Below are 576,716 nucleotides of genomic sequence, written 5' to 3'. Positions count from 1 at the left end.
AAGGCAGGGCCGGCGTTAAGGGGGGGAGCCAAACAGGGCAGCTGCCCTGGGCCCCACAGCTCCAGGAGGCCCCCGTGGGCCAGCATGTCTTCCCCCTTTCTCCACCCCTGTCCGGCAACTCCCTCACCTTCCTGGTTTAACGTAAAAATGTTTTTTCTAAGCAGAGGGTTTCCAGCGTGGTAGGAATTTAAACATACTGCCTTCGGCCAGTGGCGTTCCTAGGCTGCCTGACACCCGGGGCGGATCGCTGATGCGCCCCCTCCCCGGGTGCAGCGCAGCCCCCCCACCAGCAAAATTACCCCCCCCCCCCCCCCACTGGCGAAATGACACCCTCCCCCCCCGGGTGCAGCGCAGCCCCCCATGCACCGACGAAATTACACCCTCTCTCCCCCCCGGGTGCATTTTTACCTGCTGGGGGGGTGCCGCGCGCCTGTTGGCTGAGTCCGCTCGTTCCCTCCCTGCTGCTCCCTCTGCCCCAGAACAGGAAGTAAACTGTTCCGCGCAGAGGGAGCAGCAGGGAGGGAACGAACGGACTCAGCCAACAGGCGCGCGGCACCCCCCCAGCGGCGTGCACCCGGGGCGGACCGCCCCCACCGCCCCCCTTGGTACGCCACTGCCTTCGGCCTCCTCGGCACTCTCCCTCTACCGCCACAGTCTGCTAAGGCAGAAACAGGAAGTTGCATCAGAGGTAGGGCGGACTGCAGCAGAGGAAGAGTGCTGAGGAGGACAAAGGCAGCATATTTGAATTCCTACCAAGCTGGAGACCCTCTGCTTAGAAAAAAATATTTTTAAGTTAGACCGGAAAGGGTTGGAGAGAATGGGAAGGCCTGCTGGCCCACGGGGTCACCCTGGAGCAGCTGCTTTTGTACTAATCGGGGAGGGGGAGAAAGGATTCAAAGAGGGGGGGGATGCCAAATGAGAGTGGGAGGAGAAGTGAACGGGAAGAAATAATGGGTTTGCAAACAGAAGAGAGGGAGAGTTAGTGGACAGTAGGATGGAGGGAAGCAAGAGAAAGGGATAGAAGTTGGACCCAGGGTGTTGAGTGAGGGGGATAGGGATACTGGATGAGAGGGCAGGTGGGAAGAGAAGAGATGGTGGACCTGGAGGTGGTGCAGAGGGAAGGAGAGAGAGATACTGGATGGGAGGGCAGTTGCAAAGAGAAAGGGAGAGATGGTGGACCCAGGGTGGTGGGGAAGGCGGGAGAGACACTGGGTGAGAGGGCATTCTGGAAGAAAGAGAAAGAATCTGGAACTAGGGATTGGAGGGAGGGAGGGAGGGAAGAGAGGGATAAATGTTGACTCTGAGGGTAGAAGAGAGGGATAGATGCTGAACAATGGGATGGAGAGAGGAAAGAGAAGCTACATCAAGGGAGGAGGGAAGAAAAATAGAAAATAGAGGGAGTAATGTTGGACCAGAAAGATGTTGGAGAGAAAGATGCTAGGGGTGGAGGGAAAGGGACAGGGAGATGTAGCCTACTCCAATCTCATTGACTGACAACAGTGGAGAGAGAGACAGGAGATTCTTGAAATGGTAGAACCATGTGGGAGAAGTCAAAGGGCGGAGGCAAGAAGATGAGTGAAAAGTGAATAGTCAGTACAGAGGTAGAAATATGGTAATGGGGAGTAGATGGAAGGAAATAGAAGGCTGGGAAAGGAGTGAGATGGGAATGGATGAGCTAGGGATTGAGAGGAGATGGAAAATTGATAGGTAGCTGAAAATTAAAAAGAAAGGAGAGAGAGAGAGTGAAATTTGAGTGGACAGATGCAGAAAATGAAAAAAAAAAAGAGGAAGGAAATAGCTGAAAGGGAAAAATCAATATATTAGAGACAGGTGTAGTGAAGGAATGGAACAAGAGAGAAGAGAAGGGAAAATAAAAACGGACAGCAGACACTGGAAAGAGAATTAGCAGCAGACAGACAAGAAAACAGAAAAAGAGAAACTGGAACCAAGATGATGGAAAAACAATTGTCCAGACAACAAAGGTAGAAAAAAGTGTTTTATTTTGAATTTATTAATTGAAATATGTTAGTTTTGGGATATGTGCATCATAGATGGCTTTTGTATTCTGTGGCATAGCCAGATGGCTGATTTGTGGGGGGGGGGGGGGGGCTTGAGCCCAAAATAGGTGGGCACCAAATTTTCTCTCCACTGCAATGCAAAATATAAATACTTGAGCTGGCAGGGATCCACCAAGCCCCACCAAATGAAGACCTCCTCTTCCAGTCTGGCAACCAGAAATTTCCAAGCTCTGCAGCTACTAGCAGTATCCCCAAATTGTCATTTCCCCCACCCCATCACCACATATGTTCAAATTTCATGAATGTGTGAAGCATGAGCAGGTGTGGGGGGGGGGGGGGCGGCGGCAATAGGAGCAGCTCTGAAATACTGCTGCTAGCTACAGAGTTTGGACAGTTCTGGTTGCTGGACCTGAGGAGGAGAAGGAGGTGGTCATCAGCTTGTGAGGCTTGGGGAGCCCCAGCAGCCACAGCAAGGAAGATGTTAATTTTGGGGGGTCTTAGTCCTCTCCTCCCTTCCCCCTTTGTGGTTATGCCACTGATTGTGCTTGGTACAAAATGAGGTGCATTTCTATTTTTATTTCTCCACTGTTGCAATATTTGCCAAATTTAACTTCTTGGGGTTCCCAGTTCCATTTTGGTGTTCATATTTCTAATCTGTGATCCCTAGTTCTGTATTTGGTGAAGGTCTCTTTGTGTTTTGTGTGTGAAGAAGTCATTTAAGGTTGTTTTATGTGTGGTAGTAATGATGGGTGGGGAAATCGAGGGAGGGGGCTGGGAGGAGATGGGATTGGGGGTCCTTCTCCTTAATTTCTGCCCTGGGCCCCAGCATGCCTAACACCGGCCCTGCACAAAGGATCCCTAAATAGAACAAGGATAGTATCAAAATAAATCTTAACAACTAAACAGCTATGAGTTCATTTATAATGAGCAAGAGTGGTGCTTAGACAGCAACTGCAGCAGTAGGATATTGAGGCCAGTGCCAGACAGACTTCGATGGCCTGTGTCCTGTATATGGCAAGACAAATCAGGATGGGTTGGAGTAGACTCTGACGGCAGCTCCAGCAGTTAGGAAGTAGTGCCAGTGGCATGCAAAATTTTACAGTCTGAGCCTTGAATATGGCAAAGTTGGATCAGGATCAAGTATGCATATTTTATACCACATTCATATCAAGGGCATAGCTATGGATGGGCCTGGGTAGGCCCAGGCCCACCCACTTTTTCCCTGCTTGTTCCAGTCCTACCTGTCCTCAGCTTCAGTTCCAGTCCTGATTGTTCTTGTCCTGCCAGTCCTCAGCTCCAGTTCCACTCCTGCTTGTTCCAGTCCTGCCTGTGTTCAGCCTCAGTTCCAGCCCTGCTTGTTCCAGTCCTGCCTGTCTTCAGCCTCAGTTCCAGTCCTGCTTGTTCCAGTTCTGCCGGACTTCAGCTATAGTTTCAGTCCTGCCTGTCATCAGCCTCAGTTCCAGTCCTGCCTTTCTTCAGCTTCAGTTCCAGTCCTTTCAGTTCAGTTCCAGTCCTGCTTGTACCAGTCCTGTCTGTTTTCAGCTTCAATCCTTGGTCGGGTGGTTCGCCTGCTGCTGCCCTTCGCCGGCAGCGGCCCAAGGGCTCACTATCCTTGAATCCGTGACATATTGCAAAGGCCATGAGCTTGGTAGAACCATCTGCTTTGTAGAAGTTTCAGGATCACTCTCATCAGCTTTCACATCATCACAAAGCCACCCAAGGTTTGAACCTACGCATAGACCATCTCCAGCAACGCACGGACCAGCTCCAGCAATGCATAGAGGCACTCCAGGAGCACTACTAGAACAAGAGCTTCCCAAGCTCCGGTTCCGTTGAGCTCAGATCCAGTACTGGCAGTAGCTCCCATAATGCCAGGTATCCGTCTTAAGTCACCACTAGATATGACGGTAATCCCAAAGACTGTAGACGATTTCTCAATAAGTGCAAAATAATCCACAATTTCGGGAATAACATGTATAGAATGTTTGTATGTTTGGGAAGCTGCCAGGTGCCCTTGACCTGGATTGGCCGCTGTCAGGGACAGAATGCTGGGCTTGATGGGCCTTTGGTCTTTTCCCAGTATGGCATTACTTATGTACTTATGTAATCTTTGAGCTCCAAACCCAAGATTTTCCTTCTGACAGAACCCAGGTGGCTTATATTATTTCTCTGCTCTGGTCAAGCCTTAGCATGGGTGTCTCCTCTTTGGGAAAAGGATGACCTGGTGCTTCATAATCTCCACAGTTTCTTAGAACAATTTAAATGGGTCTTTGAAGAGCCTGGGAAGGTCACATCTGCAGCTTCTGCTCTCCTGAGATTAAAGCAGGTAACATGGACTCTGGGCGACTATGCTATTAGATTCCACACTCTGGCTTCTGAATTGACGTGGAACAACGAGAGTCTTGTTACGACCTTCTGGCAGGGGTTGGCACCCCAAATTAAGGATGAATTGGCCAGACGTGAGCTTCCAACCAGATTAGACGACCTTATTGGACTCTGCAATATGATAGATATTCAATTTTAGGAGCGTAGCCGAGAACGTCGCACCTCAGAAAAGATAGGCATAAGGACATCGGGTTATCAGTACAAGTCACAGGCTCCTAGTCTGAAGGAGACCCCTCCTTTAGATCCTGTAGAACCCATGCAAGTGGGTCATACTCACTCTCGGTGCAAGAGAGACAGAGGCGTCGGACCCTTAATTTATGTCTATATTACAGCGACAGTGGACACTATGCAGCCTGATGCCCAAATAAACCTGGGTCCTTGAATCAAAGTCTGACCGCAGGAACCACATTGGGTTTATCCTCGGGTTCTCTTTGCACTCAATTCCTAATTCCAGCAGTGCTCGATGTAGGTCGAGGAAATTAGCATACTGAAGTTTTCCTGGATTCCAGGGCTGGTGGAAATTTTATAGATGAAGCCCTGGTCCATCAATTTAACATTCCCACACAAGAGTTACCTAAGACCATTCCGGTCTCTTCAGTCTATGGTCACATTCAAGGACCATAAGCACACAAACAGTCCCAGTGTGCTTGTGTATTGGCGACCTCAAGGAAGACTTCACTTTATATGTCCTCCAAACAGCAGTGCAACCCATTGTATTGGGTCTACCCTGGCTACAAAGAAACAATCCGACCTTAAACTGGGGAAGATGTGAGATCACAGCTTGGAGCAATTCTTGTAGAAAACATTGCCTCACCTCTGATGCTTGCAGTGTTGTCGGTGAACAACAGTACCAGGATTCTGATGCTTGCATGATATCAGCAATCAACAGTCCCTGGACTCTGATGCTTCTGCGGTCATTCTAGCCACTGCCTGCGTAACTGGCGTTCCACCCCAGACCAGTGAGTTCCTGGCCGAAAACTGTACTACATCCAAGATTCAGAAGACTCCTCAAGACTTGATGTTTTATACCATGCCCAAAGAACCGGACCCTAGATATAGGGTTCAGGACATCCCTGTTACTAGGGGGGCTTATGGTCTTGAGGACAGCCTATGGCAGTCTGTGGGCTCTAATAGTACTACTACTACTACGACTTATCATTTCTATAGCACTACTGGACGTACGCAGCGCTGTACACTTGAACATGAAGAGACAGTCCCTGCTCGACAAAGCTTACAATCTAATTAGGACAGACAAACAGGACAAACAAAAGATAAGGGAATATTAAAGTGAGGATGATAAAATAAGGGTTCTGAACAAGTGAACAAGGGTTAGGAGTTAAAAGCAGCATCAAAAAGGTGGGCTTTTAGCTTAGATTTGAAGACGGTCAGAGATGGAGCTTGACGTACTGGCTCAGGAAGTCTATTCCAGGCATATGGTGCAGCAAGATAAAAGGAACGAAGTCTGGAGTTAGCAGTGGAGGAGAAGGGTGCAGATAAGAGAGATTTACCCAGTGAACGGAGTTCCCGGGGAGGAATGTAGGGAGAGATGAGAGTGGAGAGGTACTGAGGAGCTGCAGAGTGAATGCACTTATAAGTCAATAAGAGGAGTTTGAACTGTATGCGGAAACGGATAGGAAGCCAGTGAAGTGACTTGAGGAGAGGGCTAATATGAGCATAACGACCCTGGCAGAATATTAGTCATGCAGCAGAATTTTGAACAGATTGAAGAGGAGAGAGATGGCTAAGTGGGAGACCTGTGAGAAGCAAGTTGCAATAGTCTAAGCGAGAGGTGATAAGAGCATGGATGAGGGTTCTGGTAGTGTGCTCAGAAAGGAATGGGCGAATTTTGCTGATATTATAGAGAAAGAAACGACAGGTTTTAGCAGTCTGTTGAATATGTGCAGAGAAGGAGAGGGAGGAGTCGAAGATGACCCCAAGTACTCTAGCTTAGTTCTCAAGGTCCAGCCCTATTGACAAGATCCAGCCTTGTCTTCAATCTGCAGACTTGCTTTCAACTTCTAGTCCTCTAGTCCATGTTCATGCTCCTAAGCTCACCATCAGGTTCCACCAAAGATATCCATGGAAACCCAGATCTCCCGTGGGGACCACGGGAGCCTTGAGGGGGAGGTACTGTCATGGTTGTGGCCATGCCCCGTGTCTATACTCACCACTCTTTCCAGTGGCCAGGCCCTGTGGCTGCTGTGGACTGCTTTTTCCCTGTTTCCTGGTCATGTTCCAGAGATCATTCCAGTCCTAATTGGGTGTTCCAGAATTCCAGCCTTGCTCTAGTGTTCCTGTGGCCAAGCCTCACTCTGCTGTTCCTGCAGCCAAGCCTCATTTTTAGTTGTAACATCATCAGTAAATTCCTTTATAAAGCGCCTTGGAAACTTCCTGCTTTGCCTTTGCAATGAAGGTCTTCACATGTGGTCTTATCTATATGTGTTTGTTGCACTTTCAGCCTGCTTCTGCTTTGTCTCTGCTCTGTAATCTTGCTTCTGTTCCAGCCCTGCTTGCTTCAGCTTTGGTCCCTGCCCTGCTTGTATTCTGTCCTGCCTGTTCCAGCCCTGCCTGTCTTCAGCTTCAGTTCCAGTCCTACTTGTTCCAGTCCTTACCCGTCTTCAGCCTCAGGTCCTGTCCTTTCAGCTTCAGTTCCAGTCCTGCTTGTACCAGTCCTGTCTGTTTTCAGCTTCAATCCTTGGTTGGGTGGTTCACTTGCTGCTGCCGTTTGCTAGCAGCGGCCCAAGGGCTCACTATCTTTGAATCCATGACACTCATGAGCTTAGTTTCTGCAAATCCTCTAAGCATGTTGAACTAAAAAAATGTTGTAGCGCAATAGAGTCTCCACTGGCTTCGACAGCAAACCGGGAGCCTGATCGGTATACAATTTAAATACGCTGGTGCAACTCCACGGACACGTTGCAGCCGAATAAATTATGATGTCAATGACACAGCAGTGAAACTGCAGTTAAACAGGGAAATAAAATTATGGACTCAACAAAATGACAGTTATTTCTGATCTAAATATAATGTAAATGTGGATCAATAGTTGTTAAAAATAACATGATCATCCATCCAACATTAGTGTTTGGTGCAAATGAAAGAATGAAATGAATAATGGTGAATTTATGGTGAATGACTTGAAAGAACAGACACCCCTGTCCCATGTATAGTGATGATACATAATAATGTGATGATGCATAGTAATGAAAAATGAAGCAAAATTAAATCCATAATGTGATAACTAAATGTCTAAATAAAACCATAACTATAAATCAGTTTAAAACTGTCACGACTGTGGTCGTGATCCCTCTCTGACTCACCTTTTGACCCAATGGTCAGCTGCTGTGCTGGCTACTGTCTGCATTGTTTCTTTGCTGTGTGTTTCAAGCATCACTTTGGGTCCAGTGTATTTCCTGCCTCTGTCCTGTTTATAAGGAAGTGGAGCACTTTCATTCTGTGCCTTTGCAATGCCAAAGGTCTCCAGGTTAGTCCGTGTGCAGTGTAGCACTTCTGCCTTGTTCTAGTCTGTGTGCCTTTGGGCACTTCTGCCTTGATTTCTTATTGCTTTGCTCATAGCCTGTGCCTGTAGGCACTTCTGTCTTGATTCCTTGTTTAGGGTGCCTGTGTGCACTTCTGCTTCTGTTCCTCTCGGTCTGTTTGTTTGCTAGGTTCAGCCTTCAGCCATAGTTCTGTTGTTTGTCTGTGTGGGTCAGCTTTGTGTCCTGCCTTGTCTGCCTTGCTTGTTCTAGTCCCCTCTACCTTAGCTTCAGCCATAGCTCTGTTGGTTGGTTGGTTGGTTGGTTGGTTGGTTGGTTGTCTGTGTGGGTCAGCTTTGTATCCTGCTTGTGTCTGCCCTGTTTGTCTTCAGCTCCGGTCCCCTTCCTGCTTGTCTCTGCTCTGTTTGCTTTCAGCTTCTGTTCCTGCCAAGCTTGTTTGATTATCCTGAATCCTGTTCCAGTATCCTGAATCCTGTTCCTGCCAAGCTTGTTTGAAAATCCTGAATCCTGCTTGAGTATCCTGAGTCCTGTTCCTGCCAAGCTTGTTCCAGCATCCTGAATCCTCCAGTCAAGCCAAGTCCATCCCAGCATCCGGTTCCAGCCAAGCCAAGCTTGTTAGTCCAGTCCTGCTTGGGAGGTTTTGCCTCCTGCTGCCGCTCAACGACAGTAGGCCAAGGGCTCATGTTGTTCCAGAGTTCGTGACTGTTGTTTAAAGCCTGGGGACTTGACAAAAATATTATAAGACACCCTAAGATACACCAAGGGGCCCTTTTACAAAGGTGCATAGGTGCCTATCAGGCTTGTTTTCGAAAGAGAAAGACGCCCATATTTCAACCCAAATCGGGAGATGGGTGCCTTTCTCCCATGGGCGCCCAAATCGGTCGAAAGCCAATTTTGGGCGCCTCCAACTGCAGTCTGTCATGGGAACAAAGTTGACGGGGGCATGTCGGAGGCGTGGTGAAGGCGGGACTGGGGCGTGTTTATCGGCCGAGGGGAGATGGGCGCGCTTGGCCGATAATCGAAAAAAGAAGGGCGGCAGAAGCGAGAATTTGGGTCACTTTTTTTGGACCCTTTTTTTTTCACGAACAAGTCCACAAAAAGTGCCCCAACTGCCCAGATGACCACCCGAGGGAATCAGGATGACCTCCCCTGACTCCCCCAGTGGTCACTAACCCCCTCCCACCAAAAAAAAGAACTTTTAAAACCTTTTTTTTCCAGCTTGTATGCCAGTCTCAAATGTCATACCCAGCTCCATCACAGCAGTATGTGGGTGCAGTGGACTTCAGGCAGGTGGACCCAGGCCCATCCCCCCCCTACCTGTTACAATTGTGCTGGTAAATGGGAGCCCTCCAACCCCCCCCCCCAAACCCACTGTACCCACATCTAGGTGCCCCCCTTCACCCATAAGTGCTATGGTAATGGTGTAGAGTTGTGGGGAGTGGGTTTTGGGGGGATTTGGGGGGCTCAGCACCCAAGGTAAGGGAGCTATGGACTTGGGAGGTATTTAAATTTTTTATTTTACTTTTAACAAGTGCCCCCTAGGGTGCCCGGTTGGTGTCCTGGCATGTGAGGAGGACCAGTGCACTATGAATCCTAGCCCCTCCTACGGCCAAATGCCTTGGATGTGTTCATTTTTGAGCTGGGCGCCTTCGGTTTCCATTATCGCTGAAAACCGAAACCGCCCAGCTCAAATCCGCCCAAATCCGATGAATTTGCCCGGCACCAACCGTATTATTGAAACAAAAGATGGACGCCCATCTTTTTCGAAAATATGGTCTGTCCTGCCGCTTCACGTACCCATCCTCGGAGATAGTCGCCCATGGAGATGGGCGTTCGCGTTCGATTATGCCCCTCTATGTGTGTCCAACGAGCATCAAATTGGCACTACCGCCCAGCTACCACGTGCCCTGGGCAGTAATTCTATTTTCTACTGCGGGGCCCTTACCCAGTGGTAATTGGCAGTTGGCGTGCGCTGCATGTTTACCGCTGTCACCTTTCGAGGGGCCGCCCACCTCTCTCGACTCCTGTGGTGCTCCTCTGAGGCCTCCGACCCCGGCCTCCACTTTCTCCGACTCACTGACAATCCCACACCTCACTCACTCCGGTGGGGCCGGATAGGCGCCTCAAAGGGGGTTTCCACTAGGCTACCCTGGGCCCCTCCCCCCTTTTCCTTGTGCTGGGTTTTGCAGTCCCTTCCGGCATGCTCTTTCCCAAAGCAGAAGAAAGTCACAGCCCAACTGTGGCAAAGTCCACGATTTATTTCTCATCAAACAAAAAACATAACAGTCTGTGGCCAGTTTATATCCTATCAGGCCTCTTCCCCCCCCCCCCCCCCCCCCCCCCCTTGTTAGCTCTAGTTCAGTTATTCCTTGCCCTTTTTCCTCCTGTCCAAAAAAAATAAAAAAGAAAAAAAAAGGACCATGTTCCCCTCCCCCAGTCCACAGGAAAGAAGCAATAGGGCTCAAGCAAAAACCTTTCCCTCTGCTGTGCCCCAGAGACCCCTTACACCCCTCCTTCCCTCCTTAGTGATACCACACGCACCAATTTTCTCCAGGGCTCTCTGAAAGGCTCTAGAAAGGCAGCCCACAAACCTTTTAGGGTCCCTCCCCTTTGTACTAGGGCAGAAAGGTCCATCCACTCTCCTTCCCCTCTTTCCTCTTCGGTTCCTTCCTCCTCCCTTTTGCCTGCTTCCCAGTCCATCAGCTCCTCACCACCTGTGTTTTCCACCTGTTCATCTTTCCCCTGATTAGTTTCCATGCAGCAATCTTCCCTCTCCTCCTTGGCCCCTTGGGACTTGTAGTCTTTCAGTTCCCTTCTCTCTGGATCCTCCCTCCTTCGCCGGGGCACTTGGGAATCGTGGTCCTCCCTTATCCCCCTAGACCTGGCGTGGCTCCTCCTCCCCTGGATCCTAACTGGTCGGTCTGAGGCATCCTGGGTCTTGTAGTTGTAAGCACCAGGAGAACGCAGGCTGCTGCCAGTTTGCTTCTTCTTCACCTGTTCCCCTCCCAGGGACCCCTCACACTGCCCGGTTAGTGCATGAGACCTTACCGCTAAGTCAATGGGTGGTGTTAAGGTCTCAGGCCGAAAATGGACACACAGTGATTTTTACTTTGCTGCAGGAGTGGAGGAGTAGCCTAGTGGTTAGTGCAGTGGACTTAGATCCTGCGGAACTGAGTTCAATTCCCACTACAGCTCTTTGTGACTCTGGATAAGTCATTTAACTCTCCATTGCCCCTCGTACAAAATAAGTACCTGAATATACATAAACCACTTTGAATGTAGTTGCAAAAACCTCAGAAAAGCAGTATATGAAGTCCCATTTCCCTTTTCTGGCACATTAAAAAATCCCCTTTTTTCCAGGCACGCTCAGGAAATGGACTAGTGTGCATCCAAAACATGTGCCTACACCAGTGCAGGCCACTTTTGGGCACACCTTAGTAAAAGGGACCCTTAGTGCTAACAAATAAATTCTGAGGGTGTCTTTTACTAAGCGGCAGTAAGCTCAACACAGGCTTACCTCTCACTAATCCGGATCTACCACTGGCCCAACACGGCCACCGGTGGTAGTTCCAGCTGGAGAGTGCACCATTTCCGGTTCTTCAGGAATTTTTTTTCCCTAGCACAGCACTAACCTGGCAGTAATCAGGTATCACTGTGTGCTGGATTACCACAGGAGACCTTGGCAAGTGTTCCCCACCACATGGCCTTGCGGTAAGGGTTATCTTACCACGTGGCCATTTTTTGGGGGTGCTTTTTACCCACTGCGGAAATAAGGGCCCTGGCACATGGGAAAAACGGCCCCCACTGCTACTGCAGGGCCCCTTTTCCCGCAGCTTAGTAATTTACATAGTAAAACTTGTATCTGTTACTGTTAAAAATAAAATGAAATTGTCCATACTAGTTACATGACAAACCTGTTATTCAAAACAGTATGCCATAAAAGAATTTTTAAAAACTAATCTAAACCAATGGTATTAGATAAAAAAACATTAAAAATATATCATTTCTATATTTATTTCTATATGCATTTCAAAATTACTGACACTGCATATTTAGACTTGCTATGCTATTAAATAAGATGTATGCTATTAAGAAACCAACTAAAATGGGCTCAATCAAAGATTAAGGCCCCTGTTTACAAAGCCATGCTAACAGCTGGTGGTGAGGTAATGGGCTGTGTCGGCATTGCCACACGACTTTGTAAACAGGGGGATAAATAAATAGATACTTAAATAATCTATTAAAAAGACAAATTGAATAAAATAAAATAAATACATTCAAACATAAATAACCAATAAAAATGAGTCAAATTTAAATGAGTAACATCATAAATACATGAGAAATGCTGAAACTAATAAAACCAAAATACAAAAATATGTTTTAAAATATGTTTGATCATAACATCATTAATAAAAGAAATACAAATGTAAACTGTGTCCCATAGTTCATAGAAATAATGACATATCAATCTCTCTTGGTTGAATAGAATCTAGTTCAAACATAAGCCTTTGTTCAACATGTTGAAGAGATAAGTCTAGATCACACCCTCTCCATTTTGGCTTCACAATTTTGATTGCAGAAAACTTTAAATCTTCAACTGTATGCTGGAGCTGTATCAAGTGTTCTATTATTGGGGCTGATTCTATTTTCCTAGCTATACAGCTGCAGTGTTCTATTATTCTAGTTTTCAACAAACGCTTTGTCTTTCCAATATAAAGTAAGTTGCATGGACAAATGATTACATATATCACATAACTGTATGCACAGGTGCTGGAAAATTACGATTTTATTTCTTACCACTGCAAGGATCAACAAAATTGGACAATTGAAGTGAATGTTTAAAGACAGAGAAGGATCTGCATGGCTGATGGCCTGAGGAAGGGGGACTCTCTCTGGGGTTAACAGGGAGCACAGACAGAACTAATTTTTTTTTTAACTGGAATTGCAAGACTATGCTATAACTGGTTGCTTTTCTTTGGAACAATCATGTAGTTGCAAAATGTGCCAACATTTTCTAATAATATCTTTGATGCTGTAGGCCAAATGAGAGAATCTCAATGCCTAGATGACATCTGATGTTGATTTATTATTTTGGCCTATTTTCAACAAATCTTTACAGCACTTAGATTTTGCCTTAAAATACCCTGCTGCAACATGTTTCTTCGGGTAGCCTCTCTGTTGGAATCTATTAACCATAAAAGTGGCCTGATTGTCAAACTCTGCTGGTCTTGAACATAATCTATGGAGTCTGAGGCTGTATGGCAAGTTTGTTTTCAATTGACGTGTGTGAAAACTAGTGAAATGTAAGAAATTATTGTGATCAGTGGGTTTTCCATACAAAGAAGTAACACAAATGTACCTGTCCTTGGTTATTTGAATATCCAAAAATGGGATGGTGTCCTTATTATATTGCATTTTAAATTTGAGATTGACGTCTCTGCTGTTCATCCATACAAAAAATTCCTGTAGTCATCCCTTTTGTATATTTTAACCTCAGTAGGAAAGGGAAATCAGTACGATGTAATTTTTCAAATTCTTCTACGTACAGATTGGCTATATTGGGCACCAATGGAGGCGCCCATTTCAGTACCCTTGACTTGTTGGTAAAATCTCCCATCGAAACAAAAATAATTGTTGGTGAGTGCTATCATAGCAAGGGTTAAAATCAGATGATTAGTGATCCTGCAGTGTGATTGCCTGTTAAGTGTTTTTTCTATGATTGTGAGTGCTACCATTTGGGGAATATTCGTATACCAAGCACCTAAATCTATTGTAGCTAGGTATGTATCAGATAAATCTCCATCATATTGATCCAGCAGTGTAATCATGTGTGATGAGTCTCTCATTTATGATTTGATTCGCGATATATATGGCCTCAGAAAAAAATCTATGAAGTCTGACAAAGGCTCTAAGACTGAGCCATTGCCAGAGAGTATGAGGCGTCAAGGAGGATTTGTTAGTGGTTTGTGGATTTTCGGAATCATATAAATCGTGGGAATGACAGTAGGTCAACTATGAGAAATACTTTTTCTTTGAGAGTAAAATAATTACGACTATGTGCATATTCCACTACTTCCTTGACATCCAATTTTAATGTTTCCATGGGATCAGAGTCTAAGAGAGCATAAAATTTTCTATCTGTAATTTGTCTTTTGACTTCTTGTTTATATTTACACGTCTTGTATCACAATACATCCGCCTTTGTCCACTGGCTTTATAATGATATTGTGATTCATCGATAAAGTACAAATGGCATTACTTTTCTCTTTGTTGATGTTAAAAAGAGGTTTCTTCTTATGATTTTGCTCCAGTGCTTTAATGTCATTAAGCACAAGTTGTGAAAAGGTGGCTATAACAGGGTTATTTGGAATTCTTGTGACCACCGATTGATCTGGTACACTTTGTTCTTGTTTCAAAAAGAAATGTTTAATCTGAAGCTTTCAATTAAATTTAAGCAAATCAATCCACATCTGAAATGAGTCATAGTGTGTTGTTGGTACAAAGGATAATCCTTTTTTCAAAACCTCTATTTCAACCTTGCTGAGAGGAATGGAAGATAAATATAAGAATGTCATTTACCATGGTCTGGGTGGTTGATAGACTTCCCTCTCCGTCTGCTCTTGCCCCTGCCTCTGTTCTTGAATTGATATCTGGTGTTCTGATATGACTGTTCCTTCACTTGTCCCCTGGTAATCGATCTCTCAGTTTCCTGCAACCAAAATTGATCTAAAAGATCTCTTGAAGTACCTGGTGCTGGTGACTGGAAAGGACTGGTTGGAGGAGATGTAAAACAGTAGTCAGATTCACTTCTTATTCTCTTTCTGCTTCCCATCTATTACAGGGCTCTATTTTATTTTGATTTTGATTTGATGTTATATGTGGTCTAAATCTTGTTATGGAACATGAGGGCCTTGAATTGCGATATGGGACTCTTGAGTTTGCCCAGGGATATATTGGGCCTCTCTTGTAATCCTCTATATCTTTTTTGAATTTATCCATTTTGTTCCTTCTAACATCTTTCCTAAAGTCATCCATCTTATTATTCACATCCCTAATGACTGTATCAAAATTACTATCTTCAGTTTTAAGTATCTCTGTACTACTTTGTATTTCTAATCTTGATGCATCCACTCTACTCTTGGATGTTTCTATTAACAAGATCATTAGGTCTAGTGAGCATTTATTTAGTATAGCACACCATTTATCTAGGAAAGATTGATCATCTTGATACATTGTAGGGCCTTTCATAATTCTGAGATCTCTAGGTATTCTTTGATATTGGCAATACTTTTACAAATAAGTAAGTGCAATTCATTTTTAATTTTTTTTTATATTAACTAAATCAGTCCATTTATCCAACAGGGATCTAGGTGCTTCTTCTTCCTCTCCTATGGGGTATTGTTCATGTAATAGCATCTGCAAGCAATCCTCTGGGTAGCTCAAAATGTTGTCCCAGTTTTTAAAGCTTTACCACCAAAAACAGGCAAGTGAGAGATCACACCAAAATGCAGACACAAAAAAAATCTCTCAGTAAGTTACAAAGAAAATGTCAAAATTTATTCAGAAGGCACACATCCATAATAGATGACTCAAAACCAGTCCTCATTTCAGTATCAAGCATCTGTCTTTAAAGCACCTGCGGTTGTGCAAATTGAAGCAGCGTTATAAATGCTGCTGTATATCAACCAACGGGACCCATTTCACCAAAAAAACAGGCAACCAATCCAAAAAGATTAAACATATCGATGTTACTTCAAATGGAAATTTATATTTTAGAATTTACACAAATGGTATATTGCAGACATAGGAGCCAACTTTTCAAAATTATTGGGGGTGCTAAGCCCAATGGAAATAACCCCTCCCTGGACACATACAAGGAATTTTCTTAATATTGGGGGTGCTCAAGCACCCACAGTACCCACAGAGACAAACTCACATCTCGGAGATATGAGTTTGTCTCTGCCACATACACAGCAACCTCAAAGTAAGTGTTTTTTGAATTTGTGTAAATTCTAAAATATAAATTTCCATTTGAAGTAACCGATATGTTTGATCTTTTTAGATTGGTTGCCAGTTTTTAAAGGCCATAACAGGTCTTCAAGGAAATGAAGTCCAGAAAAAAGGAAAACCAAAAGTTCCACAGTAAAGCACAGGCAAACAACAGGGGTGAACGAAATGAAGCATCAAGATGATCCAAACTATTAAAAAACAGTTCTTTATTGACAATTATGTATACAAGTCTCAAGTAGATGTACTCATATACAAGTCCCTAAAATACATACTCAACACAGGCCTTGTTTCAGCTAAATAGCCTTCTTCAGGAGTTACCTTCTGGGACCACCTGGAGAAGAAATTACTCCAGGGACTGCAGAATGATGTTATACAAGAATCCTGAGTAATCCGCCGAACATCTGGTATTAAGTACTCTATATGCTTGTCAAAGAGTGAGAGAAAAGCTTTTGTCCTCTAAGCTCAGGAGCTTAGTTTCTGCAAATCCTCTAAGCGTGTTAAACTAAAGAAAAGTGTAGTAGTGCAATAGCATCTCTGCTGGCTTCTACTGTCTGTCTTGTATGTGACTGAGGTGTGCTATTTGTTTGCATATAATTTGTGTTGAGATCTGTAGAAGTCCCACTTCTTCTGTTTTACTTGTAGTAGATGTTTTGGGGTTTTAAGGTCCAGTGTAATATTTGTAATGCTGCCAGGGGGAATTCTGCGCTACTGTACAATACAGAATTTGTGCAGAATACTGTACTTGCCTTGCAGTACAGAAGGCAGAAAGTTTGTCAGGTTTCTGATGCCCCTCCCCTTGCAGCACAGCCCCACAGACTGCTCATACAAATATCCCCTCTCCCAGGGCTTTTTTTGAGTGGTTACTTGGGGGGGGGGGGGTACCGAGTACCGGCACCTTTTCCATTGTCTGCTAAAATTGATCCATTTTTTCCAAGTTTTAATGGAAGAGGTCAGGCCCTACACACCAATTCTGCCTTGTCACAGATTCTGTGACTGTTTGTAGGGGGCCTGGCTACTGTGGGGTGGGTCCCTCAATGATCCCTGAAGGGTGGCCTGGCATTTGAATACCGGCACCTTTTTCGCTAGAAAAAACGCACTGCCCTCCCCTACCCGGCATACCATGTCCTCCTGGAGTATGTGGCATTACAAACAAACAAGCGGCTGTGCATCAGACCACTTCCTCCTCCTCTGCTGGCCTGGGCCCAACTACAGTATAAAGTCCAGTGTGGTTCAAATAAGCAGTGGGCCCAAGCCAGCAGAGGAGAAGGAAGTGGTCTGATGTGCCGACACTTGTTTCTTCCTTATGCTACATTATCCAGGAGGAAAACATGATAATGTGGCGGCAAGGAGAGAGAGAATACAGAGAGGTAGGGGTTGTGGACTAAGCGGAGATAAAGAACTAGGGGGCAGAGAAAGCTGTGAAAAGGGAAAGGTTCAAGCTAAATCAGGGTGAGAAGGGTGGAACCTGAATCTAAGCTGGAGTGAGAGAGCTGGGCAAGCTGGAATCTGGAGAACGATATTACTGCTGAAGGAAGAAGATGAGGGTGGGGGATAAGTAGGCCTTAGGATTGAAGAAATTCTGCACAAAAAAATTACAAATAAAGATGCAGAATTTTAAAATACAGTGCACATAATTTTTCACTTTGCGCCAGTGCCCCCTAGAGTCTTGCTGTTTGAGTCATGGCATTGGTGATACTGTCTATGACATGTTTGCTAAATGTATGTTGAGTTTAGATTTTCTTTAGGTTTTGCATTTCATAATGTGCCTGGTAGAGAGATTTATGTTGCTATTATTCCAATGACATGAGAGTCAGAATAATTGTAGTGTGACTTCCATGGAGAAATATCCTAGTTATGATCTACACTTGTTGGGAGGAGGTTGGACTTTTGTGGATTCAGAGCATGTTTACATTTAACTCATAAGAACTGCTATATTATGTTGGACCAAATCTCCCTGAGGGTCATATATGCAATGTGTCACATATATAAACATTGTCCATCTGGTGAAGAAAAGATAGAGAATCATTGCCCTAGATTCTCTGCAGCATTTAGAAAGCAAAACATGCAAATCTTTCCAAATTTATACTCCAAATGCATCACTAGAAAATCTCACTTTTTGCCTTCAATCTCAATCATAGTAGTGGTGAATGTCACTCTTTAGGATGGGCTACCTTTTTCATATTGTTGTGGTACACCAGCCTCTTTTGGTTCCACCAAAACTTGCACCACTAAATCAGCCCCTTTCTTTGCTCCAGCTGCTCTGGCTGCCGGCGCCGCACAGCTGCTAAATCAGAGAGAATCTACTTTCTGTTTCACGTGCAGTACAGGAAGTATTCGTTCTCTACTTTCAATTCCTGCACGGTGCTGGCGGCTAGAGTGGTTTGAACTAAGAAAGGAGCTCCCTTCTTTGCAGTGGATTTAGTGGTGCTGGGTAAAGGAGGCTGGGGGCTAACAAATGGGTAGGTGGGAGCTGGAGCTTGGAGATGAGTCTGAAAAAGGGGATGGGAGGAGGGCATTGGTGGTGGGAGAAGGAGGAGAAGGATAGATATTGTTGGGGGGAAGAAACGGGCATATGCAGGGGAAGGTGAAGATGAAGAGGCACAGAGATTGATGCTGGGATTAAGGTGGAAGAAAGAAAGACAGAATAGAAAAATATTGGAAAAGGAAGTGAGTGGATGCTAGGGAAGTAGAGAAGGAAATATGGGAGAAGAAGTAGGGACAGTGGTTGCTGGGGAAAGGGGAAAGAGGGCTACAAAGAGTGTTTGAGTGATAAAATGTGACAGGTGAGAGGGGGTGGAAATAGGGGAGGTAAAAGGGGGAATAGGAACCTAAATAAGGGGGTAAGACATAAGAAAGAGACTAGATGTGGGGGGAAGATGAATAACAGGAAGGAGATGAGAAGCAGAGATTGATGAGACCTGGGAGAATAAGGGGCTGGAAATGGGGAACTGAAAAGTGAGTGAAATTCAGGGAATAGGACTTTACTTTACCAGGTGCTTATATTCTGCTCACACCTCGAGAGGTCAGAGCAGATTACAGAATAAAGAGAATTCAACAAGATTGCATTGGGAAGATAAGTTTCATAGCAGATTACAGAGCGGGTTAGCAGGTAGATAAGTCAATCTAATAGACAGATGCAATGAAAAGGACTTCAGTTTGACGTTAGATGTATTGAAAAAAGTTGATTTACGAGGATTTTGGGAAGACGTATTTCTTGAATAGAACGGATTTTAATGCTTTATGGAATTGAGTATAGCAGTTTATGTTGAACATTGGTGTCAGTAGGGCAATCCAGAATTTGGCAGCTTGGTAAGAGAATAGGTTTAAGAAAAGTCTCTTGAGTTAAAATTCCTTTAAAGATGGGAAGGATAATTTTAGAGAGTTTCTTATTCTGTAGTTCGAAGGCAGAGTTGTAATTAGAGAGATAAGGAATGAGAGAGGGGTGGGGATGGGAGGAGAAGGAAGGAAAGTGTAGGAAGTAGAAATCTGATAAGTAGGTGAAACAGGAGACCGAAAATTGTGGGGAGAAGGACGGCTGAAATCTAGTTACAGGTTCATAAAAAGGCAGATGAGAGAAATGAAGACAAAAATGAAACAGCAGGATCAGTGTCAGAGTTAGGCATAAGGAAGAAGACAGGACAGTGAAGAAACAGAAAATGGAAATAAGATCCTGGAAAGGAACTTGGAGAAAAGCAACAAAAGGAAGAAGTAAAGCAAGACCAGGGCCAGCCCAATTCAAAAAATAAAATGGACAGAAAACCAGGATACAAATACATTTATTGTTGATATTTAGAGAAAGATAATGTCAGCTTCTTGTATTTCGTTCTGTACAAGGAAATGCATCTCTGTTTCTCTGGGGTTATACTGCTCACAGTTTGATTTCTTTTATTTTCTTTTTCACCGTTTCCCCTAGATTCTACATAAGGCATGGTGGGTGGCGCACGTTAAATTGTACATGCGGCCATTCAGTAATGATAATTGCCTGAAAACAACAAATTAGCATCACTAATTGGCAATAAATGGAATTTACACACGCTTCTTTTTAGGTGTACTCTAAAAAGAGGGATGTGCAAATTCTAATGTGCGGAACTAAAAAGGGGGCACAGCCATGGGAGGAGTGTGGGCATGTTGGGAGCATTACTTGAATTTATACACATTGTAATAGAATTTAGGGGAATGTACCTACATTTAGGCGTGGGTATTTACACCATGTTTTCAGTGGTGTAAATGGCGACCCCAAAATGTAGGCGCATTCCCCGGTCCTATGCACTATTCTATACACCATGCCTAACGTTAGGCATGTTATATAGAATACTGCTAGGCATGTTAATCGGACGCATCTAGATTTTAGACACCATTTACAAAATCTGGCCCTTTCTGTCTACATTATGTTTCTAGTTTATAATCTCATATTTATTTGCTATGTGATGGCCTGTGTTTCCCTTGTGTAACAGGCATGAGGGAATCTATAGCAGTCCGTCTTTCCCATCGTCCCCTATGCTTAATAAAAGACCCACACCCCTGATCCCTGGAGGTGTGCTGGTGTTGTAGAACATTTGCAGTGCTAACTTTTCATGGGTAGGGTTGTTGTAGTTTGAGTTCTTAACTTTGTGCTGGTAAGGCACGGTAAGCTTCTGAATGTCTATTTGTAAGGTTTTGTCTTACATTACACGGTGTCTGGTACTAGAGGGAGATTGTGTTGCTATCACTGGTTTGACACCAGAATTTGTATGTTGAGTTGTACAGTGAAACATTCTATTTCTGCTCTGTACCTTTTGTTGGTAGAGTTTTATTGCTGATCTGTGAATGCTTTCAGAATGAATAATTATACTCTAATAATTTACATACAATTTATTTTTTATTCATTTATACATTATACAGCTCTAAAAGAGATGATACAGAAACTGGAAAATAACAACTTAAATCAATTATCCATATTAGCATTAAACAAATATTTCACAGTCGACCATTATAACTAGGCAAATTTGACCCAAGAAAATTAAAATGAAAATACATTTAATCATATAATGACTTAGGAAATGATATATTAGTTACTGCTATCCATCCTACCTCCTCCAGCCTATCATACAGTGTGCTATCTGTTAGTTAACAGTTACATTAACCTCTTCTTTAGATGACAAAAATTCTTCTGTTTAGGATCAAAGAATTGAAATTGCTTAGACTGAAACAATAATCGACATATACAAGGAAATTTAAGTACAAAATTAGCCCCTAGAGCTTAAGTCCTCGGGCACATGGCCAAAAAAGCCTTCCGCCTTTTCTGCGTTTCTCTAAACAAATCAGGATAAATTCTTATTTTAGATCCTAAAAACAGAGAATCCAAGTGTCTAAAAGAAAGTTTCAGAACAGCATCTCGATCCATCTTCAGGGCAAAAGAAACCACCACAGTAGTTGTCTGAGTGATAACTTCAAATAAAGATTCTAAAAAAGATGTCAGGTTCATACCATCTCCTGTTTGTGGTTGAAAAATTCCACCATCCAATTTTCTATTCCTTTGTAAATATTGTACCCGCACTATAGGAGGCAGTGAATCACTTGGCATCCCTAAAATGTCAACCAAGTATTTCTTTACCATATCAATTGGTGATATTAAAGGAGATCTAGGAAAGTTGGTTAGTCTCAAATTAAGTTTTCTAGATTGATTCTCCAAGTATTCTAAACAACGAAAGGTAAAATTTCTTTCCCTAATTGAGACTTGACCCAAAGTTTCCAGTGTTTGTAATTTTTCGCCTAATTGTTTCACCTCAGAGGATTGTTGGGCAGTTGTCTGTGCCTGAATAAGGACTGCTTCAGACAATACCTTAATTTCAGCAGAATTTTTAGCAGTTATTAATTGCAAAGAAGAGTATAAAGTAAAAGTCAAGTCCCAGAGTGACTCCATTGTCACTATGGCAGGTTTTAAGTTTAGTTTCTTTTATTGATTTTCAATACTAAGTTAAAACAAGAGCTTGCAGCCTAATGACAAGTAACAGTTTACAATACACGGCAAAATAGAAGCTCACATTCATGAAACAGGAAACAGTACCAAAATTAGAGTAAAGAAAGGAGGGAGGGAAAAGGAGAAGAAGGGGGGGGGGGGGAGGAGGATATACAACAAGACATGAAGCATGCATATGCCATAAGATACATCAAGTTTAGTAATCATCACTTTACATCATTAAAATATGATACAAGTGGAAGCCATTTTTCCTATACAGGATAAAATGAAAATATTTGTTTGCAAGGTATGTTTCGTATTTATAAGTTTGAAACAATAACTAAAGCCCCCGAAGAAAGAACAGGAGGGGAGCATTAAGAATCTGGTTCAGCGTACTCATAGTCTGTGTAGGCAAAATCTGTGCAAGAATTCATTCTTCCACCAAGCCTGACCTAACCACTTCTCTCAGCATGGGCAGGTTCCCTCCCTGCATGTTCGGTTCCTTTCCACTTGGAATCCGAACTGCAGGACTTGCTTCCATGTCTTTCCCTCCTGGCTGTGGGGGAGCCGCACACTGGATGGGTCGCAAGGAGACCCCATCTACTTCTGGCCAACTCAGAAACGTCAGCGCCAATAGAAGGGAAGGAGGCTTGTCTGGGTCCAGTCGTCAGCCCGAACTGCTCCAACGTCGGTTGCTGCAACAGATGGGTCCCGGTAGGGGTAGAAAGAGAACCCCACACTTTACCTCTCCTTTTCCCCATTACACAGGGGATTCAGAGACCTTTCACAGCGATTGTTTGGAGTAAGTTTGTGGGAGTCTGTAGCAGTGACTCACTATGTGGCCATCTTGGATCTCCTTTCTGTCCTCTAATTTACATACAATTGACTTCTCTGTGAGTTGTGCTCTTCACCACAGACCTCAGAGGTGTGCAGCTAAGACCTGGCAGCCGCCAGCACCAGAGGGCTCAACCCTGGTGGATGAACAAGACATTTTTCTTTTGTGTGTGGTTTGACTTCATTAGGTTCTTCAACTTTGGTTTTATGTGCATATAATATATGAATATATATGGTTTATGTATTTTCATGATTTTGTAATAAACTTAATTGCTTGGATCCTGTCAGTTTATAGTTTTCTATCACTTCCAACCACCTTACTCCCTGATTGCAGCTCTGAGGAGGGAGTTGGGGGAGGTGCAGTGGTTTTTGTCCCCCATGAAAGCCACACTGGCAAGGAATACCAGTCTCTGTAACAGCGTCAGAAAATACACATTTATATTTCTAAACTGGCAAACTAGCTACTATAACCTGGCAGAGGTAAGCCAACCTTTCCGACTGGATACTTGTGAACCTGGTTCTGAGGCCTGGCTGGCCCAGAAAGAGTGAGAAAGAACTTTACAGACGGCGTTTAGGGCATGGCAGTCACAGGCCATGGACTGTGTTTGGGCCTTCTTAACCACAAGCCCTTATCAAGACTTGTCCTCTCTGAATTTAAGAGACTTTACCTTTTTGTTCCTGACCCTGTGAAGCAAACAGGCCTCACGCTTAGCGAATAAAGCATTTACCTTATTTCCCCAACCTTAGAAGCTTGTGTTATTTGAAGGCCTACCCTCAACTCTCGCTCACAGTATCACATGTTGTGGTCGTGGTCAGGTCTCTGAGCCTGTTACAGATACCACGCCAGAATAATGGGCAAAATGGCTTAGCCCTGTTCTACTTAGGGGAGGGGGAGTATAGCTAGTGCCGGACAGGAAGGTTTTCTTTTTGCTACCCATGCACTGTGCACTTCGGGACGCTAATGCTACAGCAAACATATATGGAAAGGCTACTCCAGGCCTTAGTGGAGAACCAGCAACAACAACAAGAGCTCCTGCAAAAGCAACAACAGCAGTTTTTGCAGGCACATTTTGAGCAGCAACAACAGGAGCAACAAGTGCAGCAGCAGGTATTGCAGAAGCTGTAGAGCTACAACAGGGCTCTCAAGCCCAAGCAGGAATGGCTCTCCAAGCACCCAGCTTGCAAACAACCCCTCTGGTTCCAGTATTAAAGAAGATGGTGCCGGAGGATGATCCAGACTATTTCCCAACAAACTTTGAGCAGACTGCCTGCCTTGTTGGTTGGACAGAAGCATCATGGACAACTTATTTAGGGAATCTTTTGATTGGTAGTAGCCAGACTGCCTTCCAGGACATTAACCCTAGTGGTATGACCACCTATTTTGAAGAGGGCAAGCTGTACCCAAAGGCCTACCAGCAGCATTTCTGTAAAGGGTCTCTGCAAGTTAAAGAAAATCCCCGGTGTTTCTTCTACCAACTCAAAGAAGTGGCCTGGAAATGGCTGCAACTGGAAGGCAAGATGGGGCCAGAGATTGCAAGAGTTATCCTCCTGGAGTAGTTCCTTGAAGGATTACCACTGTCTATGAAACAGTGAGTGAGGCGGCACCCTAAATTGACCCCAGAGGGTGCTTTAGAGGCGGACAAAGTTTTCTATCAAACACAACCAGAGTCAGAACTTTGCAAAGAGAAGAAGTAGGTTGGAAGTCCTAGGAGGAATACAGAAAGGGTGGATTGAACAACCCAAGAGATCAGAAATCACCCTCCAGCCCAAGGTCTCCAAGGAAGGGGTCATAGTGATGGAAGCCCTCATCCCCATGAACGCACCGCACACCCTTGGCCCAGTTGCGGGATCCTTACTCCCCCACCTGTTTCAGGAGTGAGGGAAGAGGTCATATAGCCAGAGACTGTCAGGATTTAACAGAAGATGCCATGGATGTGAATATAGTAATAGCCACCAATTGTTGCAATGTTGTGGAAGCCTTCTGTCCCAAGAGCCGTAACTGTATGTTACAAGTTGAGTTGGAAGGATGCCTATATCAGGCACTGGTAGACTCTGGCAGTGTCAAGGTCCTTGTTCAGAGGCAGTGGCGTACCAAGGGCGGGGCAGTGGGGGCGGTCCGCCCCGGGTGCAAATCAATGGGGGAGTGCTCCAGTCCCTCCGTTTGGGCCATCGTCCCTGCCTCTCTTCTGGCTGGTTCTGCACCTTCCTTTTGCTCCACCCCTGCCAGACTGCCACCGCTATTGCCTCTCCTCTGGCTGGATGGTCCCGCACGTCCCGCACCTTCCTCCAGCCCTGTCAAGCTGTCACCACCACTACTGCTGCTGCTGCTTTTCATCCACCAGACTAGCAGCGGTAGCGGTAAGCAAAAGCAGGAAGATTGCAGGGTCTCTTAGATACCCGTGGCTGCCGATCCTGCCCCTTTGATGTCACTTCCAGTTCTGGAGCAGAGTCGGCAGCCACGAGTAGGTAAGGCCCCGTGATTTGGTTTATTATTATTTTTTCTTCTGATAGTTTGAAGCGGGAGGAGAAGGAGCAGCATTGGGGGGGGGGGGGGGCGAATGGATCCGGTAAAAAGGATAGAGAGGGCAGACAGTGGATTAAAGAAAGGGCAGAGGTAGAGGGGGCAAAGAGAGGAGGAGAGAGGGAGGGCAGACCCTGGATGGAATGGAGAAAAAGGGCAGATGGTGGATGGAAGGGGCAGAGAGAGAGAGAAAGAGAGGTAGAGAGGGAAGACCCTGGATGGAAGGGGGAGGAAAGGCAGATGGTGGATGGAAGGGGCAGAGACAGAGAGAGGACAGATCCTGGATGGAAGGGAGAGGGCGGGATGGCAGACCATGGATGGATGAGAGAGAGAAAGGGCAGATAGTTGATGGATTGGGCAGAGACAAATGGCAGACCCTTGATGGAAGGGAGAGAAATGGCAGAGGATGGAAGGGCAGAGACAAAGAGGGCAGATCCAGGATGGAAGCGAAAGAGAGGGCATACAATGATTGGAAGGGGGAGAGAGAGGACAGACAGGGGCATACGGTGGATGGAATGGGCAGAGACAGAGAGAGCAGACACTGGATGGAAGGAAAAGAGGCAGCAGATAGTGGTTGGAAGGGGCAGACACTGGATGGAAGGGAAAGAGGGCAGACAGTGGATGGAGGGGGCAGAAAGAGAGAGGGCAGACACTGGATTGCAGGGGCAGGGAGAGAGAGAGAAGGCAGGCACTGGATGGAAGGGGCAGATGGTGGATAGAAGGGAGAGAGTGAAGAGAAGATGAGGAAAGCAGAAACCAGTGACAGCAAAGGTAGATCAAATATTTTTTATTTTTTCTGCTTTAGGTTAAAGTACTATTGTAGCTGTGTTAATACATGTTTATAAATAGAAAATGGAAATAAGGTAATTTTTTATTGGATTAATTTTAATACATTTTGACTAATGTTCAGAGACCAAAACCCCCTTCCTCAGGTCAGGTCAGGACAGGATACTGTAATAGCAGTATACTGTATTGACCTGCGGAAGGAGGTTTTGGCCTCTGAAAGCTAAATGTATTAGTCCAATAAAATGGTATTGTCTTGTTTTCCTTATTTGTTTTATTTCTATTTGTTAATTTGTAAAGTGGGGATTGGTATTTGCTAGTTTTTTCACATTTACATCTGCTATCTTTATATTTTGCACAGTACTAGGGGACATACATCACTATCACGGTTTCTGTTTCTGTGGTGTTGCATTGTATGCAGACTCTGGCTTCTTGGGGATTCAGTTTAATTTTTGTCTAAATATTTCTATTGTTAGTTTATATTTTATTTAAAATTTGCTATACTAATGCTCACTAACAGGTCTCAGTGTTCACAATGATTAAAACCAGTTTGTGGTTACTTATTCTATAGTGGATTAGGGTGTATCTGTGTTTGTGAAAAAGACAAAGTCAGCACGGATTTAGTGAAGGGAAGTCTTGCCTCACCAATCTAATGCATTTTTTTGAGGGGGTAAGCAAACATGTGGACAATGGGGAGCCGGTTGATATTGTATATCTGGATTTTCAGAAGGCGTTTGACAAAGTGCCGCACGAAAGACTCCTGAAGAAATTGCAGAGTCATGGAATCGGAGGTAGGGTATTATTATGGATTAAGAACTGGTTGAAAGATAGGAAGCAGAGAGTAGGATTGCGTGGCCAGTATTCTCAGTGGAGGAGGGTAGTTAGTGGGGTCCCGCAGGGGTCTGTGCTGGGTCCGTTGCTTTTTAATGTATTTATAAATGACCTAGAGATGGGAATAACTAGTGAGGTAATTAAATTCGCCGATGACACAAAATTATTCAGGGTCGTCAAGTCGCAGGAGGAATGTGAACGATTACAGGAGGACCTTGCGAGACTGGGAGAATGGGCGTGCAAGTGGCAGATGAAGTTCAATGTTGACAAGTGCAAAGTGATGCATGTGGGTAAGAGGAACCCGAATTATAGCTACGTCTTGCAAGGTTCCGCGTTAGGAGTTACGGATCAAGAAAGGGATCTGGGTGTCGTCGTCGATGATACGCTGAAACCTTCTGCTCAGTGTGCTGCTGCGGCTAGGAAAGCGAATAGAATGTTGGGTGTTATTAGGAAGGGTATGGAGTCCAGGTGTGCGGATGTTATAATGCCGTTGTATCGCTCCATGGTGCGACCGCACCTGGAGTATTGTGTTCAGTACTGGTCTCCGTATCTCAAAAAAGATATAGTAGAATTGGAAAAGGTACAGCGAAGGGCGACGAAAATGATAGTGGGGATGGGACGACTTTCCTATGAAGAGAGGCTGAGAAGGCTAGGGCTTTTCAGCTTGGAGAAGAGACGGCTGAGGGGAGATATGATAGAAGTGTATAAAATAATGAGTGGAATGGATCGGGTGGATGTGAAGCGACTGTTCACGCTATCCAAAAATACTAGGACTAGAGGGCATGAGTTGAAGCTACAGTGTGGTAAATTTAAAACGAATCGGAGAAAATTTTTCTTCACCCAACGTGTAATTAGACTCTGGAATTCGTTGCCGGAGAACGTGGTACGGGCGGTTAGCTTGACGGAGTTTAAAAAGGGGTTAGATAGATTCCTAAAGGACAAGTCCATAGACCGCTATTAAATGGACTTGGAAAAATTCCGCATTTTTAGGTATAACTTGTCTGGAATGTTTTTACGTTTGGGGAGCGTGCCAGGTGCCCTTGACCTGGATTGGCCACTGTCGGTGACAGGATGCTGGGCTAGATGGACCTTTGGTCTTTCCCAGTATGGCACTACTTATGTACTTATGTACTTATGACATGGTTTTATGTTGGCATTGACTATGCAGGATTGACGATCTGTACTATTCTAGCTGGTTTAGTTTTACAATAGATATTTGATGTTCTACTGCTCACTGCAATATTTAGGATGCTACGTTTTCCTAGGTACACTCTTGTGTGACTCATAGAAGTTACTGCTTAAGATATGGTAGTATTGCTCTGTAGGTCCTGAATGACATTTGTTGTGTTTTGTATTCTCAGTATGTATAATACTGGATTTTGGAGGGGGGTATTAAAAAATGATCAGCCCCGGGTGTCAAATACCCTAGGTACGCCACTGTTCAGAGGGAAATACTCAGACTGCAGTTGAATTATGAGTGGACTGTTATCTTGGCATGCGTTTATGGTGACCAGAGGCAGTATCCTACAACTCAAGTATCCTTTAGAACACCCATGGGGCAAGCTCAGCTGGAAGTAGCCATCTTGCTTTGGCTCCCTTACCCAGTAGTCCTGGGCCAGGATTTTCCATATTATGGTGCTATCTGTTCCCAACTGACAGCTGGCACAAAAAAAAGAGAAGGAGTCTTTTCCTGAGATCTTCCCACTAGAGGACTCTGACTTACAGTGGTGGAAATAAGTATTTGATCCCTTGCTGATTTTGTAAGTTTGCCCACTGACAAAGACATGAGCAGCCCATAATTGAAGGGTAGGTTATTGGTAACAGTGAGAGATAGCACATCACAAATTAAATCCGGAAAATCACATTGTGGAAAGTATATGAATTTATTTGCATTCTGCAGAGGGAAATAAGTATTTGATCCCTCTGGCAAACAAGACCTAATACTTGGTGGCAAAACCCTTGTTGGTAAGCACAGCGGTCAGACGTCTTCTGTAGTTGATGATGAGGTTTGCACACATGTCAGGAGGAATTTTGGTCCACTCCTCTTTGCAGATCATATCTAAATCATTAAGAGTTCTGGGCTGTCGCTTGGCAACTCGCAGCTTCAGCTCCCTCCATAAGTTTTCAATGGGATTAAGGTCTGGTGACTGGCTAGGCCACTCCATGACCCTAATGTGCTTCTTCCTGAGCCACTCCTTTGTTGCCTTGGCTGTATGTTTTGGGTCATTGTCGTGCTGGAAGACCCAGCCACGACCCATTTTTAAGGCCCTGGCGGAGGGAAGGAGGTTGTCACTCAGAATTGTACGGTACATGGCCCCATCCATTCTCCCATTGATGCGGTGAAGTAGTCCTGTGCCCTTAGCAGAGAAACACCCCCAAAACATAACATTTCCACCTCCATGCTTGACAGTGGGGACGGTGTTCTTTGGGTCATAGGCAGCATTTCTCTTCCTCCAAACACGGCGAGTTGAGTTCATGCCAAAGAGCTCAATTTTGTCTCATCTGACCACAGCACCTTCTCCCAATCACTCTCGGCATCATCCAGGTGTTCACTGGCAAACTTCAGACGGGCCGTCACATGTGCCTTCCGGAGCAGGGGGACCTTGCGGGCACTGCAGGATTGCAATCCGTTATGTCGTAATGTGTTACCAATGGTTTTCGTGGTGACAGTGGTCCCAGCTGCCTTGAGATCATTGACAAGTTCCCCCCTTGTAGTTGTAGGCTGATTTCTAACCTTCCTCATGATCAAGGATACCCCACGAGGTGAGATTTTGCGTGGAGCCCCAGATCTTTGTCGATTGACAGTCATTTTGTACTTCTTCCATTTTCTTACTATGGCACCAACAGTTGTCTCCTTCTCACCCAGCGTCTTACTGATGGTTTTGTAGCCCATTCCAGCCTTGTGCAGGTGTATGATCTTGTCCCTGACATCCTTAGACAGCTCCTTGCTCTTGGCCATTTTGTAGAGGTTAGAGTCTGACTGATTCACTGAGTCTGTGGACAGGTGTCTTTCATACAGGTGACCATTGCCGACAGCTGTCTGTCATGCAGGTAACGAGTTGATTTGGAGCATCTACCTGGTCTGTAGGGGCCAGATCTCTTACTGGTTGGTGGGGGATCAAATACTTATTTCCCTCTGCAGAATGCAAATAAATTCATATACTTTCCACAATGTGATTTTCCGGATTTAATTTGTGATGTGCTATCTCTCACTGTTACCAATAACCTACCCTTCAATTATGGGCTGCTCATGTCTTTGTCAGTGGGCAAACTTACAAAATCAGCAAGGGATCAAATACTTATTTCCACCACTGTATATACTGAAAGCCCAAAATTGCCTAAACCCTGCCATCAGCGGCAGCTAGAGAAGCTGTGTTGCTCTCTGAATTTAGGAGCTGCAGTAGATGGAGAACTGGAGTTGGGGGAAGATGGCAGCCCGGATCTCCAAGACACTTTAGATAGTTTACCCAAATGGAGTAGTGAAGGTACTACAGGGAATTTCAAAAGGGCTCAGTCAGAGGATGAGTCCCTTAGAGCATCATGAGCTAGAGTTGTTATAGTAAATGGAAATCCCATGGGCAACCGGGACCCCTCTAAAGTAGCACTCCCATATTTCATAATAAAAAGTGATTTGTTGTACAGGGTGGCCAAGGGAACCATGGAGGGGGAAGAAGTAGAGCAACTGTTAGTCCCTCAACCCTAGCATTGGCAGGCCATACAGTTAGTCCACAGTCACATGTTAGGAGGTCACTTGAAGGAGGAGAAGACCAGGGAACAAATTTTGGCTTGGTTTTTCTGGCCAGGTGTATTCAAGCAAGTTGAGCTCTTTTGACAGTACTGACCAACCTGCCAGCTAAATAATCCTGCAAGGGTTCAAACTGCCCCTCTTGTGCCCATGCCCATTGTCAATATCCCATTCAAAAGAGTGGCACTGGACTTTGTAGGACCCCTTGAATGTACCACCCATAGCAACAAGTATATTCTGGTTATTTTGGACTACTCCACTCACTACCCAGAGGCCGTTACCTGGCGTAATATAAAAATTACCACAGTGGCCAATGCTCTGTGAGAAGCCTTTTCCTGGATGGGGATTCCCACCAAAATACTGACTTACCAAGGTACCACCTTTATGTCCAGGGTCATGAAGCAAGTGTGTGCCCTGCTTAAAGTAAAGCCCTTGTAGACATCCATTTATTACCCACAGATAGCCTAGTGGAACGCTTCAGTAAGACTCTGAAGCAAATGCTGAAGAAGTTTGTGGCCAAAGATAGGAAAAACTGGGATTCTCTACTCCCATATGTGTTGTTTGCTATCTGGGAGGTGCCCTAGAGTTCAATAGGACCTAGGGGAATCCTGGATGTGATTCGAGAAACTTGGGAAGAGGAACCCAGTGGTTAGAGAAACTTGGGAAGAGGAACCCAGCCTGGAAAGGAACTTGGCTGAATATGCGCTCACCATGCAGGAGAAGCTGAAGAAAGTCGGCAGGGCAGCCAAACTCTGCTTGGAAAAGGCTCATGTGGGTCAAGTTCAAGCTTATAATCAGAAATCAGTACAGATAACCTTCCAGTGAAGTGGCAAGTCCATACAAAGTTGTGGAGAAGACAGGACCTGTCAGTTATAAGGTGGCCCAACCAGACAAGAGGAACAAGGCAAAGAGCTTCCATATTAATTTGTTAAATAAGTGGGTCCCCATGACTACAGCCCTGGTCCAAAAAGATAACTTTGGGCCAGAGATTCCGATAGAGACTGGGCCCCTACAAGTTCCATGTGGTGACCATCTTTCCATCTCACAAAAGGCTGACCTAGAGCAGTTGGCACGCCAGAATCAAGATTCTAGAAACACCCTCAGGCAGATTCAAAGACGCAAACTCTACACTCTCAACATCCAGGCTGTGAGGGCCAGGGACTGGAGGCTGGAATGCAGAAGGGCTGGAAAACATTCCAATCTCCACAGTTCTTCAAAGGACAACTCCAAAAGAAGAGGAAAACAGATCTGCTTTGGCCAATAAGGGGCAAACAGAATCATAGTTCCCTGATCTTGCTTGAGTTTCAGCAATGTTTTCTCTATGAGAGGTATTGGAGGACACGCATACAGAAGGTCTGTCTCCCAGTGTAGGAGAAAGGTATCTGACATGAGCCTAGAACAGAACTTGGGGACTGTGGTCGAGATGAGTGCCAAAAAGAACCACCAAGGGGGAGCTCCATTCTCAGAAGATCTTGCAGGCTACGCCTACATTGAGAGACCACTCATGAGGTTGATTTACCCTACTCAGTCTGTCAGACTGTTGTTCTTTCCCACTAGGTACATGGCTTGCAGGACCATCCCATGGAGGAGGGCCCACTGCCACATCCCTATCGCTTACTGACATAAGGGGTAGGAGCCTGTACTCCCCTGCTTGTTCACATAGTACATTGCAATCTGATTGCCCATTTGGATGAGAAAAAATTGGTTCTGCAGCCAATCTCTGAAAGCCTTTAGAGTGTTCCAAATGGCCCTCAGCTCAAGGAGGTTGATATAGAAATTTGTTTCCTGAGTAGACCATGTCCCTTTAGTGTGAAGCCCATCGACATGAGCTCCCCATCCTAGGTTGGATTCATCCGTTGTCAGCACCTTCTGAGGTGGCGGAATATGGCAGTCCCAAAGTCGAATTTGACCAAAATGTTCACCAGAGAAGAGAGTGATTTAACTCTGGAAGGACCTAGATGACATCCGCTAGATTTCCAGCTGCCTTAGACCACTCAGAAGATAGGGTCCACTGGGCATTTCTCAAATGGAGGCAAGCCATGGGAGTGACATGCACTGTGAAGGACATGTGGCCAACAATCTCAACATCTGTCAAGCTGTGATCTGCTTGCTGCTACGGACTTGGGAGGCAACTGCTACCAAGGCATCTGCTCTCGCTTGGGGCAGAAAAGCCTGAGCTTGCACTGTATCTAGCAGAGCTCCTATCTACTCCAATTGCTGTGCTGGAAGAAGGTGGGACTTAGGGTAGTTTATGACGAACACTAGGAGCTGCAGCACCCAAATAGTTCTCCACATTAACTATTGCGCACTTGACCAGCCAATCGTCCAGATAGGAAAACACATAAACTCCCAGTCTGCTCAGCGATGCTGTAACTACTGCTAGACATTTGGTGAGTACCCTGGGAACTGATGCAAGGCCAAAAGGCAGAACATGATACTGGTAGTGATGTTTTCCTACTCAAATTGGAACAGGTAGAAGTGAATTGTTTGTTTATTCTTTCCAAAAATACTAGGACTAGGGGGTATGCAAAGAAGCTACTAAGTAGTAAATTTAAAATGAATTGGAGAAAATATTTCTTCACTCAATGAGTAATTAAACTCTGGAATTTGTTGCCAGAGAATGTGGTCAAAGCACTTAGAAAATACTTCATGGGGGGGAGACAGTGCAGAGAGTGAGAAAAGAGACAGAGCAATGTTGAATGCATGCAGGTGGGAGGGGGAGGAGACAGACAGGGCAATGCTGAATTGTGGGTGCAGGGGGGAGAGAAATAGGAGATACTAGATGAGGACGCGGGAAACAAGAGATGGGATGCTTACTAGCAGGGGAGAGAGACAGGAGGGGATGCTGGCTAGTGAGGGGGGGGGGGTAGAAAGAGACAAAAGAGAGATCCTGGATGACAGGGAGGAGAGAGCAAGACAAGAGAAGATATGCTGGATGGCAGGGGGGAGGGAGAGGAGATGCTGGATAGTCGTAGGGGGAGGGAGAGACAGAGAAGATGCTGGATTGCAGAAGGAGACAGAGAAGATGCTGGATGGAAGGGGGAGAGAGGAAAGATATAGTGAAAGATTGGGGAATAAGAGGAAAGAGAATGGGAGAGCCAGAGTGGGGGAAAGAAATGGAAAGCTGTAGGTAGACGCATTAAAAAGAGAGTAATTAAAATCTGGATAACATGAATGAAATCAGAATGGATATGCAGCAAAAAAAATGGAAGAAAGGTGAAAGCAACAGATCAGTGCTGGAGCTGGATGTAGTGGAGCAGGTGAAGAAGACAGAAGAGAAAAAAGGAGACCCTTGGAAAGAGTTAAAAGAAGCTAGGAAAGCAGTAACCAGAGACTGGGGACAACACAATTTTAAAAAATTAAATGGCCAGACAGCAAAGGTAAAAAAACAAAATTTTACTTTTAACTTAGGATGAAGTAATGTGGTGCTGTGTTAGTCCACTTAAAAAAGTTAATAAACATAAATGAAAGACAAAAAGGAAAATAAGGTGACACCTTTTTATTGGACTAAATTATTTTTTGACTAGCTTTCAGAGGCCAAAACTACCTCTTTTAGGTTAGGACCGTATACTGCTGTTATAAGTATGCTAGCCCTAAATTAAGGAAGGATGTTTTGGCTTCTGAAAACTAGTGAAAAACTGTAATAAATTAGTCCAAAAAAAGGTATTACCTTATTTTCTGTTTTCATTTTATGTGTTAATTTATAATTAGCAATTGGACTATGCCAGTTTTTGAAATTTACATCTGCTCTTTTTATATTTGCACAGAGCAAAGGGACATACATCACTTTTTCTGTTTCTCTGGCGTTGCACCATATGCAGAGTATAGCTTCTTTCGGGGGTTCAGTTTAATTTTTGTTTACATATTTTTATTTTTAGTTTGTGGTTACTTATTCTATACTTGAGGATTTACCTGTGTTTGAAAAAGGCTGGGTATTCTGTTAGCACTGAGTCTGTGTAAGATTGATCTGTACTAATCCAGCATGTTTAGTTTTCCATTAGGTGTATGGATGTTCTATTGCCCACTGTAATTCTTATGGGGCTGTCTTTTCCTAGGAAAACCCTTGTGTGACTCCTGGAAGTTAATATTGTTATGGTATGGTAGAATTGCTTTATAGGTCCTGAGTAATTTTATTTATTTATTTGGATTTTGCTTACACCTTTTTCAGTAGTAGCTCAAGGTGAGTTACATTCAGGTACAGTGGGTATGCTCTGTCCCAGGAGGGCTCATAATCTAAGCTTGTAGCTGAGGCAATGGAGGGTTAAGTGACTTGGCCAGGATCACAAGGAGCAGTAGTGGGATTTGAACCGGCCACCACTGGATTGCAAGACCGGTGCTCTAACCACTAGGCCACTCCTCCACTGTAAGTATCTTTATTATTATTATTATTATTACTTCACAGTATGCCAGTACCAGATTGTGGATTTGAATTTAGCTCATGCCTTTTTCAGCTGTAGCTCAATGCAAGCAAGTTACATTCAGGTACAGTAGCTACTTTCCTTTCTCTGGGGTGCTTACAATCTGTTTATACACAAGGCCAAGGAAGGTTAAGTGACTTGTCCATGATCTCAAAGAGTGACAGTGGGATTTAACCCTGGCTTCCCTGGTTCTCAGACTAAATCTGATAAAACATATTACATATTCCAAACATGTTTGTTAACTCAATAATAAACTAAAGCCTGGAAGATCTGAATCCTAGTGGCCATTTGGCAACCTGCCAAAAAAACAAACTGACAGGCAAATCATTTTATGGTTGCCATTTACCACAAGATTTCTGTTAGTGTTGCTGAACATCACTGATCACTTAATGAACAGGAAGATGCTAGACTAGAGAGCCTGGTATGTCTAGGAGCCAAGTGTTAAAGTACTTGCATATACTTCCAGAATACTGCTAAATTTGTTCTGTTTAATATGTTGTATTAATTTGGTGCCTTATTTTTATTTTTTGGCATATAATTTCTGTAGTATATTGTGTGCACATTGCCTTCAGTAACATAAATATTGGGGAGACAGCTAATACAGCTGCACCAGAGTCATATAGTGAAGGACTCGTTCCGTGCTGTTCAAACATGTTCCACTGTCCTTTTCCTGTTGACATAGGTGTTGTCCTCCACTCCAAGAATTTTAACTTGCTCCATCATTCAATTCTACTCCGCCCCATATACCACCCTAGTCACACCCATACCCTGACTCTACCCCACCCATTTTAGCCTCCCCAAACAGCTAAGTCACCGACCACCTATGTCGATGCTCTTTTTTCCATCCCAGACCCTGAAGGACCATCTTGTCTTAGGAGCATGTGCTCCTCCGCTGCTCCCTAAAGTGAACTTGCTTTTCACCTACTAAGCACCATACTTCTAAAAGGTTTCTTTAACATTGTTGTTCTTAATGTATGACAATTTAGACTAGAAGACACACAAAAAAGTTGTTTTTCAAAAGGCATTTGACAAAGTACCTCATGAAAGACTCCCGAGGAAATTAGAAAGTCATGGATTAGGAGGCAATGTCCTAGAGTGGATAAAAACTGGTTAAAAGATAGAAAACAGTGAGTAGAGTTAAATGGTCAGTATCCTCAATGGAGAAGGGTAGATAGTGGGGTTCCCCAGGGGTCTGTGTGTGCTGGACTGCTGCTTTTTAACATATTTATAAATGATCTCGAGATGGGAATAACTAGTGAGGTAATTAAATTTGCTGATGACACAGTTATTCAGTTATTAAATCACAAGAGGATTGTGAAAAATTGCAAAAGGATTTTATGAGACTGGGAGATTGGGCATCCAAATGGCAGATGACTTTTAATGTGAGCAAGTGCAAAGTGATGACATGGGAAAGAGTTATGTGATGCAAGGTTCCACATTAGGAATCACCGCCCAGGTAAAGGATCTAGGTGCCATCGTTGATGATACGTTGAAAGCCTCTGCTCAATATGCAGCAGTGGCTAAGAAAGCAAATAGAATGTTAGGAATTATTAGGGAAGGAATGGAAAACAAAACTGAAAATGTTATAATATCTTTGTATCGCTCCATGATGTGACCACACCTTGAATACTATATGCAATTCTGGTCACCACTTCTCAAAAAAGATATAGTGAAATTAGAAAAGTTACAGAGAAGGGTGACGAAAATGAAAAAAGGGAATGTGATGACTTCCCTATGAGGAAAGGCTAAAGCAGCTAGGGCTCTTCAGCTTGGAGAAATGACAGCTGAGGGGAGATATGATAGAGGCCTATAAAATACTGAGTTGTGTGGAACAGATAGATGTGAATCTCTTGTTTACTCTTTCCAAAAATACTAGGTAGTAAATTTAAAGATTTTCCATCACATCTGCATCAGAACTAATTCAATATTGAACTCCTTAATTTGATTACTTTAATCACATTGTTATTATTTACACTATACTTTGTATTACTTTATGCATATCTGATATGTTCTATTTCTTTACTCCCAATTCCCTTGGCAACTAATGTACCTTAATTGTAACAATATTCTATTATTCTCTTACCGTTAATGACAGCTGTTATTGTGGCATAATGTAAGCCACATTGAGCCTGCAAAGAGGTGAGAAAATGTGGGATACAAATGCAGCAAATAAATAAATAAAACAAATAGGAGTAAATATTTCACTCAACAAGTAATTAAATTTTGGAATTCGTTGTCAGAGAATGTGGTAAAAGCAGCTAGCTTAGCAGTATTTAAAAAAGGTTTGGATAATTTCCTAAAAGAAAAGTTCATAAGCCATTATTAAGATGGGCTTGGGAAAATCCATTGCATGTTCTAGGATAAGCAGCATAAAATCTGTTTTACTGTTCTGGGATCTTGCCAGGTGCTTGTGACCTTGATTGGCCACTGTTGGAAACAAGATACTGGCTTTGATGGACCTTTGGTCTGTCCCAGTATGGCAATGCTTATGTTCTTATGTGCTGTTGAAAGAACTGAAGGGCATTGTGTCCTTTATGAAACAACTGAAGTGCTCTTTGTTTCTCCTGGCTATTGTGGATAGAGGGAGTAGTTGGTAACTTTTTATGCATAACAAGGTCATAATATGTTTTGTGACCTGATATTATCGTACAGTGGAACCCCGATACAACCCTATGATTAGGATCCATAAAATATCATTGCTTTAAATGCGGGGTCGTATTATAACGGGGTCAATAGAACATGGACACAATTGAACCAAAAAAATGTATCTGTTGCAAAAGGGGTTGTATATAAAAAAAGGAGAGCCAAGACATGATCGCATTATATGTGGATTCATGTTATTGTGGGGCGTGTTATATTGGGGTGTCACTGTATTTCAGCTATTTCTTTTGAAAGCCTGTTGTCATTTTAATATATGTTTGTTTTTATGATTATGTATGTTTTTATTGGATTAAGGCGGAAGAAATAATAAGCTAAATTACCTCAATTCATTTACCAACTTCTCCTTCTCTGCCATAAGAACTCCACCTTTCCACTCAGCAGGTGCAATGTTTAGAACTCTTAAGGCAATAAACTGATTTTTCTGCTACAAACTGTAAGTAAATTAGATACGTTATTTGCAATAAAGTGAAATCACAAAGGGAACAGAGTCCTTTTGTGTGGGCTGATGTGCAAGGTTATACTGTCTGGATATTAGAGCATATATATATTGAGAGGCCCAACTTCACTGTCTGGTAGTAGAGGACTTGAATTGTTTCTATAAATTTGGTGGGTTAGGATTAAAGCATAGATTAGGCAAGTTTCTAGGGCCCAAATGTTTAGGAGGGCCCTGTCAGGTATGCTAATTCAAGCAGTTCACAACTAGCAGGATCAGGTATGTTGGCAGATGTTTGCCCCTGCTACCTGGCAGATAGAATAATGGGTCAGAACCAATACCACCGGCAGAAGTTTGTGTGTCCTCCCTGCCCTCTGTGCATCATCCTTCACCTGACAGGAGATGTCAGTGAGCAAAGCTTCTTATTTACAGCTACTGTCTCCCCCTGTGTAGTTAGAACCTTGTGGGGTTCTGTAGTTTTGTGAGGCCCACTGGACCCATACAGTTATAACTGCAGAGCAAGAAGCAGAAACCAGTAGGAAGCAATGGTATATTAAAACCAGGTGTGTCAGTGGCATACGCACCCCCTGTCAGACCCAGCCCCCTCCCCACCTTAAAATCCTCTCTGCTGCAGTCTTCACCCAGGTAACGACAGCAGCCATCATAGGCTGTCTGTGGCCTGCACTGGGACTTCCTCCCTGAACTGTCCTATCCCTTCTGACACAACTTCCTGTGTTATGAAGGGTAGGACAGTTGAGGTAGGGTTACCATATTTTGTCCTCTCAAAAAGAGGACACATGTCTCGCCCCCTGCCCCACCCAAGCCCCACCCCTTTCAAATTCTCACCCCGCCCCTGTCACATATTCCGCTCCCCCGGGTCACATATACCCCTCCTCTCCCCTGGGTCACCTCTCCTCCCCTGGGTCACCTCCCCTCCCCTTACTTACTATCTACTGCCCTGGTGGTCTAGTGACCTCTTCAGGGCAGGAAAGAGCCCCCTCTTTCCTGCCCGGAGCGCTGCCCTTGCCCTGCATTCTGTTGCTGTGACAGTCTCAGGATTCAAAATGGCCACCGAGATTTGAAGTCTCGCGAGGCCGCTTCAACTGTCGGCGGCCATTTTGAATCCCGAGACCGTCACAGCAACGGGATGCAGGGCAAGGGCAGCGCTCCGGGCAGGAAAGAGGGGGCTCTTTCCTGCCCCAAAGAGGTCACTAGACCACCAGGGCAGTAGATAGTAAGGAAGGGGAGGCTAAGATAGGCCCGCCACCTGCCCGCCCGTTTGTCCAGAAATCCGGACAAACGGGCGAACTGGCAAAACCCATCCGGACGCCCGGACATGTCCTCAAAAAGAGGAGATGTCCGGGTAAATCTGGACATTTAGGGGCTCATTTTCAAAGCACTTAGCCTCCCAAAGTTCCATAGAAACCTATGGAACTTAGCCTCCCAAAGTGCTTTGAAAATATGCCTCATGGTAACCCTAGGTTGAGGGAGGAATCCCGGTGCAGGCCGCAGGCAGCCTATGAGCGCCACTGCCGCTGTCTGGGTGAAGACTGTAGCAGAGAGGATTTTAAGGAATGGGGGGGCACGGGGGGGAGATGCAACCCCTGAAAAAAAATCCTGGCTACCCTACTGGTAGGGCGCTACTTTATTAAGCAGGGATGATGAAGGTAACTATGCCAGGGGATGAGCAAATAAGGAGGTTTACAAATGTATTTGCATTATGGTGGGGTGCCCAATGTGCTTGTTTGCCTAGGGCTCACCAAAAGCTTAATCCTGCCCTAAGTGTATATGTGGTTTAGCACTGCTAAGAACTTCAAAAAGCTAAGTTCAAAATATCTTAAGTGTCACACATAATCCATGACAGCTGTTGCAGACTGCTTATGCAGAAATCCATTTTTAGATGCACACAAAGACATTAGTTGTTAATAGAGGTAAATATTCAGCAGGTGGCGGTCAGAGTTTTGCTAACTGTTGTTTTGCTACTGTTTTGTTTGACCTCGTTTTCGTCCTCCTTGGGCTATTCCATATGGAGGATTGAACGTACTAAGTTCATCCAGAAGATTCTGAATTGTTTTTCTTACTTCCATTGTCACCCAGTCCCATGGGGGTCTGGTCTGGGCAGGCATCAACAGCCGCAATTCGAAACTAATTCCCATAACTACTGCTTTCTGTCTTTCTGGATCTAGATATATTCTGGGCCATTTATGTTCCCACATATAGTCTGTTAGAATCTATCAGTATTTTATGCACCAAATGAGTGTCTGGTGCGTGTATAGTTTTGGTTAGTTAGTAAAATAAGGAATACTTGAAAATGAAGACAGAAATAGATTTCAGATAGAAAGATATTTATTCTTACCAATGTTTCAGTTCAGTACAGACATCGGACAGATTCTGGGTTCAATAACACAGCGCTCCGCCGTCTGAGAAGTGCTGAGGACGACTTCTCAAATTAAGCCAAATCTCTCTTCTTTTATACACTTGCCTCTCCATAGAAGTCTATGGAGGGGTACAATTTTTGTCAGTTATTTCTCAATTTCTGCGGTTATTCTTTCACATCCTGCCATCTGTGCATTTGTACCCAGCTCCTTCCGTTCCATCTATTTCAACAGGTTGCCACATTTTTCCGGTTATGTCAACATGTTTTTAGAACAAACTGTTTTTGCGGTTACTAACATAATTTTCTGTTGAGATACCAGTTTCACATACTGTTTTTGCAACACCTCTCATCACATCTTCTGATCTCTGTATCATTTTACACATTAATATAAAAAACAAGCCCCATTTTGAGAGCCACATTTTTTTCCATTTTATCCATCCTTCTCTCATTACAGGTGCTATATTTTATTTGAACATTGTACCTGTTTGTGTAATTGAGTCATTGTTCAGACCTGCTTTCTGCAGATTCTCAAATATTAATTCATTTGTTACTTGCTTGGCCTAATCAGTACTTTTTCAGGTGTTTTTGGCTCTGTGGCTTTGTCCATCATAATTCCAGTGATAGATCTAAAACCAGGCCATATATTAACATTCCCCTCTTCACCCTATCCCATAGGGTGACACCAGGGTTAATGTACCATGGTACCATCCATTCCAGAAGGTATCCTACAAGGCCATCAAATTTTCTGTGTCTCAATGCAAACCGGTACAGTCTGAATTATTTGGTTTCAGATTACCATCCGGGCACCACTTCAATTATTTCTATCCTTCCTACTTATCTATATCTATGGTTATACAAAAACTTATAGTTACTATGCTTCTACCCTTTAATATGCAGATTCTATCTTATTCTTACCTATTTTATCATTAATTCTTTGGTTATATACTGATTATATCTTATCTTATAAAGCTTTATATGGTTATATTGTATCCCTGTGTGTGCTATTACCTGATTATACAGATGCAGACATCTCTCTAGTGTCTCTAGCAGTTGCATAGCGATTGGTCCTTCTCAGAGGGAGATAGTCCAATGTGTCATCTCCTGTGGTGTTGGGAAGGAGATTTTCGTACAGGACATATTGTCCTGCTGTTGTCTTTTTCGTGATTGCGGTTTCAATTAAGCGTTCTACTAAGCCTCTAGCACAAGGGATTATGCAACACCCTATTAGCACAAAAATTGCTACCACTATGATTATAGTTGTGGCTGCTGAAATGATAAATGTCTTCCATTTACCAAAAGCTTTATCCATCCAACCAGTCCAGGATGTATCAACGCCAGAGTTTTCTGCCAATTCTTGTGACAGTGAGGTTAAGCCTTCCAAAGCTCTGGTGATTGATCCATCTGGAGCTGTATTGTTGGGGATAAAGGTGCAACACTGCGTACCTATCTTTTGGCACACCCCGCCATCCGCTGCTAGAAGTTGGTCAAGAACTAATCTATTTTCCAACGTCATCCTGCTGGTGGCGTCTAATTGTGTTGCAATTCCTTTAACTGCGTCCCTAGTGTAGTTCACAAATCTCTGCTGGTTGTAATATATATAATTAATCCAATCTACGTTCTTATTGATAGTAGCCCACCAAAAGAAGGTAGATTCGAATCCCGCAGCTATCTGGTTTCTGGCTTTGAACTCATCAGGGACCCCTCTTGGAACACCAATTGCATCTATATAGACCCGATCATCAAAAGATCCAGGCATTGCACTTCTCTTCACTCGTGAGGAAGAGCTGCTGTGAGGAGGGAGTAAGGATGCTATTATGATTGGAATTACCAATTTTACTAAGGCACATCTGCCTGTCCAACTGTTAGGAAGTGTATGGCGAATAGTACGGGTTCCACAGTACCACCATATGTCTGCTCTACCTTGTGAGAACTGGGTTAGGTTCAGATTTTTCAGAGTCCCATTTCCTAAGGTTGTATTACAATTGGTTAAGTTTCCTAAAAACCGTGTCTTTTTCACCCCATATCGTTCCAGACATGTATGATATCTGGTAGCAGGATTTGGAATCCTGAATACAGGTGGAACCCTCATCCGAGGGGGTAAGTAGGGGTGGTGCTCGTCAAGATATTGACAAGACTGATTTATGTCCTCTTTAACCTGCAATAACTGCAACATACACCAAAATCCATCTGGATCATTTTGGAGATCTAAGGGGAAAGGAACTACCGTTGGTTCTGCTCTTGCATGGGAACAAAAATAACAATTAGAGACATTCAAACTCTTTGTAGTATAATGTGCCCATTCGAGCCATAGGTTTGTTTCTCCAAATCCTGTTTCTAAGGCTATTAAATCTTTGGAATTATTAATTGGCACGATCTGGTAAGGAATTTTTACTTCTGGGATCTTTGTTGGCACCAAAGGATTGGTCGCTGTAGGTTGGGCTGGGGGTGGAATAATCTTGAACGTTCCAACTGGATCTCTACCTGTGGCATCAATTCCTATGGAATAAGTTCTGTATGTGGTGGCTGTTACTCCTCTGAAAGTGATAGCCACTTGATTACATCTGGTCATTGGACAAAGGCCATTCACTCGCACTTTCATGATAGAAATGCTCTTCTTGAGATCTGGAATCTCACTACCTGAGTAGGGAACCCACGAACCTGTGTACCACCATACTTGTACCCAACTTCCGCAATTGGAGAAGGGACACAGGTATACCTCAAAAGCTGACAAATACTGCTGTACCGGATGTTCCCCACACATAGTATAAGAACATACATCAAGGGTTATTGCGGTTGTGTCCTTGGTAGTGGGTAATGTTATTTCGTAAGTGGTCGTGAATTGTTGCAGAAAACTTGCTAGATATTGTGTTCCTTGTATCATGGGCATGGTGAGCATACATAACAGGAGGAAGACTAAGGACTTCATGTTGGTAGTTTTCATGGTTAAATGTAAGATCTGAATTGTACCAAAGGTAATTGGCGGTTAATGAAAATGAGTAACACAATAAATCCTAGGGTCTTAACCAAAACTGTAATTGCTATAATTAATATTCCTAGGTATACCAAAGATTGATATATCATTAGGAAGAATTTGGGTTGGGTTGGTAAATTCTAATGACTGGGTAGGGTGGGTAAATTCTAACAGCTCCTCTTTCAGGAGTGTCGGGGATAACAAAAAGACTGTATACTTCCAAAGGTCCCAATCCAACCTCTCTAATGAACACAAAGGGTATCCAATCAGTGCCCAGTACGGCGTATGTGATAATCCAAAAATCTACAACGTCACCAGTTTCTGGTCTTATTAGGAGGTCGTCGGTTTGTTCTATTTGTAAACCTAAAGTTCCTCCAAACAGTATCACAGTGTCTGTAACCGTTCGGCTAGGACCTAGTGTCCAATTCTCAAACAAAGGTTCACACAATGTCAGATATCGGGTGAAGGGGTCCCAATTGGGATCGTCTTCTGGAGCTGGGTCCCAATGAGGATGTATTAACTCTCTTAAATCAAAAAGGTACTCTGGGGGTTCAGGGATTAAGTGTACACCTATACTAAAAGGCGATGGTGGGGGAGAATCAGGTGGAGAGGGCGGGTTATCTGGTAAATTCTGGGACATATATTGATGGTTACTTAAGGATGATGAGCTATCTGGGAGGTCGAGTGGCTGGGATGGTGATGTTTGGAGTGGCTAAAGTAGTATTCGTGGGAGGAGGAGCGTCACTAGGAGGAACCAGAGAATAAGGAGGAGGGGTGGGTCGTAATTCAAGCAAGGTAATATTATCCTCAAAAGTAGTTGTAAGATTGGGGACAATATGGACCGAGCTACTGATATTATTGGGAACAGTTGTAGGATGCAAAACAGGAGAATCAGTGAGGACAGGAGTAGTCGCAGAGGTTTCAATAGGCTCTGGAGGATAGCCAGTTGAAAAGTCTGTCGTGGCAGATGTGTCTGCCCAGGGGGTGGGATGACTGGTGGCAATGGGACCTATCTTTGAGGTCGTCGGGGGGGATCTGTATCCAAACAGGCGGGTAAATGCGGTGTATTGTTGGGGCTCTGTGTAGACTGCTGTAGTAGGTGATGAAGCAGGAGTAGATGTAAGTACCGAAGTAGTTACAAGTACTGCTGGAGTAGTTGCAAGCACAGAAGTAGTTGCAAGTACTGTGGCGTTTCCGGCTGGCAAGGTAACGTTGCCAGTGGGAAAGGCAGTAAGTGTGATCCAAAGATCCAGGAGGTTACTGTCAGCAGTATAGGTAAACAGGGTGGTGAAAAACAAAACCAAACCTATACAAAGTAGGATGATGCACACGAGTCCAACAGCAAACAATCGAGCAGATGGAAAGCAGAAGAAGAGGGTGTATTGATGTAACACCGTCACTGCTGCTGAGACAACGCTCGGACGGGTGCTGGTTCCGTCCGTGTCGTCAGGATTGGTGTCGCCTTCCAAATAAGTGTCGTCGAAGTCGTTCGACCAATGGGAATTGGTTTCAGATACCTGCTCAGAGTGACACTTATCAACAGGGTAAAGTCCAATGTCCAGTGGGTCTGGTGGATCAGGTTCCTTGATATTGTCGAGGGCAGCAAGGTTCTCAGCAGTTGGTTCCCTGCGGAGACTCTTACCAGCGGGGGAGGGTGGTGGTATCAACACTTTCACAGGAGTGGTTGGAAAGGGTGGTATTGGAATAGGAACTTTATGTAGAGAAATAGTCTGTAAGGGAATGAGTTCTTCTGGAGTGAAAATCGGTGGGAATTGCTGTGGCATTTATCTGACTTGATTGGGGAAGTACAAATGTAGAATGTCAAGCAGCTCACAGATGTTGCTGTGCAGATTCTGTACTGTGGAAACCGCAACAGACTCTTGTTCTTCCGGATTCAATTGTCCTGCTAAGTTGCGGATTTGGGTGAGATCTTCTGCAAGGTTACGGATTCGGATGAGACGGATGTGAAGATCAACGTATGGAAGTGGGAGTGCTGGAACAGTTGGAGGAAGAGGTGAGGACGGCAACTCAAAAGCAGGTTGCAATACAGGTGGTTGTTCAGATGGTGACTCTGGAGAATCAGCGAAGGTTTGAATGACAATGTCAGCCAGATCAAGGAGGTGGGATTCAGGAGATGGATGGTCTAAGTTGATTAAGTGGTTAAGTCTTTGGTCGAGTTGGTCCAGTTCACAGTTTTATGCCCGTATATTCATGTCTGGGCTCCAGCAGTGAATATCCAGGCATACACGGCCAGCTAAAGCACTTAACCGGCTAAGAACCACATATAGACAGAACTGTGTTTTATGTGGTCCTATCTATGCAGTTATCTTAGCTGGCTAAGTGTTGGCTCAGCCCCCAGAATACTCACAAAATAGCCAGTTTTGGTTTGGGCACTAACCAGGCATTTTCAGTAACACTATTCAGTTATGTGCCACTGAATAGGCACCTTTAGCGCCAGACAACAGCCTTAAATAGTCACGACCATTTCTGCCTGTTTGAATCACTTTGAATATCTACCCCATAATTAATATGCCCTCAGACCTGTTTGCCTAGTGTCCCACCTAAGAGGTACAGAAATCAGCTACAAGCCTATTGTTCTGTTAAGCACTTTTATTTCTTTTTCTTTAAGCAGCATGTGTGGTAGCAGTGAAGTTTTAACTGCCATAAAAGACTGCAGCTATCACAGCCTATTTCCTTAACAGCCTTGAGATGGACAGGGAGGGGCTTTGAATGGACTTGGCTGACAGCAATGTTTTATTTTGCAGAGTGTGAGCTTCATTGTGCTCTGGTCTGCTACGGAGATTTGCAAGATGATTTGTGAAGAAGGACCGCTTTGGATTGGACTGTATTTTGAGATGAAATAAGAAGGAGGCTATTATTGAAAAACTTAAGATAAAAACTATTTATTGTGCCAAGTCAGCCTGTCAGGGAATTATGTCCACTGTAGCTGGAAGCAAGCAATGCTGCATTCATCTCAGCTTGGTATTATAAGTGTGAGGATAGATAGCCCTATTAGAATTTTTGTAATGTACATGTTTTCCCTTTGGAATGAGGGTATGTGTGTGTGTGTGTGTGTGTGTGTATATATATATATATATATATATGAGGATGAGGGAGTTTGTGATTTTTCTTTTTTTTCTTGGACTGGTGATTCCTTATATAGGGAGTTGTAGCATGTGTGGAAGTTATCTCTTGTATGGGTCTTTAGTCACCTTCTCCCAGAGATAGTCACATACGAGCAGGATAATTGAAATAGTTTCAGAGTTTATGGTTGGAGAATTCATCTAGATTCCTCATGCATCGTAGAATTCCTGGAGTGTCGTTTAAAGAATTCCCTTCATGCTGTGGAATGGAGGTATTTGAATAGCACATGAAAATAGTATTTTGGGATGGCAGGGAAAAGAAAATAGTCTTACTACTGCTTCAGTGAATGTGCACAAGCAATAATTTCCCCCTGGGAGTTCAATGCTAGTCTTATGTCAATATACTGAGTGAAATTTAGCATCTTTAGATTGTAAGCTCTTCTCTTTAGATTGTAAGCTCTTCTGAGCAGGGACCGTCCTTATTCGTTAATTTGTACAGCGCTGCATAACCCTAGTAGCGCTCTAGAAATGTTAAGTAGTAGTAGTAGTAGTCATTTTTACCATTGAGCTGCTACAACAAAACAGTGAGCATATACTCAATACAGAAAACCTATTCTTAATATTCTCATAGACATAACTGCAGAACAATATCATCTATGTTAAGTGAATTCCCTCTGCACTAAAATAGAGAATAATAAACTGCATGGTTTTAGTGGACCCTAGGTATGTCCTGCTGTTATATTGGCTTAGGAATCAAAAGAGTGTCTAGGCAGGATAACTTCCAAGCATGTGAGGATGAAGTGTCCAAAAAACAATGTTGGTGAAGTGTCTGTATTTATGAATGCAAATCGGTGAGCATACAAATCAGTGAGCATACACTCTCAATATAGAAAACCTATTCTCAATATTCTCATGAACATAACTACAAGTCTGGTGATAGACATTAAGAGGCCCAGGGCAGAAGCCAGGGAGGGGGCCCCAAAGCTGGTCTTCAACCTTTGCCTCCTTTAGCTTGAGGCAGGTTTGGCCCCACTATGGTATGAAGGCCCAAGGCAATTGCCCTGTTTGCCACCCCCTAACGCCAGCCCTGGATAAGTACCAAAAATTGGCCTTAACAAGCACTAATTGGTACTAATTAGCAGTTGTGCACATTTCTGACTTACAACACTATTCTGTAAACTGAGCGCCTAACTTCTCTCAAGCGCCCCTCCAAAGGGGGCGTGGACATGAGACTTCTAACAGTTATACTAAAGTACTGAATTATGACTTGTGAATACCTCCACAATTTCTAGAAAAAACAGAGGGCTCTCCTGGCCAGTGAGGTAATGGTAAAAGGAGACCCCTTTTGAAGGGAAACTGTCATTTCTATAAACCCTCAGTCCTGTTTGAATTCTTTATCTTTGGCTCTTGCTTCCCCAGCCATTTTACTGCACAGTAAGGGAAGTATTTGGCTCTGAATCCCTGGCCATGGTACCAAGTTACTGGAGAGGATCAAGGACTTTGGCTGATCCTCTGATGAAGTCATGCGAGGCCGCCGCTGGAAGTCTCAGCAACCATTTTAAAGAAGATGCTGCAGTAAAAGGGTCAGACCACCAGGGTCACTTGAGGTATGTGCCAGGAAGCACCCTGCGGCTCGGTGGAGGAGGTCTGGAATATGTGGGAGGGAGGGAGGGAAGGTACTGTAAAAAAAACAAAAAACAAGGTTATCTGTTTTCCGTTCCTCGAGCAGCTGGATACCTGCGCACTCAAAACAAAGCAAGCAAACCTATGAGCTGCTGCATCCACGTTGTCTTTTTTATATTGTTGGTGAAATTTTTATTTAATCTCACTTAGATTTTCAAACATGCCAGCTTGTGTATACGGATTGTACACAGAGGACGTATAATAACAGAATAATGTTTTATAGGTAGAGTAGTAATTTGTTATAAATCATAATCAGTGTGTCATTTGGAGGGGCACTCATATTTTTCTCAGTGTTGTGCTTTAGGGCTCTGTTCTGATTTTGGAGCTGATTGACTTCTTTATTAAGTCCTGCTATCTTGCCTGTTATACAGGGTTTTTGTGACATTGCCTCTGGAGACAAAACTGGTTCTTCCCTTGGCATTCCACCACCTCTTTTTAAAATTTCCTTCTCTTCTTGTTTGAGTAGGGGATGCTCCTCAGAATGGAACATTTGGGGGGGAGGGGTGGGCTAAGGTGGTGGATTAGGACCTCATGATCCTCGCAGTGCTATACTGATTAATATTTGACTTGCCTGGGAAAGGGTGGGAGGATAAAGTTGGTCACAGTTTGAATGGGCTTATATTTATAAAAACTAAACATTGGCTTATGTTATAACTTTTGTGAGGTTCTTTGTTTCTTTTTGTCTACGAAGAATATTATTTTGTACTGTTTGTTCTTTCATGTTTTTGCCTCAATAAAAAGCCCTCTATAAATTGAAAAAATATATATTGTAATGTGTATGCAAGAAAAGATCTGAGTGCTGAATTGCAAATGGGCATGGCATGAATGAGGCATGGGAGTTAGATATGTTTGCAGTAGGTTGTGTAGTACTTTACTGGTGGAGTGGCCTAGTGGTTAGAGCACCAGTCTTGACATCCAGAGGTGACTAGTTCAAATCCCACTGCTGCTTCTTGTGATCTTGGGCAAGTAATTGCCTAAATTGCCTCAGGTACAGACTTAAATTGTGAGCCCATCAGGGACAGGGAAATACCCAGTGTGCCTGACTGTAACTTACCTTGAGCTACTACTGAAAAAGATGTGAGCAAAATCCAAATAAATACTCAAAACAATTTAACTGGCCAGAAACAGCAGCTGGCTGGTTAAATTGCTAGTTCAGGGCTATCTGCTAATTTTTAGTGGGACTTAACTGGTTATCGCTGCTGAAAATTAGCAGTTAGCGCCTAAGTGAAAGCTGGCTGTTTTGGGAGCGTTCCAGGGGCACAGTCAGCACTTGGCCGGTTAGTGCCGATATTCAGCTCTTAACTGTCCAGGGTAATCGCATAAATGGAACCACATAAAACAAAGCGGCCATGTGTTAGCCTGCACTGAATACTCTCAGATACGGCCTGGCATTGAATATCCAGGAATAACACCAGCGGCAATCAACATAACGCTCATTGCTGCCAGCTGTAAATTGACCCCATAGCTTTTAGCTCCATAGCAGTAGCATGTGCCACCTTTAAGGCTTCTCTATGGGAATTCTAGACACCAGCTTTTGCCCTTTGAGTTGGTAGGCACTGAGGGGCCCATTTACAGAGCAGAGGTAAACCCAACGCGTACTTACCACACGCTAATCTGGAACTACTGCCGGCCGAACTTGGGTGCTGGCGGTAGTTCCAGCCCTGGTGCGCCATTTGTGGCACTCCAGAAATTAGCTAGATATTTGCCAACACAGTGCTAACTCGGCGGTAATCAGGCAGCACCACGTGTTACCCAGTTACAGTCGGGTTAGCACAAAGCCCTTAACGCCATCTCAGTGGGTGGTGTTAAGGGCTCCCCCCGCATGGCCACGCAGTAAGTGAAATCTTACCGCACGGCCATGCCATATTTTGGCCTTTTTACCCACAGCGCATGGCAAAAAGGGCACCGCTGCTAGCACAGGGCCCTTTTTACTGCAGCTTGGTAAAAGGACCCCCTCAGGATGCTGTGAAGAGGGGCTTTTCTTCTGCTGGGAAAGTGAATGCATTATTAGGGATAAATGAGATTTTATCTACTTTATACCAGATACACCAACTGCACAGTAAGCACAATTTCAGATACCTGCAAATTATAAAGTATGGTACACAGGACTGATAATATGCACGTAATTACAGTACTGCAATGTAATTATTGTTTGCATACTCTGAAAAACTGATAAACATGCACTGTATCTTTCCTTATCATGAATGGAAATTTGCATTTTAGAGCAGACACATTCAGTTGATTTCTGTTCTAATTAGATATTACTTCTAGACCAACCGTAGACTCACAGGAGACAGGAACAGTCTGAAGTACTAATTGCTTATGATGTACAGTGAGTAGATGTAACCTGGAGATCAGCATGACCAAGCACAATTCTAGCAGGAGAATTCTAAAAATGAAGGATAAGCTCATTGTATAACAGTGGGAAATCAAGATATAAAGATTTTCATACTGAACTTTCAGGTGTGTATGGCGAGCAGCAGACAGTAGCATTTAAGCATACTGATTATTCTGAACAGACAAGACACTGTTTGTTTTTTTCCTTGGGTATGTAGGGGCTCCATGCTCATATCTAACATTATTCCTACTGTATATAAGGTAAGAGAAAGACTACAATCATAGGTATAGATTGGGCTAGGCAGTGCCCCATACATATTTTGTGAACTAATGTAAAATTGGACCCCTTACTCCCTTACTTACCCTTTGCCTCCCTCTCTATAGTAAGCAGGCAAACTACGCCTATGACTGGAAAACTGGAAACATAGACTGGTTGATAATCAAAAGGATTTAACCAGCCAAAAACACTTGCTGACCAGTTAAATCGCTTGTTTGAGACTATCTGCTAATTTTCAACAGCACTTAACCAGTTATAATTGCTGAAAATTAGCAGTTAACACCTAAGTGAAAGCCAGCCATTTTGGGGGCATTCCAGGGGCTGAGTTGGCACTTGGCCAGTTAAGTGCCGATATTCAGCTCTTAGCCAGCCAGGGTAACCATATAAACAGGACAGCATAAAACACAGTTTTATCTTTATGCGGCAACCCATGGCCGGTAATTCAAAGTTGTTAAATCGCAAGAGATGTGAAAAATTACAAGAAGCCCTTACGAGACTGGGCATCCAAATGGCAGATGACATTTAAAGTGAGCAAGTGCAAAGTGATGCATGTGGAAAAGAGGAACCCAAACTATAGCTATGTGAGGCAAGGTTCCACATTAGGAATCACCAACCAGGAAAGAGATCTAGGTGTCATTGTTGATGATACCTTGAAACCCTCTGCTCAGTTTGCAGCAGCAGCAGCTAAGAAAGCAAATAGAATGTTAGGTATTATTAGGAAAGGAATGGAAAACAAAAATGAGGACTTTATAATGCCTTTGCAGACCTGTCAAGTCTCCTGCATTTAGCGGGACACTCCCGCTTTGGCAGGTCATCTCCTGCACTCCCGCCAAAGCGGGAAAGTCTCCCGCTGAGACACGGCATCGGCAACTCCCCCTTCCACCCGGTATTAATTTCCTAGCCACTGCTGCTTCCCCTCTTCAGCAGCAGCGGCCACGACCAAAAAAAACATTAAAAAAGCAAGCGTGGGGCCGCAGCAGCCTTCAAGCATGGGCTGTCGGCTCTACAGCCGCTCCTCTCTTCTCTCTCTCTCTCTCTCTCTCTCTCTGCCCCCGGAGGAACAGGAAGTTGACATCGACTTCCTGCTCCGCTCCAGGGACAGAGAGAGGAGAGAGGAGCGGCTGCAGCGCCGACAGCCCATGCTTGAAGGCTGCTGCGGCCCCACGCTTGCTTTTTTAATTTTTTTGTTAGCTCTTTTTATTTTGTCACGGCTGCTGCTGCTCAACAGGAGAAGCAGCAGTGGCCAGGAAATGATTATCGGGTGGCAGGGGGAGCAGGAGGCAGGTAGAATGGAGAGAGTGGGAAGATGCGGAGAGGAGGGGACACGGAGAAGGGCTGGAGAAAGAGAGAAGCTGATGAAGATGGAGAGAAGGGGGGGATCCTGGCTGAGAGCAGAAAGAGGGAAGACACTGGAAGGAAGGGTAGGGAGAGAAACAGGAGAGACATTGAAGGATGGGGAGAGAGAGGGCGGGACATGATGAATGGAAAAGGGTAGAGAGAGAGAGAGACACTGGATGGAAAGAAGGGGATAGAGAGAGAGAGAGAGAGAGAGAGACACTGGATGGAAGGATCGGGAGAGGGGGTAGACGGATGGAAGGATAAGGAGAGATAGAGGGAGGATGGAAAGATAAGGAGAGAAAGAGGGAAGACAAGGGATAGAAGGATAGGGAGAGAAAGAGGGGAGATGGATGAAAGGATGCAGAGAGAAAGGGGAGAAACTGAAAGGATGTGGAGAGAGAGAGGGGGGGGGTCACTGAACAGCCTTCCGGAAGTTATTGAAGACGCACCTGTTCGAAAAGACTTACAATAAGAATCCTTCTTAATGACTTGATCCCATTCTATATCTAAACCAACTAATACTGATCCCTCTAAATTGATTATGTTAATCATATTATCACTATTGGTCATTATATCTTACTTGTTTTTATTTTGTGCTATGTAAATCATTCTACAGACCTATCTACCTAATTTCTTACACACTAATATGTTAAATTAGAACAAACCTCTTACTCTGTTTATAATTATACCTTTTGTAACATAATGTAAGCCACATTGAGCCTGCAAATAGGTGGGAAAATGTGAGGTACAAATGCAGCAAATAAATAAATAAACAAACAAACAAACAGAAAAGAGTAGAGAGATAGAGAGACACTGGATAGAATGAGGGGGAGAGAGAGAGACACCAGGGCAATTCTATAAGCTGGCACCTAGACCCACTGACAGGCACCTATGTGTACTAAGGTGCTACTTTATAGAACAGTGCCAAGAAACATAGTAAATGACGGCAGATAAAGACCTGTACGGTCCATCCAGTCTGCCCAACAAGATAAACTCATTTTACATGGTATGTGATACTTTATATGTATACCCGAGTATACATATATGTATATGCCTTTCTCACGGCACAGACCGTAGAAGTCTGCCCACTTGTATTAAGTTCTGAAGCTAACATCGAAGCCCGTTAAAAATTACACTCCAGCCCATCTATTCAGTCACGATCAGGGCGTAGACTGTAGAAGTCTGCCCAGCTCCCGTTTTGTTTCCAATTACCGGCGTCACCACCCAATCTCCGCTAAGATTCCACGGAACCGTTCCTTCTAAACAGGATTCCTTTGTGTTTATCCCACGCATGTTTGAATTCCATTACCGTTTTCATCTCCACTTAGATGTACACATCACTTATGCACGTCAAAGACTCCATTAATTGACAGTTGCCTTTGTGCACTAGGCACTATTCTATAAGGTAGTAGTAGTAGTGCCTAAGTGTCATAATGCCTAACTGCAAAGGGGGTGTACACATTGACAGAGCATGGGCGGGCCTCAGTAACATGCATAGTTTAAAGAACACTATTATGTATGATACTTTGCACACTTAGGCATGCCATACCTTATGCCTGCTAGTAACATGATATAAGAGAGACACACCTAAACATGGGTACCCCAATGCCAATATATGTTAGTATTCTATAAATGGAATTTTGGTGCCAAGGTGTCATCATACAATTGATACTATGCACATGGCATTGGGGCACCTAAACGAAGACACCAATTTATAGAATTGCCTCGAACGTATCGCTGCCTTATCAGAGTGTGGAACTTCCTCTTTCTGGTCAGATTAAGGGAACCTTTTACTAAGCCGTGTAAGGCTCCATACACGCCCAATGCGTGCCAAAACGGCTACCGCACGGCTCTTGAGGTAATTTCATTTTTGCCACACGCCCGATACGCGTGGATGAAAATGTTTTCAGATGTGTGTATCGGATGCACGCCAAGTGGCATTTGGCATGCGTAGGTCATCACCACCCGGTTACCGCGTGAGACCCCACTGCTAGGTCAATGGCTGACAGCAAGAGCGCAGGCCCAAAATGGATGCACAGCAATTTTCATTTTGCCGCACGTCCATTTTCGTCAAAAATTTTTAAAAAGGCATTTTTTTACAGGTGCGCTGAAAAATGATTCTGCGTGAACTTAAAACCCGCGCCTACACTACTGCAAGCCATTTTTCAGCGCACCTTAGTAAAAGGACCCCAAAGAGACTGTAATCAAAACGATGCTATGAACCAGGCAGTACAAAAGAAGAGAAAGGAATGACTCAGCCTGTCACTGCTACCAATTATTGGCTAATTTTGAACTTCAGGGAATTACAGTACAAAAAGAAAGGTTCTGTTGGAAGGAACCAAGGAGCAGTTGCGAGAGCCCAGGGAATTGCTGGAACCCAGAGGAGTTGGAACAACAAGGAATTGGGAGCTGATTTCAGAAAGTAAGCAAAGAAAAGCTTGTGGCTTTTAAAGCTCCAGAGTTCCAGGAGTAAATTCTTCAAAGGCTGAGTTTTCACAGAACTCAAATCTCCAGACACAGATTCTGGTCTGTAGCCTGTGGACAACCTACATGCAAACAGCATGAGTTTAATATTTTAAGATTACAGCGAAACAGGACTTCTGGAAAGAACTTGCCTGGTTTGCCAAGTGCCAGAGCACCTAACTGCAAGGAGGCATATGTATGGGTAGAGCATAGATTTCTTTAGCAAAGGTAGCAACCGTTTTTATTTTCCGAGTCCTCTCTTTTTGTCTTCACAAATATGGTAACCCTATCAGTACAACACCTCCTTTCTTCTGCTGGTTATGCCTCTCTAGTCAGGGAGCATCCTTCTGGCTACAGCCTTGAGATCCTTAGGCATTATTACCCCAAGGTCCCTATCAGCCTGTCACCCTTGGATTTACTATGTAAAGACAGGTATTGTCTTATTTCCTCCTCACCAGGCTGTTTTGTAAGGATAAAACCGTCTCTCTCTCCACCCCACCCCCCCCCACCCCACCCCCATTCTCAGCCAGCAGATAGCCACAAATTTTTACCACACCACCATCTCAAACATTGAAACTGAAACATCTCCACTTTTTTCGCTCTCAACAAAGGCCAGAAGAACTACTATACACAATGACAGGGTGCAGGCCACGCCCACAAACTAGCCGAGCATCTCCCGGGCCGCGCCCCCTTCGCCGCACGCCGGTTCTGGAAGACCACGAAAAGTCAGGAGAGAGCCGCGCGCGCACGCCGGTTTGTGACGTCACGGGCCGCCGGGGTCGGAGAAGAAGCAGAGTGTGTGTGCCCTTCAGCCTGTGCTGTCATTGATAGCTGTTGGTTCTCTGACGTCACTGGCAGGCAATCAGCGGATCAGGAAGGGGGGGATGGAAATCGAGGATGGATAGCAGTGGAATTGTATGAGGAGCAAAGCCGTGGACTTGGTTCTTTCTTTCTGGCATCTCGTCCCCGCCCTTCCTCCATCTCGAGCGTTTGTTGCTGCCGCCGCGGATGTGACCTCAGCACCGGTGTCCCCCCCCACCCCACACACACATAGTGGCGCGCGGAGGGGCGCCCCCCTAGCCGCCGGGCTGTGTGTGTCTTAGTGCCTCGCGGGCTCTGCGTTTGGGTTGGTGTCGGAGGCGCATTTGCTACAACCTGAGCCGGGAACAGAGTGACGGCGAGCGCAGGTAAGAGTGGTTCCTCTAGTGATTCCTTTTCCCCCTTTAGTAAATGAGTGTCTCCTGTTGCTGCGAGCACTAGGGGCGTGTTTAATGCTTCGGTGGAAATAAATAAATACGGAGCCCTCGGCGTTATCTCGCTCTTGCTCGGGCGGGCGGTGGTTGAATTAGTGGCCCCTCGGGAGCTTCAGGAAGGGAGGCTGGGAGGAAGCTATCTACTGGCAAATATACTGTATACAGTTCTGATTGCAAAGAGCGGGGAGAGTGGGCCGCAGTTTCCAGTGCTCTTAACTGCAAAGTGATTTTTCACAGCTGCAGATCCGCATAGCAGGCTGGGTTCTATCTTTCTATCTCTTTCTCTTGCTGGTCATGGCCGCTTTTTTCAATGAGTATATATTTTTTTTAATTGTACAACAAAGGGCTTTAAGGTTTTAGAAGGCAGTTTATTGAGGAAGGAGGGGATATTCTTCCCTCACACCGGCAATATTAGTGAGTTGAGAGAACTGGATTTCTAGGGTTGCATGCCACACCCCAGCTGTCAGAGCCACTGGAAAGCCCCAAGGCTGGCCCGGTTACTTCACTCCTCCAGGCAGATATAGCTGCCAGTATCATTCTCTGTTCTCTAGAAAAAAAAAATTACAATTTTGTTTTTGTGTGTGTTGCTATAATATGATTATGAGAACGTGGTTGTCCGTGTGTAAAACTTTTTACAAGCTGCAAATATAATTTTCTGTCAAGATTGTAATCGTTAAAGCGGTAAATACTGGTCTAGATTTTCACTGATCAGTATGGCATGGTTGTGGTTTTTGTCACTTTTATTTCATGTTAAAAAAAAAAAAAAGTAAAATGAACTGCGTTCCCGTTTTTTACAGAATGCCCTGTTTTCATCTTTGCATGTGTCCTAGAATGTCTAACTTGTATTTGTGACCACCGTTTGTAAAAGTGCATTTTCCATATATTAAGTTAATTAATATTTGGTGTTCACTTAAAAGCATTGTCATGCATTCAGGCACAGTATTAGGCCATTGAAAGACACATCATCACTATAATTTTTCTGTAAGAGAAGAGCTCATATAAGAGAATATACTCATATTCTTCAGAACTAGAAGAAAAAGAATTAATGTTGGTCCTCATTTAGATTTGGCTTCTAATCTGTTTTTCCTGATAAGAATTCAGTCAGTAGCACTGAATGAGATACTTAACCCATCTGACTTTGGCCCCCATATTTCCTAACACCCTGCCTCCTTTGATCATGGTTTGCTGTTCATTGATTTGTTCTACTTAGTTTATGCTGTGGAAACAGCAGTTAATGGTAAACTGTTTACAGTGCAGAATATGATAGTATTTGTTTTATGAACTTATTTAATCAGTATTTCAAATACTACAATGTTCCTGGGTCTCTGAAATTTAAAGGCATGTGTACCTCCCCCCCAAGCCCATGTAGATGATCTACTCACATGGGGTTCTCCCTTCAAGAGAGACATACTCTGGGCCTCTGTTCCCATGACCTTTTCTTGAAGGAAAAAGTTATGCATAATTCTTGTGACTCCCTCTTTTGATTACTTTTGCATAATCAGTAACTACAGTGGAAAACAAATCAATAACAATCCATAGCATAGAAACAGTATCATATCCTTCTCCAGTTTCTTAAGAGATTAACATGTTAGTGATCGTACCAGTATGAATGAGATGGGCAAGAAGGTTCAGAACCCTCCTAATGTGTTTCACACTGGTAGGAAACCAGAAATGTTATTCTTGTGAACTCTGAAGGTCTTCTAGTATGGTTTTGTCCTTCCACTACTCCTAGACTTATTCTTCTGACTTTTCCTGACATGTCAAAAGATGAGAGATGAAGTTATTGACCTTTGAATTTCTTATCCTCTTACTTAGACATCAGCAAGTCCTTTGTTCCCTTCCATTCCCGTCTCATCCTGGATTGGAAACAGAAGATCCTACTCGTATCATCCCTTAAGTGAGTAATCTTCCTCTAAGAATAGTCTCCAGTCCTTTTCATAATATAAAACGTTGCCATCTTCTGGCTAAATGAAATTATTACTTCTACATCTTTTCTTTCACCAAATCTGTTACTCTGTGGTGGAAAATAGTCTCTTTTAGGGGAAACAAACTATTCTTGGACATAAGACATACAGAAGGAGATATTAGCATAATAACTTATTTTACTGCAATTCCCATTGCATCCTAGTTACTTTTAACATAGCGCTTTAAAGGCATTTTGTACATGTTAGTAACCCATGTTGATAGTATTTGATGTGTCCTTGTAAAAAAACAAAAGATACATTTTTATTACTGTATCTGTATTCCAGTTATATTTTACCATAGTGTGCTTTCTTCCGGCAGTTATGAAATCTTTTCGATACTGTAAGAGCTGAAAAATTCCTGATATTTGGCTACTAGCATGGCCTATGAAATTTGCTGAATAGAACCTTTGCAGATATGTGCATTAGAAAGTATTGGTTACCCTTAATTGGAAGCCTTGTTTGTTTCATGGAAGATGATTAGTGGAAAAAGTTATATCATAGAAGGTGGCTGACTTAAAATATATTAGCTGCAGTCTGTATGATGTTTGCCCTACGTTTTCATAAGACAGTGTGTATTCAATGTAGTCTTTGACATGTACAATAATGCACCGTGATAATTTATGGAACACCCAAATTAGAGGCCGACTGAATTTCTGTTTCAGCAGCAAAACTGACCCAAAATTTGGGTTTGGGTTATGGCCGAAGATTCCAGTGCCAGCACTGAAACTTTCCACCCCCTAGAAACCTTGAATCACTCTCGAGTCAGTTTTGGTGCTGAAACTGATATTCGGTCGGCCTCTGATTTGTACATTTTGAAGACTACATTGAATACAGAGTATTTTATGAAAATGGGCAACCATTTACCCTGCAGATTGGGCAAAGAGTTTCCAGCTAGTCCTCCTGTCTCCAGGTGTCCTCACACAAGCCTGCACCAGAGATTCCTCCCAGGTCAAGATGCTGAACAAAGCATTCAATTGTGACTCCAGGTGGCAAGGGAAAAAAAAACCTTATCTTGCTCTTCATTTTTACCATTCCAACAAAATTATTTAGGAATGTTCACAAGCGCATCTGATCAAGCGCATGTTGTGACAGCCATCTTGACTCCCTTCACTAACGATCAATTCTTGACATAATTGGCACCATTTAGGATTTGCGCATGCATATGTCTGCGTGCTTTCCTATAACATGTGGAGGGACATTTTCGATATGACCTCTAAGTCAGACAAAAAAACGCACAAAATCAAGCCATTGGGATGGAGGAGTTGCCAGCATTTTTAGTAGACTGGTCCACCTGACGTCCCAGGACAGCAATAGGGCACCCTAGGGGGCACTGTAGTGGACTTCATAAACTGTTCCCAGGTACACATCTCACCATTGCTCCCTTACTTCGTGTGCTGAGCCCTCCAGTAACATAGTAGATGACGACAGAAAAAGACCTACGTGGTCCATCCAGTCTGCCCAACAAGATAAACTCATATGTGCTACTTTTTCTGTATATGTTACCTTGATTTGTATCTGCCATTTTCAGGGCACAGACCGTAGAAGTCTGCCCAGCACTAGCCCTGCCTCCCAACCACCAGCCCCGCCTCCCCCACCGGCTCTGCCACCCAATCTCGGCTAAGCTTCTGAGGATCCATTCCTTCTGAACAGGATTCCTTTATGTTTATCCCACGCATGTTTGAATTCCGTTACCATTTTCATCTCCACCACCTCCCGCGGGAGGGCATTCCAAGTATCCACCACTCTCTCCATGAAAAAATACTTCCTGACATTTTTCTTGTCTGCCCCCCTTCAATCTCATTTCATGTCCTCTAGTTCTACCGCCTTCCCATCTCCGGAAAAGGTTTGTTTGCGGATTAATACCTTTCAAATATTTGAACGTCGAGTGGAGGAGTGGCCTAGTGGTTAGCGTGGTGGACTTTGGTCCTGGGGAACTGGGTTCGATTCCCACTGCAGGCACAGGCAGCTCCTTGTGACTCTGGGCAAATCACTTAACCCTCCATTGCCCCAGGTACAAATAAGTACCTGTATATAATATGTAAGCCGCATTGAACATGCTATCAGTGGGAAAGCGCGGGTACAAATGTAACAAAAAAAAATATCACCCCTGTTTCTCTTTTCCTCCAGGGTATACATGTTCAGGTCAGCAATACTCCTAAACCCACTACCCCCAACTGTACACCACTATCATAGCCCTTACAGGTGAAGGGGGCACCTATATGTGGGTACAGTGGGTTTCTGGTGAGTTTTGGAGGGCTCGCAGTTTCCTCCACAAGTGTAACAGGTAGGGGGAGGTAGGAGCCTGGGTCCACCTGTCTGCAGTTCACCCAACAATAGACTACTCCAGGGAGCTGCATGCTGGTCTAATAGACCTGAGTATAACATCTGAGGCTGACATAGAGGTTGGTAAGTAATGTTTTTCATCGCATTTTTTTGGGGGGTGGGAGGGGGTTAGTGCCCACTGGGGGAATAAGGGGAGGTCATTCCCACTAGTCATCTGGTTATTCGTAATAAAAACAGGTCTAGTCTAAGTCTTAGGAATGGCCAAGTTCTGCCCTGAACATGCCCCTGGCACTCCACCTTGAGATTTGGACACACTTCTGGTCGACATAAGAGAAAAACGTCTCAAAATAAGTTTCAAAAATACTGATTTGGACATTTTTTTTGTGAGAAGAACGTCCAAATGCAGACTTATTCCACTTTTTTGGACGTTTTTCTCTTTTGAAAATGAGCCCGTTAGTGTCCAAATCCTATAGCACACAACTCAACTCAAAAGGGGGTGTAGCCATGTAAGGGGTGTTCTGAAAATTTGTGCATGTTACAGAACAATGGGTCAGTGTGTCCAACTTGGGCACTAGCTTTTACACCAGATTTCAGTAGGCATTAAGTCTGGCGCTCTAAATTAGGTCGTGGGAATCGGTGCTAATTGAAGTTCTAGAAAGGGTGTGAGCCCTTTGTAGAATCGTGCTTAGCGCTGATTTTTTCCATCACCCATTTTTGAGCTCCACTTATAGAATCTGGCCCTAAATGGGAAGGGATTGTAAGTAGTTAGCATTTTAATGCAGACAGGTAAGCTAAATAGCATTGCTCTTAACCTTTTAATCTGTTAGACCAGACATAGTGAAATTTAGTAATTTTCCACCAGCTGGTAACTTTGCTCCTGATGCAGCCATTTCCAGATGAAACATGGCCATGACTGGCACAGATGTTTAAATCTCTGGGAGCTTCTGGATTTTAAATAGGGACTGTTTGCCTTCTTATAATGTCTCTCTTGCTCTTCTCAATAACACATACAGGGCATCCTTAAGTTAGACTGGATTGGTCTTATTTAAGGGCAAAAAACACAGGATTTGACTACGGAGGACTTCAGCAGTTCAGAGGAGTGCTCGGAGTCAATCAACGCAAAGCTTTTAAATGACGGGTCTAGAATAGGGGTTCTTAACCTTTTTTTATTCTTGCACCCCTTTAACAATGAAACCCTTTCACACCCTTCCTAAACCATATGTCCACAAGTAATTACTGAAAGCTACATACAGTGGTGGAAATAAGTATTTGATCCCTTGCTGATTTTGTAAGTTTGCCCACTGACAAAGACATGAGCAGCCCATAATTGAAGGGTAGGTTATTGGTAACAGTGAGAGATAGCACATCACAAATTAAATCCGTAAAATCACATTGTGGAAAGTATATGAATTTATTTGCATTCTGCAGAGGGAAATAAGTATTTGATCCCCCACCAACCAGTAAGAGATCTGGCCCCTACAGACCAGGTAGATGCTCCAAATCAACTCGTTACCTGCATGACAGACAGCTGTCGGCAATGGTCACCTGTATGAAAGACACCTGTCCACAGACTCAGTGAATCAGTCAGACTCTAACCTCTACAAAATGGCCAAGAGCAAGGAGCTGTCTAAGGATGTCAGGGACAAGATCATACACCTGCACAAGGCTGGAATGGGCTACAAAACCATCAGTAAGACGCTGGGCGAGAAGGAGACAACTGTTGGTGCCATAGTAAGAAAATGGAAGAAGTACAAAATGACTGTCAATCGACAAAGATCTGGGGCTCCACACAAAATCTCACCTCGTGGGGTATCCTTGATCATGAGGAAGGTTAGAAATCAGCCTACAACTACAAGGGGGGAACTTGTCAATGATCTCAAGGCAGCTGGGACCACTGTCACCACGAAAACCATTGGTAACACATTACGACATAACGGATTGCAATCCTGCAGTGCCCGCAAGGTCCCCCTGCTCCGGAAGGCACATGTGACGGCCCGTCTGAAGTTTGCCAGTGAACACCTGGATGATGCCGAGAGTGATTGGGAGAAGGTGCTGTGGTCAGATGAGACAAAAATTGAGCTCTTTGGCATGAACTCAACTCGCCGTGTTTGGAGGAAGAGAAATGCTGCCTATGACCCAAAGAACACCGTCCCCACTGTCAAGCATGGAGGTGGAAATGTTATGTTTTGGGGGTGTTTCTCTGCTAAGGGCACAGGACTACTTCACCGCATCAATGGGAGAATGGATGGGGCCATGTACCGTACAATTCTGAGTGACAACCTCCTTCCCTCCGCCAGGGCCTTAAAAATGGGTCGTGGCTGGGTCTTCCAGCACGACAATGACCCAAAACATACAGCCAAGGCAACAAAGGAGTGGCTCAGGAAGAAGCACATTAGGGTCATGGAGTGGCCTAGCCAGTCACCAGACCTTAATCCCATTGAAAACTTATGGAGGGAGCTGAAGCTGCGAGTTGCCAAGCGACAGCCCAGAACTCTTAATGATTTAGAGATGATCTGCAAAGAGGAGTGGACCAAAATTCCTCCTGACATGTGTGCAAACCTCATCATCAACTACAGAAGACGTCTGACCGCTGTGCTTGCCAACAAGGGTTTTGCCACCAAGTATTAGGTCTTGTTTGCCAGAGGGATTAAATACTTATTTCCCTCTGCAGAATGCAAATAAATTCATATACTTTCCACAATGTGATTTTCCGGATTTAATTTGTGATGTGCTATCTCTCACTGTTACCAATAACCTACCCTTCAATTATGGGCTGCTCATGTCTTTGTCAGTGGGCAAACTTACAAAATCAGCAAGGGATCAAATACTTATTTCCACCACTGTATGTTGCTGTTAGCCGCTAACTGCTAATATGTCACTAAAATTACAATAGTTCATAGTTATACTGTGAATAAATAACTGTCTAGACCTGGGATGGGCATCCTCTGTCCTCGAGGGCTGCAACCCTGTTGGGCTTTCAGGATTTTCTCAGTGAGTATGCATGAGATCTCTTAGTATACAAATGGTGGTGGTGCATTCAAAGAAATTTCATGTATATTCATTGAGAAATCCTGAAAACCTGACTGGGACCAAGGTTTCCCACCCCTGCTCTAGAAAGATCCAATAAATTGCCTCAAAATTTAAGACCCTTTTTTGCACCCCATTGACCTCTTCCCAGCACCACTGGTTAAAAACCCCTGAGCTATAATAATTTCCCATCCAAGGAGGAGACAGTAGAGAGAGGAGGTGCAAAAGAACAGCCGCTAAGCCATATAGCCTGACATTCTTAGCATTAAGGGCCAGCTGATTTAGAAAGAGCCAGTCAGCCACCTGATATATACACATACATGGAGTAAGGTCCAAGGCCGTTGCATCAACATAGTTTAGCAGCTGGATGTCATTGGGAGTGAGCTGATGCCTAGAGACTGCATGAGTGTGGGAAGGGCTAATAAATTGAAAAGTACTGGGGATAATGCAGATTTTTGTGGAACTCTGATAAGGCAAAGGATTGCATAGAGATATGGTATTTACTTGAAATGTATATGCAGGTAGGAGCTGAACCAGCGACTTGCACTGCCAAAAGTAGGGATTTTTCCTGTGCTAGAGGTGCACACCCAGTGTAAAAAGGAGTTTATAGTTGCAAGCTCACATTTTGAAATGTGATGTCATGTTGATTAATTCATCAGCCAGAATTATTCACCAGTAGCTGAGTTTCCAGGTATTTGCTCAAGAAATCTAGTACCTAATGGGTGACATAGTAGAAAATAGACACAGGAGGAAATGATGTCACTGCCAGAAATGGCTAAATAGAGAGCTCTGAGTGAAATCCCCCTCCCCCCACAAAAAAAGCTATAAGTCTATAGCCCCCAGCAGTACTAATGGCAGGAATGGTGTCCTTACTGGTTGGTGATTGCGCGTATCATGGAATTAGCGGTCGCTGTACAGCAATCAATTTATCAAGCTTTGTGTACTCTGGTGCAGCAGGGCCTGGCGCCACGAGGTCAGCACAGGAACGTGGCATGGAGCCACCTGTGTCACAGAATCTGAACTGGCAGTCCCCTGAGTGGTGGAGACAGAGGTGATCTCTCAGCTGGAGAGCCCTTACAAGAAATTCGGGAGTGGCTCCAGGAAATAAAAATGGGCATAAAAGCAGTCCAAGTGGAGCTGGCTACGCTGGGAGCAGACTTGCGCGCCGTTATTACTGAACTTGGACACCAGGTAGAAGATGCGGAAGAGCGCGTTGAGGAACGTTCTGACCCTCCTAACTGGATACCCAATTGCAGGACCTCAAAACTGCTTGTGAGTTGTTTCTAGATAAGATGGATGATATGGAAAGCAGAAGTTGGTGCTGCAATTTACACTTTCATGGAGTGCCTGAAACCTCCACCTATATAGACTGCGAATAGGTAGTGCAAAGTATATCAGGTGCTTTACTTGGCACAGAGGGGTCCACAAGTCAGTTAGGGCCAGAAGAACTCTGGGGACACCTCGCAACAACAAGCGAGAGGACATAGTACCTTGTTTAACAACTACAAGATTAAGGAACAGGTTTTACAGGCTGCCAGGAAAGTGGATAATTTCAAATGGGACTCGTACCAGATAGAGGTATACCAGGACCTTGCGAGCGCCACTTTGAAATGTCGAATGGAGTTGAGGCCTGTAACTCTACAATTGCAAGCAAGAAGGCATACAATAGAAATACCACCACCCCTTTGCCCTGATATTCTACAAAGATGGTAATTTACAACAGATCAGCACGATGGCAAAGGCCCAGCAACTTTTTCCAGAGACCAGCGCTTCTACTAAGGCAAAACAACCATCTGAGTGCAAACTCTCTCTTGGACTGTCGGGTCCACCAAAATGGCAGAGGGTGGCTGCCTGAAAAGACAATTGTCTGCAAGAAATATGTCTAAGACTGCAGCCACTTGAGTGACCTGTTAGCGGAGGCCAATTTGGCTGGGAGTTTACTGGAATGACTCCAGGGCAGCGAATGATCTGCTTAGTTACAATGTGCTTGTTTTAGCATTTTGTGTATACTGGGGGTTATTACACTATGGCATTCTTATTTTCATGTGGGCCCTCCCTGTCATATGCACTTCCTCCACTCAGTGCCTTCTCTGTATAGCGGGGTGGACTGCTTTATATTTGCATGGTGTGGAAGGGTGAGAGGGGAGAGGGATGGGGTGGGAGATGTGGGGTTCCATTGGGGGGAAAGTTGGAGGTTGGCAGGGCGGGAGGGGTCTGTCGGGGAACGTTTGTTAAGGGTTCCTAGTTTTCAAGTTTAATTGGGTACATGCTCTTTTGAAGAATTTATCATATGGATAGGATAACTTTGATTAGTTACAATGTTAGAGACTTAATTCACCAATTAAGTGACAGCTCTTATTTAAAGAACTTGAATGGACAAATGCCACAATAGCATTAGTGCTGGAGACTCTCTATTTGCTTCCTAGTATGAAAAACTTTGTAGGAACTATCCCACCATATACTATGCTTAAGTACATAAGCATCGCCATGCCGGGACAGACCAAGGGTCCATCAAGCCCAGCACCTCTGTCTTTGATATCTTTATCTCATAAATATTCATGGGTGGTTCAGGAGGTGGTGAGGGATAAAGAGGGACGATATCGTCTCCTCCTTGTACAGTTAGGTTCCATGACTTATACTTTGTTTAATATATATACTTCTAATGAAGATCAGGGGGAGTTTCTGTAGGGATTAAGTTTAGTACTTTTAAAACATGCTGAAGGCAATCAAGCAATGAACGGCCAGAGAATCCTATCTTATCCAAAAGTTCAAACATGAAAGCCCAGTGAACCCTATCAAACGCAAGTTCAGTCTTACATTAAATCTGTTTCTGGACAGTTCCTCGTGAATAGTTTATGCCTGAACAGATGGGGTTTGGTTAATTGTGTGGAGAGAGCCTTCTTAACTAGAGAGAAAATATACGTTTTACTCAGTTGGGCATCAAACTCACTCTCATATTGATTTGGGGAATTAATCAATAAAGTGGCAAGCTCAGGCCTCATGTATCTGGCCTCCTATGTAATCTGATTTCTCTCTAGTGCAGCTGAAGTTTAGTGGGGGTGGATCATGGGGTCTTCAGTATTGGCATCTTAATGTCGCTCTCTTGCAAGACCCAGCCAATGTCACTCAGGTGAAGAGGGATCTTTTAGACTTCATCAAACATAATGATCCTGGGGAGATTAGCCCACTTATACTTTGGGAGGGGCATAAAGCGGTCATGCAGGGGAAACTTATTGCCTTGCAGGCTTATCTTTTTTTTTTTTTAATTTATATTTATTAAGTTTCCATTTTACAAAGAAACCATCTTTGATAGGATACACCAATATCTGAATATATTACAAAGGAAAAAGAACCATTTAAATAAGAGAGAGAATTTTTCCCTCTTATGTTACTACATAATCGGATATAATAGTCCACAAATAAAGGAGATTGAATACCAAGCAATTAACTATAATACCATTGGCAGTTGGCATAACTGGAAATAGTCCAAAGAATATAAGCAGGAGGTAACCCCTCTTATTTAGACTGCTTTATATCTTAGGCTGTTCCTTGTTACTCTGCATATTAAGAAAATTACATAATTGTTCTGGTTCAAAAAAGACATATCTCTTATCATTAAATGATAACAAACATTTGCAAGGAAATCTCAGCTGAAAACATGCTTTTAACTCATTGGATTCTTGTTACATGTCCAAAAATCTCTTTTTTTTTTTTTCTTTGTTGTGTCCATCTAGATATATCAGGAAATATTGAAACTTTACTTCCTTTAAATTCAGGATGAATGTTCTTAAAATATAATCTTAGTAAAGCTTCCTTATCTTGAAGAAATACAAATGACACAAGTAGAGGTGACCTGGTTTCAATGTTCTCAATAGATTGTTCCAGAAGATCTGTGACATTTAATGTTCCCCACAAGATTATCTTGCTGTGTTGAAACCATTTGTTGTTGCTTTAATTTCGAATCCAAGTAATATAGTCTCTGCAAAGGTGGAAGGGACTGTTCTGGATATTTGTATACCTATCTTAGGAATTTTGTAAACATATTTCTCGGAGTAACACATTGAGATTGTGGAAAGTTCGGTATACAAAGATTCAGATTTCTAGATAAGTTCTCTAAATGTTCAGTCTTTCCATTCAGTGGTTATTCTTCTCCTTGTCTTTCTACCATATAGTGCCTTGGGGAGGGGATCTTGGGGAAGGGTGGGCTCTAGAGAGTTTGTTTCTGTATACCTGCTATCTGGTTGGTTTTCTCTGTTTTTGAAGATTTTTTTAATAAAATAAAAATAACTTCAAAATAGACATAGACCTGATAAAGTATATACATTGAAGCAAATTTTTTTGTTAAACATTGACATATACAGTGGGGGAAATAAGTATTTGATCCCTTGCTGATTTTGTAAGTTTGCCCACTGACAAAGACATGAGCAGCCCATAATTGAAGGGTAGGTTATTGGTAACAGTGAGAGATAGCACATCACAAATTAAATCCGGAAAATCACATTGTGGAAAGTATATGAATTTATTTGCATTCTGCAGAGGGAAATAAGTATTTGATCCCCCACCAACCAGTAAGAGATCTGGCCCCTACAGACCAGGTAGATGCTCCAAATCAACTCGTTACCTGCATGACAGACAGCTGTCGGCAATGGTCACCTGTATGAAAGACACCTGTCCACAGACTCAGTGAATCAGTCAGACTCTAACCTCTACAAAATGGCCAAGAGCAAGGAGCTGTCTAAGGATGTCAGGGACAAGATCATACACCTGCACAAGGCTGGAATGGGCTACAAAACCATCAGTAAGACGCTGGGCGAGAAGGAGACAACTGTTGGTGCCATAGTAAGAAAATGGAAGAAGTACAAAATGACTGTCAATCGACAAAGATCTGGGGCTCCACGCAAAATCTCACCTCGTGGGGTATCCTTGATCATGAGGAAGGTTAGAAATCAGCCTACAACTACAAGGGGGGAACTTGTCAATGATCTCAAGGCAGCTGGGACCACTGTCACCACGAAAACCATTGGTAACACATTACGACATAACGGATTGCAATCCTGCAGTGCCCGCAAGGTCCCCCTGCTCCGGAAGGCACATGTGACGGCCCGTCTGAAGTTTGCCAGTGAACACCTGGATGATGCCGAGAGTGATTGGGAGAAGGTGCTGTGGTCAGATGAGACAAAAATTGAGCTCTTTGGCATGAACTCAACTCGCCGTGTTTGGAGGAAGAGAAATGCTGCCTATGACCCAAAGAACACCGTCCCCACTGTCAAGCATGGAGGTGGAAATGTTATGTTTTGGGGGTGTTTCTCTGCTAAGGGCACAGGACTACTTCACCGCATCAATGGGAGAATGGATGGGGCCATGTACCGTACAATTCTGAGTGACAACCTCCTTCCCTCCGCCAGGGCCTTAAAAATGGGTCGTGGCTGGGTCTTCCAGCACGACAATGACCCAAAACATACAGCCAAGGCAACAAAGGAGTGGCTCAGGAAGAAGCACATTAGGGTCATGGAGTGGCCTAGCCAGTCACCAGACCTTAATCCCATTGAAAACTTATGGAGGGAGCTGAAGCTGCGAGTTGCCAAGCGACAGCCCAGAACTCTTAATGATTTAGAGATGATCTGCAAAGAGGAGTGGACCAAAATTCCTCCTGACATGTGTGCAAACCTCATCATCAACTACAGAAGACGTCTGACCGCTGTGCTTGCCAACAAGGGTTTTGCCACCAAGTATTAGGTCTTGTTTGCCAGAGGGATTAAATACTTATTTCCCTCTGCAGAATGCAAATAAATTCATATACTTTCCACAATGTGATTTTCCGGATTTAATTTGTGATGTGCTATCTCTCACTGTTACCAATAACCTACCCTTCAATTATGGGCTGCTCATGTCTTTGTCAGTGGGCAAACTTACAAAATCAGCAAGGGATCAAATACTTATTTCCCCCACTGTACAGTGTCTGTGGCAAACATGCAAATTTTTTTTCTAGGTCCAGGTCTGTTGGTTGAGAAAAGCAGTGAGTTCCTAAATTAATACCTGGTATGTTTGAGTGATTGTCCTGAGCATTGATGGAGATTGAGAATGTGTATGTTCCTCAGGGAGTGGCGCTCACTTTGAACCCTCTAGCTTGGAGAAGGTAGGACAGGTTGAGGTCAAAATTAGCCTATAATCTTTCTCTGAAGAAAAAGATATCCCCTTCCAAGTTTAGTTGCATTGACTCAGTGTCCAAATGCATAAATAAACACTTTAAAAAATCTGTATATAGATAAGGCTGACAGCTATTTAGCTTACATAATCCACTCGTCACATGTTGATTTGCTATGCTGCCTAGTTCCTGAGACATTAAGTCTTATATATTAATATCCTGTCTGAGATATTAAGTTGTAGGACTCCATATTGACAAGTGTTCCTCGTGTCTGTGAAGAGTACTGAGTAAACATGGTTGAGTAGGCTCAAAGATAACTGGGATACCTGCAAAAGCTTTTTTGCTTAGACAAATGTTAGCTTTTTAATAAGGTTATTGAAATGCTTCTTAACTTTTTACTGTGATAACTTTATTTGTAGTGGCTTGTTCAGGATTACAGAGAAATATGTTGAGCTAATTTGAAAAGCTCGGGGTTATGGTTGCCAATTACAGCGTGAAACATTTTATTCATGGTGATTGAAGATCCTTGGATTTTGTTATTTTTAAGAAATACAGGGTTGCATTATTTTGCATAAACCTGTGGTTATTAGTGCTTCAGTTTAAAACAGCATATTTCTTTTTTCAGAGACAAAAAAAAATATTCTGTCTTGAAATATGCTATTTTGACAAGCTCGGCTTCAGGTGTCGTCCGATATATAGCTGTTTTACCAGAGCACTGTAGGCAGCTCACACTTTTTTCAGTAGTAGTTCAAGGTGAGTTATGTTCAGGTATATTAGGTATTCCTTCTCTCTGAAGGACTCACAATCTATTTTTTTTGTACCTGAGGCAACGGAGGGTTAAGTGGCTTGCCCAAAATCACAAGGAGCAACAATGGAACGTGAGTTTAGGCACCTCTGGATGCCAAGCCTAGTATTGTAACCCCAAGGCTACTTCACTCCATTTTTGATAAACTAATCTGTGCTACCTAGTTCTCCAGTCCTACCACTCATACACCCGCCTCCTTCTGTTTGTTTTTTTTTTTTTTTATACATAGCTTGTCCCCCTTAATTTCAATAAAATTGTCTAATGTATCATAATTGGAATCTTGGTTGATAATGGTTGGGTGCACTGCAACCATCGACCACTGCAACACATGCATGAGGAATGGAGCATAGAGAATCCCATTACCCAGGACCTGTGCAATCGGTTCTTGGTAAAGTAATTGAATCCAACACAAAATTGCCTCTCTAAGCCCAAAACATCTCAATATCTCCTAAAGATAAATCCATGAGACTGTGTCAAATGCTTTTTTGATATCAAAGTTCACCAGTAGAGTCTCTAAATCCCTACTATGCACTTAGTCTATAGCATACATCAGCAACTATATTCCAGGCTTTTACACAGCCAACTTGATGAGGGCCCACTAACTTTGGTACAATATGCAATAATCTATTTTCTAATATTTTTGCTTGTAGCTTTATATCCATGTTAAGAAGTGAGATCGGCCTGTATGAGCTAGTAAGTTGAGGGCCCTGTCCTGGGTTTTAGAATAGTAGTGACAGTTGCCAAACACATGGAATGGGGGAATATGCCTCTTTTCAAAGGCCTTTTCATAAACTACCAGTAGGGTGGGTATCGCTCTTTGTCCCAAAATCTTATACAATTCTAGTGACAACCCTGTCAGGGCCTGGGTTTTATTACTCACTGATGTCTTAATAGTGTACTACAGCTTTCCTGGTTTTAAAGGGATATTAGAGAATCCAGATTTTCCAACGTCAAAGTGGGCAAGTCAAGGTCAGCGAAAAAGGATTTACAATGTCCCTAGATGTTTGTGCTGTATTCAATGTTTTATTATATTGTCATATATTCCATAATTATCTCTGTTTTTAGTATGGTCACCCCGTGCACCAAGCAATATGGGAATAAACCTAGGTCCAGAGGTCACATGCACCAATTTAGCAAGACGGGTGCCCAGTTTATCATCTTATTGAAAGAAACAGTGACAGCCTCTCTGTCAGGTATTAAGTGTATGCTGATGCAGCAAATCATTTAAATGACGCTGCAATTAAATATGTTCTTTATCTTTAGTCATATTGTGTGTAAGTTCTTGTTTTTTATTTATTTGTGCTTATAGTACAAAAGTCTGTTGATTCATACACTCGCAGCGAAATTTCAAATATGAAATAATTTCACCCCTTAACGCTGCCTTCCCTCTTTCCCAGAGCAACCCTGGGGTAACAGCCTGGTGGTGTTCAGTAATGATGAACTCCTCCCATTTATCATTCAAAAATTTATGAAAGTTTTCATATTCCAAAATTTCCCTAGCCAGCCATTATAAAGTTGGCTGGTCATGTCTATCAAAATAATAATCCATCTTAATGGACATGCGGTCTGAGATACCACAATGTATTATGTCAATAGATTCCACTCAACCAAGAGAGCACTCTGGAATTTAAGATAATCCAGTCGACTCTATGAGGTGTGCTCGAGACATGGGTTTAGATTCACTCTCCAGGATGCAACACTTGCTATACTTCTATTAAATCTAAGCCTGGGCAAAGTAAGTGCCCCCCCCCCCCCCCCTCCACTGAGAAGGTCAGGCTCCTGGCAAAGAACTCCAGTTCTATCTAAGTTAGGTCTGCTACTACATTAATCAACTTCCACCATAATTGTACTCTGTAAAAGCCCAACCAAATACTCAACAAGGCGGGAAAAAAGGTTGTAATTGAGTTTTGATGCATGTAGGGAAGCCAATACATAACGCTTGCCATAAAGCAAGCGGTGCACCACCACCACGCTCTGTTCTTCAAATGGGATGTTTTTATTAATTAAAATTTCTGTTCCTGCTCTCCTATTTACTGGGGTGGTAGAATAGTAGAAATGCCCTACCCGTTCCTGCACTAATTTGTGGTGTTGTACATCACTTAAGTACGTCTCCTGTATTCTGGCCTGTTATGGCAGAGTGCATTAGAAATTTCTTTCTTTTAATTGGGGAGTTGATGCTACAAGTATTCCAAGTTAAACCTCTGAAGATTCCTTCGGTGAAACACAGTGACCGTGTTGGGTTTGACGCCAGTCTTGAAAGATCTGAGACAGAAGCAGAGAAAGGAATAGCGGTTGTGAAAGATTCATTTATATTATTGTATATGAGACCTTTGGCTCTACAACTGAAGAATTTAATGATTACTGGGTGACTATTATATGGACAAGGATGGTGATATGATCATTTGATACCATCACAGAACTTAAGATGCTTGATAGTTATATCAATTACTGGTTAAGATTGGTTATAGGTGGTGGATTAATTTTACAAAGGGCTTAGAGTGTTGAAGGTGTATAATATGGGATAGAATGATTTTAGTATCCATGTAAGCATCATTACTTCTTGTAGAGGAGGTGATGGTGGTGACATTTTTTTAGTGGTAAGAATGAACGAGTATGTATGATGAGAGTGAATGAGAGTGTAAAAATAGCATAGGAAGATGTATTTAAATTTATATGCTGATATATTCATAAGATGCATTCCAACTAAAACTTAATGCAGAAAAAACACGTCTTGTTCTCACCTCGCAGCATAACACAAAAAACGTCTCCACCATAAACACACCATACTGCTATCTTCCTGTTTCACAAAACTTGAAAATTCTTGGAGTCACCTTAGATCGAAACCTCACTCTTGACAGCCACGTGAAAAACACGACGAAAAAGATGTTCTACACCATGTGGAAACTCAAAAGAATAAAACCATTCTTCCCGAGATACATCTTCTGCACCCTGGTACAGTCAATGGTAATAAGTCATCTAGATTACTGCAATGCATTATACGCCGGATGCAAAGAACAGACAATCAAAAAACTCCAAACTGCCCAGAACACGGTCGCCAGACTCATATTTGGAAAAACTAAATATGAAAGTGCAAAACCCCTAAGGGAGAAACTTCATTGGCTCCCACTCAAGGAACGCATCGCGTTCAAGATCTGCACAATAGTACACAAAATCATTCACACAGACGCCCCAATCTGCATGCTAAACCTCGTAGACCTACCTCCCAGAAATGCCACAAGATCATCCCGCAAATTTCTCAACCTGCACTACCCCAGCTGCAAAGGTCTTAAATACAAGCAGATGCATGCCACTACCTTCTCCTACATGAGCACGCAGATATGGAATGCATTACCTACAGACCTGAAAGCAATCAGCGAAACAACAGTCTTTCGAAAATCCCTGAAGACATTCTTCTTCAACAAGGCCTACAATGAGAACTTACAGCCTCACTAAATTAATCAATGAAAACATTTATCCTTCGAAAAGCCTTGAAGACATTCTTCTTTTTCTACTAGTCCCACAATGAAAACCTATAGCCTTACTAAGTCACCCCACTAACCCAATCAATTAAGAATGCCTACCTGCTACAACTATCCTAATCACTCTCTTCCTTCTTCTCTTACCTCTCGTAATCATTACACATTAATAATTGTATCTGATATCCTGTAATGACAATGTTTCAAATCTGTGTAAGCCACATTGAGCCTGCAAATAGGTGGGGGAATGTGGGATACAAATGCAATAAATAATAATAAGATATTTTAAGAATTGTTTTGTAATAAAGTTAATGGAGATTAAAGTAAATTTGGGGGTAGTTACTTTGTAACTACCCTCTAATTAATACTTGTAACTAGATTGGAATCAGGATACACGATAGGAAGAAATTATGCATATTCATTGGGGATATCGTGAAAACCTGGGTGGATTGTGGCCCAAGACCATGGTTTGGACACCCTTGCAATACATGGAGTCTGCCGCCTTTGAAACAATCTGCACAATGAGTGGGGGTCTCCCAGTTCTTCGTCTGTGCAGTCTTAAGGTTGTATAAATGCCAGAAGGCTCTAAGATTTGAGAAGCCGCAACTTCTGCACCACTCCATGGTGGCCGAATCCAATCTCAAGAGCCAGAAGCTTGAGGAATCATGCCTCAGCTCCCCCAGTTCAAGATGCTCGCACTCTGGAGTCTTTAGGAGAAAAGTGTTTCAATGCTCAGTGCTCATTTTCCGCATCCAGTCGTACCCATCGCTACATGAGCATCTACTTGAAGAACATGGCGCAGTTTGCTGTAGTTTGTGGACACTCTACCTCCAGAGAAGGCTGCAGAACTCTGCCAGCTCACAAGCACACAGCACGGGCAACTTTTGATGTTTTTTTACATGGCAACAAGACTTTTTGCCATAGGTCTGGGCATCCATAGACTCACCTGGCTGTGTGTTTTCAGACCTGGAACCAGAGGTGGTTCCTGGTGGTGGAGGAGGTGGCAGACCTTATCAAGAAGAGAACCGATAACATCAAGTCCCTGTCTCAGCCCAATCCTACAATGGCCTCTACTTGGAGGTTTTTGGGTGGAAGTCAGGGGAGTTCCCATTACTGTCAAAGGTGTAGGTTCAGTCTCTGAACTCGTAATCAATACCCAAAGTTCCACCTGCTCCCAGTGCAGCAGTTGGAGTACACTGGAGACTATAGACACGGTTCAAGCTCAAGCCTGCCATCCAAGTGTGAGTGGATGCACTCATTTGCATTGTTTGTTAGGTTCATATTAGCCAGCAGGTCACAGCTCGGCAGATGTTGAGGTCGTTAGGCCACATGGCCTCCAGTGTCCATGGCACATCTCCATTTGTGAGGTGCACAATAGACTCTGGCTTTCCAGTGGTTACAGGCTACAGGGAATCTGACAGTTGTCATTTTGGTCACCCCAGAATAATGACAGTCCCTTCTCTGGTGGACAGTTCCATCAATTTGACTCGGGTTTTCATTCCAAATTCTTCCTCTACAAAAAAATTGACCACAGATACATCCAACCTAGGGTGGGATGCTCAAGTACAGTACACAATCAGCACAAAATAAGATTAAATAAACTAATAACACAAACCTATAAAACTGTAAGGAACCCACAACCAAGATCATTGATCCACTCAGGAGTCCCAGCTTCATATCAATCTGCTAGAGCTGTGGGCTATCATGAATACTCTAAAGACTTTTGGAGATCAACTGTTGAACCAGGTAGTACATGACAACCTGGTTGTCTGTTTGGATTAGAACTATCTCAACAAGCAGGGTGTGGGAAGTGTATTGGGATTCTACTCCTTGTGTCAGGAAGTAGCCCAGATGTGACAATGGGCCAACAACCACAGGATAGCACTCAGAGCTACAGTGGTGGAAATAAGTATTTGATCCCTTGCTGATTTTGTAAGTTTGCCCACTGACAAAGACATGAGCAGCCCATAATTGAAGGGTAGGTTATTGGTAACAGTGAGAGATAGCACATCACAAATTAAATCCGTAAAATCACATTGTGGAAAGTATATGAATTTATTTGCATTCTGCAGAGGGAAATAAGTATTTGATCCCCCACCAACCAGTAAGAGATCTGGCCCCTACAGACCAGGTAGATGCTCCAAATCAACTCGTTACCTGCATGACAGACAGCTGTCGGCAATGGTCACCTGTATGAAAGACACCTGTCCACAGACTCAGTGAATCAGTCAGACTCTAACCTCTACAAAATGGCCAAGAGCAAGGAGCTGTCTAAGGATGTCAGGGACAAGATCATACACCTGCACAAGGCTGGAATGGGCTACAAAACCATCAGTAAGACGCTGGGCGAGAAGGAGACAACTGTTGGTGCCATAGTAAGAAAATGGAAGAAGTACAAAATGACTGTCAATCGACAAAGATCTGGGGCTCCACGCAAAATCTCACCTCGTGGGGTATCCTTGATCATGAGGAAGGTTAGAAATCAGCCTACAACTACAAGGGGGGAACTTGTCAATGATCTCAAGGCAGCTGGGACCACTGTCACCACGAAAACCATTGGTAACACATTACGACATAACGGATTGCAATCCTGCAGTGCCCGCAAGGTCCCCCTGCTCCGGAAGGCACATGTGACGGCCCGTCTGAAGTTTGCCAGTGAACACCTGGATGATGCCGAGAGTGATTGGGAGAAGGTGCTGTGGTCAGATGAGACAAAAATTGAGCTCTTTGGCATGAACTCAACTCGCCGTGTTTGGAGGAAGAGAAATGCTGCCTATGACCCAAAGAACACCGTCCCCACTGTCAAGCATGGAGGTGGAAATGTTATGTTTTGGGGGTGTTTCTCTGCTAAGGGCACAGGACTACTTCACCGCATCAATGGGAGAATGGATGGGGCCATGTACCGTACAATTCTGAGTGACAACCTCCTTCCCTCCGCCAGGGCCTTAAAAATGGGTCGTGGCTGGGTCTTCCAGCACGACAATGACCCAAAACATACAGCCAAGGCAACAAAGGAGTGGCTCAGGAAGAAGCACATTAGGGTCATGGAGTGGCCTAGCCAGTCACCAGACCTTAATCCCATTGAAAACTTATGGAGGGAGCTGAAGCTGCGAGTTGCCAAGCGACAGCCCAGAACTCTTAATGATTTAGAGATGATCTGCAAAGAGGAGTGGACCAAAATTCCTCCTGACATGTGTGCAAACCTCATCATCAACTACAGAAGACGTCTGACCGCTGTGCTTGCCAACAAGGGTTTTGCCACCAAGTATTAGGTCTTGTTTGCCAGAGGGATTAAATACTTATTTCCCTCTGCAGAATGCAAATAAATTCATATACTTTCCACAATGTGATTTTCCGGATTTAATTTGTGATGTGCTATCTCTCACTGTTACTAATAACCTACCCTTCAATTATGGGCTGCTCATGTCTTTGTCAGTGGGCAAACTTACAAAATCAGCAAGGGATCAAATACTTATTTCCACCACTGTACATGCTGGGCAAGGACAACAGTCTGGTGGACAGACTGAGCAGGGTAATGTTACCATACGAATGATATCTCAGTATGGGCATTTCCCACAAGGTGTATCTCTTTTCCACTCATCTCAACAACAAAGTCTCAGTACTGCTCCAGACTCAGATCACATGGCAGGCTAGCATTAGATGCTTTCCTCCTCGATTGGGGAGAGGGCCTTCTATATGAGAACAGTAGAACACCGAGTATCTCTCCTATACCCGCTCAGTATAGACATCTAATTCTTCTATTGCATTTCCACCTTAGTGTAGTTCCTTCTTTCCTTCACCCCAATGCAGCTCCCTATCCTTCACCCAACCTTCTTTTCCTCATTACGTCTGTATCTGTGAGAATGCTGTTTCTGCCTCCTGTTCACCAGCCCTTAGTTAAGGTTAAGACATTTGTTCTGCTCCACCACAAACACAGTTTAATGGGCTTGGCTTGAACACATTTGATATCTCTCAAGCCCCAAAATGTACTCAAACCAGATGAATGGCATAATTTTGAGATTGCATAGTGATGGCATACCCCAGGGCTTCAGCTTGTGTTGCTCATATTAGAGCATCAAACCTTGATGTAATTTATTTCTTTGTCAACTGAATGAATGGATCGACTTTTGGGAATGTGCGACTACCTTAATATTATTTTTGCCAATCCAACAATCGAACAAATGTTGTAAATTATACTTAAGAGGTCAAGAATGTCTGGGGCAAAGCAACTCTCGAAAAATTTAATAAAATGGGTTCAATTTTGTCATGGGGTGGGGCAGGAGAAATGGTTAAAGGGCTCACAGTGTGAAAGTAGGGCAGACTGGAGCAGGTGTTTCAGAAAAATTCCCCCCAAAAAATTGCCCAGTGGATTTCTGTGGGAGAAGCAATTCCAGCTTTTGCAGCATAGAAATGAATATGGATGAAACATGACTGTTCAAACTCGCATACACAAGAAATAATTTCATAATTGCAAGAGACATGCGCCCCCTTAGTAGTATTCCCTTTTTCTGCTGGGATTGCTCTTATTTCTTCGTATGTTTCATGTTCTTTTTTTGTGAATTCTGGTATGAAATCTAGTGACACAGATGTAGAGTTTTCTTAATGGTTGCTATATATGGTGACACCTAGTGACTGAACCATTTAATTTGCTGCTGTATCCTATGTTTACTGTCTGCCAGTGGTGGAGGAGCACTGCAATTGTTTTTGCCCTTGCACAGTGACACCTGTGGTTAAATTGTAATTATTTTTTCTTTGAATTCTGGCAGTGATATCTAATGGTTAGGAATCACAGTTGGATTCTTTATTGGATTTATTATTCTTTCCAAACCCACGGAATGTTTGGGTACTGCTCCATTCAAACTATCCGTTTCTTCAAGGACACAGACAGCACACTGACGTGCACACACAGATGCTAGATAGGATTCCGTGAGCTGTGCTAAGTGGCCTTTTTCAATTTAGTCTACACTTTGTTCAAGAAAAGGAAGTAAGGCAAGGAACAGCAGGATAATCTAGGAAGCCATCATAACATGCCCTAGCACACTAGCATTCTCATATCTCACATCAGGATAACATCATGGAGGGTCAGATAACCTAAAACATTTGACCTGAATTAGATTTCTTCTGTTTGCATGATTTTTTAATTTATTTGATGTGTTGCTATTGGAAGTACATTGCATTACACTTTAAATCCAGGAATTTTATAAAGATTTGCTTAAAAGCACAGTGAATGATGGTTGTGGGGTCTTAGCTTTTCAAATTTCACAGCTCTGAGCTCTATTAATGTGCAGTGAATCCTAATAATTCTTGAAGTGTTCTGCTCATGTGGAGCTAACAGTTTTGTAGAGAGAAAATAGGGAACACCTTCACATGTTTAACAAGCTTCTTTCTCCTACTGCCCCCGCTCGGCCCCTTGTTTCCATCATGTGATGAGAAATTTTGCTGCATATCCTCCAGAAGTATGGCACACAGGTTGGGGAAGACACCCTGCTGCACTGGACCATATGTTCTGTCAACTCTGGTGAAAATCCCTTTCACAGTGCCTAAGGAAAATGGATTCTCTGAGAGCAAGCAGGACATAATACATGTGGGTGACGTCCCTGCCAGAGCCCAGTGTGGATACTGCCTAGCATTCCTTAACTTTTAGAAGCCCTCGGCAGGCCCCCACTGTGCATCCTCCCACCTGCCCAAGTCACACGGCACCCATAGTTTCACTTTCCCCACTGAGCTGAGAAGATGCGTCTTCTATCGCTGGAGCAAGTTATTTTTCTCTGGTGGAGATTTTGCCTTCCTGCCTTGCAGTTCTAGTAGTGAGTGTGGGACTTTTTTTTTTTCTTTTTTGTTCTCCCCTCCTGTGTTTTGTCTGGTTATCTTTGAAACATGCTGTAACTGATCATAGGAGCCAACTTTTCAAAATTATTGGGGGTGCTAAGCCCAATGGAAATGACCCCTCCCAGGACACATACAAGGAATTTTCTCAATATTGGGGGTGCTCAAGCACCCACAGCACCCTCAGAGTTGGCTCTAATGTAACTGATATTAAATGGCGAATCATTGATTGCATCCAAGTAGGGAGGGAGAGTGGATCATTAGATTCATTACTTAACTATAAGGACAACAGTGGATCTTTAAACACGGTGGTGCCCAAAGGGTTAATTTTAGTATTAGAGTGGAGATCGCTGCTATAAGCCAATCAGGAGTCTGAGGTTGGGTAACGTCAGTGGGTAGGAAGTAGTATATCAGGTTCGAAATAAAACGCTCTCGCCATCTTGCCAGAGAATTTCTGATAAACAGGAGCTGAGCTGGCGCTAAAGAACTTTTGAGGTCAAATGTGGGTGGGTGGTTGCCCTCAGGGGAGAAAGCTTTGGGAGAGTATTCCTCTCATGGGCACTGCTCTGAAAATGTTGATCCATTCGGTTTGGTTGATTTAGATAATGTTCTATGGACAGATGAGTCAAAAGTAGAACTCTTTGGACAACAAAGGTCCCATTATGCCTGGCATAAAAGCAAATACAGGATTTCACAGTAAGAACATGGTGGTGGTAGTGTGATGGTGTCGGACTGCTTTGCTGTCTCAGAACCTGGGAAACTTGCTGTTATTGAAGGAACCTTCAATAGCAGCACTGCGTACATCTAGTAGCGCTGTAGAAATGATAAGAAGTAGTAGTAGAACCTTGAATTCTGCACTACAAGAAATTCTTAAGGAGAATGTCCAGTCATTTGCCTTTGAGCTGAAGCATAATTGAGTTATTCAGCAAGACGATGATCCAAAGCACAAAAACCAAGTCTACATCTAAATGGCTTAAGAGAAACCAAATTAAACCTTTGGAATGGCCTAGTCCAGAGTCCTGACTTGAACCCAGTAGAGATGCTGTGGCAGGACATGAAAAGAGCAGTTCATGCATGAACAACCACAACTAAATTAAAGCAGTTCTGCAAAGAAGAATGGGCTAATATTCCTTAACAGTGATGTGAAAAGTGAAAGGCTGATTGCAACCAGATGCTTCCTATAATTAGTTATTTGCTGCTAATTGTGGTGCAACCAGTTATTAAGTTTAGGGGACAGTTACTTTTTCACATGAGTAGTATAGGTGTTGGAAAACTTTGTTCCATATATAAGTGCAGTAATAATTTTAAAATGTGTTGTGTTTACTCAGGCTCCTTTTGTCTAATATTATATTTTGTTTTAAAGATGGCAATTATTCAATGTGGCATATATGCAATAATAGGGGAAATCGGAAGTGGGGGGGAAACATTTTTCACATCGCTTTAAAATGATTTAAAATGCAGTACATCACGAATACTGATTTATGGTTCCTATATGCGTTAATATATCTGTTGTGTGTGTGCTGATCCATCTGTTATATTGGGGAGGAGAAGGCACTTTGGAATGTGCAGGAGAGCAAACAAGGAGAGGCAATTCGAAAAGAGAAATTCCTTAAATGCTATGTGTCGATCCGATCAGCTCACATTTTCAAATTCTCTCTCTCTACTGTTCTCTCCCTTCCCCCCCCCCCCCCCAAAAAAAAAAACATGCCAGGTTTCATCCCATTGTGTTACATTTTCCAAGCATTATTATGCTCCCAGGCATTCTTGCCTCATTGTTATATAATCCTTTCCAACTTCATTGGGGGAGAAAGAAAAAATAAAATCATAAAGCAGTTTTCCAGTAATGGTAGGTATTACTGGAAAGCTAAAGGGGAGGTTTAATCTCTGAGAAAGAGGTAGTGCCCTTTTCAAATTCTTGTCGATTTCTTCCTTGGTGGTTAGTAAAGCTGCTTAGCTGTATTATCTTTGAAGCTGCTGGTAGGTGTTAAGCATACTGACATGTAAGATACTTCTACTACTACTTAACATTTCTAGAGCGCTACTAGGGTTACGCAGCGCTGTACAGTTTAACAAAGAAGGACAGTCCCTGCTCAAAGGAGCTTACAATCTAAAGGATGAAATGTCAAGTTGGGGGGGGGGGGGGGGATAAGTAAAGCAGTTGTAAAATTGTTGCTAAGATATGCAGTTGTGGAGCTTCTTTGTATTCTTCGTCCATTAAAAGATAGCTGGACAAGGGTAGCAACTAAGCCACTTAATTTTATCCTGCAGTTCTGGCATTTCTTTGATAGCATTGTAGAGAAGTGATGCTGATTAGAAATTCAGAGATCTCAATCTCTCACCTAAAGGACACTTTTTTTTTTTTTTCAGGGGTGTAGTAGTTGTGAAAGCGGCTTGGTTCTCATACTAGTCTGCAGATTAAACAAGGTGGTGTGGGAGAATCAAAGAGAGAAAAAGAAATTGCAGTGATCTCCAGGAAACAGTGCAGTATACCTGTGACAATCAACTTACTCAGTTTGGAACCATTTTCGAAGAGACTAATTGCACCAACTTCTGTGGTGAATAGGTGTGACTGCCATCTGCATTGTGGGGAACCCAATTTTGGATTTAAGTAACCTCTTATGCATGGGCGCTTCATGGTACAGGATGAGTTTAGCATACATCTTAATTTGAGGAGTAATTACATTTTCTGTGGCAGGTTTGACACCGAGTGGTTAGAGCCACCTTTTTTTGTAAAATTTAGTGCTTATGCTCGCTTCTGCAGCATCTGTCCAAGTATGGCACATAGGACAGAACCTTCCTAGGTGATGTTCTGAAAAGCATTTTAAAAAGACCAACTGCACTGGGTACATACCAAAAGGGAAAATCTGTTCCTTTTTTAAACTTGCTGGTATGACTCTTACCAAGTGACCCACGTACATACTATATAATTAGTGTTAGAAAGTCAAAGGTAATCTTGCAGTAACTTTTTTGTTATCTCTTCCAGATTGCTTGAGTTTCTTGTGTGATCTACAGTTCAGAGATGGCAGCAAATAAGCCAAAAGGCCAAAATTCTTTAGCATTGCATAAAGTGATCATGGTAGGCAGTGGTGGAGTAGGCAAATCTGCTTTAACACTGCAATTCATGTATGATGAGGTAAGTACTTGGTTCAAAGAATTTAAAATGCAATTTCTGTGGTGATCTTTTTTTTCCCCAAACACACCCCCATATACTCATGAATGTACTGTAATAAAATAGAGTTAGAGTCAAGTCATATGAGGTGCTATGATATAGAACATGTAATGTTCGTACTAAGTCAATTAATAAAAATTGAGCTGGCTTGAAACTTCTGATTTTTCTGGGAATTGCATGGGTTGTGTGACCTGTCTCTTGGCACCGTGGGTAGTTTCCCATACTGAACTCCAGAAACTAGAACTCTGTACATCACCATCAGCTGTGAACCACATGCATCAATCATAATTAGACAATAGTTTATTATTGTAAATCTAATGTATAGATCAGCCCGACACAGGCCGTGTTTCGCCCAACAGGGCTAAAAAACAAATAACAACATTTAATTTCTAATATAAAAATCTATATAAAACAATGTTTGGTCTATAGGTGAAAGCATGAATAAAAAACATAGATAAAAACATATATATTGCAAAAATATCCCACAGAAGGAAACAATGTGAACAATTGAATATATAAAATAGAATAAAATAATGCTGCTATATATATATATCAACTTAATGGCAATGTTTTGATTTGCTGATAGATACATATATATAACAAAAATTTCCTTGTCATTAAGCAGATGAAGCCATTACGTATGGGTTGTGTCCATCAACCAGCAGGGTGAGATAGAGAGCACTCAACTTTTCTTAGTGCCTCATGGCCAGCTAGCTCCACTGTCTCTTCAGTATTCTCTATCTCCCCTAGCAGGGTGGCTGCAGCTTCTTCGAGCTCCATCAAAAATCTGCCTGGGGGTGGCTCCTGGCTTGCCAGTTGTTAGCCGGGGTGTTAGAGGCTATAGCAGCTTCACTTTGAAGGCACATAGGTCAGTCCTTTCCCACTCAGTGGATGCAGGCACATTGGTTCGCCTTTCCCACTTATCTGAGCCTCCGGAGTGTTTTTATTTACCTCTTTTGCCTCTGGTTTCCTCACAGCGTAATAAATAAATAAATAAATAAAGTCGCGTCGCGCTTTAGCGCAGCGATCTTGGAAAAGGTTTTTTTCTTGAGATTCTTCTGCAGGACCGGAGCTGTGATACTCGGTCTAGTGAGGTAAGAGTGTTTTCTGACTCCTCCGGGGTGGGCCTGCGATCGGGACGTTTTTGGCGCGAACCGCCATTTTTGAATTTTACCGCCGTTTTCGGCTATGGCTGCAGAGACTGTAAAGCGCTGTTCTAAATGTGGCAAGCGCAAATCAGCAGCGGGGCTCTGTAATTCGTGCTATACAGACGGTAGAGCCGGCCCAAGCATGGCGAGCGGCGATCTTTCGCGCTCTGAGCTGGCAGCGGACACCATTTTGGATTTTCCATATGGCACGGCCTCCGTTGCGACGGAGAGCCCTGAATCCTGGGGGGGGGGGGGGGGTCCTCTGAGTGAGGCTAATAATAGAGCTGATAGCCCTGGGCAGGATCCGGGTGGTCAGGGAGCGGTTTTCTCCCCTGGTTTTGTTTTAATGCTGCATAGGGCATACATGCTTAAAAGAGCTCTTCCACAGGGATCTTCGGACCCTCTGCCTGCCCCCCCCCCGGTGGATCCTGGCCTTTTAGAGTTGGCTTTGCCTGTTTCTTATCCTCCTGATAAATGCAGAAGGGCTAATTCCCCTTCTGAGTGTGGCGCACCCCCCGTGGTCAGGCTATGAGGTTCTGAGGGGTCTGGCAGAACTTCTTGGGTTGAGGAGCCAGAGTCGGGTGCAGAATTGCCACAGGAGCTTGATGATCCGTCTGCGGTGAGGATTTTCCACCGCGAGGAGCTGCCAGCGCTTATTTCAGATGCCTTACAAGCCCTCTCGATTGAAGATCCTGGGAGTGGCACAGCCTCCTTGGTTAATCCAAGGATGGCTAGTACCAGAAAGCCTGCTCGAGCCTTTCCTTTGCATGACTCCATCCAAGAGCTTATTTCGGCTCAATGGGCTGACCCCGAGGGACCTTTGAAGGTTGCCAGGGCTATGGGGCAATTATATCCTCTGAGTGAGGAACATTTGGCTCGCTTTGCAATGCCTAAAGTGGATGCCCTGGTCACGGCTGTGACAAAGAGAACTACCCTCCCTGTTGAAGGAGGTGTTGCCCTGAAGGATATTCAAGACCGCAGGCTTGATTCAGCTCTGACAGACCTCGCTTCCGTGAAGCTAGAAGGTACCGCCAGGGGCGTGCTGCTGGGTTCACTTCGCGTGCCCGCTTTCAGCAGAGAAACTCCTTTCGCTCGGACAAACGTTCCACAGCTGCTGGTTCAAGGCCTGGAGTTCAGGGGCGACCCTCACAATGATGGTGCGCCGGCCCCCTCCTCGTTTCCTGTCATCGGAGGAAGACTTTCCCTCTTTTTCGAGGAGTGGGCCAAAATCTCCGCAGATCAGTGGGTCTTGGACCTGATCAGAGACGGATACTGAATAGAATTCGATGCCCCGGTGAGAGACGTGTTTGTGGAGTCCCGATGCGGTTCTGCCGCCAAACGGGCGGCGGTAGAGGAGACTCTGCACAGTCTGTGCCAGGTAGGGGCTGTGACCCCAGTGCCTCCCGCCGAACAAGGTCTAGGCCGCTACTCCATTTACTTTGTGGTGCCACGAAAAGGCGGGTCTTTTTGCCCGATCCTGGACTTACAAGAGCTAAACAAGTCCTTAAGAGTGCGGCATTTTCACATGGAAACCCTGCGCTCCGTCATTGCGGCGGTACAGCCAGGAGAGTTTCTCACGTCTCTGGACCTGAAAGAAGCTTACTTGCACATAACAATTTGGCCCCCACACCAGAAGTTTCTGCGGTTTGCGGTGTTGGGAAAACATTTCCAGTTTCGGCCCTTGCCTTTTGGCCTCGCCACAGCTCCCCGAACCTTCTCCAAGGTAATGGTGGTAGTAGCTGCCTTTCTCAGGCGAGAGGGTATCCATGTTCACCCGTACCTAGACGACTGGCTCATCAGAGCAGACTCAGAAAAAGAGAGTCATCTAGCTACAGCCAGAGTGGTTTTAGTCCTTCAATCTCTGGGCTGGGTCGTCAATATGGCCAAAAGTTACCTGACCCCCTCGCAATCTCTAGAATATTTGGGGGCCAGCTTCGACATTGCCTCGGGCTATGTGTTTCTTCCCGAGCAAAGGTGATGCAAGCTTCAGAATCAGGTCCGTCTGCTCCTGAGGATGCCCTGCCTGCGAGCTTGGGACATTGTCCAGCTGTTGGGATCGATGACGGCCACCTTGGAAGTGGTGCCATGGGCGAGAGCGCACCTGAGACCTCTACAGTATTCTCTACTTCAACGATGGTCTCCAGTATCTCAGGATTATCAGTGCAGACTTTCTTGGCTCCTTGCGCCTCAGTATGGAGTGGTGGCTCTCGGACAGCATGTTGCGGCGGGGAATGCCGCTGGCGCTCCCAGATTGGTGCCTACTGGTGACAGATGCCAGCCTGAAGGGCTGGGGCGCACATTGCCAGGGGAAGCATGCCCAGGGTCTGTGGACGCCCGACGAGTCGGAGTGGTCTATCAACCGCCTGGAGTTGAAAGCGGTGTTTCTGGCTCTTCTGGCCTTTCAAGTGACCCTGGAAGGATTGGCTGTCCGAGTGATGTCGGACAACACGACAGCAGTGGCCTACATAAATCGACAAGGCGGCACTCAGTGCAGAGCTCTAGCCGCGCAGGCCGAACAAATTTGCCACTGGGCCGAGCTGCATCTACAGTCCCTGTCAGCAGCTCACATTGCAGGTCAGAGCAATGTGCAAGCCGACTAAGCAGGCATCAGATCGATCCAGCGGAGTGGGAACTAGCAGACGATGTATTCCTGCAGATATGTTCCAAATGGGGCAAGCCAGTGATGGATCTTATGGTGACGAGTTTCAATGCCAAAGTCCCGTGCTTCTTCAGCAGACGGAGGGATCCTCGCTCTGCCGGGTTGGATGCCTTGCCTCAACCCTGGCCCCTGGGCTTGCTGTATGTCTTCCCTCCGTGGCCCTTGATAGGGCGAGTGCTCCTGCGGATTCGGCTGCATCCAGGAGAAGTGGTGCTTGTTGCCCCGGATTGGCCCAGGAGGCCTTAGTATGCGGACTTCCGACAGATGCTGTTGGAGGCTCCCTTTCCGTTACCTCTGGTTCCACACCTGTTGTCACAGGGTCCGGTGGCCATGGAGGACGCCTGCTGCTTTGGTCTTATGGCATGGCGACTGAGAGGGCGCAATTGAGAGATAAAGGCTACTCAAATAAGGTTATTTCCACTCTCCTGCAGGCCCGTAAACGCTCCATTTCCGTGGCTTATGCCAGGATTTGGTGCCAGTTTGAAGTCTGGTGTTTCAAGAGCGCTTTCTCCGTTGCGGGCTCCTGTCTCGCCGATTCTGGACTTTTTGCAGGATGATGTACACAAAGGCTTGGCCTATAATTCCCTGCGGGTGCAAGTGGCAGCATTGGCCTCCCTGCGTGGCAAGGTTGAAGGCGTGTCCTTAGCTGCTCATCCAGATGTGGCACGGTTTCTTAGAGGGGTGCTTCGGCTCCGTCCTCCCGTGCGGGCACCTTGTCCAGCTTGGAACCTGGGGTTAGTATTGAAGGCCCTTCAGGGGGCTCCCTTTGAACCGCTTTGGCGTGCTTCAGAGAAAGATGTGACACTGAAGGCCGTCTTTTTAGTGGCCATTACCTCGGCAAGACGGGTGTCAGAGCTCCAGGCGCTGTCCTGTAGAGACCCTTTTCTGCAATTCTCAGAGTCAGGGGTCACGGTTCGGACCGTGCCTTCCTTCATGCCTAAGGTGGTTTCAGTGTTTCACCTAAACCAGCCTGTTTTTCTTCCCTCCTTTGTTGAGGAGGAGTTTCCAGGTTCATTTGGGCAGTTGCACCTTTTGAATGTGCACAGGACTCTGTTGCAGTATCTGCGAATTACAAATTCTTTCAGGACCTTTGATCATCTTTTTGTGTTGTTTGCAGGTCCTCGCAGAGGGTCTTAAGCGTCTAAAGCCACTATTGCCCGTTGGCTCAAAGAAGCTATCTTTTCAGCATATCTGCTGTCTGGCCGGGCTCCGCCTGAAGCCTTTAAGGCACATTCCACAAGAGCGATTTCCTCTTCCTGGGCGGAAACTGGAGCACTATCTCTTCATGAGATTTGCAGTGCTGCAACATGGGCTTCTAAGCTCTCTTTCGCCCGACATTACAGGCTGGATATGGCTGCCAGGAGGGATGCGCGTTTTGGAGCACAGGTGCTAGCGCGTGGTGTGGCTTGTTCCCACCCTATTTAGGGATTGCTTTGTTACATCCCATACGTAATGGCTTCATCTGCTTGATGACAAGGAAGGGAAAATTAGGTTCTTACCATGATAATTTTCTTTCCCTTAGTCATAGCAGATGAAGCCATGAGCCCTCCCTGTATGATTGTCTGTATTGCAGTGATTCTGATTTCAGGTGCTGTTCTTGTTTCCTGAAGTTATATTCCTTCCTTGGGGAGTCGGAAAACAGTCTTCAGGATTCTTGTTACAGTTATAGGAGGATGAGTTCATTCCCTCCAGTTCATGTTTTGGGAGGATGAGTTTATTCCCTCCAGGAGGATGCAAGTATTCCCTCCATTTATACAAAGTGGAGGACGAGTTTATTCCCTCCAGGAGGATGAGTTCATTCCCTCCTTTTTTGAGTTCATGCCCTTGTTAAGGGGCCATCGTTCGCTGTGAGGAAAGTTCATGTTATTCCCATTGTGGTTTGCCATACTGCTTTGGAAGCTTCAAATACTGAAGCTGCAGCCACCCTGCTAGGGGAGATAGAGAATACTGAAGAGGCAGTGGAGCTAGCTGGCCATGAGGCACTGAGAAAAGTTGAGTGCTCTCTATCTCCCCCTGCTAGTTGATGGACACAACCCATACGTAATGGCTTCATCTGCTATGACTAAAGGAAAGAAAATTATCATGGTAAGAACCTAATTTTCCCATCTCGCAATAAAGAAATTATTACAAAATATATCAAATGCATCTACTGTATATATCACCTTAAAATATTTGGAATAAGAATATACACAGATTAGACATATAAACTTAATGTGACATATATATCATATATAAAAACTATGATTGAAAACAAATAGGACACCTACCTACACAATGATCTTTTACTGCCAAAATATGGTGTATATGTATTGATGAAAACATTTAAAAAAATGATTGAAAATATGGATAAAAAATAATAATAAGACAATATATATAAATATATATAAGTAGTATATGGAACGATTTAAGAAAAAATAAAAAATAGAAAAATCAACTCACATGTACAGAAAACTGCAACCATTGGTCTTCTAAAATATGTTGAAAAAAACAGCTCAATTGAATAAACGAAAAGGAGTGGTAACCTAGATAAAATATAAAATGATCAAAATATATCATGGTGCAAAATGGAATAATGGTTTGTTTGGTGTATGTTGTAAACTACCAAATTGTGCTAAGTCTTACAAAAGCCCCATAGCTTGAAAAAAAGGTTTTGTATCAATCAATCAAGTGCTGTTTGAGAGTGCTACATAGTTGCCAGTTCAAATGTCACTATTATGGTGCAATAAAGATACCGATCTCTACAAATAACTAAAAAGTAACAAACAGTTAGAAAATATTGAGATTTGCATGAGATCGCTCAGACACTCACTTTAACCCCATAGAGCCAAAGAAAACGATGTGACTAGAGCAGAGAATTAAATACAGTATGGAGACGGTCAAATTCAACAAGCATTATAGATCATATTGTTAAAAGACATGTGTTAATGTGCTGTTTGATAGTACTCCGTAATTACCGATATTGCTGAGTAGAGTGTACCACTGTTATGGTGCGACCTTGATGCCTATCTCTACAAGTGAGTAAAAAGTATACAAATATCGAGACTTACATGAATGCCGTTCAGACACTCTCTTCACTCTGATAGTGCTGAAAAAATGATGAGGCCAGAATAGGAAGTTAAATACAGGAAGTAGAGGGTCAAGGACCAAAATTAAACAAGCATTATGGATCACATTGTTGAAGGACATTATGACAAAACGTGCAACCAAACTAAATAAATAGCGTCATTGGTGGTGTTTAAAGTTGAACAAGCCGAGAAATAAATAAATGACGTCTGTATATAATTATTTTAAAAAAGGGGGGGGAACTAATTATGTTTAAATATAAAATAGATTGCACAAACGCTACTAAAAAGTAGCAAGGAATGAATACAATATTAGGTAGCCAATCTTTAATAAAAATATAAAATGTAATGAATCATAATAAAAACCTTGAATGAAATAAAATGGTATGAGAATAATTCCATGAAATATTAGTCAGTAGTAAATGAGGCCCGTTTCGGACACAAATGAAATGGGTGCTAGCAAGGTTTTTGTCGGAGTGTGTATGTTTGAGAGTGACTATGTGTGTGAGAGAGAGTGAATGTGTTTTTGACAGAGTGAGACTGCTGGGTGCGAGTGTGTCTGGTCTTTCCCCTGCTCCCCCTGCAGCCACCCAGCGATTATCCTTTTTTCTTGCCCCCCCCCCCCCCGTATCCACCCAGGGATGCTCTTCTGTCCCCTGCCCCCCCACCACCCAGCGAGTCTCCTCTGTCCCCTGTTCCCCCTCCAGCCACACAGTGATTCTCCTCTCCCCTCTCCAGCCACCCTGCGATTGTCCTCTGTCCCCTGCCCCCCTCCAGCTACCCACCAATTGTCCTGTCTCCCCTGCCCCCCCTCCAGACACCCAGTGATTCTCCGTTTTCCCTTGCCCCCACCGATGCTCTTCTCTCCCTGGGCCGTGCCCCCCCTTCCAGGCACCCGGCGAATCTCCTGTCTCCCCTGCCCCATCGATTCGCCGCTATGCACCTGCCCTCCCACCTGTGGTTGGTCAGCTGTTGCGTGTGACGTGCGTAGGATGAGCAATGTGATTCGGTGAGTGTCAGTGCTCTGCCCTCGACGTCATCACGTTGTGACGCGAGGGCGGGGCAGACACTCATGGGCAAACAGCGATCTACACAACTACACACTTAGAACTTGGAGACTTCCGGTTCCGGCTTCATTAGAATGTTGGAGGTGCGTTTTATATAGAGAGATAATTATTGTGATTGTATTAAATGAGCAAAATGCAAAAATATGTACATTAAAGAATAAAAATAAAAATGGAGCAATGAAAAATGAGAATATAGAGATAAAACTGTACATGGAGTGATGGCAACGGAAGATACCGTATTGCAAAAAAAAATTTTTTAAGGGGGTAATTAAATGCAGTTGATTATGATAATGACATGTACATGAAATAATTGATAATTGTATTAAATATATGTGATATTGATATATATCAACCAGTTTAAGATAAATGTGAAGGGAGGATGTCCTATGTGTTTGTACATGAGTTAGAACACATTATCTTACATAACGAGATGTAATATTCTAAAGGAAAACAGAAAGATCAATTTCAGCATTCAGACCATTTGGGTGAAGTATATTTAGCTCATAAATTAATTGTTGCTCTTTTCTCAATAAATGAATATCTATTGGTCCACCTCTCCATTTCTGTCTATGTGCGTAAATAACACAAAACTTATAATCCTCAAATGTATGGCCTAATGTTAGTGAGTGTTCTACCATAGGTTTCTCTGGTGACTTACGTTTCAAAGCACTTCTGTGCTCAATAATTCTGGTATTTAGTTTCCTTTTAGTTTTTCCTATATAGACTAGTTTGCAAGGGCATAAAGCAGCATATACTACATTGCTTGTTTTGCAATTAGAGAATTGTTGTAAATGAATTTCTTTATTTAATGATGGTATATGAAAGCTCTTAGTTTTCATATTGACATTGCACACTGAGCAGGTGCCACATGGAAAATGACCTATAGGTAGTTTATTTGATGATATAATTGAACTGGGTAGTGTAGATGGAACTAATAGGTCTTTAAGGTTCCTTTCTCGTTTGTATGCAACAATTGTTTTTTCTTATCAAATACTTCAAGATTTTGTAATAGATGCCAATGTTTTTTTAATAATGTTAACTATAGAACTGGACATGTTAGTGAATGGTAAAGAGCAAACTATCTTTTTTATATTTGTCTTCTATGCTGGTTTGAGTAATGTTTCTCTAGGAAAACTGGAGGCCCTCTGGAAATCTTTTTGTATGCATTTGAATGGATATCCTTTTTCTCTAAACCGTCTGGACATATCTTTGGATCTAGATGTATATGTTTGAGAATCAGAGCAGAGATGTCTCAACCGTAAGAACTGGCTGTATGCTAGATTCGCTTTGAGACTTTTGCTATGATAACTTTCATAATGTAGATATTAACATCCGTCGGTTTACGGTATATGTCAGTGGTAAACTTATTCCGATTTAATGCTGATATTGATATCTAGAAATGGAATGGTTCTTTTATTGTAATTCATTTGGAACTTCAAATTGACGTCTAAGGTGTTTATCAAATTGTGAAAATCTTTTAGATCACTTTCTGTTCCTTTCCAAATCATAAAAACGTAGCTAATAATTCATATATAGACAATATATACCTCTGGAAAAGATATATAGACAGCGTTTTTACTGCTATTATGGTATGGTAGAATTGCTCTGTAGGTCCTGAGTGACATTTGTAGTGTTTTGTATTACTTCAGACTATGCCTAGTACTGGCTTTTGAATTTATATTTAGACCACACCTTTCTGAGGAATAGATCAAGGCAAGCTGTATTCAGGTACAGTAGATGTTTTCCTGTCCCTGGAGGGCTTACAATTTAAGTTTTATATCTGAGGCAGTGGAGGGTAAGTGACTTGTCCAAGGTCTCAAGGAGTATCAGCGAGATTTGAACCCTGTCTTCCCTGGTTCTCAGCTTGCTGCTCTAGCCATTATGTACAGCTAATACAGAGACCGATGCTCAAAGCCTAATGCCAGCGGTAGAAGGGGTTAGTACCTAATTTATTCACACGTTATTGTGCACAGAATGCTCAATGGACTGGAGTGCAAGTGTAATGGTGTGCGCAAAACATTGCCACAAATTGTATTGAAATGGATTTAAATGAGGTAAGTTAGTATTCCTTCTCAATGTTCAGTCAGCAGCACTGCAATGCTCAGAAACAAATGATGGCCTTTTAATGCCTAAAACTTACCGCTAGCTCAGGAGTAGCATTGGAGATTTTCAGGAGACAATTTCTTGTCAGTTTGTCATATTAAACGTGGGGTTTTTTCATATTTTTCAAGTGGAAGGCACATGCAGGTTTTAAGTTCTGAAAGTGAGAAGCAAGCATAAAATCCGAGCAAAACCAAAAGTGAGAGCACACATTGGTGTCTGTTCTGCGCTTATGAGCCTTTCAAAATTTTAAGTGCAAATTAGTTTTTCATTTTTCACATACAAACTGTATAATACCAGGTAGGCAACAACATCCAACATATGTTCCTTAGCGCAGGCAGCAGATGAATCCATCAACTGGTGGGTTGTATCCTGTAAACGGGCCCCGCTGTTCCAGTATGTGGGGGGAGGAAGCCGCCTCCCACAAGTAGACAGATCTCCACAAATTGCCACCAGTGGATACTTTAAAATATTCTTTTATTTTTCAAGTTAATGACAAACACTTCAGTCCAGAGCCCTGGGTTAGGGCTTTCCCTGCAGGGCTGTTCTGCCTCTCTTAGTATACCAGCCAGCAAACACAAAGGCTCTGCCCCTTTCTTGAAGGGCTGCAATAGTCCTTTGAAAATCCATCCTTTTCAAAGTCAGTAGCAAAATCAGTACTTGCCTCCAAGCAGGGTTTCCCCCTCTTGCCCAAACAAGTCTTTCAGACTCCACATAGTCCTTCCAAATAATCAAGGTGCAGCTTGGGGGGAACCAGGCTTGTAACTCTTCCAGCAACCTCCCCCAACAGGGTTTCCCCACAGCAAACAGGTCTCCCAAAGGAAAACAGGCTTCATTCTTTAAGCAGGGTTTAACTCAAAATACCTTCCAAAACAATATAGTTTCAAACCTTCAGGTGCTCTCCTCAGGCTCTCAAGCTCCCATTCCCTTCTGGTTTCTTCTCCCTGCTCAGCCTGATTAACCCCCCTCTTCCATCCAATCCTCCTCCTGCTTCTCACCCACCCCTCCCTATTACAGGTGGGCAGCATGATGTACTGATTGCGGGTCCAGGGGAACTGGGCTCCTTCATTCTCCCTCCCTCTTGTGGTCAGAGACGGTATATGGCCAGCTTGCCTATCCCCTGGGCTCTCACTGCTGGGACTGGAAATGCATTCTGGGAGATGTAGTTTAGGGTTTTGCTGCTTCATTCTATACATCTGAGATATAGCCTTGTCACAATCCGTCTACCAGCAGGTGGAGTTAGAGATCACTGACTTCAGTGAGTGGCATTGGACTACCAGCCCCTCTGTAAGCTAGTATAGCTCTATCTCCAGCAGGTGGTGGACGTCTCCTTACCAGCTCCTGAATTTTCTGCTTTGGGACTCCTCCTGGGCTGCTGTTTGCTAGCCAGTTGAGTGTGGGGGCGGTTGGCACTGGTGTCATCCTTGGCGGCATACCTCTTTGGGGGGGGGGTCCCTGCCTCACCCCGTGTCCCATGTCGGTCTCTCTTCCTGGTCTGTTTGCTTTCCTCTGTAACCTTCCTCACCTTAATAAAAAAAAAAAAAAAAAGAGATAATGGAGAAACAGCTGCAGGACCTGTGTTTAAAAAAAAAAAAAAAGAGAGATAGAGACAGTTTTTAGCGTGGCTGGACAGAGTGGGAATTCAGGCTCTCTGTTTGAGCTGTTCTGTCAGTGTTGGTGGGAGGGAGGCTCGTGTTCAGCGCAGAGTGAGTGCTTTGATTTTTTTCTCTCTCCTCTGCCTCGTGCTGTGATTCGCAGTAGCCACCGAAGTTGTCAAGCGCTGCTCCCGCTGCGGTAAAAAGAGATCTGCAGTGGGGCTTTGTGTAGCGGGTTGCTCCAAGCCTGTGCCGGCTGATACTGCGGCCATAGGAGAGTCGTCGGCTTCCTGCGCTGTGAGCACGGCTCCACACGCCATTTTGTGTCTCCCCTCTGACGCGACTCCCGCCTGTCAGCTGATGGCGGTTTCGGAGCCATTCTTGGCGGATGAGTCAGAGACTCTTCCTTCAGCTTCAGCATGCTGTTCGGATTCCGGTTTCATGCCTGGGGGCTCTGGAGATCCGTTTTCGCCAGAGTTTGTACTATTGTTACACCAAGCTTTCCTGTTAAAGAAAGCTGCCTCTCAGCCTGTTTTTCGGGTTCCTGTGCTCCCTGTTCATTCCTCAGAGGCAGGATTTGAGCATTTATTTGCTCAGGATTCTCTCCCTTCTAAGAGGAGGAGAACTGCTTTTATTTCTGAGGGAGTTTCTTTGGGACCTGGGTCCTCTTATCCTTCCTTGGCTGCTCTGTCAGGGGACTCCTCCGTCGTCCTAGGACAGAAGATTTTGAGGAAGGGGAATTGAAACAAGAAAAGCCTGATGACCCTACTGCGGTCCGTGTTTTTCATAAGGATGAACTCGCTTCACTGATTTCTAATGCGTTGGCGGCTTTGGACATTGCTGATCCAGAGTCTACTTCCTCCTCTTCGGTCATTCTTAAGATGACCAGTACCCGTATACCTTCTAAAGCATTTCCAGCTCATGAGGCTATTCAGGAGCTCATTTCTGCTGAATGGTCTGATCCTGAGGGAAGTTTTAAGGTGGCCAAGGCAATGTCTCCCCTTTATCCGGTGGTTTCGGATCAGGCGGACAAGTATGTTCTTCCGACTGTGGATGCTTTAGTGACGGCAGTCACCAAAAAGACAACTCTTCCAGTTGAAGGAGGGGTTGCGTTGAAGGATACGCAGGATCGTCGCCTAGAGGCTTCTTTAAGGTGTCTGCTTTGGCCCTTCAAGCATCTATTTGTAGTTCATATTCAGCCAGGGCATGCCTTAGTTGGCTTCATCAGGCGCAAGAGCCAGACCTGGAGGTAGGTTCTCGTTTGGAATCTGTTTCGGCCTTTTTGGAATCTGGGTTGGCTTATCTAGCTGACTCCCTTTATGATTTGGCTCGTTCTTCAGCTAAGCTTATGGCTCTGGCGGTGTCTTCTCGCCGCTTGCTGTGGCTGCACCATTGGTCGGCGGATTTGGCCTCTAAGCAGAGATTTACTCGGCTTCCTTCCCAAGGTAGACTTCTCTTCTGAGAAGATTTAGAGAAGATTGTCAAGGATTTGGGTGACTCTAAGGGTCAATGCCTTCCAGAGGATAGAGCTCGGTCCGCTGCGAGACCTTTTTCTATTTCTTCTGCTTGATCTCGGTTCAGAGAGGTACGCCATTATCGTGCTGGTCGGCCAGCTCCTCACTTTCAGCGGAACCATTTCCAGCAGCGTTCTTCCTTTCGCAATGATAAATGCTCTGCAGCTTCCTCTTCACGTCCTGGACCTGCGGGACGTCCTTCATAATGATGGGGCGCAGGTTCACTCTTCCATTCCAAAGATTGGATGTTGGCTGACCTTCTTCGAAGCGTGGGCCAACATTATCAACATTATCTCAGATCTTTGGGTTCTAGATATTATCAGAGATGGTTACAAACTAGAGTTTTCTTCTCCCATAGGCGACATTTTCTTGGAATCCCGTTGTGTTTCTTTGGCCAAGCGGGTAGCTCTGCTAGACTATCCGTTCCCTGAAGGATCTCAGGGCGATTGTTCCTGTTCCACCTTCCGAGATTCGGACTGGTTGGTATTCCATTTATTTCATGGTGCCTCGAAAGGGAGGTTTCTTTCGGCCCATTCTCGATCTCTGCAAGCTAAATCAGTTCTTGAGGGTGCGTCATTTTCGCATGGAAACTTTGCGGTCCATGATAACAGCGGTTCAGCCAGGAGAGTTTCTCACGGCTTTGGACCTCGAGGAGGCCTATCTTCACATTCCTATTTGGCAGCCACATCAACGGTTTCTTCGATTTGCCGTCCTGGGACATCATTTCCAGTTCAGGGTGCTTCCCTTTGGTCTTGCTACAGCTCCTCGGACTTTCTCCAAGGTTATGGTGGTTGTGGCAGCGTTTTTAAGAAAGGAAGGGATCAGAGTGCATCCCTACTTGGACGACTGATTGATTCGGGCCGACTCGGCTCGGGAAAGTCTCAGGGCTACCGACAGTCATTTGTCTGCTGCAGTCGTTGGGCTGGGTGATCAATCTGCCCAAGAGTCAGCTGGTGTCTTCTCAGCAGCTGGAATACCTCGGGGTTCGTTTTGACATGGCGTTGGGATGGGTTTTCCTTCTGGAGGAGCGTGTTCTCAAGCTCCGTTCTCAGATATCCGGTCTTCTCTGGTTGTCCAGTCCTCGAGTGTGGGATTATGTTCAACTTCTCGGTTCCATGGCAGCGACCTTGGAGGTGGTCCCTTGGGCCAGAGCTCACATGAGACCACTTCAGTCTTTCCTTCTGTGCAGGTGGTTTTTGATTTCTCAGGATTATCAGCGCAGTCTCCCTTAGCTTGCCAGGGCGAAGCGCAGCATGACGTGGTGGTGCCACGGTCCTCACTTGCGGAAGGATGTTTCTCTGGCAATTCCTCAGTGGATTGTAGTGGTCACAGATGCCAGCCTCGTGGGTTGAGGAGCTCATTGTCTGCAACAGTGTGCCCAGGGGACATGGTCGTCGACCAAGGCTGGTTGGCCGATCAATCGCCTGAAACTCAGAGCAGTTTTCTATGCCCTCCTGCAGTTTCAGTCCCTCGTGGAAGGAAATAGATCCGAGTTTTGTCAGACAATACGACGGCAGTAGCCTATATCAATCAGGGCGGCACCCGGAGTTCGGCTCTGGTGACAGAAGCGGCTCAACTTCTTTGATGGGTCAAGGCTCATCTGGAGTGCCTGTCGGCGGCTCACATTGCAGGGAGCAGCAATGTTCAGGCAGATTTTCTCAGTCGACACATCCTGGATCCGGCAGAGTGGGAGTTGTTGGAGGAAGTGTTTCAGTTGATATGTCAGACATGGGAACGCCGACGATAGATCTCATGGCGACCCAGAGCAATGCCAAGGTAGCCCTGTTTTTCAGCAGAAAGAAGGAGCCCAAATCAGCAGGTCTGGACGCTCTTCTTCAACAGTGGCCGGTCAGCGGTCTGATATATGTGTTTCCTCCTTGGCCCTTAATTGGGCAAGTTCTTTTTGTTCTTTTTTTTTTTTTATTTATAACAACTTAATTTTACAAGCACTAAAATAACTTGCCAGAAATACAGAAAAAATAACACACAAGAATTATTTCAGTCAGGTAATTCTATACTCTTCCTTAGACCACAAAATAGGGAGAGTGAAGCAAGACAAGGAGATCAATTAAACAACAGTAAACAAAGAAAGCATGGTATTAACCTGATTATCCCCAGTTATTATTTATCTGCATCATTATTCCACATTGATCGTCTGGTTGGCTTCTTCAAACCCAAAATGGTATATAGTCAATTTATTTCGTTGGAAACATACTTATTGTCCAATATTAGTGGAAATAATACACCTGATTTCATTTTTTTCTCTTTTAAAACCAGAAATTATTTAACAATACAAATACTTGAGTCTCTAATCCAATTCCCACTGATTAAGGTAATCCCAGTTTCACAGGCTTCACTCCTTTTGAATTAATATACTAAGAGGAATCATTTCAGAGGAAAAAACTTCAGGAGTCATACCCGGAACTCTGGGAAAACAACAATCTCGATATTAATCATCTGCAATAATATTCATTTTGTTCAAATTTTTCTGGTCTATTACATTTTCTTAACCATTTCCTACTCCTGTAGAACTTCATTTGCTGTATCAATTTTTCATTCTCAAAGGATTCGATTAGATTATCCATGTGGCTCACTAATAAGATTATATAAGTACATAAGTAGTGCCATACTGGGAAAGACCAAAGGTCCATCTAGCCCAGCATCCTGTCACCGACAGTGGCCAATCCAGGTCAAGGGCACCTGGCATGCTCCCCAAACGTAAAAACATTCCAGACAAGTTATACCTAAAAATGCGGAATTTTTCCAAGTCCATTTAATAGCGGTCTATGGACTTGTCCTTTAGGAATCTATCTAACCCCTTTTTAAACTCCGTCAAGCTAACCGCCCATACCACGTTCTCCGGAAACGAATTCCAGAGTCTAATTACACGTTGGGTGAAGAAAAATTTTCTCCGATTCGTTTTAAATTTACCACACTGTAGCTTCAACTCATGCCCTCTAGTCCTAGTATTTTTGGATAGCGTGAACAGTCGCTTCACATCCACCCGATCCATTCCACTCATTATTTTATACACTTCTATCATATCTCCCCTCAGCCGTCTCTTCTCCAAGCTGAAAAGCCCTAGCCTTCTCAGCCTCTCTTCATAGGAAAGTCGTCCCATCCCCACTATCATTTTCGTCGCCCTTCGCTGTACCTTTTCCAATTCTACTATATCTTTTTTGAGATACGGAGACCAGTACTGAACACAATACTCCAGGTGCGGTCGCTCCATGGAGCGATACAACGGCATTATAACATCCGCACACCTGGACTCCATACCCTTCCTAATAACACCCAACATTCTATTCGCTTTCCTAGCCGCAGCAGCACACTGAGCAGAAGGTTTCAGCGTATCATCGACGACGACACCCAGATCCCTTTCTTGATCCGTAACTCCTAACGCGGAACCTTGCAAGACGTAGCTATAATTCGGGTTCCTCTTACCCACATGCATCACTTTGCACTTGTCAACATTGAACTTCATCTGCCACTTGCACGCCCATTCTCCCAGTCTCGCAAGGTCCTCCTGTAATCGTTCACATTCCTCCTGCGACTTGACGACCCTGAATAATTTTGTGTCATCGGCGAATTTAATTACCTCACTAGTTATTCCCATCTCTAGGTCATTTATAAATACATTAAAAAGCAACGGACCCAGCACAGACCCCTGCGGGACCCCACTAACTACCCTCCTCCACTGAGAATACTGGCCACGCAATCCTACTCTCTGCTTCCTATCTTTCAACCAGTTCTTAATCCATAATAATACCCTACCTCCGATTCCATGACTCTGCAATTTCTTCAGGAGTCTTTCGTGCGGCACTTTGTCAAACGCCTTCTGAAAATCCAGATATACAATATCAACCGGCTCCCCATTGTCCACATGTTTGCTTACCCCCTCAAAAAAAATGCATTAGATTGGTGAGGCAAGACTTCCCTTCACTAAATCCGTGCTGACTTTGTCTCATCAGTCCATGTTTTTGTATATGCTCTGCAATTTTATTCTTAATAATAGCCTCCACCATCTTGCCCGGCACCGACGTCAGACTCACCGGTCTATAATTTCTCGGATCTCCTCTGGAACCCTTCTTAAAAATCGGAGTAACATTGGCTACCCTCCAGTCTTCCGGTACTACACTCGATTTTAGGGACAGATTGCATATTTCTAACAGTAGCTCCGCAAGTTCATTTTTAGTTCTATTAATACTCTGGGATGAATACCATCAGGTCCCGGTGATTTACTACTCTTCAGCTTGCTGAACTGACCCATTACATCCTCCAAGGTTACAGAGAATTTGTTTAGTTTCTCCGACTCCCCCGCTTCAAATATTCTTTCCGGCACCGGTGTCCCCCCCAAATCCTCCTCGGTGAAGACCGAAGCAAAGAATTCATTTAATTTCTCCGCTACGGCTTTGTCCTCCTTGATCGCCCCTTTAACACCATTTTCGTCCAGCGGCCCAACCGACTCTTTGGCCGGTTTCCTGCTTTTAATGTATCTAAAAAAATTTTTACTATGTATTTTTGCTTCCAACGCTAATTTCTTCTCAAAGTCCTTTTTTGCCCTCCTTATCTCCGCTTTGCATTTGGCTTGGCATTCCTTATGATCTATCCTGTTACTTTCAGTTGGTTCTCTTCTCCACTTTCTGAAGGATTGTTTTTTGGCTCTAATGATTTCCTTTATCTTACTGTTTAGCCACGCCGGCTGACGTTTAGTCTTTTTTCCCTTTTTTCTAATACTTGGAATATATTTGTCCTGAACCTCCAGGATGGTGTTTTTAAACAGCATCCACGCCTGATGCAAGTTTTTTACTCTGCGAGCTGCTCCTTTCAGTCTTTTTTTCACCATTTTTCTAATTTTGTCGTAATCACCTTTTCTATAGTTAAACGCTAGCGTACTTGATTTCCTAGTTTCACTTCCTTCAATGCCAATATCAAAACCGATCATATTATGATCACTGTTATCAAGCGGCCCTCGTATCGTTACCCCCTGCACTAGATCATGAGCACCACTAAGGACTAAGTCTAGTATTTTTCCTTCTCTTGTCGGCTCCTGAACTAGCTGTTCCATGAAGCTGTCCTTGATTTCATCAAGAAATCTTATGTCCCTTGCGTGTACAGATGTTACATTAACCCAGTCTATATGCGGGTAATTGAAATCCCACCATTAGGTCCTGGAGCGCCTTCCAGATGATATTCAATGTAACCTCCACGGGAGCCAAAAACTCCAAGCTGATAGTTCTTACGGGTTTAGGAGTGGCACCGCTGACACAGTTCAGCTGTAAACGACTTCCGTTTCAGCATACATTCCTAACTCACTCCTCCACTCCTTTGGACATGGTGGTTAAATGATTCGGGAGCGATGAAGTTGTTTCCATGTCCAAGAGCATCGACGCTCCTTCGCTGGTGCTAATCAAAGGACTCACCAATCCAGTCATCTGTGGGCAACTCGTCACGCAGCAGTCCCACACTTGCTGCACAGGGGACAAAACGCTGGCCATCGGCGGCTGACCCCCCATTGTTCCCTTCCTCTCAGTTAAGGTAATTGCAAATGCAGAGAGGAAATTTCAAGTAAACAAAAACAGAACTTCAGAGGACAGCTGGGCTGTTGAGTGTATGAGCTTCAGGTCGCCATTTTTCCACTCTTCCTAGTTTGGGACACTCTTTGTCTGGTTTCTCCTCAGAGGCCTGTCTGATATGGGTAACCCTTCAGCATAGCCCTCTGAGTCACTGAAACACAGAAGCCCCTTCACCACTACAAGGTGGTGTCCCTTCAGAGGGGTAATCGGGCGAGTTCTTCTGCGGACTGCTATGCACCCGGGTTGGGTCGTTCTAGTGGCGCCAGATTGGCCTTGGCGTCCTTGGTATGTGGATCTAGTTCATCTTCTGGAGGAACCGCCTTTGAGGATTCCAGTCATTCCCGACCTCCTTAATCAGGGTCTAGTAAACATGGAGGATCCCTACCTCTTTGGTCTTACGGCCTGGCTATTGAGAGGTCACATTTGAGAAAAAAGGGCTATTCTGATGTGGTTATAGCTACTCTTTTACAGGTTCGTAAGCGATCCACTTCCTCGGCATACGCCCGTGTTTGGCGCACCTTCGTGGCCTGGTGTAATGAGCGCGTGTGGTCTCCTTTTCAGGCTTTGGTGCCTCAGTTCTTGGCTTTTTTGCAGGACGGATTACAGAAAGGTCTAGCCTATAATTTGCTCCGGGTGCAGGTTGCAGCCCTGGCGTGTTTTCGGGGTAGAGTGTCAGGCTCCCCTTTGGCGGTGCATCCAGACGTGGTTCGTTTTTTTGCGGGGGGCTCTTCATCTCTGCCCTCCCTTATGTCTCCTTGTCCGGCTTGGAACCTTAATTTAGTCCTAAAGGCGTTGCAGAATTCTCCCTTTGAGCCTTTACGTACGGTTTCTGATAAAGATCTCACCTTTAAAGGCAGTATTTTTAGTAGCTATTGCTTCGGCGCATAGGATTTCAGAGAGTCAAGCCCTCTCTTGTTGAGACCCGTTTCTACAGTTCTCGGAAGCGGGAGTCACGTTGTGTACTGTGCCTTCTTTTTTGCCGAAGGTTATCTTGTTTTTTCATCTGTCAGCCTCTTTTTCTGCCTTCCTTTCGGGAGGAGGATTTTTCAGGGACATTTCAGAAGCTTCATTGTTTGGATATGCGTCGCATCCGCCTACGATACTTTTAAACGCACAGACCATTTGTTCTTTCTGGGACTCGTCGCGGCCTAGCAGCATCCAAGCCAACTATTGCTAGATGGCTTAAAGAGGCTATTTCCTCAGCATACTTGTTAGCTGGTTGGATTGCGTCCACGCCTTTGCGGGCGCATTCCACTAGGTCACAAGCAGCTTCGTGGGTGGAGTCATCAGTTTTTTCTTTGCAAGAGATTTGTCGGGCGGCTACTTGGTCGTCTGTTCATTCTTTTTCCAAGCATTATAGAGTGGATGTGGCAGCCAGATCCGATGCTGCTTTTGGGTCGGCAGTTTTGACTAGGGGGGCGATGGGTAGACACTGCTTTGGTACATCCCACCAGTTGATGGATTCATCTGCTGCCTGCGCTAATGAAGGTAAAATTATGTCTTACCTGATAATTTTCTTTCCTTTAGCTGCAGCAGATGAATCCAGCATCCCTCCCTAGCTTACCGTCGCATTTTTTGATCTGTTCACTCGGGGACGTTGTTGTTCCTCTCTGTTCCACTTGTTTTCTGTTTTCCAGTTAACATACCAGTTATATGTTTGGAAGCAATTTTTCTTCAATTTGTTATGAGGTGTTCTGATGTTTCTCTTCTGGTGAGGAAGGTTTTCTGGTTGTCTGGAGCTACTGTTGCTTTGTGATGAGACATATACTAGCTTACAGAGGGCTGGTAGTCCAATGCCACTCACTGAAGTCAGTGATCTCTATCTTCACCTGCTGGTAGACGGATACAACCCACCAGTTGATGGATTCGTCTGCTGCAGCTAAAGGAAAGAAAATTATCAGGTAAGGCATAATTTTACTATTCCCACTCCATTAATATAACAAGTAACAGCACTATTCCTGCAACACATCCTCAGACAGTAATAAGTGATCTAATCCTTCCCAATGTGGCAACTTAGAGAACCCATCTCCACAATCCATCCTGCCCCCTTAGTGCAATCTCTGGTACAAATGCTTCTCTGCCCTCCCCCTTCTGCCAAGAATCCACCTACAACATGATCAGAAAGAAGTGCTAGAAGAAGATCACCAGGAGCATAGTAAGGTAGAGAGAATTGAGGACAATGGCAAGAGAAATAGAAAGGAACTTTGAGCAGAGTAAGCAACTGGTAAGGCCATCTGACAAAAGTGAGGAAAAGGGAAATCCACCACCCCTCAATCAACTATGTTTTGCCACAGGATCCAATATTCATACTCCTTACTCCTTGGCTCTTTTGTGATCTAACATATATTTTAATTTCCCTCATAGCGCACTGCCTCTCAGACTCTATTGGGCCCCCTGGTGTCTCCAAGTTCTCGCAATACCCATCTTGGCCACTAAGATCAGCAAATGAGCGACCCCTTTCAGGGAGCCATCCTCAGGAGACCATTGAGGTACCAGACTTAATAAACATTCTTGCTTATTGTTCGCTCAATTTTCCCCTGTACACATGAAAAAAACCCTATCCCAAACCAGATTCCTATACTTCTACACCGTTGGGCACTCCCACCACAAATGTTCCAGATACCCTCTTTGCCCACATTGCCTGTAACAAAGGACTGAAGAACTTTCCTCTGTTTTCTAGCCTTTAACCGGCATCCAATGAGCTCTGTATATTATCTGAAATTGAAACTGTTTATACTTTGTAATAGCTGTACATTTGTGGACATACCAAAATACCACCCTCTGATTTTCTTCCCCCTAGTAGGCTCCCTACCCAACTGTCCCACTTTCTTTCAACTTCAAATATGAGTAGAGTGTCAGTAGTTCTGCATATAACCTACAGAGGAGCTTTTTTTCAGTGTCCAGATTTAAACAGAACAACTTCTATCATTATTGGGTCTCTGTGTAAGTTGTCCTTCATGTCCCTTCTGAGAAGAAAGTCTCTACCTTGAAAATATTTATAAAAGAATTCTATAACCCAAGCGGTCCTGTAATTGCTCATGTGACAGAAGAGTACCTTGGAAAAATAAGTCCCTACAGGAGGAGAACCCTGCTTCGCCAAGCTTGGTGCATAAGAAAGAGAAGTACCCTGTAGACCAAGGGCTATAATCTTTAAGCAGACTAAAAGGGTGCGTATTCCCCCTCAGGCAATTTACTGCCCTCACCTCTCTCCACATATCCACCAAAGGAGCCAGAAAAACATGCAGCTGCAGGTCTAAACCTCTCCCCCTGCCTTTGTCCGATCCTACCCTCTCCAGGTCAAATGCAAAATAAGGATATAAGAAATCCTTCTCCAGTGGCACCACCTCAGTGTTCCACATTGTGGTCCTTGAGGGGCCTTAAGTACTGCTGCCTTATATCTTTTTAGGTTGGGCATCCCCCCACCAAAAAAAAAGTCCTTGAGAGTTCTATAGTATTTTCCACTTGACTGTGTCTTCCATTTCCCTATACAAGACCTCATTAGCCTATTCCATTTTTTAAACTGTCGACTTAGGATCTTAAGGGGCAGCTAAGCAAACAAATATGAATTTTAGTTAATATTGTCATGCACAGCGTGGCCACCATGCCCCTCCAGGTTAACCAATGCGATTTCCAAGAGTCTTAAGTCCTGTTGAATCTGCTTTGTAAGTCTGTCATAGTTGAGCTTGTACAGATCAGAGCATTTATTGGAAATAAAAATCCCCAGATATCGAAAGCCCGTTTCTGCCACTTTAAAGGGAAACTGCTGTAGCTCCGTTGTGCGCACATTAAAAAGCAACATCTACTTTGTCAACATTAGTTTTAAACCCTGATATTTTACCAAATTGATCAAGTTCTGCTAACAAAGGTGGTAAGGACTTCTAGGGGGTTGGACATAAAAGCATGTCATCAGCATACAGAAGTATCTTCTGGTCTCCTCAAACAGTAATGGGAGCAATTGAAGTCTGCCTAATCCGAGCCACAAAGGGCTTTATGACAATTGCAAATAGCAGGTGGGACAGCGGGCATCCCTGCTGGCTGCCTTTCTGTAGGGCAAATTCTTTCACCAAAATGACACTTTTGGGTTGGTCTGTGCATACAGTGCATGGACCCAGGCACTGTATTTCCTCCCAATCCCATACAATCCATCACTGCAAATAGGACCATTCCACCCTCTCAAATGCTTTTTTTAGCGTCAATAGCTACCCAGACTGCTTTCTCATTCCTATGTTCAATAACATCTATTAGATTAATGGCCCTCCTGACTTGGAAAGGCATTTTTGATATGATGTCTAAGGCCAACTTTATTTAAGTGGGGAACATAGCCATTTTCAAAACAGAAAGGTCTGTCTTCTCCCCCCCCCCCCCCCCCCCCGAAAATACCAAAAATGGCTATTTGCTAGATAAGTTTGTGCTCTGTGCATTTATCTTTTTAGTCTATTTTGCGGGGGGGGGGGGGGGGGGAATCCAAGTGAAAAATGCACAAAAACAAGCCATTGGGAAGCAGGAGGTGCCAGCATTGTTAGTAGACTGGCTACACAGACATCCCAGGTGAGCAGTGGGGCACCCTAGGGGGCACTGCTGTGGACTTCATATAAAAGCTCCCAGGTACACATCTCACCATTGCTCCCTTACCTTGTCTGCTGAGCCACTCAAAACCCACTACCCCAACTGTACACCACTACAATAGCCCCTGTAGGTGAAAGGGGCATCTCTATGTGGGTACAGTGGGTTTCTGGTGAGTTTTAAAGGGCTCACAGTTTCTACCACAAGTGCAATAGGTAGAAGGAGGTATGGGCCTGGATCCACCTGTCTGCACTACTACTACTCCAGAGACCTTCATGCTGCTGTAATGGATCTGAGTATTACATCTGAGGCTGGCAAGTAATGTTTTTAATCACATTTTTGTCGGGTAGGAGGGGGGGGTCAGTGACCACTGGGTGTGTAAGAGGAGGTCATCCCCGATTCCCTCCAATGGTCATGTGGTCGTTTAGGGCACCTTTTTGTGCTGCCTTCATTATAAAAACAGGTCTAGCTCAAAGCATCTTAGTTTTAGTCCTGGATTGTTTTGTTTTATTCCATTATGGCTGAAAAACATCCTAGGAACGCCCCGATCCCACCCCTGACACGCTCCTTTGTGATCTGAATGCACTTCTGATGAACTTCATAGAAAAAGTTTAAAAATTGATTTTGAAAATACCAATTTTGACGTTTTTACGAAGATTTTCATATTATTAAGTAAGGCGATAGGCTTATACCTAGCGCATTTAAAGGGGTCAGGACTACAACATTGGTCTTGTACATAGAGTTTAGGAGAATAGCTCCATCCACCAGCTCGTTAAAAAAGGAGGCCAACAAAGGAGACATAATGTGATTAAGGATTTTATAATAATCTATGGGGAATCCATCTTCCCTTGGAGATTTACCCCTTGGCAATCTGTCAGTCACCCTACTGATCTTGGCTCCAATAATAGAGTTTGTCGTCTATTTTAGGAAGCTCCAATCCCTGAAGATATTGATTTAGCTCTGTCTAGGATCCAAACAATTCTGAAGAGTATAACTTTTGATAAAATAATTTAAACTCGTGGGTAATATCTTCATGAGTAAATTTACTCTCCCCAGATCCTGTTATAATTTTAGTCACCCACTTCTCACTTTGTTGTTTTGTTTTGGGTTTTTTTTAATTGCCACGCTAGTACCTTTCCCATCCTGTTGCCCCCTTCTAGATGATCTCTCCTGGTCCTGCGCATCAGGTATTCAATATGGCCAGTGTCCAACTCAGCTGCATCTTAAGTTTCTTTATCCTCTCTTTTAACAAAAAGGAGGGGTGCCGCTCATGTACTTTTTGTAAAGCGGCCAATTGTTCTTCAGTACTGTGCCTTTTGCTTGTTTGCTCCTGACAAATTCAAGCCCCATCTTGAATAAGAATCCCTCTAATATAAGCTTTCCCTGCATCCCACACAGCTTAGCCACCTCCCCAGTATCATTCAAGGAAAATATTCCCTACACTTCTCCAGAAGCAGAGCATTGGTGTTAGGTCTTTTTAATTAGCCCCATGTTGGCCCTCCATAGGTTCTCCTGATGCCTCCTTCCCAGAACACATCGCCTGTCCAGTTACCAGAGCATGGTCTGATATACTAATAGAATGAATGAGAACATCCCTCCACCTGCCTGCCATACATTTGTCCACCCAGAAAAATAGTCAAGCCTAGAGTGAGACCCATGTCTACCAGAGTAACCAGAGCAACATGTATACTGTCTCTCCGAGGGGTTAAAAAGCATCCACACATCTTCTAAGGCATTGTGCAAAAGTCCCCTTTTAAGAGCTCTTCCCTTCATCATCTCATCCCTACTCTTCCTCCGAGTCCTATCCAACTTCCCCAGGGCTATGTTCATAGCGCCCCACCACCACTATGGGTATCGTGTCCATTTAGGTCAAATGTTACTTACCAATTCAGAGAGGAAAATTCCCATCAGGTCCACAGGAGCATAAACATTGAGCAAGGTAGTCAGTCCCATTGGTTAATCCTCCCGGACACCCAAACATCTCCCCCACCCCCGGCCTGTACCCTACAAAGGGTACATGCCCCCCCTCCATTTTTTTGAACCACCAGAAGAAGAATAAAGTGTACTCCAATGGCCGCCAGCTTCAACATTTCAACAGGGTCTAATTTTACTACTTGCAGCAATACAATGTCAACTTTTTTTTTTTTTTTTTTTTAACATTTGTACCCCGCGCTATCCCACTCATGGCAGGCTCAATGCGGCTTACATGGGGCAATGGAGGGTTAAGTGACTTGCCCAGAGTACAAGGAGCTGCCTGGGCCGAGAATCGAACTCAGTTCCTCAGTTCCCCAGGACCAAAGTCCACCACCCTAACCACTAGGCCACTCCTCCACTTCTAGATCCTTCATTTGCTTCAAAATCCTTTTCCTTTTGATTGGATGGTTCAACCTGCCCACATTCCATGTGGCCAGTTTAATCCTTCCCTCCACTGTAATAAAGGTATCCAGTACTGCTCATGCCTTCCATGCCCCCATACCAACCAAACTCTCCAACTGTCATACCCACCCTTCCCCCTCCCCCACTGAGAGAACAAACCCCATCTTCTCTTCCACTAACAAACGACTTCCCCTCCCTCCCCCAAATAAATACTCCAACAACCCCACACATCGCACTAGTAAGCCACTGTATTCACACTCACACTCCTACTGAAACACAATCCATATACACAGAGTCTTTACTGAGAGCGCCCACACGGGACCTATGCACCAAATTCTCACTGATGAGTCTGTTTTGGTCCAACCAAGCTAGTGACTGTAACCAGTCTACAACCAGCTCCTGTCTTCTACTATGGCATTTCTTCTGAGGCCTCCATTGCCACTGGTTCCGAATCTTCTAGCCACTGTGAGGAGCCATTCATGATCTCTTCTTCAACCGCATTAGCACTCTGGAGGTTGAAAACTGTGGAAATATCCAACGCCTTATCTGCACCATGCTTTGCTGCGACTGTACTCCATGTGGAAGCTTTTTTATGAATTGCAGAAGTTTTGGCTCTCTGGAGAAGTTGGGACGACTTAGATTTTCTCTAAATATGTTGCCCCGATCCTTTTGCTTGCTTAAGAGGAGAGGACCCCAGCCCTATTCACCTGACCCTTGTCCCATATGGGGTTCCCACTCTGTTTAGTATAATCCAGAGTCGACTTAAAGTTTTCAATATCCTTTGTTCTCAAAAAAGCACATTTTGAAAAATCACCAGTTTCGCAGGATGCCATACACTGGCCTGAATCCCTCTGGTCACTAGTGCTTGCTTTTATAGTTCACTTTTTTTCACCTCCGCATAGTTTCGGTACTTAAATCTGGATAGATTCTCAATTCCCAGTTTTCATACTTGCACACATTCTGTTGCCTTGCCATTTGCAGCACATATTCAACCTCCAGATAGCACAGAAGTTTGGTGATAAAGGCACGTGGAAGGAGATTCAGATTGGGCTTAGGGCATAACTCCCTATGTGCCCTTTCCACCTTGAACACTGGTTGTGCCAGAGATTCAGGAAAACAGGGTTTTTAAAATCTTCTGAATAAATTGTATAGACTGTATACCTTCCATACCCTCCAATATCCCATGAACACGTAGGTTGGACATTTGGTTACTATTTTCCAAGTCCTCCATCTTTTCACTCAATATTTGCACCTGTTTAGTGTTCGACATGACAAGGTCAGCTTCTTGCTCTTGTTGGGCTTCCACCTCATGGATTCTCCCCACTAGACACTCAAACTCTCTCTGCTAGTTCCACCAGTCTCGCCTCCAGTTTGCTGACTACCTTGTCAGTGACTTCCAGCTTTGCCACATATAATTCTTGCAACTCTAGCGTTAATGCATCATCAGCATGTTTCTTGGCAGGTGTGGGCTGCTTGAGGATCTCCATTGGAGTTGCATTTCCAGTCAGGCTACTGCCACCAACAGCCCCCGGCTTAGGGGCCTTACTAGCGTACATCTCCTTTATAGAGGGAGTGCTCTTGCCTTTCAAAAGTTGTGGCATATCGGTTCACTGTTCTGGCTTCCAAACAAAGCTGTCAGCACTGTCTCAGTCCGAATCACAGCAGCTCAAATTGAGAGGGCAGATCAAAGGAGCTGTGGAGCGACTTTACTCGCCTCCTCCTTGCATAGATGCTCCACCGGAAGTCCAAACAGTTTTTGAAAGGCTCATTTAAAGGTTCAGAAGATACACTAATCTTATGAACCTTGCGCTTGCACTTCGTTTTGTCTGGACATGCACACAAGGGCCGTGCTTACCGCAAAGCCCTTGTGCACATGGGCAAGACAAGGTCCTTCCCTTTCGGTTTACTAGTGCAATTTAAATGCATATATCATTTGATTCCTTTGAGCATCCCTGAGATTTTTTGGCAGTGATGTTGCTTTGTGGGCTTTAGTGCCCATCTTTGAGAATCAACCTCACATGTAATAACATATTTTATGTTCAATATTGTTGCATTTTGCCATGCATTATTTTGAATTTTTTTGTAAAATCAATTCCCTGGAGTGCATACAGTGTGTATAATACCATCAGGAGACAGTGAAGGGATTATTCCTTGCTGTGCTCAAAAGTGCCTCTATGGTCCCTTTTAAAAACTCACTTTCAGGCTGCATGAAACTTCCAGTACCTGAATAAAATTCAGAGTAACTATAAACTATAATGAAACAAGTAGGGAAAGCATGCATGCAGACCATTGGTCATGGAATTCTTTCCAACCTCCCTGAGAGTGTTTGTATCTGTAAGAAATGCTCACAAGGTAATGTAACAGAAAATCTTTGCTCACGTCAACTGTCCTTAGAGGGAATGTTGGCAAGTGGCAGAAGCAGGATTTGAACCCAGGTGTTAAATATTCTTGTTAGCTTCACATGTTGCAATTATATTTTACTGGATCAAATATTTAACAAGGCCACAGTGGTTGGGTGTGTGGTTTAAGCTATGTTTCTCTCCCAGTATGTCCTATTTCTATGCCTTCCTAGATTATGCTGCCAATTTCTAATGTAGCTGTATTTCATGATCCTAGTGCAGACAGATCTGGTATGGCCAGCTTTCAGAAATTTTGTCAAATTCCTGCGAGTAGCTCAAGCTTACATTCTCGCATGAGTTGCTAAGTCAGTTGTGCAGCCTGTCTATTACCAATCTGTGGTACTACAGGGTTCAGGCGTTCCACAGCAAATACTGCTCCCAAGACCAGCTAGTTAATTTTTTTCATTTACTCTTGTTACATTCATCTTGTATATGGCGTTCCCCTCTCTTGGTCCCTATGAAAGTGCCTCCTCTTCACCATAGCTCAAGAGCCAGAGACTGCCCTATGCTGCTGCAAATCCCCATCCTCCCCTCCAGTTGCCCAGTGGTAAGGGTCCCCCCCCCTGTATTTATTTGCAATAACTTTCTATACCACTCTAGGAGTAGTAGGATCAAGCGAGGGCTTTTTAAAAAAATGGGACAGACTACTGCTTGCTTCCACGGATCAGGGACTTGGCCTGAAGAGAGGCTGAGATTAATCAAGGAAAGTAGAATGGGCAATAAATCTAACTCCAGTACCTTAAGCCAGGAAGAGGGAAAAGGATCACAAGGGCAGTAGGTAGATTTCGTGGAAGACATGATTTCTTTAGAGAAAAGAGTATGAATTTCAAAAGAGGACCAAGTAAGGAGCCTGTGTGTGAATCTGTTAAAGAAGGTTCAAGATAGGGTCCAGGTAGAGATTTCACTAGGGAATCTATGTTAATTTAAAAAAAAAACAAGAAGAGGGTTTCAGTTGAGGTGGGCTTGAACTCAGTATTTGCAGATTTGGGTGTGACTTCCTGCCGATAGATGGAGAAGAGGTCCCTAGAGAGATGAGATTTCAAGAGCTTCCTAGTGATGTAAGCTTTCTTTTCCTCCTTTAATTGGAAGTTTTAATCACGATGAAGGAGGTGGCATTTTATGAAGGTAGATGAGGACTTAAGACCTCTTCCAGGCCCTTTTGGCTTAGTTGCCACTTTCAGCTGAAGCATCACCTAGGTATACCTTTTTGTTTTGTGTTATTTTTTTTTAAATCAAAATCATTTTGCTGCTTTAATTCACACCACACTAACCACCCAGCTTGATTACTATATCAGGTTTCATTTGTATCTTCCAAAGTAGATGTTAAGAAAATTGCAGTTCCTTATCCTGCTAGTAAGTCCGGATGAGTGGGTTGTAGCCCTCAACCAGCAGATGATGCAAAGACGTGCTGAACGCTTCAGTGGCATCATTTGTATAGTGGTGCAGCATTTGGAACTTGTCAGTATTTCTTTGCCTCCAGCAAATGGTGCAACAGGATGGTTTTTCAGCCCTCACTCCCAGGGCTACAGGCTAGATGGAGCAGGAGATAGGTCTTTCAAGACCAAAGCTTCAGCCTACAGGTTTAATTTATGAAACTGGATTCCAAGCACAGTAACTATTACAGGGGGTGCCCCACATTCCCACCTTCTTCCTGTCTCACCAAAGGCTTCCCGATCTTTGAGAAGTCTGTGCAGCAGCTGGCTTATGGCTTCAGGCAGCAGGAGGAAGTCCTGGGGTTTCCCTGACTCTTTAGAGCATTGGAAGTTCCAGATAGGGAGATCAGCTTGTCAGGGAGATTCAGGAGAGTTCAGTGCTTCTAATTCTGGAGCTGCAGGAGGCCAGAACTCAGGTCTACTACTACTACTTATCATTTCTAAAGTGCTACTGACTTTCATTCGTTCCTTAGTCTTTCTCAGTGCCACAGCTGCAGTGAGCCTGTGGTTAGTTTCCCACCAGCATGAACTATGGCCATTCTGGGCCAGCTTTGTCTCTTCAGGCACATTTTGCTTCAGTGCAGGGAGGTGAGGAAGCTGGAGGAGGGTCCCTGGTTAGGATCACCATATTTGCAGAGACAAAAAAAAGACACAAAAATAAAATGCCGCCCAGCCTGTCCCTTGCCCTGCTCCTGTCGCGCAGTCACCTTGATACCCCAAGATTCTATAAGCAGTGAAAATACTGGTAAAAATAACAGAAATGCATTTTCTTCCGTAATCTAAATGCAAAGTTAGAAAAGATGCACATTTCCAAAGAAATACAAACATCCATGAGCAGCATGTTCCCTTTTCCTTTCCCTCCCATCCATGAGCCAGCATGTCCCCCTTTTCTCTTCCCTTCCCTCCCCTCCACGTACAGCATTTCCCCCTCTCTTGTCCCTTACCTCCCATCCATGAGCAGCTTGCCCCCTTCTCTCCCTCCCATCCACGTGCAGCTTGCCTCCTTTACCTCCATGAGCAGCTTGATCCCTGGTGGTGTAGTGACCACTTCAGGGCAAGAAAGAACCCCACTCTTTCCTGCCTGCTGCTGCCACTTCTTGAAAATATCTGTTGAAACTTCAAGCAATGGCCTCGCAAGAATAATGTGACCCCCCCCCTACCTTTCAGATTTTTCAGCCCTTTTCAGGTGGTGGTTTGGTTTTTTGTTTTTTTAGTTTTTTTGCGATTCATGGCCATCTTAGGCCTGAGCTCCCAGCCAGGACTTTGAGGTTTTTTATTTTTTTTTAATGATTGTTTCATTTGATTTCACTGCAGTATTTTTCCTGTGATGTCCCAGAAACCCACCAGTGGATTTTTGAGGTGCACACTGTTAGGACCAGGGCTGTGACTGATCCACATGATGTGTCTGGACCCTAATCATAAGTCCTCTAATTGTTCTCTTTGTGTTCAAATGCAGAAGAGAACCCAAAAAAGGTCGAGAGGATCTGCATGAAAGACTTGGGCACAAAGAAGTCTGGTCCATCAGCATTGAAGGCATCAGTCCCATGACTTCTGGAGCTACACTGGAGACCACATCAAGACCTGACACAGATGATCTGCATGGATTCCACATTGTCATCAGCACCGAAGAACTCTGATGCTGGGCACTGAGCGAAGGCAAAGAAGCACCGGCATCCGGTGGTTCTTGAAGCACAGTGCCAGGAGCTCCAGGACACCAGCCTCACTGGTACCTGAGAACTGTTGGCGCTGTGAGGACAGCTCCCTCTCCGTGGAAGTAGTACCGATGTGCCAGTATCCCCAAAGCCAGGACATCACGTCTGTTTTGGCACTGACGTCTTCACAGGTTGTCTCCACACCAGTGCTGGCCCTGCCTTTGCTGATGCCTGCCCTTGAAGAGTGCTTCAGGGTCTTGTTACAGGAAGAGCTAGAGCACATCCTAGCTTGGTGTAACTCTGAGGCATCGAGGGTGCAGACACTGTCTATGGTGCTGCTCAAGACCATCCTAGAGATCCGTGTCTGCCTGGTGGCCGGTCATGGCATTGGATTTGACACCAACTGATGTGGTGCTCCTTTCCAGCCCATCGGGAGAGGAAGCGAGCCCCAGAGTCCAGGAGAGGACTTGAACCTAGGCACACTCGCCCATAGCCTGGCAGCAAGTCCAGTGGGCCAAGGCAGGTGCAGACTAAAGCATCCCATGAGGAGTATTTTGCTAAGTTGGAGCGCTCCTGGGAATCTGAGGAAGAGCCAGAGGAGGACTTCTCAGAGAAGAGATCCCTTGGCCTGACTTCACACTCTTAACTTCAGAAAAGGAGAAAGTCTTCCCCAGATGAACTCTTTTGTAGGTTTTTTTTTTTTAGGGAGATTATGGCCATTTCATTTAAGTTGGCAGTCAATGACAAGCCCAGGGCTCAGATGTTGAATATCATTGATTATGACTCTCCTCCTAAGGAAACTGTGACAAGTGCCCGTTCACAACATCCTTAAGAACACACAGATAAAGAATTGAGACCCCACTTTCTGTGTAAGTTGTTCGAAAGAAGGCGAACTCTATGTACAGAGTCTAGAAGGCTCCCAGATTCCAGAAGCCACAGCTTCTTCACCATTCCATGGCAGACAAAGGCAGGGATACTTGCATTCTGGAATCTTTTGGGAAGAAAGTGTTTCAAGGCCCTGTGCTTATTTTCCACATACCAGCTCTACATGAGCACTTATTGAAGAACTTGGTAGGCAGTGTGCTTGTTAGTGAACACTCTTCCACCAGAGCAAGCTCTGGAACTTCACCAGATATCCTCAAATCACATGGAGTGTCACAAGCATGTTGCTAGGACCACTTTTAATACTTGTGGTGTGGTGTCAGACTTTCTGCCATAGGTATCGGAAGCGCAAACTCTCATGGCAGTGTGTCTTGGACCTGGACCCAGCAGTTCATGAAAAGTTGGTGATTGTCCCATGTCTCTCTTTTGGGGGGACAAGGTGGAGGAGGATGTGGCAGACCTCATAAAAAAAAAAAAAGAGAGCCAATACCATCAAATCCCTTTCCTGGCCCTCTTCTTCTGCGGCCTCTACTTGTCAAAGGTTTTCAGGTGGGAATAGATGGACTGCCTACTACTCACAAAGGCATAGGTTCACTCCTTTGTCCTGTCACAGCAACAGACCCTGCTTACACGCTCCTGTCCTAGGCAGCAGAGGCTGCAAAAATCCCTTCCAGCTCCCAGTATAAGCAAGGGATGAGCTTCTGACTGGCTCCAGCAGAGCATATCCCATTCCAGATGGTATACCAGCAGGAGGAAGGCTGAATTGTTTCCAAGAGTAGTGGCCCTTTGTAACCTCTGGTGGGTTGTTCAAATAGTCTGGGAGGGTTATACATTCAATTGGCATCAACCACCTCATTGCCCACTGAGTGCAGTAAAATTCAGCTCTCAACACCAGGAAGTGCTTGCAGAGGAACTCTTCTCCTTTCTAAGGGCCCAAGCAGTCAAACCTGTTCCACCAGGGTAACAAGGGAAGGTATTCTTTTCCAAGTACTTCCTTGTGTCCAAAACGATTGATGTGCAGGTGTCCCATCCTAGTCTAAGGGCCCTGAACAAATATCTGGTTAAAGGAAAGTTCAGGACGATTTCCTTAGGAACCCTTCTTCCCATGATTCGAGAAAATGATTGGCTATGCTGTCTGGACTTAAAGGTTGCTTATACCCACATCCACATACTAGGGATCATGCAATGAAAGCTACAAAGCAGTAAATTCAAAACAAATCAGGGAAAATATTTCTTCACTTAACATGTAATTAAACTCTGGAATTCGTTGCCAGAGAATGTGGTAAAAGCAATTAGCTTAGCGGGGTTTTAAAAAGGATTTTAAAAAGGTTTGGATAGCTTCCTAAAAGAAAAGTTCATAAGCCATTATTAAAGTGGACTTGGGGAATGTCCATTGTTTATTTCTAGGATAAACAAACAGCATATAATGTATTGTTTTGGGGTCTTGCCAGGTACTTGTAACCTGGTTTGGCCACTGTTGGAAACAGGATGCTGGGCTTGATGGACCTTCAGTCTGTCAAAGTATGGCAACGCTTATGTACTTATCCAAGCCTCCCAGTATGGCAACTCTTATGTACTTATCCAAGCCTCCCAGTATGGCAACTCTTATGTACTTATCCAAGCCACAGGAGGTATCTCAGATTTTGAGTAACACTACTAAAAGTATTGCGTCCTGCTGTTTGGCCTCCTGTCTGCACCCAGAGTATTCACAAAATGCCTTGCAGTAGTTGCAGTTTCACTACACAGACTGGGAGTTCTGTTTTTCTCTACCTCGACAATTGGCTGATACGGAGCACAACAAAGGAAGGTGCTCATGAATCAATGACGAGAACTCTTTGGGTATTAGAGCTACTACGGTTCGTGATCAACTACCCCAAGTCCCACGTGCTCCTGGTACAGCAAGTGGAATACATTGTTGCCCTGCTAGATATGGTTCAGGCTCCAAGCCTACTTGCCTCGGGCACTCGTGGATGCTGTCATGTGCATCATGTAAATAATTGTCACAAATTGAATGCAGTGAAAAACAGGTTCAGGCTTCCTAAAGCAAACTAGGCCTGTAAAATCATAGCATCTTTCAGTCCTGATACTTCACTGAAGAAATGTGACAGCCTGATTAAGCTTGGCAGAGTTACAAAGCTGGCAAGGGATGTGTACAGCTGGACATAGGCATGCTGAGAAACTATAAGAAATAATTGGGCAAAGAAGAAAAGTTAAATTTAAGGATGAGCGAAGCTTGGAGAGATAAAGTTGAAACTTGGTCCTAATTGGATGAGAGATAAGCAAACTCTCTGAAGTTGAAACTTGGTCATAATTGGATGTATGTGCCAGTTATGACGAAAGTGCAGGTGGGAAAGTAAAATGTTCATAGGGATCTATGGGACCAAAAAAGTATAAAAGGTCTGCTACCTAAGCAGTGCCTCGGAGAAGAAGCCAGTAACCTGTGAAGGCACATGTCATCTGTCATGAAGTGCCGTTCTACCATGTGAATACCTGATTGCCTGTGAGATGCTTATGCTAATAAACTATCTTACTGTATCTTTTGAAATCTGGGTTCCTTTCTAATTACAGAGTTTGCTACTGCCCAGACTGTGTAAATCTGTCATGATTAGATACAAGGTTGGGGTGATTAAGTATTTAGAGGGAACATGCAATCCTTTTCAGGATAGTAGAAAGCCCTTGGCTTCTGCTGCCCAAACGGAGGTGGCAGACCTAATTATATTCAATCACCATTCATGTCCTCCAGAGTTCATGTCGCACCCATGGCTGACCTCCATTTGTGAGATGCCCAGTGGACCCTAGCTTCGCAGTGTTGTCGAATCACAGGGAATCTAGCAGATGTCATCACTCCTGAGCTGGCTGCTCTAGTGGAAAATTTGAAAAAATTTGGGACTCAGACTTCATTTCATATTCCTTCTCAGAAAAATCTGAGCACAGATGCATCCAACCTTGGTTGGGATGTTCATGTACATGAGGTTCACACCCGAGGGCGCTGGTCTGCTAAAAATACTCAGCTACACATCAATCCCTCTGAGCTAAGGACAATTTGGAACACTCTAAAGGCTTTGGCTATTGAGCTGAATTGTTCTAATAGAAATAGGTTACTATGTGCTATGTCAGCATCAACAAGCAGGGGGATATGGGATCCTATCTAAACCCTCCATTGCCCCAGGTACAAAACAGATTGTGAACTCACTAGTGACAGAAAAAGTACCTGCATATAATATATGTAAATATGTCACTTTGGATGTACACACAGAAAGGCGGTATATCCATGACCCTTTACCCCTTGTGGCAGTGGGCCTAAGGGATGGTACTCGGGATATCTGGCAGGCAAGAACAGTCTAGCTGACAGATTGATCAGAATATAGGAGCCAACTTTTCAAAATGATTGACTGAATTTTTTTTTTTTTACAGGCAGTGCGTTCTCTCCCCCCCCCCCCCCCCCCCCCCCCCCACCACCACCACCACCTTAAAATCCTGTCTGCTGCAGTCTTCACCTGGGCAGTGGCAGTGCCACTCATAGGCTGCCTGCAACCTGCACCAGGACTTCTTCCCTTAACAGTCCTACCCCTCAGCCCCCCTATACTGTGCAAATATAAAGAGATGCAAATTTCAAAAACTGACACATTTCAATCACTATACTATAGGTTAACAAATACAAATTAAAAAAATGGAAAATATGATATCATTTTTATTGGACTAAATACGTTTTTCAATTAGCTTTCAAAGGCCAAAACCTCTTTCCTCAGGACAGTATACTGCTGTTATGGTATTCTGTTCTGACACGAGAAAGGAGGGTTTGGTCTCCAAACATTAGTCAAAAATGTATTAAAATTAGTCCAACAAAGATATCACTGTACTTCCATTTTCTGTATTTATTAACACAGCTACCACACTACTTTATCGTAAACTAAAATAAAATTCATTTTTTCCTACCTTTGTGGTCTGGCTGTTTACTGTTTCTAAATGTGTTGGTCCCAGTCTCTTGTTTCTTCTTCTTTCCTTGATTTTAACTCCCCCCCCCACCCCTTTCCCTTCCATCCATGAGCAGCATGTCCCCCTCTCCTCTCTATCCCCTTTTATCCTTGTGCTGCATTCTCCCTTTTCTCTTCCTCTCTCTCCCCTCTATGTACAGCATATCCCCCTCTCCTCTCCCTTACCTCCCATGAGGAGCTTGCCTTCTTCTTTCCCTCCCATCCACATGCAGCTTGCCACCTCCTCTCCCTCCCGTCCATGAGCAGCTTGCCGCCTCCCCTCGCAGGCCTACCTTGCAGCCCTGGTGGTCTAGTGGCCAAGGCAGGAAAGAACCCCACTCTTTCCTGCCTGCTGCTGCTGCTTCTTGAAAATGGCTGCCAAGACTTCAAGCAGTGGCCTCGTAAGACTTTCTCTACTTTTTTTATTTTCACCCTTAGGATTTCAGCCCTTTTTCAGTTTTTTTTCAATTCATGGCTGTTTTAGACCTGAGCTCCCAGCCAGGACTTTGAGAATTTTTTTTAATGATTGAGCCATTTGACTTCACTGCAGTTATTTTTCCTGTGATGTCCCGGAAACCTACCAATGGGTTTAAGCGGTGCACAGACTGTTAGGACCAGATCTGCTTTCTCAGTAGTATACTGACAAGTTTAGTGCTGCACCATTCCTTATACAAGCCACTCTTTATACAGCATAAGGAATGTCAAGTCGTATGCAAAGCGCTTATAAGAAAGGCAAAGAGAGACTTTGAAAGTTTTGGGGGCAAAAACATAGTAAAAACCTTTTTAAGAATATTAGAAGCAATAAGCCAATAAAAGAATCAGTTGGAATGCTAGATGACTGAGGGATAAAAGGGTCACTCAGGGAAGACAATGCCATAATGGAGAGATTAAATTATTTGCTTTGCTTTTCAACAAGGAAGATGTGGAAGAGATACCAGTGCCAGAAATGGTATTCAATGCTGATGAGTCAGAGAAACTGAAGCCATCTCTGTAAACCTGGAAGATGTAATGGGGCAATTTGACAAACTGAAGAGTAGCAAATCACCTGGACCGGATGGTATATCCCAGAGAACTGATAGAATTGAAAAATTAACTTGCGGAGCTATTGTTAGTAATATGTAATTTATCTTTAAAATCAAGCAAGTTACTGGAAGATTGGAGGAGGGTGGCCAATATAACACCATTTTTATAAAGGATTTCAGAGGTGATCCAGGAAATTATAGACCAGTGAGCCTGACGTCTGTGCTGGGCTAGATGGTAGAGAATATTATAAAGAACAAAATTACAGAGCATATACATAAGCATGGATTAATGAGACCAAGCCAACATGAATTTAGTCATGGAAAATCTTGCCTTGCCAATCTACTACATTTCTTTGAAGGGGTGAATAAATGTGGAGAAAGGCGAGCCATCAATATTGTGTATCTGGATTTTTAAAAGACATTTGACAAAATACCTCATGAAAGACTTCTGAGGAAATTGGAAGGTCATGAGATAGGAGGTAATGTCCTATTGTGGATTAAAAACTGGTTAAAATATTTTTTAAAATAGTAGGGTTAAATGGTCAGTATTCTCAATGGAGAAGAGTAGGTTGTGGGATTCCCCGATGTCTGTGCTGGGACTGCTGCTTTTTAACATTTATAAATAATCTTGAGGTGGGCATAACTAGTGACGTAATTAAACTTGATGACACAAAATTATTCAGAGTTGTTAAATTGCATATGGATTGGAAAAAATTGCATAAGGACCTTATGAGACTAGGCATCCAAATTGCAAATGATATTTAATGTGAGCAAGAGCAAAGTGATGCTTGTGGGAAAGAGGGACCCAAGCTATAGCTATGTGATGCAAGGTTCCACATTAGGAGTCGCCACACCAGGAAAAGGATCTAGGTGTCTTTGTTGATATGTTGAAACCTTTTGCTCAGTGTGCAGTGGCAGCTAAAAAAGCAAATAAAATGTTAGAAATTATTAGGAAAGGAATGGAAGTAAAAAATGAAAATGTTGTTATGCCTTTGTATCACTCCACGGTGTGACCGCAACTCGAATACTATGAGCAGTTCTGGTCACCACATCTCAAAAAAGATATAGCAGAATTTAAAGTATAGAGAAGGGTGATGAAAGGGGATGGCACGGCTTCCCTATGAGGAAAGGCTAAAGCAGCTTGGGCTTTTCAGCTTGGAGAAGAGAGGGCTGAAGGGAAAACTTTTGCTTTATTGGTGGATTGCTGTTAATTTAGTTTTATTTCTTCTAGGATTTTACCTTTCACTGCTGGTTGCTTTACAAGACACTATCCCTCTGTTCATCCTGCTCAGCTTGCCCATGTGACTCTGTAAGACTTCCATTTCTGGGCTTCCTGTTCTCTGTACTATTTTAAGTGCACAGACATCTCTGTCTCACTGGCTGAAAAATATATTATTAGTCCCTTTACCTCTTATTGCTCATCCTGCACATACCGACAGTGACCATCACATGTGACTTTATTTTGGTGACTTTGCTACGCATTATGTGGTATGTCCGTATGTGCTCATCAGCTGACTATCATCACCGCCATTCTGGGATACCCAACCCCGTGTTTTGGGGGCCTTGTCTGCCCTCTAATTGGGTTAAACAACGCCTCCCTCCGATGTTCCCACTAAATCGCTATACATTTGATCAGGTTCTGCAGCCTATCCCACTGTGTGTAAACATTCCCAGTGGTCTCTGTAGATCTGTACAATCTAAATCATTCCTCAACCGTGATCAGATAACTAGTACAAACTGCTCCTTATTTTGTCTTATGGAGACTTGGATTAAAACTAGTGAAGAGTCCCATCTTTATGCTTGCCTCCCCCCAAACTGTGACATCCATTTTGCTTCCTGGGCCTCCAAGTCTGGCGGCGCTCTGGCCATCATTTACAAAACTGACTTGAAAGTCAAGGAGGTTCCTTCTTCTTTTTCCTATCCAGAATTGCTAATCGTCAGAATTGACATCCTCACCATTATTTGTTCTTCTCTTTTACTATCTCCCCCCCCCCCCCCCCTTCTCTGTCTTTAGCAGGTTGGGAATCCTGTCAATCTGCTGTATCGGAAGCTACTTTACGCTTCTCTAATCTGCTCATTCTGGGTGATTTTAACATCCATGTAGACGATTCTACAAATACCAGAACTAAAGCTTTCCTTGAATTCTTGTCCGATTTATCTTTGTACCAATGTGTCTCCCTTTAGATCCTTGCAGGAATCCTGAATAACCCTATCAGCTGTCTGTTCCTCTCCTCTCTCATGGTCTGATCACTATCTCATTCTCTTCCACTCTTCTCTACCACCACCCCTTCCAACACCACCGGTACCCACTTGGCTACTGGTCTAGGACACTTTCCAAGATTGATGTGACCTCAGTTTCTCCCCCTCATTTTCTCGTGCTGCCTCCCTGCCTGATTTCTCTGCTAAATCACTTAATGATCAGACTGAGTCATGGCATTCCATTCTGGTACAGGGCCTTGATACAATTGCCCCAAAGATACTTATTAACTCCTAAGAGACATAGTTGCTAAACCCCTGCACTTTGCTTACTTAAGCACCAGGCCAAAAGGCACTGAAAAAAAATCCAAAACCCCTGAGACTCCTCAAATGCTGTTAACTCCACCGCAATTTCAATTAGCGACTAAAAAAAAAAAAAAAAGTGAAAGGGGAATTACTAAGAAACTTCAGCATCCGCTAATCCCTCCAAGGATCTCTTCTCTATATATAAACAGAACACAACACACAAGCACATACTACTACGTACATCCCGCCCTCAGCTGAAGCGCTGGCTTTGGGTTTGCTTTTTTTTTTTTTTTTCAACAAGATAAATTCTTTAGCTACTCCTTTTCCAGTACTGCCCAGTCTGTCTGTTCCTATTTCACCACCTTCTCAGGCTGGTTCCTTTCAGTGGTCCTCGTTTGAAACCCCAACCCTTTTTTGCCTACAAAAAAACTCTATGAAGACTACATACTGTCTAAGTGACCCTCTTCCTTGTTCCTTTCTAAACTACTACTACTACTTCTTGACATTTCTAAAGCACTACTAGGGTTACGCAGCGCTGTACAATTTAACATAGAAGGACAGTCCCTGCTCAAAGGAGCTTACAATCTAAAGGACAAATGTACAGTCAGTCAAATAGGGGCAGTCCTGAAAGGTATAAAGGTTAGGTGCCGAAGGCAACATTGAAGATGCCAGAGCTGAATCTACTACCAACATTATTATCATTGATCACCCCAAAGCTCGTCATCAGGACAAATTCCTAATCTTTGGAAATGCGCTATTAAAAAAAAAACCCCACTTGATTCATCTATACCTGGTAACTATCGTCCTGTTTCCAATATTTCTAAAGTGTTAGAGACAATCATGTTTAATCAACTGATGTCCTTTTCAGAAACAATACTAGCTCTCCATCCCCATCAGTCAGGGTTTAGACCTCACCATGGCACTGAAACTGTTATAACTGTACTTATCAGTGAACTTCACTCCCATTTTGATTAGCACAACACTGTCTTAGCTGTTTCTCTTGATCTTTCTGTGGCTTTCGATCTGGTCAGTCACTCCCTCCTGCTCATCCATTTGTCGTCTTTAGGTATGTCGGGTGTAGCCCTATCTTGGTTCACTTTCTTTTTTGTCACACCGCTCTTTTCAGGTTATAATTGCTAATAATGTTTCTTAGCACAGGGTTCTCAGTCAGCGGGGAACCCCAAAGCTCCATTCTCTCCCCTCTTCAAGCACTTTTTGAGTCTGCTTGCTGCTCTTATTCAGTCCTTTGGCATTTCAGCGCACTGAACTGGAAAGCAGAGTCCCTCTTAAAGTTTGTGCTGTTTACTGCCTGCTAGCTAGGATGAGGTGCTGCAACTGCGCGTTTGCGATGCAAGGGGCAAGCGGAGCATGGAGTTTGAGTTCTGGAGGATTTTGGTACTCTGCTTGTAAACTTTAATACTGGCTGTCTGAGAGACTGCACAAAGTACATATAGGCTCACTCCAGAGTCACGAGTTCAGTCTCCACCTGCTGTTGGGAGTTCATCAGTCTACTCTGGTTCTGAGTGTTGGCCCATAGGTTCTTACCTGCTAATTTGCTTTCCTTTAGTTCCCTCCTGCCCTGCCAGGAAAACACAATCCTCAATAAAAACCAAACAACCAATACAGCAGGACACAGAAGCAGGGAAGGATCTGGGCTGGTCAGGAGAGACTAAAGGAAAGCAAATTAGCAGGTAAGAACCTATGGGCAAATGCTCAGAACCAAACACGGATGCTAGAGGCGATTAGCACCAGACTAGTACCAACATTGAGCACAGAATGCTTAGAGGCTCCAGCGTGGAAGACAATGTGCATGCCAAAGATTAGTGCAGTTAGTATGCTAATGTAGTCAACCAGATGTTATTGAGGTCATTTCCTATTCCCTCCCAATACTTAGAGAACAGCACACAAAACAAAGCCACCTTAATGCTGAAAAAATGTCAGGTCAGAGAATTTCTCATGATTATTTCATTAAAATCTTCTTTTTGTATAATTTGAAAGCAAAAGGAAGCCCATGCAAGCTCCCAAGCCTTACTATGAGAGACAAATGTGTGCGAGTCAGAGCAAATGCAAAAGTGAAAGCACACATTGTCGCCTGTTTTCTATATTTAAATATAAACATTCCAAGTAAAAAAAAAAATGAAACGCTTATATTTAAAGGAGCATAAAACAGGTACCAATGGGTGCTTCACTTTCGGGTTTACGTGGTGCATGTGCACAGGGTTGAACTTACTGCAAAACTCTTCTGCGCATGCACCAAGCACGCCCCCTCCCCCCTACTTTCGCTTTTACAGCGTGTATATAATTTGAACGCCGTTTCCTTTGAGCATTGGTGAGCTAAGTTGCTGCGTTGTTACAGCGGTATGGTTTCTGCGCTGTTGGCTTACCGCAGGAGTTCTGAGCATTGGCCCACTAATGTCTCCTTATGCATCACCTTCTTTTGAAAGCTTAGCAAAATAAAATTGCAGTAACCAATAGGTCCATTGCAATAGCAGGTGTTAAGTTTTTAAAATGAAATATAGAAGTAGATGCATCTGACATACTAATAATTTCCAAAAGGCTTTTTGCTACAGTTGGTATCTGAGGTCCTAAATCAAAATCAGACAGTAATTCCCAGGTCTCTTAACTATCTAATGGAGGCACAAACCATTTAACACATCCAAAAATATCAGTTTACATTACTTGGGTTTTATTTGTGTTAGGTTTAATGTAATCTTTCATTTTATAATGTGAATTTGAGCAGTCTCAACAATTTTGTGAGTAGGACAAGAACCAATCAAGCCACACTGAAAACGGAATTACTGTAGTTCAGGACAGCTGCTAAGCCACTTATAAAATGATGGTGCTAGTGCTGCTGCCTCCTGCTTTTGGATCACTGTGAACAGAGAAGCATAACTGTGGAAAAGATGAATGACTTGGGGAAAAGCTGGAAATAAAGAAGGGGAATAAATGGGAAAAGAAGTGCAAATGAGATGAAAAGAGCAAAAACCCAGAGGGAGGTGGGAGAAGAAACTATAGGAAATAAAAAGGGATGGAAAAAAATGAACAATTGGAACAATTGAAAGAAACAAGCTTGTGGTGGGAGCAGTATTTGATCTCCAGTTCTGCAGAGGTCAAAAAGCTGTAAAAGAGTTGGTGTGTCAACACAATAGCACAGACGTCTCAAGCTAGTAAAAGCTGAACCGTCAGAAAAATGTTTGGCAGCATTCCAGAAATTTTCTAGCTGATGAAAGTTTTTCACAGAGCTAGCTGTGTTAGGCTGGAGTAGCAAAATTGTCAAAGGCTAGTAGCGCTTAGTGAGGCATGAACTTTAGAGGACAAGAACCCACTTTGTCAAATGTCTCATTTGTCATCAGCAAAGGCACCAGATTCAACCACATGAAGTGAAAATCCATCAACTTCATTAAGAAATTTGCACTGCATCTGACAAAGTAAACTCTGGTCTTTACAGACCATAGTAGATGATGGCAGAAAAAGACCTGCACGATCCATCTAGTCTGTCCACGATAAACTCATATGTGTATACCTTACCTTGATTTGTACCTGTCTTTTTCAGGGCACAGACCGTATTTCCCGCCTCCCAACCACCAGTCCCGCCTCCCATCACCGGCTCCGGCACAGACCCCGTGTAAGTCTGCCCTCCCCCATCCTAGCCTCTCAACCACCAACCCCTCTTCCCCCCGCCACCCAATTTCAGCTAAGCTTCTGTGGATCCATTCCTTCTGCACAGGATTCCTTTATGCCTGTCCCACTCATGTTTGAATTCCGTTACCGTTTTCATCTCCACCACCTCCCGCGGGAGGGCATTCCAAGCGTTCACCACCCTCTCCGTGAAGAAATACTTCCTGACATCTTTCCTGAGTCTGCCCCCCTTCAATCTCATTTCATGTCCTCTCATTCTACCGCCTTCCCATCTCCGGAAAAGATTCGTTTGCGGATTAATACTTTTCAAATATTTGAACGTCTGTATCATATCACCCCTGTTCCTCCTTTCCTCCAGAGCATACATGTTCAGGTCAGCAAGTCTCTCTTCATACGTCTTGGAACGCAACTCCCATACCATCCTCGTAGCTTTTCTTTGCACCGCTTCCATTTTTTTAACATCCTTCGCAAGGTACGGCCTCCAAAACTGAACACAATACTCCAGGTGGGGCCTCACCAATGTCTTAAACAGGGGCATTAAAACCTCCTTTTTTCTGCTGGTCACACCTCTCTCTATACAGCCTAGCAACCTTCTCGCTACGGCCACCACCTTGTCGCACTGTTTCATCGCCTTCAGGTCCTCAGATACTATCACCCCAAGATCCCTCTCCCCATCCGTGTCTATCAGGCTCTCCCCACCTAACACATACGCCTCCCTTGGATTTCTACTCCCTAAGTGCATCACTTTGCATTTCTTCGCATTGAATTTTAATTGCCAAATGTTAGACCATTTTTCCAGCTTCTTCAGATCTTTTTTCATGTTTTCCACTCCCTCCGGGGTGTCCACTCTGTTGCAAATCTTGGTGTCATCCACAAAAAGGCAAACTTTACCTTGTAACCCTTCGGCAATGTCACTCACAAATATATTGAACAGAATGGGCCCCAGCACCGATCCCTGAGGCACTCCACTACTCACCTTTCCCTCCTCCGAGTGAACTCCATTCACTACCACCCTCTGGCGTCTGCCCGTCAACCAGTTCCTAATCCAGTTCACCACTTCGGGTCCTATCTTCAGCCATTCTAGTTTATTCAAGAGCCTCCTGTGGGGAACCGTGTCAAAAGCCTTGCTGAAATCTAAGTAGATGACGTCCATAGCATGTCCTTGATTTAATTCTCCCGTCACCCAGTCAAAGAATTCAATGAGATTCGTTTGGCACGACTTCCCTTTGGTGAAACCATGTTGTCTCGGATCTTGCAACTTATTGGCTTCCAGGAAATTCACTATCCTTTCCTTCACCATGGCTTCCATTACTTTTCCAATAACCGAAGTGAGGCTTACCGGCCTGTAGTTTCCAGCTTCTTCCCTATCACCACTTTTGTGAAGAGGGACCACCTCCGCCATTCTCCAATCCCTCGGAACCTCTCCCGTCTCCAAGGATTTATTAAACAAATCTTTAAGAGGACCCGCCAGAACCTCTCTGAGTTCCCTCAGTATTCTGGGGTGGATCCCGTCCGGCCCCATGGCTTTGTCCACCTTTAGCTTTCCAAGTTGTTCATACACACTCTCTTCCGTGAACGGCGCTCTGTCCACTTCGTTTTCAGGTGTACTTTTGCCAGTCCCTCTTGGTCCTTCCCCAGGATTTTCTTCAGTAAAAACAGAACAAAAGTATCTATTTAGCAAATTGGCTTTTTCTTCATCATTTTCTACATAGCGTTTTGCTGTATCTTTTAGTCTCACAATCCCCTTTTTAGTCTTTCTCCTTTTACTAATATACCTGAAGAAGTTTTTGTCTCCCCTTCGTACATTTCTAGCCATTTGTTCTTCCGCTTGCGCCTTCGCCAGACGTACCTCTCTCTTGGCTTCTTTCAGTTTCATCCGGTATTCCTCCCCGTGTTCCTCTACTTGAGATTTTTTGTATTTCTGGAACGCTAACTCTTTAGCCTTTATTTTCTCAGCCACTTGCTTTGAAAACCATATCGGTTTCCTTTTTCTCTTGCTTTTATTTACCCTCCTTACATAAAGGTCTGTGGCCCTGTTTATTACTTCTTTCAGCTTGGACCACTGTCCTTCCATGTGTTGTGCGTTCTCGCAGCCCATCAGCTCCTTCCTCAGACCAACTTATTTAAGGCATGACCTTCTAAAGTGCCACCATCTTCTCCTCTGCTGGTGTGTTTATTGTTGGATCTCTAACATTAATGTCTCATGGTGACTCCACAGGTCATATAATCTATTAGTGTGATTACAGGAAACAACAACCTTTTGGAGAACACTTATTGGTATTTATGTTTTTGTGTAAAATGAACTTAATTTGTTCAGTTCATTTAAATAATTGCATATGTTGAGTTGAAAGTGTTGGGGGTAAGGCTGCTCTTAAGTTGACTCAAGAATTCTAGGATTGTCGTGAGGCATCTACTCTGATAGGAAGATGGATGCTGCCTACTGACCTTAACACCTATTTAAGATCCTTTTAGTCTTGTTTGTGTCGTTTGGGAACTGTTGCAATTAAAATACCCTATTGATTAAACACAAGATTGAAGAAGTTTGCAGCTGTTCAAAATGTCTCTGCTTAGACTATAGTTCTAAATGTTATCAATTTGTACATGATTCAGTCCCCAGTAAAAACTGGCCATGGAAGCTTTGGTACCCAGACCTCATCTGCCTAATAATAACATAATAGATGACGGCAGAAAAAGACCTGCATGGTCCATCCAGTCTGCCCAACAAGATAACTTATATGTGCTACTTTTTATGTATACCCTAGTTTGATTTGTACCTGTGCTCTTCAGGGCACAGACTGTATAAGTCTGCCCAGCACTATCCCCGCCTCCCAACCACCAGCTGGCTCTGGCACAGACCGTATAAGTCTGCCCAGCACTATCCCCGCCTCCCAACAACCAGCCCCACCTCCTGCCACCGGCTCTGTCACAGACCGTATAAGTCTGCCCAGCACTATCCCCGCCTCCCAACCACCAGCCCCACCTCCTGCCACAGGCTCTGTCACAGACCGTATAAGTCTGCCCAGCACTATCCCCGCCTCCCAACCACCAGCCCCACCTTTTGCCACCGGCTCTGTCACAGACCGTATAAGTCTGCCCAGCACTATCCCCGCCTCCCAACCACCAGCCCCATCTCCTGCCACAGGCTCTGTCACAGACCGTATAAGTCTGCCCAGCACTAACCCCGCCTCCCAACCACCAGCCCCGCCTCCCGATCTTGACTAAGCTCCTGAGGATCCATTCCTTCAGACAGGGATTAAAAGAAGCAAGGTGACTGAATTGACTTTCTATGGTCTTTAAAGCTGACCACAAACTATAGACAACAACTCATCCAATTCAGCAAGTGAAGTTCAGTTTCTATTATGAACAAATAGGGAGGAAAGAATACTGGGAGGATCAGTGTTAAAGTTTGGTAGTACCCCAGAAAAGAACTTTGGATGGTTATGGATCACCATATTCTAACAGCACCAAGATAAGCAAGGCAATAAGGAGAGGGGTTCACTGACCATTTGTAGTAGTGGTAATGTCCGTGTACAAATTTCCAAATCATGTACTTGATTTCACAAAAGTTAGATGTTTGAAGGGATCTTAATCCAGCTGGTGTTCCAGCACCAAATCAAGAGGTTTGACAAAAGCTTTAAGTAAAAAAGAGACCCCATATAAATCTCACAACCAGAATAAGCAAAAACTGGGCTCTCTTCTACAAAAAAAAAAAAAGGGTTGATGTGCACCAACTGCACTAAAAGCTTCTGACAGAGTTGATTTTCTTACAGCGTGGGACAAAAAGGATTTGGGATAATTTCCCTCACTCCAGACAGCAAACTCCCTCTATTTGAGAACACATGACCTACTAGAAGACTGTATGTAGAAACCAATTCAACATTTGAGAAATCTCCGCTGATAAGCCAAGGCTACCAATTTCACTCTCAACATCCAATCTGTAAGGCTATAGATATGATGTTGGGATGCAGTAAAGACTTAGATATTCATTATTGGGCTTGGAGAGAACCTTAAGCTAATTGGAGATGTCCTTTGCTTAACCTATCAGAGAAAGAATCAAATCCCTATGTGAACTGCAGATCCTTTGACTAAAGTTTTCGCTACCAGGTATAGGAGGATTAGGTATCTGCTGCTACTTTCCATTCTAATCTATTCCTGCAACAGAAAACTAACATCTTCCTGTACAGAACTGTTGAAAATAACATTTTACTTGAATAGGCCTACACAAATAATTTTAATCTTTCACATACAAATCCAGACATTATTCACAAGGGTCCACCTGATAAAAACAAAAGCCAGTCCAATATATTGAATGCTTTCAGAAACAATAGGAGATCCCATCACTCTCAGCTTGTTCAAAAATACTGCCTACATACTTGGTTGTTACTTTGAACCAAGGTCATATGTTGCACATTCATCAAAAGGTTCACTGAACCCAACATCCTGTCTCAGTGGTCAATCCAGGTAACACATATCCAGCAGCTCACAAAGAGTAGATCCAATCTCTTGTTGAGATTAAGCGGTGGCTTTCACAAGTCTACATGTCTAAGTAACAAATCAAGATCAAGTATGCATATGTAGCATCGCATCATAACGGCCACACTGCAGCACTGGCTTAAGTTTTTCCCAGTTTACTTTTTCTACTTGCACACCAGTATTTTCCTGCCACAATGCAGTACATAACTGACTTTCACATAAACATTTCTGTGGTGCTCTCATTTTGGCACCATTTTTATGTTTGTTAACCGGTTATAGTGTTTTTAGCCAGATTTTTACATTGTTAACTGGCCACGGTGTCTTAACCAGTTTTTTATAATGTTAACCGATCATAATGCCATAACCGGTTATTCTTAATAACCAGCTATCCATTACATTAAAAAACAGCTTTTATGTAATGTTAACCGGTCTTCTTTTATTTATTTATATTTTTATGTGGTAATTAGTAACTTTGTCTTCTGTACCAGGCATTGCTCTTAGTTGTCTCAGGGCCCCATTTACTAAGACACACTAGCATTTTTAGTATGCGCCTAAAATTAGCACGCACTAAATGTTATGGACCCCCATATATTCTTATAGGTGTCTTTAGCGTGCCCTTAACACTGCTTAGTAAACAGGGCCCTCAGTGTCTTAAGGTACCTCATTTTTATTTATCGGTTTATTTATTATTTACCACCCTAGTAATGCTGTTCTGTTGTTTTTAGTAGTGTCTAGATAATTTGTCTATTCATCTCTTACTATTGTGATGTTTACCTCCTTTAATATGCTTTTATTATATGGTTACAGTTACATTCTTTTCATAAGTTTTTTTTTTTTTTTTTTTGAATGGTGGTGAGCCTCTCCTGTTGCCCAGGAGTCGAGGCTGCCTCCAGCAAGGGCTAGCAGAGACAGAAGATCTGGATCCCTTCTGGCTTACAGACTGGCCATTGGGAGGCTGAGCTCTTCTTCACAATGGTTTCTACACTGCTCCACTCACGGAAGTCTTCCATCTCCCTGGCTTACATCAGGGTTTGGAGGGTTTTTGATACCTGATGTGTGGGATGGTCGCTGTCCTCTTGGAAGGCTCAGATCCCTGATGTTTTGGGATTTCTGCAGCAGAGCCTGGAAAAGGTCTAGCATTACGATCCTTTGAAGTTGCAGGTGGCTGAACTTTTCCAACTTTTGGGGTAAGGTTAAGGGCATCTCCCTGGCATTCCACAGGGCAGTGGTCTAGTTCCTGAAAAGGGTGGTGCACGTGTGCCCTCCACTGCCTCCATCTATTCCTTCTTGGGACCTGAAACTGGGCCGTGATTCTGTTTGAACTGCTGCGATCAGCTTCCATCAAGGACCTTGCGCTCAAGAAGGATTTTCTGGTGGCTTACTTCAGCCCAGAGGATCTCTGAACTGCAGGCTCTGTCTTGTCTGGCCTTTTGAGAAGAATTTGGTCTCCCTTCACACAGTTCCGTCTTTTCTTCCTAAGGTAGTGTCTCCTTTCCATGTGAATCAGGAGGCTTATTTGCCTTCCTTTTTGGTGGAAGACTGATCCTGTAGCTCATAGGCTGCACAAGCTGAATGTATGTCGGGTGTTGCTGCAGTACCTGAAGAAGACAAACGCTAGGAAGGGTCAGGCAGCATAAAAGGCTTCAATTGCAATGTGGATCAATGGCCGCCTGTATTTGCAGAAACCATCTAGTTCCTCAGGGCCTGAGGACCCACTCAACTAGGGTTCAGGCCAAGTCTATGGCTCCAGAGGAATTTGTAAAGCAGTGACATGGTCATCGCATTATTCCTCTGTGAAACACTGTAGGTTGGATGTGCTGGCCAGGGCCCATTCGGACTTTGGCAGAGCCGTCATTCAGATGGCTTTGTTTTCCCCCACCTGGTAGATGTGCTTCTGTACATCCTACTTGTGCAGAATGATACAGCCTAGATGACGAGAGAGGTGAAATTGTCTCGATAATTTCCTTTCCTTTAGTCAGCCGGGCCATTCTACAACCTGTCTTCAAAAGACTAAGGCCCAGGGATCTCGGGGTGCTCTGCGCTTTCCTTACCATTCAAATAAATAAAACACACCAAAAAAGAATTTAATTCTAACATTCCTGGTGTGTACATGGTATCAAGTTGCCACTCTGGTGTTTTGCTTTCTTGATGATCATTGCAGCTGAAGTGGTTGATGGTTCATGAGTGGGCATTACAAGGAAACCTTCTGCTACTTTGGGAAATGTATACTGGATTTTTCCACTCAACACTACTAGGCTGTACTGGTAAGGTCACTGGTGTGCTTCTACAATAAAATTTTCAGACCTGACTTTGTCAGCTGGATGTCTGTGGCCCACCCCTACTTCTTTTGTATATTGCTCTTTATATAGGGGTTTTCTTCTGATTTTTCTTTGTGCTGCATAAGAACATAAGGGTAGCCATACTGGGTCAAATCAGTGGTCCATCTAGCTCAGTATCCTGTTTCCAACAGCTAGGTCACAAGTACCTGTTAGAACCCCAAATCGTGGCAACATTCTATGCTACCAATCTCAGCGCAGGCAGTTGTTTTCCCATGTCTGTCTCAATAGCAGACTATGGACATTTCCTCCAAGAACTTGTACAAACACAAACCTTTTTTTTAAACCAGATACGCTGACTGCTGCCACCGCAACCTTGCCACCACTTATAAGCCCTCCCCAGACGTACCTAAGAAGCCATTGTGGTCTAGTGGCCTCTTTGGGGCAGGAGCTCTTGCTCCTCGGCTCCACATTCAAAATGGCTGGTGGGGCCTCTCACAGCAATCTCATGGTAGCCATTATATGGGTGAAACCAGCACAGGCAGGAGCGACTAGCGATTGCTCCTGTCCTAAAGAGGCCACTAGACCATCAGAGTCTCTAAGATAAGCCTGGAGAGGGCCTACAGAGTAGTGGAAGTGTGGCGGTTTTCGGGGGGGGGGGGGGAACAGACATGATGCTATGAGAATTAGGTGCTCAACATTCAGAGTTTCTATCTATTTTATTTACTTTTCCTTAGCATCAGCACTCAGCAGTAGTTGAATCCAGAGATTTGTGGGTGGTGTCCATCTACCAGCAGTTGGGGGTAGAGAGCACTGAATTGCACTGCCTTATAGAACTGAATGCTCCCTGGCCATTCGGTATTCTCCATCTCCAGCAGGCGGATGGATGGTTCCTCACCAGCTCCTGGCCTCATCTGGCTTCAGTTTCTATCCTGGATCTCTCAGTTTAGTAGAGCTCTGGGGTGAGTGGCTGAGTGGTGCTGCCTTTGTGGGTAACACCTGGTCACCCCAGGTCCTTTCCCCACCCTTGACCACCTCTCTAGCCATCTTCTTCCATGCTTCTTCCTCACAAAAAAAAAGCCACAACTGGGCAGAAAACTGGTAATTCAGTAGCCTTTGTGGCAGTGACTATTGCTGGGAGAGAGTGTGGATGCTGCATCAGGTGACTGAGTGATACCTCGGCAGCAGCTGGCTGTTTCTTCTCTGCTGTGGAGTGTGCATTTTATATTGCTGTTGTCTCTGGTTTGAGTCTCTCCCATCTGCAGCAAGGGCTGTTAAGCCTGTTTGTGGTGGCTGTGCAGCAGGGCATCTTTGGACGTGGTATCTATGGGTTCTCCCAGCACTGGGCTCTCCTTTTTGTTACACCCGTTCCCCAGGTGTGATTCCATGTGCCCCAATGAAAGGAGAGTTTAATTTTATTTCCAATCTTTATAACACCAGGCTGCCCAAGATAGATTATAATAACAGTTAAGATGAACCCATCAGTAAACAAGATGTCCTTACTGAATTTTTTATCCGTGTATTACTGTATTGTATAGAACAATGTAGAAAAATGAGCTCAAATACAGCCATTATTAATGCTATTTATTAATTTCCACCAGCTACAATAATTTTTGAAGCTGTTTTAGTGATTTTCAATTTTATTTCATGATATTTATATTTACATATGGAAACTTTTCAAATCAAAAAGCTGTCAAATAAGTTTAAAAAAAAAAATGTTGTCCTCTACCTTTTAATGCACTGCCTATCCAATTGAAACAGCTTTTGACTTTTTACAGATGGACCACAAAAAGGCAGTCCATCATTTCTAATAATCGTTTACTATTGCTTTCAATAACATTTGCTATTGTTTTGGATGAACTAATCGCTCTGCCTACTGCCAGCAAGCTCCGCCTACTGGCTTCAACCCATATAGTGGGCTAGATAGCCTCGTTCTGTCTGCTGTTCTCAATCTAACCTCCTTGGAACTGGCTGTAGGCCATCTGGAGGTGGGGCAGAGCAGAGTAAGGCTGTAGAGCTTCTTGTTTGGACTGCAGAGAGCAGCTGCTGTATCCTGATGTTGCTTACTGGTCTGGTTTAAGGGAGAAAGAGGGAATTGTCTTGCCTGGAGGATGGAGTGATGAGTGGGAGGATTTTATTAGGACTGACAAGATACTGTTGTCTTTCTGTGCTCTTGTGTGTAAGGAAGAAAGGTCTTGTGTTGGTCACTGAGATGAACAATGAAATATAAGAGGAAAGATAGTTGTTTCCCTGTCTTCAGTGTTGCACAGCATGGAGTCTGATTCTTTGAGTTCCTAGTTGGAATTTTGCCTGCACATTTCTATTTCATATTACTAGCCAAATCTATTTTTGTCCCACAATTAACAGAATATATTGCATTTGAGACTAGGGATTTGTACTGCTCTAGGCAGTATATAACACTGTAGAGGGAAGATAAAAACCACATGTACTTTTCTGTGTACACACAATAGGTCCAAGCCTAAAGCACAAATACCAGAGCATATATGATGAATAGGAACAGAAGAGAGGTATACTAAGCATCTGGTAGATCAACTAGGGATCAACTGCATGCACCTTTGAAATATAGACAGCAATGAGAGCAAAAATTGAGTATAGTTTTTACTCCAACTGAATGAGAGAAAATGGAACAATCATTGGCAAAAATTGCAGTCGCTTCTAGTGTTTCAGAAAATAATGTTAAGATTTTGTATTGTTATTTGATGCTAGATCGTCTGTCACCAGTACCCTCAGGCTAATTCAGCTTGTTGGTGTGGCTGTGAACATAAGGATACTTTGGGGAACATCTGGTGGATTCAGCCGAAAGCGTGAGCATTTTGGAAGTGTCAGATTTTAGATTCTTTGAATCATAGATCTGAAGGTTCCTTGGGATATGTATGCTTAATAGAGATGGCTCATGGTTTTGTAAACCTCACATTGTTCTGATTAGGTGTCTTTTGAACGCCTCTAAATTGACTTTGGCTGTGGTCTGGAAAGACCTGGGAGTCTCCTCCCTGTCTAAGTGGTGGATTAAATTGCACTGCATATATCAAATGGAGAAATTAACAGTCATAAGGTGTAATGCAGTTGCCCATTGGAAGAAAGTTTGGGGTTCTCTAAATTTGCACCCTTTAGGAAGCGAGGGGGTTTATTTTCTTTCAGAGCTATAGTTGAATGACTTTGGTACATGGGACACTCCTCTCTGTGTTCTCCCCCTTTTCTTGTTTCTTTTTTATTTTTACTGAGTGGCTCAAAAAAACTTGTTCAAAGAGAAGTTTTGCAAGGATTACTTTATTATTTTCTAACTAGTAAAACAGGCCTGTTTCTGACACAAATGAAACGGGCGCTAGCAAGGTTTTCCTCGGAGTGTGTGTGTGAGTGAGAGAGAAAGTGTGCGTGAGAGATGGAGTGTGTGTGAGTGAGAGACAGAGTGTGTGTGTGTTTGTGTCAGAGAGAGAGTGTGTGAGACAGTGTGTGTGTGTGAGAGTGACAGAGTGTGTGTGTGAGTGAGAGAGAAAGTGTGCGTGAGAGATGGAGTGTGTGTGAGTGAGAGACAGAGTGTGTGTGTGTTTGTGTCAGAGAGAGAGTGTGTGAGACAGTGTGTGTGTGTGAGAGTGACAGAGTGTGTGTGTGAGAGTGACAGAGTGTGTGTGTGAGAGAGAGAGAGAGTGTGTGTGAGACAGTGTTATGTGTGGGGCTCTGAGTTCTATGACCCCCTCCTTCCCTCCCTCTTCTCCGAGTTCCAGGCCCCCCTTCCGTCTGAGGTGCAAGCCCCCCTCCCTCCCTCTCCTCTCCTCCCTCCCTCTCCTCCCCTCCGAGTTCCATGCCCCCTCCCTCTCCTCCCCAGCATGTTCCATGCCCCCCTTTCCTCGGAGTGTGTATGTTTGAGAGAGAGTGTGTGGGTGAGAGATGGAGTGTGTATGTGAGGGAGAATGAGAGAGAGACAGAGTGTGTGTGTGAGTCTGTGTGTGAGAGAGTGTATGTAAGAGAGAGAGAGTGAGTGTGTGTGTGTGAGGCTCCATCTCCTCAATTGACGACACATAGTTCCGGAATGTTGCAGGAATGCTTCAAGGCTTGAAGGCTTCACTTTCTCGGCTTCAGAATGTTGGAGGTGCGTTTTATTATATAGGATAGTGTTCCTGTTGTAATGCTTATTTTTTTAATGCAGTTGTACTGTACAGTCCTTGAACAGTTCAATAAAGATTTCTTAAATTTACAGAAAGGAGGAGGCAGTGTTGCACTAAAGCATATTCAAGACTAAAGAATATAGCATGTGTCACATTAACATACAGAGATCCAGCATTTACAAAGATGCATATTACTCTATAATATACAATGATGTACATGTACTGACAGGTAATCATGATGTGCATCACCTCTGCCTGCCAGTAGTGATGCTCTGGGCCATCATAGTATTACTGCTACTTTTGTAGCACTACTAGACCTAGTAGTGTTGTATACGTACACATGTGGACAGTCCTCACAGTCCATTCAAAACCAACAGGACAATTAAGGAGTTTCATTTGTTATTGGAAATAGTTTTTTTTTTAAACAGGTATGACCAGAAGAATAAGGGATTAAGATTGGAAAGCAAATTCAGAAGTGGGCTTTTTAGCTAGGGAGCATAACACAAGAATACAGGAAGTCTGTTCAGGTGTCGGACGCAACAAGGTGGAAAGAACAAACTTTGAAGTTAGTGGTGGAGGAGGATAGAAGAGTGTCTTACCCTGTGAATGGAATTCCAAAGATAGGAAGGGGGGCAGGTAGAAGAGGAGTAATGAGGAGCTGCAGAATGAATTTACTAATAGGGGAAGAGAGGAATCCAGAACTGTTTGTGGTAACTGTTAGGGAGACAAGAGGATTTTGGATTTGGATTTCAGTTTACTTGATTTTTCTAAATCTGAGCTCATGGCGCATTACATTCAGGTATATGAGCTGTATTTTCCTGACTAAATGGGTTCACAAATCAGTTTTATATGAGGCAGTGGTTAAGTGACCTACCAAAGGAGCCATAGTATCAGTAGGAGAAGCAGAACTCAAACCCTGGCTTCACTGGTTCATAATGTTTTTCTAACCATTAAGCTGTTACTCCATCTATTTTCTACCAATGGAGCAACATTAGTGGAAGATAAGTTGTACAACTGAATTTTTAATTTATTTTATTATTTGTAAGTTGCTGTGATGTCTGAATGGTGGTATATTAAACATAAAACAATGTGAGGGGGAGAGCATTCAAGGGGAGACTTGGAAGTGGGAGATGATGAGAGTGTAAGTAAATTTCAAAGTATGTTCAGAAAAGGGATGGATTTTAGTGACAGACAATGGATTTTAGAAATGTGTTCAATCCATTTAGAGAGAGCAGTCAAGAACAACCAAATGATTTGGGTTGAGGGAACTGGGAGGATAACTACAGAAATAGAGGAAGGAGTACAGTGGAACACCGTTTGTATGTGCACCGTTGTTGCATGGTCCAGATTATATGTGATGGTAACATGCCTTCCAATGACACCGGGTTCCTACGCAGTACTCGTATGAGATCTTGTCCTTGTTGCATAGGTTTTTTGTGTTTTGTGGGTTTTTTTTTTTTTTTTTTACTGAATCTCCCGTCTGCCTCCCGAGTTCCTGAGGGAGATTTGCTTATAGGTGCTTATAGGTCTTTGCCTCCCATCTACCCCATACTATTGGTGCTCCACTGTAGATGGGCTTAGGCGAAAGATAAGAAGCTCTGTCTTGGTGGTGGTAAGTTTCAGATGGTGGTGAAACATTCAGATGTCAAATCTCAGCCTGCTTGACACTAGGGCTGGATTTTGATGAAATTTCTGGTATAGTGGGCAACCGAAAATACCCAAAACTGTCTGAAAGCTTTTGGCCGAAACTCATCACCTGGTTTCAGCCGAATTGAAAAACAAAAACCTGAGGTTCATTGTGTGAATGTGAACCAGTGAGGGCCATTGTGCATTGTCCGTTTGCAGTCTGCATCCTTTTACTAAACCCACAGTATCCAAGCCAGAATATAATTTAAATAATGAAAGACTATATTTTACCTCCATGCAAAATAGTCTATATACACACAGACCATAGCTAATGAAAAACTGTCAGTGCTTTTAATGTGGTTGGCTTTGTGCCACACTCGGTGACAGCTGATGTCATAACTCCACAGAGAGGCTAATTCTTATGGAGCTTATCCCAAATTTGTGAACTTAAATTCCTGCTAAAATTTTGTACCAAAAGCATTTATTTGGAGCACTATATTTACCATGTAAACTAGTATACAAAATCATAACTGAATTACTTGCAATCTCAGTACAAATAAAAATGAAAATAAGAGTAGCCCCACCCCAGCACTACCTTACAATCCCTGGTGGTCTAGAGTTGTAGTCAGGGCAGGCGTGATGTGCCAGTCATGTCAGCCATTTTGAGAGCAGAGCCAGAATGGGCAGGAGTAAATGAATTGCCCTTGCCTCAACTACAACCCTAGACCACCAGGTATTGTAATATAGGCCCAGGGGGGCCTACGAGTGGGGAGAGGCACTCGGGGAAAGTCCAGGAGGAGGGACAACTCTTGTGTAGGGGAGAGGGGGAGACAAATGGGACAAATCACAACTTTTCAGCTTCCACCGAAAACAGTCATTTTCATCCAAAACTGAAAACATGGCCAAAAATTAAATTAATCTTTGGGCCAAAACCAGGCAGCAAAACAATTTTGGGTCAGTTTCAATACCATAACTGAAATTCAATCAGCCTCTATTCTGGTGTAGTGAGGTAGATAACAGCATTACCATAAATATGGTTCTAAAAGCAATGGGAGTAAATATGAGCATCAAGGGAGCAAGGCAAGCCCCCAGGTACATAAATAGCAGGGTAGTGGTGAAGCAGGCTCCACCAGTCTATGTACTATAAGTTTGGTGGGAGTTGAGACAATCAAAACAGAACAGTATCCTGAAAACCAAGTGAGGACAGTGTTGGAGAGCAAGTAGTAATCAAACGTCTTGAAAGTGAAGAAGGATAGGTAAAGGCCCTTGGAGAAAAAGAAGGTGAAAGCCAGATTGGAGTGGATCAAGAATGACTTGATGAAAGTCAGAGGTGGGCATGAAAAATATTTGGGTAGGTTGGATATGAAAGGGAGGAAGGCAGTTGAACTTTACCTTTCCTGTTAACTGTTGCCTTGTGAAGGTTTTGGTTTTGATTGTGGGCCTTTTTTGAGTGGTGTGATCGGTGTGTTTTCAAGGCAGCAGGAACACTTGCAATGGAAAACACCTCGTACCACTGAAGATTGTCAACTAAGCCTACCAGGGCAGCTGTATCCCTTTCTGTTTTTGTTTTCTGGTGTACTGTTAGTCACATTATGCCAGCCTTCTGCATCAGATGTAGGCATCTCATAGGATCCACATCCCCTTAAAAAAAAAAATAGTAATAATAAAAAGCACCGTGTGATCCAGTCCAACAAGTGTGAAGCATTCATTTAGAGAAGATTCAGTTGAACTAATCAATGTGTACAAACTCTAACCTAATATAGGCAGGAAGAAAGGTGACAGAATTGAGAGGAGGACTTGACTAGAAGTAATCATCTTCATCCATGTAATGGTCCCAGGGCTGTAGAGGGTGAATATATAAGCAGGCAATGCTTGGGGGTTATAAGATAAATGATGTCCATGATGTGATGCTTGTATGTTTCTACTGTCTCCATGATAGCTTTGAAAGGGCCTGGTTATGTTTTGTGATGCCTAATTACAGCTGAGAAGCATTTTGTGCTCTTTGGTGATGCCAAATAAGGATTTTAGAGAAGAGGCAAGAACAGTGAGGTGGCCAAATCCAGAAGGATGCTAGACTGCATAGTGAGGCATTGCCTGCAACAAAGAGGAGGTGATAATATCCCTGTACAAGTCACTGGTGAGGTCTCACTTGGAACATTTGTGTTTTAGTTTTGTAGGATCTATCTCAGTAAGGAGAGAGAGGCTAGAGGTAGGCCAGAGGAAAGTGCCCAAAAGGGTAGGCGATCTGCATTAGAAGTTGTAATGAACATAATTCATTAGAAGTCATAGCAAATGACCATTTTCCAAAGGAAGGGGACACTGTAGAACTAGAGGACATGACATGAAGCTACAAGAAGATAGACACAAAATATCAGGAAATATTTTTTTTCTCAAAGAGGTTGTTTATTGCCTGAAGTGCCCTTCTAGAAGAGGTATTGAAGGCAAAAACAGTGGTAAAAATTAAAAAGTAGTGATATAAAAGCAGATCTTTAAAGAGCAAGAGAATATAAGCAGAGCACAAAACAGAGGTGGCGGTCATGGAGACGAGGACTATGTCAGAATTAAGAAAACGGACAGGCATGTGGGAGCCCTTAGGAAAAGAAGAGTTAGTGGTTACTGAGAATGGGCAGACTTATCTGTCATCATGTTTCTATGTTTCTAAGAAGGCATGGAGGAAATAACTGTACAGCTGCTGTTACAACCCTAACCACTTTATCGGGCAGACTGAATGAGCCACATTGGTCTTTATCTAATGTCATTTATTGTGTTACTAGGTAAGTCACACAACCTTACTCAGAGCAGTGATAGTGTAAATAGCATCCTAACTTCAAAGACAACTTCAGCTTGACTGCTAGGGTACAAGATAAATGATGCCCTGATTTATTTATTTATTTGGTTCACTTGTATGATGGAGCTTTTTTGTGACAATTGAGGCTTTAGTGGCCATTGCTGCTGTCTTGTTCTGAATGGACGGGGGTTATGAGACTAAGGTTATGAGAGCAGTTTAAGGATTACTTGGTGTGACTAGCTTCTTTTAAATGTTTTCCATTCCTGAAGAAGGCAACTGCAAATAAGGGATGCATGATAGATGGGAGTATTGGGGAGGGGGGAGGGAGTTCTATTTTTCTCATGTATGTCAAAATATACTGATGTTGTATGCTAGTTCTTCCCTCATAATGTGCTACTTGCTAACGTATTGGTAGTTTATCCTACTGTTTCCCAAGTCAGTCCTGGAGTACCCCCCTTGCCAATCAGGTTTTCATTAATATGCATATTCATTGTGGGTATCCTGAAAACCTGACTGGCAAGGGGGGGGGGGGGTACTTGGGAAACACTTATCTATTTTTCCCACATAATATGTTGGGGTTTCCATATACAAAAGAGGAAATATGGAGCTTGAAGTGCAGGCAAGTGTTTGATAACATAGCCTTATCATGTTCAGGGATCCAATATGACCTGATTCCCTTTATCCTTTTTTTCAGTCATGTAATGAGGTTTTGGGGGGAATGAAACAGCTAACATTGTGTGTTCGTAGCAAGATGGGCCCAATGTACTACGTTGCATGCCCATTTTGGTCCTGTTTGGTTTCCTGTGCATTTTGAACAGCAAATAGCTATTCAAGGAGGCCAGCGAATTAAAAAAAAAATTACCTCTGTCTCCTTTCCAGCCATAAAATAAGCAGCTGAAGCCATTTGTATATATTAGATCATCAGTCTACAATTTCTGTTGCCAGTTTGTGGAAGACTATGAGCCTACCAAGGCAGACAGCTACAGAAAGAAAGTTGTATTGGATGGTGAAGAAGTCCAAATTGATATTCTGGACACAGCAGGACAGGAAGACTATGCAGCTATTAGAGACAACTACTTCCGAAGTGGGGAAGGATTTCTTTGTGTCTTCTCTATTACAGAGCAGGAATCTTTTGCAGCTACTGCAGATTTCAGGTAATTCAGTCTATGGTGGGCTGGGGGAAGAAAAATGTTAATAGTTGCTGTGATAACTGTTCAGGTTGCCTCATCACATTATCCAACAAACTGCCTTCAGTAAGAAGGGGATGCTAATATCAGGGCTGGCCCAACCATTTGGCAGCAGCTTCTAGGGCAGGCAGCAAAAAGCAGCTGCAGTCAAAGTGAAATAAGTCCTAGCAGCCACAAGTACTCAAAAGAGCCACCAGTGCCTACTTTTAGCTACAAAACAAAAGCATGATGATCAGTTATGCATTTGTATAGAATAATTGTAGGGTAATTATGATTGTAGAGTTCAATTATCAAAATACTGGAGGGGTGAGCTGATGGGCTAGGCACCTGAAAATTAATTGAGGAAGGGGGTAAGGCCAAAGGTTCACCTAGAACACACAGAACTCTTCAGGCACTGGCTGACATGCATATTGATGAAGCCTAAACTAGGAAAAGTTGTCTGTGTTTACTTAAACCTGCCACTCAGTGTTGGGTCCAGCCCTTTGTTATGAGCGACCCTGCTTCTCAATGTAACCAGGCTTGATCAAATCCATTTTATTTCTGTACCACTTTACTCCATCATATTGGGTGATTAATGACCTTTGCTTAGGTGGGAGTTATTCTGTTTGCAATGTGTGTAGCTATCAGCTATAGATCAATGCTATTTAAATGCATATTTTTATAAACTACCAGAGTACTTGATTAGGATTAATTTAAAACAGAGGATCAGATGGCAAAAATTGAACAAGGCCTTATTAGATAATAAGACTAGAAGCAAAGGCCTGAGTTTACACTGAGAGACAGAATGCACTGTAAGAAAACATCTGTGCATATAATAACTTGCATTAGGTGTTGGGAAGCATATCTGGCTGCTGGCATTGAATAGCTGGGTTCTTTTGGCTGTTAAATTAACGTTAAGCTGATATTAAGCGCTGACCAGTTAAGTTGTTAGCAGTTAAAGATAGTACTGCAATTTATGTGGTCAGACTTGAGCACTAAACTTCTCCAGTTAAGCACTGAATATCGGCGCCTAACTGGATAAGTCCCCCAATTTAACCAGTTGTACGGTAGGTGCTAACTGCTAATATTGAGCAAAAATAGCTGGTTAAATCCCTTGGGCGCTAATGAGCCATTTAATTGGTCAGTGGCTGTTTCTGGCCAGTTAAATAGTTTTGATTATCGGCCAGTTTAATTCGAAGTAAACTGATCAAGGCTATTATGTTTTTTTAAATCTCTTATGCATGTGGAATGTAAAAAATAGTATCTGGCTCTCCACCATATAACAAGATATAAGATTAGCTATTAGAATTCTAGTTCCAAGTTTGTCACCTTGTCTTGGGTTTCAGCACCTGCAGGGCTGTCTGATCTTTTTTTTTCTCACTCATCACCCACCCCGAACACCCGTCTTGGTTTTACAGGGAACAGATTTTAAGAGTAAAGGAAGATGAGAATGTTCCTTTTCTCCTGGTTGGCAATAAATCAGACTTGGAAGATAAAAGGCAAGTGTCTGTAGAAGAAGCGAAAAGCAGAGCTGAACAGTGGAACGTTAATTATGTGGAGACATCTGCTAAGACGCGAGCCAACGTTGACAAGGTACCAGAGCACATAACAGTTTACTTTGAGATGTTTTGGTTCTGTTTAGTTTCTATTCTGAATGCTAGGCTGCTAAGATAATGCTTCTCTATTTTTCTCTGGTCATGCTTTTCATAAGTACTGTATATAATGAACCTAACTAGGCCCTTCCAAAAACAGGTCTAGAGGCCTGAAGCTGTCAGCCAGACCTAAAAATCATGTCCTCTGTGTGACCCAGAGGCTCATGAGCTCTTGTGATAGACTTGGTGACAGGCTTGCAGAAAGAAGAACATGAAGCAATTTTCCATGCAAGGTGTTTACTAAAGAATGTGGTTAGGGGCTTTTTGCAGATATAATGACTGGAACATAGATAAATGGTTGCTGGCGAAATGGACCATGCTACTGGACCATAGATAAATGATGGCTGGCGAAATGGAACATGCTAATCAGTATGATGTTGCTTTAGCCCTTACCAATAATCTTGATCAACGCAGTCTGAACTAATAATTATCTACAAGGTGGTTGAAGATAATGATAACGAAATGTTTGAGCTGTGTAATCAAACATATAAATGGCAAGTGACCGACTCACTTGCAAATGCGCAGTAGAGACTTCCCTCTCTGTCCCGCCCCCGCGTCAAGATGTGATGACGGAACAGAGAGGGAAACTGCGCTGAGGAGGGAACCGCTGAGGTCGCTAGCGCCCCCCCCGGGGTCGCCGCCGGACCCCCTCCACCCGGGCCAAGCCCTCTCTTCTCCATTGAACTTACAGCGCCGAAACCGGCAGATCAGCTCCCATTGGCCTTCCTTCCCTGCCTGTGTCCCGCCCTCGCCAACGTTACGTCACACGAGGGCGGGACACAGGCAGGGATGGAAGGCCGATGGGAGCTGATCTGCCTGCTGCGGTTTCGGCGCTGTAAGTTCAATGGAGAACAGAGGGCCCGGCCTGGGTGGAGGGGGGGGGGGGGGGGCGGCGACCCCGGGGGGGGGGGTAGTGGTAGCGGGGACTTTGAGGGGGGGAAGGGGCAGCGGCGGCGATGACTTTGGGGGGGGGAGGGCAGGAGAAATGGTGGACATGGGAGATCTCAGAAGGAGGGGGCCTTGGAGCTGGGAGGGATGGACGGAGGGGAGCCTTGGAGCTGGCTGGGAGGGGGCCTTGGAGCTGGGAGGGGGAGGGGAGGGGGCCTTGGAGCTGGGAAGGAAGCAGGGAGGATGCTGGACATGGGAGGTCAGAAGGAGGGGGGCCTTGGAGCTGGGAGAGATGGACAGAGGGGGGCCTTCGAGCTGGCTGGGAGGGAGGGACGGATGGGAGCCCTTGGAACTTGGAGGGAGGAGAGGGGGGCCTTGGAGCTGGGAGGGGAGGGAGGGACGGAGGGGGGCCTTGGAGCTGGGAGGAGGGGGAACCTTGGAGCTGGGAGGGAGGGACAGAGGGCCTTGGAGCTGGCAGGGAAGGAGGGAGGGCGCCTTGCAGCTGGGAGGGGAGGGGGAGGGAATGGGGCCTTGGAGCTGGGAGGGAGGGAGTTACACATCAAAATAAAACATACCAATACTCGCCCGTTTTAACAGGCTTAACGGCTAGTCATAGAATATAAAATGTGAAAGATGACAAAATTGGAGAAGTACTCAGAGATAGCACCCATGTGCAGCTTTGTTGTAATTCTTCATGAGAAAGAAACAGTCTATTTTCTAGCTTGGTAAGTAATAAAAAAGAATATTTTCTCATCTCTGCGTGGCCTTCACTTCTTCTGTCCCTAACTGTATGAGTGTGTGGAACATTCTATTGGGTTGGGGAGGGCAGAAGAATTAACATTACTCTTTTAGTTTTATTTTCCTTAACAACTGTAACATTTCTGGTGTTTTTTCTTCTGTAGATGAAAGTAAATTGTAGCATTTCTGGACTTCTTGCTGTAATAATAAATGGAGCATCAAGGATGTTTATGCTATTTCTGTGATCTGTTTTTAGAAACTTTCAAATTTTTTTGTAACATTTTTGTAATTGTCTAATTTCTATGCCCCACTCCCAAAAAGTGTTCATTTCTTTTTTTTTTAATTTTATAAATCTTGTTTATTGAAGATACATAGGAAAGAGATTAGACATCTCTTAAACAGATATTATCTGACAAATTCAAACATTATTTATATGCATAGAAATTTTATATTTCCCCCCAAGAAATCTTACCCCTCCCCCCACTACAGCCAATTCTCCCACCCCTCCCTTCCTTTACTCTACCCGTATCTTTATTCTAGGTCCAACTAAGAATTCAAAATCTTGCTGCGTGTTGTTGGAGTGAGTGAATCCCAAAAAGGAGCCCATGTTGAACAAAATAAGTCTCCTTTCTTGGAGGCGAAGTCAGATATTCTGTACCATTTGAAAGAGCAGAGCTGTATCATAGAAGAACGCCAGTGAGTTAGTGTAGGTCCATTGGAGTCGAGCGACAATTGGGGAACCACTTTTTTTGCCATCAACATTGATCTTTTAAGAAAAGTCCTCATACCTCATGGAATAGGGCCCGAGATATGGAAAATATCAAACAGCTGAGTTGGTGATGGGCACCATGTAACGTTCCAAAGTTTCAAAACATGATGAGAGAGAGCTTTCCAGAATGTCATAGTCGAAGAGCAGGACCAGAACATGTGTCCCAAATGAGCTCCCTCATTAGAACAACGTGGGCATAGACTATTGTCTCATAAGGTAGCTCGAAAAGCTTTATGGGGCGATATGTGTAACCGCAGCACAAATTTTATAATGTAGCTCCCACCAATTCGCATTTTCTGTCAGATGAAAGATGGATAACAGACACGCTTCCAGTTGTTCTGGCCTAAGCTTCAAACCCAACTCTGAATTTCATTGCTACGTTACTTTTGAAAAGTCATATTTTGCAATAGAGTCTCTCAAGTAAGCATGATAATATTTCAGTGGAGTCCACTGCTGAGCTTCAAGATCTAACATATCATTTAAACGCTCCCATACCCCTGATGATAATGCTTGAGGAGTTAAAGAATTTACATAGTGACGATGTTGGAAATAGGCAAACATATCCGAGTCATCCAAACCAAATTCTTCACACAGATTCACAAAAGGTTTTATGGCTCCCCACTCTGTAACCACCTGGAAAAGGTAACGTAACCTTTGGAAGACCATCTACGAAAAGCCAGTGAAGAGTCACCGGTGGGAAAAGCCCTAAAAACCATGACCAATCTAACCAGCTTTCGCAAAGCTTTGAAAACACATCTCTTCAACAGAGCCTACAAAAGTCACCCTCAATGAAACAAATCATTCCTTAAACCACCCAAGTACACCAAAACACCTCTCGCACGACCTTACCTAACACCTTCTACCTAAATTCCTCTTTCACCTCAGTTATGATCGACTGTTCTCTTAAATCATGTAATGACGTTCTCATTTCCATACTCTGTAAGCCACATTGAGCCTGCAAAAAGGTGGGAAAATGTGGTGTACAAATACAATAAATAAATAAATAAAGTTAGCTTGAATCGGGAGTAATGGAGACATTTCAGGGTTTATTATAGAGTGGAACTTGCACATCCACCTCCAAGCTTGGCACAGGAGGCGCAAAATTAGCGGCAAAATATCCCAAGTGTGAAGCCCTCCCCACCGGGGCATGAAGCCAATAAGAAAAATGTAAAGGTTTAAGACATGACGTCTCTGTCAGAGTACAGGAAAAAAAAGCTGAGTGGATCTAAACCAATCAGAAAGGTGACGAGCACAACTGACTACAGAAAAAAGACGTAAATTTAGGAGTCTCAATCCCCCTTTAGTGTGAGGTAGCATGATTCTCAAGAGAGGGGCACGTGCCCGCTTTCCTTGCCAGACAAAGTTAGTCAATTTCTTATATAGCCACCTATCATTTTTATAACTAAAGAAAAGTGGGATTGTTTGGAATATATAAATCCATTTGGGAAAAAGAACCATATTATACAATGCTATTCGTCCCAGTAAGGATAGAGGTAATCCCTGCCATCCCCTTAAAACCTCTTCTATTTGAACCTTCAGGGTCTCTAAATGTATAGTAGAAAGTTGTGTTAGATCCGCAGGAATAAAAACACCGAAATATTTCATTGCTGTGAGTTCCCAGCGGAGTGGAAAGGGGCCAACCCACTGCTCTCTCACCTCTGGTTGAACTGGAAGGGCTACTGACTTTTGATAATTTAGGGTGAACCCTGAAAAGAAACTAAACTCATCAAGGACTGATAACAATTGGGGTAAGGCTTGGTTTGGCTGAGTAAGTGTAAAAATAGATCGTCCGCAAAGGCAAGAATTTTCACTGATTGCCCCGGTAAAGAGACCCCAGAAATATCTGGATCTGTTAGTATTGTGTGCAGTAAAGGCTCTAAATAAATCAGAAATAAAAGAGGTGAAAGAGGGCAGCCCTGCCTTGTACCCCGCTGAACTGCAAAAGCAGGAGACTTACATCCATTTATTAAGAGACGAGCTGACGGGTTAGCATATAAAGATTTTACAGCTTGAAAAAGCCAACCTTCCATCCCAACATAAGTTAGAACTTGAAATAAATAATCCCAGTGAACTTTATCAAAAGCTTTTTCTGCATCTAGACTGACTAGTAAGAGCTGCTCTTTAGTGGATTTACAGTGGGCAATGGAGAGAAGCACCTTCCGCACATTTAAGACAGCATGTCGTCCCTTGACAAATCCTACCTGATGATCTCCTATTACCGCCGGGATATGAAGAGCTAAACAGTTAATAGTCGAGCTAAAATTTTTAAGTCTACATTTAATAATGAAATCGATCAGTAGGACTCAACTTTATCTTGAGGTTTATCTGGTTTGGGAATGAGCGTAACCAAGGCTTCGTTCTCCCCTGCTGAGAAAACCCCCCGATTCATAGTATGCTAAAAGGGGTCCGCAAATTTGCAACTCTAACATTTTGTAATATTCGTGGGAAAAGCCATCTGGGTCTGGCGCGGATCCCAGTGGAAGTGATTTTATTACCTTTTGAATTTTGGGATCTCATATGGGCTGTGATAGTTGAGATCGGATCCCAGAAGAGAGGCGCGGCAAACCTGCGTCCTCCAAGTAGTCCGATATGGAAGGACCCAAATCTCGCTGCTCTGCCAAGAACAGATTCTTAAAATATGAATGAAAGCAGAAATTATGCCCTCTGCGGTTCCCTTGCTTTGTAGTAATTGTAGGGATAAACTGGTGGGGTATCCAAGAACGAGCCACTCGGGCTAACAGCCTACCAGATTTATTCCCAAAACTTTGAAAGTCATGTCTACGCGCCAATAAACGCAATTTGGTTTTTTCGTGTATAAATGAATTCAGGGCAACCAGTGCAGCTGTCAAGTTCTCTCTATTTACGACCGATGGGGTCTGGATATATGTTTTTTTTTTGCTATCCGATAGTCCTTTTCCAGTTTCACTATACCTGCCGACAAACGTCTGGCCTTTGCACTCATATAAGATATCACCTCGCCCCAAAGTACAGCCTTAGAGGCTTCCCAGAAAAGTATTGGGGAGGTGCAAGATTCTGCATTCGTTTCTTCATAAAATTCCCACTAAGATTTTAAATGTACTAAAAATTTACTATCTTGCTTCAAAAAAGAAGGGAATCTCCAAATATGAGGCATATGACCTCCCCCATCCACCGCAAGATCTATCCAAATAGGAAAGTGATCAGAGACTGCTAACGGTCCTATGATAGCTTGCTGTACCCAAAAGAACCAGCTCTGTGATATCAAAATATAATCTATTCGAGACCATGATTGGGTGGACCTTGGACTGATGTGAATAGTCTCTTACAGTTGGATTTAACAAGCGCCATGGATCCACCAATTGTAGAGATGAGCAAAGGAAGGGCAGGCCCCCTCCCCTCCCCACTCCGTGACAGGCCCTTGGGGAAGATCTATCTATTGAGGGGTCCATTACCTGATTAAAATCTCCAGCCCAAATCCAGGGGGCATCTTGATATTTATGCCCCAAAGTCACAAGTGATTGAAAAAAAGGCAGTGAGTAGACATTTGGGCCATATACTGTACAAAGGTAAAATTTCTGGCCTTCCCACCCATTGTTGTTTAAGTTTCGCATGTTCAACATCTGATAGCTTGGTTTCCTGTAGGCGTGCAATAAGCTACCCGATGACGTTTCAGTTGCGACAAAATCTTGGAACGTTTTACTGGCGACGAAATGCCCGAAACGTTCCAAGAGGCTATACGAAGTGCTAAGTCACCTTTTGATGTCTCTAGTCAATTTGGAACCCATAAATTATCCCGCTCAATTTTAGAACCGTGGGGCGCCCAGCCTCTCCCAGAGGTCCATCCTATCCACGATTCAGAGCCAAGAGCCACCCCCTCACTCACACAGCTCCTCTTGTCGCAGCCCATACATACTCTTTCAACCACTGTCCCCTTGTCAGAGAGGGGTCATTCAAGTTAACATAGAAACTTAGTCCGGGCAAAAAAATGGCTTGTAAAACCTCATATTGATCAACACAAACCACATTCACTCTTTCAGCCTTTTGTACGTTCAAAATCAAGTAAAAAACATTTTCCCTTCCCCTCCCCAACTCTACACCCTTATTTCCCATGAACATGTCCCAAGCCTTAAGTATAAGGATAAGGACAATGGTCAGTATTGATGCTTAAATGGGGATACCCCCTCCTTCTCTAAACAGAATCCATTCATATCTCTATTTCGCTTTTCCACGGAGCCATAGACTATTGACTCTAACATACTCATTACATTTAACATATCTAGCGAATATAACAAATGATCCAGTCAACTGAGAGAGAAAATTTTACATATACCAGTCATGACCCCTTGTCCAAGGCTTGTATCCACAAAGTAGCAAGCTCTGGTGTAGCAAATGAATGCCATTGGTTCTCATGCTGGACTTTCAAAATAGCTGGATATTGTAAAGAAAACCTCAAATGTTTAGTGATCAAAAGTGAACAGATTGGCGAAAATGAGCGTTGTTTCATGGAAAGAGCAACTGAATAATCTTGGAATATCTTAATCGAATGTCCTTCAAATTGCAGATCTTCAGGCTTGTTTTTATAGAGTCGTAGAATCTGTGCTTTTTGTAAATAATGATGGAATTTCACAATAACTACTCTGGGCCTATTATCCGAAGTGTGAATAGGCCCCAAATGATGCGCTCGATGCAGGGTAATAACACTTGTGTCAAGACATTGTTTGGGAAGACATTACATGAGAGAGGACTCTTTTTTTTTGGATCCACTGTGTGTACCTAGTGTTCCTCCTTCAGGAGACCCATTTAATGGAAGTGGAACATCAAAAATTACAGAGGGATTGTGTGGGTCACTGTTACTATTCTACTGCGCCGGTGTTCAAATGTCATATGGATGAGCAGGGACACTGGGTGATTTTACACTGTTATTTATACTGGACCCCTTACATGTTGGTCTCCCTGTATGTGTCTAATATCCCAGATAGTAGATTCTTCCCACAGCTTCTGCAATTATTGTTGGCCTTGCCACATTATACAGTGGTGACTAGTGGAGACTTCAGTGCTGTGGCAGACTGAAGCTGGGATAGGAAATCTGTTAGTACTAGACACTGTGCTCCCTTTAATTGCGGGGGTGGGTAGAGTGACTTAACTCTTTCCCAGTTTGGATCTTTTGAATATCTGGCGGATGCTTTATCCAGGGGAACGTGCATTTACGCACGTCTCCAGGTTATATTTTGATATCGGCGGCAGCATTCTCGGAGGTGGATGCAGTGAAGATTGCACAGGTGGGGGGGTCTCGGATCACGCTGTGATACGTTAACTTTGTGTACCTTGAGAAAAGAGTGTTGTCCCATCTGGTACATGTCTCATTTTTTGAAAAAGGACCCAAACTTTTTTCAGTTTTTTTCTTATCCCAAAAATGGGCAGACTACTCTGCCAGTAATACTGCCCATGGTACGACACTGGGGTTATTTTGGTAGGCGAGGAAGGCAGTAATAAGAGGAGAAATTATATTGTACCTAGCATCACGCTGAAAGCAACTAAACAGACTAATTTTATTGTTGCAGACCCAATTGGTTCGGGTGCAGGAGGATTTAGTGTGTAATTTGACCCCGCAAAACAGGGAGGCATTTCATCAGCTTCAAACCTCTTTGACTAGTTTGACACATCAGCACACTTTAAATAGTCTTCGTTATAGCCACCACTGGTTTTTCCGTAATGGGAATTGTATGTGTACCTGTTTGGCCCACTTGGTCCACAGGACCGCATTTTGTGCCAGTTTTGTGTGATCCAGCGGAATCTGCTTTGAAGGATAATCCTGCGATTACCAAGCTTTTTAAGTAATACCTGGTGCACAACTTCCTCTGCCCTAGTACTTTTAGATTTTTGTTGTTTGGATAATCTTCCCATTTTACGGGTGACGGCGGAGGACCTGGAAGCCTTAAATGCACCCTTCCACTTGGGAGAAGTGCAATATGCCATCAAAACATCTTCTATAAAAAAAAAAACAACTCTTGGTCCAGATGGGCTGCTGTCAGAGTTCTTCAAGAGTTTGAGTCCTGCACTCTCAATGAGGCTCTGCAGACGGGACATTTTCCACAGACTCTGAGGGGGTGGTGATTCTCCCTATTTTGAAATTGTGATGGGACCCATAGCTTACCAGCTCGTACAAACACATCTCCCTCTTGAATGTGGATGTCAAGCTTTACACAAAATTGGTAGCTAATCGTCTAGCCCAGCTATTGCCAAAATTAGTCGTTTCTCATTTGATGGGTTTTGTGAAACAGCGAAATGTGGTGGCCAGAGTCCAGAAGCAACATCCCTTCTTGAGACCTTTGTGCCGGCCTTGGACTTTGTATTGTAGACACTTCCACTTGCCTGTAAGTATCTTCCTGTTGTTGGTAATGTGGATTTCCCTCCAGACCAGCAGAACCCCACGTTTCCGATTGTGGCGGATGAGATTGACCCACATTTACCAACTAGTTGAGGAGGATGAAGCTTTGTTACTGACTTATGATGGGGTGTGTACTGTATATGCTTTTCAACCTCAAGACTGGTGTGTCTACCTGCAAGTTCATCATTGTCTCGACCATGTTGAGGGATCATCGTACAGCTTTTGAGGAATCGCCCTTTGATGATGCCTGGCCCTTAGCTGTGGTCACGAAAGGCCTGGTGGGTCGCTTTTATGAAATCTTGAAATGATTCGGTGAGTCCCATGAAATCTTGAAATGATCTCTTGGACTCCAGCTATTATATCAAGTGCTATCATGTTGGATTACAGATTTTGGATACCAGGACATTGACAAATTCTTGGCTAGTTTTCATTATGCACCGTTGATCGTTGAGAGCAAGCAATTGCAATAACTTCATTACAAATTCTTGATGCGTATGTATATCCATCCCTTTCGGGCTAGGAAAATGGGATTCCCATCTGATGGTACCTGTGTGAAGTGTGGCAACCCAGATGTCACGTATAAATACTGTATCTGGGACTGTGCACTGATCCAGTGTTTCTGGCAGATTGGCATACTGTGGCCCATATGTATTGCTGTGCATGGCCTCCCACCCCACGAACAGCTTTGCTGGATAATGTGACAGTGATTAAAGAAAGTACCAGACTTAAGGGATTATTCCTGAGAAAAGCATTTCTAATTTTCTCCTTCTGGATATCTCCAGACCCACCAAAGTTGATGCAATGGAAGTGCTATATATATAAGCTCTTGCGTATGGAGAGATTCTCAATGGATGCAAGAGGCACAATTTCACCGTGTGTGTGTTCCATCATGCTTAATGACTTGGATGGTTAGGATTTTGCTCTGCCTTGTTAACATAAAGAGGGAGTTGATTGAGGGGAAGGTAGCATGAGTCAGGAGGGGATGTGTAGTAGTTGAAGATTGGTTGACTTGCATGATAATTGTGTGCATATGGTTTTTTTTTTCGACAGCCACTTACTGTATCTCATGCAATGGTATTCAAAACTCAGTAAAAGATACTTTGACATAAAAACAAACTTTAAAGCAATCTCATCATATTTTCTGCATGCTTCAACCTAAGTACCCCAGGTGTTCAGATACGCTTCTCCAATTTTAAAACTGTATCTCCTACAGGGCATCTTTACCTCAGTTCCCTAATATGTATGTAACCTCTTTCAGGGTCCCTCCGTTGCTGAAATAGGGTTACTTTTGTACTGAGTTTGTGAATGTATTGCAGTCGAGAGTCCTTCCATATTGGAGGGAGTAGAGTGAGGAACTGGCTCCTAGGCCCAAAGGGATGGCGGTCATTCCAATAACTGTTCTCATACTAAAATATTCATTTAAAAGAAGAAATTACTATTACCAGAAAAGGTGTTAAGGCATAGAAATCAAAGTTTATGGCCACTCGGTACACAGGAATTTCAGTACTGAGAAATAAGAACTTAAAAATAACCATTTTTACACATGACCACCTTGAATACATACACTTGCAGATCTTTGGACTGGTGCTCCTTGGCTTTGACCATGGATTGATAACATCAATACAGATACATTTTTCTCCACAATTCACAACACTAATGCAGTAGACTTCTACTCTAGTCCTACTTTCCAACTTAGATGAGGAAGGCAATTTTCCCTTTCTTTCGCCTTAGAGCTAGCTGCCTTCCTCCACAATATTGCATTCTTCTCAGGATGGATAATGGATATATCTCTCCTTTCCTTTCATTTGATAAGGTTCTGATAGGCTGGTTGTATAATTTTTTTTAATTTAACTATAAATGTAAATTATATAACAAGATGTAATATGAATCTCTTTTTTCCATTATTGAATCCAGTTCAGTTACATGTGTATCTCAATAAAGGTATAATCAATGCATTGTTAGTGTTCAGTGAACTGTTGGTTATTCTACAGTGCACAATGGCACTCTGGTTTCTCTGGCATTTTATCAACTAGTTTGTGTGTATCATTTTGTTTAAGTATTACTTCTTTCCCTTATCCTGTTACTTTTGGGGACTCCTAGAGTCTACAGAAACAGTTTTAGAACCCACCAGGCAGCTGAGTTTCAAATGTGAAACTGTGTTGACTGTCAGAGTGTTGGATCTGTTGCACATACAGCATCGCCATTTGAATTAGCCAATCGCTGATGAGCAGATTTGGGGGTGGGTTTTTTTTCTGTTTATTTTTCTCTCTTAAGATAGGTTGTTATGTGGTTTGACATTCATATACTTCGGTTTCTGTTGGTCCTTAGTAGGTATTTCACCTGGGTTGTAATAACTATATATGAATTCTTCCAATGGTATGATCAACAGTAGAATGTTGTGCTGAGTTTTTATAAATTCTAGCAGGCAGGACTAAAATTGCTGTCCACATAATTGGTACATCTTGATTATTTACTTTTTTTAAAATCCAAAGCCATGTTTTGTACACTACATAAATCTAAGTCACTCCCCCTGCTTTGAGAGGTAACCATTTTTTGAAAGCTGTCACTTGTTACACATTTTATATCCTTTCAAGTATACTACACAAATATTGAATACTACTATAGTAAACGGATACATTTTTCATTAATTTTAGATTTTTATTTAGATGCATTTCTATTTGACATTTACGCATTCTTTGGATTAGAAAGAATTATTGAACTTGAACTTTTTGATCAAATCCCCATCATTTTCATCTTACACTATTGAAGTATAAGGGAACATTCTACAAAGCTTCAAAGCCATTCAATTGGCATTTGATGTATCTAAATAAAATGTTGGGAAAAACTATTTTCTTTACATAAGTACATAAGTAATGCCACACTGGGAAAAGACCAAGGGTCCATCGAACCCAGCATCCTATCCACGACAGCGGCCAATCCAGGCCAAGGGCACCTGGCAAGCTTCCCAAACGTACAAACATTCTATACGTGTTATTCCTGGAATTGTGGATTTTTCCCAAGTCCATTTAGTAGCGGTTTATGGACTTGTCCTTTAAGAAACCGTCTAACCCCTTTTTAAACTCTGCCAAGCTAACGGCCTTCACCACGTTCTCCAGCAACGAATTCCAGAGTTTAATTACATGTTGGGTGAAGAAAAATTTCTCTGATTTGTTTTAAATTTACTACACTGTAGTTTCATCGCATGCCCCCTAGTCCTAGTATTTTTGGAAAGCGTAAACAGACGCTTCACATCCACCTGTTCCACTCCACTCATTATTTTATATACCTCTATCATGTCTCCCCTCAGCCATCTCTTCTCCAAGCTGAAAAGCCCTAGCCTCCTTAGTCTTTTTTCATGGGGAAGTCGTCCCATCCCCGCTATCATTTTTGTCGCCCTTCGTTGCACCTTTTCCAGTTCTACTATATCTTTCTTGAGATGCGGCGACCAGAATTGAACACAATACTCAAGGTGCGGTCGCACCATGGAGCGAAATAATGGCATTATAACATCCTCACACCTGTTTTCCATACCTTTCCTAATAATACCCAACATTCTATTCGCTTTCCGAGCCACAGCAGCACACTGAGCAGAAGGTTTCAGTGTATTATCGACGACGACACCCAGATCCCTTTCTTGGTCCTTAACTCCTAACGTGGAACCTTGCATGACATAGCTATAATTCGGGTTCTTTTTTCCCCACATGCATCACCTTGCGCTTGCTCACATTAAACGTCATCTGCCATCTAGCAGCCCAGTCTCCCAGTCTCGTAAGGTCTTTCTGTAATTTTTCACAATCCTGTCGCGAGTTAACGACTTTGAATAACTTTGATACATTTTGTAAAGTTTAATAGAAGAAAGGAACTGGTCTTCAGTTGTACAGACTTTTTCTTTTTTAACTGTTACATCCAATTGTAGAGTTTGTGGGGGAGTCTAGTTCCTTTTTCACTTGGAAGGCAAGGTAGTCTGTTGAATTATCTTCTCTTATAAGCAGTGTTTGATACATGTGAATTGCCTTTAAAACCTAATACTATAGATTCTTTGCTCTTTTTAGGTATTTTTTGACTTAATGCGAGAAATTCGTGCCCGAAAGATGGAAGATAGTAAAGAGAAGAACGGGAAGAAAAAGCGAAAAAGCCTGGCTAAGAGAATCAGAGAAAGATGTTGCATTTTATAATTATAGCTAAGCTTGCTCTCATTATCCAAACCAGTAACCTTAATTTGCAAACATGTCCTTTTGAAGACTCAAGTGACTGCAGCTAATTGAACATTATGGAAGATGCTCTACGACGCTGAACACATGAATTGGCGCTGCAGTGGGATTCAAATTCACAGAGAAAAGTAAGGTGACTTTATCTGGAAACAAAATTCAACCTATTTTATGACTGCTTAGATCATCAGCGGTTGTAAATGAATGTAAAGTAGAAAGCTCCATAAGCGGCTGCATATCTTGAACTGTCAAATGAGGATTATTACTGTGTGCAGTTTCTTGGAAAGCATAAATTTTATTAATACTAAGTTTCACCATTTGTTCTTATTCTGCTACTGTTGCCACTCTTCCAAAATTATGAAGGTGAATATTCAAAGCATAGTTCTACATAAATTAAGCTCTCTGCAGCTGCCAATTACAGCTGTGAATTATATGCAAATGAGAAGAACAGGAAATTAAATGTGGTCTTGTACATTTCACATTTGAGAATCATTTATATATGGATTACTGTCACATGATAGCATAATCAGAATGATAATTTAATTAGGGAAAAGTGTAAATTTTTGCCTAGAAATATTTGAATATGCCTTAATTTAGAAGCAAAACAAAAACCTAGGGTTCAGAGTTAGTGTGACGTGCAGATTATTTGGAAGGTAGTACTGGTAAGTATCTGTCTGCTCTTTTTCTCTTAAAAATGTGTGCCATACTCTCCGTCTTGAAAACAAGTCTGGAGCACATCATTTTGCCTGTGAAGTTAGCTGATATGCTAGCTGAAAGGAAAGTTCATGAGCCACTATCTAGATGTTAGAGATAATCAAGGTTCTGGGTTTAGTGTATTGTACAGTTTACATTGTAAAAAAAACCCTTTTTCTCTTTATTTGCTGACACTTAGAAATGTTCCTTTTGGAAATGGTTTGTATGTGTGGTATATTTGTGCTTAAACTCCATTGGGCTGAGGAGGGTGTATCAAAGTCCTAGTATCTAGAAAGTTATATTGTCACGTTTTGCATCACTCTGCCTAGGAATTTTTTGGGAGTAGGATGGGTAAAGCTATTGATATGATTTAAGTGTGTTCGGTTTAGTTTATGTTCCAGTTGTGAATGTGCTTCAGCTCCTGTTTTTCTTTTCATCTGATATGTGGAACAAATTAATTCTTTGCAACACAAAATGTAGATGTTTCTAATTTGCATATGGAATCTCTGAACCTTCAGAGCTGACAATGTACTGCCTCATTCTTTTTCCAGGCATGAACGGGTACTGGGTGCACTGTTAACCTTTTAGTTCTTAGGGTAGGAGAAAGGGGGTAGCTTCAATTGTACACAAACTTTTTTTTTTCTGTTAAATTAAATATTTCAAATATTTGTTCATCCTATGTATATTTACAACATGCAAACAATTACAAAGCTAGATAGCATCTAGCACTTAGTATGTTTTATGTACATATAGAAACTCATTTTCAAAGCACATAGGCTTACAAAGTTATATAGGTTAGTATGTAACTTTATGTGCTTTGAAAATGAGCACCATAGTATTTTTTTTCTGTAAGAACATCTAACTAAACTTTCTACCATATGCAGCATTATACTTGATTTTTTGTAGCAACTTGTTTGGTTAGGTCAACCTCTGTTTCTCATTCTGTAATGAATTTGTGTAACCAGGGTATCTAACCACTATGATTTTGACTTGCTTTTAAGACCCATTTGCTGGGTACTGAGGAGTTATGAAGCCTGCAGACAGTAACATCATATGTATGAGGCTGATGCCCCAACCCAGTTTTTATTTGCTATTTGAGCCATTTCACAATTAAAAAAAAACTTCCATTTTGTAGCTGTTTTGTGTAGATTCTTGACTTTTAGTATTTCAATGAATGTACCCTTTAGCTGCTGCTGCTGCACACTCAGATCCTTCAGTCAGGTATCTGTTTTTACAAGTCTTCCACTTCAGTTATACATATAGCTGAAACATGTTAGTAACTAAGTGGGGGCAATGTCATCACAATGTTCTGACACAAGTAGGAGCAGATGGATATCGTAATCCCATGTTTGAAATGTGTGAATAGTATTGTAATACATCAAGCTTTTAAATGCAAAAAAAAGACTCCATGTACATATTTCTAATAATTTTCTTAAATTCTAAAATTAGACCTTCATTTTATTCATCTATAGTTAGACATATGAATTCCTTAAGGGTCTACATTAAAAATAGCCAAGTGTATTTTATATAGGCTTGGGATTAGAGTATAACATTAGTAATTATATGAATGTTTCTGATGGTTTTTTGTGTTATACTCCCCAAGTAAACCTGTTTTTTTGCCAAAAATGTAATTATGCCCTTGTCCAAATTTACCGTTATTCCTTGATTCTAACCCCGATCTCCAAAGCCGTCAGATAATACCAGTTAACATTATATTTCTAACAGCAGTGTGCTCAAGTTGCTCTGCACTGGCAACCTTCAGCCAGCAAACATTCATTAAAATTAGATAGTTACTAAGCTATGTTAAGTGAGTCGCTTTAAGATGATGCAAGTATTGCTGCAATGTGTTTTGTTAATGCTTTGTGGCATTTGACTTTAGTGCAAATGAGATGGAAGTTTTATGAAAGTTTGAGAATAATGTGGGGTTGGAGGCTAATGTAGCATATTAATGACAAAACTGTGCATTTGCACTATAGCTCAAAAGGTGCAGTTTATTGTACATTTGATCTTTCCATCCATTTCTAAACCAAATGTGACCCAAGGCAGAGGTTACATCCAGTGCGCTGAAAAGCCTGCATTTCCAAACGACATCTAAGGGTTGCAAGATTAATGTTTTGGTAATACAGGCAAACTAGTTGAGACAAAATCAGCATTGGCTATCCCTAGCACTTCAGCCATCTATCCAGCAGCTACCTGGCCAAGGCCACTGAAAGGCAGAGATGAGAGCATCTCTCCCTCCCTCCCCACCAATCCTGAGTCCAATGTCTTTCCCTCTCTCTTCCTTCCCTTCACCCCATTTCCATCTCTCTCTCTCCTCCTCTCCTTTTCCCAGGCCCATCATTTCTTTCTCCACCATCCCCTCCTCCTGGTCTATTATAGCTCCAGGGGGCCCCCACAGTCCCCTATCTCTTCCCCCTTTTTGCCACTCCGATCTGAGGTCTCCCTTCCTTTCATGTCTCCCTTACATCATGTTTTGTTGAAAGAGATCAGCGGCAGCTTTCGTGCAGCAGTGATTCTGATACGCTGTCTGTGATTGTTCCGGCGCTGTTCCTCTGCTGCCGCCATGTTCCAAATGGGAAGTTGCATCAGAAGGGGATGGAATGCAGCAGAGGAACAGCACCGGGACAGTCACAGGCAGTGTATCAGAATTGCTGCCGCACTAATGATCTCTCAACAAGAACACGATGTAAGGTAGTCAGGGAAAGGAGAGAGACCTCAGATCGGAGTGACAGAGCTGCCCAAGGGGTTTCAGTTTTTGAGAGGGAGATTTTAGTACATGCCCCACCCCATTCTGCCTTGGCTCTTCCCATTCTACTTTATGGTTCCACCCGCTGGCACACCTAATTTCCTCAGCCATTAGAGAAAATATTTTATTTACACCAGTGACAGCAGGAATGGGTAAGAGAGAGTGTTTCAGGTCACTTTATTACACCCCCTATCCAGCATCTATTCCTCTCACTTTGAGCTTAAGCCCACTCCAAAATTGTGGCACTGGTTTATTATCAACCAGATAGAGATAAGAGTTTCAGTTTGGCACAGTATAACTTATCACAAGAACAAATATAAGAAAACTAATTGACACAAAATACCTAGCCACCTACTTGGGGTTACCCCGCGGCCACTTAGAGTGTCTATCCCCAGCACAGCTCAGGTCTGCCTGCATCTGCCTTGTGTGCTCTACACTACCACACTCCTCCCAATGACTGGGTCATAACCACATCTGGGCAAGTCTCCCGCTCTCAAGTTACCCCCCAGTGATTTCTAGGTTACTGTAGACCACCCTCCCAGTAGTCCCACAGTTCCTAGAAAGCACTCACAGACCCAACACACAAACCACCAGATTTTGTTATTAATCCAGACAAAGAGGCAGTAAACTAAATTGTTTTTGTCTTTAAAAATTGAACAGTGTACAAAAAAAATGTACAATTAACAAACAATAACAGGTAATTGAAATATGGAGCAATTATAACACTAACTAAACATTTGTTTACTTTCTAAAACGTACCTGGGAAGATCAGGACATATAGCTGCTCACAAGTTATCAAAATGTAAATGTTTACAGGGCCTTAGCAATAAGATTTGTCTCTCTCTTCTTCCTGGCTAAGAGTGGAGCAAAAGCCAGTACTATCCCAATGAAAATGTTCTCCTAGGCCAAACAGAGCTGAGAACAAGAAAATTTCAAACATATACTGCTTCTTGCTCCCTGTTTGTGTGTTAAAACTAAAGAAAGAACATTCTTTTCTCTGTAACAGCTTTACAACAGAGAAACACCACATGCTGACCAAATAGGAGAAATACACTTCAAGACATAATTAATGCAGGAAAATATCCAATACATTCTATAGGCTTAAAATACGCTGTTTCTTCACACCAATGGACTGCATTAGGGGCTTATAGCCCATTTACTTATGTTTGAGCATAAGAGATCTACATGAAACAAAATATTTAGTTTTATTTTGACTTATAAAACCACTTGTCCCTGAAATATGTTCAAAACAGAATAATCAATTTGTGCATCTAAAATGTAAACTTCTACAAAACAGATGCAGATGTAATTCCATGTGCCCCAATGAAAGGAGAGTTTATTTCAGTATATTCCATCTTTATAACAACAGACTTCCCAAGGCAGATTACAACAACAGTTAAGATGAACCCGTCAAGAAACAGGATATCCTCACTGATTTGGCCATCTGTATTATATAGAACAGTGTAGAAAACTGAGCACAAAATACAGAGTTTATAACTGTTGTTTCTCTGCTAGCTACAATAATTTTTTAAGCTGTTTTAGTGACATTCAGTTGTTGTTTTCATGATATTTATATTTACATATGGGAAGCTTTCAGATAAATTAAAAAGATGTCAAATAATTAAAAAAAATAAAATATTTTGTCCTCCACCTTTTAAGGCATTGCCTATCCAACTAGAACAGCTTTAGACTTTTTACAGTTGGACCATACATAGGCAGTACATTATTTCTAATAATCTTTTTACTATTGTTTCGGGTGAACCAGTGTGGTGGCAATCTCCACCTATACTGGATTTAGTCCATATTGTAGTTCATTTTCACTAATGTGTGTATAAGAAGCAAACTGATAAGAGTACTTGTACATTATGGAAGTACACATCCAAGATCATTGAAGGACAGTCTACCAAATTCACAATTTTTAAGGTACATGAGGATTTGTACAACACAAGAAGAATTTAAAAATCAAATCTAAAGAACTGCCTAAGAAGCTGGAGCAATGAAGTTTTCATTAATTTCATACAAATGGACGTTGTTCAAAAATAGAAGTTAGAGGCCAACGAAATTTCAGTTTTGGTTATGGTACCGAAACTAGCACAAAATCTCTTTCTGCCCGGTTTCAGCTGAAAGATTATTTTGATTTTTGGTAAATATAAGGTAACAAAGGAGAGGATCAAAAGTACATAAACAGAAGCAGCAAAAAAAAAAAAAAAAGCACAAAAGGGCCTCCAAGACTGGAACAAAAAAAAGAGTTCATTAATAAGTCAATAACCTGACACGGTCCGTGTTTCAGCGTGTCAAACTCTGTTGGATTTTTTGAAACATAAGCACAGTCCGGGTCCTTAAAGGCACCACAGTGCAAAAATGAAGACTCATCTGAATTTTTGCACTTGAATCAGTCTTCATTAGTGTGCTGTGGCACCTTTAAAGACCAGAATGTGTTTGTTGGATTTTTTAAAACAGAGTTCATTTTTTGGCCCTCCAGTGCAGGTGTAGACACGCCAAAACACAGCCCGTGTTGGGTCAACTTATTAAAGAACTCTTATTTGTGTCCATCTTGGAAGCCCGTTTGTGCTTTTCTTCTGTTGCTTTATTTTGATTTTTGGCCATGGTTTTGGTTTTGACCCAAAATGAACACGTTTTCAGTAGAAGCTGAAAATTTTTTGCTTTGTCATGTTTGTCTCTCTCCATCTCCCCCCCCCCCCCCCCTCCCCTCCATAGGCCTCCCTGGGCAGGAGCAGTCCCCAGTTACTCCTTCCAATTTTAGTTCTGCTCTCAAAATGGCTGCTGCAACTGGAGCATTGCTTTTGCCCACCACCAGCGGATTGTAAGATAGTGCTGGGTGGGGGAAGGTTGACATTCTTTGTATTTAGTTTTCTTTTTTGTACTGCGATTGCAAATACTAATGCAGTTATAATCTTGCACAGTAGTTTATTTGTAGTTTATATGGTAAATAGAGCACTCCAAATAAATGCTTTAGGTATAAAATTTTTGCAGAAATTTTAGTCTGTAAATTTGGGACGATAAGCTCCTTGAGAAATTAGCCTTTCTGTGGAATTATGACATCAGCTGTCACTCCAAATATGGTGCGAAGTCATCCACTGTAAAAGCACCATAGTTTTTCGTTTCAGTTTTCATTAAACTGTAGTCCATATGTGTGGAGGATTTTTTGCTTGGAGGACAAATATGATCTTTAATTATTTGATTTATTATATTCTGGCTTGAATACTGTAGCTTTAGCAGAGGGATGCAGACTACAAGCTCTGACAATCCCCAGTGACCTTCACTGGTTCACATTCACACAACAAAACTTGAGTTTTCAGTTTCAGACAAAACCAGGTGATGAGTTCTGGTGGCAGTTCTGGTTTCAGCTAAAACGGAAAAAAGCAGTTTTGGCCAGTCTCTAAATCCATGTATGCCTGCCCTCTGTAACTGTCTGGATATACAAGTGCTCTGGAATAAAGTAGTGTGGCGGGGTTTATAGGACATTGCCCCTCACCCTTAAGAAAAGTCCCTCTTTAAGTAGCCTGGGCCACCTTAAGAGAGCAGATCCCGGGAGGAAGTAAGCTGGGTGGGGCAAAATCACTACTAGGCAGTTCAGAAGACAGGACCATGGAGAAGGTAAGAAGCCCAAGGGGAGAGAGAGGAGAAGCCCTAGCGTATGCCCTGAATGAATACATCTAACTTCTGTGATTTGGCTGAGGGTAAGCCAACCTCTTTTTGTTTTTGTTAAGACTTACAAGCTTGCTGAGGTCTACTTGAACTTTGACAAAGACTTAACTTATGGCTGTGTTTGGGGTGTGGCAACCCTGGCAGCCACAAACTGTGGTAGGCCTGTTTAATAACTGAATTTCTGAACTACAGTGGTTTACCCATGCTATGACCCTGGCCCTGTGACGCAAAAGACCCGGGAATCCTGTAAATAAGTACTTATTTTCATTCATACCCATTGTCCGCCTGTGTTATTTCACTGACCCGCGCCCTGCTCTCACTCGGGGTCTCACAGTAGGCTGCACTATAACCAAGCTGTGCACTGTGTGGTGTGTCTGACATCTTAGATGTACATAGCTGAAGTATGGATGTCTCCATCGTGCCGCTGTAATCACCTATAAAAGGCTGTGTGAGCCACAAGCTTGTTGGCAGTGCTGACCTTGCTGAGCTAATTTTTATTTATTTATTTATTTATTGGGATTTATTAACCGCCTTTATGAAGAGATTCACCCAAGGTGGCTATGCACTGGTTGGAGTTTGTGAAAGCAATATTTTGTGTTCAGCTGGATGGCTCTAACATGGGAAATTACCTCTGATACCTATACCCCAGGTCATGATATCACCAAGGGGCACAACTTCTGGGTATACCTAAGCATCGATGGATTGCAGCATAATGTTGCAATAGGTGTATTGGGATGTGTGGGACCAGTGGTTGATACAAACCTGTTGGTTTGATTTGGTCGTCATGGAGGTTTTTCTTGTTTGCTGATAAAATAAACACCACACTGTTTCCAAAACTAACATTTTTCTGTATTAAACAAAATACTATATATATCTAGCAACTATACTATGTCAGTAACCTGAACATGTGGGCTATGTCCCACAAAGTATACAGCTATGTGCTCCAAGTTACCTTACAGCATATGTGAGGACGCAAAGCTGTGCCCTCCTTCCATTTGGGTCATCATGAGTCCAGGGCATCACAAATGTCGTGAAGTTCTGCTGCATGTCATGTTTCAAGGACTGCCACAGGACTTCAGGGTGGCTGAACTTCTCAGTGACGTCTTGGTTACCCATCTGGTCTACAGCTTCTGCTGTTGCCACAAAATCTGTGGCCAGCAGCTGCAGGGAGTCCTTTGTGTCCACCTGACCCTTCTCATGAAGCTGCAGGTGCGCAGGGCAGTCTCCCTCTTCCAGTGGAAGCACTTCCTCCTCCTACTTTAGCTCTTTCTCCAGTGGGACTTGTCCCAGAGCTGAGTTGTCTTTCCCCCTGCTGCTCCTCCTGTGACAAATGCTGGACTTTCAGCCCTGGGGGAAGCAGCCTGGGATAAACAGAGGGGTTGTGGATGTGGTTGTACTGTGATTTAATGTGGTGGCAACAGATACTTAGAGGCATGTTCTGGGTATGGATACAATATATTGGGCATGAGGTTCTGACATTGGCACCTATATGGAGGGTATAGGGATAGATATTCAGAGCACCTGTAGGGTGGAGCATTTCTTTTGGGGGCAGAGTCTATACATTAACAGTTACAGCTGGTATACAGTTTCAGTTCCACACTTCCTATGTTGACGTGTCAGGCTGTTGTTAAGTGCACATCTCTCTGGAGCATCTTTGGCTATAAGGAGGGGGGCTTTGTATGGCTTACAAGGGGAACAATAGATAATTGGCAGCTGTAGATTTGATAGCATGGTTTCCATATACAGGTACAGTAAAGAGGAACATATCAGTGTTATGCCAATGGATGCAGGTATGTAGCAAGACAGAAGTGTGGCCAAGATAAAGCATTGTAATGTTGGTTCTGATTCCTATGCGCTATCCATGAAGGGATAAAAAAAAAAGTGGATGTGTACCATCACTCGTGTGGTTTAGTTTGTGCTTCAGCACTTCCCACTCCATTTTCCGTATTCATACAGTGCTACATTGGTGACTGTGTGCAGAACATTGATGGGATTAGTGGCCATGCATCTTATGTTGTAGCCCTGTACAGGGCTTTGAATCATGCAGCACTGCCAGCAATAAATGAAACTTCACATGGGGTAGCCTGCTGTCAGGAATCACTGCAATGGCATTGGCAGATGGCACCTTACTAACCAATCGCATCAGATACAGGTCAGTATTGTGCACTCCGTGCCTGTAAAGGTTATTCCTTGCCATACAGGTTGGTGTATGAGGTGTGTCCTCTGCCTTTGTCCTTTCTACATGATCTGTGTAGCAGCCAAATCGTTGCAATGATGCAGCCCAGGGCTGGTGTTAGACATTCAGGGGCCCAAGGCAGAAACTGGGGAGGAAGCCTTAAAGCTGATCTTCAGCCTATGCCTTCTTCAGCTTGAGGCAGGATTGGGTCTCCCTGTAGTAAGGGGGCCTAGGGCGATTGCCCTGTTTGTCACCCACTAATGCCGGCCCTGATGCAGCCACACCTACTAAATATACAGCAGCAAGTCCAGCTGGGTCCTTCTGATGACATGGAATCTGGTCTTGAGTACCTCTGTGTCACACTGAAGCATCCGAAGAACAAAAGTCCTTCGCACAAGTGTTCTGCTTTAGGTTCTTTCGAGTATCTCTCTCTCTGACATAGACTATAGATGCGGTCAAAGGTTATTACATAAACTTTTTTTCAAGTAAGTAAATCATACATCACTGCTTGAGTTGCAGACACCATCTCCTGTCAGCGACTGGGAGGTTCTGGTGGAGCCAAACAGAGATTCTCAGCAGGCACAAGGGGCCTAGGCAACACGTCTGCTCCTGGGCTGAAACCTCTGTTTGTCCGCCCTTAACGCCCAGCTTTTATACTGACCAATAAACATCTCATTTAATTGAGTAAGGCTGATGTGTAGTTAAGGATGTGACAGTTTCTTAATGCATCCCCAGGAATTAGCCAGGTTTCCAGAGATTCATGTGAAACATCATCCTTAGCCCTAAGTATGTTGTCATTCCATTTAGTACAAATGACTTTCATCATTTAATATGATAATGCTATCAATTCCTGTCCTGAGAGTCCATTATGTACTTTCAAGAGAGCATTAACTGTGATAGCATTACTTCATTATGTACGTTCAAGAAACATTAAATATGATAGGCAGAACTCACGTACTTTCAAGGAAACATTAAATATGATAACAATACTTAGGCAGAACTCAATGTCAAGCACAAACTTTTCCATTACAACAAGCAAGTCCAGGCAAACAAATACAGCCAGGGGTGACACGAAGGATGATGCAGAGCAAAAACAATAAAATGGACTCGACACAAAATCGTTAGCCACGATACTGTTCTACAGCACTCCTGCATTTGTTTCACGTTTTATTGGCTTTTCACCTTAGATACTGGACAGAGCGCTGTTTAGTCACAATATCACAGCATACAGGGACTCCTGAAATAGGCCCCTGTGGCTGAAACATGATTTTGTGTCAAGTCCATTTTATTGTGAAATAAAACTTCTGATGTGAACGTGAGTCCATTGGATGTTTTTGCTCTGCATCTTCCTTCGTGTCATCCCCGCTGTGTTTGTTTGCCTACACTCTGTAGTGCCGTCTACAGCAAAAGTGGGATATTGGGCGTGTACTTCTGTTCACCACTCTGGATAAAAGGTGGGTTGTAAGTAATAAATCCAATCAAATCCAATGTTTAATAGGCAACTATCTCCCAAGTATATCTCCCAGCCTTCCTCAGAGCAGATATGGTTGTAAAACGTCATAGCAAAAGAACAATACTGGTGTTGATGTAGTTGTCAGGATGAGAGCTGTGGCATGTGGATGGCCTGTATTCAAATCCTGTTCCTCCTACTGACAGCCCATGTGATACTAGTTAGTGTCATTGGTGCCCTCCACACCAGAGCCTAACTTTAGCATGTGCTATTTAGATGTGGCAGTGGTGAGCATTTTTTTTAAACACTGCTATTGTTATGCCCAAATAGTCAGTGCTGGGCCATGTCCAGGTACTGGCATTGAGGCCCTCATGAACCAAAGCCCCACGCTGTTCCAAACAGTGCTCTAAAAATAGAGCTGGAACAGCGCAGGGCTTTTCTGCATAAATGATCAAAGATAATGCATGCAAATCTAAGCAGTGCAATTATCTTTGATTATCATGTAGAAATGCGGGAGAATTGTGCCCGAGCATGCGCTCAGCACAATCCTCCCGCACTTGTTTGACAGGTCTGGCCTGTCAAAAGCCCAAACCTGTCAAACAGCCTGCCCCGAGGCCCGAACAACGGGGGCTGGAGGTCCGGTGGGTCTCCAGCCCCCCCCCCCAAAACCCGCAGAAAACGTTGTGGCCGCCGCCGGCCAAACCCTCTCCCACCCAGCGATGGGGGGGGGGGGGGCTGGAGGTCTGGTGGACCTCCGGTCCCCCTGACGATCCCACCCCCTCCATGTTCAGGGAGGGCTGGAGATCCGGTGGGTCTCCAGCCCCCCAAACCCCCAGAAATTGTGAAGTGGCTGCCTCCGGCCAAACGCTGTCCCACCCTCCCACCCAGCGATGGGGGGATGGGGGCTGGAGGTCTGTAGCCCTGCCCAGCGCATCCCAGGATGCAATGGACGGGGCTGGACGCCGCCATTTTGCAGCGGCGTCGACTGGAAGAGGAGGGAGGCAGGCTGCGTCCCTCCTCCAACGAAAGGTAGGGGGGGCGGGAGGGGGGTTGTCGCCACGGACCACCAGGGATTGAAAGGAGAACGTTGGGGTGGGCTGGAGGTCGCTGGGTGGGAGAGCATTTGGCCGGAGGCGGCCACTTAACAATTTCTGGGGGTTTGGGGGGCTGGAGACCCACAGGACCTCCAGCCCTCCCCCCCCCCCCGTCGCTGGGTGGGAGGGTGGGAGATCGTTTGGCCGGAGGCGGCCACGTCACAATTTCTGGGGGTTTGTGGGGGGGGGGCTGGAGACCCACCAAATCTCCAGCCCTCTGTGAACATGGGGGGGGGGGATCGTCGTGGGCACCGGAGGTCCACCGGACCTCCAGCCCCTTGTTGGCGTTTGCCTTGGGGGGGAACAACGCTGGACAGGGCTCACCATTCTTCCCCAATGATCTGCAAAGTCTAACGCCAGCTTGGAGCTGGCGTTGATTTTGCCGCAGCCAGAGACTCAATCTTTGGCATGCTGGACGCTGATCATTGGGGATGAATGTGTTAAGCGCTTAGCATGCATTTGCAAGCTAATTGCGCTGAGCCCTGTTTAGCATGCATTTGCATGCTACTTGCGCTAAGAGCCCTCGAGTGCGTTGTTTCAGGCGTTCAAGGGGTGTGATCATGGGTCGGCAGCAAACTCCGGCGCTAGTATGGCGTTAACAGCCTCTAGCGCCGGAGTTTGCTTTTGATCATGAGGGCCTGAATATCCAGGTTTCTGCAGCTAGCTCTCACTTATGCGCTTAAGTGTGATGTTCAGCCCTTAACTGCCTAAGCAACACCATATAACAACTAAACTTAGGTGATTAAGTGCTGAATATCCACACTTAACCACATAAGTGCCAACTCCTTCCCCAAATTGCCCACAAAATAACTGGCTTTCAGTTTAGTAGTCTGTGATCATATTCAGCGGCACTAAGCTATGAAGTGCCACTGAATATCAACAGCCTCAAAAATGCAATTTAACTGGCCAGGAGCTCTTTTTGGACAATATTCAAAGTTAAATTGGTAGAGGATCTTTAAAATCATATAAAGAGCATAGGCATAAGAGATCGTCATGAAAGAGGTTGGGTCTCCGGAAGAAGCCATAGCGAAATGGGTCCCCGTTGGGACCTCTACCTAGGAGTTGACAGCGTTTCACAGAAAGAATTCTTTGACAATGATTGAAGCCATTTATGAGCAAGCTAAGTAATAATTTTCTTATATACAGTTGTTGAATGAAAATTATGGTGAATTAAATCATACATAATTTTTTTGTCTATTAAACAACGATGAACAGGAGGTTTTTTTAGACCAATGATGACTTGTTTGACCAACCACAAACACAGGAAACAATAAGTTCCAAGAGTGTGGTTTAAGATCCAAATGAGGTCTTTTCCTCCTAATTTTTAATCATCAAAACATTGAGAAAAATAAGAGACTTCATTTTAAATATTTAATTAAGCTACCATACAGTGTTTATAGAGGTATTCTACTGCTTGGATGTATGGTATAAGATCCATATTATCATTGGCTGTTGAAACTTTCTCAATCTCTAAGTGGTGTCCAACTTGCCACTTACACTGGCATTCTACATGTGTATCTGTTGCAAAATGGTGACCCATACATGCAACTTACTGGCCAAGCCTATAGAATTTACATATGCAAAGTGTGGCATGCCAGCAGGGATACATATATCTCCATTTTGACATAACTTGCATGTCTTTTCTCCCTCTGCAATACACAGGCCTTTTACACATGAAAGTCTCCCTATTTTGGGACACTTTCACACCTATCTTCTGCAAGTGGTTTTGTTTATTTGTTTGGGTATTCCTGAAAGCAAGAATGTGTTGATTTTACATCAGACCTATGCAAGCAAGCCCGCTCTTTTAAAATCATGACACCAATCTACATGTTGCCACTTCCACGTGTATTTTCTTATATACAAGCAAACTAAAATGGGCCTGCACAAGAACCAAGGTACTGTTAAAGCTGTTCAAGAGTAATTTTATAACTGCATATGGAGTTTATGTACTTACACTGACATGCACTCTTTGTCATGCATAGATTATTTAGGGTTAATTTGTGCATATGCAATTGAATTTAATGTATGGGTGTAAATACAATCTTGCTCAAGAACACTTCTATCCTATCAAGCTAAAGTTATACGTGGAGAAGTTGCTATGCAATTGCTGCACACAAAGTGTGCACCCAGGAATGCATTTGGACATTTCCCTCAAAGTCAAAAGAGGTCCATTTTAGAAGGCATTTCACCAAATAAACTGATGTGCAACATGCAGACATATCCTGTTAAAACATTGCTTGGGTTATATATGGAAATAAGCATATACTGACAGCCTCTAAGCATGAGCTTTTACTTAGAATGAGTGTAAACATTCCTGGAGTGAATTAGAAGGATTACGAACTTGATAAACTACAAAAGTAGTAGTAGTAAAGACAGAATTTCTTTTCTTTGTGGCCCTGGTCTTGGGTGGCCCCAGACCCATGACAAGCTAGCTGCTGCCCTGGAACTGTGTGTGTGGTGAGGTCAGGTCAGGGTTACACATATGTTATATAAAATATGTGTAAATGCATGCATAAATGTCCCAGCAAATTGTATGTGCATCAGAGCAAGTGTAAATGTCTACAGTTGTTTTCCAGGAGGTATTGTATAAGTGCCTTTATAAAATTAAGATCCCTACTGAAAACAGGAATAAATGACTTATGTGATAGACATAGTATCGGTTCTAAAGTTGGCCTTCACTTTGGATAATGTCTCCAGCTAGGGTAATTTCTCATGTTCCATGATAGAAATGGACATCACTCCTATGCCTTGGGATGCTGGAGATGATCAGTCTCTCAGATTCACTGCTAATGCTTGAATCAACATTTCTACTGTTCCAAAGAATACCTCCTTCTAGAGTTCATAAGGTGTACTATTTATAGACAACCAGAGCCACCCAAAGTCAAAGCTGGGTCCAGAGCACACAATTTTTATGGCACCGCTGCCGCAGGCCCCCACCCCCCCCCCCCCCAATCAGAATCAAGAGAGACTGCTCTGCCACATCCTGCCTCCTGTGAAGTAACTTCCTTTTTCGGCATAGACAGGATGTGGCAGAAAGGACCTTTGGCCAGCAGAGCAGTCTCTCTTGATCAGTGGTACCGGGCCCTCCTTGGAGGCCAGGCCAGGGAAATCTTCCCCCGCCCCCCCTAGCGGCCCTGCGGACAACATATCAAGCTGGGCTTGAAAGTATTTATAATCAAGCTCATGGCACCCAATACAATTGGGATAATTTGGTAATTTACAGTTAAGGCAGCAAAAGCAAAGCATTAAGATCAGCTTTTCTATCCCAGCTGTGCATACACAGTGTAGAACTCTATACAGTAGAATCTGATTGAAAGGAAGGTCTTGAAACTAACAGTACAGACCCAGAGGGGGGGGGGGGGGGGGGGGGGAAATCACCATCTCAGGAGTATCCTCTGTAAGAAATGTTCACCTTACACTAGAAAAATAAGTAACGGCTGCTGGTGCCATCACAGCAACAGTCATCAATAGAAACCACACCAGTAAATAGGCAGCTATTTTTAAAAGCTATGGTGCTGCCTTTGAAACACATTGAGGGGCATTTTCGAAAGAAACGTCCAAGTTGGGATTTGGACGTCTTTATAAAACGTCCAAATCCGGGGGCAGGGAAAACCGTATTTAAAAAAAAAAGATGGACGTCCATCTTTCATTTCAAAAATACCAAGGACATCCTTGGATTTGGACATCCTTAGACATGGACATATTTGACTTTTGGCGATTTTCAAAACCAAAGACGTCCATGTCTAAAACGTCCAAATGCAAGCCATTTGGACATGGGAAGAACCAACATTTGTGGAGCACTGGTCCCCCTGACATGCCAGGACACCAACCGGGCACTGCAGTGGACTTCATACATTGCTCCCAGGTACATAGCTCCTTTACCGTGTGTGCTGAGCCCCCCAACCCCCCCAAACCCACTACCCCCAACTGTACACCACTACCATAGCCCTTACGGGTGAAAGGGGGCACCTAGATGTGGGTACAGTGGGATTTGGAGGGCTCGCTGTTTCCTCCACAAATGTAACAGGTAGGGGGGTATGGGCCTAGGTCAACCTGTCTGAAGTGCACTGCACCCACTAAAACTGCTCCAGGGACCTGCATGCGCGGTCAGGGACCTGAGTATGACATCTGAAGCTGGCATGAAATATTTTTAAAGATGTTTTTTGAGGATGGGAGGGGGTTAGTGACCACTGGGGGAGTAACGAGAGGTCATCCCCAATTCCCTCCAGTGGTCATCTGGTCATTTCAGGCACCTTTTTGTGCCTTATTCGTAAAAAAAACCATGTCTGGGTAAAAATGTCCAAGTTTTACTTTAAGACGTCCCTGCTTTTTTCGATTATGGCTCAAAGACGTCCAAATGTTAGGCACACCCAAGTCTCGCCTTCACCACGCCTCTGACCCGCCCCCTTGAAATTTGGACGTCCTTGCGACGGATTTCAGTTAGAGATGTCCAAAATCGGGTTTCGATTATACCGATTTGGACGTCTCTGGGAGATGGACGTCCATGTTCCGATTTATGTTGGAAGAAAGACGTCCATCTCTTTCGAAAATGAGCCTATCTTCTATGTGCCAGGAAAAAAATAAAATCAATCACTAAGCAGCACTAAAACACGCCTAATGCAGCCTAAAATGATGCACTCAGGCATCCTGTAGTAAGTGCCAATGTAGCATGTGCTAATCCACATGCTAGAAAAAGTTTGGTTTTTTAGAGGGTACATGTCAAGGAGCAGAGAATGTGTATTCCTGCTCTAATCAGCACAGCTAACTGGTTAGCACAGGATTGGCACATCAGCCCTTAGCACCTACAAAATGAGTGGCAGTAAGTGCTCATGCAGTCTTTTTTTTTTTTTTTAATTGGGATTTATTAACCACCTTTATGAAGAGATTCACTCAAGGCAGTGTACAGCAGGTACAGTTTAACCAAATAGGCATAGAGGATGGATAATAGACAGTCCAACACAGGAATTAGTGCTTAAAAGAGGCTTTATTCAATGCTTATAGAGCAGGTACAGTTTAACATAAAACTTACAATTTTCTTAACAACATAACACTAATAAAATGACTAAATATAAATACAATAAATGAGAAATTGGAGAACAGCAAATAAAAACCTAATAATAGGACTGTAATGAAACAGTATAAAAAATGTACACACTTAGCAATGAAAATCAAACAGATATAAGAGGTCAGCATAACACTAATGAAACATCTAATAAGCATGTATAAGAAAATTCAAATAACACAGATATGATACTAATGCTTTTCTACAATACAGCTTACCATGTAGCTGAGGGACCAAGTGCAGATATACAGATGGGGACAAAATATGTGGTACACAGTCAGTTGGGATAAATAGATGTATGACTAAACTCAAGGCAAGTTCTTTGTACAGTTAAACAAGATATAAAGAACTAGTCTAAGTTACAGTTTGTGTAGCAAACTAGTCTAGGTGCAGAGTGGTGTTATAGTCAGTCACCATGTGTTTTAAAGGCTTGGGAGATCTTTTTCTAGATCTTTTCCTTGGATGGTGACTCCTAACGTAGATCCTTTCCAATGCACACCACATAAGAACATAAGTATTACCATACTGGAACAGACCAAAGGTCCATCAAGCCTAGCATCCTATTTCCAACAGTGGTCAATCCAGGTTACAAGTACCTGGCAAGTACAATACATTTTATGCTGCTTATCCTAGAAATAAGCAGTGAATTTTCCCCAAGTCCATTTTAATAATGGCTTATGAACTTTTATTTTAGGAAATTATCCAAGCCTTTTTAAAACCCTGGTAAGTTAACTGCTCTTACTACATTCTCTGGCAACGAATTCCAGAGTTTAATTACACGTGGAGTGAAGAAATATTTTCTCTTGTTTTAAATTTACTACTTTGTAGCTTCATTGCATGCCCCCTAGTCCTAGTATTTTTGGAAAGAGTAAACAAGCGATTCATGTCTACCCATTCCACTCCACTCATTATTTTATAGACCTCTATCATATCTCCCCTCAGCCGTCTTTTCTCTAAGCTGAAGAGCCCTAGCCGCTTTAGCCTTTCCTCATAGGGAAGTCGTCCCATCCCCTTTGTCATTTTTGCTGCCCTTCTCTGGATCTTTACATGTGTCCATATTAAAATTCATCTTTCATTTGGATGCATAGTCTTCTAGTCTCATAAGATACTCCTACAATATCTCAAAGTCCACATGTGATTTAACAACTTCAGTTTTGTGACACCTGCAAATTTGATCATCTGACTTCTTGTTCCCATTTCCAGATCATTTACAAATATGTTAAAAAGCACCAGTCCCAGTATAGATCCCTTTAGCACACCCCTGTTCACCTTTCTCCACTGAGAGAACTGGCCATTTAACTCTACTCTCTATTTTCTATTAATGGCAACATTAGTGCATGGCTATTAATATAAAAAATAGAAAATTGTCCATTTTATGGCTTTGGTAAAAATGGCCTTAGGACACAGGGAAAAGCCTAAATAGAAGCGCACCAAGTCCACTTTTTGCCACAGCTTAGTAAAAAGGACCCCCCCCCTAAACTCCTTTCTTTTGTACAATACTGATCTCTAGATCAAAATTGACGTTTCCGCAATACAACTGGTGTTTCGCCTAAAGGGGGATTCATTATAGCTGCTCTGCAAGTGGAGAATCTGATGAAAAGAGGTTTAGTTGTTATATTAAATGTATGGCCTGCATACATGCCGTATCACATTTCTGATCACAGGAAAACCTGTGGGTTTTGTGTTTGTCTGGAAGCTATAGTACAAAGAATAATTTGAAATGCCTCTGTTTAATTGGTCAAGAAAGAAAGTAAAGCTAGAACCTGATCCTCAAGTGTGCAAACAAGCTAGTGCATTGCAGAAAGTACTCCATGCCGTTGGTCTGTGTCCTGTCACAGAACAATTTTCTGCTAATTGCAGAACAATCTGAAACATATCTAAAACAGTATAGAAACAAGAATAAAGACAAGCACCTTATTATGTAGTTCTGTCTTAATACTATAAAGGGTATGAGTCAGAAGATGGAGTTAATGCAAAATGAATTGGACAAATATGTGATCGACCTGAGAGGACTGACAGAGTCCGAAATCTTGTCCAGTGTTAATTTATGCCTTAGATTAGAAACCCAAATGCTAAATTAGTGAAGGAAGTGAAGAAACAGGCAGTGTTGCTTGCTCAAAATAGAGTTGGCAGCAGAGAGCTTGCACAAGGAGGATGAGAAGATACTAGGCCTCTTGGCAATTATTCTAGAGTTCAACAGTAAAGATAAGGATAGCCGCTTTGCAGAGAAAAGGTCTGAAAAAAGTGTGGGCACACTGCCAAGACAGGCTGCTGTACAGGAAAAAAAAGATTGGAATAAGACTTGATTTTATTAGAGAGAGAGATACAGAGAAAATAATGGGAAATAATAGACATAGCAGCAGTACAGAGATTAAGCAAACCAGGAGTAGATGCAAATACAACAATCACCACAGTACCAATAAATACCAGTGAGATGAAAGCACTGATTGTATCTCTGCCAACATGGGAAACTTTTGAAGACACAGGTGACAGCCCTATTCTTATCCTCCCTGGCTGCTGTAGCCCAGGCTCAGGACCTAATAGAGAGTGAGGTTATCCACATTATGCGAATAGCATGCCCGGAAAAGCTCTGTTACAGTGTTATCATAGCTATTGATCTATCTTTGAGTGAAGATGAATTGGAGGGTAAAGATTGGTCCTTGTTCTACTTAGTACAGCAACTGGGCTCAGAGTTAGGCCTTGGTGTAGGGGGCAAATAGTAATGATTAGGCAAGAAGATTTAGATCCTGAAAGATACTTGAAGACTGCTACCCTTTGGGGATTGATGAGAAGAGTTATTAATTCTAGAACAGTGGTTAGAAATGAGGAAGAAGAGACTGAACATTATGAGTATGCCAGATGTGACGGAGATTTGACAGCTTCTTATGAACAGTGGAGAGACAGAGAGAGCAAAAGGGTTAAATCCAGACATATTGAATCCTTTACTCCCTTGGGGAGCAGGAGAGCCAGAAGAATTGGAGGAATTGTTGGAAAAGCAAGGATTTTTTTTTTTTTTTTAAATACAGGGGAAAATGTAGTATTACAAAAAGGGAAGGCTAGCGCTGCAACAGTGACACCTGGTGGTAAAAATGTAGTACCAAGATCAGTGAGATTTTCTTTTTATTCATCCACTAGTGCAGAGTGTTGGACAGGATACAGCACTCACACGATCAGAGAAAGGATAAGGATAAAATCGGGTAGACAGAGAAATCAGGTGTGGCAAACATTGAGGATGATGGGAGAAACGATGGGTCAGTGGGATAGGAAGCCTACTTATGTTTTGATAAAATGAGCTATGCAGCTTAAGAGGGAGCAAAAAGAAACCAAGAAAGAATGGCAGTGGTGATAGTGAGCAAATTGTTAGATAAAGGGGAGCTTAATCAGATTCAGCAGCAGGAAGCAAGTGTTTCCTGCAAAAGCAAGAAACAGGATTCCCTAAGTCAGTGAAAGTCAGATTAGGAAACAGGCGGCAAAGTAGATAAGGAATGAAAAAAACACCAATTTATTTTGATCATGGAAGCAGACCTGGTCTTCCACTTTGCACTGGCCCTCATTAAATCTATGTCTTCATGGATACTGGTGCATGTATGTGCAATCTCATTTGTACCTCATGGAGCTATTGTAGGTAAAGAAGTACGTCTTCAAGGGTTTAAGGGATCCCAGAAAAAGGGACTGCAGTTGAACATGGTGACTATAACCTTACAGTCACAAGCTGTGGTATGTGCCCAATTGTATTCCTACATTAATTTTGGGAATGGATACTCTAAGAAAACAGCACTGGCTGTTAGATTTAGGAAATTGATGCTTGTGGTCTCATGGCCTTCCTCTACACGTTGCGGCAGAGATCCAGAGTTACATGTGACAATATTGACTAAGCCTGACATAGAGGTAGATTCTGAGCCCTGGAAGCATTTGCATTAGAGAAAGTTTGTCCCTGTGGGTCCTGTCTCCATCCCCATCCTGTCCCTGCAGGTTTTGTCCCTATCCCCGCAGATATTGTCCTCATCCCTGCGGGCTCTGCCTCATCTTAAGAAGCCTCGAACACTTTATGATTTTATATAGTTAAAAAGGAACAACATACTGTGCAACTGTTTATAAATCACAAATAGAAAATTATAATGAGCAATTATAATAACCTACCACCACCCTTCTACCCTTCTAGCTGACTTCTACTACTCCAAGGAACCCTAATCCACCCTGTTAAAATGTCCAGGGGTACAAAATACAACCCATTCTGTATGCCCTAGCAGGGTCAGTGTTAGGCAGGGGCAACAGGGGCAGTCACACAGGGTCTCGTGCTTCCAAGGGCCCTGTGGTGGCTTTGGCATCTCCCTCCCACTCCCTGTGCCCTTGCCATCTCCCTTATGCAGGGCAATCTGACTGCTTTGCATCTCCTCCCCCAAGCCACAGGGTGCCTTCTCAGCACATACCTGAAGCCACTCTGGTGGTCTAGTAGATACTTCGGGGCAGGAAAGATCCCCAGCCTTTCCTGCCCATTGTCACTGACCCTCTTGCTGCCACATCGCCTTTTAAAAATGGCTGCCGAGACTTTCACTGAAGTTTTGCATTGGAAGTCTCGACAGCCATTTGAAAGAAGATGTGGCGGCAAAAGAGTCAGCGGCAGTGGGCAGGAAAGACTGGGGATCTTTCCTGCCCCCCAAAATCCACTAGACCACCAAGTTGGCTTCAGGTTTGTGCCGGGAGGCACCCTGTGGCTGGGGGGAGCGGGTAGGAGGTCTGGAATATGTGGGTGGGTGGGTGGGATGGAAGGGGAGGATACTGTAAAAATAAAAAAAAACCCAAGGCGGTAGTATCTGTTTCCCCCTCCTCTCGCAGCCGGATCCCTGTGCACTCAAACAGGCTGCTGCATCCACGTTGTCTCTTTATTGTTGGTGGAATTTTTATTTAATCTTACTTAGGTTTTCAAACATGCTGGCTTGTGCATACAGGTTGTACACAGAGCAAGCATAATAAGTAGAAAAGTAATTTGTTATAAATCTTAATCGGTGTGTCATTTATTTATTATTTATTTGTTGCATTTGTATCCCACATTTTCCCACCTATTTGCAGGCTCAATGTGGCTTACATTGTTCTGCCATGGCTAACGCCATACCAGAGTAAAAGATACAATTAGTAATTACATAAGAATATGGGTAACATATTCGGAGGGGCTAGTTAAAGATGCACCCTAGTACAGTTATATTCGTGCAGTCTGTGCAGAGATTATTTTCTCCTGGTAAAGGGCCACTAAACAGACATCATGTTATGAGAATCAGGCTCTGTCCCCGTTCCCATGTCATTCTCTAATTTGCATACTGAAACCCAGCAGAAAAGAATAATACAGTTTGGGCAAAATCACCATATGATGCTGGGGAATTAAAATTTCAGGAACCAATTGACTTTCCATTGAAGCCAGGAACTAAGCCTATATACACAGCACAGTATAAGTATTATCCAGCTGCAGAAAGGGGTGTAGCTCCTATAATAAAAGAATTACTGGAGGCAGGAGTTTAAAGGGAATACTGCTTCCCTAATAATTAGCCTATCCATCCCATAATGAAGGCTAATGGTATAAATTTTAGGCTAGTTACTGCAGGGGCGTAGCCAGACCTTGGTGGAAGGGGGGCCAGAGCCCAAGGTGGGGGGCACATTTTAACCCGTTTCCCCCAGCCGCCACTGACCCTCACCCACCACTTTCGACCCGCTGCCACAAGGTACCCTTGCTGGCGGGGGTCCCCAACCCCCGCTAGCCTTAGTCTTCTTCAGCACTGGTCTCCGGCATGTTCGCTGATCTGTGCTGTGAGTCCTGACGTCCAGCACATCCTGCACGTGCAGGACATCAGGACTCGCAGCACAGATCAGTGAACGTGCCAGAGACCGGTGCTGAAGAAGACTAAGGCTGGTGGAGATTGGTGACGACGGCGGGTTGAAAGTGGCGGGGGAGGGTCAAAAGTAGAGGGGGCCAGGACTAAATATGTGGGGGCCCGTGGCCCCACTTAGCTACGCCCGAGTTATTGATTTTAGAAAGATAAATGGAGCACTGAAGAAAGCGGCTCCTTAGAGCAACAGCACAGGATATGTGCTCACAGTTGAGATCAGAGCATTCTGTGCCTACAGTCACAGATATTTCCAATTGTTTACTTACCATTAGGATTTCTGGGGGGGGGGGGGGGGGGGGGGGGGGGGGAAACAAACTAAAGAAATCACAGCATTTTTTAAATATAATTCCAGACAGTATGCTTTCACATGTCTCCCATAGGGATGGAAAACACATGTCATCAAATATTATTATTATTTATTGTATCCCACATTTTCCCACCTATTAGGAAAAGCTCTAGGAGGACTGGACAGTAAAAAGAGACACATGTCCTCCACTATGAGGATGATACTTGATTGCACAATCTACAGAACAGGAAGTGATTGAAAAGTCCACGGAGACTCTACAACATCCTGATAGTGAGGTTGCAAAAGAGACCGAAGTAGATCAGGTGTCCCTAAATAAAAATAAAAATCAGACAAAAGACTGCAAATTAGTACTGTCAAGTACTAAGCATGATGTAAATAGGAGCAACAAACACAGTTTGAAATGTCTATATACGAATGCCAGGAGCCTAAGAAATAAGATGGGAGAGTTAGAATATATTGCACTAAATGAAAAATTAGATATAATAGGCATCTCTGAGACCTGGTGGAAGGAGGCTAACCAGTGGGACACTGTCATACCGGGGTACAAATTATATCATAGTGATAGGGTGGATCGAATTGGTGGAGGGGTAGCACTGTATATTAACGAGAACCTTGAATCTCAAATGCAAAGCTCTGACAAGGAAAGCTAAGAGGGACTTCGAAAAAAAGATTGCGTTGGAGGCAAAAATCACATAGTAAAAGTTTTTTTAGGTATATTAAAAGCAGGAAGCCGGCAAAAGAATCGGTTGGACCGCTAGATGACCGAGGAGTAAAAGGGGCAATCAGGGAAGACAAAGTCGTAGCGGAGAGATTAAATTAATTCTTTGCTTCGGTCTTCACCAAGGAAGATTTGGGTGGGATACCGGTGCTGGAAATGGTATTCAAAGCTGACGAGTCGGAGAAACTTAATGAATTCTCTGTAAACCTGGAGGATGTAATGGGGCAGTTCTACAAACTGAAGAGTAGCAAATCTCCTGGACCGGGTGGTATTCATCCCAGAGTACTGATAGAACTGAAAAATGAGCTTACGGAGCTATTGTTAGAAATATGTAAATTTATCCTTAAAATCGAGCGTGGTACCTGTCACTGTCTGTCACTAGATCCTGGATCGTGAGCCCTTGAGCCCAGGCCACACACAGGAAGGCAAACTAGGGAAGGCCTGGGGTGGACCGAACCACCACTAACACTGTACCAGACTACAGGGTACTCACCCCGGACTCCAAACACCCGAGCAGATATGCAGAACCCCTCAAAGGATAGGAAACTTCCAGACACGTATGGCCTGCACCCACAGACCCGGCTGCACCCAGCTACCGGATGCGGAGCCACCGGAACGGCTGGCCCCCACAGGTACCACACGCTGAGGCAGGGATGCAGATACCGGAACAGCTTCACCAGTCTTCACCTGCACATAGCCACCGTCCCCCAGAAGTTGAGCCTCTGGGTTCTAGCGGCCGGCAGGACTTAGGTTAGCAGCAGCAGCAGCAGCAGCAGTAATATCCGGCAAAGCTGCACCAGACTGATGGTGGGGCAGATCCAGCAGGACCCAGCCCTACCGGGCAAGGAGTCCTGAGCTAAAAGGAATACAAGCAAGAACACAGACTACCAAGCACAGAAACCCACATACAGCAGACACAGAGACCGAGGGGTTAACACAGCCCAATCACTCCAGAGCAAGCGGTGAAATCTCAACAAGCAGGACTAAAACAAAAACATAACTAAGCAGACAAATTGAGATAACACAGAAGGCAGGCACTAACCTCCACCAGAGAACACCACCCAGCTGCAGGAGGAAGACAATTAACCCCAGGCTGACAAATACAAACAATGAACACAGAATAAATGCCGAAAGCCAGCACTTCAAGACACAGAGAGGGAGGGAACAGCTCCCTCCCACACACAAAGCCAACAGGGAAAAAGGCAGGTGAGAAGCTAAGTAGGAGATTCCTAACGCTAAGCAGCGTTTACCTGAAAGTGCAAGTAAAAATAGCCCGGGGGGGGGGGGGGGGATACTGAAGTCAGTAGCTGCAGACTTCAGCTACCACCCAGCTGCTGACCAATAGCAGGCAAGTCCCACCCAGCTACCCTAGCAGAGAGATCCCTAGCCCCCCACTCGCCCTAGCAGAGTGGAACAGCCTCTCTCAGCCTGCTAGCAAAACATAACAAAAACATAACAGTACCGGAAGATTGGAGGGTGGCCAATGTAACACTGATTTTTTTAAAAGGTTCCAGAGGAGATCCGGGAAATTATAGACCGGTGAGTCTGACGTCGGTGCCGGGCAAAATGGTAGAGACTATTATTAAGAAGAAAATTACAGAGCATATTCAAAAGCATGGATTAATGAGACAAAGTCAACATGGATTTATTGAAGAGAAATCTTGCCTCACCAATCTACTACATTTCTTTGAAGGGGTGAACAAACATGTGGATAAAGGTGAGCCGGTTGATATTGTGTATCTGGATTTTCAGATGGCGTTTGACAAAGTACCTCATGAAAGACTTCAGAGGAAATTGGAGAGTCATGGGATAGGAGGTAGTGTTCTATTGTGGATTAATAACTGGTTAAAAGATAGAAAACAGAGAGTAGGGTTAAATGGTCAGTATTCTCAATGGAGAAGGTTAGTGGGGTTCCCCAGGGCTCTGTGCTGGGACCGCTGCTTTTTAACATATTTATAAATGACCTAGAGATGGGAGTAACTAGTGAGGTAACAAAGTTATTCAAAGTCGTTAAATCGCGGGAGGATTGTGAAAAATTACAAGCGGACCTTACGAGATTGGGAGACTGGGCGTCTAAATGGCAGATGTTTAATGTGAGCAAGTGCAAAGTGATGAATGTGGGAAAGAGGAACCCAAATTATAGCTACTACATGAAAGGTTCCACGTTAGGAGTCAAGGACCAAGAAAGGGATCTAGGTGTCGTCGTTGATGATACGTTGAAACTCTCTGCTCAGTGTGCTGCTGCGGCTAAGAAAGCAAATAGAATGTTAGGTATTATTAGGAAAGGAATGGAAAACAAAAATGAGGCTGTTATAATGCCTTTGAATCACTCCATGGTGCGACCGCACCTCAAATATTGTGTTCAATTCTGGTCGCCGTATCTCAAAAAAGATATAGTGGAATTAGAAAAGGTGCAGAGAAGGGCGATGAAAATGATAAAGGGGATGGGACTACTTCCTTATGAGATAAGGCTAAAGCAGCTAGGGCTCTCCAGCTTGGAGAAAAGGCGGCTGAGGGGAGATATAAGAGGACTATAAAATAATGAGTGGAGTTGAACGGGTAGATGTGAAGCGTCTGTTCGCAGTTTCCAAAAATACTAGGACTAGGGGGCATGTGATGAAGCTACAATGTAGTAAATTTAAAATGAATCGGAGAAACATTTTCTTCACTCAATGTGTAATTAAAGTCTGGAATTCGTTGCCAGAGAATGTGGTAAAGGCGGTTAGCTTAGCAGAGTTTAAAAAAGGTTTTGATGGCTTCCTAAAGGAAAAGTCCATAGACCGTTATTAAATGGACTTGGGGAAAATCCACTATTTCTGGGATAAGCAGTATAAAATGTTTTGTACATTTTTGGGATCTTACTGGGTATTTGTGACCTGGATTGGCCACTGTTGGAAACAGGATGCTGGGCTCGATGGACCTTTGGTCTTTCCCAGTTTGGCAATACTTATGTACTTATGTAACATTTGCAAGAATCAGGATATAAGGTAAACCCTGAAAGGTACAGGTACCCTGAAAGGTACAGGTAATCTTCTTAGGGCATAAGATTACTCAGAATGGGAGAAGTTTGGTATCTAGCCTAACTGCTTCATTACTAGTTTCCACATCCTGTGGATATGAAATCCTTAAGATCTGGTTGGGAGCATTTTGATTCAGCATTTGGATTCATCTGATCACATATAAGTGATTATGCAAAGATTGCTAAAAACCATTAAGAACATAAGAGTAGCCATACTGGGTCAGACCAATGGTCCATCTCAGAGACGTAGCCAGGTTTTGACATCAGGTGGAGCAAACATTTGTAAAATAGGCACCAGTGCAAGGCTGAAGGGCCAGGAGAGAGGGAAGGGTTAAAATCCTCATAGGCATATGTGTGATCAGTGACTAAGGCTAAGGTGGGGTGAGGTGGGCCTAGAGTGGGGTTGGGGCAGGGCTAGATAAAATCCTTAGGGTGAGGGTAGCACCTGTGTCAGCAGAAAAGGAACAGTGAGAGTACTTTTGAACAGAGCAGTGAAGGACCCCTTCACTGTGTCTCTGGCGCAACTGCACCAGTCATTTCCCCCTAGTATCTCTATTACTGATGGTATTATGTACAATGAATACACTCCAGGGAATTATGTGCTGAAAATATCCATATACTGTACCAAAATAATTCCAATTATTAAACAGAATAGTATTTGCAGTATTCTGGAAATATATGCAGTTACTTTGAACACTTGGCTCCCAGTCAGTCCTAGCTCTCCAGTCCAGTATCTTCCTGTTGGCCATGTGAACAGAAATCCTGTGGTAACTAGCAACCATAAGATGATTTGGCTATCACATTTTTGGTAAATTGCCATATGGCCACCAAGTTTACTGTAGAGTTATATATAAAGACAAAAACTGAACTGGGAAATCCAAGAAGTCAAACTAAGTATATACTAAACAAAAGAATATAAAGACATCCATGATGCACATTTCCCAAAGCTAACGTATTCCACCAAATAAATTCAAATAAAACACTTTTTTTCTACCTTTGTTGTCTGGGTACAGCGAAGTTACTTACCTGTAGCAGGTATTCTCCGAGGACAGCAGGCTGATTGTTCTTGTGTACTTTCATCTCCTGTGAGTCCAGTATCTATCCCCTTCTCTTACTCACGCTCTCCATCCCCCTACCATCTTCTTCTTCTCTCCCTGGTCCCTCATAGTCTGGCATTTCTCCTATCCCCCTACCCCTGCAGATCTAGTACCTGTCCCCTTCCCTCCCTCTTTCTTCCCCCTCCCATGGGTTCAGCACATTCCCCTTCTCCCCAGTGAGTCCAGGACCTCTCTCTCTTCTTCCTTAAGTCCCCCTGGAGTCCAGAACCTCTCCTGCCCTCAGCCCCCCCCCCCCATGAGTCCAGCAACTCTTCTTCTCGTTCCCTCAACCCCCACCCCCCCAGAGTCCAACAACTTCTTCCTCCCCAAGGAAGTTAGATTGAGAACAGGAGATGACTTGATGTCAAAAAGCGGAAGCCAAATAGGGTTAGTCTCCCTTTCCTTCTCCTCCTCACCCAAAACAAACAAACCTACAAGCTACTCTATCCACATTGTCATTCTTTATTGTCGGTAGCATTTTTATTTGATCTCACTTATATTTTCAAACATGCCGGCTTGTGCAGCATATGGATGTACACAGGGGAAGTACTGGTTCCATCAGTTAGAGTACTAATTAGTTCTAAATTGTAAATCATTGTGCCATTTGGAGGGGCTGGTTATAAGGACTCTCTGTATTCATGCACAGATGTTCTCACCTAGTAAAGGGACACCAAAACAGAAGAATCAGGTGCTTAACAATCAGAAATCCTGATTTTATTTTTAATTATACATATAAATACATTAATTAGGTTGAAACCTGGGAGCATTTAACATCTTTTTTTCCTCAAAAGCACAGAATCAGTTTAAATGTACCAACAATGTCCAGTTCAGCACACTATTAGCTTCCAAGTTCACACAAAGTTAATTACGTTCAGTGGAAAATAAATCTGTTGGCTCAGGCTGCTTGCTATGTGAATATTTCATCACCGTTTCATGACTGCTACCAAGTTTTACATATTAAGGGCCTTTGCTTTAGGTGAATCCTAAAGGTGATAACCTGAGTTCTTTTGGGATAATGTGAGATATAAATGTAAAAGAAAATTAATAATAATCCTTTATCCTCCACATTTTAAGACACTGCCTACTCAGCAGGAACCGGTGATGGCACAAGGAAAGCAAGTTTGGTCCAGTGAAGACCAACTCATAATAACCTGTTCCTTAGCTAGACAGTATGTTGAAAATGCAACCATACCATGCCTTTATGGTTATGTTCCACTAATAAATTATTAACTGGCTTTCTTGAAAGGTTTATATAACATTTGGATGCATGACTAGGAACAAAAACAAACTTATGTATTCAGTATCACAATTACTCATGTACAACCAAAAAACAACCTTTTAGGGTGGATAGTGTTCACAATGAGCTCCTTTTACTATCGACCAGCTAGAAGAGATAAAGATTTTTCAGTTTTGGCACAGTATAAGTCATCACAAGAACAAAATATAAGAAAACAAATGGGCTGAATTAGGGGTTTAAAGCTCATTTAGTTATGTTAAAAGAAATCTGCAAAACATGAAGTGAAGATGTTGATTCCATAAGCCCCAATGAAAGGATAGTTTAAATTTACTTCCATTTAGTTTCAATATATTCCATCATCTTTGTAACACCAGGCTTCCTAAGGCAGATTACAACAACAGTTAAGATTAACCCATTAAGAAACAAGATATCCTCTCTGAAATCTCATCTGTATTGTATAGAACAGTGTAGAAAAATGAACACAAAATGCAAAGTTTTTAACTGCTGTTTCTATCAGCTATACCTTTTTTTTTTTTAAAGCTGTTGTAGTGATATGCTGAAACCGCTGGAGTTGTTCCCATTCTGTCCCTCTGACTCTGTGAAGAAACAGGCCCGAGGGTACATGAAAATAAATAGTAATAACTGTGTTCCTGAACCGCAGAGGTTTACCCTTGCTATGACTTGGGCCCAGTGAAGAAACAGGCCCAGGAATTCCTGTTCCTGTAAATAAATACTTATTTTTAGCATTCCACCCTTTTGTCTGGCTGTATTATTTTCTCAGCCCATGCCCAACACCCGCTTGGGGGACTCACAGGTACAAATAGACCCAGACTGCTGACCAGATTCCATTAGTGAGCTTACCTGTCTGTGATTCATTTCATGGTAAGGTGGAATCTCTCTTTATATTACCTGTGTTATCTCTAAAAGAGACAAATGAGAAGGTAAAAGAATTTTCTCCTTCCCAGATTGAGGCACTGATGGTACATCGGTGGTACATTTGGGAACCAGAAAAGCAGCTTCTGCAGCAGTTTCAGCACAAAGAAAATGTCTCACTTATACAGATTTGCCAGCAAGCACTTTTGGTCTGAAAGTAGAGTTAGAAGCTTTGCTGTTGGTGTTAAAGTACATGAAAGAAAAATGATTTATTTTCAGAACATTCACTGATTATCACTGACTTCAGTTATTTGGAAACTGTGGTAAGTGGAGGTCTGCATTTGTTGGTGCGAAAACAGTTATTACCCCCACTGGGAAAAAAGCTCTGTTCACTCAATAGTGTCATGAGAGTTGGAAAAAAGTGGCAGAAGTCCAATATTCAAAAGGTATTTTCCTATTTAATTTTTTAATTAAAAAAATGTATATTCTGCATAATCTTCAATCCTAAACAGATTACAATAAAAGATATACAATATCAATATGACATAAAAACAAAACCACCACCACCACAATGACTAGTATATGAACCACATCTGTTTAAAATATCCTTATTAGACTCAAAATCCTTCAATTTCAACACAGCACAATCTTAAGGTATCTACTCAAAGCCCATTGACTCAGACTTCAATATCAAATGCTCACTGAAATAACAATATTCAATGCTTTTTCGATTTGATTTTTCATGGATATTAAAGAAAGCATTAAGTTCCACACTTTTAGGCCAGCAATATAAAATATAGAATTTCTGTATTCATTTCAGTGAATCAAAAGAAAGGACGGAACATCTAATAAATTGGAAGAAATTACTGAAGGAACCCTATTTGTTAAAAACTAACAAAATTTTATATTGCACCCTATAATCAATTGGTAACCAGTGCAAATACATCAGGGCTGGGGTGATATGGTCAAATTTTGACAGTCCATGTAACACTAGAGTAGTAGCATTTTGCACAACCTGTAATGATTTCAAAACATTTTGTTAATAACCTCAAAAGTAAACTATTACAATAATCGCATTGTAGGATGATCATACTCTGACAACATAAGTACATAAGTATTGCCATACTGGGACAGGCCAAAGGTCCATCAAGCCCAGCATCCCGTTTTCAACAGTGGCCAATCCAGGTCACAAATACCTGGCAAGATCCCAAAAAAGTACAAAACATTTTATACTGCTTATCCCAGAAATAATGGATTTTCCCCAAGTCCAATTTAATAATGGTCCATGGAATTTTTCTTTAGGAAGCCGGCCAAACCTTTTTAAAACTCCGCTAAGCTAACCGCCTTTACCACATTCTCTTGCAATGAATTCCAGAGTTTACTACACGTTGAGTGAAAAAACATTTTCACCGATTCGTTTTAAATTTACTACTTTGTTTACATTTTCCAAAAATACTAGTACTAGGGGGCATGCGGTGAAACTACAGACACTTCACGCCTACCCATTCCACTCCACTCATTATTTTATAGACCTCTATCATATCCCCCCTCAGCCGTCTTTTCTCGAAGCTGAAGAGCCCTAGCCATTTAGCCTTTCCTAATAGGGAAATCATCCCATCCCCTTTATCGTTTTCGTCACCCTTCTCTGCACCTTTTCTAATTCCACTATATCTTTTTTGACATGTGGTGACCAGAACTGGACACAATATTTGAGGTGCGGTCGCACCATGGAGCAATACAAAGGCAATATAACGTCCTCATTTTTGTTTTCCATTCCTTTCCTAATAATACCTAACATTGTATTTGCTTTCTTAGCCGCAGCAGCACACTGAGCATAAGGTTTCAATGTATAATCAGCGACGACACCTAGATCCCTTTCTTGGTCGGTGACTCCTAACATGGAACCTTGCAAGATGTAGCTATAACTCTGGTTCCTCTTTCCCACATGCATCACTTTTGCACTTGCTCACATTAAATGTCATCTGCCATTTAGATGCCCAGTCTCCCAGTCTCATAAGGTCCTCTTGTAATTTTTCACAATCCTCTTGCGATTTAACAACTTTGAATTACTTTGTGTTGTCAGCAAATTTAATTACCTCACCAGTTACTCTCATCTCTAGGTCATTTATAAATATGTTAAAAAGCAGCGGGGGAACCCCACTAACTACCCCTCTCTATTGACAATACTGACCATTTAACCCTACTCTCTGTTTTCTATATTTTAACCAGTTTTTAATCCACAATAGGACACTACCGTCTATCCTATGACTCTCTAATTTCCTCTGGAGTCTTTCATGAGGTACTTTGTCAAATGCCTTCTGAAAATCCAGATACACAATATCAACCAGCTGACCTTTATCCACATATTTGTTCACCCCTTTCGAAGAAATGTAAAAAATTGGTGAGGCAAGATTTCCCTTCACTAAATCCATATTGGCTTTGTCTCATTAATCCATGCTTTTGAATATGCTCTGTAATTTTGTTCTTCATAATAGTTTCTACCATTTTGCCTGGCACCGACTCACTGGTCTATAATTTCCCGGATCTCCCCTGGAACCTTTTTAAAAAATTGGCGTTACATTGGCCACCCTCCAATCTTCCGGTACCACGCTCAATTTTAAGGATAAATTACATATTACAATCAATAGTTCTGCAAGTTAATTTTTAAGTTCTATCAGTACTCTGGGATGAATACCATCCAGTCCAGGAGATTTGCTGCTCTTTAATTTGTCAAATTGCCCCCTTACATCCTTTAGGTCTATAGAGATTTCATTCAGTTTCTCCGATTCGTCAGCTTTGAATACCATTTCTGGCACTGGTATCTCTCCGCTACGGCTTTCTCTTCCCTAATCGCCCCTTTTACCCCTTAGTCATCTAGTGGTCCAACCAATTCTTTTGCCAACTTCCTGCTTTTAATATACCTAAAAGAATTTTTACTATCAGGCTTATTTTCGAAAGAGAAGGGCACCCATCTTTCGACACAAATCGGGAGATGGGCGTCCTTCTCCCAGGGTCACCCAAATCGGCATAATCGAAAGCTGATTTTGGGCATCCCCAACTGCTTTCCATCGAGGGGACGACCAAAGTTCCCGGGGGCGTGTCAGAAGCATAGCGAAGGCGGGACTGGGGCGTGCTTAACACATGGGCGTCCTCGGCCGATAATGGAAAAAAGAAGGGCATCCCTGACGAGCACTTGGGCGACTTTACTTGGTCCATTTTTTCTTGCAAACAAGCCTCAAAAAGGTGCCCGAAATGACCAGATGACCAGCGGAGGGAATCGGGGATGACCTCCCCTTACTCCCCAAGTGGTCACTAACCCCCTTCCACCCTCAAAAAAACCCAAACCTATAAAATATTTTTTGCCAGCCTCAAATGTTATACCCAACTCCCTGACAGCAGTATACAGGTCCCTGGAGCGGTTTTAGTGGGTGCAGTGCACTTTAGGCAGGTAGACCCAGGCCCATCCCCCCTACCTGTTACACTTCTGGTGGTAAATGTGAGCCCTTCAAAACCCACCACAAACCCACTGTACCCACATGTAGGTGCCCCCCTTCACCTGTAAGGGCTATGGTAGTGTTGTACAGTTGTGGGGAGTGGGTTTTGGGGGGCTCAGCACACAAGGTAAGGGAGCTATGCACCTGGGAGCTATTTCTAAAGTCCACTGCAGTGCCCCCTAGGGTGTCCGGTTGGTGTCCTGGCATGTCAGGGGGACCAGTGCACTACGAATGCTGGCTCCTCCCATGACCAAATGGCTTGCATTTGGTCGTTTCTGAGATGGGCGTCCTTGGTTTCCATTATCGCTGAAAATCGGGGACGACCATCTCCAAGGTTGACCTAAATTTCACGATTTGGGCGTCATCGACCGTATTATCAAAACGAAAGATGGATGCCCATCTTGTTTTGATAATACGGGTTTCCTCGCCCCTTCACCGGGACGTCCTCAGGAAAACTTGGGCGCCCCTTTCGATTATGCCCCTCTTTGTCTAATCCAAGCTTTTGAATATGCTCTGAAATTTTGTTCTTCATAATAGTCTCTACTATTTTGCCCGGCACCGGCATCAGGCTCACCGGTCTATAATTTCCTGGATCAACTCTGGAACCTTTTTAAAAACCGGCGTTACACTGGCCACCCTCCAATCTTCCAGTACCATGCTTGATTTTAACGATAAATTGCATAGTACTAATTGCATAGTACTAATTTCAAGACCAAGCTTCTGGAGACTTAAAGCTTGTCCTATCTGTCTTCAGCTTGCTAGTTTAAAACAGGAGCTCAGCAAAGTAAAGCAGGAATTGAATGCACTTAAAGCAACTTCTAGGACTGCACAAAATCATACTGCACAGAATCATACCAAATTCTCACCATTGCCTCAAAGGATAATACCACCTAAGAATAGATGGTTCACAGTAGGCTCAGGCAGGCTTCGTTATGTGACACAGAAGCATCCGCCCTCACAAGTTTTGCCCCTACAGAATTCCTTTGCTCCACTACAGCACTGTGATGCTCCTGAAAATAAAACTGAGGCGGAAGAGAGAGAAAAAGCAAAGAAGGTGGAACAAAAAGATATGAAGGTACCCAAAGAGAAAAGACACCCCCAAATCACTAAAACCAAAACACATACTTGGAAATGTAGATGGAAAGTGATGACCACAAATGCTCACAGTCTAAGCAATAAAGTTCATGACCTTCATGCCCTAATCTTGGAGGCAGACTTGGACATAGTTGCAATCACAGAGACATGGCTCAATGGTTCTCATGAATGGGATGTAAACATACCAGGCTATAATCTTTTTAGGAAGGATAGAGAGGGGCGTAAAGGTGGAGGAGTAGCTCTGTATGTGAGAAATGATATCACAGCGACTGAAATGACAGGGAACTGGGGAAAGGAAGAAGCGATATGGATCACCTTAAAAAGAAAGGATAAAACCTCTGTCCATGTGGGTGTTGTCTACAGACCTCCGACACATTTGGAGGACCTAGATAAAGATCTGATCGCTGATATTCAAAAGTTGGGGAAGAAAAGAGAGGTGCTGTTGTTGGGAGATTTCAATCTGCCGGATGTAGATTGGATGGTTCCGTCTGCGAAATCGGAAAGAAGCAGAGAGATCGTGGATGCTTTTCAAAGTGCTTTGTTCAGACAAATGGTGTCAGAACCCACGAGGGAGGGAGCGACGCTAGATCTGGTACTCACAAATGGGGATAATGTGTCAAATGTCCGAGTGGGTGCCCATCTGGGCAGCAGTGACCATAAAACGGTTTGGTTTGATATGACGGCTGAAGAGGAGGGTGGCCACTCAAAACTCAAAGTCCTGGATTTCGAACATGCTGACTTTAGTAAAATGGGAGAATACCTGAGGAAGGAGCTGATGGGATGGGAGGAAATACAAGAAGTGGAAGGACAGTGGTCCAGACTGAAAGAAGCTATAAATAGGGCCACGAACCTTTATGTAAGGAAAGTAAATAAAAGCAAGAGAAAAAGGAAACCGATATGGTTCTTCAAGCAAGTGGCTGAGAAAATAAAGGCTAAAGAGTTGGCGTTCCAGAAATACAAAAAAACTCATGAAAAGGGACACGAGGAGGAATACCGGATGAAACTGAAAGTAGCCAAGAGAGAGATACGTCTGGCGAAAGCGCAAACGGAAGAACAAATGGCTAGAAATGTAAGGAGGGGTGGCAAAATTTTCTTCAGGTATATTAGTGAAAGGAAAATGACTAAAAAGGGAATTGTGAGACTAAAAGATACTGCGAACCGCTATGTGGATAATGATGAAGAAAAAGCAAATTTGCTAAATAGATACTTCTGTTCTGTTTTCACAGAAGAAAATCCTGGAGAAGGACCGTGATGGACTGCAAAAAGTACAAATGAGATTGAAGTGGACAGAGCACTGTTCAAGGAAGAGAGTGTGTATGAACAACTTGAAAAGCTAAAGGTGGACAAAGCCATGGGGCCGGATGGGATCCACCCTAGGATATTGAGGGAGCTCAGAGAGGTTCTGGCGGGTCCTCTTAAAGATTTGTTTAATAAATCCTTGGAGACGGGAGAGGTTCCGAGGGATTGGAGATCGGCGGATGTGGTCCCACTTCACAAAAGTGGTGATAGGGAAGAAGCTGGAAACTACAGGCTGGTAAGCCTCACTTCGGTTATTGAAAAAGTAATGGCAGCGATGCTGAAGGAAAGGATAGTGAATTTCCTGGAAGCTAATAAGTTGCAAGATCCGAGACAGCATGGATTTACCAAAGGGAAATCGTGCCAAACGAACCTCATTGAGTTCTTTGATTGGGTGACAGGAGAATTGAATCAGGGACGAGCTATGGACGTAATCTACTTAGATTTCAGCAAAGCTTTTGACACGGTTCCCCACAGGAGGCTCTTAAATAAACTGGAGGGGCTGAAGATAGGACCCGAAGTGGTGAACTGGATTAGGAACTGGTTGACGGACAGACGCCAGAGGATGGTGGTGAATGGAATTCGCTCGGAGCGAAAGGTAAGTAGTGGAGTGCCTCAAGGATCGGTGCTGGGGCCGATTCTGTTCAATATATTTGTGAGTGACATTGCTGAAGGGTTAGAAGGTAAAGTTTGCCTATTTGCGGATGATACTAAGATCTGTAACAGAGTGGACATCCCGGAGGGAGTGGAAAACATGAAAAAGGACATACGGAAGCTAGAAGAATGGTCTAAGGTTTGGCAATTAAAATTCAATGCGAAGAAATGCAAAGTGAAAGGAAGTAGAAATCCATGGGAGATGTATGTGTTAGGCGGGGAGAGTCTGATAGGTACGGGCGGAGAGAGGGATCTTGGGGTGATAGTATCTGAGGATTTGAAGGCGACGAAACAGTGTGACAAGGCGGTGGCAGTAGCTAGAAGGTTGTTAGGCTGTATAAAGAGAGGTGTGACCAGCAGAAGAAAGGGGGTGTTGATGCCCCTGTATAAGTCGTTGGTGAGGCCCCACCTGGAGTATTGTGTTCAGTTTTGGAGGCCGTATCTTGTTAAGGATGTAAAAAGAATTGAAGCGGTGCAAAGAAAAGCTACGAGAATGGTATGGGATTTGCGTTACAAGACGTATGAGGAGAGACTTGCTGAACTAAACATGTATACTCTGGAGGAAAGGAGAAACAGGGGTGATATGATACAGACGTTCAAATATTTGAAAGGTATTAATCCGCAAACTAATCTTTTCCGGAGATGGGAAGGTGGTAGAACGAGAGGACATGAAATGAGATTGAAGGGGGGGCAGACTCAAGAAAAATGTCAGGAAGTATTTTTTCACGGAGAGAGTAGTGGATGCTTGGAATGCCCTCCCGCGGGAGGTGGTGGAAATGAAAACGGTAACGGAATTCAAACATGCGTGGGATAAGCATAAAGGAATCCTGTGCCAAAGGAATGGATCCTCAGGAGCTTAGTCAAGATCGGGAGGCGGGGCTGGTGGTTGGGAGGCGGGGATAGGGTTGGGCAGACTTATACGGTCTGTGCCAGAGCCGGTGGTGGGAAGCGGGACTGGTGGTTGGGAGGCGGGGATAGTGCTGGACAGACTTGTACGGTCTGTGCCAGAGCCGGGGTTGGGAGGCAGGGCTGGGGAGGTGAGGATAGTGCTGGGCAGACTTATACGGTCTGTGCCTGTGCCAGAGCTGGTGGTTGGGAGGTGGGGCTGGTGGTTGGGAGGCGGGGATAGTGCGGGGCAGACTTATACGGTCTGTGCCCTGAAGAGCATAGGTACAAATCAAAGTAGGGTATACACAAAAAGCAGCAAATATGAGTTATCTTGTTGGGCAGACTGGATGGACCGTGCAGGTCTTTTTCTGCCGTCATCTACTATGTTACTATGTAACAATAGTTCTGCAAGTTCATTTTTCAATTCTATCAGTACTCTGGAATGAATACCATCGGATCCAGGCAATTTGCTACTCTTCAATTTGTCAAATTACGCCATTACATCTTCAAGGTTTATAGAGATTTAATTCAATTTCTCTGACTTGTCAGCTTTGAATATCATTTCCAGCACAGGTGTCTCTCCCAAATCTTCCTCTGTGAAGAGCGAAGCAAAGAATTAATTTAATCTCTCTGCTATGGCTTTGTCTTCCCTGAGTGTCCCTTTTACCCCTTGTTCTTCTAGCGGTTCAACTGATTCTTTTGCCAGCTTCTTGCTTTCTTTAATATACCTAAAAAAAAGTTTTACTATGTATTTTTGCCTCCAACACAATCTTTTTTTCAAAGTCCCTCTTTGCCTCCCTTCTTAGCGCTTCGCATTTGACTTGCCATTCCTTATGCTGGTTCATATTATTTTCAGTCAGATCCTGCTTCCATTTTCTAAAGGATTTCTTTTAGCTCTAATAGTTTCCTTCACCTCACTTTTTAACCATGCCGGCTGTCACTTGTCCTGCCTTCCTCCTTTTTTAACACATGGAATATAATTGATCTGTGCTTCAAGGATGGTATTTTTGAACAGCATCCACGACTGATGTAAATTTTTGACCTTCGCAGTTGCTCCTCTACTTTTTTTTGTCACCATTCTTCTAATTTTATCATAGCCTCCTTTAAATGTTAAATGCTAATGTATTGGATTTCCTGTATTTACTCCAGAGCTTATATCAAATCTGATCATATTATGATAACTGTTATCAAGCGGTCCCAGCACCATTACCTCCTGCATCAGATCATGTTCTCCACTAAGGACTACGTCTAGATTTTTTTCTCCTCTTGTTGGTTCCTGTACCAGCTGCTCCATAAAGCAGTCCTTCATTTCGTCAAGGAATTTTACCTCCCTAGCATGCCCTGATGTTACATTTACCCAGTCAATATCAGAATAATTGAAAATCACCCATTATTATTGTGTTCCCCAGTTTGTTAGCCTCCCTAATTTCTGATGGCATTTCTACATCTGTCAGTTCATCCTGGCCAGGTGGATGGTACACTCCTATCACTATCCTTTTCCCCTTTACGCATAGAATTTCAATCCATAGGGATTCCAAGATGTGCTTTGTGTCCTGCAGAATTTTCAATCTATTTGATTCAAGGCCCCCTTAACATATAGTGCTACCCCTCCACCAATCCAATCAACCCTATCACTACGATATAATTTGTACTCTGGTATGACAGTGTCCCACTGGTTATCCTCCTTCCACCAGGTCTCAGAGATGCCTATTATATCTAATTTTTCATTTAGTGCAATATATTCTAACTCTACCATCTTATTTCTTAGGCTTCTGACATTCGGATATAAACATTTCACTCTTGGGGGAATGTTTAATAAGGTACGTTAGCTTTTTTAGCTTGTGCCTAAAATTAGCACACGGTAAACGAGTAGGTGCCCATAGGAATAGTATGGGCACCTACACCGTTAGTGAGTGCTAATGGTTAGAGCACAATAAAAATGCTAGTGCGCCCTTAGCACTGCTTAGTAAACAGGGACATATGTTTGTTGTTCCTGTGTACATCTTGCTCAGCAGTTGCCAGTAATAATTTGCAATCTTTTGTCTGCTTTTTATTTAAAGACACCTGGTCTACTATGGTCTCTATTGCAACCTCGCTATCGAGATATCCTATCTTCCCTGTTTTGGTGATATCTTTGAAAGATACCTTGTTCCGAACCATGTGCTATTGAATGACTGTCGGCCTTCCCCCAGTTTCTAGTTTAAAAGCTGCTCTGTCTCCCAATGCCAGCAGCCTGGTCCCACCCTGGTTAAGGTGGAGCCCATCAATCCTGAATAGGCTCCCCCTTCCCCAGACTGTTGCCCAGTTCCTCACAAATCTAAAACCCTCTATCTCTGCACCATCGCCTGATCCACTATGCATATAAGGCCAGATTTTATAAATGGTGTTCCAAATTAGGCCCCCATTTGTCATCTCAAGTCACCTTCTCTTAGCCCCTAAATCATGGCCATTACCAAGCCTCTGTCCCTTTTCCCCCCTCTGCCTTCTCTTCTGATATGTGCCAGCCGCATGGTCCAGCTTCGGAGTCACAGCAGAACCATAACAGTATCCCCTCCTCTAGGACCTCTCCTTCTTCAAATGCAAGACTTCGGTTTATGAGGGAAGAGGCAATGGAAACGCCTTATCAATACTGGAGCATGGACTTGGGTGACAAGCTCCTAAGAATTGTCCACAGGTCCATATCCTTTCAAGGAAATGAGGTACTGTAACTGTTCTTGTAGTCTCCAGGCATCCAATATTTATTTATTTATTAGGATTTATTTAATGCCTTTTTGAAAGAATTCACTCAAGGTGGTGTACAGTAAGAATAAATCAAACATAAGCAATAGACTGTTCTGTACCTCATACTCCTTATCAGAAGTAGGCACCGTTGGATGTGGTGATAGTGAAGACAAGTCAGCTTTCCTTAGAACTACCGGCTTCAAGAGGGACATATGAAAGATGTTATGGATACATAAGCTGGCTAGAAGCTTGAGTTGATAAGTGACAGAATTTATCTGCCAAAGTGCAGGGTAGGGAACCACACATCGAGGAGCAAAGTGAGCAGAAGGAAGCTTTAACTGAAAATGTTGGGTAGACAACCAAACTAAGTCTCCAGGTTGGAAGTGGGGACCTGGATGTCTGTTCTTATCCGCTTGATGTTTCATTCGGCCAGGGACCTGTCGAAGAGTGTTTTGGGCCATCTGCCAGATCTGCTCAAAGGAGGTAAGAGCTCTGGAGGCAGCCGGGACCTCATTGTTTGATGACAATGGTAGATGCATGGTTGTTGTCCATAGACAATCCAAAAAGGTGATGCTCCAGTAGCAGAACTGACTCTATTGTTATGGGCAAATTCAGCCAAAGGTAGCAATTGTTCCCAATCATCCTGAACAGCAGACACATACATTCGTAGAAATTACTTTAAATTTTGGTTGGCTCGTTCTGTCTGTCCATTCATTTGGGGATGGTATCCAGAGGAGAAATTCAATTTTTTTCCCAGGGTTCGATTAAAGGCACTCCAAAACTTGGAGACAAACTACTCCCCGGTCAGATGTAATAGTCTCAGACAATCTATGGAGATGGAATATGTCAGAAAAATGAAGATACATACCTGTAGCAGGTATTCTCCGAGGACAGCAGGCTCAATATTCTTATGTGTGGGTCGTTGTCCGCAACGGCCCAGGAGACCAGAACTTTTCTTCAGAAAAGCCTAGAAGTTTGTAGAATGCTCGGTCAAGCGGGCCCAAGCGCACCGCGCAAGCTGCTTCCCGCCCGCGACGCAAGCCTGACTAAATCAGTTAAATAGAAAGTAAACAAGGTAAATGAAGTCAACTCCAAAAAGGAGGAGGCAGGGTTGTAAGAATATTGAACCTGCTGTCCTCGGAGAATACCTGCTACAGGTATGTATCTTCACTTTCTCCGAGTACAAGCAGGCTCTAATATTCTTAGGTGTGGGGTATCCCTAGCCCCCAGGCTCACTCAAAACAAAGAACATTGGTCAATTGGGCCTCCCAACGGCGAGGACATAGCATAAATTGACCTGAAAATAAATTCAGCTAGGTGAGAGTGTAGCCCATCCCTCATTCTTGGAGACTTTAACATACACACTGATAACCCATCCGACTCATACGCTTCTCAGTTCCTCACTCTAACCTCCTCCCTCAACCTCCGAGCTCCACCACCCCTACTCACCAATCTGGCCACTGTCTTGACCTCGTCCTCTCCTCTACCTGCTCACCCTCCAATTTCTGCACCTCAGCTCTTCCTCTCTCTGACCATCACCTGATCACCTTCACACTTAATCACCCTCCCCCTCAGTCCCGCCCAACACTAACCACTACTTCCAGGAATCTCCAGGCTGTCGACCCTCCCACCTTATCCTCTAGTATCTCTAATCTCCTCCCTTCCATCATGTCCTCCAAATCTGTCGACAAGGCTGTCTCCACTTACAATGCCACTCTCTCCTCTGCTCTGGACACCCTTGCACCATCCATCTCTCGTCCCACAAGGCGTACTAATCCCCAGCCCTGGCTGACCCCTTGCACCCGATACCTTCGCTCCTGCGCCCGATCGGCTGAACGCCTCTGGAGGAAATCTCACACCCATACTGATTTCATCCATTACAAATTCATGCTATCCTCCTTCCAGTCCTCCCTATTCCTCGCCAAACAGGACTATTACACCCAATTGACTAATTCCCTCAGCTCTAACCCTCGTCGTCTCTTCGCCACCCTTAACTCCCTCCTCAAAGTGTCCTCCGCTCCCACCCCCCCTCACTCTCTCCTCAATCACTGGCTGACTACTTCCGCGACAAGGCGCAGAAGATCAACCTCGAATTCACCACCAAACCATCACCTCCTCTTCACCCTATAACCCACTCCCTCAACCAACCAACCCAGGCCTCCATCTCCTCTTTTCCTGATATCACCGAAGAGGAAATCGCCCATCTTCTTTCCTCCTCGAAATGCACCACCTGTTCCTCTGACCCCCATCCCCACCAACTTACTTAACACCATCTCTCCTACCATCACCCCCCCATCTGTCATATCCTCAACCTTTCTCTCTCCACTCAACTGTCCTTGACACCTTCAAGCATGCTGTAGTCACACCACTCCTCAAAAAAACATCACTTGACCCTACCTGTCCCTCCAACTACCGCCCCATTTCCCTCCTACCCTTCCTCTCCAAGATACTTGAAGCCGTTGGCTTGATTTTCTCTCCTCTCATGCCATCCTCGATCCGCTTCAATCCAGCTTTCGCCCCCTACACTCAACAGAAACGGCACTATCTAAAGTCTGCAATGACCTGTTCCATGCCAAATCCAAAGGTCACTACTCCATCCTCATCGACCTATCCACTGCTTTTGAAACTGTCAATCACAATTTACTTCTTGCCACACTGTCCTCATTTGGGTTCCAGGGCTCTGTCCTCTCCTGGATCTCCTCTTATCTGTCCCACCGTACCTTCAGAGTACACTCACATGGTTCTTCCTCCACCCCCATCCCGCTCTCTGTTGGAGTTCCTCAGGGATCTGTCCTTGGACCCCTTCTTTTTTCAATCTACACCTCTTCCCTGGGCTCCCTGACCTCATCTCATGGTTTCCAATATCATCTTTATGCTGACAACACCCAGCTTTATCTCTCCACACCAGACATCACTGCCGAAACCCAGGCCAAAGTATCGGTTGCTTATCCGACATTGCTGCCTGGATGTCCAACCGCCACCTGAAACTGAACATGGCCAAGACCGAGCTTATTGTCTTCCCACCCAAACCCACTTGCCCTCTCCCTCCAAACTCTATCTCAGTTGATAACACCCTCATCGTCCCCGTCTCATCTGCCCGTAACCTCGGAGTCATCTTCGACTCCTCCCTCTCCTTCTCTGCGCATATCCAGCAGTTAGCCAAGACCTGTCGCTTCTTCCTCTATAACATTAGCAAAATTTGCCCTTTCCTCTCTGAGCACACCACCTGAACTCTCGTCCACTCTCTCATTACCTCTCGCTTTGACTACTGCAACCTACTCCTCACTGGCCTCCCACTTAGCCATCTATCCCTCCTTCAGTCCGTTCAGAACTCGGCTGCACATCTTATCTTTCGCCTGGACCGATATACTCATATCACCCCTCTCCTCAAGTCACTTCACTGGCTTCCGATCAGGTACCGCATACAGTTCAAGCTTCTCCTACTAACCTACAAATGCACTCGATCTGCAGCCCCTCCTTACCTCTCTACCCTCATTTCCCCTTACATTCCTACCCATAACCTCAGTTCTCAAGACAAATCCCTCCTCTCAGTATGCTTCTCCACCACTGCCAACTCCAGGCTCCGCCCTTTCTGCCTCGCCTCACCCCATGCTTGGAATAAACTCCCTGAGCCCATACGCCAGGCCCCCTCCATGCCCATCTTCAAATCCTTGCTCAAAGCCCACCTCTTCAATGTCGCCTTCGGCACCTAATCACTACACCTCTATTCAGGAAATCTTGACTGCCCCAACTTGACATTTCATCCTTTAGATTGTAAGCTCCTTCGAGCAGGGACTGTCCTTCTTTGTTAAACTGTAAAGCACTGCGTAACCCTAGTAGCGCTCTAGAAATGTTAAGTAGTAGTAGTAGTAGCCTGGAACAAAACAGAAATGAGCCTAGGAGGGTGGAGTTGGATTCTAAACCCCGAACAGATTCTGCAGCACCGACTGCCCAAACCGACTGTTGTGTCGGGTATCCTGCTGAAGGCAGTAGTGAGATGTGAATGTGTGGACCGATGACCACGTTGCAGCCTTGCAAATCTCTTCAATAGAAGCTGACTTCAAGTGAGTCACTGACGCAGCCATGGCTCTAACATTGTGAGCCGTGACATGGCCCTCCAGAGTCAGCCCAGCTTGGGCGTAAGTGAAGGAAATGTAATCTGCTAGCCAATTTGAAATTGTGCGTTTTCTGATGGCAACTCCCATCCTGTTGGGATTAAAAGAAACAAACAGCTGGGTGGACTGTCGATAGGGCTTTGTCCGCTCCACGTAAAAGGTGAATGCTCTCTTACAGTCCAAGGTGTGCAACTTGTCCTCACCAGGGCGGGTGTGTGGACGGGGAAAAAATGTTGGCAAGACAACTGACTGGTTCAGATGGAACTCCGACACCACCTTTGGTAAGAACTTAGGGTGAGTGCGGAGGACTACTCTGTTATGATGAAATTTAAGATAAGGAGCATGGACTAGCAAGGCTTGGAGCTCACTGACCCTACGAGCTGATGTAACAGCCATGAAGAAAATGACCTTCCAGGTCAAGATCTTCAGATGGCAGGAATTCAGTGGCTCAAAAGGAGCTTTCATCAGCTGGCTGAGAACGACTTTGAGATCCCGTGACACTGATGGAGGTTTGAGAGGGAGCTTTGACAAAATCAAACCTCTCATGAAGAGAACTAAAGACTGTCCAGAGATAGGCTGACCTTCTACACATTGATGATAAGCACTAATTGCACTAAGGTGAACCCTTAGGGAGTTGGTCTTAAGACCAGACTCTGATAAGTGTAGAAGGTATTCAAGCAGGGTCCGTGTAGGACAAGAAAAAGTATCTAGGGCCTTGCTGTCACACCAGACGGCAAACCTCTTCCATTTAAAAGAATAACACTTTTTTGTGGAATCTATCCTGGAATCAAGCAAGACTTGGGAGACACCCTCTGAAAGACCCAAAGAGGCAACCTCTAAGTTCTCAACATCAAGGCCGTGAGAGCCAGAGACTGGAGGTTGGGATGTAGAAGTGACACCTTGTTCTGAGTGATGAGGGTTGGAAAACACTCCAATCTCCACGGTTCTTCGGAAGACAACTCCAGAAGAAGAGGAAACCAGATCTGACGGGGCCAGAAAGGCGCTATCAAAATCATGGTTCCGTGATTTTGCCTGATTTTCAGCAGAGTTTTCCTTACTAGAGGTATGGGAGGATACGCATACAGAAGGCCTGTCCCCCAATGGAGGAGAAAGGCATCTGACGCTAGTCTGTCGTGGGCCTGGAGTCTGGAACAGAATTGAGTGACTTTGTGATTGACCTGAGTGGCAAAAAGATCCACCGAGGGGGTGCCCCACGCTCGGAAGATCTTGCGGACGTCCATGTTCAGAGACCACTCGTGGGGTTGCATTATCCTGCTCAACCTGTCGGCCAGATTGTTGTTTACGCCTGCCAGATACATGGCTTGGAGAAACATGCCGTAACGACAAGCCCAGAGCCACATCTTGACGGATTCCTGACATAAAGGGCGAGATCCGGTACCCCCCTGCTTGTCGGTGTAATACATAGCAACCTGATTGTCTGTCTGAATTAGGATGATCCGGTTGGACAGCCAATCTTAAAGCCTTGAGAGCGTTCCAGATCGCTCGTAATTCCAGGAAGTTGATCTAAAAATCCTTCTCCTGAAAGGACCAAGCTCCCTGAGTGTGAAGCCCATCTACATGAGCTCCCCACCCTAAGAGGGATGCATCCGTGGTCAGCACTTTCTGTGGCTGAGGAATTTGAAATGGATGTCCCAAGGTCAGATTGGTCAGATTGGATTGAAGGGAACTGCAAAAATCAGTGGAGGATGACATCCCCTAGATCCCCTGTGGCCTGGCACCACTGGAAAGCTAGGGTCCATTGAGCTGATCTCATATGTAGGCGTGCCATGGAAGTTACATGAACTGTGGAGGCCATGTGCCCTAAAAGTCTCAACATCTGCCAAGCTGTGATCTGTTGAGACGCCCGAGCCAAGGACACTAAGGCCAGAAGATTGTCTGCCCTTGCCTGGGGAAGATAAGCTCGGGACGTCCATGTGTCCAACAGAGCTCCAATGAACTCCAATTTCTGTACTGGAAAAAGATGGGACTTTGGATAATTTACTACAAACCCGAGTAGCTGCAAGAGTTGAATAGTCATCTGCATGGACTGTAGAGCTCCTGCCTTTGAGGTGCTCTTCACCAGCCAATTGTCGAGATAAGGGAACACATGCACTCCCAGTCTGCGTAGCGATGCTGCGACACTGACAAGCATTTTGTAAAGACCCTGGGCGCAGATGCAAGACCAAAGGTAGTACACAGTACTGAAAGTGCTGCGTTCCCAGTCGAAATCGAAGGTACTTCCTGTGAGCTGGGAGTACCGAGATGCGAGTATAGGCATCCTTTAAGTCCAGAGAGCATAGCCAATCGTTTTCTTGAATCATGGAAAGAAGGGTGCCTAGGGAAACCATCCTGAACTTTTCTCAGACTAGGAATTTCTTCAGAGCCCTTAGGTTTAGGATGGGACGCATCCCCTCTGTTTTCTTTTGCACAAGAAAGTACCTGAAATAGAATCCCAGCCCTTCTTCCCCTGGTGGAACGGGTTCGACCACATTGGACTTTAGAAGGGCGGAGAGTTCCTCTGCAAGTACCTGCTTGTACCGAGAGCTGAAGGACTGAGCTCCCGGTGGGCAATTTGGAGGTTTGGAGGCCAGATTGAGTATGTAGCCGAACTGGACTATTTGAAGAACCCACCTGTCGGAGATTATAAGAGGCCAAATTTGGTGAAAAAATATCAACCTCCCCCCGACAGGCAAGTCGCCCGGTACAGACACTTTGACTGCGGCTATGCTGTACCGGAGCCAGTCAAAAGCCCGTCCTTTGCTTTTGCTGGGGAGCCGTATTGGCCTTGGGCGCATGGCGTTGATGAAAACGCGCATGCTGGGGCTGAGCCTGAACCGGCTGCAGAGAGGCAGGAGTGTACCTATGCATATTATAGGAATACGGAGCACTCCTCCTCCCTCCAAAAAACCTCCTGGATGAGGAGGCAGTAGCAGAAGACGTCCGGCGGGAGAGAGAATCCATGGCGTCATGATGCTTTTTTATCTGATCAACCACGTCCTCCAAAAAGATGATCCCCTGGCAAGGAACATCTGCCATTCGCTGCTGGGTCTTCTGATCCAGGTCAGAGACATGCAGCCATGAGAGTCTGCGCATCACTATACCTTGAGCAGTTACTTGGGATGCCTCATCAAGAGTATCGTAAGCCCCCCTGGCCAGGAATTTACGACACGCCTTCTGCTGCCTGACCACCTGGTGAAAAAGTTCAGCAAGCTCCGGAGGAAGAGCTTCAACTAAACTGTTGCCTCACCGAGTTCCGTAAGTGAATGCTCGTGTAAAGCTGGTATGATTGGATCTTGGCGGCGAGCATTCCGGCCTGATACGTTCTCCTCCCAAAAGAGTCCAAGGACCTAGACTCTCTGCCTGGGGGCGCCAAGGCATAGTCTCTAGTACTCTTGGCTTTTCTGAGAGCAGAGTCCACCACCATGGAATCGTGAGGAAGTTGGGCCTTCACCATCACAGGCTCTCCATGGACTCTGTACTGGGACTCGGGACTTCTTGTGAACAACTGAATTAGAGCGAGGGCAAGACCAATTCCGCATCGGCACTTCCCTGAGTGTATTGTGCAGGGGGGCCGTTGCAACCTCTGCAGATGGAGAAGGATAATCCAGGACCTCGAGCATCTCAGCCCTGGGTTCATCCACAACCTCCATAGGGAATGGAATGTCCTTAGACATTTCCCGTACAAAGGATGAGAAAGACTCTCAGGTGGAAACTTTCTTACTTCAATAGGTGGAGTAGGATCAGAGGGAAGCCCACAGGACTCTTCCTCCGAAAAATACCTGGGGTCTTCCTCTTCTCCCCATGAGTGCTCCTCGTTGGTATTGGACAGAAGCTCCCTAAGAGCAGCCCAAACCCGAGCCTGTCTCAACTTCGAGGATCGACGACCTCGTGGGGGATGCCGAGAAGTCGACTCCTGTCTGGACTACGGCGAAGCTTCCTCTGCCGATGTCGAGTCGACCCGGGTGGTAAGCGGCACTGAGGGTGGGGACCTCCTCACAGGTGATGGCCCAGATGCCGTCTCTGCAGTAGGTACGGGAGGCGCAAGCACCCCCGGCACTGAGGCAGTCTGACGAAGCAATCCTTCCAGAAGTTCTGGAAGAAGGGCCCGGATACTCTCATTGAGAGCTGCCATCGGAAAAGACTGTGGGGCCGATACAGGAGTCGGTGCCAGAATCTGAGGGGTTTCAAGAGCCAATACCAGGCTGCCGGACGACTGACACATCGGCACCTCCTGAATGGAGGGTGAGCGGTCCTCCCAGCGCCGACGCTTCTCGGGTGCCAACTCCCTCGGCTCCCCAGAGCTCTTGGTACCGTGTCTGGAAGGAGATCGATGACGGTGCGTCTTCACCTTCGCTCGACGCCCGCCATCGACACTCCTTGGCACCGATGAGGACGTGGAATCCTCATGCCTCCTTGGGGCCGGGTCCGACTCAGGTCTTCCGGGTATCTACGTCGCACAGCTTCAGTGCCTGTTGCTGCTGCCACCGTACTGGTCACTCAGGCCGCGAGATGCTGTCGGCCGGGGCCTCGGTGGCGCTGCGACCCCAGCGAGGACACCCTAGCACCTCCCATTTACTTGGGCAGTCCCACCGGGCACTGCACCTCTCCCTTCGCTGCTGTCCAGGGAACCGGTGGGTGGGTGGCGAGGTGGGGCCGGGCGCACGGCTGCTACTACCCGGTTTTGTGCAGTCCCCCTTGGGTTCAGTTGCCTCTTTGCTCCGGATGGATGGGTGGGTGGGCCGGACGCGCGAGTCAGCGCCATGAGCTTTATGCTGTTCCCTGTGGGGAGAGGTTTGATTGTCTCTCCCAGCTCCGGGGATGGCAACGATGTGGCTCCCCGACTCCTTGCGGGTTTAATTCGGTCACTCGTTGTGGCGGCCTCGATCGTCTTGTGCTTCTCCCAGTGCTCGGCTCCGCTTCCAACAGAGCCCAAAGCCCAGAGCTCGTGAGGGTGCGATTTATTCAGTCGCCGTCTTGCAGTTCTAATGAAGAGAGAGGTGTGGTAACCGTGTTAGTCCACTTTTAAAGGTAATAGAAATAAAAGAAAATAAAACATGGAAAAGAAAATAAGATACCTTTTTTATTGGACATAACAATACATTTCTTGATTAGCTTTCGAAGGCTGCCCTTCTTCGTCAGATCGAAAATAAGCAAATGTTGGTATATGATAGTATATATAAGTACTATTTGTATTTTACCTTAGTTGGTCCAGCTTGTACTACTGCTTTGGTTTGACCTAGTTTGGCAGATTTTATGTTTTGTGACGTCATATCTTCAGCTACAAGAATGGGAGCCACTCCAAACCCCGAAGTCCACAGGAAACACTTTTTACTTCAGCGGACTCACACAGCGTGTCGCAGCAGCAGTACACCCAGAGACTTTTCTCTGCAAAGTAGAGTTAGACAACGCTGAAAGTCACATGATAAGCCAATTCATGCAGAGTATAATTAGAACTCAGTCAACCCACTCTATATCAGGTAGGTACATGTATAACCTTAAAGAGAAACGAAAGACGAGCTCGCAAAATAACTAAACTACGAGCTCTGAGTACCGCTGCTGCCATATTGACAACCGAAATCTCGTGGCGCGGCAAGTTGATTTAAGATCCGCGCGGCTTAGGATAAGGCGTTCCGGAGTCGGTCACGTGGCCTTTCCGCTCATTCCCCCCCCCACTGGCCCCTCCCTCAGGGTACCGAAAGCGGAAGTTGTCACGGTTGGCAAGGGAGGAGGGTGGTCACTGGTCATGATGCTAGCTCCTGTGTCTGTGTCCAGACCAGGTCCAGCGCAGAAGGAGAACGCAGCGCAGCAACGGCGAGTGACTGTGGAGATCTTTGGCAGTCCCACAGTACGCGTCAGTTCAACTGGGAAAGAGTGACGCGGTCCCACAATCTTGAGAGGGTCGGGCGGAAAAGGAGTTTGAATGTTAACAAAATGATCCCACATATATATTTATAAATAAAGAAAAGAAAACACACTGAGTGAATAAAACGGTCACAGGGAGTGCGACAGGCTTCGGCCCGCGGAGAAGAGAAAGTACGTCTGCACTGGCGGACCTGACGTCACTGAGCGACGGGCAGGCAGTGACCCCCCCTCACCCCCCGGTGGCGAAGAGAGAACAGGTCCACCAGGACCGGTGGGACAAAAGTCACAAGATTGGGCCTGAGGCGGCTCGTTGGAATTTTTTTTTTAGACACAAAGCTACATTCCTCTTAAAGCACCAGCACTGAGGCCTTGCTTCTGTCTTTCTAAGGAGTCAAGTCGACGGCATTTCCGCGTAATACTTGGTCGCCGCTGGTCTCAGGCCTAGAGACGCTTTCTGCTGCTGGTGGAAGTCAAGGCGGACTGTTCCTGGCGTTGCTCTCTTGAGGGTGAGGGAAGGATAAACAGGCCCAATTGCTGCTGGATTATTTCGCCACTTTGAGGACTTTCATTTTATTCTCCTGGTGGTTTCTCGTGTCGCCCGATGCCTGGATCCGAGAAAGACTAACACGGACACATTCGGATTAACCTTTTTTTAATTATTTTTTTTTCTTGCTGCTTTTGCCGCTTCCTCCCGGCGCTGGCTTAGACTTTTTCAAAATATCTCTCCATGTTGACCGGCTCCGAGTCGCAGCCGCCTGGGTCCGGAGGAGGAGGCGGTGGGGGCCGGGGTCCCGGGGAAAGGAGGAAACGAAATGACAGGAAGAAACGGCGGAAGAGGGGTGGAGGGGGTGGTGGAGGCCGCGGGCGCCTGGGCAGATTTTCACCGCCGCTGCTTGGTGCGGATGCCGCGGCGGCTGTCAGGAAGCGCTTTTTCTCCACCAGTCGCTACGGCCGACGCCGGCAGCGACAGCGGCTCCTTCTATTGCAGCAGCAGAGGGAGCGGGAACGGGCGCTGGCGGCCTGCGGCCTAGGCCACCCGCTGCCTCCGCCGTCCCTACTCCAACCCCCACTACCACCTCTCCTCCAGCCTCCGCTGCCTCTCCTGCTGCTTCCGCCGCCCTCGTCGCTGCCGCCGCTCGGTTTGAGACGAGGCGGTTACCCCGGAGAGGGTGGACTCGGGGCCAGCGCCTTGGCAGCGGTGGAATACGACGACGTGAGCTCGCAGTCGGAGGGGCTTTCTGGAGCCCGCAGCCCGTCCCCTGGCTCCTCTTCGCCGGCCTCCTCCACTGCTTCTGCCCGCCGCCTCTCTCGTTTGAGCGGTGCAAGAGGGAGCCAGACCGGCGGAGGTCGCCGCAACCGCTCGGCCAGCCGGGCTAAGGAAAAGCCGCGGGAGCGGCACCGGCGCCGCCGCCGGGAGGAAGCACAGTCGGCGGCTGGGGATAGGGAAAGCCGAGCCCGCAGCGAGCGTAAAAAGAAAGAGACTGGCAGGAAGGAGCGAGAGACGCGGAGAAGTCGGGACACCCCTGGTGCCTACAAACAGCCGCCCAAGGCATACCGCGAGGAGAAGGACTCCAAGACTTACTGGCGGAGCCCGAGCGGGGGACGGGAGGAGGGTGGAGGAGGCACCCCCCAGCTGTATGGCGGAACCAGCGTCGCCGCCACCTCCACCGCCTCCTCCCACCACAGCCCCTCCAGATACGGGGCTGTTCGGGACTGCAGCCCTTATCGCCAGCGCTCCCCCAGCCCGGCCTACAACCGCCGGCTCTCGCCTAGCTACAGCCGCCACAGCTCGAATGAGCGCGGTGAGTCCTCGCCCGCACCTTACAATCGCCGGCGCTCCAGGAGCCCCTACAGCCCCGCCACTGCCCGGTAAGTGTCTGCTGCAAGGAGGGTTCTGCTTTCCTTTGGCTGGTGCTTTTAGACTTTTGCCACATTTTTCTTGTATGACTTTCTTTTTGATCCGCAAAACACAACTTTGTGAGCTTGCGGAATGACATTTTTTTTTTTGTTTGTTTAAATGAGGTAGGGTCAGATGTGTGTTGAAAACTCCTACTCTGCAGGTTCTTTGTTTATTCATTCAGTAGTATTATCTTAATGATCTTTTTCTTTCCAGGATCAGCATTTCTGTTTTACTGCTTACTCTGTTTGGTTTACTTCTGAATATTTTTTGTTTGTTTTTTTTGTCTACTAACGGTAACAAGGCCTGTTGTCACCCGGACACGAGCTTTGGTAATAACTGAATAATTGAAAAGATTCTTGGCATCCATGTTGTGTGTCTTAATTGGGCTGCCTGATAGGATATAGTGTGTTCAGATAAGTGTTAGCTTTCTTAAGTTAGGCAGCTATGTGGAGTATTCATGGCTAAAATGTATTTTTAATGCTTGCTTCTTGGTTTTTTTTTTTTGCATTATGCTGAAGAACTTCTGGATTTCCTATTGTGTGGCGTGCTTTGGCGTTATATTTTTAGTAGTTTTCTGTGAAAGCACAGCAAATGTCCCATGCAAGTATGGATGCAAGAGGTGCAAAGAATCTAGTTTTTTGTTTTATTTCTACTATTTTAGCTTTCAAGCAGTATTGAAGATATTTAAATCTATGTAGAAACATACTGCTGGATTCTATATTTACCATTCTGTGCCAAAAGCTAAGCTATTCCATAACAATGCATGTCAGTTAATTGGCTTAAGCCAATCAGCATTGTTAACAGCATTTGAGCAATAATGAGCACTGATTGGCAATAATTAGAATTTACGTGCATAACTCGCTATGCGCATTCTGTAACTCACTGCGCCTAAATTCTAATGTGCATATCCAAAAAGGGGTGTGGTTATGTGTTCCCAAACTTATGCACATTGTTATAGAAAAGGGCCCATTCTGCGTAAATCTACACACAGGGCTTTATGCCATGTTTTCATTGGTATAACTGGATGCTTGTTTTAGGCTTTGGGATATCGACTAAGCGTAGTACACGAATACGCTTGGGCGAAAATTATTTCCATGTGGCTTTTCCAGGCATCATATATAGAATCCCCCCACTCCCCCAATAATGTCTCTTTATGGAGCTCCAGCTTTCTGGCTGAGAGTAAAATGGGAACTGTGTGATGGGTTCAGTAGACATCTGATAAAATTGTGGTTTTAAGGTTTTGGTAAAATAACTTTGGTGTGAGGAAATAGCTGAATTTGTTAAATGTAGTAAGTTAATGAAGTGATGATTTCTTAGGTTTGCAGCAGTGGAGGAGATGCACTCATGTTTTAATGGCTTGCATTGCAGGATATAATCTAGAATGATGTAGACAAATGTAGCTTGCAATTGGTCAACAAGTAATCAGATTGAATTCTAGTTTGCAGTATTTTTTTTTTTGAGACGCATAAGATGTACATGATGGGTGTCTTCATTATGGTTGCAGTTTTCTTGATTCTTAGGGCCCTGTTTACTAAGGCGCGTTAGTGTTTTTCACTCACCTACAATTAGCGTGTGTGCTAACCGTGTAGGCGCCTATAGGGATACTGTAGGCGCATACACTGTTAAGGCGCTTTAAAAATGCTAATGCGCTTTTCCTTAGTATATGCAGCAGATGAATCCAGGAACTGGTGGGTTGTATCCATCTACCAGAAGCTTCTGGATTCGTCTCTTGGCCCAGCTCCTGGGCCTTTTGGTCATTTGAGCTTTAGGGGCGGACTTGGTGGCTTGGGTCTCTGCCTCACCCCGTGGTCCCTTTCCTCCCAGAGTTTGAACTGTAGCCTTCCTCACTAAAAACAAACAAAAAACCTCTAGTTGACAACAGACGTTTGCTGCTGTTATCAGCTGTTAAAAAAAATTAAAGCAATTCCAGACACAGGCTCTGCAGCTGCAACAGGCAGTAGGTTGCTAAGAGGAGCCTTTTGTGGCAGCGTGTCTGGAGTTGTGTGTGTAGCCTGCTGAGCTGATTTGGTGACAGGCTTGCCTGGGAGGTTCCGCTGTTGGCGGGAAGTCTGGCTGCACGCCTCTGGTGAGTGCATTTTTTTTCTGCTATTGAGGGACACGCGGTATTGGCTATAGGAGGCTTGTGTTCTGAGTAATAATTGGCGGCAGCGGGGACGTGTGTTGCCGGGTGCACAGAGGCACAGGTAGGCACCAGGGATTTCATTCTCTCAAACGGGCTTCCCGTTCTGAGGTGTCTGCTGCACGTGCCATTCTTTTGGCACCGCCCAGTTTGGCTCCTGCTTTCCGGCTGTTTGCCTGCATTGGCGGCTTCTCCTCTGCTATGGGGACCCCTTCAAGCTTTGTACTGACCTCTACTGATTCAGGGGAATTGTTTTGTGCCCAGATTTCTTCATCCTTTTTCTACACGACCACTGGTCGAAGTGGCTTTTGTCCCTTCAACATTTATTTATTATTTATTTAGATTTTGCTCACACCTTTTTCAGTAGTAGCTCAAGGTGAGTTACTTTCAGGTACTCTGGATATTTCTCTGTCCCAGGAGGGCTCACAATCTAAGTTTGTACCTGAGGCAATGGAGGGTTAGGTGACTTGCCCAAGATCCAAAGGAGCAGCAGTGGGATTTGAACCGGCCACCTCTGGATTGCAAGACTGGTGCTCTAATCACTAGGTTGCCACTCCACTCTGTAGCCCTCCCCTTTTGAGGGTTTCTTAAGGTACAGTAATGGGTTTGCTATCCTCTGTGGTAGATCCAGTGTTCCAGGAGAGGTGGGGTCATTGGGACCCCTTTCAGGTTCACCCTTGATTAGCTTCAAGCTCGGGGGAGTTCTTATGGCCATCTCGGGCGGATGGGTTCTAGACGGCAAGGTTTTCCAGAAGGAATTTGATGGTCCTTCCGCGGTACGCTTTGTTTTTCGGGATGCACATCAGCCAGCCAATCTGGGGGCTCCCCCCCCCCCCCCCCTGACTTCATTCTGCTCCATATGCCTATATGTTGCAGAAGTCTGGTAGGGGAACTGACAGTTCCTTTTTAGTTCAGCCTTTAGAGATTTCTGGCTTGTTCCCTTTCTCAGTCTCCACTGGTGGACCCTGCCCCGAAGAGGGGATGTTTACTCTCCAGCTCAGCAGTAGGTTTTATTGCTCTCCTGTCTTCCTTTTTTTGAAGGGATTCTTTTCAGGGGAGTCTCTTCCTGCACAGAGGCAGCAAGAATCACCTGAGCTGGAAAGCCATGTTTGCCTAAGTGGGTGCATTGATGGCAACAGTCTCCAGCAGGCCTCACTGTGGTGAGTTAACATTTTTTTTATATACTTCCTGCGATGGCTAAAAGCTGTTCTTGGTGTCGGAAACTGTGAACAGCATCAGAGCAGGGCTCCTTGTGTGTTGGCCCTCTGAAAGGGCCTATTTCGTATTTTTATTTATAGACTTTTCGGTCCCCTCGGTTTTTTCTCTGAGGGCAGTTGCTTAAACGCCCAGAAAGCTTCCCTCACTTCCTTTGTGGAACTCTTTATATTGGCAGTATAGGTACGATCATATATTTGAAAGGTATTAATCCGCAAACAAATCTTTTCCGGAGATGGGAAGGCGGTAGAACGAGAGGACATGAAATGAGATTGAAGGGGGGCAGACTCAGGAAAGGTGTCAGGAAGTATTTTTTCACGGAGAGTGTGGTGGACGCTTGGAATGCCCTCCCGCGGGAGGTGGTGGACATGAAAACGGTAACGGAGTTCAAACATGCGTGGGATATGCATAAAGGAATCCTGTGCATAAGGAATGGATCCTCAGAAGTTTAGCTGAAATTGGGTGGTGGAGCAGGTGAGGGGAAGAGGGGTTGGTGGTTGGGAGGCTAGGATAGGGGAGGGCAGACTTATACGGTCTTTACCAGAGCCGATGATGGGAGGCGGGAAATACTGCTGGGCAGACTTATACGGTCTGTGCCCTGAAAAGGACAGGTACAAATTCAAGGTAAGGTATACACATATGAGTTTGTCTTGGGCAGACTGGATGGACCATGCAGGTCTTTTTCTGCCGTCATCTACTATGTTACTATGTTATGTCTATGGGTACACTGCCCTGATCCTAGCTCAGCAGGGTTGGGCCTGGTTTCTATTTGGTTGGGACACTGCCATACCAGGTGCTGTAGGTTTTCTTTTTTTTTCTGCACCTTTAGAAGGGAGATTCTAGGCTTAGTGCCTTTGGCTCCAGTTTCTGTGGGAAATGTTACATGTTATTTTTTGGGGTGAGTGTTCTGGTCTCCATGGTAACCATGGAACCTCAGTGCTGCCATGGGGGCATTATCTCTAGGTGCAGTAGTTTCAGCAGATAGTTTTTTTGTTTTTTTTCTGGAAGATGGCTGGCTTTCAACCTGAAGGTCACAGGTTAAGGCTGGTTTGTGCATCATATTAGAAGCTGTTGCCCTCTCCTCCTTTTCATATGTGGTATATTTTACTTCTTTTCCATATTGCTTGCCTTGACAAGTAGTTCATTGCATAGCTGGGACAGCTTACACTATGCTACAGTGCCAAAGGTTAGCTGTGGTGGTTTCCCACAGCAGCTCTGCTCTTCTAGTATTGCACTCTGACACTGGTCAAACTTGCATACCAGTTCCATCTTCCACTGTATCTTTGGCACCTCTAGCTAGCTGTATGTTGCAGTGTCTCTAAGACTTTTATTGCACTTTTGCGTTTTTTTTTCTTTGTATTGGACAGCTAGCTATGTTGCAGAGCTACTTCAATTTAGCATTCTTTCCTGCATTTCTCCTCTAGGAAGTGTTTTTGCTCTTTCCTCTTTGGCCCCCTCATCTGCGGTTTCTCTGGTTGGCCGTTCTGGACCCTCATGTTCAGTTCCAGGCTTAGCCTTTCGGCATGGCTTTGGCTCCATTCACCTTTTCCTAGGTTTGGGAATGTTGCGGCATTTTCCGCAAGGATGGCATCAGAGTGCACCCTTCTCTAGACGAGTACCGAGCGTTATTCTTCCCGGGTCGCACTGTTGGAATCCTTGGGCTGGGTGGTCACCCTTCAAATGAACCACCTCATCTCTTCCCAGACAGCTCTGGTATGATTTTTTTTCTTGACAGAGGACTGGAGGATCTATCTTCATACTCGGGTGTGCAATCTGCTCGGGGCGCCGAGTCCTCGGGCCTGGCAGTACATTCATGTCTTGGGCTCTGTGACAGCTACTTACTTCTCAGCAGGTGGTCTCCTGTGTCCCAGGAGTGTTGGCTCCGTCTTCTGTGGCTGTTCTCGGCACAGCTGCGCATGAACTGATGGCTCTGCAATTCCTCCCTGTGGAGGGGATGCCTTGGCGCCTCCGCAGTGGATGGTGGTGGTCACGGATACAAGTCTTTTGGGGCTGGAGAGCCCTTTGCCTCCTATCACCGGGGCGGTGGATGACACGGGAGACGGTGTGGCCGATCTCCCACCTGGACCTGTTTTTGGTGGTGTTCGTCTTCTAGCCTTTCAAGACTTGTTGCGGGCCAGGCGGTGCTTGTGCCATCGGAGAACATGACGGCGATGGCTTCTTCGACAGAGTGGGACTCAGTCGGGCCCTGGCCACCAGGGCGTTTTGCACCCATGGAGTGGGGAGAGGACTTTGTGTTCCGTTTCTCCTGGGCCCACTTTGTGGGCTTTTGCTACGGTGAGCTCTCTCTTCCTGCTGTCTTCTGGTCTCGGTGGAATGGTTATTCCGCAGCAGTGGTTCTTCAGTTTGGCCTCAAGTACAGAGCTCCGGAGGTAGATCTGATGGTGTCCCAACTAGATGCCGAGGTACCTTCTTTCTTGTGTCATTGGAGAGAGGGCGATTTGGCAGGGCTGGTAGTTCAGCTGCTTCTTTAGCCGGAGGACATTCTTTGATATTGTTTCCTCCATGGCCTCTCTGCAGCCAAGTTCTTTTCAGATCGCTCTCCACCAGGGTCGAGTCATTCTGGTAGCTCCATATTGGCCACAGCGCCCTTGGTTTGTGGATCTGGTGCGGCTCCTGGTGGCGCCTCCATTTCAAATTCCGGGCTCTTCCTTCATGTGTCCACTTTGATCGTGTATTCGTGGGAGTAGAGGATTTTTTGAGCCATGATTGCAGCCCACACTTGGTCTCCATTGCGGGCATCTGTTCCTCAGCAATTGATTTCTTTCTGCAGGATGGGTTGCAGAAGGACCTGGCCTCTAATTCGATTTGGGGTCAGGTGGAGGTAGCCTGCTTCTGGGAGAGAGTGTTGGGCTCTTCTCTGGCTTCGCACGTGGATGTGGTGCATTTCTTGCAGAGTGCTTTGCTCCTCTGCTGCTGCGACCTTGTTCTCCCTGAAACCTCGTTCTTGTTCTCCGAGCCTAGCTTAGGGCTCCTTGTCCAGTTTCTTCGGACTCCTTTTCATCCTTTGTAGAATGCTTCGTTTAGGAAATTACTCGAAAGCGGTGTTCTTGGTTGCCAATTCTTCAGCACGCAGTGTGTCTGAATTTTTAGTGCTGCCATTCCGAGCTGCTTTTCTGCAATTTGCTGACTCTGGAGTGACCTTGTATACGGTTCCACCCCTTCTTACTGGCTGTGTTTTGGCCTTTCTTCTTTATCAGCCTCTCTCTCTTCCCTCCTTTCGGAAGGGGGATTTTCACGCAGAGTATGTGGAGCTTTGTCTTCTGGATGTTTGGAGGGTTATCCGGCATTCGCAGATGTCACATTTTTTTCAACGTTCTGATCTTCTCCTTCTTCTCGCTGGTTCTTGCCGTGGGACGGCAGCCTCTGATCTGGCTATTTCTCGTTGGATTGCAGATACTTTTTTTTCCATGGATTTTTTGGAAGGTCTTGTCCTGTTGATGGTGTTGCAGGCTTGTTCCATGAGGTTGGTATCTATCTCTTGGGCGGAATGGGTGTGCTTTTGCTATTCTGATGCTGCCTTTGCAGCAGCTGTTCTGTCTTAGGGAGCGGCGACTTCCCAACCTAATTAGGGATTGCTTTGGTACATCTCACCGGTTCCTGGATTCATCTGCTGCATACGCTATGGAAGGTAAATTATGTATTAACCTGCTGATAATTTTCTTTTTTAGTAGCAGTAGATGAATACAGGATCCCGCCCTCTGTCAGCCGCGTTTGTTTTGCCTGTCTGTTCTTGTCTTGATCTTTAGTTTAAAAAAAAAAAACCCAAAGAAAAAGAAAAGAGAGAGAACAGAAACCACTGAAGAGGAGTCCATCGTGGTCATGGTTTCTCTAAGTTGGACTGATGAGTTTCTGTTTTGTTTGGTTGGTGAGGAAGGCTTCCTGGTTTCTTGTCTGATTCTGTTTGGTGATGAGATGTACTGAACTGAAGGAGGAGCTGACGTCTGGTATTACTGCCTTCAGCTTTGTAATCTTTATCTCCACCTGCTGGTAGATGTACACAACCCACCAGTTCCTGGATTCATCTGCTGCTACTAAAGGAAAGAAAATGTATCATCGGGTAAGGCATAATTTTACCATAATGTGGCTTAGTAAACAGGGACCCTAGTCTTTTGGTAAATCTTTTCTGTTGCTGTCATGAGAGTAGGCACTTTGAATATGCTTATCCACAGGTTCTCATGGCATGATGCATTAGGGCAAAGACACTGACTAGAGATTTTGTAAGATGTAAATGTACATGGGCATTATCAAATACTCCTTCTCTTGCTCTTCAACCTATGGTTGTTTAATTTTCTGCCCTCTCCAACCCAATAGAATGTTTCACACACTCATACAGTTAGGGAGAGAAGAAGTGAAGGCCATACAGAGATGAGAAAATATTCCCTTTATTACTTACCAACTTGCAGCGCTATAGAAATGCTAAGTAGTAGTAGTACCAAGCAAGAAAACAGACTATGATTCTTTTCTCATGAGAGAGTTACAATAAAGCTCCACAGGAGTGCTATCTCTGAGTACTTCTCTAATTTTGTCTTGTCATCTATCACATTTTATACTCTTCTACCATTATACAGCTCTAACAGTTTGTTAGCATTAATTTCGACCACAATGTAGATAATTATTAGTTCAGACCACACTGATCAAGATTATCGGTAAGGGCTAAAGCAACATCATACTGATTAGCATGTTCCATTTCACCAGCAACCATTTATCTATGTTCCACATTCTTTAGTAAACACCTGGCATGGAAAATTGCTTCATGCTCTTCTTTCTGCAAGCCTGTCACGAAAGCTCATGAGCCTCTGGGTCACACAGAGGCCATAATTATTAGGTCTGACAGTTTCAGGCCTCTGGACCTGGTTTTGGAAAGGCCTAGGTAGGTTCATTATTAACATGGTGGTGGTGGTGGGAATGAAGATTAAATTAATATATTCAGCAGACAATAAGATATGTTAATAGAGGTACTTCCTTCTGAAGGTGCAGTTTGTAGCTGTTGGATTGCCTTCAGTCTTTCAGGTCAAGATTCCAAAAAGCAAAGTATTTAGTGGTGGCAAGTGAAGATTGATTAGAAGTCCCTGAGACAAATGATCACTGAAAACCTTTTGTATAGAAGAAGCCTGCCTAATTAATAATTTGTAAAATTCTAATTATAGCTTTTGAAATTTTAGTAGGACTTTTATTGAGGTTGACAAAAAGGTTAAGTCTTAGGTGGCTGTGCCTTCTCTGAGTTCCTGAAGCTAATGGAAAATTGGCTTACGTAGATCTTGACAACTTATGTATTTTGAGTGGTGTAGCAAGTTCTAGATTAACACTGGTCAGGTTCAGTTTTTAAATGTTGAATTCATATGTCTTAGCACCACAGAGCTAATGATTATTGAATGATCCTGATGATTGTGTGACAGAGTGCAGAGAGAGAATCTGGTGAGATGGCAAATGCCCAAAGGTAAAAGTACATAAGTATTGCCATACTGGGACAGACCGAAGGTCCATCAAACCTATAAACACTAGCATCCTGTTTCCAACAGTGGCCAATCCAGGTCACAAGTACCTGGCAAGAGCCCAAAAAAGTACAATACATGTTATGCTGCTTATCCTAGAAATATACACAACAAAAATTGAACAAAACTTGATATGTGATAATGTGTATCTAATTGGCTATAGAGGTTATCTCATATCTTTCTTGACGACTATGTGCATTGACAAATCATGTCGCTCACATGTCTGTGTATAGTTATAATCACAGAATACCTCCAGCCAACCAGTAGTAACACGTTGTGTTTGAATATTTAATTTAAATCGTACTACTGATTCAAAAAATAAACATTATTGCACATATGAAAGCAAATAATGCACAAAAGTAACTTAGCTTAGCTACAGGGATCCAAACTTTGTCTGTTGTCTTCTGTGACTGAAGCTCAACAACTAGCGTCTTAGACTAATGGAACCCTCATTGGCAACTCCAGTGTTGTGGTAAGTGGATCCCTGTAGCTAAGCTAAGTTACTTTTGTGCATTATTTGCTTTCATATGTGCAATAATGTTTATTTTTTGAATCAGTAGTACGATTTAAATTAAATATTCAAACACAACGTGTTACTACTGGTTGGCTGGAGGTATTCTGTGATTATAACTATACACAGACATGTGAGCGACATGATTTGTCAATGCACATAGTCGTCAAGAAAGATATGAGATAACCTCTATAGCCAATTAGATACACATTATCACATATCAAGTTTTGTTCAATTTTTGTTGTGTATATTTACAAGGTTTATCCAGGGAACAAAACAGAGCCATTTATTTTTGTATTTGTATCCTAGAAATAAGCAGTGGATTTTCCCCAAGCCCATTTTAATAATAGTCTATGGACTTTTCCTTTAGGAAGCCATCCAAACCTTTTTAAAACCCCACTACATTCTCTGACAATGAATTCGAGTTTAATTACACATTGAGTGAAGAAATATTTTCTCAGATTTGTTTTAAATGTACTACTTTGTAGCTTCATTACGTGCCCCCTAGTCATAGTATTTTTGAAAGAATAAACAAGCAATTCACGTCTGCCCATTCCATTCCACTCATTTTATAGACCTCTATCATATCACCCCTCAACCATCTTTTCTCCAAGCTGAAGAGCCCTAGCTGCTTTAGCCTTTCCTAATAGGGAAGTCATCCCATCCCCTTTATCATTTTCATCACCTTTCTCTGTACTTTTTCTAATTCCACTATATATTTTTTGAGATGCGGTGACCAGAATTGAACACAATATTTTACTACTACTACTTATTACTTCTATAGCACTACAAGACGTACGTAGCACTGTACACTTGAACATGAAGAGGTAGTCCCTGCTCGACAGAGCTTACAATCTAATTAGGACAGACAAACAGGACAAGACCTAAGGGAATAACAAAGTTGGAAATGATAAAATACGGGTACTTAACAAGTGAGTGAGGGTTAGGAGTTAAAAGCAGCATCAAAAAGGCGGGCCTTTAGTCTAGATTTGAAGACGGCCAGAGATGGAGCTTGATGTACCGTCTCAGGGAGCCTATTCCAGGCATATGGTGCAGCAAGATAAAAGGAACAGAGTCTGGAGTTAGAGGTGGAGGAGAAGGGTGCATATAAGAGACTTACCCAGTGAACATAGGCCAACTTAGTTGTCAATAGAAAATGCCCCTCCACATAACTTTGTAACTTTGCGCTTTGAAAATACGCCTCATGGTAACTTATGGAACTTTGTATGTCTAAATGCTTTGAAAATGAGCCCTTTGTGAAATACTCATTTTATTTTGTTTAAAACCTATGCTCCGATAATACAAGAAGTTAGGGGTACTTCATGAATAATTATGTTATTAATATAGGTTTTAGTTGTGTTAATTCTTTTTTGGACTTTTTATTTCTCTCGTTGGTTGTCTTGTTTTCACAAATTGAAAAATCTCGGTATTTTGTCTCCTTTTTGTGGAAGTTTATGCCTAGAAGAGAGAGAAAACGCACAGGTATAAGTGCCCTTTTGGATAGATTGTAATATCTAGGCACTTTGTGTGCATTGTGGATTTGTATAATGGTGAACCAGAAACAGTATAGAAGAAAAGGTGGGAGAACCAAAGAGCTCAAAAACTCAGACACACCCAGCATGGCCATTTTGTTTTTTAAAATTTTCATCAGGGGTAAAACTGTAATACATACAAAACGATATACAAAGAAAAATATACAAATGAAAAAAATGAAGGTACATAGAGTACTACATATACCAAAGGAGAAAGAAGCGCTCTTTGGCACAAAACAAGTACTACAGTGAGCATTAGTAGTAAATTTGAGAGACTGAGATCATACTTCACATTCACTGGCTTGGGAGAGGTTCATTCGTGTCATGGTATGTGCAGAACTAACCCATTTGGAAAAATTACCTCCAAAGGAAATATACAGTATAGTCTTGATTATCTGATCTTCGTTAATCTGACCATCCGGCATATCTGACAGACCCCACCCCGGTGACGACATCACATTTATTTCAATTCAAGGTTTATCAATTTTTTTTTTTAATCGCAATTAAAATAAAATATACCCAACATCAAGCAACTAAGCAACAAGTCCAAGCAATAACATCAAAGTGCAAGAAAATGAGCAAGCAAAACAGAATAATAAGCAAAAACATGTTACAGCAACAACTGGATAACACATGATCCTCTTTTTGTTATAATAAACCTCCCACTACCCTCCAACCTCGCAACCCTGTGTACCTTTCAACTTTATCCAATATTTTCAAAATTGCCTCCTATCCCACCTTACTCCTTACCAGAACAAACAACAGAAATGACCAGCGTCTGGATTCTTATGACCCCTGGCCATGTTTAAAAAATAAAAAATAATAATAATCCCAATCCCCCCTTCCCCTACATTTATTTCAATTTTTAAAATATCCTCTGTTTTAGAAACATTTTTTGAAAATCAGGAACTCTATGCCTTTATGCATTTTTTTTTAAAAAGGGTTTTATGCAATGTTTTCTGTATTCAACTCTTTTACTTATCTGATAACAGGTCGGCTCTATTTTACATCGGATAATTGAGACTGCATATATTTTTGCAGTATTCTGTGAAATGTACAACCATGCTGTCCAGCTCCTAGATAAGTACTGTACTGGATAGGAATAACTACATGTAACTCATAATAATGCTGCTGGTATGCTCTTGTACTCCTGCTTTAGGAATATGTTCTTGTCCTCAAACTTTTTGTGGCGATCCTGTTCCCCCAGTATGACATTTTGATTTATACGTGTATAGTTTGCCAATGTGCGGTATAACACTGTGATTTGCCAGTTTCAGCAGCTTGATCATTATATTTTGAGAAGTACAGCAGTATCTGATCTTCATTAAAAATGGTAATTCCCCCCTCCCATCAGCTTTTATTAAGATACTTAGGGGTATGTTTACTAAGGTGCGTTAGCGTTTTTAACGCACTTTTAAAGTTAAGGCATGTTAAACGCTCGCTTGCCAATACATTCCTGTTGGCGTTTGATGCGCATTAGCATTTATCGCACGTTAAAAACACTAATGTGCCTGTAGTGCGCCTTTGTAAACGCAGGCGTTGGTAATAGTGTTGGCCTGTTTTGCTGCATCATAAGCTATTTTTTTGCATGGTGGTTTTACTTTTCTCAACTATTAGTGATGTTTTGTATATAGTTATTTGACAAAATAATCATATATCTTACAACTACCTAATAGTTTGAGACTACTAATTTGATGCTTCTTTATTTGATTTATATGGAAACTGCACAGTTGATGATGTGGGTGGATTCTCGATATTATATGTTGCTAATCCAGTTTTGTTTTGTCTTTTTGAAAGGATAGCTTGGGAGTAAAGTTAGCAATGTAGGCTACAGTTAAGCTGGATTATTTTAGCACAGGGTCTCATTGCATAAATTGGGACCTTCTGCTAAAATAACACAACAGTAGCCCACATTGATAAACTCTCTTTTTAGTGTCTTAAGACTGGTATACGAACTATATTTTTGATTTTTCATTTATAGCTGCCTTTTTTTTTAAATAAAATTTGATCTAATCCATATACATCAATTCAGAGTTAATTAAAGATATATATATTTAATATAATTATCCCCTATTTACAAAGCAGCGTGGCAATACTGACACAGCCCATTCAAAATGAATGGACTGTGTCAACATTACCGCACTGGCAGCTGCTAGTGCAGCTTTGTAAACGGAAGGGGGAGGGTTTGTTGCATTTGGTAACCAGCAAGCTCTACAGTCTTTTACAAGTGGCAAATAGCATTTGTACTGATTTCACTATTTTATATGATATATGAGATCCATTGCAGCTCATTGTTGGCTACGTATATCTTCATTGTCTTAAATGGTTTTATGTAAATTTATTTATTTATATATATATATATATATATATATATATATATATATATATATATATAGTGCATATATAAGTATACTTTCTTTCATTTTCAGATGGTTTATGCTTAGTTGAAGTACCCAATTGCATTTAGTGACTCCTATCCAGTACAGTACTGATAAAGGATTTGGGAAACATTGTTTTTGTACATTGCTCTGTGTACACTTACACGTGCTATGTGCAGTACTCTAGCTATATGTCTTTCCATTTTTATTTGTATATATTTTCATTTTGTTTTGATATTATAGTTTTACCCCTGATTTTTGAAAACCTGGACATGTTGGGTTATCTACTTTTGTGAATCTTTGTCCACCTTCTCTTATATTGCTTTCTGGTACATCTTTGGTGTGTTCATCTTCTGCCTGTTATATCTACTTTGTATAACAGTGTGAATTTTTTTAAATTTATAATCCTTCATTAATATCTAACACCTGTTCTTTTTAATATATTTTGGTTTGATCATCTGTATAAACATTAATATCTGTATGTTATTGTAGTGATAGGGTCTATACCAGACATTTCAAGTACCTAATAACCTTTGAAAAAAGTGCCTGTGACTTAGTCTCATAATTTTATCATTTTGGCCATGCAATAATTTGCTTTCTTTTGCCAATATTTGGTTCTACAATAGATATTCAAAGGGGGTCATAGAATATATACTTTCCATAAAGTTATATTTTGAATACAGATCACCATGTGAAATATTTGCCATGGCAGAAGTCACGTTTTGGTCTTGTACAATTGTACAATGTTTCTGGATTGACCTTTTGTGCACACTGTTTCCGTGTGTTGGGTCCAAAATCAGAAATCCTTTTTGATCTGTAGTTACTTTTGCACCCAAAGCCAAGAAAAAATTTTTGAGAAAAGTTTCTTATAGTTTATAAATGGACTATATTGAACCTCAGTCATGCCTTCTACTGTGTCTTTGTGGAGAATACAGATGACATCCTTACTTGCTATGGTAAGAGTGAGTCTGGATGCTACAAAAGAATTGTTTTGGCAATCTTATCTGGGAACATTACTGGATAAAGCTGTCAGCTACAACTTGCAATTGTTCTCTAAATAGGCAACATTTTTTTTTGGACTCTACTTGTTAATAGTTGAGGTTGGAGTCCTCTGTATTTGTTTTGAGTAAAGGGGGGGGGGGGGGGGGGATTTTGTTCTGGATGAGTAATAGGTGTATGGTTACACAGGAGCCCAAAGATCTCTAGAGGATGTTTCATCTGATAGTTTGAATATAACAGATACTGTTAGTTCTGCAGAAATCATTGAGAGACCTACTATTCTAGTCTTCTTTTGTCTTTTTATAAGACGGAGGCTTTAAGAGCATTTTTTTTTCATTCCTCCAATTCCATCGCTTTGAGGGATAAAATCTCAGTATTCATAGATGTTTGTAAAGTGACACGACAGAAAGAAAGTTTACTGTTGGCAGGTTTTGTCTTAAGGAGCAAAATATTACTCAATTAGACCACATAAAGGAGAGGGGAAGAACACACTACCAAAGGAAGTTGGCCAAAGAAGAAATAAATTCGGAAGAAACAGTAAGAAAGCCGAGTGTTCAAATGTTATAAAGGGCAGTACTAAATCAACTGAGGATTTGAAGGTGAAGGTGTTTGCTAGCACAGCCATATCAAGGAAAGATTGCAGCTGTGCTGTATTGTCTAAATGAACAAGACATTTGCGGGGAAATTTTAAGTTGAAATGGCTTTTTATAGACCTATATTGGTTAAAGATTGTTCTTGTTCTTTCCCCTTGTTTTTATTTGCTGACTTACCTTTTCAGAGTTGTTCTTTGTAATATATGAAAATGCAATAACTAAAAAATACAAAAGAACTTTTTAACACTGTTGTTCTGGATTAGTGGGTGTAAGACTCCCTGCCCAACATTTCTTTCCATATCATCATGCTGATCAATCCATAGACTGGTGGGTTGTGTCCATCTACCAGCAGGTGGAGATAGAGAGCAAACTTTTGCCTCCCTATATGTGGTCATGTGCTGCCGGAAACTCCCCAGTATGTTCTCTATCTCAGCAGGTGGTGGTCACACACAGCAGCAGCTCTGGCTAGGCCTCCAAGCCTAATTTTTAGGTTTTGTTGAGTGCCTGGGGTTGAGGGCTCTTTTGAGCAAGTGCAAACCTGGTGGTGCCAGGTCCCTCCTTTTCTCCCCCCTCCCGCTGGCTCCGTTAAAAAAAAAAAAAAAAAATTTTTGAACGTCCTTAAAGGCATTTATTTCGACGTTTATTTAAACGTTCATTGCAGCTACTCACTGGGACACCAGGTCGTTACAGCTCGGAGCGGAAAGCAGGTAATTTTTACCTTTTTATAGCGGGCAGGGGATTCCCCGATTTATCTCCACGTGGCATATGGCGTCGGAGGGCGAGGGCGTAAAGAGTCGCTCCCCGGGTCGCTTGAGCGCTTCTAGAGGGGATGCGGGGGTCTTAAAGCCTGATTCGCCCTTGTTGGGTGACAGTTTTGTGACAGATGAATGTCCCGGTCCTTCATCCGGCGTGGCGGTTTTTCCCGCCATAAACGCCCATCCCCCGCTCCTCGCCTCCGCCATCTTGGCCGGCCACGCGGCTCGGACGGCTTCTTCTTGGGCCGCCCTTGAGGTTGGAGACATTAATGCCATGAACGCCCTTAATTTGGGCGACGGCACCAAAGCGGCTAAAGTTGTGCCGCTCTTCCCGCGCGGCTCCTTCGCGGAGTGTCGCGCCGGACGCCATTTTGGATGCGCAGCATGTCTCTCCCCCGCTCTTGCGAGCGCCGGTTGAGGGTGCGTCTAGGGCTGTTGCCCAGGCTGCGGAAGTGCACAGTCTGGGGGGTTTCTCCCCCGAGTTTGTTTTGCTGCTGCATCAGGCCTTCCTTATGCAAAACGCTGCCCCTGCTCCCTCGTCTGGTAAAGAGGTTGAGGTTCCCAGAGGTAAACGCCCTCGGGTTGATTCCCAGACCTTGGAGGACTTTGTCTCCTCCGATGTAGATGAGGGCAGCGTATCTGAGTTCTCCCAACGGTCCTTTGCGGATTCCTTGGAGGAGACGGATCCCCGCTCGGATGGAGCGGATGACCCCTCTGCAGCGCGGCTCTTTAGCTCAGAGGATTTGCCCAACCTGTTAGTGCAGGCCATGGGCATTTTGAAGATTTCCTCTCCGGAGGACGTCTCTCCCTCAGCCCCTGTTGGCTCTGCCATTATGCTGGGGACGAAACGCCCGCCTAGAACCTTCCACGTGCATGATGCCATGCACACCTTAATTTCGGCTCAATGGGATGTCCCGGAAGCGAGCCTTAAAGTGGCTAGGGCTATGTCCCGCCTCTATCCTTTGCCTGAAAGTGAACGTGAGGCCTTTCTGTGGCCTACCGTGGATTCTTTAATCACTGCGGTGACTAAGAAAACGGCGTTGCCAGTGGAAGGTGGCACGGCCCTAAAGGACGCCCAAGACAGAAGATTGGAGGCGGCCTTAAGGTCGTCCTTTGAGGCGGCTGCTTTAAGTTTGCAGGCCTCAGTTTGCGGCTCCTATGTGGCCAGGGCGTGCCTGACTATGGTGCAGCGGGCTTCCCCCTCGGATCATTCCTTGAGGGCTGATTGGCCGGCCCTGGAATCGGGCTTAGCCTATTTGGCAGACTTGCTGTATGATGTCTTGAGAGCCTCAGCTAAAGGCATGGCTCAGACAATCTCTGCGCGGCGGTGGCATTGGCTGAAGCATTGTTCTGCTGACCACGCCTCTAAATCCCGCATGGCTAGATTGCCTTTTAAAGGCAAGCTGCTCTTTGGGGTCGAGCTGGACAAGATCGTGACCGATCTCGGCACGTCTAAGGGCAAGAAGTTACCAGAGGTCAGGGCTCGGGCTAGTACTCGCCCTGGTACCTCCAGAGGACGGTTTCAGGAAGACCGTCGGTACCGCCCGGGCAGGTCGGGCTCCTCTGCCCCCTCTTCCTTCAAGAGGAACTTCTCCCCCAAGCAGCATTCCTTTCGCAGAGACCGCCGTCCCGGAGGTGCTCCCTCCGGTCCTCCCCCAGGGTCTCGTACCCAATGACGGGGCCTTGGTCCACGCCCCAGTGCAGATTGGAGGACGGCTGTCCTCATTTATGGGCGAGTGGACCACAATAACTTCAGACGCTTGGGTGCTGGAAGTCATCAGAGACGGCTACAAGCTAGAGTTCTGCCGACCCTTAAAAGACGGGTTTGTACTCTCTCCCTGCAAGTCTCCGGTCAAAGCTGTGGCAGTGCAGCAGACCTTGGACAATCTGATCCGCCTGGGGGCGGTCGTTCCGGTGCCAGAAAATCAGCTTGGCAAGGGACGTTACTCCATTTTCTTTGTGATTCCAAAGAAAGGAGGTTCTGTACGGCCTATCCTCGACCTCAAGGGGTCCATTGCGCCTTGAAAGTTCGGCACTTTCGCATGGAGACCATCCGCTCTGTTATAGCGGCAGTGAAGGCAGGAGAGTTCCTGGCATCCTTGGTCATCAAGGAAGCGTACTTGCATATTCCCATCTGGCCTCCTCATCAACGCTTTCTGCGTTTTGCAGTACTGGGCCGACACTTCCAGTTCAGAGCCCTCCCGTTCGGGTTGGCTACTGCTCCGCGGACCTTCTCCAAAGTAATGGTGGTCATCGCGGCCTTCCTGAGGAAGGAAGGAGTTCAAGTCCATCCTTATCTGGACGACTGGTTGATCCAAGCCCCCTCTTATGCAGAGTGCGGCAAAGCTGTGAACCGGGTGGTTGCTCTTTTGAGCTCCCTGAGGTGGATCATCAACTGGGAGAAAAGCCAGCTGCGCCCGACTCAGTCCCTGGAGTATCTGGGAGTTCGATTCGACACCCATGTGGGCAGAGTGTTCCTGCCAGACAATCGGATTGTCAAGCTTCAGGCTCAGGTGGACTAGTTCCTAGTAGCCTCTCCTCTTCGGGCTTGGGACTATGTGCAGCTGTTGGGCTCTATGACGGCCACGATGGATGTAGTGCCCTGGGCCAGGGCTCATATGAGACCACTACAACAATCTCTGCTGCAGCGCTGGACTCCGATGTCGGAGGATTATGCTGTGCGCCTTCCTTTGGACCCAGCAGTGCGCAAGGCGCTGAGCTGGTGGACGCAGACAGACAAGTTGTCTGCGGGAATGCCTCTGGTGACCCCGGAGTGGATTGTCGTCACGACAGACGCCTCTTTGATGGGCTGGGGAGCCCACTGCTTGGGAAGGACAGCGCAGGGGCTCTGGTCTCCTGCAGAGGCAAAGTGGTCTATCAACCTCCTGGAACTCAGAGCCATTCGGTTGGTGCTGTTGAAGTTCATCCCGGTACTGGCGTTGAAGCCTGTACGGTTCCTGTCGGACAATGCCACGGCTGTGGCCTATGTCAACCGCCAGGGAGGTACCAAGAGCGCCCCTCTAGCCAAGGAGGCCATGAATCTATGCCAGTGGGCGGAAGGGAACCTGGCACAGCTGTCAGCGGCTCTCTTTGCCGGAGTCATGAATGTCAAGGCGGACTTTCTCAGTCTCCATACCTTGGAGCCCGGAGAGTGGCAGCTATTTGCTCAGGCGTTCTTGGGCATCACGAAGCGCTGGGGCCAGCCGAGCCTAGTCCTGATGGCGTCATCGGCCTATTGCCAAGTGCCGCGCTTTTTCAGCAGAGGACGGGACCCTCGCTCCTTGGGAGTAGATGCTCTTCTCCAACAGTGGCCGGCACAAGAGCTTCTCTATGTGTTCCCGCCCTGACTCATGTTGGGCAGGGTGCTAGGCCAGGTGGCAAAGCATCCAGGCCGGATAATCCTGGTGGGTCCAGACTGGCCCAGACGTCCCTGGTATGCGGACTTGATCAGGCTCTCAGTGGACCATCCTCTGCGGCTGCCAGTGGAGCAGGGCCTGTTGCATAAGGGTCTCGTGGTGATGGAGGATCCTCCCCCTTTGGTCTTGCGGCCTGGCTATTGAGCGGCAGCGTCTGAGGAAGACTGCTTACGCCAGGGTTTGGTGTACCTTTGCAGCGCGGTGAAGCAGGCTCATTTTCTCCATTCACTGCTCCAATTTCTTCAGTGTTGGCATTCCTGCAAGAAGGTCTGGAGAAAGGCCTGTCGCTCAGTTCCCTTAAAGTCCAGGTAGCGGCCCTGGCTTGCTTCAGGGGCCGCCTGAAGGGTGCTTCCCTGGCTTCGCAGCCAGATGTGGTGCGTTTTCTCAAGGGAGTTAAGCACCTGCGCCCTCCTCTGCACTCAGTGGTGCCTGCGTGGAATTTCAACCTGGTGCTAAGAGCATTACAGAAGCCGCCTTTTGAACCCTTGTTGAGGGCATCTCTGAAAGACCTGACGTTGAAAGCAGTCTTTTTGGTGGCTATCACTTCAGCCAGAAGAGTTTCCGAGCTCCAGGCACTCTCATGTCGAGAGCCCTTTCTACAGTTTACTGAGGCAGGAGTGTCTATTCGCACAGTGCCTTCCTTCCTGCCCAAGATTGTTTCTCGCTTCCATGTGAATCAGCAGCTCTGTCTCCCTTCCTTTCGTAGGGAGGACTACCCAGAGGAGTACTCTGCTCTTAAATATCTGGATGTGAGACGAGTCATCATCAGACACTTGGAAGTCACCAATGATTTCCGGAAATCGGATCATCTGTTTGTCCTGTTTGCAGGTCCTCGTAAGGGTCTGCAGGCTGCTAAGCCTACAGTGGCAAGATGGGTCAAGGAAGCCATTGCAGCGGCTTATGTGGCCGCGGGGAAGGTGCCGCCTATACAGCTGAAGGCTCACTCCACTAGAGCTCAGGCGGCCTCGATGGCAGAGGCCGGGTCCGTCTCTTTTTGGAAGAGATATGCAAGGCGGCAACGTGGGCATCGGCCCATACATTCTCCAAGCATTACCGCTTGACTGTGGCGGCACGGGCGGAGGCCCGGTTTGGAGATTCAGTGTTGAGTTCAGGGATTTCAATGTCCCGCCCTGGGTGAGTACTGCTTCGGGACATTCCACCAGTCTATGGATTGATCAGCATGATGATATGGAAGGTAAAATTATGTATCATACCTGATAATTTTCTTTCCATTAATCATAGCTGATCAATCCATAGCCCCTCCCAGATATCTGTACTGTTTTTATTCTGGTTGCATTTCAGGTTCAAGTTTAGTCTTCAGTTACTTCAGAAAGACTTTGTGTTCAAGTTTTTTCACTTGGATTCTTCAAGAGTTGAGACGACTTTGTGTTACAGTGAGCTGCTGCATTCCTCTCCCCTCCGTTTTACGGGGCTGGATTGAGACTTAAAATTCTGCCGGCACTCCCTCCCGCTTCGTGCGGCTGTAGGGCAGCTTTGTACCCTTCCCGCTTCGGCGGTGTTAGGGTCAGTCAGCTCCTCCCGCGGTTTGCGGTTTGCAGGATAAGCCAGATCCCCCCGCATCGGCGGGTGTGGTGTCCCTCCCCCGCTCCGCGGGGATGAGCTGGACGGATTCCCCTCCCCCACTTGTGTGGGGATGAGCTGGGTTAATTCCCCTCCCCCGTTTCGGCGGTGGTGAGCTGGGCAGAGTGTCCCTTCGTGGGTGTAATTCTCTAAGTGCTGAGTCCTGCGGATGGAGCTTTGATATCGACATACTGAGGAGTTTCCGGCAGCACATGACCACATATAGGGAGGCAAAAGTTTGCTCTCTATCTCCACCTGCTGGTAGATGGACACAACCCACCAGTCTATGGATTGATCAGCTATGATTAATGGAAAGAAAATTATCAGGTATGATACATAATTTTACCATTTATTCCATTTAAAGAAATATTAAATGAAAAGGAAATTATATGTCAAGCAGTTGTCTTCATGATATTAAAATCTGCTTGTAAATTATTTTATGCAGTAATGTAATTTTTATGGGTTCAGCTGAGTTTCTGGCACATGAGTTAGTATGACCTCTCTGATGTCCTTGTATAATTCTCAGCCAGGTAATTAAAACCGTATATAATGGAATTAACCTTTGATATTAAGACAGCCAGGAAAATACGGCCATGTCTTCATTACCAGAGTGCTTCAAAACTTTCAAACAAATACTGCATAATGACCTTATTTGAGATAGTATTGTGTGGTTTGCCAACCAAGCTTTGGGTTGAAAGGTGATGTAATTTTGAGAGAGATGTCGGATCAGGTTTTATGATCAGCAGGTCACGGCCTTCATTTCATTTAGCTAACTTATGGCAGGTCACTTTTGGTGGGAAAAGAGGAAAACCATTGTGAGCCTTTGGGGAAAAATCATCAATTTCTTTTATACTACTCATTCACAAGGGTATGTTGGTTTGGAGCAATCCCTCTCCTTGTTACTCTCAAATTCTGAATCCCTTCTTCATACCAATATATGGACAACCACAGCACAAGGGAATGAAAGGTCAAAAATCCATTCCAATAAAGAAACGACAACTGACAAAAATCCACATAACACCGAACACAGTAGACCCCCACCATAAAATTCAAGTGGGTTACATTAATGCCAGATCTGTAGTAAATAAAGCTACAATAATAACGGACTGGATCACATCAGAAAACCTCAACCTGCTTTTTATCAATGAAACTTGGATCCATGATCATAAAGACCCAATAATCCTAGACCTTTGCCTCCCAGGATACAAAATCAAGCATTGGACCAGAAAGGAAAAGAGAGGCGGAGGCATAGCATTAATCCACCGATCACACTTCACCGCCGTCACCATTGCCAAGTCCATAACTTCTGAACTCGAAATAGCATCTATTAGAATACACCCCACCTCCCTACTCGACCATCTAAACTGCGTCCTTTTTTTATAGACCTCCAGGCAACTGGAACGAATGCCAATCACACTTTATGGACTTCGTATCAAACACATTCGTATGTAATCCCAATATACTAATACTGGGAGATATCAACCTGCACCTAGAAGACCTAAATTCTACCAACTCACGCAAATGCAAGGAATTACTTCAACTATGGGACCTTAAATTGCCACACATCCAAGCAACCCATATCCAAGGGCACACACTCGACCGTATCTCACACAAACTGTCCACAGACCAAAACCTAATAATATCAGAAATCAAATGGACAAACACACCATGGTCAGACCACTACAAATTATACCTATCTCTACTATGGCAGAAAAAGAGGTCACACCATATACATGAACACACAACATACGATACAAGGGGCCAAATAGACCCGGAAACATTCTGGCACCAAATGTACAATAATGAATGGACAGCACAAACGGACTCTGCATACTATCTTTCAGATTGGGACAAAAGATGCAAAAACATTCTAGACGAAATAGCACCCTTAAAAATTCAATACCAGGGTACAACGAAGAACTAAAAAAACTAAACACACAATCCAGGAAGCTTGAACGAGCATGGAAAAAATTAAAAGATGAACAATCGGTCAACGCATGGAAACAAATTCAAAGAAGATACAAATATGCAACAAGACAAGCCAAAAGGTTATATTACAAAACCAAAATAGGGCCTGACTACAAAGACACGAAAAAACTATACCAACTCGTGAACAAATTACTAGACACCACCGTGGTCACCACAACTAACACAAACATCCCATCTGCAGACGCACTTGCCAAATATTTAAACGAAAAAAATTGTAATTCTACGCAACATGCTGCCTCAGAACACCACCGACATCGATAACTTCGAGTGTATGGACCCAATCCCTGGTGAATAACCAGCGGACAGACTGTGGACAACCTTCGCTCTGCTCACCACTGAAACAGTCAACCAAGCGATTAATAGGTTCTCCAAGACTCACTGTAAATTTGATGTCTGCCTCAGTTACCTATTAAAACCTGCTCCCCACTGCTTCATAGTAGACCTCACATCCCACTTTTACAGGCTTCAACATGGTCTCTTCCCAAAGGAAAATGGCAACATCCTACAGTGCCAAAAGATACCAAGAAAAAAACAGACGATATCACCAACGACCGACCAGTAGCATCAATCCCACTGGTAGTCAAACTGATGGAAAGCATAGTAACCAAACAACTTACTGACTACAAAAACAAATTCACAATACTACATGAATCACAGGATTCCGCTCCAACCACAGTACCGAAACAGTACTAATCACTCTATTAGCCAAATTCAAACAACAAATAGCAACAGGCAAAGCATACTTCTCCTACAATTCGACATGTCTAGTGCATTCGATATGGTAAAACACAATATATTACTAAGCATCCTAGAATACTTCGGGATTGGTGGAAATGTACTTAGCTGGATCAAGGGTTTCCTAACAACTAGAACATATCAAGTGAAATCAAACTTGAATGTATCATCACCATGGAAAACAGACTATGGAGTACCTCAAGCATCCCCACTCTCTCCGTTCCTTTTCAACCTAATGATGATCCCACTAGCCAACATTATACATCCCTTACAGACATGACCTAACAGAAATCACCAAAGAAATCATACTCAGCTTGAACATCATGAACGCATTTCAACTAAAACTAAACACCGAAAAAAAACCACACTGTCTAATCCTCTCATCCCAATATAACATGAACAAACCCTCCAACATAACCACCCCAGACTACACCCTCTCTATCTCAGCCTGAAAATACTCGGAGTTACAATCGATCGAAATCTCACACTTGAAAGGCAAGCGAAAGCTACAACAAAGAAAATGTTCCACTCTATGTGGAAACTCAAACGATTTTGCAAATTGGTACAATCAATGGTACTAAGCCACCTAGACTACTGCAATGGAATCTATGCAGGATGCAAGGAACAAATCATAAACTCCAAACTGCCCAAAACACAGCAGCCAAACTCATATAAGGAAAAACAAGATTCGAAAGTGCAAAACCCCTACGAGAAAAACTACACTGGCTCCCAATCAAAGAACGTATTGCGTTCAAGATCTGTACCCTCGTTCACAAAATCATCGCTGAAGCCCCAGGATACAGGTCAGATCTCATTGACCTTCCAGTCAGAAACACATCAAGATGAACAAGAAATTACCTAAATCTCCACTACCGAAGCTGCAGAGGACTCAAATACAAATCAACCTACGCATCCGGCTTCTCCTATATAAGCACACAACTATGGAACGCACTACCAAACGCAGTGAAAACAACATATGACCACTTAAACTTCCGGAAACTACTAAAAACTTAGCTATTTTATTTGTTGCATTTGTATCCCACATTTTCCCACCTTTTTGCAGGCTCAGTGTGGCTTACAGTATGCCGTAGTGGCGATCGCCATTTCCGGAATGAGAAATACAAAGTGGTGTTGCATTAAGTACATAAATGGTAGAGTAAATTATAGATTAAATTAGATAATCAGTTCATTTCGGCGTGAGAAATAAGGTGGTGGTGTGTTAACGTTCGATAGTGACAGAGTTACTGAAGCAGTCAGGTAAAGAGAGTTCGGTTTTGTCTAGTTCTGGAAGAGTTTCGTTATCTGATATTTAAGGATGGATCATTGTGGTATGCCTTTTTGAACAGCTTGGTTTTTAGTAATTTTCGGAAGATTGTTAGGTCGTGCGTTTTTATGGCATTTGGTAATGCATTCCATAGTTGCGTGCTAATGTAGGAAAAGCTGGATGCATATGTTGATTTATATTTAAGTCCTTTGCAACTGGGGTAGTGGAGATTCAGGAATGTGCGTGCTGACCTTTTTGTGTTCCTGGTTGGTAAGTCTATGAGGTCTGAGATATATACCGGGGCCTCACCATGAATGATTTTATGGACCAGGGTACAGATTTTGAACGCAATTCATTCTTTTAGTGGGAGACAGTGCAGTTTTTCTCTTAGGGGTTTGGCGCTTTCATATTTTGCTTTTCCAAATATGAGTCTGGCTGCTGTGTTTTGGGCAGTTTGGAGTTTCTTAATGATTTGTTCTTTGCAGCTGGCGTAGATGGCATTACAGTAATCTAGGTGGCTTAGTACCATTGATTGTACCAGGCTGCGGAATATTTCTCTTGAGAAGAAAGGTTTTACTCTTTTGAGTTTCCACATTGAGTGGAACATTTTCTTTGTTGTATTTTTCGTGTGGTTTTCTAGTGTGAGATTTCGGTCAGTTGTAACTCAGAATTTTCAGGCTATCCGAAACAGGAAGGGAGTAGTCCGGGGTATTTATAGTGGTGGGTTTGTTCGTATTATATTGTGATGAGAGGATGGGACATTGTGTTTTTCTGTGTTGAGTTTTAGCTGGAATGCATCCGCCCATGAGTTCATTATTTGGAGGCTGGGTTTGATTTCATTTGTGATTTCAGTTAGGCTGTGTTTGAACGGGCTGTAGATCGTGACATTGTCTGCGTAGATGTAAGGATTAAGGCCTTGGTTGAATAGCGATTTGGCCAGTGTTGTCATCAGATTGAAAAGGGTTGGTGAGAGCGGCGATCCCTGGGGTACTCCACATTCAGGTTTCCATGGTGATGAGGTATTCGAATTAGGTAACGCTTGGTATGTTCTTGCGGTTAGGAAGCCATTGAGCCATCTCAGTACGCTTCCTCCAATCCCGAAATATTCTAGGATGTTCAATTTTATGGCTAACCATGTCGAACGCGCTAGACATGTCGAATTGTAGTACACTGTTGCCAGTTGCAATTGTTTGAATTTTGTTAGGAGAGTGATTAGTACTGTTTCGGTGCTGTGGTTGGATCGAAATCCTGATTGTGATTTGTGTAGTATTGAAAATTTGTTTAAGTAGTCAGTAAGTTGCTTGGTTACCATACTTTCCATCAGTTTTACTGCCAGAGGGATGGATGCTACCGGACGGTAGTTGGTTATGTCATTTGCTTTTTTTCTTTCTTTCTTTTTTTCTTTTCTGCTCAAAAAGGCATACCCGAACATCCCAACTTAAATGCCTCAACTCTGCAACACAATAAAACCAAAACTCGTTTGGACATAAATTACCTCTTCCTCCTTATGATTCCTAAATCTGTCACGCATGAACTTTTACTCTACCACAACTTCACTTTGTATTTGTTCATACCGATATTGGTGATCGCCTTAACGGTACTACTATGTAAGCCACATTGAGCCTGCAAATAGGTGGGAAAATGTGGGATACAAGTGTTACAAATAAAATAAATAAATATACGTGATCCTGTCTCTTCCTCCATTCACTCTTGTCCTTCCCCCATCCCTCAAATTCCCCACCTATAAAACTCCCAAAAGAGCAAATTAAATTCTACAAAGAGTAAGGTTGGGAACTACTTAGTGTTTTTATTATGCCAAATAAATGATCTAATATGCAAAATGATTCCAACTTATGAAAGCATGTATGCCTCTCCCCGGCAAAGATGTCTAACCTAAACACCCTACCACTGCACAATGCAATAAAGAACGTGAGAACATACCTAACTCTCTATTTCCTAAGTTGTCAAGGCCTGAAATACAAATGCATATGTACAATGAACTTTGCCTACGTCTGCACCAAAATCTGGAATTTCTTACCAAAAAACATAAAACTAATAACCCAACTATGTTCAGAAAACACCCCTATTCAAATTTCTCCTCTCAGATGACATCACCTAGCACAACAGCATACAGGACACCACTTCCAACTCAAACATGAATGATCTAACTGGACTTTTCTGATTGAACAATACTGTTCACACCACATCGGTTCTATTATGTAAACTGTTGTCTATTAAGCTAATTGCAAGCCACATTCAACCAACCACCAGGTTGGAAAATGTGGGGTATAAATGCAATCAATCAATCAATCAATACCTCAGAACTTTTTCTTTATGGAGCTACGGTAGGAAGAAGGCATCCCACATGCAATTTTATCACACAAGTGTTCTTTCCAGACTATGAAAGGGGAGAGATTTTATCGATGGGAGTACATCTACAAATTCATAGTTTGGATCTTACTGGAGTTGTGAAAATCTTTTGAATCTCCTTAAAGGTTTCAGATTAAATGAAAAATCATGTCTACATCTAGTATTTCAAACTTACTTGTTTTTGCCGTGCAGAACTCATAGCTAGACAAAAAGGAACAGCCGAAACCAAGCTGACCAAGACTGCCCACACAAGACCGAGACTATGCAAGACTGCGCAGATAAAGGCGGAGCTAGGCAAGACCGCCCAGCCCTAGTGTCTGAGATATGCAAGACTGCCGGAAAGCAGACAGCCTGGCAAGAACCAGGCTAAAACCAGTTCAGACAAGCGTGCTGCGTGCCAGCATATTAAGCCGGTCCCCCTGGAAAAGAACTGAGCCAGTCAAGATTCTATGGTACTAGCCGAGGACTGACAGGTTCCATAGCTGGAGCCGATTGTCGTAAAACCAAAAGAACCCAAACCGCAAGAGCCGATGCCCGTGAGCTGTTCACAGCCAGAGTGCCGGCTGGGTCAGGACCCACGTCCGGTGACGAAGCCAGACAAAGAGAAACCACCCCTGTCAAGACTTGGCCAGGAGGGACATCAATACGGTGGAGCAAGGCTCGGCACCTCGAGATGGAGCCAAGCCCGGAGGAAGGCTCGGCGCCTCTGAAAGAGAGCAAGGCTCGCCTTCCATAGATGACACTGGGTATGTCGTCCGTAGACGTACTAGGGCTCGGCTTCCGAAAAGGAGCAAAACCCAAAGAAGACTTGACATCCCAAGACAGAACAGGGTCTGATGTCCGGAGACGAAGCAGGTCCAGCAGCCGAAGAGCAGGGCTCAATATCCGGACACGGAGCAGGGCCCCGACACCCGGAGGCGAAGCAGCGCCTGATGACCGGAGGAGTTGGGCCAACGTCCGGATGCGAAGAAGGCCCAATGTCCAGCAACGGAGCAGTGCCCGATGTCTGGAGGGAGAGTACATCCTGACATCCGGAGACGCAGCCGGGCCAAAGAGACGCAACCACACCCACGTCCAGAGACGGAGCCAGGTGAGGCTCGACGTCTGGAGACGGAGCCAGGTGAGGCTCGACGTCTGGAGACGGAGCCAGGTGAGGCTCGACGTCTGGAGACGGAGCCAGGTGAGGCTCGACGTCTGGAGACGGAGCCAGGTCAGGCTCGACGTCTGGAGACGGAGCCAGGTCAGGCTCGACGTCCGGAGACGGAGCAAGGTCTGCACCGAAAGCCCAAGAGACCTGTCAGTCCAACTGCCTGCAGCACTGCCAACAAACAATCCTGCAGGAAAAGGATGGGCAGAACTCAAAAACCTGGAGAGCAGGAGAGACAAGAGATGCATTCCCAAGGGTTAACCCCAACTCACAGAATGCCAGAACCGGCAGTACTCCGCTAGGCCACTGCAAAGGTAGCAGAGGTGGAGAGGCTACCCCTGAAAACGGAAAGCAAAGCTAATGCTGAGCAGACTCGCAGTCTGCACCTCGACAAAACAAGGCAAATAAGGTTAAACAAGGAAATGCAGTACCTTTAAACAAGGAGCTGAACTGTAGAGCAGTCTTGATGGACCGCACAGGTCCTATCTGCTGGCATCAACCCAGAAACTCCGATACGGGCCCCCAGGAAAAAATTTCCGAATAAGGGCCACCCCCCATAGGAGAAGTGAAAGAGTAGGTCAGCGGTCAGTGCAGTGGACATTGATCCAACTCCCACTGCAGCTTCCCGTGACCCCAACGTCACACAACCCTCTACTGCCTTAGAAACCAAAACATAGAAAGTACCTGCAAATAAAGAGTGTACAGCGCCATGTACAATAGCAGCGCAAAGGAAAGCTTTGTAGCAGTAGGGAAAAGGGAACTGAGTATCCTCGGGCCAAGAGCCAGAACAAACAAGGAAGCAGAGGAGAGGAAACTTACAGCGCTAGAAGAAACGGCCGTGAAAACCGCTCAGCCGGGGGCGCGTGCTGAACTGAAGAAAATAAGGAAACATGGGGTCAGAGAAAAAAGGCTGTCCGAACCAACGAGAAACAGAGGCTCCTCTAACTAGGCAGCGGCACTAGAAAAATAATCTGCGCACGAAGCGATCTAGCTTGAACCTCCCTAAAAATTCGAGGACTGGGGAAGCAAACCATCACAGCCCAGGAAACCAACGGCACCACAAGAGCACGAGCTGAAGGGGAGCGTTGGACAAACCGGGAAACAAGAGGATGGCACTCCTGCCTGAAATCAAATATCCTGCGTCTGTTGGCCCTGCCGAAGTGACTCCTCCAAATGGCGGCTGCCTGCGAACAAATGCCCCCCAAGCCCCAGCAAAGAATACAAGCCGGAGGGGAGCGTTGGCAAACGAGGAAGGCGCACCGTCTGAAAAACAAGTATCTCGTGCCTGTTGTCACCACCAAAGGGAATCCACAAAATGGCGGCTGCCGGCAAACAACGTCCACCAAGCCCGCGCTCCCCCCTCAAACTATGACGGAGTAGAGAATACCGGCACAAATAAGATTCCAGCCCAAGAGCCCCAAGCTCAACTAAACCTGAGGGAACAGGACAGAAGCTAGCTCAATCGGAGCAGCACAGGATATGTCCATCCACCTGCTGAGATAGAGAGAATACTGAGGCTAAGATGGAGGCACAGGTCCATATATGGCAAACCTTTGAGGTTCTCTCTATCTCCACCTGCTGGTAGAGGAACATAACCCGCTCGTCTCTGGATTGATTTGTGGGATGCTATGGAATTACTTGTTGAGTAAAGAAATATTTTCTACAATTCATTTTAAATTTACTACTTAGTAACTTCTTTGCGTGCCCCCTAGTCCTAGTATTTTTGGAAAAAGTAAATAAGTGATTCACGTCTACCCATTCCATTTCACTCATTATTTATATGACTACCATATCTCCCCTCAGCCGTCTTTTCTCCAAGCTGAAGAGCCCTAGCTGCTTCAGCCTTTCCTCATAGAGAAGTTGTCCCATCCCCTTTATCATTTTTGTCGCCCTTCTCTGTACCTTTACTCATTCCACTATATCTTTTTTTAGATGCGGTGACCACAACTGCACACAGTATTCGGGGTGCGGTCATACTATGGAGCAATACACAGGCAATATAACATTCTTAGTTTTGTTTTCCATTCCTTTCCTAATAATTCCTAACATTCTATTTGCTTTCTTAGCCGATTTGCTGTCCCCTTGCTATCTTATCCCCTTCCCTGTTCTCGAAAGTGAAACAGGAAAGGGAAAACCAAGCTCTGTCAGATGAAGGTATTATGGCCATTCTGAACAAAGCAGTAAGCAGGTCAGAGAAGTAGCCTAATGGTTAGTGCAGTGGTCTGTAACCCAGGTTCAAGCACCACTTACTGTACCTAAATATATGACACCTGCAAGACTGAAGACTATTGAAATGGTGTACATTCAGGTACAGTAGGCATTTTTCAGGTCCTGGAGGGATGAGGTTTAAAAAAAAAAAGTGTTATAGTGGGGCTTGAACCTGTCTCTCTTGGTTTATAGTCCACTGCACTAACCACTAGGCCACTCCACTGTTCTGCAGAGATGTCTGTGTGGAAGATAACTATCACCGGTGTTCCAAGATGAAAGTGAAAGTTAAAATAAAGTTCAGAAGTCCACGGCTTCTTTAAAAACTATATTCTTCAAAATATGTAAGATGCACGGACATTCTTGACCCAACACAAGATGTGTTTCAGCTATGAGCCATCCTCAGGGGTCTCTGTTAGCACTTTAAAGTTATGGAGAAAGATGTGTCAAAAAAAGCACACAAAGGTCATCTAATAAACTTCTGCAGAGTTTCTAAGACACCAGCGTCAAAAATTGTGTTCTCACTTGAGCCACCTAGCATAGAGAAATTTAGCAATAATGTCACTATTATAACTTTCATCTTGGAACACCGGTGATTGTTACCTTCCACCCTCTTGTTTTGTTTAGTTTTGACTTTCTCTGGAAGTACTGTTTTCCTCCTTTCCTGGTGAGATGTCTATGTGGCCATATTTTTGAAAATTATGCCAGACAGACATTTGTCACCTTTTTTGTTTGTTTTTTTTACTGTTCAAAAGTTGGATGTTTCCCTTTGGAAAATGGCTATTCATTTTGGGATGTTTTCAGTGCAAAATCATCCATATCACAACCATAATCTAATAGGAAATCTAGACACTTTTCCTGTCTGATTATGGCTGTGAGATGGCGGGGGATGGGGGTGAACTTAGCTTCACCACCTCCACCAGGAGCCTGTTCCACATATTCAGCACTCTTACCATGAAGAAATATGTCCTCAGGTTCAGGTTACTTCTGAGTCTTTCACCTTCATCCTATGCCCCCTCATTCCAGAGCTTCCTTTAAACTGAAAAAGACTTGCCAGCTGTGAATTTATGCCACATAGGTATTTAAACATCTAGCATAACTAAATTTGCTGATGACACAAAGTTATTCAAAGTCGTTAAATTGCAGGAGGAGTGTGAAAAATTACAAGAGGTCCTTATGAGACTGGGAGACTGGGCGTCTAAATGGCAGATGACGTTTAATGTGAACAAGTGCAAAGTGATGCATGTGGGAAAGAGGAACCTGAATTATAGCTACGTTGTGCATGGTTCCATGTTAGGAGTCACAGACCAAGAAAGGGATCTAGGTGTCGTCGTTGATGATACGTTGAAACCTTCTGCTCAGTGTGCTGCTACGGCTAAGAAAGCAAATAGAATGTTAGATATTATTAGGAAAGGAATGGAAAACAAAAATGAGGATGTTATAATGCCTTTGTATCGCTCCATGGTGTGACCGCACCTCGAATATTGTGTTCAATTCTGGTCGACGCTTCTCAAAAAAGATATAGTGGAATTAGAAAAGGTACAGAGGAGGGCGACGAAAATGATAAAGGGGATGGGACGACTTCCCTATGAGAAAAGGCTAAAGTGGCTAGGGCTGTTCAGCTTGGAGAAAAGGTGACTGAGGGGAGATATGATAGAAGTCCATAAAATAATGAGTGGAGTTGAATGGGTAGATGTGAAGTGTCTGTTTACGCTTTCCAAAAAGACTGGGACTAGGGGGCATGCGATGAACCTACAATGTAGTAACTTTAAAATGAATTGGAGAAAATGTTTTTTCACTCAATGTGTAATTAAACTCTGGAATTCATTGCCAGAGAGTGTGGTAAAGGTGGATAGCTTAGCGAAGTTTAAAAAAAAGATTTGGACAGCTTCCTAAAGGAAAAGTCCATAGACCATTATTAAATGGACTTGGGGAAAATCCACTATTTCTGGGATAAGCAGTATAAAATGTTTTGTACTTTTTTTGGGATCTTGCCAGGTATTTGTTTATATATCTTTGTGTGGTCTCCAGAACTGTATATAACATTCTAAATGAGGTCTCTCTAGATTCTTATACGGGGGCATTACCACTTTTTTCCTACTGGCCATTCTTCTCCTTATGCAGATACACCAATGTTAGACATCTTTGAAAATTAGAAATTATTACACAAGCTTTGGTTCCTACACATGAGAAGGGAAATACTTTGGATTTGATAGTCTCTTGTTCAGCAAAATTAACATTTTGTAAATGGGTTCCAATCCCGTGGTCTGATTTTTTTTTTTCTTGCTGTGATTTTATTTTAAATCTCATTTTAGGGAAACCTTTACTTCATTAAAATAAAAATCTTTCCTCTATGGGGAAGATTTGTAAAATTTCTTTCTGGGAATTGGTGGTTTCTGAATTTAAGAACAGAATTATGGAGCCTAGTTTATCTGATTGGAAAGATACTGTTACAAACATTTCAAAAACACAATAGCCCCTTTAAACTACTAAAATGTACATCTAGGAGTCAACATTCTCCTTGGTTTGCTCAAGAGTTATTAGAATTAAAATGAGAATACCATGAATTAGAAAGACTAGCAAAAAATCAAAATAGCTACCTAAGAAACAGTTATGGAAAACAGATACATTTTTATAAACAAATCTTGGATTCAAAAAAGACCTATTATTCAAATAAGATAGATCTTGCACAACCTGATTCACTCTTAAGATATTACCTAGTGACAGACAAGAAGCTGGAAACCACAGGACAATAATCCTGACTTCAGTTAGTGGAAAAGTAATGGAAACAATGCTGAAGGAAAGGATAGCGAGTTTCCTGAAATCCAATAGGTTACAAGATCCGAGACAACATGGTTTTACCAAAGGTAAATCGTGCCAAACAAATCTGATTGAATTCTTTGACTGGGTGACCAGAGAACTGGATCAAGGACGTGCGCTAGATGTAATCTACTTAGATTTCAGCAAAGCCTTTCACATGTTTCTTCATAAGAGGTTCTTGAATAAACTTGACAGGCTGAAGTTAAGACCCAAAGTGGTAAACTGGATTAGGAACTGTCTTTTTGTGGATGATACCAAGATTTGTACTCCTTTAGCGTAAACACTACCCCCCTGCACGTCGCAAAGTGAACTCCCAGAACCTGAGTTGGACACAGCTCTTGGGACAATTCATAACCCACCCAGAGACTCCAGAAGGTAGATGACTTGATTGGTAGCCCAACAGGGCTCTGCTGAGGCCCGCCCAAATAAGCCAGTTGTCCAGGTATGGGCAAACCTGAATTTCTTGGCACAAAAGATGCACTGCCACCACCACGGAAAACGTGCATGAGGCTGCCCAACACAAAAAAGTGCAGATATCTCCTGTGATGCACCACAATAGGGATATAGAGTCAAGTCTCTGTGAAGATCAGGGAAGTCAGGAAGTAACAACCCCGGCCACACCAAGGCTATAATTGAATGAAATGTCTCCATCTGAAAGTGTTGGGCCCAGAGGCAAGCGTCGACCCCTTTGAAGTCCAAGATGGGACAGAAAGAGTCGCCGTTCATCGAGGTGATTAAATCAACAGAGTACTGTCGCCGGCCACGCTCTGCCTGAGGCACAGGCGCCACCATCCTGAGGGTACACAGGTGCTGTAGAGTGGACATGAACTGTAGGGTGAGGGCATGGAGTCAGACAACAGGTGGTCTAACTCCAGAGAATACCCCCATTGACAACATCCAGGACCCACTGATTTGAGGCGATACGGGCCCACTTCCCAGAACATAGCCTGCCTCCCACCAACACTGGCGCAAGGCCTGGTCACCCTTATTGGGCAGAACGGGGGACCGTGGCTCCACGGGCTATTTTGTGGCCTCGAAAGGAACCCTGCCTGAAGGATCTGCCCTGGCCAACCCCCCTGAGAACTAGAGTGGTGGCAAGGAGGTGGTGAACTATCCAGGTCCTCTCCAAAGAGCAACCACCCCCTAAAGAACAGCTGACTCGACAGCTTTTTGGAAAACGAATCCACCACCCAGTGGCAAAGCCACAAGCACTGGCATCCAACCACCAAAGTTGCCCAAATCATATACAACGTCTGCCAAAAAGGCTGTTCCTGACTCCAAACAAGTCATCACTATGGACTCTGGGAGCTGCTGCAACCAGCGCGGCATGGCCCTTGCCATATAACCACCACAAATGGAAGCCTGAATATTGGACGTCACCACAGAAAAGGCAGGTGGAGCTGCTGCTCCAACTTGTCATCGAGCTCCTTCAGAGTCAAGCCCTCTGGACCGGCACAGAAGTTGCCTTGGTGACTGCCGTGACCAGAGCTTCCACCTTAGGAAAAGACTAATACCTTTCAACCTCATCCGGAGCAAAGGTATAAAGCTGATCCACAGTCCTGGCACCTCTAAGGGGACCATCTGGATTTTCCCACTCCACCATTATGTGGTTAAGAGCCTTGTGAGGGGAAAATGCTTAGGGGGCTGAACGAGCCGCTTCAGCAGCGGATCCCCGTCAACGGGGTCCGCAGCTGAAGTGTGCAGCATATAAAGGACCTTAGTAAACTTGTCAATAAGATGAGACATTTCCAGTATCCGAAACAAAGATCACATGAGACCATTTCTCCTCAGCTTCCAGAGACAGGAGAGCCTCTAACTCAGAGTCCCCTATGCACTTAGAGTCCGAACAGACCTCAGAGTCCTCCCCTGCCTCCTCTGAGAGAATCAACACGTCAGGCAGGCACCATTCCTTTGGTCCTATGCCACTTAAAACCCAAACTGGGACCCCAACTGGGCCCCACCAAAGCTCTCAGGGTCATTAACTTCAGGCCCTAGTAGCAGATCCACCTTACACTAAATTTCATCATAACAGTAGTTCTCCGTACACACCCTAAGTTCCTGCCTAAGGTTGTGTTAGAGTCCATTTAAACCAGTCATTCTTTCTTCCAGCATTATTTCCCCAAACCTTATTCCCATCCTGGCGAAAGCACACCTTGGTCTGCAAAAGAGCATTGGTCTTTTACTTGGAGTGGACTGGGCCCTACAGACAGTCCACCCAGCTTTTTGTTTCTTTTCATCTGCACAGGATGGGGGTTGCCATCGGGGAAACATGCAATTTCCAATTGGCTGGCAGATTGCATTTCTTTCACTTAAGCCTGAGCTGTGCTGACTCTTGAGGATCATGTCGAGGCTTATAATATTAGAGCCATGGCTGCATCAGTAGCCCATTTGTGGTCAGCTTCTACAGAAGAAATTTGCAAGTCTGTGACATGGTCTTCAGTTCACACATTCACATCCCATTTATTGCCTAGAGCAAGATACCCAACGTGATGGCCAGTTTGGACAGACAGTTCTGCAGAATTTGTTTGGGGTCTAGAATTTAACTCCACCTCCCCAGACTCATTTTGTTTTGTTCCAGTCTGCACTCCCGCACAGAATAGTTTTGTGTTAATTTGTTTTTTGACCTAGCCATTGAGAGAGGTCCTATTGTCCTACTGTTGTTTTCAGTGAGTCTGGTAGCTAGAGATTTCCACGTGTGAGAATATGGCCTGCTTGTCCTCAGAGAAAGCAGGGATAATTTACCTGTAGCAGATATTCTCAGAGGAGAGCAGGCCATTCAATCTCACATACCTGCCCACTTCCCCTTGGAGTTGTCTCCTGATACCTATACTATTGTACTGCTGGTCCTGCTGTGTCATGGCAGGCGGGAAGGCAGGAGTGGTAGGATTTAAAGCTATTAACACTTTTTAAGTAGTCTGCGCCAGACAATATGGATGACATCACCCATAAGTGAGAATGAATGGCCTGCTGTCCTCGGAGAATACCTGCTACAGGGAAGTATCCTTGCTTTTCAGACCCTTCCTAAAGGAAATGTTGCCATTTCCTGTAATTTTACAGGCAGTTTATTCAAGTAGCAAGGACCTAACACACTAAAAGGTTTATTGCTGCACTTCATCCTTGGGCAAAATTTCAAAGTTGAGATTTTGAATAACTCGAATTGACAATCATACAAGCATACAAGAAGGTTCAAACTAGTGTTTGAAAGTAAAATAAATGAAATATCAGAACTATAAATTTAAACAAAGTGTTCCTGAATCTGTAACGAATGAAGTTCTTTAAGGATAGGATGCACACTTTCCCATCTGCATTTTCCTAAGAGGAATCTAGCTGCTGTATTTTGTATTTCTCCAAAACTTCTCAATATAGCATATTACATTGATCAAGCAATCTTTTCAAATGAGCATATCCAATCATTCCCCCCCCCCCCCCCCCCCAAAAAAAAAAATAATAATTTGTAACCACCTTACCAATTTTAGCTTCCAAAATGCCACTTAATAATATTTGATATCTGCCTTTGACCTACTCCATCTTTTTCTATAATGACACATAGCATTTTAATCTCTTCTACCCATGGTACTCGTGCAATTTTCACCCCTCTTCCAAACTGACTTGGATCTGAAGATGGAGCAGCATACTGCTAGTCAATCACAATGAACTCTGAGGTTCAGTATACTGTTTCATCAGCTCTACAGAAGTCTGTTCTGTTGTAGTAGCAGGATGGCTCAACTAAAATTAGTCACCAGATTGCATGCAATATTGGACCACTAATGACTAATTGGAGGGGGCATGATTAACAGCTAGTTGAAGTAGGACTACTTTGACACTTTGTCCTTGTCTTTTGAAAAATTTTATATATATATTTCCATATCATCAAGCTGATCAATCCATAGACTGGTGGGTTGTGTCCATCTACCAGCAGGTGGAGATAGAGAGCAAACTTTTGCCTCCCTATATGTGGTCATGTGCTGCCGGAAACTCCTCAGTATGTTCTCTATCTCAGCAGGTGGTGGTCACACACAGCAGCAGCTCTGGCTAGGCCTCCAAGCCTAATCCTTAGGTTTTGTTGAGGCCTGGGGTTGAGGGCTCTTTTGAGCAAGTGCAAACCTGGTGGTGCCAGGTCCCTCCTTTTCTCCCCCCTCCCGCTGGCTCCGTTTAAAAAAAAAAAAATTTTAAACGTCTTTAATGGCGTTTAATTCGACGTTTCTTTAAACGTTCATTGCAGCTACTCACTGGGACACCAGTTCGTTACAGCTCGGAGCGGCAAGCAGGTAATTTTACCTTTTTATAGCGGGCAGGGGGTTCCCCGATTCTTCTCCTCGTGGCAATGGCGTCGGAGGGCGAGGGCGCAAAGGGTCGCTCCCCGGATCGCTGGAGCGCTTCTAGAGGGGATGCGGGGGTTTTACAACCGGATTCGCCCTTGATGGGTGATAGTTTAGTGACCGATGAATGTCCCGGTCGTTCCTCCGGCGTGGCAGTTTTTTCCCGCCATAAACGCCCATCCCCCGCTCCTCGCCTCCGCCATCTTGGCCGGCCACGCGGCTCGGACGGCTTCTTCGGGGCCGCCCTTGAGGTTGGAGACATGAATGCCATGAACGCCCTTAATTTGGGCGACGGCACAAAAGCGGCTAAAGTTAAGCGCCGTTCTTCCCGCGCGGCTCCTTCACGGAGTTTCGCGCCGGACGCCATTTTGGATGCGCAGCATGTCTCTCCCCCGCTATTGCGAGCGCCGGTTGAGAGTGCGTCTAGGGCTGTTGCCCAGGCTGCGGAAGTGCACAGTCTGGGGGGTTTCTTCCCCGAGTTTGTTTTGCTGCTGCATCAGGCTTTCCTCATGCAAAACGCTGCCCCTGCTCCCTCTTCTGATAAAGAGGTTGAGGTTCCCAGAGGTAAACGCCCTCGGGTTGATTTCCAGGCCTTGGAGGACTTTTGTCTCCTCCGATGTAGATGAGGGCAGCGTGTCTGAGGTCTCCCAACGATCCTTTGCGGATTCCTTGGAGGAGATAGATCCCCGCTCGGATGGAGCGGATGACCCCTCTGCAGCGCGGCTTTTTAGCCCAGAGGATTTGCCCAACCTGTTGTTACAGGCCATGGACACTTTGAAGATTTCCTCTCCGGAGGACGTCTCTCCCTCAGCCCCTGTTGGCTCTGCCATTATGCTGGGGACGAAGCGCCCGCCTAGAACCTTCCACGTGCATGATGCCATGCACACCTTAATTGCGGCTCAATGGGATGTCCCGGAAACGAGCCTTAAAGTGGCTAGGGCTATGTCCCGCCTCTATCCTTTGGCTGTGAGTGAACGTGAGGCCTATCTGTGGCCTACCGTGGATTCTTTAATCACTGCGGTGACTAAGAAAACGGCGTTGCCGGTGGAAGGTGGCACGGCCCTAAAGGACGCCCAAGACAGAAGATTGGAGGCGGCCTTAAGGTCGTCCTTGGAGGCAGCTGCTTTAAGTTTGCAGGCCTCAGTTTGCGGCTCCTATGTGGCCAGGGCGTGCCGGACTATGGTGCAGCGGGCTTCCCCCTCGGATCATTCCTTGAGGGCTGATTGGCCGGCCCTGGAATCGGGCTTAGCCTATTTGGCAGACTTGCTGTATGATGTCTGGAGAACCTCAGCTAAAGGCATGGCTCAGACAGTCTCTGCGCGACGGTGGCTTTGGCTGAAACATTGGTCTGCTGACCACGCCTCTAAATCCCGCCTGGCTAGATTGCCTTTTAAAGGCAAGCTGCTCTTTGGGGTCGAGCTGGACAAAATCGTGACCGATCTCGGCACGTCTAAGAGCAAGAAATTACCAGAGGTCAGGGCTCGGGTTAGTACTCGTCCCGATACCTCCATACCGCCCGGGCAAGTCGGGTTCCTCTGCCCCCTCTTCCTTCAAGAGGAATTTCTCCCCCAAGCAGCATTCCTTTCGCAGAGACCGCCGTCCCGGAGGTGCTCCCTCCGGTCCTCCCCCAGGGTCTCGTACCCAATGACGGGGCCTTGGTCCACGCCCCAGTGCAGATTGGAGGACGGCTGTCCTCGTTTCTGGGCGAGTGGACCACTATAACTTCAGACGCGTGGGTGCTGGAAGTCATCAGAGACGGCTACAAGCTAGAGTTCTGCCAACCCTTAAGAGACGGGTTTGTACTCTCTCCCTGCAAGTCTCCGGTCAAGCTGTGGTAGTGCAGCAGACCTTGGACAACCTGATCCGCCTGGGTGCGGTCGTTCCGGTGCCAAAAAATCAGATTGGCAAGGGACGTTACTCCATTTCCTTTGTGGTTCCAAAGAAAGGAGGTTCTGTCCGGCCTATCCTCGACCTCAAAGGGGTCAATCGGGCCTGGAAAGTGAGGCACTTTCGCATGGAGACTCTCCGCTCTGTTATAGCGGCAGTGAAGGCAGGAGAGTTCTTGGCTTCCTTGGACATCAAGGAAGCGTACCTGCATATTCCCATCTGGCCTCCTCTCCAACGCTTTCTGCGTTTTACAGTCCTGAGACGACACTTCCAGTTCAGAGCCCTCCCTTTCGGGTTGGCTACTGCTCCGCGGACCTTTTCCAAAGTAATGGGGGTCATAGCGGCCTTCCTGCTAAAGGAAGGAGTACAAGTCCATCCTTATCTGGACGACTGGTTGATCCGAGCCCCCTCTTATGCAGAGTGCGGCAAAGCTATGGACCGGGTAGTTGCTCTTTTGAGCTCCCTGGGATGGATCATCAACTGGAAGAAGAGCCAGCTGCGCCCGACTCAGTCCCTGGTGTATCTGGGAGTTCGATTCGACACCCAAGTGGGCAGAGTGTTCCTGCCAGACAATCGGATTGTCAAGCTTCAGGCTCAGGTGGACTAGTTCCTAGTAGCCTCTCCTATTCGGGCTTGGGACTACGTGCAGCTGTTGGGCTCTATGACGGCCACGATGGAAGTAGTGCCCTGGGCCAGGGCTCATATGAGACCACTACAGCTATCTCTGCTGCTGCGCTGGACTCCGATGTCGGAGGATTATGCTGTGCGCCTTCCCGTGGACCCAGCAGTGCGCAAGGCGCTGAGCTGGTGGACGCAGACAGACAAGTTGTCTGCAGGATTGCCTCTGGTGACCCCGGAGTGGATTGTCGTCACGACAGACGCCTCTTTGATGGGCTGGGGAGCCCACTGCTTGGGAAGGACAGCGCAGGGGCTCTGGTCTCCTGCAGAGGCAAGTGGTCTATCAACCTCCTGGAACTCAGAGCCATTCGGTTGGTGTTATTGGAGTTCATCCCGGTACTGGTGTTGAAGCCTGTACGGGTCCTGTCGGACAATGCCATGGCTGTGGCCTATATCAACCGCCAGGGAGGTACCAGAGCGCCCCTCTAGCCAAGGAGGCTATGAGTCTTTGCCAGTGGGCGGAAGCGAACCTGGAGCAGCTTTCAGCGGCCCACATTGCCGGAGTCATGAATGTCAAGGCGGACTTTCTCAGTCGCCATACCTTGGAGCCCGGAGAGTGGCAACTATCTGCTCAGGCGTTCTTGGACATCACGAAGCGCTGGGGCCAGCCGAGCCTAGATCTGATGGCGTCATCGGCCAATGGCCAAGTGCCGCGCTTTTTCAGCAGAGGACGGGACCCTCGATCCCTGGGAGTAGATGCTCTTCTCCAACAGTGGCCGACACAAGAGCTCCTCTATGTGTTCCCGCCCTGGCCCATGTTGGGCAGGGTGCTAGACCGGGTGGCAAAGCATCCCGGCAGGGTAATCCTGGTGGGTCCGGATTGGCCCAGACGTCCCTGGTATGCGGACTTGTTCAGGCTCTCAGTCGACGATCCTCTGCGGCTGTCAGTGGAGCAGGGCCTGTTACATCAGGGTCCCGTGGTGATGGAGGATCCCTCTCCCTTTGGTCTTACGGCCTGGCTATTGAGCGGCAGCGTCTGAGGAAGAAGGGCTTCTCAGACAAGGTCATCGCCACTATGCTGAGAGCGAGGAAGCGCTCTACTTCTACTGCTTACGCCAGGGTTTGGCGTATCTTTGCAGCATGGTGTGAAGCAGGCTCACTTTCTCCCTTCACTGCTCCAATTTCTTCAGTGTTGGCGTTCCTGCAAGAAGGTCTGGAGAAAGGCCTGTCGCTCAGTTCCCTTAAAGTCCAGGTAGCGGCTCTGGCTTGCTTCAGGGGCCGCCTGAAGGGTGCTTCCCTGGCTTCGCAGCCAGATGTGGTGCGCTTTCTCAAGGGAGTTAATCACCTGCGCCCTCCTCTGCACTCAGTGGTGCCTGCGTGGAATCTCAACCTGGTGCTAAGAGCATTGCAGAAGCCGCCTTTGGAACCCTTGTCGAGGGCATCTCTGAAAGACCTGACGTTGAAAGCAGTCTTTTTGGTGGCTATCACTTCAGACAGAAGAGTTTCCGAGCTCCAGGCGCTCTCATGTCGAGAGCCTTTTCTGCAGTTCACTGAGGCAGGAGTGACTATTCGCACAGTGCCTTCCTTCCTGCCCAAGATTGGTTCTCGCTTCCATGTGAATCAGCAGCTCTGTCTCCCTTCCTTTCGTAGGGAGGACTACCCAGAGGAGTACTCCGCTCTTGAATATCTGGATGTGAGACGAGTCATCATCAGATACTTGGAAGTGACCAATGATTTCCGGAAATCGGATCATCTGTTTGTCCTGTTTGCAGGTCCTCGTAAGGGTCTGCAGGCTGCTAAGCCTACAGTGGCAAGATGGGTCAAGGAAGCCATTGCAGCGGCTTATGTGGCCGCGGGGAAGGTGCCGCCTATCCAGCTGAAGGCTCACTCCACGAGAGCTCAGGCGGCCTCGATGGCAGAGGCCGGATCCGTCTCCTTGGAAGAGATATGCAAGGCGGCAACGTGGGCTTCGGCTCATACATTCTCCAAGCATTACCGTTTGACTGTGGCTGCATGGGCGGAGGCCCGGTTTGGAGCTTCAGTGTTGAGGTCAGGGATTTTTATGTCCCGCCCTGGGTGAGTACTGCTTCGGTACATCCCACCAGTCTATGGATTGATCAGCTTGATGATATGGAAGGTAAAATTATGTATAATCATACCTGATAATTTTCTTTCCATTAATCATAGCTGATCAATCCATAGCCCCTCCCAGATATCTGTACTGTTTATATTCTGGTTGAATTTTAGGTTCAAGTTTAGCCTTCAGTTACTTCAGGAGGACTTCGTGTTCAAGTTCTTCTTTCACTTGGATTCTTCAAGAGTTGAGACGACTTTGTGTTACAGTGAGCTGCTGCATTCCTCTCCCCTCCGTTTTACGGGGCTGGATTGAGACATAAATTCTGCCGGCACTCCCTCCCGCTTCGTGTGGCTGTAGGGCAGCTTTGTACCCCTCCCGCTTCGGCGGTGCTAGGGTCAGTCAGCTCCTCCCGCGGTTGCGGTTGCAGGATAAGCCAGATCCCCCCGCATCGGCGGGTGTGGTGTCCCTCCCCCGCTCCGCGGGGATGAGCTGGACGGATTCCCCTCCCCCACTTGTGTGGGGATGAGCTGGGTTAATTCCCCTCCCCCGTTTCGGCGGTGGTGAGCTGGGCAGAGTGTCCCTTCGTGGGTGTAATTCTCTAAGTGCTGAGTCCTGCGGATGGAGCTTTGATATCGACATACTGAGGAGTTTCCGGCAGCACATGACCACATATAGGGAGGCAAAAGTTTGCTCTCTATCTCCACCTGCTGGTAGATGGACACAACCCACCAGTCTATGGATTGATCAGCTATGATTAATGGAAAGAAAATTATCAGGTATGATTATACATAATTTTACCATATATATATATATATATATATATATATGTATATATATAGCCGTTGGGGCGAAATTTGTGTTTTGCAAAATGTAATAATTCTCACCTCCATCCATCCATGTCCAGCAACCCTGCTCTCTCCCCTGCCCTCCCCCAATCCATGTCCAGCAGCCCTCCTGTATCCCCTGCCCTCCCCTCCATCGATCCATGTTCAGCAACCCTGCTCTCCCCCCTGCCCTTCCCCCCCCCATGTCCAGCAGCCCTCCTGTCTCCCCTGGCCTCACCTCGTCCACCGACCCTCCTCTCTCCCCTACCCTCCCCCCATATCCAGCAACCCTCCTCTTTCCCTTGGCCTCCCTGCCGCTCTCTCCCCTGCCCTCCCCCCATGTCCAGCAACCCTCCTCTCTGCCCTGCTCTCTCTCCATGTCTAGTAATCCTCCTCTCTCCCCCCATGTCCAGCTACCCTCCTCGCTGCCGCTTCCTCCCCCCTCCTCCCCCCTCCATGCCAGGCCCCCTGCACTGACATGAGAGCGCTCCTCACATCCGTGTGAAAGTGCTGCAGGCAGTAGCAGATCGCTCTGCTTCTGCCTGCAGCGCTTCCACACGGAGGTGAGAGGCACTGTCATGTCAGTGCAGGGGGGCGGCAGCGGCGATGACGTCGGGGATGGGGAGGGTGGAGGTTGGTGTGCCGGCGATGTTGCTTCGTCTCCAGGCTGCAGTGGCAGCGGCAGTTTCCCTCTGTTCCGCCCTCTGACGTCATCACGTCTTGGCGCGAGGGCGGGACAGAGAGGGAAGTTTCTACTGCGCATTTGCGGGTGAGTTGGTCACTTCTCATATGTTTGATAGATATATAAAAAATTCATTATGTATAATTTTTGTAATGCAATAGATTTATGTAGAAAGGATAATGGCTACAGATGGTTCACTTGAGGTTTTCTGTGTAAAATTAAGATTGCATTGTAAAATTAAGGTTTCTGTTATGTTTCAAATTTCTTACTTTGTTGATTGAATACAATTTTTTTTCCTAAATGAATTACAAAATACAAACAGTAACTAAAGCATATATATTTAAAACATAAAACAGACCCCACCCCCCACCCCCAAGATATCAGCTGAGTACTTGTTACTTAGTGATTAACTTTTTTTTTTTCTTTAGGTCAGTGGTTCTCAACCCAGTCCTTGGGACACACATAGCCAGTCAGGTTTTCAGGGTACCCACAGTGAATATGCATGAGATAAATTTGCATGCCTTACCTACATTGTATGCAGATGTATCTCTTGCATATTCATTGTGCGTATCCTGAAAACCTGACTGACTAGGTGTGTCCTGAGGACTGGTTGAGAACCCCTGCTTTAGGTTGATGACTATATCTATGTAGAGTATAAAGAGTGAAGGAACTAATGTAGAAGCATAACCTCAACTAATGCTGGACAGGCACTTTTTATAATCCAAGAGCTCCAAACACAGTGATTTTCTGTCTTCACTCTGGGCCATAACTAGTGTTTTCTTAACTGTATTTTGTTCTGTGATGATGTGAAGGTCTAAAAGAACCTTCTCCAAGGACAAACGAAACAGTCTTACCACGTGTGGGTGACATCACCATTTGAGCCCCAGTACAGATGCTGCCCAGCGTTCTGTAGTTTATAGCCTTTGGCAGGTCCCCACTTCGTATGTATGAGCACCTTCCTGCCTGCCTGAGTTGCACTGGGCCTATATTTTCACTTCTTCTGTGGAGTAGTAGTGATGTCTTCAATTACTGTAGCAAGACTTTTCTCTCGTTAGAGAGATTTTTGCCTTCTGACCTCTGTCTCTCCTCTGTGAGTAGTTCGGGACATCTCTCTTATTTTTGTACCTCTCCTGTCTTTTTTTTTTTTCCTTAAGTTTTCAACCTTTTTCAATTTCTTTATTTTTCCTCGACTCCCAACTGTGTTAGGCCTGCACTCCCAGCCAGAACTTCTTAAAAAAAACAAAAAACAAAACATTCTTTTACAATTGAGCCATTCAATTTTGCTGCAGCTATTTTTCCCACTATATCCCAGAAACTACTACTACTTATCATTTCTATAGCGCTACTAGACGTATGCAGCACAGTCCCTGCTCGACAGAGCTTAAAATCTAATTAGGACAAACAGGACAAATAAGAGATAAGGGAATATTATTGAGGATGATAAAATAAGGGTTCTGAACAAGTGAATAAGGGTTAGGAGTTAAAAGCAGCATCAAAAAGGTGGGCTTTTAGCTTAGATTTGAAGACGGCCAGAGATGGAGCTTGACGTACCGGCTCAGGAAATCTATTCCAGGCATATGGTGCAGCAAGATAAAAGGAACGGAGTCTGGAGTTAATGGTGGAGGAGAAGGGTGCAGATAAGAGAGATTTACCCAGTGAACGGAGTTCCTGAGGAGGAGTGTAGGGAGAGATGAGTGGAGAGGTACTGAGGAGCTGCTGAGTGAATGCACTTATAAGGCAATAAGAGGAGTTTGAACTGTATGCGGAAACGGATAGGAAACCAGTGAAGTGACTTGAGGAGAGGGCTAATATGAGCATAACGACACTGGCGGAATATTAGTCGTGCAGCAGACTTTTGAACAGATTGAAGAGGAGAGAGATGGCTAAGTGGGAGACCTGTGAGAAGCAAGTTGCAATAGTCTAAACGAGAGGTGATAAGAGTGTGGATGAGGGTTCTGGTAGTGTGCTCAGAAAGGAAAGGGCGAATTTTGGTGATTATAGATAAAGAAACGACAGGTTTTAGCAGTCTACTGAATATGTGCAGAGAAGGAGAGGGAGGAGTCGAAGATGACCCCGAGGTTACGAGCTGATGAGACAGGAAGGAAGAGAGTGTTATCCACAGAAATAGAGAATGGGGGACGAGGAGAAACCTGTAGATGGCTTTAAACGGTGCGCAGACTGCGTTAGGACCATGTCTGTGACTGACCCACATATGTGCCTAACCTGTCTAGGCCTTGATTAATTGTTCTCCTCCTTGTCATCAAGCAGATGAATCCATTACGAATGGGTTGTGTCCACCTACCAGCAGGGGGAGATAGCACTGAAAAACCATAGTGCCTCTTGGCCAGCTAGCTCCATCTGCCTCTCAGTATTCTCTATCTCCCCAGCAGGGTTGGATGCAGCTTATTCAGCTCCTTCAAAAATCTGCCTGGGGTGGCTCCTGGGCGTTTGCCAGTTGTAGCAGGGGTGTTGTGGCTATTGCAGCTTCACTTTAAAGGCACATAGGTTAGCCCTTTCCCTGCCTTACCCTTCCCCCTATGTGGATTTAGGCATATAGGTTTGCCCTGTCCCTGCCTTTCCCACACTCTTCTATGTGGATGCAGGCACATTGGTTCGTCCTTTCCCTGCCTTTCCCACTCTCCTGGACCTCCGGAGTGCCTCTGTAGCTGTTGCCTCTAACTTTCCTCAGAGCGTTAAAAAAAACAAAAACGTGACGTGCTTGTTAGCGCTGCGATTCTGAGGCTTCCTTCTGTCTGTGCAGTGTGACCGGAGCTCTGTGACTCGGTCTGGTGAGGTAAGAGAGTCTTGTAGCTCCTCCGGGGAGGGCCCACAATCGAGGTCGTTTTGGCGCGAATCCGCCATTTTGAAATTTTCTACCATTCTCGGCGATGGCTGCGGAGGTTGTTAAGCGCTGTTCACGTTGTGGCAAGCGCAGATCCGCAAATCGTGCTCTTCAGACGTCAGGGCCGGCCCGAGCATGGCGAGCGAGGTTTCTTCCTGCTCGGTGGCGCTGGCAGCGGGCGCCATCTTGGATGCGCCGCATGGCTCGACCCCCGCAGGAGCGAGGGGTCTGAGGCTGGAGGGGAGCCTCGGATGGGTGGCTACCAGAGGAGCTGCTTACCCCGAATTTGAACCGGGAGGCCAGGGTGAGCCTTTCTCCCCTGAGTTTGTGTTGCTTTTACATAAAGCATTCAGGTTAAAAAGAGCTCTGCCGCAGATTTCTGACTCTGCGTTGCTACCTGGTTCCCCTCCAGTGGAGACCGGCCCGGGATTGCCGTCAGGGTTTTCCCCCAGACAGTTGGCCGCAAGACAAGTGCAGAAGGGTAAATTCCCCTTCAGAGAGTGGCGCACCCCCCCCTTTCCCCTCCGTGGTCGGGCTGTGTGGATTCTGAGGGGTCTGGCAGGCCTTCATGGTCCGAAGAGCCAGAGGAAGGTGTAGGATTGCCACTGGATTCGAATGATCCCACTGCGGTTAGGATTTTCCACTGCGAAGAGCTGCCATCGCTTATTTCTGATGCATTACAGGCTCTCTCTATTGAAGATCCTGTGATGGGCGAAGCCTCCTCTGGTAATCCGAAGATGGCAAGTACTAAGAAGCCTGCTCGAGTCTTTCCTTTGCATGACTCCATCCAAGAGCTTATTTCGGCTCAATGGGCTGACCCTGAGGGGCCTTTGAAAGTTGCCAGGGCAGTGGGGCACTTATACCCTCTCAGTGAGGGCACGCTTGGCCGTGCCTAAAATGGATGCCCTAGTCACGGCTGTGACGAAAAAGACTACCCTCCCAGTAGAGGGAGGGGTCGCTCTGAAGGACATGCAGGACAGACGTCTGGAATCAGCAATCAAACGGTCCCTTGAGATTTCAGGCCTAGCTTTACGGGCGTCTGTGTGCAGTTGTTATGCTGCTTGAGCCTGCCTCACTTGTTTGCAACAGGCAGTGGAACAGCCAGGGGATGGAGCAGAGCCCCTTGTGGAGGTGGCACCGTAGATGGTCGGCCTTGTCATTTTTGTCTTGACGCCCTCTGTGTTCTGGTCAGAGCTTTGGCTAAACAGTTGGCGGTGGCCACTCGCCGCCTTCTATGGCTAAGGCATTGGGCGGCTGACATGGCCTCCAAGCAAAGGTTGGTGGAGTTGCCCTTCCAGGGCCTTCTCCTATTTGGTGAGGAATTGGAGAAAATGGTTAAAGGCCTGGGGGAAACTAAACCCCAGTGCTTACCCTAGGCCGCGGCCTTCTTCCAAGGGTCAGTTGGTTCCCTCCTCTTCCAGACCTTGCTTCCGTGAAGCTAGAAGGTACCGCCTTGCCTTTTGGCCTCGCCACAGCTCCCCGAACCTTTTCCAAGGTAGTGGTGGTAGTAGCTGCCTTTCTCAGGCGAGAGGGTATCCGGGTTCACCAGTACCTCGACGACTGGCTCATCAGAGCAGACTCTGCAGAAGAGAGTCATCGTGTAACAGCCAGAGTGGTCTCAGTGCTTCAATCTCTGGGCTGTGCCGTCAATATACCCAAAAGTCACCTGACCCCTCAATCTCTAGAATATTTGCGGGTCCGGTTCGACACAGCCTTGGGGTTTGTCTTTCTACCTGAGCCAAGGCGGTGCAAGCTTCAGAACAAGGTCTGTCTGCTCCTGAGGATGCCTCGCCTGCGAGCTTGGGACATAGTCCAGCTGTTGGGGTCGATGATGGCCACCTTGGAAGTGGTGTCATTGGCGAGAGCTCATCTGAGACCTCTGCAGTGTTCCCTGCTTCAACGATGGTCTCCAATATCTCAGGATTACCAGCGCAGACTCACGTGGCTCCCTGCGGCCCGGCTCAGTATGGAGTGGTGGCTCTCTGACAGCATGCTGAGGCGAGGAATGCTGTTAGCGCTTTCCGATTGGTGCCTGGTGGTAACAGATGCCAGCCTGCAGGGCTGGGGGCACATTGCCAGGGAAGGCATGCCCAGGGTCTCTGGACACCCGAGGAGTCGGAGTGGTCCATCAATCACTTGGAGTTGAAAGCAATATTCCAGGCGCTTCTGGCCTTTCACACAACCCTGGAGGGAGTGGCTGTCGGAGTTCTGTCGGACAATACGACAGCAGTGGCCTACATAAATCGACAAAGCGGCACTCAGTGAAGGGCGCAGGCCGCCCAGATTTGCCACTGGGCCGAGCTACGTCTGCAGTTTGTCAGCAGCTCACATTGCAGGTCAGAGCAACGTGCAAGCCGATTATCTAAGCAGGCATCAAATCGACCCAGCGGAGTGGGAACTGGCAGACGAAGTGTACCTTCAGATCTTTGCCAATGGGGGACACCTGTAGCGGATCTTATGGCGTCAAGCGCAAATGCCAAAGTCCCGTGGTTTACAGCAGACGGAGAGATCCTCGCTCGGTGGGGTTGGATGCCTTGGCTCAACCCTGGCCTCAGGGCCTCCTGTATGTGTTCCCTCCGTGGCCCTTGATAGGGCGAGTACTCCTGCGGATTCGGCTACATCAAGGAGAGGTGGTTCTCATTGCCCCAGGCGGCCGTGGTATGCGGACCTCCGGCGGATGCTGGTGGAGGCTCCCCTTCCTTTGCCTCTGGTACTGAACCTGTTGTCACAGGGGCCGGTAACCACGGAGGACGCCTGCCGCTTTGGTCTTACAGCATGGCTCTTGAGAGGGCGCAATTGAGAGACAAGGGCTATTCCAACAAGGTCATCTCCACTCTCCTTCAGGCCCGCAAGCGTTCCACTTCCGTTGCCTATGCTCGGATTTGGCGCCAGTTTGAGGCTTGGTGTGCTGCTAAAGTGATTACACCCATGCGGGCTTCTGTCTCGCTGATACTTGACTTTTTGCAGAATGGTTTACAAAGGCTTGGCCTATAATTCCCTGCGTGTTCAAGTTGCAGCCTTCGCATGTTTCGGGGGAAGGTGGCTGGCCTCTCCCTGGCTGCTTATCCAGAGGTGGCACAGTTTCTTAGAGGGGTGCTTCGGCTCCGTCCTCCCGTGCGGGCTCCGTGACTGGCCTGGAACCTGGGGTTAGTTTTAAAGGCCCTTCAGTGTTTTTGCCCTTCGAGCTGCTTAGTCGAGCTTCGGAGAAGGATGTGACCCTAAAGATGGTCTTTTTGGTTGCCATTACTTCGGCGAGACGGGTGTCTGAGCTCCAGGCGCTGTCCTGTCGAAACCCATTTCTGCATTTGCACCTTCTAGATGTGCAAAGGGCTCTGTTGCAGTATCTGCGCATGTCAAATGCTTTCAGGACCTCTGATCATCTTTTTGTTTTGTTGTCAGGTCCTCGCAGAGGGTCTCCAGCATCTAAAGCTACTCTGGCTCGTTGGCTCAAAGGAGCTATTTTTTTTCAGTATATCTGCTGTCTGGCCGGCCTCCGCCTGAAGCCTTTAAGACATATTCCACAAGAGCGATTTCCTCTTCTTGGGCTGAAACTGGAGCACTCTCTCTTCAAGAGATATGCAGTGCAGCGACATGAGCTTCTAAGTTCTCATTTGCCCGACATTACAACAGGCTGGATGTGGCTGCCAGGAGGGATGCACATTTTGGAGCACAAGTGCTGGCGCGTGGTGTGGCCTGTTCCCACCCTACCTAGGGATTGCTTTGATACATCCCATTCATAATGGATTCATCTGCTTGATGACAAGGAAGGGAAAATTAGGTTCTTACCTTGGTAATTTTCTTTCCTTTAGTCATAGATGAATCCATGAGCCCGCCCTGATTGATTGATTTTTATTTTTATTACATTTGTACCCCGCGCTTTCCCACTCATAGCAGGTTCAATGCGGCTTACATATTATATACAGGTACTTATTTGTACCTGGGGCAATGGAGGGTTAAGTGACTTGCCCAGAATCACAAGGAGCTGCCTGCTGTTTAGGGTTCAGTTTTTCCTGTAGATATGTTCCCTCATTGGGAGAAGTTGGAAAACAGTCTTCACGATTTCTGTTCTGGGGCGTTCATTCGCTGTGAGGAAAGTTCATGTTATTCTACTTTGCGGTGTAACACTGCTTTGGAAGCTTCAAATACTGAGAGGCAGATGGAGCTAGCTGGCCAAGAGGCACTATGGTTTTTCAGTGCTCTCTATCTCCCCCTGCTGGTAGGTGGACAGAACCCACTCGTAATGGAGTCATCTGCTATGACTAAAGGAAAGAAAATTACCAAGGTAAGAACCTAATTTTCCCGTCTTGATGTTGGGGTCCAGTCATCTTTGATGCTGACACAGAGAACTTGCGTGGACTCCTCTTTGTCCTTGTTGGCAATGAGGGAATCCAGTGTTGTGCATTGAGTGAAGGTGAAGAAGCACCAGCATTGGTCCTCTTTGAAGCACAGTGCTAGGAACTCTGGGGCCACCAGCATTGCTGGTACCCGACAGGCAGATGCAGCTTTCGCCTTCCCATGAGAAATATTTTACTGAGTTGGAGTCAGACTGCTCTTGGGGATCTGAGGTTGAGTTGGAGGCCCTCCTAAAGGAGAGGTCCCTTAGCCTACCTTTGAAGCCCCCCCCCCCCCCCCCAAAAAAAAAAAAAACCTCTGGAGGAGTGTGTTGATTTTTTTTTTTTTAAAGGAAAATGGCGAAGTCCATTCTGTTTAAGTTGGAGGTCGAGGACGAGCCCATGACCATAATGTTGGGTGTTCTTGACTATTACTGTCCCCCACATGAGACAGTGCCCATTCACAACATCCTTAAGAATGCGAAGATTAAGAATTGGGAGACCTCACTCTCTGTGTAGGTTATACCTGAGAAGGTGGACTCTTATGTATAGAGTCCAGAAGGCTCCCATATTTCAGAAGCCACAACTTCAGCAGTATTTTATGATGGTTGAATCCACTCTCAAAAAAGTCAGAAGTTCGAGGACCCATGCCTCGGCTTCCCCAGGCAGGGATGCTTGCACTCTGGAATCTTTTGGAGGAAAGTCCCCCCCCCCCCCCCCCAAGGTGGAAGAGGTGACAGATCTAATAAAGAAGAGAGCAAATACCATCAAGTCCCTTTCTCAGTTCACTCCGTCTGCAGCCTCCACTTCTCAGAGGTTTGCAGGCAGACGTTGAGAGTGCCTACTCCTCTCAAAGGTGTAGGTTCACTCCATCATTCCATCCCCCTCAGCAGGCCTAACCTCCATGCTTCACCCTTGGTGGCGGCAGCAGCTCCAAAAGCTCCAGGCAGCTCCCTAGTCTAAGCAGGCATTGAACTTTTAACTTGCTTCAGCAGATCATAGCTGGTAAAAGTATCTATCTTGGACAACCTACTGGTAGAGAAGCTGAATTATTTCTAAGAAAGGACGGCCCTTGTAATCTTGGTCCAGTAGGGTTACACCCTCAATTGGAGTTAATCTCCTCCAAATTTCCCACCGAGAGTGTCAAAATTCATCTCTCAGCACAAGGATGTGCTCGCAGAGGAACACTCCTCCCTTCTAAGGGCCCATGTGTTGAAACCCTTCCCATCAGGGAAGAAGGGATTCTATTATAAGTACTTCTTGTGTTCAAAAAGATGATTTTTTTTTTTTTTTTTTTTTGGGGGGGGGGGGGGGGGGGGTTCTCATCCTAGATCTAAGGACCTTGTACAAATATCTGGTCAAAGAAAAGGTCAGGATGGATTTCCATAGGCACCCTTCTTCATATGATTCAGAAAAACAATTGTATGCTCATACATACATCCAGATACTTACTTGCTGTGACTAGAACTTATGTCAGATTTTGAGTGGAGAAACATCACTAGCAGTATCATGTTCTGCTATTTGGCCTTGCGTCCACTCCGAGTGTTCACAGTATACTGTACCTCGCTGTAGTCTTAGCATCACTACGTAGACTGGGAGTGCATGGGTTTCTGTATCTGGATGATTGGCTGGAAAAGAGCACCTCAAAGGAAGGTGCTCAAGAATCAATGCAGAGAACAATTCATGTGCTGGAGCTACTAAGGTTTATTATCAACTACGCCCCAAGTCCTGCCTGCTCCTAGTGCAGCAGTTGGAGTACAGTGGAGCCCTGCTAGGCATGGTCCAGGATCAAGCCTATCTCCTTCAGGTCCAGGCAGATGTTCTCATCTTTCTTGCCGTTCAGGTTCAGCACAGCCAACAGGTTCCAGCTCAACAGATGGTTGTTGGGCCACATGGCCTCCACATTGCACGTCACACCCACCGTTCACCTCCACTTAAGAAATGTCCAGTGGTGTCAGGCCATAGGGAGTCTTGCAGATGGCTTCCCCAATATCTCTTGTAGGTTTTTCTGCTGTATTAGCTTCATTTTACTGCATTGGCGTCTGCCTCTGTGGTCCGTTGTAAGCCACATTGTGCCTGACACTGTTGGGAAACCGTGGGGTACAAATGAGATAAATAAATAAACCAAAGTTGATGGTTGCTTCTCTGGCGGGCGATTCAAACCAGTTAGACTCTGGGACTTTTCTGCATACCAGCCTCCAGTCCTTGACCCTCTCAGCTTAGATATTGAAAATGTAGAATTTGCATCTCTTCAGCTGCCTGAGGGTGTCTCCAGAATCCTACCGGCATCCAGGAAAGATGGTTTATTTATCACTTATTAGACCACTTTTAACACAATGTATATCAAGGCAGAGTGCAAACAATATCTAAAAACAAAAGTTAACAAAAAATTTAACATAAAATTGATAGAAAAGGAATGCCAGAATTTAAAAGAGACAGAGGATAGTAAAATCTAAGAAACAAGACATAAAGCAGAACAAATATCAAAGCTATCACCTGTTATCCCTGTAGGCAACTCATGCGTCTGTTAAAGTAAAAACCTGTTTTAAAAAGATGGTCTTAATAGCAGTTTTAAATTTAACATAAACACCAAGAAGTGCTATACTTTTAAATGGAGGCTGTTTACCATCTGCTGTCAGGGCACAGCCCTAGATCCTCTCTTGATGTACACAAAAACTGCTTCAGGCCTAGTAGCGGATACACAGAATTTCATTGGAATAGAATTGTTCTCCTCACGCATCCTTCCATCTTAACAAGTCGTTTGTTATTCCAACCTCAAGTGAGGTTTTGCACACCTTGGACTGCAAGAGAGCCTTGGCCTTCTATCTGGAGTGGACTAAAGCCTGTAGACAGTCCATCCAGCTTTTTGTTTCTTCTGACCCAAACAGTATGAGTGTAGCCATTGATAAAAGCGCTTTGATCAGTAGCTTAGCCGACTGCATCTCCTTCACTTGCACTCAGGCTGGGCTGACTCATAAGGGTCATGTCACAGCCCACTTGAGGTCACCCTTCATTGAGATGATTTACAGGGCTGCAACATGGTCTTCATTTCACATATTCACCTCTAACTACTTTCTTGAGCAGAATACCTGACACTGTAGTTGGTTGGTCAGACTGTTCTTCAGATTTCATTTGGAGTTTAGAATCCAACTCCATCCTCCTAGATCCATTCTTTTTTTGTTCCAGGCTGCCACTTCATAACAGAGCTATTTTTTTTTTGTTTGTTTTTGTTAATGGATCTTGTTGGTCTTGCTTTTGCAAGTCCCTATTGTCTGTAATTTATTGTTTTTGGTGAGCCTGGTAGCTAGAGATTTCCACATGTGAGAAGACTGTCCTGCTTGTCCTCGGAGAAAGCAAAGTTAGTTACCTGTAGCAGGTGTTCTGTGAGGACAGAAGTGCATTTATTCTCACATACCCTTCTATCTGCCCTAGGAGTTGCGTTATGTTGTTTTTTTTTTATCCAGCAGTGGGTTCTGTGTGACTTGGACAGGTGGGAAGGTACTTGCACATGAGTGGTGGGGCCTGCCAAAGGCTTCTAGAAACTATAGAATGCTGAGCAGAGTCCACGCTGAAGCTCTGTCAGTGATGTCACCCACATGTGAGAATACTTGTCCTCCTGTACGCGGAGAAACCTGCTACTTTACTATATGCAACTCTTGAGCCAAATAGTACTTAAAAACAGTTGCACTCACTATGTATTTCAGGTGCATATGAAGTAGGCTTCTAGGTTTAAACATGCTTAAGAGCACCATCAGTAACTGGGCATATTTGTCATGCTTTTCAGTAAATAGGGAATGAATGCACAGACTTGCATATAGTCCATTGCCAGTTTTTATATTCCATTTCCAGTATTTGTTGGTATCAATTTATGTAAAGAGATGCTGTTTTGTTTTTTTAACCCAGTGGAGGAATAATGCTACCAGGATGTATTGTGGTTTTGAACTCTATTTTTTTTTTTTTTAGAACTGTCATTCATTTAAAGGTGAAACCCATGACCAGTACATGTTGCATTCTCAGAGAAACAGTTGTCTGAAGTTATGTTGTATATACATAAAGGTGTGGGGCTTTTTGTTTTTATTGCTAGATGTTTTGTTTAACTGCTATTTATCCATTTCAAGTAGGCGAACAGCCAAGTCACGAAGCAGAAGCCCTTATTCTTCACGCCGCTCCAGGTCTCGCAGCAGGCTTAGGATGTCACAGTCCCGGAGTCGCCAGTCCAGCATTTCTCCTAGCACACTGACTTTAAAAAGTAGCCTGGCTGCTGAGCTAAACAAGAACAAAAAAGCCAGGGCGGCAGAGGCAGCCAAAGCCAGTGCAAAGGTTTCTAATGCCTCCACACCCACCAAGGGAAATGTGGACAACGTGCCTCCACAGAACAGCTTAAAAGAGTCAAGAAAAGACAAAGTGGGGCCAGTGCCCTCTCCTTCCAACACTGAGGTTTCGAAAAATGGCAAAACCAGAACAAAGGCATCTGTTCAGGAGAGAAAGGAGGATAGTGCATTTGTGGACAAAAATGCCAGCCGGGGAGCACATAAAATAAAAGAGGTTAAACCAGTCACTATTAAACAGGAACCTATTACACCAAAAGAGAAAAGCAAAGTGCGTCCTCAAAGCACAACAGCAGTCAAGGAGAGAGACAAGAATATGGTACTCCTGGCTTCAACACTGGCTTCAACACTGGCTTCAACACTTCCTCCCTTACCTCTTCCTCCAGTTCTTAATGAAGATGCTAACAGGTGAGAGTGAGAAATCCTTTGTTGTAATCTGCAGTTTGTGTCATAGATCTAATGGGAATTTGACTGTTGGCATAGTGTGAAAATTGCTTAATGATTCAATGCAGCAGCAATATCGCTCCCAAATTAAGACTTTAAACATATGGGGATTTTTGGAGTACTTTAAAATTTTCTTTTCTGAAAGCATGCTGGTAGATACTTCACCACTTCATTAGAGGATTAGGAAATGTGCTGGCAATTGAGGAGAGAGAGTTGTAAATGATCAGTTCAGATCCTAGTGGATATGTGTCCATGCTGTAGAGGTAGTCCTAGGTAAGGCTAGGAGCTCCCCAGATGACTGATAACATAGGCACCTAAAATTTTAATCTTTGGCACCCACCCTCAAAAGTGGAATGGTAAAATGACCGTGCTTCCCTGCTCCACTTTGAGACTAGAGAGAGAAGTGTCCTCATCTGGGTGCTAAGAATAGCCTGATGGTGATGCAACCCATGCCTGTTAGATTTCTGCAGAAGCAAAGTCAGGGACAAGAAATATCAGTACATGCACCTGATCTTGTGGTAGATGCTCCTTGCCCCACTGCATTAAAGTGGAAGTAGACAGGAGAGCATAGAGAAATAGGGACCATACACTTCATCCATTCTATCTTTACTCATCACCAATTTACTAAGATGCCTCTGTGATCTAAAGAAGGTGAAATGGGAGAAAGTGTAGAGTTTCAGCTTATTATTTTTATTTATTTTTTACTTGATACATTGAAATTTGTGGGGTTTATTTCCAACCCTGATTATAAAGGATAATTTCTTATCATCCCTGCTAGACCAGTCCAGACCTACAAGTTAAGTTCCACTGTTAGCAGATGGAGGTAGAGATACTGAACTATTCCAGTGACATCACTGCCCGTAACATACCAAGGGCGGGGTGGTGGGGGTGATCTGTCCCAGGTGCAGGCAGCAAGGGGGTGCAAAGAGCAGTTGCGTGGCTGTCGGCTCCGCTGTTTCTCTACCCCCTCTAACATTAGCAACTGCTCTGTGCACCCCCTTGCTAGGGGGAAGGGTGGTGGTGGTGACGTGCCTTGGGGGGGTGGGGGGTGGTGATACATCTCGGGGGTGCGCAGTGGCGACCCATCCCGGTTAGCAAGCTAGGTACGCCACTGATTACCGCTGTAAGGGCTGGTGCAGCCTGGAATATTCCAGTATTTCTCTACCTTCAGCGGATAATGTAGGTGGATTTTGGCTGGTGCAACAGGCCCTAGGCCTGACTCCCCAAAAGTAGTCCACAGCCTGCTGTTCTTGTGTTTGGGTGTGGTGACCTTGCTCCTGGGGTTCGATCCACAGACCTTACCCCAGTAGAGCCAGGATGTACTAGTCCTCCTTTGCTTCAAGCTTTAGTGGCATTTCTGGGGGCACTGGAGTGGTGTAGGACAAAGGGGAGGGTGTCAGGACGATTCCATCAGGGGAGGCATGGGAGGACTCCGAAGCCTTTTTAGACTCGCAGTCCATGGGGGACTCTGAGTATGAGGCTCCCCTGTCTTGAGAAGCTGAGGAAGAGCAGTCCTTTATGATCCATTTTTTGGTGAGCGGTGATGTCTGTGACGAGGTTACTAAAGCCTATGCTTCAGACTCCGGCTGTGGACCCTGTAGAGGGGGATCCGCTGTTGGAGGGGCTCGCTGGACCCCCTATGCATTTACCTCTTCACAAGGCTCCTTTTCCATTATGTCCCAAGGATCAGTCCAAATGGGTTTGGACCATCTGCCAGCAGGTGGAGTTAGAGAACTCTGAGTTGTGCTTCATAAGTCCCTGTGCTTAGCAATCATGCTAGTATTCTCTATCTCCAGCAGTCGAGATAGTAGCACCTATGCGCTGTGGTGACTTCTTTGTGGCCTCCTGTAGTTCTTGCAGGTTCAGTTGAGTTTGGGGTTGAGAATATCATGTGCCTCAGATGTAAACATAGTGGTCTAGGTTTCTCCCTGCTTCCCCGTTGCCACTTTCTACCTATCTCTGGAGTACTGGGAGGTTGCTTCGACATGTGCTGGGGGATGGTGTTTCTCCTGGAGGAGTGAGTAGAGAAGCTCTTGGTGCAGACATGTTGCTTGTGCGAGTTTCTGCAGCCCTTGGTCTGGGACTACTTGCAGCTCCTAGGCTCCATGGCTGTGTTTTTGGAGGTGGTGCCTTGGACAAGTGCTCATATACACCCTCTGCAGTGGGCCCTTTTATCCCAGTGGGCTTTGGCCTCTCAGGACTTCAGTCTTCCACTTAAGCTTACACCCAAGACCAGGCTCAGTCTGGCCTGGGTAGGGCAGTCCAGTGAACATATTGAGAGGTGCCTCTGGATTCTCCTTGGTCAGTGCTGGTCACCATGGATGCAAGTCGTGGCTAGAAAGCTCACTTTCTGGGACGAATAGCAGAAGGCTCCTGGTACAGCCAGGAGATGTCTGGTCTATCAACCTTTGGAAATCCAGGTTGTCTGGTTTGCTGTGCTGGAGTTTCAGCCACTCCTGGAAGGGAAAGAGATCAGGGTCATGTTGGACAGCGCAACGGCTGTAGTGTACATGAACATGTAGGGCGGGGCCTAGGGTTGTGCTTACCCTGGGGATGATGGGCGTCTTCCACTGGGCAGAAACACATCTGCAGGCTTTCAGCGGTCCATATTGCAGACAAGAACAGTGTGCGTGGACTTTTTCAGTCATTATCTTCTGGATCTTGGAGAGTGGGAGCTGGGACAGCAGGCTTTTCAGCTCATAGTGGACCGCTGGGGGCCTCTTCAGTTCGTTTTGATGGCTTTTCAAGCTAATGTGAATGTAGATTACTTCAGTCGATGGAGGGACCTGGCTTGGTCAGTAGCGGAGCTGCTCTGTGTTCCCTTTTTGGTCTCTGGTGGGCCAAGTGTTGTGCAGGATTGCGTGTCATCCTCCTTTGGTCTTGTTGGTGGCAATGGATTGGTTCCACAGACTGTGGTACGCAGATCTCCAGCGTCTGCTGGTAGGTGACCCTCTTCGTCTGTCCAAGGTTTGGGGGCTCCTTTAGCAGGGGCAGGTAGATATGAAGGATCCAGTTCCCTTTTGGCTTACGGTGTGGCCATTGAAAGACAATGCTTAGAGAAACACAGGTTCTCACCTGCAGTGATTGCTACCTTGCTACGGTCCAGGAAGACCTTTACAGCCCTGGCTTATGTCTGGGTCTGGTAGGTTTTGGAATCCTAGTGCATGGAGCCGGCTGTATCCCCCTGGAGTGCTCCATGTTCATGACATTTTGGTGTTTGAAGCAGGGCTTGGAGCAGGGGCTCACCTTGAGCTCCCTAAGGGTTCAGGTGGTGGTGCTTTCCAGCTTTTGGGGGAAGATGAAGGGGAGATCTCTCTGACTCTGCACAGGGAGGTGGTTTGATTTTTGAAGGGAGTTGGCACACTTGTGCCCTCTGGTTCTTACTCTTTGGGGCCTCAGTTTGGTTTGGGCATGGTAGAGGATCTCATTCAAGCTTTTGTGCTCAGCTTCCATCAAGGACCACACACTCAAGATGGTTTTTCTGGTAGCGATCATCTCTGCTTGGAGGTTCTTGGAAATTGAGGCCCTATAATGCCAGTAGCCGTATCTGGTCACTTGGCTTCTTTAAGTTCTACTTTCTTCCTTGGAATGACCTGGATAGGCCATTTTGTCTTACTAAAGTGGATACCCTGGTCATGATGTCCAAGAAAACCCCTACCCCAGTGGAAGAGGGTTCGGTTCTTAAGGACGCCCATGAAAGGAAGGTTGAGCTGCTCTTCAAACAAACCTTTGCTTCCTCGGTTATTGAGATACCAATCTTGGTTTGTGTGGGGTATGTCTCCAGGGCTCACCTGTGCTGGATACAGCAATTGCCAGAATCTTCAGAGGTGGTGCACTTGGATCAGGGCTGCATTTTTGGCAGATGCTGTCTTGTGATCTTGGCCAAGAGTCCTCTTGTTCCCTGGCTTTGGTGGTGGTTCTGGAGATTTGTTATGGCTAAGAAACTGTGTAGCCAATTCAGACTCTAAGGCCAATTTGAGTATGTTTCTCTTCTTAGGACACTTTCATTTTTTAGAGAGAACTCGAAGAAATGAACTCGAAGGGCATGGACTTCGGAGAGGATCAAGAATTGGGCGTCTGTGTGCTGGGGAGGGGTTGGCGGAGCAGCAGGATCAAGAACTTGGAATCTGTGTGTGTGTGGGGGGGGTAATGCAGGTGGGAACAGGTGCATCTGTGTGCTTTGGTGGGGGAAAGGAGACCTGGATGTCTGCTGTGGGAATGGGATAGGGAGAGAGCTGTTGCATCTATGTGCCATAGGAGGGAGGGAGAGCTTGGGTATCTTATATGCGGGGGTGGAGGGAAGGGGAATGAATTAGGAAAGGAGAGATCTGAGTGTCTTTGCTGGGTTTTAGGAGCTGGTGAGGGATGTGCAGTTAGAGGAGAGAGAACTGGAGAAGAAGTATAGAGAAATTCAAGTTTGGGAGTGGTCATTAGACAACTATGTGGAGGAGTGTATGCCACAGCAGGTTATATGGGTGGTATTTTATTTATTTAGATTTTGCTCACACCTTTTTCAGTAGTAGCTCAAGGTGAGTTACATTCAGGTACACTGGATATTTTTCTGTCCCAGGAGGGCTCACAATCTAAGTTTGTACCTGAGGCAATGGAGGGTTAAGTGACTTGCCCAAGATCACAAAGAGCAGCAGTGGGATTTGAACCAGCCACCTCTGGTTTGCAAGACCGGTGCTCTAACCACTAGGCCACTCCTCAGCTATGGGGGTTTGTGTGCTGTGGGGAAGGCAGAGAGCAATATGAAGGTTTGTGGGTACGGGGGCAGGGAATAGAGAAATTGGAGGGTATCAACTCTGGAAAGGCAGCCCACAATGAGCTATCTTAGGAGGATATTTGATGTGCTAGCAACTGCAGAAGTGGCCCATAAGAGGCAGCATTACTGAGGAGATTCTCCAGCAGCACTGTTGGTAGGATCAATTTACATTTTTTTAAAAATCTGGATTTTTTTAGGGGGGGGGGGGGTGAGAGATGGGGAAAGAGGATGAGAAGCTATTGCTGGGAGCGAGGATGTGACAAGGCTGCTGGGAGGGGTGGCTGGGTAGGTGATGGAAACTGTAGGCTGCAGTTGCTGTGAGTTGGTGGGCTAGGTGTTGGGGGCTGCTGGGGGTAGGTGGGCAATGGAGAAAGGCTAAGACTACAGCTTTTTTTTGGAGGGAGGAGGGACGTAGGTGGGTGTGTGTACTGTCCCACCCACCCACAGTAGCTTTAGCTTCTCTTCCATTGCCCCAGCAACCACAGCCTAAAGCCTCTCTCCATTGCCAGATATGCTGTAGGTGGGTGAATGATGGGGAGAACATAGATTCTTATCCACTTCTTCCCTGCCACTTCATCCATTCTATCTTAACTCATCATTAACTTAGTAAGATGTCTCTGTGCATCACCTTGAGCACATTATTTATGTGCATAAATAAAATTCCAGTTGTTCCAAGTCTGGCCTCTAGATTTCTTGGCTGGCTCCTAGATCCATTGTCGAGCCCTGCCTTAATGACAGCCTAAGAGTTGAATGAGCATAAAATGAAGCATTCACTAGGGAGTAGTTTGCACCGCAGCAGGATTGAGTCAGCTTGCTGGGACTAAATGGGGAACACTATATATTGTTAATGCATGTGTGCATAGATACTGTGTTGATTACCTTTTATCAGCTCTATATGTTTTCTTTAAACAACATTAGTTGTGTTTAGAGATGGGTTTCATTGACTGTATTTTGTTTAAACTTTAACATTGGTGAGCGTTATTCTTTTTAACATTTCTTGATATGAATAAACAGCAAAGAGGTTTTGCCATCTGAAAACAGATACTAATGTTGTGCAGACTTAAATATGATATCAGGAAATGAGCAGTCAGTGTATTGGCTACTTCCAAAACGCATTCCTATTCATAGCATGCTGTGCGTGGTCATGCTTGTCAGATAGATTAAAACAGTCAAGATAATTGTCTTACCTCTTCCTAATGGCCAGATTTTCAAAACTCCGGTGCTATTCAAAACTGTGCCGGAATATACCACCATTAGAGTGCCGCAAATGAACTTCCCAATGCTTGGTGCTAATGGATGCAAATTTTATGCACCTTGTTTGTGCTGAGCATTGGGAAGAAAGGAGGGGGAAATGTGCCCAGCACATGCACACAAGACCTATAAGAAGGCGCTGGGGTTCTCTACTAGCCAAAGGGAGATACTGCACATATGAAGAAAACTTCCACAAGAGAAGGAAATAGCAGACCTGGCTTGGATACAGGTTTTATTTAAACTTGTTTTCTGTAATGATTCTTCTTTTTATATACAACTCCCTCTGTACAGCCCTTCTCTCTCTTTGCCACTGGGTTTGCTTTTTTTTTTAAGATCCTGGCGGTCAGGAGGGCTATGCTATGTGGTACGGAGGGGAGCAACTGCCACCAAGGTCTGGGCCCACAAATTACCTGTTTGGTTACCGTAATGCTAGCTCAGAGCTGCCGTAGGTTTCCGGCATTATGGACGCTCTCATTTGCCGCGCTGCACGCTGAGTATTAGAGGGAATAAGTAATTTCCTTATTTGCATCTTTTTGTCTAAGATTTGCATTCTTGGGCATGCTCGTTATTCCCCATGGTGCACTGGCAAACGTGGGTGCTAGTCTGGCGCTAATGGCCTCTAGTGCCCACATTTGCTTCTAGCATCAGGGCCTTGGTTTTTGAGCCACGAAGGCAGATTAAAACATAGAAGATTTGATAGCAATGAATAGCAGTCTTAAAATAGCTAATACCCCCATCACTTTTTTTTTTGTTTTAAAGAGCAGAATTCATCTACTTGATATCAGCAATCATCTTAGTGTCTTGAGTGATGTCTACTGTCTTTAGTGGCATTTATTGATATTCCCAGAGGTGCCTTTTTAGGGAGGAGTTATATATTGTGTTACACTATTAGATTTGATAGTAAAATACTGAGATCTTGAGAATCTGTTGTGTGTCTGTTTTTAAAGAAGAAATCCAGTCAAAAGCTTTTAAACAACTTTCCTTTTGGTCCCTCACCAGACCAGTCCAGAACCAATGGGTTGTGCATGGCAACTGGAAACTGGAAATAGACCATTCCATTACATAGCTTCCCCACTATTCCAGAGCTTGTGGGATAGTTGTGTTCATCAACCAGCAGCTGGGCATACACATTCTGTCATCTACTGATTCCTCTCTTATTTTCTTTGCCCTAAATTCATTCTGCTTTTCTGGTCTGACCATTATGCACTTCTTTTTAAACTTAAATTTTGTTTTTCCATTAAAAAGGTTCCTAGTTCTGGCTAATGGTCTAGATCTTAGACATATTGAACCAGAGTTGCTTTTTCCTGAACATCCCTGCTGAGCTACATGAAAAACTTCTGGACACACAAGCAACATGCTTATTTTCTGCTCTTATAGCCTGATGTAATAGCCCTCCTTAAGTATCTCCCTGCATCCTCTTGCCAACACAGCCCCTGGTATCCTAGCGGTTTATGCCTTTTGAAGTGTCAGGCGTGTAGGAATGAGCATTTCTGGTGCAAATGTAGGTCCTGTGCTGACCACGAGCTCGGCCAAATGCATCACTGAGAATTCAGTTTTCACCTTAAAAAGGCCAAGGCTGCCTGTTTTCAACACCCTATCTCGTCTGTGATCTCTCTCTCAAAAGAACTTCATTTAGTCTATCAGTGATTGACCATGGCCTTGCATATCACAGATTCACTAGCTATATCCTTGACAGAGGCTGTGGCTTACTGCAGTTCAAAAATCTCCTCTCTTCGAGCCTCACTTTAGTCACAGCCCACTACACCCCCCCCCCCCCCCCAGCTCCTAAAACCTATATCCAAGCAAGGTCTGCTATTTCATTATGTCTCCCTCCTTCTTTCTCCAGTTCTCCTCCTCAGGCTTGTCTTTCCTTTGTCTGGTCTTCTTTTCAGCTCCTTACTTTGGTCTCACTTTCCAAGCTAATGAGGCAAATGAAACCTGTGATCTGTATGCATGATCCGATTCCTTCTACTTGGCTAAGAACCCCAGGTTGAATCTTCTTCCAGCAGTCTTTTCTCTAATCTTAGTCTGCTGGTGAAACAGCTCTTGTTTGTCCAATTTTGAAGAAGTCTTTTCTCGATCCCTCTATTCCTAGTTGTTACCATCCAGTGTCTGATCTGTATTTTCCCGCTTAAGGTCTTTTTTTTCAATAATTATCCTCTTTTGTTGAAGAAACCCTTGCATTCCATCCCAGGCAATCAGAATACAGTTCACATTATAGTTTGGAAACTGTCCTAACTAGTGTTTTGAGTGAGATTCATGCAGAGCTAGATAAAGGATGCTATGTACTTGCCATCTCTGGATCTTTCCGCTTCCTTTGATCTTATTAATCATGCATTTCTTGTTGCATTTACCTTCCCTAACGATCACTGGAATGGTACTACGCTGGTTCTCTTCTTTTTTTTTTTTTTTTTTTTTTTTTTTCTTTTTCTTTCTTTCTTTCCTTTTCATTTAAGGTTCACTACTTCTGAGTCATCTTCCCAAGCCCTTCATTGTAGTGTCCCACAAGGCTCTCTACTTTCTCCTCTTATTTAACTTGTTTCTTAGTCCATTAGCCTCGATTATTCAGAGCTTCTGTATTTCCACATATATTTATGCTGGTGATATTCTTCTGCTTTATTACACTTATTCAGATTCACAATGTTTCACTGCTCTCCAGTCTTGTCTAGATGCTGTCTTGCATTGCTCACTCACATTGTATGATCCTTAATCCAGATAAGACTGTGGCATGCTGAATCACTGGTCAATATAGTTGTCCTTCCTCAGATCTTCTACTTTTAGGCACATCCATCAAGCCAGTTGACACATCCGTTATTTGGGGGTGACAATTGATTCTCAGTTATCTTTTACACAACACATTCTCTTGTCAAATCTGGATTTTACATTCTTAGCTTCAGTCGGTACGAAAGTTTTTTGAACATGACTTTTCATGCCTTTGTTCTCTTTTTATTCATATCCAGACTTGACTACTGTAATGTTAACTTTTTCTGGTGTTACTCAGGCCTTTATTAAGAAATTACAATCATTGCAAAATATGGCCATCAATTCAGGTCCCCTGTCATGCAGGAAAGTTGATCGAGTGTCTCATCTTAAGAACTATCACTGGTTACCAGTTTCTTTTCTTTAAAATATAAGATCCTTCTTTTAGCCTTCAAAGCTTTTTATCTTGGTCTCCCTATCTTGCATCCCTCACCATCCCTTACTTTCCTGTCTGTACTCTGTGCGCTTTCAATGATTATCATATGGTTTTACCTGGCCCCAGACTAGCCCAACATGAACACACTAGACCAATGGTTCCCAAGCCTGGTCCTGGAGGCACCCTAGCCATGCAGTGGAGACAGTGCTTGAAAATCTCATGAATATTCATACATTTTATTTTTTTGCTCCTGCCACCTTGAATAGCCTTTCCTTGTCATCAAGCAGATGAAGCCATTACATATGGGTTATGTCCATCAACCAGCAGGGGAGATAGAGAGCACTCAAACTTTCTCAGTGCCCTCTTGGCCAGCTAGCTCCACTGCCTCTTCAGTATTCTCTATCTCCCCTAGCAGGGTGGCTGCAGCTTCTCGAGCTCCAGAAAAATCTGCTGGGAGGTGGTTCCTGGCTTGCCAGTTGTTAACCGGGGTGTTGGAGGCTATAGCAGCTTCACTTTAAAGGCACATAGGTTAGCCCTTTCCCTGCCTTACCCATACCTCCGTGGATGTGGACATATTGCATTGCTTTCCCTGTCCTTACCCACCAACAGTGGATGCAGGCATATAGGTTCGCCCTTTCCCTGCCTTTCCCACTCATCTGAGCCTCCGGAGTCTTCAATACCTCTGCTTTCCTCACGGCGTTAAAAAAAAAAAAGTCGCGTCGCGTTTTTAAACGCAGAGACGCTGGAACAGAGGTTTTTGACCTGATTTTCAGCAGGATCGTAGTTGTACACTAGATCCTTTGAGGTAAGAGTGTTTTCCAACTCCTCCGGGGTGGGCCTGCGATCGGGGCGATTTTGGCGCGAAACCGCCATTTTGGATTTTACCGCCGTTTTTCGGCGATGGCTGCGGACAATGTTAAGCGCTGTTCCACGTGTGGCAAGCGCAAATCAGCAGCAGGGCTCTGTAAATCGTGCTGTACAGGCGTAGGAGCCGGCCCGAGCATGGCGAGCGATGTTTCTTCCCGCTCTGAGCTGGCAGCGGGCGCCATTTTGCTTACACCGCATGGCGCGGCCTCCGTGGACATGGAGAGACCTGAGCCGGGTGGGGCACCTCGAGATGAGGTTATCTCAGGAGTGGCTAGCACCGGACAGGATTTGGGTGCCCAGGGTGAGATTTTCTCCCCGGATTTTGTGCTTTTGCTGCATAAAGCATACATGATGAAAAGAGCCCTCCCTCAAGGGTTGCCTGAGGCCCCTTTGATTGCCCCCCCCCCCCCCCCCCCCCCCCCCCCACGATGGATTCTGGCCTGGGACTGCCCAGTGAGGTTTTCCCGGATGCTTGGCCCAAAGATAAGCGCAGAAGGGTTAATTCCCCTTCAGATTGTGGTGCACCTTTTTCCCCCCCGTGGTCGGGGTGTGAGGATTCGGAGAACTCTGACAGATGTTCTTGGTCTGAGGAACCGGAGTCAGGTGCGGATTTACCACAGGATGTGGATGATCCCTCCGCGGTGAGGATTTTCCACCGTGATGAGCTGCCAGCGTTTATTTCAGATACCCTGCAGGCCCTATCGATTGAAGATCCTGACAGTGGCATGGCCTCCTCGGGTAATCCCAGGATGGCTAGTACCAAGAAAGCTGCTCGGGCCTTCCCTTTGCATGACTCCATCCTAGAGCTTGTGTCGGCTCAGTGTGCTGACCCCGAGGGACCTTTGAGACTTTCCAGGGCTATGGGGCAGTTATACCCTCTGCGTGAGGGGCATATGGCTCGTTTTCAAATGCCTACAGTGGATGCCCTAGTCACTGCGGTGACAAAGAGAACTACCCTCCCTGTTGAAGGAGGTGTTGTCCTGAAGGATGTTCAAGACCGTAGGCTGGAAACAGCATTGAAACGGTCCTTTGAAATTGCAGGTCTCACTGTTCGGGCGTCTGCATGCAGCTGTTATGCTGCTGGAGCCTGCCTAGCTTGGCTGCAACAGGCAGTGGCACAGCCCGGAGATGGAGCGGAGCCCTTCTTGGATGTGGCTCCGCGGATGGAGGTGGCCTTGTCCTTTCTGGCTGATGCCCTTTATGACCTTGTCAGAGCTTCAGCTAAACAAATGGCAGTAGCAGTGGCGGCTCGCCGTCGTCTGTGGCTACGACACTGGGCAGCGGACATGGCCTCTAAGCAAAGGTTGGTGAAGTTGCCTTTTCAAGGACTTCTCCTATTTGGTGAGGAGTTGGAGAAAATTGTGAAAGGCTTGGGTGATCCAAAACCCCAGCGCTTGCCCGAAGATAGGCAGAGGCCTTCCTCTAAGGGCCAGGCGGGCCACTCCTCGTACAGACCTCGCTTCCGTGAAGCTAGAAGGTACCGCCCGGGGCGTTCTGCTGGGTTCACTTCACGTGCCCGTGGTCAGCAGAGGAACTCCTTTCGCTCGGACAAGTGTTCCGCAGCCGATGGCTCAAGACCAGGAGTTCAGGGGCGACCCTCTCAATGATGGTGCGCCGGCCCTCTCCTCGATGCCTGTCATCGGAGGACGGTTTTCCCTCTTTGTCGAGGAGTGGGCCAAGATTTCCTCAGATCAGTGGGTTCTGGACCTGATCAGAGATGGATACAGAATAGAATTCAACGCCCCAGTAGGAGACGTGTTTGTGGAGTCCCGATGCGGTTCTGCCGTCAAACGGGCGGCAGTGGAGGAGACTTTACAAGGTCTGATTCAGTTAGGGGCAGTGACCCCGGTGCCTCCCGCCGAGCAAGGCTGCGGCCGATACTCCATCTACTTTGTGGTGCCGCGAAAAGGTGGGTCCTTTCGCCCTATTCTGGACTTAAAAGAAGTGAACAAGTCCCTGAGAGTGCGGCATTTCCACATGGAATCCCTGCACTCCGTCATTGCGGCGGTTCAGCCAGGAGAGTTTCTCACGTCTCTAGACCTGAAAGAAGCTTACTTGCAACCGATTTGGCCCCCGCACCAGAAGTTTCTGAGGTTTGCGGTGTTGGGAAAACATTTCCAGTTCAGGGCCTTGCCTTTTGGCCTCGCCACAGCTCCCCGAACCTTTTCGAAGGTAATGGTGGTAGTAGCTGCTTTTCTCAGGTGAGAAGGTATCAGGGTTCACCCGTACCTAGACGACTGGCTCATCAGAGCAGACTCTGCAACAGAGAGCTTCAAGCTACAGCCAGAGTGGTCTCAGTACTGCAATCTCTAGGCTGGGTCGTCAATATGGCCAAAAGTCAGCTGTCACAATCTCTAGAGATTTTGGGGGCCAGGTTCGACACAGTCTCGGGCTATGTGTTCCTACCCGAGCTAAGGCGGTGCAAGCTTCAGAATCAGGTCCGTCTGCTCCTGAGGATGCCCCGCCCGCGAGCTTGGGACATTGTCCAGCTGCTGGGATCGATGACAGCCACGATGGAAGTGGTACCCTGGGCGAGAGCGCACCTGAGACCTCTACAGTATTCCCTACTCCGGAGATGGTCTCCTATTTCTCAGGATTACCAATGCAGACTTACTTGGCTCCCTGCGGCCCGTCTCAGCATGGAGTGGTGGCTCTCGGACAGCATGCTGCAGCGAGGAATGCCGCTGACGCTCCCCATTTGGTGCCTAGTGGTAACAGATGCCAGCCTGAAGGGCTGGGGTGCACACTGCAAGGGGAAGCATGCCCAGGGTCTATGGACACCCGAGGAGTCGGAGTGGTCCATCAACCGCCTAGAGTTGAAAGCGGTGTTTCAGGCGCTTCTGGCCTTTCAAGTGACCCTGGAAGGATTGGCTGTCAGAGTGATGTCGGACAACACGACAACGGTGGCCTATATAAATCGACAAGGCGGAACAAGGTGCAGAGCACTAGCCGTGCAGGCCGAACTGATTTGCCACTGAGCCGAGCTGCATCTTCAGTGTCTGTCGGCAGCTCATATTGCAGGTCAGAGCAATGTGCAGTCCGATTATCTGAGCAGGCATCAGATTGATCCAGCAGAATGGAATCTGGCAGACGAAGTATTCCTGCAGATCTGTGCCAAATGGGGCAAGCCCGTGATGGATCTAATGGCGACAAGTGCCAATACCAAAGTCCCGTGCTTCTTCAGCAGACGGAGAGATCCTCGCTCGGCGGGGTTGGATGCCTTGGCTCAACCATGGCCTCCGGGTCTACTTTATGTGTTTCCCCCATGGCCCTTGATAGGGCGCCTGCTCTTGCGGATTCGGCTGCACCCAGGAGAAGTGGTCCTCATCGCCCCGGATTGGCCAAGGAGACCTTGGTATGCAGACCTCCGACAGATGCTCCTGGAGGCTCCTCTGCCGTTACCTCTGGTACCGAACCTGTTGATTCAGGGACCGGTAGCCATGGAGGACGCCAGCCGCTTTGGTCTTACGGCATGGCTATTGAGAGGGCGCAATTGAGGGATAAAGGTTATTCCAATAAAGTTATTTCCACTCTCCTGCAAGCCCGCAAGCGGTCCACTTCCGTGGCTTATGCCAGGATTTGGTGCCTGTTTGAGTCTTGGTGTGCTTCCAGAGCCATTGTTCCAATGCGGGCTCCTCTCTCGCCGATTCTGGACTTTTTGCAGGAAGCTGTACAAAAAGGCTTGGCCTATAATTCCCTGCGGGTGCAGGTGGCAGCGTTGGCCTCCCTTCGTGGTAAGGTGGAAGGCGTGTTTTTGGCTGCTCACCCAGATATGGCACGGTTTCTTAGAGGGGTGCTTCGGCTCCGACCTCCAGTGCGAGCACCCTGTACAGCTTGGAACCTGGGGCTAGTTTTGAAAACCCTGCAGGCATCTCCTTTTGAGCCGCTTCGGCGAGCATCGGAGAAAGACTTGACACTGAAGGCCGTTTTTCTGGTGGCCATTACCTCGGCGAGACGGGTGTCAGAGCTCCAGGCGCTGTCCTGTAGAGACCCATTTCTGCAATTTTCAGATTCCGGAGTCACGGTTCGGACCGTGCCTTCCTTTATGCCTAAGGTGGTTTCAGCCTTTCACCTAAACCAGCCTATTTTCTTGCCCTCTTTTTCAGAGGAAGAGTTTCCAGAATCTTTTGGGCAGCTGCACCTTTTGGCTGTGCGCAGGACTCTGCTGCAGTATCTGCGAGTTACTAACTCTTTCAGGACGTCTGATCATCTGTTTGTTTTGCTATCCGGTTCTCGCAGAGGGTCTTCAGCGTCTAAAGCCACTATTGCCCGCTGGCTCAAAGAAACTATCTTTTCAGCTTATCTGCTGGCCGGCAGGATTCCGCCTGTAGCCTTTAAGGCACATTCTACTAGATCGATTTCTTCCTCTTGGGCTGAAACTGGAGCACTCTCTCTTCAAGAGATATGCAGTGCAGCAACATGGGCTTCTAAGCTCTCCTTTGCCCGACATTACAGGCTGGATGTGGCTGCCAGGAGGGATGCGCGTTTTGGTGCACAAGTGCTAGCGCGTGGTGTGGCTTGTTCCCACCCTATCTAGGATTGCTTTGTTACATCCCATACGTAATGGCTTCATCTGCTTGATGACAAGGAAGGGAAAATTAGGTTCTTACCTTGGTAATTTTCTTTCCTTTAGTCATAGCAGATGAAGCCATGAGCCCTCCCTGTATGATTGTCTGTATGCTGTGAATCTGTTTTTCAGGTTCTGTTCTAATTTCCTGAAGTTCCTTCCTTGGGAGAAAGTTGGAAAACAATCTTCAGGATTCATGTTCAGTTTAAATTTAGGAGGATGTGTTGATTCTCTGCAGGAGGCGCGTGTGTTCCCCTGCAGTTCTATAAATAGGAGGATGAGTTCATTCCCTCCAGTGTGTTGGGAGGATGTGTGATTCCCTCCAGGAGGCGCGTGTGTTCCCCTCCACTTATACAATAAGGAGGATGAGTTTATTCCCTCCAGTGTGTTGGGAGGATGTGTGATTCCCTCCAGGAGGCGCGTGTGTTCCCCTCCACTTATACAATAAGGAGGATGAGTTTATTCCCTCCAGGAGGATGTGCATTCCCTCCTTTATGAGTTCATGCTCTTGTGATGGGCCATCGTTCGCTGTGAGGAAAGCTCTTGTGATTCCCATTGCGGTTTGCCATACTGCTTTGGAAGGTTCAAATACTGAAGAGGCAGTGGAGCTAGCTGGCCAAGAGGGCACTGTGAAAGTTTGAGTGCTCTCTATCTCCCCTGCTGGTTGATGGACATAACCCATACGTAATGGCTTCATCTGCTATGACTAAAGGAAAGAAAATTACCAAGGTAAGAACCTAATTTTCCCTTTCAGATCATGCAGCACCTCAGTTCCTAGAATCCCCAACACCCCCTTTTTTCCAGCATAAGGACCAGTTTCCTGGTCAGCAGTCATCTCTCAGCCAACAAATTTGTCAACTGCCACAACCACACCAGGGTTCACCTGCAAAGCAGTATAGACGCGATGAAGCCAAACATTTAAGGCACAGGCTATGGGCCTGATTTCAATTCAGCACCATTTTCTTTTCTGTCTCCCACAGGATCTCAGCTGTTGCATTTTTGTGGGACTGTGCTCAATCCAACCTCCTTGGCTGTGCTAGCACTTGCCCGAACTCATACTTCAGCTCTCCCAGGCTCAGCGCCCTCAGTCTCCAAATAAAGAAGAAGAAAACAGAAAAATAAAATCTTAGCTTCTGAAGCTTAGTTTCTGATTGCTCGCAAGATGCAACTTCCTTTTTTCACTAAATAGGAAGTTGTGTCAGAAGGCAGGGGGGCCCCGGGCAGAGAGAAGGCCCTGGAACAGGCCTGTGGAGATCGCCTGTAGCTTTTTTTTTTTTTTTTACCACGGGATCAAAGCTTTTAACCATTCCCACAGGGCAGTAAATGGGCGATTTTTCCCCCTTTTTACTGTTGCTCCCGTCCTCATGTCATTCTCTATTAGACGCTGCAAACCTTTGCCAAGCACTACAGGGTGGACAATTGCAGTGCATTCGCAAGCCACTTTTGGTGCTTCAGTTCTCAGGGTGGTGGCGCTACTCTAAGGATTTCTTTTGAACATCCCACAAGTTCTGGAATAGTGGAAATATAATAGCATGAGAAAATTAGCAGATAAGACCTCGTTTCTTTCCATTAGTGCTTCCCACTATTCTAGAGACCCCCACCCCCAAGTTTCTGAGATGTTTAGTCAGTGCAAAGTAATGGGTCAAATAACTCGCCTTGCACAGTGCTTCCTGTATATCTCATGTTCTCTTCAAGTGGTCCAGTGATGAGAGAGGTCCACACGTGTTTGCTTGTCTGGTTAGTGTTAGTTTAATGAGTTTAAGGCTGTTTTAGTTTTGAGTTTCTCCTTACTGCTTTTCTATGTAAATACTGAGAAGATAGACTGGATGCCAAGAGATATGTCTCAGCTCAGTCTTAGTTCTCTTGTCTCCACCTTCTGGTTGATGGACACAACTATCCCACAGACTCTGGAATAGTAGGAAGGCCTAATAGAAAATTATGAGGTAAGACCTAATTTATTTATTAGGATTTATTTACAACCTTTTTGAAGAAATTCACTCAAGGTTGGGGTACAGCAAGAATAAGTCAAACATAAGCAATAGACAATTACAGCAGTAAAAATATTCAAACAATACAAAGTATGGCATAGTATGCTATATTACAGTTCAATCACAATGCACAGTAAAACATTTTAATAGACAGCACCGGTCCCAGTACAGATCCCTGCGGCACTGTACTGGTACCAGTGCAGTTTAACATATTTAAAAATGATCTGTTTTTAAAGTATTTATATGTAATTTCATTGGGTGGCCCCTGGTCTTTGTAGTTTTTGAAAGTGTGAAAAATCGATTCACTTTTACCCATTATACACTACTCAGGATTTTATAAACCTCAATCATATCCCCCCTCAGCCATCTCCTTTCCAAACTAGAGCCCTAACCTCTTTAGTCTTTCCTCATATGGGAGGAGTTTGATCCCCTTTTTCATTTTCGTCACTCTTCTTTGAACCTTTTTCTAATTCCACTATATCTTTTGTGAGATACGCTGACCAGAATTGAACACAATACTCAAGGTGAGGTTGCACCATGGAGTGATACAGAAATATTATAATATTCTTGGTCTTATATTGCATCCCTTTCCTAATAAGTCCTAGCATCTTGGTTGCATTTTTGACTGCCGCCACACACTGAGCAGAAGATTTCAGCGTATTGTCTACGGTGAAACATAGATCTTTATCTTGAGTGCTGACTCCTAAGGTGTACCCTAGCATCAGATAACTATGATTTGAATTATTCTTCCCAATGTACATCACTTTGCATTTGTCCATATTGCATTTCATCTGCCTTTGGGAAGCCCAGTTTTCCAGTTTTCACAATCTACCTATGTTTTGACAACTTTGAATAGTTTTATGTATCTCGGCGCCCTGTGGGTTGTGGACATGGTATCACTGATCTGAGACATGCTCGGACCGTCCTGAGTGCCTAGAGAATTCTGATCTGGACTATTCATGGGAGTCGGATGAGGATCCACATTACTTCTTGGAGGAGTCATCTTATGGTATTTCTTCTGATCGTTCCCCACCACAGGAGAGGCACAAATCTCCACCTGAGAGTGTCTTGTTCATTGGTTTTGTGAAGGAGGTGGCTTTGGCCAACCTGTTTAAGTTGGAAACAGAAGAGGAGCCCAGGGCTGAGATGTTATCAGTCTTGGACTACAAATCTCCTCCCAGGGAGGGGGAGTCACAGTTCCATTACACCATATCCTGAAAGATGCACTGATGAGGAACTGGAAATCTCCCCTCAGTGCAGGTTGTACTGAAGAAGGTGGATACGCAGTATTGTATCCAAAGGACTGGGTTTGAGAGGGCACAACTGCTTCACCCATTCTCTGATGGTTGAATCCACTCTCAAGCGGGCCAGATGCTCCAGGGCTCATACCTTGGCGCTCCCAGGTTTATCAGGCCTGATTGCTATAGCCCACATCCAGACCTACCAGCTCTACATGACCATCTATTGAAGTCCCTGCCTCGCAGTGTGCATAGTCTTGTGTACTCTTCCCCCAGGAGCGGGCCAGAAAGCAGCTGGAGTACTGGATGTATTTGGCTGGGGGCACCTATGATACTTTTGACATTATGTTCAGTCTCTCTGTGGTTCAAGAGAGGTTAGACATTCCCTACCGAGGGGACAGCCTTTCTGGAGACAAGGCAGAAGAGGTTTCTGACCTCTTTAAGAGGCATACTGACACTATTCAGTCCTCCAGCTGCTGTAATCTCTACTAGGAGGTTCCCGAGTGGATTGAGATGCAGATCCTACTACTGTTAAAAGGTGTAGGTATCTGCCACCTTCCTGCTCGTCCCAGCCCCAAGGATCCATCCATGTTGGCCTAGGACCCAGAAGTCCCAGCCGGCTCCCCAGTCAAAGCAGGGGATGAGCTGTTGACTAGCTACAGAAGTTCATACCTGCAGCCTTCCTCCCACCATCCCGGATGACCTGGTTGGAGGGAGGCTGAATTTTTTTCCATAAAAGGTGGCCCATAGTCTTTCTCAGTTACGCTCTGCATTGCCGACAGACCACCAAATTGCCTACCAGGAGAATCATTCATCAGCTGTCAGCATAAGCAGGTACTTGCAAAGGAAATTTCCACTCTTCTGCGGGCGAATGCTGTCAATACCATTCTACTAGGGGAAGAAGGGAAGGGATTCTATTACAGGTACTTCCTTGTCCCCCAAAAGACGGGGAGGATATTGTCCCATCCTAGACCTAAGGGCCCTGAACAAATTCCTGGTCAAAGGGTTCAGGATTTTCCTTGCACCCTTTTCTCCATGGTTGAGGAACAAGATTGGCTATGTTCTGTGAACTTAAAGGATGCCTGTACCCACATTTCGATGCTTCCCAGTCTGAGGAAGAATCTCAGATTTTGAGTTGGGGAAATACCAGTACTACATTCTGCCTATCGGCCTTGCATCAGCTCTGAGTCTTTACCAAGTGTCTCACAGTAGTCGCAATGTCACTGTGCAGACTTGGAGTCTATGTGTTTCCCTATCTGGACGATTGGCTGGTCAAGAGCATTGTCACAAGAAGGGGTGCAAGCATCCATGCAAAGAACTATTTGGGTGCTAGTTACTACGGTTCATTGTAAATGACCACAAGTCCCACTTGCAACCTGTACAGAAATTGGAAATCATAGGAGCCCTGCTCAATACAGTGCAAGTTTGGGCTTTGAGATTGGCAGGCCACATGGCCTCCCATAGCTCATCTCCTCCCCCTCCCCCTCAATCTCGCCCAACACTAACTACTACGTCCAGAAATCTCCAGGCTGTTGACCCCTCCACCTTATCCTCTACTATCTCTGTTCTCCTCCCTTCCATCTTGTCCTCCAAATCTGTTGACAAAGCTGTATCCACTTACAATGCCACTCTCTCCTCTGCTCTAGACACCCTTGCACCATCCACCTCCTGGCCCACAAGGCGTACCAATCCCCAGCCCTGGCTGACCCCTTGCACCCGATACCTTCGCTCCTGCGCCCGTTCGGCTGAACGCCTCTAGAGGAAATCTCGCACCCTTACTGACTTCATTCACTTCAAATTCATGCTATCCTCCTTCCAATCCTCCCTATTCCTCGCTAAGCAGGACTTTTACATCCAATTGACTAATTCCCTCAGCTCTAACCCTCGTCGTCTCTTCGCCACCCTCAACTCCCTCCTCAAAGTGCCCTCTGCTCCCACCCCCCCTTCACTCTCTCCTCAATCTCTGGCCCTCTACTTCCGTGACAAGGTCCAGAAGATCAACCTCGAATTCACCACTAATCCTTCTCCTCCTCTTCAGCCTATATCTCACTCTCTCATCCAACCTACCCAGGTCTCCTTCTCCTCCTTTCCTGCTATCACCGAAGAGGAAACCGCCCATCTCCTCTCCTCCTCGAAAGCCACCACCTGTTCCTCTGACCCCATCCCCACTAACCTACTTAACACCATCACTCCTACCATCACCCCCACCATCTGTCATATCCTCAACCTCTCTCTCTCCACTGCAACTGTCCCGGACACCTTCAAGCATTCTGTGGTCACTCCACTCCTCAAAAAACCATCACTTGACCCTACCTGTCCCTCCAACTACTGCCCCATTTCCCTCCTATCCTTCCTCTCCAAGATACTTGAATGCGCCATTCACAGCCGCTGCATTGATTTTCTCTCCTCTCATGCCATCCTCGATCCGCTTCAATCCGGCTTTCACCCCCTACACTCGACAGAAACGGCACTATCTAAAGTCTGCAATGACCTAGTCCTCGCCAAATCCAAAGGTCACTACTCCATCCTCATCCTCGACCTCTCCGCCGCTTTTGACACTGTCAATCACAACCTACTTTTTGACACACTGTCCTCCCTTGGGTTCCAGGGCTCTGTCCTCTCCTGGTTCTCCTCTTATCTCTCCCATCGTACCTTCAGAGTACACTCTCATGGTTCGTCCTCCTCCCCTATCCCGCTCTCTGTTGGAGTTCCTCAGGGATCTGTCCTTGGGCCCCTTCTTTTTTCAATCTACACCTCTTCCTTAGGCTCCCTGATCTCTTCTTATGGTTTCCACTATCATCTTTATGCTGACGACACCCAGCTTTATCTCTCCACACCAGAAATCACTGCGGATACCCAGGCCAAAGTCTCGGCCTGCTTATCCGACATTGCTGCCTGGATGTCCAACCACCACCTGAAACTGAATATGTCTAAGACTGAACTTATTGTTTTCCCACCCAAACCCACTTCCCCTCTCCCTTCACTCTCTATCTCAGTTAACACCCTCATCGTCCCCGTCTCATCTGCCCGCAACCTCGGTGTCATCTTCGACTCCTCCCTCTCCTTCTCTGCGCATATCCAGCAGTTAGCCAAGACCTGTCGCTTCTTCCTCTATAACTTTAGCAAAATTCACCCCTTCCTCTCCGAGCACACCACCCGAACTCTCATCCACTCTCTCATTACCTCTCGCCTTGACTACTGCAACATACTTCTGACCGGCCTCCCACGTAGCCATCTATCCCCCCTTCAGTCCATCCAGAACTCTGCCGCACATCTTATCTTCCGCCTTAACCAATATACTCATATCACCCCTCTCCTCAAGTCACTCCACTGGCTCCCAATCAGATACCGCATACAGTTCAAGCTTCTCTTACTCACCTACAAATGCACTCGATCTGCGGCCCCTCCTTACCTCTCTACCCTCATCTCCCCTTATGTCCCTATCCGTAACCTCCGCTCTCAAGACAAATCCCTCCTTTCAGTACCCTTCTCCACCAACTCCAGGCTCCGCCCTTTCTGTCTCGCCTCACCCCATGCCTGGAACAAACTCCCTGAGCCCATATGCCGTGCCCCCTCCCTACCCATCTTCAAATCAATGCTCAAAGCCCACCTCTTCAATGTCGCCTTCGGCACCTAATCACTACACCTCTTCTCAGGAAATCTTAACTGCCCCAACTTGACATTTCGTCCTTTAGATTGTAAGCTCTTCTGAGCAGGGACCGTCCTTAATTGTTAATTTGTACAGCGCTGCGTAACCCTAGTAGCGCTCTAGAAATGTTAAGTAGTAGTAGTAGTATCTCCATTTGAGATGGACCCAATGGGCTCTGCTTTCCCAGTGGTCTCGAGCTATGGGGAACCTAGCGGATGACATCAGTCCTTCCAGTGCTAGTTTTGCTCTCTACTCTGGTGGACAGTTTGGCCAGATTTGTCCACGGGACTCCCATTCCAAATTCTTACTTTTCAGAATGTGTTGACAACAGATACATCCAACTTCAGAGGGGGAGAGCTCATGTAGGTGGGTTTCACACCCAAGGAGCAGGGTCTGCTCAGGAGACAGCTCTTTACATCAACTTCCTGGAGCTAAGGGCCATTTGGAACACTTTAAAGGCATTCAGAGATTGGCTTCTGCACCAAATTGTTCTCATTCAAAAAGACAACCAGGTTGTGATGTACTATGTGAACAAACAGCTGGATATGGGATCCTACCCTTTGTGCCGGGGAAATGGTGGGGATGTAGCAGTGGTCCACTCTTCATGGGATAGTTCTGCAGGCCACATACCTGGCTGGCAAGAACAGTCTGGCGGACAGACTGAGCAGAGCAATGCAACCTTGTGCGTGGCATCTTCACATGGGTATAGCTCACAAGATCTTCTGAGAGTGGGGCACCCCTTCTGTGGATCTTTTTTTAACACTCATCACAACAGGGTCTCGGCTTTGTTCCAGGCTAAGATCTTATAGCAAACTTGCGTCAGAAACCTTTCTCCATTGGGGAAAGGGTCTTTTGTATGCGTATCCTCCTATTCCTCTCATAGAGAAGATCTTGCTGAAACTCAACCAAGATTGAGGAACTTTTTTCCTAATTGAACCGTTGTGGTTGAAACAGATCTTGAGTTGTCTGGAGGTGCCAAAAGTACCGTGAAGATCAGAGTGTTTTCCGACCCTCATCATGCAGAACAAGGGGTCCCTTCTGTATCCCAACATCCAGTCCCTTGCCCTCATGGCCTGGATGATGACAGCATGGAGTTTCACTCCTTAAATCTACCTGAGGGTATCTCCTGAATTTGGCTGGCTTCAAGGAAAGATTCTACAAGGAGATGTTGTTCTTCCAAATGCAGGAGGTTTGCTGACTGGTTTGAGGGCAATGCCCTAGATCCTCTTATTTGCCCTTCACAGAAATTTGCTTGAATACCTCTTGCACCTCTCTGAGTCTGGTTTGAAAACCAGCTCTGTAAGGATACACCTTAGTGCAGTCAGTGCTTACCATCTACGTGTAGTGGGGTAAGCCTATCTTTGTACAGCCTCTAGTTCAATTTATGAGAGGATGGTTGTTGTTAAAGCCCCAGTCAATTGTCCTACCATGTCATGGGATCTCGTCATTCCCACCCAGCTGATGAAAGCTTTTTGAGCCTTTAGATTCATCACAACAGAGTAGTTCTTCCTAAGGTAGTGTCAGATGTCCATCTTAACCAGTCAGTTCTTCTGCCAACATTTTTCCCAAAACTTCATGCCCATCCTGGCAAAAGCACACTAAGTACCTTGGACTGAAAGCGAGCCTTAGCCTTCTATTTGGGGTGGACTAAAGTCCATAGGCCAGGGGTGTCCAGCCTCAGCCCTCACCAGGTTGGGTTTTCAGGATTTCCCCAATGAATATGCATGAGATCTATTTGCAGACAGTAGAGGCAGTGCATGCAAATAGACCCCATAAATATTCATTGGGGAAATCCTGGAAACCCCACTAGATTGTGGCCCTCAAGGACCGGGTTGGACACCCCTGCCATAGACAGTCTACTCAGCTTTTTATTTCTTTTGACCCAGACAGAATGGGAGTAGCCATCTGCTAATGCACACTTTCCAGTTGGCTAGCAGATTGCATCTTCTTCTTTTATGCTCAGGCTGGGCTGACTCTTGAGTCATGTCACGGCTGATAATGTTAGACCCATGACTACGTCAGTAGCCCACTTGAGATCAGCCTTCATTGAGGAGATTTGCAAAGCTGTGATGTTGTCTTCAGTCCACACATTCATCTCTCATTACTGCGTTCAGCAGGACACCTGACATGACAGCTGGTTCAGGCAGTCCTGCACAATTTATTTGTTGTCTAGAATACAACTCCACCCTCCTAGGCCCAGTTTTGTTCTTTTCCAGGCTGCACCTTCACAACCAGTTTGTATATAGTTTCAGGTTAATTGATTTAAAGGCTTTGACGTTTCGTGTCCCTATTGTCCTAATGTTGTTTTTGGTGAACCTGGTAGCTAGGGATTCCCACATACTTGTCCTCTGAGAAAACAAAGTTACTAACTTGTAGCAGGTGTTCTCTGAGGCCAGCAGGCCCAGTTTTTTCACATAATCTCCTTCCTCCCTTTGGATTTCTTTTCTTCAACTACTTCATTAGGCTGAGGTACCTGTGCTTGTGCATTGGGTGGGAAGGCACCTACGCATGCGCAGTGGAATGCTGTCAGAACTTAAAGCTATGCACGCTAGATAGCATCTGCATTGGGCTTTATCGGATGATATCACCCACATGTAAGAATACTGGGTCTCCTGCTACAGGTGAGTAATTTCACTTTACTGGCACGGGTATCTTCCCCCCATCTTCCTCTATGAAGTCTGAACAAAAATACATTTAGTCTGTCTGCTGTGGCCTTGTCCTTCCTGAGTGCCCCTTTTGCTACTCTGTCATCTAGCAATCCAACTAATTTTTCTACCATTTTCTTGCTTTGAATGTTGGAGGAGATGACTGTGGGAAGGTAGATGTCTATAAATCCTATCATGAGTGGAGTGGAACAGATAAAAGTGAATCAGTTCACTTTTTAAACATCCCAAAGACTAGGGGACACGCCATTAAGTTACTAACTAGTACTATTTTAAATCAAATCTGAGAGAACATTTTTTTCACTCAACACATAGTTAATCTCTGGAACTTGTGATTGGAGGGTGTGGTAAAAGCAGTTAGCATAGCTGGATTTAAATAAGGTTTGGATAAATTCCTGGAAGAAAAGCCCATAAATTAAGGTAAACCCGGAGAAAGCCACATGGAATGTTGCTACTTTTTGGGATCCTGTCAGGTGATCTGTTTAATTGGTCACTGTTGAAAAAAAGATGCTGAGCTAGGTGGACCTCTGGTCTGTCCCAGTATGGCAATTATGTTCTTGGATAAAATAAATGATTAAGCAAAAGTCTGTTGAAAAAGAAGAATGTGTACGTTTAGAAATACTGCTGTAAAAATCTAGTGGCCAGTTGATCATCATCAACCAAAAAAAACTAGTTCGGCCACCAGAAGATGAAAACTCACATTGAACTATTAATTCTGTACAGGGTGAATTATACATTCTCTGAGGACAAGGAGGCCAGTAATTCTCACATGTGGGTGATGTCCTATCTTGCCTGGTTTGGAGCTTGAAAAAAAAAAGTTTTGTATAGCTTTAAGAGTGTGTGCAGCGTTCCCATCGTGCATGTGTGAGTGCTTTCCTGCTCACTGCGAGAGCGCACGATCTCCAGTTCTCTTTTTTTTTTCTCACAGGTGAGGAAAGGTGGCCATTTTTGTCACGCACAGCTCAATTCAAGAGTTTTTTTTCCTGAGTGCCTGTTTTGTGCCTTCCTATCTCTGCTCCTTTATTTTTTGCCTTGATGTGTTATGGAACTGGGAGGGGGTTTCCTGCTTACTCTTTCAGTTTTTGTTTTTTTTTTTTTGTCCTCTTTAAATTTCCTTTATTTTTACTATGCTCGGTAGGCCATACTTAGGCCTGAGCTCTGGTTGGGCTTGTCACTTTTCTCTTTTTCTGGTGCTTTGCCCCTTTTTTTTTACACCATAGAGTCTTTTGATTAGCCACGGCTGTTTTTCCTTCCATGTCACCAAAAGTTCCAAGTGGCTTTAAGTTGCAGCCGGTTCAATAGGACCATCTCTGCAAAGACATCCATTCTTGGTGTCTTCAGTGTTTGGGACCTGAACATACCCTTTCTAACTGTGCACTTTGTATTCGTATGAAGAAAAGAACCCAGTTGGCCAGAGAGGCTCAGTGAGAGAAACGTTTTGGAGCTAGGTCCAAAGCCTTGACATCAGCATAGGCATTGGGTGCATTGGTCCACATGGCTGCTAGGCCCGTAGATGGATGTGCATTAAATGAGTCTCCGCCTACCTCAACGCCGGTTGCTGTGCAGCCCCCCCCTCCCCCTGGGACTAGTCTGAATCGGACCCGACCCTGAGGCAATGTGAGGATTTGACATCGTAATCGGCACCGAGGAACGTCTATGACTGGCATTGGGGGAAACCCAAGAAGTATCGGCATTGACTGCCATTGACGCATGGTGCCGGGAGTTCCAGGATACAGAAGGTACACCCAGTATCCAAAGTGCTAGTGCCGAGAGGACTGTTCTCCCTCTATACAGGAGGTGCCGATGCGTGGGTCTCCGTGCAGCCAGGACTAGGCACCCACTCTGACCCTGACTGCTCAGTAGCCTGTATCTACACCTTAGCTCTAGCCTTTCCCATTGTTGGCCCTTGATGATTGCCTCCAGGCCTTGCTCCTTGAGCTTTGCATCAGTGTCTGGGGTGCTGGTACTTGCCATTCCTCTAGCTGCTGCCCCTAATGGCCATCAGCCTGCGGTAATGCTTCCGACACCTGTGCCACTTGTGGCCTCGTTGTCTGATGCCGCCCGTGTCGGTACCCCCTTGACATCGGTGGAGGAAGCTTCGCCAGAGTCGAGGCTGGAGGAGTGTTACGGCATCCTATCTAATCACTCTCCTCCACAGGAAAGGAGAAAATCTCCATCTGAGAGCCTTTCCTTCCCATCTTTTGTTAAGGAAATGGCAGCTGCCATTCCCATTTCTTTGGAAGTGGAGGATGAGCCCAGGGCTAAGATGCTTGAGGTCCTGGACTACGAGTCATCTCCTAGAGAGGCTGTGATGGTCCCGCTTCATGAGATCTTGTGGGATGTTCAAGTGAAGAACTAAGAGTCCTCTCTGTTGGTCTTTTTCCTCCATAAGAAGATTGACACCATGTATCAGATTGTCTTTCCTGGATTTGATAGGCCTCGGTTGCTGCATCATTCCTTGGTGGTAGAATCTGCGCTCAAAAGGGCCAGGAGCTCTAGGGACTATGCTTCGGTGTCCCGGTAGGGAAGTTAGAACCCTGGATTCTTTTGGGCAGAAGATATATCGGGCCTTTATGCTCATTTTCCGTATACAATCATATCAGCTGTACACGAGCCTGTACTTGCAGTCCTTGGTGCGCAGTATGTCTGAATTGGCAGACTAACTCGCACCAGAGCAGGCTGAATCACTTTGCCAGTTGGCCAAGCAGCAGAAGGTGTGTCGTAAGTTCTTGGGCAGGGGCACATGACATTTTTAATGAGGCATCCAGACTTTCATGGCTGCATGTCTCTGACTTGGACTAGGCGATCCAGTAGAAATTGGTGGATGCCACATGCCCAGGAGGTTGCTGACCTCATTAAGAAGCACACTGATACCATCAATACTCTCCCCCTCCAGACACCTTCTGCAACTACCTCCTCATCCAGGCAGTTTTGGGGCAAGTCACAGGGGTCCCTACTACTCAGAGGCGTAGATACGCTGCTTCCCGCCAGCCTCAGCAGGCTCAACTCCAGTACGCTTGTTTTTGTCAGCAGTGTGTGCCTAAGGCCCAGACAGCTCCCCAGTCAAAGCAAGGGGCAAGTTTTTGACTGGCTGCAGTAGAGCACAGCTGCAATAAAAGTGACCGTCCTGGACAGCTTCCTGATCGGTGGGAGGCTGAAATTCTTTCAAGAAAGGTGGCCCCATGTAACTTCCAACCAGTGGGTTCTTGAAATAGTCCATCTCGGTTATGCCCTACATTGGCAACAAAGACCACCAGATAGCCCACAGAGAGCAAATCACTTCAGCACTCAGCACAAGCAGCTGCTTGCAGAGGAGCTGTTCATCCTTCTGAAAGCCCATACGGCTGAGCCTGTTCCACCGGGGGAGAAAGGAAGGGATTCTATTCCAGGTACTTCCTTGTGCAAAAGAAGATGGGGGGGGGGGGGGCATCCTAGACCTCGGGGCCCTGAACAAATACACAGTCAAAGAAAAGTTCAGGATGGTTTCCTTGGGCACCCTTCTCCCCATGATTCAGGACAATGATTGGCTAAGCTCTCTGGACTTAAAGGATACTTGTACTTACATCCCGATACTTCCAGATCACAGGAAGTTTCTTCATTTTTGGCTGGGGACACATCATTTCCAGTACTGTGTGTTGCTTTTTGGCCTCGTGTCAGCTCCCAGGGTCTTCTCCAAGAGTCTTGCAGTAGTTGTAGTGTCACTACGCAGACTATGTGTTCCCCTATCTGGATGATTGGCTGGAGAAGAGCACATCGAAGGACAGTGCTCAAGAGTCCATATGGAGAACTATTCAGGTGTTAGAACTACTGGGGTTCGTTTTTAACTACCCCAAGTCCCATGTGTTCCTTGTCCAGCAATTGGAGTTCATTGGAGCTCTGCTAGATACACAACTGGTGCAAGGTTTTCTCTCTGTGGCAAAGGCAGACACTCTTGTCACCCTTGTCACTCAAGTTCAAGCCAGTCAGGTCCTAGGTTGGCAGATGTTGAGGTTCTTAGGCCACGTGGCCTCCACCGTTCATGTGACACCCATGGCACAGTCTTCACAGTGGACCCTAGCTTTCCAGTAGTGTCAGGCCACGGGGAACTTCGTGAATGTCATCCAAGTGACACCAGAGCTGGTTCAGACTCTGCTTTGGTGGCCTATTTGATCCAATTTGACTCTGGGACTCCCATTCCAAATTCCTCAGCCCCAGAAGGTGCTGACAATGGATGCATCCCATCCGGGTTGGGGAGCTCATTTAGACGGGCTTCACACTCAAGGTGCTTGGACAGCCTGGGATACAGGTCTTCACATCAGCCTTCTGCAGCTCTGGGTGATCTGGAACCCTCTAAAGGCTTTCTGAGATCGGCTGATGACCAACTTGTACTTATTCAAACAGACAACCAGGTTGCAGTGTACTACACCAACAAGTAGGGGGGCACCAGATCACACCCTCTGTGTCAGGAGGCCGACAGGATGTGGCATTGGGCAGTATGGCATACAGCAAATAATGCTTCTCAAAGCAACTTCCCTGGCAGGCAAATTCAACAGCCTGGCCGACAGACTGAGCAGTGTCATGCAACCACACGAGTGGTCACTCAACATGAGCGTTGCCTGCAAGATCTTCCGAGTATGGGGCACTCCCTTGATTTCTTTGCCACTCAGTCCAATCACAAAGTCCCCTCAATTCTGTTTCAGGCTCCAGGCTTACGACAGACTAGCATTGGATGCCTTCCTCCTTCATTAGGGATCGGGTCTTCTGTGTATCCTCCCATACCTCTCTTGGGAGGATACACATACAAGCAAGGCCATGGGACCATGATTCTTATCGCATTTTATTGACCCCAGCAGATCTGGTTCCCTCCTCTTCTGGAATTATCCTCCAAAGAACCGTGAAAGTTGGAGTATTTCCCGACCATCATCACACAGAACAAGGGATCTCTTATACATCCCAACCTCCAGTCTCTGGCCCTTATGGCCTGGATGTTGAGAGCTTAGAATTTGCTTCCTTGCATCTTCCAAAGGGTGTCTCCAGGGTCTTGCTGGTTTCCAGGAAAGATTCCACTAAGAGATGTTACTCTTTCAAATGGAGAAGGTTTGCAGTCTGGTGTGAGGGCAAGGCCCTTGGTCCTGTTTCATGCCCTACACAGACTCTGCTTGGAATACCTTCTACACCTTTCTGAGTTTGGCCTCAAGACCAACTCAGTCAGAGTTCACCTCAGTGCAATTAGTGCTTATCATGTAGAGGGTAGGCCCATGTCTGGACAGCATCTAGTTGTTTGGTTCATGAGAGGTTTGCTGTGACAGAGGCCCCTGTCAAACCTATGCCTGTGTCATGGGACCTCAATGTCGTTCTCACCTAGCTGATGAAAGCTCCTTTTGAGCCACTTGATTCCTGTCATCTGAAGTACCTGACCTGGGAGGTCATATTTTGGTGGCTGCTACTTTAACTTGCAGGGTCAGTGAGCTTCAGGCTTTAGTAGTGAATGAACCTTATACAAAGTTTTATAACAGAGTAGTTCTCTGCATGCACCCTAAGTTTCTGCCTAAGGTTATGTTGGAATTCCATGTAAACCAGTTGTCTTGCCGACATTTTTTCCCAGACCTCATTCCCATCATAGCGAAAGCGCACTGCACACCTTGGACTGCAAGTGAACATTGGCCTTTTACTTGGAGCAGACTAAGCCCCATAGACAGTCTACCCAGCTTTTTGTTTCTTTTGATCCGAACAGGATGGAAGTTGCCATCTGGGAAATGCACAATCTCCAATTGGCTGGCAGATTTCATTTCTTTCACTTACACCCAGGCTGGGCTGTCCATTGAGGGTCATGTCACGGCTCATTATGTCAGAGCCATGGCAATGTCAGGAGCCCATTGAGGTCAGCCTCCATTGAAGAAATTTGCAAGGCTGTGACTTGGTCTTCAATTAACACATTCACATCTCACTACTGCCTTGAGCAGGATACCTGATGCAACAGTTGGTTTGGACAGACAATACTACAGAATTTGGGGTCTAGAATCCAACTCCACTCTCCAGACTGTTTTGTTCTGTTCCGTGCTGCACTCACATAGTCTGTATATAGTTTCAGGTTAATCTCTGTTTTGACTTCGCCCATTGAGAGTATCATTTGACAACTATTGTTTTTGGTGAGTCTGGTAGCTAGGGATTCCCACTTACGAGAATTATTGGCCTTGTCCTTGGAGAAAACGAAGATACTTACCTGTATCAGATATTCTCCATGGACAGCGGGCCATATATTCTCATATACCCTCCCACCTTCTCTTGGAGTTTTTTATGCTATTTTATTGTGCTGGAGGTGCCGCGCGCTCATGAGAATATATAGCCTGCTGTCCTCAGAGAATACCTGATACAGGTAAGTGTCTTGGCTTATTCTCAGAATGTATGGTTACCTCTTATTAGAATGTAGGATTTTTTCCTTAAAAAATAGACCTGTTACCTTTGGCACCCAGTAGCCTAATTGGGCTTTTAGTATACTTAGGTAATAAGGAATCTTTACAACCAAAATAGGTTAAATTAACTGATGAAAAAACACAACCTGAGCAAAAGGAAGACTAAGATTGAGCCGTTAAGATTTTGTAGTTATTGATATGTCCAATTGTATGTGTGTGTATACACACACACACACACAATTGGACATATCAATACCGACAAAATCTTAACGGCTCAATCTTAGTCTTCCTTTTGCTGAGGAAGTGTTTTTTCATCAGTTAATTTAACCTATTTTGGTTGTAAAGATTCCTTATTACCTAAGTATACTAAAAACAAAAAAACAAAAAAGTGGCATAGATCTGCAGAGGACCTGTAACTTGGTTCCTGTGGATTCTTATATTTGGAGAGAAGCATGAGTGATCAGACAATCCATAGCAATGAATCTGTCTGAAACTGGGATTTCTCAATTACTGCACTGTTGACTTAGAGAGCGTAATAAATTCCAATATTTTTTATCTATAGCATTAGATTGCTGGATTATGCATTTCAATGAATAGAGAACTGGCTTTTTAAATTGGAACCCATTAAAAACTTTGGGCATATTAGACGTATTTAGGGTAGTGGAGCAGGGTTGTTCTTGGTATTTAGGGTAGTGGAGCAGGCACAATATCACTATAGCTGTAAATTAAATTAAGAGAGGCTGGGAGCTAAACAAATGACATTTAGCAATAACTTGAGATGTAGCCTGGCTAATGGTGGATGCACTGTGTTTGTTATTAATTCTGATAGAAAGTCTAGGTTTTCTGTTGTAGTCAAGTTTCTGCTTTACGATCTTTCAGTGTTATAGATTGTTGTCTAATAATGAATTTTCTTAAATTAAACAAAAAACCTCAGCCAACACCACTGATCTACATTTTTAGAGTACTAAATGGTTTATTTGTAGAACTCTTTGAAGTATTACAGGTTTGTTAGACTATATCATAGTGAGAACTGGAGACCAAAAGTGGTTGTAACAAGGAAAATAGAATTAGAAAGGAAGAACATTAGTGATTACATTGACTGACATAGTGTTGCCATTTGACATTTCAGGCTACAGTATTGGTCAAAATGGTTATTTCTGCACAATTCCCTTATCTTTGTAAACAAAATACCCTGCCACCTTTTAATTGTTAATGTTGTTTCTTATAGTTTCCGAAGCTGTATTCCAGGAAGGTCCATGAAGAAAGAAGTTGAGAGGAAGCTTCGTCATTTGCTTTCAGACCTACCACTGCCACCAGAATTGCTAGGTGTTGATAATTCTTCAAAAAGTCCAGAAAGCAAGAAAACGCCTGCCCAACTGCAGAAAAAACGAAGGCCAAAGTATGCTCAAATAGATTTTTTCCTGTATGACTAGTATATGTGCAGTCTTCTGGTTTTGTTCAAATGTAACATGCAAAAATTGATTTCATAATTTATTTTTCTGTTTTCATAATGGTAACATGTTAGACGTTAATGTCCTGTGACTGTAGATGTCATTGTACAATATGTTGGTTACTGATAAATGAAAGGTGTAACTTTTGGAGGCTGAACAGGTCGCTGAGCAAATTTTGAACAGGTTGACAAGCAAATTGCAAACCGCAACACTTGGGCGGCAACTCAGACGTTTGTGTCTTTTTGCCGGTTGCTGCCCAAGTGTTGCAGTTTGCTTAGCGACCTGTTCAAAATCACCCCAGAAGTAGTTTCTTTAGAACCGAAATGTCATGCTAGTGGGCGTTAGGAGCTCTTCTTTTTCCTCAGCGCTGTGCTATTGTGGTGTTAGCTAAGTATTGGGGGTTGCTGTTTCTTGGTTTTATTGCAAATTTATACAAAAGCAATTGAAATTAAATAAATTCAATAATTAAAGGATTCAATCGAGCATAGGAGGAAAATGATTAATATACAAGTAATACTGCAGATCTGGAATAGCTTTGTGCTATAGGAGATCACTTAGTCGATTTGATTTGCCTTATGATGCCTCCTATCTGGTTTTTCCTTTTGTTGCACTGTCTTGGTGATAATAGCCTTATGTTTCTCACCACTGTTGTTCAGGTTTGTTACTCCCTTTGTTTTTGTAATTGTGACAGTTGTTCCCTTATGTATTCTTTGTGAAGAAGTCCAATTAGTAGCAACTTTCCATGCTACTAATTCCGGGGCAAGCAGTTGTTTCCCCATGTCTGTCTCAATAGCAAACTATGGACTTTTCCTCCAGGAACTTTTCCAAAGCTTTTATAAACCCAGATATGCTAACCGCTGTTGCCACTTTTTTTTTTTTGTTACATTTGTACCCCGCACTTTCCCACTCATGGCAGGCTCAATGCAGCTTACATATTGTATACAGGTACTTATTTGTACCTGGGGCAATGGAGGGTTAAGTGACTTGCCCAGAGTCACAAGGAGCTGCCTGTGCCTGAAGTGGGAATCGAACTCAGTTCCTCAGTTCCCCAGGACCAAAGTCCACCACCCTACACCTCCCCTCCGGCAACGAGTTCCAGAGCTCAACTATTTGTTGAATATTTCCTCATTTGTTTTAAAAGTATTTCCGTTTGGCTTCCTTGTGTCCCCTAGTCTTTGTTCTTTTGGAACAAGTAAAAAATCTACTCGTTCTACACCGCTCAGGATTTTGTAAACCTCGGTCATATCTCCCTCCTCCTACTTTTCCAAGCTGAAGAGCCCTAACCTCTTTAGCCTTCACCTTTTAATAGGCTGATAAGGAGATGATAACCAAATATCGCACCCAATGTGGGTTGAAGTATGGGGAATAAAATCTGTTTTTTCAAGATTTCTCAGCGCAAGTTGTAGAAAAGTGCCAGGCCATGGCTCCTCTATGTAACAAACATTTTAAGAGGAAAATAAAATTTTCTTTATTATAACCAGCCCGTGAGGATCCAGCATGCAAATAAGGTCTTGTATATAGACTCAGTTAAAGGAATGGAACTATTCCTGCACAGCCTGGCAGAGGGCGGGGCAAGAGTGATATGTGGGAAACTGTAGGGGAAAGAACATGGAGGACAGAAGTGTGCGGGTCTAGAAGAGGTGGGATAGCAAACTGAATATTGGGTTCCACTATAAACATTAGATTTAAAAAGAAAGCTAGAGATACATCCAGTTCAACCTTGTTACTGCCTACCCCTCTTCCTTCTTTCTAATGGTTTACCAAGTAATATTTTCTTTTCTTTATATATACGCTGTGTTTGAAGTATATTTGGCAACATAAATGTTATGGGGGGTGGTGAAATTAGGAGGAAGTTGACCTAGTTCAGGTGGGAACTGATGTAGAACCCTTATTATTTATTTTATTTTTGTTACATTTGTACCCCGCACTTTCCCACTCATGGCAGGCTCAGTGCGGCTTACATGGGGCAATGGAGGGTTAAGTGACTTGCCCAGAGTCACAAGGAGCTGCCTGTGCCTGAAATGGGAATCGAACTCAGTTCCCCAGGACCAAAGTCCACCACCCTAACCACTAAGCCACTCCTCCACATTGTTTGCTCTTCTCCATCAGCTACTGGATACTTTCATTGTGCTTTTAGCTGCCTTCACCGTTGAGGTGTTCATTTAGGTTTATTGCAGTTTTGCAGATAAGCAGTGAGGGACCCAAGCTGCAAACCAAAGTAACATTACATGACCTTTGTCCCGGTCGGCCACTGTGGCTCAACTTATAGCCTTGCATTTGCCATATGAGCAGGACTGGACTACACAGAAACTAGCCTAGTTTGGTTGTTTCTATGATGAATCCCTTGACTACTATGGATATGTTTCATTTGGAGATCTAAATGAACGACTTTTTATGGAAAGCAGTATGACCGAAGTATTGGACATAAGGGTTTAGATCTTGAGACTGTGATGGAAGAGACTGATTTAGATTTAATGGTGATCACAAACATGGTTCACAGAGAACCATGACTGGGATATAGTAACACCAGGCTATAATGTGTTCAGGAAAGACAGGGTAGGTAGGAAGAAAGGGAGGGGGAGTGACATTATATGTTAAAGATTATATTAAAGCCTACACAATTGCAGTACCTACAGGGTAAAGAAGAGGCACTGTGGGTTAATTTGGAAAGAGGGAATGGCAAATGTATTTACATTGGTGTAATATACAGGCCTCCTTCACAGATGGTAGAAATGGGGAGATTTAATTGAAGACATTCAAATATAGCTGTGAAAGGCAAAGTATTACTAATAGGTGAATTTTAATATGCCAGATGTTGATGTGGTACCCCTATTGCAGGGTCTTTTAGAAGCAGGGAGATCCTGGATTCTCTACGGGGGAACTTTTTGAGCAGTTGGTAATGGAACCTACGTGAGATGGGCATCATACTGGACTTAGTGCTTACTAAATGGACATAGTGTTTCTGATGTTATAGTAGGTGATAATTTTGCATCCAGTGATCACCAGATGGTGTGGTTTAATATTAAATTAGGGGTGGAGAGAGTTCTTCAAAAGTGAAGGTTCTAGACTTAACTTGTTCAGATGAGGGATTACCATGGGAACATCTGAAAGAAGCTGGAAAGCAATAGGCAAAAATGAAAGGAGCTATTCTAAGGGCAACAAATCTTTTTGTAAGGAAAGTAAATAAGAGGAAAAGGAGGCTGCTTTGGGTCTAAAAAGTAGCTTAAAAGGTAAGGAAAGAGGTTAGCTTTTATAAACTACAAGAGATGGTAGAAAGGGGAAGACAGACAACAATATCTGCAAAAGCTAAGAGAAGCTGGTAGAATAGTAAATAGCCTATACAGTGTGTGTGGTGGGGTTGCGGGGGGAAAGACATTTTTTAGATATGTTAGTGATAGTACCATGTAAGCCACATTGAGCCTGCAAATAGGTGGGAAAATGTGGGATACAAATGTAATAAATACCCTGTTTCCCCGAAAATAAGACAGTGTCTTATATTAGTTTTTGCTCCCAAAGATGTGCTAGGTCATATTTTCAGGGGATGTCTTATTTTTCCATGAAGAAGAATTCACATTTATTGTTGAACAAAAAAAAAAAATGAACATTTATTATTTACTGTACAGTAGTTGTCATCACAAATTGTTTAGAGAATACAAGCGTACTTTCATTTTTACAATTCACTGAAGCCCACAGAGGGAGAAATAATGTGCACAGCTTTCATGAGTGCATGCAATTATAAAAAAATTACCTGCTAAACTCTGAAAAACATAAGGACCTGCAGCAACAAAAGGGACAAAGAGAGAGATACTGGTACAACTAAAGGCTTTAGTTGTACCAGTATCTCCCTCTTTGTCCCTTTTGTTGCTGCAGGTCATTATTTTCTTTACAGATCAGAACCTCATAAGGGTTTTTCAGTTATTTTCCAGATCACCCCTTATGGGAGCACATGAAGTTATAGGGGACTAGGACTGGGTAAATGATAGTGGGGGGACAGGAGGCTGAGGAAAGGGAGAGACAAAGGGGCCAACAGGAGACCAACTTCTAAAAGTCAGCTTTTGTGCAGGCTTAAACAACTTTATGTCTAAGACGCAAGAGACGCTCACGCTGGCTTCAGCTTCAAGCAGGGGAGGGCTGCAACCGGAAGGCGCGCACAAAGGTGCTGCAGGGGGAGGAGGCGTCGTCGTGACATCATCGTGACGAGTGGAAGGCTGGAAGGAGACAAGGCAAGAGCAGTGCCGCCACGGGGGAAGCCGGGAACCTGGAAGGCGCATGGGCAGGCAGAGCAGAGAGGACACCACCGGTCGGAACCCCCCCCCCCCATTGGTTTGTACCCGTCCCGTCGTTGAACAGCTGGGCAGGCCGCTGGGAGGGAGCCGCCCTTGAAGGCAGACGCTGACAACCGGGACGGGGCAGACGTTGGCTGGGCGGGCCTGGAGGCAAAGTGGCTGGGCCTGTGCCCGTCCAGGCCTGCCCATGGCTACGCCCCTGTTCCAAACACAAACTTTGCTAGGTCTTACTTTCGGGGGAGGCCTTATATTTAGCAATTCAGCAAAACCTCTACTAGGTTTTATTTTCAGGGGATGTCTTATTTTCGGAGAAACACGGTAGTAGGAAATACACAAATGGCATTGTAAGACTCAGAGGTGAAGAAGAGGAATATGTAGGTGCTGATTTAAAAAAAAAAAGTGGAATTGCTTAACAAAGGAGAGCGCTAGATGTGTGGTGTATTTTAGATTTTTGCAAAGCCTTTGACAAAAACTGAGTTCAGGCCCTCCAGTGACTGGATTTGGAACTGGTTGAGTGGAAGGCAACAAAAGGGTAGTGGTACTCATTCTGAGGAAAAGGATGTTACCAGTGGTGTGCAGCAAGGTTGGGTTCTTGGGCTTGTTTTCTAAAACACTTTTGTAAATAATAATGTTGAAGGGTTTGTAGGCACTACTAGAGATAGATAGCAATTACACTGGACACGTTTGGCTAAGGGTATGAAATTTTGGCTTTACGTTCTAGCTAGGCTGTCCACAAGAAGGAATTATACCAAAGTGGAAATAAATATTATTTATGATGTGTGTGTATATATGTGTGTGTGTGTGTGTGTGTGTGTGTGTGTATATATATATATATATATATATATATATATATATATAGCATTACGGCAAAGCAGTATAAAAAATATACTGATTATTACACCAATAGATACATGAATATCCTATATAATAATTTGCACCTCCATCTGGATGCCTGGGTTCGTAACACACTTCCCATTGGTCCGCCCTGGCGATGATGTCAGAGGGCGGATCAGTGAGAGGGAAGGGAAGCCAGCACCAGCCAGCCACAGACCGTTGGAGGTGAGTAGAGAATCACCCCCTCCCTCCCCCAGTCCTCCCTCCGAGTTCCAGCCTCCCCCCCTCCTTTCCTCGTGAGTTCCAGCCCCCTCTCCTTCGAGTTGCAGCCTGCCCCCCTCCCTCCCTCCGAGTTCCACGCGTCCCTTTCTCTCTCTCTCTCGCCTCTGGTACTGCCCTTCCGGAAACAGGAAATGAGGGCGGGACCGAAGGCAGTCTGAAGTGCCGCTCGCCTTCATTGCTGACGTCGGACCCCAAGGTAAGAATTTTTAAAATACAGCCGGCACGCAGGAAGGCGAGGGGCTGCCGGACGACAGGTCATGCACTCGGAGGGGAGAGAGAGAGAGGGAGGGAGGTGTGGGGGTCCTGGAACTCGGAAGAGAGGGAGGTAGGGGAGGCAAGGAACTTGGAGGGGAGAGAGGGGTAGGGAGGGGTGTGTGGAACCTTGCTAGCGCCCATTTCATTTCTGTCAGAAACGGGCCTCTTTTACTAGTATGTGTATATATATATAAATGTGTGTAATATATATGCATGCAGTGCACTCCATTTAACTGCACGTCGGATAAGCGCATACTCAGTTTAACTGCATGCCGTACTTCGGTCCCATTTTTGGCGCCATCAATTCCTGTGGGGACAAACTTCGGTTTAGCGCACTACTGATAAGTGCAAGATACGCTTATATGCATGGTTTAAGACTGCTCATCTGCATGAAAGACTCCGCATAAGGTCACGCACAGATTATGGAAGCCGATTGGCACGTGACAAAAGGGGTGGTAAATTTGAAATCTCGTTGGTAAACTGCCACAGGCAGAATAAGCGACAGAAAGTTGTTAGAGTGTACACTGGAGTCGTCGTCATCGTGCAACTGTAAGACTTTAACAGTGGCTGAACGAATAGAAGTTCTTCAAAATTAGAAAACAAACTATCAAGCATGTATTGCTAAAGAATATGGTGTCAATCCCCGGTCAAATTTCACGCATCTTGAAGCAGAAAGATCAGCTTCTGGAACACTGGCAAAACAATACAAATCCACACTGGAAATGAAAACGGGTGGGAAAAGCTGAGGATGTAGAAGATGCTCTTCTCTGGTGGTTTTCTCAAGTCAGGAGCACACAGTTTCCTGTCAGTGGTCCACTGTTTATGGAGAAAGCTAACCAGCTAGCTGAAAGTCTAGGACTAACTGAATTCAAAGCCACTGTTGGATGGTTGGAAAGATGGAGAGGAACAACATAAAATTCAAGAAACAGCATGGTGAAAAACAAGACGCTGATGACTTTGGTGCTGAAAATTGGGTTGTTTCAGTTCTTCCATCTTGAACGAGTTTGCACCTCGTGACATTTTCAGTGCTGACGAAAACGGTCTCTACTGGCGAGCGATTCCTGATGGAACACTTGCATTCAAACAAGCCGAAACTACAGGAAGTAAAATGTCGAAGGACCGACTGACGATCCTCCTTTTCCTGCAATATGGATGGGAGTGAGAAGTTGGAACCACTGTCATTGGAAAGAGCAAACGGCCCCGTTGCTTCAAGAATGTTAGGCGACTTTCTGTGTCATACGAGGCTAACGCAAATTCATGGATGACTGGGAAATTTGGAAGCAGTGGCTAAAGAAATTAGACACTAGAATGCTGGCACAAAAGTGTCAGTTTTTGTTGCTTTGTGATAATTGTGCTTTACACAGTGATGATGTCAGGCTGTCTAACGTCAAGGTGGTCTTCCTGCCACCAAACACTACCTCTGATCCAACCTATGGATCAGGGCATAATAGCCAATTTCAAACAACATTATCGGGCTCTTCCTTGTCATCAAGCAGATGAAGCCATTACGTATGGGTGATGTCCATCAACCAGCAGGGGAGATAGAGAGCACTCAAACTTTCACAGTGCCCTCTTGGTCAGCTAGCTCCACTGCCTCTTCAGTATTCTCTATCTCCCCTAGCAGGATGGCTGCAGCTTGTTCGAGCTCCAGAAAAATCTGCTGGGAGGTGGTTCCTGGCTTGCCAGTTGTTAACCGGGGTGTTGGAGGCTATAGCAGCCTCACTTTAAAGGCACATAGGTTAGCCCTTTCCCTGCCTTACCCATACCTCTGTGGATGTGGACATATTGCCTTGCTTTCCCTGTCCTTACCGACCAACAGTGGATGCAGGCATATAGGTTCGCCCTTTCTCTGCCTTTCCCACTCATCTGAGCCTCTGGAGTCTTCAATACCTCTGCTTTCCTCACAGCTTAAAAAAAAAAAAAAAAAAAAAAGTCGCGTCGCGTTTTTAAACGCAGAGACGCTGGAACAGAGGTTTTTGACCTGATTTTCAGCAGGATCGTAGTTGTACACTAGATCCTTTGAGGTAAGAGTGTTTTCCAACTCCTCCGGGGTGGGCCCGCAATCGGGGCGATTTTGGCGCGAAACCGCCATCTTGGATTTTACCGCCGTTTTTCAGCGATGGCTGCGGACAATGTAAAGCGCTGTTCCACTTGTGGCAAGCGCAAAATCAGCAGCAGGGCTCTGTAAATCGTGCTGTACTGGCGTAGGAGCCGGCCCGAGCATGGCGAGCGATGTTTCTTCCCGCTCTGAGCTGGCAGCGGGCGCCATTTTGCTTACACCACATGGCGCGGCCTCCGTGGGGCACCTCGAGATGAGGTTATTTCAGGAGTGGCTAGCACCGGACAGGATTTGGGTGCCCAGGGTGAGATTTTCTCCCCGGATTTTGTGCTTTTGCTGCATAAAGCATACATGATGAAAAGAGCCCTTCCTCAAGGGTCGCCTGAGGCTCCTCTGATTGCCCCCACGATGGATTCTGGCCTGGGACTGCCCAGTGAGGCTTTTTTCCCAGATGCTTGGCCTAAAGATAAGCGCAGAAGGGTTAATTCCCCTTCAGATTGTGGTGCACCTTTTTCCCCCCCAGTGGTCGGGGTGTGAGGATTCGGAGAACTCTGACAGACGTTCTTGGTCTGAGGAACCAGAGTCAGGTGCGGATTTACCACAGGATGTGGATGATCCCTCCGCGGTGAGGATTTTCCACCGTGATGAGCTGCCAGCGCTTATTTCAGATACCCTGCAGGCCCTCTCAATTGAAGATCCTGACAGTGGCATGGCCTCCTCAGGTAATCCCAGGATGGCTAGTACCAAGAAAGCTGCTCGGGCCTTCCCTTTGCATGACTCCATCCTAGAGCTTGTTTCGGCTCAGTGGGCTGACCCCGAGGGACCTTTGAGAGTTTCCAGGGCTATGGGGCAGTTATACCCTCTGCGTGAGGGACATATGGCTCGTTTTCAGATGCCTACAGTGGATGCCCTAGTCACTGCGGTGACAAAGAGAACTACCCTCCCTGTTGAAGGAGGTGTTGCCCTGAAGGATGCTCAAGACCGTAGGCTGGAAACAGCATTGAAACGGTCCTTTGAAATTGCAGGTGTCACTGTTCGGGCGTCTGCATGCAGCTGTTACGCTGTTAGAGCCTGCCTAGCTTGGCTGCAACAGGCAGTGGCTCAGCCCGGAGATGGAGCGGAGCCCTTCTTGGATGTGGCTCCGCGGATGGAGGTGGCCTTGTCCTTTCTGGCTGATACCCTTTATGACCTTGTCAGAGCTTCGGCTAAACAAATGGCAGTAGCAGTGGCGGCTCGCCGTCGTCTGTGGCTACGACACTGGGCAGCGGACATGGCCTCTAAGCAAAGGTTGGTGAAGTTGCCTTTTCAAGGACTTCTCCTATTTGGTGAGGAGTTGGAGAAAATTGTGAAAGGCCTGGGTGATCCAAAAACCCAACGCTTGCCCGAAGATAGGCAGAGGCCTTCCTCTAAGGGCCAGGCGGTCCACTCCTCGTGCAGACCTCGCTTCCGTGAAGCTAGAAGGTACCGCCCGGGGCGTTCTGCTGGGTTCACTTCACGTGCCCGTGGTCAGCAGAGGAACTCCTTTTGCTCGGACAAGCGTCCCGCAGCCGGTGGCTCAAGACCAGGAGTTCAGGGGCGACCCTCTCAATGATGGTGCGCCGGTCCTCTCCTCGATGCCTGTCATCGGAGGATGGCTTTCCCTCTTTGTCGAGGAGTGGGCCAAGATTTCCTCAGATCAGTGGGTTCTGGACCTGATCAGAGATGGATACAGAATAGAATTCAACGCCCCAGTAAGAGTCGTGTTTGTGGAGTCCCGATGCGGTTCTGCCATCAAGTGGGCGGCGGTGGAGGAGACTTTACAAGGTATGATTCAGTTAGGGGCAGTGACCCCGGTGCCTCCCGCCGAGCAAGGCTGCGGCCGATACTCCATCTACTTTGTGGTGCCGCGAAAAGGTGGGTCCTTTCGCCCTATTCTGGACTTAAAAGAAGTGAACAAGTCCCTGAGAGTGCGGCATTTCCACATGGAATCCCTGCACTCCGTCATTGCGGCGGTACAGCCAGGAGAGTGTCTCGTGTCTCTGGACCTGAAAGAAGCTTACTTGCACATACCGATTTGGCCCCCGCACCAGAAGTTTCTGAGGTTTGCGGTATTGGGAAAACATTTCCAGTTCAGGGCCTTGCCTTTTGGCCTCGCCACAGCTCCCCAAACCTTTTCGAAGGTAATGGTGGTAGTAGCTGCTTTTCTCAGGTGAGAAGGTATCAGGGTTCACCCGTACCTAGACGACTGGCTCATCAGAGCAGACTCTGCAACAGAGAGCTTACAAGCTACAGCCAGAGTGGTCTCAGTACTGCAATCTCTAGGCTGGGTCGTTAATATGGCCAAAAGTCACCTGTCCCCTTCACAATCTCTAGAGATTTTGGGGGCCAGGTTCGACACAGTCTCGGGCTATGTGTTCCTACCCGAGCTAAGGCGATGCAAGCTTCAGAATCAGGTCCGTCTGCTCCTGAGGATGCCCCGCCCGCGAGCTTGGGACATTGTCCAGCTGCTGGGATTGATGACAGCCACGATGGAAGTGGTACCCTGGGCGATAGCGTACCTGAGACCTCTACAGTATTCCCTACTCCGGAGATGGTCACCTTTTTCTCAGGATTACCAATGCAGACTTACTTGGCTCCCTGCGGCCCGACTCAGCATGGAGTGGTGGCTCTCGGACAGCATGCTGCGGCGAGGAATGCCGCTGACGCTGCCCGTTTGGTGCCTGGTGGTAACAGATGCCAGTCTGAAGGGCTGGGGCGCACACTGCAAGGGGAAGCATGCCCAGGGTCTATGGACACCCAAGGAGTCGGAGTGGTCCATCAACCGCCTAGAGTTGAAAGCGGTGTTTCAGGCGCTTCTGGCCTTTCAAGTGACCCTGGAAGGATTGGCTGTCAGAGTGATGTCGGACAACACGACAACGGTGGCCTATATAAATCGACAAGGCGGAACAAGGTGCAGAGCACTAGCCGCGCAGGCCGAACTGATTTGCCACTGGGCCGAGCTGCATCTTCAGTGTCTGTCGGCAGCTCATACTGCAGGTCAGAGCAATGTGCAGGCCGATAATCTGAGTAGGCATCAGATCGATCCAGCAGAATGGAATCTGGCAGACGAAGTATTCCTGCAGATCTGTGCCAAATGGGGCAAGCCCGTGATGGATCTAATGGCGACAAGTGCCAATACCAAAGTCCCGTGCTTCTTCAGCAGACGGAGAGATCCTCGCTCGGCGGGGTTGGATGCCTTGGCTCAACCCTGGCCTCCGGGTCTACTTTATGTGTTTCCCCCATGGCCCTTGATAGGGCGCCTGCTCTTGCGGATTCGGCTGCACCCAGGAGAAGTGGTCCTCATCGCCCTGGATTGGCCAAGGAGACCTTGGTATGCAGACCTCCGACAGATGCTCCTGGAGGCTTCTCTGCCGTTACCTCTGGTACCGAACCTGTTGACTCAGGGACCGGTAGCCATGGAGGACGCCAGCCGCTTTGGTCTTACGGCATGGCTATTGAGAGGGCGCAATTGAGGGATAAAGGTTATTCCAATAAAGTTATTTCCACTCTCCTGCAAGCCCGCAAGCGGTCTACTTCCGTGGCTTATGCCAGGATTTGGTGCCTGTTTGAGTCTTGGTGTGCTTCCAGAGCCATTGCTCCAATGCGGGCTCCTGTCTCGCCGTTTCTGGACTTTTTGCAGGAAGGTGTACAAAAAGGCTTGGCCTATAATTCCCTGCGGGTGCAGGTGGCAGCGTTGGCCTCCCTTCGTGGTAAGGTGGAAGGCGTGTTTTTGGCTGCTCACCCAGATGTGGCACGGTTTCTTAGAGGGGTGCTTCGGCTCCGACCTCCAGTGCGAGCACCCTGTCCAGCTTGTAACCTGGGTCTAGTTTTGAAAACCCTGCAGGCATCTCCTTTTGAGCCGCTTCGGCGAGCATCGGAGAAAGATTTGACACTGAAGGCCGTTTTTCTGGTGGCCATTACCTCGGCGAGATGGGTGTCAGAGCTCCAGGCGCTGTCCTGTAGAGACCCATTTCTGCAATTTTCAGATTCCGGAGTCACGGTTCGGACCGTGCCTTCCTTTATGCCTAAGGTGGTGTCAGCCTTTCACCTAAACCAGCCTATTTTCTTGCCCTCTTTTTCAGAGGAAGAGTTTCCAGAATCTTTTGGGCAGCTGCACCTTTTGGATGTGCGCAGGACTCTGCTGCAGTATCTGCGAGTTACTAACTCTTTCAGGACTTCTGATCATCTGTTTGTTTTGCTATCCGATTCTCGCAGAGGGTCTCCAGTGTCTAAAGCCACTATTGCCCGCTGGCTCAAAGAAACTATCTTTTCAGCTTATCCGCTGGCCGGCAGGGTTCTGCCTGTAGCCTTTAAGGCACATTCTACTAGAGCGATTTCTTCCTCTTGGGCTGAAACTGGAGCACTCTCTCTTCAAGAGATATGCAGTGCAGCAACATGGGCTTCTAAGCTCTCCTTTGCCCGACATTACAGGCTGGATGTGGCTGCCAGGAGGGATGCGCGTTTTGGTGCACAAGTGCTAGCGCGTGGTGTGGCTTGTTCCCACCCTATCTAGGGTTGCTTTGTTACATCCCATACGTAATGGCTTCATCTGCTTGATGACAAGGAAGGGAAAATTAGGTTCTTACCTTGGTAATTTTCTTTCCTTTAGTCATAGCAGATGAAGCCATGAGCCCTCCCTGTATGATTGTATGCTGTGAATCTGTTTTTCAGGTTCTGTTCTAATTTCCTGAAGTTCCTTCCTTGGAAGAAAGTTGGAAAACAATCTTCAGGATTCATGTTCAGTTTAAATTTAGGAGGATGTGTTCATTCCCTCCAGCATGTTTTTTTTTGGAGGATGTGTTGATTCTCTCCAGGAGGCGCGTGTGTTCCCCTCCAGTTCTGTAAATTGGAGGATGAGTTTATTCCCTCCAGTGTGTTGGGAGGATGTGTGATTCCCTCCAGGAGGCGCGGGTGTTCCCCTCCACTTATACTATAAGGAGGATGAGTTTATTCCCTCCTTTATGAGTTCATGCCCTTGTGATGGGCCATCGTTCGCTGTGAGGAAAGCTGTTGTGATTCCCATTGCGGTTTGCCATACTGCTTTGGAAGCTTCAAATATTGAAGAGGCAATGGAGCTAGCTGGCCAAGAGGGCACTGTGAAAGTTTGAGTGCTCTCTATCTCCCCTGCTGGTTGATGGACATAACCCATACGTAATGGCTTCATCTGCTATGACTAAAGGAAAGAAAATTACCAAGGTAAGAACCTAATTTTCCCTTGTGCTACGTCGTCTGATGGGCGTTATGGATGACCAGACTGGCAAGGATAAATGTGCTGTTGAACTGGCTCGTAATCTATCACTGTTGGATTCCCTACGTATGCAGAAAGAAGCCTGGAATCATGTTACACAGGCAACCATTGTGAACTGTTACAAGCGAGCAAGCTTTAAGGATGTTGAGAGGGACGAAACAGATGCAGCTGTTGCAAACACATCAGATGAACAGGCTATTGACATGCCAGCCGGTGTTACTGAAGAGGAGTTTCATCACTACGTAGCTGTTGATTACGATCTACAAAACAGCTGACGACAGCACTGATGTCGAGATATGCGCCTACACGCAGGCAACGGCTGGTGAAGAAACAGATGATGAAATGAGCAGTGAATGCACATGCTGACGAAATTCAACAACTTCCTGTCACTTTTACAAGAGCGCTTGAGAGTCTCAACACCATGCGGGCCTATCTGGAGGCCACTGGATGTCAGTGCTATGACAGTTTTTACCGTCTGGCAGACAACGTCTATGGAACTCTCACAGACACAATAGTGTACAGAGGTCTATGATTTCTTCAAGTAAGCCTAACGTCAGTTAATGGATACTGTAAAATAAACAGTACTGTACATATGTTTATCAGATGTCGAGCTTCTTTGGGTCACAACGAGTTAAGTGCATGCTCCAGTTAACTGCATGTATTTCTTTGGTCCCAGACCCTGTATATATGTGTGTATATAATATACATACACACACACACACACACACCCACCCCTGAGAATAACCAATCCTTCACTAGCAAAAACCCAGGTCTCTAACTAAGGTTCCTTGACTGTAGAAGTAAATCCTTTTTCTCTCACCCTCAGTGGTCTGCAGTGACAGCTCCAAATGGGGTGTAGACTTGGTTCCCCTTCACGGCTTCATCTAGCTACTGGCAGCGAGCCCCTGCGATCTGGTCTTAGAGTGATTCTGTCCAGCTCAGGTAGTATATACATAAGTACATAAGTAGTGCCATACTGGGAAAGACCAAAGGTCCATCTAGCCCAGCATCCTGTCACCGACAGTGGCCAATCCAGGTCAAGGGCACCTGGCACGCTCCCCAAACGTAAAAACATTCCAGACAAGTTATACCTAAAAATGAGAAATTTTTCCAGTCCATTTAATAGCGGTCTATGGACTTGTCCTTTAGGAATCTATCTAACCCCTTTTTAAACTCCGTCAAGCTAACCGCCCGTACCACGTTCTCCGGCAATGAATTCCAGAGTCTAATTACACGTTGGGTGAAGAAAAATTTTCTCCGATTCGTTTTAAATTTACCACACTGTAGCTTCAACTCATGCCCTCTAGTCCTAGTATTTTTGGATAGCGTGAACAGTCGCTTCACATCCACCCGATCCATTCCACTCATTATTTTATACACTTCTATCATATCTCCCCTCAGCCGTCTCTTCTCCAAGCTGAAAAGCCCTAGCCTTCTCAGCCTCTCTTCATAGGAAAGTCGTCCCATCCCCACTATCATTTTCGTCGCCCTTCGCTGTACCTTTTCCAATTCTACTATATCTTTTTTGAGATACGGAGACCAGTACTGAACACAATACTCCAGGTGCGGTCGCACCATGGAGCGATACAACGGCATTATAACATCCGCACACCTGGACTCCATACCCTTCTTAATAACACCCAACATTCTATTCGCTTTCCTAGCCGCAGCAGCACACTGAGCAGAAGGTTTCAGCGTATCATCGACGACGACACCCAGATCCCTTTCTTGATCCGTAACTCCTAACGCGGAACCTTGCAAGACGTAGCTATAATTCGGGTTCCTCTTACCCACATGCATCACTTTGCACTTGTCAACATTGAACTTCATCTGCCACTTGCACGCCCATTCTCCCAGTCTCGCAAGGTCCTCCTGTAATCGTTCACATTCCTCCTGCGACTTGACGACCCTGAATAATTTTGTGTCATCGGCGAATTTAATTACCTCACTAGTTATTCCCATCTCTAGGTCATTTATAAATACATTAAAAAGCAACGGACCCAGCACAGACCCCTGCGGGACCCCACTAACTACCCTCCTCCACTGAGAATACTGGCCACGCAATCCTACTCTCTGCTTCCTATCTTTCAACCAGTTCTTAATCCATAATAATACCCTACCTCCGATTCCATGACTCTGCAATTTCTTCAGGAGTCTTTCGTGCGGCACTTTGTCAAACGCCTTCTGAAAATCCAGATATACAATATCAACCGGCTCCCCATTGTCCACATGTTTGCTTACCCCCTCAAAAAAATGCATTAGATTGGTGAGGCAAGACTTCCCTTCACTAAATCCGTGCTGACTTTGTCTCATCAGTCCATGTTTTTGTATATGCTCTGCAATTTTATTCTTAATAATAGCCTCCACCATCTTGCCCGGCACCGACGTCAGACTCACCGGTCTATAATTTCCCGGATCTCCTCTGGAACCTTTCTTAAAAATCGGAGTAACATTGGCTACCCTCCAGTCTTCCGGTATTACACTCGATTTTAGGGACAGATTGCATATTTCTAACAGTAGCTCCGCAAGTTCATTTTTTAGTTCTATTAATACTCTGGGATGAATACCATCAGGTCCCGGTGATTTACTACTCTTCAGCTTGCTGAACTGACCCATTACATCCTCCAAGGTTACAGAGAATTTGTTTAGTTTCTCCGACTCCCCCGCTTCAAATATTCTTTCCGGCACCGGTGTCCCCCCCAAATCCTCCTCGGTGAAGACCGAAGCAAAGAATTCATTTAATTTCTCCGCTACGGCTTTGTCCTCCTTGATCGCCCCTTTAACACCATTTTCGTCCAGCGGCCCAACCGACTCTTTGGCCGGTTTCCTGCTTTTAATGTATCTAAAAAAGTTTTTACTATGTATTTTTGCTTCCAACGCTAATTTCTTCTCAAAGTCCTTTTTTGCCCTCCTTATCTCCGCTTTGCATTTGGCTTGGCATTCCTTATGATCTATCCTGTTACTTTCAGTTGGTTCTCTTCTCCACTTTCTGAAGGATTGTTTTTTGGCTCTAATGATTTCCTTTATCTTACTGTTTAGCCACGCCGGCTGACGTTTAGTCTTTTTTCCCTTTTTTCTAATACGTGGAATATATTTGTCCTGAACCTCCAGGATGCTGTTTTTAAACAGCATCCACGCCTGATGCAAGTTTTTTACTCTGCGAGCTGCTCCTTTCAGTCTTTTTTTCACCATTTTTCTCATTTTGTCGTAATCACCTTTTCTATAGTTAAACGCTAGCGTACTTGATTTCCTAGTTTCACTTCCTTCAATGCCAATATCAAAACCGATCATATTATGATCACTGTTATCAAGCGGCCCTCGTATCGTTACCCCCTGCACTAGATCATGAGCACCACTAAGGACTAAGTCTAGTATTTTTCCTTCTCTTGTCGGCTCCTGAACTAGCTGTTCCATGAAGCTGTCCTTGATTTCATCAAGAAATCTTATGTCCCTTGCGTGTACAGATGTTACATTACCCCAGTCTATATGCGGGTAATTGAAATCCCCCATTATTATTGTGTTGCCCAGTTTGTTTGCGTCCCTGATTTCCTTTAACATTTCCGCATCCGTCTGTTCGTCCTGGCCAGGCGGACGGTAGTACACTCCTATCACTATCCTTTTCCCCTTTGCACATGGAATTTCAATCCACAGTGATTCCAAGGAGTGTTTTACTTCCTGCAGAATTTTCAATCTATTTGATTCAAGGCTCTCGTTAATATACAATGCTACCCCTCCACCAATCCGATTCACCCTATCACTACGATATAATTTGTACCCCGGTATGACAGTGTCCCACTGGTTATCCTCCTTCCACCAGGTCTCAGAGATGCCTATTATATCTAATTTTTCATTTAGTGCAATATATTCTAACTCCCCCATCTTATTTCTTAGGCTCCTGGCATTCGCATATAGACATTTCAAACTATGTTTGTTGTTCCTAAGTACATCATGCTTAGTACTTGACAGTATTAATTGGCAATCTTTTGTCTGATTTTTATTGTTATTTAAAGATACCCGATCTACTACAATCTCTTTTGCAACCTCACTATCAGGATACTCTATCTTCCCTGTTATGGTGATATCTTTGAAAGATACCTTATCCCGAACCATGCTCTTTTGAGCGACTGTCGGCCTTCCCCCCATTTCTAGTTTAAAAGCTGCTCTATCTCCTTCTTAAACGCCGATGCCAGCAGCCTGGTCCCACTCTGGTTAAGATGGAGCCCATCCTTTCGGAATAGGCTCCCCCTTCCCCAGAATGTTGCCCAGTTCCTAACAAATCTAAAGCCCTCCTCCCTGCACCATCGTCTCATCCACGCATTGAGACTCTGGAGCTCTGCCTGTCTCTTGGGCCCTGCGCGTGGCACAGGTAGCATTTCAGAAAATGCTACCCTGGAGGATCTGGATTTCAGCTTTCTACCTAAGAGCCTAAATTTTGCTTCCAGAACCTCTCTCCCACATTTTCCTATGTCATTGGTACCCACATGTACCAAGACAGCGGACTCCTCCCCAGCACTATCTAGAATCCTATCTAGGTGACACGTGAGGTCCGCCACCTTCGCACCAGGCAGGCAAGTCACCAGGCGATCCTCACGTCCACCAGCCACCCAGCTATCTATATGCCTAATGATCGAATCACCAAGTACAACAGCTGTCCTAACCTTTCCCTCCCGGGCAACATTTGGAGATATATCCTCGGTGCGAAAGGATAATACATCCCCTGGTGGGCAGGTCCTGGCTACAGGAGTACTTCCTACTTCACCAGGGTGATGCTGTCAGTATTTGGGAAGCCACAGAACTGCTTATGAACTTGATCTTCTGCTGCACTTAGCACAAAGAATTACAGTTCACAGGTGTTTGGGCAATTCAGTCTCCCTTCTCCAAGAGAGATGCACACACAATGAGATGTTCTTCTCATCTCCTTTGTTCCTTCTCCCCTGTCCAGCATTGGCATTGCCCTCTGGGTCCAGGTAACAATAAAGGACCAGTCGCAAACTGTCCATCTGCTGAACAGTTACATACGGTCAACACAATGAGGGCTCTGGTGGGCTTCCAGCAAGAACATCTTATCAGTTGTAGTCTGGCAGTGCCAAATTTCCCTCCACTGTTCACAGATGTTACCGGAGACATTGTCTCTGTGAAGCTCTCTCCTACAGAACTTCCCAGGAGATAAAATGGGAAGGAGAATGAGTAAACAACATGATCTTGAATAAAGTCACCAGCACACTACTGCCAGGAAGAAATGCAGAATCCATGTTTTTCTTGCACTAAACATGATTAAAGCTGTAACCAGGCATCAGGTTGCAGAATCCATATGGTTTAGAAAAGACGGTTCATGTTGTATTCAGGCCTCAGGCTTACCAAGGGAGAAAAGCCTCTAAGAGACTTGGGAAGTGACTTGCTCCAAGGAAAGAACCTAAAGGAGAGAGAGAGAGAAGGTAAAAAAACAAAACAAGAAAAACCTTGGTGGAACTAAAAAGTCAGCTCTCAGAAAAGCTGCTAGCACATGGCATGCAAGGCACATACTGAGCCTTTCCCATTCCGCGTGCAAAGAAAGAGGGCTGACCCGAGCTCAGAGCTGACAGCCAATAGGGAAAACCCACAAGGAGCTGCAAATTATGATGGGGGGGGGGGGGGGAAACTCCAGTATACAGTGCTATCTATTATACAAACAATGCAATTAAATACAAATAATACTCATATTAAATATACATCACAATATACCCTGCCTCCATGAATATGGGGGCAGAACACCCTCCTAGGGATTAAAAAATCTTGTACCAATCCCATGTAGGAATATTTGTATAGATGCAGTAGATGGATGTGTAGGTTTGGATGTGTCCTTGCTTGGCTGAGCACTAAAGTTGTAAAAGTACCATGTTTGTTCACATTGTAAATGGGTAAATGGTTGTCTAACAGTGTAACAGTGGTTTGTACCTGCTTTAATTTTATATACGGGTGACTTGTGAAGTTTGTTGTATCTCTTTGTACATATGTTATGCCTTAAACAGAGTTTAAAAATAAAAAGCATTCTCAGTATGCCTGTTCTCATAACACTTACCCATACATTATTAAACAGATAACTAAACCAGCCCTGCATCCAAAGGCAGACTGACTTTAGTTAATTTACAGCTGTTTGTTACAAATAAGTAAACCAGATAACTTAGTTTGTGCAGGTAGCTGAAAAGAAGAGTGCTGCCTAGACAGGATAAATCCTTGAAACTGGATATAGATCTGTTAGCTGCCAGCCTTCTAGATTGAAGTAACGTAGTAAATGACGGCAGATAAAGACCTGTATGGTCCATCCAGTCTGCCCAACAAGATAAACTCAGTTACATGGTAAGTGATACTTTATATGTATACCCGAGTTTGATTTGTCCTTGCCTTTCTCAGGGCATCCAGCACTGTTCTTGTACTAAGTTCTGAAGCTAACGTCGAAGCCCCTTAAAATTTACACTGCAGCCCATCCCTATCTATTCAGTCACAATCAGGGCATAGACCGTAGAAGTCTGCCCAGCTCCTATTTTGTTTCCCAATTACCAGCGTCACCACTCAATCTCTGCTAAGATTCTGCGGAACCATTCCTTCTAAACAGGATTCCTTTGTGTGTATCCCACGCATGTTTGAATTCCATTTCCGTTTTCATCTCCACCAGCTCCCGCGGGAGGGCATTTCACATATCCACCATCACTCGGTGGAAAAAATACTTCCTGACATTAGTCCTGAGTCTGCCCCCCTTCAACCTCAATTCATGACCTCTATTCTACCGCCATCCCATCTCCGAAAAAGGTTCAGTTGCGGATTAATACCTTTCAAATATTTGAATGTCTGTATCATGTCACCCTGTTTCTCCTCTCCTCTAAGGTATACATGTTCAGGTCAGCAAGTCTCTCTCGTACGGTTTGCAAAGCAAATCCCATACCATTTTTGTATCTTTTCTTTGCACCGCTTCCAGTCTTTTTACATCTTTAGCAAGATACGGCCTCCAAAACTGAACACAATACTCCAAGTGGGGCCTCACTAACTACTTGTATAGGGGCATCAGCACCTCCCTTTCTTCTGCTGGTTATACCCCTCTCTATGCAGCCTAGCATCCTTCTGGCCACAGCCATCGCCTTGTCACATTGTTTCTTCACCTTCATTTCCTCCGATACCAACACCCCAAGGTCTCTGTCCTGAGTTGAGCTTACTAATCTCTCCCCTCCTAGTCGGTATCTCTCTTTCGGGTTTCTGCACCCCAAGTGCATCACTCTACACTTCCTGGCATTAACTGCCGATATGATGCTACAATAATATCAAGAACTATGAATACCTCAGAGAATTTAAGGAACACATAGTAAAGAAATCACGAAATTGGGTCTTACCCAGCAAGAGCGGAGTCATCTGTTCAAGTACTAAGGTAAGTACCCCGCTACGTGGTTTAATTGAGATAATTAATGATAGATGAAAAACATTCAAACAAGAACTGGATATTAACAAAAACTCCACGGGAGGCGGTAGAGTTTTATGATGTTTTAAAGGGAAAAACCCTAAAACTTGGATGACCAGCCGCTGCAATAGGGTATACCCTGATACTGAGCACAATTAGCATAAAAAAAGTAAAAAATTGAGTTTGCACACTCACAATTTTTATGTTTTGATTTTATGAATGCTTGAATACAGGTTTGGGGGTACAGGTTATTTAATTAAATTTTAACTGCCAGACTCTCGACAATTCTTCTAAGGTTCGGAGATCCCTTCTCATCGTTTCTACTTTCTCCAGGGTATCCACTCTATTGGCTATTTTCGTGTCATCTGCAAAAAGACACACCTTTCCTTCCAACCCTTCAACAATATCTCCCACAAATATATTAAACAGAATAGGCCCCAGCACCGACCCCTGAAGAAATCCACTGCTCAAATTCCTTTCCTCCCAGGGATTCCATTTACCACCACCCTCTGCCACCTGTCGGTCAATCAGTTTCTTATCCAGTTCACCACTTTCGGTCCTAAATTCAACCCTTTCAGCTTATTCACGAGTCTTCTGTGGGGGATGGTATCAAAGGCTTTGCTGCAGTCCAAGTAGATTACATCTAGCGCACGTCCTTCATCCAGTTCTTTGGTCACCCAGTTAAAGAAGTCAGTAAGATTCATTTGGCAGGATTTTCCTTTGATAAAACCATGTTGCCTTGGGTCCTGTAACCTGTCGTCTTCTAGAAGTTTAACTATTCTTTCTTTCAGCAGCGACTCCATTATTGTTCCTACCACCGACGTGAGACTAACTGGTCTGTAGTGTCCCACTTCTTCCCTGTCTCCACTTTTGTGAAGAGGGACCACATCCACTCGTCTCCAATCCTGCGGAACCTCTTCTGTCTCTAAAGATCTGTTAAATAAATCAAGAGGTTCCGCCAGGACCTCCCTGAGCTCCCTCAGTATCCTGGGATGTATACCATATGGCCCCATAGCTTTGTCCACCTTCAGATTCTCAAGCTGTTTATAAACTCTTTCTTCTGTAAACGGTGCAGTATCCACTCCATTCCCAGACATTTCTTCGGCAGCCAATCGAGGTCCTTCTCCAGGAGTTTCCTCTGTGAACACCGAAGAGAAATAATTGTTTAGCATGTTCGCTTTATCTTCATCACTCTCTACATAGCCATTCTCATTATCTTTCAGTCTCGCAATTCCATTCCTATCTCTTCTCCTTTCTCCAATATATCTGAAAAATGTCTTGTCACCTCTCTTTACATCTTTAGCCATTTTTTCTTCTGCTCGTTCTTTCGCTAGCCGTATTTCTCTCTTCGCTTCTTTGAGTTTAATCCGATAATCTTTTCTGTGATCCTCTCGTTGCGTTCTTTTGTATTTCTTCAACAAAGCCTCTTTTGCTCTTATTTTTTTCAGCTACTTGTTTGGAGAACCATATAGGCATCCTGCTTATCTTGTTTTTGTTTACTTTCCTCACAAAAAGATCAGTCACCATATTTAGATCAGCCTTTAGCTTGGACCACTGTTTTTCCACATCTTCTGCGCCTTCCCACGCCAACAGCTCCTTCTTCAGGTATTCCCCCATTTTATCATAATCAGTTCATCTGAAATCCAGTACTTTGATGGATATTGAGTGACTGGAGAGATGGATTCTATATTATTGCAGAGGTGGACGTTAAACCTTAGTGTGTAAAGAATGTCTGTCTATTGACTGGATAAACGCAGGGTTTGTTGAAGGAAGGATGTTGGGCATCTGGTTTTAAAAAAAAAAGTAAATAAAAGTTGCTTCTCTAGAGGGGAGAAAGGGACAGAGGCTGTAGACTGCTTGTTTTTGAGCCCACGATGGAGAAACCTGCCCTGCAGAGAGCGATGCAAAGAATAGTGCTGCGTGCGTCTGGTAGCGCTATACAAATGTTAATAATAATAATACCCATGAGTGTAGGAGCTGTCAGAATGATGAGTAGGGTCAGAGCATGTACTTTGAGCTAAGGCCTGACCCTGGCAGGTTTCTCAGTGACTGGAGGGAATAGTTGACATGTGATCACTGTCACACAGGTCACATGTTTATAAACAACTGTGGGGGTAGAACATCAATGTAACAATGTCTAGAAATCTTTGCTACAGAGAATCCATGTTTTGTTCATGGTATGTAACTCACAAAATGGAAGCACATATGTTGCCATATTGTGACCTTATACCCCAAAGGTGACTTTGCTGACAGGAGCTGCTGCCACTTCAGCCCTGGGGCCAGTGGAAGAAGTTGCTGTTGTTAAGTGGGACTGTTATGTGTGCAAAGGAAGAGGCTGGAGAGAGAGGAAATCAAAAGCAAATATTAGAATTAGGTTTTTAAAAAACCACAGGCTAAAGTAATAAAAGTTAAGACAGCAAAAAAAAAAAAAAAAAATCTGAAAAAACTGGATGACGCAAAAGGGGGAAAAAAAATCCAAGAATGTCAAAATTTGACTAAATGAAACAAGACAATTTTGCCTTAGGTTTTAAAAATGAAAATTTTGACTGGTGCCTAAGTTTCCTTAACTTTTGTCCCTGATCCATTCACACATGAGAAATGATCTTGTATGCTTGCAAAGCTTTCCTAAAACTCTGTAAGGAAAGGGGAGGGGATTTGATATACCACCTTTTTTTTTTACTTATCCCTTTTACATTGTACCTGGGGTAATGGAGAGTTAAGTGACTTGCCCAGAGTCACAAGGAGCTATAGTGTGAATCAAACCTGCTTTCCCTGGTTCTCAGGCTGCTGCACGTTACTACTCCCTTCATACTCCCATGGTGACATGAGACCTGAGGTCATATAACACAACTATGGATTATTGCTTTTCTGTCCTCAAAGAGCATCCATTATAGGTAGGGCTTCTACGGTTGGCCATTCATGAGTTGTAAATTTGGGTGTGTATTTTCTAGCTAATTAAAGTAGGGTATAAAGAAAATCATTTTTCATCCGTGCTTTTGCACCACAGATGGCATTGCTGAATATTTTTCTGGTGGAATCAAATATGCATTTTTGTGTCATTTAGGACTTGTCATTGCAGAAAGGCACAAAAACTTAATGGAGGTTACAAGGCAAGACAGGATGGGGTATGAGAGTACAGGGGGAAATGGCATTTTTCCAGTGTTTATCCGGTAAATGCCTATTTTCTTATTTGCTTTCAGGGTGTTTTTTCAGTACTTATCAGTTAGAACTTAGAAGTCCTATTATGAACAAGCAATTCTTTTTGTAAGAAATGGTTTTAAAATGTATTATTGCTGTTGTTCAATAGAATATGTAGGCCCCGTTGTGGCGAGATCAAGGAAAATGAAATAGCCTGGGGAAAACGCTGTGTGGATAAATTTGATATCATTGGAATTATTGGAGAAGGCACATATGGTCAAGTCTACAAAGCCAGGGATAAAGATACAGGTAAGGTTTCATGCTGTTTGTACAGTACTGTATGCCCAATAAGACACACAGTGGTCAGTCTGTTGTCTGGAGATTACAATCTATTCAGGACAGACAAGTCATATGAAGAAAACAAAAGACTTTGAATTATGTCAACAGGGTCATGACTGAGCATATTTAAACTAGATGGGGTTAACTTTTGCATGTTTTATAATGTCTTATTCTGCCAGTCCCAAGAAACTACTTGTGAGAATATCACAGCCATGAACATGAAATTAAAAAAAAAAAAAAAGTCAGGATGAAACATTTTAAAAAATCAGACTTCCAAGCAGATGTTTTGAGTACATGAGAAAGATTTAACTACCTGCCTACATAACAAATACTGTCATCCTCTCTAATCTCAGGTGCATTTCATGATACAGGGCATAACTTAATAAAATGTATTAATGTTCAATGTAGTAAACTAATGACATGCAATTTTTTAAAACATCTAAATGCGTTAATTTATGTGTTTAAAAATATTGCTAAAACTAGAGTAAAAATATGTGGGTAACTTTACTGCACAATTTTTTACGTAGTGCATTAAAATGATAAAGTTAACAAATTCAGGTGCACATTTAATAGTATGATAAAATGGATGAAGCAATTTCCCTTTATTTGCAAACTGATGTATATCTACTTGTGGGCTGTGTGTGAAAAAGGTAAGAGCCTCCAGTCTTTCTAACCTACCCGCATCCCAACGCACCTATCTCCTGCCTTAAAATGATTGACATTGAGCCAAAATCAGTCTCTACAGCTGAAACTGCACCATTTTGAAAATGGCAGTGTGCCCAAAGACAGTGGCAGGAGAAAGAGGCGTTCACTGGCATTGGTAAGATGTGTCGTTCATCAAGGGAGGGAGGGAGGGCTTAGGAAGTGGCTGAGTCTCTGGGCTAGACCATATCCCAAACTGTTCAATTTTGAAAATAGTAAACTTAATGTACTTTAACTGCATTGCTAATTTTAATGCACTGCTGTATGTAATAATGTGCTTTAAGGTTAGCACATTTTAACTCAGATTTTTGCATGTTTTTTTTTTTTAACACTCAATGCATTACCCTGTCCATAATGGTGAGAAAATTGATAGAAACATTGCTAAACAGAAGAGAGTGCAATTTTTGGAATATGGAATCCAATGGATTATAGACTATAAGGCAGTGTAGCTTTAATAGATGTAAGTCTCGTCAGACAAAATTCTATCCATTTCTTTGACTGTTGACTAGCTAGTTGGATTGGGGAAAGCGTGCTAGACAAGGTATACTTACATTTCAGCAAGGCTTTTGACACAGTTCATACAAGTGACTTAAATAAACTGGGGGCTCTTGATATACGTCTTCAAGTGACTCAGTGTGAGGCAACAAGGGGTAGTGGTAGTTATAATAATAGTTTATTTGATATACAACTTATCATTCTGATAAACTAAGTGGTTTAGATTAAAAATAAATGTAGGAGTCAAATAAGGAACATAAAGTAGCCTAGATTTACATTTCTATAAAATACAGTAAAAAACACAAAATTATTACTACTACTTCTTATTTCTATAGCGCTACTAGATGTACGCAGCGCTGTACACTTGAACATGAAGAGACAGTCCCTGCTCGACAGAGCTTACAATCTAATTAGGACAGACAAAGGACAAACAAGAGATAAGCGAATATTAAAGTGAGGATGATAAAATAAGGGTTCTGAACAAGTGAATAAGGGTTAGGAGTTAAAAGCAGCGTCAAAAAGTTGGGTTTTTAGCTTAGATTTGAAGACGGCCAGAGATGGAGCTTGACGTACTGGCTCAGGAAGTCTATTCCAGGCATATGGTACAGCAAGATAAAAGGAACGGAGTCTGGAGTTAGCAGTGGTGGAGAAGGGTGCAGATAAGAGAGATTTACCCAGTGAACGGAGTTCCCGGGGAGGAATGTAGGGAGAGCTGAGAGTGGAGAGGTACTGAGGAGCTGTAGAGTGAATGCACTTATAAGTCAATAAGAGGAGTTTGAACTGTATGCGGAAACGGATAGGAAGCCAGTGAAGTGACTTGAGGAGAGGGCTAATATGAGCATAACGACACTGGTGGAATATTAGTCATGCAGCAGAATTTTGAACAGATTCTAATTATTCCTTCTGTATCTTACATATAATATATCGACATAAGGTATAATGTACCTTGGGGCCATCATATCGCAACACACACACACACACACACACACACACACACACCTTATGCTTTCTGGAAGTCAGATACAGTCTTCATTTTCACTGGAGGCCATTCTATGCACCCACCACCCTTTCCATAAGTGTTTCCTTGGATTACGTCTGAGTTTATCCCACCTCATTCCAAAACTTTCAATCTGAACAGCCTGTGAGAAGTACCATATTTTCAATATTTCCTAAATTGCACACACAGAGTCTTTAGTCTCATATCAAGGGATAGAGCATTCCAGAGTAATGTTTCTTCTGGGCAGAAGCTTGATTGCTTTTATGGAGGAGTATCCTAGTGGCTAGTGCAGTGGAATTTGATCATGAAGAACTAGGTTCGATTCCCACTGCAGCTCCTTGTGACTTTGAATGTAGTGTAAAAAAACCACAGAAAGGTGGTTTCCATTTCATCATGCTGATCAATCCATAGACTGGTGGGTTGTGTCCATCTACCAGCAGGTGGAGATAGAGAGCAAACTTTGCCTCCCTATATGTGGTCATGTGCTGCCGGAAACTCCTCAGTATGTTCTCTATCTCAGCAGGTGGTGGTCACACACAGCAGCAGCTCTGGCTAGGCCTCCAAGCCTAATTTTTAGGTTTTGTTGAGTGCCTGGGGTTGAGGGCTCTTTTGAGCAAGTGCAAACCTGGTGGTGCCAGGTCCCTCCTTTTCTCCCCCCTCCCGCTGGCTCCGTTAAAAAAAAAAAAAAAAAAATTTTGAACGTCTTTAAAGGCGTTTATTTCGACGTTTATTTAAACGTTCATTGCAGCTACTCACTGGGACACCAGGTCGTTACAGCTCGGAGCGGAAAGCAGGTAATTTTTACCTTTTTATAGCGGGTAGGGGATCCCCGATTTATCTCCACGTGGCTTATGGTGTCGGAGGGCGAGGGCGTAAGGAGTCGCTCCCCGGATCGCTTGAGCGCTTCTAGAGGGGATGCGGGAGTCTTAAAGCCTGATTCGCCCTTGTTGGGTGACAGTTTCGTGGCCGATGAATGTCCCGGTCCTTCATCCGGCGTGGCGGTTTTTCCCGCCATAAACGCCCATCCCCCGCTCCTCGCCTCCGCCATCTTGGCCGGCCACGCGGCTCGGACGGCTTCTTCTTGGGCCGCCCTTGAGGTTGGAGACATTAATGCCATGAACGCCCTTAATTTGGGCGACGGCACCAAAGCGGCTAAAGTTAAGCGCCGCTCTTCCCGCGCGGCTCCTTCGCGGAGTGTCGCGCCGGACGCCATTTTGGATGCGCAGCATGTTTCTCCCCCGCTCTTGCGAGCGCCGGTTGAGGGTGCGTCTAGGGCTGTTGCCCAGGCTGCGGAAGTGCACAGTCTGGGGGGTTTCTCCCCCGAGTTTATTTTGCTGCTGCATCAGGCCTTCCTTATGCAAAACGCTGCCCCTACTCCCTCGTTTGGTAAAGAGGTTGAGGTTCACAGAGGTAAACGCCCTCGGGTTGATTCCCAGGCCGTGGAGGACTTTGTCTCCTCCGATGTAGATGAGGGCAGCGTATCTGAGTTCTCCCAACGGTCCTTTGCGGATTCCTTGGAGGAGACGGATCCCCGCTCGGATGGAGCGGATGACCCCTCTGCAGCGCGGCTCTTTAGCTCAGGGGAGTTGCCCAACCTGTTAGTGCAGGCCATGGGCATTTTGAAGATTTCCTCTCCGGAGGACATCTCTCCCTCAGCCCCTGTTGGCTCTGCCATTATGCTGGGGACGAAACACCCGCCCAGAACCTTCCACGTGCATGATGCCATGCACACCTTAATTTCGGCTCAATGGGATGTCCCGGAAGCGAGCCTTAAAGTGGCTAGGGCTATGTCCCGCCTATATCCTTTGCCTGAAGGCGAACGTGAGGCCTTTCTGTGGCCTACCGTGGATTCTTTAATCACTGCAGTGACTAAGAAAACGGTGTTGCCAGTGGAAGGTGGCACGGCCCTAAAGGACGCCCAAGACAGAAGATTGGAGGCGGCTTTAAGGTCGTCCTTTGAGGCGGCTGCTTTAAATTTACAGGCCTCAATTTGCGGCTCCTATGTGGCCAGGGCATGCCTGACTATGGTGCAGCGGGCTTCCCCCTCGGATCTTTCCTTGAGGGCTGATTGGCCGGCCCTGGAATCGGGCTTAGCCTATTTGGCAGACTTGCTGTATGATGTCTTGAGAGCCTCAGCTAAAGGCATGGCTCAGACAGTCTCTGCGCGGCGCTGGCTTTGGCTGAAACATTGGTCTGCGGACCACGCCTCTAAGTCCCGCCTGGCTAAGTTGCCTTTTAAAGGCAAGCTGCTCTTTGGGGTCGAGCTGGACAAAATCGTGACCGATCTCGGCACGTCTAAGGGCAAGAAGTTACCAGAGGTCAGGGCTCGGGCTAGTACTCGCCCCGGTACCTCCAGAGGACGGTTTCAGGAAGCCCGTCGGTACCGCCCGGGCAGGTCGGGCTATTCTGCCTCCTCTTCCTTCAAGAGGAACGTCTCCCCCAAGCAGCATTCCTTTCGCAGAGACCGCCGTCCCGGAGGTGCTCCCTCCGGTCCTCCCCCAGGGTCTCGTACCCAATGACGGGGCCTTGGTCCACGCCCCAGTGCAGATTGGAGGACGGCTGTCCTCGTTTCTGGGCGAGTGGACCACAATAACTTCAGACGCTTGGGTGCTGGAAGTCATCAGAGACGGCTACAAGCTAGAGTTCTGCCGACCCTTAAGAGACGGGTTCGTTCTCTCTCCCTGCAAGTCTCCGGTCAAAGCTGTGGCAGTGCAGCAGACCTTGAACAATCTGATCCGCCTGGGTGCGGTCGTTCCGGTGCCAAAAAATCAGCTTGGCAAGGGACGTTACTCCATTTACTTTGTGGTGCCAAAGAAAGGAGGTTCTGTACGGCCTATCCTCGACCTCAAAGGGGTCAATCGGGCCTTGAAAGTTCGGCACTTTCGCATGGAGACTCTCCGCTCTGTTATAGCGGCAGTGAAGGCAGGGGAGTACCTGGCATCCTTGGACATCAAGGAAGCGTACTTGCATATTCCCATCTGGCCTCCTCATCAACGCTTTCTGTGTTTTGCAGTACTGGGCCGACACTTCCAGTTCAGAGCCCTCCCGTTCGGGTTGGCTACTGCTCCGCGGACCTTCTCCAAAGTAATGGTGGTCATCGCGGCCTTCATGAGGAAGGAAGGAGTACAAGTCCATCCTTATCTGGACGACTGGTTGATCCGAGCCCCCTCTTATGCAGAGTGCGGCAAAGCTGTGAACCGGGTGGTTGCTCTTTTGAGCTCCCTGGGGTGGATCATCAACTGGGAGAAAAGTCAGCTGCGCCCAACTCAGTCCCTGGAGTATCTGGGAGTTCGATTCGACACCCAAGTGGGCAGAGTGTTCCTGCCAGACAATCAGATTGTCAAGCTTCAGGCTCAGGTGGACCAGTTCCTAGTAGCCTCTCCTCTTCGGGCTTGGGACTATGTGCAGCTGTTGGGCTCTATGACGGCCACGATGGAAGTAGTGCCCTGGGCCAGGGCTCATATGAGACCACTACAACACTCTCTGCTGCAGCGCTGGACTCCGATGTCGGAGGATTATGCTGTGCGCCTTCCCTTGGACCCAGCAGTGCGCAAGGCGCTGAGCTGGTGGACGCAGACAGACAAGTTGTCTGCAGGAATGTCTCTGGTGACCCCGGAGTGGATTGTCATCACGACGGACGCCTCTTTGTCGGGCTGGGGAGCCCACTGCTTGGGAAGGACAGCGCAGGGGCTCTGGTCTCCTGCAGAGGCAAAGTGGTCTATCAACCTCCTGGAACTCAGAGCCATTCGGTTGGCGCTTTTGGAGTTCATCTCGGTACTGGAGTTGAAGCCAGTACGGGTCCTGTCGGACAATGCCACGGCTGTGGCCTATGTCAACCGCCAGGGAGGTACCAAGAGCGCCCCTCTAGCCAAGGAGGCCATGAATCTATGCCAGTGGGCGGAAGCGAACCTGGAACAGCTGTCAGCGGCCCACATTGCCGGAGTCTTGAATGTCAAGGCGGACTTTCTCAGTCGCCATACCTTGGAGCCCGGAGAGTGGCAGCTATCTGCTCAGGCGTTCTTGGGCATCACGAAGCGCTGGGGCCAGCCGAGCCTAGATCTGATGGCGTCATCGGCCAATTGCCAAGTGCCGCGCTTTTTCAGCAGAGGACGGGACCCTCGATCCCTGGGAGTAGATGCTCTTCTCCAACAGTGGCCGACACAAGAGCTTCTCTATGTGTTCCCGCCCTGGCCCATGTTGGGCAGGGTGCTAGACCGGGTGGCAAAGCATCCGGGCCGGATAATCCTGGTGGGTCCGGATTGGCCCAGACGTCCCTGGTATGCGGACTTGATCAGGCTCTCAGTGGACGAACCTCTGCGACTGCCAGTGGAGCAGGGCCTGTTACATCAGGGTCCCGTGGTGATGGAGGATCCCTCCCCCTTTGGTCTTACGGCCTGGCTATTGAGCGGCAGAGTCTGAGGAAGAAGGGCTTCTCAGACAAGGTCATCGCCACGATGCTGAGAGCGAGGAAGCGCTCTACTTCTACTGCTTACGCCAGGGTTTGGCGTACCTTTGCAGCGTGGTGTGAAGCAGGTTCACTTTCTCCATTTACTGCTCCAATTTCTTCAGTGCTGGCGTTCCTGCAAGAAGGGCTGGAGAAAGGCCTGTCGCTCAGTTCCCTGAAAGTCCAGGTAGCGGCCCTGGCTTGCTTCAGGGGCCGCCTGAAGGGTGCTTCCCTGGCTTCGCAGCCAGATGTGGTGCGGTTCCTCAAGGGAGTTAATCACCTGCGCCCTCCTCTGCACTCAGTGGTGCCTGCGTGGAATCTCAACCTGGTGCTAAGAGCCTTGCAAAAGCCGCCTTTTGAACCCTTGTCGAGGGCATCTCTGAAAGACCTGACGTTGAAAGCAGTCTTTTTGGTGGCTATCACTTCAGCCAGAAGAGTTTCCGAGCTCCAGGCGCTCTCTTGTCGAGAGCCTTTTCTGCAGTTCACTGAGGCAGGAGTGACTATTCGCACAGTGCCTTCCTTCCTACCCAAGATTGTTTCTCGCTTCCATGTGAGTCAGCAGCTCTGTCTCCCTTCCTTTCGTAGGGAGGACTACCCAGAAGAGTATTCTGCTCTCAAATATCTGGATGTGAGACGGGTCATCATCAGATACTTGGAAGTGACCAATGATTTCCGGAAATCGGATCATCTGTTTGTCCTGTTTGCAGGTCCTCGTAAGGGTCTGCAGGCTACTAAGCCTACAGTGGCAAGATGGGTCAAGGAAGCCATTGCAGCGGCTTATGTGGCCGCGGGGAAGGTGCCGCCTATCCAGCTGAAGGCTCACTGCACTAGAGCTCAGGCGGCCTCGATGGCAGAGGCCGGGTCCGTCTCCTTGGAAGAGATTTGTAAGGCGGCAACTTGGGCGTCGGCCCATACCTTCTCCAGATATTACCGCTTGACTGTGGCTGCATGGGCGGAGGCCCGGTTTGGAGCTTCAGTGTTGCGATCAGGGATTGCTATGTCCCGCCCTGGGTGAGTACTGCTTCGGTACATCCCACCAGTCTATGGATTGATCAGCATGATGAAATGGAAGGTAAAATTAGGTTTCATACCTGATAATTTTCTTTCCATTAATCATAGCTGATCAATCCATAGCCCCTCCCAGATATCTGTACTGTTTTTTATTCTGGTTGCATTTCAGGTTCAAGTTTAGTCTTCAGTTACTTCAGAAAGACTTCGTGTTCAAGTTTTTTCACTTGGATTCTTCAAGAGTTGAGACGAGTTTGTGTTACAGTGAGCTGCTGCATTCCTCTCCCCTCCGTTTTACGGGGCTGGATTGAGATTTAAATTCTGCCGGCACTCCCTCCCGCTTCGTGCGGCTGTAGGGCAGCTTTGTACCCTTCCCGCTTCGGCGGTGTTAGGGTCAGTCAGCTCCTCCCGCGGTTGCGGTTGCAGGATAAGCCAGATCCCCCCGCATCGGCGGGTGTGGTGTCCCTCCCCCGCTCCGCGGGGATGAGCTGGACGGATTCCCCTCCCCCACTTGTGTGGGGATGAGCTGGGTTAATTCCCCTCCCCCGTTTCGGCGGTGGTGAGCTGGGCAGAGTGTCCCTTCGTGGGTGTAATTCTCTAAGTGCTGAGTCCTGCGGATGGAGCTTTGATATCGACATACTGAGGAGTTTCCGGCAGCACATGACCACATATAGGGAGGCAAAGTTTGCTCTCTATCTCCACCTGCTGGTAGATGGACACAACCCACCAGTCTATGGATTGATCAGCTATGATTAATGGAAAGAAAATTATCAGGTATGAAACCTAATTTTACCATATCAAGTCCCATTTCCCTTTCCCCTTCCCCCTATAAATGAGAAGAGATCATAACCAAATATTGTTGTGATCAGAATGACTGTGCAGAGGTATAGGGGATCAATAAACTCTACAGAAAGACAACAATCCAGTGTTTAAAAAAAAAAAAAGTGCTGTAGATAAGACCTTTTTTTTTTTTTAGTTGTATGGATTAATTGTAGTCTCTGGAATTTGTATAATCGGAGCCCCTGATAGAATACTCTAAATGTGATTAAATTAAGGTGTGAAGAAGTAGCTAGAAGGTGCAGGTCTCAAGGATCTGATTGCTCATAACTGTCCAGTTCACACTGAGGATAAGAGTTTACTAGTTGTATTCCACACAGATTAATCCTTGTTCATTTCTATTTAACATTTTTGTAAGCAGTGATATGGAAGGGCTGTTGGGTAAGGTTCACCTATTTGCAGATGATTACAAAATCTGCAACAGGATAGACACCCTGGGAAGCATGAATAATATGAAGAGGGATCTGGAGAAGCATGAGGAATGTTCTTGTTCTCATACCTATCCTGGGGGACCACCAGCCAGTTGGGTTTTCAGGATATCCCTAATGAATATGCATTTTTTTATTTAACTACTAATAATGAGTGCAATTAATTTCAATCCAGTTGTACTATATAATATATATACTAATACAACTGCAATCTCTTTTCCACCTTTTTTATTTATTTTTATTTTCGTTTTTGCTGTTACAAATATATCAGTTACCTTCTCTTTTACAATTTCCTTATATCTGCATACGCTTTCATTCACTCTCATTCATTCCTCTTACATTCTGTACATCCACTTGTTTAGAGTGGAAAGCTTGTTATCAAAGTTTTAAACTTTTCTTAATTTTCTCAATTTTAATCCATAGAGGTGGTACTTATCCCTTTTACCCTCAGTATTAATTGAATTGCACCAATGTGCTCATAATTTAACACTTTTTCTAAGTCTCTATTTTCCATAAAGTTCATAACGATATTCGCTGAAGATAATCAAGAAGCCTGGGGGTAGTGATGACTTTTCTCCGTGGAGTTTCCACAATAATTTGACAGTCTCTGATTACCACTCCCTCTGTGAACTCTTGAATCCTCTCGACTGTGGATATAGTTCTTAAACTGCTGATAGGACCCAACAAACTCCTCCGTTGTAGTCCTAAAGAAGTAAGGGATAAGTACCACCTCTGTGAATTAAAATTGAGAAAATTAAGAAAAGTTTAAAACTTTGCTAACAAGCTTTCTACTACTACTACTATTTAGCATTTCTATAGCGCTACAAGGCATGCGCAGCGCTGCACAACCCTAGACAAGTGGATATACAGAATGTAAGAGAAATGAATGAGTGAATGAAAGCGTCTGCAGATATAAGGAAATTGTAAAAGAGAAGGTAACTGATATATTTGTAACAGCAAAAACGAAAATAAAAATAAATAAAAGGTGGAAAAGAGATTGCAGTTGTATTAGTACATACACATAATGAATATGCATGAGAGATTGCATATAATGGAGGTGATAGGCATGTAAATCTGTCTTATGCATATTCATTAGGGATATCCTGCAAACCTGATTGACTGGTGGTCCCTCAGGACAGTTTGAGCTCCACTGGTCTAGAATTTAGTAGTTGAGATAAATATTATACAGGATCATGCATGTGGGTTGCAAAAAACTTGAGTGGTATAGTATAGGGCAGGGGTGGGCAACCTTTATACATGGAGGGCCTCATGAATGTCAGTCTACAACGTTATGTGATGTCAGAACCAGAAAAAAGCAAAGCTCTGTAGTCCTGAATAAAAAATTAAAAATAATAGAAACACACAGAGTAGTTATTCTGAAAATATTTGTGAAACACAGTATTTAAAATCACCAAAACGTTATTATTTATTTGTTGCATTTGTATCCCACATTTTCCCACCTATTTGCAGGCTCAACGTGGCTTACGTAGTACCGTGAAGGCATTTGCCAGCTCCTGTATAGAAACAAATACAGGTTGATGTTATAGTCTTATAAGGTTTATAGATGTAGACAGCAGTTTGGAATAGTAGAGAAGGAGAGCTGTATAGTATACATTATAAGGTTTGTTTAAGTTGTGCTGCAAAGATTTAGGCCCTTAAGTTGGGTCCGTAGGATATGCCGTTTCAAACAGGTGGGTCTTTAATGCTTTCCGGAAATTAAGGTGGTCATATGTTTTCACAGCTTTTGGTAGTGTGTATTACTTGGTGTACATAGAGCATGGCCAGCAGGAAAAAGGTGATAGTGCCACTGTAATGGTCGGTGAGACCTCATTTGGAGTATGTTGTTGGAGGATGTGGTAAAAGCAGTTGGCATAGGAGTTTAAAAAAAGGTTTGGACAAATTCATGGAAGAAAAGTGCATAAACGGGTATTAAGGTAGAGTTAAGTATCACTATAAAGGGGACAGGCTGAAGGTCCATCAAGCCCAGTATCCTATTTTTAGTAGTGGCCAGTCCATGTCGTAAGTACCTGGCAAGATTCCAAAAGATTAAAACAGATTTTATTCTGCTTATCCCAGGAATAAGCAGTGGATTTTCCCAAGTCCATCTTAATAATGGGTTATAGCAAGGGTCTACAACCTAGCCTGGTGAATGAATATGTATGAGATCTATCTGCACTGCTTCCATTGAATGCAAATAGATCTCATACATATTCATTGTGAAAATTCTGAAAACCAGACTGGGTTGTGGACATCAAGGACTAGATTTCAGGACTCTTGGCTTATGGACTGGACTCTTAGGAACTTGTCCAAATGTATTTTTAAATGCTGCTAAGCTTCTTTAGCAACAAATTCAAGTTTAATTACACATTGAGTGAAGACATATCTTCATTGTGTGCCTCTAGTCCTTGTGTGTTTGGAAAGAGTAGACAAGCGATTCACATCTACCTGTTCTAATCCTCTCAGTATTTTGTAGACCTCCATATCTCCTCTGTCGTCTCTTCTCCAAGCTGAAGAGCCCTATCCTCTTTAGTCTTTCCTCATAGGAAGTCGTTCCATCCCCTTTATCATTTTTGTTGCCCTTCTCTGTACCTTTTCTAGTTCTGTATCTTTTTTGAGATGCGGTGATCAGAATTGGTATCTAAGATGTGGTCGCACCATGGAGCAATACAAAGGCATTATTGTAATCTTATTGTATTTTCCATTCTTTTCCTAATAGTTCCTAACATTCTTTCTTAGTTGCCCCTACACACTGAGCAGAAGGTTTTAGCGTTTCAACGATGACACAATCCTTTTCCAGAGTGGTGACTCCTAATATGGAACCTTGCATTATGCAGCTGTAGTTTGTGCTCCTCTTCCTACATGCGTTACTTTGCACTTGCTCACACTAAATGTCATGTGCCGTTTGGATGCCCGGTCTCTTTCATAAGGTCCTCTTGCAATGTTTCACAATCCTCGTGTAATTTAACAACTTTGAATAACTGTGTGTCATTATAAGAACATAATAGCCATACTAGGTCAGACCGATGGTGCATATAGCCTAGTATTCTGCTTCCAACAGTGCCGGTCCACGTCTCAAAGTACCTGGCAGAACCCCAGATTTCATGCTACCGATACCAAGCAGCAAATTTGATCACCTTACTTGTTCCTACTTTCAGATCATTTATAAATACGTTAAAAAGCAATGATCCCAATATAGATCCTGGGATCTATGAAGAATATTGACCATTCACCCTACTGTGTCTTTTTGACTAGTTTTTAATCCACAGTAGGACACTGCCTCTTATCCCATGACTTTTTAATTTCTTCAGGAGTCATTCATGAGGTACTTTGTCAAGTGCCTTCTGAAAATCTAATACATAAGTGATTCACCTTATCCACATTTTTATTCACCTCTTCAAAGAAATTTAGTAAACTGGTGAGGCAAGATTTCCCTTGGCTAATTCCATGTTGGCTTTGTCCCATTAGTTCATGCCTATGTATATGCTAAGTAATTTTGTTCTTTATAATAGCCTCTATTAGAGGCCAGACAAATTTTGGTTTCCGATTCAGCACTGAAACTGGCCTGAAATCCAGGTTTTATTATTTTTTTAAAATTTGTAAAGTTTTTATTGAATCATCCACATAGAAAAAGAAAACCTTACAATTCCATTTCCCACTCAACTTTAACATCAAACCTGACCTCAGCAAACTTTGGGATACAAACATGGAATCTTGAAATGACATCAAAACCCATTTCTACTCCCTTTTTCTCCCCTTTTGTCCCCCCACTCCCCCCTCCTCATTCAGATCTTACCCCAATATCCGGTCTAAATGTTTCCATTCTTGTGCATCTGAGTTGTACCTCCACCGCCTTTTATACGTCAGTTCTTCCATTAATCTAATTCCCCTGATTTTCCCCTTCCAATTTTGCACCGTTGGCCCCCCGGCCTGTTTCCAAAATGCAGCTATTGTGGTTTTTGCTGCTGCCAGGCCTATCCGTTTCAACCTTTGCTCCCATTTTGGCCCTCTTTGATTTCCCCGTCCTAATAAGCACCATTCCTTGTCATCAAGCAGATGAAGCCATTACGTATGGGTTGTGTCCATCAACCAGCAGGGGGAGATAGAGAGCGCTCAACTTTTCACAGTGCCTCATGGCCAGCCAGCTCCACTGCCTCTTCAGTATTTTCTATCTCCCCAAGCAGGGTGGCTGCAGCTTCTTTGAGCTCCATCAAAAGTCTGCCTGGGGGTGGCTCCTGGCTTGCTAGTTGTTAGCCGGGGTGTTAGAGGCTATAGCAGCTTCACTTTGAAGGCACATAGGTTAGCCCTTTCCCTGCCTTACCCATGCCCCTGTGGATGTGGACATATTAGCTTGCTTTTCCCTGTCCTTTCCCACTCAGTGAATGCAGGCACATTGGTTCGCCTTTCCCTGCCTTTCCCACTCATCTGAGCCTCCGGAGTTCTTATTACCTCTGCTTTCCTCACAGCAAAAAAAAAAATGGAACAGAGGAGCCAGTCAGGTGCAGAATTACCACAGGATCTGGATGATTATTTTTTTTTTGTTACATTTGTACCCCGCGCTTTCCCACTCATGGCAGGCTCAATGCGGCTTACATGGGGCAATGGAGGGTTAAGTGACTTGCCCAGAGTCACAAGGAGCTGCCTGTGCCTGAAGTGGGAATCGAACTCAGTTCCTCAGCTCCCCAGGACCAAAGTCCACCACCCTAGCCACTAGGCCACTCCTCCACTCCGCGGTGAGGATTTTCCACCATGATGAGCTGCCAGCGCTTATTTCAGATGCCCTGCAGGTCCTTTCTATTGAAGAGCCTGACAGTGGCACGGCCTCCTCTGTGAATCCTAGGATGGCTAGTACCAAAAAGCCTGCTTGAGCCTTTCCTTTGCATGACTCCATCCAAGAGCTTATTTCCGCTCAGTGGGCTGACCCCGAGGGACCTTTGAAAGTTTCCAGGGCTATGGGGCAATTATACCCTCTGCGTGAGGAGCATTTGGTTCGCTTTGCAATGCCTAAAGTAGATGCCCTAGTCACTGCGGTGACAAAGAGAACTACCCTCCCTGTGGAAGGAGGAGTTGCCCTGAAGGATATACAAGACCGTAGGCTGGAAGCAGCACTTAAACAGTCCTTTGAAATTGCAGGTCTTACTGTTCGGGCGTCTGCATGCAGTTGTTATGCTGCTAGAGCCTGCCTGGCGTGGTTGCAACAGGCAGTGGAACAGCCCGGATATGGAGCGGAGCCCTTCTCGGATGTGGCTCCGTGGCTGGAGTCGGCCTTGTCCTTTTTGGCTGATGCCCTTTATGATATTGTCAGAGCTTCGGCTAAACAAATGGCAGTAGCAGTGGTGGCTCGCCGTCTTTTTTGGCTACGACATTGGGCAGCGGACATGGCCTCTAAGCAAAGGTTGGTGAAGTTGCCCTTTCAAGGCCTTCTCCTATTTGGTGAGGAGTTGGGAAAAAAAATTGTTAAAGGCCTGGGAGATCCTAAACCCCAGCGCTTGCCTGAAGATAGGCCGAGGCCTTCCTCCAAGGGCCAGGCGGTCCACTCCTCTTATAGACTTCGCTTCCGTGAAGCTAGAAGGTACCGCCCGGGGCGTTCTGCTGGGTTCACTTCTCGTGCCCGTTTTTCAGCAGAGGAACTCCTTTCGCTCGGACAAGAGTTCCGCAGCCACCGGCTCTAGGCCTGGAGTTCAGGGGTGACCCTCTCAATGATGGTGCGCCGGCCCCTTCCTCGCTTTCTGTCATCGGAGGACGTCTTTCCCTCTTTGCCGAGGAGTGGGCCAATATTTCCTCAGATCAGTGGGTTCTGGACCTGATCAGAGATGGCTATAGAATAGAATTCAACGCCCCAGTAAGCGACGTGTTTGTGGAGTCCCGATGCGGTTCTGCCACCCAACGGGCGGCGGTAGAGGAGACTTTGCAAGGTCTGATTCAGTTAGGGGCCGTGTCCCCGGTACCTCCCGCCGAACACGGCTAAGGCCGATACTCCATCTACTTTGTGGTGCCACGAAAAGGTGGGTCTTTTCGCCCTATTCTGGACTTAAAAGAATTAAACAAGTCCTTGAGAGTGCGGCATTTCCACATGGAAACCCTGCGCTCCGTCATTGCTGCGGTACAGCCAGGAGAGTTTCTCACGTCTCTAGACCTGAAAGAAGCTTACTTGCACATACCAATTTGGCCCCCGCACCAGAGGTTTCTGAGGTTTGCGGTGTTGGGAAAACATTTCCAGTTCCGGGCCTTGCCTTTTGGCCTCGCCACAGCTCCCCGAACCTTTTCGAAGGTAATGGTGGTAGTAGCTGCTTTGCTCAGGCGAGAAGGTATCAGGGTTCACCCATACCTAGACGACTGGCTCATCAGAGCAGACTCTGTAACACAGAGCTATCAAGATACAGCTAGAGTGGTCTCAGTACTTCAATCTCTAGGCTGGGTCGTCAATATGGCCAAAAGTCACCTGACCCCCTCGCAATCTCTAGAATATTTGGGGGCCAGGTTTGACACAGACTCGGGCTATGTATACCTACCCGAGCTAAGGTGGTGCAAGCTTCAGAATCAGGTCTGTCTGCTCCTGAGGATACCCCGCCCGCGAGCTTGGGACATTGTCCAGCTGCTGGGATCGATGACAGCCATATTGGAAGTGGTGCCCTGGGCGAGAGCGCACCTGAGACCTCTACAGTATTCCCTACTTCAAAGATGGTCTCCAGTTTCTCAGGATTATCAATGCAGACTTTCTTGGCTCCCTGCGGCCCAACTCAGCATGGAGTGGTGGCTCTCAGACAGCATGCTGTGGCGAGGAATGCCGCTGGTGCTCCATAATTGGTGTCTAGTAGTGACAGATGCCAGCCTGAAGGGCTGGGGCGCACGTTGCAAGGGGAAGCATGCCCAGGGTCTATGGACACCCGAGGAGTCGGAGTGGTCCATCAATTGCCTGGAGTTAAAAGCGGTGTTTCAGGCCTTTCAAGTGACCCTGGAAGGATTGGCTGTCAGAGTTATGTCGGACAACACGACAGCAGTGGCCTACATAAATCGACAAGGCGGCATTCAGTGCAGAGCACTGGCCGCGCAGGCCGAACAGATTTGCCACTGGGCCAAGCTGCATCTTCAGTTTCTGTCGGCAGCTCACATTGCAGGTCAGAGCAACGTGCAAGCCGATTATCTAAGCAGGCATCAGATCGATCAAGCAGAACGGGAACTAGCAGACGAAGTATTCCTGCAGATATGTGCCAAATGGGGCAAGCCCATGATGGATCTTATGGCGACAAGTTCAAATACCAAAGTCCCGTGCTTCTTCAGCAGACGGAGAGATCCTCGCTCGGCAGGGTTGGATGCCTTGACTCAGCCCTGGCCTCCGGGCCTACTATATGTGTTCCCTCCGTGGCCCTTGATAGGGCACGTGCTCCTGCGGATTCGGTTGCACCCAGGAGAAGTGGTCCTCATCGCTCCGGATTGGCCCAGGAGGCCTTGGTATGCGGACCTCCGACAGATCCTAGTGGAGGCTCCCCTTCCTTTACCTCTGGTACCGAACCTGTTGTCACAGGGCCCGGTAGCCATGGAGGATGCCTGCCGCTTTGGTCTTATGGCATGGCGATTGAGAGGGCGCAATTGAGGGACAAAGGCTATTCAAACACAGTCATTTCCATTCTCCTGCAGGCCCGCAAGCGTTCCACTTCCGTGACTTATGCCAAGATTTGGTGCCAGTTTGAGTCTTGGTGTGCTTCAAAGCGATCACACCCATGCGGGCTCCTGTCTCGCTGATTCTGGACTTTTTGCAGGATGGTGTACAAATAGGCTTGGCCTATAATTCCCTGCGGGTGCAAGTGGCAGCATTGGCCTCCCTTCGTGGTAAGGTTGAAGGCGTGTCTTTAGCTGCTCATCCTGATGTGGCACGGTTTCTTAGTGGGGTGCTTCGGCTCCGGCCTTCCGTGCGAGCACCCTGGCCAGCTTGGAACCTGGGGCTAGTTTTGAAGGCCCTGCCGGCTTCTCCTTTTGAGCCACTTCGGCGAGCATCGGAGAAAGATATGACACTAAAGGCCGTTTTTCTTGTGGCCATTACTTCGGCGAGACAGGTGTCAGAGCTCCAGGCACTGTCCTGTAGAGACCCATTTCTGCAATGCTCAGAGTCCGGGGTCACGGTTCGGACCGTGCCTTCCTTCATGCCTAAGGTGGCTTCAGCTTTTCACCTAAACCAGCCTATTTTCTTGCCCTCCTTTGATAAGGAGGAGTTTCCAGAATCTTTTGGGCAGTTGCACCTGTTGGATGTGCGCAGGACTCTGCTGCAGTATCTACGAGTTAATCTCTTTCAGGATCTATGATCATCTGTTTGTTTTGCTATGAGGTCCTCGCAGAGGGTCTCCAGTGTCTAAAGCCACTATTGCCTGCTGGCTCAAAGAAACTATCTTTTCAGCTTATCTGCTTGCCGGCCGGTCTCCGCCTGTAGCCTTTAAGGCGCATTCTACCAGAGCGATTTCTTCCTCTTGGGCTGAAACTGGAGCACTCTCTCTTCAAGAGATATGCAGTGCAGCAACATGGGCTTCTAAGCTCTCTTTTGCCCGACATTACAGGCTGGATGTGGCTGCTAGGAGGGATGCGCGTTTTGGAGCACAAGTGCTAGCGCGTGGTGTGGCCTGTTCCCACCCTATATAGGGATTGCATTGTTACATCCCATATGTAATGGCTTCATCTGCTTGATGACAAGGAAGGGAAAATTAGGATCTTACCTTGGTAATTTTCTTTCCTTTAGTCATAGCAGATGAAGCCATGAGCCCTCCCTGTATGATTGTATGCTGTGAATCTGTTTCAGGTTCTGTTCTTGTTTCCTGAAGTTCCTTCCTTGGGAGAAAGTTGGAAAACAGTCTTCAGGATTCATGTTCACTTATAGGAGGATGAGTCCATTCCCTCCAGTTTATGTTTTGGAGGACGAATTTATTCCCTCCAGGAGGATGTGTTCATGCCCTTCTTAAGGGGCCATTGTTCGCTGTGAGGAAAGTTCATGTTATTGTCATTGCAGTTTGCCATACTGCTTTGGCAGCTTCAACTACTGAAGAGGCAGTGGAGCTGGCTGGCCATGAGGCACTGTGAAAAGTTGAGTGCTCTCTATCTCCTCCTGCTGGTTGATGGACACAACCTATACGTAATGGCTTCATCTGCTATGACTAAAGGAAAGAAAATTATCAAGGTAAGAACTTAATTTTCCCTTTGGGATTGCATGAGAATGGAGCCTATAGAGCCTCCGTCAATACCCCTGTTACACCCTTCCAATAGTTCTGTATTAGTGCACATTCCCACCACACATGATAGAAGGTGCCTTTTTCCTCCTTGCACCTCCAACATAGATTGGAGGCCCCGGGGTACATTGCTTTTACCTTCTCTGGCGTGTAGTACCATCTACTCAATATTTTATATACATTCTCTTTAAGTAATATGCATAATGAGGCTTTTTTTAACCTCTCTACACACCCGACCCCATTCCGAGGCGGTCAGTTCCTGCTTCAAATCCCTCTCCCAGGCCTCCATATACGTGTTTTACAAATTCTGTCCCCCTTATGTGGTGATAGAGCCTAGAGATTCCCTTCCCCCACAGATCAATTTTCCCCCATATATCTTCCATCCGTTCTTTTTCCACTAGTTTATCTTTTTTTTAATTTATTTCTTTATTAATTTCACATTTTATCAAAGATAACACTCTTTGAAGAATACATCAATGTTTAAGTAATATCTTTAAAGGAAATTATACTAAATTTCTAATTCCAAAATATAAACAAACATTGATTACAACAGTTCACAAAATAAGGAGAATCCAATTTTCACCAAGGGAAGTTGGTTAAGTGGAAATAATTAACCATTTAAGTTTAGAGCAGGTGTTATCATTTTACATTTGAACTGTAATTCCAATATTTATTTGGCCGGTGTTTTTTTCCCCTTGCGCAACCAGAAATCTAGACAATTGTTCAGGTTCATAAAATATATATTTAGTATTCTTAAACATTATTATGCATTTGCATGGGAATCTCAATTGAAAAGTAGCTTCTAGTTCCAAGGATTTTTGCCTCAGTTCCAGAAATTTTTCTTCTTTGCTGAGTCCATTTTGAAATATCTGGGAAGATCAAAATCTTATCTCCCATAAACTGAGGTTGTAAGTTCTTGAAATACTGTCTCAGTAATGCTTCTTTGTCTTGTATAAAGACAAAGGAAATTATCAAAGTTGCACGAGTCTTGATTTCTTCTTGAGATCGTTCCAAGAATTCAGATATATCCAATGATTCAGGAGGTGCTTGTAACTGAGTAGAATCCAACTGAGAACTTTTCCCAGATTGAAGGTAATATAGCTTCTGCAAAGGAGGAAGCGAATCATCTGGATACTTAAAAATCTCCTTCAAAAATTTATTGAACAGTTCTCTAGCAGACATAAATTGTGTTTGAGGAAAATTTAACAAGCGTAAGTTTAAGTTTCTTGAAGAGTTTTCCAAGTTTTCAAGTTTCCTATGAATAATCATATGGTCTCCTGCTAATTGAGATTGCTGTTCTTGAATCTTCACTAGATCTGATTCCATTGCAATTTGTTTAACTGAAATCACTTCAACTTTCACTTTAAGATCTTGTACTTGTCTAGAATTATTTAAAGTCACAGTAATAAAGTACAAACCTTGTGAAGGGCTTCTAACGCCGACCAAATAGATTCCAGGGATATTACCTGGGGCTTCACCAGGGGCTGGATCACATTAGCGCACAACGCGGCTTCCTCCCCAAGAATTACATTCTGGGTCACCCCCGTCGACGCCTCCTCTAACGCCGTCTCCGACGAAGCCTGGTGGTCCCCCAACGAAAAAAGTTCTTTTGCCATCTTCTCAGGTGAGGTCTGCCGCCCCTTCGAGTTTTTATCTTCACTCGGTACTCTGGCCTCAACCGGTTGTGGCGGTGGGGGAGTTGTTGGTCCGATAGGGCTGAGCGAAGTTCCGCTCTCCAAACCGGGGCTCTTCCCTGCCTTGGTTGCGGATACGCCCGACGGTGTTGATACCAAATAAGCGGAGTTGGAAGTTTGCCCCCGAGAAGGGGCTTCCAGTCTGGGGAGGGGAGGTCCCTTCGACTTGCCCTTTCTCTTTGGCATGCTCGTTTAGTCCAGGAGAAGGTAAATAGGAAAATTTAAGCAGAGCGTTCCACTCCTGCTTCCTGCTCGGCCGCCATCTTGGATTCCCCCCACCACTAGTTTATCTTTGACCCACCGGACTGTAGTGATATAATGTTTATCCTGTGTGTATGCATAGACATCTGAGGGTGAAAGCTCATATGCTTCCCGCAGTTCTGCAAAGGGTTTAATACCCTCCTCTGTTATAAAATCACGAAAACTAATCAGCCCTTTGTGGAACCATGTGGTGAATACCCCTCCTTGTGCCCCCGCCTGGAATCCAGGGTCCTGTGTGATCCATGCATAGGTGGATCTAGTCCTAGAACTTCTTAGCTTATGTTTTAAAGATCCCCACATAGCTAACAAATGTGAGACAAAGGGGTTTAAAGTTAACCTGCCATACGCAGTATCCGGAATTGAGGCCCATAGCAACCCTTCCAAGGCCCCTTCTTGAACAAAGATCTGTTCCAATCTAGTTACTGGAGACAGATCAACCTTACTCCATACTGCAATTTGTTTTAACTGTGAGGCCCAATAATACCAAAGGATGTTTGGCATCCCCCTGCCCCCTTGCTCAGATGTACCCCAGATTATTTTCTGCGCTAGTTGGGCTGGAGCTCCCCCCCATACAAACGTCCCCAAATCCGATTGCAGCCTCACTAGTTCCCTTTTCGGTACCGGGATTGGCAGCGTTTGGAATAGAAATAGAAGCCGGGGCAGGATATTCATTTTCACTGACGCAATGCGACCCCACCCCTTCTTCCATCTATTCAAATCTCCTCGAAGATCCCTTAGGAGGGGTATGTAATTTAATTGATATAGTTTATTAAGGTCTCTTGGGATCCTTATCCCCAAATACTGGAAACTTTCTTTAGTTATTTTAAATTTAAACGCCTCTTTTATTCTGTCCTGCTCATCATCAGTTAGTGACCCCCATTACTTCCGACTTATCGTAGTTCACCTTAAAACCCGATACACGACCATAATGTTTAAGTTCCTCAATCAATATGGGCAATGTCGACATTGGGAATGAGATGTAGAATAGAATATCGTCCGCAAAAAGTGTGATCTTGTGCTCACGTCCCCCCCATCCGAACCCCCCGAACCCCTTGGGTAGATCGAATCCGCTGGGCAAATGGTTCTATGGCTAGGGCGAATAATAGTGGGGATAGCGGGCACCCTTGTCGAGTTCCCCGCTGGATATCAAATTGCTCTGAGTACCCCCCATTAACTTTTATTCTGGCCACTGGGTGCGCATACAGCTGCCTAAACTATCCCATGAGACTTCTCCCCATCCCCATTTGTGACATAACTTCCCAGAGGAACTCCCAGTCCACCCTATCGAATGCTTTTTCCGCATCAATCGCTAGGAGTGTCGGGAGTCCCCTCTCCTCTGGGCCCACCACATGATAGTCAGAGTCCGCCGGATGTTATCTGCTACTTGCCTATGCGGTATAAATCCCGCTTGATCTTCGTGGACCAGGAGAGGGAGTACCTTGCTTAAGCGGTCCGCCATCACCTTGGCCAGAATCTTGACATCTATATTTAACGAGGATATTGGCCTATAGAAGCCGCATAAGGCTGGGTCCTGCCCTGGTTTGAGGAGAACTGATATCCCAGCCGCTTGCATACTGGTAGGCATCTCCTCCCCAATGAGCCCACCTCTTCAATGCTGCGTTCGGCACCTAACTCTTTCAGGAAATCCAGACTGCCCCAATTTGACTCCCCCTATCAGACTGACTGTTCACGTGTCCTTTAGATTGTAAGCTCTTTGAGCAGGGACTGTCCTCCTATGTTAAATTGTACAGCGCTGTGTAACCCTAGTAGCGCTTTAGAAATGTTAAGTAGTAGTAGTAGTAGTCTCCCTAGTCTTGCTTCCAGGAAAGATTCCACGAAGAGGTGTTACTCTTTCAGATGGAGGAGGTTTGCCGTCTGGGGTGACATCAAGTCCCTAGATCCTCTCTCTCTTGTCCTACACAGACCCTGCTTGAATACCTTCTACACTTGTCAGAGTCTGGTCTCAAGACCAACTCTGTAAGAGTTCACCTTAGTGCAATTAGTGCTTATCATCAACGTGTAGAGGGTAAGCCTATCTTTGGACATCCTTTAGTTCGCTTCATGAGAGGTTTGCTTTTGTCAAAGCCCCCTGTCAAACCTCCACCAGTGTCATGGGATCTCAATGTCGTTCTCACCCAGCTGATGAAGCCTCCTTTTGAGCCACTGAATTTCTGCCATCTGAAGTACTCATTTTCTTGGTGGCAGTTACTTCAGTTCATAGGGTCAGTGATCTTCAGGCCTTAGTAGTGGATGCACCTTATGCTAAGTTTCATCACAACAGAGTAATCCGCCGTACACACCCTAAGTTCCTGCCAAAGTTGGAATCGGAGTTCCATCTGAACCAGTCGATTGTCTTGCCAGCATTTTTTTCCCCGTCCTCATGTACACCCTGGCTAAAGCAACTTGCACATCTTGGACTGCAAGAGAGCATTGACCTTTTACGTGGAGCAGACAAAGCTCTTCAGACAGTCCGCCCAGTTGTTTGTTGCTTTTGATTCCAAAAGGAGGAGAGTCTCACCATCTCCAATTGGCTAGCAGATTGCATTTTCTTCACTTAATGCCCAAGCTAGACTGGCTTTGGAGGGCCATGTCACGGCTCATAATGTCAGAGCCATGGCTGTGTCAGTGGCTCACTTATAGTCTGCCTCCATTGAAGAGATTTGCAAAGCTGCAACGTGGTGTTCAGGCCACACATTCACCTCTCATTACTGTCTTGAACAGGATACCCGATGTGACAGTTGGTTTGGGCAGTCAGTGCTGCAGAATGTTTGGGGTTTAGAATCCTACTCCACCCCACCCCCAGGCCTGTTTTATTCTATTCCAGGCTGCACTCTCAACTAGCGTATATAGTTTTCAGGTCAACCTACGTTATGTCCTCACCATTGCGAGGCCCAATTGACCAATGTTTATTGTTTTGTGTGAGCCTGCTTGTCCTTGGAGAAAGTGAAGATACTTACCTGTAGCAGGTGTTTTCTGAGGACAGCGGGCTGATTATTCTCACAATCCTACACAGCTTCCCTTGGAGTTATTTATTATGCTTTTAGACCTAACTGAGTTATGCGTTCATGCGGTGGGCGGGAAGTCAGTCCGCGCATGCGCGGTGCGTGCTGCACGCGCACTACAAGACTCTAGCAAAGTTTTTTTGTCTTTGCTATGGCAAAATGCCAGTTCCTGAGCTGACGCGAACGTTGACCCACGTGTGAGAATAATCAGCCTGCTGTCCTCTGAGAATACCTGCTACAGGTAAGTTATCTTCGTTATAGATTTCTGAACATGTGACATCATTAAAGGACAGAATTTTAATTGCCCAGTTGGGTATATATGCTGATCTCAACTTTGTTAAATGTTTCAGACATATCCATTTGCTCCTAACTGCATTTTCAAATGTAAGCCACATTGACTTTGCTTGGGATAATGTCTGATATAATTTAAAAAAAAAAAATCTTCTCTACCTTTTAAGACACAGCCTATCCAGCTGGATGGTGATGGCACAAGGAAAGCAAGTTTGGTCTAGTGAAGACTAACTCAAAATAGCCTGTTCCTTATCTGGGCCCTAGTGTTAACCATATTGAAAATGTGACTATACCATTCCTCTGTGGTTATGTTCCACTAATAAGTTAAACGAATTTCTTGAAAGGATTATATAAGCTTTGGATGCATGACTAGAGACACAAACCTACACTTATTTAGTCAATATTACAATTCCTCATGTACAGCCACAAAATAACTTCTAAGGGTAGATAGTGTTCACAGTGAGCTCCTTTTATTATCAACCAGATAGAAGAGTTTTCAGTTTTTGCACAGTATAAGTCGTCATAGGAACAAAATATAAGTAAACCAATGGACTGAATTAGGGGCCTATTTAGTTACGTTTAACAATTGAGATCTGCATGAAACAAAAAATATTTTTATTTTGACTTATACAACCACTTGCCCCTGAAACATGTTCAAAATAGAATAATCCATTTGTGTATCTAAAATGGCAACTTCTACAAAACAGATGTTGTGATTCCATGAGCCCCAATAAAAGGAGAGTTTAATTTTACTTCTATTTAATTTCAATATATTCCATCATCTTTATAACACCAGGCTTAACAGTTAAGATGAACCTATCAAGCAACAGGATATTCTCACTGAGATTTGGCTATCTGTATTGTATAGAGCAGTGTAGAGAAATGAGCACAAAATACATAGTTTACAACTGCTTTTGCTACCAGCTACCATCATGTTTTAAGCTGTTCTAGTGATATTCAGCTTTTATTTCATGATATTTATATCTAGAAATGGGAAGTTTTCAAATAAATTAAAAAGCTGTCCAATAAATAAAAAAAATAAAAAATCTTTTGTCCTCCACCTTTAAGGCACTGCCTATCCAACTGGAACAGGTTTAGACTTATTACAGATGGACCCACACATAGGCAGTTCATAATTTCTAATAATCTTTTGCTCTGCAGCATGGAGTTAGCTGTCTCAGATCTACAGACTTACAGGGAAAAATATTGGAGGTGCTCAGTCACTTATGAGTATAGTATATAGGGAGCCTTTAATAAGAAGGTTACTTCAGTACGGACAGTCATGCCTTTAATAGAATTCTTGTCACACAGTATCATAAATGGTAGTATAACAAATATGCCTTACTACTTTTATAGGAGAAATGGTGGCATTAAAGAAAGTACGGTTGGATAATGAGAAGGAAGGCTTTCCAATCACAGCCATTCGGGAAATTAAGATCCTTCGACAGCTAACCCACCAGAGTATCATCAACATGAAGGAAATAGTGACTGATAAGGAGGATGCAGTGGATTTTAAGAAGGACAAAGGTATGAATGTGGAGTTCTCTGGTTTTTCTACAGGGCTATCTGATAAGAGCGATAATCTTGCAGAAGCAGGTCAGCACCCTGATGGCTATATATGTACCAATGTGCTTTAAGTGATGCTGTATTTTTTATGGTGTGTGATGATCAACGAGTTGTTTACAGAAAGTCACTGATGATGCCACGTACTTGCTGTAGTTGTATATTTCAAATCCATTGTGTACAAGGGCTGTTTATTGCTCTGTAAAGTACATATAAGTACATAAGTAATGCCATACTGGGAAAAGACCAAGGGTCCATCGAGCCCAGCATCTTGTCCACGACAGCGGCCAATCCAGGCCAAGGGCACCTGGCAAGCTTCCCAAACGTACAAATATTCTATACATGTTATTCCTGCGGTTTTGTCAGGTGGGCTTTGAAAAGAATAGTAAGTGATGATTGATTTTTGTGGTACGTATTGGAATTCTAATAATTTTGACCTCATTGAGACTTGGCTGGCTGGTGCAGATCTTATTTATGAAGGAATTTTGTGGCAAAAAATTCTTCACATTAAATTATATATATTTGTTTTTCTTTTTTTAAAGAACAGTCATATTTTTAAAGCAATTATAATATGAAGAAGTTATTGCTCATAAAGAATTATATTTTTGGATTAGAATTGTTACAGCACCATTGTAATAGTCATCCTCACCAATTTCTGCTACTCTTATCTTTTCCTCTGGCCTTTCCTTTAGACTCTAAATCCCTCTGCATTCTCTTCCCTTTTAGCACTTCTTCATTTGAGCCTATACCTACCATCGCTATAATCATAACCACTTCTGCTCTGCAGATGCTGTGACCACTGTCTCTTGCTGGCCACCTATGCTGGAAACCAGCTTAAACTTGGCCACAAAGCTGATTCTCAACAAAGCATTGAATGTACACTTCAACAGCCAGGTTGTCAATTAGGACCTTTCCAGCATATAAGTATTCTGTTTATGGACTGATTGCCTAGGTTTGAATAGGCGTGTGTTCACAACTTTATAATGACATAGAGTGGTTTTGTCACAGAAGTTGCTGTAGAGTTAATGACTGAGCTGAAATGTTTCACATCTTCGTTTTGGCTGTACAGCATAAATTATACAACAAAATGTTCTGTCTTACCAAGGTGAGTAGTGGAGTGCCTCAGGGTTTGGTGCTGGAGCCAATTCTGTTTAATATATTTGTGCTAGACATTGCTGAAGGGTTAGAAGGAAAAGTTTGCCTTTTTGCAGATAACACGAAGACAGCCAATAGAGTGGATACCCTGGAGGGAGTAGAAACTATGAGAAGGGATCTCCAAATGCTAGAAGAATTGTCAAGGGATCTGGCAGTTAAAATCAAACATATAAATGGCGAGTGACCGTACTCACCTGCAAATGCGCAGTAGAGACTTCCCTCTCTGTCCCGCCCCCGCGTCAATACGTGATGCCGGGGGCGGGACAGAGAGGGAAACTGCGCGAAGGGAGGGAGCCGCCGACGTTGCTACCGCTCCCCCCACCTGAAGTCACTGACGACGCCCCCCCCCCCCCCAATCCATCAGCTGAGCTCCCGTCGGCCTTCCTTCCCTGCCTGTGCCCCGCCCTCACCGACGTTACATCACACGAGGACAGGATACAGGCAGAGAAGGAAGGCCGACGGGAGCTCTGCTGATCTGCCTGCTGCGTTTCGGCGACGTAAGTTCAATAGCGAAGAGAGGGCCCGGGCCGGGTGGAGGGGTGGCGGCAGTGACTCCGGGGGGGGGACCTGCAGCGGCAACCTCGGGGGAGGGGGCCTTGGAAAAATCCCATACTAGCCCGTTTTAACGGGCTCAACGGCTAGTTTAATCAATAAGCCATATATTGGTTTATTACTCGGTATTCAAAAACTTTTTCCACTTCTAAATCAGTGATTGTAAAAAAAAAAAAAAAAAATCTATTATTTTGACTTCGATATGTAATAAAAAAGCTTCTTGCCATCTGTACATTTGCAATCCTTTCGTATTTTGTGCTATTAGTCATTGCACTTTCTCTACATAAATATTGTCCATATTGTAGACTCTGTCATATTTCTTCATATTATTTTAGCTGAACTTTCATACTTTGATATCATTGGTTCCATTTGTATCACCATGAAAACAGTTTATGTATACATTTGCTCCGTTCTCAACACGGGTTTCACTGTTTAAAGCATCTTCAGGAGAACTAAAAGCTTGTCTGGGAGGGACGTCCCTGCTTCACCTGTGCCTCCCTGCTGCATTTAGCGGTTTGCGCCAGCCCTACCAACCTCATTTTGAACACTGCCCCTTTTTGGCCATGAGGTGACATTCTGTTTGGAGAAGAGGTCGTTGACCTCATTAAGAAACATACTAATACCATCGAAACCCTATCTTGGCACCCTTCAGCTGCATCCTCTTCCTCACAGAGATTTTCAAGTTTGCCTAGGTGTGATGACCATACTACTCTTAAAGGTGTAAGTTTCTTCCACCTTCCCACTCTGCCCAGAATCCTCATACCCAGCATTCTTGGTCTTGCCAGTCCTGCCCAAACAACCTTAGCTGGCTCCCCAGTCAAAGCAAGGGACAAGCTTTTGACTGGCTCCAGGAAAGCATAGCTGCATTCAACATAACTATCATGGACGGCTTACAAGTAGGGGGGAGGCTAAATTTTTTACCATTACAAGTGACCCCTTGTAATCTCTAACCAGTGGGTTCTTCAGATAGTCTATCTCGGTTGCATTGGCATCACAGACCACCATAATGCCCACAAAGAGCATTGTTGATTAGCTCTCGGCACAAGCATGTACTTGTAGAGGAAATCTCTGCCCTTCTACAGGCCAATGTGGTCGAAGCCTTACCACTAAGGGAAGAAATTCTATTTTAGGTACTTCCTTGTGCCCAAAAAGGGAAAAATTCATCTCATTCTAGACCTAAGAGCCCTGAACAAATTCGTGATCAAAGAAAAGTTCAGGATGATTTCCCAGGGCACTCTTTTCTCCCCTATAATTCAGGAAAACAATTGGCTATGCTCTTTGGATTTAAATAATGCCTATACCCACATTTCTATACTAGCAGTCCCAGGAAGTATCTCATATTCCACATAGGGAAATGCCACTACCAATACTGCATTCTGCCATTTGGCCTCGCGTCAGCTCGCAGGGTATTCACCAAGCATCTAGTGGTAGTTGCAGTGTATTTTTTGCATATGTATTTCTCCACATCGCAGGACGGGGCATCAGAGTCGATGTGCCCAACCATTCGGGTGCTGGAGCTCCTAGGATTCATCATAAACTACCCTAAGTCCCACCTTCTCAAGGTCCAGCGAGTGGAATACATAAGAGCCCTGCTAGATACATTGCAAGCTCTGGCTCTTCTTCCACAAGTGAAGAGCAAAGACCTTTAATGTTCATCTTGCAAATCTAAAGCAGCAAGCAAGTCACAGCTTGACAGATGTTGAGATCGATGGGCCACACGGCCTCAACAGTGCATGTCACTCCCATGGCATGTCTCCACTTGAGAGAGGCCCAGTGGACCCTAGCTTCCCAGTGGTCTCAGGTGGCTGGGAATCCAGATGATGCCATCCAGATTCTTCCAGAGTTGATTCATGCCCTTCTCTGGTGTACAATTTGGACAGATTTGACTGTGATGCTACCATTTCAACTTCCACTTCCTCAGAAGGTACTTACAAAGGATGCATCCAGCCTTGGATGGGGAGCTCAGGTGGATGGGTTTCACACCCAGTGAACCTGGTCTGCTCAGGAAACATCTCCATATCAACCTCCTCGAGCTGAGGGCCATTTGGAATGCTCTAAAGACTTTCAGAGATCTGCTACAGAATCAAATCATTCTCATTCAAACAAAACATTGCAACCTGGATGCCTATGTAAACAAGCAGGGGGTGTGAGATCCTACACTTTGTGTCAGAAACCAGTGGGATTGTGGCAGTGGGTCTGCAAGATCATCTGAGAGAGTGGCACCTCCTCAGTGGAGCTTTTTGCCACTCACCTCAACAACAAAGTCCCCCAGTTCTGTTCCAAGCTCATATCGCATTGTAGACTAGCATCCGACTCCTTTCCTACAGTGGGGGAATGGACTTCTGTATGTGTATCCTCCATTACCTCTCAGAGAGAAGACTTTACTTTAACTCAAGCAGGGCCAGGGGACTATGATCCTAATCGCTCCTTACTGGCCGATGCAGATCTGCTTTCCTCTTCTCGGGTTGTCCTCCAAAGATTCGTAGAGACTGGAATATTTTCCAGTCCTCATCCTGCAGAATGAGGGATCTCTTATATCCCAACCTCCAATCCTTGGCCCTCACAGCTTGGATGTTGAGAGCATAAAATTTGAATCCTTAGATTTGCCTGAGGGCATCTCCAGCATCTTGCTGGCTTCCAGGAAAGACTCCACTAAACAGAGTTACTCATTTAAGTGGAAGAGGTTTGCTGTCTGGTATGAGGGTGAGGCCTTAGATCCCCTCACTTGTTCTACAGATAAACTGCTTGAATACCTCCTATATCTCTCTTAGTCTGGTTTAAAGACCAGTCCTGTAAGGGTTTATCTAAGTGCAATTAGTACTTATCACTAAGTAGGAGTTAAGCTCATCTCTGTACAGCCTCTAGCTCTTTGCTTCATGAGAGGTTTGTTACTAACAAAGCCCCCTGTCTAACCTCCAACGGTGTCATGGGATCTCAAAGTTGTCCTCACCCAGCTGGTGAAAGCTCCTTTTGAGCCATTTGACTCCTGTCATCTGGAGTATTTGACCTGGAAAGTTGTATTTTTGGTGGCGACCACATCAGCTTGCAGAGTCATTGAGCTTGTAAGGCTTGCTTCTGAGAGCCTCCCATCAAACCTCAACGCCATCCTCACTCAGCTGTTGAAAACTCCTTTTGAGCCACTTGATTCCTGTCTTCTGAGGTACCTGACCTGGAAGGTCTTATTTTTGGTGGCGGTCACATCAGCTTGCAGAGTCAGTGAGCTTCAGACCCTAGTAGCTGATCCACCTTACACAAAGTTTCATTGCAATAGAGTAGTTCTCTGCACAAACCCTAAGTTCCATCTTAATCACCTACCAACATTTTTCCCAATACCACATGCCCATGCTGGCGATAGGGTACTGTATACCTTAGATTGCAAGCGAGCTTTAGCTTTCTATTTGGAGTGTACTAAAGCCCATAGACAGTCCACCCAGCGTTTTGTTTCTCTTGACCCAAACTGGATGGGGGTAGCCAACGGCAAATGCACAGTTTCTAATTGGCTAGTGGACTGCATCTCCTTATGCCCAGGATAGGCTGACTGTAGAGGGTTATGTTGGCTCATAACCACTTGAGGTCAGCCTCCATAGAGGAGGTTTGGAAAGCTGTGACATGGTTATCTGTCCACACAATCACATCTCATTACTGCCTTGAGCAAGATACCTGTCATGAAAGCCAGTTCAGGCAGGGCAGTTCAGTGTGTAGAATCCAATTCCCCCCCCCCCCCCCCCCCCCACACACACATTGGGCCCAGTTTTCTTTAGTTCCAGGCTGCACCTTCACAGCTAGTATGTAAATAGTTTCAGGTTAATTGACTTAACGGGCCTTTTGAGTCACTATTGTCCTAGCATTGTTGTTTTTTGTTAAGCCTGGTAGCTAGGGATTCCCACTGTGAGAATGCAGGCTGCTTGTTCTCACGACTGGGTGACGTTTACGGCAGCCCCGATGATCGGAAAATCTTCCTAGCAACAAAAGTTTGCTAGAGCCTTCGAGCACGTGCGGCCATCCGCTTCCCGCCCGTTGCGCGAGAGTCCCGTCAGTTTTTTCTCTTTCCGCGGTAGGGAGCTGTTGTTTTTGCCGTCTCTCTCTGTGCCCTGAGAAAGAGCCTTCATTTTTTGGTCACAAGTTTTTGCGCTTTTTTCTTAAAAAAAAAAAAAAATTCCCTTACGTTTTTAGAGTTCGGCCCCCTTTAAGTTTTCTTTCGCTGCTGTCGTGACCCCTTTTGGGCTGCGCTTTTGTCCTTTTTGTGCCCTTTTTTCTCGGCACCATCGAGAATTTTGACTTTGCCACCGCTATTTTTTCGTCCATGACATTGAGGATTACCAGCGGCTTCAAGAAGTGTGGCCGGTGCAGCCGGGGCAATCTCAGTTACTGATCCCCATTCGTGGTGTATCCAGTGCCTTGGGCCCGACCATCGCCCAGACACGTGTAAGTTGTCTTAGCCTTAAAAAGCGGACACAGGCGTTGAGAAAGGCTCATCGGGAACGTCTGTTTGGAGCTTTGCCTGGCACTTCATCATCGACAGCAGTACCGAGGTCGGCGACACCGGCACCGGAAGTAATACCTGTCCGAAGACCACCGCAAGCTGGGAGCAGTGAGCTGTCGAGTGGGTCTCCACCTGTCTCGAAGGCTCCTGCTGTGCAGGCCCATCGGGACCGACCACTTTCGGACCCGACCCCTGAGGAGGCATGTGGATTCCATGTCCTCGGTACCGATGCCATTCATCGAGCGAAGGCTAAGAAGCATCGGCATCGATCTCCTTCCACACACGGTACTGGGAGCTCCGGAGCGTCGAGGAGTTCGGCACCCAAGAAGCGTTGACGCCAGGAGGACCGCTCACCCTCCATCCAAGAGGTGTTGGTCTTCGGACAGTCCGGTACCGCCTCTCTTCTCTGCACAGGTTCTGCCTCCGGCTCCTACACTGGCCCCACAGCCTTTCCCGGCAGACACTCTGGACATGCACCTCCGAGCCATTCTTCCAGGTCTACTGGAGGAGCTGCTGCTTCAGTCTGTTCCGGTACCGGGGGTGCTTGTGCCCAGCGGCAGCTGGCTCTGTGCCTGTGGTGTGGTCTCCGACGCAGATACCGCTTGCGGCATCGGCCTCAGCTGCCACCCAGGTCGGCTCCCCGTCGACATCGCTGGAGGGAGCTTCATCGCCGCCGGTGCGGGAGTCGACTTCTCGACGTCATCGAGGACATGGTTCCTCGGAGTCGAGACGGGCCCGGTTTCGGACTGCAGTTCGCGAACTCTTGTCCGACACCGAGGAGGATGCTTCGTGGGGAGAAGAGGAGGATCTGAGCTATTTCTCTTCTGAGGAGTCTTGTGGTCTTCCTTCTGATCCCACTCCTTAGCCTGAAAGAAAGCTTTCTTCTCCGGAGAGTCTTTCTTTCTCCTCCTTTGTATGGGAAATGTCTGTGGCTATTCCCTTCCCTGTGGTATCTGAGGATGAGCCCAGGGCCAAGATGTTCGAGGTCCTTGACTATCCTTCGCCTCCTAAGGAGTCGTCCGCTGTTCCTCTGCATGATGTCCTTAAGCAGACATTGCTGAAGAACTGGACAAAACCACTCTCTAATCCCACCATCCCCAAGAAGGTTGAGTTTCAGTACCGAATCCATGGAGAACCTGAGTTGATGAAGTCGCAGTTACCTCACGACTCTATGGTTGTGAATTCTGCTCTCAAGAGAGCCAAGAGTTCTAGAGATTTTGCCTCGGCACCCCTGGGACAAGAATCTAGAACTCTGGACTATTTTGGGAGGAAGGTCTATCAGTCCTCTATGCTCGTGTCCAAAATTCAGTCCTACCAGCTCTACACGAGCATCCACTTATGGAACAATGTGAAGCAACTGGCGGACTTGGTCGATCAGCTCCCTTCGGAGCAGGCCAGTCCTTTTCAGGAGAGTGGTCAGGCAGCTGAAGGCGTGTCGTAAATTCCTGTCCAGGGGTGCTTACAACTTTTGATGTTGCATCCAGGTCCGCTGCTCAAGGTATAGTGATGTGCAGACTCTCATGGCTGCGTGCCTCTGACCTGGACAATAGAGTCCAGCAGTGGCTAGCGGATGTTCCTTGCCGGGGAAGGGGGATAATATTTTTGGAGAGGAAGTCGAGCAGGTAATTGGAACAGCTCAACCAGTGGGAAACGGCCCTCGACAATCTCTCCCACCAGGTGCCTTCAGCATCTACCTCATCAGGTAGACGTTTTTTCCCAGGAAGGCGGAATGCTCCCTATGCTTACATTAAGCGTAGGTATAATCCACCTTCTTGACAGCCTTCTCAGGCTCAACCCCAGCGCGCTCGTTCTCGTCAGCGTGCACCCAGACAGGCCCCTGCAGCTCCCCAGCAGAAGCAAGGGACAGGCTTTTGACTGGCTCCAGTTGAGCATAGCCACTATCAAAGTGTCTGTGCTGGACGATCTGCCGGTCGGAGGTAGGTTAAAAGTTTTTCACCAGAGGTGGCCTCTCATAACCTCCAATCGGTGGGTTCTTCAAATAGTCCGTCTAGGATACTCCCTCAATTTGATTTCCACACTTCCAAATTGCCCACCGGAAACTCAGTCCTTCAGCTTCCAGCACAGGCAGGTACTTGCAGAGGAACTCTCCGCCCTTCTCAGCGCCAGTGCGGTCGAGCCCGTTCCACCAGGGCAAGAAGGGCTGGGATTCTATTCCAGGTACTTCCTTGTGCAAAAGAAAACAGGGGGGATGCGTCCTGCATGTGTTCCCTTATCTCGACGATTGGCTGGTGAAGAACACTTTGGAGGCAGGAGCTCTACAGTCCATGCAGATTACTATTCAGCTCCTGGAGCTACTGAGGTTTGTCATAAATTACCCAAAGCCCCATCTTCTTCCAGTTCAGAAACTAGAATTCATAGGAGCTCTGCTAGATTCACAGACCGCTCATGCCTATCTTCCAGAGGCGTGGGCGGACAACCTTCTGGCTCTTTGTTTCCTTGGCCGGAGTGTCTCGACAGATCACAGCTCGGCAGATGTTGAGACTTCTAGGCCATATGGCCTCCACAGTCCATGTGACTCCCATGGCCCATCTTCACATGCGATCAGCTCAATGGACCCTAGTTTCCCAGTGGTTTCAGGCCACAGGGGATCTAGAGGATGCAATCCAGCTACCCACCGGCTTTCGCCATTCCATTCAGTGGTGGACAATTCGATCCAATTTAACTTTGGGACGTCCCTTCCAAATTCCTCAGCCACAAAAAGTTCTGACAACGGATGCATCTCTCCTGGGGTGGGGAGCCCATGTAGGCGGGCTTCACAATCAAGGGGCTTGGTCCCTCCAGGAATCAGGTCTTCAGATCAATCTCCTGGAGTTGCGAGCGATCTGGAACGCTCTAAAGGCTTTCAGAGATCGGCTGTCCAATCAAATTATTCAAATTCAGACAATCAGGTTACCATGTACTACGTCAACAAGCAGGGGAGCACCAGATCTCGCCCCCTGTGTCAGGAAACCATCCAGATGTGGCTTTGGGCTCGCCGTCATGGCATGCTTCTCGAAGCCACATATTTGACAGGCGTAAACAGCAGTCTGGCCGACAGGTTAAGCAGGATAATGCAGCCTCACGAGTGGTTGCTCAACTTGGGCGTGGTACGCAAGATCTTCCGAGCATGGGGCACCCCTTCAGTGGATCATTTTGCCACTCAGATCAATCACAAGGTCCCTCAGTTCTGTTCCTGGCTTCAGGTCCACGACAGACTAGCGTCAGATGCCTTTCTCCTGCATTGGGGGACAGGCCTTCTGTATGCATATCCTCCATTACCTCTGGTGGGGAAGACTTTGCTGAAATTCAAGTAAGACCGTGGAACCATGATTCTGATTGCTCCCTTCTGGCCGCATCAGATTTGGTTCCCTCTTCTTCTGGAGTTGCCCTCCGAAGAACCGTGGAGATCGGAGTGTTTTCCAACCCTCATTACTCAGAACAAGGGGGGCACTTCTGCATCCCAACCTCCAGTCTCTGGCTCTCACGGCCTGGATGTTTAGGGCATAGAGTTCACTTCCTTGGGTCTCTCTGAGGGTGTCTCCCAAGTCTTGCTTCCAGGAAAGATTCCACTAAGAAGAGTTACTTTTTCAAATGGAGGAGGTTTGCCATCTGGTGTGACAGCAGGGCCCTAGATCCTCTCTGTTGTCCTATACAGACCCTGCTTTAATACCTTCTACATTTTTCAGAGTCTGGTCTCAAGACCAACTCCGTAAGAGTTCACCTTAGTGCAATTAGTGAATCCAGACTGCCCCAATTTGACTGCCCCTATCGGACCGACCGTTCACTTGTCTATTAGATTGTAAGCTCTTTGAGCAGGGACTGTCTCTCTTTGTTAAATTGTACAGCGCTGCGTAACCCTAGTAGCGCTCTAGAAATGTTAAGTAGTAGTAGTTATCATCAACGTGTGGGGAGGGTAAGCCTATCTCTGGACAGCCTTTAGTTGTTCACTTCATGAGAGGTTTGCTTTTGTCAAAGCCCCCTGTCAAATCTCCACCAGTGTCATGGGATCTCAACTTTGTTCTCACCCAGCTGATGAAACCTCCTTTTGAGCCATTGAATTCCTGCCATCTTAAGTACTTGACCTGGAAGGTCATTTTCTTGGTGGCAGTTACTTCAGCTTGTAGGGTCAGTGAGCTTCAAGCCTTGGTAGCCCTTGCTCCCTATACTAAATTTTATCATAACCGAGTAGTCCTCTGCACTCACACTAAGTTCTTGCCAAAGGTGGTGTCGGAGTTCCATCTGAACTTGTCAATTGTCTTGCCAACATTTTTTCTCCGTCCTCATACCCGCCCTGCTAAACGTCAGTTGCATACATTGGTCTGCAAGAGAGCATTGGCCTTCTATGTGGAGTGGACAAACCCCTTCAGACAGTCCGCCCAAATGTTTGTTTCTTTCGACCCCAACAGAAGGGGAGTTGCTGTCAGGAATCGCACCATTTCAAAATTGGCTAGCAGATTGCATTTCCTTCACTTACGCCCAAGCTGGGTTGACTCTTGAGGGTCATGTCACAGCTCATAGTGTTAGAGCCGTGGCAGCGTCAGTGGCCCACTTGAAGTCAGCCACTATAGAAACGATTTGCAAGACTGCGACGTGGTCTTCAGCCCACACATTCACATCTCACTACTGCCTTCAGCAGGATACCCGACGCGACAGTTGATTTGGGCAGTCGGTGCTGCAGAATCTGTTCGGGGTTTAGAATCCAACTCCACCCCCCTAGGCCCATTTTTGTTCTGTTCCAGGCTGCACACTCATTTAAATGTTTTCTTCGTAGGTCAATCTCTGTTATGTCCTCGCTGTTGCGAGGCCCAATTGACCTTTCGTTGTTGTTTTGAGTGAGCCTGGGGGCTAGGGATACCCCAGTTGTGAGAACAAGCAGCCTGCTTGTCCTCGGAGAAAATGAAGATACATACCTGTAGCGGGTATTCTCCAAGAACAGCAGGCTGATTGTTCTCACATACCCACCCGCCTCCCCTTTGGAGTTGTCTTTTCTTTCTTTGCTTTGTTATCAAACTGACGGGACTCTCGCGCGACAGGCGGGAAGATGGCCACACAGCGCTTGCTCGAAGGCTCTAGCAAACTTCTGTTGCTAGGAAGATTTTCCGATCATCGGGGCTGCCGTGGATGTCACTTAGTCGTGAGAACAATCAGCCTGCTGTCCTCGGAGAATACCTGCTACAGGTATGTATCTTCATTTTCTCCGAGGACAGCAGGCCAAGTATTCTCATATACCCTCCCACTTCCCCATGGAGTTGTCTTCTGATTGAGAAACTCACTCTTGCGTGCCGGGCAAGAAGGCACCAAAGCATGGGCGGTAGAACGTTTCTAGAAAGTTCTAACCTAATCTCGCTAGTCAGCGTCCACACCAGGCTCCATTAGATGTCACCCAGCTGTAAGAATACTTGGCCTGCTGTCGTTGGAGAACACCTGGTACAGGCGAGTAACTTTGCTTTTAACAGTCCAGCTTGTTCTACTTTCCCAGTAGTAAGTATATTGGAGCTCTAGGGCTGAGTGTAATATTTATAACACTGTCTTTTCAAAGGTGGATTAAGACTCTTATAAGTTTGCTATGTAGGTTTTGAATGTTTTTGCAGGGTTTTTATGCTATTTTACAAAGTGTTTGGCCCTATTTGAAAGCAGGCCCTTGGCACCCAGTATAAAACTTCTCAAGATTAATGGTTGCCACATCCTATAGAGCAATGGTTCTCAAACCAGTTCTCTGGGAGATTTGCACGCACTGCCCCCTTGATATGGATATCTATTCATGCATATGCATTGTGGATATCCTGAAAACCTGACTGGCTGGGTCTACCCCAAGAACTGTGTTGAGAAGCACAGCTGTGGAGTAACTACACAAACAAAAGCCTATCTATTTTCAAAGTGTCTGACAGTTCCTGAGGTGATGATCACAATCTGAATATTTTGAATAGTTTTGTATGATGTGTTGAATAAAGTGGTTTGGTAGCAGTGTTAGTCCATTTTTAAAGGTAATAAATATAAATAAAACAAAACAGAGAAAAGTACAAAGGCTAGGGGACACTCAAGTTATATGGAAATGCTTTTAAAACAAATAGGAGGAAATATTTTTTTCTCTCAGTGAATAGTTAAGCTCTGGAACTCGTTGCTGGAGGATGTGGTAACAGTGATTGGAGTATCTGGGCTTAAAGGTTTGGAGAAGTTCTTGGAGGAGAAGTCCATAGTCTGCTATTGAGACAGTCATGGGGAAGCCACTGCTTGCCTTTTTTTTTTTTGTTACATTTGTACCCCGCGCTTTCCCACTCATGGCAGGCTCAATGCGGCTTACATGGGGCAATGGAGAAGGGTTAAATGACTTGCCCAGAGTCACAAGGAGCTGCCTGTGCCTGAAGTGGGAATCGAACTTAGTTCCTTTTTCTGCCGTCATCTACTATGTTACTATGTATGTAAGATGATACCTTTCTTATTAGACTAACTTAATTGTTTTTTTTAATTAGATTTTGAAGGTAACCCCCCCCCCCCCCCTTCAGTATGATGTGTTGTAAAAGGGATAGCTCTGTTGGGGAATTTGGAGTTTGTGATATCGAGCTGTAAAGGAAGGGTTTACATTGAGATTCTGTCCAATCCAGACTTCACTCCCACATAGAAGAATTTATTGAATGGTGCTATCAATTGTAATTACACTATATACATTCTTATATTCCATAATTACTCATTTAGGTTTTATGCAGATTATGGTGGTTTTACCAGGTAGCTGAAGCTAGCTGGAAGGGGAGGAGTTTTTGTATGCATAGAAGACCGTGGTGTCTATATATTAACTTGTGTATGTATTGGGGGGGGGGTGATATGCAGAAATGCTGCTTAACTAGCTTGCCCTCTTGTTACCACCTCAAACATTTCTGTATAGATCTGTCACTGTCCACAAGTGAAAACGTGTTTTTCCTTACCTTGACTGCTGATTCCTGGCAGCTTCCTTGGAAAGCTTAGCTGTAGCACTCAGGGACAAAATGATTCATCTTCAAAATTTGGGCTTTATACGCAACTTCTAGAAATCAACCCTCTATCCTACAAGTCGGATTTTTTTTTTTCATAGGTGCAGTTTTGGACACTCTACAAGACAAAGCTTTTCTGTTGATGGGCAGATTTGACCATGTTACTTGGTGAAAATGAGGATTTATTATTGATGATGAGAAAAATAGCTAGGGAAAATCTGTTAGAGGTAATCTGATTTCAGGTTTTTGTAATGTTTGAATATATTTATATATGTTCATCCTTGATGAAGCCCCTTTATAACTTGTTTGGGATCAATAAAATATCTTTGCATTAAATTCAGGGTCTAAATGGAACAGAACACAAATGAAGAAGAAATTGATCTGTTTCAAAAGATTTATTTGCTGTAAAACTGAGGCACTCACACAGCATTGAGCATTATGGCTGAACTCTATATATGCAACATTCTACAGCCCCTGACACACTGAGTGGAGGAGCAAGAGCAACATTGTCATCTTCCTCATCAGCATTGTCTGATGGTGTGGCTGTGACTTTCACTGCACATTTGCAACAATTTGTTCATCATTCACATGCTCAGGGCACTCATCAATTGAAACCCAGTTCAGGATGTCATTATGCACATATTCAAAATTTTAATGCCTCTTCAGCTAACTGCACATCCTCTAGAGAAAAGCCAAAAAGGTTTCTTCTTGGGCATCATCATCCTTATCAGTTGTCATTGAAGGGAATATGGATACAAACCTCTTTATGTAGCATCACTTAATGCAAGTTGCTGAGATGGCATCCCAGGCCTTTACACCAAGGTGGCAAACCTCCTTCAGGTTGAGTGACGCCAGTGCTGCATCAACTGTGGCAGTGTTATCTGTCACCATCCTCTTAATCAATTCACATTGGTAGCTTGTTCTAAACACTGAAATAATGCCCTGGTCCAGGGGTTGGATCTCTGAAGTAGTATTCTTTGGTAGATAAGACACTTTTATTTTACCATCACGGCTCACAAGCTCTTCTGCTAGAGGGTGTGCTGGGCAGTTATCCAGAAGAAGGGCCTTTTTCTGTTGTTTAACTTTACATAGATGAGCGCTAACAGCTGGAACAAAGGATTTATGAAAACAGTCTGTAAAATTTGAAGAGTTCATCCAAGCGTTCTTTCTATTTGTGTATTCAAAAGGCAAAAATTTCATATTCTGAACACCTGGGTAATTTGGACTTCCTAGTCATGAGTGGTTCTGCCAGATTTATTCACAGAAAAAAGAGCTGTCACTCTGTCTGTCATAAGAACATAAGTATTGCCACACTTAAAAAGCCTAGGCTTTCTTTGAGGTCTGAGGAGGGGTCCTGCATAAAGTCGCCTGCAATTCCCTCTGAGCAGACGGGAGTGGAGGACGGTATCCTCACTGACCAACTGGAGGACTCTTCTGCCGTGAGGATTTTCCATAAGGAGGAGTTGTCCTCCTTTATCTCTGACGCTGGAAGCCCTGAATATAGAGGACCCTGAGGTTGCGGCTTCTCAGGCGGTCAACCCCAAGATGGCTAGTACCAGACGACCTTTTAAGGCCTTTCCAGTACATGAAGCTATTGAAGATTTGATTTCGGCCCAGTGGGTGGATCCGGATGGGAGGGCTGTATCTGGTTTCAGCGGACCGTTTAGAGCAGTTTGCTGTACGTAGGGTGGATGCCCTCGTGACGGCGGTCACTAAGAAGATTACTCTTCCAGTGGAAGGTGGTGTGACACTTAAGGATATGCAAGACAGACTGCTAGAGGCCTCTCTAAAACGTGCCTTTGAGGTGGCTGCTTTGATACTTCAAGCTTCTGTTTGTAGTTCTTACGCGGCTAGAGCTTGTCTCAGTTGGCTACATTCTGTCATGGATTCGATTTTGGAGTCTGATATGCCGGGAACTCCTCAGATGTCGCTGATGGATATTGGGCTAGCGTACTTGGCGGATGCCTTGTATGATTTGGTCCGTGCTTCGGCCAAAATCATGGCCTTGACCGTTTCCTCTCGGCATCTTCTGTGGCTCCGTCATTGGGACGCAGATATGGCCTCTAAGCAACGGCTCATTAAATTGCCTTTCCAAGGGAAATTGCTTTTTAGGGAAGACCTAGAAAAGATTAAAGATTCCAAATCTCAGCGTCTTCTGGAGGATAGACCCAAGTCTACTTCCAGGCAGGGAGCCTCGAGGTCACATTTCAGAGAGACGCGACGGTATCGCCCGGGTCAGTCCAACACAGCCTTTCAGCGTCCTCATTTTGTGCAGCGTTCTTCCTTTCGCAAAGAGAAGCATCCGGCTGGACCCCCCTCTCCTCAGGGGGCTCCTCCTCGGGCCTTCCAATGATGGGGCGCAGATCCACTCGGGAGGAGAGCAGATCGGTGGTCGGCTTTCTCTGTTTCTTCCAGAGTGGGCCAGAATTACTTCGGACCAGTGGGTCCTCGATGTGGTGTGAGAAGGTTATAAGCTAGAATTCTTCTCTCCCATCACAGACTTTTTTCTGGAGTCCCACTGTGTATCGCGGGCCAAGAGGACAGCGGTTCTGCAGTGTTTGCAAGACCTGCTAAGGATAGGGGCTATCGTGCCTTTTCCTCCTCTCAAAAGGTTCACAGGTCGGTACTCCATCTTCTTTGTGGTTCCAAAGAAGGGAGGGGCTTTTCGGCCTATTCTCGATCTCAGAAAAGTAAACCAGTTTTTGCGGGTTTGTTACTTCCGCATGGAGAAGTTAAGGGAAGTTATTGCTGCTGTTCAACCAGGCGAGTTTTTGACAGCTTTCGATTTGAGGGAAACATACCTGCACATTTCCATTTGGCAGCCCCATCAGAGATTTCTCAGATTTGCGGTGCTGGGTCAGACTTCCAGTTTCGCGCCCTTCCTTTCGGAATGGCCACTGCCCCACGCACTTTTTCCAAGGTCATGGTGGTGGCGGCGTTCCTGCGGAAGGAGTGGATTCGAGTGCATCCATATCTCGATGACTGGCTGATTCGGGCGAAGACAGCAGAGGAGAGTCGAGTGGTCACCGACCGAGTGATTGCGGTGTTGCAATCCTTAGATTGGGTAGTCAATATAGACAAGAGTCATCTGGTTCCTACTCAAGTCTGGAGTATCTTGGAGTGCAATTCAATACAAAGCGGGGGAAGGTGTTTCTCCCCGAGGGGCGAAGGATCAAATTGCTTTCTCAGGTACGGACCTTATTGAGTCGTCGCGCTTCCCGAGTGTGGGACTATGTTCAGCTCCTCGGTTCCATGACGGCGACCTTGGAGGTCATTCCATGGGCAAGGGCTCACATGCGGCCTCTTTAGAATTTCCTTTTGAGCAGATGGTCGCTGATGTTGCTGAATTATCAACAATGCCTTCCTTGGTCGAGCCGGGCCAGGGACAGTCTCGCGTGGTGGCTCTGGTCAGCCAATTTGCAGAAGGGTGTTTCTCTGGCATCTCCCAATTGGGTGGTAGTCGTGATGGATGCCAGCCTTGTGGGCTGGAGAGCCCATTGTCTTTGAGTAGCCCAGGGATCATGGACCCCTCTCGAAGCGATCTGGCTGACAAATCGTCTGGAGTTGCGAGCAGTTGTGAATGCGCTGCAGAGTTTTCAGGACTTTCTGCAGGGACAGGCGGTTCGTGTATTCTCGGACAACACCACGACGGTGGCCTACATCAATCGGCAGGGGGGGCACTCGCAGCCTTGGCAGTGGAAGCGTCTCGTCTTCTAGTATGGGCAGAAGCGCATGTTCAGAGTCTGTCGGCAGCGCACATTGCGGGTCAAGACAATGTTCAAGCGGATTTTCTCAGCCTGACTCTTTTGGACGCTGTGGAATGGACACTGTCGGACTCGGCTTTTCAGCTGATCTGTCAACTTTAGGGAAGACCAGTAATGGATCTCATGGCTTGCAATGCCAAAGTTCCCCAGTTCTTCAGCCGCAAACGGCAGCCAGGATCTGCAGGATTGGACGCTCTTCTCCAGCCATGGCTGGAACAACAGCTACTGTATGTTTTTCCTCCGTGGCCTCTGATAGGGAGAGTTCTATGCCGCATAGGACGGCATCGGGGCCGGTCGTTCTAGTGGCCCCAGACTGGCCCCGACGGCCGTGGTATGCGGATCTCGTTCGAGCACTCTCAGAGCCACCATTGCGACTTCCGGTGACTCCCGATCTGCTGCATCAAGGACCAGTTCAGATGGAAAATCCCTCCCGCTTTGGTCTTACGGCCTGGCTATGGAGAGGCGGCAGCTGAGGAAGAAGGGATTTTCAGGACCAGTCATTGCCACTCTTTTGGGGGCATGGAAGCAGTCTACTTCAGCAGCATATGCACGAGTGTGGAAAGCTTTCTCGGCGTGGTGTGCTTTGCATGCTGAATCGCCTTTTCGGGCGGATATTCCGGTTATTCTGGAGTTCCTTCAGGATGGTTTTCAAAAGGGATTAGCATATAATTCCCTTCGAGTGCAGGTGGCTGCGCTAGCTTGTTTTAGGGGCAAACTGGACGGTTCCTTTTTAGCAGCTCACTCTGATGTGGTCCGTTTCCTACATGGGGCTCTTTGGCTTCGGCTTCCTCTGCGGCAGCCGTGCCCAGCGTGGCATTTGAATGTAGTACTGCGAGCCCTCCATGCCCCACGGTTTGAGCCGTTGAATAAGGTTTCTGAGAAGGATCTAACACTTAAGACAGTGTTTTTGGTGGCCATTGCTTCGGCTAGGAGGATTTCTGAAATTTCAGGCTTTGTCTTCCAGAGATCCTTTTTTGCAGTTTTCTGAAGCAGGCGTGTCGATCCGGATGGTGCCGTCGTTTCTACCTAAAGTGGTTTCGGCTTTCCATGTCAATCAGGCGGTTTATCTTCTGTCTTTTCGAAGAGAGCATTCTCCGGGGGAGTTTGCCTCGCTACGTTTCCTGGACGTGCGGAGAGCCTTGTTTCAGTACTTGCAGATCTCTAACGAGTTTCGATGCTCGGATCATCTCTTTGTGCTGTTGTCGGGATCGAAAAGAGGTGAGGCGGCTTCTAAGGCTTCCATTGCTCGCTGGATTAGGGAAGCCATTGGAGCGGCGAATCTGCTACAAGGGCAGGCGTCTCCAGTGGCCCTGAAGGTGCATTCTACTCGAGCACAGGTGGCTTCTTGGCCGGAGGCATCGGCCTTATCTCTGGAAGAGATTTGTCGGGCGGCTACTTGGGTGTCCCGTCATACTTTTGCGAAGCATTACAGGCTAGACGTGTCTGCTTGGGAGGATGCGAGTATTGGGGTGGGAGAGCTGGCGCGGGGAGCGTCGGCTTCCCACCCTACTTAAGGAATGCTTTGGTACATCCCACTAGTTCCTGGATTCATCTGCTGCAAGTGACAAGGAAGGTAAAATTGTCTTACCTGATAATTTTCTTTCCTTTAATGCAGCAGATGAATCCAGGTTCCCTCCCTAGTTCAGCAGACGTTTTTTTCATTTTCCGCACAGTGTGGCTATTTTTTCCTTCCGGGTTCTCTTTTGCAGAGTTCAGACAGATATGGGAACACGGAAAGGATTCTGATTTCTGGATCAAGTTGCAGTTATTTCAATGTTTTTATTTGGTTCTCTGTTTTTTGTAGTGAGGATAGTTTCTGGTTATTGGTTTCATATTTTTTGCCTTGGCAAATGCTTACAAATAAATTACAAAAAATCAGGAAGATCAAATCCAACCAGCCAAGTTAAACCTTAAACTCACTATAGTAAACTTGGGTTCAGAATAATTTATCTTTTTATATATATATATATGTATGCACTTAAAAAAATGCTAAAGTGTTTTAAATTGCTCTCCTAGGAGTGAGGAAGGACTCCAGAGGCGATCCCACCCGGGGGATTTATGATGCCTGCAAATTGGTTTAAAAGATTAGTATTTTTCCCTTTCTGATGAAGACTTTTGAAACTCGGCCAGAGTTAAAGGGAGCAGTTATTTTGATGGCAAGATTGGAATGGATGAATGATATGTGATTTTAATGAAGCACAAGCACGAGCACAATATACCCCAAGGGAAGTGAAATAATTATGTGAATATGTGTGTATATCGCATTGTGGGTTGGTTTGTGTAAGATATGTGGGGGAAGAGAAATCAGGGTGTCATGAATTAACATATTCCTCCTTTAGGTTTAAACAAACGTTGAACTGTATGTTTATTATCCATGTAGGTAATATGGAATGTACCATAATTTATGGGCGGAGGTTTGAGCTCAAGTCTAGCAATATTTAATGTGAGTAGTTCATGACTTATACATATGCATTATAGACATACGCATATATTGGTGAGTAAGATCTACTTGGGCGCAGCTGTATGTACATACACAAATATTAGGAGGTGGAACATCATATGTGCAATGATGGTTCCATTGTGACACCACCACATATTCCTCTTGGGGATATAATGGGTGTAAACGGTATGGTCTGAGCACATTTAAAACAATTTAGCATTTTTTTAAGTGCATACATATATATATATAAAAAGATAAATTATTCTGAACCCAAATGCTTACAAATGACATACTGACTGAGGAAGGTGCTGGCTATCTGGCATCACTGCCTTTAGTTTATCTTTATCTCCACCTGCTGGTAGGTGGACTTAACCCACTAGTTCCTGGATTCATCTGCTGCGTTAAAGGAAAGAAAATTATCAGGTAAGACATAATTTTACTATAACTTTGTGTCATCAGCAAATTTAATTACCTCATTAGTTACTCCCATCTCTAGGTCATTTATAAATATGTTAAAAGCAGTGGTCCCAGCATAGACCCCTGGGGAACCCCACTATCTACCCTTCATTGAGAATACTGACCATTTAACCCTACTCTCTGTTTTCTATCCTTTAACCAGTTTTTAATCCACAATAGGGCACTACCTCCTAACCCATGACTCTCCTATTTCATCTGGAGTCTTTCATGAGGTACTTTGTCAAACGCCTTTTGATAATCCAGATACACAATGTCCTTTCTTCGTTTAAAGCCTTCCCATTTGTGTACATCATCTTTGGTTGCTAGAGTATGCTCTAGCAACATTTTGAAACAGTCCTGTTTCATCACAATTGTACACTTCATCCTAGCAGTACTCTCCCTCTTCCAGCTGTTTGTTTTAATGTTCTCTTGGGTAAGAATGTGCTACGTCCTTGTCAGTAGATCGGATCATCCCTAAAACAAGGACTTGACTGATGGCATGCCTTTTCTTAAATCTGTCAAGCCATCCGTTACTGGATTTGAATGTTGTCTCTTGGCCATTTAGCTGTCAAATTTTTCCATCTGCACTTTCTTGATGGGGCCAGAAATAGGGACTCCCTGTGACCGAGCTTGGAGGAACCATTGATATAGCTCTGAATCCAAGCTTTCATCACTAGCCACTTTAATTTTTTTCTGTGTCCTGCTTCCTCTTCCAGTATACAGGGAAGACCTCGCAGCTTTTCTTCTTTCCTCTACCCTCTTAGAGTAGATTCATTGATTTACTGACTTGATAAGGGGCTATCCTGGTCCATTACAGCAGTAGCGGTCTCTCTCATCTGTAGCCTGGCAGCAAAGACTATCTTGGTCTTCAGTAGCATCAACGTTTCCTCTCCACAGTGTATCAAAGGAGACTTAAGCAACAAGAGCCAAATAGTAGCACCGTTTTTTTCTAACTTAGGCCATAAAGGCGGCTCACCTTTAATAGCTTGTAAGATGGGTTTTTGAGGAATGATAATTGGAGTGCCATTGTAAGTTGACAATAGAATAGAGCAGTGAACAGAAATTCAGTAGGAATCAGAACAGCAGGTCTGGCCATATGTTTTATCTTCTGTAGTTGACCATATGACTGCCAAGTCTCAGAAGGACTTCAGCAACTGTGCATTATCCCTATAACCCTGCAAAGACATAATATACAAATTACAAGGAATCAAGTAACTGCTTTTTTTTTTTCCTTCCTAGGTGCATTTTACTTGGTTTTTGAGTACATGGACCATGACCTGATGGGGCTGCTGGAGTCTGGATTGGTTCATTTTAATGAGATTCATATCAAATCTTTTATGAGACAGCTTTTGGAGGGCTTGGATTACTGCCATAAGAAGAACTTCTTGCACAGAGATATTAAGTGTTCAAATATTCTTCTGAATAATAGGTAAGCACACCTATTGTCAGGATCAAACTGCATTTTATTTCACTCATCTGTGCATGCATTTTTTTGTTTTATGTAGAAACTACCAAATAGCGTTTAAAAACCACTAATAGCACCAGTATTGTGAACTTGTTACAGTACTACAAATTCTATAAATTTGAGTGGATGGTTTGTATAGAGGTGTGTTTTCAAAGCACTTAAGCTTCCATAGGTTATTATGTAACTTGTAACTTTGTAAGTCTTAAGTTCTTTGAAAATGAGCCCCTTAGTCTGTTTGATGTAATGTAATATACCTTAGGTACTTGCATAAAGATCAGCATCCTGGTTTTCATATTAACTATTAAGGCATTATGATGACTTGTGGGTGATCATTTTCTTCCATCAGTCCCATGGGCAATATCTCCCATGTCTAATTCCCCCCCCCCCCCCCCCCCCCCCCCCCCCCGGTCTCTCAGGCAGTATCTACTCTCCCTTTCCTTCCGCATACCTCTTTCAGCATTCCAAAGTTCTGTGCCAATGCGAAGCCTTCCTGTACAGGCTCATTCTTAAGCATTCTGCCACATCCTGCCTTCTCTACAACAGGAAATGCATCACGAGAGATTCCATGATTCATTGTCTGTACAGGAAGGGCCCCTGCTGGCAAAGAACAAATGTGGCGTGCTGGAAGAGGTATGTGGTACAGCGGCCACATGATGAGTTGGGGGGGGGGGTGGAGTACATGCTAACGGCAGGACTGGGAGGAGGTAAGATGTTGGACCTCAGGAGAGAGGGTAGATAGGAAGGGCAAGGGGAGATGGCTGGATCTAGTGTGGGTTAGGTAGGGAAGGGAAATGCTGGACCCATGAATTGACTTATGGGTAGACTTGCATTAAGTCACCTTCCTCACTTTTGATTTGTAAATTGGTCATACATTTTGCAACCCAGACTCTCAAGTAATAGTCTGTGTCCACTTGGGTATTTAGGCTTTAAATAGCTGCAGTTTTCAGGTGATATCAACATCCAATACTGTGTTCAGTACTGTTATACTCAAAATACCCTTCTGACTCCCTTAAACTCTCATTCTCAAATGACGACCAAATTCACAGTCAAAGAAGTGGTTCATGTTAACAGTGGTTGGTTAAATACCTTCACTTTTGGAATTATGTCTCCAAATGGGTTAATCTTGCTTATACCATGACACAAGCTCATCCTTAGTTCAAGATATATTGGAGATGGTCTTAGTTTCTCACATTTACTGCTAATGATCATCTCAGTTCTTATGGTGTTCCAAACAGAAATGCCTTCTGGATTTAATAAGGTGTAATACACACAGGCAACATTAAAAGATGTGCTTGGAAATGATTTTTAATCAGACCTCTAATGCCGAACATGATTGGGATAATTTTTGTGCCACATTTGTGTTTGCAACTGTGTGTTGGTACTTTAGGATCTTTTACTTGTCCATACATAGTAAAGAATAGTCACTTGGTACGGATGCTTTTTAGTATTCTTGTGTGTGTGGGATGCACTATCATTAGGTGAAGTGAGGCAGTTGCCTCTTGTGGCAAATAATGGGGATTTCAGCAAGTGTCCCCAGGATGCCTCTACAGTGGCAGCCTTATTTACCTCCCAACCAGGAGGTAGCTAGCACCCGGGACTCAAAAGTTGAAATAAAATAAGTAAGCGCAGGGCCTTTTGAACCCATGCATGCACTAATGGAAGTCTGTGCTGGAGGATGCATGATGTAGTAGGGCCTCTAGTATGCACATAGGCTCAAAGGTTCATGCTTTTTTTTGTGCATGGTGCTGCAAGCTCAGGGAGATAAGGCAGGAAATATTGGACTTGAGGATGGGGATGGAGACTGCTATAGCTAGATTATTATTATTAACATTTGTATAGCACTACCAGACGCACGCAGCGCTGAACACCTGACACAGACAGTCCCTGCTCAGTAGAGCTTACAATCTAAAAAATGCAGACAGACAAGACAATTAAGGGCGAGGGAAGTACTGGGCGAGAGAGGAACAAGGGGAGGGCAATTGAGTAGTGGCTAGGAGCCAAAAGTAGTGGTGAGAAGGTGGGTTTTCGGCATAGATTTGAAAACAGGTAGAGATGGCGCTAGACGTACAGGCTCAGGAAGTCTATTCCAGGCATAAGGAGCCGCGAGGGAAAAGGAACGAAGTCTGGAGTTAGTGGAGGAGAAGGGGGACGACAAGAGAGATTTGTCCAGTGAGCGGAGTTCACGGGGAGGAATGCAGGGAGAGATGAGAGTGGAGAGGTAATGGGGGGCTGCAGAACGGATGCATTTAAAGGGTCTGTAAGAGAAGTTTGAACTATATGCGGAAGCGGACAGGGAGCCAGTGAAGTGACTTGAGGAGTGGGCTAGTGTGGTTATAACGATTTTGGCGGGAAATAAATCGTGCTGCAGAATTTTGGACAGACTGGAGAGGAGAGAGATGGCTGAGCGGAAGACCAGTGAGAAGCAAATTGCAATAATTCAAGCGAAAGGTGACAAGGGTTTGGATAAGGGTTCTGGTAGAGTATTCATAAAGGAAGGGGCGAATTTTGCTAATGTTGTAGATAAAGAAACGACAGGTTTTGGCGATCTGTTGAATATGCGCAGAGAAGAAGAGAGAGGAATCAAAGATGACTCCAAAGTTACGAGCCGAGGAGACAGGGAGGATATGAGAGCCATTAACAGAGATAGAGAATGGGGGAAGAGGGGAGGTGGGTTTAGGGGGAAAAATGAGAAGTTCAGTTTTAGTCATGTTTAGCTTCAGATGGCGTTGAGAGATCCAAGCAGCAATGTCGGACAAGCAGGATGACATTTTGTCCTGGATTACGGTTGAGATTACAGGTAATATGGTAGGTACCCCGGCCTCTACTCCCTGCAGAGACTGGAGCACTGACAGGCTGCTGTCGGGACCTCATTCCTTACCTGCGGTCGCCGAAAGCATCCCGCTCCCGCGCAGATAGCACCAGTGAGGTCATAAAGAACTGCACAGGGACACCAGCGACCTGCGTGCGCACAGCCCACAATTCCCAGTATTCCTGCTGTACAAAGCCGTGACGTCGCTGAAACCCGCCTACCACCTTCTACCTCGCTGCTGCCCGCATGGAGTGGCGGCGAGTGTGGCAGGGGTGGGGCCTCGTGTTGGTAGCGTGCGGTTGGTCAGTGGTGTGTGTGACGTACACGGAAGTACGCTACGTCAGTTCAGGAGATGGATACAGCAGGAACACGAATGCTTCAAGGCTTCAATTTCTCAGCTTCAGAACATTGGAGGTGTTTTTTATTATATAGGATGAGTCTTAAGAATCCCTCAAGAAACCTTTCTGCCTTTTGCAAAGTGTAATTTCCTGCTAGGTATAGCTAGCGTTATGATACTGGAAGATCTAATATTTGAAATGATAGCTTGGACATATTGCTGCTCCTGGAGTAAGCAAGAAGGAGTTTTTATGTTTGAAACAGAAGTGTTGCTTTTTTGGGGAAAAAACTAAGGGTTTGTCCTGACCTTTTTGCTGCGTGTTGGGCTCGTTCCCCTTCTACCCTCTCCCTCCCCCCCACCACATACCCTGAACAAGTGGTGGAACGCATTCCAGACCCAACCCCTAGAAATTAAGTCCTGCCTCACATTTTGTAAAGGAACCATCTCTATTGTATACTGATTTTACTAGTGATCATTTTGAATTCATTCAAGAAAACAGATAAGAATTACATGCAGCAACTCTTACTGAGTATTGAATGGGAGAGTACCTAAGGGTTTAAGGATTTACAGAGAGCCCAAATTATTTTCAGAAGATAAAGGTTTTATAGGAAGATTAAATCAAGCAAACATTTAATGTTTGTCTTGAAGAAATTGTATGAAGAGTTGATTAGTATTAAATCAGATGTATGATGAATAGATCTAGCACTGTAATATGACGGTTTACTGAAATCAATGGAGATGTTTTCAGAAGAGTTGTGCAAGACATTAAAAGATTGGTAACATATGTACTTCTGTGGATGAATAAAAAAAAAAAAGATTGAAATGATGTTTTTTGTGAAGAAATGAATGTGTGTCTGAAGTAAATGCAGGCTATCATTGCATCATATTGATGAATGTATGGAGATGCATGGTTGAGAGGGAAGGTTTCATGCTCATTACGTGTATTTTGAGGAAAAGATAAGTTCTTTGGTTACAAGCACAACAGACTGTTGTAACAATTATTCATGCTAATTAAAGAATTTTGTGAAATTTGCACTGTTTTTTAATAAGAAAATTAAAACAATGATTTTGAGGCTTTTTTGTACCTATGGTTAGACCTTATGGGTGGTAATCACAAAAGCTCAGATATTGCTTTACCAACAAGATATTTTTATATGCCCCCTGGTAGTCTGAGTTTTTACCTCATTTGATAAGAACCATTATTGAATAAAAAGAAAATATAAATACATACGTGAGTGGGGACAATAAGTATAGATTTAAATATTAGAGTGAAATGTCTTATTTTTTATCTTAATATTTTGCATAGTATAGAGAGGTATTTACAATTGTATTTATTTCTCTGGTATCACATTGTATTCAGAGTGTGGCTGCTTTGGGAATCCAAGGCAGCTTTGTCTATATATTTCTATTTTTAGTTTGTGGTGACTTATTCTTTATTTCGTGAGTGTGTTTTGCATGTATGACTGAAGTTAGATATTTTATTAGCATACACTTTCTATGTAGGAATCTGCAGTAATCTTTGTAATTTTTTTATATTGTTACTATGTAAGCTGCATTGAGCCTGCCATGTGTGGGAATGTTCGGGGTACAAATGTAATAAATAAAATAAATCTGATTTGATTGGTTTTCCCCAGTAGGCATATTGATGAACTAAGGCCCACTTCAGTATTTATGGTGGTGTGTTTTCTTAGATGAAGTCGTTGTATGAGTTTTGGTAATTGGTGTTGCTGTTGTATGGTAGGTTTGCTCTACAGCTACTGGGCAACTTTTTGTAGGGTTCTGCATTACTTAACAGTGTGGTGCCAGAGAGGGTTTATGTGGCTCTTGCTGAGATACAAAATCAAAAACAAACAAGTGGTCCAAATGCTGCAGTTCAGTCATATCAAAGGTACAGAATAGCAAATATTGAGCCAGTAGCTATTTTTAAAGCTTCTTTAATAAATTGAAAACAGTGGAATTATTAGGTCCAAAACACTTTAGTTAGTCCATATGCTCAATGTGTTTCAGCACCTAGTGCCTGCTTCGGGGGCAAATTTCATGGTTTCACCTATGGGAGATCAATAGAAATCAAACAAAATAAAACATGGAAAAGAAAATAAGATGATACCTTTTTTATTGGACATAACTTAATACATTTCTTGATTAGCTTTCGAAGGTTGCCCTTCTTCCTCAGATCGGAAATAAGCAAATGTGCTAGCTGGCAGTGTATATAAGTGGAAACATTCAAGCATTACTATGACAGTCTGACAGGGTGGGAGGAGGGGGGGTGGGTAGGAAGTATGCATGGGGACATCAAAGCATATCATTGATATTCTAACAGGGTGGGTGTGGATAGGTGAGGGGAGGGTGATCAACAGAGACACACAGCTTTATGGTTTATAATGGGCTAGGAACCCCAGATCCTTGTTAAGTTCTTTCTGTTGGGTGTTAAAATATTCAATCATTCTGACTTCAAAGGTCTTACGTTCTTGTATGGTTTTAAAGTTACCTTTGAGGATTCTCACTGTGAAATCACTGGTACAGTGTCCTGGTCCTGTAAAATGTTGACCAACAGGCGTGGGAACCCTGCTGGCACCAGTATTGTTCATATGATGTCTATGTAAATTGAATCTTGTCTTAAGCATCTGGCCTGTTTCTCCAATATAGCATCCTTCGTTACATTTTTTACACTGAATGATATATACCACATTGGAAGATGAGCAAGTGAAAGATCCCTTTATGTTGAATATCTTTCCTTTGTGGATGACTTTGGGGTCCTCTGAAATATTTTGGCATAGTTTGCAACTGGATAAATTACAGGGAAGTGTGCCCTTCTGTTCCTTTTCAGTCTGTGAAGGAAGTTTACTTCTGATTAGCTTGTGTTTTAAATTGGGTGGCTGTCGGAAGGCCAGTACTGGTGGGGATGGGAATATCTCTTTCAGTAATTCATCCTCCTGGACTATAGGTTGTAGATCTCTTATGATTTTCCTCAGTTTTTCCAGCTCTGGATTGTATGTCACTACAAGCGGGATTCTGTCTGTGGATTTTTTCTTTTTGTACTGTAGCAGATTCTCCCTGGGTGTGTTGAGGGAGGAGGCAATATTCTTGGAGATTATTTTGGGGTTGTAGCCCTTCTGTTTGAAGGATTCAGTCAGGGTTTTAAGGTGTCTGTCTCTGTCCCCTGGGTCAGAGCAGATACGGTGGTATCTTGTGGCTTGGCTGTAAATGATGAATCTTTTTGTATGTGAAGGATGGAAGCTGGAGTTGTGGAGGTAGCTACATCTGTCTGTGGGTTTCTTGTATATAGATGTTTGTATACAGCCATCACTGATTGAGACCGTGGTGTCCAAAAAATTGACTTTTTCTAGGGAGTAGTCAATTTTGAATCTGATTGTGTAGGATGGTATGTATTGAATGCAGAATAAAATTGTTTGAGTTTCTTCACCCTCCGTCCAAATCATAAAAATGTCATCGATGTACAGGTAGTATTTTAGAGGTTTGGTCTGGTGTGTATGCAGAAATGTCTCTTCCAGCTCAGCCATAAAAAGGTTGGCATATTGGGGTGCTGTCCTGGTGCCCATCGCAGTGCCCATTATTTGCAGATAGATATCATTGTTAAAGTGGAAGTAGTTGTGAGTTAAGATGAATTTGATTAATTTTGTAATAGTTTCTGGTGAGTATTGATGGTCCAGTGTGGATTTTTTTAGGAGTCTTCCACATGCAGCTATGCCATCTGCATGTGGAATGTTGCTGTATAGTGATTCTACATCCATCATGACCAGAAGGGTGTTAGGTGGTAGTTGCTTGATATTTTTCAATTTATTCAGAAAGTCTGTGGTGTCTTGTATGAAGCTGTTAGTTTTGTGTACGAGAGGTTTCAGAATTCCCTCTATGAATCCAGATATTTCTTCCGTGAGTGTGCCAGTACCTGATATGATTGGTCTGCCAGGGTTTCCCAGTTTGTGGATCTTGGGTAGCATGTAAAATGTGCCCACGGAAGGTTGATTTGGTATGAGTTTCTTCAGGTGAGGTTGCGCTTGTGTAGGAAATGTTTTGATAAGGTCTTTCAGCTGTTTTGTGTAATCCTGTGTGGGGTCCTCAGTTAGTTTCCTGTAGTATTTATTGTCTGAGAGCTGTCTGTGCCCCTCTTCAATGTATTTTTGTATGTCCATAATTACCACTGCGCCTCCTTTGTCTGCGGGTTTGATGATAATGTGTTCGTTAGTTTGTAGGGTTCTTATGGCCGCTCTTTCTGGTGGGGTAAGATTGTACAGAATTCTTTTTTGTTTGTTGGAGAGTTGTGATTTAACCCTATGTCTGAAACTTTCTATGTAATTATCCAGTTTGTAGTTTTGTCCCTCCTGTGGGGTGGGAGAAAATGGGAAAGTGGGGTGGGAGAAAATGACGATTAAACAAAATTAGAAGTAAAGTCAATAGGAAAATAATTACAAGCAGAGATGCAAATCGTTGCTGATGTCTTGAAAGTGTAGTCTCAATTATCCAACCTTCACTGATCCGACCACCCATCATATCAGACAGACCCTCCCCCACCCCCCCCCCCCCCCCCACCCCCACCCCGCCCTGGTTATGTCATTGATGTATTTGTGCTCAAATTGCCTTTAAAAAAAAAAAGGGGGGAGGAAAGAAAAACCAAGGGAGCTTGAGCGTGCATCAACCTTTCTGTATTAAATGCCACTGGGTAAGAGGCTGAAGAGGAAGAGGCTGCTGCAGCGACACACAGGAAGGGGTTCCCAGTAACAGGCTTCCTTGACAATCCTCCTCCCTATACCTAAGGTGCAACACAATCTACTCACCAGGAGTCAAACTCGTGGATGATGCTCGTGAAGTGAATGATGGCAAAGTCTGGAGCTGAAGCTGGCCAGCCAGAAAAAGAATAGTGAAAGAGCGGGGTCTGCCAGCCTGCAGGCTGCGAAATGTAACTGCTGGCTGATCCCCTGCAGCTGATGCTCTATGCCACATTACCATCCAGGTGGACACAGAGATAAGGCCAAAGAACAGGCGACAGGTCCTGCTGTACAATTTTATTTTTCTTTTCATTTATTGCTGATTAGTGTGTTCCATATTATCTGACAACATTTTTCTTAGAATCTATAATAAGCTTCAGCAGTCTTGGATCCCAGAAAACATAACTGTCCTTCCAGTTTTATCAAACACTTGACAAAAAAACACAAAAAAGAATGATCAACCCAAGGACAACACTTCTTGCTTCAATTGAAGAAAAGTTCTACGTCTTTCCTTTGTCTACTTACAAACATCTGGAAAGTTCCAAATCCACTGAGTCAGAAGTACAATTTGTTTCTGACAAAAGTAGTATCTCATCACTGAGTCTTTTTTAGACTCAAAAACAAGTGTCACTAACAGTTGCCCTTTCTTGAATATCAGTTGTTGTTTCCAAAAAAGCTACTAAATTGCAATTATTTGGTGACTCTGCTCTTAATTCACCGTTTAATCTTTCTACTTCAATTCTTCTGTAATACAGAAGATAAAATGCTTTCTGTAATGGTTGAATAGCTCCCTCTGTGAACCTCAAAGATTCCCACAGAAACCACTTAATTCCCAAAGAGAAAAGGACATAGACTTAGGGATAAAGAATCTTTACACATCCCAATTTTAAGTTTGTCTAAAGATGTTACCAGCTTAATTCCCTCATTTTCTTATTTTTGTCTACTTTCCCTTTCACTGAACTCAGTTGATCTAACATATGACCAAGGTCTCCTTCCACTGTTGGAATGCAGACTTAGTTTTTTTACAGTGCTACCAATGCCCTCCAGATAGTGTCCAGTGCAGGTTTAACCAGCTCCAAAGAACTCTGGTCCTTTGCAGTGCTCTCCAGGACAAGAGTGGATTAATCTGGTTCCTTCCCCTCTAACAGTTACTGCTTGACTCGTACCCTCATCACACTGTTCAATCCAGCAAGGTCATACTTTCAGTACTGGGTTAAGCGGAGTCCGTACTATTGGTTGCCACAAAGTTATGGGCAAGCTATTCACTCAGTCCTTCACCACAAGCTTCTCCTGCCTAAATGATCCGCACTGATTTGTTTACTTTGGGCAGAGGAGGGGGCACTCAGGGCTTAGACCGCTCAAGTGCTCCCTCACCAGCCTGGATAGCAAAACTTGCTCCCGATTTAGAGGCTTGCTTTGAAGCTGTGACCAAACCCCCTGATTGTTTTCTTCTTTCTCTCAAAGCTCAAAGGTAGAAAAAAAACAGGAAAGAATTCAAAGGAAGTAGGAGTTCTGTCGCATAGCATCATACTCTGCCTGCGCCATCTTGGATCTCTTTGATACAAAACGTTTGAGCTGGTTCAACTGTGCATGTATGCTGTTTCCCTCCTGCCGCTGTCACATAGGACTGTGCCAGTCTTAATGTTTTCCTCTGAACATAAGAGTAGCCATACTGAGTCAGACCAGTGGCCCATCTAGCCCAGTATTCTGTTCTCCAAACAGTGGCTAAGCCAGGTCACAAGTACCTGACACAAACCAATTAGCAGCAACATTCCATGCTACCAATCCCAGGGCAAGCAGTTGCTTCTCTATGTTGTTCTCAATAACAGACTATGAACTTTCCCTCCAGGAATTTGTCCAGAACTTTTTAAAACCCACATACGCTAACCGCTGTTACCACATCCTCTGGCAATGACAATGAGTTCTACAGCTAAACTATTCGTTGAGTGAAAAAATATTTCCGTATATTTGTTTTAAAAGTATTTCAATGTAACTTCCTAAAGTGTCCTCTCATCTTTGTACTTTTGGAAAGAGTAAAACAATCGATTTACTTTACTCGTTCTACACCACTCATGATTTTGTAGACCTCAATCATATCCCCCCCCCCCCCTCTGTTTCTGCTGTTAACAAGAAGGTTGAGTCTATTTACACAGTCCCAGAAGGCTTCCAGATTTGAGAAGAAACAACTGCTTCCTCACCATTCTATGGAAATTGAATCTGCTATCAAATGAGCCAAGATTCACAGTTTGGTGTCTGTCGCAAAACACCTAGGCATCCACTTGGGGCTACCCCATGGGCACTTAGGGAGTCTTTTCCCAACACAGTACAGGTCTACCTGCACCTTCTGCTTGTGCTCTACACTAGCACCCTCCTCCCACCGACTGGGTCCTAACCTTCTCAGGGCAAGTCTCCTGAACCAATTATCCCCAGTGATAACTAGGTTACTGGGGCTACACTCCCAGTGGTCGCACAGTTCCTAGAAAATATTCACAGAAACCACCAGGATTCTTAGTCAGTCCAGACAAGCAGAGGCAATAAACTAAAGGTTTATTGTCATGAAAAATATTGAACAGTGAACCATAAAATAGACGGAACAAAAACAGCACATAACAGATAACTGAATATAGATCAATTATAAAACTAAACATTTTATCACTACCTGAATAATGCCTGGGGAGTACAGGAAATATAGCTGCTTACAAGTTACAGAACATAACTGATCACAGGGACTCGAGAGGTCTTTCTCCCTCCTTCCAAACTGAGACTGACTAATTATCTCATTTAGGCAGGAAAAAAAAACCTGTCACTTCCAGTACAGCTTAAAAAAAAAAAAAAAAAAAAAAGACATCACCATTTGTTGGCCAACCAGGAGAAACATATATCAGCAAAACAATACAGTTCATAGGCTTAGAAACCCATGTTTTGTCATGGTGTCCTACATAGCATCCTTCCTGCTCTTTATGGGCTGTACTTGTGTGATATAGTATGCAGTGTCCCTGAATTTACTGACAATCTATGTGAAAGAACTTGGCAGGCTAGTAACCAAAGGGAAGGAGTGTGGAACATACATGGTCCATACAACCTATGGTATCTTCAATACAGCATTGAGGGCATCTGTGTGGATTGGCACCTACAGACTTACCTGATTGAGAGCTTCAGACCTTAAATTTGATGTGCAGGCATCCTGTACTGTGGAGAAAAATTTGTTAGTTATGATTTGCAAGAAACTGCTATTCTGTTCAAGCAGCACAGTAACACTCTTAAAAACCTCTCCAAGTTCATTTCTGACCAAGTCTCCTCTTCTAGGAGGTAACAGCAGTGTGCAAAGGTGGTTCTACTACTCTTGAATGTAGGTATTCTCCAACCTCCTGCTCATCATGTTCTTGTCCCGGACAGCAGAATGTAAAAAAAAAAAAAAACCTTGAATCATACAACTGGTTTAATTTGTATTTACATTGATGAAACTGCTATAATTCTAGAAATATATTTAGGTTTATAAGAGAAAAGTTAGTTTTTACCTGAATTTGTTGTATCAAACTGTCATTGCTTGGCCCTGCTAGAGAATGTTTTGGTAGAGGATTTGGCTGACTCAGTGGGACTTATAGTCCCACCTTCCCCCTCCCCATGGCTTTCCACTTATATATAGACAACCTAAATATTAACATTACTCAGTCAAACACAGGCAATCTTTGCAGACCGTTAACCCTATCATAGTACACCTGTTCATACCCATTCCAACCAATGACTTTTATTCTGTATAATAATTGTTGTGCTTTAGTTCCAAGGCACACCATCTGGAGGCTTAAGACTTGTCCTATCTTTCTTTATCTTGATACTATAAAAAGGAGCTCTGCAAACTATAGCAGGAATTGGATGCAATTAAAGCAGCTTCTATTATTGCACAGAACCATACCAATTTCTCACCACTGCCTCCAAGAATAAAACCACCTAAGAATAAATGGATCATAGTAGGCTCATGTAGTCTACGACATGTGGCACAAAAGCATCCCTCACAATTGTTGCCCCTACAGAATTCTTTTGCTCCATTACAGTACTGTGATGCTCCAGAAAATAGAACGGAGGTGTAACAAAAAGCAATGAGAAGGTGAAAAATAAACTTAGAGAAGCAGCTGCAAGGGTCAAAAATTTACATAAGGTGTGGATGCTGTTCAAAAATACCATCCTGGAATCCCAGGCCAAATGTATTCCGCGTATTAAAAAAAGGAGGAAGGAAGACCAAACAGCTGGCATGGTAAAAACGTGAGGTGAAGGAAGCTATTAGAGCTAAAAGAAAATCCTTCAGAAAATGGAAGAAGGAACCAACTGAAAATAATAAGAAACAGCATAAGGAATGCCAAGGCAAAGAAAAAAAGATTGCATTGGAGGCAAAAACATATAGTAAAAAAATTTTTTAGGTATATTAAAAGCAGGAAGGCGGCAAAAGAATTGGTTGGATTCTAGATGACCAAGGGGGTAAAAGGGGCAACCAGGGAAGACAAAGCCACAGTGGAGAGATTAAATTCTTTGCTTCGGTCTTCACCTAGGAAGATTTGTGAGAGATACCAGTGCCAGAAATGGTATTCAAAGCTGAAGAGTCAGAGAAACTGAGTGAAATCTCTATAGACCTGGAGGATGTAATGGGGCAGTTCTACAAATTGAAGAGTAGCAAATCTCCTGGACCGGATGGTATCCATCCCAGAGTACTGATAGAATTGAAAAATGAACTTGAGGAACTATTGTTAGTAGTATGTAATTTATCTTTAAAATTGATCATGGTACCACAACAAAACAGTTGTCCTTCGTTCACTTAACCTTTTGGGATCAGTCTCTGGTATGGTCTCTCCGTTGACCTCTGGCCTCGCCTGGCTCTGATTCTTTTCTCAGGTATTAACCCGGAATCCAAAATGTCCAAAAATCCCACATAAATAAAATGTCCAGAAACTTCTCCCTTAAGTCAGTCTTTTAGAACAAGGTACTAAACACAAGTGCCCTGTTAGGAATCAGGCTTAGTCCTGGCCTGCCCACCTGCCACCACCCATGTAGCTTTAACTGCAGCTACATTTATCTGCTAGCAGATACTTCTGGCCCACAGCTCATACCACTTTCAAACCAGTGCACTAAAAGATAGTTTGGTACGTTTGAACAGGAGCAGCACTCAATCTTTGGCTCATCACCTTTCAGATTGGCCTCCTAGCAGGGAATGAAATGGTATGCTCTAGCTCCCTTTGAGGTCTATCTTGGCCTTACAGAAGGAAGTGCGTGGTGGTTATATAGCCAAGTCTTGTTTTAGGTGGATGGAGTAGCTGCTAAGGACTTTGCTGGAATCAGCCAGTTGGTCCAGCGTGTAAAGGCTATTTGTCATGTGGTTCAGCTACTCCAGGAACATAGCCTTAGGAGAGGAATGCCCTTGGAGACTCCTCATTGGTTAGTAGTCACAAAAGATGTGAGTCTCTGATTGTGGTGCCTATTGTCTGGGACATGTCACCCAAGGACAGTTTTCAATAGTAGAGATATCTTTGCCAATCATCCATCTGGAAGTGAGAGACACAAGGCTGGTGGTGGTAAAGTTTCAGCCTCTTTTGCTTGGAAAGTGTAATGCTGACATTTATGGTGCAAGCCCCAAAATGGGCCATGACAAATCAAGATCAAGTATGTGTATTTTTAATACCATATTTCATATATGCCATGAGTGCAGGTGCTATATATCTCAATGGAGGGGAAGACGTCTTACAGTGGAACTTGGTAAATATTAGTAATACTATTGGATTATTGATTCAGTTATGAATTGATAATGAATATGACTGTTGAGCAGACTGGATGGATCATGCAGGTCTTTATCTGCCATTTTTTACAATTTTACTATGTAATGCAGCAATGGTAACGTATGTCAGTCATCAAGGAGAAACCAAGAGTTGCATGGTGGCTCAAGAGATCTGTTTTCCAAGGATGTCAAAACAAAGGTAAAAAGGTAAACAAATGTTGAACTCTACTGAGAACCATCTAGTTGTAATTCAGATACTTGAATAATCATCTTAAAAGATCAAGGGCGGTAAAAATACTTAGTTTCTTCCAATTATAAATAGAAAAGCCACAATCCAGAAATTGTAAGCAAAACTGTCGGAGGCTAACAAACTGGCTGCATTAAAAATTGAAAGCTCAACCTAAATACTGTCAACTCATGATTCCTAACAATCATACCAGAAAACAATCCTCCATCTATTGTAGAACTGTGATTTATTGACAGCACGACCAGCACTGTAAGCACTTTAGAACCACTATTGAAAAAGACACAAAAGCTGTTTTGTTTGGCATTTGTTATAACTTGGACAGCTGGATCCTTCAAATAATAAAGGATAGCTACCAGTTACTCTAGTTTATGATCGCCTCTAAATTGCTGCGCAGCAGAGCCTTAATGTTCAATCAGCATTGGAAACTGTTCAGGTTACAACATTTTCAGTTTTTACTTCAACCTTCAGGATGGACTGAGAAATAAAATGGAACATACGCCATCACATTTAAATGTATAATAAACTATATAATGTAAGACAATTAAAAACACCAGCAAAAGCAATACAGTGCCTTGTAAAAGTCTTTTCACCATTATTCTTTTTTTTTTTTACATTTTGCTGTCTAAATAAAATTGAAAATGCATCAAAGTAATTTACACAACAAACTTGACAATTTAAACATTAAAGAAATTATAGAATTCTCCGAGGACAAGCAGGCTGCTTGTTCTCACTGATGGGTGACGTCCACGGCAGCCCCTCCAATCGGAATCTTCACTAGCAAAAGCCTTTGCTAGCCCTCGAGCGCCGATGCGCACCGTACATGCGCGGCCGTCTTCCCGCCCGAAACCGGCTCGTGCCGGCCAGTCTTTTGTCCGCGCTCGGTACGGTCGTGTTTACGCCGTTCGCGCCCCGAAAGTCGACCTCGCGCGTCTTTTTTGGACTTCGCTACGAAAAAAAAAAAAAACATTCGGAAGGAGACCTTTTCGGTCTGTTCCCCTTCCTATATTTCTAGTTTTGCCCCGTTAAGTTTTCTTTCGTCGTCGGGGTAGGCCCCTTGGAGGCCTCGGTTCGAAGTTTTTTTCCCCCTTTTTTGTGGTGCCATCTTCGCCATTACGAGTTTTGATCTCGCCGGCGCGATTTTTCCGCCCATGACATCGAAGTCTCCCAGCGGCTTCAAGAAGTGCACCCAGTGCGCCCGGGTAATCTCGCTCACTGATAGGCACGCGTCGTGTCTTCAGTGTCTGGGGGCTGGGCACCGCCCGCAGGCCTGTAGTCTGTGCTCTCTTTTACAAAAGCGGACTCAAGTAGCGAGATTGGCCCAGTGGAACGTTTTGTTCTCGGGCTCTTCGTCGGCATCGGCACCGGGAGTATCGAGTGCATTGACGTCGCCAGCGTCCAGACCTTCATCCTCGGCCGCAATTGCATCAAGTGCATCGAGGCATCAACCCTCTGCATCGGGGCTGAGACATCGGAAGGCTGCGTCGGTGGTACCGGGACCTCCTCGTCTGCTGATGTCGTCGGACGGTGGTGCTTCGTCTGGAGTGCAGGTGAGGGCTGTCCATTCCCCTGCTGGTGGCGGTGAGCCTTCGGGTGGGTCTACCCCTACCCTGAGGGCTCCTGCGGTACAGCCCCCCCCCCCGAGACCGACCTTCTTCGGCCTCGGCCCCGAGGAAGCGACGGTTGGATTCTACGTACTCCTCGTCGGTGCCGGGAAGCTTCGGTGACATGCTTCGTCCCAAGAAGTCGAAGAAGCATCGACACCGGTCCCCTTCCCGTGTCGGCACCGAGAGCTCTGGGTCGCCGAGGGAGTCGGCACCCAGTAGGCATCGGCACCGAGAGGACCGCTCACCCTCTGTTCAAGAGGTGTCGATGCGCTCCACTATGGACAGCCCAGAACAGCCTCCACACCCGGAACAGACTCTGACATCGACACCTGCATCGGCTTCCATGTCTTTCTCCACAGCCGCTCTGCACGAGAGTCTCTGGGCCGTTCTCCCAGAGATCCTGGGAGAGCTGTTGCACCCTTCCCCTCCGGTACCGGGGGTGCTTGCGCCTCCGGTACCGTCGAGTGAGGCGCCGGCTGGCCCCTTGCCCGGGGTGAGGTCTCCGACATCGGTGCCGCTTGCGGTACCGACTGCGGTAGCCTCCCAGGAAGGCTCCCCGACGACGTCGGCGGAGGGAGCTTCGCCGGTGCGGGCGAGGGAGTCTACCTCTCGACGCTCCCACCGTGGCTGTGGTTCCACGGAGTCGAGCCGGGCACGGCTTCAGACACAGGTCCGCGAACTTGTGTCTGATACCGATGGTGAGGCTTCGTGGGAGGAGGAGGAGGACATCAGATATTTCTCTGACGAGGAGTCTGATGGCCTACCTTCTGATCCCACTCCCTCTCCTGAAAGGCAGCTTTCTCCTCCCGAGAGTCTGTCTTTCGCTTCCATTGTCCGGGAGATGTCTACGGCCATCCCCTTTCCGGTGGTTGTGGAGGACGAGCCCAGGGCTGAAATGTTTGAGCTCCTGGACTATCCTTCTCCACCTAAGGAAGCGTCCACAGTACCCATGCATCATGTCCTAAAAAAGACATTGCTGGCGAACTGGACCAAACCACTAAGTAATCCCCACATTCCCAAGAAGATCGAGTCCCAGTACCGGATCCATGGGGACCCAGAGCTGATGCGCACTCAGTTGCCTCACGACTCTGAAGTTGTGGATTTGGCCCTAAAGAAGGCCAAGAGTTCTAGGGAGCATGCTTCGGCGCCCCCGGGCAAGGACTCTAGAACCTTAGACTCCTTTGGGAGGAAGGCCTACCATTCCTCTATGCTCGTGGCCAAAATTCAGTCTTACCAGCTCTACACGAGCATACACATGCGGAACAATGTGCGGCAGTTGGCGGGCTTGGTGGACAAGCTCCCCCCTGAGCAAGCCAAGCCATTTCAGGAGGTGGTCAGGCAGCTGAAGGCGTGCAGAAAATTCCTGGCCAGAGGGGTGTATGACACCTTTGATGTTGCGTCCAGGGCTGCTGCTCAAGGTGTGGTGATGCGCAGACTCTCATGGCTGCGTGCCTCCGACTTGGAGAATAGACTCCAGCAGCGGATTGCGGACTCGCCTTGCCGTGCGGATAACATTTTTGGAGAAAAAGTCGAGCAGGTGGTAGAGCAGCTCCACCAGCGGGATACCGCTTTCGACAAGTTCTCCCGTCGGCAGCCTTCAGCTTCTACCTCTACAGGTAGACGATTTTTTTGGGGAAGGAGGACTGTTCCCTACTCTTCTGGTAAGCGTAGGTATAACCCTCCTTCTCGACAGCCTGCGGCCCAGGCTAAGCCCCAGCGCGCTCGCTCTCGTCAGCAGCGTGCGCCTCAGCAAGGCCCCTTGGCTCCCCAGCAAAAGCAAGGGACGAGCTTTTGACTGGCTCCAGCAGAGCATAGCCGACATCCAAGTGTCAGTGCCAGGCGACCTGCCAGTCGGAGGGAGGTTGAAAGTTTTTCACCAAAGGTGGCCTCTCATAACCTCCGATCAGTGGGTTCTCCAAATAGTCCGGCAAGGATACACCCTCAATTTGGCCTCAGAACCTCCAAATTGTCCACCGGGAGCTCAGTCTTACAGCTTCCAACACAAGCAGGTACTTGCAGAGGAACTCTCCGCCCTTCTCAGCGCCAATGCGGTCGAGCCCGTGCCATCCGGGCAAGAAGGGCTGGGATTCTATTCCAGGTACTTCCTTGTGGAAAAGAAAACAGGGGGGATGCGTCCCATCCTAGACCTAAGGGCCCTGAACAAATATCTGGTCAAGGAAAAGTTCAGGATGCTTTCCCTGGGCACCCTTCTCCCCATGATTCAGGAAAACGATTGGCTATGCTCTCTGGACTTGAAGGATGCCTACACACACATCCCGATACTGCCAGCTCACAGACAGTATCTGCGATTTCAGCTGGGCACACGTCACTTCTAGTACTGTGTGCTACCCTTTGGGCTCGCCTCTGCGCCCAGAGTGTTCACAAAGTGCTTGGCTGTAGTAGCAGCGGCACTTCGCAGACTGGGGGTACACGTGTTCCCATACCTCGACGATTGGCTGGTGAAGCACACATCCGAGGCAGGAGCTCTACAGTCCATGCAGATGACTATTCGCCTCCTGGAGCTACTGGGGTTTGTGATAAATTATCCAAAGTCCCACCTTCTTCCAGTGCAGAAACTCTAATTCATAGGAGCTCTGCTGGACTCTCGGACGGCTCGCACCTACCTCCCAGAGACGAGAGCCAACAACTTGTTGTCCCTCGTCTCGCAGGTGCGAGCGTCCCAGCAGATCACAGCTCGGCAGATGTTGAGATTGCTGGGCCACATGGCCTCCACAGTTCATGTGACTCCCATGGCCCGCCTTCACATGAGATCTGCTCAATGGACCCTAGCTTTCCAGTGGTTTCAGGCTGCTGGGGATCTAGAAGACGTGATCCACCTGTCCACGGTTTTTCTCAAATCCCTGTATTGGTGGACGATTTGGTCCAATTTGACTCTGGGACGTCCTTTCCAAATTCCTCAGCCACAAAAAGTGCTGACCACGGATGAGTCTCTCCTGGGGTGGGGAGCTCATGTCGATGGGCTTCACACCCAAGGAAGCTGGTCCCTCCAGGAACGCGATCTGCAGATCAATCAATCTGGAGTTACGAGCGGTCTGGAACGCTCTGAAGGCTTTCAGAGATCGGCTGTCCCACCAAATTATCCAAATTCAGACAGACAACCAGGTTGCCATGTATTACATCAACAAGCAGGGGGGCACCGGATCTCGCCCCCTTTGTCAGGAAGCCGTCAGCATGTGGCTCTGGGCTCGCCGTCACGGCATGGTGCTCCAAGCCACATATCTGGCAGGCGTAAACAACAGTCTGGCCGACAGGTTGAGCAGGATTATGCAACCTCACGAGTGGTCGCTCAATTCCCGTGTAGTGCGACAGATCTTCCAGGTGTGGGGCACCCCCTTGGTGGATCTCTTCGCATCTCGAGCCAACCACAAAGTCCCTCAGTTCTGTTCTAGGCTTCAGGCCCACGGCAGACTGGCATCGGATGCCTTCCTCCTGGACTGGGGGGAGGGTCTGCTGTATGCTTATCCTCCCATACCTCTGGTGGGGAAGACTTTGTTGAAACTCAAGCAAGACCGAGGCACCATGATTCTAATTGCTCCTTTTTGGCCGCGTCAGATCTGGTTTCCTCTTCTTCTGGAGTTGTCCTCCGAAGAACCGTGGAGATTGGAGTGTTTTCCAACCCTCATCACACAGGACGAGGGGGCGCTTCTGCATCTCAACCTCCAGTCTCTGGCTCTCACGGCCTGGATGTTGAGAGCGTAGACTGCCTCTTTGGGTCTGTCAGAGGGTGTCTCCCGCATCTTGCTTGCTTCCAGGAAAGATTCCACTAAGAGGAGTTACTTCTTTCTATGGAGGAGGTTTGCCGTCTGGTGTGACGGCAAGGCCCTAGATCCTCGCTCTTGTCCTACACGGACCCTGCTTGAATACCTTCTGCACTTGTCTGAGTCTGGTCTCAAGACCAACTCTGTAAGGGTTCACCTTAGTGCAATGAGTGCATACCATTACCGTGTGGAAGGTAAGCCGATCTCAGGACAGCCTTTAGTTGTTCGCTTCATGAGAGGTTTGCTTTTGTCAAAGCCCCCTGTCAAGCCTCCTACAGTGTCATGGGATCTCAATGTCGTTCTCACCCAGCTGATGAAACCTCCTTTTGACCCACTGAACTCCTGCCATCTGAAGTACTTGACCTGGAAGGTCATTTTCTTGGTGGCAGTTACTTCAGCTCGTAGGGTCAGTGAGCTTCAGGCCCCGGTAGCCCAGGCTCCTTACATCAAATTTCATCATAACAGAGTAGTCCTCCACACTCACCCTAAGTTCTTGCCGAAGGTTGTGTCGGAGTTCCATCTGAGCCAGTCAGTTGTCTTGCCAACATTCTTTCCCCGTACTCATTCCTGCCCTGCTGAACGTCAGCTGCACACATTGGACTGCAAGAGAGTATTGGCCTTCTATCTGGAGCGGACACAGCCCAACAGACAGTCCGCCCAATTGTTTGTTTCTTTTGATCCCAACAGGAGGGGAGTGGCTGTGGGGAAACGCACCATATCCAATTGGCTAGCAGATTGCATTTCCTTCACTTACGCCCAGGCTGGGCTGGCTCTTGAGGGTCATGTCACGGCTCATAATGTTAGAGCCATGGCAGCGTCGGTGGCCCACTTGAAGTCAGCCACTATTGAAGAGATTTGCGAAGCTGCGACGTGGTCATCTGTCCACACATTCACATCTCATTACTGCCTGCAGCAGGATACCCGACGCGACAGTCGGTTCGGGCAGTCAGTGCTTCAGAATCTGTTCGGGGTTTAGGATCCAACTCCACCTCCCTAGGCCCATGTTTTTTCTGTTCCAGGCTGCACTCTGTTAGTTGGATAAATTGTTAGGTCAATCTCAGTTATGTCCTCGCCGTTGCGAGGCCCAATTGACCATGGTTGTTGTTTTGAGTGAGCCTGGGGGCTAGGGATACCCCATCAGTGAGAACAAGCAGCCTGCTTGTCCTCGGAGAAAGCGAATGCTACATACCTGTAGAAGGTATTCTCCGAGGACAGCAGGCTGATTGTTCTCACAAACCCGCCCGCCTCCCCTTTGGAGTTGTGTCTTCCCTTCTCTTTGTCTTGCTACATATGAGACTGGCCGGCATGAGTCGGTTTCGGGCGGGAAGACGCCCGCGCATGCGCGGTGCGCATCGGCGCGCGAGGGCTAGCAAAGGCTTTTGCTAGTGAAGATTCCGATTGGAGGGGCTGCCGTGGACGTCACCCATCAGTGAGAACAATCAGCGTGCTGTCCTCGGAGAATACCTTCTACAGGTATGTAGCATTCGCTTTATTTTAAAATGTATAAGAATTACAAACAAGTCGTAGCAAACCCAAATTTGCTATTTTCCAAAAAGTACCTTAAGGTCCATATGTTAAATGGAGCCCATCTGTGTTCAGCTACAGTAATTTAAGTGATTTGAATACTGGATGAAGAATCAATTTATTTTTTTTTATATACATATTTTTTTTATTTGCAAATTACATTACAAAACTGTTGTATCAAGAAATTAAGTGTATAAAAGAACTTATAAGAAAAATAAAAAAGGAAAACATTTAACAATATTTATTTGTTGCATTTGTACCCAACATTTTCCCACCTATTTGCAGGCTCAATGTGGCTTACATAGTACCGTCAAATGCGTTTGCCCAGTTGGTGGATAACAAATACAAAGTTGTATAGTGATCATATGAGGTATAAGTGGAGGGTCGGAATGGATGAAGATTGTTTGTTGTCCTGTTCAATCATAGTCATGCTGTGTTGGTAGGTGAAGAGGGTTACGTGGGGTTGTTGAGGTAGGCCTTTTTGAAGAGGTTGGTTTTTAGTGATTTCCTGAAGTTCAAGTGGTCGTGGATTGTTTTCACAGCTTTTGGGAGCCCATTCCATAGTTGTGCGCTTATGTAGGAGAAGCAGGCTGTGTAAGTTGTTTTGTATTTCACTCCTTTGCAATTTGGGTAGTGTAGGTTTAGGTAGGATCTTGACGATCTGACTTTATTTTGTTATTGGTAAGTCTGTAAGGTCTGTGATGTATCCTGGGACTATGCCGTACATGATTTTGTGAACTAAGGTGCAGATTTTGAAGATCTGTTCTTTGATTGGGAGCCAGTGCAACTTTTCTTGGAGGGGTTTGGCACTTTTCAAGCATGTTTTGCTGAATATCAGCCTGGCTGCTGTATTTTGGGCGGTCTGGAGTTTTTTAATGAATTGTTCTTTGCAGCCCGCGTAGATTCCGTTGCAATAATCTGCATGGCTTAGGACCATTGATTGTATTAGGTATCGAAAAGTTGCTCTGGGAAGAAAGGTTTTAATCGTTTGAGCTTCCACATTGAATAGAACATTTTGTTTGTTACAGAGTTTACTTGGCTCTCGAGGGTAAGGTTGCGATCGAGTGTGACACCGAGTATTTTCAAACTGTCCAAGGTAGGGAGGGTATGTCCTGGAGTATTTATGGTTGTGGGTTTGTATTTGTTATATGGAGAGGATGAGGCAATCTGTTTTTTCGGTATTCAGTTTCAGTTGGAATGAGTTTGCCCAGGAGTCCATGATGTTCAGACTACTGTTGATTTTGTTGGTTATTTCTGTCAAATCATGTCTGAAGGGGATGTATATTGTAACATCATCTGCGTAAATGAATGGGTTAAGGCCTCGGTTGGATAAGGACTGTGCCAGTGGAATCATCATCATGTTGAAGAGTATTGGTGATAATGGTGATCCTTGAGGTACTCCACAGACTGCTTTCCACGGTGGTGATATGTTTGACTTTGATTTTACTTGGTAAGTTCTGGTGGTTAGAAAGCCTTTCCAGTTAAGTATGTTTCCTTCAATCCTAAAGTGGCCTAGTATTCTTAGTAGTATGTTATGGTTTACCATGTCGAATGCGCTCGACATGTCGAACTGGAGGAGGAGTATGCTTTTGCCTGTGGCAATCTCCTACTTGAATTTTGCCAGGAGGGTGACTAGTACAGTTTCGGGGCTATGGTGGGATCGGAATCCTGATTGTGAATTATGTAGTATGGAGAACTTGTCCAGGTATTCTGTAAGCTGTTTAGTCACGAAGCTCTCCATCATGTTTACTACTAATGGGATAGACGCAACTGGGCGGTAATTGGTGATATCGTTTGTGCTTTTCTTGGCATCTTTTGGTATTGGGGTGAGTAGGATGTTGCCATGTTCCTCAGGGAAGAGACCTTGTTGTAACATGAAGTTTAGATGGGGTGTAAGGTCTGCTATGAAGCGGTCTGGGGCAGACTTGATTAGATGACTGAGACATGTATCCAGTTTGCAGTGGGTCTTGGCGAACCTGTGAGTCGCTTGTGTAACTGATTCGGTGCTGAGGAGATTAAATGTTGTCCAAATGCGGTCAGCTGGGTATCCTTTGGAGGATGGGTCCAGATCGTTGAAGAAGATTGTGGTGAGGAAATGTGCTGCATAGTTTTATTATTTTTTCGTTAAAGTAGTTAGCAAGTTTGTCTGTGGGTGCGATGTCTGTGTTGGTTGTAGTGAAAGGGGTGGTTTCTAGTAACTTATTTACGAGTTGGAATAGTTTCTTCATATCTTTGTTGTCCAGTCCTAATTTGGTTTTGTAGTAGGACCTTTTGGTTTGTTTTATTGCGTATTTGTATTTTCTATGTATTTGTTTCCATGCGTTGAGTGTGTGTTCATATTTTGTCTTTCTCCATACTCATTCAAGTTTTCTAGATTGTGTTTTGAGTTTTTTTAGTCAGTCATTGAACCAAGGTGTATAGTGTTTTGTCTTTTTGATATTTTTGTTTTTAAGGTTGCTATTTTGTTTAGTACGCTGTTGCATCTGCCATCCCAGTGGTTGAGATAAAGTAGTGGAATCAGTGCGTGTTGTCCTTTCGTTGTCGTTTATTTGTTACCAGAATATTTGTGGGTCGATTTGCCCTCTTGTAGTGTAAGTAGTACGTTCTGGTGTACTGTTTGAGCCCTTCTTCTGCCAGTTTAGAGTTAGGTTCAGTTTGTAATGGTTATTCCAAGGTATTGCTGTCCATTTGATGTCTGTTGTTGTTACAATCAAAAAGCTAATACTCAGTACTTTTTAACACTATTTAGCCCACAAAATATGGGGGGACAGATAACGTAATAAGCAGGGAACATAAAAGGAAGAAATAAAAAGCAAAACAGAAATCCAACTGAAAGCAGGCATCACTTACTACCAGACACAGAGTCTTGCAACCTATACTGCTAAAACGGAGGGTTCAGACACTATTCCCTCAGAAGTACATTTTTTACTATTCAGAAAAGATCTAAGCTGTTGAGAGACAAAACTGTGCATTTTTATATTTTACTAAACACTTGCAAGGAAATCTTAACTGAAACATCACACCCAGAGCTAATGTCTCTTGGCGCATTGCCAAAAACAGTTTTTGCCCATTGGGTAATCCTAGAGAGGTCAGGAAAAATCCATAGTTTCTATTCCGCAAACACTCCTTGGAGTCTTCTGAAACTACAAACTCATCAATGAATTTAAACCTTGTTCAGATATAAGAGTAACTAACAAAGTAGTTCTATGTACCACGGCAGTTGCTGCTTGGAGGAGTCCAGACGTATCCAAGCTATCGTACGAGGTCTCTAAAACATTCACATCATTCCCAAATTCACATGTAGACATTGGTTCCTTCTTTTTTGACAGAAAGTATATTTACCATGTTGGTGGTATAGCATCCAAAGGGTATTCCAATACCTCCACAAGAAATCTCTTGAAAGTCTCTAAAGGAGAAACTGCTCTTATCTTTGGAGAATTCAATAATCGTATATTAAGATGTCTCGCTTGATTTTCCAATTTTTCCATTCTTCTATGTATTACTTCTTTATCTTTAATTATAGCAACTTGAACTTCTTTTATTTTCTCAGTCTCAGCCTTTATCTCGCTAACTAGTTCCTGAAATTCCTTTATACTACCTTTGTTTGACAAAGTTAAAATTGACGCAGACTGAACCAAAGTTGAAAGTTCTAATGAACACTTCTGAATAGAAGCTTCCAATTGATTCAAAGTTTCACCCAACAATTCTAGAATAAAGAATTTAGAAGACGATAAACCAGGGGAACTCCATTCCTGGAAGAACAGAGAGAGCATTATCTAAAGATGACTCTGTTGTTCCGACTCTCACACTTCCAGGGGAAATTCCCTCTGTATCACCCTGGTGTCTCTCACAGGCTGCAACAGAACTCATGACAGCCCCCTCTTCGACAGTGGAAAGTACCGCTTCTCTTTCCGGCCTCTCCACAGTCCACGTCATGGTTTGTGTTCACCGAAGCACTGGGGGAATCTGGTCTGAAGGGGAAAGAGGTGGTTCTTCCCATAGGGGAGAGTCTCCCTGGATCTCACCCAATACTGGGACTTAATTCCCCTCTTCCAGTCCATCCTGCTTAAAAAGAACAAACAAGTCGAGTTTCTGTTGTTGAAGTGGGGTAGAGCTGGTCTCGGGGGGGGGGGGGGGGGGGGGGGGAGGGAAACACCTGTACTTTCCCTTTACGTTTCAAAGGCATTTTCACCAAGGAAACGGAGAGCTCTTTCTTCTGTGTCTTCTCAGTCGGTCATCTTGCTCCCTCAAGTTGCTTATTTTGTGTGAAGTAAACCTAAAGCACAGAGCTAAGCATGCCAAACAAGAGCTGCTGGAAGAGCTCTGGTGTAAAATTATTCACAAGTATGGGTCGAGGGAAGACTGTAAGAAAATTTCAATTTGAACATCCCTCGGGCTATTGTCAGGTCCATTATATAGCCAGTGTAGTGAAAGTAGTTTAGCACCAAAAAGAGACCACCTCAGTCAAGCTGCTGTTTTGAAGTCAGTAAGTGTGGGTTAACGAAACTGCTAAAGGGGGGGAGGGGGTCACTGTTCATAATTGTCAGGCTTTCAAGGCAGAAACTAGGTTCATGAGCCCTTGGGCCACTGCCATGGAGCAGCAGTGGTAGGCAAAACCACCCCACACCAGAGACAAGGCAGAACTCTGACAGAAACAGCTAGACTTCACCTGCGCTTGACCGCCCTTCCCCAGGAGTTGAGCCCCTGGGTGCAGGTGGCCGGCAGGACTTACCGGACAGGGCAGTCACTGGATACCAACTAAGCTGAACTCAGAGGGTCAGATGGGAAAGGAATATACATGGGCAGCAAGGCAGAAAACTGGGCTAGGACTCACAGACAGACAATACTACACAAAGCAAGAAATGGACAAGTTAAAGGACAGGAACTGAAAGCTGCCACGCAGCCACTGAAACAGGATACAAATACTGACAGACAAGAGACAGCACTGAAAGCTGCAGAGCAGCCACTAAAACAGGGTACAAATACTGACAGACAAGAGGCAGGACTGAAAGCTGCAGAGCAGCCACTAAGCAAGAGACACAGACAAACAGAAACTAGACAAGGAATACAGACCAGAAACAAGACTAGGGACGTAAGCAATAAACCTAAGCTAAACTACACACAGATAACAAGGAACTAAACAAGAAACCAGACTAGGCAGAAGTGCAACAAAGCACCAACAAACCAGGGACCTTAGACGATGCAAAGGCCAACTCAGAAGGTTCCAGGTGGTAATAAACCCATCAGCAGCTGAAAGTGAGCTGCAAGAATCATGAGGCAGCTACGGGTGAGGCTAGCTGCCAAACTTCAAACCAAGTCTGGAGGGCTGGAATAACTGGACCAGAAAGAAAGTCTGGAAAGTCTATGGCAGCCACCGGTTCTGGCCACCAGAGGGCAAGAGGAACACAAACCAAGACACAGGCAGAAAGCATACTGAAGCACAGAGAGGCTTAACATACACAGGTGCAGTATAGTGGAGTAATCAGAGCCATGCTGGAAGCAGCCAGCACACAGAGACAGAACTAACTCAGGAAGAACGGACAGAAGCCAGCTCAGAAGCTGACCGCCGGAAATAAGGTGAGTCTGAGAGGGGTCACGACCACAATCATGACAACAATATTACTTTAAAAGAACGACAGAGGCTCCTGGGTGAGTTGGGGGAGAAATGTTGACTCTTCAAGATTGCTCTATTAATATATCCTGTATGTTAGAGTATCAAGAGAGAAGCCCGCACATGGGAGAAAGCTTTGTGGATTGATGAAACCTAACTTTGGTTTCAGTGGTATGAAACACAGCACATCACCCTGCTAACACTATTCCTGCAAAAGAGCATGTTATGTTGTGGTGATACTTTGCAACAGTAGGCATAGGGAGGCTTTTGAAAGTAGAGGGAAAGATGGATGGTGCAAAGTACAAACAAATCTTAAAGGAAAACCTGTTATTTTGCCATAGACCTGGGATTGGGCAGATTGTTCACCTTTCAGCAGCACAGTACTTCTAAGCACAAAGCAAAGCTTGGCAAGAGAAAAATGAATATTCTTCAGTGGCCCAGTTAAAGCCCAGTAGAAAATCTGTGACAGAGCTTACCAGCAGTCAGCAGTTGATCCCCAGCCAATTTGAAAGAGCTTGAGAGATTCTGTGAAAAAGAAGCATGGATAAAGGTGACTTCCACCAAGGATTGAACCAAGGAGTATGAAGAAAACCTTAGCAATCAAAACTGTTAGGTTTCTTAATTTTTGAATATTTAAGTAATTGTTCTTTCACATTGGAAGTGAGTATTCTGAATTGTGTGGGGTTTTTTTTAAGAAAGCAGAATGTGATAAATTTCTACAGGTGTGAAGATACTTGCTAGGCATTATAAACCATTACAAACAGCATATCATCTTTGAGAGCGGAGGTAGAACTAGATAGCAGACACATAACATTGGTGCTCTGCATATTACCTGCTATTTTTTCCACACTATGGACAAGAGAAAAGGGAGAGCCAATGGTTTTCCATCCAGCATAGGCTTCTCTTCAGTGTCTGGGCCAATGGATTCCTTCATTGTGTGTGTGGCTGGTGCATGTCGAGACCCCAAGATGGTGCTGCAAAAAGACACCCCAGTGGAAGGTGGATTGACATCTTCCTTAGCTGGAGAAACATCATTGAGCCCCAAGGTATAGATGAAGCAACTGGGTCAGTCAGGCAAGGCTCAGCTCCTATTGGTGACACGATAACCTGGATGCTGCAGGAACTGTTGTTCTCGAGAGGTTATAGGAGAACAATCATCTACTGCTAAGACACTAGCTATGAATGGTGAGAGAATACCCCCCCCCCCCCTCCATTGGTGTGGAAAAATCTAGTGCTCCTAAAGCAGCTGTATATACTCTGGGAATTACTATATTCCAACTTGTTAAACCTGCTCTAGTCTTAGAATATGGCTTACCATTGACAGTCTGAGTTAAGGCCCTGTCAGGGCAGTTCAGACATATATTGGTCAGCTTGGAAAAGTTATCTGCCTCTTTATCTGTTCAAGAAATGGAATTGGTGAACCATAAAGAGAGACTGGCTTCCTTCCTTTTTTATTTTATTTATTTAAAACTAGTAAAAGAGACCCGTTTCCAACAGAAAGGAAACGGGTGCTAGCAAGGTTCCAGGGCCCCCTCCCTAACTCCCTCCCTCCCTCCCTCTGTCCTCCAAGTTCCAGGCCCCTCTACCTGCCTCCCTCCCTCTCCTCCGAGTTCCAGGACCCGCCCCTCCTCCCTCCTTCCCCCTCCTCAGAGGCTGTCAGTCCCCTAGGTGAAGAGTGGTCGGGATAGTTTAAGTCCTTCTCTCCCACACAGAGAGAGGTTGTGACAGGACGAAGGGGTCTGTCTGCCCGGGGAGGCGAGCGAGAGAAGGGCAGTAGTGTGCTGCAGACGCAGTCATTTGACCCCCCCAGCGGCTTCTGTCCTCTCATCTCCCGAGGGAAAGTTGAGCAGGAGAATCTCTGGAGAGCAGTGGGGGACGAATCACCTGAAACCAGCAGCCGAGGCAGAGCCCGATGAACTGACAGGATCCAGTGCTGTTCCCAGAGGCCCCGGCCCGGCGAGAGCCCGCCACCGAGCGCGCACGCGCCTGCAACTCTGCAGACACGCGTTGGCTCTGTACCTGGTATCGCCGGTGCCAGGCGCTCAGTTCATCGGGCTCTGCCTCGGCTGCTGGTTTCGGGTGATTCGTCCCCCGCTGCTCTCCAGAGATTCTCCTGCTCAAATGACTGCATCTGCCGCACATTTCCGCCCTTCTCTCGCTCGCCTCCCCGGGCTGACAGATCCCTTCATCCTGTCCCGATCCCACACAGGCTGGTCCCAGCGCGCTCGGGTGGAAGTGGGTGGGAGGTCATCGCTCGCTCCCTTGCTGGATAAGGTGTTGAAAGTGACCCTGCTCTCTATTCAGGGGTCCACCCGTGCTTGAGACGCGTCGTGGTTTCCCGGGCAACACGGTGACGTCACCGGAAGGCTTCAGACATTACGAACTGGGCTTCAACTTCCTGCCAGTCAGCTTCAGAACATTGGAGGTGCAAATTATTATAGCAGATATTTATAAACTGCTCTGTCCCACTGTTCTAAGCGGGGTACAAAAGACATACATAATAAAACATGAAATGATATCAATCATACAGTAAACAATACAACATTAAAACCAGCAGCTGCTAAGAAATCAATATCAAAGAAGCATTATTAATCAAGTGCCTGTGAATAAAAAAAAAAGTGGTGCTACATAACTAATTTGGTAATGTTCTAGATCCATTCTCCATCAACTTGCAACATTGCAGTTCGGTGGGAATCCGATCTAATCTGCTTACAAGAAAAGGAATGTCAAGCAACAGTTTTCCTTCCACTTGCAAACTAGGTTGAGGGCAGTGGCATTCCTAGGCTGGCTGACACCCCCCCTCGGGTGCATTTTTACCTGCTGGGGGAGGGGGTGCCGCGCGCCTGTCGGCTCCGAGTCCACTCGTTCCCTGCTGCTCCCTCTGCCCCGGAACAGGAAGTTAAAATGTGGCAATTGCATCAAATTACCCAGCACTTTAAAAATCAACATCAAGACTTTGAATCTAATTCTCCATTCTCCGAGGACAAGCAGGCTGCTTGTTCTCACTGATGGGTGACGTCCACGGCAGCCCCTCCAATCGGAATCTTCACTAGCAAAGTCCTTTGCTAGCCCTCGCGCGCCCGCGCGCACCGCGCATGCGCGGCCGTCTTCCCGCCCGAAACCGGCTCGAGCCGGCCAGTCTTCTTTTGTCCGCACTCGGTACGGTCGTATTTTTCGCCGTGTCGAGCCCCGGAGAGTCGACCTCGCGCGTCCATATTGTGAACGTGTTTTTTCTTCGGAAAAGTTTTCCTGTACTCGGGAAGTGCTCCGGAACCCCTCCACCGGGTTTCGTTTCAATCCTCCCCGTATTTCCAGCTTTTGGCCCCGATAAGTTTTCTTTCGTCGTCGGGGTAGGCCTCTTTTCGGCCTCGGTCGAGATTTTTCTCCCTCTACAGTTTTTGGTGCTCTTTTTCCGTCATTTCGGACTTTGATTTCGCCGGCGTGATTTTTCCGCCCATGACATCGAAGCCTTCCAGCGGCTTCAAGAAGTGCACCCAGTGCGCCCGGGTTATCTCGCTCACTGATCGACACTCGTCGTGTCTTCAGTGTCTGGGGGCCGAGCACCGCCCTCAGAACTGTAGTCTGTGTTCCCTGCTTCAAAGGCGGACTCAGGTAGCGAGACTAGCCCAGTGGAACGTTTTGTTCTCGGGCTCTTCGTCGGCATCGGCACCGGGATCTTCGAGTGCATCGACGTCGTCAGCGTCCAGACCATCTTCCTCGGCCGCCCTTGCATCGAGTGCATCGAGGCATCGGGCCCCTGCATCGGCGCCGAGACATCGGATAGCTGCATCGACGTCGGTGGTACCGGGACCTCGTCTGCTGATGTCGTCGGACGGTGGTGCATCGTCAGGAGTGCAGGTGAGGGCTGTCCATTCCCCTGCTGGTGGCGGTGAGCCTTCGGGTGGGTCTCCTCCCACCCTGAGGGCTCCTGCGGTACAGCCCCCCCGAGACCGACCTTCTTCGGCCTCGGCCCCGAGGAAGCGACGGATGGATTCTACGTCCTCCTCGTCGGTGCCGGGGAGCTCCGGTGACATGCTTCGGAAGAAGTCGAAGAAGCATCGACACCGGTCTCCTCCCCGCGTCGGCACCGAGAGCTCTGGGTCGCCGAGGGATTCGGCACCCAGCAGGCATCGGCACCGAGAGGACCGCTCACCCTCTGTCCAAGAGGTGTCGATGCGCTCCACTCTGGACAGCCCGGAACAGCCTCCTCGCCCGGAACAGGTCCTGACGTCGACGCCTGCATCGACCTCACAGCCTTTCTCTGCAGCCGCTCTAAACGAGAGCCTCCGGGCCGTTCTCCCAGAGATTCTGGGAGAGCTGTTGCGCCCTACCCCTCCGGTACCGGCGGTGCTTGCGCCTCCGGTACCGTCGAGCGTGGCGCCGGCTGGCCCATCGCCCAGGTTGAGGTCCCCGACCGCGGCCACCTCCCAGGAAGGCTCCCCGACTACGTCGGCGGAGGGAGCTTCGCCGATGCGGGCGAGGGAGTCTACCTCTCGACGCCCCCATCGTGGACGTGGCTCCACTGAGTCGAGCAGGGCGAGGTTGCAGACACAGGTTCGTGAACTTGTGTCTGACACCGAGGGTGAGGCCTCGTGGGAGGAAGAGGAAGATCCTAGATATTTCTCTGACGAGGAGTCTGAGGGTCTTCCTTCTGATCCCACTCCCTCTCCTGAAAGACAGCTTTCTCCTCCCGAGAGTCTGTCTTTTGCTTCCTTTGTCCGGGAGATGTCTACGGCCATCCCCTTCCCGGTGGTTGTGGAGGACGAGCCCAGGGCTGAAATGTTTGAGCTCCTGGACTATCCTTCTCCACCTAAGGAAGCGTCCACCGTTCCCTTGCACCATGTCCTAAAAAAGACATTGCTTGCGAACTGGACGAAACCATTAACTAATCCCCACATTCCCAAGAAGATCGAGTCCCAGTACCGGATCCATGGGGACCCAGAGCTGATGCGCACTCAGTTGCCTCACGACTCTGGAGTTGTGGATTTGGCCCTAAAGAAGGCTAAGAGTTCTAGGGAACATGCTTCGGCGCCCCCGGGCAAGGACGCTAGAACCTTAGACTCCTTTGGGAGGAAGGCCTACCATTCCTCTATGCTCGTGTCCAAGATCCAGTCTTACCAGCTCTACACGAGCATACACATGGCAGTTGGCGGGCTTGGTTGATGCTCTTCCCCCTGAGCAAGCCAAGCCTTTTCAGGAGGTGGTCAGGCAGCTGAAGGCGTGCAGAAAATTCCTGGCCAGAGGAGTTTATGACACTTTTGATGTTGCGTCCTGGGCCGCTGCTCAAGGTGTGGTGATGCGCAGGCTCTCATGGCTGCGTGCCGCCGACCTGGAGAATAGAATCCAGCAGCGGATTGCGGACTCGCCTTGCCGTGCGGACAACATTTTTGGCGAAAAAGTCGAACAGGTGGTAGAGTCTCTCCACCAGCGGGACACCGCATTCGACAAATTCGCCCGCCGGCAGCCTTCAGCTTCTACCTCTACAGGTAGACGATTTTTCGGGGGAAGGAAGACTGTTCCCTACTCTTCTGGCAAGCGTAGGTACAATCCTCCTTCCCGACAGCCTGCGGCCCAGGCTAAGCCCCAGCGCGCTCGCTCTCGTCAGCAGCGTGCAACTCAGCAAGGCCCCGCGGCTCCCCAGCAAAAGCAAGGGGCGAGCTTTTGACTGGCTCCAGCAGAGCATAGCCGACATCCAAGTGTCCGTGCCGGGCGACCTGCCAGTAGGAGGGAGGTTGAAAGCTTTTCACCAAAGGTGGCCTCTCATAACCTCCGATCAGTGGGTTCTGCAAATAGTCCGGCAGGGATACACCCTCAATTTGGCTTCAAAACCTCCAAATTGTCCACCGGGAGCTCAGTCTTACAGCTTCCAGCACAAGAGGGTACTTGCAGAGGAACTCTCCGCCCTTCTCAGCGCCAATGCGGTCGAGCCCGTGCCATCCGGGCAAGAAGGGCTGGGATTCTATTCCAGGTACTTCCTTGTGGAAAAGAAAACAGGGGGGATGCGTCCCATCCTAGACCTAAGGGCCCTGAACAAATATCTCGTAAAAGAAAAGTTCAGGATGCTTTCCCTGGGCACCCTTCTCCCCATGATTCAGCAAAACGATTGGCTATGCTCTCTGGACTTGAAGGATGCCTACACACATATCCCGATACTGCCAGCTCACAGACAGTATCTGCGATTTCTGTTGGGCACACGCCACTTCCAGTACTGTGTGCTACCCTTTGGGCTCGCCTCTGCGCCCAGGGTGTTCACAAAGTGTCTAGCTGTGGTAGCAGCGGCACTTCGCAGGCTGGGAGTACACGTGTTCCCATATCTCGACGATTGGCTGGTGAAGAACACGTCCAAGGCAGGAGCCCTGCAGTCCATGCAGATGACTATTCGCCTTCTGGAGCTACTGGGGTTTGTGATAAATTACCCAAAGTCCCATCTTCTTCCAGTGCAGAACCTAGAATTCATAGGAGCCCTGCTGGATTCTCGGACGGCTCGCGCCTATCTCCCAGAGACGAGAGCCAACAACTTGTTGTCCCTCGTCTCCCGGGTGCGGGCGTCCCAGCAGATCACAGCTCGGCAGATGTTGAGATTGCTGGGCCATATGGCCTCCACAGTTCATGTGACTCCCATGGCCCGCCTTCACATGAGATCTGCTCAATGGACCCTAGCCTCCCAGTGGTATCAGGCCGCGGGGGGTCTAGAGGACGTGATCCACCTGTCCACGAGTTTTCTCGAATCCCTGTATTGGTGGACGATTTGGACCAATTTGACTCTGGGACGTCCCTTCCAAATTCCTCAGCCACAAAAGGTGCTGACCACGGATGCGTCTCTCCTGGGATGGGGAGCTCATGTCGATGGGCTTCACACCCAAGGAAGCTGGTCCCTCCAAGAACGCGATCTACAGATCAATCTTCTGGAGTTACGAGCGATCTGGAACGCTCTGAAGGCTTTCAGAGATCGGCTGTCCCACCAAATTATTCAAATTCAGACAGACAACCAGGTTGCCATGTACTATGTAAACAAGCAGGGGGGCACCGGATCTCGCCCCCTGTGTCAGGAAGCCGTCAGCATGTGGACCTGGGCTCGCCGGAATGGCATGGTGCTCCAAGCCACATATCTGGCAGGCGTAAACAACAGTCTGGCCGACAGGTTGAGCAGGATTATGCAACCTCACGAGTGGTCGCTCAACTCCCGAGTGGTGCGCCAGATCTTCCAAGCGTGGGGCACCCCCTTGGTGGATCTCTTCGCATCTCGAGCAAACCACAAAGTCCCTCAGTTCTGTTCCAGGCTTCAGGCCACCGGCAGACTGGCATCGGATGCCTTCCTCCTCGATTGGGGGGAGGGCCTGCTGTATGCTTATCCTCCCATTCCTCTGGTGGGGAAGACTTTGTTGAAACTCAAGCAAGACCGAGGCACCATGATCCTGATTGCTCCTTTTTGGCCGCGTCAGATCTGGTTCCCTCTTCTTCTGGAGTTATCCTCCGAAGAACCGTGGAGATTGGAGTGTTTTCCGACCCTCATCACGCAGGACGAAGGGGCTCTTCTGCATCCCAACCTCCGGTCCCTGGCTCTCACGGCCTGGATGTTGAGGGCGTAGACTTTGCCTCTTTGGGTCTGCCAGAGGGTGTCTCCCGCATCTTGCTTGCTTCCAGGAAAGACTCCACTAAGAGAAGTTACTTCTTTCATTGGAGGAGGTTTGCCGTCTGGTGTGACAGCAAGGCCCTAGATCCTCGCTCTTGTCCTACACAGACCCTGCTTGAATACCTTCTGCACTTGTCTGAGTCTGGTCTTAAGACCAACTCTGTAAGGGTTCATCTTAGTGCAATCAGTGCATACCATTACCATGTGGAAGGTAAGCCGATCTCAGGACAGCCTTTAGTTGTTCGCTTTATGAGAGGTTTGCTTTTGTCAAAGCCCCCTGTCAAGCCTCCTACAGTGTCATGGGATCTCAATGTCGTTCTCACCCAGCTGATGAAACCTCCTTTTGAGCCACTGAATTCCTGCCATCCGAAGTACTTGACCTGGAAGGTCATTTTCTTGGTGGCAGTTACTTCAGCTCGTAGAGTCAGTGAGCTTCAGGCCCTGGTAGCCCAGGCCCCTTACACCAAATTTCATCACAACAGAGTAGTCCTCCGCACTCACCCTAAGTTCCTGCCAAAGGTCGTGTCGGAGTTCCATCTGAACCAGTCAATTGTCTTGCCAACATTCTTTCCCCGTCCTCATTCCTGCCCTGCTGAACGTCAGCTGCACACATTGGACTGCAAGAGAGCATTGGCCTTCTACTTGGAGCGGACACAGCCCCACAGACAGTCCGCCCAATTGTTTGTTTCTTTTGACCCCAATAGGAGGGGAGTGGCTGTAGGGAAACGCACCATATCCAATTGGCTAGCAGATTGCATTTCCTTCACTTACGCCCAGGCGGGGCTGGCTCTTGAGGGTCATGTCACGGCTCATAATGTTAGAGCCATGGCTGCGTCGGTAGCCCACTTGAAGTCAGCCTCCATTGAAGAAATTTGCAAAGCTGCGACGTGGGCTTCTGTCCACACATTCACATCCCATTACTGCCTGCAGCAGGATACCCGACGCGACAGTCGGTTCGGGCAGTCAGTTCTTCAGAACCTGTTTGGGCTTTAGGATCCAACTCCACCCCCCGAGGGCCCTGTTTGTTCTGTTCCAGGCTACACTCTCAGTTAGTTGGTAAATTTTTTAGGTCAATCTCAGTTATGTCCTCGCCGTTGCGAGGCCCAATTGACCATGGTTGTTGTTTTGAGTGAGCCTGGGGGCTAGGGATACCCCATCAGTGAGAACAAGCAGCCTGCTTGTCCTCGGAGAAAGCGAATGCTACATACCTGTAGAAGGTATTCTCCGAGGACAGCAGGCTGATTGTTCTCACAAACCCGGCCGCCTCCCCTTTGGAGTTGTGTCTTCCCTTAAGAGTATTGTCTTGCTACATACTGGACTGGCCGGCTCGAGCCGGTTTCGGGCGGGAAGACGGCCGCGCATGCGCGGTGCGCGCGGGCGCGCGAGGGCTAGCAAAGGACTTTGCTAGTGAAGATTCCGATTGGAGGGGCTGCCGTGGACGTCACCCATCAGTGAGAACAATCAGCCTGCTGTCCTCGGAGAATACCTTCTACAGGTATGTAGCATTCGCTATACATTGGAAGCCAATGTAGTTCTTTTAAGGTTGGGGTTATATGCTGAAAACAAAAACTGCCAATCACCAACCTAGCAGCAGCATTTTAAGTAAGTTACAAGGCACACAAAATCAATTTAGAAAGACCCAGATATAGAGAATTACAATAGTCTAAACTAGGTGAAATCATTGCCTGTAAAACAGTGCCAAAATTATCAGATAACATTCTTTAATCTCCTCAACTCAGTCTATAAAAAGCCTTATGAACTACACAACTTGGGTTTTAAGCGAGAACTTGGTCGAACACACATCCTAAATACTTGCATTCAGTCTATTTCAGTGTCATCAAATTTAACAGATAATGGAAGTTTCATTGGGACCAATTCACTTGATAAAATCAAAATGTGTTTTATTAATGTTCAACTGGAATCTATTAACTTTCATCCATGGTTTTACCATCTGCAGACACAACAAGAAAGATACAGTGCTCTCAACTTTAATAAGAAAGTAAAATTGTATTTAATCGGCATAAAGTCGATATTGTACACCTAGGAAAGAGAGAATCCTACAGATGAGGATGAAATACAGGTAAGAAAACTGAAAAAAAGCAGATCCATGTGGCACACCTGTGGTGATAGGTATCCAGAACATTCTTGAAAATACAATCTATAGGAAAAGAGTGGAACCAATCCCATACTGTGCCACCAATTCCTAATGATTTTAGCCTTTCCATTTAGTTTAGTTCTTATATGCACCTGATGGAGTGTTTCTTGATTTGATTACTCTTGCTTAGTTTGATCTCTGCTTTTCCATATTTGGAGGAGTTTGAGATTATTTGCCTTTTTTCCTCCTGAAGACCTTTCTTGTTTTGCCTTATTTGTCTTTAATTTTCAATATGTTTGTAACTGTTATCTTTAACATTTTCAAAAAAAAAATTGAATATAATCTCTTATTTAAACATCCAAGTTTATTAAAAAATATTTTCTACTCTGCTCTACGGGAACGCCTTCAGAGTGGCTTACAGACTAAAAAAAAAAAAAAAAGGAGGTTTTGAGGCAGAGAGAATTAACGTAACACTAGTCTATTTCCCTTTACATGTGAAATTTCTCTCCATAGATTTCACATTGCAATTCGTTTCTTGCAGAACTTTTATTCTGTTTGATTCAGTTCCTTTTTAACATAGCGTCACTTCCACTCCAGTTTGTCCTAACCTATAACTGTGATATACTATGTACCCAAGTATCAATGTCTTATTGGTTATCCTCCTCACTGTACGTCTCTGAAATGCCTATTGTAACTGGCTCTTTTAGTGCATCTGAATATAGTTGATATGGAGACCTATATGTTGTACCACAGAACTTTAATGTGCAATTTTAAAAGTAATAAAAGGATTTGGTCAGTAGTTAGCATTCTTTTCTACCTGAGGTTTCCAATTTATTACCAGAGTAATTGAATGATTGAATATTTTGACACACAACAAACAGGACTTAATAAGGATCTGGGTTTTCTAACCCATTATAAACCATAAGCTGTATTTCTCTGTTTATTACCCTCCTCTCACCTACCAACACCCATTCTGTTAGAATATCAATGAAATGCTTTGATGTCCCCATGCATACCCCCACCCTCCCACTCTGTCAAACTGTCATAGTAATGCTTTGATGTTTCTCTTATATATACTATCTGCTACCACATTTACTTATTTCCGATCTGACGAAGAAGGGCAACCTTCGAAAGCTAATCAAGAAATGTATTAAGTTATGTCCAATAAAAAAGGTGGTATCTTATTTTCTTTTCCATGTTTTATTTTGTTTGATTTCTATTGATAACCTTTAAGAGTGGACTAACACGGCTACCACACCTCTTTACCAGAGTACACACTCCAGATTCGTTTACACAAAGTACTCCTTACACCATATATATCTTGAACTTATTTATTATATTACAGGTGCCTGTTTATTTCCACTAACCTCGAAACTCACGTTCTCACGACACATTCACAATACTCACAATACTCTTGATATGATAAATAGCTATATCATATTATCATTTGATCCACCGTTTAGCTTTTACATTCACATTCTAATATAGAACAGCAGATCCACGACTGTTTCAATTCCTTATTTCAAACCATTTCAAATCGGTGCCTCCAGATCTATATCAGGCATCCTTCTTAGGCACAGATTATAGTGCTTGCTAATGTTTATGCTGATCTGTCAGTTCAATTCATTAAACTCAAAGTTCAAACGTCTTTGTAAACCGGGTAGCTGTGCTGAAAGGCAATTTGAGACTGTGTTCCATGCAGAACCCCGCCTAGCATCTCTAACTTCTGACCTGTCTCTGTCATGGCGTCATATTTATCACCACAACTCTTTCTCTTTTTCCCTTCTTTGCTTTTCCCCTTTCTCTCTTACACTTCTAAGAAATTGATTGTTTGCTGACTTGATGTATGTTTTTACAGACTGTTGTAAGCTACATTGAACCTGCCCGTGGGTGGGAAATTGTGGGATATAAATGCTGTAAATAAATAAATATGAAAATGCTATAAAAAAATACACTGTTCTGGATTAGTGGGTGTAAGACTACCTGCCCATCATTTCTATTTATTCCATTTAAAGAAATATTAAAGGAAATATATATGTCAAGCAGTTGTCTTCATGATATGCAAATCTGCTTGTAAATTATTATATGCAGTAATGTAATTTTTATGGGTTCAGCTGAGTTTCTAGCACATGAGTACGACCTCTCTGATGTCCTTGTATAATTCTCAGCCAGGTAATTAAAACCTTATGTAATGGAATGTAACCCTTGATATCAAGACAGCCAGGAAAATAAGGCCATGTCTTCATTACCAGAGTTCTTCAAAACTTTCAAACAAATACTGCATAATGACCTTATTTGAGATAGTATTGTGTGGTTTGCCAACCAAGCTTTGGGTTGAAAGGTGATGTAGTTTTGAGAGAGATGTCAGCTCAGGTTTTATGATCAGCAGATCATGGCATTCATTTAGCTAACTTATGGCAGGTCACTTTTGGTGGGAAAAGAGGAAAACCATTGTGAGCCTTTGGGAAAAATCATCAATTTCTTTTATACTACTCATTCACAAGGGTTTGGAGCAATCCCTCTCCTCCTTGTTACTCTTTCTGAATCCCTTCTTCATACCTGATCCTGTCTCTTCCTTCTTTCACTCTTGTGTCCTTCCCCCATCCCTCAAATTCCCCACCTATAAAACTCCCAGAAGAGCAAATTAAGTTCTACAAAGAGTAAGGTTGTGAACTACTTAGTGTTTTTATTATGCCAAATAAATGATCTAATATGCAAAATGATTCCAACTTATGAAAGCATGTATGCCTCTCCCCGGCAAACATGTCTAACCTAAACACCCTACCACCGTACAGTGCAATAAAGAATGCGAGAACATACCTAACTCTCCACTTTCCCAATTGTCAAGGCCTGAAATACAAATGCACATGCGCAATGAACTTTGCCTACGTCTGCACCAAAGTCTGGACATTCTTACCAAAAAACATAAAACTAATAACCCAACTATGTTCAGAAAACACCCCTATTCAAATCTCTCCTCTCAGATGACATCACCTAGTACAACAGCATACAGGACACCACTCCCAACTTGAACATGATTGATATAACTGGAGTTTTCTGATTGAACAATACTGTTCACACCACATCGGTTCTATGTAAACTGTTGTCTGTTAAGCTAATTGTAAACCACATTGAACCACCCACCAGGTTGGAAAATGTGGGGTATAAATGCAATCAATCAATCAATATTCAAAAATTCGAAATTTTAACTCCATTGCTTGTAATGTTACACTGGCTGCCAATTAAGACTAGACTGTTCTTCAAAACCAGCATTCTAATCTTCAAAATACTGTTCAGCATGTCCCCTGGTTGATTTATTACCAAGAAACGCAAACCTAGGAACCAGGAGCTACTTTCTACTACACCTAACCAATTGCAGCAACATTACCTACAAATCCATCCTCACAGCTGTGTTTAGCTACCTTGTTTCCAAATGATAGAACTCAATTCCCAAAGCCATAAGAGGCGTTAACAACTATCTCCAGTTCACAAAACAACTAAAAACACATCTATTTAAGGAAGCTTGTGATTAACCACGTAAGTCACTAATTGTTCCTCAATACGTGTAATTGAATATCACATTGTAATCCCTCTTGATAATTGTAAGCCACATTGAACCGAAACTTGTTTTTGGATAATTGTGGGATATGAGATTGTATAAATAAAAATAAATACATTTGATTTCATATTTACCAGTTCCATTCCACTCAGGATTTTATAGACCTCTAAATTGCTAAATTTCAGTCCACAATAATGCTTCAAGACAGGTCATGATGTGTGCATACAGAACCATATAATAATGAAACTTCTAGTTCAAATATTGACGGTGCTAATACTTAAGATCTAGCAGATAGCATAAATAAAAAAACCTGGAAACTGCAGCATTAGAAATACTTCTGTTTAGGGTCCGTTATGCATCATACAGTTCCATATTCCCCACAAGGGACCCCGTTTCGCCGAATTGAAACATTAAACTTGAATCATATTCCTTCATTAAAAACTAACCTGTTCAAAAAGGCATACCCTACTGACCCAACTTAAACGCCTGTACCCTGCAACACAACGAAACCAAAGTTCGTATTGGACATATAATAACTCTTCCTCTCTACGATTCCCTAATGTCTGTAGACACGAACCTTATTCTTCCACAACATTACTGTATTTGTTCATACTGGAATTGGCAAACGCCTGTACGGTACTATGTAAGCCACATTGAGCCTGCAAATAGGTGGGAAAATGTGGGATACAAGTGTAACAAATAAATTTTTGTCGATTGGATTATTTTGATTTTGTGTGGTTGTGTTTTTTTGTGACCAGTGATAGTGGTTTTTCCTGGTGTTTGATATCGTTACACCCCTGGTTATTTGGGGATTTTCACTGAGGGCTTTTTCTTAAACATTTTCTGGGAGAGGGTGTGTACTTTATCATTGTGTTTGAGGTGGGCATTTTACATTTTTGGTTTGGATTTCCAATTTTTTTGAAATCTAATTTAATTTATCCATTATACTGTTTACAAATTTACAATTTATGTTAACATATTGCATTTTGTGTGTTCATTCTGGCCAGGTGGATGATAGTAGTACCCCATCACTATTCTTTCCCTTCACATGTAAAATTCTATCTATATTCCACATTGCAATTTGTTTCCTGCAGAACTTTTATTCTGTTTGACTCCATTCCTTTTTAACATAGCATCACTTCCACTCCAATTTATCCTAGCCTATCACTGTGATATAGTACATATCCTAGTATCAATGTCTAATTGGTTATCCTCTTCCTACTAGGTCTCTGAGATGCCTATTATATCTGCCTCTTTATTTAGTGCTATATATTCTAACCCTCCCATCTTACATCTTATGTATCTAGTTTTCAAAGTATGTTTGTTTGGTTTTTTTGCTTATATCTACAACCTACTTAGCAGTTGGCAGGGATAATTTGCAATTTTTAATCCCTTTGTTCTTCCTTTTAAGACACCTGGCTTACTTTTTGCCTTTATTGCAACCGCTCTTGGGATGCCTGAATGTCCCTGTTTTGATATAGCACAGTATCTTTTAAAGGATACTGTCTCCTTTTTTTTAAATGTCTGTGCCAGCTACCTGGTTCCACACTAGCTGAGCTTCAGCCTTTCTGGTCATTCCAAAATGTCTAGGTTTAGCAGATTGGTGATTACGTTTTGTTGCTTAATCATTTGACTGGTCAAGAGCACATCTGATAGAGGCAGTGCGTTTCTGTCATAAAAATGGAGTATGTTGGGGTGAGAGAGGAGGAAACTGTGTGTGTATGTGTCTGTGAGAAATGGTATTTGTGTGTCCTTATTCCTGTACATATTTTTTGTAGCTTTCATTTGCTGGTCAGTTTATGTACATACATTTGGTATAGGAAGCCTATGGCCATTCTGAGATTTGGATGTGGTGACAAGCTATTTTACTGCATCTGAATATAGTTGATATAGAGACCTATATGATCAGTGCTGCAGAACTTTAATGTGTATAACTAGTACTAATGTGTGTAAGTATTAAAAGGATTTGGTCAGCAGTTAACATTGACAAAAACCACATTACAGCTCTTTCTGAAGAGAATTATGTATTTAGCTGTTAGATTTATATGAACATATGTTTACTTTTGGAGTATATAAAGAATACTACAGTTCTATCAAACTATACAATTTTTTTTCACTAGGGGGCAGATTAAACTTGCAGACTTTGGGCTTGCTCGACTATATAGCTCTGAAGAAAGGTAAGATTACAAAATTTAAAATGTATTTTACCACCATGTAACCCATAACCCTCTAAAACCAAATGTATATTCTCTTCTATCTCCAGTATCCATGACTAATTGTAAGCCACATTGAGCCTGCAAAGAGGTGGGATAATGTGGGATACAAATGTAATAAATATGCATATTTGAATTTTTTATTAAAATGGGCATAAACTGGTATTGATATGTAACAGTGAATGCTCAGGTTTCAGTTATTTACTTTTTTGTTACTTATAATAAACTTCTTCTTATGAACCTGTATTATATTTTCAGCATGCATAAATCTAGAGCAGGTAGCCATCATTTTCTGTGTTGCCCCTCTCGTAGGAACAATATTGAAATCCCCTCCCCTCCCCTCTCAATCTATATATACTTAAAGGTGTGCATCAAACTCCTTGTGTGGTGATGAATTTTTGCCTCAGGTTGAACAGTTCCCCATTCTGCTGTCCCTGTCTCGCTTCCATGTTCTCGCCCCATATTTGTTCACAGCCCTTATGTGCCCAGCATGAACTTCTCATGTCCATCCTTCCTGTTTCAAGAACAAGGCTTGCTGTTTGAAGAACAAGGCTTATGTTCTCTCAACAAGCAAAGCTACCTTTGTTTATAGAACCCTTTGACCCTTACATTGTACCTAAAGAACAGCTGCTTCATGGAAAGAGTAATGAATGTGTGGAACGGCCTCCCAGTGGAGGGAATGGCGACAAAGACTGTATCTGTATTCAGGAAAGCTTGGGACAAGAAGTACATAGGCTCACTAAGGAAGAGGAAGAGATAATGACAGAACAAAGACCAATGAGTATAGAAATCTATTCGCCCAAAGCAAGCAGCAATATTTCTACAAAAATAATGAGCACCAAATACAGCTAAGTGATATACTATTTTAAAATTGCTCACAACTCATTAGCTGATACTTTAGAAGCTTATTTCTCTGGGAAAGTACATGAACATTTTAACTTAATTGCAGCCGAACAGCAGAAAGGTCCACAATCACAACCATTTCTGGAAAAGACAGCTGCCCACTATTTTATGGCACACTTGTCTCACAGCATGTTGGAATCCTTTACCCCTCCCACCATTACCACTGTAACTAAGACCCTATCTGGCATGAAAATTACCACAGCTTCATATAACCCTATACCATCTAAATTAGTGAAACAATTTGACACCCAATTATTGCCATTTCTATCTACTATGGTCTCCTCTAAGTTAAGCACAGGGATAGTTCCCAAATTATGGAAAGTTACATATGTCTGCCCCTGAATCTACTGTCATGTGCCTCCTTACCTTCCGATTATCACCCAATATACAATTTGCTTTTGTCTCCAAACTTACATAGTAAAATGTTGGCAGATCTGCACGGTCCGTCCAGTCTGCCCAACAAGGTGGCCAGAGTATCTGGCACTCTGCACAGGTTTCACTTTATGATTTATCTCTTCCTGCCGGTTTTGGAGCACAGACCGTAGAAGTCTGTTCAGCACCAATTCTACTTCCCAACTACTGGAGTTGCCATCGAAGCCCACTCCTGTCTTGATCCTGATATATAATTGCCATTTACGTGACCCCAACCATAGAAGTCTGCCATCCAGTGTCTGCCTTCTCTCTCTCTCTCCCTGCCCCTGTCATCCAGTGTCTGCCCTCTCTCTCTCTCTCCCTGCCCCTGTCATCCAGTGTCTGCCCTCTCTCTCTCTCATGTCCCCTCCAGCCACTGTCTGCCCTCTCTCTCTCATGTCCCCTCCAGCCACTGTCTGTCCTCTCTCTCTCTCCTGTCCCCTCCAGCCACTGTCTGTCCTCTCTCTCTCTCTCTCCTGTCCCCTCCAGCCACTGTCTGCCCTCTCTCTCTCATGTCCCCTCCAGCCACTGTCTGTCCTCTCTCTCTCTCTCTCCTGTCCCCTCCAGCCACTGTCTGTCCTCTCTCTCTCTCCTGTCCCCTCCAGCCACTGTCTGTCCTCTCTCTCTCTCTCTCTCTCCTGTCCCCTCCAGCCACTGTCTGTCCTCTCTCTCTCTCTCTCTCTCTCTCTCTCTCTCTCTCCTGTCCCCTCCAGCCACTGTCTGTCCTCTCTCTCTCATGTCCCCTCCAGCCACTGTCTGTCCTCTCTCTCTCTCTCTCTCTCTCCTGTCCCCTCCAGCCACTGTCTGTCCTCTCTCTCTCTCTCTTCTGTCCCCTCCAGCCACCGTCTGCTCTCTTTCTCTCTCCTGTCCTCTCCAGCCACCATCTGCTCTCTTTCTCTCTCCTGTCCCCTCCAGCTACCGTCTGCCCTCCCTCTCCCTCTGCCCCTTCCAGCCACTGTCTGCCCTCCTCCTGCCCCTTCCAACCACTGTGCGCCCTTTCTCTCTCTGCCCACTCTTTTCAGCCCCTAGTTCCAGCCATTATATAAGTATTGCCATACTGGGAAAGACCAAAGGTCCATCAAGCCCAGTATCCTGTTTCCGACAGTGGCCAATCCAAGTCACAAATACCTGGCAAGATCCCAAAAAAGTACAACACATTCTATACTGCTTATCCCAGAAATAGTGGATTTTCCCAAAGTCCATTTAATAATGGTCTATGGACTTTTTCTTAGGAAGCCATCCAAACCTTTTTTAAACTCCACTAAGCTAACTGCCTTTACCACATTCTCTGGCAACGAATTCCAGACTTCAATTACACGTTGAGTGAAGAAAGAATTTCTCTGATTCGTTTTAAATTTACTACATTGTAGCTTCATCACATGCCCCCTAGTCCTAGTATTTTTGGAAAGCGTAAACAGACGCTTCACATCTACCCATTCCACTCCACTCTATATTTTATAGACCTCTATCATATCTCCCCTCAGCCGTCTTTTCTCTAAGCTGAAGAGCCCTAGCTGCTTTAGCCTTTCCTCATAGGGAAGTCTTCCCATTCCCTTTATCATTTTCGTCACCCTTCTCTGCACATCTTCTAATTCAACTATATCTTTTTTGAGATACGGCGACCAGAATTGAACACAATATTCGAGGTGCGGTCGTACCATGGTGTGATGCAAAGGCATTATAACATCCTCATTTTTGTTTTCCATTCCTTTCCTAATAATACCTAACATTTTATTTGCTTTCTTAGCCGTAGCAGCACAGTGAACAGAAGGTTTTAACATATCATCAATGACACCTAGATCCCTTTCTTGGTCTGTGACTCCTAACATAGAACCTTGCATGTAGCTGTAAATCAGGTTCCGCTTTCCCACATGCATCACTTTGCACTTGCTCACATTAAACGTCATCTGCCATTTAGACTCTGTCTTGTAAGGTCCTCTTGTAATTTTTCACATCCTCCCGTGATTTAACGACTTTTAATAACTTTGTGTCATCAACAAATTTAATTACCTCACTAGTTACTCCCATCTCTAGGTCATTTATAAATATGTTTAAAAGCAGTGGGGAACCCCACTAACTACCCTTCTCCATTGAGAATACTGACCATTTAACCCTACTCTCTGTTTTCTATCTTTTAACCAGTTTTTAATTCACAATAGAACACTACCTCCTATCCCATGACTCTCCAATTTCCTCTGGAGTCTTTCATGAGGTACTTTGTCAAACACCTTCTGAAAATCCAGATACACAATATCAACCGGCTCCCCTTTGTCCACATGTTTGTTCACCCCTTCAAAGAAATGTAGTAGATTGGTGAGGCAAGATTTCCCTTCACTAAATCCACGTTGACTTTGTCTTATTAATCCATGCTTTTGAGTATGCTCTGTAATTTTGTTCTTTATAATGGTCTGTACTGTTTTGCCTGGCACCGACATCAGACTCGCCGGTCTATAATTTCCTGGATTTCCTCTGGAACCTTTTTAAAACATCGGTGTTAAATTGGCCCCAGCCCATTTTTACCACCTGCCCCTGCCATGGCCCCCTTCTCCTTCCTGCCCCCTTCTCAGACCCCAGCTCCAGCCCCCTTCTCTCTGCCACCCAGCCCCCTGCATTTAAAAAAATCTCTGAATCGGTGGTGCAGCGCCTCTTATGCTGCCAGGGCTTGTCTTTCTTGGTTCCAGCAGGGTATAGAACAGGTTCCTGACCCTGCTTCTCCCCTGTCTGCTGGTCCTATGGAGTCGGCTGTTGCTTATTTGACGGACCCCCTTTATGACCTGGTCAGGGCATCTTCTAAACAGATGGCTTTAGCGGTTTCAGCTCGTTGTCTTCTGTGGCTCCGCCACTGGTCAGCAGACATGGCTTCTAAACAGCGCCTTACCAGGCTTCCCTTTAGGGGGAAGCTTCTTTTCGGTGAGGAACTTGAAAAGTTTGTGAAAGACTTGGGAGATTCGAAGTCCCTGCGGGTTCCGGAAGACAAGCCCAAAGCCTAATGTGAGGTCGGCCTCTTCTAAACTCTCGATTCCGTGGCTCCCGCCACTATCGCCCTGGTCGTGGTTCGGCATTTCAGTGCTCGAGATTCCAGTAGCGGTCTTCCTTTTGGAATGACAAACGATTGTTGACTGTGGCTACCAGACCTCAAGCCCAAGGTCGACCTGCACAATGATGGGGCGCAGGCCCTCTCTTCGGTTCTTTCTATAGGAGGTCGGCTGATCCTATTTTACGAAGAGTGGGCCAAGATTACTACAGACCACTAGGTCTTGGATCTTAACAGAGATGGCTACAAATTAGAATTTGCCTTGCCCGTCGCAGACTTCTTTCTGGAATCTCAATGTGCCCAAAAGCCAGAAGAGCGGCAATAGAAGCCACTTTGCAGGCGTTGCTAGACCTGGGAGCGGTGGTCCCTGTACCACAAACCGAGGTACGCACCGGTCGTTATTCCATCTACTTTGTGGTTCCTCGAAAAGAGGGTTCTTTCAGGCCTATTCTCGACCTCAGACATGTGAACGAGTGTGTCCGAGTTCGCCATTTCCGCATGGAGACCGGTCGGTGATTGCGTCTGTTCAGCCGGGAGAGTTTCTCATGGCTCTGGATTTGAAAGAGGCGTACTTGCATATCCCCATTTGGCCTCCTTATCAGTAGTTTCTTCAGTTTGCGGTGTTAGGCCGTCATTTTCAGTTTTGCGCGCTTCCCTTTGGCCTGGCTACGGCTCCTCAAACCTTTTCCAAAGTCATGGTAGTCGCCGCGGCCTTTCTTCGAAAAGAGGGGATCAAAGTCCACCCTTATCTGGACGATTGGTTGATCCGGGCAGACTCTGAACAAGAAAGTCGGTCAGCCACCTCTCAAGTTTTGCAGTTTCTAGAGTCCCTAGGTTGGGTAATCAATCGGCCCAAGAGTCATTTGGTTCCCTCCCAGTCCTTGGAGTATCTGGGCTGGGAGTAGTTTTTGACATCCCAAGGACGGGTCTTCTTGCCAGGAGACTCAAACTTTGTTCTCAGATTCGCTGCCTTCAGACTCCCTCTCCTCGGGATTATGTCCAAGTTCTCGGGTCGATGGCATCCACCCTGGAGGTGGTTCCGTGGGCGAGGGCTCACGTGCGACCCCTCCAGCGCACCCTGTTATTCCGATGGTCTCCAGTTTCTCACGATTACCAACATCAGCTTCCTTTGACGAGGGACAGCATGACTTGGTGGTTGTGTGCTCCCAATCTTCAGAAGGGAATGCCTTTGGCGTCCCTGCAGTGGCTTTAGGTAGTTACGGATGCCAGACTCTCGGGATGGGGAGTGCATTGTCTTCACCAAGTGGCACAGGGGCGTTGGTCAGTGATGGATGCGAAGTGGCCCATCAACAGACTGGAGTTGAAAGCTGTGTCGCTAGCCATTCAATCTTTTCAGGATATCCTGGAGGGCCAGGCAGTTTGAATTCTCTCTGGCAACACATCGGCGGTGGCTTACAAGGAACTGGCAGGGAGGCAGTCAGAGCAGAGCTCTTGCCGCGGAGGCCTCTGCCCTGTTCATTTGGGCGGAGTCTCATCTCTGTCTCTCAGCGGCTCACATTGCAGGCCAGGACAATGTTCAAGTGGATTTTCTCAGCCGTCATCTTCTGGATGCAATGGAATGGGAGTTGGCGACGGAAGCATTCCTTTTGATCTGCCAAAAGTGGTGCTCGCCAGTAATGGATCTGATGGCAACCAAATCCAATGCTAAAGTTCCCAAATTCTTCAGCAGAAGGAAAGAGGTTGACTCTGCAGGACTAGACGCTCTGTTACAGCCCTGGCCGGAAGCACGTCTTTAAGTCTTCCCACCGTGGCCTCTAATTGGGCGTCTTCTAAGTCGGATCAGACTTCGTCATGGTCCGGTGGTTTTGGTAGCCCCAGATTGGCCACGTCGTCCGTGGTATGCGGACCTAGTTCGTCTTCTGATGGAGCCTCCACTCTAGCTCCCAGTTTTTCTGGACTTCTCCATCAGAGCCCAGTTCTGATGGAGGATGTCTCCCACTTTGGTCTTATGGCTTGGCTCTTGAGAGGACAAGATTGAGGAAGAAGGTTTATGCTGACTCAGTCATTGCTAATGTATACTTCAAGCCCAGAAACGTTCCACTACTCTACAGCTTATGCCAGAGTGTGACGCATGTTTGACGCTTGGTGTGCAGAGCAAGGTTGGTCTCCCCTTAAGGCATCTATTTCTCAGATTTTGGCATTTCTGCAAGAAGGCCTGCAGAAGGGTTTGGCTTATAATTCCCTTCGGATTCAAGTAGCATCTCTTGCCTGCTTCCATGGTCGGGTGTCTGGCTTGTCCTTGGCAGCTCACTCTGATGTGACTCGGTTTTTGAAAGGAGCTCTTCACCTTAGGCCTCCGATTCAACGTCCGTTTTCTTCCTGGAAGTTGAATCTTGTGCTCAGCGCATTGCAGGGTCCGCCGTTTGAACCCTTGCGTTGTCCTCTGACAAAGATTTCACTCTGAAGACAGTGTTTTTTGTGGCCATTACTTTGGCGCGTCAAGTTTCTGAACTGCAGGCGCTGTCGTGTAGAGAACCTTTTCTGAAATTTTCAGATTCTGGTGTGTGAGGACTGTTCCGTCCTTTTTGCCTAAAGTTGTGTCAGCTTTTCATTTGAATCAGCCGATTTTTCTTCCTTCCGGAGGTCGGATTTTCCGCAGAATGTTTCTCTTCTAAGATTGTTGGATGTTAATCGCTCCCTCCTCCGCTATCTTCAGATGACTAGTGACTTTTGCTGTTCGGGTCATCTTTTTGTCCTTTTGTCAGGCCCTAGACAGGGTTTTCCTGCTTCCAAAGCGACCATTGCTCGGTGGCTTAAAGAAGCCATTCTTTCGGCTTACCTTCTGAAAGGTCAGATTCCTCCTGATAGTTTGCGTGCCCATTCAACTCGCACTCAAGCTACTTCTTGGGCGGAAACGGGGATCCTTTCTCTGGACGACATCTTTCAAGCTGCCACAGGCTTCTCGCCATTCTTTTATTAAGCACTACAGATTTGATGTTTCAGCGTAGGAGGATGCGATTTTTGGGGCGACAGTGCTCACTCGGGGGGGGGGGGGGGGCAGCGCCTTCCCACCCTAATTAGGGGATTGCTTTGATTCATCCCACCAATTCCTGGATTCATCTGTTGCTGAGGCTAAGGAAGGTAAAATTAGGTCTTACTGATAATTTTCTTTCCTTTTGTCGCAGCAGATTAATCCAGGATCCCTACCCTGTATTGTTCTAGCTGTGCATTTCCTCCTTTGGCTGAGGGAGCTGTTTTCTGAAATTAAGATGAGATGAATGAGAAGAAAGAAAAAGAGTTACTACAGTTATTGATGTTTTTTTCTAACAAGTGCAAGTTATGGGTTTGGCTGTTACCGCATAGTTGTGAGGAGTGTTCTTGTTTCAATATTTTATCCTTATCCTCTGCTTTGGAGATGCGACCTATACTGAGGTGATAGGGAGCTGGGTGTCCAGGGTCACTACTGTCTTTTCAGTGTCTGTATCTCCACCTTCTGGTGGGCGGATGGAACCCACCAGTTCCTGGATTCATCTGCTGCGACTAAAGGAAAGAAAATTATCAGGTAAGACCTAATTTTACCTTGCGTTACTGCCAAGAAAAACACTGAAGATCATTTTTTCTTCATTGACAGTTTTCCTTTTATACCTTACACTAGCCGTTAAGCCCGTTAAAACGGGCAAGATTTCCAGCTACCCTTTTCGCCGCCCCCTGCACTGACCTGACAGTGCCTCTCACCTCCGTGTGAAAGCGCTGCAGACGGCAGCAGATCGCTGTGCTGCTGCCTGCAGCGCTTCTACACGGAGGTGAGAGGCACTGTCAGGTCAGTGCAGGGGGCCCGATACGGAGGGGGGCGGGAGCGGCGGTGAGGATGGAGGGGGGGGGGGGGGAGGATGGAGGTTGGATCGCGCGATGTTCGTTTCCAGGTGTCAGCGTCCGACTCCGTTTCCCTCTCTGTTCTGCCCTCTGACGTCATCACGTCTTGACGCGAGGGTGGAACAGAGAGGGAAGTCTCTACTGCGCATGTGCAGGTGAGTCGGACACTTGCCATTTATATGTTTGATGTTGGTGAAACGTTGGATTAAATATTTTATTGATAATGGCTGAAGACACATTCTTGATTTTAGCAAAGAAAAGTAAACTTTATAGCATTTAATTACATTTTTTTATTTTTTGTTTGCAGTCGACCATATACCAACAAAGTTATTACACTATGGTACCGGCCTCCTGAACTATTGCTTGGGGAAGAGCGCTACACACCTGCTATTGATGTCTGGAGCTGCGGGTAAGGACAGTTTTTAGACTAAGGCTCCAATACACAAAGCTTACCGTGCTGAGAATGTTTGCTTTAGACTGGTTCTAGCCAGTCTAAAGCAAACGTTATTTAGCAAGTAATCCACAAAGGGGTTTTCTGTGACTCTAACATGTGCCATTAGCAGCCACCAAGAACCCTATGCAGATGTATTACAGTGAGCTCATTAGTAGTTTAATGAAAATTCCAGGCGATGCAGATCTCAAGAATGCCTAGCTCTAATTTTATGGCTGCTCTGGCGCTGTCAAAAGAGGAAGGAACCCCCCCCCCCCCCCAAAAATAGTTAAAAATCCCTGGTTGTCCAGTGGACCCCAATCCCTCCCCAATGCAAGCAATTCCCAGTGGACCCGCACTCCCCCCCCCCCCCCCCCAAAAAAAAAAAAAAAAAAAAAAGCAACAATGGCCCTGGTGGTCTAGGTTTGCCCTCCCCTTCCCTGTACCTGGAAAAAGATGGAGGCAGGAAAACTGGAGCAACACCACCCACCCTCCTGCCTTGGGGTCCTCCCTGCACAAAATGGCACTGCTCAGCTCCGGCCTGGTGTATCCGGGGGCTGGGCACTGCCATTTTGTGTAGGGTGGGTCCCAAGGCAGGAGGGTTGGAGGTGTTGTTCCCGCCCTCCTGTCTCCATCTCTTTCCAGATAGGGGGAGGGGTCCCTAGCCAAGGACATTCTTGCTTTGGGTGGATGGGTTGGGGTCACTGGACTACAAGGGCCATACTCGCTTTGGGAGAAGGGGTCAGGGTCCACTGGACCACTGGGGATTGCTTGTGTTAGGGAATTGGGAGGAGGTGCAGAGATTGTTTTTGTTAGGGGCCCAGGAGGAGGTGCGGGGGCCCAATGGATCCTCAGGGATTCCTTGTGTTAATGGGTTAGGATAGGGTGCGGAGGGTCCCAGGGCAGTGGACTCCCAGGGATTGCTTGTGTTAGGGGGACAGTAGAGGAGGGATCCAGAGGACCCCCAGGGATTGCTTGTGTTAAAGGGACACAGAGGACCCCCCCAGGGATTGCTTTTGTTAGGGGGAACCGTAGGGGAGGGGCCTAGAGGACCCCCAGATATTGCTTGTGTTAGGGGGACTGGAGGGGAGGGTCCCAGAGGACCCCCCCCCCCCCCCCCCCAGGGATTGCTTATGTTAGGAGAACCAGAGAGGAGGGGTCTGGTGGCTCAGTGAACCCCCGGGGATTGCTTGTGTTAGGGGACCCGGAGGGGTGGGGTTCGGTGGCCCAGTGAACTCCCAGGGATTGCTTGTGTTAGGGGCCCCAGTGGACCTCCAGTGATTGCTTGAGTTAGGGGACCAGTGGGGGTGGGGGGAAAGGTGCTTAATGGACCCCCGGGGATTGCTTGTGTTAGGGGGCCAGGTGGAGGTCCAGAGGGGGGAGCAGTCCAGGGGTCCAGTCAACTGGGAGGGGGTGTGGGGTTCTACTGGACCACCGGGAATTGCTTACGTTGGGGGGTGTGGGTGGACAGAGGTCTGGGGGTCCAGTGGACCACTGAGTATTGCTTGTGTTAGGTGGCCAGGAGGGGGGTTCGTGGGAGGGTTTCAGTGGACCCCTAACACAATCCCCGGGGGCTTGGAGGGGTCAGAGGTCCACTGGAGCACTGGACCCCAGGGGCTTGCTTGTGTTAGGGAGCCCACTGGACCCCTGGGGATTGCTTGTGTTAGGGAGACCCCACTGGACCCCTTGGGATTGCTTGTGTTAGGGAGACCCCACTGGCCCCTTGGGATTGCTTTGGTTAGGAGACCCCACTGGACCCCTGGGGATTTGTTCCTTGGGGGTGCAGGGGTGTCGATGGGGGATGTTGGAGTCAGGTCTGCATCCAGAGCTGTCAACCACGTTTGACAGCTCGGAGTTGCAACCAGCAACCAATGCACAAAGGAGGATCCATGTGGCTCATTTGCATGTGGTCCCCTTTTGTGTATCAGTCGCTGTTTGTGACTTTCTAAATTTTACCGTTGCCTTTGTACATCAGGCCCTAAACAGGGTTAAGATGAGTAGTTATTGTCTAAACAGTAATTTGTTTAATATCTACCTTAAAACTGTTACCTTATAGGTGCATCCTTGGTGAGCTTTTCACTAAGAAGCCAATCTTTCAAGCAAATCAAGAGCTGCTTCAGCTGGAACTAATAAGGTAATGTACATATTTTAGCATCTTCTACCAAGAATTCTCACAGAAGATGGATTTTTTAAGATTAGTCTGTGTACTACTATCTAAAGGATCTTAACTTGGTGTATGCTCTCCTTCCAGCAGGTGGAGACTGTGAACTAATGTCTTGTGACATCTCCACTTAAGTATCCTGTACAGCCAGTGGCTAGTCCAGAGGTTTTCATCCCAGTTCTCGGGGTGCACCCAGCTAGTCGTTTTCAGGATAGGTAACGGAATTCAAACATGCGTGGGATAAACATAAAGGAATCCTGTTCAGAAGGAATGGATCCTCAGAAGCTTAGCCGAGATTGGGTGGCAGAGCCGGGGTGGGAGGCAGAGCTGGTGCTGGGCAGACTTCTACGGTCTGTGCCCTGAAAATGGCAGATACAAATCAAGATAAGGTATACACAAACAGTAGCACATATGAGTTTATCTTGTTGGGCAGACTGGATGGACCATGCAGGTCTTTTTTTCAGCCGTCATCTACTATGTTACTGGAAAAGATCTCTGTTTGACTTAGTGCCCGTGGAACATAGGGATGTGGTAAATGGGAGTGATAGGAAATGGACGCAGTTTCAGAATATCTGGGAACTGTACTGGACAGCTCTCCCACGTAGAGATTGTAGTATATTGTTAAATAGATAATTTTATACTGTTTGCTTTCAAGAGATAACTTGTTTGACAGTTATAGAAGATAATTACTTGGGGTGGGAGGGTGAGAGTTGGTGGGTATTTCTGTTATCTTGTGTATGTTTCTTGTTGTTAATTGGTATTTATACTGAAAAGTATTGTTTTTGCACACTTTCTTGCCGTATTCACGTTTTTGAAGATACTGGTGGTCTTAGGTTTATTTTCCACATGTAGATAAGAGTACACTGCATATAATAGTTTCTCATGTTGTCCATTCTAATGGACTATAGTTTCCCTTTTTCTGTTCTCCAATTTTCACGGTGTGGGGGGGGGGAGGGGGGTTCCCAGAGGTTTGCCAAAAGCAATCCAGCTATGCAAGTGCTGGCAGTGAAATCAGCAAGCAACCACATAGCTTTGCGATACTAAGCTAGAGGTTAGCTTTCCATATATGGGCTACCGCTAGAGCTGGTGGCAGCCATTTTAATGGAGGCAATTGCTAGGGACAGAAGTGAGGGGATTGTTCCTGCACTGGACTATCAAGGATATAGATAGGCCCCATTGGGGGGGGGGGGGGGGGTTCAGAAGAAAGAAACAAGCACTTTTAACATATTGGCCAGGACCCATATAAGTTCAGGCAGCCAGCAGCAGTCCAGTCAGGCCCAGATATTCAATACCAGTGCTCAGATACTGCTGGGCATTGAATACCTGGGTCTGGTGGAGTGGTTAGGGTGGTGGACTTTGGTCCTGGAGAACTGAGGAACTGAGTTTGATTCCCACTTCAGGCACAGGCAGCTCCTTGTGACTCTGGGCAAGTCACTTAACCCTCCATTGCCCCAGGTACAAATAAGTACCTGAATACAATATGTAAGCCGCATTGAGCCTGCCATGAGTGGGAAAGCGCAGGGTACAAATGTAAAAAAAAAATAAAAATAACTTAGCAGGCAACTTTCATCATTTAAAAACAGTGACTGCCACTGGCTGAATATTACCCAGTAAGTCTTTTATGATATGGTGTACCAGCTCCTGAGGGCTTACTAATTCCTACCAGCAGAGTATCATCCACCTTAGCTCTAGTTAGAGAAGTCAGCAAACTTTACACAGACATGAGAAATGAGAACTAACCATTCTTAAACAGTCATACTATAGAAGGATCCTTTCTGGAGGAACCTCTGTCTGCTGAAGACTTCCCCTCCTCCAGATCAACAATTGGTCTAAAGAATTCTGGCCTTGACTGCCCAAATTAGCAGAACCAAAGGAAGCTGCATCTTCTAATTCATTCTTCCTGAAAATGGGGTGTTCAGAAGCACCATATTGGACCCCAAAGGGCCTTGGGATACACTCTTCCAAATAGGTCTCTGCACCAAAGCCCTTCCTCATACAGTAGGCATGGTGGAAAAGCAGTACAAATTCATATGAAAACCCAGCCAGAGAATAGGAATTATGCTGAATTGTAGAGCCCAACTGAATCTGTGAACGAAATTGGTCACTTTGTTTCACAGAAACCAAAACTGAATCTGTCCCTCCACCCTACATCCCCCACCTAACCAACCCCCCACCCTTTCCTTGGGCCTACCTCATCATTGATGGTAGACCCACTCGCTCCTGCATACAGCCAGTTCCAGTACATATGGCTGCCAGGAGTTCCTGCAGCAGCCATTTCTACCGAGCAGTGACACCGTGCAGATTTGTTCCTGACCCCAAAGAAGCCACTAGACCACCGGAACTACTTTAGGTAGGCCCGAGAAGAAGCCTACAGGTGGTCAAGCAGGATCAGGGACGGAAAGTGATCTCAGGGGGAGGGGGGGGAGTTTTGGTTTCAGCAGAAAATGCACTGGCATTTTCAGCCAAAACCCGAAACCAGATTTCAAGCTTGGTTCAGTGCCAAATCTAAAATTGAAATTCGATTGGCCTCTACTGAATTGAATTCTGAATCGAAGATTCCACATGTACAGGTGCTAAAGCAAGCGGCACATCTAAAGTTGTAATTGCCAAGTGGTATTCAAAATGGTGGCAGTTCCCACCAAAATTTCAGTGCTCCCTTCAATTGGATTAGTTAGAAAAGAACTGACAAGACTTTCCTCAGAGGGGTGACAAAACCTGGACACCACTGAGACTGAATGACACTCCCCACATACAGCCCAGCTCATACGCTTATTCATTGGCCCATCGTAGCCTGACAAGTAACCCCAGGCAGGCCTGTACACTTGAGATAGGTGGAGCTGAACAGAAAGTTAAGGCTCTCTGCACCGGCTGCTAAGGAAGCCACAGACAAGATTATTTTACTTGTCTGTTGCGCAGACTTAGTACAAACACTCAAGTGCATTGCCCTACCCGAGGAAAAATGACCGAGGCACAAAACATTCCCAAAAAAAACCCCAAACAGAATCAAATTGTACCACACCAAGCTTAGACTGCAGAGGATAGCTCATCCTACCACCTGATGAGAAATACTGATTGGTCACTGGCTACACAGGGTACTTAAGTGGTGATGTTACAAGTCATTAGTTCTCATTCTCCACCTGCTGGCAGGAGAGCATAAATTAAGGGTCTGTACTGGTCTAGACTCTAGACCTTGGTTGCCCATCCCTGCTCTAGAGAGATAATGAGGAAGCAGTATGTCTCAAAATTTCCTGTAAACACACCTAGCCAGTCAGGTTTTCAGGATTGTGCATGCAATAGATTTACATACAGTGGGTAAGTGTTATACTACATGCCACTAGATGGCATTAAAGTACTAGTGATCTACCAGTATTTCATTTTTAATCACTGAAGAAAAGTTTTCTGTTTTTAATTAACAAGAAAAAAAAATGTACTTTTCTACTAGGTTACAGAATTTGTCAAACTGGAAACTTTTTTTTTCTTTAACTTTATTAATTTTCTTTTTGCAGCAACCTCACACATTCATATAGAAGTAAAAAGTCCTTCTCTACAGTAAGAATTAACTAAGTGGACCTAAGGGGTAGTAGAAGGATGCTTATTTTAAGATGTTTCTGATTAACTGCATTAAAAAAAATTCCTTATTTGTATTAAAGCACTCAGTGCTTGTTCTCTTCCTCTTATTTATTTCCATGTAGCAGCGCAGTAGATCTGACAAAATATCACTGGTCAGTATTTTAAAAGGTTGTTATCATGATGCAGTTAGAAACATGCCTTTATCTTCATAATAGCTTATCTTGTTCATAAAATGATTTTTTTTTTTTTCATTTTTCTTTACAGCCGTATATGTGGGAGTCCTTGTCCTGCTGTATGGCCAGATGTAATAAAGCTACCATATTTCAACACCATGAAACCAAAGAAGCAGTATCGTCGGAAAATCAGAGAAGAGTTTGCTTTGTAAGGACACACATTTTTTTTTTTTGTCTTTCTGTATTATGGATGGGCACCACCACAAGAATCGTGGGAAGGGGTACAAAAATTAGACTATACTCAGCATGTTTGCACTGTTAGGTAAAGGAGTGCTGTGATCTTTCAGGAGGCTCTGAGTGCAAGCCTGAACATCCATCTATTGATTCTATTCCATCAAAAAGATGTCAGCAGAAGTATTCTGCTACTATTTTCTAGCCTCTGTCAGTGTAGTCATCAACTTGTACTCACAAGTACATACCATCTGCAGGTTATTTTTCACACTGATAGTGTAGGTTCGGTGTAGAACTCCCCTCTTCTAGTTCAGCCTCAGTTCTCTCCTGTGTCTCTGCTAACTGCCCTGCATTTGTCTTAGTCTTTGTTGTTAGTAGCAGATGAATCATTCTTTAGCGTCAGCAACAGATTAATCCAGCAACTAGTGGGTTGTGTCCATCTACCAGCAGGTGAAGATAAAGATCACTGACTTTCAACCCAGTGATACAGGATGAATAGCTCCTCCCAAAAGCCAGTATATCTCTATCTCCAGCAGGCTGCTAGATGGACATCCTCTAGCTCCTGGATTCCTCTGTTAGAGGTACTCCTGGCCTAAGTCTCCTGGGCAGTTGAGCATGGGGGTACTCTTGCTGTGCCAGCTTTAGGGGTCATACCTGGTCACCCCAGGTCCCTCGCTCACTCCGGGTTTCCCTCTGCCATTGTTCCCACTTTCTCTACCTCAATTCTGTTCCACCATCTTCAGTTGGCATCAAGGGAGACTGTTTGTGCTGAGGGCTATCTTGGCATGCCTCTTGTGGTGGTGGTGGTGGTGTGCTGGAACTGCGGTAAGCTGACTTGGGTGGTGAGTGTTCCTTTTACTTTTACAGAGTCCCAACAGTCGCAATTCGAGGGGGATGGCTGCAGAAACTGTGAAATGCTGTTCCCGCTGCAGAAAGCGGTGGGCAGTGTGTTGTCTCTTGTGGTTGGGGGGGGGGGGGGTGCGCTGACACGACTGGGGGAATCCACGATGCTGGTTGCTAATATGGTGCCTTCCCTCGTGCATTCTCCTTTTTCTTTGGACGTGACTTCACCCGTGGCCATCTTGCTGCCGGACCACGTGGTGTCCTCATCGCGGCGGGGGGGGAGGGAACCCAGGGATTCTGTGGATTTGTCATCGCTTGAGGCAGGAGTGCCTATAGCTTCAGGGTTGGAGATTCCTCTCCCCCCTCCCTAATTTTGTACTTCTGATGAAACATTGGACACCTTTGGGCTTTCAGATTTTACCTCTGGTGCCTCCTGAAAAGAGGAGGTGTATGGAAGTTGCTTCTGAAGTGGGGTTGTTAGCCCCTCCTTCCCCCCTATGCGCCCCTTTCCACTCCGTGGTCTGAACTGGCCTTGTCCAACGGGTCAGAACATTCTCTCCTAGAAGGGGACCTGGAGGAGGGGGAGCTTCTGGCTTTGGAGCCAGATGACCCTATGTCTGGATATTTCATAAGGAGGAATTGCCCTCCTTGATTGTGTATGTGCTTCAAGCCCCGAGCATTTCGGTGGACAAGTCCCCAGCGCTGACCATGGCTAACCCCAAAATAGAGAGCACCACGAGACCAGCTCGGTCCTTTCCAGTGCACAAAGCTATAGAAGAGCTTGTCCTGGCAAAGTGGTCCACTCTAGATGCTGGCCTGCAGGCAGCGAAGGCTGTGTCTCACCTGTATCCTGTGCCACAGAATTACTTGGAGAAGTTGAAGCTCACTAAGGTGGACACTCTGATGGTGGCGGTCACCAAGAAGACTACCCTGCCAGTGGAGGGGGGTATAGCGTTGAAGGATGTTCAGGACCGGAAGCTGAAGGCATCCTTGAAACAGGCCTTCGAGGTGTTGGCGATGTCGCTCCAAGCCTCCATCTGCAGCTCCTACATGGCAAAGGCTTGCCCCGCCTGGGTCCAGCAGGCAGCAGATGTGGCATTGGGGAAGGATCGGCCGATGACGGATTTTCCATCACTGGAATCCGGCTTGGCTTATTTAGCGCATTCATTGTATGACCTTGCGTGGGCGTCTGCTAAGCAGCGGTGGTGGCTGTGAAAGCTCAGCTCTTGTGGTTTCCCTGTTGGGTGGCAGACACTGCCTCTAAGCTGGATGCTGTTCGGGGAGGACCTCGAAGTTAATCGAGGATCTGGGGGTTCTCTGCAGCCCTTCTGGGGGGAAGTAGTTACACAAATGACACTCCTCGTAGACTCCCAGTTTCTAAGAGACCCGAAATGGTGCCTTCTAGGCTGGGGAAACAAAACTGGCCAAAAGTGGCAGAGGAGATTGAAAAGAATTTGTTTGGCGTCAGCTAAACTGGAGATTGCAGCACATTGGAAATTACAAGTGGGACCTTCTATTAAGGATTGGAAAATAAGGATCCAGACTTTAGCAGAACTGGAAAAGTTGACAGATCAGAGGAATGGGAGATTCAGACCTGATGCGACAGAGTGGACACATTTAGAAAGACTAAAGACCACTGATAATGATAAGCAAGAGAGTTAGCCATGATAAAAGGAGCAGGGAGGGGGGTGGGAGGGAGAGGAGAAAAACAATATAATTTTGGTTATTGATGTTGAGGTTTTTGTTGCTTATGAGAACTGGTAGCCTGGAGACTACGCGATTACATGTATTGTATGATCCTTGAAGTGTTGAATAAAACTTTAAATTGGAAAAAGAGAATCTGGGGGGGAGGGGTTCCAAGATGCAGCAATTGCCTAAGGGTCAGAGGAGGCCTCCGTTCAGGACGGGCATGACCCATATCCATTTTCAGGAAGCACCAAAGTTTCGACCAGGGTGGGGTTCCACAATGGCAGCGACGTCTTGGGGGTTTCAGAGATCCCATTTTCAGCAGCAGTCTTCTTTTCGACATAACAAGAGAGGCCTGGGGCTCATGTCCCATCCTTTGCCCTCTGTGAGAACTACCCAGTGTTGAGGCGCCAGCCCACTGTTTGGTGCAACAAACAGGGAGTCGGCTGACCCTGCTTTTCGAGCAGTGGGGCTAGACTTAAGTCAGGCCAGTGGGTTCTCAACATTCTTCGAGGAAAAACAGGCTTTATATTATCACGTGTGGGTAGATGCCGATCCACATCATCCAGTCCAGCATTTATGCCAAAGTAAAAGAAAAGAGCTTTGTGAAGTGCGAGCCGCACTCCACTGCGGATGAGCAAGTGCCTTCCCGCCTGCCACAAGAAAGTGGTTCCCTCAGTTTCATTTTTTCCGCATGAAGAGAAGCTGTGCTTTTTGGTCTCTCTTCACATGTCCAGGTAAGAACTTTTTTTAGTGCCTTCGGCCTTTGTTTTTTTCTTCTTTATTCAAATTGTTTAAAAAAAAAAAAAAAAGGAGTTTCCTTTTGTTTTCTTAGTATAGTTTTGCCCTTGTTTGTTTTCTTTATTTTTGATGTGGTCTGCTTTTAGCCCCTGACTCCAGTTGGGAACCCTCTTTTTTTTTGTGTGTGTGTGTGTGCCTTCACCCCTTTTCAGGCATTATTTAGCTATTTGATTTGGCAGGCGAGGTCTTCCCGTCCACAAAGACTCCATGTGGCTTCAAGCATTGTACCCTGTGCAACTGGACCATCTCAGGAAAGGACATCCATTCTTGGTGTCTGCAGTTTTTTGGGCCCGACCATAGCCCTACTACCTGTTTTCTCTGTCTTTGTATGAAGAAGAGGACGCAGGTTTCCTGGGAGGCTCAACGCGAAAAGATTTTTGGAACCAGGTCTGGAGTATCGGTGAGCATGACTGCTTCGAGACCTCAAGACACTGGGAGCAGTGAAGCATTGAGTGGGTCTCAAAACCTCCTGCTGTGCAGGACCCCTGGACCGTCCATTGTCTGACCCGACCCCGAGGCGATGTGAGGATTCAACGTCATCCGTGTCGGCACCGAGGAGCAGCATAGGTGACGTGTTTCGGGTGAAGGCCAAGAAGCACTGTCATTGATCACCCTCTATACACGGTGCTAGGAGCTCCGGGGCACCGGGAGGACCTCTCTCTCTCCATTCAGGAGGTGCCGATGCGATTGTCTCCAAGCAGCCGAGATCCTGTTTCCGTATTGGCCTCAGCAGTTCTGCAATCTGTGCCTCAGCCGATACCCCAGTTTTTCCCCGATGTCGGCCCTTGATGAGTGCATCAGGGCCGTGCTCCCTGAGCTGCTGGATGGGCCTCATGCAGCGATGTGCTTCAGTATTGGGGGTGCATGCGCCTGCCATACCTCCCGCTGCGACCCCGACAGGCCCTCAGCCTGCGGTGCGGCCTCTGGCACCACTTGCAGCCCCAGTATCAACTGCCTTCCAGGCCGGTACCCCCTTGACATCAGTGGAGGAAGCTTCACCGGAGTCAAGGCGGGGAGCCAGTCGCTCGGCGCCACTCTCGGGGACATGATTCCTTGGCATCAAGGCAGACTCAGTCTCGGTCATCTCGTAGGGAGATTTTATCTGAGAAGGAGCACTCATGAGAATCAGAGGAGGATCCAAGATACTTTTCCTCCTCCTAGTCTTATTGTATTCCTTCTGAGCCCTCCCCACTACCTGCGAGGAGACAGTCTCCACCTCTCTTTCCCATCTTTGGTGAGGGAAATGGCTGATGCTATTCCATTCCCTGGAGAAATGGAGGATGAACCCAGGGCCAAGATGCTTGAAGTCCTGGACTATACCTCCTCTCCTGAGGAGGCTGTGACAGCTGCTCTCCACGAAGTATTCAAGGCCGTCCTTGTCAGGAACTGATCTTACCTTTCTGTTGGTACCTGTTGTTCCCAAAATGATTGACACCCAGTACCGGATCCACGGTGAGCCTGGTATTGTGCAACCTCAGTTGCCTCACAACTCCATGGTTGTGGAATCAGGAGTACTAGGAACTATACCTTGGCTCCCCCAGGCAGAGAAGCTAGACCCCTGGATTCTTTTGGGAGAAAGATGTGCCAGGCCTCTATGCTCATCTCCCATATTCAGTCATACCAGCTCTTCACGAGCATTTACTTGCGGAACTCTGTACAACAACTGTCAGACTTGGTTGATACGCTCCCTATGGAGCAGGCCGAGCCTTTTTGCCAGTTGGTCAAGCAGCAGAAGGCGTGTCAAAAGTTCTTGGCCAGGAGCACTTAATGACACGTTTGATGTGGCATCTAGGATCTCTGCTCAGAGTATAGCAATTCGCAGACTCTCATGGCTGCGTGTTTCTGACTTGGAACATTCTGTTCAGCAGAGGTTAGCGGATGTCCCATGTCGGGGGGATAACCTTTTTGGAGAGAAGGTTGAGGAGGTCACTGACCAAATCAAGAAACATACTGATATCTCTTCTCTCTCCTGCCGGGCGCCTTCTGTATCCACCTCCTCATTTAGGATGTTTTTTGGCAAATCAAGGAGTGCCCTCTACTACTACTCTAGGCTTAGGTACACTCCGGCTCAGCCCCAGCACGCTCATTCTCGTCAACAGTGCTCACCTAAGGCCTCTGTTGCTCCCCAGTCAAAGCAAGGGCCAAGTTTTTGACTGGCTCCAGCAGAGCATGACCGCAGTAAAAGCGTCCGTTCCGGACGACTTGCCGGTGAGGGGGAGGGTAAAAATTTTTCACCAAAGGTGGCCTTTCGTAACCTCCAACTGGTGGGTTCTTCAAATAGTCTGTCTCGGATACACCCTCAATTGGCATTCCAAACCTCCAAATTGCCCACCGAGAGCTCATTCAGCACAAGCAGGTACTTGGCAGAGGAACTCTCCACCCTTCTGAAGGCCCATGCAGTCGAACCCGTTCCACCAGGGGAAGAAGGGCAGGGATTCTATTTGACGCACTTCCTTATGCAAAAGAAGATGTGGGGATGCTTCCCATCCTAGACCTAAGGACCTTGAACAAATTTCTAGTTTGAGAGAAGTTCAGGATGGTTTCCCTGGGCACCCTTCTCCCCATGAGTCAGAAAACCGATTGGCTATGCACTCTGGACTTAAAGGATGCATATATTCCTGCCCATTGGAAGTATCTTCGATTTCGACTAGGAACACATCACTTTCATTACCGTGTGTTGCCTTTTGACCTCGCATCAGCTCCCAGGGTCTTCACCAAGTGATTAGTGGTAGTCGCAGCATTGCTACACAGACTGGGAGTCTGTGTTCCCATATCTCAACAATTGGCTGGTGAAGAGCACCTCGGAGGACAGTGTTCAGGAGTCCATGTGGATGACTATTTGGGTGCTGGAACTACTAAGGTTCATTTTAAACTACTCCAAGTCCCATCTACACCCTATCCAGAAATTGGAATTCATAGGAGCCCTGCTCGACACACAGAAGGTTCGAGCCTATCTCCCAGAAGCCAGAGCAGACAACCTTGTCTTGCTGGCGTTCAAGGTTTGAGCCTCTCGGTAGTTCACAGTTCGGCAGATATTGAGATTACTGGGCCACATGGCTTCCATATTTTACATTACACTCATGACACGTCTTTACATGAGACCAGCTCAATGGACCCTGGCTTCTCAGTGTTAGCAAGCCACGGGGAATCTGGAGGATGTCATCCAAGTGTCCCCAGAGCTTGCTTGCTCTCTTCAGTGGTGGACAGTTCGATCCAATTTGACTCTGGGACTTCTATTCCAAATTCCTCAGTCACAAAAGGTGCTGACGACGGATGCCTCTCTCCTGGAATAGGGAACTCATGTAGATGGACTTCACATTCAAGGAACTTGGTTCCTCCAGGAAACAAATCTTCAGATCAACCTCCTGAAGCTTCAAGCAGTCTGGAATGCTCTAAAGGCTTTCAGAGATCGGCTGTCCCATCAAATTATTCTCGTTCAAAGAGACAGGTTGCAATGTGTTACATCAATAAGTAGGGAGGCACCGGATCACGCCTTCTGTGTCGGGAGGCTGCCTGGATGTGGCATTGGGCTCACCTGCATGGCATGTTCCTTCGAGCCACTTAACTGGTGGGTGCAAACAACACCCTGGCTGACAGTCTGAGCAGGATAATGCAACCACACGAGTTGTCTGTTCACATGGGCATTGCCCACAAGATGTTCCGATAGTAGGGCACCCCCTCGGTGGATCTTTTTGCCAATCAGATCAACTATAAATTCCCTCAGTTCTGTTCCAGGCTTCAGGCCCACAGCAGACTAGTGTCAGATGCCTTCCTCCTCAATTGGGGACAGGTCTTCTGTATGCGTATCCTCCCATACCTCTAGTGGGGAAAACTTTGTTGAAACTCAAGCAAGACTGCGGAACTATGATTTTGATTGTGCTGTATTGGCCGCTGCAGATTTAGTTCCTCCTCCTTCTGGAATTATCCTCCAAAGAACTGTGATTGGAGTGTTTTTTGACCCTCATCACTCAGAATGAGGGGTCGCTTGTACATCCCAACCTCCAGTCTCTGGCTCTCACAGCTTGGATGTTGAGAGCTTAGAATTCACTTCTTTGGGTCTTTTGGAGGGTGTCTCCCAGGTCTTGCTAGCTTCCAGGAAAGATTCCACTAAGAGGTGTTACTCTTTTAAATGGACGAGGTTTGCCGTCTGCTGTGAGAGCAGGGCCTTAGATCCCCTTTCTTGTCCTACACTTAAGACCAACTCCGTAAGGGTTCACCTTAGTGCAATTAGTGCTTATTATCAACGTGTAGAAGGTAAGCCAAACTCTGGACAGCCTTTAGTTGTTCACTTCATGAGAGGTTTGCTTTTGTCACCAGTGTCGTGAGATGTTAATATCATTCTCACCCAGCTGATGAAAGCTCCTTTTGAGCCACTGAATTCCTCCCATCTTGGTGGCTATTACTTCAGCTCGTAGGGTCAGTGAGTTTCAGGCCTTAGTAGTGGATGCACCGTATACTAAGTTTCATCACAATAGAGTAATCCTTCGCATGCACCTTGCTGAAGGTGGTGTTGGAGTTCCATCTGAACCAGTCGATTGTCTTGCCAACATTCTTTCCCCGACCTCTTGCCCATCCTGGAGAGAATACCTTGTACACCTTGGACTGCAAGCGAGCATTGATCTATTATGTGGAGCGGACAAGGCCCCACAGACAGTCCACCCAGCTTTTTGTTTCTTTTGATCCCAACAGGATGGGGGGGGGGGGTCGCAATCAGGAAATGCACCATCTCATTTTGGCTGACAGATTGCAGTTCCTTCACTTATGCCCAGGATGGGTTAGCCTTGGAGGGTCATGTCACAGCTCATAATATCAGAGCCATGGCTGCGTCCATAGCCCACGAGGTCAGCCTCCATTGAAGAAATTTGTAAGGCTGTGATATGGTCTTCAGTCCACACATTCACATCACATTACTGCCTTGAGCAGGATACCCGATGCGACAGTTAGTTTGAGCAGTCAGTGTTGCAGAATCTGTTTGGGGTCTAGAATCCAACTCCACCCTCCTAGGCCCATTTTATTCTATTTCAGGCTTCACTTTCATTCAGATTGTATATAGTTTCAGGTTAATCTGTGTAATGTTCTCACTGTTGCGAGGCCCAATTGACCAGTTTTTGTTGTTTTCGGTGAGCCTGGATGCTAGGGATTCCCCACACGTGAGAATATGGCAGCCTGCTTGTCCTCTGAGAAAGCGAAGATACTTACCTATAGCAGGTATTCTCTGAGGACAGCAGGCTTCATATTCTCACAATCCCACCCACCTCCCCTTGGAGTTGTCTATTTCCTTATTTTATTTTTCTTTGTTTTTGCTTTAACATTGAACTGAGGGAACCACGTTCTCGCGGCCGGCGGGAAGGCACTCACGCATGCTCAGTGGAGCACGGCTCATGCTTCACAAAGCTCTTTTACTTTGGCATAAATGCCAGACCAGATGACGCGGATCAGCGTCTACCCACACGTGAGACTATGAAGCCTGCTGTCCTCGGGGAATATCTGCTACAGTTAAGTATCTTCGCTTTATCAGAGATGGGTACAAATTAGTGTTCTCTGCTCCCGTATGCAATTTATTTTTTTCTTGGAATTCCTATGCAGAGCCTTGCGGAAACTGTGTGCTAGGGTGTCAATCCCTGTGGGGGAGTGGGGGCTGGGATGCTATTTGATCTATTTTGTTGTACCAAAGGGAGGTTCCTACTGGCCAGTCTTGGACCTCAAACATATGAACCATTTTTTTTTAAAGGTCTAGCATTTTCGCATGGAAATGTTGCACTCCATGCTGGCAGTGGCGTAGCCCAGGAGGGGGGGGTGAGGGTCGGGGGTTTCTTAACCTCCTGGATCTCAAGGAGGTGTACCTTTATATTCCCAATTGTCCTCTGCACCAGCGTTTTCTCCATTTTGCAATGCTGGCCCGCCATTTCCAGTTTCAGACCCTTCCCTTTGGACTAGCTACGGTGCTTCGCACATTTTCCAAGGTCATGGTGGTTGTGGCAGAGTTTCTCCTGAGGTAGGGGATTTGAGTACACCATATCTGGACAACTGGTTGTATTCATCCAAGATGGCGCCGAGGTAGGACCTACCTGAGTGAGCTCTGACCCCTCCGAAACGGCATCGGGCTGAGAGATTGGAGCGAGGCCGTAGCCATAAACAGAGCTCCAGGCGCACAAGACTGTCGACGCAATCTTGGTGGAGCCCGACAATCGACTGACGATTTCCTCAGAGCAGAGAGAGGCAAGTGAACATCTCTCCACGAGGTACGCAAGGGGCACTCCGCGAGCTGGCTCTACCCGCCTGGCCGAGACTTAGAAGTGAGCAGCAAGAGGGACCAGGTCGTGCCGAGGTCTCTGAGAGAGCCGTGAACTCCCTCCCTGCACCCCACCTCCCATAACTCAGGCGCCAAGGGTCAAGGGAGTTGCAGGATCCGAGAACCAAGAGAGAACCCGTGCAGGGACAGGACTGTACGACAGGACGGGACTATACATCGGAGCAGAGCGGCAGGTTAGTGCCAGATCGCAGCAGCAGTGGCATCCAAATCCAACGAAGGAGACCGCAGCCGGCCACACGGAGAACCTAATGTGAAACAGCACTAGGCCCATGGGCTGGGGTCGGGGGGATTTAATCAAAAGAAAATCCCACTAACATCCAGAACCGACCCATGGAAGAGCCTGCTGCTACCTGAAGCCAAACGACCGATTTTCAGTCCCTCACTGGACCAGAGCAGTGCATGGAACACAAAACTCGGACGGTGAGGAGATCACGTGGTACGCTAAACCGAACAAAGCGGACCACCGAGAAGCAGCAGTCTCAAACTCCAGAGGAGACTTTGAGCCTTGAGGACAAACCCCTGCGGAATGAAAAAGTGAGCCCAGCGAAAAAGCAACCTGGCGAAAACGTGCATACGTTGCCTAGAATCAGGAAACTGAGACAGGAGCCGAGAAACGAACGATGCTCCGGCCTGATTGAAAAGTGGAGGAGGGAGCTCAACGCCTGAAAACTGAGACCAGGGCTGGGCACTGAGGTCACTTCCAACCCGAACGAGACGCACCCTGATGAAACGCCGGACCCATAGAGTCCTTGCATCCTGAGCAACACCTTGGCTCATCCAACTGAGGGAAAGAATGCTGAATGAGAACAAATGCCAGTTTGCAAGGCAAAAAAACTCCTGTCCAGCACATCTGAACAAGACAACATCCTCCCTCAGAACGGGACTCTCCCATCGCCTAACCTAATTTGCCCTACCTGCCCAGGTATCTGATCTCCTGGACCACATCCACCACCTCACTTGACCATTGATACAGCTCCTGGACCACACATCTAACTGTGAGTAAACCAGCCACTCATAACTATCTGCCCACCACCACCACAGAATGACAAACCACCCAGACCACTCAAGCACCATCCTTAGTCCAAAAACCAAAATCACAATCATCATGCCCGATCAACTAATAGCCCAAATTGAACTAACACCATCATGAACACCACTAAACTATTCCTAATAATTTACTCACTATCCCTAATTCACCACGCGCTAATCACCCCCCTCACGCACAACAACAACAACATATTCACAATAATCAAACTTGACAGACTACCCAAATACAATATACCACAACAGAACAACAATAACCAAAACAAAAGAAGAATTACTACACACGAACAAACTCAATATAAGGGAAAGAAAGGACACAACAAACACACACCACAGGAGAACAGACAACAAATGAAAATCAACACTACCTCGAACCCAACTAACCCCTACCAAACAATTTGAGTGGGATACACAAACACCAGATCAGTAGTTAACAGATTGGATTGCGGCAGATAACCTTGATCTACTATTCATCAGCGAAACTTGGATCCACGATCTCAAAGACCCCATAATCTTAGAACTCTGCCCCCAGGTTACAAAATCGCTCACTGGAAAAGAAAAAAGAGGAGGAGGCATAGCACTAATCTATAGATCCCACTTCACCGTTACAACAACAGCCGAGTCAATAACACCAAAACTTGAAATCGCCTCTGTTAGAATTCACCATACCACCTTGCTTCACCACCTAAACGCCGTCTTGTGTTATAGACCACCAGGCAACTGGCAAGAATGCCAACCACATTTCATGGATTTCATATCGAATACCTGTGTATCCAACTCCAATATACTAATAATAGGAGATATAAACTTACTCCTAGAAAACACGAATTTGACAGATATACGTGAATGCAAGGATTTCCTCCAACTATGGGACCTTAACTGCCCTAATATGCAAGCAACCCACGTCAAAGGCCACTCACTTGACCTCATCACACTCAAATTGTTTTCAGAATCAAACCTAATACTAACAGATACAAAATGGACAGACATACCATGGTCAGACCACCGCAAACTAAATCTAGCTCTACAATGGCGAAAAAAAGACTTACACCACAAGCAAGAACACACAACCTACACTACGAGAGGCCAAATAGACCCTGAAACATTCTGGCAACAGATCTACAAGAATGACTGGATAGCACAAACAGACTCCAAACACTATCTTCTAAACTGGGACAACAGATGCAGGAACATACTAGACAAAATAGCACCACTGCAAACACGAACCTCGCGAAGACACAACTCGATACCATGGTTTAAAGAAGAACTGAAAAAATTAAAAACACAAGTCAGATGACTCGAACGAGCATGGAGGAAAATGAAAGATGAATACACACTTAACGCATGGAAACAAATGCAAAGAAAATACAAATACACAATAAGACAAACCAAGAGGTCATTCTACAAAACCAAAATAGGGGCAGATTACAAAGACACGCACAAACTCTTCCAACTTGTGAATAAACTGCTAGACACCACACCGGTTACCACAACAAATACAGACACCCCATCAGCAGATAACCTTGTGGACTACTTCAATGAAAAAATCATAAAACTACCACCTAATACCACCGACCACAAAATATTCATGGACTGCCTATACCCTTCCTCCGATGAATACCCAGCAGACAGAACCTGGACAAACTTCGATTTACTGACCGAAACCGTCACCCAAGCAATCAACAGATTTGCTAAATCCCACTGCAAATTAGACATCTGTCCCAACAACCTAATAAAATCAGCCCCTAAACACTTCATAACAGACCTCACGTCACACCTAAACTACATGCTACAACAGGGATCCTTCCCTAAGGATAAAGGAAATATACTACTCACCCCAATACCTAAAGACCCAAAGAAAAAAAGCAGATGGCATAACCAACTACCGCCCGGTAGCATCCATCCCACTGGCAGTCAAACTAATGGAAAGTTTGGTAACCAAACAACTTACCAGCTACCTAAATAAATTATCAATACTACATGAATCACAATCAGGATTTCGATCCAACCACAGCACCGAAACAGTATTAATCACTCTCCTTACCAAATTCAAACAATTGCAACTGGCAATAGTGTACTTCTCCTACAATTCAACATGTCCAGCGCATTTGACATGGTCAGCCATAAAATACTATTGAACATCCTAGAATACTTCAGTATTGGAGGAAATGTACTTAAATGGATTAACGGCTTCCTAACCACAAGAACATACCAAGTAATATCAAATTCAAACAAATCATCACCATGGAAGCCTGAATGCGGAGTACTCCAAGGATTACCACTCTCACCAACCCTTTTTAACCTAATGATGACACCCTTAGCCAAATCATTATCCAATCAAGGCCTCAATCATTACATCTGCGCAGATGATGTCACAATCTACATCCCGTTCAAACATGATCTAACAGAAATCACAACTGAAATTAAACACAGCCTCCAAATAATAAATTCATGGGCGGATGCATTCCTTGCATTCCTACTAAAACTCAACGCAAAAAAACCCACAATGTCTTATCCTCTCCTCACAATATAACACGAACAAACCCACCACTATAAACACACCAGAATACACCCTTCCTGTTTCAGACGGCCTGAAAATTCTCGGAGTTACAATCGACGGAAATCTCACGCTAGACACTCATGCGAAAAATACAACAAAGAAAATGTTCCACTCGAGTGAAACCTTTCTTCCCAAGGGAAATATTCCGCAACCTAGTACAATCAGTGGTGCTAAGCCACTTAGACTACTGCAATTCCATTTTCGCTGGATGCAAAGAACAAATCATCAAGAAACTTCAAATGGCCCAAACCACAGCAGCCAGACTCATATTTGGAAAATCGAAATATGAAAGTGCCGAACCCCTAAGAGAAAAACTACACTGGCTCCCACTAAAAGAACGTATTACGTTCAAAGTCTGTACCTTGGTTCAAAAAATTGTTCACGGTGAAGCCCCGATATAAATGTCAGACCTAGTAGACTTACCAACTAGGAACACAAAAAGGTCAGCACGTACATTTTTGAACCTCCATTACCCTAGTTGCAAAGGACTCAAATATAAATCACTCTATGCATCCAATTTCTCCTACATAAGTGCACAACTATGGAACGCATTGCCTAATGTTATAAAAACAATGCATGACCTAACAATCTTCCGAAAACTACTGAAAACCAACCTGTTCAAAAAAGCATACTACAATGATTCATTCTAAATACCAGACAACGAAATATCAACAAAACTAAACAAAGCCGAACCCCAACACTGGACTACCTTACCTATTCGGACATTTGTAACGCGCTATGCACCACCACCTTTTGTCCTTACCCTAAATGAACTTTCTATATTTAACTATCTAATTACCTTTTACCTTACTTTATCATCTACTACTACTACTATTTTTCATTTCTATAGCGCTACAAGGCATATGCAGTACACAATACATCTACTAACTTTATGCAATACCACCTTGTAATTTGTTATCCACGAATAACAATGCTACACCACTTTATATCTCTCGGATCCGGAAAGGGTGACCGCCATTACGGCATAATGTAAATCATTCTTTCACCCATGAACATTACTACAATATCACCTTGTAATCTACCTTATAATGTTCATGTTATACCATTCTGTACTTTTCAGATCCGGAAGTGGCAACTGTCACTCCGACATTATGTAAGCCACATTGAGCCTGCAAATAGGTGGGAAAATGTGGGATACAAATGTAATAAATAAATACTGGCATCCTCAGAGGCCAAGAGCCTGGAGGTCACCACCAGGGTGGTGCACTCGTTGCAATCTCTCAACTGGGTCGTCAACTTTGCCAAGAGCCATCTAGTTCCCTCGCAGTTGTTGGACTGTTCCAGAGTTTGATTCAATACCCTTCAGTGTTTTTACCTGATTCTCGGGTGGAGAAACTGCAGGGGCAGATTCGGTCCCTCCTCCGGATGCCGTGTCCTCTCATGTGGAATTATGTGCAGGTTCTGGGGTCTATGATGGCGGCCATGGATGCAGTGCTCTTGGCAAGGGCTCACAGCATGCTCTGTTGCATTGCTGGTCTGTGGTGTCACAGGATTATCAGGTGCGGCTCTATTGGACCACGCAAGCCTGCCTCAGCATGCGATGGTTGTTCCAGCAAGACAATTTGCGGAAGAGATTGCCCTTGACCTCTCTTCAGTAGATCTTAGTGGTGACGGATGCCAGCCTCAGGAGCCCACTGCCTGCACAGTGCTGAGGGCCGTTGGTCCGCAATTGGAGCACAGTGGCTCATCAATCGCTTGGAGCTCCGAGCCTGATTCGGCATTCCTGGGTCTGATTCGGGAAAGACCAGCCGGCTACTCTCGCACAGCATGATGGCGGTTGCGTATATCAACTGTATAAGAACATAAGAATAGCCATACTGGGTCAGACCAATGATCCATCTAGCCCACCCAGTATCCTGTTTCCAACAGTGGCCATTCCAGGTCACATGTACCTAGCAGAAACTCAAATAGTAGCAACATTCCATGCTACCAAACCCAGGGCAAGCAGTGGGTTCCCTATGTCTGTCTCAATAGCAGACTATGGACTTTTCCTCTAGGAGCTTGTTCAAACCTTTTTTAAACTCATATATGCTAACCACTGTTACATTCTCTGGCAAAAGAGTTCCAGAGCCTAACTATTCTTTCAGTGAAAAAAAATATTTCCTCCTATTTGTTTTAAGTCTTTCTATGTAACTTCATCGAGTGTCCCCTAGTCTTTGTACTTTTTGAAAGAGTAAAAAATTGATTCACTTTTGTAGACCTCATCCATCTGTTGTACAAGCTGAAGAGACCTAACCTCTTTAGCCTTTTCTCATATGAGAAGAGTTCCATCCCCTTCATCATTTTGTTCACTCTTCTTCGAACCTTTCTAATTCTGCTGTATCTTGTTTTTAAATAAGACAACCAGAACTAAACACAATACTCAAGGTGAGATTTCACCATGGAGCGATACAGAGGCATTATTGTTCTCAGTCTTATTTATCATCCTGTTCCTAATAATTCCTAGCATCCTGTTTGCTTTTTTGGCAACCGCCACACATTGGGCAGAAGATTTCAGCGTATTGTCTACAGCGACATCTAGATCTTTTTCTTTGGTGCTCACCCCTAAGGTAGACCCTACAATCAGGTAACTATGGTTTGGTCTATTCCCAATGTGCATCACTTTGCATTTGTCCACATTAAATTTCATCTTCCATTTGGATGTCGTCTTCCAATTTCCTAAGGTCTTCTTGCAATTTTTCACAATCCGCATGTGTTTTAACAACCTTGAATAGATTTGTCATCTGCAAATTTAATCACCTCACTTGTCGTTCCACTTTCCAGATCATTTATAAATATGTTAAATAGTATCGGTCCCAGTACTGATCCCTGCAGCACTCCACTATTCACCCTCCTCCATTGAGAGAAATGGCCATTTAACCTTACCCTCTGTTTTCCGTCCAATAACCAATTCCTAATCCACAACAGAACATTGCCCCCTATCCTATGACTCTAATTTTCTCAAGAGTCTCTCATGAGAGGAACTTTGTCAAAAGCTCTCTGAAAATCTAGATATACTGCATCAACTGGCACATGCTGTGCTAGGGGAGGAGGCAAGCCTTTTCTGTGTGTGGGCAGAGCAATTTCTATCTGTGGCTCACATTGCAGGGAGCCTCAACATGCAAGTGGATTTTCTCTGTCGGACGTTGCTGGACCTGGCAAAATGGGAACTGTCCCCGACAGTGTTCCATACCATTGTCAAGCAGATGTGCTGCTTCAACCCTGGCTGGCAGAGGAACTTCTCTACGTTTTTCCACCATGGCCACTCATAGGGAGGGTTCTGCATCAGATTGTGAGGCATCGGGGCTTGGTGATTCTAGTGGCTCCCAACTGGCCCCAGCGTCGGTGGTACACAGATCTGGTACGTCTACTTGTGGACAATCCGTTTCCACTGTCCTTGATCTCAGATCTGCGCTGTCAGGGTCCAGTGCCCATGGAAGACCCCTCCTGTTTTGGTGTTGTCTGGTTCTTGAGCAGTCTTGATTGTGGATAAAAGGATTATGCAGAGGGGGTGATCATTACCCTCCTTCGCCCAGCATCCTGTTTAGCAGTGGCCAATCCAAGTTACAAGTACCTGGCAAGATCCCAAAACAGAACAATACAATGCTACTTATCCTAGAAATGAACAGTGGATTTTCCCCAAGTCCATTTTAATAATGGCTTATGGACTTTTCTTTTAGGAAGCTATCCAAACTTTTTAAAATCCCGCTAAGCTAACTGCTTTTACCATGAATTCCAGAGTTTAATTACACATTGAGTGAAAAAATATTTTTTCCAATTTGTTTTAAATTTACTACTTTCTAGCTTCATTGCGTCTAGTCCTAATATTTTTTGGAAAGAGCAAACGAGCATTTCACATCTACCCATTCCACTCCACTCATTTTATAGACCTCTTAGCATATCTCCTCAGCCATCTTTTCTCCAAGCTGAAAAGCCCTAGCTGCTTTAGCCTTTCCCCATAGGGAAGTCATCCCATCCCCTTTATCGTTTTCGTTGCCCTTCTCTGCACCTTTTCTAATTCCACTATATCTTTTTTGAGATGCGGTAACCAGAATTGCACACAGTAATTGAGGTGCGGTCGCACCATGGAGCGATACAAAGGCATTATAACATCCTGTGAAGCTGGTCACCCTTCCAGACTCCAGCCAGGGCTGACCCTGCTTAGCTTCCACCACACACGGTCACTGCTGGGCTCTAGCCTTCTTGGTACATCCCAGGATTCTCTCTCAAACACTGGGGAGTTTTCTGTCTCCTCTTCTCCCTTCACAAAATGCTCATCAACACCAGGCTTCTTGCAATTAGGGGTTTTATTAATGTCTTTAACATAAACATTTCTTCAAGTCAAACATAACAAAACCACTCTGCTCAGAGCCTGCTTCTTAAACCCTTCTCAAACTTTAGACAGTTCCTCAAACTCAAACAGTCAAACAAAAGAATTTACTTTCCTTCGCAGAGCTGTCACCATTTCCAGAGAGAGCTTCCCCAGTACTTCCATCTTCCTCCTACAGCTTTCCACCACTCTCTTAATAAAGCTGCCTGCAACCCTCTCACACCTGGTTCAATTTCCCAGTCAACTGCTGGCTTCTCAGTCTCCTCCCTAGAATCCTCCCCCTGACTCTGATTCTCTTGCTGCTGCAGTGCATTCTGGACCTTGTAGTTCCCTGCCTCAGTCCTCATTTTTGTTTTCCATTCCTTTCCTAATAATACCTAACATTCTGTTCGCTTTCTTAGCCGCCACCGCAGCGTACTGATGGCCTCATTGCCTAGGATCCTGGCTTTTTTGCAAGAGGGGCTGCAGAAAGATTTGGCTTTTAATTCGCTGTGATTACAGATGGCAGCCTTAGCTTGTTACCAGGGCAGAGTAGACCGGTCTTCACTGGCCGCTCATCTGGATGTCGTACATTTTTTTTTAAGGGAAGTTAGTCTCCTCAAGCCTCCTCTGCGGCCTCCCTGTCCAGACTGGCACCTTAATTTGGTTCTACATGCTCTGCAGAAGGCCCCCTTTGAACCCTTGCTGTCTGTGTCATTAAAGGGTCTGACTCTGAAGGTGGTGTTTCTGGTCACTATGGCCACTGTGCAGTGGGAGTCTGAATTGCAAGCTTTGACTTATCGAGATCTTTTTCTCCACTTTTTGGACTTGAGGATTAGGATCACGCAGTGCCGTCTTTTGCCAAAGGTGGTCTCAGCTTTTCATCTTAATCAGACGCTGTTTCTTCCATCCTTTGTGGCAGAGGATTACCAGCTAGACTTTGTGGACCTCCGCTTCTTGGACATAAGTAGGTTCTGATTCACTCTCTGCACATGACAATTACATAGTAACATAGTAATTGATGGCAGATAAAGACCTGTATGGGTCATCCAGTCTGCCCAACAAGATAAACTCATTTTGCATGGTATGCAATACTTTTAATGTATACCCGAGTCACATTCAGTGTCCCAGGAGCTTTCTGATTGACCATCACCAAGCAGCAGATTACTTTGGATTATCTGTTTGTCCTCAAAGTTTGTCCTGAAAGTTTCTCACAACCTCCAAGACCACCCTGGTGTACTGGATTAAGGAGGTGATTGCTTATGTGCTGGTGGGGCTCCAGGCTCTGGGGATGTTTTGTGTGCATTCTATGCATGCAGTGGCGGCGGCCTGGGTGGAGACCAGGGTTTTTTCCCTGTAGGACATCTGTCGGGCAGCCCCCTTGGGCCTCTCTGCATTCTTTCTCTAAACATTATCATTTGGATGTGGCTGTGTGCTGCGACTCTGTTTGGCGTGACGGTGCTCTTCCCAGGGTTGTCAGATCCCCTCCTTTAGAGACTGCTTTGCTATATCCCACTAGTTGCTGAATTCATCTGCTGCTGATGCCAAGGCAGGTAAATTTGTCTTACCTGATAATTTTCTTTCCTTTAGAGAATGATGGGGAGAAAAAGTTTATCCCCGTCCCCATGAGCTCTGTCTGATCCCATCCGCATAAGCCTCGAACAGTTAGGATTTTATATTTAAATCATTTTATTAAAATGTAAAAAGAAACTATATTCTGTACAACTGTAATTTTATAAATCACAACCAATACAGAAAAAGGATTTAAAAAAAAAAAAAAAAAACCCTGTTTCCCCTTCCCCCTCAAGTCACAAATATCCCCTCTACTACTGAGAAAACCAAACAAGCCAAATTACTACAGAATGCTACGTAGAAAATTCGTGCTAACAGTATACCTCGGACACACACACACAGAACACATATGCCAAATACATAGTAGCTCACCAGAATTGGTGAACACACATTAAACCAAAATCCCAACAAGCCATACCAAAGAAATAGAAAGAGATGCATTTCCTCCTATACAGGGCAAAATATAAAGATCACACATGCCAGGGATGGTGTTAGGGGAGTGCAACTAGGACAACTGCCCCCTGGCCAGAGAGAACCCTAAGCCTGCTGAAAGTTGAAGAATGCATGGCCTGGTAGTTGGGCTTTAGGGTCCCCTCCCAAATTTCTGCCCTGGGCCCGATTCACGTCTAACACCAGCTCTGGCAGGATACACCTTTCAAATCTGACATATTCTAATCACAAAATAGAAATTTTTTCCTACCTTTTGTTGTCTGGTCATTTTATTTTTTAAATCATTTTGGTCCCAGGCTCTGGTTTCTGTTTCCTTTTGTCTTCTCAACTCGCTTGCCAGGTTCTCCTGCCCATTTGACATTTCTTTTTTTCTCCATTCTCACCACCCATCTTCTATCTCTGTGTATCTATCTTTCCCCGTGTTCAGCATATCTCTTCTCTTTGTCCCCTATGCTTCCCTGTCCACCGTCTCCCAGCATTCATCATTACCACTCTGTCCCTATCCCCCTCCCCCTTTGTCCAGCCATCACTCCTGTGTCCCTATCCCCCCTAGTCTAGCTTTGTCCCTCTATGTCCATATACCTCCTCCCATGTCTAGCTTTGCCCCCTCTATGTCCATGTACCATCTACAAGCAGCATCTCACCCTCCCTCCCCTCCAGCACTGCCTCTGTCCCCTTCAGCTCCGGCCCTCCCTCCAGTGCTGCCTCTGGTCCCCTTCAGCTCCGGCCCTCCCTCCAGTGCCACCTCTGTCCCCTTCAGCTCTGGCCCTCCCTTACTTCATTCAGTGCTGCTGCTCCTCACTCAGTTCCAGCCCTGCCTTTGCCCCTTCATTTCCAGCCCTCCCTCCACTCAGTTCTAGCCTTCTGTCCAGCACTGCCCCCTTCTCCCATGTGAGTCCAACACTCCCCCCCCCCCCCCCCATTCTCCAGCATGGGTCCAGCACTCCCCCCATTCTCCAGCGTGGGTCCAGCACTACCCCCCCCCCCCCCCCCCCCCGTTCTCCAGCACGGGTCCAGCACTACCCCCCCCCCCCCTCCACTTCTCCAGCACGGGTCCAGCACTACCCTTCCTAAAAAAATAAAAATCGTGATTACCGCAGGTCTTGCATATCCTCCATCCGTCCTTTGTTCTTCCCTCCATTACCTTCCTCCCCATCGCAATTCAAGGAGATTCTCCATAGGCCTTCTCCGGGGCCTTCCTCCTCCTATCTTCTGCTGTAACTTCCTGTTTCGTGAAACAGGAAGTTGCATCAGAAGGGTGGGAGTCAGCAGAGGAGGGAAGGGGAGGGACATAAGTATTTGCCATACTGGGGCAGACCAAAGGTCCATCAAGCCCAGCATCCTGTTTCCAGGCAAGATCCCAAAAAGGTACAAAACATTCTATGCTGCTTATCCCAGAAATAAGCAGTGGATTGTCCCCAAGTCCATTTTAATAATGGTCTATGAACTTTTCCTTTCAGAAGTCGTCCAAACCTTTTTTAAACCCCGCTAATCTAACCGCCTTTACCACATTCTCTGGCAACGAATTTCAGAGTTTAATTACACGTTGAGTGAAGGGAGGAGACACCGGACCTGCAATAATCCCAGTTTTTATTTTTTACCACGGGAGCAAGGCTTTTTACCGCTCCTGTGGGGCGGTATAATATTTTGCTCCTGCACCCGTGGTAAACCTTTGTAAACAAAAAATTTTACCCCAGGTTACCTGTGGTCCACGTCCCTGTGTCAATCTCTACTTTAGTTGCAGCAGATGAATCCAGCATCCTTCCCTCTATGTTGTCTATGATGTGAGCATTTTCTTTTCTTTTTCTATATGGGTTCACAATGTAGCATTCTATTTAAAAAAAAAAAAAAAAAAAGTAGCATTCAAAGATGGTTGACAGTGTTATTTATTCCTTCCACCTTTGAGAGGACTGCACACCTGGTGGGTAGTTTTTGCCTGTCGTTTTGGGCTTTGGTCATGGAAGACTGAGCGCAAGGGGTGTACCTGGAGCAGAGGACAGCCAGATGGACCAAGGTCAGACCAGGCCCATCCCAGGGGTACTAGGGCGGGCTCGGGCCTGATTCGTGGGCTGCTTTGGTAGCAGACATACCTACTTTTGGGAGGAGCTATCTGTCCTATATCACTGGGTTGAAAGTCAGTGATCTCTATCTCCACCTGCTAGATGGACACAATCCACTAGTTGCTGAATTCATCTGCTGTGACTAAAGGAAAGAAAATTATCAGGTAAAACATAATTTTACCTTTCCATTTTTGTGTTGCTGCATATTTGAGCATGGCACTAGTTTTATTTTTACTTGGGAAAGCTGGCAAAGAGAGAATAAGTCCTAAAAAAAAATAGAATGAAATCACTGTAATCCTAATAGCTATTAAAATCCAGGGATTCAATTGTATTTCACTTTGTATTGGTTTCCTCTTATAATATTTTCTCTTTCTACCCAGTATTCCTACACATGCGCTGGATCTCTTTGATCATATGCTGGCTTTGGACCCTAGCAAGCGCTGTACAGCTGAACAGGCCCTGCTCTGTGAATTTTTGCGTGATGTGGATCCTTCTAAAATGCCTCCACCTGAGTGAGTGTATATTTGTACATATGTTTATTTGGGAAAAGTACTTGAGCCTATCTGCAACAAGATAGTACTTTAGCAATGTGTTATAACATAGTATACAAACATCTGGAATGTTGAAATCTTGTGTTATATCTTCTTGCAGTAGATTCTCTCAGCTTCAAGCCAGAAGGATTTTTGTACAATATATGACCTTCGTAGGGTGGTGTGGTTTTTTTTTCCGTATGTTGTTTTTCTCTGCAAGGTAGAAGACTTACAATGATGATCAATTTTTTCATCAGTATCTTAAACCAGGCAGATACTAAGAGTTTCCTAAACTGTAGATCAAAAACTCACATTTGGGGTTGCGATCTGGGCAGTGTTCCATAAAATATTGGCCTGCACCGCCCGAAGGTTGTGCAAATCTGTGTCACAGCCAACAGAAAGATTGGTGAGGAGGTCAGGACCATTCATAAGTTCTGCATGTTCTTCCTTGTTTCAAAGATAAAACATGGTAGAATACATTTGCTGAGATAGAAGAAATTCAACTGAGCTAAGGCATTTGTACACTTAGAATTTCTCACTTTGTGTAGTTTGAGAGGTATCAGTGTAGATCCAGCTTAATAGGGATTACAAATAAGCAGAAATTTTGCAGGAAAAGCTTGTAATTCCTCTGTAAAGTTTATCTTGGCTATTTTCAGGAATGATAACTTTAAAGATGTTTCATTCTGAAGGCATTTTATCCCTAGGAAAAATATTCAAGTCAGAAATTGGGCTGAACCACAACTACCTAAGAGGCAGATGCATCAACCAAACGTTAAAAAATCTAAATCGTTAAAGTCCCTAACGATTTTAAAAAAACGAAGAATGCACCAAAAAAAAAGTCACACATGCTCAGATCGGTATTGAAACGTACAATGTATCAAAGAATCACAATACACGTCGGTAATCGGCCCCTAAATCATGCGCAGAGCAGCCAAGCGTTTTGCTGGCTGCTCTGCGCATGCTGCAAATGTCAAAACAAAAAAAGCCACAACACATACACGTGGCTACCCGGTCAGCAAAATACAAAAACAAAGGATCAGGATGGGGCAAGGGCGCTCGTCTGGAGCGTCCTGTACGGACGGCCTTGCCCCCCCCCCCCCCCCCACCCCCCCCTTTCCGCCGCTTCCCCCCCCCCCCCCCCCCCCCCCCCCCACACGTAGGTTACTTACGTCAGAAGGAGGCGGGGCCTAGGCCAGGGAAGAAGATACATCATGGAGACTCTGCGACCAACACAACAGATCTTCCTGCCCATGCAGCGCTTCAGAAAGAGGTGAGAGGCGCTGCTCGGGTTGGTAATAGGGAGGGGGGGTCTCAGTGGAGGGGGGGAGCGGCGTAGTCAACCTCAGGGGGGGCAGCGGGGCACGGGGCGGAAGAATGACGGGAGGCGGAGTTAGCTTTTGCAAAGCAGAAGAACAGGAAGGGAGGGAGACCGGGGCTGCTAAAATTTCGCTTTCTCGTGGGGGGGGGGGGGGGGGAGTGGCGGACAGTGGGGAGCAGCGGGGGGGGGGGGGGGCATGGCCGTCCAAACAGGATGCTCCTGATGAGCGCCCTTGCCCCCTCCCGATCCTTTTTTTATTTTTGTTATTTGATGTGTTTTCTGACACGTTTACTTTAAGCTTAAACACAGCTCTTTTGGACATATGTAATGCTTTTAGCTCTGCTAATGCGCTGGGATTGGCTCAAAGTTTTATTTTTTCACTTTACGATTTTTCCTGGCACAGAGCTGTCTTAACGAGAGGTCCAGACCTCTCGTTAGATTTCCTGCCTTTTTCCTGCGTAAAGGCAATCGGAAAAGGTTAGTGCATCTCGTTTCAATGGGGTTTTTACACTAATTGCTCATCTCCATTCCGTTTTCGTTAGCTGCTAGCTTCCTCGGTAAAAGCCCTTCGATGCATGCAACAGATCAAAATTTCCTCGTTGGAGGGTCATTAAAGGCTCATTAAGCTTTAGTGCATCTGCCTCTTAGACTACAGTGTCTTCTTTATAAACAAAGGAGGCAATTTACTAAGTTAGCATGCCCTCTCTGCCGCAGGGTCCTTGAGAATAAAATTAACCCTGCAGCAGAGAGTACACACTAATGCTGTTAGCATGTGCTAACCATTAGTAAATGACCCCCATAAGGTCTGAATAGGGAACACTTAATACAACTTCTAATTTTGAAAAATATGTATTTTAGGAATAGATTAGGGTTTTGGTGGGTTTTTTTCCTTTTTTTTGGATGATTAATTCTGTTATATAGGTTAAATTGGTTGCAACTACACTGCTTTTCCATACTCTGTTCAAGGGGAATTATCGACAAAATAACTTCATAGGAGTATGTTCATTCTTTTAAAATGAAATAGAAATAATTTTTACCTGACAAACAAGTGGGCGACATTGTGTGTTGCCAGGATGGCAAAGTGGTTTGTTTAGATTCTTGGTATACCATCTTCCTGTGGTACAACCAAAGGGATTTACATATTACATACAGGTACTATAGGCATTCTTTCTGGCAGGGGCGTACCTACAGGTGGCCCCAGGCCTACCCAGTTTTGCCTCGGGCCCACCCAAAAGCACAGTCCCTCCTGCAGTTCCAACAGCTTCGTGTCTTCCAATCCTCACCCTCTCCTACCCCTGCGGCAGAGCTTGCACTTTGCTATCGGCGCTGCCTGGCAGCAACTCACAGACACGGCGCCGATGTCCTACTCTGGGGCCTTCCCTCTGCTGATGCAACTTCCTGTTTACACAGGGCGGGACACGGCAGAGGGAAGGCCCTGGAGCAGGACATCGGTGTCATGTCTGTGAATTGCTGTCAGGCAGTGCCGATAGCAAAGTGCAAGCGCTGCCGCAGGGGTGGGAAACTGTGAGGTGCAGGAGCAGAACGCTGCGTTTGTGAGTTGCTGCCAGTGGCAATTCCGATAGCGTTAAATGCAAGCACTGCGATGGAGATGGGAGAGACTTCTAATATAATTTGCTCCTGCAACGTTCCAATGTGTCTCACTGCGTTCGTAATCATCTCCTGACGTCACTCCCCCGCAGTAGAACCCTGCTTGCCTGACATCAGGAGATGTTTCTGCTTGAAGCTGGGAGCCGCGATGTGTCTCAGGTGACTACAGAATCGCCCCCTCCTTCCCCCTCCCTCCTAGTTCCAGGCCCCCCTCTCCTCCTCCCCTCTCTCCAAGTTCCAGGCCCCTCCCCTCCGAGTTACAGGCCTCCCTCCCTCCCTCCCCTCCGAGTTACAGTCCCCCTCCCCTTCGACTTGCAGGATGCCCTCCCTCACTCCGAGTTCCATGCCCCCCCCTCTCCGACTTCCACACCCCGCGCCTCCCTCCCTCTCTCTCTCTGCCCTCCAAGCACGACCTGTCCTCCGGCAGCCCCTCTCCTTCCTAAGTGCTAGCTGTAATTTTAAAAATCTTACCTCGGTGTTGACACTTCAGACTGCCTTCGCATGTGTCTCAGCTCTGCCTCTGGTCCCGCCCTTCCGGAAACAGGAAATGAGGGCAGGACCAGAGGCAGAGCTGAGACACATGCGAAGCCTTCACTGTGGACGCTGCACCCCAAGGTGTAAGAATTTTAAAAATACAACCAGCACTTAGGAAGGCGAGGGGCTGCCGGAGGACAGGTCATGTTGGAGGGCAGAGAAGAGGGAGGGAGGCGCGGGGGCGTGGAAGTCTGAGGAGAGAGGGGGGTGTTAACCTCGGAGGAGAGGGATGTAGGGAGGAAGGGGAAGTTCTGCAAGGGGAGGGGAGGGAGGGGGTCCTGGAACTCAAAGGGGAGGGGGTCCTGGAACTTGGAGGGCACACAGAGAGAGGTAGGGAGGGGGCCTGGAACTCAGAGGGGAGAGAGATGAAGGGAGGGGGGCCCTGGATATGGGTGGATGGAGGAGAGGTCAGGGGAGAATGCAGAGTTGATGCACATGTAGGGGGGGGGGGGAGGGCAAGGGACAGAGGAGAATTGCTGCACCACGATGGATGGCAGGGGTAGGGGAGAGATGCTGCACATGGATGGATGGAGGGGGCAGGGCACAGAGGACGTTTGCTGCAAATGGATAAATGCAGGGGAGCGAGCATAATTGGTGCACACGGGACACACACTATACTCTCTCACTCACACAGACAGACACACACATTCTGTCTCTCTCTCAATCACACACACTCTCTCCGACACACACTCACTCTCTCTCCGACACACACTCTTTCTCTCTGACACATACTCACTCACTCTCTCACACATACTCACTCTCTCTCACACGTACTCTCTCCTAACAGTTCCCTTAAAAACATAATTGCCATTAGAGGACAACCTTGCTAGCGCCCGTTTCATTTGTTTCAGAAACGGGCCTTTTTTACTAGTATTAAATATTCAGTATCAACAATCCAGTGCACCATCATATCAATCTACTGGCATAATTACTGTGCAGATAGAGACTCACTTTTTTTTAAATACTCTTTCAGATTCAGAGCCTCAAGGAGGCCATCTAACATTTTTCTCCCCGTGTTCTGAAATATCACTCTGTGCTGTTAAGGACTTCTAGATCTGTATTTTATTCCTATGGAATACATTTTAAAAGCAAAGTCAGCATGTAAGAGTCATCCTGTGGAAGACATCTCCCAGTCAAGATTTGTTTAATACTTAGCCAGAGAAGTTCCATTCTTCAGCAGGCAGCAGAACCATGTTGGGTTCTTGAAGTTCAAAGATGCTATGTGGTACCAGTTCATTGCCTTTTACAAAAACAACAGCTTCCTATGTGGAGGACCTAATGTAGTATTCAGACTGTCTCCAAAAAGATGGATGTGAAATAGGTCCAACCAGTTCTATATTTCGATAAAGACCAGCTCTCGCACTCCTCATATTAATCGGGTCAACCACGAAGAAAGCAAGGAAATGCAGAGAATTTTTAAACACATTTTTGGGTAAAGAGATTGAGAGGACATGGGGGTAGGATAGGGGGATGATAGGGGAATGAGGGGATTGGGGTGGGGGGGTGGAGTGGATTTAAGGGGGACTTATGTATTAAAAAATAAAAAAGTTGGAAGTATAATGAGTTACTGTTACAGCAATGGTGTGGTATTTGAAGGTTTTGTTTTCAACCCGAAAGTATTTCAAGTTTGTATTCATGTGACATTGATACAGTGTATTGCTTGGCTTTCGGCTGCATATAATTTGTATTCCTTACCAATGTTCAATAAAGACTTCTTAAAAATTTAAAAAAAAAAAGAGATCAGGCTCTAAACCATTTAGGCAAGAAGGTATTACAAGGGGCAATTTTGTCTGCACATTTTGAAATTGGTATGTGTATATTGCATCATATAGAACTACTAGTATAAAAGGCCCGTTTCGGTAGGCAATGAAACGGGCGCTAGCAAGGTAATCCCCCCCCCCCCCCTGTAGCGTCCTTCCTGTCTCCCCTGCCCCCCCTGCAGCCACCCATCTGGTCTCAGGACCCCCTCCCCACCAACCCTCCTCTGCCCCTGCAGCCACCCATGTCCAGCGACTCTCCTCTCCCCCTGCCCCCCCCTGCAGCCACCCATGTCCAGCAACCCTCCTCTCCCCCTGCAGCTACCTATGCCCAGCAACCCTCCTCTCCCCTGCCCCCCTGCAGCCACCCATGTCTAATGACCCTCCTCTCCTTTCCCCTTGCCCCCCTGTAGCCACCAGTCCAGGGACTCACCTCTCTCCCCTGCCCCCCCTGCAGCCACCCATGTCCAGCGACCCTCCTCTCCCCCTGCCCCCCCCCTGCAGCATCCCTTCTGTCTCCCCTGCCATCCCCTGCAGCCACCCATCTGGTCTCAGGACCCCCTCCCCACCTCCCTCTTCCCTGCCCCCCCCCCCCCGCAGCCATCCATGTCCAGCGACCCTCCTCTCCCCTTGCAGCCACCCATATCCAGCGACCCTCCCCTCCCCCCTCGGCACATCACCCAAGCCCCTACCCCCCCCCCCCCTCAGGCACATCAACCCCCTCGCCACCCGCAGCCGCCAATACTAACGCTGTCCGGCCACTGCTGCGTCTCCTGTTGAGCAGCAGCAGCCGGTACAAAAAGAAAAAAGCCAAAAAAAGATTTTAAATCTGAAACACGGCTCCATAGACAGCCATCTGGCATTGGCTGTCATCTCTGCAGCCGCTCCTCCTCTCCCCTCTGACGTTGCTGCGCTCCTCCGGGGTCTTCCTGCAGGGGCAGTGACATGGAGGGGAGAGGAGGAGCGGCTGCAGCCAGATGGCTGTCTATGGAGCCGCGTTTCAGGTTAAAAATCTTTTTTTGGCTTTTTTTCTTTTTGTACCAGCCACTGCTGCTCCACAGGAGAAGCAGCAGCGGCCGGACAGCGTTAGTATTGGTGGCTGCGGGTGGCGAGGGAGTTGATGTGCCGGGGGGTAGGGGCTTTGGTGATGCGCCGGGGGGAGGGTTTTGGGTGATGCGTCGAGGGGGGGGTAGGGGCTTGGGTGCTTTGCCGGGGTGGAGAGGCTTGGGTGTTGCGCCGGGGGGGGGGGGGGGGCACTGAGAGCTGATTGGTAGGCAGGAAACTCCGCGTGTTTCCCTACTCCTCCCCTTGCCTTGGAATCAGCTGTCAGTGACATCACTGACAGTGCATTCTAAACTGCCTAGCAGACCACCTCCGAGGAAGCCACGGTCCCAGGCACATTAGAACGTTGGAGGTGAGAATTATTATATAGGACTAGTAAAAAAAGGCCCGTTTCGGGAACAAATGAAACGGGCGCTAGCCAGGTGTTCCTCGTAGTGTGTATGTTTGAGTGAGTGTGTGTGTGAGAGAGAGAGTGACTGTGATTATGTGTGAGAGAGATTGAGACTGGGTGCTTGTGTATCTGTGAGTGAGTGTGTGTGTTTCTGAATGACTGTGCGAGTGCGTATGTGAGACTGAGTGTGAGAGAGTGTGTGATTCACACAGATACAGTGTGTGTGACAGAGATAGTGTGTTCCCCCCCCTTCTCCCTTCCCCCCTCCTACCCTTCTCTTTCCCTTTGCCCCCCCCTCCTCCCTCCTATCCTCCCCCTGCCCCCTCTCCCTTTCCCCCTTTACTCCCTGTATTAGTTCCAGAAACCCCTCCCTGGACCCCCCCCCCCCCCCCGCCACATCTTCCCATTTGCCTGCATCTGCTCCTTCCCCATCAAAATAGCATTGCAATGTTCATAACGAATATACATACAACCTCACCAAAGTTTGCAATTAGGTCTTTCTTTTAGTAGGAGAGTGATAGTGTGCCGCTTACTTACTCTGTTAATTCAATGCGCTGAGCCACTTCCTTTGGCTGCCATACCCAGCACACTGAGAAATTGCAATGCTTATTTCACCGAAGGACAAACAGAAACTGTGCTCTTAACAATTGTTGGCTAGTGATCAAGAAGGAGAGAGAGAGTACTTTTTAAAGAACTGAGCTGTGATCCAATGCGCCTAACCAAAGCGAGAAGAATTGGGGGGGATGGGGGGGACAAAGAACCCATAGGCAGCACTTTCCAGTTTAATTGACAGCAGCAGGGCAAGATCTTGCAATGATTTTGTGATTTTATTCCTGCTCGGAACGGAACTGGAACGGCGGCGCAGCCAGCGGCACGTGAGGGGCGGGCAGATTTTGGCCGAGGCAGCGCATGGTCACGTCATTGGGAGGCTGCGTGCCGGTCATTGCGCATCGCTGCCACTGCTGTGTGGCGGTGAGTGAGTCAGTTGTGTCCCGGGGGAGAGTGAGAGTTACGGGTGTAAGCCACCTCCTCCTCTTTCCCCCCCCCCACCCCGCTGCCGCTGAGCTAGCTGCTCTTACACGCACATCCACTTTCCTTCCCTCCCGTTCCCCTTCCTCCAAACCGTCTCCCCAATGCGGCTGTTAAATTGTCCGTTCCTGTGTCTCTGTGCCCTGCAACAGCGTTGCCAACCGCCTTTCCTGCAACAGCTGACCCTCTTTTCTCCGACGGCCCTGCAGCCCTCCTGCGCCTGTCTGTCCTCCCAATCGCGCTGCGGTGCAAGTCCCCACATGGCTGCCAGAATCTTGACTGTGTTTTTTGCTCATTCTCCTCCTTTGTTTCGTTTTGCAAAAGCGTGTGACGTCGTGGCGTCTCATTTTGACGTCATCACATTGGACACGTCATCACGTTGAATTTTGATCTACACCACCATAGATTTAGAACGTTGGGACTTAGGCTTCATTAGAACGTTGGAGGTGCGTTTTATATGGAGAGATTACTGCAATACAGGCAAGAGCATTTAGCATATCCTATCTCCACAGGCACAGACTGCTATGTAGCAGTAGTAGTAGAAGCAAATAGGTTATAACATGTTTGATACCTCTTCTAGGATTTCCACTTCTGCCATTCTAGCCAGATGTCTTGCGTGGTAATATGCTTCCAGCCTATGGAAGGATATTCTTATGAGGCTTCCAGATACTCCATGTTCCTTTTTTTTTTGGATATAAAGCGAGAGAGATCTTGGACACCATTTAGGACTACTGCATGACTTTAGAACTAGTCTCCACTGTTCCACAATCTACATAATCCAGATGAACAAGTGCTTCTCAATACTGTGGAAGTTACTATCAAGAGAACCTTTGTTTCCTTCACAAGACAGCCTCAGCAGATTAGACATTCTACATTCATCAAACCTCAGCAAAGCAAGCTATACCTGCCCAACTAAAATCACTTGTTTAATGGTCTTCTACAGTCAGTGAGTGTCCTTTAAAATATACACCTTGCCTGCCTGCAAGCCAGGTATACTTTTTTCTTCAGAAGTGACAGTAGATTAACATGTCTTCCTGGGTTTAACATGTCTTCTTGGGTTCTTGGCATAATAGATATGGGGTAAAGGGTCCTCACCCCCCTGTATTAGCCCCATACCTCTTCTTGAAGTCCAACACAAGAGCCAGCTCCACTCCAGGAGAAGGGCCCAAGGTTATGACTCCAGAGACTTCTTAATCTGCAAAAAGACAGGAGGTTTTATGTTGTATCTTAGATCTAAATTAGGAGCATAGAACATGCATTGCAGAGCTAGTGTGAAAGTTTCAGTTTTAAGAGACATGTATTTTTGATGAGCATTAATCGTACTCTAGGAGGCTAAAATATGTAGGCCACTGCTGAAAAAAAATTTAACATCCCTGTTTGAAGACAGTGCATCTCAGAGATGTTTATACACACATCTCAATCATTCATGTTGCAGAAAGTACCTTTGCTTCCTTTTCCACACAGACCATTACCAATACAAAATTCATGCTTTGGGCCTCTTATCAGCTCACAGAGTCTTCACTAAATATCTCATACTGGTGGCTGCATGCTTGCATAAGTGATGTTACCTGGTAGCTTTCTTGGATTTTATTTTTTCCCCTGTGTGCATCAATGTGCATTTATCCACATGAAATTTTATTTGCTCTGTGGATGCTCAGTCTTGAAAAGGTTCTTGCAATTTCTCACAAGCTGCATGTGATTTAACAACTCTTAAAATTTTGTCTGCAAATTTGATCACCTGGCTGAGGGGAGATATGGTACAGGTCTAAATCGTGCATGGAGTAGAACGGGTAAATGTGAATAGACATGATTACTCTGTCAAAAAGTACAAAGACGGAGGGGGGTCAAGCAAGATGGCGGATGCAGCTCGTTGACGCTCGCCGAGGCTCTGCAGACCTAGGTTCCTATACTTCTGAATTATCTTCAAAAACTCAGTTATGCCTCATACAAAAAGGAAGGGGTTGGTCAGGGGCTTACCGACTGCACCGAGAGCCTCCCCTATGGTCCAGCGGACCCTTGACGGGTTTACGACGAGCACACCACGGAGTAATGGGGCGAGGAGCCCTGCTGTGGAGGACGTCGGAGGAGCGGCGGCTTCCCTGGGGCCAGATACAACGCTCTCCTCGCCCGAACTAAACCCGCCTCCATGCCCTGCTGAACTCCGTCGGGAGGCGGAACCTTTGGAGGCGTCCGAAGTTGGCGTCGGGCAAGGTTTTGCGGTCGGAGCCACCCCCGGAAAAGCAGGTGAAATTTTACTGGAGCCAGAAGCCCGCGTGGAGGTTACCTTGGAAGGCATTTGGGCAACGTTGCAGAGTCTACAAAAAACAACTTTGAAAGCTGCCTTGGACACAGCCTCTTTAGTGACTAAGGTAGATGCTTTATATGAATCTTTTGAAAAATTTAAAATAGACTCTGATAACCAAAAGACCTTGTTTCAACAGGAAATTACCACATTAAAGAATACAACAGAAAGTTTGATCAAGGATAAACTTAATATACATAATAAGTTAGAGCAAATTGAAAATTTTAACAGACGTCTCAATTTAAGGATCTTAAACTTTCCAATCATGACAGAGTTGGGTCTAATGGAACTATTTAAAAAATACCTAAGTGAAGTCCTCGGTTACTCTTCTGACTGTATTCCTCCGATAAATAAAATTTATTACCTCCCAATTCCACGGAAAAATGAGGAACAAAGAAGAATAAATGCTTAACAGGATTTACAACCTTTAGGGTTACAGGACTTGACTGCATTTCTTGAAAACTCAGTGACTGAGATTCAATCTCGTGCCACCCTATTGGTGTCATTTATTTTTGAACCTGATGTTAACTCTATCATGAAATTATTCTTTAAGAATTCTCAAAAATTATTCTATGGTGCTCGAATATGGATTTTTCCGGATGTCATAAAATCTACTCAAGAAAAGAGACGAAAGTTTTTGCTATTGAGAGAGGAAGTTAAAAAATTGGGAGCTAGTTTTTTACTAGCTTATCCTTGTAAATGCCTTATAAAATATCAGGATAATAAGTACACCTTTTTCGAACCGGAACAATTGACTAGTTTTGTTGAATTAAAGAAATTAGCAAAATGACTTTCCAAGAAAAGGGTTTAAATATAAAAGTTTAATGTAACCGTGGCTGCTCCATGCCTAAATTTCCTTATATATGAATGATTCAAATATCTCCTCAACTATAATTTGACCCCCCTTTTCTTAAAATGGTGGTCTAAGAAAGGGATAACTTATCTTTTTAGTTATCATCTATCAGATGTTATATGATTTATTTCTTTTCCCTGTATTACCTACACAAGGATATCTTGTATATTATGTTTGAAATCATAAATAAATAATTAAAAAAAAAAAAAAAAAGTACAAAGACAAAGGGGCATGCCACAAATGTACACAGTACATTTAAAGAGGAGAAAGTGCTTTGTTACTGAGTGCATAGTTAGTATCTGGAATTCATTGACAGATGTAGTGAAATCATTTAGCATAGTTGGGTTTTAAAAAGACTTTGATAAGTTCCTGGAGGAAAAGTCTAGAATCATTACGATAGACCTGAGAGAAGCCACTGCTTTTCCCTGAGTATTAGTACCATGGAAACTATCTACTCTTCGGGATCCTGTCAGGTACTTTTGACCTGGATGGCCACTGTTGGAAACAAGATAGTGGACTTGTTGAACCTTTTGGACTGACCCAGTATGACAATTCTTATGTTCTTATATACTGTATCAGTGATTTCATCTTTTTTACCCATATATTTACCCCTTTCAAAAAATATAGCAGATTGGTGGTGCAAGATTGACTTTGTCCTGTTAAACTGTGTATTTGTTCAGAATAGCTTTTTCCATTTTGCCCGGTACTGACATCAGGCACACCAGTCTGTTGTTTCTGGGTCACCCTGGAGATCTATATAAAGTAGGTGTTATGTTGACTACTCTCTAGTCTTTCAGTACTGTAAATGATTTTAATGACAGGTTACAAATTAACAATAGGTATTCAGTTCCACTTTTGAGTTCTTTCAGAACTCTGGGGTGTATATTATCTGGTCCAGGTGATTTATTGGTCTTTGTTTTGTCAGTTTACTCTGTTGAACCACAGTGCACCTGGAAGAGGTAATTTCACCATTAGGTGTCTCTTCTTGCCTGGATAGCTCCTCAAGATTTTCCTCTCTAAAGACCGGAGTAAAGAATTCGTTTTTATCCTTGATCATACAGACTCCTTCATAGGTTCTTGCTTACAGTGTGTGCTTAGGAAAAGGCTTTTATTATGAGCGTTTTCTCCTGTGGGAAGCTTATTTTCAAATTTCGTTGGGCTACCTTATTAGTACTTTGTATCTAACTTGCCTGTGTTTTATGATTTTCCCTTAGAAATAAGCTATTTAAAATAAAAAAAATTTCACCTCACATTTTAACCATGTCAGTAATTGTTCTCCTATCTTCTGCCTCTTTTAATGTGTGGAATATATCTAGATTTGGCTTCGAAAATTGTTTTAAAATACCATGTTCATGCCTGATAAAAGCTTTTAGCTTTTGAAGCTACTCCTAAGTTTGTTTGTTTGTTTCCTGTTTTCCTCGTTTTTATCATAGCCTCCTTTTAGAAAATTAAATAATATTGCAGCAGTTTTCCTTGGTGTTCTCCTGCCAAAAGTGTTGTCATACTATGGTATAGGGACTACTGCATTAAGTTAAAAGTGCTCACATGTAAAATACAATTTGTTTTTTACTACTGTTAGTCTGTTGAAAGGTGCCCTATCTATTTACAAATCCATCTCAAGAACTAGACAACCATTGTTGGTTCTGTGACTATGTATGTAAATGCAGTATATTAGAACTATTTTCTCTCTTTTCTTTGATAACCATCAAACTGTTCTGTTTCTCTTATTTTTTTTTCAATAATGCAACAAAATGCCACTATAATAAAAGGATAAAAACACTATAGAAAAACACTGTTTTTTGAAATGTTGTGAAAATCAGTCCCCAAGCAAGCAATTAGCAATGTAAAGTGATAATTTAGAGCATTCCTTTCCATTCATTACATTCCATTTACTGATATATAGCTTGCTAGAGAGTAATTAAGCGGTGTACAGACAAAAGCATGAAATCAATAACATACAATATAACAACAAATAGTTAAAACAAGTAACAATAAAAATAGCTGAGGGAGATGAAACATATAGAGAATTTCAGGCAGAACATAGTAAATTTGAAAAGTTACACATAAGAGGTGTGTTTTGAGTTCCACTAGTCCCTAAAATGGACCAAAATAAACCAAATGCAGGATTCCTCTTGCTGTCATTGCAGTTGCCACATACTAATTTTTTTTTTTTACCTAATCTATTCTGCTGAAACATGCATGGATTGTGTTTTTTTTTATTTATATATATATTTATCATCAACAGCGGACAAGAAGGAAACACACAAAACTATAGCAAATGAACATGCAATCAATCTCACCAAGGATACAGGGGAAACATCCTGTCAATAATTAACAACACCGATAACAGTTAAGAAACATAAGCAATGCCGTTTCCCCCAAATGCAGTTGCATCCAATCCTTTAAGAATAGGTACATATCAGCCGTGTGCCCTCCTCCTCCACAGAAACATTTTTATAAACCCCCACACTCAACCCCATCCATCCCTACATTCTCCCTATAATCATGCCCACATCTTCCAACATCTGACTCCCCTACACAGCCATCCAGTCAACCATTCCAACCAACTGTCGCATATACGCAGCTCACCTTGCACCCCTGTACATCCACCCTCCTGCTAGGAAAAATGGAACCCACTATGAGGATCCCTTACCAGTTCATAACCCCAAGAATCACTCCCAGAAAGCTACATATTGTTTCATCAATGGAATAGAAAAGGCGATATGTAAGTATTTCAAATTTAGCTAAGTCTCTCATCCGGGGCCAGCCGCTGAGGGAATGGGGGAGAATCCTGTGATACCCAATACATTAAAATTAATTTCTTGACCAATAACAGTGCATTATAGATAAACAGATACTGGGGAACAGTCATACCCTGAGACTGTAAAGAGGTCTGTCTCCCTAATAACAAGGCTTCATATCAGTTCAAGGTGCTTTCTATCACTTAAGAGCCTTAGGCCAAATGTGACCAGTGTATGGCATTCTAAGAAGGTATAGATATAAGAGCCAACCAAATGCCGACACTTGATACAGAGCCTGTGTCCCATAGGCCTATTTTTACTCCCTGTTTCCTTGTAAGATAGTACCTATGGAGAATTTTAAACTGAGTCTCTTGTAAGTCAGCAGATCTGGTAAACACTAAGTGTATGAAAAAACGCACAGAACTGTTTTTTTTTTTCAGTAAAAGTTTGGGGAAGAACCCTTTGCCAGCATTCCCAAAGTGTGAGAATCCCTGGTGGCTGGGAAACTGATTTAATAATTTTGTATAAAAAAATAGTTTATTCAGTGAAACTGGTGTGGTACTAAACTTTCTTTATTCCAGTCTCCCACCATCTGCATGTTCACCCCTTCCCAGTAATGCTGAACCTGCAAATAAGAAAAGAAACACTGAGAAGGGATTCCTTATTTAGCTTGAACCTGGACGAAGGAAAGGGAAAAAAAACCCTACTCCCACAACAATTAAGTTCTCCAAAGTAGTACACCCTTTAGCAACCCAAAGTCGAAATACTGATCTCCCCCTTCCCAGTGTAACATTGGAGTTACCCTCTAAATTCAAGAATGGTGAACTGGCGATTTGTGTTGTATTCTACGCCACCACTGTCAAACCCTATGCATAAGGTCTAAAAAACTGAGCCTTATCCCAATATTTGCCCGCAGTGCCCCCCTACTCATGAAGCAAGTTAAAAAAAAAAAACAAAAAGGATAGCTCCAGCCATCTACTCAGCCCAAGGGAAAGTATTTGTCCCATATAGCCTTCTTGTATCCATCGCATGAGTGCAGCCACATTATATATGGGAATATCAGGTATATTTAGACCCCCCTCTAGATTTTTCCAGTTGGAGCTTATCCATACTAATTCTAGGTGCTTTAGAATGCCATATAAATTCAGAGATAATGGAATTACATTTAAGTTCATCTCGTTTAGATACCCAAATTGGGAAAGGCTATAGGGGATAAAATAGTTTGGGGACCAGCACCATCTTTACTAATGCCATCCGGCCACATAAAGACTTGTGCTTGTGTTAGATAAAGGAGAATGTTGTCAGCAAAAAGATTAATCTTGCATTCCTTTCTCCCCGTCACCAATCCCTTGATCAAGAAAGATGCCCTAATTTTTATGGCCAGAGGTTCAGTTGCCAACAAGAATACCAGGGGTGACATTGGGCATCCCTGTCTAGTATCCCTTTGGAGATCAAATGGTTCAGTTAATTTCCCATTAACCAAGAGTCAGGCTCTGGTGTTAGTGTACAGTGTCTACACCCAGCCCACAAAACTACCCCTAAGCCCATACTGCTCCAATACCCAGAAGACATATTACCAAGAGATACTATCAAATGCTTTTTCCATACCTAATCCTGTTATTGCTGATGTACCCCCTTATCCCCTATGATATGCAAGGCTCCCATAACATTCATCAGATTCATACAGGTGTAACGACTACTACTACTACTTATTTCTATAGCACTACTAGCCTGGGACGAATCCCACCTGGTTGGGGTGAATGATGCTTGGTAGAAATTCATTGAGCCTCCTAGCCAGCATTGTCGCCATCAACGTCTTGTCATGATTTGAGAGATATGGGCCTGTATGAACTGACCTACGCAGGGTCCTTCCAAGGTTTAGGCAGCAGTACCTCATGTGCCATGTTGTCTAACCCAGCTCCCTCCCCTCTCGCTAATTCATTATAGAAAGCACATAGAGGCTTAAGTACCAAGTCAGAAAAGATTTGATAGAACTCCAGCCCGAAGCCTTCCAAGGTTTAGGCAGCAGTACCTCATGTGCCATGTTGTCTAACCCAGCTCCCTCCCCTCTTGCTAATTCATTATAGAAAGCACATAGAGGCTTAAGTACCAAGTCAGAAAAGATTTGATAGAACTCCAGCCCGAAGCCATAGGGTCCCGGAGCCTTGGTTAATTTAAGGGCCAGAATGCTCATAAGCAACTCCGCTTTGTAAATAGAGGTCTAAGTTTTTGCACCTGATCCTACTGTAAATCTCGGAAGGGGAAGACCTTCAAAAAAGCAGTCAAACTCCTAATAGTCACAGTCCCGTTTTGCATACAGTATCTTACAGAACAACATAAACTGTTCTTCTGTTTGTGTTAACTGTCACAAACATCGAGCCCTTGACATCCTTAATAACCATAATTACCTGTTGCTTTTTGAAGGGGTGCACCAGATTAGCTATAAGTTTTCCTGTCTTTCCACCCCATCAAAACAGCCTATATCTTTGGTAGTAGAAGGACTGTTGCCTGACTTCCTGGTATTCCACTCTAGTTAGGGGCATCCATATCTTTAATATGGCGTTTCCAAAGCTGTTGAAGCATCGTGGTAAGCTGTAATATTTTTCTCCCTTGTTTTCCTCACATAAGACACATAAGAAATAATGTGACCCCCCTCATCACTGCCTTAGAGGCGTGCCAGTAATGGACTGGACCCATGTCCGGAGTGTCATTCTCCTAGGCAGGCTGGTTGTTCTCAGATATGGGTCGATGTCCGCGTTGGCCCAGGAATCGGCATTTTGCAAGCAAAATATTTTAAAAAGTTTTGCCAGAGTCTTCTGGTGCGCGGACTGATTTCCCGCCCGTCGCGTGAGCTCGTTCCCTCAGTTTTCTTTTTTCCCGCGTTGGTGCAGTAGGTTTTTATCTCTGCTCCTCTCAGGCCCAGGAAATGTTTTCGCAAATTTTTTGCTATTTTGTTCTAATTTCTCTTTATTTTACTTTCAGCTTTCAAAAAAAAAAAAAAGAAATCCCATAGTGTCTTTCAGATTTCTTCGCTTTTTAAAGTTTCCTTTGTTTTTTGACGCGGCCGGCTTATTCCCTTATTTCTTGTGCCCTTTTTTCTTTCAACAGGCACAATCACGTCTTTTTGATTTTGCCGAAGCCGTTTTTCATTCCATTTCATCGAAGACACCCAGTGGCTTCAAATGCTGTACTCAGTGCAACCAGACCATCTCAGATACGGATACACATGCCTGGTGTATCCAATGCCTTGGGCCTGACCGTAGCCCAGCCGCTTGTAGTCTGTGTCTTCGTTTGAAGAAACGGACCCAAGCGTCTCGAGAAGCCCGAGAAAAGCTTTTGGGGGCTCGGTCCAGTCCTTCATCGGTACCGAGTTCGGCGACATCGAGGGAAACATCGACGTTGGGAGCAGAGGTAATGGCTGCTGAAAGACCAATTCACGCTGTAAGCAGAGAGGCATTGAGTGAGTCTCCACCTGCCTCGAGGCCTCCTGTTAAGCAGGCCCCCCAGGACCAACCTTCGTCTGACCCGGCCCCAAGGAAGCGTGAGGATTCCACGTCCTCATCGGTACCGAGTCATGATGGGCGTCGAGCGAAGGCGAAGCAGCACAGTCATCGTTCTCCTTTGACACACGGTGCCAGGAGCTCCAGGGCGTCGAGAGAATCAGCACCCAAGAAGCGTTGGCACCGAGAGGATCGCTCCCCCTCTTCAGGAGGTGCCGATGCGTCGGTCTTCTGGCAGCCCAGTACCTGCTCCTGACCCCTTCTGCCACCGGCTCCTTTACCGACCCCCGACAGATTATGCCATCGGCTCCTTTACCGACCCCGCAGCCTTGTCTGATGGCGGCTCTTGACAAGCGCATCAGGGCCCTGCTTCCAGAGCTTCTGAAAGGATTGCTGCGCCAGTCTGCTTCGGTGTCGGGGGTGCTTGCGCCTTCCGTACTGTCTGCTGCAGCGGCATCTGGCCCCTCACCTGTGGTGAGGTCCCCGACCTCACTGCCGCCTGCTACCCAGGTCGACTCCCCTTCGACGTCAGTGCAGGAAGCTTCACCGCAGTCCAGGCGGGCATCGACTTCTTGGCACCGCCATCCAGGACGTTGCTCCTCGGCGTCAAGGCAGGCTCAGTTTCGGACTGCTCTGAGGGATGTCTTGTCTGATACTGAAGATGAGCGTTCGTGGGAGGAAGAGGAAGATCCCAGGTACTTTTCTTCTGACGAGTCTAGCCTTTACCTCCTTTGTCCGGGAAATGGCTGCGGCTATTCCCTTCCCTATGGAGGTTGAGAATGAGCCCAGGGCTGAGATGCTCGAGGTCCTGGATTATCCTTCTCCGCCTAGAGAGGCTGCAACAGCTCCTTTGCATAATGTACTGAAGGAAGTCCTTATACGAAACTGGTCGTTCCTTCTGTCTAATCCCATGATCCCGAAAAAAAGCTGAATCCCAATATCGGATCCACGTTGACCTGGATTGATGAGGTCTCAGCTACCTCACAATTCCATGGTGGTGGACTCCGCCCTCAAAAGAGCCAAGAGTACTAGGGACTATGCTTCACCGCCCCAGGCAGAGAATCTAGAACCTTGGACTCTTTTGGGAGGAAGACGTATCAGATCGCTATGCTCGCGGCCAAGATCCAGACATACCAGCTCTTCACGAGCGTCCACTTGCGGAACTTGGTGAGGCAACTGTCCAGCTTGGTGGTTGCACTCCCTCCGGAGCAGGCAGAGCCTTTTCGCCAGGTGGTCAGGCAGCAGCAGGCGTGTTGAAAATTCCTGACCAGGGGTGCATTCGACACTTTTGATGTAGCATCCAGGATCACCGCCCAAGGTATAGTGATGCGCAGACTCTCATGGCTGTGTGTCTCTGACCTGGATCATTCGGTCCAGCAGCAGATGGTGGATGTTCCTTGCCAGGGGGATAACCATTTTGGTGAGAAAGTAGAGGATCTTGTTGACCAGATCAAGAAGCACAGTGATGCTATGGATTCTCTATCCTGCCGGGCATCTTCTGCTACTACCTCCTCATCTAGGAGGTTTTTTGGAGGGAAGAGGAGTTCTCCCTATTCCTATGCTAGGCGTAGGTACACTTCTGCTTCTCGGCAGCCTGCCCAGGCTCAGTACCAGCTCGCTCGTTCTCGTCAACAGCGTGCATCTAAGACCACTGCGGCTCCCCAGCAAAAGCAAGAGACGGGCTTTTGGCTGGCTCCAGTTCAGCATAGCCTCAGTAAACGTGTCCGTACCGGGGAGTTTAATGTTTTTTCACCAAAGGTGGCCTCTTATAACCTCCAACCGGTGTGTTCTTCAAATTCTCCAATTAGGATACACCCTCAATCTGGAATCCAAGTCTCCAAATTGCCCACCGGGAGCTCAGTCCTACAGCTCCCAGCACAAGCAGGTACTTGCAGAGGAACTCTCTGCCCTTCTACAGGCCCAAGCGGTCGAACCCGTTCCACCAGGGGAAGAAGGGCTGGGATTCTGTTCCATGTACTTGTGCAAAAGAAAACAGGGGGGATGCGTCCCATCCTAGACCTAAAGGCCCTGAACAAATTTCTTATTCAAGAAAAGTTCAGGATGGTTTTCCTTCTTCCCATGATTCAAGAGAACGATTGGCTATGCTGTCTGGACTTAAAGGATGCTTACACACACATTTCGATACTTCCAGCTCACAGGAAGTATCTTCAGTACCGTGTGCTGCCTTTTGGTCTGGTGTCTGCGCCCAGAGTGTTTACAAAATGCCTAGCTGTAGTCGCAGCGTTGCTACGCAGACTGGGAGTGCATGTGTTCCCTTATCTCGACGATTGGCTGGTGAAGAGCTCCTGGAGGGAAGATGCTTTGGAGTCCATGCGAATGACTATTTGGGTGCTGGAGCTACTGGGGTTTGTCATAAATTATCCCAAGTCCCATCTCACCCAAGTCCAAAAATTGGAATTCATTGGAGCTCTGCTGAACACTCAGCTTGAGCTTATCTCCCCAAGGCAAAGGCGGACAACTTTCTGTCCTTGGTGTCCATGGTTCGAGCGTCTCAGCAGGTCATGGCTCAGCAGATGTTGAGACTTCTGGGGCACATGGCCTCCATAGTTCATGTAACTCCCATGGCACATCTACATATGAGATCTGCTCAGTGGACGCTAGCTTCCCAGTGGTTCCAAGCTGCGGGGGATCTAGAGGATGTAATCCAACTGTCTACCGACTTTCGGATCTCTCTTCAGTGGTGGACGATTCGATCCAATTTGACCATGGGGCGACCATTCCAAGTTCCTCAGCCACGAAAAGTGCTGACGACAGATGCATCTCTCCTGGGGTGGGGAGCTCATGTAGATGGGCTCCACACTTAGGTAGCCTGGTCCTGTCAGGAAAGAGGTCTGCAGATCAACCTCCTGGAATTAAAAGCGATCTGGAACGTTCTAAAGGCTTTCAGAGATTGGCTGTCCAACCGAGTAATCTTAATTCAGACAGACAATCAGGTTTCCATGTTTTACACCAAAAAGCAGGGGGGCACCGGATCTCACCCTCTGTGTCAGGAAGCCATCCAGATGTGGCTTTGTGCTTGCTGTCACGGCATGTTTCTCCAAGCCACTTATCTGGCAGGCGTAAACAACAGTCTGGCCAACAGGTTGAGCAGGATAATGCAACCTCACGAGTGGTCACTGAGCATGGGCGTAGTCTGCAGGATTTTCCGAGCGTGGGGCACCCCCTCGGTGGATCTTTTCGCCACTCAGATCAATCACAAGGTCCCTCAGTTCTGTTCCAGTCTTCGGGCCACGACAGACTAGCGTCAGATGCCTTTCTCCTACATTGGGGGGCAGGCCTTCTGTATGCATATCCTCCCATACCTCTAGTAGGGAAGACTTTACTGAAACTCAAGCAAGACCGCGGAACAATGATCCTGATTGCACCCTTCTGGCTACGTCGGATTTGGTTCCTCCTTCTTCTGGAGTTGTCCTCCGAAGAACCGTGGAGATTGGAGTGTTTTCCATCACTCAGAACGAGGGGTCGCTTCTACATCCCAAACTCCAGTCTCTGGCTCTCACGGTCTGGAGGTTGAGAGCTTAGAATTCGCCTCGAGTCTTTCAGAGAGAGTCTCCTGAGTCTTGCTTCCAGAAAAGATTCCACGAACAGGTGTTACTCTTTCAAATGGAGGAAGTTTGCCGTCTGGTGTGATAGCTAGGCCCTAGATCCTCTTTCTTGTCCTACACAGACCCTGCTTGAATACCTTCTACACTTGTCAGAGTCTGGTCTCAAGACCAACTCCGTAAGAGTTAACCTTAGTGCAATTAGTGCTTTTCATCCCCGTGTAGAGGGTAAGCCTGTCTCTGGACAGCCTTTAGTTCGCTTCATGAGAGGTTTGCTTTTGTCAAAGCCCCTTTCAAACCTCCACCAGTGTCATGGGATCTCAAAGTTGTTCTTACTTATCTAATGAAAGCTCCTTTTGAGTCACTGAATACTTGCCATCTGAAGTACTTGACCTGGAAGGTCATTTTCTTGGTGACTGTTACTTCAGCTCATAGGGTCAGTGAGCTTCAGGCCTTGGTAGTGCATGCACCTTATATCAAATTTCATCACAACAGAGTAGTCCTCCGCATGTACCCTAAGTTTCTGCCTAAGGTGGTGTCGGAGTTCCATTTGAACCAGTCAGTTGTCTTGCCAACATTCTTTCCCCGTCCTCATACCCGCCCTGATGAAAGCAGTTTGCATACCTTGGACTGCAAGAGAGTATTGGCCTTTTACGTGGAGCGGACAAAGCCCTTCAGACAGTCCGCCCAGTTTGTTTTTTTTCTATCCCAACAGGAGGGGAGTTGCCATCGGAAAATGCACAATCTCCAATTGGCTAGCAGATTGCATTTCCTTCACTTATGCCCAAGCTGGGCTGACTCTAGAGGGCCCTGTCACAGCTTGTAATCTTAAAGCCATGGCTGCGTCAGTGGCTCACTTAAAGTCAACCTCCATTGAAGAGATTTGCAAGGCTGCAACATGGTCATCAGTCCACACATTCACATCTCACTACTGCCTTCAGCAGGATACCCGACACAACGGTGCTGCAGAATCTGTTCAGGGTTTAGAATCCAACTCCACCCACTAGACCCATTTTTGTTCTGTTCCAGGCTGCACTCTCAGTTGTTTATGGTTTTTGGTCAATCTAAGTTATGTCCTCACCGTTGCGAGGCCCAATTGACCAATGTTCGTTGTTTTGAGTGAGCCTGGTTGCTAGGGATACCCCACATGTGAGAACAAGCAGCCTGCTTGTCCTCGGAGAAAGCGAAGATACTTGCCTGTAGCAGGTATTCTCCGAGGACAGCAGGCTGATTGTTCTCACAAACCCGCCCACCTCACCTTTGGAGTTATTTGCGTCTTTTTATGCTTTTTGATTTAACTGAGAGAACACGCTCACGCTACGGACGGGAAATCGGTCTGTGCATGTGCGGTGCACGCATCCCAGAAGACTGGCAAAACTTTTTTTATATTTTGCTTGCAAAATGCTGATTCCTGGGCCAACGTGGACGTCGACCCACATGTGAGAACAGTCAGCCTGCTGTCCTCGGATAATACCTGCTACAGGCAAGTATCTTCGTTTTATGTGCATCGTGTTGCAGGTGAGGTGCCAGTCATCACAAGGCCTCCCTCTGCCCAGAAGTGAACTTCAGGGGCATGATCTGACACCATGGATGCATGAATCTGCACCCCCCTGTACCCTCAGAAAGAGATGCTTATCAGTTAGGATATAATTCAGCCTTGTGTATACCCCATGTGGGTTAGAGTAAAAAGTAAACTCTTGTTCATAGGGATGCATCAGGTGCCAGATATCCAACAGTTTTAGGTGCTGGATCATAAAATTAACCCCCTTGCTATCGTTGTCTCTGTTTCATGACCTGGGAGGTTTACAATCAATAATCGGATTTGCAGTTGTGTTAAAATCACACACACGCACCACCACCACTATAAGGTTGTAATCTGGATAGCCAACTAATTGTGCACTCAGGGCCAGATGCACTAAACTTAACGAGCCATTAACGTGGGTTTTAAACTGGTTCTAGCCAGTTTAACGTGCAAGTAGTAAACTAGGACATGCACAAAAGGGTATTGTCCTATCACGGTAGCAGCTAACGAAAACGGAATGCAGATGAGCAAATTAGTACTATAATGTGTATAAATCATATTGTAATGAGATGCACTACCGGTTTCCGATTGCCTAACTGTGGAAAATCTAACGGGAGGTCTGTACCTCTCGTTGGGGCTGCGCAGGATTTATTCGCCTCTAAAAACTTCTATAAATTTAACCCCCAAAAAAATCGGGGAAAAAAACATCCCAAGTGTTCTTCAGGGACGTCCTTCACTCAAAACAACAACAACAAAAAAAATGCAACCAGCCGGAAACCTTTGCCTAGCCACGTCCAAGTGCTCGTCAGGGCCGTCCTTCTAAAGTGCCTAACATGGACGTCCTTCACTAACAAAAAAGTACGTCCCTGACGAGCACTTGGACGGTTTTCCCCCAGATTTTTTTGTGATGTGTGTCCTTCTGTAATGACCACCGCCGGAGACGTGTGAGGACTTCCAAATCAAAAAACTATTTGGACGTCGGATTATGCCCCTCCTCCAGGTCTTCTCAGCCAATCAGAGCGCATTTAGCTGTCACCAGTGGCAGCTAAATGCTCTGTGATTAGCTGAGAGAGACCTGGAGGAGGGGCATCGGACATGCTGCTAACACCCCGGGGCAGACAGAAAGGAGCAAGGTGGCCGGAGCAGAAGCCGCCGATAGCTGCCAGCAGCATCGGGAGCCTCCTTGTAGCCCTTTGATCTCCCGATTATGGGAACAACTTTTTTTTTTTCTTTCAGTGAAGGACGTCCATAAAGGACGTTCTTGGCATGCGCAGAGCTGCCAGCACAACGCTTGGCTGCTCTGCGCATGCTCAGCTGGCCGACTGGCTTGGAAGGAAAAACTGTGCAAATGAGCTAGCAGCGACCAGCTCATTTGCATGGGATTTCCTTGATGCATTCCCGTTACTTACCGATTTGCTGCACCCTACGCCTGGAATAAACTTCCTGAGCCCCTACGTCTTGCCCCATCCTTGGCCACCTTTAAATCTAGACTGAAAGCCCACCTCTTTAACATTGCTTTTGACTCGTAACCACTTATAACCACTCGCCTCCACCTACCCTCCTCTCTTCCTTCCCGTTCACATTAATTGATTTGATTTGCTTACTTTATTTATTTTTGTCTATTAGATTGTAAGCTCTTTGAGCAGGGACTGTCTTTCTTCTATGTTTGTGCAGCGCTGCGTATGCCTTGTAGCGCTATAGAAATGCTAAATAGTAGTAGTAGGAAGGGCTTTAATGATTGTTTTAGTGCATCTAGCCCTCAGGGAAGAAAAAATTTTATGATTGTATATATTCGGAGCATGGACATTACACATCAATTTAATCCCCTAGACCTCCCCCAAAATGATTATATACCTGCCTTCGTTATCTTGTATTCACTTATGGAAGTGAAACTGGAGTTGTTTACGTTTCAAAATTGCAACCCCTCATTCACGCCCATGAAATGCAGAATAATGAACCTCCCCACCCATCCCCTCTGAAGTTTTACAGATTCTGCTCCTGGCAAGTGAGTTTCCTGCAGATAAACAATATCCGCTTAAGCTTTTTCAAACAGTGTAACACTCTAGCACGTTTAAGAGGATACTTTATACTATCTGCTTTCAAAGTGACTATTGTCAAATCAGCCATTCTCCCAAGATAACCCAGGTAAGGTAACTGTATATTCCAAAAAGAAACACTATCTGAACCCCTCAGCTAGGCCCAACTGCTTGAGACTGATGCCCCTCGGCTCCTCCTATGGTCCAAGTACCCAGAAATGACCCCCAGTTGTTCCCACAAACTAACCCATATTTACTCACTCACCCCCTTCACTTGCATCCCCACATGCACACATCCCCCCCCCCCCAAAAAAAAAAACACACACACAAACACACTTCCCCCCACACACACACGCACACTTCCCCCCCCCACACGCACACTTCCCCCACACACACACGCACATTTCCCCACACACACACACGCACATTTCCCCCCACACACGCACACTTCCCCCCACACACGCACACTTCCCCACACACACACACGCACATTTCCCCACACACACACACGCACACTTCCCCCCACACACGCACACTTCCCCCCACACACGCACACTTCCCCCCACACACGCACACTTCCCCCCACACACGCACACTTCCCACACACACGCACATTTCCCCCCCCACACACACACACATGCACACTTCCCGCACACACATGCACACTTCCCGCACACGCACGCACACTTCCCGCACACACACACACTTCCCACACACGCACATCCCCCCCACACACGCACTCCCCCCCCCCCACACACACACGCACTCCCCCCCACACACACACATTCCCCCACACACGCACATATTCCCCCCCACACACATATACGCACGCATGCATTCCCCCCCCCTCCTGCACGCACAAATAGTGCCCCTCCCATCCCTCCCGAAGCCTTTTCACACCCCCATATCAAATTCACTTACACCCTTAAGTCTGGTGCTCATCACTGTGCAGACACCCTTCTACCCCTTTTAAGGAGCCCCTCCCGATCCCCTCCAAAAAAATATAATAAGGTAGCCCCCCCCCCCCCCCAAGATGTCAAGTGTCCTCTGAGAAACAAATAGTGGACCCCACCGTCCACTGCAGAATTCACGATTCCCATCCAGTAGGATATGAAATTACTTTCTACGATCCTCCACCAAATTTCAGTAAGCAAAGGTGGGGTCCATCCAAGCATCCAGTGTTGGGGAGCTGACGATCGAACCACGGCCAATCGATACTGCCGCTTCTCCTGCAAACAGCACAGTAAGCTCCAGTGGCACTCGCTGGTCGCCTCCACTGGTCAACAGGCACCAGACGACTCTGCAGCACAGGCAAGAGAAGCCTCCACTCAGCAGTAGAAAGGGAGAGCCCCCACTCCCGCAGTGCTCTCTGCAGAGCTGACTGTTCAACTGTAACAAACATCCCAACATGGGAAGAGAGATTGTAACTGTCAAACTAGACCCACTAATATAAAAGATATTAACATAATGTCCTTAACTCAGCAATAAAACAAGTTGCTCCCACTTAGCGATGTATACTGCTAATCAGATTGCGAGTCCTATTAACATAAGTACATAAGTACCGCCATACTGGGAAAAGACCAAGGGTCCATCAAGCCCAGCATCCTGGCCAATCCAGGCTTCAAGAACCCGGCAACCCCCCCCCCCCCCCCCCCCCCAAAAAAAAATTATAATGTTCAATGGACTTTTCCCTCAGGAATCTGTCCAAACCCCCTTTAAATTCCATAAGGCCAGCTGCTGTCACTACATTCTCCTGCAACGAGTTCCAGAGTCTTAACTACACGCTGAGTAAAGAAAAACTTTCTCCTATTTGTTTTAAATCTACCATATTCTAGCTTCATCTTGTGTCCCCTGGTTTTGTTGTTGTTTGAAAGTGTAAACAAACGCTTCACATCTGTCCACTCTAATCTGCTCATTATCTTGTAGACTTCTTTCATATCACCCCTCAGCCACCTTTTCTCCAAGCTGCAGAGCCCTAACCTTCTCGGCCTTTCCTCATAGGGAAGTCGTTCCATTCCCTTTATCATTTTCGTCGCCCTTCTCTGCACCTTCTCTAATTCCTTTATATCTGCCACTTGCACGCCCAATCCCCCAGTCTCGTGAGGTCCTCCTGTAATCTTTCAAACTTCACACTCCTCCTGCGACTTGACGACCCAGAATAACTTTGTGTCATCGGTGAATTTAATTACCTCACTAGTTACTCCCATCTCTAGGTCATTTATAAATATGTTAAAAAGCAGCGGTCCCAGCACAGACCCCCTGCAGGACCCCACTAACTACCCTTCTCCACTGAGAATACTGACCATTCAACCCTACTCCTTGCTTCCTATCTTTCAACCAGCTCTTAATCCATAGTAATACCCTACCTCCGATCCCATGACTCTCTAGTTTCCTCAGGAGTCTTTCATGAGGCACTTTGTCAAACGCCTTTTGAAAATCCAGATACACAATATCCACCGGCTCCCCTTTGTCCACATGTTTGTTTACCCCCTCAAAAAAATGCAGTAGATTGGTGATGCAAGACTTCCCTTCACTAAATCCGTGCTGACTTTGTCTCATCAGCCCAGATCACCCTGGTTTGTCGACAGTATTCAAGAATGCCCTGGCCTTCTCTTCAGTATGGATATTTAGCATTTTACCTGTGTGCCATGCTCAGATCGTCATTGGGAAAAAGCAAGGCATATTGTAGCCCTTTGCGGTATAGCTTTCTCTTGGCTGCCACCCTAGCAGAATAATTATTAAAGAGCAGGATTTTCCTTCCTTCATATTCTAGCGGTCCTGATTTTTTGCTGAGTTCATCTACTGCTGATTAGAGGTTTTTCAAACTATCTGCAAGTGCTGCTTATATCGATTTTGTGATTTCTTTTATCCACTTGCCAGCAGCTACTGTAAATGAAGCAGCGCCCTCCGCCATCTTGGGAGTTAGCAGTTTCGATTTGTCCCAGGATGTTCTCGGGGTTTTTATGGGCATGCCGCACTGGTGGAATGCTGCAACTCGATGTCCTGCTTCCAAAAGTAGGGTTCTACCTCCTATGAAAACATAGGGACCCAAAGGCCGCAGTAGATCAATTTTAAAAGCAGATAACTGAGGTCAACATTGGTGCTCCTCTCCAATGCATCCTTTCAGGCATCACGTGACCCATCAGATGGATTAATTGTAATATATGAGATGACATGCATTTTAGGTGACTGGCAATGACCATGTTTACTTATGCAGAATTCAAGGACAGGAAGCTCTCCGTATATGCATGTATTTCTTAAATTATTTAAAACTAGGGCTGCACATTTGACGCATCAATGCAATTAATGCATTACAAATTTAACTTGCGTTAATAAATTTAATGTGATTAATGCATTAGAACAAAACATAAGAGTTGCTATACTGGGACAGACCAAAGGTCCATCAAGCCCAGTATCCTGTTTCCAACAGGTCACAAGCTTAGCGGAGATTGGGTGGCAGGACTGGTGGTTGGGAGGCGGGGCTAGTACTGGGCAGACTTTTACCGTCTGTTCCCTGAAAATAATAAAAATCAAGGTCAGGTATACATATAAAGAAGCGCATATGAGTTTATCTTGGGCAGACTGGGTGGACCATACAGGTCTTTTTCTGTCGTCACCTACTATGTTACTATGTTACTAGTACCTGGCAAGATCCCAAAACAGGAAAACAGATTTTATGTTGCTTATCCTAGAAAGATGTAGTGGATTTTCCTAAGTCCATCTTAATAATGGCTTATGGACTTTTCTTTTAGGAAATTATCCAAACCCTTTTTAAATCCTGCTAAGCTAACTGCTTTCACCACATTCTTTGGTAACGAATTCCAGAGTTTAGTTACTGGTTGAGTGAACAAATATTTTCTCTAATTTGTTTTAAATTTACTATTTACTAGCTTCATTGCGTGCCCCCTAGTCCTAGTGTTTTTGAAAGAGTAAACAAGTGATTCATGCTTACCCATTCCACTCCACTCAGTATTTTATAGACCTGTATCATAACTCCCTTCAGTCGTTTCTTCTCCAAGCTGAAAAGCCCTTTCTACTTTAGCCTTTCTTCATAGGAAAGTTGTCCCATCCCCTTCTGCACCACCTTGAGCGAATTCCTTCAAAAAGGTGGTAAATAAATCCTAATAAATAAATGTATCGTTTTCATCGCCCTTCTCTGTACCTTGTCTAATTCCGCTATATCTTTTTTGAGATGCTGTGACCAGAATTACACACAGTTTTCAAGGTTTGGTCACACCATGGAGCAATGCAAAGGCATTATAACGTCCTCATTTTTGTTTTCCATTAATTTCCTAATAATTAACATTGTATTTGCTTTCTTAGCCGCCGCTGCACACTGAGCAGAAGGTTTCAACATCCCATTAACGATGACACCTAGATCCTTTTTCCTAGCCAGTGACTCCTAATGTGGAACCTTGCATCACATAGCTATGGTTTGGGTTCCTCTTTCCCATATGCATCACTTTGCACTTTTTTTATGTTTTAAATATATCAGTGTTGAGAATTTACATCTGTGGTCTATATTTTGCACTATATAGGAGGGAATGGGATGCTTTATTCGATTAATCGTGTGATTAACATTTTTAATCTATGTACAGCCCTATTTAAAATAGATACATTCTTGATAATTTGGAGCAGGGTCCTTGCTGCTTTATACCTTGTACTCAAACCATCTGTGACTTTCACCTAGTGACCAATTTAGCTGCTTTGTTGGCTTCTTGCTCTTCAGTATTTACTTCTGTGAGATTTTATTGGTCATGTGCTGCTCTCTTATATATGTGATCTTCTTGATATGTATAATATTGAGGTTATTGTACTATTTATCTTGGGTATTGGTTCATTTAGCTAAGCATCAATGTTTGTTGGCAAAGTGTATAAGGACAGTATAGTGTCTTGACTAATGATGCTTTGATCAAGCTTGTCATATCTATATGCAACTGTTTGTAAAATTGATTTTGTTCAATTTTCCTCTTCAGTAAAATTTGGGTTAGCATCAAACAAAGCAAAAAGAAAAGAATTAAGAATGAAAGTTTTAAGAAATTGGTTCTGTTGATCCATTTTGCTTGATGGCTTTCCAGCAGGACTATTCAGTGTTTGTTCCTATTGTTCCTATAAGTATAGAATTAAACTTTCCACTAATGATATTGGTGACCATATGTGTATCAACATTAGATAACATATAGCCAAATTAAGTAAATTCGTATACACCCCCATAATGAAACCATGACTTGCCTGATCACTTCCCACCTGGGTTTGTCATTTCATAGACTGAACAGATCTAGTCTTTATTCTCTGAAGTGCTATATCAGCATTTGTTGCTGCTTAATTTTATGTTTATGCAAAATACTTTTTAACATTTTCTGATGTGTGATAAAATAGGGAATACAGTATTTAATATATTTTCAATGCTTCCTTTCCAGCCTTCCTCTCTGGCAGGATTGTCATGAACTATGGAGTAAAAAACGCAGAAGGCAAAAACAAATGGGAATGAGTGATGAAGGAACAGCAGCTAAGCTTCCCAGAAAGGACTTGTCTCTTGGCATGGATGACAGCAGGAACAGTACTCCTCAAAATCTACAAACTTCATCACAACACAAAACTCAGGGCAACGCCAGTACAGAACTTGGTCAGTACTAATTTTCTTTTAATTCCCAAGTTTTTGTGTGCTTACTAAGGTAAATACAATTTAATATTTTGATTGCAGGAATAATGGATGACTAAATACAGTGAATTATGACTGTTTTGTATTGGCATGGAATTCTTCCTGATCTTTTATGGAAACGTATGAGGCTTAGAAAGTTTTTTGTTTGTTTTTTTTCTCTTGCACCACCGGATCTACAGTATTTGTTTTTGTTTTTAAATCATTGACTCTGGTTCAGTAGTGTGGGGGATATCTCCCCACATATCTGTATCAGCTTAAAGTTTGTATTGTTTTGGGGGGAGGGTCATTTACTTCCCTCTGTCACTTCTTGGTACATCTCTTCTTTTTCTCTTATTCACTGTGGCCAAGAAGCAAGCTATCAGCTTCAAGAGATGGCCAGCCAGCCTGTTCACAGATGTCCCTTAGATTATCATGCAGATTGTTAAGAGTCTAGGTACAAGCCAAATGTCATTAGGTGGTTTTTGCATAAAGATGCCCCGTAATGGTTTGGTCCCAAAAAAAAACAGATGAGCTGCCAGTCTGCAAAATCCAGACCGAAGGAAATGGTGAGCAGACCATATAAGTCCAAAATAATACAAAAACACTTTTATTATGCAACAAGAGTGGAGGGTTTTGATCACAGGACCTGACTTGGCTAAGTTTTGCCAAATGACTGCTTCAGGGTCTAAAATAACTAATAGAAATATAATAAAAAAACACAATGATACTAACTATATAAATAGATTTTAAAAAGTGCAACATAATAATAAAAATAACATGTAAAATATTAGTAAGTAGCAAAAAGTTCACCAACTAGCTAAAAACACAAATCTCAACATAGCAAATTAGAGCATGTATTAAACTCTGCATCCCACAGCCCCTTAACAGAGGCATCTGAACATAAAGCCTCCAACTACAATTTTGAAACCTGCAAAATCTCCATATTCTGCAAATCACTCCAATAAAGCATCCAGGGATCTACCAGGATCCAGCAGATGAAGAAGCAGATTATCTACAAAGGCTGCAAGTTTAAAAGCCTGGGAGCCAATCTTAACCCCCTTAATATTAGGATTAATATTGATATCCTGTATTAATGGATCCAATGAGAGGATAAACAGAGGGGAAAGTGGGCAGCCGTGCCGTGTCCCCCCCACAGAATAGGGAAACTAGCCAAGCTCACCCCATTTACACAGATTTTAGCCCTCAAGGAGGCATACAGAGTAATGATAGTAATGATAAAAAGATCTCAAAACCCATGACTATAAAACTGCAAACAAAAAATCCCAGTGAACCTTATCAAACGCTTTCTCAGCGTTGAAGCTAATTAATATAGAAGACTGAGCTGTCTGCTCCCTATACTCTTAACAATTTAAGATTTTACAGATGTTTTTCACTACAGACCGTCCTTTAACAAAGTCTACTTGGGCTTTGTGAATAAGTGTTGAAAGCACTCTTACCAACCTGTTAGTCATAACCTTTGCCAACAACGTGGTTTCAAAGTTCAGTAGGGAAATGGGTCTGTAGAAATCCAGGGATCTCTGGCCTCACCCCAGTTTTGTCAAAAGTACAATATTAGCGAGATTCAACTTGCCAGGCAAAGCTCCTGAATCTACAAGTGCATTAAACGTGTTGATCAGGGGCACTATCACCTCTTCTCCCATAAGCCTATAAAACTGTGCCCTGAAACAGTCTGCATTTCATAAAGAAAGAGGAGAGGAGCCCCCATCATCCTAACGAAGGTAGCAAAGTGAAATCATAGTGGGACAAGCCTCAGAAGTGGTGCAGAAAACGATACAAGAACCCTAGCCGCTAATCAAATGTAGCACATCTCCCCAACCGAATCGGAAAGCAGGCCAGACAAAGAAACCACTATACTGCAAAGGGTGGAAAAAGTGCCAAATCAGAGGATAGGATCCTTACTCCTTACGGGACAGGTCTCTACCAAGGCCATAGAGGAAACAGAAGGAAAGACCTGAAAATAGAAGGTCTGACACTTGCAGGATTGTCCAAGTTGCAATTGGAGCCTACGACCTTGGACCCACGAGCAAAGTCCACGACTGACTGTCCTCGAACCACATCAACACTCCAACATACATTCACGTTCATACATTCACACACTAAACGGCACAATTACCAGTCGACTGGGTACACCCTTGAGAAAAAACAGAGCATAAGTGGGTACCATATCATAAACACCAACAACTTCATATACCCTCTTCTTTCATCATTCTCATACTTTTACACGCACACTCCTTCTTTACTTCACAAACTTAGTCCAGATAAACCTCACTTAATAAAAAACATTACCCCTATAACAATACTCCACTCTCCCCCACGAGTTCATTCTTAGAAGTCATTTAACACGCAACAGATCACATAGGATCCCCTGAGAAAGTGCAAAACCGAAAGCACTTGCTATTACACAAAGGAGGCAGAATGAACGCAATGAAATTACTCCTAGGAATCTACTCCTTAACATTGGTCCAAATACTGCCACACCTCTAGATGATTATAACACCATACCAATACTACACAGCCGATTCAGGATTACCAGACACACCAACCTCAACCAAACCGGCAACAGAACTTACAATAGCAAAACATTATCCCACAAACAAACTGCACAACCAACACAAAAAAGCTCTAATAAATCCAAATCAACATACAAACGACAACTAATAAAGGTTCCCATGTTCACCATTACGGAAGATCCATACCTTACAATTCAAATAGGTTACATCAATGCCAGATCAACAGTAAACAAAACAGAAATTATAAAAGATTGGATCACATCGGAAACCTTAGATTTACTCTTCATCAGCGAAACCCAGGATCCATGAACAAAAAAGTCCCATAATACTGGACCTTTGCCCTCCAGGATACACACTGGACCAGAATAGGTAAACGAGGCAGAGGCATTGCCATAATCTACAGATCCCATGTCACTTTAGAAACCACTGCTGAATCAATCACACCTCAATTAGAAATTGCCTCAATCAGATTGCAACATAAAAGTGTAGCTGGCAATCTAAATTGAGTCCTATTCTACAGATCACCAGGCACTTGGAGTGAAGCATATATAACCCTAATGGATTTCATATCGGTCACTTGTACATCTAACTCAAACATACTAGTCATTGGGGATGTAAACCTTCATTTAGAAGACCTAAACTCAACTAGTGTCCAAGATTGTAAGGTATTCTTCCAACTATGGGATTTCGAATGGCCACATCCGAATGCCACCCACAGAAAAGGCCAAACACTTGACCTGCTAACCCATAAATTTGCATCAGACCAAATCATTAAAGTCATTGACCACAAATGGACGGAAATTCTGTGGTCAAATCTCTTCAAATTAAATCTGACCCTACATTGGCTGAAGAATGGGCATCTCAAAGCTGATGAAAAAAAATCTTACCAAACCAGAGGTAAAATGGACACAACTGCATTTTGGCAATCAGTTTACAACAATTGGTCTATTCCATCTGATTCCATCAACTGTCTTGCAGATTGGGAATCGAGATGTATCACTGTTCTAAATGAATTAGCTCCTTTACAAAAAAACAAACCATTCACAAACCAAACAGGACCCCATGGTTCAACGAAAATGTGAAACAATTAAAATCTAGAACCAGACAACTTGAACGAGCCTGCAGAAAAAACAAAAACGATCAATATCTAAACAGTTGGAAAGAATCACATAGAAAATACAAATATGAAATAAAAAAATCCAAATGGAACTACTGTAATGAACAACTAGGTTCTGACTACAAAGACATGAAAACGTTTTACAAGCTACTAGATAAATACTAGACACAAAACCAGTGTCCTCAACAAAATCAAGAATCCCAACAGCAGACGATCTTGCTAACTACTTCAAAGGCAAAATTGTCGATCTACGCAAAAATATGTCACAGGACTACACCAACATTGATACCTTCCTTAATGAGCTACACTCATGCTCAGAAGACTACCCAGCCGACCGAACTTGGACAAATTTTGCCCAGATCACACAAGAAACAATAGCACTAGCAACCAATAAGATCTCTACAGCCTACTGTCAATTGGAAACCTGCCCCAATTATCTAATGACCCCCCCCCCCCCCCTCGCTCGAGTCATCACTGAACTTACCTCCCACCTCAACTTCTTGTTCCAGCATGGCATATTCCCCAAAGACAAAGGTAGTATACTACTCACACCATTACCGAAAGACACCAAAAAGAAAACTCACGATATCACCAACTACCGACCTGTGGCATCCATCCCACTTACAACCAAACTGATGGAAAGCATTGTAGCTAAACAACTTACTGAATACATCGACAATTTCTCAATCCTTCATGAATCACAGTCGGGCTTCAGATCTCTCCACAGTACGGAAACCATCCTGGTGACTCTCCTAGCCAAGTTCAAAAAGGAAATCGCATTAGGTAAAAACATACTCCTCTTGCAGTTCGACTTGTCAAGCGCATTTGATATGGTTGACCACTATATACTATTAAGAATACTCAAAAGGATAGGCATAGGAAGGAATATACTCAAATGGGATCAAGGGTTTCCTAACCACGAGTTCTTATCAAGTAAAAGCAAACTCAAACATATCACCATCATGGAGTACCGATTACGGAGTACCCCAGGGTTCACCTCTCTCACCCACATTATTTAATCTGATGATGATCCCCCTTGCTCATCCCCTATACAAGCATAATCTTAATCCTTTTCTGTATCCAACAAAGAAATCACTGTTGCAGTAAAGACTAGTTTAAGCTTAATGGATGCCTGGGCATCGGCACTCAAACTCAACAAGGAAAAAAACAGTGCATTATTCTCTCTTCTCACCACAAAATAAACCTCCCTTCATCCATAAAAACCCCGGAACATACTCTCTCAATATCGGACAAACTGAAGATCCTTGGAATTACTATTGACGCCAACCTAACCCTGGAGAGCCAAGCCTCTGCCACCACGAAGAAAATGTTCCATGCAATGTGGAAACTCAAACGGATCAAACAATTCTTCCCAAGGGAAACTTTCCGTAATATAATTAAAACAATGGTACTATCACATGTTGACTACTGTAACGCCGTATATGCGGGATGCAAAGAAGAGATCTTAAGGAAACTCCAGACCGCGCAGAACATGGCAGCTAGACTCATTTTCGGAAAGACAAGATTCGAAATTACTAAACCCCTACGCGAAATACTGCACTGGCTACCAATCAAGGAACGAATAGCCTTCAAAATTTGCACTCTGGTCCACAAAATGATCCATGGTCTGGCCCCAACCTACATGCCGAACTTATCGACTTATCAACTAGAAACAACATCGAATCATCAAGAATGTTTCTAAATCTGCATTACCCAAAGTGTAAAGGACTAAAATACAAATCAACAGCATCGAGCTTTTCCTACGTTTGCACCAGCTCTGGAACGCTTTACCTAGGAACAGAACTGTGAACACCCATCTAAAATTTCGAAAAGACCTCAAGATTCGCCTCTTGTGGAATGCCTACCCAGCAGACCCGAACTAATTCATGAACCAATGCCTCACATCTTTCGATCTAAAAAATGAACAATACCCCTTCCACATAATCCTATTACTTCAAACTGTATGAATTTTACCACTCCAGTTATAATTAAGTGTACTTCTACCCTTATCCTACTCTATATTGCTCACTAGAAGCTGTAGTCCCATCCCCGGAGATTTATCAGCCTCATTGGGATTACTTCTCTCTATATGCTACTATATATTTGTCCCAGAGTTGTATTCTCTTTTCCGGAACCTTATCAGCTTCCTTGCACCTACTGTTACTCTATTTACCAATCTGTATATATTCCCGGAGTTGGTACTCTCCTCTCCGGAACCTGTAAGCCACATTGAGCCTACTGCTATGCGGGAAAATGTGGGATACAAATATAATAACTCCAAAAGGTGATGTTATCTACCTCCTTCAAGGATTTTGCACATTTTGGGGGCACTGTGTGCACTTACATCTCCAATCTCAGGATTTCCCGCTCTAACCTTTTTTTTTTTTTTGTTAAGAACCTGTGGCGAAACAGTGGGTTTCTGTGCCAGTGAATTATATTGTTTTGCTGAGATGTGTTTCTCCTAGTTGGCCAGAAGATGGTGATTGTTTTCTTTACAGCTGTACCAGAAGTGACAGTTTATTTTTTTTTTTCCTGCCTATGAGGTAATTAGTATGTTTGGCAGTAGAAGGGGAAAGACCTCTCTGCTGAGACCCTGTGATCAGTTATATTCTGTTGTTAATTGCATATATAGTATGTGCTTTGTATAATTGAAAAACTTTAATAAACAGAAATTAAAAAAAAAAAGTCCACAGCACCTGACCAACCCAGCAGGGCACATGAAAATATCGTGCACACTAAAAGGTAGTGAGGAGGACCTCAAAGAAGAAAAACAAAATTTTGTTCTTTTGTCCATTCTGAAGCCCAACTGTGTACAGAGCATAGGAATGCTAGTCCATCATGCTGCTTCTCCATATTGCGTGTGCAGTGTCCCCCACCAGGCAAACTATACCAAGAACAAGTCTTAATAACACCACCTGACCCAGGTGATCCATTATTCTTCATTGCCCCAACTTTCCCAGGGCTACCTCACTCCAGATTGCAACGCCTAGAGGTAGCTGTACACATTTGACTTTAAGTAGGTTCTCCTGCCCCATCACCAGCACAATTCAACTGTCCCAAAAACTCCTTGACTGCCTAAAAACAAAGCTTGCCCTGATGGGACGGACACCCACAGTTGTGCTTGAGTACAGGAGCACAAACCTTCCTTTTTATAAAGACTGGAGCACACCTTTGCAAAGGCCCTGCCGTTTGGCCAACACGCTGGCCAAATAGTCCTGGAAGCACAGTACCTTCTCACCCCCATAGGACAGGGATTTCCCTGCCCAAAGGATTTGCAGTAAGGTATCCTTATGGGCATAATTAAGTAGCCTTAATATCACCAGCCTCAGCCTGTTTGATGGTAGTCGGGAGCATACCCGATGAGCCCTCTCAACACGTAAGGGGCCTAGATGAGCCGAGACCACATGGGCTGTATCTTTCGCCTCCACAGACTCTGGGATGCCAACCAAGTGGAGATTATTCCTCCCTGACATATTTTCTGGGTCCTTGACCTTTTCTTCCAACACTGTAATCTTGATCCACATCTGGGTCTGTACATCCACTACCTCCTGCACCTGGTCCTCTAAGGCACTGGGTCGCTGCTGAAAAGCCACAGAGTCCTGGCCAAACTCATCCGCTTGCTCCAGTTTGCTTCATTCAGTTGCAGCCGCTTTGCAAGCACTGATTCCAGTGCTGCAGTTACCACAGAAGTAATCTCGGCTGCCCATGCCGAGCTCACAGTAGGTATGAAGGGACTAGAAGATGCCTCCATCTTGTGCTGTAATATCTTCCCACACTCTTTCTGCTGCAGTTTTGATGCCATTCAGCAGTGGTGTTTATTCTAGACAGTCCTCAGAGATGCTAGAGAACCAGCAGTGCTGGTGCCCAAAGTGAGTCCAGTATGTAATAGGCTGATTATCCCAGCATTCAAGGTTAGAAGCAGGAGAAGAGCCGATCAACTTCTTCCCCTCAACATGGCATCATGTGATTCTTTGCTTTTCCAACTTTTTTAAAACACTACTACTACTACTACTACTTGACACTGGAGAGAGAGTCCAAACTCCCCCATGAGTCCCATCAGCTACAGTCTTCTGAGGGGTGGGGGGGGGGGGGGCGGTCTCAGGATGGTATAGCCCAACTAAAGGAAAGGATATTAACAGGTATGACTAAATTTCACCTTCCTTAACATTTGAGGTATACCATACTGGACTTTTGGGGTATACCCAAGTAGAACTCACTGGTCAGGGAAAGAAAAGGTCCCCAGATAGATGGCTGTACCAAAGTCTGAATGGAATCTGGCCAGCAATCTAATGCTTCACAATGGAATGGAGCAAAAACATGTTGCTACCTGACAAGTATTCTCCAAGGAGACTGTGCGGGTCTCCGCCCAGGAGGTCACCTACACCAGAGTCAGTTGAGCTCTCAACCTGGGAGACACACCCTTGTTCCTGCCATATCTGCCAAGCAATGAGCAATAGATCACCTGATAGCTAATTCGGAAGTATGAGAACTTTACAAACTACCTGCAGACATAAGTACATAAGTAGTGCCATACTGGGAAAGACCAAAGGTCCATCTAGCCCAGCATCCTGTCACCGACAGTGGCCAATCCAGGTCAAGGGCACCTGGCACGCTCCCCAAACGTAAAAACATTCCAGACAAGTTATACCTAAAAATGCGGAATTTTTCCAAGTCCATTTAATAGCGGTCTATGGACTTGTCCTTTAGGAATCTATCTAACCCCTTTTTAAACTCCGTCAAGCTAACCGCCCGTACCACGTTCTCCGGCAACGAATTCCAGAGTCTAATTACACGTTGGGTGAAGAAAAATTTTCTCCGATTCGTTTTAAATTTACCACACTGTAGCTTCAACTCATGCCCTCTAGTCCTTATCAGCATAGAAACAGACTATACCAAGGCATTAAGAAGTAAACAACTAGCCCAAAGAGAGCAGCTGCACAACAGTAAAAAAAATCAGAGTGTAAGCATAGAAAGACAGATTACTGAATGGGACCCACTTACAGGATCTTATCTCTGCAGGGAAAGAATTGGGTTAAGGATGGGGGAACTTGAATCTAATTAGGGTATAACAGTGGGTTCTACAGAACTGGGGGTATTTTATTTGGGTTTGGGGGTTGATAATTCAAAATATTGTTCTTTGTGGAGATAAGTTTTGTTGCTTTTGTATGGGGTTGGCGATGTATCAGTTTTATAACACTAAATTTCTAATAAAAATTTAGAGAAAAAAAAAAAAGCTTACCAGTGCAAGAAATAAGCATCTGTTTACAGTTTTTGAACTCGGTTCCAAATAAGTGTTCTACGTTAACATCCATGACATTTCAGCGCTGTAGCATTTCCCAATATTCTGAGACTGTACTGCAAAGAAACAAAGTAGTAATGGTAGTGCAGTCCATGACTCCATTGTTCATTGTTCTGCATTCACTTTGTCTAAAACCTGGCAAGTCTTTATTTTTTTCCAAGCACATGTTTATCTCCATTGCTTCATCTTGGTTGGAGTTGGTGGCAAATATAGCTGTTTGTTATCCAAATCATGAAGTAAACCCCTTAATGGCTTCAAGTGTATGTTTGACAAGTGGTGAAAGCATGCAGAGCATAGTTCATGGAGTTCTTTCCAGCCACCTCTGCATGTCTGTGTGTTGGGGGGGGGGGGTTGTATACATGTTTGTGTGTGTGCTTTGTGTGTCTGATCAACAGAGATGGGAGGGGGAAGGCAGTTAGAGAGGTGCAATTCCTTAATCACTATATTAGTGAATTAATCTTTTTGTATGCTGCAGCTGTTGGAACTGCTTCTCCCATACAAATGTATTGGGTATTTCTACAGCACAGAAACTTCCTCCAGACCGCCACCTCCCTTCCAGTGACTAGAGCTGCTTTCCCCATTGACTGGATCCTACCTACAGTTTCTGCTGCTAGTAACAATGCACATTAATGTAAAATTGTGCTGATTTCTGAAAAAGTGCCAGACTCTTGGTAATCCTAAGCTCCTGAGCACATGTCACAGGGCTCCTTAAACGTATAGACATAAAGTATGTCCAAAATTTGCCAATGGCTTAAACTGCCCCTGCCCATCATGTGTACTACTACTACTACTAACTAGCATTTCTAAAGCGCTACTAGGGTTACGCAGCGCTGTACAATTTAGACATAGAAGGACGGTCCCTGCTCAAAGAGCTTACAATCTAAAAGACAAGAGAACAATCTAAAGACAAGTGAACAATCTAGAGGACGAGTGAACAGTTAATCTGATAGAGTGGATAGATAGGGGCATTCTGTCTCCATGTGTAGAAGTAGTTTTGGGTGGGAGGGCAGTTGCAAAGGGGTATATTTTAAGGATGGAGCACTTTGTAGAGTGACAGTTTTCAGAGGTATTTGGGGGGAGGGGGGCAATTGTAAGGGGGGTTAATTTTTAGGCAGTAGGGGCAGTTTGGGAGTTGGTAGAGAATTCCACCTTTTATCCTGTTCTTTGTTACACTAAGTTTCTATACTATAGAAGCTGGGAACTCCTTTTCCCATAGAAATGCTTTGAGCCATAATTTAAGGTGCTCATTTCTAAGGAACCCTAGTCTGATTTGACCCATTTTTTTAAACTTGTCTTTTTACCATTTTTCCTCACATTCAAAGTTTCATTCCATTCCTTTATACTTCATAGTTATTGTGCTCCCAGATAGGAGGACAGGAGGCATTCTGAACCTTGTGTAATTCTTTCCAACTTCCATTAAGTTAGAAACAACAATAGCAAATAAAATGGAGCCTTGTGGAATTCCGTAGAGAAATTGGTGGCTTTGACTTTTTACTGGGGCTGCATTAAGATTAAAAGTTTTAATAGCACAATTAAAATAAAATACCTTTATTTCGTACTGCAGTTCCTCATGACTCTGAGCAAGTCACTTAATCCTCCATTGCCCCAGGTACAAAATAAGTACCTATATATAATATGTAAACCGCTTTGATTGTAACCACAGGAAGGCAGTATATCAATTCCCATCCTCCTTCCCTAAAGGGCTGATAATCATCCACCCCCAGAACCAGCATGTCTCCCAGGGGACCAACAAGACCACCTTTAAGGTAGACAAGCAAGGTGGGGGGAGTGGTAAATGTTGAATCAAGGTTGAGGGTAAAGATGCCAGATTGCACCAAGGATGGGTTGGGAGTGGAAGAGAGCAGAAGAGGCATTTGGAGGAGACAGACGCATTAATTGCAGAGTTAACCGCAATTAACTTGCAGTCCTAGATTTTACCTATGAAAATTCACTGAAACCAGTGTTTGAGAAACTATTAACCTAGTGATGGTTAATGAGATTTCTCCTCCTCTAACAAAGTGCACCAGCTGAGTGTGGCTTGGATAAGTTTTTTTTTTTTTTTTTTCCCTTTGGTGAAACATTGCTGAGGCAGCGTCAAAGGATATGTGTGTAGCCTTGATGCAGGCATGTTGTGTTGGGTCTCTTGGTGATTTTCCAGTAAAGTATTTTGCTGACGCAATACTGCTTTCCTGGTTGTGTCTTGGCATTTCATTGTTGCGCTAAACCACTTAGGAACAGAGCACCTCAGTTCCCATTTATACTTAAAAAAAAAAAAAAAAAGTAAAATCTCAGCATTAACAATACAAAATGCTATATGGAGCATGCAGCACTAATGTAGTTTTCATTTCCATGTTTTGTCATAAACCATCAGCTAAGGCCAATAGCACTATTATGCCGTGGTTCTCCTTGAAACCTGAATGATGTGGGTCCTAAAACTTTTCTCTCATTAATATTCTTTGATGTCCACAGATCAAGTGATCATACGTGGGGTTTGTCATGTAATTTTTTTTGCCTCAAAACTGAAAGAGTTTTATATAACATGTAGCTTGTTGCATTGCTGCTGTTAGACCACTTATACACTTTATTTTGTTTTGCTCTTGATCTCTTAGCTATTATGTTTTGTGATTTTGCTGAGTTTTATATCTTGGTTCTTTAAATGAGATTTTCTCTTCAGCTGTGAAAGGTTTCCTTGCAAGTTATACTTTTGGAAAATAATCATGATCTGTTTCTCACCCCTCCATGTGGTTATATATTAGTACACTTGACATTGCTGTGTGTTAACCCTTCTGGGCTTGTATAAGTTTTAAAAAATCAATAAGTAAAGCTTCAAAATTTAGGGCACATTTTCTTTACTCACCATAAAATAAAAAAAACTACAGAATTTTTTTTTTTAAACAGTAAGGACCCTGTTTACTACTACTACTACTACTTACTACTACTTAACATTTCTAAAGCGCTACTAGGGTTATGCAGTGCTGAGCCATGCTAGCATTTTTAGTGCATGCTAAAATTAGTGTGCGGTAAATGCTAGAGTCACTTAGCGTTTAGCAAGTGCTAATCATTAACGTATGTTAAAAATGCTAGCACGTCGTTCTGCTTAGTAAACAGGGCCCTAAGATTTAGGGGTTTGCAGTGCAGAAACTTTTGCTTTGTTTCCATGTCATTATGGGATTTGTTTTGTTTTGCTTTTTTATTTTCTATTTTATTTCAAGGCAATATTAAATTTATTTTAACCTGTTTTGAGTTTTTAAAAAGTGACATGGGAAATGCCATGTTGCAAGCAAATGCACATCCTTAATGATTTTGTTTGATTTTGTAAATCAGCTTATAATCACTCAGAAGTTTTAGGTAGCATTTCAAGTCTAATAACAAATGTGGTAAGCAAACGGTATGCTAAAAACAGTAGTAACATTAAAAACATGCAAAGACTATTACGATTTTTAACTTCAAAAATTTGGAAGGCAGGACAACCCAGGACCTCCAGGCTAGCGACCCTTTGTTCCAGGACCCTCAACCCAAGCTTCCCACCCTAATTCACAAAAATTATACTTACTAGCCTCTCAGTATGTATACAGCTGTAAGTAGAATTTTCATCAAACATCCATTTTAGTATTCTCTGTATCAGTATTATGTCAAAAACTGTAATTGTGTTCATTGGATTTTACTTGCTTGTTAGGTGTTTTAAAGTACTTCACAATTCTAAATAAAAACCCTACTTTTTATTTCATTTTAAGGGAACCAAGGCACTGGACATCCATTAAACCAGAATGAATTGGCAATCCTGCTAAATTTGGTGCAGTCTAAAACAAGTGTCAATTTGGCTCATTTTGCCCAAGTTCTGAACATTAAAGTGAATCCTGAAACACAGCAGCAATTGAACAAGTTAAAACTTCCTGCTGGCATCTTGGCAACAAGTGATAAGCAGTCAGAACAAAAGCAAAAGGAACCTAACCCACAGCCAGCAGTGGTCCTGCCATCTACACAGCCATTTAAGGTCAAGACAGATGCTACACAACCATCTGTACAAAGTTCGTTTGCACTGTTGTTGTCTCAGCTAATAAAGGTGCAGCAAATGAAGCAAAACAATGCTGTACCAGAAGAGAATGTGAATGCTTCTGGCAATGAAGTTTCATCGCAACCAGTAAAACCACCAGAGCCTTGTGTTCTTTCAGCTGGTAAGCAGGGGTGGAAAAAATATATGTCAACCAGACATTTTTTTAGAGCCAGGAAAAATGCTGCTCATTTTGTACTTTTGGTCTACTTTTTAGAGCTTTTTTTTTTTTTTTTTTTTTTTTTTCCCCTATTTTTGCTTCCACTTATTCTCACCTTCCTTCCCCTTATCCTTGACCCTTCCTGTATTTTAAGCATTCTCTTTTCTCCCTCCAAGCACATTTTTTCCTTTGACCATCATCTTCCCCTTGACTCAAGCTACTAATTCTCAGTGGGATGAGCTTCACTGCCTGTGTCCCACTGTGGTAGTAGCTTTCCACTACCTGGGTCTCGCCAGTCTCTGGAGTTGCCACAACCCATCACTGTCCAGGCCTCACCAGCACATTATCTGTAAAGGTTAACTTTGTGCAAACATTAATTGATTTGTTTTCCATGGACAAGCAGGATGAGTCAGTCACACGTGTGGGAGCAGACACGCAACAGCACCGAGGATAGAACTTTTATTTGCCAGTGCTAGAAAAGCCTTGTCTTTTTCTATGGAACGAGACAAATGAGTTGTGCATCAGGAGACATTTTTTGATATCAGTTGCGAGGGTCTCTTAACAACTTCTCTACATATTCCTTTAAAAAAAAAATTCCCCCAGTTGCCTCGGCTATGATAGGTGAGGGTGGTTTTTTTTTTTTTTTTTTGGGGGGGGGGGGGGTCAAAATGCCAAATATTTTTATCTATCATCAATTAGGACTTGAATATGATATTCCAAATTATGTATTCTAATAGGTCTGCTAGGGCCATAAAAGGTCTGGCTGCAGGCTATCTTCTAGGCTGTTCCAAACATGGCATTGGCCTCAAAACCTTTTGAAACCATTGACATGAAAACTGTTCACTTCAACTCATGAACCTTCAACACTGAACGTGGAGATACAAAAAAAGTACTTAGCTCCATATGATTTTCTTTTTTCAGCATAGTGTTCCATAAGGTAGTCCAAAAGTTTGGAACACTATGGTGAAAAAGAAAATCATATGGAGCTAAGTACATTTTTGTATCTCCATTTAGGAAATTGAGCATATATTTAAAAATGTACACAAAAAATAAACAAAATAGTAAAGCTGTATCGATTACATGCCCACCCATACCAATGGTTTGGCTTAAGTATAATGCCAATGTGGTGGTAGCATGCGATTCTGATCCAATAACAGTCTTTTACTGTTGGTTGTGAATATAAGTAATATGACAGGGAGTTGGGTATTATGCTAAGAATGGCATATAGTAAACAGAATAAAGGTTCTGTAGGAAATGTGGAATCTTTATTAATAGAATTTAGATATGACAGGAGCATACTGGTAGAAGTTTACTACTGTCTACCTGGACAGTATGGAGACAATGCTAGCAACTTAGGAGAAGAGACGGCTGAGGGGAGACATGATAGAGGTATATAAAATAATGAGTGGAGTGGAACAGGTGGATGTGAAGCATCTGTTCACGCTTTCCAAAAATACTAGGACTAGGGGGCATGCGATGAAACTACAGTGTAGTAAATTTAAAACAAATCGGAGAAAATTTTTCTTCACCCAACGTATAATTAAACTCTGGAATTCGTTGCCGGAGAAAGTGGTGAAGGCGGTTAGCTTGGCAGAGTTTAAAAAGGGGTTGGACAGTTTCCTAAAGGACAAGTCCATAAACCGCTACTAAATGGACTTGGGAAAAATCCACAATTCCGGGAATAACATGTATAGAATGTTTGTACATTTGGGAAGCTTGCCAGGTGCCCTTGGCCTGGATTGGCTGCTGTCGTGGACAGGATGCTGGGCTCGATGGACCCTTGGTCTTTTCCCAGTGTGGCATTACTTATGTACTTTGAGTAAAATGTTTACATGAAGCGTAAATATTATTTAAAAACATTATTTTTGAAAGACCAGATTAAACATATTCCATTCATTAAAGATTTAAGGAAGACCAAATGACTGTTGATGTGGTTTACTGGTGAGGTGAAAGAGGTAGTTAGTCAAAATGGCATCATTCAAAAGATGAAAAGGAATAGAGATGAGGGAATGTAGGATATTTAGGGTACTTAGCTCTGGGAAAGGTGACTAAAGTCACCAGAAACAAAAAAAAAAGTTTTAATGAATTCTGTTATAGCAAGCAATTTCTAATACAACAGTCAAAACTACATCCTTTTATATGAAAAAATAAAAATTACATAAGTTGAAACGTAACCTTTTCAGACTTCTTATAGACCCATAAAATAAAAAATTGGCCATTCTCAACAATTTGGGTCTGCTATTAGTCACCTTTTCCCAGAGACAGGATATAGATGTTTATAACAATTTATTAGTAATATAAAAATGTGTGTATGGTGTAACAGTTGATATTAGCAGCAAAATATCACAGTACTGATCACAACAGTGACAGCGATTATCAGCAGAACTAATGGTTTCTAATACAACCTTAGTATATGCCAAAGGGTCCTGAGTTACACTTGGGAACTTAGGAATTACTCTCTATCAAACTCTGAATAGTAGGAAGTAAACCACTGTCCTCACCTGAATTGTGAGAAGCACATGGACGAGTCTTTGGCTCCTTGTGGCAGGTCTCCCCTCTCCCAGACTTCAAGCCAATGTTTCATAGCTAGCTTCCGGATCAGCCTTAACTGACTACAAACATGGTGGTCTGTCTTGGTAGAATGCTGTCTCAGCAATAAAGCTGGAATACACATGGCCCTTCTCTGGAACTGATCTTAGTTACTGGTTCTTAGAACAGCACATGCTAGTAAGTTCAGGTTAGGTACATTTCTTTTTATATATCTACTAGCCGTTAAGCCCATTAAAACGGGCGAGGTTTGTGTTTTGCAAAATGTAATAATTCTCATCTCCATCCATCCATGTCCAGTAAACCTCCTCTCTCCCCTGCCCTCCCCTCCCCAGATCCATGTCCAGCAACCCAGCTCTCTCCCCTGCCCTCCTCCATGGGGAGCCAGCAGCCCTCCTGTATCCCCTGGCCTCCCCCCCCCCCCCCCCGTCCACCCAGCCTCTCTCCCCTGCCCTCCCCCATATCCAGCAACCATCCTCTTTCCCTTGGCCTCCCCCCCCCCCGTCCCCCCGCCTGCAGCACTTCCACACAGAGGTGAGAGGCGCTATCATGTCAGTGCAGGGGACCCGATACGGAGGGGGGCGGGAGCGGCGGCGACGTCGGGGATGGGGGGGTGGAGGTTGGTGCGCCGGCGATATTCCTTCGTCTCCACACTCTAGCGGCAGCGTCCGTTTCCCTCTCTGATCCACCCTCTGACGTCATCACGTCTTGACGCGAGGGCGGGACAGAAAGGGAAGTCTCTACTGCGCATTTGCGGGTGAGGTAGTCACTTGTCATTTATATGTTTGATATAGAGAGACAGAAGTTTGCTTTTTTGTTTTAATTGCAACAGCCAGCAACAGAATAAATAGAGCCTAAACAAAGTAGTTCAATACATTAGACACATTATATAGTGTCAGATGGGAGCACACAGCTGCTTAGAAGTTCCCTGTTCAAAACCCCAGAACAGCAGGTCACAAGCTCCTGTATTCTATGACATGACACTAGCTTCCAACTGGCAAATATATTTAAATCACACAGATGAAAACTCTGTACCTTAGAGAGTTTGCAACATTTTATAACAAAATGTATCTCATTGTCCCTCTGTCTCCCCCAACCCTACCCTCTCATAGTAAACAACTACTAGAAGATACTAGAAACATATTAGGATGGAGGTATGTTATGATCTTAAGGTGGCCAAACAGGTTAAAAAAAAAGTCAACGGAGAAAGCTAGAAGGATACTTGGGTGCATAGGGAGAGGAATAGCTAGTAGAAAAAAAGGAAGTGATGATGGCCCTGTATAAGACTCTGGTGAGACCTCATTTAGAATATTGTGTACAATTCTGGAGAGTACTACTACTACTACTACTATTTAGCATTTCTATAGCGCTACAAGGCATACGCAGCGCTGTACAAACATAGAAGAAAGACAGTCCCTGCTCAAAGAGCTTACAATCTAATAGACAAAAAATAAATAAAGTAAGCAAATCAAATCAAATTAATGTGAACGGGAAGGAAGAGAGGAGGGTAGGTGGAGGCGAGTGGTTACAAGTGGTTACGAGTCAAAAGCAATGTTAAAGAGGTGGGTTTTCAGTCTAGATTTAAAGGTGGCCAAGGATGGGGCAAGACGTAGGGGCTCAGGAAGTTTATTCCAGGCGTAGGGTGCAGCGAGATAGAAGGCGCGAAGTCTGGAGTTGGCAGTAGTGGAGAAGGGAACAGATAAGAAGGATTTATCCATGGAGCGGAGTGCACGGGAAGGGGTGTAGGGAAGGACGAGTGTGGAGAGATACTGGGGAGCAGCAGAGTGAATACATTTATAGGTTAGTAGAAGAAGTTTGAACAGGATGCGAAAACGGATAGGGAGCCAGTGAAGGGTCTTGAGGAGAGGGGTAGTATGAGTAAAGCGACCCTGGCGGAAGATGAGACGGGCAGCAGAGTTTTGAACCGACTGGAGAGGGGAGAGGTGACTAAGTGGGAGGCCAGCAAGAAGCAGATTGCAGTAGTCTAAACGAGAGGTGACAAGGGTGTGGATGAGGGTTTTGGTAGAGTGCTCGGAAAGAAAGGGGCGGATTTTACGGATGTTGTAAAGAAAGAAACGACAGGTCTTGGCGGTCTGCTGGATATGAGCAGAGAAGGAGAGAGAAGAGTCAAAGATGACCCCAAGGTTTCGAGCTGAGGAGACAGGGAGAATGAGAGAGCCATCAACAGAAATAGAAAACGGGGGGAGCGGGGAGGTGGGTTTGGGGGGGGAAAATGAGAAGCTCGGTTTTGGTCATATTTAATTTCAGGTGGCGTTGAGACATCCAGGCAGCAATGTCAGACAAGCACGCTGAAACTTTGGTTTGGATGCAAGGTGAGATATCAGGGGTAGAAAGGTAGATTTGGGAGTCATCAGCATAGAGGTGGTAGGAAAAGCCATGGGATGAGATTAATGAACCAAGGGAAGAAGTGTAGATAGAAAAGAGGAGGGGACCAAGAACAGAACCCTGAGGTACACCGACAGGCAGAGGGATAGAAGTAGAAGAGGATCCACCAGAGTGAACACTAAAGGTGCGGAGGGAGAGGTAGGAAGAGAACCAGGAAAGGACAGAGCCCTGGAATCCAAGTGAGGACAGGGTATCGAGAAGTATGCTGTGATCGACAGTGTCAAAAGCAGCGGAAAGATCAAGAAGAATGAGGACGGAATATTGACCTCTGGATTTAGCCAGTAATAGGTCATTGGAGACTTTAGTAAGCGCAGTTTCAGTTGAGTGGAGAGGGCGAAAACCAGATTGTAATGGGTCAAGAATAGCATGTGAGGAGAGAAAATCAAGGCAGCGGCGGTGAACAGCACGCTCAAGTAATTTGGAGAGAAAAGGAAGGAGGGAGATGGGTCGGTAATTAGAGGGACAAGTAGGGTCAAGTGAAGGCTTCTTAAGGAGAGGTGTGACCACAGCATGTTTAAAGGAAGCAGGGACAGTCGCAGTGGAAAGTGAGAGGTTGAGAATGTGACAGATAAAAGGAATAAGAGTAGGAGAGATGGCATTAAGAAGGTGGGTGGGAATGGGATCAGAGGAACAGGTGGTACATTTTGAGGAAGAAAGGAGAAGTGTAGTTTCCTCAATAGTAACTTCAGGAAAGGAGGAAAGGGAATGAGGGGAAGGAGAGAGAGGGGAACGGACTAGTGGAGGGAGAGCTGGTGAGGTAGAGAAAGCAAGGTTTATCTTTTGAACCTTGTTGTGAAAGAATTCAGCAAGGGTCTGAGGAGATAATGAAGGGGGAGTTGGGGGAGGGGGCACCTTGAGGAGAGAGTTCAATGTGGTGAAGAGAAGTCGAGGATTAGAGCCAAGAGAGTTGGTCAGTTGGATATAATAATCCTGTTTGGCAGAGTAAACCTTCAAAAAGATATAAACAGAATGGAGTTGGTCCAGAGGGTGGCTACTAAAATGGACAGTGGTCTTCGTCATAAAACATATGGGGACAGACTAAAAATCTTAATATGTATACTTTGGAAGAAAGGCTGAAAAGGGGGAATACGATAGACGTTTAAATACCTTCTTGGCATATATTCATAGGAGGGTGAGTCATGGAAAGGGTGTTGAATTTGTGGAACGGCCTCTGGTGGAGGTGGTGAAGACTAAAACTGTATCTGAATTCAAGAAAGCTTGGGAAAAATACATAGGATCTCTTAGGAAGAGGAAGGGATAGTAGATGGCATGTATGGTTAGACTGGATGAGCCATATAGTCTTTATCTGCCTTCATGTTTCTATGTAAACAGTCAAAAAAACAGCACCAAAGGACCTCACTATTGGAATAAACAATAGTCCTTGATTTGCTAGTCCTTTGCTCACAGACCCAACATAGGCCATAGTTTAGCATCACATGTCTGCATCAGGGATCTATACAAAACATATCTCTAGATAAATACACAATAAAAAGGAATGCTAGAATAGACATGCAATCAAATGATCCAGTCTCGGTGATAAAAAATAGTAATACAGATGTAAAAGTGAGAAACATCCTGTTAAATAACAGGGAAAAGTAGGCATTTTCATGCATTCAACGAAACATCAAAAAGCACAGTAATGTTCTTCTGATCAAACATATGTGCAGACCACTCTAAATATGTGGACAAACCAAGGTAAAAAGTATGTGTAAATACATTACCTAAAAGGTTGTCTTGAGCATAAAAATTCAAGAGTATAGTTAGTCAACACACTTTGCAATGTAAAATTTCAGTAAAAGGACCAATGAGTTCCACTGTATCATAAAAAAAAATCTAAAGTGTGTTGACTGACTATACTCAGAAGAACATTACTGTGTTTTTTGTTGTATGAAAAAAAATGTACATTTTTCCTGTATATTTAACACAACTTTTGTCACTGTTTTACATCTGGTAACTGAATTACTATTTCTGATCACTAAGATCAGATCCTTGGATTGCATGTCTATTTTAGTTTCTATTGTGAATCTATGTAGAGATGTTTTGTAACTGTATGCATGTTATTTTGTACAGACCCCTGATGGAGTTTGAATTTGAAACTTGGTCTGTGTCATCGGGTCTGTGAGCCAAGGACTACAAATAAAGGACAGTTGTTTATTCCAATCTTGAAGGACCTTGGTGCTGTTTGTCGATTCTGTCTTTGTGTTGTGTGCTTTAACCCTCTCCTTGTGATATGTAAAAAGTAATGAGAGGCTTCAACATCCATTGTGAACCTGGGAGTCTACAAAAATATACCCCACCAACCCCACTCTACCCAAGCACTGGAGCCAATTTTGCTAAGTAGAGAGACTTTTAATTCAAAAGTAAGCTTGTCATATAACTGCAGTTCATGTACCACTACCTCCCACCATTGACACAAAGTAGGGGAATTGAAAGTTTCCAGCTTCAAGCGATAGTCATTTTAACTGCTATGCATAGGGTGCAGTTGAGATCTCCCCCAAAAGATGCTCCCCCTCCCCTGGGCATAAAGGGCACTATTTTGGATTGTCCCTACAGTTTAACTCAGTCCACTTCATAATTTGGGACTACACCCCTTCCCAAAAATTCCAGATAAATGGCCATTCCCACCACATGTTTGAAAGAACCTTTACTTCTGCACCATCTCCAGCACAATCCCTCCAGCCCCCATTCTCTTTTTTTTTTTTCAGCAGTCCAATAGAGAGAATTCACCATACTGCATTTGTTTAATGTTGGTAACCTCTGAGCACTTATGTACTCCTTCCATCCCTCTGTCTCAAACATTGCCCCCCACCACACACACGCACACCAATTCTCCCATGCCCTTTCATGTGCCAAAGGAACATTGTTCTTAAGCTCACCCAGAGGAGCTTGTTCTCACTCCCTTGTTTTAAACATTGTCTCCAAAGGGGAGACCACATGAGACAAAAGTAACATCTTGTCCCTCACTGATTAAAAAAAAAAACAAAACCAAAAGTATCTTCCTGTTAAGCATTTCTTGCAGCTGACAGTGAAACAAACAAATATCCTGAGGGAAAAAAAAATCGGTACAAGCTCAAAATCCCAGGGTTTCGATATTCTACCTCAGCGATTGGAAGTAATAGGTAGACAGAGAAAATTGAAGGCAGATAAAGACCATATGGCCTATCCAGTCTGCCCATCTATGCCACCATCTACTGTCCCTTCCACTCCCTTAGAGATCCTTTGTACTTTTCCCAAGCTTTCTTGAATTCAGATACAGTTTTCATCTCCACCAGGAAGCCATATGAATTCAGCACCCTTTCCGTGAAGAAGTATTTCCTCAGGGTACTTCATTCATATTCATCCAATGACCCCTCATTCCAGAGTTTCCTTTCAATTGAAAGAGGTTCACCTCATGTGCATTTATGTCATGGAAGTATTTAAATATCTCTATCATATCTCCCATCTCCTGCCTTTCTTCCAAAGTATACATATTGACACAGCAATCAACTAACTAATAAAATGCAAAATCCGTTAAAAAAAATGCAATAAAAGAAATATTAGGAAAAATGATAGAGAAATACAATGAAAAAAAAGCTTGTATGCACCATAAATGGAAATTCAAAATAGCTGTGCTTAAACAATGTTGTTACAAAAGCCACAACTAAACACTAATTACAATTATCAATATACATCATATACAATGGTAATAATTTCACTCAAACATAAAACTACTCTGGTGGGCAGTGAGAATGATCTCATATTGTGCATATTGCCCACGAATCAACAAAACTGAAAGGAAGAAAGTAATATAAAAAGAAGGGAAACTAAAACTCTGTTGGAAACAAAAGACAAAGATTTTTTTTTTTAAATACCTTGAAAGGATGTTTGCAAATTAATACATCCTGTAGCTGTAAAAAGAATAGAAATAGCTATATGAAGCAGAAGAATTAAAATAGAGTACTACTATGTATTAAGGTGATCTGTGGAAAAACCTAAAAGACTTTTAGCAGTGTCAACGGATTATCAGTAGGGGAAAATTGTGGTAACAGATCTCAGTGTACCATTTAGAGGAAAATGCAATGTCAAAGGTGTCTAGATGGGCAAACAGTATTGGTGCGTGAACATTAAGACAATAACCCAAAGTTCATAATGTGTGTAATATAGTCATGAACTTTTAAGAAACACGTGACTTGTTTTGAATGAACTACATTTGAGATATCCCCATATGTTTTGGCTCCATACAAGAGTGGGATATGATGATTTATGACTTTCCAGTCAGCCTTGGCAACATTTTTCTTTAGGTGTATGCTATATCTTTTCTCTTTTTGTTATTTTGTGCACCCGATTAAGTCTTGGCTATATCTCTTTCGCTGGTTTTGAGAACCTTTTTTGGTGTGTTTTGTGTCTTTAATTATTGACTATGTATTATTTTGAGTTTTGTATTAGTTTTGAGTATGCCATCATATTTCTGAACACAGACACCATGCAGAATTCCTAAACAATGCAGTTCACGCAGAATACCACAATTACCTTGTATGATATCAATGTTTGCATTACCGGGTCTTTAAATTTCCCGCCAACAGCCTAGCCTCTTTTTGTGATTGAGGAGAAGAAGTTTTTAGAACAGATTTATGTTCATAGATATTACCGGATCTAGTTTTTGGTAGCTAGCACTTGTGGAACGATTGTACATTTTTTTCATATTTTTCAATATACTTTTTAATGTCTCTTTAAATTAATTTGGTTAGTGTAATTGCTCTTAATTTTCAGGTTACAGAGCCTTTTTTGCAGGTTTTTTTTTTTTTTTTTTTTTTTAAATAAGATCGACTCACTAGATCCATCTCCACTGTTTGGCTGGAGCCAGCGTTTGCCGTGTTTCTACATGGTGTGTAGAGGCGGTAAGTCTGTTCTTGCGGAGGGTGATAAGTATATTAGATTGGTTGCTTTTAGAGCACTTTCCCTGGGATTCTATATATTGTGCCTAGCATTCCGCACCAAAATCGAAGCGTATTCTATAATGCTGCGCATAACTTAATTGGCTTCAGCCAATCGGCATTTTTAACAGCACTTAACAAGCAATAATGAATACTAATGGGCAGTAATTAGAATTTATGTGCATAACTTGCTAATCGTATTCTGTAACGCACAGAGCCTAAATTCTAATGTATGGAGCTAAAAAGGGGCGTCGTTATGAGCGGGGAATTGGGTATTTCATGAGCATTCCAAAATTTATACACAGTGTTATAAATATGCCCCTCTGCGCCTAAATCTACATATTGGTATTTACACCACATTTCTCTTGATGTAAACGGATGCACATAGTTCTAGGCACTGAGATGTCAACGAAGCAGTTTTTATATACCACGTCTAAGCGTAGGCACCGCTTATAGAATATACTTAGGCGGAGATTTATTCTGCACGTTCAGGCACCATATATAGAATCTAGCCCTTTTTACTTAGTTTAGAACAGCGTTTTTCAGCCAGTGTGCTGCAGGAATTGGGGAATCCCCGTGACACTGCCTGATTATTATTTTTTTTGTTTGTTTGTTTGCAGCTGCATCTTTTTTTTCCATCATGCTGCATTTCTTCCTTCTCGATCATGAGTCAGCAGCTCTCCTGACACTCCCCCTCCTCCCCCGGGTCTGAACACCTCTGCCTCTTCTTCCAATGCTCATGGTGCTTCAGACTTTTCTCCAGCAGCGATCAAAACACGCTGTCTGCAGCTGGCACTGGAATCTTTGCACATCCCGCTTGCTGCTGATGCAATTTCAGGGGCCGGGACATGCAGAGGAAAGGTTCCAGTGCCAGCTGCAGACAGCATGTGTTGATCGCTGCTGGAGAAAAGTTTGAGGCGTCACAGGCATTGGAATAAAAGGGAGAGGTGTTTGGACCCACGGGAGACAACAGGAGAGCTGCTGACTTGCACTCGGGAAGGAGGGAGCAAGGAGACAGGTTAGAAGTGCCATGGGGCTAGGCGGGGGAGGGAGAGCTGCTGGATTTGCAGGGGAGGGCAGGAGAGATTCTAGACTGGCAGGGGAAGGGGGGAAAAAGAAAATCTGGACCTTCAGGGGAGGGGGAGATGATGAACTATGGGGGGGGGGGCTGGGGAGGGGAGATGCCAAGCAACCCGAATGGGTTGTGATTACCAGGGAGAAACTGGGGGATGCAAAACTACCCAGGGGGACCCAGAGAGAGGGAGAGATGAGATGCCATAGTGGGGAGAGAGGGGACTGGTCTGTGAGAGGGAAGAGGGGGGCATGGAGGATAGAGATAAAGTAGAAGCTGGACATGAGGAGGCATAGGGACACAGAAGGGAGATAGTGGGCATGGAGGAGCATAGGGACAGAGAGGGTCAATGCTGGATAGAGAGAGGGGTGGGTCACAGAGGACCAATGCTGAACTTGGGGGAGGGGTGGTTAGGGACACAGAAGGGAGCCTATGGTCAGGGAAAAGGGTGATGTTAGACATGGGGGGATAGGGACACAGATGCTGAAAAAGAGGAAGTAGGGATACAGATGGAGGAAAGCAGAACCAAAGATTGAGAACAAGGTGATTGGAACAATAAAATCACCAGATTACAAAGGTAGGAAAATTATTTCAGTTTAGTGATCCAATTATGTCGGTGTTGAGAATTTGCATGTGTCTGTTTTATTTTGCAATATACAGGAGGGCACACATATCTTTGTTTCTCTGGTGTTGGACAACATGCAGTGTCCCATCTCTGCTTTCAGTTTGTGTCCGCATGTTTTTTTTGCGGTTCCGTATTTTGTATCGGGCAAGAATCACGTCCTGTACTTGCAACTGAGGTAAATGATTCTGCTAGTATGTGGGGTCTATGTAGGAATCTTTCAGTCCATCTTGTTTCAGTTTCCCAGTAACAGGTATAGCGGAGTTTTAAAAAGGTTTGGACGGCTTCCTAAAGGAAAAGTCCATATACCATTATTAAATGGACCTGGAAAAAATCCACTATTTCTGGGATAAGCAATATAAAATGTTTTGTACTTTTTTGGGATCTTGCCAGGTGTTTGTGACCTGGATTGGCCACTGTTGGAAACAGGATGCTGGGCTTGATGGACCTTTGGTCTTTCCCAGTATGACAATACTTATGTACTTATGATGCTATAATGTATTTTAGTAGCATATTTAAATGAAATAACCACTTCTGAAGGTTACAGATATGGGTGGGGATCAAATGGATCTTAGGAGGGTATGGGTTAGATTACAGTGGTGTTCCTCGACAATGTTTGCACCTTGTAAGTGTGCCATGAGATGGAAAAGGTTTAGAGGATGAGAATCTTCAATGATTCAGATAACAGCTTTTGGTTGTTCAAGATCCATATTGCATAGTGTCACTGTCACATTTCTGTATGGTATTCACTTTGTCTCAACTTTCATCATAAGTACATAAGTATTGCCATACTGGGACAGACCAAAGGTCCATGAAGCCCAGCACCCTGTTTCTAACAGTGGCCAATCCAGATAAAAATACTTGACAAGACCCCCCCCCCCCCACACACACACACACACAAAAAAAAAAGTACAAAACTTTTTATGCTGCTTATCCCAGAAATAGTGGATTTTCCCCAAGTTCATTTTAATAATGGTCTATGGACTTTTCCTTTAGGAATCCATCCAAAACTTTTTAAAACTCTGCTAAGCTAACCGCCTTTACCACATTTTCTGGCAACAAATTCCAGAGTTGAATTACACATTGAGTGAAAAAATATTTTCTCCAATTCGTTTTAAATGTACTACATTGTAGCTTCATCGCATGCCCCCTAGTCCTAGTATTTTTGGAAAGCGTAAACAGAAGCTTCACGTCTATCTGTTCCACTCCACTCATTATTTTATAGACCTCTATTATATCTCCCCTCAGCCGTCTTTTCTCCAAGCTGAAGAGCCTCAGCCGCTTTAGCCTTTCATCATAGGGAAGTCGTCCCATCCCCTTTTATCGTTTTCGTCGCCCATCACTACAACTTTTCTAATTCCACTATATCCTCTTTGAGATGCGGTGACCAGAATTGAACGACTTCACTGGCTCCCTGTTAGAGAACGAATAAACTTCAAGGTCCACACTTTGATTCACAGGATCATCCATGGAGACTCCCCGAGCTACATGACTAACTTGATCGACCTACCCACCAGAAACACTTCAGAATCCTCTTGAAATTACCTTGACCTGCACTATCCCAACTGCAAAGGTCTCAAATACAAATCTTTGTTTGATTCCAACTTCTCCTTCAAAGGTAGTCAACTCTGGAATGCTCTACCTAGACCCATCTGTTCTATCAAAGACTACCTACCCTTCAGAAAATCTCTGAAAACCCATCTATTCAAGGAAGCTTACCCAAACGCCACGTCCTAACCCTATTATCCCATCTATTCATCACCTGAACCTGCAACAACGGCTATAACTCATATCACACCTCCTCCAATTTTCCCTATACTTACCCCGACCTTTCATCTGATTATCTCTGTCTAGTCTAAAACTAGCTCTTAATAATATTACCTATCCACACACCTCCATTATTCTGCATCTCCATTACTCTGCTAAGATTTATACCTGTTTTTCTCTATACTTTGCTTGTAATCCTATTACTGTGTAAGCCGCATTGAACCTGCTATGAGTGAAAGTGCGGGGTACAAATGTAACAAATAAATGATATATTTGTTTTATGTCTAGTTCAGGAAACTTTGGAAAGTACTTTTTATTTTAAAATCAATATATAAAGGTAGTGGAGGATTGGGCATTCACAAATTATCTTATGCTTAATACACAGAAGACCAAACTTGTGTGGTTTGGAGATTTTCAGAAAGTTTCATCAGAAATAAGTCTTTCTTCAGGTATATCCTTAAAGATTGATTCTAAATCAAGAGTACTTGGAGTAATTTTGGATTCTATACTTACCTATGAACATCAGATTAATGTCCTAGTAAGGAAATATTTTTACCATTTGAGAAAACTTTGAACAATTCTAACATCTTTAAGCCCTACAGGATTTTAGATAATTGCAGAAACTACATTACTTCCATTACTTGATTATTGTTTTTCACTATATTGCAGTGTAAATAAACAGCAAATGCATCGGCTTCAACTTCTCCAAAATATAACTGCTCAGTTGATTTTTGGCTTAGGAAAATTTAATGGTTAGTCCTTTGAGTGATTTACATTGGTTAAGATTGGACTCACATATTCAATTCAAGATTGTTTTCCAGATGTACAAGTGTTTTTACAGTATGACCTCTGTTATAGTAGGAAATCTAATATTTCTTCCAGGATTAAGAGGTTACCTGAGGAGTTCAAAAACTTTGACTCTTGATATTCCATCTATGAGGAAGATGAAGTTGAAAGCTGTCTGGAACATTCTTTTGTATTTCAGGGCCCGAGAATTTGAAATATTCTGGCAGTGTTTTAAGTGGTTAATGCCAGATAATAGTCTTTTTCGTAAAATGTTAAAATCATATCTGTTCTCTTTGTAATATTTCTTAGCTACTGACATAACTATTGTATATCATATCTGAATGAGATATTTTTCTTGTTGTGACTGCTTTGAAATTTTGTTAAAAGCAGTATGCAAGATGCGAAATAGAAAGAGGTCTAATCACTAAAAATGTAATTTTCTTTATTCCAATTTTAGCCATTGTAAAGATACCCAATATTCTACTCTATATTTGTGGATAATAAATAGAAATACAATACGTAGAAATAAAGTGGACTAACATGGCTACACATCACCTACTGTTCCAATACAGATAGATACTCTGGACCTTTCTTTGTGCATTTTACTTGTTTAATTTAACAGAAGTGTAACTGTTTTTTAAATGCTTCAAAATAAAGAATTAGCAAGATTTTTAATAAAAGTGCAGTAACTTCTTAATAGAGGACGTGATGGAGAATAAAACCTGAGAATTGTGTCTGAATTCAAGAAAGTATAGGATGAGCATAGAAGATCTGTGAGGGAGAGGAAGGAGCTGTAGTGCTTAGTATCTGTTAGACAGCCTATCCAATAAGCCCACCTATATCTACCATTGTTTTCTATATTAATAATAGAATTTTTTTTCTTTCAATCTGCCTAGGTCAAAATGATCATATTAAGGAGTCGGAGACAAGTATCTTATCACCTCAACATCCTCACATTTTGCCTCCAGACCAGCGCCCTCCTGAGCCACCAGAACCACCACCAATTTGTGAACAAGATCTAGATTATCGGACAGAGAACAAGCATGTACACAGTAGTATCTCTCCTGCAGCTGATACTCGTGAAGGAGTAAAGGCAGTCCTACTTCAACTGTTGGCTCACCATCAGGCTCAGGAAGAGGAAGAAACAAATGCTGTGGACAATCTTACAGCAGGATCATATGCAGCTCCAGATTATACTGATAACTTTGGGCTGTCTTCCTTCTCAAATGCCACCTATGGGAAGGAAGGCATAGGTGCACCTTCTAGTGGATTAGAAAGAACCTTTGTTGGGAACTCAAATTGTCAACTCCCGGAGAACTATAGCGCTGCTTCATCTCAGGCTGGTCCACCACCACCACCACAACAACCACCACCACCCCCACCCCCACCTCCACCACCACCTCCTGCCTTTTCAGAACTATTTCCCAGCTCAGTGACTGGATATGGAGACAGTTACCTCAATAGTTCAATGCTATTTAGTGGTGATAAAGACCATAGATTTGAATATAGCCATGGTCCTATATTAGTGCTGGGGCATGGTGGTGACCTTTCCATAAGATCAGAGAACACTCATTCTTTGCCAGTGAGGATGCATAACTATAGCTATAGCACTAATCTTCAGGATAACCTTGGTGGTCCTAGCCACATGCATGGACCTACGTGGACTTCCCCTGCCCATGGACCTGGATATTCCCAAGAATTCAGAGGACACATTGGCACATCAATGTCTAGAGGCAGAGGCTTACCTTACTGACGGTCTGTTTTACCTCAGGCACATCATTTTTTTATTAGGAACATACTCCCCCCCCCCCCCCCCCCCCCCCCCCCAAAGCTACAGCTTCAATTGAAAGCAGTAGTCCAACAGGCTTGAATAATACTAATTCAACAACATCTTACTTTTTATGTGAAAAGGAGTCAAGCATACCATGTAGTTCAAAGAATAACTTTGCTCAATATTCATGATCTTTTGGGAAAAAAAAACAGATCCACTAATTGTACATCGTGACAGATACTAACTTTTGTTTTATTTTGTATGTTGGTGGTTTTAAGTGGATGCTAAATTTAGGGACAGAAGCTTTCTATGGCACCCTTATAGACCTTTTGAAGACCTATGAACACTTCTGCATTTTTGTATGTTTGGACCAATTTTTATGTAGAACAAAACCTAAACAATGAAAAATCCAACAAAACAGAAAATGTTTTACAACAGTCAGAAAGCAGGGCACTGATTAGGGGTTTTTTTTTTTTTCTTTCTTTTTTTTAAACTTCTCTATGGTCAAAGGTCACTGTCATTTTTTGCGCTGCTTTCAGTGTTGTTGTGTAAAATGTACGTTGCTCATTTCAGATAAAATAAAACATGACCTTTCTCAGTATGAAGCTTTTTTTTTTTTCTCATCCAAGTGAAGAAATAGCTTTGGTCCTGGAAAAGTTTGGATTCTTAAAAAGTTAATTTCTTTGTATTAGAGCGATGCATCCAAACACGTACTCAAGCTTTTCATGGAAGTGAAACAGGATAAAATGATACAATGCTAGTACAATGTTGTTAATAATTAAAAAAAAAAAAAATTAAGGAAAGATAAAAATGACCGCATCAAAATTGTATTTGCTTCGTAAGTAAAAAAAACATTCAGTACACTGAATTATTTATATATAGCCAGAAGGGCTTAGAACCAGAGGCATATGAAAACGCTCACAGACTTAGATATTGACAGCCAGCAAGCCAGCCTGGCAAAACAGTTTTATCATAGCAGCACACCTCATTGGTGCCATCTTCACATGTGAAAGAGGTCTTGACAGCTTGCGTGTACTGTCTCATGTTTGGATAACTTTTATGTTGGTACACAATAGAAGGGATCGGGAATTTAAAAAAAAAAAAAAAAAACATCTAAATAGTGATTTTTGAGGGGAAAAAGTAAAAATTCTAATTATATTAATTGCCTTAACCTGAAAAGTTCTGGTGGTCTGCTAATAGATTTTTTTTATATACCATAAACAAGCAAAAAATTCCTTCTGAAAGTGTAAATACTAATATGTGTCCTTATCTAGTCCATGCTTTTCTTAGTTAAACTGAGACAAGGATACTTAAAAGTGAAGTATGTAACATACATGGTTCATCAAACTCCTTTTTCACAGGCTTCTCATAGACATGCTTAACCTTATTTCCAGCTCAGATTATTGAGGGCGGGGGAATACTGACAGTATAAATGAGTTGCTGGGGTTTCTCTTATTAAGTTTTAAGTCATTCCTTAAACATAAAAACTACCTTCTGATTGGAATGACTTTTTAAACATGTTGCAAAAAATTGTCAGCTTAAAGGATCAATATTGGAAGTTAAAATAGTTTACACAAAGACCTTTGAATATTGGAGATAAGGATTGATAATCCTCATGTCCTTTTAACAAACCTAGAGAGTAGATAATACTGGTGTACGTTGTCACACAGTACCTCATCCGCAAACCATTAAGCAACCACAAAGTATACATCTGGGAAGCATTCGCTTGTTTTATTTTGCTTTTAGATCTATATAAATACTATACTGGAAATAGAATATCAAGAATGTGAAATGATCTGAGATCAAAAAGGCAATTTCATTACAGTTCAAGAAAAACTACATTAGGATTTTTATTTTACAAAATACTTGATACTGTTAACATAAAATATTAGAAGTTCAGTGGATGTAGGGTTTATTGGGACTTTGAGAAGGAAAATGTTTTCATGGCTCAGACTTGTTTCCCATGCAGAATAAGAAAAGGACAGTAAGCTAATGGGCAGCTATCCTCATTTTCACTAATTAGAAAAAAAGAAAAGAAACAATGTAATTTTCCATTTAAGAAAAAGCACATGCAACCAACTTAAGCCTTTTCTTTCTGTATATATGTATTAGCATACAAAAAGAAGCTCAACAAAAAAGTCCATTCTAGAACATAAGCTGATTAAATAGATTTTAATATTTTCCTTTTTAATGCTTTGCTGTGCCATTAGCTTCTATTTCAAAATAAAGTATCTGTTCATACAAGATAAGTGATAAAATAGTTAAACTTCTGAATTTAGTAATTTAAAAAAAAGTTCTAGCTACAATATTTCAATTTTTGCAAGAAACGTTTTTTTAAAACCCTACAGTATTTGAATATCTGGAATTTCAAGGTAGTCTTGTAGATGTTGGCTTTTCTGTAAGTCAAGACAGAGTGAAGCTATCCTCAGTCACAGAGAACACTGCAGATCAAAACAAAAGCTGGATATGAAGATATTTGTGACATGAATAGCTTGTGTACATTTTTAAGAAATTAAATTGCTATATAATTAAAACTGTGTTTGAGGTGTTTTTCCCCTCCATAGCCCTTACTTTATCATATTAAACATTAGGATAAAATGTATAGGAAGACAATGTTCTGTACTCATCCTTGGGTTACAGAAACAATCCTTTAGTATGGTTATGAATTTCACACCAGAAACTAAATGTGGTTGTGTTTAGCATTTTTAACCTTGTATGTATTTTATTTAAAAATTTGCTTAGATATTTTTGTGAAAAAAATGGTGTTAGCCTGAAACACCATAGAAACAACTTCCTCAAACAGGCATTTGCGCATCTTATGTCACATTTATAAATGTTGAGATATAACATTCTCCCATCTCTTTCCTCATTTTTCTACTTATTTCCTTAGTTTAAATATATAACTCCGAAAAGAATGTCGGCCATAGTTTTTTGTTTATTTGTTTTGCATTGATGGGGTGATCTTAATTGTATAGATAATAATCAGTTTTGCTATCCAGAAAGCAACATCTAGCATACATTAGAGAAGTTAGTAAAATGGTGATTATTAGTAATGCCCACTGCAATAGGTATTACTGCTGAAATGTGAAATAATTGTCCTAAGGAACAAGTAAAGGCATATAACAATATGGGAAATGACACTTGCCACTAGATTAAATACAAACAAACTTTATTATGATATTTATATTTGAAGTGCTGAATAAGCTAAATTTAACAAACTGCAGTTGTCAGCTTCAACAAAGCTAACTGTAGCAGATGTCTGAGGAAAGCAGGATGGATATTCTCACTGATGGATGATGTCATTCTACGGGACCCATGTAGAAATACTCAGCTTACTTTCAGGAAGCTTTTGGAAGTGTTGCACTGTAAATGCACGCATCTTTCCACATTCTGCTGTTACGCCAAACCTGGTCAATCTAATATGTATAGCTTGTAGAATTCACCTCCAAGGGGAGGTGGGCAAGTATATGAGAATATCCATCCTGCTGACTTTGAACACTTGCTACAAGTAAGTAACACTTTCTCCAAAGACAAGTAGGATGTGATATTCTCATTGATGGGAATTCCTAGTACCCAGGCTGCCAAACAAAAAATAGGGAACAAAAATAACAGGTCCTGCAACAAGCAGGATCTGTAGAGGTTCTGCTACTACCCCTCCTTTCCTTTTAGACAGCCCTAGAGCACTAGGGGTATGGCAACGGATTCTAGACCCCATATCGATTCCGAAGGACTGTTTGGAACAGGACTCTCTACATGAATTGGTTTGGTCAAAAAGAGTAATGAGATGTGAATGTGTGAACTGAAATCCTTGTTGCAGATTTTCCTCTGGAGGCTGTTCTCAAATGGGCTATTGACACAACCATGAGAGACTGACATTCTGAACTGGAATATGATCCTCAAGAGTTAGTTTTGGGTATAGGTAAAGAAAATGCAGTCTGCTAGCCAATTGGAAATAGTACCTGTGCTGATTGCATCCTCCATCCTGTTTGGGTCAAAAGAAACAGAAAGCTGGGTAGACTTTCTTTGGGCTTTAGTCCACTCCAGTTAGAAAGCCAAAGGCTCTCGTGCAGTGCGTTTTTGTCTTTGGGGCCTGATATTTTAGGGGAAATGTTGGTAGAACAATGTAATAGTTGATGGATCTCCAACACTACTGTGCAAAGAAACCTAGAAAAAATTAGTGTAAGGTGGATCAGCTGCATAAGGCCTGGACTCCACTGACCCTGCAGGCTGAGGTGACTGCCACCAAAAATTAGGGACATCCAGTTCAGCTACCTCAGGTGACAGGTATCCAGCAGCTAAAAAGGAGCTTTTCATCAACTGAGTTAAGATGACCTTGAGATCCCATGAGACTGTAGGAGCTTAAGTGGATGTTTCAACAGAAGCAAGTCCTGCATGAAACAAACAAATAAGGAGCTGTGCAGAAATGGATTTACCTTCAATTCTGATGGTAAGCACCAATTGCACTGAGATGAACCATAATGGATTTGGCCTTAAGACATGACTGAGAGATGTAGAAAGGTATTCAAGCAGGACAACACCAGATGGCTAACATCTTCCACTTGAAACTATAAGACCACCTAGTGGAATCTCTCCTGAAAGCAAGACCTCAAAGAGAGACTCTAGCAGGTACAGAAAATCCATTACTATTTTCTCAACATCCAAACTGTGAGGGCTGGGGACTAGAGATGGGGATGCAGAAGGGATACCCTGTCCTGAGTTATGAGAGTTGGGAAGCACAGCAGTCTCCACAGATCTTCAAAAGCAAGCTCCACCCAGTAAGGTGCGATCAGAATCATGGTTTCCTGATACTGCTTGAGTTTCAGAAGCTATCAGATGTGTAGGAAGATACACATATAGAAGACACTTTAGCCAATAGAAGAGAAAGGCATCTGAGATTAGTCTGTCATGAGATCTTAGTGTGGAGCGAAACTGAGGAACTTTCTTGTTGAGATTAGTGGCAAAAAGATCTGGGCTGTACTTACATCCAGAGACTACTTGTGAGGTTGCAAGATCCAATTCAATCTGTCTGGCAGACAGTTGCCTTTCTCCACCAGGTAATTGGCCCTGAACAGCATCCCCATGGGATAATGCCCATTTATACATCCTGACTGCTTTCTGACATAGAAGGTAAAACACCATGCCATCAAGCTTGTTGACTTAGTACATTGCAACCTGATTGTCTGAACCAGATTAATTTTGTTTGCCAACTGATCTCTGAAAGCCTTTGGCATGTTCCAGATCACTCTTAGCTCTAGGAGATTTATCTAGTGAAGTTTCTCATGAGCAGATCACATACTTTGGGTTGTGGAGCACATCTATATCAGTTTCCTAGTGCAGCCTGGCAATGTCTTTTGAACTGGAGGAATTGTGCACACCTGGCCAGATTGGCCTGAACTAACCACCCTGGTGGTGACTCCCAGAGGGGAGCCACAAATACCACATCCTGCAGGCCCCCCTTCTGTGATTATTGAGAAGACAGAATCCATTGAGCTTTTCTCAAACTGAAGTATGCCATGGGAGTTATATGGACAGTGGTCTAGCATTCTCAATATCTGCTGAGCTGAGACCTGCTGACTCTGGTCCACTTTTACAACTACTTAAGTCAGAGGTTCTAGCTTCTATTGTGGAAGAAATGAGCAAGCCTGAATTGTGTCTAGCAGGGTTCCTATGAGCTCCCGTTTTTAGGATGGGCAGAGTCAGGATTTAAGATCATTGATCACAAAACTTAGTAGTTCCAGCACCTGAATGTGCATTAATTTTTTTACCCCTTCCTCTGATGTGCTCTTGATCAGCTAATCATCTAAGTAGGGAAACATGTACTCCCCAAATCTGAGTAGAAATGCTGTGATGACTGCTAAGCACTTTGTGAACACCCTGGGTTTTGATGGTGAGACACCAAACGACAGTACACCATAGGTGTAGCAGTGTTTTCTCCGAGGACAAGCAGGCTGCTTGTTCTCACGACTGGGTGACGTCCGCGGCAGCCCCCACCAACCGGAAAGAAGCTTCGCGGGACGGTCGGCACGCAGGGCACGCCCACCGCGCATGCGCGGCCGTCTTCCCGCCCGTGCGCGACCGCTCCCGCCAGTTCCTTTTTTTTCCGCGTCTGGAGAGAGTCGTGTTTTGCGCTCTCTCTGTTCAGCCGCCGGATCGTTCGATCGCGTTTACGCTGATCGTGGTTTTTTCTAATTTGTTTATCGGTTTTAGTTACCGCCCGGTTTCCTTTTAAAAAAAAAAAAAAAAAAAAAAAAAAGAAACCCTGCGCGTGTAGGACACGCGCTCCCTTTTTTCCCTCGCTTCCAGCGGGGACGCCACGTTGCGGCCTAGTGGCCGCTCGGTCGTTTGTTTTTCGTGGTGTGATTTTAGCCACCATTGACGACTTTGACTTCGCCGACGCGATTTTTCCGTCGATGTCCTCGAAGGTCCCGAGTGGATTTAAAAAGTGTGGTCGCTGCGGCCGGCCGATCTCGCAGACCGACACCCACGCTTGGTGCCTCCAGTGCCTCGGGCCGGAGCACAATCTCAAGTCGTGTTCTTTGTGTCTCGGTCTCCGGAAACGGACCCAGGTTGCGAGGCAAGTTCTGCGGGACCGTCTTTTTGGAACTTGCGCCGGCCCCTCGACGTCGACCTCGAAGGCATCGGTATCGACGCCCGGGCCTTCGGTACCGGTATCGATGCCCGAGACATCGGCACCGATGGCAGCGACCCCAGGAGAACAGGTCCCGTCGGCCCGCCGGTCTTCCGGTGAGAGTGGGGGTGAGAGGCCGCGTGGGCAGTCGGCCCCGGTCACGCCCTCAGCTCGTGGGCCGCGGGACCGAACCCTGTCTGACCCGGTACCTCGAGACCGAGGGGGATCGACCTCCTCCTCCTCCATGCCCTCCGGCGCCGGTGACGTGCATCGGAAGAAAGACAAGAAGCGTCGTCACCGGTCGCCTTCGGTGCATCCCGATGTCGGAGAGGAGACGACGCCGAAGCGTCATCGTCGTGAGGAGAGGTCTCCGTCGGTTGTGGAGGTACCGACGCGTCGGGGTTCCGGCACCTCGGTGCCGTCTCCTGGCCCCCAGCAGCTTCCGGCACCGACACCCTTACCGGCCCCACCGCCTTTCCCGGCAGCGGGCCTGGACGAGTGCCTCAGAGCCATCCTTCCGGGGATCCTGGAAGGGCTGATGCGCCAGGCTGTGCCGGCGCCGGGGGTGCTTGCGCCCTCGGCGCCGATGACTGTGGCGCCGGCGAGCTCTAGCCCGGCGCCGGGGCTGTCGACACCGCCGCCGCTTGCGGTGCCGGTCTCGACAGCCACGCAGGTGGAGTCCCCGTCGACGTCGATGGAGGGAGCTCCGTCCCCGCCGGCGCGGGAGTCCACCGCTCGACGACACCGAGACCTCGGTGCCTCGACGTCAAGCCGGGCCCGGTACAGGACTCAGCTACATGAGCTAATGTCCGATACCGAGGATGAGGACTCGTGGGGGGAAGAGGAGGACCCTAGATATTTCTCCTCAGAGGAGTCTACGGGCCTTCCCTCGGACCCCACGCCTTCACCGGAGAGGAAGCTCTCACCTCCTGAGAGTCTCTCCTTTGCCTCCTTTGTGCGGGATATGTCTATCAGCATTCCCTTCCCCGTGGTCTCTGTGGAAGAGCCGAGGGCCGAGATGCTCGAGGTCCTCGACTATCCATCAGCACCTAGAGAGTCCTCCACGGTACCGCTGCACAATGTCCTGAAGGAGACGCTGCTCCGGAACTGGGTGCGACCATTAACTAACCCCACCATTCCCAAGAAAGCAGAGTCCCAGTACAGGATCCACTCTGACCCAGAGCTCATGCGGCCCCAATTGCCCCATGACTCAGCGGTCGTGGATTCTGCTCTCAAGAGGGCACGGAGTTCGAGGGATACCGCCTCGGCGCCCCCGGGGCGGGAGTCTCGCACTCTGGACTCGTTTGGGAGGAAGGCCTACCAATCCTCCATGCTCGTGACCCGCATCCAGTCATACCTGCTCTATATGAGCATTCACATGCGGACCTATGTGCAACAACTGGCGGACCTGGTCGAGAAGCTCCCGCCGGAGCAGTCCAGGCCTTATCAGGAGGTAGTCAGGCAGCTGAAGGCGTGCAGAAAGTTCCTGTCCAGGGGTATTTTTGACACCTGTGACGTGGCATCTCGTGCTGCGGCCCAAGGTATAGTGATGCGCAGGCTCTCATGGCTGCGTGCCTCTGACCTGGACAACCGCACCCAGCAGAGACTGGCTGACGTCCCTTGCCGGGGGGATAACATTTTCGGTGAGAAGGTCGAGCAGATGGTGGACCAACTGCATCAGCGGGAAACCGCTCTCGACAAGCTCTCCCACCGGGCGCCTTCAGCATCCACCTCCACAGGTGGACGTTTTTCCCGGGCCCGGCAGGCTGCACCCTATTCTTTTGCGAAGCGTAGGTACAACCAGCCGGCCCGAAGGCCTCGTCAGGCACAGGGACAGCCCCAGCGCGCTCGTTCTCGTCAACAGCGTGCGCCTAAGCAGCCCCCTGCGCCTCCACAGCAAAAGCCGGGGACGGGCTTTTGACTGGATCCACGGGAACATAGCCGCCCTACAAGTGTCCGTACCGGACGATCTGCCGGTCGGAGGGAGGTTAAAATTCTTTCACCAAAGGTGGCCTCTCATAACCTCCGACCAGTGGGTTCTCCAAATAGTGCGGTGCGGATACGCCCTGAATTTGGCCTCCCTGCCTCCAAATTGTCCCCCGGGAGCTCAGTCTTTCAGCTCCCATCACAAGCAGGTACTTGCAGAGGAACTCTCCGCCCTTCTCAGCGCCAATGCGGTCGAGCCCGTACCACCCGGGCAGGAAGGGCAGGGATTCTATTCCAGGTACTTCCTTGTGGAAAAGAAAACAGGGGGGATGCGTCCCATCCTAGACCTGAGAGGCCTGAACAAATTCCTGGTCAAAGAAAAGTTCAGGATGCTTTCCTTGGGCACCCTTCTGCCAATGATTCAGAAAAACGATTGGCTATGTTCCCTGGATTTAAAGGACGCATATACTCACATACCGATACTGCCAGCTCACAGACAGTATCTCAGATTCCGCCTGGGCGCACGGCACTTTCAGTATTGTGTGCTGCCCTTTGGGCTCGCCTCTGCCCCACGAGTGTTTACCAAGTGCCTCGTGGTGGTAGCGGCCTACCTACGCAAGCTGGGAGTGCACGTGTTCCCATATCTCGACGATTGGCTGGTCAAGAACACCTCGGAGGCAGGAGCCCTCCGGTCCATGCAGTGCACTATTCAACTTCTGGAGCTGCTGGGGTTTGTGATAAATTACCCAAAGTCCCATCTCCAGCCATCCCAGTCTCTGGAATTCATAGGAGCGCTGCTGAATACCCAGACGGCTCAGGCCTACCTTCCCGAAGCGCGGGCCACCAATCTCCTGGCCCTGGCTTCGCAGACCAGAGCGTCTCAGCAGGTCACAGCTCGGCAGATGTTGAGACTTCTGGGTCATATGGCCTCCACAGTTCATGTGACTCCCATGGCTCGTCTTCACATGAGATCTGCTCAATGGACCCTAGCTTCCCAGTGGTTCCAAGCCACCGGGAATCTAGAAGATGTCATCCGCCTCTCCACCAGTTGCCGCACTTCACTGCTCTGGTGGACCATCCGGACCAATTTGACCCTGGGACGTCCATTCCAAATTCCGCAGCCCTCGAAAGTGCTGACGACGGATGCATCTCGCCTGGGGTGGGGAGCTCACGTCGATGGGCTTCACACCCAGGGTCTGTGGTCCCTCCAGGAAAAGGATCTACAGATCAACCTCCTGGAGCTCCGAGCGATCTGGAACGCACTGAAGGCTTTCAGAGATCGGCTGTCCTACCAAATTATCCAAATTCGGACAGGCAATCAGGTTGCAATGTATTACGTCAACAAGCAGGGGGGCACCGGATCTCGCCCCCTGTGTCAGGAAGCCGTCGGGATGTGGCGTTGGGCGTGCCGGTTCGGCATGCGCCTCCAAGCCACATACCTGGCAGGCGTAAACAACAGTCTGGCTGACAGACTGAGCAGAGTCATGCAACCGCACGAGTGGTCGCTCCATTCCAGAGTGGTACGCAAGATCTTCCGAGAGTGGGGCACCCCCTCGGTGGATCTTTTCGCCTCTCAGACCAACCACAAGCTGCCTCTGTTCTGTTCCAGACTTCAGACACACGGCAGGCTAGCGTCAGATGCCTTTCTCCTTCATTGGGGGACCGGCCTCCTGTATGCTTATCCTCCCATACCTTTGGTGGGGAAGACCTTACTGAAGCTCAAGCAAGACCGCGGCACCATGATTCTGATAGCGCCCTTTTGGCCCCGTCAGATCTGGTTCCCTCTTCTTCTGGAGTTGTCCTCAGAAGAACCGTGGAGATTGGAGTGTTTTCCGACTCTCATTTCGCAGAACGACGGAGCGTTGCTGCACCCCAACCTTCAATCCCTGGCTCTCACGGCCTGGATGTTGAGGGCGTAGACTTCGCTGCGTTGGGTCTGTCTGAGGGTGTCTCCCGGGTCTTGCTTGCCTCTAGGAAGGATTCCACTAAAAAGAGTTACTTTTTCAAGTGGAGGAGGTTTGTCGTTTGGTGTGAGAGCAAGGCCCTAGAACCTCGTTCTTGCCCTGCACAGAACCTGCTTGAATACCTTCTGCACTTATCAGAGTCTGGCCTCAAGACCAACTCAGTAAGGAATCACCTTAGTGCGATTAGTGCTTACCATTATCGTGTGGAAGGTAAAGCCATCTCTGGAGAGCCTTTAGTCGTTCGTTTCATGAGAGGCTTGCTTTTGTCAAAGCCCCCTATCAAGCCTCCTACTGTGTCATGGGATCTCAACGTCGTCCTCACCCAGCTGATGAAACCTCCTTTTGAGCCACTGAATACCTGCCATCTGAAGTACTTGACCTGGAAGGTCATTTTCTTGGTGGCAGTTACTTCAGCTCGTAGGGTCAGTGAGCTTCAAGCCCTAGTAGCTCATGCTCCATATACCAAATTTCATCACAATAGAGTAGTGCTCCGCACCCACCCAAAGTTCCTGCCGAAGGTGGTGTCGGAGTTCCATCTTAACCAGTCAATTGTCTTGCCAACTTTCTTCCCCAGGCCGCATACCCGCCCTGCTGAACGTCAGTTGCACACATTGGACTGCAAGAGAGCATTGGCCTTCTACTTGGAGCGGACACAGCCCAACAGACAGTCCGCCCAATTGTTTATTTCTTTCGACCCTAACAGGCTAGGGGTCGCTGTCGGGAAACGCACCATCTCTAATTGGCTAGCAGATTGCATTTCCTTCACTTACGCCCAGGCTGGGCTGACTCTTGAGGGTCATGTCACGGCTCATAGTGTTAGAGCCATGGCAGCGTCAGTGGCCCACTTGAAGTCAGCCACTATTGAAGAGATTTGCAAGGCTGCGACGTGGTCATCTGTCCACACATTCACATCACATTACTGCCTCCAGCAGGATACCCGACGCGACAGTCGGTTCGGGCAGTCGGTGCTGCAGAATCTGTTTGGGGTGTAAATCCAACTCCACCCTCCAGGACCCGAATTTATTCTGGTCAGGCTGCACTCTGTTAGTTGTTCTTCGTAGGTCAATTTCTGTTGTTTCCTCGCCGTTGCGAGGTTCCATTGACCTGGGTTCTTGTTTTGAGTGAGCCTGAGAGCTAGGGATACCCCAGTCGTGAGAACAAGCAGCCTGCTTGTCCTCGGAGAAAGGGTATGATACATACCTGTAGCAGGTGTTCTCCGAGGACAGCAGGCTGATTGTTCTCACCTACCCTCCCTCCTCCCCTTTGGAGTTGTGTGTTTCATCTTTTGCTAGTCATTCAACTGGCGGGAGCGGTCGCGCACGGGCGGGAAGACGGCCGCGCATGCGCGGTGGGCGTGCCCTGCGTGCCGACCGTCCCGCGAAGCTTCTTTCCGGTTGGTGGGGGCTGCCGCGGACGTCACCCAGTCGTGAGAACAATCAGCCTGCTGTCCTCGGAGAACACCTGCTACAGGTATGTATCATACCCTTCCCCTACTTAGAATCTCAGACATATTGAGATAGAGTGGTTTACATAACCCCCCCCCCCCCCCCCCCCATGAATCTGAGAGACACATCATAAAGCAGGCACAGCCCCATCTCTCGACTTGTGAGATGATGGGCATGGGCGGTCCTCCATGAGCTGCTGAGGCCTAGCCTCACCCAAGTTCTTAACTAGGCTTCTCCAGATCATTAAAGCGCAACTGGCCTCTAAAGAGCAGTTTAAACTGCAAGTTGGAGGTCCCATTGGCCATCCAGTGCCACAGTCATAAACTGCCTCCAGGCCACAACCAGAGACCATAAGGACATGTGGACCAAGTCAGAGGACATATTTGGGAAGGCTGCCCCTGAATCCAAGGAAGCCACAGCTAGAGATTCCAGGAGCTGATAAACCCAGCATAGCAGTGCACAGGCTATACAATACCCACAAACCAAAGTTTGGATCCCAAAATCCGAGGAGGCAAAGGCCTATTTAAGGAGCTGTTCCACCTACTTGTCATAGGCAACCTTCAGGGCAGATCCCCCTTCACTGGATCATTTGCTTAGTCACTGCCATGACCAGAGCATCTATCATGGGGGAGCCAAAACAACCTGTTCAAGTCCTCACAAGGCAAGGGGTAGAACCTGTTCAATAGTCTGGTACCCAGAGGACACCCTCAAGGACCTCTTGGTCAGCTAGAACCATCTGAGTGAGGCCCCTAGCCCCCTATGCAAGAGAAATGCCTTAGAAGGCCTCCAGAATGGGAATCCCATCCAAGGACATGGCTGCAATAGAGCTGGAATATGCAGCGCTTCTTGTCACTCAATCAATAATTTGCCCCAACTCCTAGCAAAAAAGACTCACCACCAGTGAGTCATCCTCAGTCTGCCAGAGGTATCCCTGCTCTGGTGACTACCCTCCTCCCCATTTAGTAGGAAGGCCTCAGCGACCTCTTCCACTAGGTCCCCCAGAGACTAAGTCCAGCCTGTGCTCAGGTCCTCAATCAACTGCTTCTGCCTTTTTGAGTCAGGTAAATGCCCCAGCTGTGAGGGCTCAGGCACTGGGGGGATCCCACAAGCCTGAATACTACTCCCCACTAGAACTTGGCACAGACATTCTGACAGAACCTCTATTCAATTGACCTCCAAGACCCCTGTGGCAGCTGGATCAGGTAGCTGGATCCTTCCTCCCCATTCATCCAATCTTACATCCTCAGCAAGCAGGATCACCAGGTTGTGGAATGGTGATGTGGCCACTATTCCCACCAAATTCAGTGGATCCATGTGGCCTAGATAGAAATTTGGGAGCACCCCCAAGGCCAAAGCAGCTGAAGTTGGGCCAGGGCAATTCAAAGGGAGCCAGTAGCAGTGGGCAGCCAGTTCCCATAGACTGCACAGCACTGTCCCCCTGGCATGTCCCTACATGTGGCCAATTCAAAGCTCTCCCTCCCACCCTATACACACAAACCTGGTTAACCATCTTCCAAGAACCCACAGGCTTGCCCCCTCCCCTCTGGCAGCACTGATTCACTTCGTTCTGTGTGGCTTTGTTTCCTCTTGTCACTTTTAAAACTTGCTGCAAGGAAGCCCAAAAAGAGGAAGAGGGCACCACAAGTAGCCTTGTGGGTGAAAGCTTGGGGCAACGGAAGGCGAAGCATCTCAAAATTCAACTAGGATAAGAACTGTAGTCCAAACCCCAAGAACTCAACCTCAAGGGATGCAGAACACGGACTAAACTCTAGCAAGTCATTCAGATATAGGGACCTACAGCAGCAGAACAGACTGTGACACCAACATCATCTGCTGGAGGGAAAAAAAAACATAGCAGAACTGCAGGCTGCACAAGCCCTTATAGCCGCAATGTCACTGGAATATTTCAATATCTCTACCTCCACCTGCTGGTAGGGGGACGCAACCCTCTGGGGTGGCCTGGTCAGGATAATAAGGAAACAGATTTTATTTTGACATAACCATCTATAACCAATAGCTTGTACTTAAGCAGTATACCCTGCCATGATTTGTAGTTAAATGATACATTATGAATAGTTTTAAGCTGCATAGGGAAACATTTTAGATAGTAAACCAACTTTCTCTACTCCTTTCATGAAATCCTTTTTGTCCACTGTTGAAGATGTTCCCGTTTCAAACACACTTTTTTGCATACCTATAACTAGACTATTTAAAGTAATCTGGTGAACTTTGTATTTTTTGTTTGTTTTTGTGGTTGTGAGGGGGGTGGGGGGGTTACACACCCATTTTTGTTTTATCCAATATTTTTGTGCAGTTTGAATGTAAAGCAAACTAGAAAGATTTTTTACCTGAATTATATTCTCTAACTGTATTATGTGTATACTAGTAAAAAAGGCCCGTTTCTGACACAAATGAAACGTGCGCTAGCAAGGTTTTCCTCGGAGTGTGTATGTTTGGGAGAATGTATATGAGAGTGACTGTTTGAGAGTCAGAGTGAAAGTGTGAGTCCAATCCATGCTCCTCTGTCACCTGGCCCCTCCATTCATCCCTATCCAGCAATTCCCCTCTTCCTGAGTCCTGCCCTTCCAATCCATGCCCATCCATGCTCCTTTGTCACCTGCCCCCTCCATTCATCCCTATCCAGCAATTCCCATCTCTCCCTGAGGCCTGCCGTGCAATCCATATCCATCCATGCCCATCTGTCCCCTCCATTCATCCCTATCCAGCAATTCCCCTCTCCCTGAGTCCTGCCCTTCCAATCCATGCCCATCCATGCTCCTTTGTCACCTGGCCCCTCCATTCATCCCTATCCAGCAATTTCCCTCTCTCCTTGAGGCCTGCCCTCCCAATCCATGGCCATCCATGTTTCTCTGTCACCTGCCCCCTCCATTCATCCCTATCCAGCATTTCCCCTCTCTGCCTGAGGCCTGCCCTGCAATCCATATCCATCCATGGCCATCTGTCCCCTGCCCCCTCCATTCATCCTTTTCCAGCAATTCCCCTCTCTCCCTGAGCCCTGCCCTCCCAATCCATGGCCATCCATGTTTCTCTGTCACCTGCCCCCTCCATTCATCCCTATCCAGCATTTCCCCTCTCTGCCTGAGGCCTGACCTGCAATCCATATCCATCCATGCCCATCTGTCCCCTCCATTCATCCCTATCCAGCAATTCCCCTCTCCCTGAGTCCTGCCCTTCCAATCCATGGCCATCCATGCTCCTCTGTCACCTGGCCCCTCCATTTTTCCCTATCCAGCATTTCCCCTCTCTGCCTGAGGCCTGTCCTGCAATCCATATCCATCCATGCCCATCTGTCCCCTCCATTCATCCCTATCCAGCAATTCCCCTCTCCCTGAGTCCTGCCCTTCCAATCCATGCCCATCCATGCTCATCTGTCACCTGGCCCCTCCATTTTCCCTATCCAGCAATTGCCCTCTCTCCCTGAGGCCTGCCCTGCAATCCATATCCATCCATGCCCATCTGTCCCCTCTATTCATCCCTATCCAGCAATTTCCCTCTCTCCCTGAGTCCTGCCCTCCCAATCCATGCCCATCCATGCTCCTCTGTCCCCTGCCCCCTCCATTCATCCTTTTCCAGCAAGTCCCCTCTCTCCCTTCCATGACCCCCCCCCTTGCATCCACGCTCCTCTCTCTCCCATGTGGCAGCCTGGGCCGGCCTCTCCCCCCCCCCCCCCCCCCTTCGCATCCATGCTGTGGTTTCTCTCCTGCCCTCCTGCTCCCATTGTTGTAGTTTACTGGCCACCCTCTTCTCTCCCCCCAACATGCGTTTTTTTTTTTTTTTTGTTTCTTGTTTTTAAATTTACCTCCGTGGCGGTTCTGGCAGCGAAGCGTCAGGGAAGGAGGCGGCGCTCTCGACGTCTAGCCTTCCCTTCGCTGTGTTCCGCCTTCTTTTGACGTCATCCTTGACGTCAGAAGAAGGCGGAACACAGCGAAGGGAAGGCTAGACGTCGAGAGCGCCGCCTCCTTCCCTGATGCTTCGCTGCCGAGCGATGCGATTGGTTGTGTCATAGCTCCGCCCTCGACGTCATCACGTTTGACGCGTGGGCGGGGCAGACACAATGCGATCTCACCCCCTTCACTTTGCTAAGAGAGGCTTCAATAGAATGTTGGAGGTGCGTTTTATATAGAGAGATATGAAACTTTTAGAGGAATATTTAACAAATAATATTCAGACTGAAGACTAAGACAAGTGTAATATCAGAGTTCATACTACCTAATTGTTTTCTTCCATCTCAATTCTCTTACAGGAGCTAAGTAAACACCTTATCAAAAGGCATAGATTTTATATAGTTTCAATTTAGTACATAAGAACATATACAGAATTTGCGGATTCTTAAAGTAGCACATGCTGAGGTTGATATTCAGACTGCAGGATTTAGGACCGGCTAAATCCCATGGTCGGTTCTAAAACTGGATATTTCATAATGGGCCATTTCCAGGTACCAGCGTTAAATATCTAGTTTAATTATGGTCAGTTTAAAGATAACTCGCTAAGTTGATATACTTAGCAGTTTATCTTTAAGCCAGCCAAAGATATACCAGGTTTTCATGCGGCCAAGTATGGCCCCAAAACCAGCTTTTAAAATCAACGGATAGCCAGTTATATTGGTCGATATAACCAGCTGCTAGCCGATAACAGGAGATATTCAGTAGGGGATTAAGTGCTATGTAACCGGTCAGCAGTCATTTGGGCCTGTTAAATAGCATTGAATATCAGGGGGGGTATATATCAAAATCAAAAAAGTGCCCCAACGATATACTGTTCAAAAGAGCTTAAACCATTACTGTATCACAGCAATAAATTTTATGGGTATCATTTAACAAAGTGTTTCATACCATCACGTCTTTAAAACTAATTTTTAAAAAGGTTTTTGGAATAAAATCTAAAATAATTAGATTACCCATTAAATTAATCTTTAATTTGCAATCCAATGACAATGAAGACTGATCAGCCAATACTCCTCTGCTGCAGCCTTGCATATACCAAAAAATGGTAATATTTTTTTTTAACGTGTTTTAGAGTACTTCTCCAGATTAACAGAACAAACAGCAATTATCCTTGATAAGAAGAAAAATTGTTTTGACTACAGTGTATCATTGCAAATGCGCACACACCTTACACTTGGTGTTTCAGTAAATTTACTTCCTGCTTCTGAGCAAGTCCAACAAGTTTTCCAGACAAACATAAAATAATGCTAATTTCAAAAACACAAAAAGCCATCTCATCTAAAACTGCTTCAAATCAATGAAAACATGATCTCTCATTTAGTTTTGGGCTACTGTTATTCTTCTATGCATAACTGCTGTCCTTCCCTGCATTGGGTGCAGTGGCATGGCTACATGGGGCCAAGGGGGCCTGAGCCCCCATAGATTTGGCCCTGGACGCCCCTGCCGACAAACCTCTCGATCCCCCTCCCGCTGCCAACCCTCTCCCGCCATCACCGTGGGCTACCTTTGCTGGCGGGGGACTCCAATCCCTGCCAGTCGAGGTCCTCTTCTTCCCGCAAAGGCTTCGTTCTGTTTTTGACGATGTCAGACTCACAGAAACAGAACGAAGCCTTGCAGATCAGCTGATCTGCAAGGCTTCGTTCTGTTTCTGTGAGTCTGATATCGTCAAAAACAGAACGAAGCCTTTGCGGGAAGAAGAGGACCTCAGCTGGCGGGGATTGGGGTCCCCTGCCAGCAAAGGTAGGCGGTGGCGGCAGGGTAGAGTCGTTGGAGGGAGGGAAGGTGGGTCGTCAAAGTTGTTGTTGGTGGTGGTGGGGGGGGGGGGGCTAAAATGTGCCCTCTCACCTTGGGCTCTGGACCCCCCTCCCGCCAAAGTCTGGCTACGCCCCTGATTGGGTGGCATTCCAGTAGGATGCGATCCATTCTCTCTTTGCCAAATGTTGTCCTCCTCAAGACAGAATTGACCTGTAAATGTGTTGCTGTCCCAGCATCTGATTAGCTCATTGTCCAGAGACTTTTCTAAGACAATAAATGCCTCTTCATTCCCATCTGTAGCATGAAGAAACATTTAGTTTAACTACCTCCTGCGTTTACCAGTGCACTTTAAATGTAAAGACTATTTCAAGCAGAGTTTAAAATCAAAGATTAAATTAAAAATTCCTTCATACTTCCTCAAGCACAGTATATTTGCCTGACTCAAGATTTTTATTGTAATTGAACAACTCACTCAATCACAGATAGGATTTTAGATAGTGCTGGGGAGGAGCTGGCAGTCTTAGTACATGCAGGTAACAATGACATAGGAAAAGGTGGGAGGGAGGTTCTGGAAGCCAAATGTAGGCTCCTAGATAGAAAGCTGAAATCCAGATCCTCCAGGGTAGCATTTTCTGAAATGCTCCGTTCCACACGCAGGGCCCAAAAGACAGGCAGAGCTCCAGAGTCTCAATGCGAGGATGAGACGATGGTGCAGGAATTTTAGATTTGTTAGGAACTGGGCAACATTATGGGGAAGGGGGGTGCCTATTCCAAAAGGATGGGTTCCACCTTAACCAGGGTGGGACCAGGCTGCTGGCATTGCCATTTTAAAAGGAGATAGAGTAGCTTTTAAACTAGAAACTTGGGGGAAGGCCGATAGACGCTCTAACTTTCAAAGATATCACCAAATCAGGAAAGATAGGGCATCCTGATAGCGAGGTTGCAATAGAGGCATAGTAGACCAGGAGCCTTCAAATAAAAAGCAGATTTTCAAGATTGCACATTATCACTGTCGACTGCTTTGAAAGATGTACATAGGAACAACAAACATAGTCTGAAATGTCTCTTATGCAAATGCCAGAAGCCTAAGAAATAAAATGGGAGACTTAGAATATATTATAATGAAAAAATAGATATAATAGGCATTTCTGAGAGCTGGTGGAAGGAGGATAATCAGTGGGACACTGTCATACCAGGATACAAATTATATTGCAGTGATAGGGTTGATCAAATTGGTGGAGGGGTAGCATTGTATGTTAAGGACAGCCTTGAATTGAATAGACTAAAACTTCTACAGGACACGAGACATCTTGGAATCCCTATGGATTGAAATTTCATGTGTTAAGGGGAAAAGGATAGTGATAGGAGTATAATACTGTCCACCTGGCCAAGATGAACAGATGTAAGAAATGTTATCAGAAATTAGGGAGGCTAACAAACTGGGGAACACAACAATAATGGATGATTTCAATTACCCCGATATTGACTGGATAAATGTAACGTCAGTGCATGCTAGAGAGGTGAAATTCCTTAATGGAATCAAGGACTGCTTTATGGAGCAGCTGGTTCAGGAGCCAAGAGGAGGAACAATTCTAGACCTAGTCCTTAGTGGAGTGAATAATCTGGTGTAGGAGGTAATGGTGCCGGGACCTATTGATAACAGTGATCATAACATGATCAGATTTGGTATAAGTTCTGGAGTAAGTAAACACTGGAAATCCAATACATTAGTATTTAACTTTCAAAAAAGAGACTATGATAAAATGAGAAAAACGGTGAAAAAAAAAACTTAAGAGGAGCAGCTGTGAAGGTCAAAAATTTACATTAGGCTTGGATGCTGTTCAAAAATACCATTCTGGAAGCCCAGGCCAAATGTATTATGTCTACTAAAATAGGAGGAAGAAAGACCAAAACGTCAGCCAGCATGGTTGAAAAGTGAGGTGAAGGAAGCTATTAGAGCTAAAAGAAAAACCTTCCGAACATGGAAGAAGAATCTGACTGAAAATAGGAAACTACATAAAGAATAGCAAATCAAATGCAAAGATATGCCAAGAGAAGAAGCACAAATATTTTTGTCACAGGTTTCGGAGGCACCCATCTCCATGGTTTCTGGAGCTGCAGACGACACCGGGGACACATCAACAGCAAAAGTGTATCATTCACCCTCAACATTAAGCATCAGAGGCTTATCGGTCATCCTCTGATCCCGTTCTGAGGAAAAAAGATTTGGCATCAAGGGGTAAGGAGGGTGAAGGCCAGAGTGAGCCAAAATAGATCCCCCTCGAAGCATGATGCTGAGATAATCGAGGCACTGAAGTCTCTGGTGCCCTCTAAGCACCCCTGACATGAGGAGTGCTCATTCAAATAACCAGGTTGGAAATGTATTACATCAACAAGAAGAGAGGGACAGGTCCATACCTCATGCCTGGAAGTGGTCTCTCTCTCAGGAATGTCCTGCAGAGCCACATATTTGGCAGAAAAAAAACCAAATGTCTGATGGACAGGCTCTGCAAGTTCATAAGTGGTGTTTAAATGAAGACATAACCCAGAAGCTTTTGAGAGTGGGGCACCCCCACCCCCAAAAGATTATTGTTGTTGTGAGTGTCAAAAAAAGGCCCTCATTTCTGCTCCAGAATGGGATCATAAAGCAGACTAGCCTTGGATATCTTCCTTATTTATTGGGAGAAGGGCCAACTTTATGCATATCCTCCAATTTCTCTCATAGTTCTGAAACTCAAACAGGCTAGAGAACTGTGATATCTACTGGCTGAAGTAGATATGGTTCCCCTCTTTTGGAGCTTTCCTTTCCAGAGATCAATAGAGATTGTATTGTTTTCCAACACTGATAATTCAATCATGGGCCCCTTCTACATCCCTGCCTTCAGACTTTAGCTCTCATGACTTGGATCCTGAGAGAGTAGTAATGGACTTATTCAACTTGCCTGATAGTGTGTCAGGTTCTGTTGCCTTCCAGAAGAATTTTCTCTAGGACACTGGGATCTCCTCAGTCCTCTGGGCACACTTTGCCATTCACGTTTTCAGGATATCCAGAATGAATATACATATGAAAGATTTGCATGCATTACCTCCTTGATATGCAAAGCTAACTCATGGTTTCAAGTGGAAGAGATTTACCATCTGGTATGAGGCAAGGCCCTTGCTCTTTCTTTCCTAAACAAAACTGCTTGAATACCTTCAATATCTGAGTTAGGTACCAAGGCCAGAGTTCACCTGAGCACAAGAAGGTAGACCCATTTCTTCTGTCTTTGGTTCGCTTTATGCAGGGCTTGTTACTGTTGAAGCCTCTGGCAGTGTTACAGTACCTCCGTTTTCTTAACCCAGCTGATTAAAACTCCTTTTGATACCTGACTTAGATGGACCTATTTTTGGAGGTGGGCAGCTAAGCAATGCAGGGCCAGTGATCTCCAGCAACAAGCATAGAAGAACAAAAAACCTCCACACAGGTCAATATAAGCAGACAAACACAGAGAAGGTGACAAAAAGGATGGTGTGGAAAAAACATCCAATGGACTCAGAGTTCACAGCAGGAGTTTTATTCAGAAGTATGTAATGGACAACACGAATTGTGTTTTGGCCACGAGGACCTGCCTCAGGAGTCTCTGTAGAATGTACAAGTCGAACTTCTCCAAATTGTATGGCGTCTAAAGAAATGACCTGTGGTAGCGAACTCCAAAGTGCGCACTACTGAATGGAGTAAAGTGTAACAACCACAGGAGCACATTTCTTAATTAAAGTAAAATGAACTTCAGCCATTACACAAAATTGAACAATAGTAGAGCAGTCCTACACAGCCATCCTAAGGTGTCGGAATGCCATCTTAACCAGTAAGTTGTTCTTCCAACATGTTTTCTGAAACCCCATGTAGCAAACAAAAGCACAAAGTGCTTCCAAGATCAGACCAAACAAATGTGCTTTATTCAATGACCTGACACAGGCTGTGTTTTGGCAGTACTGTGCCTGAATCAGGGGTCAATTTCAAAATAGCACACAAAGTGTCCACTCAAAAGGTCTTCTCACCAGCGTCTTCAGCTCCTTTTGGAGTTGTACTTTATAAGCTGGAAACGCAACTGGCTAGGTTCTATGTAACAGCAGCAGTTGCAAAGGCCCATGCATGCACATTCTAACACTCAAAACTTTTCATATGGGCTCTTTCTGGATAACATTATTTACATGTGAAAGTCCATGTGTCTTACTGTTCTTAGAGAACACCTGCTACAAGTTCTCTAATAACTTCTTACCCGCTCTTCTTAGAGGACAAGCAGAACATGCTGTTTTCATATGTGGGTGACATCATCCACAGAGCCTAGTACAGAAGCTGCCTAGTGTTAATCTTCTAGAAGCCTTTGATAGGCCTGACCATGCATGCATGTGTGCCTGTCTGCTTACCCAACTTGAGCAGGACCCGCAGTTCATTTCTTCCATGGAGCTGTGTAGATGTGTTTTGTCTCGTCTCTGACATGTGGTTTCAGTGTTTCATATTTTTGTCCTTGCTGGCCTGCTCTTAGGGTCCTGTGCTACTCACAGCAAATATTTTTAGTTTCTTCATGTGTTCTTAGTTTTTTCAGCATTTTAAAAATGTCCTACGTAATTCTACAGTTTGCAGCCTTTAAAAAAAATGTTTGTATTTTGCTCCACTTATTCAGAGATGTCCCAAAAACCTTCCAGTGGTAGGACAATGTCTGTAACGGTGCCTGCCATGCCACTGTCCTGATGACCATTTATTTTGCTGTAAATGCTTCTAAAATGCAGAAAAGAACACAAGAGTAGAGACTTAGCACAAGAAACTTTTTGGCGCACATGAGAACCGCTCCTCCTCTGTGAAAGCTACACTGATCTGCTAGTCTCCCTGCTGCCGGGCCCCTGCCTCTGATTTGGCTAGCCCTGGCCCAACCTCTCTCGATGCCTGCCTTTGAGGAGTGGCTCCAGATCTTGTTGCAGCAGGAGCTTGACTGCATTCTAGCTCAGCATGACATTGAGGCAGAGGGTGTTGGTAATGTGATGCTGCTCTAACCCATCCTGAAGACCCATGCCTTGTCTGTCAGGCATTCATTGACACTGGTGCCTTGTCATATATTGGAGCTGGCACTCTCTTGTCCAGTCTGTTGGTGGAGGAAGCAACCCTGGAGTCCAGCAAAGGATATATACCTTGGTGCTCTCACCCAGAGCCTGGTGCATGCTCACTGGTCCAAGGCAGACACAGACTCGGAGGTCCCAGGAGGAGTGCTTTGCTGAGTCAGATACGAACCACTCCTGGGGTCTGATGTAGAGCCAAAGTACTTCTCAGATGAGGGATCCCCTTAACCTATCTTCAGCTCCCTCTCCGCCACAAGAATAGAGACAGTCTCCACCAGAGGTACTCTTTTGTCAACTTTGAGGGATATGGCTGAAACCATCCCATTTAAACTGGAAATCCAAGGATGAGCCTAGGCCCAATATGTTGTGATGTTCTCGATTTGTGACTCCCGGACTCTATAGAGTCCATAAGGCTCCCAGGTTTGAGAAACAGCAGTTTCCACACCGTTCCATGTGAAAAGGAACTACAATAATCTAATTAAGACACTTTGAAAAGATAAGACCTTGCTCCTATCCACAAATGGCCAGAGCATCCAGCTGTATCAAATGCATGAAAAAACTAACTGCACATCTTGCAATTCTGGAAATGGTAAGGCAGCAAATAGTACAACCGAGCCACACAACCCATTTCTCCAGTCTAATTAGTATTGATGGTCAGCTTAGATTTCAAAGAATTTAAAGTTTATAGGATCCAAATGAATCTACCACTGAAAAGGCCAGTAATTAAGTTTTAAGGCAACTAGGGACAGGTCCTCCCTAATTCTTACACCAAAGTTGTATATTATTGTGATGGTGTATATATAATCACTGGGCAGTGGGAGAGACAAAGGGACTATTCCTGATCAGAAATGATAGTAGTAATAGTAGTAGTAGATTTCCATGGGGCTAGGAAGCGAATGCAGGCATAACTTCATTTCTTAAACAATTGGAGCAGAGATGGCACATAGGCTTCAGCTGGGGTAAGGCTCCAAGGACAGACTGGTAGGTCTGACTATAAGAAAAACACCAGTGAATAGTAAAGGACTGCTTTCCTTTGAAGTTCTAAAGTGGATATGGTTGGCTGTACATAAGTGTTGCCATACCAGGACAGACCGAAGGTCCATCAAGCCCAGTATCCTGTTTCCAACAGCGGCCAAAAGCCAAGTCACAAGTACCTGGCAAGATCCCAAAACAGTACAATACATTTTATGCTGCTTATCCCAGAAATAAGCAGTGGATTTTCCCAAGTCCATTTTAATAATGGCTTATGGACTTTTAGGAAGCTATCCAAACCTTTTTAAAACCCGCTAAGCTAACTGCTTTTACCACATTCTCTGGCAATGAATTCCAGAGTTTAATTACACATGAAGAAATATTTATTCCGATTCATTTTAAATTTCCTACTTTGTAGATTCATTGCATGCCCCCTAGTCCTAGTATTTTTGGAAAGAGTAAACGAGCTAGTCATGTCTACTCCTTCCACTCCACTCAACATTTTATATACCTCCATCATATCTCCCCTCAGCTGTCTTTTCTCCAAGATGAAGAGCCCAAGCCATCTCAGCCTTTCTTCAAGGGAAGTTGTCCCATCCCCTTTATCATTTTTGTCACCCTTCTCTGTACCTTTTCTAATTCCACTATATCTTTTTTGAGATGCGGCAACCAGAATTGCACACAGTATTCAAGGTGTGGTCGCACCATGGAGCGATACAAGGCATTAATACATCCTCGTTTTCATCTTCCATTCCTTTCCTAATAACACCTAAGATTCTATTTGCTTTCTTTGCTGCCAGAACACACTGAGCAGAGGGTTTCAAAGTATCGTCAATGATGACTCATAGATCCTTTTCCTGGTTGGTGACTCCTAACGTGGAACTATGCATCACGTAGCTATAATTCAAGGTTCTCTTTCCCACATGCATCAATTTGCATTTGATCATATTAAACATCATCTGTCATTTGGATGCCCAGTTTCCCAGTCTTCTAAGGTCATCTTGCAATTTTTCACAATCCTCTTGCGATTTAACAACTTTGAATAACTTTGTGTTGTCGGCACATTTAATTACCTCACTAGTTATTCTCATATCTAGATCATTTATAAATATGTTAAAAAGCAGCAGTCCCAACACAGACCCCTGGGGAATCCCACTATCCACTGAGAAGACTGACCATTTAATACTACTCTCTGTTTTCTATCCTTTAACCAGTTTTTAATCCACAATAGACCACTACCTCCTATCCCATGACTTTCCAATTTCCTCTGGAGTCTTTCATGAGGTACTTTGTCAAATACCTTTTGAAAATCCAGATACACAATATCGACTGGCTCACCTTTATCCACATGTTCATTCACCCCTTGAAAGAAATGTAGTAGATTAGTGAGGCAAGATTTCCCTTCACTAAATCCATGTTGGCTTTGTCTCATTAACCCATGCTTTTGAATATGCTCAGTAATTTTCTTTATAATAGTCTTTACCATTTTGCCCAGCACCAACGTCAATCTCACCAGTCTATAATTTCCCAGATCACCCCTGGAACCTCTTTTTAAAAACAGGGTTACATTGGCCACCCTCCAATCTTCTGGAACCAGGCTTGATTTTAAAGATAAATTACATATTACTAACAATAGTTCCACAAGTTAATTTTTCAATTCTACCAGTACTCAGGGATGAATACAGTCCAGTCCAGGAGATTTGCTATTCTTTAATTTGTCAAATTGCACCATTACATCCTCCAGGTTTATAGAGATTTCATTCAGTTTCTCTAACTCGTCAGCTTTGAATACCATTTCTGGCACCGGTATCTCTCCCAAATCTTCCTCAGTAAAGACCAAAGAATGAATTTAATCTCTCCACTATGGCTTTCTCTTCCCTGATTGCCCCTTTTACCCCTCGGTCATCTAGCCGTCCAGCTGTTTCTTTTGCCAGCTTCTTGCTTTTAATATACCTAAAAAAAATGTTGACTCCAAAGCAATCTTTTATTCAAAGTCTCGCTTTGCCTTCCTTGTCAGCACTTTGCATTTGACTTGCCATTCCTTATGCTGTTTCTTATTATTTTCAGTTGGTTCCTTCTTCCACTTTCTGAAGGATTTTCTTTTAGCTCTAATAGCTTCCTTTGCCTCACTTTTTAACCATGCTGGCTGTCGTTTGGTCTTCTTTCCTCCTTTTTTTAATACACGGAATGTATTTGGCTTGGGCTTCCAGGATGGTATTTTTGAACCGCATCCAAGCCCGATGTAAATTTTTGACCTTCACTGCTGCTTCTCAAGTCTTTTTATCACCAGTCTTCTCATTTTATCATAGTCTCCTTTTTTGAAAAGTTAAATGCTAATGTATAGGATTTCCTATGTGTACTCCAAAGCTGATATCAAATCTGATGATATTATGATCACTGTTATCAAGCAGCCCCAGCCCCATTACCTTCTGTACCAGATCATGCACTCCCCTAAGGACTGGGTCTAGAAGTTTTCCTTCTCTTGTTGGGTCCTATACCAGCTGCTCCAAAAAGCAGTCCTTGATTTCATCAAATAATTTTACCTTCCTGGCATGCCCTGATGTTACATTTACCCAGGGCCAGATACACTAAACTTAACAAACCAGCAATGTGGTTTTTAAACTAGTTCTAGGCAGTTTAGCGTGCAAGTAGTAAACCAGGAAATGCACAAAAGGGTTCTCCAAGCCATTTTCCTGTCACGGTAGCAGCTAACAAAAACGAAATGCAAAGTTATTATAATGAGTTTATTACTATTATAATGTGAATGCGATGCACTACCATTTCCAACCCCATGCACAGAAGCAGTCCCTACTTTTATGTTTCAACTTTTTTATTGATGGAACAATCTGGCATATACAACCGAGTAACTTCAAAATCAATTATAAAATACAAGTGCTATGCATCTATACAAGGTGAATGTTTACCATCAAGATTTTGTTTCGTTTTCTCCCCCCCATCTCCCCCCTCCCTCATGTCCAAAATGCGATTTAGACTAGGCAATGCTTATTTTTTATTTAAAAAAAAAAAAAAAAGGAAAAAAGTAATCATGGTGTGTTTTCAATAGTTCTCCTGACTCTTATTTTGGTCGTATCCTTTAGTTCGTCTCTGCATAGAACCATTGTTTGCAGGTAGGCATCCATTATCCCGGGAGGGAGCCCTTGTTCTTGTGGTCCCCTCACGGCTGAGCCATCAATACTGTCGAGCATTGCCCAAATGTCCACCAGATCTTAATTATCAATAATACAGTACATTTGGAAACATGTATATTAATTATTCCCTTTTTATAATGATACAAGATCTTGCCAATCCCTCCTCCCTCCCCCTTGCCAACCTTTGTTCGGGAGATTTACTCTCTATGTAAATAACCGTAACTGTGTCACAACATGTTGAGCAGTAGGCTTCTGCCCCTTGGGCTAAGCCCTTGTAAATAGAGTCCCCATATTTGCATGAAACATTTTTTCCGTTTTGGATTACCTTTTGCCTCTCTGGCTTCCCATGTGGCCATCTCATGTATTTGGTTCCGCCAGTGCCAATAGGCAGGTGGATCGGGAGATACCCATTTTTGCAATATAGTCTTACGTGCTATCAGGCAGACCTTACGGCACCAAAGCCTAGGCCCTTTCGCCAATGCCGCAAACGCTGGTTGCGTGTCCAGCACGCAATGTTCCCATGCCCCCCTTACCGGTGTCTGTGTCGTGGTAGTTAGAAAACATTGAATTCGTCTCCAAAACATACGGACTCCAGGGCAATCCCAAAAGGCATGAAATAATGTGGGGGCTTCTTGGTCACATTTGACACATTTCACATTCCTCCCGGTGGTTATTTGTCCCCATTGCTTTCCTGACATATATGCCCTCATTACCACTCTATATCCACTCTCCCTAAGCCTTTCGTCTATGGTGAGCATCGGAATGCGTCTCAGTGTGGCCCCTACATCCCACCTCCCTAATGACCCTCCCGATTCATGTTCCCATTTTTGTTTAATATAGTCCAAGTTTTTTATGGGGGCGTTTTTCTCCATTGCTCGGCTTATTGAAGATACTGTCATTCCTATTGCTTCCAGTGCCAGGAAGAAGGCTTGTATCTGACCTCCTATTTTTGATTGGAGTGCTGATTGGTTAAGGCTAGAAATATAATGTTTAGCTTGTACAAACGCAAAATAGTCCCCCCATGTATTCCCTATCTTATTTTTCAGGTCTTCGAATTTCATGATATCTCCGTCCCTTCCTAAGCAGTCCCTACTTTTACCATGGAAATTTTAATGGGAGGTTTGGACCTGCTAGTTCTTCATTATCCCAAGTAGAAGGGAAGAAAAAAGCAGGGAAGATGGAGCACAAAAAAAAAAAAAAAGGTAAACCAGCTTACACACAGCTTCTTTGCGTTTATGAAAGCCGTGCCATATGTTTCGTTTTCAAATGACATTTTACTGGCAAGAAATTGGGGGGGGGGGGGGGGGGCAGTACCAAAATGTAAACCATGGTGACTTACCAAAAATGCAAGGAAGACAAGGGTCCATCAAAGAAACAGCATCTGTGGCTAACGGGCTTGGTTCCACCCCCAGCTGTTCCTGCTGCTTCCTTCTAGTGGCCGGCTGACATCCTAGAATGCCCATCTCCCTGAAGGTGGACTCTCATTGGCTGGCTGCTGTCCCAACTCCTCCTCCCTGCAGGGCTTCCCTGATGACATCACTTTAGAGCTATGAACTGATTGTATCCAAACTTCCTTGTGTCCCCCTCCACAGAGAGGGGTTAAAGCAATTGGACAGCATCAGCCTGAGATGTCCCGCCCACTCATTACTGGAGGGGGACACCATGAAGTTCATATCCAATCAATTCACAGCTCTAAAGTGATGTCATCAGGGAAGTCCTTACAGGGAGAAGTTGGGACAGCAGCCAGCCAATGAGAGTCCATCTTCAGGGAGATGTCAGCCAGCCCATAGAAGGAAGCAGCAGGAACAGCTGGGGGTGGAACCAAACCCTGATGCTGCTGATTCCTCACAGAAGAGCGGACAGCAGCAGAGAGGTTTTTCCCACATTTTTCCAGCAGCGGGCGGCAGGGAGCTGCAATACAGATATGCCCATCCAAAAATAAGCGTTTTTGTGTTTGCCCAAAAAAAAGGGTAAATCTACTACTATCATACACGCAGCTTGTCTGCATGTATGAGCCGTCTGTAGCATGCGCAGAGCTGCCACGCATAGCGATTGACTGTTCTGTGCATGCTCAGCTCACCGACTTGCTTCCCCCATATCGCATGCAAATGAGCTGGGTCACAAAAGCAATGAGCAGCTCATTTGCATGCGATTTTCTTTGTGAATTCGTTTCTAAATCGATAAATTTTTACCGATTTGGAAACGCAACAGATCCTTAACGGGACCATTGTGCATCTCCCTGCTAGTCAATATCACGATAATTGAAATCACCCATTATTATTACATTGCCCAGTTTGTTAGCCTCCCTAATTTCTGATAACATTTCTACATCCATCTGTTCATCCTGGCCAGCTGGACAGTTGTACACTATTACTGTCCTTTTCCCCTTTACACATGAAATTTCAATCCATAGGAATTCCAAGATGTTTTGTTTCCTGCAGAATTTTCAATCTATTTGACTCAAGGCCCTCCTTAACATACAAAGCACCCCTCCACCAATTCGATCCACCCTATCACTACGATATAATTTGTACCTTGGTAGGACAGTGTCCCACTGGTTATCCTCCTTCCACTAGGTCTCAGAGATGCCTATTATATCTAATTTTTCATTTACTGCATATATTCTAAATCTCCCGTTTTATTTCTTAGGCTTCTGGCATTTGCATAAAGACATTTCAAACTATTGGTTATGTTTACTAAGGTACGTTAGCATTTTTAATGCACCTTTGAAGTTAAGGTACATTAAACGCTAAAGTGCTTATATATTTCTACGGATGCATTAGCGTTTAACACACATTAAACATGAATGCGCATTAACCACGCTAACGTGCCTATAGCACCTTAGTAAACATAGGTGTATGTTTGTTGTTGCCATTTACAACTTGCTCATTAGTTGACAGTGTTAATTTGCAATCTTTTGTCTGATTTTTAGTTAAGGTCACCTGATCTACTATGGTCTTTTTTGCAACCTTGTTATCGGGACAAACAAAAACAAGGCACGGGAACTGGAACATGTCCAGAAAAACAGCTATAGAAAATAACTTGATTTTGAAAATTTACCTGGCTAGGTGCCCTGGGGCTAGAAATGTCAATCTATCAAACATATAAATGGCAAGTGACCGTATTCACTTGCAAATGCGCAGTACAGACTTCCCTCTCTGTCCCGCCCTCGCGTCAAGATGTCATGACGTCAGAGGGCGGAACAGAGAGGGAAAACGGAGTTGAATTGTCGTACGCCACCGCTGCCGCCTGGAAAGGAACATCGCGCGAAACAACCTCCACCCTCCCCCCCATCCCCGCTGCCGCTCCCTCCGTATCGGGCCCCCTGCACTGACCTGACAGCGCCTCTCACCTCCATGTGGAAGCGCTGCAGGCAGCAGCAGAGCGATCTGCTGCTGCCTGTAGCGCTTTCACATGGAGGTGAGAGACGCTGTCAGGTCAGTGCAGGGGGGCCGGCACGGAGGGGGGAGGGAGCGGCGGCGATGAGGGTAGCTGGACATGGGGGGAGGGCAGGGGGAGAGGCCATGGTTGCTGGACTTGGGTGAGAGCAGGGCACAGAGGTGGGTTGCTGGACATGGGGGAGGGGGGAGGCCAAGGGAAAGAGGAGGGTCGCTGGACAGGGTGAGGCCAGGGGAGAGAGGAGGGCTGCAATACTCGCCCGTTTTTACGGGCTTAACGGCTAGTTAAAAAATAAAAGGAAACTTTAAAAAAACCCAACTGAAGATTAGTAGTGTTGAACAAGAGGGGCCCCTAGCAATGGGACTTACTCAAAGAATAGCAAACAAGAGTGAATTTATCAGAATTTTCAAGCTGAGGGAGCGCACTATGTTGCTGAAAAATGTTGAATGGGTAGGTCCTACCCAGCAGCAGGCAAGAAGGCACACACACATGCAGTGCAACACTATCAAAGGGTTGTATAAACAAGATGCAGAGTACTCCCACATGGGCTCTGTTGGATGACAATCGCCCATATATGAGACTACTGTAACCTGCTTTTCCTCAAACTGATTATGAAAAGGCTACATTTCTTCTTAATCAGCAATGTAATTGCTGGGTCAATTGAGCTAAGTGGAAATGTACAAATCAATACTGGGCCTATAGAAGCCAGTGGTTTATAAAATCTCGGCCATTGCATGCTCTTCTATACCTAGATATTCAATGCCAGTAAGGGCTCTTTAAAAAATGATCTTCCTTCTTCCTCATTTTTTTTCAATTAAGTGAATATTTAGGATAGACAGCAGTAGAGAGCATTAAACCAGAATCCTCTAGCAATCGAAGAGGTCTTAAACACTGGGATTGTTTAGTTTTGTTCAATTAAACACAGGGGCCTATATACAAAGCATGATTGCCGCTTTAAACTGGTTTTACTGGCAGAGTAATGCTCAAATGGTTTCAGTGCAGGTATTAATTTGTACAGAAACTATTACCGCAGGCCACATTAAAATACATGTTAATGTGGTCATTAGGTATTTCACCGCCATGCACACACAAAAAAGTTTTTCATAGGCATTGGGTACACAAAACTTTTCTCCAGGTCCAGAGCAGCATATAAGAGTTAGCTGAGAGGGCAGGGCATCTAGTAACACCCTCACTCTCCCTCCAAATCAACCATCCTGCCCTGTACTGCTTCCTACATAGGCCTCTAACAGCTTCTCTCTTTCACCTTACCCAACCCCCCCCCCCCCCAGCTTAAAAATTCCATGGTAGTGTAGTGCATAGTGCCTCTCCCTCCCTGGATATTAGGATTAATATATTTGTTTTTTATTTGTTACATTTGTATCCCACATTTTCCCACCTATGTGCAGGCTCAATGTGGCTTACATAGTACCGTAAAGGCGTTCACCAAGTCCAGTAGAGAAACAAATACATGGTGATGTTGTGGTTGATTAAGGTTCAGGCACAATGGGGATCAAAGAGAGGTTATATAGTGTCCATTACGAGCTTTGGTTTTGCTCTGTTGCAGAGTGTAGGCATTTATGTTGGGTCGGTAGGGTATGCCTTTTTGAACAGGTTGGTTTTTAGTGATTTCCTGAAGTTTAGATGGTCATAGGTTGTTTTCACAGCTTTTGGCAGCGAGTTCCATAGTTGTGTGCTTATATAGGAGAAGCTGGATGCATAGGTTGCTTTGTATTTGAGTCCTTTACAGTTTGGGTAGTGGAGGTTTAGGTATGTTCGTGATGATCTGTTTGTGTTTCTGATTGGTAGCTCTATGAGGTCTGTCATGTAGCCTGGGACTTCACCATAGATAATTTTGTGGACCAGGGTGCAGATTTTGAAGGTAATACGTTCTTTGATTGGGAACCAATGCAGTTTTTCTCTGAGGGGTTTGGCACTTTCAAATCGTGTTTTACCAAATATCAGCCTGGCTGCTGTGTTTTGAGCGGTCTGGAGTTTGTGAGTTGTTCTTTACATCCTGCATAGATTCCATTGCAATAGTCTGCATGGCTTAGTACCACTGATTATTAGGTTACGGAATATTTCCATTGGGAAGAAAGGTTTTACGCGTTTAAGTTTCCACATTGAGTGGAACATTTTCTTTGTTGTGGAGTTCACTTGGCTCTCAAGTGTAAGGTTGTGGTCGATTGTAACACCGAGTATTTTCAGGCTGAGATAGGGAGGGTGTGGTCTGGGGTGTTTATGGTTGGGGGTTTGTACGTACTGTGTTGAGATGAGAGGATGAGGCAGTGTGTTTTGTCAGTGTTCAGTTTCAGTTGAAATGAGTTTGCCCATGAGGCCATAGTGTTCAGACCGAGCTTTATTTCATTTGTGATTTCTGTCAGATCATGTCTGAAGGGAATGTCTATTGTGACATCATCTGCATAGATGAATGGGTTGAGACCTTGATTGGATAAGGACTTAGCCAGCGGGATCATCATTATGTTGAAAAGTATTAGTGACAGTCGTGATCCTTAAGGTGCTCCGTAGTCTGCTTTCCACGGTGGTGATATGTTTGAATTTGATTTCACTTGGTATGTTCTGGTAGTCAGAAAACCCTTGAGCCAGCAGAGTATATTTCCACCAATCCTAATGTAGTCTAGGAGTCTTAGTAGTATACTGTGGTTTACCATGTCAAATTGGAGAAGTATGCTTTTACCTGTAGCTATTTCCTGCTTGAAATTGGCCAGGAGAGTGACTAGCACAGTTTCGGTACTATGGAGGGGCAAAATCCTGATTGTGATTCATGTAGTATTGAGAACTTGTCCATGTAATCAGTAAGCTGTTTGGTCCCCATGCTCTCCATCAGTTTGACTACTAGTGGGATAGAAGCAACTGGGCGGTAGTTGGAAAGTTTTTTTTTTTTTTTCTTGGTGTCTTTTGGAATTGGGGTGAGTAGGATGTTGCCATATTCCTCAGGGAAGAGACTTTGTTGGAGCATGTAGTTTAGGTGGGATGTGAGGTCTGGTATGAAGCAGTCAGGAGCGGATTTAAGTAGATGGCTGGGGCAGGTGTCCAATTTGCAGTGGGTATTGGAGAACCTATGAGTCGCATGGGTAACTGGATTCAATGGTGAGAAGAGCAGTTTGACCAGGTTCAATCTGCTGGGTATTCTCCAGAGGTTGGGTTCAAGCCACTGATAAAGTTTTCAATGTCTGTGTTGTGCTGAGGAAGTGTATTGCCTAGCTTTATTATTTTTTTCATTGGTTGAAGTATTTAGCAAGTTTGTCTGCGGATGGGATGTCTGTGTTGGTTGTGGTGACTGGGGTGGTGTTTAGTAGCTTATTTACGAGTTGGAATAGTTTCTTCAAGTCCCTATAATCCAGTCCTATTTTAGTTTTGTAATAAGACCTTTTGGGCTGTCTTATTGCATATTTGTATTCCCTTTGTATTTGTTTCCCCGCATTGAGGTTGTGTTCATCTTTTATTTTTTTCCATGCTCGTTCGAGTTTCCTGGATTGTGTTTTGAGTTTTTTCAATTCATCATTGAACCATGGTATCGAGTTTTATCTTCTTGATATATATACTTTTCCCCATGTGATCTAATGGTCCCTTCATGACTCCCCCCTTATATTAAAAAAAAAAAAAAAAAAGATGGCCTGGTGGTTAACTGCCCCCCCCCCCTTGCACCTCAAATGAGGTAGGAACAATACCCACTCACTTCTGCCTCCAGAACCATATCTTTAAAATAGTGTGATGCACTGGATGGGGCCTGCCAACCACAGAAAGGATTTTCTCCCTTATATGGTAGGCAGGCCCTGTGCCACTGCTTTAAAGACAATTGGGCTGAAAGCAGGAGCAAGTGGTCATCATTCTTGCCCCATTCGAGGTACAGGATCACAGATAGGACCGAGGGCGTGAAGGTCTTGCGAGACTACCTGGGAATTTTTTTGGGACAGGGAGGGGATGACTAGACTACTAGGAAATCTAGGGTGGGAGAAGCCAGGGGCCAACTAGACCACCAAGGCTTTTATTTTAGTTGAATTTTAAGAGCTAGTAGCCAAGTCCTCTTTTCCCTCCAAACCCTCAGTAAAGTATTTGGGGGGGGGGGGGGGGGGGCCGAGAGCTCTCCTCCAAGACCTGGCACAGCTCTGATCAGGCCTAATTTATTTCTAATTCCTTCACAAAGGCAAAAAAAAACCAAACACTTACTACTGCACTATTCAACTCTCCCTCATTTCCACAAATGCAACTGGGGTGATCTACAGCAAGGGCCAAGTTCACATCCACATTTGCCACTATCAACCCTTCTCCCTTATGCTGGCCATGCCCTAGCTAGCCTTCACCAGCCAACCTGCAGCGCTCAGGCCTCCTCAGCCCAGGTGTGTGGATGGGGCGGGGGTGAGGGAAATTCCACTGCACTTGGTGGCGACTGAGGATCAGGCCTGGCTTGGCTATGCCTGGAGACCAGTGGGTTGTGTTGGCGGGCCCTGTGGAGCACTAGGCATTTTTTTTTGGGGGGGGGGGGGGGGAGGGGAAGAGAAGGGACTGTAGCATCATGCCACTGGGAATTTTGGGGGGTTGAGGGGGAGGTTTGGGCTCAGAAGTGTTTGGGATTAAGAGCATCTACAGTGTGCTGACTTTCCTGTCATTGACTGAAGCCAATCAGCACTCAGTCACTAACAGAAATGTTAGAACAGAACCCCGACGACAGATCAGGAGCTGGTGGTAGATTTACCCATTAGGGCAGGGGTTTTCCAGGTATCAGTTCTCTGTGCATTGCACAGAATTACTAATCAGCTTGTTTTAGTAATAGCGAACTCACTGGGATGGGGCTTTCAGTCACCGTTCCCATGCACAGTAACGCAGTGGCCGAAAGCCTCTATGCATTGGTCACACAAAGTTTCATTACATTGGTTAAAACCAGTCTAAGACTACCAGCTCTACCTTATCTAAATGTTCCATCTATGCTGTCTATTCAAATGTTTTACTGCGTATTGTTGACATTGTAATGTAGCATACTGTGCCATTCTTTGTATTGTTATTTGGATATTATTATTGCTGTTAATTATCTATTGCTCAGGTTTGACTTAGTCTTACTGTACACAGCCTTGAGTGATTTCTTCAAAAAGGTGGTCAATAAATCCTAATAAATATCAGCAAAGATTAATAAATACAAATCAGACCAGAAAGTCTGAATCACAGGTGCTTTGAAGAAAAGGAAAGGGTTGTACCAGTACTTGCAAAAGCTAGCCCTAGGCATTCACACCGGATCAATGGAAACCTACCTTTCTGCCCCACTACACCTCTCCAGAAAGGAGCAGAAACTGTAAATGGAAGTGGTATGTTTATCTCAATAGGTCTGAAGCTCCACCCTCTAGCAACACCTCTATGAACCTTAGTAGTTACTGCAGTACTGCCACCAGGACAGAAACTAGGCTCTCTCTGCGCCAGCAAGTTTGGAATCCTGCAACATCCAGTTCATACTACTATCCAGCTCCTGAAGTTCAAGAGGCCCTGCCCTACACAGTTCAAAACTCACTAAAAGGCTTAGGAAGCAAAGCAGAGCAGGCTTTAGCTGCAGCAAGCAAAACAGGGCATGAAAATTCAAGGTACTATGAATCTGATAGGTGGAGCTCTGAAATAAATTATCCTTAAATTCTATCCTAAGAAACCACTCAAGTTTTAAGTTCAAGACACAGGTCAAGATGGCGATGAGAACGGAAGTGAGGCTCCTGAGACTCGAAAACGCTCTGGTGCGAGGATTGATCTTCCCCATTTTGTTATGGGGAAGAGAAAGGGGAAAAACAACAACGGCACCGCCGCCAACCTCCGCCACATGACCTTAGAGAGCTTTCGAGTGGGGGCCCTTGGAGAACGGATGCCCACTTCAATAGACTCGGCCTCTCAGGGTGTCGAGCACAGCACAGGAGTGACGTTGAGTCCTCCTTCCTTCACTGCTCCTCCGCGACACGGAGGCGATTTGATGCCCGGAGGGTCACGACAACTTGAGGCCTTGAATTCATCCAGACCTTCGGCCCTATGGGCACTTCAACCCCGGAAAAAGAAATATCAACACAGGATCCAGTGCAGGGCACTGTTCCTATTTCTCAGAAGATTGCAACCGTGTCTACCGGAGGCTTAATGAGACCAGCAGTGGTAATTATGAATACACTTTGGGATGCCATTCAGGCAGTGAACAACACTACTTTTGATGAACACTTCAGTAAAAAGTGAAATAACGGACCTGAAAAAGGTATCAAACTTTGTTCGATCATACTCAAGAGCAGCAAGTTAAAATTACAAAAATAGGGAGATTACGTGATGAGCTGAGGGGAGAAGACGTAAGGAAGCTCTCCTCCGGGCAAACCTCCCCTGTTTAACTCGAACGAAGGCTGAAAATGTGGTGAATGGAGAAGAAAATAAGCTGGCAAGACAAGCACTGTATGGACGGCTTCGTAATGAGGCGCGAAGCGGGAATGCCAGCAAAAGCAGCGAAAAAAAGAGCAAGAAAGAATTCAGGGAGGAGCGGAACCTAAGATAGCGGCGAGCCCAATTACATCAGTGCCGTCGACGCTTTTCTGTGCACCCCAGATGAAGCAACTCACCGAGGCGGTAAAAACAGCACTAGAGTTGCAGCTCAAACAACTAACAGATCAGCTAGCAAGCCTGGAAGGGCTAATGGAAGATACCGTGCGGAGAACAGGGGACTTGGAACACGGACTATCGGAAGTAGAAAATGGAGAAAAGGAAATGGTGGATAAAATAGCCAAATTGCAGCAATAGGTGAAGGAGCAAGATTGCCTTATACAGTGGTGGAAATAAGTATTTGATCCCTTGCTGATTTTGTAAGTTTGCCCACTGACAAAGACATGAGCAGCCCATAATTGAAGGGTAGGTTATTGGTAACAGTGAGAGATAGCACATCACAAATTAAATCCGGAAAATCACATTGTGGAAAGTATATGAATTTGTTGCATTCTGCAGAGGGAAATAAGTATTTAATCCCTCTGGCAAACAAGACCTAATACTTGGTGGCAAAACCCTTGTTGGCAAGCACAGCGGTCAGACGTCTTCTGTAGTTGATGATGAGGTTTGCACACATGTCAGGAGGAATTTTGGTCCACTCCTCTTTGCAGATCATCTCTAAATCATTAAGAGTTCTGGGCTGTCGCTTGGCAACTCGCAGCTTCAGCTCCCTCCATAAGTTTTCAATGGGATTAAGGTCTGGTGACTGGCTAGGCCACTCCATGACCCTAATGTGCTTCTTCCTGAGCCACTCCTTTGTTGCCTTGGCTGTATGTTTTGGGTCATTGTCGTGCTGGAAGACCCAGCCACGACCCATTTTTAAGGCCCTGGCGGAGGGAAGGAGGTTGTCACTCAGAATTGTACGGTACATGGCCCCATCCATTCTCCCATTGATGCGGTGAAGTAGTCCTGTGCCCTTAGCAGAGAAAACACCCCCCAAAACATAACATTTCCACCTCCATGCTTGACAGTGGGGACGGTGTTCTTTGGGTCATAGGCAGCATTTCTCTTCCTCCAAACACGGCGAGTTGAGTTCATGCCAAAGAGCTCAATTTTTGTCTCATCTGACCACAGCACCTTCTCCCAATCACTCTCGGCATCATCCAGGTGTTCACTGGCAAACTTCAGACGGGCCGTCACATGTGCCTTCCGGAGCAGGGGGACCTTGCGGGCACTGCAGGATTGCAATCCGTTATGTCGTAATGTGTTACCAATGGTTTTCATGGTGACAGTGGTCCCAGCTGCCTTGAGATCATTGACAAGTTCCCCCCTTGTAGTTGTAGGCTGATTTCTAACCTTCCTCATGATCAAGGATACTCCACGAGGTGAGATTTTGCGTGGAGCCCCAGATCTTTGTCGATTGACAGTCATTTTGTACTTCTTCCATTTTCTTACTATGGCACCAACAGTTGTCTCCTTCTCGCCCAGCGTCTTACTGATGGTTTGTAGCCCATTCCAGCCTTGTGCAGGTGTATGATCTTGTCCCTGACATCCTTAGACAGCTCCTTGCTCTTGGCCATTTTGTAGAGGTTAGAGTCTGACTGATTCACTGAGTCTGTGGACAGGTGTCTTTCATACAGGTGACCATTGCCGACAGCTGTCTGTCATGCAGGTAACGAGTTGATTTGGAGCATCTACCTGGTCTGTAGGGGCCAGATCTCTTACTGGTTGGTGGGGGATCAAATACTTATTTCCCTCTGCAGAATGCAAATAAATTCATATACTTTCCACAATGTGATTTTCCGGATTTAATTTGTGATGTGCTATCTCTCACTGTTACCAATAACCTACCCTTCAATTATGGGCTGCTCATGTCTTTGTCAGTGGGCAAACTTACAAAATCAGCAAGGGATCAAATACTTATTTCCACCACTGTAGATGACCTGGAGAACAGGTCTAGAAGATCGAATTTAAGAATTGTGGGCATACCTGAAAAGATCCCGACTCTGCACTGCCCTGCCCGTGTTGTTAGAAAAGTGGCTCAGAGAAGAGTTTGTACTGTCGGATAGCTCGGGGCCTTTCTGCTTAGAACGAGCCCACAGAATCAGAAGGAGGGACAAGACCGTGAGTGGTGACGGTAAAAGTGCATAACTTTGTCCATAAAACAGAAATTTTAAATGGAGCCAGAACGAAATGGAGCAGTCTATCATACGAGGGGGCCCCGATAAATATTTTTCAGGCCTATCCACTGCAGTTGCAAAAAAAAAAAAAAAAAAAAACCGCATGCAAACAACTGACAGAGGCCCTGAGCAAATTTCGGCTGTTATATCCAGCGATCTTGAAGGTCCAGTATGGAGGAAGCTGGAAGATATTCAAGACACCAGGAGAGGCTCAATCTTATTTGAGAGAGCAGAGACTGAATCCGGAAGGACCTAATTGAGTAACCTGGGTACGATCTTGAAACAGTGGTAAAATCACAAGAGACAGAAGAACTGTAAGACCCCGAGGGAAATAATGAACAGTTTCAGAGGGACATATAGCCTACTAAACCAAATTAATAACCTGCACCAGATGGTGGAGTAGTATAAGGTACAGGGAAAGGAATGAATGGGGAGAGAGTAGGATTGAATGGGGTTGTTCGGGAGAGAAGCATGGGAAGTGGATGAGAGGGGGGGCAGCGGGCGTTAGTTCAACCGGGTGAGGTGGGGGAGGAGCCCGTAATCACAAGATCTCTAAACACCTACTAAGGGTAGTAGGAACTCCAGGGAAGAATAGGTGGGGAAAGAGGGGAGGGGAAGGGTCAGAGGTGGGTGGGGGGGGGGGGGGGTAGATAGGGGTTGGGCAGGGCTATAAAATGGGGTTCGCAGATTTGTGGAAGGGCATAAGAAAATGGTTCAAAATTCACTGATTAGTACAATGCAGCTCAAAGGTAAGAAGTACGAGAGCAATATGGGAGACGGGTGGGGCTGGACGCCCAGACCCCAACCATAAAGAGCTATAGAATATAGATGTTAAATACGAGACACAAAAGAGAATGGCCAAGGTAAATAGATTTGTGTCTTGGAATGTATTTTGAGTTTTTATTTAATACAGGGAGAAGCAGGGAGCGGCGGCGACCTCGGGCGGGGGGCAAGGCCGGCCATACAGGACGCTCCTGATGAGCGCCTTTGCCCCCTCCCGATCCTTTTTTGATGTTTGTTTTGATTTTCAATTTTATGCCGGGGAAAGCGTGTTTGTGTTATCTCACTTTTGTTTTTAAACATGCCAGCTTGGATTTTTATGCTGCAGGGGGAAGCGGGGAGATGACAGCTCAGGCCTTAACGACAGGTCTAACCTCACATTAAATTTATCATGGTAAATGATTCGTTGCAATCGTCGTTATGGTTAGTGCATCCCGAATTGTCCACATTCAATGGTACTTACTTGTTTGTATTCTGTTTTCGTTAGCTGCTAGCATTGCCGGAAAATGGCCTTTAATGCATGCTACGGTTGAAAATGTATTCGTTACATGGTCGTTAAGGTTTAGTGCATCTGGGCCTCAATCAAAAGAGCAATCTCAAACGGCTCCTGGCCCAGCATTAAACTTAACTGAATTCTTGGAGAACTCTCTTGAATTGATTTCAGAAAGAACTACATTGTTGGTAACTTTTGCTCTTGAATTTGACCAAAACAATATTCTTCGGTCATATTTTCGTCATATTAATGACTCTTTCTTGGGACAAAAGATTCAAGTGTTTCCTGACTTGGCATGAATTACACAAAAGAAGAGAAAAGAGTTTGACGTATAAACCTAGGGTTTTAAAATTAGGAGGCACATTTGTGCTAAGATTTCCTTGTAAATGTTGTATTTCTCTTGATTTGGTGAATTATATTTTCTTTACTCCCAAGAAGTTATTAGAGTTTATTGAATCAAAGGAAAAGGCTGTCCCTGCCATGGAGGCAATCCCTTAGATCACTATGCTGGATTATCAGCTGTGTACATCCATTACTCCCTCCCGTTTTAAATTAGTCTAATTTAATTTACTGTATATTTCCACATGAAATTATTTCTTAGTATCTTGACTTAAATTATGTGGACAAAAGTAAGAAAATGTTCTTGTATTATACCATTGATATAATGCACTTATATTGCTTTATTATATTTCTGATATTTTAATCCATTTGTTAGCGGATATAAATGTTAAAACTTATAAAGAATAAAAAAAAAGTTTTAAGTTCAAATATGCAACAGCACAAATCAGAAATTAAAATATTAAGGTAAAATTAGTCCTTACCTGATCATTTTCTTTCCATTAGTCCCAACAGATCACTCCAGAGACTTGTGGGTTATGTCCCTCTACCAGCAAATGGAGAGAGAGAGAACTTCAGAGGTTTACTATATGTGATCATGTGCAGCCAAGAGTGGCCTAGTGGTTAGGGTGGTGGACTTTGGTCCTGAGGAACTGATTTCGATTCCCACTTCAGGCACAGGCAGCTCCTTGTGACTCTGGGCAAGTCACTTAACCCTCCATTGCCCCATGTAAGCCGCATTGAGCCTGCCGGACTTCCCTCCTTTCCTCCCTGGCCTGCCCTCGTCTGACGTAAGTAACTTATGTCAGACGAGGGCGGGCCAGGGAAGAAAGGAGGGAAGTCCGGAGAGGCAATCAGCTGTTGTTGCCGGTGCAGCGCCTTCACACGGAGGTGAGAGGTGCTGTGAAGGCCCGGTGGCAGGCGGAGGGGGACAGGTGGAGGGAGTGGCAGATGATGGCGGGGAAGCTGTCATTTCAATGCAAGAAGGAAGAGAGGGGGCGGGGCTGCATAAAGTTCTGATTTCAATGGAGGGGGAGGGGGGAGCGGCGGCGGCCACCTCAGGCAGGGGGGGCAAGGACGTCCATAAAGGACGCTCCTGACGAGCACTTGGTCGTTTCTGCCCCCTCCCGATTTTTTTTTTTTTACATTTTATAAGTTTTCCAAGCCCGTACAGACCTCTCGTTAGATTTCCCAGCGTTAGGGCAAGCGGAAAAAGCTTAGTGCATCTCATTTCAATAGTGTTTCTACACAATTTGCTCATCTGCATTCCATTTGTGTTAGCTGCTACCGTCGTCGGAAAAGTATTTAGTGCATGCCAGGGTTTACTACTTGCTTGTTAATGCCTCGTTATTGGCTCGTAAAGTTTAGTGCATCTGGCGCAAAATTTGATTGGGATGAAAGGCAGAAACCACTTTATGAAGAAAAGGCAGGAGTGTGCACCCGTCACCCCTTCAGGAGAACTCCGGAGGATCCCAAAAGGACTAAGTCAGGAGTTCTGAAACCCCGCTAGGTCTGAATCTGGATCACTGAAGAAAACTAGGATGTCCCGGAAAATAGAACCTAGTCTCTTTAAAATGAGGGCGAGCCTGACCCAATCGAAAGGAACGTGTAAATATGTCCTCAGGAAGTTGCCGAGTCTATGAGTCAGCCAGATCTTTCCCCAATTTCACACGAGTCCTCAAACAACAGCTTGCTCTTAAAAGGCAGCGTATCCAGCTGCTGTTTGAATCTGCCACCCAGCAGTGCAACTAAATCAAATGACAGGCTGTGACCACCAAAGACATCTGCTTAGTCAACGCCCGAAACAAATCATAAAAGAAATCTGTCAAACAAGCCAGTCTCAAAACCACATCTGGCAACTGAAGAAGAAGTCAACTGTCCATCCTTCTGGAAGGGCTCTGAAATCTGTTGCAGCCAGCTAAGGTACACCCTAGTAGCCTACGAGCTGCAGATAGCTGCCTCCCGAGAGAGAGAACTTCTGCATTATCAGAGGAAGGCTGTGTTGAATTAGCCTGTTGAGGCTAAGTTGGCTTGAAGGGCACAAGAGAGTCGGAGACCAAAGCTGAGAAGGAACCCTTGAAGTGGTCTGATGCGGAATCTGGCCCATGGGAGAATGTACAAGAGACCATTGTACCCAGAACTTGAACCTATTCCCAGACCTGGTAGGGAAAGTAGAATCTGACTTGGGTTAGCATCTGTTGCTGAAAAGCAAAAGGAAGAATGGCCAGTCCTATGTGGAATACCACTCCCAGATATACCAAGATTTGTGTTGGAAACAACTGACTCTTGGTGAAATTGATTACCAATCCTAAGGACTGCAGAAGGGTAGCTATCTTGGATGAAATTTGCAGTCTCAATAGTCGCAAATCAGCCAATCATGAGTATGGATGAACCTGCAATCCATCCTTGCGAAGGAAAGCTGCCACTCCCACCATGACTGAAAAAACGTCCTTGATGTGATATGGAAAGGTTGAAAGACATGGTCATAAATTGATAACATTCTTTTGTGGGAAGGTGCACTGGGAATACGAAAGTACGTTTCCTTGAGATCCAGGGAGGTTAGAAACTCTCCAGACTAGACAAACTAACATACACTGCAAAGTTCCTATTGTGTAAAGTTGAACCTTAAACACTCTAGACTCTTATGACATCCAAACTCAGCTGGAAGCTCCCTAGCTGGAAGTACAAAGCAAAGGGAACAACTTCCCATTCCCCCAATTGCAACTGGGGACAGACTCGACCGTACCTAAATAAAGAAATGTTTGCAAGGTGGAATGAACTGCCTGATATTTGGGCTTGAGCTTGCATGGAGAATCCAAGAAAAATCTGCACTGGAATGGGAAAATGCCAGTTGTAACCCTGCATTAGAAAATCCAAGACACTTTGGTCTGAGGCAATCTTGGTCCACTCCTCCTGAAACCCATAAAGGAGTCCTGCCATTATGAAACCCAAGGAGCGAACTGAGACCCCATCATGGGAGATGCAGCAGGCATAGGTAGACCTGGCGTTGAAGCCGAGATCACTCTGCCACGCAAGGCGACGTGTCTTAATGGAAGTGGAAACCATGAAAGTGGTTTTCCTGGCCTGCAGCACATGACCTCACAAAAACTATGACTAAACTGAGAGGATTTGAAAGAACCTTTAGACTTGTCCTCTGGCAAGCTCTGAGATGAGAGTCCCTCAGGTCTTTACCCAACTTCCTTAGATATTCTCCAAGCACAAGATTACTTCTAAAAGGTATCTTGCTAAATGTGACTTGGAAGCCACATCAGCTGTTCAATGCCTAAGCCAGAGTTAACATTGTAGAGAGGGTCAAGAATTGGCTGGTGTGGCTGTGCACTAGAATTAGCTGCACATTGAAGCTAACAAATGTGGCTGAGGACCACAACTAGACAGTGTAGCAGAATATGGTTGTTTGCACCATTGTGCACTAGAAATAGCAAGCTGCAGCGGGACTTGACCCAGCAACCTCTAGCTCTCTATGCTCACTCTCAGCTGTTTGTTTAAACTATTAAGCTACTTCTACACTGAAGTAGCTCTGTAATAAACGCTAACTGTCCCATACACTGAAAAGGTGCAAAAAATGCAATAGAAGCAATTAGAGCCACTGGTGACGATACGGATACCGTGGTGGCTGGAGCTAGTATGCAATAGTTTGGCTAGTATCAGTGTGCAAAATGAAAGAGGAGAGCTAACCTCAGTACAGTAGTGTAGTGAATAACTGCTCCAGTCATGCAATGAACTGCTTGGTAAAGCAAGCAGCAAGAGAATGAAAAATATATCCCACTGGAAACAGAGCAGAGTCCACAGCTTCTAATATAACGGATAAACCAGCCTTGAACCTGTAACCTTCAGGATGAAAGCGAGCCATCTTCCAGAATAAAACTATTTTAATGTAAACACTGCACCCATGTCAGCACAGAGGGTGCAACATTACTGCAGAGACCAAGAGAAATATGGGCGGAGTGCATCAGCCTCAGAAAATAAACTCAAAATGTAACATTTCTCCCAGAAACATGGAGTCAACAGCAGTAAGCCTAACTAAACACCATCTGTACTGTGATGCTTTGATAAAGGTTAAGAGTGAAAAACCTAGAGCAGGACCTTTCCTAATCCTGATACCTTTCTCAATTTCCTTTTATGTATCACACCCACCACCTCAAGGAGGGTGCCAAGCAGAGGTAAATCAATACAGAAATATTCTTAGTGCCCAACTGAAGGTGTAGTAATTGTCCTCAATAATACACTCACAGTATAATTATTACCTGCCAAACTATAGTCATTAAGCTTGGCGAAGCCACAGACCAGTCTCACAGTGCCACTGGACCTCCGACCCCAGTGCTGCAGCCGCTTGAGAAGTTGTGGGAGACTCAAGGACTCCCACTGGAATCTTCCAACAGGAAGGGGTCTGTGTGTCCCTTGGGCCTCTTCATCAGAAAGGCCATACTCAGCAAAGGTACCAAATCTGGAGCAAGGGGGGGGGGGGGGGGGTAAATCTACCCCTGCTCCCCCAGCCACAGCTTCAGAATGGCCAACATTCAAAACCGCCGGCATCGCAGTCAAGCCGCCCTCTTCATGGAGTGCCGGCACCTCAGCCTTGCCACAAGGTGCGGTGGAAATGTGCCTGCAGGTGCACGTACACCAGAATGGGCAGGGAGAACACTACGCTCCTCGGTTTCAGGACGCCTAGTGGCATCCAGTGCCGCAGCGGTCAGGGCCGGTCTTAGCAAGTGCAGGGCCCTGTGCAGACCAATTTGGTGGGGCCCCATCCTAGCCCCGCCCCTGCCCCCACCCCATTGATAAGATTATTCAATTTTTAGAAAATTTTTTATTTATGAAATTTCAAATAAAGACAAATGAAGCTAAACTTGTACAGAAAAACTGATTGAAATAAATAAGCACAATGCAATCATGAACCCCCCCCCACCCAGAAATTATTCAGTTCAAGTCCACTACAATTAGTAGTTCCAATTCTTATAACCCCGGGGGATCAGAGGTGCAGACACACAATCTCTCCACTGCAAAACACTATACACAAACTTGTGCAAAAACACACTCATAACCTTACCAAACCATAATAGAACTAATTCCAAGGACAGGACGAGCTACAACCTTATGCGTGGAAAGGCAGAACTGTAATTACACCAGGCTCTAAAACACCAATACACTACCTCGTGAAAAAAAACCAAAACAAAATGTGCTGCAAATACTACACATGAAAAACACATGACAACAGATATGAAGGCAAAATACTGAACTGGAAAGTTACCTCAAGAAGTCAGACTCAGCATGCAGCAATACTAGAAAAATTGAAACTTACATGCAAAATATCACAGATGCACATTTCCAAAAGCTGACATATTCCAATTAATAAATTCTGAATAAAATACTTTTGTCTACCTTTGTTGTCTGATCATTTAGTTTTCCTATTCGCTTTGGTCCCAGTGTCTTCTGTTTTATGCAGTGTCTTCATTCCATTTGATATTTTTTCTCTCACCGTGTCTACCATCCTCCTGTGTCCTGTCTGCCATCTGTAGCCCTGTCCCTATCCTTTCTCCAGTTTCAGCATCTGCCTTCAAAGTGTTCCGATCCAGCCCTTAAATTCAGCAATTTCTCCTACATCCATATCCAGCATTTCTCCTCACTCCCCTCCATCCATGTGCATCTACTTTCCTCCCCTCCATCCATGTCCAACATTTCTCCTCTCCCTTCCCCTCCATTCATGTGCATCTCCCTTCCTTTGTCTTTCCTTCCTTCCATTTCTGCCCAACATTTCTCCTCGCTCCCCTGCCCTCCCTCCATGTCCAGCAATTTCTCCTCTCTCCCTGGGCCCTGCCCTCCCATCCATGTCCATCCTTGTCAATGCTCCTCTCTCCCCAACCCTCCCACTCCCATGTCCACCTGGCCGCCCTCTTCTCTCTTCTACTATTTAAATTTACCTCCATTTGATTTCAGCAGCTGCTCATCAGTGAAAGCGCTGCGTGTCTGACGTCTCTCCACCAGCCTGTTCCCTTTGCTCGTTCATTTCCTCAGTGCCCTGCCTTTTTCTGACATTTCCTCGAGGGCGGGCAGGTGGACATGGGAGCGGGAGGGATGGAGAGAGAGGAGACGTCAGACAGGCAGCGCTTTCACTGATGCTGCGCAGACATCGGACTCGGAGGCAGGTAATTCCTGAGCGCCGGGGATGGAGCGGAGGAGGCTGAGGCGCGCCGCGCGGGGCCCCCTTAAGAGTAAGGCCCTATGCGGCCGCCTCGGCCTAAGACTGGCCCCGGCAAGCGGTCAGCGGGCCTGCGCAGGAACAGTAAGAACAAACACCCGATGCTGCTAAGCCATGCTGATGAAACTCTGGTGCACCACCATCATACAAATACTCACCCCCCCTTCAGGAATCTGCCACCGGAAACAAGTTTGATCCCCTCACACCACTGCCAGGACTATAAACCGGCACAAGCCATAAAAGCAGGAGAGGGAGCCGGAGACTAGTAGGGGACCGATGGAGGAAGGAAGAAACCTGGCGCCACCAGGAGTACACTTAGACCCTAAGCCTGGGCCGCCTCAACCACAAAAGCTCTACCGGACCTGGGAGACCAGGCCAGGAGCTAAGCAATCCACAGCTGCACAGTTATGACCATCCACCTGCTAAATAGAGAGAATACTGAGGTTAAGGTGGCTGAACATGACCACAAACAGTAAACCTCTGAAGTGCTCTCTTTCTCTTCATCGCCACGTGCTGGTAGAGGGACATAACCCACAAGTCTCTGGACTGATCTGTGGGACGCTACAGAAGCAGTATTTTTTCCATCACTGACTGCAGTATGCAGAGGCTAACTGTATCCTTTATCATTTGGTAAAAAAGTAGTGTTTCACTTTTCATAGTTTAATCACATTCAGGGCTGTGTAGTCAGTGGTGGAAGCAATTTTGGGTGGAGTCAGAGTAGGTAAAAATATACTGACGGTTTCAAAATAAAAAAAACAGACATGTTTTTCATTTTATACATATTTTTGTCCTAGATCTAAAGTTATTATTTGCCAGTACTTTAGATCCAGAGCAAAAAAAAGTCTAATAGCAGTAGGAGTCAGAGTAGAACAGTAGAAAAATAGAGGAGTCAGGTTTGGTGCACCAACACACACCTTATTATTCTTTAAAGCATGAAAATACAAAAACTTATGAAAGGTTTAAAGTACAGTCACTAACATTTGTCATTTTCTCTCAAAGTAAACTACATGTCTGATAATCACACACATCAAGATTTGTATTATAAAACCCAGCAAAAAACATATTTACATTTATCTAACTCCAACCCAATTTTTTTTTGTATTTTTAACTAGCAAATAGTCTCTTATTTGGATTTCTATATACACAAAGAAAATGCACAAATATTACAATGTCACACAAGGAGATGGTTTAACAAATTAACAAATCATAGCTGTTTGACATAGCTAATGTTTTACTTCTTTCCACTACACCAAGAAATAAGTTGTGTACAAAATTGATATTTACCATAATACATCTCTGCACTTGGGGGGGGGGGGGGGCTATAAAGGAAATTCTCATATATTAGAAAAACAATGATTTACAATGGGGGGGGGGGGGGGGTTTATTGCTTTTTTTACAGCTATATCTAAAAACATTGAACAAATAAAAATATCACTTTCAATAAAAGAACAGAGGGTAAAAGTTAGGCTACAACTGAAGCCTAATTTGTATACAGGAGATTGTAATTATGAAAGTAGTGTTAAGTCAGAATGAAATCAAATGCTGGTGATTAGAGAACAACTTGTTCTTTAGAGCTGGCAGACACGTCCAGATAGGGTTATTCATAATTCTGACTACCACCAAATTCATGGCTCTCCACTATAATGAAAATAGTAGAGGCAAATAGAAAATAAATCCGATAAAACTGGACAATTTCTTCAAATAAAAACATTGTCGGCTAAGATCTTGATTGCTGTTCATCTGTTGTATGAATGTAAGTACTGTGTTCCAGGGTTTACCCAACAGATGAAACTGTATTTGGTTTGAAGAAAACCATTTTTTATTAACTGAAATACCTCCCTTTTTTACCGGTGTATGTTGTTTGATCATTGCTGTATTGTTGGTTTATGTCTGTAACAGAAACTGGGTCTAGGCTAACCCATGGATCCTCAAGCATTGAAGGTCTGTAATAGTTTTCCACATCATTAGACAATCTTTTCTCTCTGCCATGCGATGTACCAAATGGTGTGGATGTCCTGGGTGAACCCTTTGGAAGAAAATCATCAGGTAAAGAAGCATTCAGTATTTGTCCCTCAAGTTCAAACTAAATGAGGTTTCCATAGATGGTCTTGACATCTTACTTATACTAAATAGTTACATTAAATTAACTATCAATCACTTACAAAAGTTATGTACCTCCTACAGAAATAACTGTTCCTCGTGACGTTAGCTCAGATTTTCTGTTATATTAAGATCTACCCACACATGGAAAAACCACTTAATACATAGTACAGTTTTATACTGATATTCTTAACAAGAAGGCTGTGGTATTTTTCCCTTAAAATACACATAGCTTACATGCAGAGTGGAAAAGTTTCAACAGACACTGGCACCTGCCACTGGTCTGAGTTCAAGAGAACTGTTGTGGCACATCCAGGTCAAAATGGAATGACTACTGTTGTAGCCACTTCATCAGCAGGGAAGAAAAAAAAAAAATCAAAATGAATAAATGAAAAAGCAAAGAACAAAAACAACAACAAAAAAAGCCAAAATTGTAAAGCCTGACAAACCAAAATAAAATGTAAAAAAAAAAAAAAGCTTAGGAGGAAAATGTGTTACCAAGGATCCTATAAATTGCCATCCCATTATTTTTATTCATTTTTAAAGAAAAAGAAAGAGAAAAAAAAATGATCGAGTTCCCGAACTACAGGCCCACCCGGAAGAGAGGCTGAATAGCAAGAGGGACCAAAAAGTTAGAACTGGAAAAGAGAAGCGCTAATAGGAGGAAAAGGGAAACAAACCAAACTATTTGGGCAGTACCCAAGTTTTCAAAACCTATTTGCACTGGTATTAGGTGAATTCAAGACTTAGGTGACATTAAATGTGCAGTTCCAGTGGCTAAACACAGGACTACCATGCCACATTAAACTTAAAGCGCTGCAATTAGGGAGCTTCCAACATTTGCTATTATAGATACATTGTTAAATTTCCAGATAGATGGATAAGGGCTGGATTCAGTAAATGGCACTCAAAATTAGGAACTGAAAGGTATTTTATAAAGGGTGTTCCAAGATAGGTGCCCTTTATAGAATAATGTATAGAACTGGGATCAACACTCAACTTTAGGCACGGGGATTTACACCAACAGAAACCACATGTAAATCCTGGCCTGTGAGTTGGGCGCAAATTCGCATTCTAAAACACCGCGCACATTTTAAGGGGCCTCCCCAACCCCCCCCCCCCCCCCAATCGTTAGGCCCCCTTTCCAAATCTATGTGGAAACACTTAGGGTCTTACTCCAGAAGTTTCCAAACCTGGTCCTGTAGGCACCCCAGCCAGTCAGGTTTTCAGGATATCTACAATGAATATTCATGAGAGATTTGCATGCACTGCCTTCACTCTATGCAAATCTCATGAATATTCATTGTGGATATCCTGAAAATCTGACTGGCTGGGGTGCCTCCAGGACCAGGTTTGGGAATCACTGGGCTATTCTATAAATGGGCACTTAAGAGTGTTTTCGTGCAGATCTGCCATTTCTGTCCCATTTCGGTGCCTTGCATCCATTAGAACACTTTTCCATGCCGAGTAGTGCCTAATGTTAGGCGCCATATATAGAATCCGGGGTTAAGTGTTTCTATGCTACTTAGGAGGTGGTAAGTGGCTCAGGACTAACTACAAAAGTGGGGATTGTACATGTAGCACACTAGTCACAAAACACCTTCCACACCCATTCTCTGCCCTTAAATACAAGACAATTCTAGAGACCTCAAACAGTAACTTGTGTGGGGACTCCATATTATATGAGTTTAGTCCTAATGTCCTACAAATCTCAGGTTGACTGCATCCCAGAGTTTAGGTAGGCTGCATTTGGCCTGCATGTCCCTGTGCCTTAGTACATATGACCCTTAAATGAGAAACTGTCCTCTAAAAGCAGTCAGGACCATGTCATGACCTATTCAAGACAAACTATTGTTTGACAAATATTGAAGTGAGGGTCAATACAATCATTTCATAAAACTTGAAGATTAGACAGACACAATCAGCATTAGAACACAATCTGCCTAGGAAGCAGCAGGTTTTTTTTTTTACTCAAACTAGATTTAACATATGTTCAAAAAATGCAGACTTAAAAGATGAGATGTGGCATATGTAATAAAACAATGCAAAGAAACAGGGCAAGAAGATACTCTGGTTCTCATTTTTTTTTAAATTCTTTAGGACAATGGTATATGTGTAAGAATGTATGACTAATACAGTATACGAGTTAACAGGGAAGCCATTGCAGAAATAACCTTAGATTGAACAGATTTTACTACAACCCAGACAGAAGGAAGTTACCCATTACTTGTTTGCTGAGAATGACCTAATGCAACCATGCTTTCTAGATTACTTATACATCCTTTTTACAAAAATCTACAAAGTAGTTTCTAAAGTATGTACATATAGTATAAAATAGAAACAAAGACACAAAAATTTTATATATGTGCTTATCTGTTTTAAGATACGGAAAATAAAAAGGGTCAACTGACAACCTGCCTGATGATATTCAATGCCTTCCAATATCAGTCCCCATTTGTAGCTGCCTAGTGCTTCTCAGTGATACCCATCCCCAGAACTGAGGCCCGAAGCACATAGCTTACCGCACTTGCAAAGTTTGCTTTAGATTGGTCTAAAGCAAACGTTATTTGGAATCTAATACACAAAGGGGTTCTGTGTCCCTTTCACTGTTCCCCGTAGCAGCTACCGATAACTCTATACAAAGGTATTACAAGCTCATCAGAATTAAAATGAGCATTCTGACCAATCCACAGACATTTCCATGCACCGAGCACCTACCTTTAGCATGCAAAATTTAATGGCATGCCTGGAGCTGTTAAGTTTAGCACAGCATCCCTGGTGGTCCAGTAGAAACCCCTCCTGATCCTAACCTTTAAACTCCCTTGTGGTCGTGGCCCCCACCCCTCCCCATATCTTGTAAGAGTTGCAGGCAGAAGCAATGCCCTCCTGCCTCTGGGCCTGCCCTTCTCAAAATAGCAATGGGCAACTCCTGCCCGGTGCATCCTGGGATGCACTGGGAGGAGCTAAGTACCATATAAGGAGTTTTTCCTTTATATGGTGCTTAACCCCTCCCAGTGCATCCCAGAATGCACCGGCAGGAGCTAGGCACTGCCATTTTGAGACGGGCAGGCCCAGAGGCAAGGAGTAGGCATTGCTTCTGCCTCCAACTCTTACAAGATATGTGGAGGGGAGGGGGGATAGCAGGAATTCGGTGGCTCAAAAGGAACTTTCATCAGCTGGGTGAGAACAATGTTGAGATCCCATGACACTGGTGGAGGTTTGACAGGGGCAAAAGCAAACCTCTAATGAAGTGAACAACTAAAGGCTTACCTTCTACACGATGATACACACTGATTGCACTAAGGTGAACCCTTACAGGGTTGGTCTGCAGACCAGACTCTGTTAAGTGTAGAAGGTATTCATGCAGGGTCTGTGTATGACAAGAAAGGGGATCTATGGCCTTGCAGTCACACCAGACAGCAAACCTCCTCCACTTAAAAGAGTAACACCCCTTTGTGGAATCTTTCCTGGAAGCCAGCAAGACCCAGGAGACACCCTCCGAAAGACCCAAGGAAGCAAATTCTAGGGTATCAACATCTAGGCTGTGAGAGCTAGAGACTGGAGGGTGGAATGTAGAAGCGACCCCTCGTTCCGAGTGATGAGGGTCAGAAAACACTCCATGGTTCTTCGTAGGACAATTCTAGAAGAGGAACGAACACTATCTGACGCGGCCAGTAGGGGGCAATCAGAATCATGATTCCACAATCTTGCTTGAGTTTCAACCAAGTCTTCTCCACTAGAGTATGGGAGGATACGCATACAGAAGGCCCGTTCCCCAATGTAGAAGAAAGGCATCTGATGCTAGTCTGCCGTGGCCCTGAAGCCTTGCGGTTGTGCTGAGTGGCAAAAAGATCCATTGAGGGGGTGCGCCCCAATGCTCGGAAGATCTTGCGGGCTACGCTCAAATTCTGGGACCACTCATGAGGTTGCATTATCCTGCTCAGTCTGTCGGCCAGACTGTTTACGCCTGCCAGGTAAGTGGCTTGTAGAAACATGCCATGACAGAGTGACCAGAGCCACGGCTTCCTGACACAGAGGGCAAGATCCGGTGCCCCCTTGCTTGTTGGTGTAATCCATTGCAACCTGATTGTTCGTTTGAATTAGAATAATTTGAACAGACAGACGATCTCTGAAAGACTTAAGTGTCCCAGATCGCTCTGAGCTTCAGGAGATTGATCTGAAGATTAGTTTCCTGAAGAGACCAAGCTCCTTGAGTGTGAAGTACATTTACGTGAGCTCCTCACCACAGGAGAGATGCATCCATCATCAGAACTTTTTGTGACTGAGGAATTTAGAATGGAAGTCCCTAGGTCAGATTGGACTGAATTGTCCACCACTGAAGAGAGCGTACAAGCTCCAGGGACACTCAGATGACATCTTCTAGACTCTCCATGGCTTGATACCACTAAGAAGCTAGGGTCCAACAATCTCAACATCAGCCAAGCCGTGACCTGCTGCAATGACCGAACCTTGGACGCAAAGGCAAGACGGTTGTCCATAAGCATCCCCAGAAGGTAGGCTCAGACACTTTTTTGTATCGAGCAGGGCTCCTATGAACTCCAGTTGTTCAACCGGATGGAGAAGGGACTTGGGGTAGTTTATTACAAACCCTAGTAGCTCTAGCACCCGAATAGTCATCTGCATTGATTCCCGAGCACCTTCCTCTGAGGTGCACTTCACCAGCCAATCGTTGAGATAAGGGAACATATGAACTCCCAGTCTGCATAGCGAAGCTGCTATTATCACTAGACATTTTGGAAAAACTCTGGGAGCTGACGCGAGGCCAAAAGGCAATATGTGGTACTGAAAGTGATGTGTTCCCAGCCAAAATCGAAGATACTTTCCTGTGATCTGGAAGTATTGGGATGTGAGTATATGCATCCTTTAAGTCCAGAGAGCATAGCCAATCGTTTTCCTGAATCATGGAAAGAAGGCTGCCCTGGGAAGCCATCCTGAATGAGAAAAGTTTCTTGTCTAAGAAATTTGTTAAGGGCCCTTAGGTCTAGGATGGGACGCATCCCCCCTGTCTGTCTGTACAAGGAAGTACCTGGAATAGAATCATTGCCCTTCCTCCCCTGGTGGAACAGGTTTAACCACATGGGCCTTTAGAACAGCGGAGAGTTCCTCTTCAAGTACCTGCTTGTGCTGAAAGAATGAGCTATTGGTGGGCAATTTGGAGGTTTGGAAAGCAAACTGAGGGTGTATCAGAGACAGATTATTTGAAGAACCCACTGGTCGGAGGCTATGAGAGGCCACCTTCGGTGAAAAAAGAATCCCCCCCCCCCCCCCCCGACTGGCAAGTCGCCTGGCACAGACACTTTGACAGCGGTTATGCTCTGCTGGAGCCAGCAGCAGGGGCCTTGGGCGCACGCTGACAAGAACGAGCGCACTGGGGCTGAGCCTGAGAAGGCTGGCAAGCTGCAGGGGTGTACTTATGCCCAGGAGGCACTCCGCAAGCTACCAAAATACCTCCTGGATGAGGGGGTAGCTGCAGAAGACGTCCAGCGGGAGAGAGAAGGCATAGACTAGGTGTGCTTTTTGATCTGTTCAACACCCTCTTTGACCTCTTCAGAAAGATTACTCCACTCCCCCCCCCCCCCCCCCCCCCCCCCGGCAAGGGGAATTCGCCATTCTCTGCTGGCCTGAATGGCCAAGATCAGAAACATGCAGCCATAAGAGTCCGCGCATTGATATACCTTGGGAAGACATTCTGGATGCAATGTCAAGAACTAGCGACAGCCTTCTGTAGCTTGAGCAACTGGCGAAATGGCTCGGCCTGCTCTGGAGGGAGCGCATCAACCAAGTCAGACAGCTGCCTCACCGAGTTCCGCAAGTAAATGCTCGTGAAGAGCTGGTAAGATTGAATACGGGCGATGAGAGCACAGCAGTCCGATACATCTTTCTCCCAAAAGAGTCTAGGGTTCTAGCTTCTCTGCCTGAGGGAGCTGAAGCATAGTAACTAGAACTCCCGACTTTTTTTGAAAAACATGGAGTCGTGGGGTAACAGACCTCACTAACCCAGGTTCCCCGTGGATCCGATATTGGGTATCAATCTTCTTGGGGACCACAGTGACAGACATAGGGGATGCTCAGTTCTTAACTAGGACTGCCTTGAGTACCTTGTGGAGATGAGCCATTACTGCCTCCTTAGGTGTAGTCCAGGACCTCAAGCATCTTGGCCCTGGGCTCATCCTCCACTTCTATGGGGAATGGAATGGCCTTAGCCATTTCCCACACAAAAGAGGTGAAGGAGAGGCTCTCTGGTGGAGACCATCTCCTCTCAGATGGAGGGGAAGGCTCAGAAGGGATCCCATAGGACTCATAGAAGTACGTCAGGCTCAGTCTCTGGCTGTCTTCAAGTCTAGGCTTAAAGCCCACCTATTTGCTACTGCTTTCGACTCCTAACCATGACTCTCTTACTCAACACCCTCACTTATCACCCCTACCACTGCAATTTCCCCACCCCTAGCTGTCTGTTCGTCTGTCCAATTTAGATTGTAAGCTCTGTTGAGCAGGGACTGTCTTTTCATGTTAATTTGTACAGCGCTGCGTAAGTCAAGTAGCGCTATAGAAATGTTTAATAGTAGTAGTAGTACCTGGGATCCTCTTCCGATTCCTATGAGCGTTCTTCCTCGGTATCAGACAGCACTTCCCTCAGGGATGTCCAAGACTAGGCCCGCCTCCATGTCGAGGAACCATGTCCTCAAGAATGGTGTCAAGGAGCTGGCTCCTGCCTCAACTCCAGCAAAGCTTTCTCCACCAATGTAGGAGTACTAGCCTGGGTGGTAATCAACACTGGGGCCACAGCACAGTTGGGGCTTAGGTTGCCAAATCGTCAGGGGTGTGGGAGCAGGATCTTGACTGCTAGGAGGACGCATCAGCACCTCCTGAATGGAGGGGAGAGCAATCCTCCCAGCGTCAATGCTTTTCAGTTGCTGAATCCCTCAGCATCCCAGAGCTCCCAGCACCGTGCTTTGAAGGAGATCGGTCACTACTTCTTGGCCTTCGCCCGATGCACCACATCCAAGCTATTTGGTGCCAAGGACGACTTCAAATCCTCCCATCACCTAGGGGTCGGGTCCAACGATCGGCGGTCCTGGAGGGCCTGCATAACAGGAGGCCTTGAGGCAGGTGGACACCCACTTGATGCCTCGCTGCTCCCAGTGTCTCAGGGTCTCTCAGCAGCCATCCTACCTCGACTCCCAATGTCTTCATTGATGTCAACGTCGAAGAACTGGACCGAGCTCCAAAAAGTTTCTCGCATTGAGCTTCTTGGGAAATTTGAGTCCTTGTCTTCATACGAAGACAAAGGACACAATTTGCTGGGCTATGGTTGGGCCCGAGGCACTGAATACACCAAGAACGTGTATTAATACTCGAGATGGTCCAGCTGCACTGGGTACAACGTTTGAAGCCACTGGGAGTCTTCGATGACATGGAAGAGAAAATGGCTTTGGTTAAATCAAAGGTCACGATTATGCCAGAAAAAAATAGAAAAGGCACAAAAAGCGGAGAGACCCAGCCAAGCAGGCCTAAAAATGGTCCACGATGAAAAAGAAAAAAACGTGGAAAGAGAAAGATTGTATATAATCTATCTAGTTGAGATTGTTTTCTTCTAATATTGTATTAATGTTCAGTCATCTCTGTATTACTGTTTGTAAGTGACCCTTGTAAAATGACAAATTATAAATGATTTTAAAAAAACGTGGGCTAAACCTACAAAATTAAAGGGATTTTGTTTTTAAATAATAAAATAATAACGGAAGCAAAAATACTGCCAAAAGGTACTTGAAAAAAGGTTCTTTCCCAGGTGTGTGAGAGGCATCAGAAACACCACCGCTTCTCACGTGGAGCAAAAACTGAAGAGGCTCGGTTACGCTGCAGGCGGGAAGGAACCTTGCACATACGCGTTGGAGCGCTGCTCATGCTCTAGAAGGCTCTAGCAAACTTTCTTTTTGCTTGCTATAATGCTGACCCCAGACGACACGGGATCATCTACCCACTTGTGAGAATGGTAAGCCTGCTTGTCCTCTGAGAATTTTGTTTTCCTGAAACGTGCGTTGCTTGGATTTGTATCCTTATTTGAATGGCCAGGAGCCATACAACAGGCTTCTCTGCATAATGTTCGCAATCCTATTCCATCCTGTTCACATAAAACATTGCAATTTAGCTGGCTGTTTGCAAAAGGACAGGATTAAGAGATGTTTGAAAGCAAGTACTGCACACTGAATTGCTTGAAGTTCTAGTACACTTATGTAAAGTTGTGACTCCTGGTCTGACCATGTTCCTTGTGTCTGAAGGCAGGACAGATGAGCATTCTTCATCCCTGTAGAAAGCAAATGTCAAACGTGATATCTAGAAGGTTGGGTCAGAACAGCACTCCCACTGCTAAGTTTATTGCATTTTGTGATCAGGTGAGGGCCTGTTATCTGTGCAGTGACTAGAACTCAGATGGTAGAACATGATGGTAAAGTGCCATTGATGTCTCAAGCCCCATTGAATGGGTCTCATGTGGAGTTTTGAAGTTGATGTACTGCTAAAGAAGCTGCCATGTGTCTCAGAAGGCAAAAGAAGGTTCTGGCCAAAACCTTGTGCGCAGATTTCAAATGGGTGACCAGGTTCTGAATAGAAAGAACTCGGTCCTGTGGCGGGTAGGTCCTCCCTTCAAGTATGTCCATGCGAGCTCCAATGAAGTGAATAACCTATGTTGGAGAAAGGATAGACTTTTCCTGGTTTATGAAGAAGTGGGGATTATAAAGTGGTAATTGTGCATTGGAGAGACTGCAGCAAGTTCTACATCGATTGAATAGAAATAAGCCAATCATCCAGGTATGGAAAGAAATGTTCCAGACTTCAAAATGGGCTACTACTACTACTACTAATACTACTGAAAGACATTTTGTAAACACCATGGGTGCTGAGGAAATGCCAAATGGAAACAATATGTACAGATAAGTTGAATTGAACTGGAACCGAAGATATCTCCACTGATCCGGATGAATCGGGATGTGTAGTCATTTGAGATCTAGAGATGCTAGTCAGGCATTGCAGTTTAAGAGAGGTAGGATGGTCTTACAAGAAAACATCCTGAATTTCTCCATTTTTAGAAAAATGTTCAAATCTCAAATTGAGAATTAGCCTCAGACCTCCTGACTTTCGGATTAGAAAACAATGGGAGTAGAATCCTTGATCTTTTTAATAAGTGAGAATGTCTTCTATTGCAGCCACTTGGAGGAACATCAATTTCTTCCTGTAGGACTCTGCATTGTAAAGAGGATTGGTAGAAAGGGGAGAATTGTTTGGAGGGAGCATAGAAAATTTATTCTATAACCATGGATCATGATTTGACACCCACTGATCTGTGGTAACTAAGCGCCATTCCTGTTTGGGGGGGGGGGGGGGGTGAGAAGCGTGAAGGCACCCTCCCTACTGGGTATGTGTTATTGGTTGCTGCAAAAGTAGCTGGCCGAGTTCTTTCTTGTGGCCTCTGCCTTTAGAAAGAGGACCCAGTTGCAGCACAAAAGTTGCGGAGGATGAGAGCACGGTTGATACCTTTTATTGTAATAAGACAGTAATACTGAGGTACGATCTGTGAAGAGCACGGGATGTTCTCCTTGAGGAGCTCACATTCTCTTTTCTCTCTGTCCAAAGTGATAAAATCTGTGCATCCTACCTTCTACTACTACTACTATTTAGCATTTCTATAGCGCTACAAGGCGTATGCAGCGCTGCACAAACATAGAAGACAGACAGTCCCTGCTCAAAGAGCTTACAATCTAATAGACAAGAAATAAAGTAAGCAAATCAAATCAATTAATGTGTACAGGAAGGAGGAGAGGAGGGTAGGTGGAGGCGAGTGGTTACGAGACAAAAGCAATGTTAAAGAGGTGGGCTTTCAGTCTAGATTTAAAGGTGGCCAAGGATGGGGCAAGACATAGGGGCTCAGGAAGTTTATTCCAGGCATAGGGTGCAGCGAGACAGAAGGCACGAGGTCTAGAGTTGGCAGTAGTGGAGAAGGGAACAGATAAGAAGGATTTATCCATGGAGCGGAGTGCACGGGAAGGGGTGTAGGGAAGGATGAGTGTGGAGAGATACTGGGGAGCAGCAGAATGAGTACATTTATAGGTTAGTAGAAGAAGTTTGAACAGGATGCGAAAACGGATAGGGAGCCAGTGAAACGACTTGGGGAGAGGGGTAGTATGAGTAAAGCGACCCTGGCGGAAGACGAGACGGGCAGCAGAGTTTTGAACCTTCTGCCCTCTTGATCTGTTTCCATCTGCTTGGTTAACTATCCCTGAACTAAACTTGTTACCTAGAATCCTTCAAGTGATCAATAATATTCTTTCCACAGGAACAGTGCCTAAATCTTAGAAAACTGCAATAGTGCGCCCTCTCAAAAAAACCTTCGCTAGATCCGTGTCTGCTCACTATCGTCCCGTATCCAATTTGTACTTCCTTTTCAAAGTTTCAGAAAAAGTTGTATTTGATGAGTTATTCAGCTTCAGTGACAAAAACTTTCACCCTCCACCCTAAGCAATCCAGTTTTAGGCCACATTGCAGTACAGAGAGTTCTCACAGCAGTCTTGAATGAGATCTACACAAATCACGAAAAACACTAAGCTGTCCTCACAATATCTCTCAATCTTTCAGCAGCGTTCGATCTGGTTAATAAGCTGTTGCTGGCACAGTTCATCTTTGGGAATTGGTGGAACTCTCTTTAGTATGGTTTGCTTTGTTTCCTACTAGTCGTTCTTACAAGGTTGTTACCTCCTTCTCTACAACATCACAGCACCCTCTAAACTTGCGGAGTTCTGCAAGACTCATTCCTGTCTCCCCTTCTTTTCAACCCATTTCCAAGTCCCCTCGTTATGTTGATCCAATCTACCGGACTGTATTTCCATTTTTATGCCAACAATATCCTTTTACTGTATCCTGTTGACCTATATAACCCAGTATTGGGGCCACTCCATGACTGCCTAATGCAGATATCTAACTGGTTAACTACCCATAAGTTGATCCTGAATAAAGAAAAATTATAGCATGTTGGTTTCCTGGTGGCCTTACAACATCTACTACCCCTCTGAATCCATTTGGGACTTAGATTTATCCTGTCAAATCATTTCGCTACTTAGGAATAATACTGGATTCTGGTCTTTTTCCAACCAAATTTCTACTTTAAGCAAATCCAGTTTTTTCATTCTCCAGTAATGCTGCTCAATCAGTAGATATTTTTTTACTTAGAAACATTTCATTCTCTTTATTGATAACAAGGCTTGATTACTGTAGTATCGTATATCAGATGTTTCCACACAAACATAAAGAGGCTGCAGTCCATACAAAACAGCCATTAAACTTGTCACACACAAAAGTTTGACCATGTCCCCCCCCCCCCGTTTCAAAAATGTCATCAGCTCCCAATAGAACGAATCACGTAAACTTCTTACATTTGTTGTCAAGGCTCACAAAGCTGGTCTTCCTGATGGTCTGATCTATCTTTAAAGAAAAGCCCTGAAAGCCTGGCTATTTAAACAGGCATTTCAAAAGTAGAAGCCTCCACACAACTAATCTCAAAATGTCTAGATACAGAATGCAGGGTGGGACGATTATGTCAGGGACAGCTGGTGTATTTAAAGGGGTTCAAAAAACGCCGACGCCATCTTTACAAGGGACTTGAGGTAAGAGAGTGAGGCTTAAATCTCCCCATGCTTGATGGACCCAAAATTAGTGTTTGTCTAGCAATGGGATGGGAAATAATGAAGGTTTTTTGTTTCTATTGTAGGATATGTCCTTGATACAGCTTGCATCGGAGCGAAACATGCATGTCGGACAATTAAATTCATGGGTCTTACATATTAAGATAAGTAAAAACTATAGAAAAAATATAAAAACTATATAAAAAATCTTTAAATCGGGTGAGCCGATGAAGAAGTTAGTGCTGAAGACATTGCCATTCTTTTGTTTTGGAGCAATGAGCACTGCTGAGGCCACCAAATGTGAATAAAGTAGAATGTGGAAATGACGCTGTGATTGAATAAAATTGGTTTATAAAATTTGGTACACTGGATCTCACAGTACGAATACTTTAGGAGATACGATTTGAGATTCGAGTGGAAGTGGTTAAAAATTTTGTGCTATTGATTGGTACCCATTATTCAGAACACAAGACAGCCTAGATTAGTATTTGTTACATTAAGAACAGCTTCATTTTGGGTCTCCCTAATGATATCCTTGTACTTCAATTTATGATACGCACTGTTGTTGAATAAAACGTGGAAAGAGAAAATTCTGTCTTATCACCCTTATTCAAAAAAACTAATCTCTACTACCCACAAGCAGCGAATGTCTCATGGGGCCGCCATAGGTGCGACAGCTTCAATGCTCCAATAGAGTGAGGATGCCAGCACCACTCCTGGCCATCCCAAGGCAATGCCCAAGGACACAAGGAGCTGCCATGGGATTTGAGCCTAGGCTTTCACGTTCCCGGCCCACAGTTCTAACCATTACTCATTCACCCTCAACTATACTGCACATTATCAATTGTTATGTAACCTTCACAATCATCTAAAAAAATTTGGTATACCCAAGCTGCATTACTAACAGTGAAGGGCAGATTACCCTACAGGTAGAGTAGGCAACTATCTGTGGGGCAGCCATGCTACCACCGTTTCTAGAAGTGGTCATCCTTATTTTAGACCAGCTGGCCGACAGCATTAACAGATGCACCTCTGGACTTACCATAACTGTGATTTTGAAAGGACACACTGCCCCCATATCCCTTCTACCAGCCAGAGGATTACATCCACAAACTAATAGTCTAGCCAACTCTAGCCTGGGTTGCATATGAATACATATCCATCAGAAACTCATGAGACTGTTTCCCAATAAGTGAAGTCTCTAAGAAAATCTTGTAATGGGCCAAAAACAAAAGAAAAAGGCCTGTAATTTCTCTAACACTAATATCTTAAACTTACCTTCTTGAAGGACCAATTGAACATGACAACCTTCTTCAGGACCGATTAAGTACAAGAATACTACATTTCCCCATAAAACATAGAATGAGCATGCTAGAATACAGATAACCAACCCCCCCCCCCTGAGGTTTACTAAGCCACGATAGCACAGCCCATTCAAAATGAATGGGCTGTGTTGGCATTAGCACACTGCAGCAGCTAGTAAAGCGTCAATGTTGCCAACTGTCAACATATATAATTGCCAGCTAGAAAAAAAAAAGTTGTATAAATATATTAAAAGCACCATGTCATTAAAATTATGACTTCTCCAGTGCCATGGGCTCAGGCTCTGTGAGGCTGCAATACACAAGTCAGGGAAACTGTCTGAAATCCAGCTACTGAAGTAAAAAAAAAAAAAAAATGCCAACAGTAGACAGTCTATGTTTAAAAAAAACAAAAAAGTTAGTAAATAGAGGGGTCAGTCTTTCAGAGCCTAAGCTGCGCAGTAATACCGACACAGCCCATTCGAAGTGGTTTAGTAAACAGGGGGTAAATATTTCCATGAAATGACAACCCTAGCTGCAACAGTTTTATGTCATAAATTCAATTCTCAACTGTATTTTATACATGACATGGAGATTACAAAAATGATTGCATCTAGCTAGAGGGCACCAATGCCAACTGTGCTAGGATCTACACATGCTTCCATATTCACTATTCAGGAAATACTGATGCCATAGTTAAAAAGAGTGAAGACCTACAATATATACTTGATTGTAAATCGATCTCATGTATAAGTCAATGGACAGTTTTGGGACTAAAATGTCTAACTTGATGTGCCCAGTGTATAAGTTGAGGCCACATACAGCTAAATTTAACCCCCCCCCCCCCCCCCGCCCCAGCCAACAGGTCTTTCTCCCTGACACACAGAGCCGGATCTTAACATGCCCCCCCTCCGCCAAGCCAACAGATCTTTCCTGCGACACACACACTGCCAAGAGATCTTCCTTCCCGACACACACACACAAATATAAACCCCCAGCCAACAAGTCTTTCTCCATCACACACTTCTCCCTGCCTCACTCACACCCCAACATATAGATCCAGCATGCCCTCTTCACTGCTCCTCCCTCCCCCTATCCTCACTGTGTACCTTTAATCTCAACTCTCTTGCACGCAACATTGCAGCAATACACTGCCTGAGGTTTGCTCCAGAGCGTGCCTTCTGACTCATTCCCACCCCTTCTGACTCTTCCTGTTGCCTCAAGAGCAGGACAGGTCAGAAGGCATGCTCTGGAGCAAACCTACAAGTGCCCACGTTGTGTGCAAGAGAGAAAATGGGGGGGGGGGGGGGGGGGAATGATTACTAGTAATCTTTTTACTACCTGTAGATTAGAATTCACTTTTTTAAAGGTTTGGGGGGTTTTGGGGTCCAAAATTTCTCAACTTATAGCCAACTATATACAATAGTTTTTTCTTCTCCTTTTGAAATACCTTGAGGACTTGACAAATCCCAGGTGCCAGGCCACCATAGAACCTACAAATTGTACCCTGGGACCTTGTGACTTATTTTAGCTCCTCCACCACCAATCAAAATGTTTTACCCTTGTGGTACGGAACTGATCCTCTCACGGCCCCAAGTCTCATGAGAGCCATATGGTATGGAACTGCTCCTCTCACAGTCCCAAGTCTCATGAGATTTGGGGCTATGTGATCAGCTTCGCAGTCCTTGGCAGGGCATTACTCAAAACTGAGCTAAGTCACACTGTGCAAAGGAAGACTTGATTTTGGAGGCAGAAAGGCAAAAGCAGAACAGGGTGGAACGCTGCCAGGAGTCTCAGGACTGGGAGAGCACAAGCCGTGTTGCCACTGAAAAGGGAATAAAGAGAAGGCCTCTAAGCCATTGCAGAAGTGAAGGCACTGTTGCATTCCCACCCCCTCTTTCGGAACTGACTTCCTGTTATTAATGCAGGAAATTTTATGCCTATGCCAAAGAAGCGGGTAGAAATGCTGCAGGGCCTTTATTTTTTTTAGCTTTACTGCAGGGTGGGCCATGTTGATCCTTACAGTCAACAAGTGAGACAAGGTGATGGGCCGTTATGGTCTGGTACGTTGGGTCAATCAGCAACCAACTGGGAAAATAAAGAGGAGGGTATTCTTCAAAAGGGAAAGGGGACTTGATATACCGCCTTTCTGAGGTTTTTGCAACTACATTCAAAGCAGTTTACATATATTAAGGTACTTATTTTGTACCAGGGGCAATGGAGGGTTAAGTGACTTGCCCAAGGAAGCGTGAGAAAGGGAAAAGACAGAAAAAGGTAGTGTAGAAACGAACAGAGGAAAGATTAGAAGACATGGAAAACTTTGAAGCATAAAGGAGTGAAACTGGGGGTGGGGGGGATTAAACAAACACATACACAAGGGCAAGCCCTGCTCCTCCTGGAACCTGCATTAGTGGTGGTGATGGACGGACTGCGGGTTGGACCACGAAAGACTACTGAACAGGACAAAAGGAATAAGAGATCAGAAACAAGAGAACTGAGAAAGGAGAAGGATGATGGAAGGCAAATGGATGGAAATCATGAAAGGGGAAAGGTGGAGACCCCATACTATAGCTGATAACTGAATCAAGTAAAATCATCTCTGGCACATCTTACTAAGAGGACTAGGGTAAAAGCCAGACCCTAAAGATCCTATGCTTTCCACCTAAAAAGCCACCAGAGTTGTGTCGTATCCTCCAGGTTGCAGCTCTGGCAGCTTTTAAGAAAGGAAGCTAGAAACTATGCTTTCCACTTCTGCACTCAGCTACCCACAGCTCTTCTAGCTACACCAGACCCTCCAGGTCACAGCTCTGGCAGAGCTGTGACCTAGAGGATCCAGCACCCAAAGGGTCAACTGAGTATGGAAAAAGCAACTTGAGTTTAAAAGCATAGTACCACGAGTGAAGAAGAGGCAGGCCGGATCCTATATTTTCAATTTTAAATCCACTAGAGCTGTGATCCAGAGATCTGCTGCAGCTCCAGCAGCATTTAAGGTATGTAAAACCTGGATGCTATCATGCTTTTTATTTCCCTTATATTAGGGGGGCCACATAAACTGCTGGCTTCTGCCAGACCTATTCAGTGGTGAATTAGGAGCCTAAATTTATTAAGCTTTATGTATTCTATAGAAAACAAAATGAGGATACAATCTCTGTTGGATCCTAAAAGAGCTGCTGCAAACCTCAGATGATATCCCCCCCACCACTGTTCTCGAACTTTGGGTAGAGCAATGGGGGACGGATAATAGATGGATATAGCTCCTAAACAGAAAGAATTAATAAAGACCTGCTTGAATTACAAATAAAGCTTATATGACGGAAAGAAAGGAGAGAATGAACCTAACACGTTTTAAGAAACCAGCTCATCTACCTATATGAAATGTGTTTTGGGGGTAGGAAGAATGGGACAGGTTTGCAAACAGTTCAATAACGAATATGTAAGCTTCGGTTAAACTTCCACATTCTAGAAGCACAAACATGCAAAACAAAAAAACATTCCACATTCTAGAAGCGCAAACATGCAAAACAAAAAAATATTCCACATTCTAGAAGCGCAAACATGCAAAACAAAAAACATGCCATACAACTAAACTTGAGTATACTTATTAATGTTAAGTAAAAAAAAAAAAAAAAAGTTAAAAAATACGTGTCTGATTTGCAGATTTCGATTATTAGGGAAAACAACTTCACATGCGCTTTTTAAATTGCTTCCACGTGAAGGTTAACCGAAGGCCTACCAAAAATATGTTTTAAAAAAAATGGCATCAACAATGGTGGTTAGCGGCGGGCTGCTGAGCATAATCGCACTATGGCGGGATTGACTCATGTCCGCTCTCCTCCGTGAGGTGCTGCCGCAGCTGCTGCTGTTTGTTGTAGGCCTCGGCTTCCCCATTACCTGGTAATTTCGCTGTCGGGGAGAGAAGCCGCCACCGCGGTGCTGTTGCTGGACTCCGGGGGATTTAGAGTAAGGGGACGTGTACCTCGGGCTAGGTCCGCGCGGCGGCGGCGTCTGACCCGGGGACTGGTTCCCAACCCAACCACCGCCTCCTCGAAAACCTTGAGAGCGAGGTGATTGGCCTCCACTTCCGCCTAACTGCCTAGGCCTCTGTCCGTATGGCGGCGTGGCAGGGCTCCCGAAGCCTCGCCCCGGCGGCGGCATGGAACCCGAGGGGCCCCCGCCCGCGTACGGTGATGGAGGGCTGCGAAAACCACCTGGGCCACCGTTGCCGCTCCCACCAAAGTAAGGAGGATTTGGGGAGCGGTAGTTCTGCCTGTACATTCCTTGTACTGCTTACGAAGGCGCAGAAGAGTCAGTTGGAGGAAGAAGAATCCTCAACCGGAGTCCTGAACGTTGCACTTATTGTTCTGAGCGGCAACTCTTTGCTGTGCACGCTCCGTGACAATATTAAAAGAAAAAAAAAGTAGTGCTGTTTGAAGAACCGATAAACTGTTGTTGACGCTGAGCTTACCACATGAAAAAAAGGAAGTAGTCGCGCGTGCGCGGGATGATGGGATCTCGTGTCTATGTCGTCACATCCGCAAAAGTGACTTGAGTTGACGGCGCGCAGAGATTAAAAATTACAGTTAAAAACAAAAATGACGCTCTTGGATAGCTAAGGGAGTTTGAAGGGTTTGTCTGCCAATTTTGATTCTGGCACAATAGCCTAATACCGTAGTCTGGAAATCCAGATGGTTTACCTCTTTTCAACGCTTAGTACTTTTTGAATAGGTACCTACTTACCTTCAGTAGGCCAACCACTACTACTACTGTCTCATTCGCTCGCTCTTCCCATCATCGCTTCGGGTCTGGCCATATTCCCACCTTTACCAGATTTGTCTCTTTCACACGCCCTTCCCCTCCAGCACTCTCATATTCTCTGCGTCTGTTAGAAAAGGTATAAAAATTGCTATACAGGGTCAGACCAAAGTCCAGTGTCTCCCATCTACTAGTGGCTAAACACTTGAAAAAATCTCTCATTTCCTTTCCATCAACCCCCACATCTTTTCGCCAACTTCTGTTTCCTTAATTGTCCCTCCATGCTCTCTCACAAACATATACTCCTACCACATGAGCTTTATGCACTGAGGGGCCCTCGCACCAAATCGACCCTACTGCTGGGGTAGCGTGAGCTCCTGCTGGTAGTTCTGAAGTTGGCATGCACAGTTCCCGCAGTAGAAAATAATTTTCTACAGCGGGGGGCATTCCCGGCGGTAATTGGCAGCACGGCCACATTCGTGCCTGCTGCCTGATTGCCACACAAGTAGTGCTTGAGCCCATACCACCTTCTAAATAGATGGCGGTAAGGGATCAGGCAGTAAATAACCTCATGCTATTTACTGCCTGACGTGTACAGAGTCTGACTTGTGTTAATGCGATCACCTGGGTCCCGTCAAGAGCAGAAGAGAGTCAGACCCTGGCGCTGGACCCCCCCCCCCCCCCCCTTGGAGGTTGGTGCTCGGGGGAATCTTTCCCCTCTTCCCCCCTCTCGGCGGCCCTGCTTATCCCTTCCCCCATCTTTCACTCACTTCCTTATTCATTCCTAACCCCTGTACTCACCCTCTTAGCTTTCATCTACCCTCCACTGCCTCTCATTCTCTCAGGTGCCCCAGTTCCATCCCTGTCTCTCTTTCCTTCCCTTGTCTCCAGGACATACTTCCATCTCTTGCCCTCTACCCCATGGCCTATTACTTCTATTTCACCATCTTTTTAACCCCATTTCTACCCTCAACACCTTCAGAGACCCATCCCTTTCCTCACATACTTGGCAACCATAAAATGATTTGACTATCAATGCCACCAGGTTTCAGATGCCACCAGGTTTCAGATTTGCTGCCTTTTAGTTTATCTCCTCTCTCCATCCACCATGCAGGATCCCCCCCTTTCTTACCATCTGCTATGCAGGACTGTCCCCCCCTCCATCTGTTATGCAGGACTCCCCCTTCCTCTTGCCATACAGGACTTCCCCCCTCCTCAGCATCCAGGATCTCTTCTGTCTCTCTCTCATGCCCTCATCCAACATCACTCCAATGTCTCTTTCACCCCCTCACTATCTATCTCTTTCCCATCACATCACCCTTCTGTCTCTCATCTCCCAGCATCTAGCTTTACCCTGTCTTTCTCTCCTCCTCCCCTCTATCCAGTTTTGCCTGTCTCTCTTCCAGTGCTCCTGTCTCTCTATTTTTTCCCTGTTAATCATGCAACATCATCCCATGCCCCATCCCCATGCAGGTCAGGACACTCTCCCATGCAGGATTCCCCTCCCTCTCCCCCATCCAGGATCTCTCCTGGCTCTCATCCCCCCATCCAACATCACCCTACTGTCACTTTCACCCCCTCTCCATCCAACATCACCTCTCTCTGTTCCTCATCATAGTACCTTTCTATCTCTCATCCCTCAGCATCCAGTTTTACCCTTTCTCTCTTCCTCCGCTTTGTCTGTCTTTCCCCCAATGCTCCTGTCTCTCTTTTTTCCCCATTCATCATGCAATCCCATCTCTCTTCCCCTCACCTCACCATTGGCCCCAAGGAAGTTAGACTGAGAACAGGAGAGGGTACAAGCCTATCTACTACTACTATTTATCATTTCAATAGCGCTACAAGACATACACAGCGCTGAACACCATACAAAGAGCTTACAATCTAGATAAGACAGGTAAACAGAACAATTAAGGGTAGGGGAATAAATTGGCGAGGTAAAGGACAGGGCAAGTGAGTAGTGGTTAGGAATCAAAAGCAGTGGAAAAGAGGTGGGTTTTAAGTTTGGACTTGAAAACAGCCAAAGATGAGAGGTGATAAGAGTGTGGATAAGGGTTCTGGTAGAGTGCTCAGAGATGAAGGGAAGGATTTTGCTAATGTTATAGAGAAAGAAACAACAGGTTTTAGCAGTCTGTTGAATATGAGCAGAGAAGGAGAGAGAGGAGTCAAAGATGACCCCAAGGTTCCGAGCTGATGAGACAGGGAGAATGAGAGTGCCATCCACAGAAATAGAGAAAGGGGGGAGAGGAGAGGTAGGTTTAGGGGGAAAGATGAGAAGCTCGGTTTTGGCCATGTTAAATTTTAGATGATGGTGGGACATCCAGGCAGCAATGTCAGATAGGCAGGCTGAAAACTTTGTCTGGATGCTGGTTGAGATTTCAGGGGTAGAGAGGTAAATTTGGGAGTCATCAGCATAGAGATGGCATTGAAAGCCATGGGATGATATCAGAGAGCCAAGGGAAGAAGTGTAGATGGAGAACAGGAGAGGACTGAGAACAGAACCCTGAGGTACACCGATTGGTAGAGGGATAGAAGTGGAAGAGGATCCACCAGAGTGTACACTAAAGGTGCAACGTGAGAAGTAGGAGGAGAATCAGGAAAGAACAAAGCCCTGGAATCCAAATGAAGACAGCATATCAAGAAGTAGGCTGTGATCTACAGTGTCAAAAGCGGCGTATAGATCGAGAAGGATGAGGATAGAATAGAGACCTTTGGATTTGGCCAGGAACAGGTCGTTGGAAAATTTTGCAAGTGCAGTTTCAGTTGAATGAAGAGGGCGAAAGCCAGATTGGAGTGGGTCAAAAACAGCATGAGATGAGAGAAAGTCAAGACAGCGGCAGTGAACGGCACGTTCAAGTAACTTGGAAAGGAAGGGGAGGAGGGAGATGGGTCGATAGTTGGAAGGACAGGTAGGGTCAAGCGAAGGCTTCTTCAGGAGTGGTGTGACCACAGCATGTTTGAAGGCATCAGGAACGGTCGCAGTGGAAAGAGAGAGATTGAGGATATGACAGATAAAAGGGGTGAGAGTAGGAGAGATAGTGTTAAGAAGGTGGGTAGGAATGGGATCAGAGGAACAGGTAGACGTTTTGAGGAGGAGAGAAGATGTGATGTTTCTTCATCAGTGACCAGGAAAGGAGGAAAAGGACGGAGGGGTTGAGGAAATAGGGGAACGGACAAGGGGAGGGACGAGGGGAAGGAGAGGCGGGGGTGGTTTGGTAGAGAATTCATGATTTATCTTCTGAACCTTGTCATGGAAGAACTCAGCTAGGGTCTGGGGAGATAGTGAGGGGGGAGTAGGGGGTGGAGGCACTTTGAGAAGAGAGTTTAGTGTGGCGAAGAGAAGTCGAGGGTTAGAGCTGAGAGAATTAGCTGGATGTAGTAGTCTTGTTTGGCAAGCAAGAGAGCAGATTGGAAGGAGGACAACATGAACTTGAAGTGTGAGAAGTCAGCAATGGCACGAGAGTTCATCCAGAGGTGTTTGGCGGAAGGGGTCAGGAACGAAGGTAGCGGATTTTAGGGGTTAGCCAGGGCTGGGGTTTGGTATGTCTGATAGGATGGTGCATGAGAGGTGCAAGAGTGACTAAGGCAGAATAGTGTTGTAGGAAGAGATGGCATCATTGACAGATTTGGGTGGTGTAGTGGTAGAGAAGAGTTCGAGACATTGGAGGATAGGGTAGCAGGGTCAACAGCCTGGAGATTCCTAGATAAATTGGTTAAGATTGGACGCGATTGGGCGGGAGGAAGTTTAAGAGTGAAGGTTATTAGATTTTGGTAAGAGAGGGGAAGATTTGAGGTAAAGGAATTAGAGGGAGAGCACTTATAGGAGAAGATAAGGTCAAGACAGTGACCATTTTACTACAAAGCAAAAAGTATTCTTAAGAAAGTGGACCACTGAATCTAGGGCACTGTTTACTAAGGTGCGGTAGTGTTTTTAGAGTGCGCTACAAATTGCGATATGAATTGGTGTCTCTAGCGTTAGTATGTCCTAAAAATGCTAGCGTGGCTACAGTACAGCTTAGTAAAAAGGGCCCCTAGTATGTTTACAAGCAGCAGTACTATATTGTGAATATGTACATATCAACTTGTGATCTTTCTAGATCTCAGGGTACAATGGAACAGAAACATAATTAAATGTCAAGTTTAATAGCTTTTTAACAAGCTGGCCAAAAATCTGTCATTCCCCCACCCCTGTCCCCATGAAGTGTGATGTCTGTTGACTTTATTGAACAAGCTGGATACATAATTATTTTAATTTGATTTTTTATCAAATGCTGAGTTAAGGCCCAACAATAGCTGGTCACTGAGACACTCCGTCAGTTTTAAAAAATCCAGAAAAGAATCAAACTGAGAAAAAGCAGACAATGCCATCAACACAGAGCAAAAAAAAAAAAAAAGAGAAAAAAGAGGATTAAAAGAGGGGAAAGAAGGGGAGATAAAAGGTAGAAAAACAGAAAAGGAGAACACAGAGAAAAAAGGGGGAGTGGAAAGGAGAAAGGAAATGGAAAAGAGAAAGAAGGAAGGGATGGGATCAAACAGAAGGGAAAAAAAAGAAAAGGAAACAAGAACAAACAAATCAAATACTACAGCAATGTATATCCATAAACGCAAATCTAGAATGGTGAGATAAGGTTAAAAGCTTCACATACATAATGAGTAAATATGCATAGCAGAAAATCATTAACACGCTTCTATGATAGGTATTGGGTTCAGCTTATAGAAAAACTTGTTGAATGACAAAATGTGTTTTACAAAGAAATAGAAATGCATGTATGACATGCATTGCGCTTAAACAATTGTCTGACATTTTGCATATCAAATTGTTCTGCCAAAGGCTGTGGGCACTAAAACATTCCAATTTTAACTAACAGTAAACAAAGTGAAGAATGGATAATCACAATGCCAGCGGCACCAAAATGGAGAAAGTCTCTGAAAAGCCCAGCATTAAAAAAAGAAAAAGGCACGAAGATGAATGACGTTAGTATGAATAGTTGTAAAGGACTAAAGGACTAAAGTACAAGCAGATGCACGATACTACATTCTCGTACTTGGGCACGAAACTTTGGAATGCACTGCCTACAGACCTGAGAACAATCAACGAAACAACTACTTTTCGCAGATCCCTGAAAACATATCTCTTCAACAAAGCATACAATGAGAACTAACAGCCACACTAATCCACCCGACAACCCACTCAGTCAAGATAGCTCAACTACTATAACTACCTTAATCACCCCTCTCCTTCTTCCTTCTATCCTTACTTAACCTTACTTACTTAACCTTACTTACTTAAGCCACATTGAACCTGCAAATAGGTGGGATAATGTGGGATACAAATGCAATAAATAATAATAAATAATAATAATAATAGTGCATGAGAACTGTGCTTGCTCTTAAAATAGACCAAAATGAAATGCAATCTAATGTAAAAAAAAAAAAAACAACCAGTGAATGTGATGTTAAACAGAATTTAAACTTCAGCTAAAAAATTTAAGGTGTTGCTCCCCACAGGCCTACAGGTGCAATGTTCGCTGCCATGCTGCCTGCCCTGCTTCTACCCAAGCATTAAAAATCAGCATGGGGGGCAGCAGAGCAGGAATCGTGGTGGCGAACATTGCTGGAGGATCGCCCCTGTCCTGCCACACATCAGATCTCAGAATCAGCAGCCCAAACCGTGCCTACATGCTGCACTGGATCACCAACTGCGGTATTGAGGCTCTGTGGCACCCCTGTAGCAGGTTCTTCTACCAGTAAAAGAAAAAAAAGGCACGAAGATGAATGATGGCGCATGTTAGCAAGAATAGTGCATGAGAACTGTGCTTGCTCTTAAAATGGAGCTCAATGAAATGCATAAATACATAAGTATTGCCATACTGGGACAGACCAAAGGTCCATCAAGCCCAGCATCCTGTTTCCAATAGTGCCCAATCCAGGTCACAAATACCAGGCAAGATCACAAAAAAGTACAAAACATTTTATGATGCTTATCCCAGAAATAAGCAAT

General features: G+C 45.0%; 3 protein-coding genes across 8 annotated transcripts; 2 read left to right on the top strand and 1 right to left on the bottom strand.

Moving 5' to 3' along the window:
• Positions 1-55,352: 55,352 nt before the first annotated feature.
• On the top strand, positions 55,353-158,603 carry RALA (RAS like proto-oncogene A). Of its 4 annotated transcripts, XM_030203943.1 has the most exons (7): positions 55,353-55,790; positions 57,672-57,753; positions 81,750-81,945; positions 82,366-82,515; positions 141,947-142,155; positions 143,586-143,760; positions 156,634-158,603. In XM_030203943.1, the coding sequence occupies exons 4-7, from the start codon at positions 82,402-82,404 to the stop codon at positions 156,754-156,756; spliced, it is 621 nt and encodes a 206-aa protein (XP_030059803.1). In that variant the 5' UTR covers positions 55,353-55,790; positions 57,672-57,753; positions 81,750-81,945; positions 82,366-82,401; the 3' UTR covers positions 156,757-158,603. The 4 variants fall into 4 exon arrangements, with proteins under 4 accessions (XP_030059803.1, XP_030059792.1, XP_030059822.1 ...); XM_030203932.1 differs by lacking the exon at positions 81,750-81,945; XM_030203952.1 differs by lacking the exons at positions 55,353-55,790; positions 81,750-81,945 and adding an exon at positions 56,151-56,170.
• Positions 158,604-206,799: 48,196 nt separating this feature from the next.
• On the top strand, positions 206,800-504,723 carry CDK13 (cyclin dependent kinase 13). Of its 3 annotated transcripts, none has more exons than XM_030203912.1 (14): positions 206,800-208,803; positions 263,699-264,313; positions 296,094-296,264; positions 320,032-320,171; positions 344,926-345,096; positions 366,187-366,376; positions 408,216-408,272; positions 416,798-416,899; positions 418,977-419,054; positions 422,916-423,032; positions 445,074-445,205; positions 474,860-475,065; positions 487,762-488,202; positions 503,248-504,723. In XM_030203912.1, exons 1-14 carry the CDS (start codon positions 207,662-207,664, stop codon positions 504,102-504,104), a joined length of 4,419 nt encoding a protein of 1,472 aa, XP_030059772.1. In that variant the 5' UTR covers positions 206,800-207,661; the 3' UTR covers positions 504,105-504,723. The 3 variants fall into 3 exon arrangements, with proteins under 3 accessions (XP_030059772.1, XP_030059763.1, XP_030059779.1); XM_030203903.1 differs by having other exon boundaries at positions 263,696-264,313; XM_030203919.1 differs by lacking the exon at positions 296,094-296,264 and having other exon boundaries at positions 263,696-264,313.
• Positions 504,724-551,741: 47,018 nt separating this feature from the next.
• MPLKIP (M-phase specific PLK1 interacting protein) lies at positions 551,742-570,422 on the bottom strand. The gene is made up of 2 exons (XM_030203890.1): positions 569,855-570,422; positions 551,742-552,895 (listed from the first exon to the last, which is right to left on the bottom strand). Exons 1-2 carry the CDS (start codon positions 570,236-570,238, stop codon positions 552,692-552,694), a joined length of 588 nt encoding a protein of 195 aa, XP_030059750.1. The 5' UTR covers positions 570,239-570,422; the 3' UTR covers positions 551,742-552,691.
• Between the last annotated feature and the right edge of the window lie 6,294 nt (positions 570,423-576,716).

This window comes from Microcaecilia unicolor, chromosome 1 (genome assembly GCF_901765095.1).
Source record: "Microcaecilia unicolor chromosome 1, aMicUni1.1, whole genome shotgun sequence".
Lineage (NCBI taxonomy): Eukaryota > Metazoa > Chordata > Amphibia > Gymnophiona > Siphonopidae > Microcaecilia > Microcaecilia unicolor.
The sequence above is the reverse complement of the archived record's forward strand: the minus strand, read 5'-3'. Positions and strand labels throughout refer to the sequence as shown.

Coding starts and splice junctions, on each gene's coding strand:
- RALA (XM_030203962.1), top strand. CDS start 82,402: ATGGCAGCAAATAAGCCAAAAGGCCAAAATTCTTTAGCATTGCATAAA. Junction 142,156..143,585: donor GCAGCTACTGCAGATTTCAG/GTAATTCAGTCT, acceptor TTGGTTTTACAG/GGAACAGATTTTAAGAGTAA. Junction 143,761..156,633: donor CGCGAGCCAACGTTGACAAG/GTACCAGAGCAC, acceptor TGCTCTTTTTAG/GTATTTTTTGACTTAATGCG.
- CDK13 (XM_030203903.1), top strand. CDS start 207,662: ATGTTGACCGGCTCCGAGTCGCAGCCGCCTGGGTCCGGAGGAGGAGGC. Junction 366,377..408,215: donor AATATTCTTCTGAATAATAG/GTAAGCACACCT, acceptor TTTTTTCACTAG/GGGGCAGATTAAACTTGCAG. Junction 488,203..503,247: donor GCCTTGTGTTCTTTCAGCTG/GTAAGCAGGGGT, acceptor CAATCTGCCTAG/GTCAAAATGATCATATTAAG.
- MPLKIP (XM_030203890.1), bottom strand. CDS start 570,238: ATGTACAGGCAGAACTACCGCTCCCCAAATCCTCCTTACTTTGGTGGG. Junction 552,896..569,854: donor CCCGACAGCGAAATTACCAG/GTAATGGGGAAG, acceptor TTTCTTCCAAAG/GGTTCACCCAGGACATCCAC.